At 39.2% G+C, this 576716-nt stretch overlaps 4 protein-coding genes, 1 non-coding gene and 1 pseudogene across 17 annotated transcripts; 3 read left to right on the top strand and 3 right to left on the bottom strand.

Annotated features, from left to right (window-relative positions):
- Nucleotides 1–111868: 111868 nt before the first annotated feature.
- On the top strand, nt 111869–259816 carry IMPG1 (interphotoreceptor matrix proteoglycan 1). The gene is given in 18 exon segments (XM_043890205.1): nt 111869–111935; nt 150407–150640; nt 156766–156932; nt 157194–157222; nt 159683–159747; nt 160321–160424; nt 164175–164327; nt 172312–172370; nt 176504–176524; nt 177895–178142; nt 180306–180382; nt 181375–181444; nt 225162–225703; nt 228682–228901; nt 252550–252712; nt 257531–257603; nt 259740–259755; nt 259758–259816. Coding segments are annotated over 18 exon segments (2367 nt in total).
- Nucleotides 259817–264474: 4658 nt separating this feature from the next.
- Nucleotides 264475–422413, bottom strand: MYO6 (myosin VI). Of its 5 annotated transcripts, none has more exons than XM_043889839.1 (36): nt 422164–422413; nt 362807–362949; nt 357993–358062; nt 354650–354723; nt 351435–351564; nt 349493–349598; nt 344680–344735; nt 341928–342025; nt 341425–341589; nt 337320–337400; nt 334511–334691; nt 329165–329309; nt 327880–328037; nt 326438–326529; nt 324555–324627; nt 310695–310822; nt 307872–307967; nt 307408–307581; nt 304163–304201; nt 302474–302567; nt 293548–293678; nt 293385–293462; nt 291356–291485; nt 289302–289392; nt 287606–287756; nt 285903–286111; nt 285168–285246; nt 284124–284287; nt 281130–281156; nt 280687–280716; nt 278895–278933; nt 275174–275277; nt 272215–272346; nt 269601–269627; nt 266831–267049; nt 264475–266318 (listed from the first exon to the last, which is right to left on the bottom strand). In XM_043889839.1, exons 2-36 carry the CDS (start codon nt 362921–362923, stop codon nt 266119–266121), a joined length of 3888 nt encoding a protein of 1295 aa, XP_043745774.1. In that variant the 5' UTR covers nt 362924–362949; nt 422164–422413; the 3' UTR covers nt 264475–266118. The 5 variants fall into 5 exon arrangements, with proteins under 5 accessions (XP_043745774.1, XP_043745775.1, XP_043745777.1 ...); XM_043889840.1 differs by lacking the exon at nt 422164–422413 and adding an exon at nt 422026–422143; XM_043889842.1 differs by lacking the exon at nt 269601–269627 and having other exon boundaries at nt 422164–422412.
- Nucleotides 406112–407875, top strand: LOC122685246 (protein transport protein Sec61 subunit gamma-like). Its single transcript, XM_043889834.1, has 2 exons — nt 406112–406130; nt 407598–407875. Exons 1-2 carry the CDS (start codon nt 406112–406114, stop codon nt 407873–407875), a joined length of 297 nt encoding a protein of 98 aa, XP_043745769.1.
- A 5663-nt stretch (nt 422414–428076) lies between the features above and the next one.
- On the top strand, nt 428077–430656 carry LOC122685245 (annotated as a pseudogene).
- A 12617-nt stretch (nt 430657–443273) lies between these two features.
- Nucleotides 443274–576329, bottom strand: SENP6 (SUMO specific peptidase 6). Of its 9 annotated transcripts, none has more exons than XM_043890382.1 (24): nt 575877–576329; nt 544063–544156; nt 542047–542107; nt 530372–530514; nt 526381–526476; nt 521462–521482; nt 511547–511617; nt 492415–492563; nt 486820–487207; nt 481606–481841; nt 478826–478996; nt 478073–478106; nt 477235–477429; nt 476064–476290; nt 474605–474714; nt 474374–474490; nt 467132–467254; nt 465709–465801; nt 457551–457981; nt 452606–452709; nt 452278–452366; nt 451023–451091; nt 450770–450920; nt 443274–447643 (listed from the first exon to the last, which is right to left on the bottom strand). In XM_043890382.1, the coding sequence occupies exons 1-24, from the start codon at nt 575926–575928 to the stop codon at nt 447434–447436; spliced, it is 3435 nt and encodes a 1144-aa protein (XP_043746317.1). In that variant the 5' UTR covers nt 575929–576329; the 3' UTR covers nt 443274–447433. The 9 variants fall into 9 exon arrangements, with proteins under 9 accessions (XP_043746317.1, XP_043746318.1, XP_043746321.1 ...); XM_043890383.1 differs by having other exon boundaries at nt 521462–521479; XM_043890386.1 differs by lacking the exon at nt 530372–530514 and adding an exon at nt 545185–545343 and having other exon boundaries at nt 575877–576328.
- LOC122685671 lies at nt 515716–515820 on the bottom strand. Its single transcript, XR_006338520.1, has one exon. It is a non-coding gene; the product is annotated as a U6 spliceosomal RNA (small nuclear RNA).
- Nucleotides 576330–576716: the final 387 nt, after the last annotated feature.

The following is a 576716-nucleotide window of genomic DNA, read 5'->3' as shown; positions in this document are numbered from 1 at the left end:
TCTTTGATACTATGAGAAAATGTATTTATTTCATTAATAAAAGAAGTAAATTTGAAGCCTTATGATGTCTACTTTGATTACTCCACATTTCTCCTGATCCCAATATGTTTCCAGGGTTCACTGATTTCCCACAAGAAATTATACATGCAGTTTGCTGAGGAACAGTGCTTTTTTTTTTTTTTTTTTTTTTGCATTAGAACAAGTTAATAGCTTATACTAGATTGTTCCTAAAGTCCTTTCCAGGGCTAAATTTCAATGACTTCATGTTTATATTCCATGTATTTTCATAATTATACTGAATAAGCACACAAAAGAAGCTCTGTACATCAAGTATATATATTTATGCTATTTTTCCTCTAAAACTTGCCTGATCTCATGTGATAACAATATTCCACTTTGTCCTTTTTCCAAGCAGTTTGACAATGAGTTTTATGTTAATATCACCTGTTCCTAAATAATTATTCTCATAAACAATGGTCTTATCTTCCTGCTCAGCAAATGCACTGCTGAATCTGTGAAATCGCAACCGTTACCATGACAACAGAGGTGTCCAACAAGGAGAAGAGGCAAAGCTTTTGTATAACATCAAGTAGAAACAGCATGTAATTTCTTAAAGTTGTTATTCAAATTAGATTCCGTGATCTGTTTCAGAAAAAGAGAAGGAAACGTGTAACTTTCCCAATTTTATTCTCTCTTATAGGTTAATAGCTCTAGGACAATCTCTCTGCACAAGATAAAATAATTCCAATCAAATTCAATTTTTGTAAGCTTAATTGGCCTAAACGGCATGGACTAACAGTATGTATAAAATAGAATTGAGGCAACACTGATGCTAGTGTTTAATAAAAACAGACCAACCTAAATTATCCCCTGGTAACCCGATCCTAGTTTCACCCAGAGTGTTAAAACTTCTGGGAAGAAGAAAGGATTTGATGCAGTTGTATTTTTCTGTCAGCGCATACTGCCCTCCAAGTTAGAGCACAACACGGCTGCAGCAAGAACTGAAAAGGTGGACGGGGAGGGCTCGCCGGGCACAGAGACAAGGGCCCTTCACGGTGCAGCTAAAGCAGCTTTTCTGCAATTGGTTTCTTCTCACTCTGCCTCTTAGACCCCCAAGGATGTCAGAGCCTCTGATAAGAAAACAGATAAGCGCCAAGGCCAGAGCCTGTATAAAAATGACAACACACATTCTGAAGCAGTTTGGGCTGACACAAATGAATAAATCTAAAACACAAGCCGAAGCCAGGTGTCACGGAACCCTGGCATCCCACCAGGATGAATGGTGAGAAGCGGCGGAAGCGCTGGACACCCTTGAAGTCAGCATGTTAAAGAGGACACGGCACCGCGCGTGTCAAGCGGAGTGACGTAGTTTGGGAAGAGAAAGGAGGCGAAGGCAGCTGATAGATCAAACAACTCTGGGCCTCCCCAAAATACAAGCAATTTTGCCCACATGCAAAGAATCTCAAATTGTTTGCCAGTTAACCGCAGGCAAGCACTGATTTTCCTCGCCCTAGGGATTGTAGGAACAAAGCAGTTAGCTTCCCCAGGGCACTGCTGGTCCACAGTGGTTATCTGGTTTTTATTTCTCTGTGGACATCCTGTGGATTTTTTTTTTTTTTTTTTTTTTTTTTTTTTGATCTAAGATTTACAAATGGATTGCACCCAAGGTCCCATCCTGGGCCCAGACAAGCCAGAGAGAAGCATGCAACCTGGAACAATAGGGAGGAGTCTCAGGGGAGTGGAGGCATCTCAGCGGAGGCAAGAGACTTTTCCCCTCCACCCCACCCATCCCCCACTCCGCCACCCTTCCCTCACCCCCCTACCCCCATTCCCCCCCTCCTTCAAACACAAAGCTCCTGAGTCACGGAAACGCAGGTAAATTCTGAACCCAGCCTGGAGTTTGTCACTCTAGCCGGTCTCCTGATGCCCGGAAACCGCTGTCTGCTCAATTAAGCTCCTACTCGTCACTAGACTGGGCCCTGAGGATACAGAGGTGAGCAAGATAAAGCTGTCGGTGAACAATTAAAACTCCACTCTAGCACAGAAACCAAGCCCTTGCAGAGCAAGCTGCTCCAGGTGGCTGGGTGTGTAAGGAGCTGCAAGCCGGTGAGGGCGCTGAACCAGGGGGATCTAACCTGGGGCAGTCAAAGGAAGCTGCTCTGGGGAAGAGACAATTAAATTGAGATGTAACCAGGCAGGAGCCAGAGGCTAGGGATAGAAAGATTAAACTGTGCCAAGGCCCTAAGGATCCATGTGATGGACTAGGGTTCAGCAAGTCCAAAGAAGGGGTCCAGAGGCATTGGAAGGTGTGGCAATTCCATCTTGTGTTTAAGGAAAGGGGCCGGGGGAATTCCCTGGTTGTCCAGGGGCTTCCCTGGTGACCCAGATGGTAAAGAATCTGCCTGCAGCTCAGGAAACATGGATTCGATCCTCTGGGTGGGGAAGATCCCCTGGAGGAGGGCATGGCAACCCACTCCAGTATTCTTGCCTCGAGAACCCCGTGGACAGAGGAGCCCAGTGACTACAGTCCATGGGGTTAAAAAGAGTTGGATGGACTAGTGTCTGCGCATATCAGGCACACAGATTATTGTCGATTCCAGCAAGGGAGCCTCCAGATTCCTGTTTTCTGGATTCCTTTCCAAAAGCTGCATCTTCTCACTTCCTTATACAGAATAATTTGCATTTCACCTCCTACTCTTTTTCAGAGCTGTTCTTACACACCTCCAAAGATTCATTAATACGCTCTGACAGAGGTTCTCACGCCTTACCCAGAAATCACTGGGATAGTTTTTCAGAAGACCTGTGACTTGGACATGAAGGAGCAGAGAAGGAAATTTGGAGAGGGAAGTTACTCTGAAAATGGGGAGGGCAGGCATCAGGGCAAAGCAAGGGATTCATACTGAAGAGAAGGGTAGGGTCATGAGGGACGAATGTTAGAGAGAGAGTTTGGGCTGCTTTGGAAGTGGTAGGACAGGCGTGCTGACGAGCAGCCAGGTCTGGATATATCAGCAATTTCACTTAAGAGGTAGAAAGAGATAAACTTGCAGAAGATCTGATTTGATCCTCATACAATGCAGTTGAATTGCAGTTTTTGCCATGTTTCAAGACAGGACTCTTTCTGAACTTATTTTAGAAAAGATTAGCATAATCAGACTAAGTATCTTTCAGGTAATGAGACTGTTCATCTATTTTTGCAAATATAACTCTTGACTGCCAAAAAGCACCCTGCAATCCTATAACTAGTAATTAGATATAATCCAATAACTTTTAGATACATCATGTAAAACCATGACTAGCATATGTAAAGTTCTTCTTTTGTACCGTAGTTTAACTTTAGGGGAGAGAGATTATCAGTAGTTGCTATAATTATTCTCACTCTTCCTGAAATTTTATCCAAAAGAGTTTGTTTTCTGATTATAATCTAGCAAAAAGCAAATGCTAGGAAAGATTAAATTTACTCTTGTTTTGTATTTGTACTAGAAGACCTCAACCCCATGATCTTTTTTTTAATTTATACAAAGACCTTGTTTCAGCAATAAAGAGAAGAATAGAAAGAGTGAGAGAAGGTGCTGCCTTCTAGAGAGAGTGTGTGTGTGTTAATTTTCAGTGTTCAAGGGCCTGTTATTTCATCAGTAACTTATTTATTCTTCTGTCAAAGGTATAAGGTTAAAAGAAAAAATTTGCACTTAAATTTTTCATATAATATAATTAGACTTTCTCCAGTATTTTTAAATTATCTCAGAAAGGACTTATGATATTCTTATCCACTTATTATTAACCAGCCTTTCAGTTTCAGACAGTATTGTGCTACAAATTATGTGTTAGGATAAACTCCAGGGAGTTGGCACGTAAGCAAAAGCACATTACAAATTATCATTCATTCCTTGTTCCAAACTGTAAATGCAATACAGATCTTAACCAACGATATCTTATTTACATGCATGTAATTTTTTTTCCCAAAAGTGAAGCTTAGTTTTTTCAAAATCACAAAGGATTCTAAAAGAAGCCCCCATTGCCCTTTGGGATCTGCCATTCTGAACAAGAAGTCCAAATGGCTTTTCCTCTTTGGTCCAGATGCTGGCATTTCAGTATAGGTGTGTGAACCATAGTGAACTATAGTGAACCATAGTCAGTAGCAGCTGAAAAACCATCACGCCTGCAACAAAATAATTTTTCCCTTTGGTTATCTAACTGGCTACCACCCCCCCTTTGTTTCACCGATGATGATGATCCTGCATTGTATTTTTTAATTAATTTTTATTGGAGCATAGTTGCTTTACAGTGTCCTGTTAGTTTCTGCTATACAGAAAAGTGAATCAGGTATACACACACATATATCTCCTCTTTTTTGGATTTCCATCCAATTTAGGTCATAACATAGCATTGAGTAGAGTTCCCTGTGCTATACAGTAGGTTTTCATTTGCTGATCTGTAGCATATTAAAAAGCAGAGACATTACTTCGTCAACAAAGGTCCGTCTAGTCAAGGCTATGGTTTTTCCAGTGGTCATGTATGGATGTGAGAGTTGGACTGTGAAGAAAGCTGAGTGCCAAAAAATTGATCCTTTTGAACTGTGGTGTTGGAGAAGACTCTTGAGAGTCCCTTGGACTGCAAGGAGATCCAACCAGTCCATCCTAAAGGAGATCAGTCCTGGGTGTTCATTGGAAGGACTGATGCTGAAGCTGAAACTCCAATACTTTGGCCACCTCATGTGAAGAGTTGACTCATTGGAAAAGACCCTGATGCTGGGAGGGATTGGGGGCAGGAGGAGAAGGGGACCACAGAGGATGAGACGGTTGGATGGCATCACCGACTCGGTGGACATGGGTTTGGGTAAACTCCGGGAGTTGATGATGGACAGGGAGGCCTGGTGTGCTGCGATTCATGGGGTCGCAAAGAGTTGGACACGACTGAGCAACTGAACTGAACTGAATATATATATGTCAATCCCAATCTCCCAGTTCATCCCATCAACCCCCTTCCCCAGTTGCTATCCATATGTTTGTTCTCTACATTTGTGCCTCTATTTCTGCTTTGCAAGAATAATCATCTATACCATTTTTTCTAGATTCTGCATATATGTGTTAACATACAATATGTGTTTCTCTCTATCTGACTTATATCACTCAGTCTCTAGGTCCATCACTAGCTCCACAAATGATCCAGTTTTGTTCCTTTTATGGCTGAGTAATATTCCATTGTATATGTACCATGACTTCTTTATCCATTCTTCTGTTGATGGACGTTTTTTCCCTATTTAGAGTCAAGTAAATGAAACAAGCTTAGGTGAGGGGTACTCATTGTAAGTAGGTGACTGGATACTAGCTTTCTTCATTAATTAGTTTTAACAACAGAATAGAACTTAATTATAGCCTGAGAATTTTGACTTAGAGGGGCCTCAGTGAATAGTATCTCTGTTTCATATTTCACTGCCTCCAATATGAAGAGGTACGGACACCTTAGAAACATAAAGCTTATCCATCATGTTAACTCCACTCGGTTGGAAAGTCTCTAAACAATTAATGTATCATTTGGAAGGAATTTAACAAATAATTTTGTGAGCAACCACTGTGCTCTGCTATGCTAAGTTGTGTCAGACTCTTTTGTGACCCCATAGACTGTGGCCCACCAGGCTCCTCTATCCACACAATTTTCCAGGAAAGAATACTATGATACATAAGCAGTTTCAAGGTATTCTGTCTGTGACTCAATTTAATTTTCACAACAACTTTAATTCCCCTGATTTCTTCTGCAAGTTAACTTTCCAGAGTCTGTGAGCAGGGCTGCCATAAATAGGCATGGGTTATTTTTACCAATGTATTTAAACTCCAAGGGGAATCTAGTCACCTGGTAAGGTTAATCTTTTTAATTGTTTCTATTCTAATGGATAAAGTGGTATCTCTTTGGGAATTTTAATTTTCACTTCTCTAATGACTAATGATGTTGAGCCTCTTTTTGTGTGGTTATTTGCAAACTGTTTGTCTTCTTTGTGAAGTATCTTTTCAAATCCATTTCTTTTTTAATTAAATTTTTTTGTTTTCTTATTGCTAAGAACTGAGTGTTCATTATGTATTCTGGGTACAAGTCCTTTATCAGATATAACATTTGCCAATATTTTCTCCCAGCATGGAGTTTGTCATGGCATTCTATTACAATCTCTTTTGAAGAGCAAAAGTTTTTCATTTTGATGAAGTCCAGCTTATCAATTGGTCCTTTTATAGGTCATGCTTTTAGTGTTGTATCTAAGAGATGTTTGCCTAAATCAAGATCACAAAAATTTTCACCTATGTTTTATCTTAGAAGTTTCATAGTTTTAGCTTTCATTTTTACATTTATCATTTATTTTTGTGTTATTTTCTGTGTACTGTTCAAACATGGACCAAACTTTTTTTTTTTTGGCACAAGGCTATCCAAGTGTTCCAGTGCCATTTGTTGAAAAAGTGATTCTTTCTCCACTGAATTGTCTTTGCATCTCTGTAGACAATTAGTTGCCAATATTTTTGTGGGTTAATTTCTGGACTATTTTGTCCCATTGATCGATCTACTGATGTCTGTCCATATTGAATCAATATGGTATTGATTATTGTAGTTTTATAATGTCTTATTATCAAGTAGTGTTAGTTTTCCAACTTTATCATATGCATTCTAAAATTATAAAAATTAAAAAATATATTCTCTATTAACCTATATGGGAAAAAAACTGAAAAAAATGGACATATATTTATGCATAACTGAATCACTTTGTTGTACACCTAAAACTAATACAACATTGTAAATGAACTCCACACCAATATAAAATAAAACTTTTTAAAATTTTTTAAAAACTAAACTAACAGTTATCCTGTTATCATGGAACCCATTCACTATATCCCTTCAATGATGAGATACAGGTGTGCTAGGCCCATACTCGTCCACACTTGTGTCTGATCAAGGCTACTAATACTCTCCTTACTTTAGAAAGGCAGTCTTGTTCTTAGAAAATATGGAAAGTGTGGCCATTTACAAACAATCTTATAAGCACCTGGAGTACTAGCAATAGGATATGGTAAAATAACCATACTGTTCACTTTCCCAAAATAACTTGCTCTTTGAGCACAGTTCCATTTATACACCCATGGGAATGAATTCAAACCTCAGCAAAGCAAGATGTCATTGCAGCAGCAGAACTTAATTCATGATCTCCTCTAGGGGGTGTCTCAGAGCTGTAGCCCTTGTCTTCTTTTTTTCTTTCCACCCTTCAGCACCTCAAACATAACTCTAAGACCCTCCCCCAACCAAAAGTGTCCATTAATAATTAGTGATCATCTACTATAAAGGAAAGTTTGTGGGCTAAATTAAACATTAGAATGTTTACCCACCATTTGAACAACTTCTTCTCTCCTAAAGATAATTGATAATAATTTCATAAGAAAAGTCAATCACTTGTGGTTATCCTATTTTCAAAAAGTATAAACTGTTTTCCTCAGAGACTAGTTTTTAATGCCTTGCTGTTTTCTAACAAACCAAGAGAGATAAGGCCTACAAGCAGGGGCTTCCTGGTAGCTCAGCTGGTAAAGAATCTGCCTGCAATGTGTGAGAACTGGGTTCAATCCCTGGGTTGGGAAGATCCCTGGAGAAGGGAATGGTTACCCACTCCAGTATTCCGGCTTGGAGAATTCCATGGATATGTGTAGTCTATGGGGTTGCAAGGAGTCGGACACTACTAAGAGACTTTCATTTTCATACCTTAAAAACAAAGTGGTTTGATTAAAAGAATTAGCAAAACTGGTTTTTAAAAAGCACCTTTTTGCATACTTTTGCTTAAAAGAATATCATGAGAGTAAAATCACATTATCCCAAAAAGAACTCCAATGTCAGGTAAGAGATTTACAATAAAATGGAAGACTTTTATTATGTATTAAAAGCCATGAAGTCTACTATGTTCAATGAAAAAGCTCAAAAAGCTTGCTTTTGAAATATTCAGTGATGAAAATGTACAGTGATAATTCAACTCAACAAATATTTATTTTATTTAGTCACTAAACATTGATTGAGCATCTAGGCTGTGCTCAATACTGTGTCAGGGACTGAGGTTTCAAACAAGAATGAATCAAATGTCTTTCCTTTCATAGAAACTTGTGGATGAGATTATAGGAACAGGGAGAAGAGGAAGGAGACAGACCTGTAAGCACATAATCATAATATCGTAAGTATGCTTTAATAAAGTCAAGCATAAAGTATATTGAGAGTCGAAAAGAGAAAGCAACTAACTCTATGGTGGGGGATGAAGAGGAACTATGAAAGGTCAGCTCCCTGAAAGATTCCAAAAGAGTGTGTGACACAGGAGCTGAAACCCTCATTGCAGAGAGAAAACCCACCCATATAGCTACCAATTCAAATAAACACCAGTTCAAAGAAACCAGTTACCAATTAGAATTTTCTAAAAGCAGCTTTTTCTATTTGTTCACCTGGTTGTACTCACAATTTATTCATTCAATTAGTCAATTAAAATTACTAGAATTTATTATGTGTCAATCACTGCTATAAGCACCTAGGATCTAGCAGTAAAAAAGATAGACCTGGTCCCTAGACTTACACTCTAAAAGTGGGAGAAACATAAAGAACCATTAAGCAAATTGATAAACATGATTATCTCTGATAGTGATAAGTGCCACAAAATAAACAGGATGACATGATGGCAGAGAGAGAGAGGAGCTTTAGATAATGTGGACAGGAAAGGACTTTTTCCGAGAGTGTGATCATTCATTTAAAACCAAATGGTTTTTAAAAGAGTGAGAGAGTAAACCATTTATTGTTTTAGTGGAAGTATTTTCAAATGCAGAGGCTTTGAGGCAAGAGGGAGCTTGTCTTATTTGAGGAATCAAAAGAAGTCTGTGTGGTTGAAGAGCTAAGAACAAGGGAGAAAGTGGTTCAGGATGAACTGGATAGACAGGCCAGGGAGAGACTAGTCAGTGTCTTGAAGCCCATAACAAGGTGTTTGAATTTCTGGTTTCGTTTTCCACCGAGAACTTTGGCAACTGTGGACAAAGTAAGCCACTCCACAGACAGAGACTATGTCTGTGTTTTTTCATGCAGGAAAATGGTCTCACTTAGTAGATGTTTGTGAATCTGTATTAGTTTAGGACACTCTCTCTTTTGATCAACACTATTTTCCAAAGCTCGTCTGAAATAAACAACAAATGCAGTGGCCTTGTCTCTAGAAGCACTCTTGAAGTACCCAGTGCTCACCCATGAGCACATTACCTGAGAGTTAAGTCCTAATGACATGAAAATGCTGTTTACAAGACAGAATGTTTTGAAGGTATCAAAAAGAGTAGGAAATAAGCAAGAACTAAGGATATTCTATTTAACATTTCTGTCTAGAAACAACGATGCTAGTAGAAACTTTAGAAAACTCTCAACCTTGAAAATAGTAACAAGTTCTAAAAAAAAATTTTTTTATTTTTTGTTTTACTTCATAAAATGTTAACCCATATCCAAATAGTGGTTGTCACTTATTTTTAAAACTAAGCTGTTAGGGAGAGGGAGTGACTGTATAGTTATTAAAAGACCATACTATGATCAAAAGATACCATTAAGAGCGTGAAAAGGCAAACCACAGACAGGGAAATATTCATAATACATACATCTACCAAAATGTATATATACATCTACCAAAATATATACCCAAATATGGGAAAACTGCTACAAAGCCATAAAAAAACATTATTGAAAATAATTTTTCAATAAGAAGAGCTAATCAACATTTCAAAACTATATACCCAAGGGACTAATAAGCTAATTTAAAATGATCAACATCATCATTCATCAGAAAAAAGAAAACTGAATAAAAATACTCCATCAGAATGAGTGAAATTAAAGAAGTCAACAATTCCAAGAATTGAGGAGGATGAGGTAAACTGGAACTCTCATTACTGCTGGAGAGACTATGAATTTGTGCAGCCACCTTGGAAAACTGGCGGTATTTACTAAAGCCAGAGACCTGTGTTGCGCTTAGTCACTCAGTCGTGTCCGACTCTTTTCCACACTATGGACTGTAGCCCGCCAGGCTCCTCTGTCCATGGGATTCTCCAGGCAAGAATACTTGAGTAGGTTGCCATGCCCTCCCCTAGGGGATCTTCCCAACAAATGTGGTATATAGATTCAACACAATAGTATTCAGCCATAAAAAAATAAGGAAATTCTGTTATTTGCAACAACATGAATGAAACAAAGGCATTATGCTAAATGAAATAAGTCCTATGGAAAAAGATGTATACTGTGTAATTTCACATTTGGAATCCGGCAAAAAGTTGAACTCATAGAAACAAAGAGCAAAATGGTGCTTCCAGGGGCTAGGTGGTGGTGGAAATGAGTAGATGTTGCTCAAAGTGTGCAAACTTTAGTTTGTAAAATGGATCAGTTAGAAGATCTGATGCAGATCTAGGTGACTATAGGTAATAACACTGTATTGCATATTTGAAGCTTGCTAAGACAGTAGATCTTAAGTGTGTTCACTGTATGCCTGAAAATGGTAACTATGTGTGGTGATGGGTGTTTTAATTAACTTGATTTATGGTAATAATTTCACACTATATACATATATCAAATCACTTAAATATATATCATTTATCACATATACCTCAATAAAGCTGGGAAAAATAAAAATATTTAATTTGAAAAGATAGTAAAAAATTAAAAATCAAAAATATTAATCATTTCTGAGTGGTAGGAGTATTTGTGATTTTTATTTTCATTAAGATTTCTATGTTTTTTTTAAATTTCTTCAGTGCATGTACATCATTATAAACCATATTTTATTTTCAAAGTGTGCTATTAAAATGTATAGTTTACTTGCTGTTCTTGTTCTTTTTACTCTATGAATCCTAAGAACTGTATGTGAGAGCTTTTTACATGTACATAGATCATTTCTCAGGCAAATTATAGCTTAAAAACTAGCTATTTCATCAAAATCTTGCCCAAAATAAGCAGATAATAAGCATCCCAACTGAGAAAAGTATACAAACACTTCTTCACAGCTTTAGTTACTACCTTAATTAATTATCAATGATTCTTGATTATAGTATTAATACATTTTTAAAGTAATTCAGTTTCAAGGAGAAACTACTTCTATGTACTTCACTCTATGATTGTTAATTATCCAGCTCTTTGCAAAAAGTTTAAGATGTTATAGATTAGTAAATACATTGTGAACTCATTATATGTCCCAGGTTTCCATGGACCAATAAAATTAGTATGCCATTTTTGGGCATCCAGAAGACTAATGCAAAAATTTTTTACAGGAGGCAGAAAGGCAATATTACAAACCAAAGTGCTAATCCCATCAAGAAAGTTTAATCTTTATTTTTTTATTCATATGGATTGATGATAATGTTACTTTTGTTCCCAGTGTCTCTTCAATATAGTGCAGAGAAAAGATAGGGATTTTAGTTTGCTTGCATTCTGCTTTGCTTGTCTAGTTTGTTGGTTTCCACTTTACATCACGTGGAATGAAGTGGAAGCCAGTCTGCAGTCCCCCTGCCTTTGCCTGAAGACAGATACTGTGTGGTGATTATTAAGCAGTAAAATTGGCTCTAGGGAAAAGTTTATCTTTCCCTTAACTATTGTTTTCTGAAGTCAAATTACAGCTGGTACTAAGCAACACAATATACACTGGAACAGGCTTTCCAGCCTTAAGAGGCTATTGTTCAAGGTACCTTAATGATAGGCTGTCCACGAGCTTCTGATTGACTGGGTCACAACTCTGACTCCAATGCTCATCATGCTACCTAAAGCTCAGTAGGGAACAAGAGAAGACAAGGAAATTAGCACAGAACTTGGAACAGATCTCAAGAGCTGAGAGAATTGAATTACATCGTAGAGGAGATATCTAAGCCATAAAATAGAATAGCTTTTAAAATTGTGCACAAAAATGCAGCTCAACTATGATCTATTAATGTCTTATGCTCTGTCCCATCTAAACTGACAGATAGAGTTGGCAGAAATCCCAAAGGTCCACTCAATACTTCATGTTGAAAGAATTGTACCGTCACTATTGGATTAAAGACTAAGACCAAAACCCAAATGGGTCAGAGACTGACCTTTGTTCAAGCCCAGCTGTCCCTCAAACCTTGCCTTCTGTCCATGATCTCTCCTCTCCGGCTCTGGTGCGAGTCTTTCTTCCTTCACATTTCTGAGAGCAGAGTCTCTCATTTTTGACATATTTACAAAATCTTTATAGAAAGTATTAAAACTTAAAAAAAGAAAAAAGACAGCAGCCACAAACAGAGAAGAAATGTACAAAACAAATGGACAAGCAAACTCCAAGTTCTGGAAAGTATTTTACTTCAGAATGAAAAATGAACAGTTTTCACTCTGCTCATTGCGAGATACCCAGAATACAATGCTGGTCATTTGAGGAAATGTACACCCCTCAATTTCTCCACCACCCTTTTTCTTTTAGGAAAATACTGTTTACCAAAAAGAAACTTCAACAGTATAGGAAAAAGTGATTTTCCGCGAGCCTGGTGGGCCGCGGTCTATGGGGTCACACAGAGTCGGACACAACTGACACGACTTAGCAGCAGCAGCAGCAGCAGCAAGATTCCCAATGGAATCAAGGTTGTCTTCCCCCTCACCACCACCTTAATATAATCACTTGCTTATCAGAACACAAAAATTTGCACCCTAAGGGTACATTAACTTAACAGTGAGAGTCACTCTCAAAAAAAGAAAGAAAAGAAAAAAAATTCAGTGTGGTAAATGGCTCAGAGGTTAAAGCATCTGCCTCCAATGTGGGAGACCCAGGTTTGATCCCTGCATTGGGAAGATCCCCTGGAGAAGGAAATGGCAACCCACTCCAGTATTCTTGCCTGGAGAATCCCATGGACGGAGGAGCCTGGTGGGCTACAGTCCACGGGGTCGCAAAGAGTCGGACATGACTGAGCGACTTCACTTCACTTCAAATATAACATGGATTTCTGCAAGTACTAAGTGTCTAAAATAGGCAGCTAAAACTGGATTTAATATTATTTTATAAATATATTATTCCCTTGTCCCTAAACATAAAACTACACATTCACAATAGTCCTAGAAAAGAAATATGATTAGGCATAATATATTATGACAAACTAGTTTCAAAATCCCAAAACTCAATGTCTTGATAAAAATTCTGATCAGAAAAAAAATGTGACTCAAATACTATGATTAGGCACAATATATTATAACAAACTAGTTTCAAAATCCCAAAACTCAATGTCTTTATAAAAATTCTAATCAGAAAAAAATGTGACTCAAATTTAAAACACTGTCAAAACAACATCACATTTAAAATCTTCCATGGTTTACACAAGTGTTATGAATTTTCAATTTTCCTATTGTGACTTAAAATACAAACAGTTAGGTTCAGTTGCTCTGTTGTGTCTCACTCTTTGCAACCCCAAGGACTGCAGCATGCCAAGCCTCCCTGTCCATCACCGATTCCCAGGGCTTGCTCAAACTCATATCCCTCGAGCCGGTGATGCCATCCAACCATCTCATCCTCTGTCATCCCCTCTTCCTCCCACCTTCAATCTTTCCCAGCATCAGGGTCTTTTCAGATGAGTCAGTTCTTCCCATCAGGTAGTCAAAGTATTGGAGTTTCAGCTTCAGGATCAATCCTTCCAATGAATATTCAGGACTGATTTCCTTGAGGATTGAATGGTTGAATCTCCTTGCGGTTCAAGGCACTCTCAAGAGTCTTCTCCAAAACCACAATTCAAAGCATCAATTCTAAAAAAAGAAAAACAAAGCATCAATTCTTCGGCACTCAGCTTTATTTATAGTCCAACTCTCACATCCATACCTGACTACTGGAAAAACCATAGCTTCAACCAGATGGATTTTGTCAGTAAAGCAATGTCTCTACTTTTTAATATGCTGTCTAGGTTGGTCATAGCTTTTCGTCCGAGAAGTAAGCATCTTTTATGTGTTAGTATGCTGTAATGTTCTTTATCTTTCTGGCTTACTTCACTCTGTATAATGGGCTCCAGTTTCATCCATCTCATTAGAACTGGTTCAAATGAATTCTTTTTAACAGCTGAGTAATATTGCATGGTGTATATGTACCACAGCTTCCTTATCCATTCATCTGCTGATGGGCATCTAGGTTGCTTCCATGTCCTGGCTATTATAAACAGTGCTGCGATGAACATTGGGGTGCACGTGTCTCTTTCAGATCTGGTTTCCTCAGTGTGTATGCCCAGAAGTGGGATTGCTGGGTCATATGGCAGTTCTATTTCCAGTTTTTTAAGAAATCTCCACACTGTTTTCCATAGCGGCTGTACTAGTTTGCATTCCCACCAACAGTGTAAGAGGGTTCCCTTTTCTCCACACCCTCTCCATCTTTTAATTCCATGGCTACAGTCATGATCTGCAGTGATTTTGGAGCCCCCCCAAAAATAAAGTCTCTCAACAATATTTCCATTGTTTCCCCATCTATTTGCCATGAAGTGATGGGACCTGATGCCATAATCTTAGTTTTCTGAATGTTGAGCTTTAAGCTAACTTTATCACTCTCCTCTTTCACTTTCATCAAGAGGCTCCTTAGTTCTTCTTCACTTTCTGCCATAAGGGTGGTGTCATCTGCAAATCTGAGGTTATTGTTATTTCTCCTGGCAATCTTGACTCTAGTTTGAGCTTCATCCAGCCTGGCATTTAGCATGATGTACTCTGCATATAATTTAAATAAACAGGGTGACAATATACAGCCTTGACGTATTCCTTTCCCAATTTGGAGCCAGTCTGTTGTTCCATGTCCAGTTCTAACTGTTGCTTCTTAACCTCATACAGATTTCTCAGGAGGCAGGTCAGGTGGTCTGGTATCCCCATCTCTTTCAGAATTTTCCAGTTCGTTGTGATCCACACAGTCAAAGGCTTTGGCATAGTCAATAAAGCAGAAGTAGATATTTTTCTGGAACTCTTGCTATTTTGATGATCCAACGGATGTTGGCAATTTGATCTCTGGTTCCTCTGCCTTTTCTAAATCCAGCTTTAACATCTGGAAGTTCACGGTTCACATATCATTGAAGCCTGGCTTGGAGAATTTTGAGCATTACTTTGCTAGCATGTGAGATGAATGCAATTGTGTGGTAGTTTGAACATTCTTTGGCATTGCCTTTCTTAGGGATTGGAATGAAAACTGACCTTTTCCAGTCCTGTGGTCACTGCTGAGTTTTCCAACTTTGCTGGCATATTGAGTGCAGCACTTGCACTGCATCATCCTTTAGGATTTGAAATAGCTCAACTGGAATTCTATCACCTCCGCTAGCTTTGTTCATAGTGATGCTTCCTAAGGCCCACTTTACTTCACATTCCAGGATGTCTGGCTCTAGGTGAGTGATCACACCATCATGGTTATCTGGGTCATGAAGATCCTTATTGTATAGTTCTTCTGTGTATTCTTGCCACCTCTTCTTAATATCTTCTGCTTCTGTTAGGTCCATACCATTTCTGTCCTTTATTGCGCCCATCTTTGCATGTAATGGTACCTTGATATCTCTAATTTTCTTGAGGAGATCTCTAGTCTTTCCCATTCTCTTATTATAGAAAGTTGTTAATTTCAATGATGACATCAGTTTTGGTCTTTAGCATTATTTTCTTCAGAAAAAAGTTGAGTTGTACTGTGCTCATTTATGGTCTGATCAGTTTTCAGTATTTTATAAACGTATATAAAAAAATTCTTTGAAGCCAACATGCTTAACTATTGTGGGAGAGAATAACTATAAACAGCTTTATTTAAATCATATTTAAAAATTAGATTGATAGGTCTATATTTCATTACTTATTAAGGCCAAGTATTTCTTTTTTATTTGTTTTTTAATTGGAGGAAAACTGCTTTACAGTGTTGTGATTTTTTCTGCCATACAATGCCAATCTGCCATAATTATACAGGGAGGTGATATATACATGAGGAAAGCATGGCAACCCACTCCAGTATTCTTGCCTGGGGAATCCCATGGACAGAGAAGCCTGGCGGGCCGCAGTCGATGGGGTTGCAAAGATTTAAATATGACTGCAGCGACTCAGCACACATGCACGCATGATATATATAATGTGTACCCTTCCTGATGGGTTTCATGTGAGGATTAAGTGCACACAGGATGGTATAGAGTAAACAGTCATTAAACACAGCGTAGGTGACCCCTCTCATTCTACCTTGTCTCAATGCTTGAGAAAGGAACTGGCTCTATCTGCCTAGTAAAGTTCAAACTGAAACATGACTGAATGGCATGTGCAAATGAATGTGTGTGGAAAGATAGCTCTATTTTATTTTAGCCAACAGTCTATTCAAATCAGTCTTTCTCAGGTATGTATTTAAATCAATAAAAGTTCAATTGTCTTCCAGGTCATATATATATATATATATATATATATATATGCAACCAAATATTTCTTGTCATCTCATTCTTTATCCTCTCCTTTCATGGAATTATCTTTAACAAGAGCTTTTTAAAACATGGACTTGTTTCAAATCATACTGTAAATTTTGGTTGTGGTCAGACACGACTGAGCAACTAACAATTTCACTTTCTTTGAGGGCAAATGAGCTGTATCATTCTGTTATTCATCCCATGTTGAGTTTGAAACTCAGGAATATTGAATGGAATGTAAGTGACATTTCTGAAAAATGCTTTCTCTAGAGGTGAAAATTCTATGCTTAGCGTCAGTGTGTGTGACTGTTAATTATGGCCATTTCTGAGATGAGATTCATATATATATATATATATATATATATATATATATATATACACTTATGAGAGCAAAATCTCTTGAACCCAACTCTCCCAGTCAATCTCAGCTCCATCACTGACTCATCATGCGGCCTCCAGTAAATTATTTAATCTCTCTGAGCCTCAGTTTCCTCACATGTGGAATGAGCACAATAATTTACCTTCCTCAATATAGGGTTCTTGTGAGGATTAAGCGTGCACACAGGATGGTATATATTAAACAGTCATTAAACACGGTGTGATGGAGACATTCCCACCTTGTCCCCAAATGAGCTCAATGCCTGAGAAAGGAACTGGCCCTCTCTGCCTAGCAAAGTTCAGTCTGAAACATGATTGAATGGCGTGTGCAAATGAATATGTGTGGAAATGTAGTTCTATTTTATTTTAGCTAAAAATCTGTTCAAAGAAGTCTTTCTCAGGTACGTATTTAAATCAATAAAAGTTCAAATTGTCTCTCAGGTCTGTTTCTCCCCACCACTCATATTGATATATGATAAATTTAAATATATGATAAATTTGATAACTGCCTCTCCATGTTGAAGGCAAAACAGTTCTCTTAACTCTTACTGATTTCTCTTCTGATAAAATTTTTCAAATGCCACCCAACTTTTATGGTCCATCCTGAAGAGAACTTCTGTCAAAAATCTTTTCTGACTACAACAGGCAACTTGGCACCTTGCCTTTCCTCAACTTCTAAGGAATTTATATAGTCTGAATGTCACTTGATTCTACTGTCTCAATTTACTGCATATTTTAAAATTGAAAACAATTTATTTATTTTTTAATATACATTTTTTTCCATTTATTTTTATTAGTTGGAGGCTAATTACTTTACAATATTGTAGTGGTTTTTGTCATACATTGACATGAATCAGCCGTGGATTTACATGTATTCCCCATCCCGATCCCATATACATTTTTTTCATGTATTTTTATTAGTTGGAGGCCAATTACTTTACAATATTATAAAAATTGAAAACAATTTAAACAAAAACTAAAATCACTTGGAAATTATACTTTTATGTTAATTAAACCATAGGGAAAACATTCAGAAATATATTTCTGATTTCCTCAAATCCCATAGGTCTAAGTTGTTGCAAAATTACTTCTTATTTAGTGAATGCATTCTATGTTCCATACTGTAGGCTATGTGCTTTTCCTATCTTGTTTAATTTAAACCTAATGGGTCTGGGTAGCCAAGAGGTAGATGAAGATAGATGGGAAAAAGAATTATTGTTTGAGGAGTTAAACATTATGGATTTTGTTCATATTATTAATTGAATTCTCCTAACAACCTTTGATGGAGACCCTAAATTCTCTACTTTATAGATGAAAAAACTGATGATAAATGGGTTTAAATCACTAATCCAAGGTCATGAATTGACCAATAATTAGCGAGTGTCAAGCCCAAGGTTAGAATTCCGTGATTTCTGACTCTAGCACCTGTGGACTAAGCTCTAATTCATTCTCTGACTGACTTGTGACCTTGGGAAAGTGAATTAAACCTGCCAGACCTCAGTCCCTTTGCTGGAAAGGAATTACTATAAAACCAAAAGCTAACATTTATTGAAAATGTACTTTGTTCATGAGCTGTGGTAAGTGATTTATGGGAATTATTTCATTTTGTCCTCAGAACAAATTCACAAGGCACTTATTATGATCCCTGTTTTAGAAATAAGGAAAGACAAGCCCAGAGAGTGTTGAAACACTCAGACTGCAGAGCTCGTGTGGTTGTCGTCGATTTCATGTCCCACTTTCCTCTCCACCACATGCTATGCTGCCTCCAGGGACTGAAAAAAATCTGTCATCAACATTGCACCTGGTGTCAGAAGCACCAGGTGAAAGAGTGCATGTGAAACGGCTAGCACAAAAAATGTCAGCTTTGCTTACAAAATCACAGGTAATACCAACTAATGTATTAAGGACAAAACTCAGCTCTCAAATATCCTTGACAAGCTCTAAAGGTTGGCCAAATTAACAAGAGGAAATTTCACAGGATAACAGCCAGACCCTATAATTAAATTAAAAAAAAAATCAAATGTACCTGTTCTGAAGAGAGAGAGCAGGCCTGATTAGCAGATGGTCTATAAAAGGATTTTAGTAGATTTCAAGCTCCAGGAGACAATACTGTAATATAACAGCTCCCCCCAACATAGTCAAAGTTATCTTAGGCTACTTTAATGGAAATTCAGGGTTCAAACAAGATAGACCATAATGGGACTCAATTTGCCCTGGTAGAATCATGTCCAGAGTACTGGGGTTCACTCAGTTTTAGAGAAAATGATGACAGAACAGAGCCAAGAACTCAGAAATCTGCCACACTGGAACCTGAAGTTCTGACACTGTGCCAGAAAATTCACACTGGTGATCATTAAATATTTGAAAGTTTTATATTCTAGATAGCCCTTTAAAACAAAATAAGAATTATAGTTGGAAGATACAGGGAAGAATGTTCCAGTTCACTATACGGGAAACTTCCAGAAGCAATTACAGTCACATGAAATTGTATGAGGGGCTTCCCAGGTGGCGATACTGGTAAAGAATCTGCCTGCCAGTGCAGGAGACACAAGAGATAAGGGTTAGATCCCTGGGGAGGATATACTTCCCCTAAAGTAGGAAATGGCACCCAAAATCACTAGGAGAGTAACTACAGCCATGAAATTAAAAGATGTTTGCTTCTTGGAAGGAAACCTATGACAGGAAACAGTGTATTCAAAAGCAGAGACATCACTTTGTCAACAAAGGTCCATATAGTCAAAGCTATGGTTTTTCCAGTAGTCAGATGTACAGATGTGAGAGTTGGACCATAAAGAAAGCTGAGCACCAAAGAATTGATGCTTTTGAACTGTGGTGTTGAGAAGACTCTTCAGAGTCCCTTGGACAGCAAGGAGATCAAACCAGTCAGTCCTAAAGGAAATCAGTCCTGAATATTCATTGGAAGGACTGATGTTGAAGCTGAAGCTCCAACTCTTTGTACACCTGATGCAAAGAGCTGATTCATTGGAAAAGACCTTGATGCTGGGAAAGATTGAGGGTAGGAGGAAAAGGAGGCAACAGAGAATGAGATGGTTGGGTAGCATTACCAGCTCAATGGACATGAATTTGAGCAAACTCCTGGAATAGTAGAGGACAGGGGAGCCTAGTATGGACCTAGTCCATGAGGTCGCAAAAAGTCGGACACAACTTAGTGACTAAAGAACAACAACAAAATTGTATGAACTTCTTAAAGAATATGAGTGTCTACTTTCATTGTGGGTGTTCAATCAAAAGGCCAACCATCACTTGTCAGAAGTATTATGCAAGCAATCCAGGCAAGAGACAAGGGCTCAGAATACACAAACTTAATATATCCCTTCCAGCTTTGTAATTCTATGTGTGAACAGGAGTAGGAAGATTTTAATCTGACAGAAGTTACACACTTCTGCTTGCTTAAATTATTTCAGACAGCACATTAATTGCATAGTGCCATACTCGTAAGTGGCTTAATAAATAGTCTCTAAATAAAGAAAACTGTTTTCTACACATCAAAATAATATGTTGTCTAATTAAGTTTAAAATGTAGTTTAAATACATCCTACAAGTTTAACACTTTATAGGCTCCACAGCCTACTAATTAATTTACCATTATGTGTGACAACCCATATATAGATTTCTTTTTCTTTTCTCTCTACTTTTCTCTTTTCAGGGCTGACCTGACAAACTCCCCTCACCACAAGACTCGAAATACCATCTATCACTAGCCCAGATCACTCTTCTGAGCTCCATATCTGTATCTCTTACTCTATAGTTCCATTTAGACAGCCAAGAAGTATCTCAAAAAGATTATTGTTGCAATTTAGCTCTTAAAGGCTAGATCCCACCCACAATATAGTCTTCCTCCAATTTTCCAAGTATCAGTAAATGACCCATTCATTCCCAAATTTGCTTATGCCAGAAAGCTTGGAGCCTTCCATGAAAGTTCCTTCTCCTTACATCCCATAACTTTCCTGTAACCAAGTAGCAATTATTCTCAAAATCATTCCTCTATCCACGTCTCTCCATAGCTTTTGCCCTCATTCCAGCCCATTCCATCCTCATCTCACACCTGAACTACTGCAAACCCTTAGAACTAGTGTATCCTGCCTTAGCTGTTGTATCCTAATTGTATTATCTCTGTTATAGCAGCTTACCTTTTGGTTATTTTGCATTTCTATGTAGTCTACAATCTAAGATAGATATTTGTCAGTGGTCTTTTAACATATGGAGGTGGAAGGGCAGGGTTTCATACATGGAAAGAAATTCTTTCTGATATTTTCCATATTTTGATTAATATTTAATTTATTAAATTTATACATTTTAAAATATTGCTTTACTTAGCTCCATAAGATAAATTGAAAGATCTTATTTTATTTCTGAACTTCTAGCTAAAAATAAAAACCTCAATTTCATTTGTTCTTTGAATAATGCATAATAATTCATGTTTAACAAATTAAATCCTTTTAAAACATTTAATACCACTTACATACATAATTAATCAAATCCTGTTAGACAATTCAAGTCTTAATTACCCACTCAGTATATCAGATTCTCTCAACTATGTTAAACACAAAAAGGCAGACTTACAAATTGAACAAATACATTTTCCTAGAACATCACTCTTGTAAGTCTAAGTCACATATTGCTTTAACAGGTCATATCTTATTACACATTTCAAATATCTTGGAAAACAAAATAAGAATCTTTGAGGCTAAAAATGTGAAGACATATATCTAGATGTCTTCTCTCCTGAAATACTACTAAAGCCCAGAGTAAAAGACATTTTTTAAACAAATAAATATACCTAATCTCAGACTTCCAGCCTCCAGAAATATGAGAAATGAAATTTGGTTATTTATAAGCCACCTAGTCTATGGTATTTTGTTATAGCAGCCTAAACTAAGACAAAACCCACAAATATATTTGGAAGACTACAGCACAGAATTTTGTAAGTTAAAAAGTCCAAAGTCAAGAAAGGTAGAAACCAATTAAGTAATAAGGAAAACTCAGAATCAGCCCAGTTTACAGCAGTCTCCAAATTGTTCAGTAACAGGCAGCACCGGGTGTTTCCAGTAGAGGGGCTTTCCCATGGAGACAATTAAGGAAAATAAGGAAAATTTCGTTTTAAAGGACATTTACATTTTTTTTTGTTTATTTTTATTAGTTGGAGGCTAATTACTTTACAATATTGTGGTGGTTTTTGCCATACATTGACATTAATCAGCCATGGATTTACATGTGTTCCCCATCCTGATCCCCTCCCCCCCCTCCCTCCCCATCCCATCCCTCTGGGTCTTCCCAGTGCACCAGGCCCGAGCACTTGTCTCATGCATCCAACCTGGGCTGGTGATCTGTTTCACATTTGATAATATACATGTTTCAATGCTATTCTCTCAGATCATCCCACCCTCGCCTTCTCCCATAGAGTCCAAACGTCTGTTCTATACATCTGTGTCTCTTTTTCTGTCTTGCATATAGAGTTATCATTACCATCTTTTTAAATTCCATATATATGTGTTAGTATACTGTATTGGTGTTTATCTTTCTGGCTTACTTCACTCTGTATAATGGGCTCCAGTTTCATCCATCTCATTAGAACTGATTCAAATGTATTCTTTTTAATGGCTGAGTAATATTCCATGGTGTATATGTACCACAGCTTCCTTATCCATTCGTCTGCTGATGGGCATCTAGGTTGCTTCCATGTCCTGGCTATTATAAACAGTGCTGCGATGAACACTGGGGTACATGTGTCTCAGAAAGTTTATATTTTTGGATAAAGAAAACAGAAGGTCTCTAGACTGATGAATACTAGAAAGAGTTGGGGGCTTAATTATTACATCTACACAAGGGAAAATAATGAAACAGCAGACCAATATAAATGCAGAGATTCCCAATACCCTTGCCCCATTGAGCTCTCAGAAGTCTGACGGTCACACCTTTATCTACAAATGAGTGATTAGAAGGTTCTTTCCTGGGAATCTGACTAGCCCAAGAGGGTGTGTGTGGGTGTGCGTGTGGGTGTGGGTGTGCAATCACACACATATGTGCTCATTCAGTCATGACCAACTCTTTGTAAACCTTTGGACCGCAGCCCTTCAGGCTCCTCTGTTTCTTGCTTGGATTTCCCAAGCAAGAATACTGGAGTAGGTTGCCATTTCCACCCCCAGGGGAATTTTGCAACCCAGGGATTGAACCTGCATCTGTTGTGTCTCTTGCATTGGCAGGCAGATTCTTTACTAACGGCACCACCTAGGAAGCCCAATTCTAGGAAGTTTTTCTAAAAAGCAGCCTACACTAAAGCAATAGTATTCAACTGGGAGCAATTTTCCCACCCCACTCCCCCAGGGAAAAATTTAGCAACATCTGGACACATTTTGCTGACACAGCAGAAGGGAGTGTTACTAACATCTAGCAGGCAGAGGTCAGGAATGCTGCTATGCATCGTACAAGGCTCAGGACAATCTCCACCGCTAATGACAAAAAAAGAAGAAGAAAATCTATCCCAAGTTTTAAACAGTGCTGAGGTTGAGAAATCCTACCCCAGAGAGAAATTCAAAGTTCACAAGTCCTGACAATCCATCAAAGTTACCAATAAGATTTTTGTCCCCCATTTTTGACTGGGAACTGGGAACCAAGAATTATCAGACACCTGAGCAAGACTTACAACTTGGAAGATAAGAAAACAGGATCAAAAAAAAAAAAAAAAAAGAACTTGAGATCGTGGAGGATGAATAAAACTTCAAAAATATATTATTCATCTTGAAAAAAAATGAGAGCAGATACTGACTCTGTAAAAATATAAAGAATGCAATAAAGCAGTTTTGGAAACAAAATTAATGAAGGCAAACATTTTAAAATATCAGTGAAGGATTGCAAGATAAATGTGTACAAATCCCTAGAAAGTCAACAACAAGAAAAAGAAATGGAAACAAGAAAATAACAGAGCAGAGAATTAGTTCATGAAGTGCAACACCCATATAATATACACTCAAAAGAGAGAAGAGAGACAGTGGAAGGAAGAAAATTATTTAAGAAATATTATAGGAAATTTCAACAGAAAAAAAGACCTTGAGTTTCCAGATTGAAAGGTTACACCAAATGCCCAGCTTACTGGTTTTAAACAGCAACTCTAGAAGTTAAAAGTTAGTTGAATAATGCTTTTAAATTATAAAAGGAAACCCATCTCAACCTAGCCAAAATATTAGCTAGTTTTGATGATATTTTTTAAAGATATTTCAGACATAAAATGTATTTTAAAGTATACCTTCCCACAGACATATATACCAATGAAATAAAATAGGGGAGCCAGAAATAAAACTTCATGTACACAGTCAAATAACTTTTGACAAGGATGCCAAGATCATTTAGTGGAGAAAGGACAGTATTTTCAACAAATGGTGTTGGGGAAAGTGTGTAAACATATGAGAAAAAATGAAGTTGGACTCTTATGTTACATAATAAAAAATTTAAGTGGATCAAAATCTACACAGAAAAAAATTCTACACAGAAAACATAAATCTATAAAACTTTAAAAGACACTATGTGGGAAAGTTTTGACATTGCAAATGACAATCATTTTTTAGATGTGACAACAAAAGTATAGGGGACAAAAGTAAAACTAGATAAATTGCACTAAATAAAATTTAAACTAATGTGCTTCAAAGCACTCAATTGACAGAGTGAGAAGTCAACCTAAAATATGAGAAAATACTTGCAAATCATTGATCTGTTAAGAGGTTAATATGCAGAATATATAAAGAACTCCAAATAATGCAACAATAGGAAAAGAAACAAGCCAATTTAAAAATGGGCAAAATATATGAACAGGTATTTCTCTAGAGAAGATATACAAATGGCCAGCAAACATATGAAAAATATTCAACATCACTAATCACTAAGGAATTCCAAATCAAAACCAGTGAGAGGCCACCTCATATCCATTAGGATGGCTACAACAACAGCAACAAAACTCAGAAAATGCCCATAAAATGCGCACTTTATCTTAGAGCAAATGGATTTAGAATTTCGATTTACAAATCCATAGAAATCTCCCCAGACTGAATCAAGAGAAATAGAAAACATGAGCAGACGAATTACCAGCAATGAAATTTATCAGTATATTTAAAAACTTCCCGCAAACAAAATACCAACACCAGATGGCTTACCAAGCAGTTGAAAATGAGTTAACACCTATTTTTTCTCAAACTATTCCAAAATACTGATGAGGAAGGGCTCATTCTGAGTCCACCAATGGACTGTATACCTCATAAACATAATGGCCATATATGACAAACCTGGGCTTCCCCGATGGTTCTGCAGCTACAGAATCTACCAGCAAAGCAGTTCAACCTCTGGGTCAGGAAGATCCCCGAAAGGAGAGCATGGCAACCCCCTCCAGTATTCTTGCCTGGAGAATCCCATGGACTGAGGAGCCTGGCAGGCTAGAGTCCAAAGGGTCACAAAGAGTTGGACATGACTGATTAAGCATGCACACACATGACAAACCTACAGCCAGCATCATACAAAACATTGAGAAGCTGAGAGCATTTTGTCTAAGATCAGAAACAAGACTAGGATGACCACTCTCACTGATTTTATTCTGCATAATATTGGAAGTCTTAACCACAGCATTTAGACAAGAAAAAGAAATAAAAGAAATCCAACTCAGTAAGGAAGAAATAAAACTGTCATCGTTTGCAGAGGGCATGCTACTATGAAATGCTAAAGACATCATCAAAAAACTACTAGAATTTATCAATGAATTCAGTAAGGTTGTAGGATAAAATTAATATGCAGAAATCTCTTTTTTATACACTAACAACAAAATCTCAGAAATAGAAACTAAGGAAACATTCCCATTTGCAAGCACATCAAAAGAATAAAATACCTAGAAATGAATCTAATCAAGAAGATAATTACTAAGGACTTCCCTGTTGGCCTAGTAAAATACCTAGAAATGAATCTAATCAAGAAGATAATTGCTAAGGACTTCCCTGTTGGCCTAGTGGTAAAGAATCCACCTTGCAATGCAGGGGCCAGGAGTTCAATCCCTGGTTGGGGAACTAAGATTTTGCATGCTGTGGAGTAACGAAGCCCATGCTCTCTACAACTACCAAGCCCAAGCACTCTAGAACCTGTGCTCCACAAGAGACACCTGCCTAGCACAGCTAGAGAAAGCCCTCGGGCCACAAAGAAAGACCCAATGCAGTCAAAAAAAGAGAGAGAGAGAACTGTTCAATGGAAATGTCTGACAAAAACTGCTTCAGCTAAGTGATCAAGGCCAATATCAACTATGAAGTCATGTTGACAGTATGCACCCAAATGATGAAATGAGCGTGGTACTTTACCTCTATGGTCTTCCTCTCCAGATTCAGATTTGCCCTTTTGCCCTTATAGCCACACTCTAATCATGAGAAAAATATCAGGCAAATCCTTATTGAGGAACTAAAAAACTAAATGATAATATAGTCCTGAGGTCAGATGTCTGATTTTTACCTTTTCCTTTATGGGTCATATTTTAAAATGCTTAATATTCTTCTGCAAAATATCTGACCAGTACTCCTCAAAACTGTCAAAGTCATCAAAAAGAAGGCAAGTCTTAAAAACAATGACAACTGAGAGAAGTCTAAGGAGGTATAGTGTCTAAAATGTAATGTGGTATGTATACTGAATTGGATCCTGGAATAGAAAAAAGACATCAGGCTAAAAATTAAGTAATCTGAATAAACTATGGACTTTAGTCAACCATAGTAAATAAATATTGGTTCACTAGCTGGAATCAATGCTCCGTATGAGTGTAGTGTAGTGTAGTATGACATACACACTAATATGTTCTTCCGCCAAAGGGAAAACCGGGTGTGGCATATACGGGAACTCTCTGCACTCTCTTTGTAACTTTTCTGTTAGTCGGATATTATTCTGGCAACCTAAAATCTAAAAAATAAAAATGCATTCATAATAAAACAAAACAAATAGGAATAGCCAGTGATACTCAGAAGCATGCAAGGTGAATACTGAAATGACTGTTCACATTGAATGGCCAGGTAAATGATAGTGAAGTCACTCAGTCATGTCGGACTCTTTGTGACCCCATGGACTGTAGCCCACCAGGCTCCTCCGTCCATGGGATTCTCCAGGCAAGAATACTGGAGTGGGTTGCCATTTCCTTCTCCAGTGGATCTTCCCGACCCAGGGATCGAACCCAGGTCTTCCGCATTGCAGGCGGACGCTTTAACCTCTGAGCCAGGTAAATGCTAAGAATGGTAAAAATAGAGCCTTTTTCTTTTTCTCTAAGACAATATCAAATGTAGCTATTTCCTACATTTTAAAGAACTCAATAGAAGACCCAAAGCTTTCATCAGTTGACGATCATTACAGTTAAGTTACTTTACTGTTCCTCCCCCAAATTCTTCCTTACAATCTAATTAAATTCATTATACTACAATTTCAACTCATCTTCCTTTTGATTTTTCTAGGTGAAGACATGAATGTGGTATATCATAATGTGGGTAAATGCTATACAAGTACTTAAAGACAATTATGAAAATGACCTTTAGTCTTGAGGCCAAATAACTTCGACTCTTTCACCTTTTCCCTCATGGGTCATATTTTCTGTCTTTAATCATCTTTGTGGGTTTTTTTAACCTCTTTTATTAAAAAGTCTCAACAGTGCAAAAGAACAAACTATTTAGCAGATTTGCAGCATTATAACAGCATTGCTAAGTTTCATCCTTCAGATTTGCCCTTTTCTTAAGCCATACTCAGACTTCTGCAATTGAAAAAAAAGGCCAAAACTTTGCCCTAAGATACAGAAATTACATTGTCACTGAAATAATATTTCTCCAAAATAACACTGCATAAATTGAAACACCACTGTAACTTTTCCAGAACCAAGTGTTTAGCATTCAAAATGCATATTTTGACTACCTTAGTGCATGCTCCATAATTAAGTTATTATGGACAATCCTAACTTCAATAAATACTAAAGAACTAACCTCATAAAATAAAGCAATTACTTTCAAAATTCTAGCCTTTTCCTTTCACAAGTAGACTCACTGACCTCTCTTTTTATAACTGCTGAGGTTAAACAAGATATGTCTGACAATGAATTATAATAACACAAGAGTCAATCCACATAAACTGATCTGAAAAAGAATCATTTTATCTTCCTAAAGCTACCTATTATTGGTTTATTTTCACCTCGTGAAGTTAATTTGACTTATTTACATATAAAACTACCAAAGTCCTACCAATGCTCAGGAAGAAAGTGCCAGTGTACTAATTTCTGGAGTGGCTTCGTCTACCCAATTTCTACGTCTTTTAAATTTATCATTTTCATAGTTTTTTGTAGGTAATATGTTCCTCAGTTAAATTCATCACACTTGTAACAAATAGAAAATAAGAAATGCACAAAAATTTGACCTATAAATCAATTCATATGTTTTGCTTTAATGGTATTACATGGGTTAATCCCCAAGTGGAAGCACTAAATCCACAGTTCCAACTGGTCACAGTTTCTCATCAGTCTCTCGCCATCTCAAACACATGATTTTTCATTTTCATGGGACTAATCTAAGCACAAGAAGATGAAAATCTTTGCTCACTTCTGATAAAAGTCCCCTGCTTTTCCCCCCAGTTTTCCTATCTTCTCTCCCATTTTCTATCTATGTTCTGAAATTCACATCTCCCACAAAAATCCTTCTGTAACAGATGTATTCTGCCCCACTCATGTTCCTCATCTCCTGTCATTCTCATTCAGGCCAAGAACTTCATTGCAAGTCTTTCTGAGGAGCATCTCAGACTAAGGAAGCAGGTATTGTTGGGAAGGTCAGAGATGCTGGGAAGTTAATGCCTCAGGAGTAGCTCTTCACCAGTGATGGGCAGGAGCTAGTAGGTTTTCGTGTCCCTCTGAGGGACAACCTGGCTCTGCTCTACATAGTATTGAAGAGGTCTATGCTGGCATTGAGCATCAGGTGCCCACGTGACAACCTGTTTATTAATGCACTTAATAGCTCTTTCTTTTTCTGACAATATTCCTTGGGATCACCTCCCAAATAAAACTTCTTATCTTCAAATCTTTGTCTCAGAGGTCAATCTGAAGCCATGATCTTTATGTCAATATTTATTTTTCTTTTCCATTCTCATGCTGAATACAGAGGGGTTAAAGCCATTCACTGATAGTCTTAGTTATGTTTGAGTTTATATTTAAGTTATAATCTTGTAACTAGAAATCTTTGCTTGATTTCCATAAGCTTGATAAATTTAAAATTATAGTATTAGAGAACTATGCTACCAGTTGTTGATGCTATTGAACTGTGGTGTTGGAGAAGACTCTTAAGAGTCCCTTGGACTGCAAGGAGATCAAACCAGTCCATCCTAAAGGAGATCAGTCCTGAATATTCATTGGAAGGACTGATGCTGAAGCTGAAGCTCCAATAATTTGACTACCTAATGCGAAGAACTGACTCATTGGAAAAGACTTTGATGCCTGGAAAGATTGAAGGCAGGAGAGAAGGGGACAACAGAGGATGAGATGGTTGGATGGCATCACCGACTTGATGGACATGAGTTTGAGCAAGCTCCAGAAGTTAGAGATGGACAGGGAAGCCTGGTGTGCTGCAGTCGCATGGGGTCGCAAAGAGTTGGACACGACTGAGTGACTGAACTGAACTGATGTTACCAGATTCAAAATAGTTTGAGCCAAACTTCGAAATCATGTTGTTAACTTCCTGTGATCAGACATGAGTTTTCAAATTTCAGAAATACACACAGAAATACTACTTTTCTGGTCCTAGCATGAAGTAGCTTTCAAATATTGGTTCGTTCTTCACCGTGTGGGGCATAGTATCACTAATTTGAATACGCATTTCATGAATTCTGCAATATCTAGTCTGACCTTCAGGAAAATATGAATTTTCTCCATTGCCAACAAAATGGACAGTGATTAGAACTGCAAATAGTCTGATAAAATGTTAAATAAGATTTAATGAAATATTTTAAGTTAAAGACCAGCTTTCTTTAAATAATTTTGATGAGGCATATGGTATGTGAGCATCCATCTGTACTCCGGTGCTGGGTCTCACAGATGTTAGAAGAGAGAGAACAGGGGTGGTCAAGATGCTCAACACAGGAAGGCCCTTCCACTTCACAGAACCACACACACAAAAAGAAAGTCAAATCTGACAGCAGGGAACTGGCAAAATTGGATGTTTGTAAGAGAATTTAGAGGTGAAAAGTATGTTTCATTTTACTCTAGGCCCTTGATTTCTTTTCCAAATAATCCATATTGTTCTGAGAAATAAAGTTAATCCTCATTGAATATCCAAAGGCATCTAGTAAGGCACATCGCTTCTTCTCACCATCACACTGAGAGATTACTCTCTGGGATAATTTACAAGTACACTCAGCACCAACCAGAGCTTCTAGAGAAATATTAAGCAAAGTGGCATTTGGTCCCTATTAAATTTCTAGGAGAATAAGGATAGAAGGAACTGGCATTTGGTGAAAAAACAAATAGTGATTTTCTCACCATCAACTTTATTTTCTAACATGTGTACTAAGTCATTCAGTCATGTCTGACTCTGCAGCCCCATGGACTGTAGCCCACAAGACGCCTCTGTCCGTGGGATTTCCCAGACAAGAATACTGGAATGAGTTACCATTTCTCCTGGGGATCCTCCCAACACAGGGACCAAACCTGAGTCTCTTATGTCTCTTGCATTGGAGAGCAGGTTCTTCACCACTAGTACCACCTGGGAAGCCATTTTCTACATGAGTTGTGCTTAATAAAATGGCTTTTTAAAAAATATTAGCACTCTTTTCTACAGAAATATAAAAATGCAGGGAGTTAGAATGTTCCTATTGTGAAAGGCCCTAATACTGCAGAATATCGACACTTCAGAGTACTGAAGAAGCAGAAGAAACAGCGAGTCCTGAGAAAGCTGCTCTATGAACCAGCCATCACCTAGGACTTTCTCCTAACTCCTGAGAGGTATATGCATGCAGATCCAGGTGCCACTACACATTGTAAATCAGCCCCGACAATGGCAACACCATCGAAATGCAGACTTAGAAATCATGCTGCAGTCTCTAGATGCATCCATGTCCCTGCAAAGGGCACAATTTCATTCCTTTCTAAGACTGAGTAATATTGCATTGTCATGCAGAGTGAAGTAAGTCAGAAAAAGAAAAACAAATATCAAATATTAGTGTGGAATCTGGAAAATAATGCAGATGAACCTTATATGCAAAACAGAAATAGAGACGCAGATGTAGAGAACCAACATACGGACACCAAGGTGGGAAAGAGGGGTGTGGAATGAACTGGGAGGTTGAGATGGACATACAGACACTATTGATACTATGAATAAAGTAGATAACTCATGAGAACCTGCAGTACAGGACACAGAATGCTCCTCAATGCTCTGCGGTAACAAAGAAGGGATATATGTGTACCTGTCGCTGACTCAGTTTGGTATACAGCAGAAACTAACAAAACATTGTAAAGAAGCTAAACAATTTAAAAGAAAGAAATCAGGCAGCAAGGAGTACTTACAGGTCCACAGCGTAGTTACAAGGAAAACTTATCACAAAGCTTTTCTTTTTCAAATTGGAAGATAATTGCTTTACAATGTCGTGTTGGTTTCTGCCACACAACGTGAATCAACCATAAGCACACATATGTCCCCTCCCTCTTGAACCTCTCTCCCCTATCCCACCCCTTCTCACCCCACTAAGTAGTCACAGAGCACTAGGTTGAACTCCCTGTGTTATATACCAACCTCCCACTAGATGTCTATTTTATATATGGTAACGTACATGTTTCAATGCTATTCTTTCCATTCATTCCACCCTCTCCTTCCTCTACTGTGTCCACAGTCTGTTCTCTATGTCTACATCTCCACTGCTGCCCTTCAAATAGGTTCATCAGTACTATTTTTCTTGATCTCATATATATATGTATTAATATACAATATTTGTTTTTCTCTGACTTACTTCACTCTGTATAACAGGCTCTAGCTTCATTCACCTCACTGGAACTGACTCAAGTGCATTCCTTTTATGACTGAGTAGTATTCCATTGTACATATGTACCACAACTTCTTCATCCATTACCTTTTGATGGTCATCTAGGTTGCTTCCAGGTCCTGGCTATTGTAAATAGTGCTGCAGTGGACACTGGGGTACATGTGTCTTTTGGGGTTTTTTTACATATGTCTTTTCGAATTATGATTTTCTCAGCATATATGCCCAGTAGTGGGATTGCTGGGTGATATGGTAGTTTTATTCCTAGCATTTTAAGGAATCTCCACACTGTTCTCCACAGTGGCTGTATCAGTTTGCATTCCCACCAACAGTGCAAGAGGGTTTCCTTTTCTCCACATCCTCTCCAGCATTTATTGTTATAGATTTTTTGATGATGGCCATTCTCGCCAGTGTGAGGTGATACATCATTGTATTTTTTATTTGAATTTCTCTAATAATCAGCAATGTTGAGAATGTTTTCATATGTTTATTGGCCATCTGAATGCCTTCTTTGGAGAGAAGTCTGTTTAGATCTGCCCATTTTTTGATTGGGTTGTTTGTTTTTCTGATATTGGGCTACAAGAGCTGCTTATGTATTTTGGAAATTAATCCTTTGTCAGTCATGTCATTTGCAGCTATTTTCTCCCATTCTGAGGGTTGTCTTTTCATCTAGTTTATGGTCTCCTTTGCTGTGCAAAAGCTTTTAACTTTAGTTAGGTCTCCCTTGTTTACTTTAGTTTTTATTTCCATACTCTAAGAGGTGGGTCAAAGAGGATCTTGTTGTGATTTATGTCAAAGAGTGTACTGCCTATATTTTCCTCTAAGAGTTTTGTAGTTTCTGGCCTTACATTTAGGTCTTTAATCCATTTTGAGTTTATTTTTGTGTATGGTGTTAAAAAGTGTTCTACTTTCATTCTTTTACCCATAACTGTTCAGTTTTCCCAGCACCACTTATTGAAGAGATTGTTTTTTCTCCATTGTATATTCTTGTCCTCTTTGTCAAAGATAAGATGCCCATAGGTGCATGGGTTTATCGCTGGGCTTTCTATCTTGTTCCATTGATCTATATTTCCATTTTTGTTCCAGTACCATACTGTCTTGATGACTGTAGCCTTGTAATATAGTCTGAAGTCAGGAACAGAGCTTTTTAAGTCCACGCAGTGAGGCTAGATTGATTTAAAAATGTAACTTGTATTACTATAAATTCGGCAATTAGTAGCCACAAACATAATTTAACTACACTAACCCAAATAGGCCAAACACAATTTTCTGTTATAATGTTGTTGCTAAAAATATTATGGCTGGGAAAAGAGAAACCCTAGCTAACTGGAGAAGAAGAGAAGTTACCACAGAAAGAAATATCAATACAACTTGTGCCTGTGTAGCTGAGAACAAACCTGACTCTGTATATCATCTATTCCTTTAGCTCTAACCCTTGTGCTCCATTGCCTGTGCTTAGTCATGCTGACCCTACACCTTTTTAAAAAATATTGCCTACAGCCTGATATATACAGGCTAACCCCTTATCAAGGCTCTGACCTTTAAAGGTATAAAGGTCCATTCATATAGAGATTAAAAGTTAATTTTTTTTAAATTGCAGAGTAGAAAGTTTAAAAAAAAATTTTATTTGGAGGCTTTTTTGTTGGAGGTTTCAGTTTTTTGTTGTTGTTGTTGTTTCTTGTCGGAGGTTTATAAGAACATTGTGATCTAACCTATGTAGGGAGCTAAAAGAACAAAGGATTCTGCTACCAAGAAGTATGCAGCAACCAGCCATATCCCCTTCTTTTAGTATAAAAGAAGCCTGAATTCTAACTCAGTTAAGATGGTTCTCTGGGACAGTAGTCTCCCATCTTTTCTGTCAGTTGGCTTTCTGAATAAAGTCGCCTTCCCTTGCCTCAGAGAGTCGTCTCTCTATTTGTTGGCCTGTGGTGCTGTGAGCAGTACAAGCTTGGATTCAGTAACATCGCCTCAGGCCCATTCTGAAACTAGCACCACCGCTCTTTTTCCAACTTTACTTTTTATTTTCTTCATGTAAAATGTATATATATAATAATATAAAATATATGTCAACACGGTTTATGTCTGGAACATGACTATAATATTAAAATTAGTGTCAACCTATGATTTTCACATGTGTAAGAGACAGGAAACTAAGTAAGGAAAAAAGAAAAAGTGTTCTGATCCTGAGGTCAATGAATCTTTCTAATTTCAATTCTACATAGAAAATGGCCTTGACAGCCACTAACCCTCTTCCGCTAGGCTACACTTAATGTCCTGTGACAGGAGATGGGAAAAAAATCAATTAGCATTTTATCATTTAAATGATGATTGATGATGTATTAAAATATTCATGAAGGAAGATCATGCTTTGAAAACCGTTCGAAGCATCCAAAGTTCGGGTGATGTAAGCCCATTTACTGCCTTTTGGAAAATGTATACACTACAGATGCTATTTACCGAAAATAAGACACCAAGTATATAGTGAACTTTGAAGTAATTTCTCCAACAGAATATATACCAGCTAGACATTTAAACAAATATGTGTAATGCACTGTGATGAAAGGGTCTATCATTTTATCTATGCCACACCCCCATATCTTGCTTGATATCACCTTTAGGTTCCTTTATTCCCTCAAGAAAGCATAATCTGACCCTCACGTCTGCATGAAGCATCCCTACATGTCTTTCCATCATATAGAAACCTGCACTTACATCATAGCTCCTCTCTCCACGCATGGTAATTCCTGTTTACTATCTAGAAGCTCCACTGGACAATGCACTTTGGGAAGTTGGGGCCCATGCTAAGCTCACTTCCTTTTCTATCTTCAGCATCTCCCAAAATGCCTGGCACTCAGTAGGTATTGCATAAACACTTAAGTAAAATCTGTCTCCATGGGTCCAGAGTCACATTTGAATGATTAACCTATGATTATCAACTAAGTAATTTTTGTTAGATCAAAATTGTTAAAAATTTAAGAGTAATTCATATATACCAGCATGTCTTTGGGTCATTTCTTTACAACATTATTTATTGCCATTAGAATGGTCACAGTGATTTTAAGACAAATAACAAATGATAAGTAACATAAAATCTACTGCCAAAAAAAAGTTTGTAACTAGCCTCCATCCTACCTGAAACGTAGTTTTCTCATTGCTAAAACTGAAGTCCCTTAGTTCCAGTCATGCATGACTCTCTGATATGCAATTCAGCCTAATTAGCTTCAACAACGTCCTGTGGGATAACACCAGCATGACCAAAGGCCAGCGTGATTACACCTCTCAGATTTATCATAGCCTGAACCATAACTTATATCACTGAAATGCAATATGACATTGTAAATGATATTCTTTAAAGGAGGCATAGTATATATGAAAGACAGAAATTGAGAGCCAGAAGTGATTACATCTTTCTGTGGCAGTCAGAAAAGCTTCTGAAAAGAAATTATACTTGAGCAGCATTTTTTATCTAGGGGAAAATAGTGTTGACATTAATATATACACATATGTGTGTGTACATATACACACATATATACATTGAATATCTATATAGACACATTGAATTGAAATATATGTGTTTATATAGACCCTTCTGAGTTGGTGCAGTGGTGAAGAATCCCCCTGCCAATGCAGGAGGGATTCTCTGGAGTAGGAAATGGCAATGACTCCAGTATTCTTGCCTGGAAAATCCCATGGACAGAGGAGCCTAGTGGGCTACAGTCTATGGGGTTGCAAAAGAGTTACACACAACTGAGGGACTGAACACGATGATGACATCAGACTCACTCACCTAGCTCCCCAGGTAGGTATTATCATCCCCAAGAAAAGGAAATGCAAAAAGACAAAATAGTTGTCTGAAGAGGCCTTACAAATAGCTGAGAAGAGAAGGAAAGCAAAAGACAAAGCAGGAAAGGAAAGATATACCCATCTAAATGCAGAGTTCCAAAGAATAGTAAGGAGAGCTAAGAAAGAATTCCTAAGTGAGCAGTGCAAAGAAATAAAAGAAAATAATAAAATGGGAAAGTCTAGAGATCCCTTCAAGAATATTAGAGATACCAAGGGAACATTTCATGCAAAGATGGGCTCAATGAAGGACAGAAATTGTATGGACCTAACAGAAGCAGAAGATATTAAGAAGAGGTGGCAAGAATACACAGAAGAACTATACGAAAAAGATCTTCATGACCCAGATAATCACAATGGTGTGATCACTCACCTAGAGCCAGACATCCTGGAATGTGAAGTCAAGTGAGCCTTAGGAAGCATCACTACGAACAAAGCTAGTGGAGGTTATGGAATTCCAGTTGAGCTATTTCAAATCCTGAAAGATGATGCTGTGAAAGTGCTTCACTCAATATGCCAGCAAATTTGTAAAACTCAACAGTTGCCACAGGGCTGGTAAGGTCAATTTTCATCTCAGTCCCAAAGGACAACGCCAAAGAATGTTCAAACTACTGCACAAATGCACTTTTCACATGCTAGCAAAGTAATGCTCAAAATTCTCCAAGCTAGGCTTCAACAGTACCTGAACCAAGAACTCCCAGATGTTCAAGTTGGATTTAGAAAAGGCAGAGATCAAATTACCATTCAATGTCCATTCAATCATAGAGAAAGCAAGAGAATTCCAGGACATCTACTTCTGCTTCATTGGCTATGCCAAAGCCTTTGGATCACAACAAATTGTGGGAAATTCTTAAACAGATGGGAATACCAAACCAACTTACCTGCCTCCTGAGAAACCTGTATGCAGGAATATACAGGAAACAACAGTTAGAACAGGACGTGGAACAACAGACTGGTTCCGAATTGGGAAAGAAGTACATCAAGGCCATATGTTGTCACCCTGCTTATTTAGCTTATATGCAGAGTACATCATGAGAAATGCCAGGCTGGAGGAAGCATAAGCTGGAATCAAGATTTCCAGGAGAAATATCAATAACCTCAGATATGCAGATGACACCCCTCTTATGGCAGAAAGCAAAGAGGAACTAAAGAGCCTCTTGATGAAAGTGAAAGTGGAGAGTGAAAAACCTGGCTTAAAACTAAACATTCAAAAAACTAAGATCATGGTGTCCAGTCCCATCACTTCATGGCAAATAGAAGGGAAAACAATGGAAATGACAGCAGACTTTATTTTGGGGAGCTCCAAAATCACTGCAGATAGTGACTGTAGCCATGAAATTAAAGGACACTTGCTCCTTGGAAGAAAAGCTATGACAAACCTAGACAGCAAATTAAAAAGCAGAGACATTGCTTTGCTGACAAAAGTCCATCTAGTCAAAGCTATGGTTTTTCCAGTAGTCGTGTATGGATGTGAGAGTTGGACCATAAAGAAAGCTGAGAACTGAAGAATTGATGCTTTTGAACTGTGGTGTTGAAGAAGACTCTTGAGAGTCCCTTGGACTGCAAGGAGATCAAACCAGTCAATTGTAGAGGAAATTAGTCCTGAATATTCATTAGAAGTACTGATACTGAAGCTGAAGCTCCAATACTTTGGCCACCTGATGCAAACAACTGACTCATTAGAAAAGACCCTGATGCTAGGAAAGATTCTAGGCACGAAGAGAAGGGGATGACAAGAGAACAAGATTGTTGGATGGCATCACCAACTCAACAGACTTGAGTTTGAGCAAGCTCCAGGAGATGGTAAAGAATAGGGAAGCCTGGTGTGCTGCAGTCCATAGAGTTGCATAGAGTCAGATACGATTGAGCGACTGAACAACAATGTACATATTCAACAGGAAAAGGGGGAAATGGCAGAATACCCAGAGAAACAATAATATTCAAAAGTATAGTGTGGGAAAGGATCCCAAGGGATGAGCCCAGGGAAGCAGCCAAGGCTTTGGATGCTTTCCTAAGCACTGATACTTGTGTGTTGTAAGCAGAAAAGTAAAACCATTCCGCACTCTTTATCACCTTAGAAATAGCACTCTAGCTGACAAATCTATAGAATGGATTTGAGTGCTGTGTGAGAAGAGAGTCAGGGGGACCAATTAAGACGCCGTTGCAAAAAAGCACGCAGCGCTGATGGAACAAGATGGTACTTTTGTGTCATTGCTCTCCTCTAATCAGAAACAATTGTTAGAAGGGTCTCATACTCCATGCTTCTCTAAGCCAAACTACAACTCCTAACCCTCGAAAGCTGCAGAAGTGGACTCCTACCTCAAGGAACTGAGACGGGGCAGATAGCAAGGGAGGGCAGGACAGGACATTTATTTTTTTTTTTTCCTACAGAATTCTTTTTCCCCTGAGAGGTACCATTTGACATTACCTATAAGATGTCACTCTAAGGTACCAAGCACTATGTTCAAGGTAAGCTTATGAAACTCCCTCTATCTCCAAAACCTGCTTTCCTGGGGCACTTCTAAGTATGGTGAACCAAATGAGATGTTATTTTAATTAAATTGCTTCAATTAAAAGATCAAAACCTTGCTCAATCACTGAAGACAGTTCAACAAGGACTGATTTTAAAAGGGAGATCCAGTAAGGATTTTCATAATCTGCCTTGTACTTCCTGAGAATAAGAACCCTGTTTTGGAACAATCTGAAGTGACTTGCACAGATTTGTTGATTATAATGATGATAAATTAACATAAACAGTAACAGCTAATTCAGAACCTTCATATCTCACTCTTTAAGAAAAGCAACTGACTCACACAAATATAGTCACCTGATCATTGACAAAGGAATAAAGGCAACATGGTGGAGAAAATATTGTCTTTTTAACAAATGGTGCTGAAACAACTGAACATCTAGATGTAAGAAAAAGAGCTTAGACACAGACCTTACACCCCTCACAAAAATTAATTCAAAACGGATCATAAACCTGAATGTAAAAAACAAAAATAAAACTTCTAGAAGAAAACACAGCAAAAAACCTAGATGACTTTGGTACGACTGTAACTTTTTAGACACAATACCAAAGGCATGATCCATAAAGAAATGGTGGATAAATTGCATTTTATTAAAATTTAAAGTCCTGCTTTAAAAGACTATCTATTAAGACAATGAAAAGACAAGAAACAGACAGGGAGAAAATATTTCAAAAGACATATCAGTTAAAGGACTATTGTCTAAAATATACAAAGAACTCTTTAAAACTCAGCAGTAAGAAAAGCAAACAAACAGATTAAAAGATAGGCCAAAAACCTCAAATAGAAACCTCACCAAAGAAGATATACAGATGGCAAATAAATATATGAAAATATGTTCCATATCATATGTCATCAAGGAAGTGCAAAGTAAAACAGCAATGGGATGCCACTATACGCTTCTTAAAATGACCAACATCCAGAACACTGACAACCAAATGCTGGTGAGGACGTGGAGCAACAAGAACTGCTATATTTACTGCTAAGGGGAATGCAGAATGATTCAGTCACTTTTGAAGGCAGATTTGCAGTTTCTTATAAAACTAAACATACATTTACCATACTATCCAGCAATCCCACTCCTTGGTTCTTACCCAAAGGAGTTGAAAACTTCCATTCACACAAAATCTCCACATGGATGTTTATAGCAACTTTATTCGTTCATAACTACCAAAACTTGGAAGCAATCAAAATATCCTTAGGTAGGTGCATGGTTAAATCAAGTCCAAGGGGTTGCAAAGAGTCGGACTGAGTGACTAACACACATATGCTATTTCCAGACAGCAGAAAGTAATTCAGTGCATAAAGGAAATGAGATATCAAGCCATGAAAAGACATGGAAGAAACTTAAATGCACATTACTAAGTGAAAGAAAGCTAACCTTAAGGTTACATATTGCATGCGTCCTATCAATATGACATTCTGGAAAGTATAAAACTGTGCAGACAGTAAAAAGGTCACTGGTCACCATGGACTGGGGAAAGGGAGGGATAAATAGGTGAAGCATAGAGTATTTTTAGGGCAATGAAACTAACACTGTATGATGTTACAGTGATGGATAAATGACATAATATATTTGCCCAAACCCATAGAATATATAACACCAAGAGTGAACCCTAATGTGAAAGAGCTAGCCTAAGACTAAATATTTTTTAAAAAACTAACATGGCATCTGGCCCCATTACTGCATGGCAAATAGAAGGGGGAAATGTGGAAGTAGTGACAGATTTCCTCTTCTTGGGCTCTAAAATCACTGCAGATGGTGACTGCAGTCATGAAATCAGAAGACAATTGCTTCTTGGCAGAAAAGTGGTGACAAACCTAGACAGTGTACTGAAAAGCAGAGGCATTATTCTGCCGACAAAGTTTTCGTATAATCAAGGCTGTGGTCATCCCAGTGGTCACATAGGGTTGTGAGAGATGGACCATTAAAAAGGCAAAATGCCAAAGAATTCATGCCTTCAAACTGTGGTGCTGGAGAAGACTCCTGCAAGTCTCTTGGACAGCAGGGAGATGAAAACAGTCAATCTTAAGGGAGATAAACCCTGAATATGCATTGGAAGAACTGATGCTGAAGCTGAAGCTCCAATATTTTGGTCATCTGATGCAAACAGACTCACTGGAAAAGTCCCTGATGCTGAGAAAGATTGACGGCAGAAGGAGAAGAGGACGTCAGAACATGAGATGGCTGGATGGCATCACCAATGCAATGAACCTGAACTTGAGCAAACTCTGGGAAATGGTGAGAGACACAGAGGCCTGGCATGTTGCAGTCCATGGGGTCATAAAGAGTCAGACACGACTGGGAGACTGAACAGCAACAAAAGCAATGTTAATTCAATGGAATTATTATACAATTAAAATATCATTAAGTAAGTGAAGTCGCTCAGTCGTGTCCAACTCTTTGCAACCCCATGGACTGCAGCTTACCAGGCTCCTCCGTCCATGGGGTTTTCCAGGCAAGCGTACTGGAGTAGGTTGCTATTTCCTTCTCCAGGGGATCTTCCTGACCCAGGGATCGAACCCTGGTCTCCCACATTGTAGGCAGATGCTTTACCGTCTGAACCACCAGGGCAGTCCTAAAATATCATTATCTATTTTTAAAAACCCTACTGACAACTTACATTCAGAAAACTAATATCATGGCATCTGGTCCCATCACTTCATGGCAAATAGATGGGGAAACAGTGGAAACAGTGGCTGACTTTATTTTTCTGGGCTCCAAAATCACTGCAGATGGTGATTGCAGCCATGAAATTAAAAGACGCTTACTCCTTGGAAGGAAAGTTATGACCAACCTAGATAGCATATTAAAAAGCAGAGACATCATTTTGTCAACAAAGGTCTATCTAGTGAAGGTTATGGTTTTTCCAGTGGTCATGTGTGGATGTCATAGTTGGACCATAAAGAAAGCTGAGCGCCGAAGAATTGATGTTTTTGAACTGTGGTGTTGGAGAAGACTCTTGAGAGTCCCTTGGACTGCAGGGAGATCCAACCAGTCCATCGTAAAGGAGATCAGTCCTGGGTGTTCATTGGAAGGACTGGTGTTGAAGCTGAAGCTCCAATACTTTGGCCACCTGATGTGAAGAGCTGACTCATTGGAAAAGACCCTAATGCTGGGAAAGATTGAGGGCAGGAGGAGAAGGGGACAACAGAGGTTGAGATGGTTGGATGGCATCACCAACTCAATGGACATGGGTTTGGGTGGATTCTGGGAGTTGCTGATGGACAGGGAGGCCTGGCGTGCTGCGGTTCATGGGGTTGCAAAGAGTCGGACATGACCGAGCAACTGAACTGAACTGACAACTTGCATGTAATTTTAACAAATAATTAATCATTTAAAAGTTGACTTGTTTGAAATTACTTTGTTTTTTTGTATTTGAGTGACAGCTTTAAGGACAACCAAACTAATTTTCAATTAATCAACAATTATTAAGCACTATAAGGCACAGTACTAAGGAATTTGAGGTCCCAAAGATCAATAAGACCTAGCTCTCTTTGCCTGGATAGCTTATAATATATTTGACAAACAAGGAAAGCAGACATGAGAGTCAGCCAATGTTGCTTAAATATTAATCTAAACCAAAAATGAGTTTAAAAACAACTTATGATGGGCCACAATGTATTGGGTTGGCCAAAAAGATCATTCAGGTTTTTCCATAAGATGTTACAGAAATACTAAATGATTCATTTCCACAATGATAGAATTAGACAACAGCTTTAGACAACAGCTGTGTTCAGAGAATGTGGGCAATAGAGATAGAGTGATTTATCCATAAAAACTGGTGTATAATAGAAAATTGATTTGTCATTTTGATAACCCAAAATCACATGCCATGCTTCTTTTTTTGTTGTTGTTTTTTGTTTGTTTGTTTGTTTTTTGTTTTTGTTTTTGCCATGCTTCTTTAATACATGAAAATACAATTCTATTTCCAGTTTCTGCCTAAAGGACCAGTAGCTGTTTTCAGTTTAGTATTTGTGGTTCACAAGTACTATGTGTCCATCCCAGACCAAAGGAGGGTGAGCCTTCAACTAAAGCCCATCCTCCTGGCCACATAAGGCCTTGGGCCACACTCACAGTCTGTCCATCTGCCCACTTTCTCTTTCCATCTTTGATTCCTCATACAGAAATTACAGCAGTATTTGGGCAAAAGCCCTGATTGATCTAAATATACCAATTCTAATCCCCATAGCAAAAAACAATTTCAGTTAAAGCAATATGACAAAATGTCCCTACAAGAAGTAACAATCCAAAGGGACTGCATGCCTAGCAAAATCCTTTTCTAGCCCTGGGTGATGGATCACATCAATTAAGCAATGCTCCTCACAGTAAAATTAACACACTTCATAAACATAGGAACTGCACATTAACTGCCATAGAATATTAGCACCATGTTTTCATCTTGAGTTGTTCTCCCTGGTTTGTATTACCACATTGTTAACTCACATTTAAGCTCTCATAATTCTACTGCTTGCTATTTTCTTCCTCTTGGTCCTATTAGTTTTACTGTTGTAATTACTTTATATGGCCTCTCTTTATTTCATTCTTTCACTCTTCACTGTGTAACTTCTATGCCTCAAAATGATAAAGGAATATCTTAATTCTCATGGGCATCCAATAATAAAAATATCACTTAAATGTCTACAATCTTTCTACCATTGGGTAGTAGAAAGTTGTATATACATTACTATCTTGCCTTCTGAAAATTTGCAACACAATTTTCAAAATTCTTGAATAAGCTCAACTATGACTGCACCTGTATGTTCCCTAAATATATGGAAACACTTTTTCCTAGGTGTCTCATATATCAAAATCAAAATCCATGGATCAGAGGTAACAATGAACTCTTCAAGCACTAAACTAGGAATTTTATATGCATTATCTCTTTTGATGTAAGTAACAACCCTGAAAGATAACTATTATTATTTCTATTTACCAGTAATAAAATGGAGTATGAGGAAGCTAATGTTCCTCCTTCCTTCAAAGTGAAAGTGAAAAGTGTTAGTCACTAAGTCCTGTTTGACTCTGTGACCCCAGAGGCTGTATCCTGCCAGGCTCCTCTGTCCATGGGATTCTCCAGACAAGAATACTGGAGTGGGTTGCCATTTCCTTCTCCAGGGGATCTTCCCGACTCAGGGATTGAACCCTGGTCTCCTACACTGCAGGCAGATTCTTTGCTATCTGAGCCATCAGGGAAGCCCCAGGCCTCATGAGAAATTGTAATTGTTCTACGTCCACCATCTGTCTCTCTGCCCCCAAATATACATTCTTCTTACACTGCTACCACTATGCTTCACTCCCTCCTGCAAGGCGACAGTGCGTCATCACACTGACATATCAATGTGGCAATAAACTTTGGATTTTCCATATTTTAAATTTTTTCCTATGAAAAATTTACTTAACAAATGTATGTAATTGGGCAAGCAAGTCTAACAGAAAATGATGGAAAATGAAACAACCTCTCCAAATGAATATTCAAACATATGAGAGTTTATGAAAGTTCATTGATTTTGATCTGTTTAACTTTTGGTTCCTTTAGGATTTATGGAAGACAGACTGCACAGTGTTCAGGAAAATCAAGCTACTGTCAGCTGGACCATCTCGGTCTCCACTCAAGTTCAGCCTCTCCCAACATGTCTACCCTAAGCAAGTAACACCAATTCAGAGCCTATTTTGTAGGCTATAAAATGACTAGTGCTGCCTTGAGGGTTACATATAATAACAATCTCTGGGACATAGCAAGTGCACAACTGAAATTTAAAAAAATCCGTGCTGATGCTTATCATCATTCCTGCAGCATGGAAATGCATCTTTATAAGTAGAAATATCATCATTTCCCTCACCTACCTAAATCTTTCAAGGTGAAGCTCCAATTCCGTAGTGCGTCATGTAAGACCTGTCATGACGTAGCCACTGCTTCCTCATCAGTTTCATCTCTCCAAACTGTGTCTTTTGCACCAATTGTGGGGCATGGACACAAGTTCCTTCTTAAGTTTGATTTGTTCTGCTCGGATCCCACACATCCTTCAGCCCTCGGGTCAAGCACTAAGCCCTCCAGTATGGTTTTCTCAGCTCATGTTCCAGCTACACACCCCTCAGTTCAGATTTGCTTTCCCTCCTCTTTTCCCATCATTCCCCTCGCAAGCCTGCAGCACAGCAATAGTTCTTCCAGGTTATAATTGTTGACTTGATTACTTCCTCTGTTAAAATTAAGTTCAATGTTGAATGATTGAAAAGCACACTCTCCAGCATACAGGCAATTTCCCCCAAAAATTGAGACTGACATGACCAACTTTGCTTACACTTTGGCTACTAAGTAGACATTAGATTGTAAATACATTTAAAATGCAGTAATCCCAATGTTAATGGCAATTACTGTATTTTAAATGTATTTACAATCTAATGTCTACTTAGTAGCCAAAGAGTAAGCAAAATTGGTGATATTAGTCTCAATTTCAGAGAGAAGTTACCATGTGTAAAATAAATAGTTAGTGGGAAGCTGCTATATAGCACAGGGAACTCAATTCTGTGCTCTCTGATGACCTAGCGGGGTGGGATAATGGGGGTGGAAGGGAGGCTCTAGAGGGAGGGGATATATATACATTTAGCTGATTGACTTTGTTGTATTGCAGAAGCTAACACAGCATTGTAAAGCAATTATACTACAACTTTTTTTTTAAAAAAAGACAAACATGTACTAAAATAATGCAGTAATTGCATTTATTCTTTAAAAAAAAAATTCAGACATTAGAAAGGAACCAATAAAAAATTAATTTTGCATGAATATTATCAAGAAAGTTTGTTTACTATTTTGTTTTAAACATAAAGTGTGAAAAAGTTCTAAAACTTTTTAGTGGAAAGTGAGTTTGGGACACCAGAAGTAGCTCTAATTAAATAAATTTTAAGACATCTGTTTTGTCCTCTAAAGTACAGTTTCATGTTCATTTTTCTATTAACCACTGTGAATAAGAATATATTGTTCTTTCTAAAAATAGTTGCCAGCAATTTCCAAGGACATAATTTCTTGTAGAGTAATGAACTATGCATAGAGGTGGTATTATATTGGGCTCTAAGGTTTGTTCCTCAAGGACATTATTTTTTTCATGTCCTCTATCAGGTGAAATGGAAACTTTTAGAATATTTGATGAAATGGCCTAAATTCCACAGAAAGATCTATAATTGTTCCTTTTAATTACTTTCATTAATAACAAAAAAAGTTGACCACCACAGTTTGGGCAGTGAAAGGTACAAAGATTCATCAGTGAAGCACGTCATCAAATTTGAGTGAAAAGGAAATTATATCTCTGCTAATTTTTAACATTTTTCTCTTAAATACACCAGGATATTTCTGTAGTAATAATACTAGAACAAATGCTGAGTAAGAAGTCTTCTTCTTGTGATATGAATTTCCGTGGAGCCTGTTGGCTTTTTCCCAGGAAGTCTTTTCTCAACAAAGGAAATTAAATCTATTCCTTCTTGTATTGAAAATGAGAATACATGTCACAGCAGACAACTCCATTTCAAAAAATCATTTAACAGTGATCATTCTGGTTAAATGCACATGAGTATTATATATGTGTTTTATATGATTTTAGTCTATTAATATTATAAATATCAATGCCAGAGAGCAGATATAATATGTATTTTGAAATTTTACCTTCATTTAGGACAAGTCACACATGATCTATCAAAGCATTTCAAGTGAATCCTTAATTTTAAAAGCTATATGTATTTTTTTCTTAATGTTTTGGCCAAGAGTGGCAAGGCTTGTGGGATCTTAGTTCCCAGAGCAAGAATCAAACCCGTGCTCCCTGCAGTGGAAGCAAGGTGTCTTAACCATTAAACCACTAGAAATGTCCCCAAAAGCTATATTTTCTTGAGCTTATCTTTTATTTTAATTGGGGTGTATGAATGGATAGAGAGTGTGTGAGAGAGACAGAGACAGAAACCTAGATATAACAGAATGTTATTCCATTATTATTCCATGTAAAAAGAAGGAAAAGAAGGGAATCCTGCCAATTGCAGCAACCTGAATAGACATAAGGGCACAAGGCCAAGGGATATAAGTGAGACAAAGACAAATACTGTATGATATTCCATATTTATGTGATCTAAAAAGGCTAAACTCATAAAAACAGAAAGTAGGGGCTTGCCTGGTGGCTCAGTGGTAAAGAATCCGCCTGCCAGTTCAGGAGACACAGATTCGACCCCTGGTCTATGAAGATCCCAAATGCCAAGGGACAACTATTAAGCCTGTGCTCTGGAGCCTGCGAACTGCAAATGCTGAGTGTACATGCTGCAACTACCGAAGCCCATCCTTGAAAAGCCCATGCTCCGCAACAAGAGAAGCCGCTGCAATGAGAAGCCCACGCACTGCAACTAGAGAATAGCTCCTGCTCGCTGCAACTAGAGAAAGCCACGCGGCAAAGACTCAGCACAGCCTAAAATAAATAAATAAATAAAATTATAAAAACCCCTGATTGGGGGAAAAAAAAAAAAACAGAAAGTAGTTGCCAGAGGCTGGGGATTGGGGAAACGGGGAGATTTTGGTTGAAGGGTAGAAACTTCCAGCTATAAGATTAATCCATTCTGAGGATCCAAGGTACAGTGTATTGACTGCAATTAACAATAATGCTTTATATACTTGAAACATGTTCAGAGAGTAAATCTTAAATATCATATGTGGGCTTCCCTGGTGGCTCAGATGGTAAAGAATCCGCCTGCAATGCAGGAGACCCAGGTTTGATCCCTGCATCAGAATGATCCCTGGAAGAAGGGAACACCAACCCACTCCAGTATTTTTGCCTGGATAATTCCACCAACAGAGGAGCCTGGCAGGCTACAGTCCATGGGCTCACAAAGAGTTGGCCACGACTGAGGGACTAACATACACACACATACATACATACAAAAATATGATTGTATTACGAGATGGAGGTGCTAACTAACCTTATTGCCATAATCATTTTGCAATGTGTGTGTGTGTGTGTGTATCAAATTATCACATTGTTATATGACATATAACTTACATGTTGTATATCAATAATATCTCAATAAATCTGAGGGAGAAAATGTACTTTCCTGGGCATCAGCTATCACAGTTTATAGTTTAGAAGTCAGAATGGAATCTAGAGCACATCGGCTCACTCTGCCCCATGAACCCTAACACAACACGAACATAGTAGGACCACTGTCAGAAAATAAGAAAACATGTCAGAAAGTCCTGTGGAGAGCCAATACAACGATGGATGGGGTGAAAGAGTGCAGAGTGAACCCCACACTGCTAAGAAAGTTATTGCATTTTCCAGGAGGAACACTTGGCAGTTTTCACAGCAGATGCTGTGGTGTCTGTGGTTCTAACCAAGAATGAAAATTGCTCAACACAGACCTAGCCCCGGACATCACTCTTGCTGCCAAAAGGAATTGACTCCTGGGACTCCTTTCATCAAGACAGGAGGAGATCAGGGAACCTGAAAGCAGAAAGTGGTTGGAGGGGAAGCCAAGCTGTGTTTCTAAGCAACTGCTTACTACCTGAGGGTTTTGATGTAAACCAGTCATTAAATCAATTTTGTAAGTTCAAACCATATTTCTTAATGAAATAGATGAGACTAGGATAGAAACGTGAGTGGGTGCATTGTGTATCACAATGATGAAAATACTTTACCATGAACTCACTTTTGTTTCATTAGTATATGTACATATGTTTGTGTAAGGAATCACAATGTAAAATGTGTTTCTTAGTGTGAATCATAATGAAAACTGTTGCAAAAACACCTTCCTGGCAAACAAAGAAAGAACAAAAGCCATTAGTAGTTATTGGCAGACATTTTAGAAAATGTTTCCTTACAAACACCTCATATAAAGACAACGTATTTAAAGTAAATTTGAATGCCTGAGTCCTGCCTGGTCAAACTTTAATTTACTGTTAATTTTGTTAAAGCCATGTGTAAAACAGCAAGTGGGAAACTGCTGTATAGCTCAAGGAGCTCTGATCAGTGCTCTGTGATGACCTAGAGAGGTGGGTCTGGGGGGAGGCTCGCTAGGGAGAAGGTCTATGTATACATATAGCTGATTCACGTTGTTGGACAGCAGAAATTAACACTACATTATAAAGCACTACACCCCAGTTTTTTTTTTAAGCACTCGGATTTTTAATACAGGGTCTAAAAGCTGGTGTTATTACTATCATTGTGGTCATGGCAATAATAATCATGTCTTGGATTACTGTACTGTTTTTTTCCAGAACAAAAGAGAATGGAAAAGTATGGGATGGCTGAGATAAAGGAGGTGTGAGAAATGCATATGGAACTCAATGCATGATCATTGTAATTTTAAGAGTAACTACAGAAAGAAAACTTAGCACATGGACTCAGATTACAAATGTGTCTGTGTGCAACAAAGCAAAGATCTTTGAGGATTACTATTTCATTAGTTAACATCATATATTTGTAATGGTGAACTTGTACTCAAAATAAAAGTAGCTTGAAATTGGTTTTACCAATCTTTTTTAAGACTTTTTTTTGCAATTGAACATTGAAATCCAGTTTTAATGAGCTTTTAATTACAAAAGCAATACATAAAAAACACTTTAGTTTTTAAATGCCAATGAATACGTGTGCAGTATGAAAACAAAGCCTCCTTCAAATATCCCAATCCTGTCCCCCAAAATACACATCACACCTCCCTCCTCACTGGTAATAGCAGTTAAACTGAGAGCATTTTACAGACTTTTATCTATGCCACTACAAACATACATACACACACACATGTGTAATGGAGGAGAGTGTTTCTTAAATAAATAAGATTATTCTATGTGTATTGTTCTATGATGGTTTTTCTTCCTTTAACAGTTTGTCTCAGACATCATTCCAGGTCATTGTGCATAGACCAGAAGTTGCAAACTAGGAACTCACAATTCACAGATCTTTTTAAACATTTTTATTTGTTTCATTAGACAAAGTTATAATTTTCTTTTTTAATGAAAATATCTAGCAACATTGTCCGATCATAAGCAGGAGACCCTCTGATGCAATGCACACTCTCAGTACACCACAAACTCCTATAACCCCCAGCCCCACTTTCAGGCTGGCCCTTTAAATCTCCAAGTTTGCTACCCCCTCTTAGATATGTTCATATTGTTCTTTCAAAATGTGTGTTATATACAAGGATGTATTGTACAACACAGGGAATATAGCCAGTATTTTACAATAACTATAAATGGAATATTGCCTCTAAAAATAGAATCACTGTGTCATACACCTATAACATGTAATGTTGTGTAAAAACTATACTTCAATTTTTAAAATATCAAAAAATAAAATAAGTCTTCATTATATCCCATAAGACAAACGTACCATAACTTATTCAACCATTTCCTTATTTATATCACATTTTGAATGTTCTAGTTTCATGCTGCAGAGTAGAACTAAATCTCTCAGAATGAACTACCCCCTTTCTGTTTTTATTTTTTCCTAGAGTTTGTAAAGATCCCAAATCCATAACTAGTAATGCCTTACAAAACTTTTCAAACTACAAAGGATTGTTGTAAAAAGCCTGTTATCTATAACAGATAATGTCTTACAAAACTTTCCAAAATACAAAGGGTTGTTCAATATTTTTCCCTTTGAAAAATAATATTGTAACTGAAGGACCAGAGACCCGGGGATTCAGAGAGAACAAGGACATTCTGAAAGATAAAGAAAACTCAAGCAGAAGCTCATTAAGATGGGTTCTATGTGCTGTTTAGTTAAATCAAAGTTTTCCTCTTTTTGCAAAAATATGTCCCTGGCTGAAAAGGGACAAAGACCCACTGAATAATTAAGGTCTTCCTTAGTCTCTATTCTCATTCTCCTTTTTCTTTTTTTATACCCCTGGCTCAAAAAAAATCTCTAAGAGCAGATAAAGTTCCCATCACAGGGGTTTGCAAGTGCGAAAACGGGACAACAATCCTGAAGTTCAAAACTTCTTCCTCCAAACGGATGCTGTTCATATGAATAAAGCTGACAGACTTCTAACAAGAGGCTCCAAATCACAGCTCCAGTTTAGTAACTATAGTACACACTGAGCCAAAATCAAAGCTCTTTATCTGCAGGTTTGAGACTATCTATCTGCTGAATCTCTTCTATGTGTGCATGTATAAAGAATAGTCATCTTTGATTATTTTTAACAGGAAATAATTTTCAATAGAGAACAATCATCATCTACAAATCTTTATAGGATGCATCAAATATTGGTGAAACAGCTATTTTAAACTAAAATTGCATGTCTGTTTTGAAACAACAAATCCATTTTTTTTTTAGTCCCTTTCTGCTTATGTGAGCTATTAATGGTATTGTCCAGGTAAAGTCAAAAGTTTAGGCTTTACATAAAAGGCATCTTGCGCTCCTCACAGGAACTAAGAACAGACTGGTCAGATCGCTTGGCCTCCACAACTGATTTAGAATGTAGCAGACTTGTTAAAAGAATTCTGGAAATGCTCACAGTTCCTAGCAATAGTCCTTTCCCCATCCTTTGAAGTTATACACAACCTAAAAGTCACCACAACATGCTATATTTAAAGAACTCCTCAAAATATCTGCTCCTTTCCTATGGTTAGTATCAAACAGGTATCAATAAGGATTGTTTTAAAATAACAACCCCTATGATTTCAATAGTGGCAGAGAAAATTGGCCTCTAAAAATCAACATCTCAGAAGATGATGATGGGCTGGGGTCTATGGTGAAATACAGCAGAACTTGCAGAAATACTCAAGCCTTGCAGAACCTGTGCATCCTTGGTGCTCTGTGCTGACCTTCTGACCAATATACAGAGAGGCCCAAGATTGACAACCTCATCACTGAAAGATCATGCAAATGCTGGTGCCTGTATGTACCAAGTACTGTGATAGAGACTGCGGAAACTGGGTAATATGTATATATACTTTGGGGGCAGACTGATGAAAATAGAATTCCACAGTATACATTGTAGCCAGTGCCAAAATACAGTGATACACAAGAGAGCATAAAGAAAGGACTAACTCTAATGAGGACCATTTTTTTTAAGTCTTTATTGAAGCAGTATTGTAAAATACTGCTTCTGTTTGATGGTTTGGTTTTTTTTTTTTTTTTTTTTTGGCTATAAGACATACCGCGAGTTAGTGGTGGACAGGGAGGCCTGGCGTGCTGCGATTCATGCAGTCGCAAGGAGTCGGACACGACTGAGCGACTGAACCGAACTGAAGACATGCCAGATCTTACCTCCCCAACCAGGGATCAGACCGACACCCCTGCATTGGAAGGTGAAGTCTTAACCACTGAACTGCTGGGGAAGTCCTTGGCTTCACCGATCTTAAATTTTGACTGCAAATGTCTTATATGTGCAGATTTAATATTTTTAAACCCAGAACTTGGACTGCATCATTAAAAATATTTATACATAATGTTGAAGAGTATACATTAAATATTCTCCCACAGTAAAGGTTGAATTATTACTGTTCCATCCATCTGTGGTTGAAAGCTGACTACCTATTTACTTTGCATCCTATACACCTAAACTTTTTAGTGAACTATGAAATAAAACATTTTTAAACAGGAAGGAAAAAAGGAAAAGTGAGAGAAAAAAAGAAAGGAGGGAGGGAGGAAAATAGAAAGAAAAAAAAAACCGTAAGCGGTTACAGACTAGGAATTGATTACTTGTCCCAACTTCCCAGAAAGGGCTCTACTACTAGATAATGGCAACTTGGCTCAAAAATGGCACATGTCAGAAACTGTTTGAAACATAAGAAAAATTCAGAACAAGAGAGAAAGAAATAATCAAAAACAGATTTGCATATATTGGCTAGAAGCTGGGGTAGTGGGTTTAACATTTTCTTAGGCATTGGTATTTGGAATCACATTGCAGCGGAAAAGTTGTGCTTAAATCAACTACATAAAGTTCTCACCCATTAGTGAGCATCCAGGCATTCTCCACTAGACTTTTCTATCATCTCCTTGGTTAAAAACATCCCTCATTCTACCCCAAACTCCCCTTCCATCCAGGCTGCCACATATCATCGTGTATATGCATGGTTGAGTCCCTTCACTGTTCTCCTGAAACTATCACAGCAAAGTTAATCGGTTCTATTGCAATATAAAATAGAACTTTTTTTAAAAGTCCCTCCAAATATAGCCACAGTTAGAGAGCTAAAATGAAGAGATCTTTTCTAACTCTTGCAGTCAAAATCCAGATATCAGGGTAGACAAAAGAAGCAGTGAGCCCATTACAGAAATTCGCCCTAGCCAGGCATATTTCTGCATCGATATGTTCCTTGAGTTTCACATGCATGAAAACACAAGCAAATTTAATTTTCCACCTTTTGTAGGTCAGAAAATTCAACCAAAGTCAGGAAAATAAGTACTACACCTGTTTTATCACCATCATCTCAGAAGTCATTCACAAATCTTCAAAAGTGAAGTTTTGAAGTTCTAGAACTTTATGCAGCTCCCAAAACATTTCTTAATATCAGTCTGCCTTTATGTTCCATCTAATCATAATTTGAATGAATTGGGTTATCACTTTGCAGAAGAGACCTGAATTCCCACAGATAAGGCCCATAATACACCTTAGATTTTCATGTAAACTAGAACATCTGCACCTACTGGTATCCTTCTAGGCAAGAAATTTTCTCTTAGCTGTGTTCTATACTTTCAAACTATTTAAAAATTAAGCCATCAATTTTGTCTTATTTTCCAATAGATTTTGTGTGTCTACATGAAGCCAAAATGACTGAAATTCTGAGCCCTCAAAAAAGACTTTAAAAAGCTTTCATCTACAGATAACCTATAAACACACATTTTTTCAGAAGTGGGTCAGATTTCTACACAATTAGAAAATTCAATTTAAAAAATGAGGATAAGGCAATTTAGCTTCATACAAAAAAACTTAACTAAGGTAACTTTTCCAGCTTGATTTTTATAGTATCTTATTGATGGAAGTTTTGTCTGATATTGATCATCCTCTTTGTATCTCACTGATAAAAGTACTTCTTTCTTTTTAATTTTATGTCATCCCTTCCTCAATAAATTTCACATTTCTAGAACTGCCTAGGTCAAAAACAATTTTTACTTTTTCTTATGATCATTTTCGTTAACAGAACCTCTTCCATCTATACCTGGAAAACTAATAATGAACTGGAAGTTTCCTGAGTAAAAAGTTAGTTTTATTTTTGTATAGTCCAAATAGCACCCAACCCACTATCAGAAAATAGTGGATGCAAGAATAAATTAATTAATTGAAACTAACACTTTGAACTTGATAAATATAACTTCATTTTCCTGTAAACTCCTAAACACTCTGTAGAAAATTTTTCAGTTTTTTTCTCTCTAAAATCTATTGGATCCTCTCACATGGACTTTGGTTTACCAGACCACCAGTGATCCTGTCTCCCTTGTTCAAGAATGATGCTCATGATTATAGTAAACTTTCTATTATCTGTTCTGATGAAGCAAAGCAAAGATGTGACTATAACCAGAAAACAAGCTCTGGTTTTTAAATGATTCACTTTTCTGAATTGCCTCCCTTGGGCTCATGTTAAAATGTGTTTGCACTAACTTGAAAAAGAGTATTACAGTAAGGTTCAAAGAAGGATGGTGGTTTTTAGGGGAGAGGTCAATCCAGGATGAAAATGTACTGTCTGTACCACTCAAAGTGAGAGAAAAAATTCACATAACTATGTATTGAATGCCTAAATACCAAATATCACTTGCTTGCCCACCTTCAAAAACTCACCCATTAATAGACTCAGCAAGTTTGCATTTTGCTGCAAATTAGCTGTCAGTAAATGTTGAAACACTGTTGGACACGTATTTGCACTGGGGCTACATGTCATAAACAGATTAGTGGTTCCTATCAGATGGTCCAGACTTCAAAAAGGCTTTGTTGCTTTTCTTTCTGTTTCCCTGTGGCATCACTATGATAAATGGTCTACATGACTATTCACAGTTAGGAGAACACTCTTGTTCAGTGAGGTCTGTAGATGAGGCAATGAAGCCAGTCTTTTACTAGACTTTCATGTGCCATCTCTTTCTCTTCATCACAAGTTTACTTATACTGTTAGATGCAAATTTATAGCCTCCATTAAGCAACTTCTGTTTCAAAATCTTGGGTGAGAAATTTCAAAGCCTGTATAATGAATATCAGGTTTTGGTTGCAGAAAAGTAGCAAAGAAAGTTATTGTTGATTTTATCTATTACCTTGAAATTTTAAAAAATGCTAATGGACATTGAAAAAAATTCCATTATTTCGGAAAAACTTCATTATGCTTCTGACAATGGGAAAGCACAATAGATGCTTGTGTTTACAGTTGAATCAATAAAGCCCAGAAATTTTTGTGACTGTGAGCAATTTAGTAGCTAACTAGAAAAATAGACCCAAAATGCAGAATAAGCACTCTACTTCTTAGTTTCCTTTTATAGAAAATTACTAGTAATAATTTTATTAAAAATGTAATTTTATCTTAAAAATTTTTATCAAAGATTTTCAGTGTGTAAGAAACTTCTGAGATGCCACTTATTTATACCAAATGCAACTGAAAATTATGACTTTGCTTTAAAATTTTTATGTCCTGTCACAGACTGTTTATAAACTATAGATATGATTGATAATTATCATCATTCAGAATGCAATACTAGTTAATGGCCACAGTTTTTAAGGATTAAGTTAGGTAGTGTGCCTTTTGTTATTTGATCATAATGAGCTCTGGATCATAATGAGCTCTGGATCGTAATGAGCTCTGGCAGATTTTCTATGATAAAAGAAAATTTGGCTTCAATAGTCTTCTTCGTAATTAATTAGTTAGTTAAGTAACTGATTCATTCATCCAGGTTTTGAAAGTCCTTTGCATTAATGTTTTTGCTTTGCATCATTGGAGCTAGGATTAAACATTTGATTTGCCTTGAGTGAAGATTAGTGTCCGATACAGAAATAGTAAGTACCTAAACAATATGTGGTACTTAGAAAATGCTTGCTCTTTGCAGAATTTCTACAAATTCTAGGAATATTGTTACCATTATCTTATCTTGGGAAAAAGGAAAATGAGAGTCTTACCAAATATTCTGACTTTGAATAATTTGCTTTCAGAGTCTGATTTACTAAACATTGTCTCCCTTGACACAACGAAGCCACTGAGCCAGTAGTATTTAGACTTCACTTCTCTGAACCACTGCAAAGATAAATCATCTTTATTTATGGTGATAAATAATCAGTTGCTTCTAATAAATCAATCTTGTGGGAGATGAAACGATGAGGAGGAAACCTGCTTATGATGAACAGGAGGGAACACCATCACAGGACAGAGCCCAGGAGGAAGAATGGCCTTATTGTTCTTTTAACACCAAAAGCATTTTGTAGTGAGGTGTAGCTGATTAACAATGTGGTAGTTTCAGGTGAACAGCAAAGGGACTCAGCCATACATACACGTGTATCCATTCTCCCCCAAACCCTCTTCCCATCCAGTCTGGCACATAACACTGAGCAGAGTTCCATGTGCTATACAATAGGTTTTGTTGGTTATCCATTTTAAAAATAGCAGTGTGTACAAGAGCTACCCAAAGTCCCTAACCATACCTTCCCCTCAGCAACCATAAGTTCATTTTCTAAGTCTGTGAATCTCTTTCTCTTTTGTATGTTAATTTCTATCATTTCTTTCTAAATTCCACATGTAGAGGATGTCATATGGTGTTTCTCCTGGCTTCCCTGGTGGCTTAGATGGTAACGCATCAGTCTGCAATGTGGGAGATCCGGGTTTGATCCCTGGATTAGGAAGATCCCCTGGAGAAGGAAATGGCAACCCACTCCAGTATCTTGCCTGGAAAATCCCATGGACAGAGGAGCCTGGTAGGCTACAGTCCATGGAATCACAAAGAGTCAAACACAAGTGAGCGACTTCACTTCTCTGTCTGGCTTATTTCACTTGGTATGACACCCTCTTGGTCTGTCCGTTTGCAGCAAATGGCATTATTTGGTTCTTTTTAATGACTGAGTAATCAGAATGGCCTTACTTGATTGACATGTCCTTCCTATTCAGACAATGGCCTGAGACCTGAGCCAGTTCTAGAAGCAACCCATGGCCGGGACCCTGGACAGAGACACTTCAGCCCAGGCATGATTCCAGAGGAGACACCTCCACCTCACCAAAAGCAGCCATAAAACATGTGCTCAGCTAATAAGTCATTTCTGACTCTTTACAACTGCAGTCTACTTGGCTCCTCTGTCCATGGGATTTCCCAGGCAAGAAAACTGGAGTTGGTTGCCATTTCCTCCACCAGGGGATTTTCCTGACACAGGGATCAAACCCACATCTCCTACATTGGCAGGCAGGTTCTTTACCACTGAGCCAGCAGGGAAGCCCATGGGTGTGTCTTGTCTTGAGGCAGGAGAGAAAGAAGAGAGAAACATGTTGGTTGATACCACTTATTTCTTTCTCCTTTCTACCCTATAATTTGGTTCTTAATCCATCTTTAAATATATATATATATATGTCCAAATTTGCTGGCATATTGAGTGCATCAGTTTCACAGCATCATCTTTCAGGATTTGAAATAGCTCAACTGGAATTCCAGCACATCCACTAGCTTTCTTCGTAGTGATGCTTTCTAAGGCCCACCTGACTTCACATTCCAGGCTGTCTGGCTCTAGGTGAGTGATCACACCATTGTGATTATCTGGGGCGTGAAGATCTTTAGATCTTTTTTGTACAGTTCTTCTCTGTATTCTTGTCACGTCTTCTTAATATCTTCTGCTTCTGTTATGTCCATACCATTTTTGTCCTTTATCGTACGTCAATATGCCAACAAATTTGGAAAACTCAGCAATGGCCACAAGACTGGAAAAGGTCAGTTTTCATTCCAATCCCAAAGAAAGGCAATGCCAAAGAATGTTCAAACTACTGCACAATTGCACTCATCTCACACGCTAGTAAAGTAATGCTCAAAATTCCCCAAGCCAGGCTTCAGCAATATGTGAACAGTGAACTTCCAGATGTTCAAGCTGGTTTTAGAAAAGGCAGAGGAATCAGAGATCAAATTGCCAACATCTGCTGGACCATCGAAAAAGCAAGAGAGTTCCAGAAAAACATCTATTTCTTCTTTATTGACTATGCCAAAGCCTTCGACTGTGTGGATCACAATAAACTGTGGAAAATTCTGAAAGAGACGGGAATACCAGACCACCTGACCTGCCTCTTGAGAAATCTGTATGCAGGTCAGGAAGCAACAGTTAGAACTGGACATGGAACAACAGACTGGTTCCAAATAGGAAAATGAGTACGTCAAGGCTGTATATTGTCACCCTGATTATTTAACTTATATGCAGAGTACATCATGAGAAACGCTGGGCTGGAAGAAGCACAAGCTGGAATCAAGATTGCGGGGAGAAATATCAATAACCTCAGATATGCAGATGACACCACCCTTATGGCAGAAAGTGAAGAACTAAAAAGCCTCTTGATGAAAGTGAAAGCAGAGAGTGAAAAAGTTGGCTTAGAGCTCAACATTCAGAAAACTAAGATCATGGCATCTGGTCCCATCACTTCAAGAGAAATACATGGGGAGACAGTGGAAACAATGTCAGGCTTTATTTTTGGGGGGCTCCAAAATCACTGCAGATGGTGACTGCAGCCATGAAATTAAAAGATGCTTACTCCTTGGAAGGAAAGTTATGACCAACCTAGACAGCATATTAAAAAGCAGAGACATTACTTTGCCAACAAAGGTCCATCTAGTTAAGGTTATGGTTTTTCCAGTGGTCATGTATGGATGTGAGAATTAGACTGTGAGGAAAGCTGAGCACTGAAAAATTAATGCTTTTGAACTGTGGTGTTGGAGAAGACTCTTGAGAGTCCCGTGGACCACAAGGAGATCCAACCAGTCCATCCTGAAGGAGGTAAGTCCTGGGTGTTCATTGGAAGGACTGATGCTGAAGCTGAAACTCCAATACTTTGGCCTCCTCATGTGAAGAGTTGACTTATTGGAAAAGACCCTGATGCTGGGAGGGATTGGGGGCAGGAGGAGAAGGGGACGACAGAGGATGAGATGGTTGGATGGCATCACCGACTCGATAGGCATGAGTTTGAGTAAACTCCGGGAGTTGGTGATGGACAGGGAGGCCTGGCGTGCTGCGATTCATGAGGCCGCAAAAAGTCGGACACGACTGAGCAACTGAACTGAACTGAACTGAATGTATATATATATATAATATGAATCTGAAAGCTCATTTCATATCCACCTATAGGTGATTTTTGTTGTTGTTGTTGTTGTTTTCTATAGGTGATTTTGGAGAAAAGTAAAATAAACCCCTTTCTTCTTTATCTCATTGAAAGATCATCTGGAACAATCATCAAGATAAATGAATATTTTAAATGAGAAATCAGGTCAAATCCAGCATTATCAATATGAAACAACCCAAAGTGGGTGTCCCACTCACAGATTCAGTTAATTATACAGTAAGAATTAAATGACTTAATTCACATAGAGTACTTAGAGAAATAAATGCATAATAAGTGTGTGTAGTTAGTGTCAATAATACTGGTAAACATTTCTGTCACATATTATAGGAGACCCTCAAGCTTATCATCTCATTCATTCTCCATAGTAACTTTAAGAGATAGCCAGTACTTTCTACATTTTATGGATATAAAAAAGCTTAGTTATCAGGTTAAATAACATAAATTCTATCATGACACTCCCCACCACACACTTTAAACTGTTTCATCTTTCATCTTTAGGATAAAGTTCAGTCTCTTTCCCTAGGGTAACTCCTAATGTGGTCCTACACACACCCTTCAACAAGCCACATCACTTTCTTCCAATTCACCAACCCCATTCATTTGGATAGGAATGAAACACCTCTTCTCTAGGCTAAGTCCTGGCCACCTGGCTGACTTTTACTTATTTATCAAGACTCTGTTCAAGCCATGTTTTTCTCCGGATGGCCCTAGAGATTGTCATACTGAGTGAACGAAGTCAGGCAGAGAAGGAGAAACATCATATGACATCCCTTATATGCAGAATCTAAAAAGAAATTATGCAAATGAATTTATTCACGAAGCAGAAACAGACTCACAGACTTAGAGAATGAACTTATGGTTCCCTGGGGGAAAGGATGGGAGGAAGGGATAAATATGGAGGTTGAGATCGACATGTACACACCTCTATGTTTAAAATGGATAATAAGCAAGATCATACTGTATAGCACAGGGAACTCTGCTCAAGGTTATGTGGCAGCCTGGATGGGAGGGAAGTTTGGGAGAGAATGGATCCATGTATATGTATGGCTGGGTCCCTCTGCTATGCACCTGAAATTACCACATTGTTAATCAGCTATATTCCAATATAAAATAAAAAGCTAAATAAGATAGACTGGGTTTAAACATTGTGCTGTGCTTAGTCGCTCAGTTGTGTCCGACTCTTTGCTACCTCATGGGCTGTAGCCCACCAGGCTCCTCTGTCCATGGGGATTCCCTAGGCAAGGATGCTGGAGTGAACTGCCATGCCCTCCTCCAGGGGAATGTCCCAACCCAGGGATCAAATCCAGGTCTCCCACATTGCAAGTGCACTCTTTACCGTGTGAGCCACCGGGGAAGCAGGTTTAATTTAAGCATTAAGCCTCCTAAAAGAAGTCAGCCTTGATTTTTCCTTTCCCACTTTCTCTAGATACAGGTTGCTTCCTGCTGTACTCACCTTTTCACAAATCTATCACATGACTTTAAACCTCGTCTGCCCCCTACATCTCCATTTAGATGAGGGAGCACCCATAACCATTTCTTGCTTCTATATTCCTAGCATTTTGCACACTATCTGACATGGGATAGGTGCTCTATCTATGGAGGAAGAATGAAAGTTAAAAAAGGGAATGGGTAAATGAAATAGGCAGAGTGATAAGCAGTAAACTAATACTTAAACCCAAGATTTCTCAATCTGAATTCTTTCGTTAACACATTGATAGAGTATCCCTACTGTTTTCTAAGTTTGCCACTAACACTGGAGAGAGAGTTGAAAAGGGCGTGATTAACACCCTGAAAGGCAAATATACACACCCTCCTGTGCCTCCAGAAAGGTAATTATTATGAAGCTATCAATATTAGTCATCTCATTTGAAATATTTTCTTTGTGGATATGTGAAATTGCTCAGAGTTCCAAACACACAGGAGGAGGAGGCAAAGGAGCTAGGCTTTGTTTTTCTGTCTCAGATGTTGAGGTGTACATCTGATGGCGATCACCTGAACTTTTCTTCACCTTAGCAAAATCATTCGATGGCAAAAAAAAAAGTTGCAGTTTTCACAGAATACATAATTAGTCACCATTATTTCCAAGCTCTTTTGTTATTGCAGAACTAGACTGCACAAGCAAAGATTCTGAGATGATCTTGGATCCAAATTTTTAAGAAGTACCATTTAGATAATCATCATAGACTAAAACAGTCTATGAAGTCACAGAAATTGGTTGTGATTTCCAGCAATGTTATTTATGTCGTCAGTCTAATCCTGCAAACTGTTTAAATTTTTTGCATGATAAAAAAACATATTTTACTTGAAGTCATTCACAAATTAAATGTAAAATATTGGAACCGAAAGCTGTTGAAAGAGAGCAAAACCGAACATACAAATTTTCCTCTTGCTGAACGTCAGTTTCAAAATTATGATTAATTCTGACAGAAACTCCACTCTGAGATTTGAAGCGTGATTGAGTTCGAAGGGATCTTTTATGTCTAGGAGTGAGATATTTGCATATTCATAGGGAACATGCCTCCTCAGAGTAATGAGACAGATGCCAGCAGGCCCGTCAGCTGAAAAATGCCTCTGTGCAACTTGGCATGACAGTGCTCCCCTCCAGGTCTGAAACACTCACCACTGCAGTTTACCTTTCAAACAGGGGAACAGGCCCTTGGGAAGATGGTTGTCAAATGCACTTGGGTTAATTGAGGAGAGCTCTCTGGTGTTCTCTTATATAAAAGGGAATTAAAAGTCTGGAGAAATATAAGAAAGAAAGGGCTCACCAAGAAAGATTACAAAAAGAGAAGAAAAAGTATTTTCAATTTTATTAAAGGCTAGCTCTGCAATGTAAATGCCATGTTTCTCCATCTTCTCTTGTAAGTGCCTCTAGAAATGGAGAATAATCTTCCGTATGAGCTTATTTTATATGCTTTTTTTCTAATTATAATAAAGATTTTCTTCTACTCAATCTGCACGACATCATAAGAATATCGCATTTTTCCATATGTTGCCTTGCAAGTGTTTCAAGATCATGTTAAGGATTTATATTAGTCCAGGAACCATGTCTAATTTTAATTGACATTAAGGGTCTGCAATGTATATAAGACACTGTCTGTTAGGAGCAGTGAAAAATATAAAGATCAACAATGGATAGGAGAGATTGAGGGAAGAAAGAAGATGGAGAAAGAACATTCACTTTGGGTTTGGGATGTGTATTAAGACTCTGTTTGACTCTTTGCAACCCCATGTACTATAGCCTGCCAGGCTTCTCTGTCTATGGAATTCTCCAGGCAATTCTACTAGAGTGGGTAGCCATTCCCTTCCCAACCCAGGGATAGAACCCAGGTCTCCTGTACTGCAGGCAGATTCTTTACCATCTGAGCCACCAGGGGCCTATATGTGGTACCCCACTTTATGTATGTGATACCTCATTTTACATATATTTTATATGGTACCCCACTTTATATATATATATATTTTATATGTGATACCCCACTTTATACCTCCTATCTGGTGAGATAAGTGCTATTACTATCCCATTTGTATATAGGGAAAATTAATCTCAGAGAAATATGCTATTCACCCAACTTTTCACAACTGGTCAATAGCTGAAGAGACTCTGAACCCAGGCAGAACGCATGCATGCAAACACTATATTACTCTCCCTTCAGAAAAACCGTATGTTATCTAATAATTTATGTGTGCAGATTGGTTGACAATATTCAGGGCACCTTTACAAACATCATTGCATTGGCCCTTTACAATGGCCTGAGAATTCTCACCATCATTTTCCAGTTGCAGTAACTGAGAGCCAAACGCTAAAGTTTCCAAAGCGAGAGAAGTTTGCATCAGTATGTATCCATCCAGAGAAACAGAAAACACACTCATGATTTCAACTGAAGGTGACTTGGGACAAAGAATTGGCTACCAAAGTGTCAGAAAGCCTAGAGGAGAGAAAAGGAGAAGATGATGAGTAATGGCAGGAACCACTATCATCATTAGAGCAGAATGAACAGAAAAGAAAGTGACGCTGTCCTGAGCCAACAGACCCTGCATGGCTGAGCAGAAATGCAGGACCCCAGATGCCTCCTGACGGCTCTGCTGAAGCTTCCGACTGGTTGCTTTCACAGCTCTGCTGAAGCTTCTGACTGGTTGCTTTCACTATTAATTTCCATAGTCACTTGCAACAGCTCCTGCACCTGCTGAAGCCAGAAGCAGAAAAAAATACAGCTGCTCTTTCTCCCATCTTAAGATCTTATACAAGTTGTTCCATTGACTAAGTCAAGAGCCTTTAGGAAATAATGTTTTTAGACTGCCAGGCATGTGCAATCCAGAGAATACTAATTGCAAGTGTGAAGCTAAGAGCCAGAAGACAGATAAGTGACACAGTGGCAGAAAGAGACCTGAACTCAGATCTTCTGATTTAGAATCAGGCCTTTTCATTCAGTGTATCTTTATGCAACTCCTCAGGAGCCCGGCACAGTGACAGCTGCCAGAGGTTACCATTATGAACTAGGTCACAGCCTTGGGGGAATCACAGTGTTACAGAAATGAACATGGGAACTCTTTCCATAGCATCCCATCCTCTGGTCAGAGCTGAGTCCTCTTTTACAGGTGAAAGAGTTTGCTGAGTTTTGCTATGTCAACCTGATTAACCTGGGAACCATGTTTAACACTGTTTCCTGAAACATGCATATCCGAGTTAGAGTTGGAGGAAAGAGGAACGTGCATGAGACTGGAAAGCAGAAGCAAAACAAAACAATTACTCTTAGAAGCCTTTGTGGTGAGCTACTATTAAGGACAGATGAAGTGCCTGGTGGGGCTTGACTCGGCTCCACTCGACTGCCCTCGCGGGTGTTGGTTCTATCAGCCACCTAACATTTGGCTACACAGAAGCGGTAATTGCACAGCAGCTGCTTCCCGTGGGTCATTCCCCGAACTGCCGCTTCACTCCAGTTCAATAGCTGGGTGTGCTGGCTTTGCAGATTTCCCTATGAGTTCCTGTCTGTCCACTAATGCTGGTCCATCAGGCAGAATAATTAGTGACTCCTTCTCTAACCCTGGGACTTTCACATTCCAGTTCCCCAATTGTGCATGGGCTAGTGTTAAAGAAATCTTTTATCTCATAAACTCAAAGTGGCCCTACTGTCTTTTTTCCTAATTGGAGTATAATTGCTTTGCAAAGTTGTGCTACTTTCTGGTGTACAACAAAGTGAATCACCTATACGTATAAAAATACCCTCTCTCTTGGACCTCCTTCCCACTCCCCAATCCCACCCCTCCCTATTATCTTAACTGATAAAGTTAGCATAGAGTCTCAGGTATTTTCAAAAACAAATTGTCTTCCAGAATCCTGGAAAGAATTGCTACATGTTATGTACACTAAATCATTTCTTTTGCATGGTTCATGATGTTTTCTTACATGCCTAAGGCCCATCCACCTCTCAATCAATTTCTCTCCCAACCGTCATCATAGTATTCTGATATGGCTACAAAATGCAAAGCCTAATTATATCTCTGACATTAAATTAATAAATAATTCAGCAAGATGTTTCTGGTTGGTCTCCTAGGAGCACCAAGTGGCTGACCAAAAAGATAACCAGAAGATTATTTACCCTATTGCTTCTGGAAGTTGAATTCTTTTAATTTTTTAATTGAGGTTGGATACATGAGACAAGTGCTCAGGCCTGGTGCACTGGGAAGACCCAGAGGAATCGGGTGGAAAGGGAGGTGGGAGGGGGGATCAGGATGGGGAATACATGCAACTCCATGGCTGATTCATGTCAATGTATGACAAAACCCACTATAATACTGTAAAGTAATTACCCTCCAACTATTAAAAATAAATGGAAAAAAAAAAAGAATCTGCCTTTAAAAGAAAAAAAGAATTGAGATTTATTTACATAGAGTGAAATGCATAGATTTTCAGTGTAAAATTGAATCACTTTTTACAAATACATGAACCTGTGTATAACCACCTCTACCAAGATCTAGAACATTTCTAATTTCCACCATCCCACCAGGTTAATCTGTCCCCCAGAAGCAACCCCAGATTAGTTCTAGAATGACACAAAAATGGAGTCATGTAGTAGGTAGTCTTCTGGACATTACTTATTTCACTCAGCCTAATATTTCTGAGATTCAATTTTTGTCTCCCTTCCCTGGTGTAATGTTTAATACCCTGCACTAAAATGCTAATATGATAAGTTTTCTCAACTTTCTTACAAGTAATTAATTGTCCTCTTGACTGTGTATTGGAAACAAAGAGTATCAACTACCTTATCTTGGGGTGTCATGGTAACTGCCAAAGAAGATAACATAGATTTGGCAAAAGCCAACCAATCAATAAAAATCAGGGGTTGACTTTCTGATCCTCAAGGAAAGGAAATAAGGGGTTTCAAAAAATAATCATATGTTCCTTTTTGTGAGTCACTAAACCATTAACTGTAATTTTTCTCTAGGATTTCAGTAACACTGATAGAAAATATCATCATCCAAACTATTTGAAATGCTGATCAATGAGGATAAAGCCAATAGAGAGACAATAGCACAGGAAAAGTTTTTAAATGCCACATCAGCTTATACTCACATTTAGCTAATTGTAGTGAATGTACATTAACATAAAAGACAAATATTGGATGAACTAGGAGCTCTGGGGGTTTGGATCACCAGAAGCAAGGACTCAAGTCAGAATTTCAGAGAGTGAGTTGTGAAAAAAAACCACAAGTATGGCTGTCTCATTGAAATCTCTATGCGACTGTTGGTTTGAAACCTCAGGAGCTTCCCGGGTGAAATCTAAAACTGGCCCCCACACATGGAGGGCAAGAAAAAAATGAAGAAAGAGGCAGATCACTACAGATTGGTGTGCAGGAGGTTTAATAAGCAAGGGAACTCACATACAAGCCTTGTCTTGGGCAGCTGCATGACAAATAGATCTCCACCCCTGCTTGTCAGAGTCTTGAGAGTTTATCCAGAGACTTTAATAGGATTCAGTCACATATATACCCAGATAGACTCAATAACACATTGTTCTCTCAAGGCTGTGTGGGGCTGGCTCCCACTGTGGGAACAGTGTGTAGCATATACAGCTCAAGTCAGGGGAAGGGTGAAGAGCCTCTGATGGCCCCAGTCAACTGATGGTCACATCCTCTTGATGACCTCCTCCAACAATAACACTGGGCAAGCAAGGCAACACTGGGGGCTTACCAGGGCAGAATGAGTTGGAGAGTAGGGGGAGAGAGGAAAAGAGATTCCACACATGTTTCCAGAATGCTCTTGTCCAAGGTGGCCTCAGTGTAGGATAGTTTGAAGAGAGGGGGACTGCCACAAATAAGAGGTAATGGCAGCAAGATGATGCCTTCAAGAGGCTCTAAAGAAAAAATACGGAAAAGAAGCCAGAGAAGGAAAGGAATAGAAGACGTAAGGACCTAAGAGCACATGAAAAGTGAAAATGTCAGTCACTCAGTCGTGTTCGACTCTTTGCCACCCCATGGACTGTAGCCTGCCAGGCTCCTCTGTCCATGGAATTCTCCAGGCAAGGATACTAGAGTGGGCAGCCATTCCCTTCTCCAGGGGATCTAACCAACCCAGGGATCTGAACCCAGGTCTCCTGCATTGCAGGCAGATTCTTTACCATCTGAGCCACCAGGGAAGCCCATAAGAGCACATGCCCAGAAGCAATTACCAGACTTGGTCTGCAGACCTTGAGATCTAACTGGAGAGGTTTTTTTTTGCAGGAAAGGAAAGTTAAGGTGTCACAATAGTAGGGATAGATGGTACATATTACATTTAATTCTCCCAAAATACTGTGAGGCAGTTCACAACAAAAGCAAAGATTATAAAAATCTTAAGTGTTTAAAATACAAGGAATGTCCTCTTGCTAAATTCTCCAACAACCCTCCCCCTATAAGCCTACCACTGTTCTTGGAACTTAGTAGGAACTCAAAAAATATTTGCTGAATTTAGTAATAAATAACATAAATACCAAAATATTTACCAAATCCAACATTTGAACTAATCAGTAAATAACATAAAAGCAAAAAGTAGTGAATCCAAAAAAAAAAAAAAAAATAGAGAAATGCAAAAAGAAACAGAGAGAAGAGGGAAGGTTCAAGATGGCAACATGGGGAGATCTTGAACTGGTATCTTCCCAAGGATACAACAAATCTACAACCACATGTGGAATAATTCCCTCCAAAAGAGACCTGAATACTAGATGAACAGAGTCTCCACATGAAGGGTAAAGGAGCAGCACTGAGGACAGGAGAAGAAGATATACAGTCATGCCAAGGGAAAACACACCCCATTCCCTAAAGGACCAAAACGATCTTGAGAAAGAACAAGCTGGGGTTATCATGCTCCCTGACCAAACTCTACTGTAATCAAAAAGTTACAGTCTTCAAAACAGCATGATACTGACAAAGACACACAGGTCAATGGAACCGAACAGAGAAGAGAGCCCAGAGACAAACCTACAATTATTGGGTCAATTAATGACAAAGGAGGCAAAAAAACACAATGGGAAAAAGGACAGCCTCTTCAATAAGTGGTCGGGAAAAACTGGACACCCTCATGCAAAAGAGTGAAACTAGACCACTCTCTGACACTATACACAGCAATGAACTCTAAATGGATTAAAGACCCAAAACCATGAAATCGCTATGAGAAAACAAAAGTGATAATTTCACTAACATCTGTCTTAGCAACACTTTAGTGGATCTAACTCCAAAGATAAGAGACACGAAAGCAAAATTAATAAATGAGGTTACATCAAACTAAAGAGCTGCTGCACAGTAAAGGAAGCCATCAAGAAAATGAAAAGACAATCTACCGAGTGGGAGAAGATATTTACAAATCTTATATCCAATAAGGGGTTAATATCCAAAATATATAAAGAACTCATACAAGTCAGCAACAACAACAAAAACCTGAATCAAAAATGGGCAGAGGCTCTGAATAAACCCTTCTTTCCAGAGAAGACATACAGATGGCCAACAGGCACATGGAAAGATGCTCAATATCACTAATTATCAGGGAATGCAAATCAAAACCACAGTGACAAGACAAATTATAAAACTGATGCCAAAGTTAGAAAAAAAAAGTGTTGTGAACATCTGAGAGGCTGTTCAGAATCCTGGTGCACATGTAATAGAGGTGAGTGGTCAAGATTTGTAAAGATGAATAAGATCATACATTGTATTCCTTCTATGGAGAGTGAATTAGAATAACTGATATAGCAAGAATTCACACTTATAGTTAGAAAAGAGTTTCAAGAGCACTTACATAAAATCTTCTCTGGACATGTTATTCATCTTTTTGTTAGCCAATTACAGTTGAAAACCAGAACAGTCTGTGAAGCTTTTCAAGCTACAAATGACCAGTTTCCCATCTCTAGAATGTACCTGAATCCCAAGCCCTAAGCCAAGGACAGCATCAGCTGCCAATCAGTCAGCTACTGTGGAGCAAGAAATAAGCTTCTAGCATGTCTGTATTACATTCGGAAGTTACCTGGTACTGAACCATACATGTGATTGAGGAATATCTGGTTAGAAGGAAAATAAAAGTTCAATTTTAGGAACTCTCTGACCCACAGGCTTCCTATCCTGCCTCAGAATATTTATCCTCAGCTATGTATCCACAGACTCACCACCATCTAAGGTGTGTCAGCTGCCAGGGAGGGTTGTTAGACATTCTCCCTTAGTTGACAGAGCCATAGCTGATACAGAAAACCCCACACAACATCATGTGTGTGCTAAGTCACTTCAGTCATGTCCGACTCTTTGTGACCCCATGGACCATAACCCATCAAGTTCCCTTGTTCGTGGAATTCTCCAGGCAAGAATACTGGAGTGGGTTGCCACGCCCTCCTCCAGCAGATCTTCCCAACCCAGGGATCGAAGCCACATCTCTTATGTCTCCTACACGGGCAGGTGGGTTCTTTACCACTAGCACCACCTGAGAAGTCCACACATCATCATATTCATCTCATTTTACGGTTTTTACTTTGCCTCATCCTTGACAGTCTAATCAGAGTAAGAGAGCTGCTTTAACATTTGGGCACATCCCACCCTCGGCAGGCATCTGATCCACCTTTAACAATACAAAGCAGCCTTTCTAGTCACCTAGCATGCACTGTCCCCCTACCAACAACTTCATTAGAAAGCCCTATAATCTCTACTAGGAACCACATCATAAAAATCCAGGGACCACATTTGAGGACACACACACACACAGGCTTTTCTGATGTTAAGCTGTGCTTAATTGGGAGGGCAAGTAAAAACTAATGAAGAAATGTCTTAAAAAAGCATCCATAGTGAATCATGCTATCACCCCGGTGGTTCAGCTACAAAGAATCCGCCTGCAGTGCAGGAGACATGGCCATGGCTAAGCCTCAGGCTCAATCCCTGGATCAAGAAGATCCTCTAGAGAAGGAAACAACAACCCACTCCATATTCTTGCCTGGAGAATTCCATGGACAGAGGAGCCTGGCGGGCTACAGTCCATAGGGTCGCAAAGAGTCGGACACAACTGAGTGACTGAGGACACACACAGCTAATCAGAGTCTATTCCTTGGACTGTAAAAGGAATACTGTCAGCACAAAAGGCTTTTCTTCTCTCTGCACTTCCTGATCCTCCCCTTCACACCATTCTATTCTGAGAAAGGGAATTCGGGGATCAAAGAAGCTATCACTTTTAGCCAGTGATCGAGAGTATCAGTACAACAAATAATTAATAATACCGATCCCCTTGAGTTATTAGCTTCATTATCTGATGAAAAAATCATGGAGAAGAAAGCTAAAATCTTGAACATAATGTAAAGTTATTCTTCAGGTCACTAGTAGGCAGAGCACGTCAAGGACCCCCCAGGAAAGAAGCAAGGGGAACAGATTTGAGGAGGCAGCCAGTGTGTTTACTTCCCTGCCCTGCCAAATTTCAAGATACAATTCTTTTTTGTTGTCTCTGGAAACATTCAGAGCTGACAGGATCAGGGACTATGCAGCTGCTTGCCTTTTGTAACTTCACATAGAATGTGTCTCCAGTTCCTGATTTGCTAACTCTGACAGGGTTTGACAAGCCTGGTGAATACAACGCACCTGACCAATTTCCTGGAGTGGGAGAATTTAGAGACTATTTCAGTTAACATCTCAAGACAATGGGCTGCTGGGGGAAGTCAGCCAGCTCTGTGGGCCAAGAGCATGCAGGAATTGATGAGAATGAAATTGGATGGCCTGGGACTAAACACCAGGCTCCAGAAAGAGAAAATGAAAGAGATCACCTTCAAGTTTTTTTAAAAAGTGGGCAAATGTGAAGGGAGTCAACTGACTGAGTTTCTCAATTACGGGAAAAATGGGGTCACTATATATAAGAACTCAAATGAACTGCACAAATGAATTCAAGCCAAGGAAGGTGGGAAATTAAGTCCAAGGAAAGACTGTTAGTAAAGTGATTTCCCACTGGGAAGTGGGTCCTGCATTACACATTGTGCTCTATGGGACCTCTAGCCTAACCTGAGAAGCTGTTCAATTTTTCTCCAGATAAACAAGGGACGTTTGCAGTAGGACTTCTACTATTTTAAGGATTTTTTTTTTTCTATTAAGGCTGCATTTTTTCTGGAGTGAGGGAGTAAATGAGGTTCCCTGATCTGAACGCATTGTTGATCCCAGAACTGGGGGTGCAAAGTTCCCTGCGCTGAAACTCCAGATGGAGATAACTCCAGCTTAGTTTCCTTTTATTAATTTATGTTTTCCAGGATATACCAAGCCATTTAAAAGCACGGGAGGGGACAGCAACAGAAAGAGAGGGAAATCGCCATCAGAAATTACTATCTCCCATTCATGGCTCAGGCGGTAAAGAATCTGGTGCAATGCAGGAGACCTGGGTTCGATCCCTGGGTTGGGAAGATCCCCTGGAGAAGGAAATGGCAACCCACTGCAGTACTCTTGCCTGGAGAATCCCCATGGACAGAGGAGCCTGGCGGGCTACGGTCCACAGGGTTGCAAAGAATCGAACACGGCTGAGCGACTGAGTGCTGCACAGCGCGTTCCCAGAGCCACCTGCTAGCACTCTGTTCCCCTCAAATTCCGCACCCATGTTTCTGAGCACCCCCAGCTGGAATCTCCAGAGAGGGCGGGGCACCCTCTCCGTGATACATGCATCCTCCATTTCCTCTTAATCCGTGCTGCCTGCCCCAGAATGGTGCTTTTGGAGGCATCTCTGCTACTCTGCTCACCCAAGCCAAGGTCACAACTATGGATGCCCTCACACGCAGGCATATGCTACCCTTCCAGCTGCTGATGGTGCGAAGCTGCTAACCCTGCTACCTCCTGGAGTCTTCATCCCTTCCAGGGCTAGCTGTGGTCACTGTAATCATTCTGTAACAGGCATTGATGCAGCAGATATTTCATTTATATTTCCCTTCGTTTTCACTGGAGCATAATTTGAGCTCTCTCACCCCAGAGTTCAGCCCCAGGAGGCTGCAGTCAGGGTGAAACCTGACTGATGACATGCACCATCATCAAAATCCTTCCTCCTCTCAGACACTAGTCCACAGTCCTTTTGGCTAAGTTTATGTCTTGATGTTGGGCTTCCCTGGTGGCTTAGCGGTAAAGAATCCTCCTGCAATGCAGGAAACCCAGGTTCAATCCCTAGGTGGGGAAGATTTCCTGGAGAAGAGCATGGCAACCCCCTCCAGGATTCTTGCCTGGAGAATCCCATGGACAGAGGAGCCTGGCGGGTTATAGTCCATAGGGTCACAAAGAGTAGGTTGTGACAGCAGGCACACATGTCTTGATGTTCCTCTTTCCTTTGCTTCTTTCCTCTCCAAAGAGGTTTCTCTGTTCATATAGTGAGCAAGGCAGACCTGTCCCTCCAGTCCTGTAGACGTGTGTCATCCTGTCTGAATCCAAGGCACTGCTGGGTCACCATAATTCATTCATTTATTCACTGAGCAAACATTTTTCAGTGCCTGTTTTTACCAGAGACTCTATTAAATGTTAGACATGGAGTGGGGAAAGAGACCAATACAATCCCCGTCTTCATGAAGCTCTCATTATACGAAGAAAGATACAACAAAATAATCATAAAATAAACTGGAATGAGAATTATATAATTGCAAGAGAGTGACTATATAAACACATGAGGAGATTTTTGAATCTGTACTTTGAAGAGAAAAAAAATCAATTTGCTGAAGTTTATCCTGGAAGTAGGTCAACATAATAAAAGATTCCAATGATTTTGACCTTCTCAGAAGAGTTTTGGAGGAACAGTCAAAACTACCTGGATGTTGTCCAGCACAGTCCTAGGAAACTGAATTATAGATCCCTCCCTAGGTAAAGTTTTCACAATTATTTCCTTCTCTGTCTATGATACAGGGCACTCAGGATAATTGGCCACGGTCAGCAACCATGGATTTCAGAGCACAAATAGCCTACAGAGGTTCTGTACTATCTTGGAAATAAGAAAACAGCATTGTCCCAGCTCATTCGGAATCGCCTTTGAGGCTGGTCTTGCAGCTCTCTCCTAGAGTTAATTTGGCCCGTGGCTCTGCTAAATGTCATGTGTAGAAAAAGCCCAAAGACAAAGGTGTCTAAATCTGCCCATGAAACCATTGTAATTTCCACTTTTATTGCCGCCACCGTCACCATCTATCTACCTGGTCATCCCCATTTTTGTAATGGTATTCCAGGGCAGGTGGCCTCTGGGAGATGGAAGACAGGGCTGTGGATGAGAAGGCAGAAGGTCCTCCTTGCTCCCTGGCCAGTGAGGTGCCAGGAATCTTTAAAAAAAAAAAAAATGATAATAAAGATTTTTTAAAGGAGGGAAAAAAAAAGAAGAAGACCTAGTGCTTCTCAGACCCTAACACTTCCAACTGTCTGCGAGGGTGAAACAGAGTGGATCATAGCCCCAGGCCATGTTAGGCCAAAGCAGATACTCATTCCCATCACCCTGGCCCACATGCACAAAACCATTTGCAGCATCTCAGCTGCCATGGTCCAGGGCCTAGGCTGGCGAAAGACCCAGAATCAGGCATGAAAGCAACGGTGATAACCACAGAGATGGCACCAGTGGGAGCCACAAGAGTAAAAATTGCCATGAAAGCAGTATTGACCGTATGTCCCATGGGGAAAATATTGGCAAGAGAGCAGCAGCACCCACACTCGAGCACAGAGAGGCAAAGAGCAAACGCAATGCATCACCTCCAAGAAGTTCTTGCACACTCTTCTTGGGAGCAGAAAATAGTGATGAGAAATGAGACTTCCAGGAAGTTGATGATGGCTAAGCTGGTCTTGTGACTTTATGAACCTGGTGCTGGAGAAACACTTTTATGCTTGTAGAGATTATGATGATTATATTAGTGTCTAGACACACTTCCATTTCTCATCCCCTGTCCATAAATAACAGAGCCTCCCGCCTTGTCCTCCCAAGATCCTCATTCCCCTGGACTGATAGCCAATCCAAGTCCTTGGTCTTGGATCCCACCTCTCTCAGCCATCACCCCAGATACCCATCTGGCTTGTACCTCCTGCTCCTCCCCTGTCCTGTATCCCTCAGTTGGCATGACTTCTTTCAGTCAAAAGTTTGTAATAGCTACTCAATATCTCCTACTGATTTTCTCTAGAAGCCCTGGTACACAGTGTGGAGTTCAGAAGACACTCAAGGTTATTGCCTGCCCCCCACCCCACCCCACACACACACACAAATACTCATTTTTGTCTCATCGTGTGAAAGACTGAACTTGCTATTAGAGTGTCAGTATTGGGAACTTCTCTAGCTGTCCAGTGGTTAAGACTTCACTTTCCAATACAAGGGATTCAAGTTCTATCCCTGGTTGGGATGTCTCACAGCCAAAAAAGCAAACAGAAAACCAATAAACGACAGAAACAATATTGTACTAATTTAAAAAGACTTTAAAATGGTCCATATCAAAATAACTTTTTTTAAAAAGTCAAGATCATCAAATTGACCTTGCCTTTTATGATCTTTCACAATCACCTACAGAGTTCAAAATTCTCATATCACGTGGTGTTTCAGTAGCTCAAGGTTATGGGTTTAGGAACTTACTAAAATAAATAAATTTACTATATACATTGAGTTGGAGCTTCTAACCATGCAAAAGATAAAGTCAACTGATGAGACATGAACTAATCAAATATATTCAGATCTGAGAGAGGGGAAATTTGTGGGCCTGTGACCAATGCAGTTCATGGTATCTCATGCTTGCTTTAATCCTCTGATATCACTGTCTTGAAATTCTTAATAATTCTTGAACAAGGGGCCCCCATTTTACGCTGGTCTCCACAAGTTAAGTGGTTGGTCCTACTTTCGTGGGTCATGATCATGTAGTCCTCACATTCACTGAAATCCCAATTCAGCAGAATTGATGGGAAGCTTCCAAATAGAATTCAAATAAAACCAGAGAAGAAGATAGAAAACAGTGATCATCAGCTATAGAATTATCCTGAGAGATTCTAAACAAGTATAAAAATTAGGTATCCAACCTATCTCACAAACAAGACAAAGTCTTCTCTGTTATAAACCCTTTCATCTGTTCTTACTTCATGCTTTTAACCTCTTGGATAATGAAGCTCTCAGAGCTTCCACAAAAGAAAGTCTATAGTAGTCAGGGAGAATGCCAAGGACGAGTTAGGGTTTGACATCCTCTCTGTTTACATGAGTGAATGTGAAGTTTGCAGAGAGAATATGTTGATGTGGAGAATAAAGAAGTGTTTTCTGAGCAAGACAACCAGAGTTGGGATTTCCCCAGTGCTCCAGTGGTTAAGAATCTGCTTGTCAATGCAGGGGACATGGGTTTGATCCCTGGTCAGGGAAGATTCCACATGCTGCTGAGCAACCAAGCCCATGTGCCACAATGACTGAGTCCACATGCCTACAGCCAGTGCTCCACAAAAAGAGAAGCCACCACAATGAAAAACCCACACACTGCAACTCAAGAGTAGCCCCAGCTTGCCGCAACTAGAGAAAGCCTGCACACAGCAATACAAACCAAACACAACCAAAAATAAACAAAATTTTAAAAGAGAGAGAGAGAGCCAGAATTGGCATCACATGTGCTAAAGTCAAGTGCAATACAAGGATGTAACCACAGGAAGAATGTGGTTGGATGGGGACTGAATGAAAGAAGCAAATTTTGGGAGAAGTTGAAAGCAGGACTTCAATGGGTGAGTAATAAAAAAAAATCTAGGCAGATTTTTGAGCAAGAAAAACCTAACATGGTGACTTTCTCTGAAGGCTTGTTTGACCAGTTTTTGCCTTTTGGTCTGGGGTGAGAAAATATGAGGAAAAACAGCCAACTGGAAGAAGGCTGCAATTATCCACAACAATAGCAGTAAGCTTTGAAATTAAAGGAAGAAAATTAAATATGTTTAAAAAAAAAAAAAAAGGAGTCTCCAGAATTTGGGGGATCAGTAGGGAATCCAGATTAAAACAGAAAGAGAAAAGAAGGGCTAATGCAAAGTTCTGCACAGGACTTTCCCCTGCTGACCATAAAGCAAAATTGTGGAGGTGATATTGGCAGTCTTCAGTTCCAAAGAAATAGCGACAGTTTTTTGTGATGGGCTCCCTCTTGCAACAGATATATAAACAAGGAAGAGTTGTTTCCTTGCTCATGATTTGTGAGACTTTCATTTTTTTACAACAAACGTTGGGAATATTTTTTTAAAAAGTTGAAGAGTGAATGATGGTGATTCACTCTCTACATTATGAAGTCTGGATAGCCACCCATCCACAAATATCATTGGAATTGAATTTTGTTTGTTTAAAGCATGAAAAGAAATGGATCTGTCTATATGTTGGGCCACGGATAATTTGACTGCTAAAATCAGAATAATGAAAGGGCAGAGCAAGAAGATAAAATAAAGCTAAGATTGTTGCTGTTTTTCAGTCACTAAGTCATGTCTGACTCTTCAAGACTCCATGGACTGTAGCAGGCCAGGCTTCCCTGTCCTTCACCGTCTCCTAAAGTTTGCTCAGATTCATGTCCATTGTGCATTGTGTTGGAGATGCTATCTAACCATCTCATCCCCTACTACTCCCTTCTCTTTTTCCCTTCAATCTTTCTCAGCATCAGGGTCTTTTCCAGTAAGTTGGCTCTTCACATCAGGTGGCCAAACTATTGGAACTTCAGCTTCAGCATTGGTCCTTCCAATGAATATTCAGGACTGATTTCCTTTGGGATTGACTGGTTGGATCTCCTTGCAGTCCAAGGGACTCTCAAGAGTCTTCTCCAGCACCACAGTTTGAAAGCATCAATTTGGGTGCTCAGCCTTCTTCTTGGTCCAACTCTAACATCCATACATGACTACTGGAAAAACCATAGCTTTGACTAGATGTGCCTTTGTAGGCAAAGCCTTGTCTATGCTTTTCAATACAATCTCTAGGTTTGTCATGGGAGAAGGAAATGGCAACCCACTCCAGTATGCTCACCTGGAGAATCCTGTTGACAGAGAATCCTGGTGAGCTGCCGTCTATGGGGTCGCACAGAGTCGGACACGACCGAAGTGACTTAGCGGCAGCAGCAACAGGTTTTTCATAGCTTTTCTTCCAAGAAGCAAGCATCTTTTAATGTCATGACTGCAGTCACCATCTGCAGTGATTTTGGAACCCAAGAAAATAAAATCTGTCACCATTTCCATTTTTCCCCATCTATTTGCCATGAAGGGATGGGACCAGATGCCATCCTCTTAGTTTTACTAATGTTGAGTTTTAAGCCAACTTTTTCACTCTCCTCTTTCACTTTCATCAAGAGGCTTTTTAGTTCCCTCTTCACTTTCTGCCATTAGGGTAGTATCATTTGCATACCTGAGGTTATTGATATTTCTCCCAGCAATCTTGATTCCAGCTTGTGAAGCTTTTAATTTTTTAAAAAAGTAACATAAAAACATACTTTATAGGTGAGTTGAAAAATATGGGAAAGGTGAGAAGAATTAAGAACATGGGAGTGATTGAAATTATTAGAAGGAGGCAAAGTATATTTTTAAAAATGCTTTAGGGAATGGAAAATCTTCAGAGGAAATAACAAAAAAAAGAATAAAAGTGATCATCCAGAAAACTGCCACATTTTTCTCGTGTTTAATTTTCAAGACGTCACTTCCAAATATGTTAGGAGCTAAAAAGTCAGTTAGACAACACATCTGAAGCCATTGTGAGTGCTGGCTACACCAGCATAGTATGCAATGGTCATTGGAGTACATGTAACACACAAGTAAAGAAGAGTAGTGTGGGCAAAAAAAAAAAAAAACAGATGCAAAATACAAAGGACCGAAGGACATCTCTCCAAGATACTGTGAGGGGGAAAACTCATAAAGTGTCCTGCAGATATTGGGGTGAAAGCAATGAACTGTACACAGATGAGATGAGATTTAAATTATGCTAGTGTCATGCTGGATAAACCAAAAGAGATACTTCATCTCTGCAACAAAAGCCCAAGGTTAACAGTGATAAACTGCCCCAACTGTTGCCCAGCAATCTTGTGAAATAAGATGACTTTAGACAGAAACTGTACAGTGGCTACTCTCTGCACCTGGAGAAGTTCAGTAGAACCATATGAAAGAAATCAGATATAAATCTGTCCAAAGGAGAGGGGGGAAGCTTTTAGAAAGACAGATGGTATTTTTAAAATTATAATGAAACCAGCTTCAGGGAAAATCATTGACAGGGAAATAAGGCAAGAAAATAAGCATCCATTAACATAATGAGTCTCAGAGTCCAGGTATCATGCAATGAGTGCAGAATGTACAGTAGATTTAAAAGGATCCACTAATAATAGCCCCAATCCCCAAAAAAGTCTAGTCTCCCAGATTTGCCAAGAAAAATAAGAGATTATCATTAATCTGCATCCAAGTGACTTCTTCAAGGCTACAAACTTCCCTGGAAAACTCTCAACCAGGGAATTAATCTCAGTGAGCAAAGAGAACATTCTCTCCACCTAGACCTCAACTTTAGGGAGAAATTGCCCCAGAGAGATGCAGGTTGGGCAAAGAAAAAATGTAGCATGCAATCTGCCTTTGACTCTCAAAGCACACTTACTTTAAGAGGAAAATAATGTCTGATATTTATGCTATACCCACAAAGAAATACATAGATATGGCAGAGGATAAGGAATATGCAGTGTACCTGTCTGAGTCTGAGAGTTTTTTCATAAACTGTATAAACTGTAGAGACATCCTACTCTCACCAAGCATGGCCTCCTCCTAAAGCAACTCTATACTCTGCATCTATTTTGTGTGTGTCTTATTGTGTGGGGTGGGGAGAGAGACAGAAAGACAGAAAGAGACAGAAGGACACGTCAACAGAGAGAGAGAGAGAGAGAGAGAGAGAAAGTCAAAGAGACAGAATGAGAAAAAGCCAGCATAGAGCTGAAAGAAGGGCATAAGGAGAGACAGCTCCTGAACATGAACTCTGTTCCCAAGGCCATGTCATTTCCTTCACATCCCAGGTCAGCCTGTTCATTCACCTTGCCCACAGGAATTCTGGTTAACGGAGATCTGTGTTAGAATTCTAGGTCTGAGGAGAGATAGTCAACCCAATTAGCTGCAAAGGTCAGAACAAAGAGTAGCCTTTTCCAGGTACCTGTTGTTGACAAAGAAAGAGACGCAAAATATGAGTTGTGAGTCTGTGTTATTCCAAGTCCTACTGAGGACTAGAGCCCAGGAGACAGCATCTCAGTTAGCACTGAGGAACTGCTCCCCAAGATATAGGGGAGAGGCCAATTTATCTATGACATTTTTGTCTGGGAAAACATGGAGTCAAGCAAACATCTTGATAAAATGTTAGTCACAAGGAACAATATCTCCAGTTAACAATTTCAGTGGTTTTCCATATATGGGAAGACACAAGAATCTAAGCTCATTGAAAGTCTTGTAGAGATATGCATCTGACTATGTAAAAGCCTGTTTATCTAAAGCCCCGAGTGACTCAGCATATTTTTCATCCTGGATTCCTCTTGGTTGCACCATGGGTGGGGAACTGCAGTGGATTATGCCTTAATCCTTGTAGAACTGGTGGTGGGTAACGCTATCTTGTTCTTCTTTGTTTATACTATCTTTCAATCTCATTCTGATCCTTCCTATAGTAATGACAAAGAGAGCAAATTTGAAAGATTCTTCATTCTGAGTTCACTGCTAACTGCATTTATACTGTGAATGAAAAATAGTCTGTCATATCAGTAAACAAAGGATGTTGCCGTCATTGAGCCATCACATTACAGCTGCCCTGACGGTGAGCCCTGAGAGAAAGCAAGATGGAGTCAGGATGCCTCCCGACAGCTGGCCGTCAACTACTGTGGCCACTCACAAAGGTGCACCTCAGGAGACTCAGGATGTGAAAATATGGAATATTGGCCCCAGATAGCTGAGCTGCAGATCAAAGGAATGATTTCTATGAGCTCAGACTCTTGCATCTTCCCATGTACAGAAAAGTGCTAAATTCATTAACTTGGGATATCTGGTTGCTCTTAATTAGCAGTAATCTTTTGATGTCCTGACTACCTGGTTTTTGTTGCAAAAACTCCTGCATATCCTGGCTCCCCTCCACCCCTTTGCCTCTTTGGAGCAGTCTCCCAGAGTTACCTGAGATACTGTGACCTGGGCCTAAGTCCTCAGTTTTGTCCACTGAATAAAACATAATGCTCAACTTTTAGGCTGTGCATTTTTTCAGTTGGCACTGCCTAGCTTTTATATGATTAATAAATCTCATGCCCTGCCACTGTTCGCTTTCTTCTCCATCCAGCCACCCTTCATCTTCTTCTCCTTTGCACCTCAACAGTTCTTTCTTCCTTGCTTCTCTTTATCCCACTTTCTTTCTGCTCATTATTTTTTCTAATTTTCCTCTTCTCTCTCTTCACTTTTCTTCTTTTACTTTGAATTCCTTTTGCCAAATTCATTGGGCTTCCCTGGTGGCTGTAGTGGTAAAGAATCTGCCTGCAGTGCAGGAGACCCAGGTTCGACCCTTGGGTCAGGAAGCTCTCCTGGAGAAGGGCATGGCAACCCAGTCCAGTGTTCTTGCCTGGAGAATTCCATGGACAGAGGAGCCTGGAAGGTTACAGTCCATGGGATCACAAAGAGTCGGACAGGACTAAAGGACTAAGCACATGCACTTCTTCGTTCAATCCTATCCTAACCTCCTTTCTACCTTCCCTCCGGCTCACCATATTGATTCCTGAAAGCTGTGATGTTTGAATTCAAGGTTTTTTCATATAGTGAAATTTCTGTAATTCATCGTAATCATGAGGGGGGAAAAAATGTTATTTAACTTAGTGGAAACTTTGAGGAAGAGAACTTTTCCTAAAGGAACTAGGTTTCAAAACATTTCAGGACAAAGCAATGAAACCACTCTCACAGAAAGGCAAGCTGTGAAAGCACTTCAACAGATAGTGTATTTATAATTAGCACATCCATTGTTTGAATACAAATGCTTCAGCTGAAGGTCTTCACTCTAAATCAGCATAAGATGTCCCTTGTTTACTCTATTAATTTACTTAGCAGGCCCTTGTTCATAGATGTAGGTTAAACAAAGATTCTGCCTGACAAAGCTAGATGTCCTAGCACATGGGCCCTCGAAACAACCTTGTTGGTCTAGTCAAAACAAATTTTGCACAACAAACACTTGCCGTTCCAAGGCCTTGTCATAATCACACCCCATGTCAGAGTCATTCTCCCCAAAGAAAAGCTTTTAATTGGGTATTGTTTGCTGTTTGCATTGTAAGCAGGCAGAGCTGGCCTTAGATATAAATATGAAAATAGTCTGTTTGTCTGCAACGTCCTGCTTGCTCTTCTCACCCTTCTCTCTGCTTCTATCCCATAATAAGCAAGTGGTCTATTTCCCTGCCTTCTGCAAAACTGCCTTCCTTCTTCCAAGGATCAGTCCTCATTCCACTGGAAATGAGGAAAGGTGATTGGAGGTAAGAAAAGTTAGGTAAAACGTGGTCTGGAAAAGCATAGCCAAGCTACATGGCTCTTTATAGGATGCATGTTCAGAAAATAGTGGTGTTAGGATGGTCTGAGGGTGGAATTTTTGATGTCATATGGTCAGCCACCGGATGCTCATGCAAGTCCAGTTGGAAAATGTATCACATTAATGAAGCTGTGAAAAAGAAAATTATTACTCATCAAGAATCATTTCATTATTTTACCAATCAACACTGTTATTTGTAAAATTTAACTTATTTTTTTAAATGTCTGCTAAACTTTTAAGAAATTTATATCCTTTTTTGGATCAAAGATACATATTAGCTTTGAATCAGATCATGATGAGGTCTCAAAGCACTTACATTGTGAACACTCCCTTCTATGAAATCTGCACTTCATTCATAACCCAGCCTGGACCCCCTTTTCAGAAGATACACCCCCCAGCTCCTGGGAGAGGCTTTCTTTAGCATTGTTGACCTTTAAACAACCAGTAGGCTTCCTTGGCCACTGCTGATTGTGAAAGTGAGGGTCAACCTGATTAGGCTCACCAAAACTACCCTTGATGAGAAAGACTCTGATGCAGGGAAAGAATGCAGGCAAAAGGAGGAGGGGACGACAGAGGACGAGATGGTTGGATGGCATCACCAACTCAATGGACGTGAGTTTGAGCAAGCTCCAGGAGTTAGTGAAGCACAGGGAAGCCTGGCGTGCTGCAGTCCATGGAGTCACAAAGAGTCGGACACGACTAAGCGACTGAACAACAGCAAAACCTCCCCTACCTCAACTAACTTCCACTCGCCTCCTAAGAGATATCACCTCTGAAGCAGGGATGACTAGAGTAACTGTTGCTTAAATTGTTTTTCAGGAACTTGGAGCTAGTTCTTAGCCAGTTCACATTGCTTGAGACCACTGACCCTTCAACTGGATCTGCGTGAGCATCCAATGGCTGACCATACGACACCGCAGGGCCAAAAATTCCACCCTCAGAACATCTTAATGCCACTATTTTCTGAAAACGCCTCCTAAAAAGTGTCATGCAACTTGGCTATACTTTTCCAGACCACTTTTTATCCCACTTTTCTTACCTCCAATCACCTTTCCCCATGCCTCAGACCACCCTGCCTTTTAATCCCATAACTATCCCTAAACCCTAACTTTGGGGGAGGCAGGTCTGAAACTTGTTCTTCCATCTCCTCTCTTGACTGCCTGATGAATAAACCTTTTCTGTGCTGCAGACCTCAGTGCTCAGCATTTGCCTTGCTGCACATCAGTCACACCTAGTTCAGTAACAATTGGGCCAGGACACCTTAACCAAAATGAGCCAATCTGTTCTCTTTCCAGAGAAACTGGAAATGGAACTGAGAGATTCCAATGATCTGGACTCTAAGAGCCTATATGCTTATTTTGGAATAATGATGATGCGTCTTCATTGCAAATAGCCATTTGCTGGCAGAGCCTAAGTATCCAGTCTGCAGAGAACTGGATAAAACTTGTGCCAACTAGGAAGCAGAGAGTGGACAACTGAGGCTGCAAGGTGAGCACTCAAGACAGCTGCCTTTATCTTTGGTAAATTCCCTCCTGTTTTCAATATTGTATGCTGCTGCTGCTAAGTCACCACAGTCGTGTCTGACTCTGTGCGACTCCATAGACGGCAGCCCACCAGGCTCCTCCATCCCTGGGATGCTCCAGGCAAGAACACTGGAGTGGGTTGCCATTTCCTTCTCCAATGCATGAAAGTGAAAAGTGAAACTGAAGTCTCTCAGTCGTGTCTAACTCTTCGTGACCCCGTGGACTGCAGCCCACCAGCCTCCTCCATCCATGGGATTTTCCAGGCAAGAGTACTGGAGTGGGGTGCCATTGCCTTCTCCACCAATATTATATGAGACCTATCTGTACTTCCTGATTTTGGCTTGTACAAGATACCAATATTATATTCAATTTCCCCTTTTTCTTAAACTAATTTGAGTGTACAAGTAAGTCCCCTATATACGAACTTTCAAGTTTCAAACTTTCAAAGATGGGAATGTGCATCGGTATATCCAATCAGGTAAATGAGCTCACGCGTCTGGTGGACATTATCACGTATGTGCATCCTCACAAGTGGTTTTGCTTTTGTGTACTTTACTGTGTAGTACTGTATAGAGCACAGTAGCACAGGATCTTTATTTCAAGCCAGGATGTGTAGAGGCAAACATAAAAGCAGTGGTGATGTAGCTAGTACTGCTAAGAAGTGCCAAGCAATTACGATAGAAACAATAGTGAAAATAATTGAGAGACTGAAGGGAAGCAAAAAAAAATGGTGTGCTAAGTCACTTCAATCACGTCCAGGAGGGTTGAAACACACTGTCCCTTAGTCCCTTAGTCCCTTAGTCATAGCCATAGCTGATACAGGCAATCCTAGACATCATCATGTGTGTGTTAAGTCATTTATTCATGTCCAATTCTTTGTGACCCTATGGACTATAGCCCTCCAGGCTCCTCTGTTCATGGTATTCACCAGGCAAGAATACTGGAGTGGGTTGCCATGCCCTCCTCCACTATGAATGAATTTGGAAGAACCTTTGCCTGCAGTTTGTCCACAATTCTTGCAGATTTGAGAAGGTGGAGAAAGAATCTAAAGAGGTCTTCAGCAACTTAGTGACCCTCAGTGAGAAGATGGAGCTAAAGCTACAAGAAGATGATATTATTAAACCCCTTTCTGTGCCTCACAAGGGGCTTACTGATGAAGACCTGATGGAATTGGAGGCCCAGAGAAAGGACAGAGACAAGAGGAAGAAGTAACAGAAGAACTGAAGGGATTCGTGATATAGGAAATGACAAGCAGACTTTCTTTATTTAAGAAGGCTCTGTTAGTTTTGAGGCAGAGGACCTGAATGTAGAACAGTACACGAAGGTTGCAGCAGCTATTCAGAATGCAATCCAATGCTATTGTGTCATCCAGGACAAGGAAAAAAGAGCTACTAGCCAAACATCACGGGATTGTTTTTGCAAGACGGCACACAGAATTGAGTCCAGCAAGGAATCAGAACCTGTGCCATCAATGTCAGGTGGGAGTGAAACCAGCTCGCCCTCCGTCTCCTGTTGCTGACGATCCTTCAGCTCTGCCATCTCCCACCTCCTCTCCCTCCTCCAGTCAGTAACTCTTCTTGCCCGTTCACTCGATGCCAGCCCCTGTGTGCCCACTGTCGTACTGTACTACTGTAATTTTCAAGGTACTATACTGTAAGATTAAAAACTGTTTTCTTTATTTTTGTGTTTCTCTTTTATGTATCATTTCTTCGAAAAGTATTATAAACCTATTACAGTAGTACAGTACCATTTAGCCAATTGTGTTACTTGGGTACCTAGACTAACTTTGTTGGACTTATGACCAAACTGGACTTATGAATGCACTCTCTGAATAGAACTTGTTTGCATGTAATGGATTTACTATATCCTGTTACTTTCTACCCACCAACACTAGACTAAGATTAATATTCTTCCTACAGAGTTATTTGCAAACAAAAACAAGAAATTTGACATTTTAGTTAGTCTCATTATAGGTCAGTGTGTCATTTCTCTTACGCTTCCTAAAATACTGAAAGTGGCTCAAGGACCCACATATGATCTTCATGGACTCCTAGGAGCCCCCAGTCAAGAACTACTAAACAAAAGTATAAATGCTCAAGTGTTTTCCTCTAAGTATTTCTAAATATATTCTCATTTTAAAACAAGATGACTCAGATGGTAAAGAATCTACCTGGCAATTCAGGAGACCCGGGTTCAATCCCTGGATTGGGAGGAGCCCCTGGAGAAGGGAATGGCAACCCACTTCAGTATTCCTGGAGAGAATTCCATAGACAGAGGAGCCTGGTGGGCTATAGTCCATGAGGTCACAGTCAACATTTATTGACTACCTGACACATATTTAGAAAACTGCCTTAAGATTTTACCATGTTTAAAAGTAGAGGACAGCATTCTTAACCACGGGGGTTAGGATTCTATTTGCATTCCAAAGGAGGATAGGAAAGCACACAGTTGACTACAATGAAGGGTCAGAGAAGGTGGTAAATGTCATGCAAAGTATAAACTCTGAGGGGTGTGAAGGCAGGGGGTGGATTTCTCAGCTCAGTAAGAGGACACAAAGTTTTCAAAGTCCTGGGTAGATACTGGGAGACTGGTGAAGTCTGCATAGACAGAGAGGTAAGATTAAGAAGGAAGGCCTCTCAGGCAACAGAGACTGTAGGAAAGAATAGAGCCTGGAAGCCAGAGGACTTGTTCTGGAAACTGCAGGACTATAATTTGGATGTTTTATAAAGTGCCTGAAGACATCATATGAAAGACTGAAAAAGTAAGTTGGAACCCAATTGGTGAAGGCCCTGAATCACACACTGAGGTTTCTGAAAATGTATTCTATAGTCAGTGTGTGTAGGGGGGAAGAAGGAGGGGTTAGAGAAGTAAAATGGCATGACAAATTTTGTACTGGAGAAAAATACCTGTGGCCACAGGAGGTAGAAAGAGTGAGAAGATGGAGATACTAGAGCTGTGAAGCCCGTTAGGAAGCTGTTCAATCCTCCAGGTGAGAGCTAATAAATGCTATTCCAGAGCAGGTGCAGTGAGAATAGAAGTGAGGGATAAAATTGAGAATTACTGTAGACTTAGAGATGACAGGATACAAAGATGAATCATATAGGAAATCTGAGGGCTACAAAAAATGACTTTAAAAAGTTTCTTAACCATGGCAATTTGGTTTCATCTTCTTTAAAAGGGGAATTGATTTCTTCTCCCTCACAATATTTTGTGAGAATGAAGGGTATAGTGCATAGAAAAGTGGACACCTATCAAAAAGGGATTTATCAAGAGTATAAAGAAAGAAGTTTTCTGAAAGCAATCTAGGAAGTCATTGCTAATAGGAAGTAACTTAGAGCCATAGACTTTGGCTGCCTCAAGATTTTTCCAAGTAAGGCCAACCCTAGGTCAGAGCCACACCTGATTTGAGTTCCCAATTTTAGTACATTGTTATAGAGGGGAACAGAGACATGTCAAAGATGCTCACTCACTATTAGCCTCAAAAGGGTTGACTGGCAATAAAAAAAAAAAAATGAAGCAAGAAATTAACTAAAAATGACATCAAAGTACTGATTTGACAAGTCGTGTGCTCCATGTCAGCCATCAGGAGACTTAGAGATGAAGTGATGTTCAGATGTGCCCAATAGTGCAGTTCTAAAACGGATTCCATAACCATGTTGTAGCCACGTAGCAACATTCAAAATAGCTGTTCAGTGGGCATCACTGGTCCAGGGTGAGCTTTTATAGCTGCCCTCAACAAGTTCCATGAGATTATTAAATCCTACTGCTCTCCTGTCATTTATTGTATTTAATAAGTGAATGTCTCCATTTTGTATCTAACGTATTATTTGTTAATATGCTATCCTAGGGAGAATTAAGAATAAACCAACATATTAAGTAGATCTGCTAGCCTGAGAATATATTGCATGGAAAACACAAGGAATATGAAGGAAGTAAGCCTGCAGAAGTTCCTGCTTTATTCCAATCTGTATAATAGCAGCATGCATTCCCAGTCACTCAGTCATGTCTGACTCTGAAACCCCATGCACTGAAGCCCGCCAGGCTCCTCTGTCCATGAGATTTCCCAGGCAAGAATACTGGAGAGGGTTATCACACCCTGCTCCAGGGGATCTTTCTGATCTGATGATTAAATCTGAGTCTCCTGAGTCTCTTGCATTGGCAGGTGGATTCTTTATCACTGAGCCACCTGGGAAGCTAGAGCTATAGAAATTCAGTTAGCAAAAATCTACAGTCAGTCTGAATTTTTAGACACTGTCCAGTTGCAGGCAGAACCAAGCCAAAGGCAATTTCAGACAGGGCTGTCAAGAGACCCAGACTTGTGAAGACACTGCAGAGGATCAAGGGGTGAACCAAACAGGACTCCCAGTAAAACTAGGACCAAGATGGTTCCTGCAGATGCTGCTGGTAAACAGCTGGGAATAAATTTGTTTCCATAGTTCACAGTTTAAGTATATGTATAAGTATATGGCTCTTTATAAAATATAAATTCTGGCAATTCATTTAAATTTTTCTGTTAAAAAAGCACTCCCCTTCCACCCTACCTCCTTTCAAGTAGTGTCAAGATGGATATTCGATACTTAACAACTGAAGATAAAGTTCTGTGATCCTGAGTGGGTGAATGAAGCAACTTCCATATGAAATTCTTCTTGTTAAGGCCCCCTGTCCATATATGTCCACTTCACAAAAACTGGTCTAGCCCCTTGTGTAGTACAGATGCCCAAATATTGTCCTGCTTTCTTTGTTAACTTTGAGATTCTTCCATCACTGTGTCCTTCACTACCCTGGAAAGTACTTCATTCACTCACTCAACAAGTATTGATCGAGCCTGTCCAGGAAACTAGGATGTGCTTTCAGGTCTTTCTTGGAACACTACCACTGGCTCAGATTACCTGGTCTCTAAAAGGCACAGCTTGCAAACCCATTTTCCCTTTAAACCTACCATCAGTATATTTTCTGCCAATATGCTTGATTTTCCTTCCTTTGTGCTCAGTAAATTAGGCTTCAAAAGAAAAGCAACTAAACACAGCGGTTCACAGAATAGACTTTACAGGCTCATCTCCAGGTTTGATCTCCAACTCTGGCACTTATTAACTATGTGATGTTTGGTAAATTACTTCACTTCTCCCCATCTTATAAATGTCTCCTTGTTTTTTTTTTTTTAAAGAAGGACTGTATATATATATATTTTTTCATTTATTTTTATTAGTTGGAGGCTAATTACTTTACAATATTGTAGTGGTTTTTGTCATACATTGACATGAATCAGCCATGGATTTACATGTATTCCCCATCCCGATCCCCCCTCCCACCTCCCTCTCTACCCGATCCCTCTGGGTCTTCCCAGTAGACCAGGCCCGAGCACTTGTCTCATGCATCCAATCTGGGATGGTGATCTGTTTCACCCTAGATAATATACATGTTTCGATGCTGTTCTCTCGAAACATCCCACCCTCGAGAAGGACTGTATATTTTTTAAATGCTTTCAAGGAAAATACATCAAGGAAAGAATTATTTGCTTAATAAATTCAAAAATGACAGGCAATAGCATAAAATCCACATGAACATTATAATATGCTTAATCAATACTAATTAAGGGTCTAATTATACCTATTTCATAGCTAATTTGCATTTTTTCTGAATTTTTTTAAATTAATTTATTTTAATTGGAGGCTAATTACTTTACAATGCTGCGGTGGTTTTTCCCGTACATTGACATGAATCCGCCATGAGTGTGCATGTGTCCCCCATCCCAAAACCCCCTTCCACCTCCCCCTATCCCATTCCTCTGGGTCATCCCAGTGCACCACCTTTGAGTGCCCCGTTCCATGCATTGAACTTGGACTGGTGATCTATTTCACATATGGTAATATGCATGTTTCAATGCTATTCTCTCAAATCATCCCACCCTCGCCTTCTCCCACAGAGTCCAAAAGTCTGTTCTTTCCATCTGTGACTCTTTTGCTATCTTGCATATAGGGTCATCATTACTATCTTTCTAAATTCCATATGTATGCATTAATACACTATATTGGTGTTTTTCTTTCTGACTTACTTCAGTCTGTATAATAGGTTCCAGTTTCATCCACCTCATTAGAACTGACTCAAATGTGCATTTTTTATAGCTGAGTAATATTCCATTGTGTATATATACCATAATTTTCTTATCCATTCATCTGCTGATGGACATCTAAGTTGCTTCCACATCCTAGCTATTGTAAACAGTACTGCAGTGAACATTGGGGTGCATGTATCTCTTTCAATCCTGATTTCCTTGGTGTATATGCCCTGCAGTGGGATTGCTGGGTCATATGGCAGTTCTATTTCCAGCTTTTTTAAGGACTCTCCACACTGTTCTCCATAGTGGCTGTACTAGTTTGCATTCCCACCAACAGTATAAGAGAGTTCCCTTTTCTTCACACCCTCTCCAGCATTAATTATTTGTGGAGTTTTTTATAATTAATTTATTTATTTTAATTGGAGGCTAATTACAATATTGTAGTGGTTTTGCCATACATTGACATGAATCAGCCATGGGTGTACATGTGTTCCCCATCCTGAACCCCCCTCCCACTTCCCTCCCCATCCCATCCCTCAGGGCCATCCCAGTGCACCAGCCCTGAACATCCTGTAGACTTTCTGATGGAAGCCATTCTGACTGGTGTGAGATGGTACCTCATTGTGGTTTTGATTTGCATTTCTCTGACAATGAGTGATGTTGAGCATATTGTCATGTGTTTGTTAGCCATCTGTTTGTCTTCTTTGGATAAATGTCTGTTTAGTTCCTTGGCCCATTTTTTGATTGGGTCATTTATTTTTCTGGTATTGAGCTGCATGAGATGCTTGTATATCCTGGAGATTAATTCTTTGTCAGTTGTTTCATTTGCTATTATTTTCTTCCATCCTGAAGGCTGCCTTTTCACCTTGCTTACAGTTTCCTTCTTCGTGCAAAAGTTTTTAAGTTTAATTAGGTCCCATTTGTTTATTTTTGCTTTTATTTCCATTACTCTGGGAGGTGGATCATAGAGGATCTTGCTGTGATTTATGTCAGAGAGTGGACTGCAGACTATACTATAAAATTACAGTCATCAAGACAGTATGGTACTGGCACAAAGACAGAAGTATAGATCAATGGAACAAAATAGAAAGCCCAGAGATGAATCCACACACCTATGGACACCTTATCTTTGACAAAGGAGGCAAAAATATACAATGGAGAAAAGAAAACCTCTTTAACAAGTGGTGCTGGGAAAACTGGTCAACCACCTGTAAAAGAATGAAACTAGAACACTTTCTAACACCATACACAAAAATAAACTCAAAATGGATTAAATGTCTCCTTGTTTATAAGATGGGGAGAATGATAGCTCCTATTGACCTCCTGGGGTTGTTGTGAGCATCAAAGAAGTTGATTTAGGTAAAGCACTTAGAAAGAAGAGTTCCAAAGATATTAAGCAAGCACCACATAATGTATCAGCTTTTATTATGTAAACTTCACTGTTTAAATATTTAACATTTTCAAGGATCCCTGACTGGTCAGTGCAGCCTGGACCCTCCCTACCCCAGGTTACATCTGTGGGGCTCAAGCCCTTCAGAGCCAATTCCCTATTTAATACAAATATCTCATGGTCCTGAAATTACCATCCATTGGTAATATAACTTACCTAAGTACATAATCTCAAACTAATTCATATAATGCCCCAACTATAATAAATAGGAGATATTAAAAAAAATCTTGGAGATAGTGAGAAGAGGGCAGCAGAGGATGAGGTGGTTGGATAGGGTCACCAATTCAATGGACATGAACTTGGGCAAACTCCAGGAGATAGTGAGGGACAGGGATGCCTGGTGTGCTGCAGTCCATGGGGTCACAAAGAGTTATACATGATTCAGCGACTGAACAACAAATAAAAAATTATAATAAAATACTGTTATTTCCAGGACATAAATTCTTGGGCAAACTACAATAACATCCTCACATTAAAGTTTGGGAGGAACCACACTGAACCAAAAAACAAAATAGTCATCATGTGCTTGTACTTAGACTGCAAGGGCCCCCTGGTGTGCTGCAGTCCATGGGGTCGCAAAGAGTGGGACATGACTGAGTGACCGAACAATAAAAACAAATTGTGCTTAGAGGTAGCCTTGTGAAGGCAAAGGCCAAATAGCACATTAATGAGAGTGTGTTGTGTTGATGAATTAAATACTGCAGGTAGCAATTCTGCTAGTAGTTTCCTGAAATGGAAAAAGCCAAACAGAACAGTTTTCCATCTTCCTTCAAATTACCCAATAATTGTATTTATAGAAAATTCAATGAATAGTGAAAACTATGGAAAAATTACTTTGTGGTTATAAGAAAACAGAACTAGAGTCCAGTATTAGATAAGTACAGACAGTTTTTCACCTACATGAATTTGGTGTTAACATTCAAAAACAATGAAATACATGGGACAGCTCTTCACTGTGAAGGACAAAGTGCTAGATACTTACCTCCCCAACCCTGCCTGCTGAACACATTAGCTCCCAACTCTCTCAGACATCTGACAATCGAAGCAAACCCAGAAATTTCCAAAACAGCCCTTGGGGACAATACTATCCAACCAAGAACCATTGGGTTAAGGAATGACAGAGGGATAGAAGGAGGGGAGATACTTGTTAGGACACAGTTTCATTCCTAAGAGACCACAAGGCACTAACCCAATTGAAAAAGATCTAGTGGCAAGACTATCCTAACTGACAATGGAGAGGATAGTCTCCTAAAATATCTAAAAGAAAGATTAAAATATTTCTTTCTAGATTTCTCTATATTTAAAAATAACCTGCAACATGAAACACAATGAGCATACAATGAAATATAACGAAAATTTAAGAAATTAAAGGGAATTCTCAGAATCAAATATGAATTAACAAAACTCAGCTATGACCCACCTCCCAGAATACTGGAAATAAAAGCAAAACTAAACAAATGGGACCTAATGAAACTTAAAAGCTTTTGCACTACAAAGGAAACTATAAGCAAGGTGAAAAGACAGCCCTCAGATTGGGAGAAAATAATAGCAAATGAAGAAACAGACAAAGGATTAATCTCAAAAATATACAAGCAACTCCTGCAGCTCAATTCCAGAAAAATAAATGACCCAATCAAAAAATGGGCCAAAGAACTAAACAGACATTTCTCCAAAGAAGACATACAGATGGCTAACAAACACATGAAAAGATGCTCAACATCACTCATTATTAGAGAAATGCAAATCAAAACCACAATGAGATACCATTACACGCCAGTCAGGATGGCTGCTATCCAAAAGTCTACAAGCAATAAATGCTGGAGAGGGTGTGGAGAAAAGGGAACCCTCTTACACTGTTGGTGGGAATGCAAACTAGTGCAGCCACTATGGAAAACAGTGTGGAGATTCCTTTAAAAACTGGAAATAGAACTGCCATATGACCCAGCAATCCCACTTCTGGGCATACACACTGAGGAAACCAGATCTGAAAGAGACACGTGCACCCCAATGTTCATCACAGCACTGTTTATAATAGCCAGGACATGGAAGCAACCTAGATGCCCATCAGCAGACGAATGCATAAGGAAGCTATGGTACATATACACCATGGAATATTACTCAGCCGTTAAAAAGAATTCATTTGAATCAGTTCTAATGAGATGGATGAAACTGGAGCATATCAGCATATTAAAAAACAGAGACATCACTTTGCTGACAAAGGTCTGTCTAGTCAAAGCTATGGTTTTTCCAGTAGTCATGTATGGACTACTGAGAGTTGGACCATAAAGAAGGCTGAGCGCCAAAGAACTGATGCTTTTAAACTGTCATGCTGGAGAAGACTCTTGAGAGTCCCTTGGACAGCAAAGCTATCAAACCAGTCAATCTTAAAGGAAATCAACCCCTAATATTCATTGGAAGGACTGATGCTAAAGCTGAAGCTCCAATACTTTGGCCACCTGATGCAAAGAACTGACTCATTGGAAAAGACCCTGAAGCTGGGAAAGATTGAAGGCAGGAGGAGAAGGTGACAAAGGATGAGATGGTTGGGTGACATCATCAGTTCAATGGACATGAGTTGAAGCAAACTCCAGGGGATAGTGAAGGACAGGGAAGCCTGGTGTGCGTCAGTCCATGAGGTCACGAAGAGTTAGACATGACTTAGCGATTGAAAGACAACAACAGCCCACTGGCAGCAGTCATTCTGGGGAGTCATTTTGATTTGCTAGATTTGTTCAGTATATTTACCTAGTAGTCACATCAAGTTCGTACTGTTATCATTTTGCAAATGAGAAAACTGAAGTTTAGGCAGGCTATAGGCCTGGGAGTCATTTTGGGGAACACGTCCTACGTGCTGAGGAAGACGGCTACATGCTCTCCCTCTGCTGATGAGGACACGGTGCTGGCAAGCATTATTGTGGAGTCCTTCCTCGAGCCCAATAGTGTGAAGGGTTTATTTGCCCACCAGCAAAATGGCACCAGTTCTGTGAACAACAGGGATCCACAGCCAACCACATGGGGACCCAGCCCCACCCACCAGCAGGCTCAGTAGAGTTCAATTCAGTTCAGATGCTCAGTCGTGTCTGACTCTTTGCGACCAACCAAACTATTCCAAACTATTGAAGAGGAAGGATTGTTTCTGAATTCATTCTAAGAGGTCAGCATCACTCTGATACAAAAACCAGACAGAGATATCACAAAAAAAAATAAGAGAGAGAGAGAGAAAATTACTGACCAATATCACTGATGAACTGGTAAAGAATCTGCTTGTAACACAGGAGACTGCCAATGCAGGAGATGCAGGTTCAACCCCTAGGTCCAGCAGATCCCCCAAAGAAGGAAATGGCAAACCACTTCTGTGGGAATGTATTCTTGCCTGTATAATACTCCTGTATTCTTGCCTGGGAAATCCCATGGACAGAGGAGCATGGCAGACCATAGTCCATGGTGTCACAGAAGAGTCAGGCAAGACTTAGTGACTAAAGAACAACAATCGCTGATGAACATAAATTCAAAAATCCTCAAAAAAATTAGCAAATCAAACTCATGGCTTTTAATATGCCTGCAAAGTCAAATGCATTAATCAAATGCTGGGCTCACAGCAACAAGTCAATGAAGTTTTTGATCAAGTTTTGAGGGCAAGAACGGCCAAGTAAGGTGTGTATGCTGCTGCCTCCTAAGTCATCCCGGAGTGATTTATCAACAAATTGGTCAAGAACTGCACTCAGCAGTTATTTTAAAACAGAAGAGGCAGATACATTTTAATTCCCTAATCTACAGATTTCTCTTGATTCTGCGCCTCTTCTATTTAACCTCGATAAGAATCTCTTCAAGCTAGACACAAACAACCTGTCAAAACAGTGGCTGAGAAAGAAGGTTCCAGCTCATTAGAACTGTGCTCATTAGCACCTTAAGAAGCTCCTGGGAAAAAAATGGAAAGTTAAGCAGGGCAATTGAGGTTCACGCACAATAAATCCAGGCAGGCAGATTCTTCTAATCTACTGCTCCTAATCTTCACAGGCAAAGGCCACTCTGAGCATTTTGAACCACTGTTTTAAAAAAAAAAGTGGTAAAAGTGTGCATATTCACACATGAAAACAGCTCTTGATTTTCAAATTCAAAATCAATTTTAAATCAAAGAGAAATTTCCAACCAAAGAGAGAAAGTTCAGAATATTGACATTAATGTATGGAAAAAATCTGTGGATAAACTCAGATTGAGAAAAAGAAATCAAAGTTATTTGCTGGCCTGATTTTTAAATGCCCGCTTAAGAAAGTGTGAGAGAACTGGGTGATAGTTTTTCTTAACCTCTCTGGAGTCTAGCAAAGGGCTATGGTACATGTTGTTACTAATCTCACTAGTGAAAGTCCATTTTCAACATTTATTGTCTAACTAATAATCCACTGACTTCACCAATGAATACCCATCTCCATCTTTCATTATGATACTATTGAAAAATTAGTATTAATTGGAATTAAAGACTATTGAAGATTGCTGTATTTATCTCTGGAGTGTGGCCTTTTTATTAAATGTTGACCATCCACTTCTTCTTCTAGAGTATGTATTGAGACCAGGTAATTGGCCATAAATAGAGTATAGCTCAAACTCACACAGGCAAACACACATACAAATACATGTGCACACATGGGGACCTATGCCCAAATATCTTAAAGTAAGATGTATTATCAGACATGATTGAATCTTCATTGGTGAGTTGAAGTCACAAGCTTCACTCAGGAGTTCTACTGACTGGTGAGAGCCCAGCTTGTGATCAGAGACTGGATTTAAATCATTGACTAACTATGCTGCTGCTGCTGCTGCTGCTAAGTCACTTCAGTCATGTCTGACTCTCTGCAACCCCATAGACGGCAGTCCACCAGGCTCCCCCGTCCCTGGGATTCTCCAGGCAAGAGTACTGGAGTGGGTTGCCATTTCCTTCTCCAATGCATGAAAGTGAAAAGTGAAAGTGAAGTCGCTCAGTCGTGTCCAACTCTTAGCGACCCCATGGACTGCAGCCCACCAGGCTCCTCCATCCATGGGATTTTCCAGGCAAGAGTGCTGGAGTGGGTTGCCATTGCCTTTTCTGTGACTAGCTATGACTAACATTGATTAGTTAAGGACTTCCTTGGCCTATAGCCTGCTTAAACTTCAGTTTCCTCATTTGCAAAATGATAACAGTACAGACTTGACGTGGATACTAGGTAAATATACTGAACAAAGTCATGCGATGTTTTTTCTTCTGGTTAGAGTGTTCTGGCTAAAGTCTTCTGGCTGGTATCATTTTGAAAGCTGTTGAGCCGGTAAGTCCATTTCATTATCTCTATGTGTTTTGTGTGACTGTTTGTCAGCCCCTCCAGGACAAATGTCTGTGTGTTTCATGCTCTGAAATTCCTTGAAGTCCTACAACAATTAGGCAGTCTTGTAAACTTCCTTTTTTGGTAATTGCTTATCAAGCTGACTGAGCATCTGCAACTGGAGATTTTTGCTAACAAGTGTCTCGCTCTGTCTCCCTCTGCCTCCCTGAACTCTGGTACGAATGCATATCTTTCCCACCCCTTCTGTTGGGCTTATAAACAATCCTTTAAAAAATTGCACTTTGAAGGATTGGGAGTTTGGAATTAACAAATTATTACACATAGAATGAATAAACAAGAAGGTCCTATTTTATAACACAGGGTTCTATATTCAACATCCTGTGATAAACCATAGTGGAAAAGAATATGAAAAAAGAACATACATATATGAGTCATTTGGCTGTACAGAAGATATTAAATGCACCATTGTAAATCAACTTCAATAAAATTTTCAAAAAATTATACTTTGACCCAGCTCACTTGTCAATCTAATTCTCTCCCATATTTCACTGCTACAAAGAGAAGTCTCGCTCACTGTCCCTTTTTTTGCTACCCCTTACTGTATAACACACTATAAGAGGATTCTGTCTCCACTGTTCCACTGACATGCTCCCAGGGGTGGTGGCTTCCTCCCTATCACAGATCTCAGCACTTCCTCAGCCTCATAGTCTCTATTCTCTTTGCAGCGCCTGACCTTGCTGACCACCCACTCCATCTTGCTCTGTGTCAGGCCACCAGCGCTGGAAGAATTCAGCCATGGAAGATCTTTCAACAGCAACATTTAAACTGGTTTTAATGTCTATAAAATTCAAGTCACTGATGAAAATGCTATAGCTCTCAGAATGTGCAACATTCATCATGACTTCATATTGAAAGGAATATATGTAACTTGCTGACATCAAATCATACGTTATTGCTTCTCTTAGTAGACATGACTAATAATTATTTTGAAAAAGCTGTATTTTAAAATGAATGCAGGTCCCTTTTTCCACCAGAGGCCAAGGGGGCCCTGTAAAGTGGGAGGATGGTGCTGAAGGTCCTGGTGCCACTGTCAAGGGCTGTTACTGGGGAATCCTAGATGCCTCTCTGGAGAGTGAAGTCTGGCAAGAAAGCCCAACACAACTGCTCCTCCCTGGGGCCCACCAACATTTCCATCCCAGACTTCACCATCAGGGCCAGAATGGAAATGACCTTGAGGCTGTCACCACCATCACAAAAGCCAGATGGGACAAGCCCGATGCCCCCCTCACCTCCGGCTGCTCCCTGCACTCTGAGTCCAGCCTGTCCCCATGCCCCACGTTCTTGCAACCCAAGGACAAGGATAAGCAGTCACTGGCATTTGTGGGCAGCCTCAGTGAAGCTCTGTTAGCAGCTCTAACCCAGTATGCCCAGTCAAAGATGTGCCTTGAGGTCAGAGAAGTGTCCCAAGGATGATCCCAAGCTGATATGGTGCTGAGCATGCCCAGAGTTCTTCATCCACTGCAGTATGGCTGTCAGGCACTGGGGGTCAAGGGGCAGGGCCCAGGGTCTTTCTGGAAGACCCCTGAGGGTGCCCCTTCACCATCAAGTTCTGCAACTGGCAGGATCAGGAAGGCAGCTGCAACTTCAGGGCCCCTGTGGGGCCCCAACAACCCCAGCTGTTCTTGCCTCCTGGAGATGAGCCTGGAGTTCCACCTCTAACAGTGTGAACAAGTCAGGTCTGCCCACTTCAAGTACAGGTAGGTGCACATTCACAGAGGACCAGGATACACATGAGGTGCATCTGGCCAGGAGCCACTATTGTTGTTATTGTGATTTAGTTGCTCAGTCATGTCTGACTGTTTGCGATCCCATGGATTATAGCCCACCAGGCACCTCCGTCCATGGGATTCTCCAGGCAAGAATACTGGAGTGGGTTGCCATTTCCCAAGAGCACCTGAAAGAGCTCCTGCCTGCAGCAGACAGCCAAGAACTTCCACAATATTTACAGCTTCCCAAGTGGTGCTCGTGGTAAAGAATCCATCTGCAAATGCAGGAGATGTGAAAGACACAGTTTCGATCCCTGGGTCAGGAAGCTCCCCTGGAGGAGGGCATGGCCACCCACTCCAGTAATCTTGCCTGGAGAATCCCATGGACAGAGGAGCCTGGTGGGCTACAGGCCTGTCCTCCTCAATGGGCAAGCCCTCAGAGAAGGTTGACCAACTGGCAAAGAGCCTAAACTTAGGTCTGATTGTCCTAGAGTGAAGCCAGAGGCAAACTCAAGAGGTTCTGGAGGGAGAACTTCCATAGGCATGTCCTGCATCAGTGCATCACTGAACATGGGCATCCAAGGCTCCTGTGATCTTCGGCAGATCTTTAAGTGCAAAGGAAACTGCAAGGTCACCAAGGCCCTGTCTGGTGTCCCTATGTCTACTCCATGGGTGACCTCCTATAACAAGACACTTGTACCATGTACAAGTCTCAGGAGATGCTTCAGGGCTCTGACGGCATTGTGCCTGCACCCTGCATCGGGGTGCAGGCTTGCATGGCAAGCAATGGTATGGTATGGCAGCTCGGTAGACTGTGCCATCACCTGAGGGACATCCAGAGCCTGTAGGAGAACACCTGCTGGGCCCAGACAAGCATTGTGCTCGTGGCCTCCTCACTCAGCATTCTCTTCAGCAGCTCCATGAAAGTCGTTGGGTCTGGGACATCATGGATGGGCACTGAGATGACCCTGAAGAAGCCACACATGGGCCTGAACCACTAGATGCAGGCCCTGGTGAACACCCAGAGCCACCTGTACCTGGAAGGCCACTCCTAACCAAACAGCCAAGACCTGGGATGTCTGGACACTCAACTGCCTCCACGACCTGCAGACAATAGCAGAGGGGTCACCACGATGAATCACCACCATGTCTGCCGCACCAGGAGAACCTTATCCACATGTGTGACATCAAGTCCAAGCAGCAGGTGCAGATCTTGGAGAGCCATGTGAGCAGCGTGCCTGCTGTGGCATCTTGTCACCAGACCAGATCAGTCTCCAGCACATTCTATGGTCTCTCAAGGATAACACAATCAGTGCTGGGAAAGTTTGGACGTGCTCACAGAGAATCCAAGCCAGCTCTTGACTTCCTCTGGCCCCTTCCTAGGCCTGTCTAAACCAGACTGACCACAGAAGTGATCTCAGGGTCTCTGCTTACACTGTAAGACAAGACAGCAGGCTAAACAGACAAGTTCATCCAGCCGGGCAGTTCACTCCCACCCCACAAGCCTCCCTTTGCTTGGCCCTGCCATCATTTGCCTCCAGGACAAAGCTCAACACCCTCTCTCTGGGTACCAAGAAAAATTCTGTTTCAGCCTACCTTCTGTCCCCATTCCAGATAGACTGCAGGTCTTTTCACTTACTTTTTCTGGACCTTTCTAGATTGTACATAGTTTTAATCACTTCCTGATTGAAAAAAAAGCTCACAGATTGTGAAAAAAAAAAAAAACTAAAATGCATGCATATTGACACTGTTAAGATATTTTAAAAAGTCACCTGCTTTTCTAGTGTTCAGCTTAGAAATGTTTTTCCCAAGGAGAGACTAGTTACATTTATTCTGCTTTACTCTGTTTATTACCAAGGACTTGCAGGGGGTAAGAAGGAGAAACGGGGAGCTCCAGGGGAAAGACTGCTTGGGCTGCTTGGTGTTCACAAGAGCACAGGGCCATCTGAGTCCTCCCACGCCAGGATTCTTTGTCAGCTCTCTGAGAAGATAACCAAGGTGGATGAGGATTCAAGGCAGACATCCCTGGATTGCTATCATTCACATCCTCTCTCAGCCCTCCGATTCTCTCCCTCCATCCCTGTTCTGATGCAGCTTTTTTCAGATTCCATCTCCTGCTCCTCCCCTCACTATGTCCAAGGCAGCCCTTTTGGTTTAATCCTGACTGTCAACAGGAGCTGATCTGGGGGGATAAATCCAAAAAATAGGCACCCCCCTTAGATGACATTCCCATCCGTGCTCCCCTTGTGTTTCTGGGTGTTTTATCCATCCTCTCTAGCATATGCAGGGGAAGCTCCCTAAGCTACACAGGGCGACTCTTCTATTAACAAGAAAGGCACTTACTCAAGACACCCAGAGGGCAGAGGAGGACACTGCATTTTTATGAGAGGTCACAGAACCTCTTCACCCCAGATCATGGATTTAATACCCATGGCACTGTCTACCTGCCCCTTCTACGGTTACAGGAAAAGCTTTATCAGAAGTCCAGCTGTTGTCCAACTCATCAAAAGAATTTGGGTCAGGAGCACAAAGGAAAACACAAACACACACAGAGGAGCAACGAGAACAAAGAAGCAAATTATTTAGTAACTTTCGAAAGTTACGTGCTCGGAGAAGAAGATGTGAGTGTCCTCAGAAGTGAGGACACTGTAGGGTTATTGACCCCCTCTCATTTTATTTTTACCCCTATGAATGGATGGAGGTCTTCTGATTATAGGTGGGATATTCATTAAGTTGAGGTGGGGCCTGCATTGCACCAGTTTCCATCAGCCCCCAGCCTTGCCCATTTGTCTCCTGAAGTCACTGGACATTGGCTGTAAGAGTTTTTCTCCCTTAAAATGTCCCCTAACTAGTCCAGCACCACATGTGGAAGGTCGCACAGCGGTCATCAGCTTCCTATGCAATTTTATCGCACATGCTCCATGGAAACTCTTTCATGGTCAGAGTTTCTTGCTCAGATGTTACAAAGTTTCTGTTTTAGATGTCAATCCTCCATGGTGCCATGACCTCCCTAAGTGCAAAGCAAAGAGGTGACTTTGCTTTTCTGCCTAATGCCTGACCCTGTCTTTCCTGCTTCACTAGGACTGGTCCCTTCTAGGAGTGGTTCAGCCACTCCTGGGTAGTCACTCATCCTGATGGTGATGGAAATACCTCAAGAATCCCCTTTGCCTGCCCAAATTGAAGAGGCAAAGCAACCACATGAGCACAAAGAAACCTATAATCCTAAGTAGACAGTTGTTCATTTACCAAAGAAAAGAGATGCAAGTTTCCAGAAATGGAAACTGCCCAGATTCCTATGATGCCAGTTTATCCATGATGTCCAAATTAGTAGGTGCAATGTGAAGGAAAAGACCAACAGTGGACTTCAGGTGTGACTTGATGTTTTCATCCTTTTCTCTTTTTATTCAATATTGTTGTGACTTTGTGATTTATAAGAAAATGTACTTGGTCTTCTTCCCTGTTTCTGGCACAGAGCTCCCCCTTTAGAATTTCGTAAGTAAGCATAGTGAGAAGGGTGTCTTTTATTATGTTAATGAGACAGTTTAAGACCCCCTGTTAGGATGGAGGCTGGTTGCCAGGGAGCCAACCTTGAGATTAGAGGGTTAGAACTCTCAGTCCCACTTCCCCTCTGGGGAGGGAAGAGGGGCTAGAAACTGAATTCAGTCACCAATGGTCAATGATTTAATCAATTGTGCCCACATAATGAAGCCTCCATTTGGTTGTTCAAGCCCAAAAGAACAAGGTTCAAGGAGCTTCTGGGTTTTATTGAACATATAGAGATTTGGGGAGAGTGGTGTATTCAGGGTGTGGAGGCTCTGCATCCTTTCCCCAGACCTTGCCCTTCACATCTCTTCCATCTGACTGCTCCTGAGTTATATCCTATCATATAAAACCAGTAATCTAGTCAGTAAAGTACTTCTGAGTTGTGTGAGCCACTCAACAATTTCATGGAACCCAAGAAGGAAATCGCTGTAGCCTTCAATCTGTAGCCAGTTGGTCAGAAGCCCAGGTGACAACCTGATTTTCAGGTGGGGGCAGGACAGAACTCTTAACCTGTGGGAGCAGACACTATCTCCAGATAGACAGGGACAGAATTGAGATGAGTTATAGGACACCCATGGAGAAGGAAATGGCAACCCACTTCAGTATTCCTGCCTAGAGAATCCCATGGACAGAGGAGCCTGGCGGGCTACAGTCCATGGGATCGCAAAGAGTCAGACACGACTGAGTGATTAAGCACACATATGACACCCAGCTGGTAGGTATCCAAGAACTGCTTGTTGGTGTGGGAGAAAATACCCCCCCACACACACATTCTGAAACGGGTGATCAGAATCCATTAGTTCTTAATTTTTCTGATGAGTATCAAGAGAGGCAGGAGAAAAATCAACAACCTCAGATATGCAGATGATACCACTCTGATGGCTGAAAATGAAGAGGAACTAAAGAGCCTCTTAAGGAGGGTGAAAGAGGAGAGTGAAAAAGCTGACTTAAAATTCAGCATGAGAAAAACAAAGATGGCGGCATCTGGTCCCATTACTTCAAAGCAAATAAAAAAGGAAAAAGTGGAAACAGTGATAGATTTTCTTTTCTTGGGCTCCAAAATCACTGCAGACAGTAACTGCAGCCATGAAATTAAAAGATGCTTGCTCCTTGGAAAGAAACCAGTGGCAAATCTAGACAGCATATTAAAAAGCAGAAACATTACTTTGCCATCAAAGATCCATATTGTCAAAGCTATGGTTTTCCAGTAGTCACATACAGATATGAAAGTTGGACCATAAAGAAGGCTGAGTGCCAAAGAATTGAAGCTTTTGAATTGTAGTGCTGGAGAAGACTCTTGAGAGTCCTCTTGGACTGCAAGGAGATCAAACCAGTGAATTCTAAAGGAAATTAACCCTGAATATTCATTTGAAGGATGGATGCTGAAGCTGAAACTCCAATACTTTGGCCACCTGCTGCAAAGAGCTAACTCATTGGAAAAGACCCTGATGCTGGGAAAGATTGAAAGCAAAAGGAGAAGAGGGCAGCGAAGGATGAGATGGTTAGATAGCATTACTGATTCAATGGACATGAATTTGAGCAAACTCTGGGAGACAGTGAAGGACAGAGGAGCCTAGCATGCTACAGTCCATGAGGTCACAAAGAGTCAAACATGACTTACCAAGTGAACAACAACAAAATCACTTACATGCTTAACATCTGTTTTCCTTCTACAGGGAAACTAGTGTGGACCCAAGAAAAGAACACAGGCTTCGGAATTTAGATGCACGATGAAAACTCTGTTTCACCTCTACTATTAATAGTATTCTCTCTGAGCCTCAATTTCCTCATCTATAAAGCAGAAATAAAAGTATTAATAGCATTTACTTCATAGAGGTGCTGAGAAGATGTCATCCATGCATACATAGCACCTAATGGAAACCTTGACACGTATTAGTCACAAACAACTATGTTGATTGATTGATTAACAAATGGAAAAAGTTCTTTATAATACTGAATGATTCATTATGGCAACCATTTCTCATTTCTATTGATTTCAGATGAATGAATATATACTGCCCTTTTCACCTTACCTTGTCCACTTTAAATGCACCTCTGAAATTCTGCCAGCAAATAAAGGAGAACACTCATTTCTTTAAGAATATATAATTATTATTGATGGTTAAACACCTTAAAGAATTACTTCTGAATTAATAGTGGCCCACAATTAAGTGGTACTTTCTACAAGAACAACAGTACTTGTAGAAAGACCTGATGGTCCCAGAAAGCAACGTTTCAGGAATAATGAGTGTTTATCATTTTTGTTTGCTTCCCAAATAGCAGGTATCAACATTGTAACCAATGTGAAAAAATTAATAAGGTACTACTGTCAAAAGAAACTTTTAAATATTTGTCATTGTAGTACAAATTCTATGCCTTCATGATCACATTTATTGTGACTGAGCAGGACCCAGTGAAGACTTCCCCAGGGACAGACCGCACAAACACACACACACACACACACACACACACACACACACTGTGTCCCCTGCCTCTTGTTTGTAGAAAAGCTTTAGCCTCCCTGGCCATCCCCAAGTTTCAAAGAGCAAATTTAATCAGAGAAGTAAAAATGCAAAAACAGAGGAAAACAGTCAAGTAAGACAAGATATAATAGTTTAGCTATGAAACTAAATCAAGGACTATAGAAAATATTCTGACTTATATCAAATTTTGCCTTGAGTTGTTTTGCAGATGTTGATACCTCCACCATGGGGAGAAGTTAACTGCATGCTAATCACCAGCACAAAGACCCTAGATAGGTTGGGGCTAGAAAACTGATCATTGAGATTCCCAAAACTTTATCCTTTACCTCACCATCAATCAATGAAAGAACTATGCAGAAGCTGATCAGCACCCTGCAACCCACATCCTTAAAAATCGCTTCCCTGAAAACCATTGAAAACTTTGGGTCATTTGAGCATGAGCTGCCACTTCTCCTTGCTTGCCCCCATGTTGTAATAAAGCCTGTACTTAGGTTCGCCACAACCTAGAGTCGGTAGACTGGTTTTACTGCAGGCGGGAGAGCAGACTCAAATTTGGTCCAGTAACAATATCATACAGGATATTTTTAAGAATGCAAAATAGTCTATACCACATTTTCCTTTAAGCAACATGTTTTACTAAGGAGACTATTAAACAGAATTTATTTTCAAAACTTAAAATTGTTGCTTTTTATCCTAGAGAAAGAACACTGATGTTTCACAACAGGGTTGAAAACTAAGTATAACACAGGGATATACAGCAAACGAAGAAAGTATTTTCTTATCACCTATCAGCTTTTCAGCCCATAAAAATATAAAGTAGAAATATTTATATATGTATTTATATATAAGTATGGGCTTCCCAGGTGGCACTAGTGGTAAAGAATCCTCCTGCCAATGCAGGGGACACAAGAGACTTGGGTTCGATCCCTGGGTCAGAAAGATCCCCTGGAGTAGGAAATGGCACCCCAATCCAATATTCTTGCCTGGAAATTTCCATGGGCAGAGGATCCTGGCAGGCTGCAGTCCATGGGGCTGCAAAGAGTCAGACATGACTGAGCACACACACCCACATGTAAGTATGTATCCATTCTAAGTCCTCGGATCATTTTTCCTGGATATGGTTATTTAAAGGTAGATTCATCTTTCTTTGAGTTCATTTCTCATTTTCAGATGCACCATTTTGAGTAAAATTCTACACCAATTTGATGATTCTAATTTTTTTTAGTGATCACCAAAATAATAGCTACAGTTTTGCAGTTATTAAAATAATAACTAATTACAAAATAATCTGTAGTTGAAGGGGATAGCTGAAAGCTTATAACCCTATTCTACCCTCTAGATACTCCCCCAAAATAAATTTAAAGGCATTTTTAAAGTATAAAGCCACAACAATAAACAGAATGAGAAAGGAGACAATGGTCATAAAAATTTAAAATTTTTGCAGTAGGTAAAGCAATTAGGTCATTTGAGCCAATTCTCCTGCTGGAGAAATGTAGAAAAGCTGGATGCAGTATAAAAGCATCTGATGGAAGGGAACAGAGAGCTAACAAATAATGAAGCAGAACAGAGATTTACAAGAGGTCAGAATCAAAACAAGTGAGCCTAGCTCTGGGGGCTGCATTTGCCCCAAAGCATTTGCAATCTGTAAGAAACACAGAGGCTGAACTGGGCTTTGAAAATCTCTTGGTAGGAAGAGGACAAAACTTGGAGTCCAGGTCATAGCGGAGCCCTGGTAAATTGTGAAGAGCTACACCCTAGAAACAAAGGTGAAACTAGGTGACGCACGCCTCCACCAATTACAGCCCCGCTCCTGTGTAGCCTAGAAAATCTCTAACTCAGAAATTTTATTACACTGATCTTGGACTGCTAGTAATTCCCAGTGCTGAGAAGAAACAAAGGAAAATTCTCTCTGGAAGGAAATATCCTAGACTTCAAATTCTTTCTATAAAATTATTTTTTATATTTTAATAAACTTTTTATATTAGAATAAATTTAGACTTACAGAAAACATGTGAAAATATTAGAGTTCCCCTACACCCCTATGGAAACACAGTGTCCCCTAATATTAATACCTTCTATTACTATGGTACATTTGGTACATTTAATGAACCAATATTGATACCTGAAACCCATTAACTGAAGCCCAAACTTTTTTAAGATTTTCCTAGGGTCTGTTTTTAATTTTAATATCCGTTTTCTGTTCCAGGAGTCCCTCCAGGACACCACATTGCATTTAGTCACCGTGTCTCCTTAAGCAAGTCCTGGCTGTGACAATTTCTCAGACTTTCCCTATCTGTGATGGTCGTGACAGTTATTAAGGAGAAACTGTCAGGCACTTTGTAGAATGTCCTTCAGCTGGGATTTGTCTGGTTTTTCTTTCTCATGATATGAGCTGGATTATGAGTTTTTTGGAGGAAGACCACAGAGGTAAAGTGCCATTCGCATCACACTGTATGAAGGTGAATGCTGTCAGCACGCGATCAACGTGCCTATGCCGTCAACATGACTCTCTTGTTGAAACTGACCTTAATCGAACGAGATGTGCGTCAGGGTTCCCCACTGTTAAGTTACTCTTTTCTTCCTCCTTTCCATATTGAACTCTTTGGAAGGAAGTCACAAGTCACACTTAAGGAGTGGGGATTATGCTCCACTTACTAAAGGGATGTTATCTACACAGATTATTTGGAATTGTTCTACATGGGATATTTATCTATTCTCTCCTGTTCATGTATTCCATGATTTATGTGTCACCATGGACTTGTGGGCATTGGTTTTACACTTTATGTTATAATCCAAACTACTTTATTCCTCAAATTGCATCAGTCTGGGTCACTGGGACCTCTCTCGGTTGGCTCCCATGTCCCTTTGACATACGCCGCCAGTGTTCAGCTTTTCGGCTCTTGTTTTATTTTGTTTAAGCACTTCCTTACTTTCTGGCACTACAAGATGCTCCAGGTTCATCCAACTTCCTGCCCCAGTTTTAAAATCAACCATTTCTCCAGGAGTCCTGGTTTATTTTACTGAAGAACAGGAAGAACCAAGATCTGGGTGCTAAGTGCACTCAATCCCTGGGTTTCATAGCTTCTAGGCTCTTCCAGCTGTTGGAGAAAGAAAATATGTGTATACTAGCCAGTACGTATGCACAAGTCCATAAATGTTTAAATATATACAACAAACTAATTAATGTTTATTAGCTAACATATGTTATATTGGTACTTAGTATGTTTGTATGGTATAAATTAATACAGCCATCTCCATTTACGTAAAACTAAGCATGTGTTTATACTGATATCTCCAATTCTACTCTATTACCATATATGTTATTTTTGCCTCTTCCACTTGCTTGTCTCCAACCTCCACTCCCACAGTGAGAAATCTGACTCACATCATTCATTTACTTAACTGCTCAGTTCCAGCATGCATATAGTAGTTTCAGAATTTTTAACTCCTACCCTTATGGGAAACATTTTTTTTCAACTAGAGTACACTGCCTAGGTACAGTTCCTTTTGCCTTTTGTCTGAGAGACATTTCCAAAGTTATATAGGTCAGCTTTTCCCCCACCCTCTTCAGTGATGGTTTCAGACATTTTTAATAAAGTTATTTAGTCACAGCCTATACTATCACAATTAGCATAGTTAGGTACTACCTGAAGGATTTGTTTTTAATTTGCATGCTTTCATATTCATTCCTCTGCTATAAAGTTCTATGGGTTTTGAAAACTGTATAAAGTCATGCATTACAGTATTATACAAAGTAGTTTCATGCTCTAAACCTCTATGTTCATCTATTCAAAGTACACATACCCCAAAATACCTACAAATGTTTCACCTGTTTGTCCCTTCCCAGTGTCATATAAATGGAATGACATGGTGTGCAGTCTTTTCAGAACGGCTTCCTTAACATAGCAATGTGCAGTTAAGATTCATCCGTGTCTTTGCACGGCCCAGTTCATACCTTAATACTAATAGTATTCTCTTGTATGGGTAGGTACAGTTTGTTTACTAATTCATCTTCCAAAGAACATCTTGTTGCTTCTGGGTTTTGGTGATTATGAGCAAAGCTTCTATAAATATTAAAGTGCAGGGTTTTGCATGGACCAACATTCTCAGTTCAGTTGGGTAAATACCTAGGAGTGTGATTGTTGGATTGTATGGTAAGACTATGTTTAGCTTTTTTAAAAAAACTGCCAAACTGTCTTCTAAACTGCTTGTGCCCACTTGCATTCCCACCAGCAATGAATGAGAATTCATGTTGTTCCACATCTTTGCCAGCAATTGGTAGCATTAATTTTTTTTAAGCTACCCTAAAAGATATGTCAAGGCTATGGTTTTTCCAGTGGTCATGTATGGATGTGAGAGTTGGACTGTGAAGAAAGCTGAGTGCTGAAAAATTGATGCTTTTGAACTGCGGTGTTGGAGAAGATTCTTGAGAGTCCCTTGGACTGAAAGGAGATCCAACCAGTCCATCCTAAAGGAGATCAGTCCTGGGTGTTCATTGGAAGGACTGAGGCTGAAGCTGAAACTCCAATACTTTGGCCACCTCATGCGAAGAGTTGACTCATTGGAAAAGACCCTGATGCTGGGAGGGATTGAGAGCAGGAGGAGAAGGGGGCGACAGAGGATGAGATGGCTGGATGGCATCACCAACTTGATGGGCATGAGTTTGAGTAAACTCTGGGAGTTTGTGATGGACAGAGAGGCCTGGCATGCCGTGATTCATGGGGTCGCAAAGAGTCGGACACGACTGAGCAACTGAAATGAACTGAATTGAACTGAAAAGCTATGTAGTGATATTTCATTGATGTTTCAATTTGCATTTCTTAATGACAAATGACATTGAGCATCTTTTCATTTGATTATTTGACATCTGTACATCTTCTTTGGCAAAGTGTCTTATTCAGACCTTTGGCTCATTTTTAACTGACTTGTTATGTTTTCTTATTGTTGAATTTTAAACTTTCTTCATATATTTTGGATACATGTCTTTAATCAGAAATGTGTTTTGCAAATATTATCTCCCCATTTGTGACTTAACTTTTAATTTTGTTTACAGTCTGTTTAGAAGGCCAGAAGTTTTTCACTTTAACAAAATCCAACTTACTTTTTTCTTTCATGGTTCATGCTTTCATCTTCTGTTTAAGGATCTCATCACTAAGCCTGAGCTCAAGAAGATTTTCTTCTATATTTCTATAGAATTTTATATACATTTCTTACTTATGTGCATGATTCATTTTTACTTCATTTCTGGGTAAAGCATAATGTTTGTGTGTAGGTTCATTTTTTGTTTGTCTTTTATAGGATTTTTTAGTAAGGGGGAGGATTCATCTGGCAACATTTGTTGAAAAGACAATCCTTTTATCCATTGAATTGATTTTGCACCTTTGTCTAAAATCAGTCAACTGTATTCGTGTGAGCCCTTCTTGGCTCTTTATTCCATTTCATTAATCTTTATGTCTTTTCTTTCACCAATACGATGCTATGTCTTGCTTATTGTACTATAACTCTTAAAATATAATGTTTATCATACAATAATAAAAGATAACTACTTGTACAAGGAGATGAGGTAATAATGTATAAGAAAAGGACAACAAACACAACACCCAGAGCTTCATAATTTGGAGTTATCAAACTATTCTATGTTCAATGAAATAAAATACAAAATTGAAGGTTTTAACACAGAGGCATAAAGTATTTTTAACAAATGATGAAGCAGACTTGAAAAAGAACAAAATTATCCTTCAATTAAAAAGTAAATAAATTTAAATAAAAAAGCTAAATGGATATCCCAGAACAGAAAAATACAGTAACTAAAATTAAAAACAGTAACTTATACCTAGCTGAAGAGATAACAGTGAAAGAAAAGATGAGTCAATATAATGAAAGTAAGAGGGAGGAAAGGGTAGGGAAAACATGAGTATATGATATACACAGATTTTATGACAAAGGTGGAGCTTCAGAACAATATGGAAAATGATTCTTTCAACAGAAGGTGGAGGGATAAGCAAAAGTATGCAATGGTGCTTACAGATGTGTAGTTAAGCGGCCAAAATAAATAAATAAGAAAAGCAAATAAGTGATCACCGTAGAAATCAGAACTAGTGATTATATTTCAAGGAGAATAAAGGTCTTTCTTTGTGAATAGGACCATGTATCCCTCTGGAGGGCTATTAATATTCCCTGGTTTTACTTGTATGTTACCAGGGTGTTCACTCATAATAATTTTATTGATCTGAACATGTAGGTTTAAACCAAGTTTTAAAATATGGATAAATGGTAACAGACCTAGAAGGACTAATCTTAAACTGGCAGGAGAGAAAGCTCAGAAACAATCAAATTTACATATATATATATTTACATATATATATGTATATATATTTGTATACAAATAGTTGTATACAAATATATATATACTTTATATATATAAATTATATATATTTGTATACATATATATTTGTATATATTACATATTTATATATATACAAATATATATATTTGGATATTTGTATATATCCAAATTTATATATATATATATATATATATATATATATATATTCTTCCCTAGTAGCCCAGCAGGTAAAGAATCTGCCTGAAATGCAGGAGACATGGTTTGATCCCTGAATCAGAAAAATGCCTTGGAGGAGGGAGTAGCAACCTACTCCAGTATCCTTGCCAGGAGAATCCCATGGACAGAGGAGCCTGGTGGGCCACAGTCCAAGGGGCTGCAAAGAGTTGGACATCACTAAGCCACTATGCACATACATATATTTAAAGACATGCAGTGTACTTCTAGATATGAGGTAACTTAACAGAAGATTACATTAAAAATAGAAGAATAAATTGAAGTAGCTAATAATCACCTAGATTTCCAACTCCTCTCCCCCATTCCATTATTTGTAGAACTGTCTTTTTGCCATCCAACAGAAGGATGAATGTTTATTTTCTGAACAGGGTAAAACATTCTCTGGACTATTAAATATTTGGCAGATTTGAGAATAAGGGTACTTCTCTGAAAACAAGATTAGATTAAAATACATATGAGACTATTAAGACCCAAGTCCCAGCCCTATTTCTTTACTCAGGTACTGATATATTGGGAGTTAGGCTATCTCCTAAAATCAAGAGATGAGTATAGTCTTTTCAGGAAGATCTGATCACATGGGGAGGAAGTATTTAAAGATACTGACTTCAGATATTCTGGGAAAAGATTTGCCAAATGTAGCATAAAAATGTAGAATTCTCAGTTAAATTTAGATCTTAGACAAATAATTTTATAGTATGTCACCTGTAATGCTTGTGACAAATTTATACTACTACACTGAAGACCACAGTTCACAGGTTCCAATATTATGCACAAAACTTTCAGTCAACTATTTACAGACCTTAAAATAGGTGAGTGGTCAGCCAAGAATTATCAGATATTTGTTAAAAGCTTTGAATATAAAAGATAAAAAAATATTTTAAAAATGTTTTTAATTTAAATTCAGCTTGGATGAAACAGAGGCTACAAAAGAAGAAAGTAATTTTTGAAAATGTTATTAATATCATTAAAGAAGTAAACAAATTTTTATCCTTGAAATCCTGAAACAGTATCTTATTAAAATCTTTTAAAAAGAAAAGAATTTAAGACAAAAACCACCAAAAACAATTCCCAGAAATTACAAATGACAGTAAAAATTTAAGGTTAAAAGATTAAGTTGAAAAAATTTTCTAGAAATGAGAGTAGAAAGAGTAAGGAGGAAATAGAAGAAAGTGTGAATTTTAAGTCAGAGAATCAGTTCAAGAATGCCACCATCCAAATAATATGGATGGGGAATCTACAGAAATATCTTAAGAACAATGTTGATCACAACATATGAGTTCAATACCTGTTAGTAGTTATAGTATATTCCAGGCTCAGCTATATGTAGCATGTAGTCACAATAACATAAGACTGAATTTTCAATGCACTGAAAAGCCAATAAAACTGAGGCAGGTGGAAGGATAGGACCAGAGCATGCTTATGAGGGTGGGGAGGGATTGGGTGGGGTCGGGGAGAGGGCGTTCTCCACATTCGTTATTGGACAATGCCTGAAAGTGAAAAACAAAAGGATTAGCAACAGAAGCCTACTATTTAGAGAGACTAATGAGACTACTAGAGGAATTAGCTTAAAGAATTAAAAGTGGTTGCTGTCCACGACAGAATTGGCAGATGCCGTGGGCACTTGCCATCGCTCTACCACGATTAAATCACGAGCTGCTGCAGCTGCTGATCAGCAGAGTCCCCTGAGAGGAGTTCAGGGTGGAGAGCGGAAGTGAGGCTCGCTGCGCTGGGGACGGGGGGCCTGGCAGGACAGGTCTTCATAGATATTTTCGGGAGCCAAATTTATGAGCTGAATTCTTGTATCTTCTCAAATCTAGAAGAGCCGTAAAAATCTTTCATGGTGATGACTGTTCCTCATGACCAGCAGAAAGCTTCCCCAAACTAGCAGAAACCTTCTGGAAAAATATGTGCTTCCTGGCATGTACCCCCACTTCACCAAAATCTCATATATATTGCCATTCCCCCTACTTCTTTGGACCAGTCTCTCAGAACTATTTGAGGTGCTGTCTCCTGAGTTGCAGTCCTCATTTTGCTGCAAATAAAACTAGCAACTCTCATGTGGGGTATTTCTTTTAAGTCAACATTACCTTTGAATGCAGGTAGGTATGGTACCATTGCTTTTCACAAATCTTGTAGAACTATTTGACTCTGTACATTCTGTGCAAAAAAAAAAAAAAATTTAATTTAAAGTGGACTTTAAAAGGTCATCTGTGTACTCATAGATGCCAGAAAAAAAGCAATTGTCAAAGCAATTCAATTCAATGAGAACAGAGACAGCTTTGCTACCTCTGGAGACAAATGTTTCAAATAATCACATACTTCCATGGGCTCACAATTAAGTTACTTTAATGGCTGATCCTGCACATGTCATTTTGGAAAACACTTGACCCTAACTGTCAGCCGCCTTCTGTGTTTGTCAGGACTTCCCTGGCTCTCTGTGTCCCTGTAATAGGTGAATAACTAAGGAAAAAAGCGTTCCTTCTGTCTGTGGACACTTGTTTTTAATGGCATTTGGGGTCCCAGAGCTGGGCTGACAGATGCTCTTCCAGAAGGTTAATGAGATAAAGGTTCTCCAGCTGGTCCTTAAGCAGAGATTACACCTGAGGGGAAGATAAGGAGATTATTCCAGAAGCAGGCACTGCCTCGTGTTCTTCATAAATTGGCACCCTCATAAAGGTAAGCCAAGAAGGTTATCCTAAGTCAATTCAATATTTCCTTATTTTTCATATTTCTGTCATATTTTTTAATGTGAGTTTGGGCTGTTCTGTGACTATTATCAGAAATATCAATGCACAAAAGCCAGAATGCATTTGGAAGCTAGAAGAGTTATTTTTTTCCTTTGGATTTTTCTCCAAGTTCAAGGAATCAAAGGTAAGTTAAATACTTCTTTATTTTTTTAACTGCTTATATATAAAATCTATTTACAAAGGTGAGCAGTCAAAATCAGGAAAGTCACCACTGTATTTCTGAGGGCTCATATACAGTAGGCCCTGAATAAATCATGACTGAATGATTGTCAAAAATGGTTTTCACTTGATTTTTTTAATATTTATTTTATATTTACATTATATGTTTTTTATAGTTTCATGCTAAGTGTAATTTATGTAAACATAATAGGAGAGATGAATGCATCCTATATGCTCTTTAAAAAATGAACAAAATTCATAACATTAATGTTAATAGCATTAGTAGGTCCACAAAAAACATGAAATTAATACTTTGTCACTTATGATCAGACAAAAAACATATTCCTTACTTTCTCATAGTTAAATCATGAATTGCTGTCCATTAGAAAATAGCAAATGTGCTTCATCTTCAGTGTCCATGATGAGGACCAACTCAGAAACTTGGTTGCTTGTGGAGCTATATGCATAAAAGAGCTAGGCACTGCAAGTTTTGATGGCAAATTTTCAAGTGAATCTAAAGCAAGTCACAAAAATTGGTATATTTCAGAAAAAAAATGTTTTAAAAAATAACCTGTTGCTGGGGTTCCTGGAAAAAAAAAAATAACCTGTTGAAGAAAGCTTCACTTTTTTGAGTATGAGACTGGTCATTATAACATACTTAATCTTTTTAAGACATCTGAAATCAGTAATGTTCAGTTCTGTAAGGATGACGTAACTTTCCACAATCAACCTTTTAACTGAAGCACTGATTTTTTTTTTAAATTGTAATTTAAATTGTAATTTTATTTTTTTTAATTTTTTTCCATTTATTTTTATTAGTTGGAGGCTAATTACTTTACAATATTGTAGTGGTTTTTGCCATACATTGACATGAATCAGCCATGGATTTACATGTTGATTTTAAAATGACTGTGGAAAAGTAAAACACATTCTTGATTGCACTTCTTAAGTCACAAAATAACAGATTCCAACAATTATTTTGTATGTAACATCTTAATCATTGCATTTGGAGGGAAGAGAAAATTTATGGAAAAATTATATAAACACTCCCTTTATGTTTTGCTACCTATAAATGATAAAGGATGGAGACAAAGTTTACTTACCTTTCAGTTGTCAATTATATATAAATGTTTACATTTATAAAAACATTTTAATTAGAAACAAATGATGAGATTTCAGTACATTCTGAGCTTAATCTGCTGAAGTGAACCAATTTGTCACTTTCCAAAACCTGACCCATCAAATCAGCTTTGGTTTCATTTGTTTAATTAATTGCTAACTAATTTAGCTATTTTTTCTATTTTCATATATTATATATCGGCTACTACAATTTCAAATAGCATAATTACATATAGAAAGTTAAGTGAAAGAAGCTTACCAAAAGAACTACAATTTGTTATATGCCGATATCTGAGAAATAAAGTCCTATAACTGCATAATAAAAGATCTTACATGGTTACTTGTTTGGGGCTTTTTATTCCGTAAGAATCTCTGATCTGTGAATTTCTGTTAATCTTCATTAGTGAGGTTTACATTAATTAGAGTTTATGTACTTTAGCCAGATTGGTTTCCCATTTATGGCTAATTAGGCATTATGACTGGTTTCCCATTTATGGCTAATTAACCATTTACATAGAAAATGCTTCTGGTAGAGAGAGGAGTTCAACTCAGTAAAACTAGCTTTTGAGTATAAAAGCTGGGAATTTAAAGTCAATCAGTAAGCCACTTTAGTCACTCACTCATGTCCAACTTCTGACTCTGTGACCCCATGGACTGCAGCACACCAGGCTTCCCTGTCCTTCACCAATTCCCAGAGCTTGCTCGATCTCATGTCCATCGAGTCGGTCATGCCATCCAACCATCTCATCCTCTGTCATCCCCTTCTCCTCCTGCCTTCAATCTTTCCCAGCTTCGGGGTCTTTTCCAATGAGTCAGTTCTTCGCATCAGGTGGCCAAAGTATTGCAGTTTCAGCTTCAGCATCAGTCCTTCCAATGAATATTCAGGACTGATTTCCTTAACCATTGACTGGTTTGATCTCCTCACAGTCCAAGGGACTTACAAGCATCTTCTCCAACACCACAGTTCAAAAGCATCAATTCTTCGGCACTCAGCTTTCTTTAGAGTCCAACTCTCACATCCATATATGACTACTGGAAAATCCATAACTGACTACACGGACCTTTGTCAGCAAAGTAATCTCTGCTTTTTAATACGCTGTCTAGGTTGGTCATAGGTTTTCTTCCAAGGAATAAGCATCTTTTAATTTCATGGCTGCAGCCACCATCTGCAGTGATTTTGAAGCCTAAGAAAATAAAGTCTGTCACCGTTTCCATTGTTTCCCCATCTATTTGCCAGGAAGTGATGGGACCAGAAGCCATGATCTCAGTTTTCTGAATGTTGAGTTTTAAGCCAACTTTTTCACTCCCCTCTTTCACTTTCATCAAGAGGCTTTTTAGTTCTTCTTTGCTTTCTGCCATACGGGTGGTGTCATCTGCATATCTGAGGTTATTGGTATTTCTCCCAGCAATCTTGATTCCAGCTTGAGCATCATCCAGCCCAGCGTTTCTCATGATGTACTCTGCATATAAGTTAAATAAGCAGGGTAACAGTATACAGCCTTGACATACTCTTTTCCCGATTTGGAACCAGTCCATTGTTCCATGTCGGATTCTAACTCTTGCTTCCTGACCTGCATACAGATTTCTCAGGAGACAGGTAAGATGGTCTGGTATTCCTATCTCTTGAGGAATTTTCCACAGTTTGTTGTGATCCACACACTCAAAAGCTTTGGCACAGTCAATAAAGCAGAAGTAAATATTTTCCTGGCACTGTCTTGCTTTTTCTATGATCCAGTGAATGTCGGCTATTTGATCTCTAGTTCCTCTGCCTTTTCTAAATACAGCTTGAATATTTTTAAAAAGTTATAGATTGTTTTTAACAAAATGTATGGAAAAGTACCCATAGTACACCTATCCAAACACAACCTATGCTGGCATCTTCATATGTTTCCTCAGTCTTTTTTCTATGCTTATTTAATATTTACATGGTTGCAGTTCTACCATGCACACAATTTTACATAGGATTTTTTGCACAAGTTTTCTATTAGATCTACATTGGTCTCCATTGTTATCTTGCTTTGACAAGCATCATTTTATTGGCTGCATATTGTTCCTTTCAGGTGTTACACCATGATTTGCTTTATCTAAATACACAACAAAAAGAAAGAACTGTTTCTAATTGTTTTGTTATGATGAGTAATGTTACAATGAATATCTTTGTGCATAAGCCTCTCTCAGTATTTAAGATTCCTAGCACAAATTCAATAAAGTAAAATTATTGGGTCAAAGCAATATCAACAGTTTCATGGTATTTTATTCATATTGCCAAATTGCTCCTCCAAAGTTTTCTTATCCTCTTAGGTAATTTTTCCCAATTTGAGTCCCCAAATAGAGTATTTGCTATTTATTAGAGTATTTGTACCCAACACAGATTATTAAGAGATTCAGAGACATGACAACATTTCAAAAAGTTTCCTTTGAGCTTTGCAGATTCTGAAGGTAGTTTTTTGAAAATGAAATGGTTTTGATTTCAAAACATTCATTAAATAGAACTGTTTAGGGCAACAAGACAGTTCAATAGTTTCAAAGAACAATTACTTCATCAAGATACCATGAGGCCTCTCTTTGGTTTTCAAAATGGGGATGCTAGTTACATCTGGTCTGTACAGCACAGCTTTATGCTCTCAGTTTTCCAGTTCACATAAATAATTTCATCTAATTGCTTGTAACATTCTTATGTGTGGAAGAAAGAGAAGAGAGAAAACCCAGCCTTAGCAAGCCCTAAAATGGAAATGGTGTTTATCAGAGTCTGTGCTTTTTGCATTATATTTGGTTATACTAAATGAAACCTTTAGCTAAGTTATTATTAGTTCCCCAAGGTAAAGTAACTATTTTAACAACTGTGAAATGATAGGAAATTTGCATTTGAAGACTCTCCAGTTCTTGCTAATCCTTTACTACTGGGATATGTTCTCATTTCATAAAATTACCCAGGAAGTTATTTTCCTTTATTGTGTCTCCAAGAACAGAGAACAAAGCTTCATTTATATCCCTGAGATACCTGCCCAATGACAATCACATTAACTTTGTGACTCCTCTATTTTTTCATCTCGGCTACAGTTTCAGAATAGTGTAATTCAAAAGGCTGAAGGCAGATTTTTCTGTTAAATTATACCTGAAAAGATGTCCTTAAAATCAAAGTCATGTAAATTTAAGACACTTTGTGTCCAACTGAACAAACCATGGCAGCACACCTCAGACCATTTATTAGATTATATACTTTAAAAAGAGAAAGTGATTGCTGCCTTGTGACCCTCCTATGCTTATTTTGAGGATCACTCTAAAGTATTATTGTATGTGTGAACTAATTAGACAGCATTGGCATGATCTATTACTTTCTTGGCCATTTCCGTCATTCGTAAGCAAACCACCACCTTAAATACCAACTGTATTTGCACGCTAAATCTGTCTGCAAATTCAGATCCTGTAAACTTCTGGTGCCTCAGTCATGTTCACAGACTTCATGCTGTTTTAAAATTATCCATCTAAGGCAATCAAGTTTGTTTTTCACAATCATCTCTAAGTTTATAATTCAGTAGATATGAGGAAGTGACCATAATAAAAGTCTGGTTTTCAGCAACCACGGGGTCTGAGTTCCCTGTCTGAGAGACAGTGTCACTGGGAGTCAACCCCTCAAATGAAGAGCACCAAGTCAGATGGGATTATTTTAATAAGGTAAATGGGTGTACTTTTTGTTTTGAGTCCAAGGCAAGCTGCCTGCCACAGCTTATCCTATAAGTGAGTTGATGTGGTTGACTGGCAAAGCTGTGGTAATGAGAATTCATATCTTGAAATGCCACTGTAAAGTCAAACTGCAGCGTGCGTTGCTGATTATTTATTGAGAACATACTCCCACTGCAGCCCCTCTCCTCTGGCCAGAGTGAGTGTGAAAAGAGTATGAAAGAGCTACAAAACAGCGATAAACACTTCTAAGCACGTGGCTGTATTCAGTAGATAAATATTCTCCCATTTACATTCAGTCATTCTTGAGGAGGGCTTCCCTGGTGGCTCAGAGAGTAAAAATCTGCCTGTCAACACAGGACACCCAAGTTCAATCGCTGGGTCGGGAAGATCCCCTGGAGGAGGAAATGGCAATCCTCTCTTTACAGAATTTTGTTGTTTTCTGTCAAACCTCAGCATGAATCAGCCATAGGTATACATATATCCCCTTTCTTTTGAACCTCCCTCCCATCTCCCTCCCCACCCCACCCCTCTAGGTTGATACAGAGCCCCTGTTTGAGTTTCCTGAGCCATACAGCAAATTCCCGTTGGCTATCTATTTTACATATGGTCATGTAAGTGTCCATGTTACTCTTTCCATACATCTCACCCTCTCCTCCCCTCTCCCCATGTCCATAAGTCTATTCTCTGTGTCTGTTTCTCCATTACTGCCCTGTAAGTAAATTCTTTAGTACCATTTTTCTAGATTCCACAAATATGCATTAGTATACGATATTTATCTTTCTCTTTCTGATTCACTTCACTCTGTATAATAGGTTCTAGGTTCAGCCACCTCATTAGAACTGACTCAACGGCATTCCTTTTTATGGCTGAGTAATAGTCCATTGTGTATATGTACCACAACTTCTTTATCCATTCATCTATCGATGGCCATCTAGGTTGCTTCCACGTTCTAGCTATTGTAGATAGTGCTGCAATGAACAATAGGATACGTGTGTCTCTTTCAATTTTGGTTTCCCCAGTGAACATGCCTAGGAAACAGATTGCTGGGTCATATGGTGGTTTTATTCCTAGTTTTTTAAGGAATCTCCATACCGTCTTCCATAGTGGCTGTATCAATTTACATTCCACCAACAGTGTGAGAGCATTTCCTTTTCTGCACATCCTCTCCAGCATTTATTGTTTGTAGACTTTTTGATGGTGGCCATTCTGACTGGTGTGAGGTGATATCTCATTGTGGTTTTGATCTCCATTTCTCTAATAATGAGTGATGTTGAGCATCTTTTCATATGTTTCTTAGCCGTCTGTATGTCTTCTTTGGTGAAATGTCTGTTTAGGTCTTTTTCCCACTTTTTGCTTGGGTTGTTTGTTTTTCTGGCATTGAGTTGTATGAGCTGCTTGTATATTTTAGAAATTAATCCTTTGTCAGTTGTTTCATTTGCTATTATTTTCTCCCATTCTGAGGGTTTTCTTTTCACCTAACTTGGAGTTTCCTTTAGTGTGCAAAAGTTTTTAAGTTTAATCAGGTCCCATTTATTTACCTTTGTTTTTATTTCCATTACTCTAGGAGATGAGTCATAGAGGATCTTGCTTTGATTTGTGTCATCAAATGTTCTGCCTGTTTTCCTCTAAGAGTTTTCTAGCTTCTGGTCTTACATTTAGGTCTTTAATCCATTTTGAGTTTATCTTTGTGCATGATGTTAGGAAGTGTTCTAATTTCATTCTTTTACATGTAGCTGTCCAGTTTTCCCAATACCATTTATTGAAGAGACTGTCTTTGCCCCATTGTAAATTCTTGCCTCCTTTATCAAAAATAAGGTACCCATAAGTGTGTGGGTTTATTTCTGGGGTTTCTATCTTGTTCCATTGGTCTATATTTCTGTTTTCGTGCCAGTTCCATACTGTCTTTATGACTGTGGCTTTGTAGTATAATCTGAAGTCAGGAAGGTTGATTCCTCCAATTCCATTCTTCTTTTTCAAGACTGCTTTGGCTCTTCAGGGTCTTTTGTGTTCCCATAAGGAAATCAGTCCTGAATGTTCATTGGAAGGACTGATGTTGAAGCTGAAACTCCAATACTTTGGCCACCGAATGTGAAGAGCTGACTCATTTAAAAAGACCTCGATTCTGGGAAAGATTGAAGGCAAGAGGAGAAGGGGACAACAGAGGATGAGATGGTTGGATGGCATCACTGACTCAGTGGACATGAGTTTGAGTAAACTCCGAAAGTTGGTGATGGACAGGGAGGCATGCTGCAGTCCGTGGGGTCACAAAGAGTTGGACATGACTGAGCAACTGAACTGACTGACTGACAGACTGACTGATGAATTGTGAAATTTTTTTTCTTCCAGTTCTGTGAAAAATGTCATTGGTAATTTGATAGGGATCACATTGAATCTGTAGGTTGTATTTGGTAGTATAGTCATTTTCACAATATTGATTCTTCCTACCCAGGACCATGGAATATCCCTCCATCTGTTTATCATCTTTGATTCCTTTCATCAGTGTCTTATAATTTTCTGTGTACAGTTCTTCTGCCTCCTTAGGTAAGTTTATTCCCAGATGTTTAATTCTTTTTGTTGCAGTGGTGAATGGCATTGATTCCTTAGTTTCTCTTTCTGATTTTTCATTGTTACTATGTAGCAATGCAAGTAATTTCTGTGTATTGATTTTGTATCCTGCAACTTTACTAAATTCACTGATTAGCTCTAGTAATTTTCTGATACTATCTTTAGGGTTTTCTATGTACAGTACTTTGTCATCTGCAAACAGTGAGAGCTTGACTTCTTCTTTTCCAGTTTGGATTCCTTTTCTTTCTTTTTCTTCTCTGACTGCTGTAGCTAGGACTTCCAGAGCTATGTTGAATAATAGTGGTGAAAGTGGACACTCTTGTCTTGTTCCTGGTCTTAGGGGGAATGCTTTCAGTTTTTCAGCATTGAGAATATTGTTTGCTCCAGGTTTATCATATATGGCCTTTACTATATTGAGGTAGCTTCCTTCTATGTCCATTTTTTTTGAAGAGTTTTAATCATAAATGGGTGCTGAATTTTGTCAAATGCTTTTTCTGCATCTATTGAGATTTTCATATGATTTTTATCTTTCCATTTGTTAATATGGTGTATCCCATTGATTGATTTGCATATATTGAAGAATCCTTGCATCCCTGGAATAAATCCAGCTTCATCATGGTGTATGAGCTTTTTGATGTGTTGCTGAATTCTGTTTGATAAAATAAAAAAAACTATGTTTTTTGCATCTATGGTCATCAGTGATATTGGCCTGTAGTTTTCTTTTTTGTGTTGTCTTTGTCTGTTTTGGGTATCAGGGTAATAGCGGCCTCATAGAATGAGTTTGGAAGTGTTCCTTCCTCTGCAATTTTTGGAAAGAGTTTTAGAATGATAGGCATTAGCTCTTCTCTAAATGTTTGATAGAATTCTCCTGTGAAGCCATCTGGTCCGGGGCTTTTGTTCTTTGGGAGATTTTTTATCACAGCTTCAATTTCAGTGTTTGTAATTGAGTTGTTCATAATTTCTACTTCTTCCTGGTTCAGTCTGGAAGATTGAACTTTTTCTAAGAATTTTACCATTTCTCCCAGGTTATCCATTTTATTGCCATATAGTTGTTCATAATAGTCTCCTGCATTGTCTGTTGTAGCCTCTCCTTTTTCATTTCTAATTTTGTTGATTTTATTCTTCTCTCTTTTTTCCTTGATGAGTCTTGTGAAATTGTCAATTTTTATCTTCTCAAAGAATCAACTTTTAGTAATCTTTATTATTGTTTCTTTCATTTCTTTTTCATTTATTTCTGCTCAGATCTTTATGATTTTTTTTTCCTTCAACTAATTTTGGATTTTTTTGGTTCTTCTTTTTCCAGTTGTTTTACATGTAAAGTTAGGTTGTCTATTTGATGTTTTTCCTGTTTCTTGAGGTAGGATCGTATTACTATAAACTTCCCTCTTAGGACTGCTTTTGCTGCATCCCATAGGTTTTGAGTTGTCATGTTTTCATTGTCATTTGTTTCTAGAAATTTTTTATTTCCCTTTTTATTTTTTCAGTAACCTGTTGGTTATTTAGAAATATGTTGTTTAATCTCCATGTGTTTGTGTTTCTTACAGTTTTTTTTCTTGTAATTGATATCTAGTCTCATAGCATTGTGGTCGGAGAAGATGCTTGATACAATTTCAATTTTCTTAAATTTACTGAGGTTTGGTTTATGACCTAAGATGTGGTCTATCCTGGAGAATGTCCCGTGTGCACTTGAGAAGAAGGTGTGTTCTTCTGCATTTGGATGGAATGTCCTGAGGATATCAATGAGATCCATCTCATCTAATGTATCACTTAAGACTTGTGTTTCCTTATTAACTTTCTGTTTTGATGATCTGTCCATTGGTATGAGTGGGGAGTTAAAATCTCCTACTATTATTCTGTTACTGTCAATTTCTCCTTTTATGTCTGTTAGTGTTTGTCTTATGTATTGAGGTGCTCCTATGTTGGGTGCATAGATATTTACAATTGTTATGTCTTCCTCTTGGATTGATCCCTTGATCATTATGTAGTGTCCTTCTTTATCTCTTGTAATCTTCTTTATTTTAAGGTCAATTCTGTCTGATATGAGGATTGCTTCTCCAGCTTCCCATTTGCATGGAATATATTTTTCCATCCTCTCACTTTCAGTCTATATGTGCCTTTAGGTCTGAACTGGGTTTCTTATAGACAGCATATATATGGGACTTGCTTTTTGTATCCATTCAGCCAGTCTGTGGCTTTTGGTTGGAGCATTTAGTCCATTTACATTTAAAGTAATTATTAATATATATGTTCCTATTGCCATCTTCTTAATTGTTTGGGGTTGATTTTCTAGATCTTTTTACTTCTCTTATGTTTCTTGACTATATAAGTCCCCTTAACATTTGTTTTAAAGCTGGTTTGGTGGTACTGAATTCTCTTAACTTTTGCTTGTCTGGAAAGCTTTTTATTTCTTCATCAATTTTGAATGAGATCCTTGCTGGGTACAGTAATCTTGGTTGTAGATTTTTCCTTTTCAGTACTTTAAACATACCCTGCCATTCCCTTCTGGCCTGCAGAGTTTCTGCTGAAAGATTAGCTGTTAAGCATATGGGGTTTCCCTTGTATGTTAGTTGTTGCTTCTTCTTTGCTGTTTTTGCTTTTAATATTGTTTCTTTGTGTTTAGTGTTTGTTGGTTTCATTAGTATATGTCTTGGCATATTTTTCCTTGGGTTTAGCCTGTATGGGATTCTATGTGCCTCTTGGATTTGATTGATTATTTCCTTTTTCATGTTGGGGAAATTTTCAACTATAATCTCTTCACAAATTTTCTCATGCCCTTTCTTTTTGTCTTATTCTTCTGGGACCCCTTTAATTCAAATGTTGGTGCATTTGATATTGTCCCAGAGATCTCTGAAACTATCCTCAGTTCTTTTCATTCTTTTTACTTTATTCTGCTCTTCTGAAGTTATTTCCACCATTTTATCTTCCAGCTCACTGATTTGTTCTTCTGCTTCAGATATTCTGCTACTGATTCCTTCTAAAGTATTTTAATTTCAGTAATTGTGTTGTTTGTCTCTGCATGTTTATTCTTTAATTCTTCTAGGTCTTTGTTAATTGATTCCTGCATTTTCTCCATTTTGTTTTCAAGGTTTTTGATCATCTTTACTGTCATTATTCTGAATTCTTGTTCAGGTAATTTGCCTATTTCCTCTTCATTTATTTGGACATCTGTGTTTCTAGTTTGTTCCCTCATTTGTGTAGTATTTATCTGCCTTTTCATTAATTTTTAACTTATTGTGTTTGAGGTCTCCTTTTCTCAAGCTTCAAGGTTGAATTCTTTCTTCCTTTTGCTTTCTTCCATCCTAAGGTTGGTCCAGTGGTTTGTGTAAATTTCACATAGAGTGAGATTTGTGCTGAGTTTTTGTTTGTTTTTCCTCTGATAGGCAAGGCTGAGTGAGGTGGTAATCCTGTCTACTGATGACTGGATTTGTATTTTTGTTTTGTTTGTTATTTAGATGAGGCGTCCTGCACAGGGTGCTACTGGTGGTTGGGTGATGCCAGGTCTTGTATTCAAGTGGTTTCCTTGGTGTGGGTTCTCACAATTTCATGCCCCTAGGGTTAGTTCTTTGGTAGTCTAGGGTAGTCTTGGGATTTCCCTTGTAACTCAGCTAGTAAAGAATCTGCCTGCAATTGGGAGACCTAGGTTTGATCCCTGGGTTGGGAAGATCCTCTGGAGAAGGAAATGGCAACCCACTCCAGTATTCTGGCCTGGAGAATTCCATGGATTATCCATGGGGTCACAAAGAGTTGGACACGACTGAGCTACTTTCACTTTCACTTCTAGGGCCTTTGAGTCAGTGCTCCCACTCCAAAGGCTCAAGGCTTGATCTCTCAATAGTTGCCAGTCCAACAAGCAAAACTAACCAGCTGCTCCACATCAGGGGCCAGAAGGACTCCAGAGAACTTGGCATCTCAGTCAGGACTTATATCCCCTCCTTCTTGTTCTCACACATAGCAAGAGGGTAGCCGAGAAGCACCAAACTTAAGATGCACAGTAGCGTGTCTGACGTCTGACATAGGCCTTCCTGCCGCAGAGCATTGGGGAGGAGCAGCGAAATGCAAAGCGGGCACTCCTCTGAAGAAGAAACAAAGTCCAAGGACTAGAGGTGACTGCCCAGTACCTGTCACAACTAGCGGTTACCCAGTTTTTGTGGAAACAGCCTCGCCTACGGGGAGCGGGGTCCACCCCCAGTCCTCTGGAGTCCCAGTGAGATGCACAGGGACCCTCTCTAGTAGTCTTGCCTGGAGAATCCCATGGACAGAGGAGCCTGGCAGGCTACAGTCCACAGGATCACAAAGAGTTGGACATGACTGAGTGACTGAGCACACAGCACATTTTTGGGGAAAGTGTCTTTCTGGGTGCCTTTGTAAAGGCATCTTCTTTCATTCCAACTTGGGTTCCTTCATCCAACCGTCTTTCATCCCTTTACATACCACTCACTGCTGGAGGAGGAAATTTCAACCGACTCCAGTATCCTTGCCTGGAGAATCCCATGGACAAAGGGGCCTGACAGGCTACAGTTCATAGCGTCGCAGAGTTGGACGTGACTGAAGCAACTTAGCAGGCACGCATGAAACCCAGGGGCACTATTTTTAAACAACCGTCATCAATTCAGAGCTGATCACAATGCTTTGTAGCTAGCAATCATGTTAACAATCCTTTTGCTTAATACTATATTTTTATTGTAAAAGCTCAACCAAATTTTAATTAATCTTATTTCTTAAGATTTCACTGCTTGGTAGACAAAGTGCTCATTTCTGGCCAGGAAACTATGGCAGAGAATGCTAAGTAACGTTCCTAAAATCATTTGAGGTGGGAAGGTTAGGACCAAACCTGAGATTTGAGCTATATCCAGTCCCATTTTACATCTACTTGGCCTATTAATCAATTCAATATAATATAATGAGTACAATTAATATGATTTTTATTAGTCATTCAAAAGCCAACTTGCCTCTGCTAGCAGCACCAGATGATGGCTAGTTCTGGACCATCTCCAACATCTATTTGCATGAAGGATGTGGCTGGCCATATCCTTCAGCTCTACCCTAAAAATAGAAACATAAATTTTAAAAGTTCTATTACTCATTAAGAAAGTGTGACACTCTGAACTCTTCAAAGAAATAGAGTTGTTTTTTCATGGTGTCATTTCAAATGCCAGATATTATGGTCTAAGTTTAGTGGCAACACTCTGATGCTGGGAAAGATTGAAGGCAAAAGGAGAAGGGGGCGGCAGAGGATAAGATGGTTGGATAGCATCACCAACTCAATGGACATGAACTTGGGCAAACTTTGGGAGAGAGTGAGGGACAGGGAGGCCTGGCATGCTGCAGTCCATGGGGTCGCAAAGAGTCAGATACTACTGAGGGACTGAACAACATTAGTGGCAAGTGACTTATTAAGAGTATGTTATGTATCTAAAGGTAGTACCTGGCCAAATGACTGAAATCAGACACAGCAAGAAAGCCTCTCCTGAACCAAAAATACCCCTCTATCAAAATGCTGAAACTTCACCTACAGGTCTGTAATATTTCCAGATTCGAGATACACAATTCTGAAGCACCCCTTTCTAATAATCTCTCCTTCTTGCCTTTATGGAATATGATTTTCACTATCAGCAAAACACCCCAATCCCTCTGTGTGCTGTGTGCCAAGTCACCTCAGTCATGTCCTTCTCTTTGCAACCCCATGGACTGTAGCCCACCAGGCTCCTTTGTCCATGAGATTCTTCAGACAAGAATACTGGAGTGGATTGCCATGCCCTCCTCCAGGGGAACTCCCCAACCCAGGGATCCAACGTGCATCTCTTATGGCTCCTGAAATGGCAGATGGGTTCTTTACCACTAGCACCACTTGGGAAGCCTCTCTAATTTCTCAAGTTCTTCAGCCCATCCAGGCCTCAGAATCTTTCATATTAATCCTGGGTACTGGGATCCACTTCTGAACCTCTCTCAACAGTCTTCTTATTAGTACATTAGAAACCTTAGTCCTTGACCTTCTGTTCCACTTGCTTTGATTAATCCCATTTTGGGTAACTAGCTTTAGAGAATGTCATTAGAGAAAGTCAAACAGAATGCTTGATAAACAAATTCATGCACCAAACCCTTATTGGGCCCTCCATACTATTCCACAGTCAAGCTCATCTCTGACTCCCTGACCTAGTCCAAAGTTGATTTCCAAAGCTTCTCTTTCGCTTTGAACCTGCAGTCTGATTCTTCCTCATTTCCATGATGGCATTGTTAAAAGCCAAGGCTTTCAGGTTTGCACAATAGTGCATTCAACACAGCTCGGTGGTGTCTGACCCTTTGTGGTCCCATGGACTGTAGCCTGCCAGGCTTGTTTGTCCATGAAATTTTCCAGGTAAGAATACTGGAATAGTTTGCCACTTCCCACTCGCAGGGATCTTCCTGACCCAGGGATTGAACCTGAGTCTTTTGCATCTCCTGCATTGGCAGGCAGATTCTTTATCACTAGCACCACTTGAGAAGTCCCCAACCCAGCACACAGATACAGAAGGAGTTCTGTCACTTATGAGCTGTGTGACCTTGGCAAATTGCCGGGTCCCACACATCCCTCCATCTTATGGCTTCTAATCTATAAAATGGGAAAAAATAATAGCAGAATCTGCCTCATAGGGCTTTAATAAAGATTACTGAAGCATCTATTACTTTTGTAGAAACTTTTGCTCAATAAACACCAACTCCTAAATGACAATGATGACTATCACAGTTACTATTACCACCTCCTCTGTACTGAAAAGACTAAGGTCATTTTATTTCATTTGCCATCTCTTCTTTCCACTTCAGAGTTTCTCTGCATCCATCCAAACTCTTTTCATTCTCTTGTTTCAGATAGAATAAGATTTCACATCTTTGCTAATGTTGTTTCTATCTACCTATGACATTAACTCCATTTACCACCAACTCCAAGGCCTTCCTCTGACCATCTCCTTTTCCACTGACTTCAGTTTCCTGCAGACTTTCATGTGACGTTTCTCAACACTGGTAAAAACACCAATTCCTAGGCTTCAGCATTAAAGATTCTGATTTAAGTTGTTTGAGGTGAGGTCCAAGCTAGTAGGGAGATTAAAAGACAAAAGTAGTAAAGTCATCTATTCTATAATATATACTCCACTAAGTTAGAGGATATACAAAATGAGTATTAGTAGATGTAAAATATGATACTGAACATAATAATCATGAGGGGAGGAGAATGCAGATACCAGGTTTTTAAAATGCATTTAAAATTAAAAGATCAGCAATTCAAAATATTCTTGCCTGGAAAAACCATGGACAGATGTATATATATAGTGACTGCTATACAAAAACCTCATGGTAACCACAGACCAAAAATCTGTAACAGATATACACGCAAAAAAGAAAAAGAATCCAAACATAACAATGTGTGTATTAGCCACTCAGTCGTATCTGACTCTTTGGGATCCCATAGACTGTAGCCCACCAGATTCCTCTGTCCACAGAATTCTCCAAGCAAGAATACTGGAGTGGGTAGCCATTCCCTCCTCCAGGGGATCTTCCCAACCCAGGGATCAAACCCAGGTCTCCTGCATTGCAGGCAGATTCTTTACTGTCTGAGCCACCAAAGAAAGCCAAAACATAACATTAAAGGGAATTATAAGAGAATGAAATCACAAAAGAATAATAAAGGGGAAAGAGTTTTCCAAAAATAAATCCAAAACAATTAACAAAACAGCAGTTAGAACAAGCTAGAGTAATTGTTAAAGCTACCCAGGTGATCCTTCTATGCAGCCAAGTTTGAGAAGCATGATTTATTGCCTTCTAGAAAGATTTATGTGGGTCATTATAATATGGGCCACCAGGGGGGTTGTTTTTCTCTCACTTTTTTTTAGTATATGTTATATCATAAATGTATTTCCAGTTTGGAAGGAGCAGTCTCATTTAATATGATTGATAAAATGTATAATCATTCCCTTCATTATGTTGTTTCTTTCTTTTTAACTTTATTGTTATTGTTTAGCATCTTAGTCATGTCCAACTCTTTGTGACCCCATGCACTACAGCATTCCCGGTTTCTCTGTCCTTCACCATCTCCTGGACTTTGCTTAAACTTATGTCCATTGATTCAGTGATGCCATCCAACCATCTCATCCTCCATCACCCTCTTCTCCTCCTGCCTGCAGTCTTTCCCAGCATCAAGGTCCTTTCCAATGAATCAGCTCTCTGCATCAGGTGGCCAAAGTCAATGAAGCAGAAGTAGATGTTTCTGCAATTCTCTTGCATTTTTTATGATCCAACGAATGCTGGCATTTTGATCTCTGGTTCCTTTGCCTTTTCTAAATTCAGCTTGTATGTCTAAAAGTTCTCAGTTCACATACTCTTGAAGCCTAGCTTGAAGGATTTTGAGCATTACCTTGCTAGCTTGTGAAATGAGCGCAATAGTGCAGTAGTTTGAATATTCTTTGGCATTGCCCTTTTTTGGGTTGGAATGAAAACTGACATTTTTCACTCCTGTGGCCACTGCTGTGTTTTCCAAATTTGCTGACGTATTGAATGTAGCACTTTCACAGCATCATCTTTTAGGATTTGAAATAGCTCAGCTGGAATTCCATCACCTCCTTGTTCGTAGTGATGCTTCCTAAAGCCCATTTGACTTCACACTCTAGGATGTCTCGCTCCAGGTGAGTGACTATACCATCACAGTTATCCAGGTCATTAATATCTTTTTGTACAGTTCTTCTGTGTATTCCTGCCACCTATTCTTAATCTCTTCTGTTTCTGTTAGGTCTTTACCATTTCTGTCCTTTATTGTGCCCATCTTTGAGTGAAATGTTCCCTTGGTAACTCTAATTTTCTTGAAGAGATCTTTAATCTTTCCCATTCTATTGTTTTCCTCTACTTCTTTGCATTCTTTGCACTTAAGGAGGCTTTCTTATCTCTCCTTGCTATTCTTTGGAACTCTGTACTCAGATGGGTATATCTTTCCTTTTCTGCTTTGCCTTTTTCTTGTCTTCTTTTCTCAGCTATGTCCATCTTGTTCTCTGTAATATCTTCAGCACCCTGCTTTCAGGCATAAATCACTCTGCTCTCTGCCTTTGGCCTCATTTTGTGCTGTCATCTTCTATCTCTAAAGTCAGGAATCTTGGTATCATCTAAGACATCTTCCTCTTCTTCACATCGACTTTGTCCAAATCCTGCCAAGTGGTGTTGTTGTTGTTTATTTGCTCGGTCATGTCCGACTCCTAGTGATCCCGTGGACTGTGGCCTGCTAGGCTCCTCTATCCATGGGATTGCCCATGCAAGAGTCCTGGATGGATTGTCATACCAATGGTATACTGATAAATAATTAGCCACTATCTTTTCAAGGGGTGAAAATCCATACTCAGTGTTTGCCAATATTCATAGTGTAAATAAAGACTCCTACCATGACCAGTTTCAGACTGCCAACGTGACATCCCCCAACAGGGATGTGCATAAGTGTCTTTCAGGACCTGGACACCAGTGTGAGCGTGGTCCACAAACACTCCTCGTGCATGGATGCTTCCAGTGCTTGTGACAACCCAGAGGGGTGGGATGGGAGGGAGACAGGAGGGAGGTTCAGGACGGAGGGGACATATGTCTACCTGTGGCTGGTTCGTGTTGATGTCTGGCAGGGGCCAACACAACACTGAAGAGCAATTGTCCTCCAATAATTGTATTTTGTTCTTTACTTCTCAATATTGTGCGATTAAAATCTTTGATTAAAGAAAGAAAAAAGTCTTCCACATCGTTGTACATAGCAGACCCTGAGGCAAAAACTTATCTGCTACTCAGGGAACCAGGAGGGAAAGGAAAAGAGGAGTGAGACAGTGATAACATAAAGATGCCACCCCAAGCTGGCCAGCACTTGGCAATCAATCAACTGCTGATCTCAAGGCACCATGTTTAGTGACCACACTGTCTCCAGATGGTCGGTGAGGTTGGGAGCCTGCGGGTGAATGGAGAAAAGTGCATGCTATCTCCTTAGAGATTCACCACAAAGTACTTCCCTGCACTTCCAGTGCACTCACCTGTGGGCTGAGGGGGGGTCATGGTGCTTCTCACACTGCGGCAGCAACAGAAAATCCCGGGGCAGGAAGAACAGACAATGTGACACAGCCATGAGGCGAGGAGCTACGAGTTCATGTCTCCCATATTGGTTCAGAGCTTGTGAAGAGCCGATCTGAGAGGCAGGTGAGCCTAAGAAGGCCTGAGATGATGCTTGAGAAGCGGCTGAGCCTGGTATGCATACCAGGTATGAATACCACCGGGCATTTGCTCTTCTTTTGATGGACTCTGCATTACTTAAAACACTGGTTCAGATATTCCCAAGTGTCCCCTGATGCTCACATCAGGCAGGAATCTCTCCAGAGTCTGTCCCTGTCTCTCTCTACTGAGTAGAAGAGAAACCTCATTGTGTCATGAGGAAGACATTTTCAATTTTACAGGTGATACCAAACTGTCTCCCTGTATGTTTGTGCCACTTTGAGTAAGAATTCCTTTGATTCCAAATCTTCATCCATACTCTGTATTGCCTGACTTTTTATTTTTGTCAGTTGGCTTTGGGAATGAAATAGTATCTCATTGTGGTTTTAATTTGTGTATCTCAGATTACTGTTGAGGTTAAGTATCTTTTCATACATTTGGGGTCTTTTCTGCTTCCTCTTCTAGAATATGGGAGGTATGTCTTTTCTTGTTGGTTTAGAGCAGTTCTATTGAAGTTTCAGATGTCAATCCTTTGGCATTCTATTACCCTTCAAACACCTTCTCTCAGTTTGTAGCTATTTCTTCTTACTCTCTAAATGGTACCCTTTAATGAACACACATTCTTAACTTTAGTGCTGTTTAATCATCAACCTTTAACTCCATGGTTTATAGAGTTTTTTGTCTTACTTTAAAAATCCTTCATTATCTTCAGTTCAGTTCAGTTCAGTTCAGTCGCTCAGTCGTTTCTGACTCTTTGTGACCCCATGAACCACAGCACATTAGGCCTCCCTGTCCATCACAAACTCCTGGAGTTTACTCAAACTCATGTCCATCGTGTCGGTGAAGCCATCCAGCCATCTCATCCTCTGTTGTCCCCTTCTCCTCCTGCCTCCAATCCCTCCCAGCATCAGGGTCTTTTCCAATGAGTCAACTCTTCGCATGAGGTGGCCAAAGTATTGGAGTTTCAGCTTCAGCAACAGTCCTTCCAATGAACACCCAGGACTGATTCCTTTAGGATGGACTGGTTGGATCTCCTTGCAGTCCAAGGGACTCTCAAGAGTCTTCTCCAACACTACAGTTCAAAAGCATCAATTCTTCTGCATTCAGCTTTCTTCACAGTTCAACTCTCACATCCATACATGACCATTGGAGAAACCATAGCCTTGACTAGACGGACCTTTGTTGACAAAGTAATGTCTCTGCTTTCTAATATGCTATCTAAGTTGGTCATAACTTTCCTTCCAAGGAGTAAGCATTTCTTAATTTCATGGCTGCAATCACCATCTGCAGTGATTTTAGAGCCCAAAAAAATAAAGTCTGACACAGTTTCCACTGTTTCCCCATCTATTTGCCATGAAGTGATAGGACCAGATGCCATGATCTTAGTTTTCTGAATGTTGAGCTTTAAGCCAACTTTTTCACTCTGCTCTTTCACTTTCATCAAGAGGATTTTTAGTTCTTCACTTTCTGCCATAAGGGTGGTGTCATCTGCATATCTGAGGTTATTGATATTTCTCCCAACAATCTTGATTCCAGCTTGTGCATCTTCCAGCCCAGTGTTTCTCATGATGTACTCTGCATATAAGTTAAATAAGCAGGGTGACAATATACAGCCTTGACGTACTCGTTTTCCTGTTTGGAGCCAGTCTGTTGGTCCATGTCCAGTTCTAACTGTTGCTTCTTGACCTGCATATAGGTTTCTCAAGAGGCAGACCAGGTGGTCTGGTGTGCCCATCTCTCTCAGAATTTTCCACAGTTTATTGTGATCCACACAGTCAAAGGCTTTGGCATAGTCAATAAAGCAACAATAGATGTTTTTCTGGAACTCTCTTGCTTTTTCGATGATCCAGCAGACGTTGGCAATTTGATCTCTGGTTCCTCTGCCTTTTCTAAAACCAGCTTGAACATCTGGAAGTTCACAGTTCACATATTGCTGAAGCCTGGCTTGGAGAATTTTGAGCATTGCTTTTCTAGCATGTGAGATGTGTGCAATTGTGCAGTAGTTTGAGCATTCTTTGGGATTCATTATCTTAGAGGCATAAAAATATTCCACTCTGTTGCCTTATAAAAGACGTACATGTGTGCATGAGTGCTCAGTCACTCTGGTCATGTGTGACTCTTTATGACCCCATGGACTGTAGCCCTCCAGGCTCCTCTGTCCATGGGATTCTCCAGGCAAAAATACTGGACTGGGTTGCCATGCCCTCCTCCAGGGGATCTTACTGACCCAGGAATCGAACCCTTGTCTCCTGTGGCTCCTACATTGCAGGCATATTCTTTATCACTGAGCCACCAGGGAAGTCCCATAAAAGATGTAAAGTTTTATTTTCCATTTTTACTCCATAAAAAAATTTATTGTGTATGTATATGTGTGTGAAGCAGGAAAACAGTTTCTTTTAAAAAAAAAATTATGGATCATCAATTGTTTCAGCATCATTCAGTGGATAGTATCCTCTTTTCTCTCTGGTCTGTGATGCCTCTTCTGTCATGAACATGGGTTTGTTTGTTTGCTTGTTTTAATTTATTTATTTTTAAATTGAAGGATAATTGCTTTACAGAATTTTGTTGTTTTCTGTCAAACCTCACCCTGAATCAGCCACAGGTATAACTATATCCCCTCCCTTTTGAACCTTCCTCCCATCTCCCTCCCCACCCCACCCCTCTAGGTTAATACAGAGCCCATGTTTGAGTTTTCTAAGCCACACAGCAAATTCCCGTTGGCTATCTATTTTACATGTGGTAATGTAAGTTTCCATGTTAGTCTCTCCATACATTTCACCCTCTCCTCCCATCTCCCCACATCCTGAACATGGGTTTGTTAATTTTATTACACCTGAGCTGGTACCACATTGCTTTAATTATTACAAATTTATAATAATGTTGAAATTTTGTAACCATGCTTCCCTGGCATTTTTCTCTTTCTACAGGAGTGTCTAAGCTATTCTTGACCCTCCACTCTTCCATAATATGTCTAAAATTAGATCACTAAGTACCACTGAGATTGGATTGAAGTTGGTTAAATCTGTAGATCAATTTGGGGGAAAATTGATACCCTTATAATGTTAAGCCTTTCTATCCAGAAACATGGAGTATCTCTCCTGTTATTAGTACCTTATAATAAAGTTGCATAATTATATCGTAAAGGGCTTCCACACCGCAGACTTATCCCTAGTTACTTGGTATTAACTGTAATCTTGTAAATGGCTCTCTCATTGCAGTTTTTGTGTAGAAAAGTAATTGGCTTTATATCCCTTAGCTTTGCTGAACAATCTTAATTATGAAAATTCACTAGCAATTCTTTGGAGTTTTCTGCTTAAAAATTATATCATTTAAAAAAAAATTATATCATTTTTGAATAACGAAAACTAAAGATCTCCCTTTTCAGTCTTTGTATCTTTTCTTTCTTTATATTATTGCTTTTCACAGGCCATCCACTATAGCCTATGTTTATTTCCTTTACATTCTATATAAAGAGAAATGGTGATTGCATACACTATATACCTTGATATTGCATATACCTTGATACTGATCTGGAAGGGAATGCCTTCATAGTTCACCATTAAGAATGGCATTTGTTTTAGATTCTGTGCTTGTTTTGTTTTTGAAAATTTGCTACATCAAGTTTTAAAAAGTTCCTTTCTATTCCTAAGAGTTTTAACCATAGATAAATACAGATATAGATCATGAACTTCTTCTGTACCTACTGAGATTATCAAATGGTTTTTCTCTTTCAATTCATTAACGTGAAAAATTACCTTAATCAATTTCAAATATTAAACCAACCTGATATTCCTGAGATATATCTGACTTGGTCATCATCTTTTTTCACACTCTGCTGGATTCCATTTGCTAATATTTTATTTCACGTTATTACGTTCATATTCATAAGTGAGATTGGACCATGATTTTTTTCTCATACTTTTCTCATCAGATTTTGTAAGAGTTTGTATGAAAATAGAGTTATTTTTTCCATGAATGTTTGATAGAACTCTTAGGTGAAGAGTTATATTTATGAAAAGATATTTGGCTACTGACTCAGTTTTTTAAAGATTATAATAACTCTTCTGTCTCTGCTTACATTCATTTTGTATAATAAATTTGTATTTGCCTATTTCTAGAATTTATCCATTTCATCAAAATTTCAAATTTATTGACAAGACATTGTTAAGTTTCTCATGCCATTAGGAAGCATAGTGATGTCCTCCTTTTCAATCTTGATAGTAATTAATTGTACCTTCTCTTTCTCATGTTTTTTGTTTCTGTTATTAGTATTTTCAAAGGAAAATTTTTTTGCTTTTATTTGGCTTTTTCTTCTCTTTTTTGTTATCTTTTCTTTTATAGTTTATTAATCCCTACTCTTATCTTTATTCTTGTACTTTCTTTGAATTTATTTTGCTTTCTTTTGTTAAATTCTTGAGATAGATGCTTAGCTCATTAAAATTTAGCTTTTTTCTTTTTCTAAAATAAGCATTTTAATTAGCTAAATTTACCTTTCAAGTACTGATTTAGCTATATCCCACAAGTTTTATTATGTAGAGTTTTAATCACTTGATAAAGATATTTTTAATACCCAGCATGATTTTTTCATTAACTCATAGGTTAATTTTTTTAATTATAGGTTACTTATAAGAATTTTTTTTCAATTTTCAAACATAAGGATTTTCTATTTGTTTTTTAAAACTGCTTTTTAACTCACCTCTCTGTTGGATTGAGAACATAATGTACATGCATTACAGTCCAATGTATAGTCAATATTCATATATTTGTATATGTTCTCCCCAAGATATAAAGAAGGTTTATTTTTATAATGTTCCATATATATCCATTGGTTAAGTTTACTTATGTTCTCAGTCCTCTATCTTTATTGATTTTTAATCTGCCAGCTCTATGAATTACCAAGGAAGATCTCTTAAAATCCACCTATTATTATTGTTGATTTTACATTCTTTATTATTCTTTAAACTTTTGCTTTATATATTTCAAGGTTATATTATTTAGTATGTAAAATTATAATTTGCTACATCTTTCTGATGACTTTTAAACTTTTATCATTATGTTGGGACTGTCTTCATCTTTGTAATGCTTCCTGCCAAGGAAGGAACCTTGTCCATGGGTGTGCTGGAACTGACCCACACTGATTTACAGGCACTAACTGTTCACATCTCTCTGGGTTCTGTGGCTTGAAATCAGTCATGGAGGAGTACATGTATTTTATAACACATAAAAACTGGCAAATGCTACAAATCAGGCCTTCTCAACCAGCCCCAAGGCCTAGGGGTTACCAACAGGCCTCTGATCTAATATGATATTAATATAGCTAAGCCAAATTTCCTTTGATTACTGTTTGCATAATGTAACTTTTTTCATCTTTTTAATTTCAACTTCCCCATATCTTTTTTTAAAATGTGTCTGTTAAAAGTATATAGTGGGGTATTTTTTAAATGTAGTCTGACCATCTTTGTCTTTTAACAGAATCTTTTTTGTCCTTTGATACTTAATGTGTCCCAAATATTGCATGGGACATACTTATACCAAAAATAATAATAATAATAATTACATAGTTGTTTACTGAAAATTCAAGTTCAACTGGTGTCCTATATTTTATTTGCTAAATCAGGCAATCCTATTCCTAGCCTTAAACTTCAAAATAGAATAACAGCCAACAATATGCCAGGCCTTCTGCAAAATCCTGACATCTAGTTTCTCAATTCGATCTTCAAAACAAAACAGAGCTAAACAACATGCAAACATTAATGCAAAACTATCGTGGGATTATAGTTATGCCTTTTGTAGGTTAGAAAGTTAAAGCTTGTAGAGATTATTTGCCCAAGTTCAGGAAACAACTTAGGAAAGAAGAGCTATTTAACTGCAACTTCGGCCCCATAGGTACTCAAACTGCAGTTCACCTTTCTTCTCTTCAAGAACTGTGATAGGTTCTTATGCATAAGAGGGGAGAGATGGATGGGATGGGGCAGATCCAAAAAGAAGGGGCTATATGTATGCATATAACTGCTTCCCATCATTGTATAGCAGAAACTAACACGACATTGTAAAGCAATTATACTCCAATTAAAAATTTAAAAATAAGAGAAAAAAATGGATTACACAAACACACACAAAAAAAGGCAGAGATTTATAGCTGTTTAAACTGTTTAATCTTTCTCCAACTCTCCTTGAGTAGCTACAGTATCATTCTTTTGTGGCAATATATGCAAGAACACTCCACATGCAAGTCTCTTTACTCAGAACTCCCAATATACTCTAAGACCAGGCTTACATATGAGCACTAAAATTTAAGAGGAGTCGTTTCATAGTTTGCAATATTAGAATCACAAGCAACAAAAAGATTCAGAGAATAAAGATGCTGGGCTAAATTAGAGGCATTTCTGGTATGAGTACTTCAGGCATGGTTAAACTCTACTGAGATAAATATGCCCCAATAGATAGCAGCCCTAGGGATCTCAGGGAGAAACACACCAGCACAGCTGAAACCAGAAGAAAGTGGGTATTTTGCACATGTCATTAATGGGTCCCCTAAGCAGATCTATGTTCCTGCCTGTGATATTTTCTCAGTGCACTCCCAGCTTCTGAAGTTAGCTTCTTCTTAATTTGGGGGGATTTTTTTTATAGGCTCTTGGTAGGTCTTTGTGATTTGCTGCTACTTGTCTTGTGAATGACCTGGTACAGTCTCAGCAAAATCCTTTGGTCTCTATATCATTCAAACTTCTGTCCAGCCAGGCTAGAAAAATGCTCTGAATACTGTCACATCCCATAAACATTTGTGAGATACAATTGCAACTCATCATGTACAGATCTCAAATTAACTCGTAAAATTCTATTCTGATTCTCTTATTCATAACCTGTATATTTATTTAAGTTCCACATTCTGAAACCTATGGAGATGATGCCCTAAAAGTTTTCGTGATGGGTCAGTGACTGGGAAGAAGTAAGAGTTTGTGGTGGTGGTTTAGTTGCTAAGTCGTGTCCAACTCTTGTGACCCCATGGACTGTAGCTCACCAGACTCCTCTACCCACAGGATTTTCCAGGCAAGAATCCCAGAGTGGGTTGTCATTTCCTTCTCCAGGGGATCTTCCTGGCCCAGGAATCAATTCCAGCCTCCTGCACTGCAGGCAAATTCTTTACTGACTGACCTACCAGGGAAGCCAGGAGAGGTTAATGTAAGAAAAAGATGATTGTTGTTCAGTTGCTCAGTCGTGTCCAACTCTTTGAGACCCCGTGAACTGCAGCACGCCAGGCTTCCAGGCTTCCCTGTCCTTCACCATCTCCCAGAACTTGCTCAAACTCATGTCCATTGAGTCAGCGATGCCGTCCAACCATCCGGGGGCCAAGACAGCATCCTCTGTTATCCCCTTCTCAAATGGTTTAACAGGGTTAGTCCTATGTGGATATGGAGAAGGTACCTGTCTACCCAGGGTGATTTTAGGGGTAGCTAAACATCTAGCTGGGGAAATCACTGCTTTCTTTTTGTCAGCACCTGAAAAGAAGCCTTAACCAGGCTGACCAGCAACTTCAACAAAATCATTCTCACCTCAGTTTCACATCCCGTTTACTTCAACCTGACCTCAGCCCCACTCAACCAACCCCACTCACCGTTTTCCAAGGAAATACACTTTACAGTTAATCACAGCTTATAGAAATACCCAACTCTTCTCACTTGCAAGGCCGGCTTATTTGAGGGAGAAAGGATTTTGCTGACTTTGCTTGTGTATTCATGTGAAAATCGTTTACAATCCTTCGCATTTTCAACTTTTCTGCTAAAATGCTCAAGTAAATTTAGCACCGCATGAAGAAGCTAAGTGTTGATCCCGTGGCTTCTCACAACCTCTGAAACACTCCTGCAAACCTTGAAGGGCACTTGAGAGTTAAGGGCATCCCGTGGTCCCGAACTGCGGCAGAAACAGCGCCTCTGGGACTGGCAGGCGGCTGGGAATGGGCCTTAGTCAAGAGGCTCCGTCGTGAAGCGCTTCCTTGGCTTAGATGAAGGCAGCATGAGCGATCTCCAAGCTACGCCGTGACGAGCACCTCAGCTGTGTTGCTCTGCTTTCTCAGGACACAGAAAGCCAGTCTTCTCTTGAATGCTCCTTCCCCTCGAAACATCCTCCTCAAAGGGAGTGGGGAGCAAGCACCCATTTATGTTCAGGGGACAGTGAAGGACCCTGCCCTCCTGGACTCCTTTGTCTTTGCTCCCTGAAAAAGGCGAAAGTGTTAGTCGCTCAGTCGTGTCTGACTCTTTTTGACCCCATGGATAGTAGCCTGCCAGGCTCCTCTGTCCATTGTCCTAGGATCCATCTGTGTCCTAGGATACCCTAGGCAAGAATACTGGAGTGGGTTGCCGTTTCCTTCTCCAGGGGATCTTCCCCACCCAGGGATCAACCTCGGGTCTCCCGCACTGCAGGCAGATTCTTTACTGTCTGAGCCACCTGCCAGACCTGAAGACCTCAGGACCCTAGCTGGTCACAGGGCATCCCCCTCCCAGGACACAAAAGACACCACTCCATTTCTCGTTTCTTATTTTTTTAATCAGTAATTAACATTTTTATAGATCTTTTCTGATTCTTTCAAGTATATGAATACATAATTATTTTGTAAAAATCAGATCAGCAAAATATATTTTCAAACCATCATTTTTAATGTTTGCCCAGAAGTCAAATGAACTCTTTTTTTTTTAAACTTGGTAGACATTTTTATTAATTTAGCTTATTTTTTTACTGAAGTGGAGTTGATTTGCAACTTTGTGTTAATTTCTGCTGTACAGTAAAGTGATTCAGTTATACATATATACATACTTTTACAAATTCTTTTTCATTATGATTCATAACATATTATTGAGTATAGTTCCCTGAACTATCCAGCAGGGATTCTGTTGTTCACCCCTCTCTTTTCTACTTCTCCCTTCAATTTCAGTTCTGTTTCTGCCCTCTTACCAAGCTGCATATGCCCTCAGCAAAATTTCCCAGCATCTCACCTATAGATTCTGTCCTTTCTCTCTTTTTTTTTTCTCAGTTCAGTGAGATGGAAGAGGAGCTCAGTACAGATGTATCCATTTGAGTATACAAGAGAACAGAAGATAGCAACTGTTGTTTCTTGTAATGGTTTTCCTTTCCTCCTGATGTAGCAAATGCAGTGGCCAAAGCTGGATTTTGCAATGTGCAGAAAAATGATGCAACTGCTCCGATTCTTTGAGAGAAGGAAGCACTGACTTTCACCCTCAGCGGGGAAAAAGTGCAGTTGAACAAGGCTAGTGCTGGAGGCAAGGAAGGCTGTGATGGCTTCCAAGCTCCCAAAGCTTCAGAGAGGACAATGGTGTGGCATCCACCAGCTGCATCACTGATAATCACCGTGCATGCTGACTCTCAAAGGCTTCCCACGTGCTCAATGGGTAAAGACTATGCCTGCAATACAGGAAACACAGGTTAGCTCTCCATGTCAGGAAGATCCCCTAGAGTAGGAAATGGCAACCCACTCCAGTATTCTTGCTTGGAAAATTTCATTGACAGAGGATCCTGGTGGGCTACAATCCACAGAGTCACAGAGTCACATACAACTGAGCGAATGAGCACATGCTTATTCCCTTCACATTTCCCTAAAGAAAATCACTGAAATTGTCCTCAATCCCTATGGTCCTTTTTTGTATCATTTACTCCAACACACTTGCACTGGGGTTGTCATGGTGGAAGTTCAGTGGAAACTACACATAAGAAGAAGGATAGGTAAAGCAGAAGGTAGGAGCTCTTGTGATCTCTACTTGACCATGCAGAAGACAGTGTGCTTAAAATCCATTCCATTTTCTGGAACAGCATTGAACAAGGTGTTCAGTACATCTGCATAATTCTTGAGGCATGTTCAGGTATGTTAAGCATGATGTACATTTAGTTGCCCTTGCTCTTTGAAGAAAAACAATTTCAAGTGGGTAATTGAGCATTTCCTCTAATGGAGGGGGCGGACTGGGATATAACAGATCACAAGCAAGCTGAGCGTTTGCAGAAAGGCCACAACTGCTTACTCTTTTTTGTTAAGGTCTGTCTGGAAAGCATATGTGAAATTAAATTATTATTTTTTAAGACTTCCAGTCACTGATTTGGTCCTGGAGTGTTATCTACTTTCTCTCTGTGGAGTCCTGTTCTTCAAATGGAGATTTTTATTCTGTAGGATTCCAGTAACTTTTGTCTCCACTCCTGTTAATTCGTTCATTAAGCAGTGAAATGCTTTCCCTTAGGAAAACATAATGGGTTCACTAAGTGCTTTTACCAGCCCAGCTGCTGTTACTCTCATAACGATGCCACAAACGCCGAATTCTCCTCTTCTTACGGTCTATTACTGTCTCTATATGTGTACTGTAATCCTAGATTATAAACCTGCAAGGTTAGATGGAGAGAAAATATTTCTCTAGAAAAAAGTGTCTGGTCTGAACAGGTTAGTAAGGATCCACGTGAATACATAACCTAGAAAGAGGCAGATTCATGGGCAAGGCTGAGCCCTGAATTGGAAAACTTGTAAGCAATCTATGCATATGTGTGTGTGTGTGTGTGTACTAATTTGTGTCTGACTCTTTGTGACCCCATGGACTCCACCCTGCCAGGATCTTATGTCCATGGAACTCCAGGCAAGAATACTGGAGTGGGTTGCCATGCCTTCCTCCAAGGGATCTTCCCAACTGGGGATCAAACCCACGTCTCCAGCATCTCCTGCATTGACAGGTAGATTCTTTACCACTGAGCCACCTGGGAATCCCAAGCAATCTATGACTAGAGGCCAACTTTGGTACATTAACGAAAAAAATAAACTCTTCAGTGATGTGATATGGAGAAGGTTTCCAGGATGCCAGTCAAAATCAAGGAACCAACCTAGAGCCTAACAGACTGAAGGGCTAGCCTTCACAAGAACTAGTGGGCATGTTCAGGCAGTGCCCAGACAATTTAATTTTGAAACAATAAATGAAGGGTCAAAAGCCCAGTGTTTCAGAGCAGCCTCTCCACCCCAGCTAGATTTGACTTTTTCCTAGGGTAATGTAATGTTGGAATTCAGCATTTGAATCCAGTAGTTGTTTCATTAATTTCCTTTTCTGCACATTTAGACATTTCCAAATTTGTCATTGCTACCCTGGGTGGCACAATCTGGGTCAGTCCCAAGATTGAGTGTCTCAGTTCAGTTCAGTTAATTCGATCAGTCGTGTCCGACTCTTTGTGACCCCATGGACTGCAGCACGCCAGGCTTCCCTGTGCATCACCAACTCCCGGAGTCCACCCAAACCCATGTCCATTGAGTCAGTGATGCCATTCAACCATCTCATCCTCTGTCGTCCCCTTCTCCTCCTGCCTCCAATCCCTCCCAGCATCAGGGTCTTTTCAAATGAGTCAGCTCTTCGCATCAGGTGGCCAAAGTATTGCAGTTTCAGCTTCAATATCAGTCCTTCCAATGAACACCCAGGACTGATCTCCTTTAGGATGGACTGGTTGGATCTCCTTGCAGTCCAAGGGACTCTCAAGAGTCTTCTCCAACACCACAGTTCAAAAGCATCAATTCTTCAGCACTCAGCTTTCTTTACAGTCCAACTCTCACATCCATACATGACTATTGGAAAAACCATAGCTTTGACTACACGGACTTTTGTTGGTAAAGTAATGTCTCTGCTTTTTAATATGCTGTCTAGGTTGGTCATAACTCTCCTTCCAAGGAGTAAGCATCTTTTAATTTCATGGCTGCAATCACTATCTGCAGTGATTTTGGAGCCCAAAAAACTAAAGTTAGCCACTGTTTCCACTATTTCCCCATCTATTTGCCATGAAGTGATAGGACCAGATGCCATGATCTTAGTTTTTTGAATGTTGAGTTTTAAGCTAACTTTTTCACTCTCCTCTTTCACTTTCATCAAGAGACTCTTTAGTTCTTCTTCACTTTCTGCCATAAGGGTGGTGTCATCTGCATATCTGAGGTTATTGATATTTCTCCTGGCAATCTTGATTCCAGCTTGTGCTTCTTCCAGCCCAGCGTTTCTCATGATGTACTGTGCATATAAGTTAAATAAGCAGGGTGACAATATACAGCCTTGACGTACTCTTTTTCCTGTTGGGAACCAGTCTGTTGTTCCATGTCCAGTTCTAACTGTTGCTTCCTGACCTGCATATAGATTTCTCAAGAGGCAGGTCAGGAGGTTTGGTATTCCCATCTCTTTCAGAATTTTCCACAGTTTTTGTGATCCACACAGTCAAAGGCTTTGGCATAGTCAATAAAGCAACAATAGATGTTTTTCTGGAACTCTCTTGCTTTTTCAATGATCCAGCAGTATTGGCAATTTGGTCTCTGGTTCCTCTGCCTTTTCTAAAACTAGCTTGACCATCTGGAAGTTCATGGTTCACATATTGCTGAAGCCTGGCTTGGAGAATTTTGAGGATTACTTTGCTAGCATGTGAGATGAATGAAGTTGTGCAGTAGTTTGAGCATTCCTTGACATTGCCTTTCTTAGGGATTGGAATGAAAACTGACCTTTTCCAGTCCTGTGGCCACTGCTGAGTTTTCCAAATTTGCTGGCATATTGAGTGCAGCACTTTCACAGCATCATCTTTTAGGATTTGAAATAGCTCAACTGGAATTCTATCACATCCACTAGCTTTGTTTGTAGTGATGCTTCCTAAGGCCCACTTGACTTCACATTCCAGGATGTCTGGCTCTAAAGAAACATAATTTAATCCTCAACTTAAAACTTCGGTGTCATGTCGACCACCTTCTTCAGTCTGCTGAAAGATGTCTCCTGTGGATTCATGGTCCTCCTTCCCACCACCTAAATATTTCCCATCTGCCAGGCGTTTCAGGAGTACCTCCCAGCTCAGTGGGAGTCTATTTCAGCATATTAAGTCTCAGCCCTTCCTCAAATGGTCTGCTTTTCTGCAAAATCACAACCCTCACCGTCACCTCCATCAACAAATATCAGTACTCAACAGGTACAATCACAACCCTCACCGTCACCTCCATCAACAAATATCAGTACTCAACAGGTACAATCCCAAAGTCAAGAACTAATTATTTCATTATCCAATGGTCAGCTTTCATTATATTATGTGTTGGATAGCGACACCTTCTGGTAAAGTAACGCAAGAACATGTTGAATACACGGGGCTCCATCAGGGCTTCTTCCCTAATAGCTCAGCTGGTAAAGAATCCGTCAGCAATGCAAGAATCCCCAGTTGGATCCCTGGGTCCAGAAGATCCCCTGGAGAAAGGATAGACTACCCACTCCAATATTCTTGGGCTTCCCTGCTAGCTCAGACAGTAAAGAATCCACCTGCAATGCGGGAGACCTGGGTTCCAGCCCTGGGTTGGGAAGATCCCCTGTTGAAGGGAATGGCAGCCCACTCCAGTATACTTGCCTGGAGAATCCCATGGACAGAGGAGCCTGGCGGGCTACAGAGCATGGGGTCACAAGGAGTCAGACACAACTGAGCAATTTTTGCCTTTACTTTTTCACTTATGAGCACATTGCAAACAAAAATTTTTTAAATAAAAAAGTAAAAAGAAGGAAGGGAAAAAGTGGGGAAATGTTGATAGCTTTGCACGTGATGTCACGAGAATCCTCTGTCACTCATGTACAACCTTGCTTTTGTCAGGAAAAGAAGTAAAAACAGATTTTTCAAAGAGTTTTGCTGAAAGTGCAAATAGAGAAACGGAGGGAAAGTGATATCAAGAAAGAATCTTTTAAGTAGAAGGAGAAGATAATAGAATATCTACAGGCTAAAAGGAATGATCCAGTAGAAAGAGGAAAAAATGATCCAGTAGGTGAACAAGGTGCATTTCTGGATGAATGTCCTTGAGAGATGAAAAGGCTGGGATCCAGAGCATAAGTAAAGGAGCTGGCCTTAGACAGGAGCACAGACCAGTCATCAGACACAGAAGGGAAAGTGTGAGTATTTGAGGGCAGACGCAGCCAGTGAGCTGAGGCAGTGCTAGAAATCCAAAGAGTTTTCTTCTGGCTCCTCCTGACCTCAAAAAAAAAAAAAAAAATGTGAGGCAAGGTCATCAGCTGAGACTGAGAATTGGCAAGAAGTGCAGGAAATCTGAGAAAAGTTGTGCATAGTTCTCCAAGAGAGAGAGAAACTCAATGGGCCAGAGAAATGTAATGTGGTATTATTTAAGGATCATAAATTTAAAGTGAGTCCTAATGGTTGTTTTTCTCCAGCCAAGTTCAGCTGCAAGGGTGCAAGTGAGGAGAAGGCAAAGAGCAGGGTTTAACCCTGGTTATGGTTTTGCCTATCAAGTACAATTGGGGGGGAGGGGGTAGGTAAAAGAGTGGAGGGCTAGTCCTCCTAAAGAGCCAGGCAATATTAATTTCCTTTCCTATAACAGCCGTGTTTTTAATGACTCAGTTTCCTGTTTGTTTGTTTACTCTTGGATAAATTGAAAGATTCTGGGGATGATGATTTTACTAAATTATAATTTGTGTATAAGCCATCTCCTTTCTGTTCTTTTGGTTTTCTTTCCTTTTAAAAAAAGAAATTTTTTTATTTGTCTTTTCACTTAGGATATTATCTTTAATAAGATGACTGTATCCAAAACCTCTGATATTCGACATTGTGGAAAAGAGTAGATGTTTCAAAGAAAGATTGCAATAGTGTAGGTTGACAGGACATATGAGGCTATTTTTCATAGTCTGTTTATAAAACAAATAACTCATGCCCATATGTAAAAGACTCACTATTTCTATAGGATTTTTTCACTAGTTCTCTTAATGGCTATGTATTGCATATCTGCTGTGTACAAAACACTGTACTAGGCAAGCACTGAGGGGACTTGGGGAGAGGATAGGATTATAACACACGGGAATTGGCAGTCTAAAAGTTCTAGGTATTTGCAAATCCAAAGGTATTTGCAGTCTAAAGTCATTTATTTAGAACAAATTATTGTGCAAGGCAGGACAAAGCAAGCACTACACACAAGTTCCATGACAGTTGTTCACCTAATTTACCTTTACCTACCACAGTGGGTGGTAGGTAATAGAAACGTAGTGAATACAGTAAATCAGTAAATAAAGTAATAAAGTAAATCAGTAATAAAGATCTGAGCCAGGCTAGAGGGGCTGGAGGAACCAACACATGAATTCTGAGATGTGAGAAAACTTAGGAGAGAAGGAGAGCCGGACCTTGAAGGAAAAATAGGAGGCCGACAAAAAGCAGGGCCGGGGGCGCGGGAGTGGGTGGGAGTGGGGGTGCGGGGGGAGTGGAAAGAGCCCTTCTCTACGAAGACACAAGCCTGAGATGTACGAGCCGCATGGAAGCGCAGGGATGCATGGGGCATGCGCAGTCTAGCCGGCGGCCCGCGAGGCAGTACCGTGAAAGGGTGTCAGCAAGGCAGAGCGATAGCAGTGAAATCCGTGGTCTATCGGATGAGTTTTTATTGAGCACTTAACACTGTGCCCAACACTGTAGCTCATTTAATATCACAGAAACCCTGTAAGACTGCCACCAAGTCTCCATTTTACGGTGAGAAAATTCAGACAGAGGTCAATTGCATACCTCTAATGCAGCTGGTCAGTCACAGAGCCAGGGCCGCGGGCACTGCAGCTACTATTAATTAAAACATTTTGAATAGAGGAGTGACATGTGGTTTGCATTGCTGCTACATGTTTCTTTCACACATAATGGACATAGTCAAGTTAAATTTAAAAGTTAAGCCCCATGAATATGAGCTGTTACTCCTCCCTGGCGGCTCAATCTGCCTGCGACGCAGGAGACACAGGTTTGATCCCTGGGTTGGGAAGATCCCCTGGAGAAGGGAATGGCAGCCCACTTCAGTATTCTTGCCCGGAAAATCCCATGGACAGAGGAGCCTGGCAGGCTACGGTCCACAGTCACAAAAGTCCCACACACTTAGCTATTAAATCGCCACCACCACCTCTGTACTTAGAAGTTCTGAATAGGCAAGTATTAATTTCCACTATCCTTCATTCAATGAAGAGCTTCCCTTGTGGCTCAGCTGGTAAAGAATCCACCTGCAGTGCGGGAGACCTGGGTTCGATCCCTGGGTTGGGAAGATACCCTGGAGAAGGGAAAGGCTACCCACTCCAGTATTCTGGCCTGGAGAATTCCATCGACTGTATAGTTCATGGGGTCACTAAGAGTCAGACACGACTGAGTGACTTTCACTTTCATTCAATGATATGACTATTTCCCAAAACTACTGGCTTATGGATTGTTTTCTTTATGATTAATCTACAATATAATATAGCTCAGTTGCATTTATTGTTGTCCAAATGCATATTTAACTAAATTTTTCTAATACTCTGAAAAACATAGAGCTTTTTTGTTTGTTTGTTTGTTTTTTAATGAAATCACTTTGCCTTTCTCTTTGTAACTTTGAACTTCATCCAAGGACAGCCAATTCATCATCAAACAGGTTATACTTATGTTTTGTCACTATCTTAGAGAATTATTTTCTGCCTCAAAAGATTTTCTAATCTATTAAATGCACTCCCTTTTTATAGCAAGTCTTTCAACTCTCAATTCATTCTCATTAAATTTTTACCCCATACCTTCCAAATTCTTATATAAACTAAAACTATCAACTCATAAAAATGTATCCAGAGAACCAGAGTTCAGTTCAACATTACAGTTTATGCAACACTGGAGGACAGCATCTAATGTGATCTAATTATTTACCCAAGAGTGCTTTCATTAGCTCCAATAAATATCAGCTCTTTTTACCTCCTCTAAGTCTGTAACATTCCATGTTTCAGTTCTTTACATGTATTTTGTTTTTATTTTAAATCCTTGGGAAAGACACAGACTTCATCAATGTAGCCTGTCTTGTAAATATTCTTGAACCCAGGTAACCTTAAGCCTCTTTTCTCAAAAGTCTTGCCCACATTTTCTCTAGAGGTGACATGGGATGGGGCACCCTGCTCAAATGAGAGTGTTACCATAGTGGGTCCCCCGTGGTTGGCTTCGTGTGATCTGCAGAAACACAGAAGGCTGAGGAATCTGATACCTAGGTGATGCAAGAAACCAAAGAAAGGTAGAGGATGTTTATCGTAAAGTAAAAAATTGCCTAATATAAAGAAAATACAAGGAACTGCTTGTGGAAGCATCTGTAACTTGGTCTTTGCTAGAGCAGAGGAAGAAGTAGAACTAATGTGTGCAAGCTACCGGAAAATAATTTTCAGCTCAAAGGAAAGAATTATCTAAGTAGACATTCAAAAGTGGAACTAGGTGTTTCCTTGAGGAGGGAGGCAGCCGTTTGCAGAGTACCTGCATTAGGTCTCCTCCCACAAGATCTGAAAAACTGGGTGACGGTATAATTTATTTTCCAAGTAGGGACACATTTGAGAATGAAAGGACAGCAGCAAGAAAGCAGGAGATCCAAAGCCCACCAAGTCCCACACCCTCCTAGTTCACCTCATTGTTGACCACTAGCGACGTGGATTTACGGACACATGGAGGTTTGTGAAAGATCAGCCCTGGTAGGGAAGGGGAGTAGGTCAGATATCATGAGAATGCTGGAAAACAGGGAAATCTGTGATCTCATCTCTCCTTCTGTTCCCACCCTGATAAGATGAAGTCCAAAGTCATAGATCTAGCAGGATCTCTGTGAGCAAGCCTGGATACGAGAAAAATATTTAAATCCAAAGGGATCTGATTAGGAAAAACTCCAGGATGGGGGCATTGTTCCCAGAGCCAGGGAGGAAATACTGTTCCCAAGCCAAGCCATTCAGAGGGTTCTACCAGAGCATAACAAGCAAGTAAGAACAGACCAACCCTAAAGGACCAAATACTTTGGAGGTGGCTCAGGCGAGGGCAAGACCAGCCTAAGAGCAGGGCCCCCACTGCAGGCAGGCGCTGTGCAAGGATGGGGAGTGCAAGAGTGTGGGCACACAAGCTCCCGAGTGGGGTCTGTGCTCACCACCCCAGCGAGGCTTAGAATTATCCGATGACGCACATTTTTTTCTCTTCCATTCTTAGTGGAGATTGAAATACGATTACCAAACTTCGTAAATGTTGAAAAGAGTTTATTAAAAGTTAACATTCCTAAACTAAAATTCCCATCTTACCAACTGCAGTGGCCACTCATGGCTGTGTATTCAGCTTCTAGAATCACCCTCGGGCAGCTTTTGCCCTGATGTGGAATGGGCACCTTCCACTCTGCCGTGCAGCCCCCCTGACAGAGGGAATGCTGACCCCCACCTCCAGTTAGAATGAGCCACTCTGGAACATCCCAGTTCCCTGCCCGGGACCACTCGGCTCAAGCTAGTAGTGCCAGCATATCCCCACTGGCAGCTGGTATTCATCCAAGCACGTGGCGTGGATCAGCCAGACTGTAGGGAAAGGCTATTTTTCAACATGAACAGGGTAAGCACATTCAATTTGGTGGAAGCTGGCCTACAGACAAAGTCCCACGTGAGGGGATGGAGCAGAGAAAATGAGAGGGTAGTAGAAAGGCAATAGGTTTCATTGCACCAGGCGGCTCTTAGCTTTTAGCTTTCTTTCACATGCAGTAATAACTTCCTTATTGTTTAAGCCAATGTGAAGAGGGTTCTGCTGACTCTTCAGCTGAAGGTCTCCTTAGAGATCCACGAAACAGTGGTTCCCAAACCTGTCCGCCTCTTGGAATCACCTGGAGACCTTCAGAAGCCACAGATCCCCATATTCCAATCAGAGATTATGCTCCATTGCTCTGGTGCATGCCTGGGTGAGCAGACGAGTCTCTAAGAATGGGTCACTCCCCAAGACTGGCAGGGTCCTCTGAGCCTCCTCAATGTGACAGAGAATGTGTTCCTACCCGGACTCCGTCAGTCCACCCACCCCACCCCCAGTGAAGGAGGGGTTTATATGCTTTGTGGCAAGATTTGAGTTGCTCTACAGCTACGTGCTTACATTTCTGCTTGATCCCCTCATCTGGACCACATTTCAGAAGCTAAAGGGTGGAGTGCCTTCTTTAGTAAAATGAGAGCATCAGTCTTTGTAAGCCACATGCTGGTGGTCTGCAGGGGCCAGAGTAAGTGGTCCCAGGTCATCAGTAATTCATCTCTTAAACAGTAGACTGGCTAAAAGGAAGGAGGTGGAATGGGAGAGGAAAAATGGAGATATGACCACACTGTTAACATGCTCTGACAGCTCTGGACCCCAGTACCTAACTGGGTGGTAAACAAAAATATAAAATAGTATCTGTTTCATCTATATAGTGGGGTTTCCCCAGTGGCTCAGCGGTAAAGAATCTGCCTACAGTGCAGGAGGTACGGGAGACATGGGTTCTATCCCTAGGTTGGGTAGATCCCCTGGAGATGGGCATGGCAACCCACTCCAGTATTCTTGCCTGGAGAAGCCTATGGACAGAGGGGCCTAGTGGGCTACAGTCCATAGGATCACGAAGAGTCTGAAAGACTGAAGTGACTTAGCATGCATACACTACATGGTAGAGCTTTTGTGAGAGTGATAGGAAATAATACATATGGAAGAAAACTCAAAATAAAATAGTGCTCTGTGCATGTAAGGTATTTTTATGAGAGGCCCACGAAGTTACAAATGAACTCCAGACCTCACCCTACCAGGCAACATGGTGGCGGCCGGATGAATGGCTCTGGGAGTTTAATCCTCTGCCAACACCCTCTCTTTGGCCTGTCCTCCATCCCTTCTCTCATCATCTTTCATAAAATATCAAGCGTGCTCTGTAAATGAAATTCTAACGCCTCAAATCACTTTCAACCACATTGCCACCTCCAGAGCCCTGCCCACACAGAAATCCTAGGGCTGCCGCTAATGGGCAGGGAGGTTGTTTGGTTGCATTATTTTCCCCTTGGTTTTTAGAAGCACTCCACTTCCTCATCGAGAGCACACCTCTGAGTACCACAATGCTCTATCATTCCCTACTCGAATTATAATGTCTATCAAAAGAGGCATCTCTTGGGAGGCTTGAGTGCTAAGTGGGGAGTGATTTTTAGAGAGATGTGTGGGAAATGGTTTCAATATTTGGCAGTTCCTAAAGGCAAGATGATTCGAGACTTTTTTTAAAAATACACTTGATCAGCTCATTCTGCTATTCCCTGATTTCTGAAAATGCTTTATCATTGGAATTTTGCATTTGCATTAAAATGAAATTTCCATAAGCCACAGAATCAGTTTTTAGTTTTCTCTATCCATTTATCATATGCTTCACCTATAACACACAAATGTGTAAGTTCACCAGGAAATCAATCTTTTTTAAATCAAAATATAGTTGATTTACAGTGTTTCATGTACAGAGCAGTGATTCAGTTATGCACATATATATATTCTTTTTCAGATTTTTTTCATTATAGGTTATTATAAGATACTAAATATAGCTCCCTATGTTATATAGTGGGCTTTCCTGGTGGCTCAGATGGTAAAGAATCCCCCTACAATGTGGGAGACCTGGGTTGGGAAGATCTCCTGGAGGAGGGCATGACAACCCACTCCAGTGTTCCTGCCTGGAGAATCCCCATGGACAAAGGAGGCTGACAGGCTATAGTCCATGGGGTTGCAAAGAGTCAGACATGACTGAGTGACCAAGCACGTGTTATATAGTAGACCTTGCTGTTTATCTATTTTATATGTAGTAGTGTGTATCTGTTAATCCCAGATTTCTTATTTATCCCTCCCCCCTCCTTTTCCCTTTGGTAGCCATAAGTTTCTTTTCTATGTCTGCAAATCTGTTTCTGTTTTGTAAATAAATTCATCTGTATCATTTTCTTAGATTCCACATATAAGCAATATCATATATTTGTCTTTGTGTGACTTACTTCACTTATATGATAATTTCTAGGTCCATCCATGTTGGTGCAAATAGCACTATTTTATTCTTTTTTATGGCTGAGTACTATTACCAGGAAATCAATCTTTCTTTTACAGATCTCTCCATTAAAATATACGGTTCTGAGATTAAAGACATAGATAATGCCCCAAGAACTGAAGCAACCAAAAATACCGCAAAAACGTACAAAGTGTCAACCATGAGACGAATGTTCGATTTGGCAAAGCATCGAACCAAAAGATCAGCATTTTTCCCAACTGGGGTTAAAGTCTGTCCACAGGAATCCATGGAACAGATTTTAGCCAGTCTTCAAGCATATTATAGATTGAGAGGTAAGGAAAGAGATGTAGCCTGTTCAGATTTCCCCTCTTTGTCTCTTCTCTTTCATGCATACCTAGGTTGTCTTCAGCCCAGGACTTCCAATCTCTGCTTTAGTCACAAGAGTTATACAAAACAGCCAACTGAACTGAGAGTTGTGAATAATAAACCTTTGAAACTATGGTAGATCTGTGTTTGTAAGTCTTAAATCCATGTCCTCTGCAACACAGAACCGTCAGGGCATTTAACAAGCCACCAGAAAGCCTTCACTTGTGGGTTTCACCTCTTCGTTTTATTTCTACCAAAGCCCAATACTGAATTCGAATGTTGTTATTATGAAGAAGCACAAGAATGACTGCAACATCAAGAAACTAATCAAATTGATTTATGACTTAAGATCTCACTTTTCAAAAACCGCGTTACAATCCTGATCCTCCCTTCCTTCTTGGTAAGTTTCAGTTGTTTATTGCTGATTTAGCAAAAAGGCCTGAAGCTGGGAAATCTAGAGGCACAAATTAGCAGTGGTTACAAGATAAATGCGGAGGTGTTAACAGGATTTACAACACCATTACAGTGGCTTCCAGCAGAGTTACAGCGCAATTTTTACCCCAAGCCAGTATCACAGGACTGTTACAGCACTCCCAGAAATCATGATGGAATTCAGTCACACCACAACCATCAGCGGCTGTCCTTGTCATTTATTTAAATGGAAGAATCTTTGGTAGCTTCTATTACATCCCCAGGACTTCCCTGCTGGCTCAGTGGTAAAGAATCTGCCTGCCAATGCAGGAGACTCAAGTTGGATCCCTAGGGCAGGAAGAATTCCTGGAGAAGGAAATGGCAACCCACTCCAATATTCTTGTCTGGGAAATCCCATGGACCGAGGAGCCTGGTGGTCTACAGTGCGCAGAGTCGCAAAGAGTCAGACACGACTTAGGGACTAAACAACAATTACATCCCCAGGTAGCCCTATATTATGCAAAGAGTCTTGCTGGCTGAATACTAAACTCAGTTCACCTTCCCTGTGAACGCTGAGGAGGTTTGCTGAGTACCGCCTTGATCATAATAGACATTTGCTTCTATTCCAAACATCCCAGTCACCCTGTTCTATTTCATACTTATTGACCAGAGCAAGCTGGTTCAATTCCAGCCTTGATGTGTTACACTTTATGACAACTGAACAGTATGTCTTCACACTAACATCCCATGAAATTCTTAAGTATTTGTGTCTATAAGATTTGCAAGGATTGAAATTAACGTGGGGCGTTATTGGTTTGGGGAAGCATTATTAACTAACAGTATCAAAAATACCAAGCCTTATGTTCCTTGTATGCCTCATTTATGTGGAAGTAAAGAGATACTTGCTTTTTGACAGAAGCCACACCTGCAGAGAAATGACAGGTACTGGATCAGAGTCAGAAGGAGGACTCTAATTATAGAAAATCAAGTGCACTATATTAATATTCTTTATTAATATAATATTTCACTCAGCACCTCTGTGTAGCAGTTTCTCAGTAAATGCTTGTTGATGGATGCAGGAAGTCATTGGAAGTGCAGAGAAAAGACAGTGCTGCTTCTAAAGCATTCATTTTGAATGTGACTACACAGTAGTCAGCTAATGACACTGGTAAATTTCATGTTATTTGTTAATAGATAGAAAAACAAATGCATAATATATGCATCACACTGACCATGAACACAGCTATTGCTGACTATTTTCATGTAGCTTCTAATCTTTTACGACATTCACAAATAGGATTCATCACAGGAATTTGCAGACTAGACTACTCATTGCTGCGACCAAATTCTTCGCTCTGAATTTTATTCATCGCTCTTTACCCTTGATTAGGTTTGCTTCTTTCATTCTTGCTTCCCTGGATGAAACAAGCCACTGTTTCCTCCCCACAGCAATGACGGCCCATTATCTTTATGGCTGCTCCTGGGTGATGTGAAATTTTACTATTCATCAGCATAGCGTTCTTAAGTCTAACAAATTGGTTCACAAAGAAACTAGAACTAAGACCCAGCTATAAAGTGGTGTTTCTCTGACAGAGTAACCCACTTATTGTTCTCATAGCTGCTTTTACGAAATTATCTTTCAAATTTAGGGGAGACAGCATCCACATTCCTCAAATCAAATGGAATATTGAGCTATTTCTTTTCCCAATCCTAAAGCAACACAAGGGAAAATGTTCTGTGCTTCCTGATGGAATCACAGGCATGCTCATCAGAAAGCGCAGACACAAGAGCCAAGGTCATTTCTGGTAGCTTCCCAGGCAGAACCCTCTGCTCCCACCAGATGACAGCTGGGGCTGCCTCCCGTCAACGTCCTCTGTGAGTCCTTTGAGAAGCCACTCTCCCCATGTCTTCCCCCTTCTCTCCCTTCCTCTGTCTCTCTTCACTCTCTCTCCCAACCCCAATATTAGAAGTTAGATCTTTCTTTCATGTTACTGTGTGACCCAGACAAAGCTAAAGCTGGAGGGAACCCTACCTCTTGCTACTCAAATTACCGTCCACAAACAAGCGGTATCATCATCATCTGGAAACCCACTAGAGATGCTGGCACTCAGACTCCACAACCGACCTACTTCGTAACCTGCATTTTAATAATTTGCCCAGATAATCCTGCCCCTTTGCCTGCCACCCTTTCTTCCACCTCAGGGACACAGAAAGCCCTTGTCCCCATTAAAACTTTTCACCAAAGTTCTGAGAGAACAGTCTCCCTGAAGCACAAATGGCTGAAGCTGCTTAAAGAATTATTTCTCTAAGGCACTGTAGTTTCTAGAGATCAAAATGTTGGGATGTATCTAGAGGCCAGTGTATTTTCTTTAGACTATTTTTGAGGGACAAAAATTTTTTTTTTTTTGGGTGACTCTTCTGATGTCATTTGTTTGGCCTCCTAGAAGCTCAGCACAAACCAGGAGACAGAATCATTTTGTGATCAGAACAGGGGCACCAGCCCGTGACTCACTGGGACAGTCATCCATCCTTACTGAAGGCATAGCAAATAAAAACCTTGTAAGTTGAGTCATCAAAAGATCTCAGGGGCTGGGAGGCGTCTGGAATTTTCTAACCCTTTGGTATACCACTCTGCACCATCCTTCTCTGAATCTGTTGAAAAGGATTATCACAAGGAGAAATCAGAGCCTTGAGTCCCCAGTCTCCTCATAGTTACCTGAGATCTGGCCACAGGACCTCAGCCTTTCTGCTGAATGTCTCAGCCTAGGCTGTTTGTTAATGTAGGAAGAACTCCAGGGAACACACGCTTCATAGGTGGACAACTCAAATGGCTCATTCCAAGCGGTGGGCGCTGCACCCACCCCCAGCTCTATGGGTTCTGGTCACATTACTGATGATAAATGACCTGAGCTTCTGTTGGTCTGGAATTCTCTTTGTTTCTCAAAACAGAAAGCTCAGAGAAACCCAGATGTGGGCCAGATGGGGAGTGTGGGAGGGTAAATCACAGGAATAAAAGCCTCCGAACCAGGCTTCTCACACCTCGTTCCTCCCCACAACTCACAATCCTTTTCCTCTGCCTGGCAGTCAGAGGGTTTCTTTAGAAAGTCAGATGATGTCAACTTCTGCTCCAAAGCCTCCGCTTGCTCCCCATCCCTCCAGAGGTAAAAATCAATATATTGCAATTGCTTATGACCAAAATCATCTAACTTCTTAAAAAATCTAACTCCATCCCCTAAAATAATTTATAAATTAGGTGCCCCCTTGCATGCCATCACTTCATGGTGTGTAGATAGTGGAAAAAATGGAAACAGTGAGAGAGTTTATTTCCTTGGGCTCCAAAATCACTGCAGATGGTGACTGCAGCCATGAAATTAAAAGATGCTTGCTCCTTGGAAGAAAAGCTATGACCAACCTAGATAGCATATTAAAAAGCAGAGACATTACGTTGTCAACAAAGGTCCATCTAGTCAAAGCTATGGTTTTTCCAGTAGTCATGTAAGGATGTGAGAGTTGGACTATAAAGAAAGCTGAGCATCGAAGAATTGATGCTTTTGAACTGTGGTATTGGCGAAGACTCTTGAGAGTCCCTTGGACTGCAAGGAGATCCAACCAGTCCATCCTAAAGGAAATCATTCCTGAATATTCATTGGAACGTCTAATGCTGAAGCTGAAGCTCCAATACTTTGATACATTTGCATTAATGTCTGATTCAAAGAACTGACTCATTGGAAAAAACCCTGATGCTGGGAAAGATGGAAGACAGGAGGAGAAGGGGACAACAAGGGATGAGATGGTTTGATGGCATCACTGATTCGATAGACATGAGTTTGAGCAAGCTTCAGGAGCTGGTGACGGACAGGGAAGCCTGGTGTACTGTAGTCCATGAGGTCACAAAAAGTCAGACACAATTGAGTGTCTGAACTGACTGACTGCATTCTTCTAAAGTTTTCATTATAAGCTTAAATAATTGGATAAGGTGTAAGTTTGGTGAGCTATAAATATTGATATTGAAAATAAAACAGGAGTTAGAGCATTCTCCTACATACAGTGGAATCTACCACAGGCTCAATACTTACCATCAAATACTCTTTACAAATGCATGAACACCTCTTCCTAACAGCAGGCAATGTCACATGGTCCCTCTCTCTCCACACACCCACATCTTCATCCCACTTCTCGCTGCAGAGTCTTATCTCAATGTGATTTATGTCACACTTAAAAGTCTGTTATGGGGTGCTTGACAATACTTCTCGGTAACAAAAATATACATAAATTGAAGTTAATTATTTTAACTTATTTCCTAAGTAAATAACTTCTTTTACTTATTTTCAGAAATTGCTTCTGGATTCAGTTAGATTTATAATTATTTTTAATATAGGATTGGTTAAAGTAAGTAGATATAAATTTGACAAAAGTTTTTATTTTTTGTACTGACAGATGCATGTAAGCTCAGATATTCGGTTTTAGACAACTAATGTTTATAAACACAAAATTAGGAACAAGGCTTTGGAAAGGGTCAATTTAAATGAAGAGCCTGTAGCTTAAGCTCTCCTAACCTGCCCTGGAGAGATGGGGTTGCTTTGGTGCTGTTTCTTTCCTCTGTTAATTCATGTGCCATTATTTGTTATTTCTATTAAGCATTGAGAACATTAGACAGAACTTAACACCAGTTTTATCTCTATTCTTTTCCTTAGTTTCACTTAAATGCTAGGAAAATGTGATACATAAATAAGTAGACAGGAGCAGATGGAGTTCTGTTATAGTGATATTCTTATTCTTTAAGTTCCTCTGGCATTTTAGGCTAACAATCACACCATGATCTGCAATCATTATTTTTAATGATGTATCAGCTGTTGACTCCATTAGGACTTCTAACGCAAAGAATCAAAAAACTGCCCTACTTGCAAAAATGGTGTGCTCGCCGTCAACCAAGTTCCCTTCCTGTCTTAACCTCAAACACAGTTATGTCAAACATCCTTTGTGTGGCAGCCCAGAGGCAGCATGCCACAGAAAGGTCAGGGATGGGGGAGTCAAGCAAGGATGCGGCCCAAGGGGGAGATGAGGAAGGAAAAGCTGTGCCCTTAGGGAAATTTAGGAAAGCATGCTAGGAAAGCTGAGATCTAGACACTGAGTGTTTAAATACATGTGTGACTATTCACCCCTTGGAAAATCTGCAGGTCCAGCCAGGCACCCGTGGCCCAGCAGATGACTGGCCTGCAAGTCCCGCACCATCTGTGTGCCCCTGACCACAGCCTTCTGTGTTCATCCGCTGTGACTCTCAGCCTTGCTCTGGCCACAGTTGACCTGCTTGCTAGTCTTTCAATGCACTCCATGTTCTTCAGCCTTGGGGCCTCTTCCCAAACTGTTCAAAAGTCACCTTGATCATGAGGACTTCTTCAACCACCTTATTATAAACAGCAGTCACCCACACACACACATTCCTATCTCCCTTCTTTTATTTTTCTCCCTGGTACATATATATACGCCTGGGAATATTTCTCCCAGGTGTATATTTCTCCCTGCTCAATATATACTTGTTGAATGAATTAATCTCTATGGGCTATGAGCTAGTGTGTCCATGTCAGCCATGACAGAGCGCTCCATGTTTAGGACTGTATCTGGGTTGGGAAAAGGGCATCTTCTAAGGGTGTGGCATCTTCTAAAGCACGCTGCCTTCCAGTCTGCCAGGAGGCAGTGTGGGAAGCCTACCGGATCTTTCTGGATCACCTCCCTGAGCCAGGGGAATACCAGGACTGGGTCAGCACCTGCCAGCAGGAGACCTTCTGCCTCTTCGACATCGGGAAAAATTTCAGCAACTCCCAGGAGCACCTGGATCTTCTTCAGCAGGTCAGTTAAAACACGGTATGTAAGTTAGTCCAAAGTAGCTCCCAGGCCTCCAGCCCTGGCCCCTTTAGAATAAGTTTCCCTAGTGTAATTGTTGAAGAAATGCTTGGAAAGATCTGAGAAGGCCAATGGTAATTTCATTTCTGCAAAATAACATTGTGCAGGCAGGTTGAAGTAAAGTTAAAGAGAAAGAGGAATGAAAATAGACTCTGGCTCTTCGGTTGGCATTATCTCTTGGTAAAATGACTTTTTATCTTTCTGCAGAGAATGAAACAGAGAAACTTCCTTGAGAGGTAAGTACCCAAAATAGAGTGCGGCATGCTCTTGATTTTTGAAGGATCACATGATGGAGTGAGACTGAGCTATTATGCCTTTATATTATTTCAGCTACTGAGATCTGAGTAGGTTATTCTGACAATTTGTGCATGTATTTTGCTGAAGATAAATGAGTATATAAAAGGGAAATGGAGAGACCTTATAGACTGAGATAGATGTTTGCACTACATTTGCAGATAAAAATGAATGCAATACTGGGTGACAATTACCTAATATTTTTTTTTTTACTTATAAGACATATAGCAATTAAAATAGTTGTTCTTAGAAATGTTGAAAAACATTAGTTACATTGGAAACATATTTAATGCAATCAGAGAGCAACCTGAATTTTGAAATCTCCTTTGGTATTCTATAAAGTGTTAGTATTTCTCAAACTAAATTACTGAAGCACTGAGCTATGCCTTCAACAAGAACTGAATATCAAATAACAAAATCGAAATGCAAAAAAAAAAAAGCAAAGGAAAAGTACATTCGATAAAATGATTAAAGAAGAGAGATGCTGTTGCCAACCTCTAAACTCACAAATCACACACATTATATAACATTTAGAAATCTAAATCTGAAGATAATAATGCTGCAGAGAGAGACACAAATTGGGCTATAGGAATTACTGACAATGCTTTCCACCTTTGTTCCTTCATTCCTGCTCCCCTTGCCATCACCTGGTCCAGGACCTTTTTAATTTACACGGTGAAAAAAGTCAACTCTGATCTCCCTAACAGATTTTCCTGCCTCTAACCTCTTCCCCTGCTTACCTTGCATAACTTTCGCTGGATTTATATGTCTGAGATAGGCCCTTTTTTGCACTGAACTTTGTTCAAAGGCTTTTGAAAATATTCCCGCATCTTCCTCTGGCCCTTGGGATTTTCCCCTCCCTACTCATCTCCACCTGCTCTGTGCAGAGGGCGAGTGGAAGGGATTGCCTCGCTCACCTCCCCTGGCCTCTGACTTCTGGGACCAGCCAGTGGGGGGCAGGAGACCAGAGGGCAGAGCAGAGCGAAGTGAACAAATGCATCACCTCCTGCACCCCCCGCCTGCAAACTCTTCAGACGGTTGGCCTCCTTCAGCCTCCACTCAGCCCCTGTCAGGCAGCCCTGTCTTCCCACAGAGCCTTCTGGGTCTCTGGTTGGTGTCCCTGCTCCATCTCCTCACCCCTCCTGGATGAGGGGAGCTTTCGGCCCCTCGCTGTTACCGGCCGTGGGTTCTGCCCTCACCCTCATGGCTGCTCTCATACTTGTCCCATGACTTAGTAAGCCCTTTGTTAAACTTTGCTCAGATTACACCCTGAGTGAGCCATCTGTTCCCTGTCAGGACCTTCCCTGAGGAAGAGGCCAAACTAAGTAATCAAAGCTTTCACCCCCTCACCTTTCCAGCCCTGCCTCCACAAACCGTGATCCCACCACGGTCACCATGACACTCCCCCACCGCGTCCAGCCTATCCCCTGCTCATCCTGGGCTCTGACTGCGGTCTTCCTCTCTGTCTGGAGAACCTGCCTTCTCCTCCCCACACACCCAAATCCTGCCCTCCTTTCAAGTCCCCTGGAGAGTCCCACCTCTCCATGACTCTACAACAGAGGACCTTGCCATTATTTCTGGTCTGCCGTCAGCATGAGCTACTGTTTGGATCAAACAGTCCATCATGGCTATGTCTTACAAACTCACACACCATCCTTTGAGATCTGATAGCTTACAGTAAGAAATCAATCAGTACACTTCAATAGATATCACTACACCGTTCTAAATAAAGCTTGCTAGAATGGGCCAACATTATATGCAGACAGCCCTATAACCATGACCTTGGATTTGCCTTTGGATATCTTCCACACTGACAGTCCCTGGCGTTGCAAGCCTACCCACATGTCCCCAGGAGGTCACCATGGTGGGCAATGATTATGTCCAGAATAGGGATTTAATACACTTGCATTATCTAAAAATCTATCTCTCTCTCATTATCGTAACCACAAGAGTTACTTTATCAGATAAACTTAATGACTCTCTGAGTTTGCAGGTTTGAGGGTCTGATATTTTAGCAAGATTGTTTCAGTCATACTTCGTGTGATCAATTCTGTTTGATGTCAAGGACACGGTCGAAGTATAAGAGGACTATAAGGTATCAGGCCCCCCCAAACCTTTGTCTACCATGAAAATGCTCCCCAGGATTACAAAAAGCCAAGGTGCTTAGGAAAAACCCTGGGGTCAAAAATAATTTTTTTGGAAGTTGTTTGAATTTCTCTTCAATGAAAATGTATTACAAGATTACTTTTGTGATTAAAAAAAAAATAGGTAAACCTAGTTTTAAAATATACTTTCTCCCTAATTTTTAAGTCTAAATATAAGAAAATGTGTTAAATGTGTTTCCTCTGTTGTCATCAAGCTCCTTTTCACCACCTCTTTTTTATTTTCTATTGTGCTAACAGAAAAGATGAAGTAGTCACAAAGGAGAACTTAGGAGAGCTCCGTCAAACCCCTGTGTCTTCAACAGGTAAGCTTAGATGTCCTCATTTCATCTACTTCTGAACCTTAATTCACATCCTCATGAAAGCATGTTATGTGAAAAGCAATCCTTAATCGAAGCTGACACAGTTTATAATGCACTTCTTCAGAACTGACTGTATTTCTAACTTTATAATTTAAACTCATAACATGAGTCTTGGAAAATATAGGAAAGAATAAATGGAAAACCAAATCACCCATTATCCTGCCACTTGGAGGCAATCATTACCAATATTTTCCAACAAACAAATTCAAGATAAGATATCTTTGTGTCCTTAATATAATCACAAAAAGAAAAATTAACCCGATCTCATTTGGCAAAAACCTCTTAACTAACACATCTAGGGGAGCACCAAGCTTGGGTCCTGGAGAGGAGTAATGAGGAATTTAAGAGGGATCAAGAGTATGAGTTATGTTTTGCTCAAGAACATATTTATGTGATCTTGAAAGAAAATGAGTTCTGACATCTGTAACTTCCAGAGTGACAGGAAAAGCATGTGACACCATGACCTTGTTCTACTCTAAACTCCTCCAGTCTCATTGTTCTTTTTAAAATTTTCAGACGTTGCCAGTGTCTCACCCGGGCCCTTGCCCCTCCCTACTGATGACACGCTGCTCAACGAAATCCTCAACTACACCCTCCCGGACACCAAAGTGCCTGCGAGAGTAAGTTCTCAGACTCAATCTAGTTCTTCACGTGTCTGTTTGGTTTTATTAGTAAAACAGGGATGGGTTGACCACTCACTGTCATTAGTGCTACCCCTTTCTAGCTTGCTAGAATGGGCCAATATTATATGCAGACAGCCCTTTAAACATGACCTTGACTTTCACTTAGCTTTAGAGTGAATAAACGACGGATGAATGAATGAATGAATGAATGCGTCTCTCAACTCATCAATGAAGTCCTTTCCCCACCAAAGTGTAATCCCACCTCCCACCCTGACAGCAAGGACAGAGGCTTTTCTCCCAGTCATGTCCAGCTCAAATAGTCCAGAAAAATATCCAAATGACTGAAATCCTGCATGTCAAGCTGGGGAAAAATAAAAAGAGTGTTTTCTGGCAAAAAGCAATGCTGGCCACCACCCTGATTGAGTGAAAAGGCATTCAGGAGGAGAGGATTGTTAAGGAATTGAATGTTGGTTATTGCTAAAGGGGGACTTTTTAATTGACCAACTGATTTGGGCTTCTCAAGTGACTCCATAGGTAAAGAATTCACCTGCAATGCAGGAGATGCAGGTTCAATCCCTGGGTCAGGAAGATCCCCTGAAGGAGAGCATGGCAACCCACTGCAGTATTCTTGTCTGGAGAATCCCATGGACAGAGGAGCCTGGCCGGCTATGGTTCATGGAGTCACAAAGTGTCAGACAGGACAGAGGTGACAACATGCTTGCACAATTGATTTGCATTGTTATATTAGTTTCAGGGGTACAACATAGTGGTTCAGTATTTTTATACACTCCATTCAAAGTTATTACAAAATAATGGCTATATTCCCTGTGCTGTATAATAAATCCTTCTTACCAATTTATTTGATACATAGAAGTTTGCATCTCCTAATCAAAAGGAGGGCATGGCAACCCACTCCAGTATTCTTGCCTGGAGAATCCTATGGACAGAGAAGCCTGGGGGACTACAGTCCATGGGGTCGCAGTAAGTGACTAGACAACAATCTATTTTCAACCCCTCCAAAAGGCTTCGGGCCCAGACACTCAGTGCAGAAGCAGGCAAACACCACTCCCCTTGTTCCAGGGGTGGAGTTGCGGCAGCATCAGGCAGGCAGCAGACCCAGAAGAAGGCAGTAATATAAGGCCCTTGCGCCCTTTGTACCTGCATGGTCAGTCATGTCCAGCTCTCTGTGACCGCATGGACTGTAGCCCACCAGGCTCTTCTGTCCAGGCAAGAACACTGGAGTGGGTCGCCATTTCCTACTTCACGGGATCTTCCCAACCCAAGTATCAAACATGCATCTCTGGTGTCTCCTGCATTTTCAGGTGGATTCTTTACCACCCGGCCACCTGGGAAGCCTCAGTAATAAAGGTTGTTGTTGTTCGGTCACTCACTTGTGTCCAGTTCATCATGATCCCATGGTCTTCAGGCTTCTCTGTCCCTCGCTATCTCCTGGAGTTTGCTCAAACTCATGTCCACTGAGTCAGCGATGCCAACCAACCATCTCACCATCTGCCACCTCCTTCTCTTCCTGTCTTCAATCTTTCCCAGGATCAGAGTCTTTTCCAATGAGTCAGCTTTTCACATCAGGTGGCCAAAGTATTGGAGCTTCAGCTTCAGCGTCAGTCCTTCCAATGAACACTCAGGACTGATTTCCTTTAGGATGGACTGGTTGGATCTCCTTGCTATCCAAGGGACTCAAGAGTTTTCTCCAACACCACAGTTCAAAAGCATCAGTTCTTCAGCACTCAGCCTTCTTTATGGTCCAACTCTCACATCCATACATGACTACTGGAAAAACCATAGCTTTAACTACATGGAATTTTGTTGGAAAAGTGATCTCTACTTTTTAATATGCTCTCTAGGTTGGTCATAGCTTTCTTTCAAGGAACAAGTGTCTTTTAATTTCATGGCTGCAGTCACCATTCACTTTGATTTTGGAGCCCAAGAAAATAAAGTCTCTCACCGCTTCCATTTTTTCCCTATCTGTTTGCCATGAAGTGATGGGACTGGATGCCATGATCTTCGTTTTTTGAAAGTTTTAAGTCAACTTTTTCACTCTCCTCTTTCACCTTCATCAAGAGGTTCTTTAGCTTCTCTTCACTTTCTGCCATTAGAGTGGCATTATCTGAATATCTAAGGTTATTGATATTTCACCCAGCAATCTTGATTCCAGCTTGAGCTTCATCCAGCCTGGCATTTCGTATGATGTACTCTGCATATGGGCTTTCCCAATAGCTCAGCTGGTAAAGAATCTGCCTGCAATGCAGGAAACCCTGGTTCGATCCCTGGGTTGGGAAGGTCCCCTGGAAAAGGGAGAGGCTACCCACCCCAGTATTCTGGCCTGGAGAATTCCATGGACTGTATAGTCCATGGGGTCACAAAGAGTCAGACATGACTGAGTGACTTTCGCTTTCACTCTGCATAAAAGTTAAATAGGCAGGATGACATAAGTAATGTGAGGTAAGGGCCCCAAATCAGAACCTGGATTTTGTCCTTTTGTGGCCACTGTGATAGGTCTACCATTCTCTGTGATCTGTGAGGCTCCCCAGGCCCTTTCCTTTTCCTCTGACCCTCCCTCCAAAGCACAGGACAAAGCCAGGAGGTGAGGACAGGAAGTTCAGTCTCATCAGTTCCACACGGAAATTCAGAGATGAGAACCCTGCAGACCGTTCTGTCTGGGTTTTAGACTGGATGACTGTAGACCTGATGGAACTATTGCCACAAACAATGAATTTCAATGCTTTGTTTTTCTCAGAAATACTGGTATACCAACAGGGAAATCTGCCATTGGAAAAAATTAATGAGATTAAGCATATTCACTACAAAATTTCTGACAGCTCCAGTTTGCCTTTTCTTTTCTCACATTACCTGTGTTCCATCTCCTTCAGAGTCTGATATAGGTCCCTCCTTCTGCAGTAAATATGCTCTGAAGATTTTATTTCACAGTCATCACGTCCTCCTCTTAACATCCTTTTCCCCCTACATCTAATTCTTCCATTCAGCAAACATTGGGCTATACATAAAGATACTAAGATGAGCAAGACTTAGCCCCTGCCTTCAAGGAATTTATAGTGCAAATAAGGACAAAAAATAGTCTAAGCACTGTGACTGAAAATGGAATCAATAAGCCAAGACAGTTTACTGAGGATGTGACCTGCCTCATCATGTATATTCCCTGGGAGTTTTGTACAGAAATGGTCTCACGTTTTTTGCTGTGGGGGACTCAGTGGAGTGTGAGAATCACACCAGATTCTAGGGGATTGTTTGTGGGATGACAAGACTACCATTAAACAAAACTTCTATATAAGTATATCAAAGGTTCCAAATTAGCGATTCAGATGTTATTCACCGGTACAAAGTTTCAGAGAAGGCAAAGATTTCCACCTTAGATGATAGAGGAGATATTATTTCAAATGAACCAAAAGATATAGTAAACAGTAAACAAGTGTGTGTGTGTGTGTGTGTGTATGTGTGTGTGTGTGTGTAAATGCTTTCACAAGAGCATACAGTCATAAAATGACAATGCTCTTGAGGACTCTACATAATTTACTCATTATAACTCTGATACTTTGTCTCTCAGTGAAATTCAGAGGCCAATTCTAGTTAATAGAACCTACTCTAAAAGCACTTAATGCTTCATAACCCGCTTCTTGAGACAATAGCAATGCATACATATTATATGATGTAACCATTTGCTTATGGTTTACCGTAGCAGAATCACTTCTCTTTTTTCTAACTCTAACACAGGAAAGAAAAATAGAATTCACTGATGCTGCTGAGGATGCACTGGAGCAGAAGGTAGAGCTAAGCATCTCTCTGGCAAACCAGAAGTTCAAGTCAGAGCTCGATAACTCCCAGTCCCCATATTACCAGGAGGTCGCAGCCAAGTCTCAGCTTCAGGTGAGCAAACCCACCCCACACAATCAGAGCCCAAAGTGTGACTCAGATGTGGGAGCCAACTGCACTTAAATCTCCTCGACTCCTCTTCTGGTGACCAAGCATTTTTACTCTTATTTATTTATTTTACTTTTTGACCCCTTTCACCCATTTCTGCTCCACTCCACTCTGTCTCTGACAGTCACCAGTCTGTTTTTTTGTATCTATGAGCTTGGTTTGGGTTTTTGTTTTGTTTTGTTTTTAGGTTCCACATATGCATGGGATCATTCAGTATTTGTCTTTCTCTAATTTATTTCACTTAGCATAATGCCTTCAAGACCCATCCATGTTGTTGGAAATGGCAAGATTTCATTCTTTTCATGGCTGAATAATATTCCATTGTGTGTGACATATTCCATCTTCTTTATCCATTCATACATTGGTGACAGTCAGGTTATCTCCATATCTTGGTTATTGTAAATAATACTACAATGAATATGAAGGTGCATATATGTTTTCAAATTAGTGTCTTCATTTTCTTCAGATAAACCCCAGAACTGGAATGAAGTGGAATTGCTAGATCATATGGTAGTTCTATTTTCAATTTTTTTATGAATCTCCATACTGTTTCCATAGAGGCTGCACCATTTACATTCCCACCAACAGGGCACAAAGGTTCCCTTTTCTCCACACCCTCGCCAACACTTGTTATTTTTAAACGGCATCTTCCATGGCTGATAAGTGGAAGAAGTGATATGGTCCCCAATAAGATGCTATTCCAAGATGTCTCTTCTATCTCTGCCCAGCATCATAGCTGCCTGTTCCTGATTAAATTAAAAACTCTTCAAGCTTCAGTGCTAAACTTGGCACCTATGTGCCATGATAAGACTCCTGCCTTCCTTTCCAGCCTGCTCTCCACACCAATTCCGCACCATCCCCGTCTTTAGACTCTACAGAAATGAAACTGCTTGCAAATCTTTTATCACCATTAGTCTCTACATGCACTGCCTCCTCTCTCTGGAATGTCCTTCCCTGAGTTGCATTGTACAAACTTCATCATGAAGTGTTCTCCCTACCCATCCTGGGCTCAGGGCCTCTTCTCTGGGCTAACACCCAGGGCTCCCTGTCGTCACAGCACTGATCACCCTGTCTTGAGGTTGTTTGCTTACATGTCTGTGGCTTTCATGGTCTCCAGTCCTCTCCACTTCCCAGACCCCCTCACCAGCACCAGGGCATAAGCTTCCCCTTGAGGTCAGGAACTGCTTCTTTCATGTCTACTGCTTACCTCCTAATACAGAGCTTTGCACGCAGTTAACTACTCCGTAATTGTCTGCAGAAATGCAATGAAAATAGAAACATCTGTGAGATTAGGTAACCATGAATTGCATTTCTGAACAGCCTGGATGCCCAAGCATCTTACTCAGCACAGTCAGGAAACCACCGGTACCCGCTTCTCATACTTGGAGTATTCAATGCTCCCCTCCTCTCAGCTGGAGAGGAGATAAATAACGAAATACATTCTTAGCCTCCAACCTCTTCCTGCATCAGCATTCAGTCAACAAAATGGTAAAGAATCCTTTCTACAGACTTCAAAGAGAAAGCATCCGTGTGGGATGTTTATGGACCAGAGAAGTACTGAGGCATGGATTAGTAGATAGAATGAATTAAAGAATAGTCTGTGAACTTTTCCATTTGCTCTTTGAAATATTCCTTTCAGCAAATCCTCAGGAGAATCAGAATATTTTAAAACTGGATAATTGGCCATAGACTGTCTTCATCGACCTGTTGTTAATTATCTAAGCACCTAAAACCACCTGATGTAGAATAATGCAGATAAATTATATTTTTTCAAATCTTAGTTTTAATCTTTGTTTCTGCCCAGGAAGTAGTCATGAGAATTTGGGGATCAGTTCCCTGACCTTGGATCCCTCATTTAGAAACTAAAGATGACCTTGAAGTCCCTTTCCAAGTCTAAAATGCTCTGTATCAAAATAGTAGCACTGTTCTTAGTGTTTTATATATATATATATATATATATATAAATGCATTTCATTTTTCACATGATTCTATACTTAAAGTAAAATCATTTCTCTTTTTGACAAGTGAGGATACTGAGGTGCAGGAGGATTAATTAATTCACCCAACAATGTCACGCCTCTTCACTGACAGAGTCAAGTTTCAGACCCAGGCAGCCTGACTCCAGAACCCCTACTCTTAACCACTATGCTATACTCTCTGTTTTTCCCAAATAGCAAAGTGTGGGAAAGGATTTTTGCATCATCATCAAATTCACATGCCTCTTCTAGCCTCTGAAAAATTTGTCAGCCAAAGAAGAGCATGTCTTGCTGAGTCTTGTTGCAAAGACCATCACACCAGTCCTCTGTTTCCACTTCCACGGTATGGGGACCCCTTCTGCTCAGGGACCCCAGCAATCTGACCTCCCAGCAGCTACCCTGAGAAAACCAGCCAGCCCTACCACAGCCCAGCACTCGCATTAACGCAGCCATCCAGGCCTAATCAGGAATTAATGGCCAGTCCTTTGCAGTAATTTAATTTCCACAATAAACTTAATGATCAATTTAATACAAATGTCAGAAGGATTGCTCAGTTGTTGTCTGCATGCTTTCTCTTGTGCAAACATTCGGGAGAACTCCACACAGCTGCCTTTTTACAGCCCCGTTAACATACATCCCAGCAGAATCAGGAAGGCCCCTGTGCATTTCATATTATTAATAAGGTTAACTGGGCACTTAATTAGCAATTTAGTGGTTAGCACTCCATGATCAGAAGGTCCCCAGAAGATAATTTAGCAGAATTAACTGAAGGCCTTTGTCATCGCCTCCCTGAATGCCTTCTGCACCCTCCTAAGCAACGTTGATTCTTAATCCATTACAGGCAGGTTCATGAAGAGGTCACAGACACAAGCAATCAATCCAGTCGCCCAGAGCCAGGGCTGCGGGGCTGCTCGCCCCACGAGGCTCCCTGCTGCCCACATTGCAGCCGGGGCTTCAGAAACCATTCTGTGTGTGATACATTGTGTTCAGATGTGTAACAGCATCCCTGGTATCCCAAACCAGAAAGACGGATGAGTCAAGGTCTGAGCCTTTAGCTGCAGAATCTGTAGCTCACACTTAAAGCTTTCCTGGACTGTAACCCGCCAGACTCTTCTATCCATGGGATTTCCCAGGCAAGCATACTGGAAGGGGTTGCCATTCCCTTCTCCAGGGGATCTTCCTGACCCAGGGATCGAGTCTCCTGTGTTGCAGCCAGATTCTTTACCGTCTGAGCCACCAGGCTGTCACTGGAATGGCATGACAACTGCTTTGTGGCCCCAAAGCCATTTGTTGTAGGGCTTTCATCACTGAGCTTTCCCACCTGCCCCCAAATAAAGACGGGCTTCTCAAAACCTTGCCTCCTTGCTCGCTTCTATCAAGCTGATGGTGAGGCACATGAGTGGAGACACAGAAATTTATTCCCCAGGCCCCCTGCCTTTGACCTCTATGGGGACCATCATCCTGTCCTTCCTCCCCCCTGGTGGTGGTTTAGTCACCAAGTCGTGTCTGACTCTTGTGACCCCATGGACTGCAGTCTGCCAGGCTCCTCTGTCCATGGGATTCTCCAGGCAAGAATACTGGAGTGGATTGCAATTTCCTGCTCCATCCTCCCCCCGTAAGTCTGTCTAAAACAACTGACTGAAGGCTTGCCCTGCCCTCCCCAGACTCTGCGTTATGTGGGCACTGAGGAAATAAAAGGAAATTGAGCTATTAAGGTGCTAGCAATCCAGTAGGAAAGGCAGAGATTAAGTAAATAAATAATATAGCATCACCAGCTCTTCCCAGGCAGCGCTAGTAGTAAAGAAGCTGCCTGCCAAAGCAGGTAGACGTATGAGATGCGGGCTTGATCCCCCGGTTGGAAGATCCCCTGGAGGAGGGCAAGGTCCCTGGGCTGCAAAGACTCAGACACAACTGAAGTGATTTCACACAGACACACAGCAACCTTACCCTATATGTACTGTTATCCTATGCTGGCTAAGAAGACAGAGATCCAGAGAGATTAAGCAGTAAACTCAAGGGCTTGCAGCTAGAAAGTAGCAGAACCAAGGTTTAAACTCAGGTGTACGCAGCTATCTCCTGCTCACCCAAAAGCTGAGCTCCCCTCGTCACTGCAGTTGTTACACACTCTGAGGCGGGGCGGGGGACTACTTGTAACACTGGTACAATAAAATATAATTTAGATGGTAAATCAGTCTGCTGGAAAAAAGAAAATCCACGATGCACTCCAAAGCCCAGTGTAAGTGACTTGGGGTTATCTGCTTATGACTGCTCTAGTCCTTGGTGTAGACAATATAGCATCAGCAGTAATTTTAGATAGCGTGATGATGCAGGCATGAGGATGAGTTTAGACAATGAAAAGATGCACTCAACTCAATTAAGCAAAATTTGCTGAGTCCCTACTATATGGGTGACAGACTGGAAGGGAGGGACAGAGATAAAGTAGAATAAATTTGACATGAGCCCTGGGTCAAAGAAGCATAGTTGCAGTGAGGGAGGCAGCATGCTCCTCCTGGACCATCTTGGGAGATATATGGCGGTAAGTTCTAGAACAGTAGGGAGAAGATATAATGGAGCCTGACTTTGGGGAGTTACAAAGGCTTTTCAACAGAGATGTTTGAGCTGCCTTTGAATGATGAGGGGTGGGGAAGACAGTCAGTGAGCAGAAGGTAGACCTTGCCTCTTGGGCCAAAGGGATAAACAGTCACAGAAGTTGGGAAGAAGGACAGGGTGTATTTAGGGAGACACAGGGGTTAGTTTAGGGTGACTCAAGGACAGGATATTTGCCAAGGGAGTTAGGATGGCAGGGAGAGCAATGGAAAGGTACTTAGGGGGTGGACAGGGTAAATTGTAGAGGATCTTAAATGCCATTCTAAAGAATTGGACTTTTTCTCCTTTTTCTTTTTTTTCTTTTTCCTGTTTTCTTTTTTTTCTTTCGATGTCAGCCAGGATGATTTTATTTTATTTTTTGTTGGACTATAGCTCTTTTACAATGTTGCGTTAGCTTCTACTGCACAGCAAAGTGAATCAGCCATACATGTACATATAGCCCCTCTTTTTTGGGTGTTTTTCCCATCTAGGTCACCACTCAGAGCCCTGCCCTGAGCAGAGTTCCCTGTGCCATACAATGGGTTCCCATCAGTTATCTGTTTATAGACAGTCTGTATATGGACCTTATTCAATAGGCAGTGCTGCCTATCACAGGATTTTTAGGGAAGAGCCACAGATATGAAACAATAAACTTGGTAAAAAAAAAAAAAAGTGTAGTCAAGGAGACATCTTCCTTCTCCCCACCCCAACACACCCCCAAAACTCCCCCTTTCCCCTACACGTCATTCAGAAAAACCATTTCAGCAGACAGGGAGGGTGTGCCTGCCATGGGAATAAGGAGAACTTGGTGGCATTGAAAGGTGTGGGGGGTTTGGACCAGCGTGTGCTGGTGCCTGGCCGGAGGGAGCGCAGGGGGAAGGTGTGTAGGGACCGCTGGGCTCTCTGGATGGAAGCTGATGAGTATCCGTGACCCTGACTGAGACAGGGCGCCGGGGGAGGCAGGCAGATCGGGAAGGACGAGACTGACTCTGGTTCGGACATTTGCAGTTAGTGGCAAAGTTGGGATCTGCAGGGGAAGGACTCGGAGCTGTGTCTCAGGTGATCATAGAAGCGTGGGAGCAAACCAGATCCCCCACGAGAGGCAGAGCGGAATGGGCATGCTGCTGCTGCTGCTGCTAAGTCACTTCAGTCGTGTGTGACGCTGTGCGACCCCATAGATGGCAGCCCACCAGGCTCCCCCGTCCCTGGTCCCTGGGATTCTCCAGGCAAGAACACTGGAGTGGGTTGCCATTGCCTTCTCGGGAGTGGGCATGGGGAAGGCAGACAGGGCGGGTCAAAGCTCACCTCTCCAGCCTCGCTTTCACCCTGCTCTCCTCCCACGCCTCGCTACAAACTGTTATCGACTTCCTCCTGGTCTCTTTTGCCTCCCTGCTTTCCCACTAGGGAGCTGCGCAGGGCACATCTCCATGGTGATGCGTCCCAAGAGCCTAGGCAGAGCCCAGGGCCAACTTCCTGCCTGAGGAGCGCAATGCGAGGCTGAGCAGGCGGACCTGCAGACTCCTTGCAGTTAAAGGAGCCGGTGAAGCCAAAAATACTAAGAGGGTGGAGCAAAGGAGACTGAGAAAGAGGCCAGAGGAATGGAAAAGGACCCCAAGAAAAGCAGGAGCTGGGTGGAGAAGGGATGCAGAATGCTGCTGGGTTTGGCGAGGAGTGTCCCTCCCGGGGAAACCCAGAGACAGAAGCCAGGCAGCCGTGGGTCAGGGAGTCATTGAACACTGCAATTGTAAAAGATTCTGATCATATGCCTCATTAGCAAGGTCAAATCAAGAAAATGTAAAGTCCGTGTAAACCTAAGAGCGAATCTAATAAGATTAGAGGCTGCTGCTACCGTTTTTTCACTCATTCTTTTTTTTTATTTTTTCAATTGAAGTATAGTTGCTGCACAATATTATTTGTTACAGCTGTACAGTATAGTGATTCACAGTTTTTAAAGGTCGCATCCCATTTATCATTATTATAAAGCATTGGCTATATTCCCTGTATTGTACAGTGTATCCTTGTTAACTTATTTTATAGACAGCATTTTATACTTAACCCCATCCTCTTATTTTGCCCCTCCTCCTTTTGTCTCCCCACTGGTAATCTCCAGTTTGCTATCTCTAGCTATCTGTGTCTTTTTTGTTATATTCACTAATCTACTATAGGCTTCTACCATTTTATTTAGGTACAAATAAATTTAATAATAAATTTAGGACAGCAGCCAGTTTGACTTTAACAATCCTTTAAGCATCACAGAATTTTCCAAATCATATACTACAATGGACTTGAATTAGGGCAAACCCTGGGAGATGGTGACAGACAGGGAGGCCTGGCCTGCTGCAGTTCACGGGGTCACAGAGGGCCAGACACAGCTTGGCGACTGAACAGCACCAACAATACTGTGTGTGTTAGTTGCTCAGTCGTGTCTGACTTATTGCAACCCCATGAACTGTAGCCCACCAGGCTCCTCTGTCCATGGACCTCTCCAGGCAAGAATATTGGAATGGGTTGCCATTTGCTTCTCCAGGGTACCTTCCTGATCCAAGGATCAAAGCTGGGTCTCCAACACTGTGTGGGTAGATTCTTTACCATCTTAGCCACCAGGAAAGACTAAGTGGAAGTGAAAGTCATTCAGTCATGTCCAACTATTTGCGACCCCATGGACTATAGAGTCCATGGAATTCTCCGGGCCGGAATACTGGAGCTGGGTAGCCGTTCCCTTCTCCGGGGGATCTTCCCAACCCAGGGATCAAAGCCAGGCCTCCCGCATTGCAGGTGGATTCTTTACCAGCTGAGCCAGCAGGGAAACCCTGTGTGTTAGTTGCTCAGAAAATATGATCATTACTCAGTGTGTGGGATTCCCTCATAGCTCAGTCAGCAAAGTGTCTGCCTGCAATGCAGGAGACCTGCGTTCGATTTCTGGGTGGGAATAATCCCATGGAGAAGGAAATAGCAACCCACTCTAATATTCTTGCCTGGATAATCCTATGGACAGAGAAGCCTGGAGGGCTACAGTCCATGGGGTCGGAAGAGTTGCACACGACCTAGAGACTAAACTACCACTCAGTGTTTATAACTAAAAGTCCTGTAGCTTTCTTCCAAATCATACTACCTTAAATTATTTCATATTTTATATAAGGCAACCAGTAAAGCAGCTCAGAACTACCCAATTATTAGCTTTTAGATGAATAGCAAAGCACTTTCCTCTGGCTTTCAGAAATAACTGAGAACAAAGAGTTTGGCCTCAATCGTTACTTCAATTTTCATTTTTTCCACTAACTCATCAAAAGTGTTTAGGCTTTTTCAGTTAGGTAAGACCTGACCCAGTAGAACCAAAGAGGGTTTCATAAATGTTTTTCTCTCTTCAGATGCAAAAGATATTTAAGAAACTTCCAGGATTCAAAGAGATCCACGTATCAGGATTTAGGTAAGAAAATTGGATTCTTCTCAATGTTTAAATTTACTATCTCTCTATCCTCTTTTAAAGGCAATGTCATGAGGATTTTAAGGTCCCTTATGCCCCAGTTGTTTAACTCTGCCAAACCCTGAAATCTAAATACATTTCAGATAAAGGAGTTGTCTAATTAGAACATGACTCTAGGTGATTTTTAAGGCATAACACAGGAGCTGCTCCTTCCTCCCTCTGGAGTCAGAAACATGGCTTTCTGCAAAGAGCTTGTCCTCTGTCCTTGGCAGTCACTACAGAACCTTTTAGGAAAATCCCTCAGCAAAAACAGACCCAAAAAAAGTAGCAGTTAGTTACCTTGCTGTCTGATTGACTGTTTTCCTATCCAGTGCTAAATACTGTCATTGTTTAAGCAAATCAGGCTGACCCTGGGGTGACGGGGGAAACTAATAAAGAGTGGTACCCAAGGGGTAAGAGAACTGGGGGGACAGGGGTGGGGATGCAAGTACCTTTTTATCACTTTGATGTCTGACCATATTTTTACATCCTTCATATGTCTGAACCATAGTAATGTATTACCTTGCAAAATTTATAAAATTGAAATTTTAAATAGAAGACATGAAATAAAATAGTGCCACACTGAAGCAGAGTCCCATCATGTTCATAGGGCTTGCTGTCAAGCAGGCATCTCAATAGTCTGATGTGAATTCAGGATTTGGGGCAAGATTTATTTTGCAACTTTAAGTTCTCATCATTCAAAACATTTACAAGTGGGATCATAATATGGTATTTAAAAAAAATAACCATGCCACAGGGCATATAGCAGCCGTGGTGTGAGCAGAATGAGATCCCTTGCAAGGAGGGGGATGTGTAAAATGGGAGGACACACCTCACTCAGAGTCCTTCCCAGCCCGTCATCATCTGATGTCTTAAAGCAAGAATGTCCATAGGGCAGGTTCCATACTCACAGAGAAGAGCTTTGGTGGGGGGCAAGGTGAGGGGCTGTCCACACATTTATTTCTCTTGAGTTGTCAGGCACCTCTGGTTTGTGTAATTCCAGAAGAAGGAAATGTTGACATGAACCATGAAAGTAACAAAAGATGAAACTCTTAACGTTTACCAAACCAAACTTGTTTGTTTGTTTGTTTGTTTGTTTGTTTGTTTTAATTTTAAGATGCTGCTCCACAGTACTCCATGTGAAATCAGATGGATTAGAGGGGAATAAAAGGTGATAGAAGGATACTAGTGTAGCACAAGGTCGTCTGGATAGATCATTGCAGTGAAAGAACAAATTTTTAATTTAAACCTGACAGAAATGATAGGAATTCTCTTGGTGAATGTTCACGTACTCATTATCCCCACCCTTCAAATAAATTGAAAAACTAATAATTAAAAAAAAATGTTTCAGAAGGAAACCAAAATGTTAGGTGATGAAATTTTGCACAGTAAAAATTTTAAAGACATATCCCTTGAAATTGCATCTTTCCCATGTGCTTTTCTCTGTAAGAATTTATTCTTATTTCTGTAAAGGATTCTTCTAATGTAAATTTGACCACATTTTGCCAATGATTTCCATTATGTTGTATAGACTTAGTCTCCCAGAAAATGTTTTGACCCCTGAATACAATAAATAATATGCTTATGAGTGTGGCAAACTTTTAACCATGAAAGCAATGCTCAGAATATTGTAAAGCAAGCTTCTTATGAAGGAAATTGCTTTCTCATGGAGCCAGATCCCCCCACAGAAGACCTAAAACCATAGGAGTCTCAGAGTACCCTCTTTTTGTGAGCTCAATTGTAGAAAACCTGATCTACAATTGCACAAGTACATTTATGTCAGTGACCTCATTTGGTTCTTTCAACACAACGGGGAAGTAATTAGAAGACCTATTATTACCATAATTATAAGGAGGAGCAGTAAAAGTTCCACTTTAAATATCGCTTTAACAATCATCCAGTCTAGTTAGAAAGTGCTGTGCCTAGGCGTTCAGGGTGTCCAACTCTTTGTGACCCCATGGACTGCAGCCCACCAGGCTCTTCTGTCCATGGGGATTCTCCAGGCAAGAACACTGGAGTGGGTTGCCATGCCCTTCTCCAGGGGATCATCCCAACCCAGAGATCAAACCCAGGTCTACCTGCATTGCAGGTGGATTCTCTACTGTCTGAACCACCAAGGAAGCCCAAGAACATGCTGAGTGGGTAACCTACCCTTTCTCCAGGGGATCTTCCCAACCCAGGAATCAAACCAGGGTCTCCTGCTTTGCAGGTGGATTCTTTACCAGCTGAGCTACCAGGAAAGCCCAGTTAGAGGGTACACTCCTTCAAAAACTTACACACAAATATCCACAGCAGCTTAATTGTATTAACCAGGAGCTGGAAACAACCCCAATGTCCTTCAACAGAGCCGCAGATAAACAAATTATGGTATATTCTTATCATAGGCTTCTACTTAGCAAAGGAACAAACCGTCGGAATGCATGACAACATGGATTTATTTCAAAATAATTATGTTGAGTGAAAGATGCCAGAAAAAAAAAAGGAGGAGTATGGTATAATTCTATTTGCATTTAACTCTAGATAATGAAAAGCAGGGCTTCCCAGGTGGCACTAGTGGTAAAGAATTTGCCTGCCAATGCAGGAGACTTAAGAGACTCGGATTCCATCCCTGGGTTAAGAGCCCCTGAAGGAAGGCATGGCAACCGACTTCAGTATTCTTGCCTGGAGAATCCCACAGACAGAGGAGCCTGACAGGCTACAGTCCATAGGGTCACACAGAATTGGACACAACTGAATCAACTTAGCATGTCAGCATACACAATGCAAGCTAGTCTATGGTAAGAGAAAACAGATCAGTTGTTCCTTAAGGAGGGGGAGACAGAGAGGGATGAAAGGGGAGGATTATAAACAGGCATAAGTAAACTTTTGGGGGTATGAATTTGATTGTAGTGATGGTTTCACGGGTGTATAGTATGAAATTTATCAGACTGTACACATGCAACATGTGTAGTTTGTTTTATGACAACTACATCTCAACAAAACAATTCTGTGAAGTTAATAGGACTGGGGTCTTGGCCCAGGAAGCTAGTCTTTCTCCAGAGCTTCACAGATTGAAAACTATTGCTGAAAACAAGCAAGAGACAAGCCCTGAATAAATGTCTAGTAGTAGGAGCAGAGTCCGTTTCAATCATGTTACATCAAAGAATAACAGTGAGTGAATTTGTGATCCAGGCAGAAAGAGCAGCAATGCAAATCCCATCACATGTGTAGAGTCTTTGTAAGCAGTTAGCGCTTGAGACATAAAGTGGGAAAACTGAATGTAGCTTCTGAACTAAATTCACATATATGCCCAGAGAAGTCCAGAATGTTTTTTCAGTCTGGTGACCAAATGACCTTTCTGGCACAAGCAGGTAGTGACATGGGAAACTGAACCCAGGTTTACGGTCGTGTAGGCCAGGGTTTGAATACCAGTTCTGCCACTTTCCAAATGATAGCTTTCCCTCTCTCTGCATCTTCCCTCATCTATGAAACGGGAGTCTTGTTGTTGAAAAGATTAAATGAGGATGAACCTAAACTGCTTGCAACAAACCACCCTCTCAATAAACAGGTATTTGTTTTTTCTGCAGCCTGTTCCACAGCAGATTGTACCATCCCCCTTAAGTCTTACTGATTAAAGCAATTCAAAAACAATCAGTCAACAAAACTCCGGTTCCAGGGTCAAGTCTCAGATAAATTAACTTCAGGAATAAACTAATCATATAATGCCATACAGAGGATGAGAAACCCTTTTACAAAATATTTTTTTAAGAAAACTTCCTGGTACTAGTAGCACTGAAAACCTGAGAGCTATAGGATATATTTGCAACCTCTATAAAAGGAATATAAGGAAATCAAAGAGTTTAAATATGCATAATCTTTGCATTAGGGCTCAAATTCTAATAAGAAACATCATAGAATAATGTTTACTTCCTGAGATTCATATGGTTCTCAGAATTTCCATCCAGATTCTGATGGCAGTTTATATGTTTCCTTCAAAGCTCTGAACAAACATGAGAGACAGTGCAATATGTATGTGAATTGATTCATTGGATGTCTCAGTAAATTTGTTGAAAACTCTTTCTCCTTTCCATGTTCCCCTTGTGCATGATGAAATGAAGACCAAAGAAAGAAAGAGATGGGTAATTTGAACTTTTTTTCCTACTGTTTTGAAATATAGTACTGTTTTGAAACATAGACACATTTATATGCTAATCTGTTAGAGACCATTTTTACATATAAAATCTGGATAAGTCATTGACTATTGGTGACTTAGTTTAATGGGAGTAGCTGATCAATTGGTCAGCAGTAGAAAAGAATTCTTGAATCAAAATCACTCCATGAGATACAAAGGTAAAAGGTGACTTTATCAGTGGAAGTGTCTTCTATAAAACTCAAAAGCTTTTCAGAAGAAAATCATAAAAGTGCCTATGTGCAATGCAAGTATGTCTCAACAATTTCCTAAATGTCATATGTTTGGGCAGTTGTCAGTCTGGTTGCATACTCGTGCATGCAGCATACCTAGGTCTGGAATAAAGCAGAAAAACTAATTTGCCCCTTGGCTCCAAGGTCAGTGTGACTGGGCAAAGGGCCCACTATACCTTGGAGAGCTCAGTAACAGGCATCTAGCTTGGCTCCTATAATTGATGAAATAACCAAATGTAGACTTTGACTAATCATGTGGCCTGAAGAACTGCTGAGAATACACATTATTGGCTCCTGTGGCCTTTAAAACATTTTTGTATCCCTCTGTGTGAATTTATGGCATAAACAAAGAGGTGAAATCTGGTCTTAGACAACAGAGCTAAAGAGAGTCCTGTTTCATTTATAAATGCATAAGGGCATTGAATCAATAAATATGAGAATAAATACAGTTAATCATGAACTACTTCCCTTTCTCTTTTCTCACATCTTCCTTCCAAGATGTTATTTTAAAAGCAACTTGAGGGAAGACAAAATTATGTTTAATATAGAGCTGTATCTTTTTAATTAAAAAATGCTTCTTGAAAAAAACAGGAAAGAAATAGCCTTGAGAACTGAAGTTTTGACTTAGTTACAATACTTAAACATTATTGTCCTATTGCTCTATCCTACTTCTATTTCACAGACCTTCCTAAAGGAGGCTACTTGTAGATAAAAAAAAGACAATTCATCCTTCTTACTGATCGGCCACAAAAAACACTGGTCAACATCAGCAACTCTTGACAATTAACACTTTTTCACAAAGACCTGAAATGAAACTCTATGGCCCCTTGATCCAGTTAGCAGTCCCTCTTCAAGCTGGATTTAAGTCTCATCATAACAATCTATTCCAGAGCTAAAATATACATTAATTCTTTCCCGCCTTTCAAATTTCTGATAAACACTGAGATTAGTTTCAAGTGTGATATTCATTAAGAGCCCGTCAGGAAAGAGGTTGAAGCTGTCCTGAAGCTTTGTAGCAGCACAGTGGTTCTCTTTACAAGGCATGTAACAATGGCTTTGGGTGTGACGTGTCCCCTGCTGTCTACAGGACAAGCTCCACAGAGATGCAACTTACAGCCATCTTCAAGAAAGGCAAGGCAGAAGCAAAAAGCCCTGCCAGTGACCCTCTGTCATTTGATTCCAACAAAATTGAAAGTGAAGGAGACCCTCATGGAACGATGGAGGAAGAGAAGCAAAGAGAACTCTATCCCACAGCTTCAGAGCTCAGGAAGTTGATCAGCAGAGCCCTGGAGGAAGACCAGTCCTTGGATGTGGGGACAATTCAGTTCACTGACGGTCAGTGGGTGATTTCATAGTTCTGGGATTATCCTCATTCTGATAGAGACAAGGAGGCTTGAATGTCTCCTGGTCACTGTCATTTTAATGGGTCCTGTAGAGTCGATCATTTCTGTGACTTTTGTTGCTTTTTTGTTTTGTTGTTTTGCTATTGTTTTTCAGTCACTATGTCCAACTCTTTGCAACCCCATAGATTGCAGCACACCAGGCCTCCCTGTCCCTCACAGAGTCTTCCCAAGTTTGTGTCCATTGAATCAATGATGCCATCCAACCACCTCATCCTCTGTCATCCTCTTCTCCTTTAGCCTTCAATCTTTCCCAGCATCAGGGTCTTTTCTAATGAGTCAGCTGTTCACATCAGGTAGCCAAAGTATTGGAGCTTCAGCATCAGTCCTTCCAATGAGTATTCAGGGTTGATTTCCTTTAAGATTCACTGGTTTGATCTCCTTGCTGTCCAAGGGACTCTGAAGAGTCTTCTCCCACACCATAGTTTGAAAGCATCAGTTCTTCTGTGCTCTGCCTTCCTTACGGTCCAACTGTGACTCTGGAAGGTATCATTTCTGTCTCTCCTCACTGTCCCCAGGGTCTCATTTGATAAACCTTTCATGACCACTTCATGCCATAAATGGCTCTAGGGAAGCCGACAGCTGTAGCTCCATCCAGCTCAACAACAGTCACCCACCAAGTCCAGGTGGAGAGAAGAACCTGGGTGGTATTCCCCTGGCACAACCCAGATTCCCTCATGTAGTGAATTGGTCAGGGCACAGGAGGAAACAGATGGCACATTCAAATTAGAATAATTTGAGAAGAGTTTGATAAAGGGACTATTTGTAAAGGTTTCCCTAACTCCCAGAGGTAGAGGAGGAAATGGCAACCCACTCCAGTACTCTTGCCTGGAAAATTCCATGGACAAGAAGAGCCTGATGGGTTACAGTCCATGGGGTCACAAAGAGTCAGACACAACTGGACATGCACGCTATGCCCAGAGAACTAGAACAGTTCCCTGGGGCTGGAAGCAGTAAGGCCCTGCCGCTACCTCCAGGCCTGATCTAACAAGCAGTCCCCAACCTTTTGGGCACCAGGGACCAGTTTCATGGAAGACAGATGAAGGGGGAAGGGAATGATTCAGCAGTAATGCAGCGGTGGGGAGCCATGCGGGAACGGCAAATGAAGCTTTGCTCCTTCACCCACCATTCACCTTCTGCTGGCCCAGTCCCTGTCAGGCCTTGGACTGGTATGGGCCTGAGGGTTGAGGACCCCTCATCTAAGCCATCCCAAAGACAGGGAGTGAGGAACCACTGATATGGTTCATATAAGTCAACTTCTCGGGGCAGAGAGTTGTGGAGAGAGAAGAGTGTATAGATCTGAAGGAGTCAGCGGAGAAGCAGGACCCTCAGAGGGTGCCTGGAGGGACCCAGGAGCCTGGAACTCTTCACAATTCCCAGTGCTCCAGGCATAATAGATGAGCTCTGGAAATGTCATTTTAGTGTGACCTGGCATGAAACTGGCATTCTCTGTCAGTTCTGTTTCTGTAATTTAGATAGTCAAACTCAACTCTGGAAAACTTTACAAAGATCTCTTGGGATTAGATAGAGGGCATGTCAGTAAAGATGTCAGTAAGCATTAAAATCCTCTTGGTTCACTTTTGAATTTCTAGTTCAGTGAAAAACTTCAGGCTCATCTTCGAGGCCACCTGATACTCTGGGTTGGTCTCTTGGTAAAATCCTTTGGGATAATCTGAAAATCTGGCTTCAGGGTGGAAGCAAGCCTCACAAGGACTCACAAATGGTCCTTGGCTCCAGTATTTATTCTAGACATTCCTTTCTTTGTCAGCTTAGCAATATTTTTGTTCCCACTGGCCTAGCCAGTGAGCCTGCCTGCTTGGTCCAAATGTGTACAACTAACAACCTTGAAAACCACCTTAATAACTGTTCTATCACATAGACTTGCACAATGCACCCCCTGCAACCATCCTTCGGTAGATCCTAAAGGATCAATGACCACCAATGCATCTGATGCTGATTTCTTGATAATTTGTTGTACCCTCCTTAAGGACTGACTTTTGCCACATTTTACAACCCTCACTGTTTTACTGCCCCAACCACAAAAAAAAAAAAAGGGCAGGGGGGACACTGAACCCTTGTGATATTTTTTCACCCACAGAAATTGTTGAGTCATTGCCAAGCCTGGATCCTGACACCCAGTTGGTGCTGCCCACTCTCCCCACTGGTATCACAAAGGTGAGTTTGTTATCCTTTGTCCTTCAAATAGGAACAAAGCCTCCAAACTTCCATCAGAAAAAAACAGCCTAAGGACTGAACAGAGCAAGATCCCCTCTGCAGTGCCAACTGAATCTAAAAAAGAATGCATACATGTATGTATATAACTGAGTCACTTAGTACACCTGAAAGTAACACATTTTAAATCACACTGCTCCAATAAAAATAATCAAATAAATATAATTATTTACTGTGTTTTACAGGCAGTACTTGCTTACCCACTTTCAGTGTCTGTATTAATAAAACATAATACAACTTGCATTTCAAATATCCTTAAATTCAAAGTTTTCTTCAACACAGTTAGAGCTTTGTTCCAATTACAATCAGAATTTGCCTTTTTTGATAAAACAAAAAAGTTTTATCGTATTCGTGAAGTGAAAAAGAATACTTGCAGTAGAATGTATTATTTGACTTTGACTTTCTGAAACAAATACAAGCATAAAAATATATTCATTCTTAAGTCTTAAGGTCTTTATATATTTCATGGGGGTTGCAAGTATAAATTAATGTCTTAGGAAGTACAAAGTTATGAATTCAGTAATAATTTTTGTATTTCATTTAAAGGTATGTTCATTTAATTTACGCTAAAAGTTGTCACTGGGGGTTCATAACTGAAAGTGATGACTAAGCTCTATCCCCTTTTTCAGTGAAAGAATTCATAAGTTCAAACATGATTGATGCAAGTTTCAAAGTATTTCAGTTATAAGTTGACCCCACACAGGCAGACTCAGTTAGCCAAGAGATTGTATTCTGCTGCTGTATCAATGCATCTTTTCCTTTCAGGACTTGTTTCTGTATCAGAACCTATATCAGAATCCACAGTAGATTCAAGTCAACTACAAAATGATTTGCTTAAATTTAAATGAAAAAATAATAATAATAAAGAGCATAGCCCTTCTCAGATACAGAGCAATGTCCCTTGTCAATACCTGTCTCTCTAAATTCTTCTTCAGGATGCTACCCTGAGTCCAGAACTTCCTCTTGGTCAACCCAGGCTGGAGACAGTGGACAGAGCAGGACACAGTCTATCTGGTGAGTAGAGTCTATGTTCTAGAGTCACAGACCCTTCCCGTAGGGTCTATGTTAGATGACAACATCCTTTTTAAGGAATCCATCTATGACACTGCTTCAAAATCCAGTGATTAAAGTCCTCCTCAGCTCGGGAGAGGGTTGGGTCCCCACAGCATTTCCAGCTGAAGAGCCATCCACTGAACTTCTGACGAGGCGATCACCCTCAGCCTCCTTTCCTCAGCTCTCGGCCCCAGCCCCCCAGAGAACACTGAAAGCCCTTTCCCGATAGATCTGGTGAAAGAAGCTGAAACCAAAGCAGCACCAACTGCCCACACAGAACAGCTGTCTCTGCTGGGCTTCAAACCTGAGAGCTTGTCAGGACAAGGTAGGTCCTAAAGCCCACATCCACGGCAAGGGGCTATGGCGACAGAGGACTGGGCCCTGACAATCAGTGTTTGGATTCCTGTTCACCATATACAGGCTGACCATGGATACTGTCTGTTCCTCCATGTGTGTTTCTTTACTGCCAGTTACCGCAAGTGTAATTGGTCTATAAGGATGTCAATAAATACTGAAATCCTCCTGGTTCACTTTTTTTTATATTTTTTTACTTTTTCAGTAATTTTTTTTTAATTGAAGTACGGTTGATTTGCAATGTAGTGTTAATTTCTGCTAAGTGATTCAGTCATACATATGTACACATTTTTTTCAGATTCTTTTCCATTATGGTTTATCACAGGACATTGAATATAGTTCCCTGTGTGACACAGTAGGGATCTTATTGTTTATTCATCCTGTATATAATGGTTTGCATCTGCTAAACTCAAACCCCCAGCCCTCCCTGAATACCCTCCCTCTTGGCAACCACGAGTCTGTTCTCTATATTTGTGAATCTATTTCTGTTTTATAGATAGTTTCATTTGTGTCATATTTTAGATTTCACATATAAGTGATATCATATGGTACTTGTCTTTCTCTTTCTGACTAACTTCAATTAGTATGGTAATCTCTAGTTCCATTCATATTCCTGAAAGTGGTATTATTTCATTCTGTTCTATAGCTGAGTAGTATTCCATTGTTTATCTATACCACATCTTTATCCATTCATCTGTCAACATATGTTTAGGTCATTTCCATGTCTTGGCTATTGTGAACACTGATGCTATGAACATTGAGATGCCCGTATCTTTTTGAATTACAGTTTTGTCTGGATACATGCCTAGGATTAGGATTGCTAGATCATATAGTAATTCTATCTTTAGCTTTTTGAAGCTCCAAGTTCACTTCTGAATTTTCAAGAATGTTTAATTTTGAGGCAATAGGGTCAAATTTTCTCACAACTTAGGAGGAAATCTTTATCAATATATGAAGACCTTAGGAAAACAAAAATCAATATTCTGCAGAAGAGTCCTTTTTAGTGCAAGAAATGGTGGATATAATGGCTTTGAAAGTGAAAGTTAGTCACTCAATTTTGTCCGACTCTTTGTGACCCCATGGACTCTAGCCCACCAGTCTCCTCTGTCCATGGAATTCTCCAGGCAAGAATACTGGAGTGGGTTGCCATTCCTTCTCCAGGGAATCTTCCCAACCCAGTATCAAACCCAGGTCTCCCACATTGCAGGCACTCTTTTACTAACTGAGCCCCCAGGGAAGCCTCTTAGGAATCTCTATGCTTCCCACTTTATACAGCTCTCTGGTGAAGCTCTAAATAAAAATGCCTTTAAGGAAACATGGAACCTCAGAATATGAGGCTGATAAGTATGATCTATGATTCTAAGTGAAAATGCCAGGAAAGATTGTTGTCGTTGATATTTTTACAGGCGTTTTACTGTTTTAGTTAGAGCTCTTTACAAACTTCTACAGGTTTGAGTGGTCTGTCTCACTTCTATTTTACTCATAAACCTTGTGTGAAATTAGTATGTAATTTTACTGTATACAAGGTTTTTCACAAAAACATATATTGCATGACTGCAGAACCACCTATTCAGATCATATCTGGTTTACATGATTATCAGTGAATGAATGTTAACCACATGATACAGTTATCTATTTCTGCATTATAAATCACCCCTGAAGTTAGTGTCTTAAATTAAAAACCATTTACTTTGCCCATAAATCTGAAATTTGGACAGGAATCAGTAGGGACAGCTCTTCTCTGCCCCATATTGTATAAGCTAGACTATCTCAACTGGTATTGAAGATCTTTTTTCAAGAGGGTTCACTCACATGGCTGGCAAGTCAGTGCTCAGCCAGAGCTGTTGGCTGGAGTCCTCGCTTCTTCTCTGTGTATCCTCTCGGAGGGGCTGCTTGAGCTTCCTCCCAGCATGATGGCTGGTTTCAAAGAGTCATTACCACAAGAGAAAACAAGTGGAAGGTGCCAATCTCCTCAGGGCCCAGAAACAGTGTCACTTCCTCACATACTGATGGTTAGGCAGCCATTTTGTTTAAAGAGGAAGGAACACAGATCTTGTCTCTTGATGGAAAAAGTAACAAAGTATTCATGGCTATTGATAATCAGCCACAATCCACATCAACCACTACTTTGACTTTTAAATTACTTAAAAGTTGCTTGGCTAAAACAAACCACCTTTGATGACATGAGGGATATAAGGTTCTCACTGAATCCCTTTCCTTCATTATCATATCAAAAAAGCTTTATTATAAGATCAGCATTTCAGGTATATTAACTAAAATGATAGTATATGTATGGTGAAAGTATTATTGTAGTTTTAAAATTGCTTTACTGTTTTCATTTTATTATGCATTCCTTCCATTCATAAACATAGCATAGAACACTAAAGCTGGAAGGACTCTTAGACATTATCTAGTTAAACTTTATGTTTTACAGGTAAGAAAACCAAGGCTAGAGATGGAAAGTGCCTTGCTCAAGGTCACACCATAGCTGGTCACAAAGCCAGTACCATCCATCTGTTACACTATGCTTGGCTTTAAATGGCCCATCATTTAAAATGTTATGTTCTTGTGATCTTGTTTGCCCTCCACTCATAGACTTCTCTTTCTCTATTTCACTACATTATTATTGTTTTAGTAGTCTAGCCTTGTAAGCCTTCACCTTCTAATCTTACCTCCTAATCACTACAGTTTTCACAAGGTTTCACACAGTACAGGGACACAATTTTCACAAAAATCACAGATTTTGTTTTCAATTTAGCAGCTTCATTTCCATCTTCATTTTACTTGATGCTGCTGGCATGAGCTCCTACTGACACTGCCTTCTTAAAATTCCTTCATTCGGCTTCCACAAATGAATCATTCTTGTTTCTTAGGTTTTATTAATAATTTTTAATTAAAATGCTGCCTCCTTCCCCAAAAAAGATAATGATGGTTTACAGACATATGAAACACAGTAAGATTTTGTTTTTAAAGAACTGAAAGAAAATAGAAGAAAAGACAAAACAAAACTAGGTCAGATGATACTTTTACAGTAGTAAAAATATTTGGGAATAAGACAGAGGTGATGGTTACACTATATTGTGAATTTTCCTCACAATTACTGAATCATTTTTTTTAATCATCAGATATTTATAACTAATGAATAATTTTAGAATAACAGAATTAAGACAATATTTAGCTGAAGAGAGTCATCCCTTCTTTTGTATATTTGACATTTTACAATTTGAATCATTTGTTTTTTTAATTTATTTTATTGAAGTATAGTAGATTTACAGGGTTGTGTTAATTTCTGCTGTAGAGCAAAGTGATCAGTTATACACATATTTACATTCTTTTTCATACTCTTTTCCATTATGATGTATCATAGAATATTGAATATAGTTCCCTGTGCTATACAGTACAACCTTATTGTTTATCCATGCTGTAGTTTGCATCTGCTAATCTCAATACTTCCCTGCCCCACCCCTTCCCCCTTGACAAACACAAGTCTGTCATCTGTGTTTGTGAATCTGTTTCTGTTTTTTAGATTATCTCATTTGTTGAAACATCCACTTTAAAATGTCTAGCTTCATGCTATGTTTCACCTCAATAATATTTTTTTTAAAGTCACATGATTCTGTAGGGAAAATTGTATGCAAAATAAACATCAGAAAGTTCTTTGTGTGCTTTAGGTGGTTCATGAATTTGGCTTTGAGATTCTTGGCAGACTGTACAGTGAGGACAATGCAATTAGTCACACAATTTGGAATCTGTATATGCTTACAGCGTGGTAATTGCTTAGGAGAAAAATTTTCTCCTACAGGTCCTCTTAAGGAGGAGCATCTGGGTTACAGTGAACCGTGTCCTGCCTGTATCAGCTTCCCTACAGCATAAACTTGCTGTCAGATATTTCCTAGAAAGCGCTCACTGGAGATGCATAGCAAATGCCCAAGCCCAGTTCACAACAGCAGTTTCATGAGAGGGCAGCTGCTGACCGACTGCCTTAACTCAAGGATTGATTTTAGAATATCCATAGGAATGACTATACTGCATAACCTTCAGCCAATGCTCCATAAAATAAATAAAAAATTATACTCAGAACTGACCTTTTGATTAGTATTGATGAAGAAGCACTATATTTGCTGGCCTGGGCTTAGATAACAAATATGCTGTGTTGCCAATGAATGGGAGATCATACACTTTCAAACTCAGCCCGACCAGAGATAGAAAGCATGTATCTCAATGACCAGTGAAGACCCCAATTAGAAAACATCCCTGATAAAAGGGATATATATGTAGAACAGAGGGGGTCTTGGAACAAAGAGCAGCTCTAGGCAGGACCACGGCTTCCCTTCCTCATAAAATTCTGGGTCTTTCCCCAGCACAGGTATCTGACAGCCAGGACTCCACAGCCCTGCACCTTGGCATCACTAAGATAATTCTAGCCTGGGAAATTTTTAAGGTCAGTGTCACTGAACACCCTCTAAGCTATTAAAATCTCAGTCAAGTACTCATAGAAAGCTCTCAACTGAAGTAGTTTAATATAGTGGTTAATCCCGTGAGATAAAGTACTTGCAAAATGTGCCTCTGGAACTCTAAATGAATTGGTATCTATCTTGCCTGGAATTCTGAGGTCTTCTATTTTTATTTTTTTAGGGTACCCCTTTTTTTCTTGCAGAGACAGTTATCTATTAAGATCACACCTACTTCATAAATATAAGTCATATACCTGTAGAATAAACTCAACATAATGTTCTCTACATAACATGCATCTAACATATTCAAAAGTAGTATCAAATCTTTAGGATAGAAATTTTGTGTGTTTTGGTTTGGTTTGGGTTTGGTTTGGTGTAGGGGTGTGTAGGCAGCAATACATTTTCCTGTTCACTCATTAGAATGATAACCTGATCTATCAAAAAAGAAGCTCTTTAGTGTTCTCTCAAATACCAGAGTTTTTCACTTGCTAGAATGCCTTGTAAGATGAAAGCCAGATCTCTCAATAAATTGCAGTATTCTAAAGGTGAAATAGCAAACTTTAGGCAGAGCTATTTTATACTGGACATTGTTTTGCCTTTTATTACCCTACATTAGACTGGATTCTCCAGAGAAACAGAGCCAATAGGGGATTAGATATAGAGAAAGAGATAGAGAAAGATAGAGATGATAGTGACAGAGGAAGAGATAGAGAGATGATTGAGATTCAGACAGAGATGGAGAAAGAGCCCACTTGGGCTTCCCAGGAGGCACCAGTGGTAAAGAATCCACTTGCCAAAGCAGGAGATACAAGAGACGCGGGTTTGATCCCTGGGTCAGGAAGATCCTCTGGAGGAGGGCACAGCAATCTACTCCAAGTATGCTTTCCTGGAGAATCCCATGGACAGAGGAGCATGCTAGGCTGCAGTCCATAGGATAGCACAGAGTTGGATACGACTGAAGCGACTTAGCACACAGCTCTCAGAGAGACGATAAAGACAGGGAAAGAGAGAAAGAGAAAGAAATAGAGATAGGTTTACTATAAGGAATTGGTTCATATGATTATAGAGGCTGTGACATCCCAGATTTACAGTCAGTAAGCTGGAGACCTAGGAGCATCAGTGGTGTAAGTCCCAGTCTGAATCCAAGTCCAAAAGCAAAAGAAGACCAGAATTCCAGCTCAAAGACAGATAGAGAGTGAAGTCTACCTTACTTCACCTTTTGCCCTATTCAGGCCTCCAACAGATTGGGCGAGGCCCACCCACATCAGGGAATAATCTGCTTTACTCAGCCTGCTAATTCACATCTTAATCCCATCCTGAAACACCCTCACAGACATGCCCAGAATAGTGTTTATCCAAATATATAGGCATCCCATGGCCCAGTCAAATTAGCCATCACAGCCCTTATCTGGGTAATAGGTCAAAACACCATGGCTTTCTGGCTTTTCTTAATCTTGCCTCAGCCTTTGACTCCAGTGAAAGGAGTCAGTGCGATGAGCTAAACTGAATGAACCCGTCAGAGAACTGGCTGCTCATGCTCCGTGAGGTCAAGGACTTGGTCTGTCTCTATTTATTGCAGTATCTTCAGTGTGAAGCCAGATGCGTAGAACATCTAGACAGGCAATTAACCTATGTTAAATGAGTTGAAGGAGTTAATGGACAAATTTATAGCATAATACCTCTGTGAAAGTCAGAGTTGATGGGTTAATTTGATTATTTCCCTTTTTGAAAGAGGAAGTGAAGTGAAAGTGTTAGTCACTCAGTCATTGTCCGACTCTTTGAGACCTCATGGTCTGTCCATGGGATTCTCCAGGCCAGAATACTGGAGTGGATTGCCATTCCCTTCTCCAGGGGATCTTCCCAACCCAGGGATCAAACCCAGGTCTCCTGCATTGCAGGCAGATGCTTTACCATCTGAGAAGCTCAGAGAGAGCCAATTAAGTGGTCCAGAAAGAATGGTCTCTTCTGGTTGGATTGCTCACCATTCCCACAATATGGCATCCATATTCACACTTTTGTGGCTTTGCGCAAATTATTTTCTCTGGTGCTTATAATACCCATCCATCCTTCTAGCCTGAAGACCTCCTACTGACACTTTAAGTTCCAGCTAACGTGCCATCTCCTCTGTGAAGCTTTTTCCCAAGTGCTACCTGAAAAGACTCGTAATTCCCTAACTCTAAAAAGTACATATACCTTCATCAGGCATTTACCACTCAGTACTAACGTGATTGCTATGCATATCTGGGGTCCCTCCAAGATTGACTTGCTGAAGTGAAAAAATGTGTTCTTATTCCTTTAAAAAAAAGAAATCCTGTACTGAGCACAGTGTCTGACACATGCTTGGGGTTTCATAACTCTTAGTTACTGTTGTCCACTTTATTGACATTGGTGTTTCTGGAGGATACCTCTTCCCCTGTTTCAGTCCTCATGCATCTCCAGAGACAGCCTCCTATGAAAGGTGATATTCCTTATTGGCAAATACTTCTGTCAAAATAAGCTAGCTGAACAACTTTAACCAGCTCCCTCACATGGGATGTATTAATATCACACTGACTCATGTGTAGGTCTAAAGTGGAGGAAATAGGCAATAAGCCCCTCTCCCAGCCAAAACATTTTATATCCTAACTCAACCAGAAGGGCCTGGTCAAGATGTTACTTAAATTGCTCTACTTCAAGATGAAAAGATAATGATTAAGACTTGGAAAGGTTAGTAAGAAAACCTCAGCTGAACATAATGACCACTGTGGTCAATATATTTGCCTTTTCTTCCCTGTACTTCTAAATCAAAGACCAAACAGTAACTTTTCCCAGCCAGAATATGGCATTTACAAAAATAGTTCAGCGAAGTCCATGGGGAAAATCCCATCTCAAGGAAGGAAGGGATGGCCACTCAGCAGAAGGTTGCAATTACACTCCAACCCTAGATAATGTCTTCCCAATGCCTGGAGAAAATAGAAAAGTAAAGGCTCTCCAACTCTCGAATTGAGTCAAAGTTGAGATTGTAATGTTACCAAATTTTGTATTTGGGAAATCCAAGGCCTTGCCCCAAATTGTGGCATTTCCCAAGAAAATGTTCTGACTTTCTGCCCCCAACTAAACTGATCTGACACCCTCTCCCTGATGCAGGGCTGTTCAGTCCTCATTTTCTCAAGCCTCCCCTCAATGTCTACCCTTTTTCTAGGCTCTTCCCAATTCCGTCCTCAAGTTATGATCCATTTTTTTATGCAGAGGTGTGGTGAACAGAGACCATATGTTTCTAAGATAAACTGTGCCACTTCTGCAAGAGCAAAAGCAAGTAGAAGTGATTGTTGTTAGAGATTGCCTCTTTCTCTTCCTTCTGTGCTCACAATCCTTCTAGTGAATACACTCACATACACAGACAGATGACGCCTCGTACCAGGTGGTCTTCAGTGACTTTGGCCACTTCATCTCACCTTAGGGCCACCTTTTCTCCTGACCCCCTTTCTCAGGGGAGCTCTCTTTTTCCTCCACTATATCATGTCTCATCGCCTGGTTTTACGCCATACGGCACTAGTATACGAGGATTTCCCCAGTGGTTCCCAGTAACTTCTCCGCACATCTTTAGATACGAGACCAGTCGCCATCTTGGTGAATTCCAGGGACACCGTAGACTTCACAGCCAAGCAAGCTCTTCGTGTGCCAGTAAAGCCACAGAGGAAAAAGGATTTCAGCAAGTTCACTTAACTGGTAGTGGGGTGCTGGGAGGCTGTGCTCATTTATTCACTTACTCAACAAATATTTATGTTATGCTTGTTAGGTAATGGAGATAAAATAGTGGACAAACTAAGTACACCCCATGACTGTTGTGGTTTGAATTTCCCTAAAAATAGGCCCTGAGACAAGGATTTGCTTAAAAGGAGTTTGTTTCAGAGATGATCCCAGGAAACCCAGGAAAGGAAAGGGGAACAGAAACATGGAAGGGAAGGAATCGGATACATCCGGTTAACCCAGTTAACCCTGTGACCAGCAGAGCTCACTGGTGATGTGTTGGTGAATATTTAACAACCAATCTCAAAAAAATCTGAGACATATATGCATACAGCAGTGTATCATAAAATGTTTCTGATGCAAAGGATATGCAGCAAATAATAATAATCTATAAATAATAAAATGTACATATTCTTTATTATCAATTCTGTATAGCCAATCAATTCTCCTGAGGAAGTTATTTTAACTGAAGTCAGAATGACAAGGGCAAAAGTAGCAATGCTGGGGGGAGAGTTTTGGGCAGAGAGGAGTAGGTGAAGCTGGAAGTAGATGGCACATTGAAGGAGAAAGCCAGTGTCACAGGAGCACAAAGGAGTTAGAGTTAGAAAGCAATGGAACTCCAGAAACATCGAGCTTTATGAGCCCTGTTAAGAACATCGAAAGAGTCTTGAGCATGGGAATGACACATCAAATTTGAGTTTAAAGAAATCTTTTGGGTGCACTGTGGAATATTGGCTGGAGGTGGGGAGATACAAGCAATCAATTAGAAAAGTGTTAACAGCAATCCAAGCTGGAAATGTTGCTGGCCTGGACTTGGGCTACTGCCCAAGGGGAGATGGGCAAAAAATGAACTGATCTGAGTGATCTTTAAGAGGTGAAATCGTTATGAAGAATTCTGAAGCCATGAATGCCCTGGCCTGATTAATGAGCAGTGTATGGATGGTGATGATCTGTGTGTGCCTGTAGAGTCTGTGCTATGTGTGAGTGAGCTGGTCAGGGCTACACTCACAGATGTCCAAATATTCCCTTCCGGTTACCGCTTTATGACCAATGACTACAACCTAGGAGATGCTAGCCTTCCCTGTTTCTCAGATGCTTGGCATGGTCACTTTTCAACACTCTCATCCATTTTTGTTGCTTCATATTTACAAAAGGAGGAAGATTGTTAAGTGTCCATTATTAGCAATGCTTTTGACTAATCTGTTAAGTATTTTACAGAGAGGAGAAAAGGAGAGGTTGATGGATACAGAAAACTGTGCCACCTAAATAGGTCAAGATAATTATTCCTAGAGACTCAGGATGTTTCTTTAGGGCCCACTTTAGGAAACTGTCTCCAAGATTACTTCACATCTGTAGAGCTCCTAGCCCCTGTGAGCACTTGATGCTCCAACACAGACTGATTTAGAGGTTCCATTCTAACCACCCAGGGACTTTCGTTTGGTTTGGTTTTTTTCTTTCAATTTTTGGCATCGATCATATTTTTCACTTTGGGTCTAGCATCTGCATCCTATCTGCTTGCTTCTTGGAGTGGCTGCTGACACTCCACAGGAGTTGTTTTTGTATCTTCCTCACTGTAGCCACAGGGCCAGCATCTCAGCGGCACTGGAGAACCAGCTCTGTGGGACATGTGCCCCACACCACAGGCTCCGCGGTCCCTCCCGGGGCATCGGGCACCAGCTCAGTTCTGTCTCCTTTCACACATGGTGGTGCTGAGGCAATTAGAATAAACCTGGTGAACTCAAGTCCCAGAATCAAACCTTGGTGCAAAGCAGCTCTAACGACCAGGCCAATGTCTCTGCATGCATTCACCTTTAAATGCATTCCAAAAGCAAGCTTTTATGAGAATTTTAACAGAACTCTTATCACATGTAGAGAATTGAGAATATTTTCAGGAAAAATTTAAAAAGGTAAGGCAAAAGGAAGAGACTAATGTGACATTGCACAGGAAAAATACTGAAGGAAATCTATCTTTAAGATATGAATGCCCTGTCACATATGTCTGTGATGTTTTCAAGGCCTAGATTTAGAGGAAAATTAAAATTTCATGTTGAAGGGGCAGCCCTGGTGGCTCAGATAGTAAAGAATCTGCCTGCAATGCAGGAGACCCGGGTTCAATCCCTGGGTCGAGATCCCCTGGGAAACAAAATGGCTACCCACTCCAGTACTCTTGTTTCATGTTAGAGAACTCAATTATAATAACGCCACAACTTTGGCTCTGAAAAGGGAGGTTAAGTTCATATCGGACCACAGTGTGCTTTCCCTCTGTTTCCTTTATTCAAGACCTATACACGAGAAATAGAACAACGTAAGATTTTTATGTATAAGCTATAAAGACTAAAAACGTTTTTCTGGGCTAAACATATGTATGTATACAATTGTTTTAGGTCAGAGAGACCTGTATCAGTGAAAAGCAGAAGCACCAAAGAAGACATGTGTGAGGTGTAAGTGGCCCAAGGAGGCACAGAGTCAGAGGTTGGAGATTCAGGAAAGAAGACAGAAAAATAAGTAGGAAGAGGGCAGATATCAAGCAAGGCTTTGAAAATCAGACAAAAAAAAAAAGTTTGTTCCAAGTTTTCAGGAAATCAAGGGGAACAGTGAAAATGGGACTTAGGAAAGCTAGTCTGGCCACAACTCAATGGAGGAAAAGTAGGACAGTGAGAGATTTTTGTCACACATGTAGTATGAAGCTTTGGGGGCTAGGTAGAGGGCAGGAGCAGAGGAAGAGGGGAGGAAGAAGAAACACAAAAGATTTTATTTAAAACTAGAAGAGAATTAAAAAAAAAAAACAGGGCTAGTGGTGGGTGGAGGAGAAGTATGAGTTGAAGTATCTGCATGATCACGAGGTTGAACAGTTCCATGGTCATCCATATTATACATGAGACATCAAATTTCTTCTCACCCTGAAACATAATGGAGTATAATGATCAACATATTCCCTCTTTCTCTTTCTTTCCCCCTTAAGCCTCTCTCTCTTTGTTTGAAAAACCAGTACAGGTCAGAGAATATGGATTTGAATATGTATTAGAAAGGCCCCCTTAAGTAGTTGGAATTTCACCTAGAGGTGAGTTGAATGTTCAATATATGTATTAGTCAGGCTTCCCTGGTGGCTTAGGTGGTAAAGAATCTGACTGAAAATGTATTAGGGTTCTCCAGAGAAGAACCAGTAGGGTGTGTGCGTGTGTGTGTGTCTGGAGAGAGACTGATTGACTTTAAGGACTTGATTCTCTGGCAGACCACAGATACAGGGAAGGAATCTGCTGACAGAATTTCCAACTCCTATGGAGAGGTCAGGTTAGTTTCTTTTTTTTTTAATTGAGGCCTTCTACTGATTGAATGAGGACCTTCCACCTTATAAAGGTCATTTGTTTTACACAAAGTTAACAATTTAAAGTTAACAACAGAAAGTTAACAATCTAAAAAATACTTTCACGGAACCAGCTATCTGATTGACCAAATATCTGGGTACCGTGGCCTAGCCAACTTGACACATAAAATTAACCATACTCAATTCAGTTCAGTTACTCAGTCGTGTCTGACTCTTTCTGACCCCGTGAATCACAGCACCCAGGCCACCCTGTCCATCACCAACTCCCAGAGTTTACCCAAACCCATGTCCATTGAGTCAGTGATGCCATCCAACCATCTCATCCTCTGTCGTCTCCTTCTCCTCCCACCCTCAATCTTTCCCAGCATCAGGGTCTTTTCCAATGAGTCAGCTCTTCACATGAGGTGGCCAAAGTATTGGAGTTTCAGCTTCAACATCAGTCCTTCCAATGAACACACCCAGGACTGATCTCCTTTAGGATGGACTGGTTGGATCTCCTGGCAGTCTAAGGGATGCTCAAGAGTCTTCTCCAACACCACAGTTCTAAAGCATCAATTCTTCTGTGCTCAGCTTTCTTTATATTCCAACTCTCACATCTATACATGACCACTGGAAAAACCATAGCCTTGACTAGACGGACCTTTGTTGACAAAGTAATGCCTCTGCTTTTTAATATGCTGTCTAGGTTGGTCATAACTTTCCTTCCAAGGAGCAAGCGTCTTTTAATTTCATGGCTGCAGTCACCATCTGCAATGATTTTGAAGCCCAGAAAAATAAAGTCTGACACTATTTCCACTGTTTCCCCATCTATTTGCCAGGAAGTGGTGGGACCGGATGCCATGATCTTAGTTTTCTGAATGTTGAGCTTTAAGCCAACTTTTTCACTCTCCTCTTTCACTTCCATCAAGAGGCTCTTTAGTTCTTCTTCACTTTCTGCTATAAGGGTGGTGTCATCTGCTTATCTGCAGTTATTGATATTTCTCCTGGCAATCTTGATTCCAGCTTGTGCTTCTTCCAGCCCAGCGTTTCTCATGATGTACTCTGCATATAAATTAAATAAGCAGGGTGACAATATACAGCCTTGACGTACTCATTTTCCTATTTGGAACCAGTCTCTTCTTCCATGTCCAGTTCTAACTGTTGCTGGTATGTCTTGAATGAGCTCAGCATAGTAGGTTTAAAAAAAAAAAAACAGCGGGTGCATTATACCTTAGTTCAGCAGGAAAAGATGCAAAGTCAGGACTGGAACAAATAGAATCAGGTAGTAATATGACAATTCATCTGATGCAAACAGAAAACAGGGTGGCCTGATGAGATGCCCTTAATCATCATGTGCATGTATTTGTCATCAGTGATAATAGGAGGTAAGTATTTGTGCTGTTTGGAAGAGGAACCCATGGTAGAAAGAGGGGTAGGAAACACACAGTAGAAAGAGCACTGCCCAGAAGAGAGCCATGGAGAGAGAGGCACCAGCGTGACAGAGGCCAGACAGATGTCCAAGAGACATCTAACTGTTCTCTAGTCATGAATTCCCACCTGAGTCACTTCTCAAGGGACCGGGCATATCCATAGCTACAGGACTGCTGTCTCGTGTGTTATCTTGACCCACATCAGGTGACATCAGAATTATGGTGGGAAGGCAAATATTTCTGACTTTTGCCCATTTTTACAGAGTGTGAGCCTCCAGTTGTACAAATGGTTTGAGGCCAGAGAATAACCTGCAGCAGGCAAGGTCACCTTTGAGAATGGGGAATGATTGTCCCCTGGGTCCTGCTGTGGAGAATCGCAGGTTTACAACAGGATCAGCGCTGTAATCAAAGAAGCAACTCTTCCACTGAGGGACAGTGACATTTTAGCAATCTTCAGATAGAAATAGCAAGAGCATCTACAAGGGAATTCTATCCATTTACATGGAGAGAAATTCCCATGAGTGTTTCCTGTAGTTTTTTAGTTATAAGATGAAGCTGCATTTCTAAAGGCATCAAGAGACTACCAGTTGCATGTTGTGGTCAGTTTCTAGAAGGAAGTCTAGACAGGCAACTGAGCAAATGGGTCATTGACGTGCCCTTCTGCTCGAACAGATAGGTCACGTTATCTATCTGACCTTAAAAATGTAAATGTCAGGAAATGGGACCTTCATCTTTAGATTCTATCATCTCAGAGAGAATTTAACCTCTTTTGACCACTGAGTAAGCCAAAAGATAAGAGGATTTTTCAATTTCATCTACCTCTCTTATTTTTTCTTTTTTGCTTGGCAATGAATGAGACAGAAGAATAACAACTCTCCCGAGCTACTTGGCAAGTTCTCTGTACTGTCAGATTAGGTAAAATCCTTGCTAGAGCATGTGTATTAGCTTTATGATATTTGAAATGTTAATACAAGTGCTAATTCACAGAATTTTAATAAAATGCTCACAAAATAGCATCCAAAAGCAGCACTGACCAAACTTACCAGGCTATATTTATGGATGGAACAATTGAAAGCATTGATGAGAGATAAATGAGTACTTCTATTTGCATCTGTTTGTTTGTTTGCTTTGAATGAGCATGTCTAAAATTTAAGAAAATGTCTCTCTTAAGAGTCTCAATCCAGACCTTCATTCCGTAGGATGACAAACTGCCCATTGATTTGAGTCTTTCCAGGAGTTTGCCATCATTTTAGTCAAGCCCTCAGTTGTATATTTGACACTCTTTATTTTTATTTTCTTTTTTTTAATTGGAGGATAATTGCTTTACAACGTTGTGTTGGTTTCCGCCATACATCAGCATGAATCTACCATAGGTATACATACGTCCCCTCGCTCTGGAACCTCCCTCCCACCTCCCACCCCATCCCACGCCTCTAGGTTGTGTGACATTCTTGTAAATTTCTTCCACTTTGAAAGCTAGAGTGACTTGAGGGTAGTAAGCAAATGAGGTGCACCACTGTCTGCTTTAAGTGTCTTTTGTGTGATAATTTTAAGTAGAGATAGTTGGACGTGAAGCTGAGAAGAAATATTCAAGAAACAGAACAGGAAATATTACAGCTGAGAGAACTGGGCAGTGGAGAGAAGGAGGAAAGACGGAAGAAGGAAAATAAGATAGAATACAAACCACAATAGCTTAAGGACCTTTGAATTGTAGGAAATGGGCTTCCCTGGTGGTTCATCAGTAAAGAATCTGCCTGCAATGCAAAGGGGCTGCGGGTTCCATCCCTGGCTTGGGAAGATTCCCTGAAGAAAATGGCAAGCCACTCCAGTATGCTTAGCTGAAAAATCCCATGGACAGAGGAGCCTAGCGGGCTACAGTCTATGGGGTCACAAGAGTCAGACACGACTTGGTGACTAAACCACCACCAATTGTGGGAAATACTCGTTTTAATCATGGGATCTAGAGGGCTGCCAGTGATAGAGACCTAGGGTATAGAACAGCAGCAGTGGCGAGAGGCACCACGCAAGAGGGGGGGGTCTTATCAGCTGGGGAGAGAGGGGCTTCTGGAAAGGGAGCTGGGGATGGAACTGGAGCTGATCAGGCCCTGGAGAGCCAGTTCAAAAGAATAAAGTTTGATCAAGAACCAGGGAAAGGAGAAAAGCTGAACTGATTTGAGGGGCAGTTCAGTTCAGCCGCTCAGTCGTGTCTGACTCTTTGCGACCCCACGGACTGCAGCACACCAGGCCTCCCTGTCCATCACCAACTCCTGGAGTCCACCCAAACTCACGTCCATTGAGTTGGTGATGCCACCCAGCCATCTAATCCTCTGTCATCCCCTTCTCCTTCTGCCTTCAGTCTTTCCCAGCATCAGTGTCTTTTCCACTAAGTTAGTTCTTCGCATCAGTTGGCCAAAGTATTGGAGTTTCAGCTTCAGCATCAGTCCTTCCAATGAACACCCAAGACTGATCTCCTTTAGGATGGGGCAGAGTCACCCTTTAATTGGACAAAGCCGCACCACTTCTGGGTTATGTACCTGTAATTAGCTAACTTGCTTACAAACTTTACACAGGATTTTCACAGGGCTCTAAGGAACTGAATATTTTTAATAACTGTCATGCACATAAGGGTGAGAATACATAGCAAGACTTTAATGTTTGACCGAAATTGAGCAAGAGGACCTCCCCATCTTCCTGCAGTGAGGGCTGGGGAAGACTCTTTTCCACATCACCCAAGGTAAATCCCCCCTCTAAGGTTCCTCCCAGTGAAGCTGCCGCTTCTGAGGCAAAGAGGATGCTAAGCACAAGCAAAGAAAAATAGGAAACTAGTGCTGCTGTACCAGGCCCCAGGTGCCTTAATATTCCCTTCGGAAAATGGAACCTGCCGATTAGCATCACTGATCTCTATGCTGTGCCCAGTCACTTCAGTCTCGTCAGACTCTGCAACTCTACGGACTGTATTCCTCAGGCTCTTCTGTCCATGGAATTCTCCAGGCAAGATTACTGCAGCAGGTAACCATTTCCATCTCCAGGGGATCTTCCTGACTAAGTAATGGAACCCACATCTCCTGTGTCTGCTGCATTGCAGGCGGATTCTTTACCCCTGAGCCACCAGGAAGGCCCATTCACTGATTCATGGGTGCCCTTAATTCCTGCCTGAAAAAGAAAAAAAAAAAAAAATGACTGTGAAAACTTTCCTGAGATTGCATACTACAGTAGAAGGCTCATTTTGGGAGACTTCCCTGGCTGTCCAACGGTGAGGACTCCACCCTTCCACTGTAGGAGCCTAGAATTCCATCTCTGGTTGGGGAACTAAGATCCCACATGTCTGCACAGAACAGCCGCCCCCACCCCCAACCAAAAAAAAACAAAAACTTTAAAACAAAGAGAAAGGAAAATTCAGAAGGCTCATTTCTGGAGCAATTTAATCCAATGCTTCATCATATATGAGAGATATGAAACTCTCCTATTTTCATGAGACTGATCTGAGGGGGGTTGTTGGTTTGTAGGCTTGTTTTTGTGCTTGTTTTTCAAGTTTGCAACCTCCACACACAAATTAATGAATTTCTCAGTTTATTTTTCCCTGGGAAATTCTCATTTTCTCTCCTGTTAGGAAGCGCAGGCTGGACTAGAGATCCAATCTGACATATCTTACAGCTGATAGCAATAAATCTACAGTGAAATCCTCCAGTCCTCTCAAGGCAGGTTCTATTACAAATGTCATTCTTTTCTGTTGTAAGGCCATTTTCCCAATTTCAAGTTTTCTTGGCAAACCCATGATAAACAGTAGAGTATCTTTATCCTGATCCCCATCCAGATCTGTGTGTCTTCAGGGTGCCCACCACCTGGCAAATATAAAGCCAATTTGCCCAGGACTCAGTGGACCTGGTTTTTCTTCCTCAGACTTTATTATAGTAATTATTAGGATCTCGAATCTCACTGGAACATTTTTTCTTGATTCCTTCATGAATTCCTGCACAGACATTCTGGCCCTTTCTCTGGCTTCTCTCAACCTAATCTCAGCACGCCTTCAGAGCAGGCATGGCAAGTAGCCCCCAGCAGGACCAGGTTTAGGGTGCAGTGAGTGAGGCACAGATTTAAGGGCGATCCAGCAGATTCAGTCATCAAGATGATATTGAAATGTAAGATTTCCAAAAAAATCAAGATTAATGCAGGGAGATTAGGACTGACATAGATACACTCAGTTCAGTTCAGTCGTGTCCGACTCTGCGACCCCATGGACTGCAGCACGCCAGGCCTCCCTGTCCATCACCAACTCCTGGAGTTTACTCAAACCCATATACACTACCATGTGTAAAATAACTAGCTAGTGGGAAGCTGCTATATAACACAGGGAACTCAACTCTGTGCTCTGTGATGACCTAGAAGGGTGGGATGTGTGGAGTGGGAGGGAGGCTCAAGAAGGAAGGGATATGTGTATAAATATAGCTGACTCACTTTGTTGTGCAAGAGAAAGTAACACAACATTGTAAAACAATTATACTCCAGTTGAAAAAATAATGCGAAAACTCATGAGGAACAAAATATCAAAATTTTAAATAAAGATAAGCTGTTGTTGGTTCTACAGTCCTGCATTACCGTATGATAGTGACAGGCATGTCTAATCTGGGCAGCCCTTGTGCCCCTAGAGACAGGTGTCTGGGGGTTGACATTGGTGCAAGTGACTGAATAACGCAGTGCTGCACAGAGAGTTATGGTTTGGCTTGGTTTGGGGGGTTTTTTGGGAAGTGCTTTTGCTCATTTTTTCTAAGTGTATGCAGGGGCACACATTTTTCCTTTTGCCTCAGGACCCAATAGGCCCAGGGCAAATAGAACTAAGTCTTGCTAACATCGTGTTCTACGAGCAGTACTGCCCTCCAAGCTTTGTACAGCAACCCGGTACCAGATCATGGGGTAGCAGGGTTGCAATAGACCAGATAACAATGTAAACAGTACAGACAGGGGTATTTACAAGGATGGCAAAAAGGTTTGTTGTAAGTCACTAAAGCATTCTTCGGGATGAGGAAACGTATTCATTTTTCCAGGCATTCACTGAAATATTCAGAAGGGTTCAGAATCAATTTTAAAATTTTTCTTCCCTAATGACCCACCCAGTCAGCGTAAGATTATCACCTTGGATCTGGTCCCACCTGGAAAATGTTGGCCGCCTTAACATTGTCCTGGACTAGCCAGGCAAATCTTCTGCCCACTGCCTCCTCCCCATCCCAGCACTGTGTTCTGGTCCCCTGTGCTCTCTGCCCTCTGTGTTCCCCTCTGCCAGGGTCAGAATTTTTTTTTTAATTATTTTTTATTGAAGTAGAGTTGACTTACAATGCGGTGTCAGGATCAGCATCTTAAAGTCCCTTTTTGGTGGAAAGGATTCCTTCCACCTGTTGACCTGTAAGAGACAGGATTTAACCAGAAAACAAACAAACAAACAATTTCAGGCATTAGATTGCCCTTTTTATTGGTCAAAACAGTCAAACATGAGCAATTTTATAATGATTTAAAGTATTATTTACAAGAAAGGGAATTAAATGCAAAGAATCTGTTAGTTAACAGAGGAACTGAGAAGCCAGACAGGAGAGAGGCTGCCCGCAGATGCAGAAGAGCAGTGCTCCTACCCCACTCCCACCCCAGGCTAGAGAAGCAAAGGTTGAAGGGGGCATTCCTGCGATTCATTGCTCATCCACACCCTACACAGAGCTCTGGCTATCCAGCCATTTCATTTCCAGTGTTATGGGAACACACAGGCCATTGCACTTTGAAACTGTCCCCTTATTATTTGCACTTAATGAAAATCAGGAGACTGTCTCCCGATATATCAAGTAATTTTTTAATTTAAGTTTTATTTTATGTTGGGGTGTAGTTAATTTACAATGCTATGTTCGTTTCAGATGTATAGTTAAGTGGTTTTGTTATAGACATATATATACATACAATATTTTTCAGATTCTTTTCCCATACAGGTTTTTGCAGAATTACGTACAGTTTCCTGTGCTGAACAGTAGGTCCTGGTTAATGATCTAGTTTACATATTGTAGTATGTATATGTCAGTCTCAAACTCCTAATTTATCCCTTCCCCCTCTGGGCTTCCCTTATAGCTCAGTTGGTAAAGCATCCACCTGCAATGCAGGAGAACCCAGTTCAATTCCTGGGTCGGGAAGATCCCCTGGAGAAGATCCCCTGGAGAAGGGACAGGCTACCCACTCCAGTATTCTGGCCTGGAGAATTCCATGGACATACAGTCCATGGGGTCCAAAGAGTCTGACACGACTGAGCAACTTTCACTTCCTCCACATTTCCGCTTTGGTAACTATAAGTTTGTTTTCAAAGTCTGTGAGTCTCTTTCTGTTTGTATTAAGTAATTCTAAAATTGCAACAGAACTGCTTATTTTCCCAGGTAAATAGCTCCTTGTGTACCCAAACCTATCAGGTTCTACAAAGTAGTACACAGCATCATCACCTGCTATAGTCCTCATTGTTACTGACATCTCCCTGATGTAGTTATCCACCTTAGTTGTACTTGAATTGAAGCAGTTTCACTCCGTCTTTGGACACTGGCTCTTACCATTATCTTATTTGCCTCTCTAGGGACAGTCTCTAGATGAATAGAAGGATAAAGGGGTGGAGGAGTGGGTGATGAAGATGGATGGATGTTAATGACAATGATGATGTCCCTGGATTTTAAATAAGGGGACAGTCCCAGCCTTTCTTTTGGGGGCTGCAGGTTGATACACGTACAAGTGCCACAGTTGATTCAAGGTCATAGATGTAAAATGTGAACCTCATCAATGTAACGCTCTATCTTCCATCCATAGTTAAAATGTTAAATTAAAAGTAGAAAGAGATGATTTTCTCAGAAAGATATTAATGATGCAAGCATTCCTCCCAGCAGATGTGGAGCATCTGAATGTATTTTCTTAATTCAGGTAATAAATAATAAACTGTTGCCTGAGTTATTCAGATTCTCTTCTTAATGTTCACATTCTCTGTACATTCAGGCTTTGCAGAATGCTATAAATCTTCCCCAGACCCCACCACCTACAATGTCCTATGGAGCTGAATTTTTATTACTTAATGCTAATATATGATTAGGCTATTATTTCTTCAAATACAGTTTATTACTTTTAATAAATCTTGCAAATTATTCAAAATCCATTGTGAAATAAAAACAGATGAAATATCACATTATAGGTATGATTGTCAATACCAAGAGCACGAAATTAGCCAGGCATCCAAAAGACTAGGCAATTTAAGTGATCTTTATAGATCTCTTGAGGCTAAGTGGTTTGAAATTTGAGTTTGAAATAGCCCTAACTGGGACTATTAAGATATGCCCCAGAAGTTCCTGCTTCTAAACTATCTTTGAGAAACAGAAATTTAGAGCCAATCTCTTGCATTCTTCCCTCCTTTTCACATAAGGATGCCCTCTGGCTGATAAAATGTTGTGTACTCTAGTAATATCTTCAAAACATGTATTTACAAAACCAACTTACAAAATGCATTGAGGCAAGATGTTATGGTTTTAAGCAGCTGAAATATAAATATCTTCTGCAACTGTAACTTGACAAAAGCCACTAAAAATTATCATACCCGCTCTCTTCCTCAGGAGAATTTATATTCCATTAAGAAGTAAGCAAAGAAAGACCCTAACCAGCATGTATTGACAACACCCTGGGAATTCAAACATACTTTTAACATATATTTGCTTTTTAGCAAGTTCTATAGATATACGGCAAAAAACGTTAATCTTTTTTCCCAAAATGACATTCACGGATATAAAAAGCATTTTATATGTCAAATGGAAGAATGTTTCTGAAAGAACTTCAATGTGATCTTATTATAGCTTTCTTACTTTTAGAATACAAAGCTACTGTCTAAAGTTGAATTTTCTTGTCTTTAATAAATTAATTCTAAAGAAGAGTTGCCTTACAGATTTTATAACAGTTTAACATAAATGTTCATGTAACTCTTCTGGACCCAAGTAAACTATAATAAAGGGGCACTGGTGGATGCAGTAGGGATTCCAAGGACTGAGGGCTGAAGAACAAGGTTGCTTTCCGTCCTCCCCAGGTGCAGATCGGGCTGGGCTGCCTGCACCGCTGTGATCTCGGAGAGGCAGCAGTGAGCGGCAGTGTGAATCTAGATGTTAGTTCCCTGCCCAGGAATTGAACCTTGGTAGCCTGGATGAATCCCTGGTAGCTCAGAAGGTAAAGAATCCTGCTGCAATGTGGGAGACCTGGGTTCAATCCCTGGGTTGGAAAGATCCCCTGGAGGAGGGCATGGCAACCCACTCCAGTATTTTGACCTGGAGATTCCCCGTGGACGAAGGAGCCTGGAGGGTTACAGTCCATGCGGTTGCGAAGAGTTGGACACGACTGAGTGACTAAGCGCACACACAGGGTCTGGATGAAAACCAGGAATCCTGAGCACCAGACCAGCAGAGGCCACAGGCTAGAAGCTATCTTTCCCTGGCTCTTGGCTCCAAGGAAAAATGCATTTTTCTCACCAAGGCAAAAACTATAAAAGCAGGTACAGAGTTTGTCATTAGAGGTGTAGACAACCAGTGGGAGAGCACACAGAGAGACCATTTGTTTAGTTATGATCGAAGTGAGGCAGAGATGCACACCCAGAGAGAGGGTGTGGGCGTCCTCCCTAAGGAGAAGGAGCAGGGTGAAGAGGTTAAGTCATTCATGTCGGGCAGTTCTTCTGGGTCTTTGTTTACCTCTGGCCAGTTCTTTGGTTTCTTTTTCTACACCTGACCTGCCCTAGGGCCCTCCCCAACGTGAATGTGCAACTTTTTTCAAGATAGATTCCAATGCAAAGGTGTCTGGGAGGAGCGAGACTCATAATGGCTTGGCATCCCCTGAATTCTGAACCCCAAAAAGCCTTTCTAGACATGTGTAGTGTCTCCCTTGCCCCATGGAGGAGAAATATGTGATCTCTTGATCCTTTACTCAATCAAAGTTTAGCCCCTCTCTGTGCCCGCCAGGACTGTTTTCTTAAGGTGTCCGCAAGAGACAAACCCTGGCGATTTACCCCATTCCTGTTGCTACTTCCATTTCAGAAAGTAAACAGGAGGTTGATTATAAATGCCTAACCTGGAGCCCATCTATCTTCTGTTTCAGGAAATGCAAACAAGAGGCTAGTTGTAAACGCCTAGCATGGAGCCCACCTATCTCCTCCCGCAACTGTACTTTAACCACTGTACATTTTCCCACAGTAAATTGTAGACATCTCCTCTACAGTGTTCGTAAACTTTTCCATGAATCAGAATCCCCGGAGATCTTGTTAAAACACAGATTGCTGGGCCCTTCCCCTGGAGTTTCTGATTCAGTAGGTGTGAAGTGGGGCAAATTAGCATTTCTAACAAATTCCCAGGGGCTCAGGTGCTGCTGGGGGCCTGGAGCACATTTAGATAAACTCCACTCCATAGGAATAGCTATTAGGCTTTATTTAACATCTTCAAACTCTCTTATGCCTTTGCATTGAATTAATTCATTTCTAAACTTTGCTATAAGATGCACAGAGTAGCTCTTCTCCTTTCCATTTTAGATTATAAATGAAAAACACTGAAGTTTCCCTCCCACCACCCACCCCCCACCCCTACCCCACTCCCCACCCCCCATCCCCACACCGTATTTCCTGTCTGTGACCACGAGGTTTTCCTAGTGGCTCAGAATGTAAAGAATCTGTCTGCAGTACAGAAGAGCTAGGTTCGATCCCTGGGTTGGGAAGATCCCCCGGAGAAGCAAATGGCAACCCACTCCAGTATCCTTCCCTGGGAAATCCTACGGACAGAGGAACCTGGCGGGCCCCAGTCCTTGGAGTCACAAGAGTTGGACACGACTTAGTATCTAAACCAGTGACTACAACCACCATCAATGAAAGTGGCCGAGCTGGAAACCTAAAAGTCCCCCCAGGCTCTCTGCTCTCTGCGCCCTCACATGCAGCACCAGAATGCCTCCACGTCACGCTGCCTTCAGCCCCGACCTGCTGAGCATCCTGCTCCATTCCCTGTCTGTGCCTTTGTACATACTGTTTTCTCTTCCTGATGAACCATCAACAGAAAAAAATACACAACCCCAAAGTTGAGACTTAATGTTTTATTTAGCAGACCACATTGAGGACTGAAGCCCATGACCCAGCCTCGCAGATAACTCTGAGAGACTGCTCTAAAGAGGCAAGGGGGTGGGGAGGAGCCAGGATATACAGGGGTTTTTGCAACAAAGACCAGGTAGTTGGAATATCAAAAGATTACCATTAATTTAAAAAAATAGTATATCTCAAGTTAAAAAAATGTAGTGCTTTTCTACATATAGGATGATGCAGGAGTCTGGGTTCACTGAAACTATTCCTTTATATGAACCTCAATTCTCTGGGGCCAGTATCCTGTGTTTTCTCATCCTGAGTCTCCTCTGGGTACACCACCGGGGGTGACTGCCGTGCTAGGCGGTGGGGTGGGGGGCTTGGGGGGGCCAGGGGGCTTGTGGGGGGGGCGGCATCCTCCCTCCATCCTGAGTTCCCTCAGGGCTCAGGGTGGCTGTAATGTGATGGCTTCACAGCTGCTACATGCTTTTACTGTTATGGCATTTTTTATTCACAATACCTTGATACTTTTAAGTTTTTCTGCGAAATGTTTCTTAAGATTTGATATATAATATTGAAACAGTCTGAGTTAACCTTTGATGCAGACCTGGTAGTACATTTTGTCCCCTTTTTAGCATTCATGAACCCAGTTTCTCCTTCACACTGGCTAATTTTGTGGTACATTTTGTTTTTAAAATTCAGCATTCCCCAAGTGTGTGATTGGGTCTGAAACAATCTTGCTTGAAACACATGGGACATGCCTGGCGAGACCTCTTCAGTTGGGAACTGGAGTAGCTAATCCCCTAATTCCCTATGGAATCTGAGTCCCATTTCTCCAGCTTCACTCAACCTGCTTTTCGCCCTCACAAGTGCTCTGACTCAGAAGTCTTCCCCTTCTTCCCCTGGGCTCATTAATTTCAGTGAGAGCCTCCTGAAGGTCTGAGGTTAAATAGGGTGAGTTGCTCTCCTGAGAAAAACTGTATCACTGATATTGATAAATACAATTACCCTTTTATTGTGAAACCTTATGAGGAATATAAACAACAATGCTGCTAAACTGTCAGACTCAAAATTGTTAAAAATTTAGCTGCTGTAATTTTCCTTAACTCGAAATTTCTCAAGTCTGTATTTTCATTGAAAGAAAGTCTCTCTAGACTCCTTGTTTAATGCTTCCTCAAATCTCAGCTCCTGGACCCTCCCCGCTAAACAAAATGGGGAGGAGGTGGTGAATACCTGCCTGTCCCAGTTCCTGAAGACAGTTAAACTACCTGGAAAATAGGATTTAACTAGTTTAGAGATTCATTATTGAAAAGTAAAAAATTAACCTTTTGTTTTATATCATGTGACCCACTCCAGTATTCTTACCTGGAAAAAAATCCCATGGACAGAGGAACCTGGCAGGCTATAGTCCATGGGATCGCAAAGAGTCGGACACAACTGAGCGACTTCAGTCAATCAATCATGTGTTAGTAAACCCACACGCCCCCTGATTGGCATGCCCCTGATTGTTCTCTGTTGTAAGTAGCTTGTAATTCACAAAGATTCACCAGAGCCACTTCTTTAGAGGTCCCCACATCCACCCACCCACCTAACCACCTCTTCTCCTTCCAATTCTTCATGACGTATTTTAGATCCAGCACCTTGTTAAACTACCAGTTGTTCCTGGAGACGATGAGTCTCCCATGGTCCCAACACCAGCCTTATTAAGTACACGTTACTGATTCTATTAAGAACTTATTTATCTGTTTATGCCTCAATTTCTTTATCTGCACCTTATAACTTAGATATGACCTTTAGATACATACATAAATACATAGGAGGTGCTCAATAAATAGAGTCATTGCCATATTTTTGGCCACTATCAGCATTGAGACAGTGAAAGTATTTATTTTGTTCATTGCTACAGCCCCCATGCCTTGTAAGTAGCCAGCAGCTAGTAGATATTGAGTAGTTTTCTTGAATTCAATGCAAGCATGCATACTCGAATGAATGAAAGAAGCCCTGGCAGAGAAGCAACAACTTTGGGGTGGGGGGGTCTTGGTGGAAGTAAAATGGATAAATTAGGAAAACTGAATTTTTGGGCAGAGCCCAAGTAAATTTTGAAAAGGACTTCTAAGTTTTCTCAGTCTTTCTCTGTCAATGGGACAACAATGCCTACCTTGCCTTTCTAAAAGAGGGGTTAATAGACATAAATGAAATAAAGAATGGGCATAGAGAAAAGAAAGCAATTACAACATATGCCAGCAATAAAAGATTATACTGGGTCTCACCAATAGGAAAGATGGACAAAGCACAGAAATGCATAATTTTCACCGCAGTTGGTGAGGTGCACTGCCTGTGATTGGCAGAGTCAGGTGAGAAGGGACCAGACTCTGAAGACCCCCAAAGAGGAGCAGGGAGAACCAAGACAAAAGGTCACAGACAGCTTCTATGTAGTGAGTATTTGCGTGGGGCTTCCGTGGTAGCTCGACTTCCCTGGTGGCTTAGAGGGTAAAGCACCTGCCCGCAATGCGGGAGACCCGGGTTCAATCCCTGGGTCAGGAAAATCCCCTGGAGAAGGAAATGGCAACCCACTCCAGTACCCTTGCCTGGAAAATCCCATGAACGGAGGAGCCTGGTAGGCTACAGTCCAGGGGGTCACAAAGAGTCGGACTCGACTGAGTGACTTCACTTTCACTTCACTTTCCCTTTCCCTGGTAGCTTAGTCAGTAAAGAATCTGCCTGCAATGCAGGAGACATGGGTTCTATCCTGGGGTTGGAACGATGCCCTGGAGAAGGAAATGGCAATCCACTCCAGCATCCTTGCCTGGGGAAATCCCATGGATAGACGATCCTGGAGGGCTACAGTCCATGGGGTCGCAAGAGTCAAATAATGAGAAGAGTTTTGCTTTCATATGGAAAATAAATTACAAATTTTATGCAATGTAACTACCTCTTATAACATCTATTAAAACCTTTAAAGCTAATTTTGCACAAAATACATAAAAATACTTTGTGAGGTATAAAAAGTCAGGGAAGTATATAGTTACTTGGTTATTTCAGAGCTAAGCCATCACAATTAGTGAGTACTCAAAATTACTCAAAACTTTGAAATCTGGAAAACTTAGAGGTCCTGCTTAAAAAAAGACTCTCTAAGTTTTCCTTTTCAAAAAACTAAGAACACTAGGAGATGGAGTAGAAAATCACACTTCCCAAGTTGTTATTATGTTTTTAGTCCATCTTGAATTCTTTATGCAATGAAGTAAGGTTTCAAAAATGAAAACTAATGTTTAAGTTTTGCAATAACCTTAATTTGCCAATTTCCAAAGAGTCAGAAAAACTTTAAGAAAAGATTCATTAAATAAATTCATAATCTTACAATCTTCTGTTTCATGTAACTGGATCTATTATGCTTTAAACTAAAAGAATATTATATATTGTTAATATCACAGGAGTTCTATCCACTGTTTACTATTTGCTGTATATTTCAAAGAAACAACTTATCATTGCTATATCAAGTAATATTTTTAAATGCCGCTTCCTCAAATGTACTGATTCTCCATCCAGACTGCATGTTAGAATGACCTGGAAAGCTTTTCAAACAATGCAGGGGCTGTCTCTGAGGATCTAATTGTGCAGTTCAGTTCCTTTGCAAAAGGGCCCAGATACAGATACGGTTCTGAAAATTTGCCAAGATTTTAATATTCACTCAGGACATAGAGTCTTTCAGCCTGTGGTCATGGTCTCCAAATACCTCAGTTGAATTTCATTCCATGCCTTTGGCAAACAGTAAAGAATAATTCTCTAAAGGGGTAAAATCATGACTCTCATTCAAATATAAAATGAACACACATCAAAGATTTTATCCAACTCATTAGTTAACAATGGGACAGATAAGATGTTACAATTGGTTCAAATGAGAATTCAAAGACAGGTAAAATATAAGTCAGGGATAGACAACAGCCCTGTGGGCCAAACCCAGCTCACCAAGGGTTTCCAAACAGCCTGCGTTAAGTATGGCTTTTACATCTCTAAATGGCTGGAAAAAAAATCAAAAGAATTATAATATTTTGTGACATGTGAAAAGAACATGAAACTCAATTTCAGCCCCCATACATAAGTTTTACTGGAACACAGCCAGTAAAACACAGCCAAGCTCCTTGATCTACTGACTGTTTTAGAGCTACAGTAGCATAGCTGGATGGTTGCAATAGAGAACAGATGAGCCATACAGCCTAAAACATTTATTATTGGGCCCTTCTCAGGAAAAGTTTGCCAACCCCTGATATAAGCAATCAGGGATGCTGACATGAATTTGCAAATTAATGCAAAACTGGGTCAAAATCTACCCAGCAGTAAAATATAATGCTTGAAATCATTTCTTCCAGAGGAGGAAAATCAATGACCTCCCCATCAGACAGATTTCACTTGCATCTCTATGGACTAGAATTATTGCATTACCTTTAGTTTCTTACAGCTCATGGAGCTGTAAAATAGCCCAAAGACAATGAAAAGCATGGAACTCTCTAAACTTAGATAACCCCTCAAACTCTGCTCATTAGTGCTCAGAATTCCTTTGAAAAGACACCCAGTAATTTTTTACATCCATATCACAGTCTTTCATAATTTTTCCTGACAAAAACTAAACTGCATTCACTTTTTAAAAAATTTTATTGGAGTATAGTTGATTAACAATGTTGTGGTTGTTTCATGTGTAGAGCAAAGTGAATTTGTTATATATATTCATGTATCCACTCTTTTAAAAATTCTTTTCCCATATAGGCCATTAAAGAGTATTGAATAGAGTTTCCTGTGCTATAGAGTAGCTATCTATTTTATATATGTGTATGTCAATCCCAATTTCCCAATTTATGCCTTCCCTGGCCCTTACTCCTGGTAACCATAAGTTTGCTTTCTACATCTGGAACTCTATTTGTAGATAAGTTCATTTGCATCACTCCTTTAGATTCTACATAAAGCAGTGTCATATAACATATGTCTTTCTCTGACTGACGTCACCCAGTATGACAATCTCTAGGTCGATCCACGTTGCTGCAGATGGCATTTGTTGTTCTTGTTCAGTCACTTGGTTCTGTCCAACTCTGTGACCCCATGTACTGCAGCACGTCAGGCTTCCCTGCCCTTTACCACCTCCTAGAGCTTGCTCAAACTCATGTCCGTTGAGTTGGTGATGCCATCCAACTATCTCATCCTCTGTCATCCCCTTTTCCTCCTATCTTCCTTCAGTCTTTCCCAGCGTCAGGGTCTTTTCCAATGAGTCGGCTCTTCGCATCAGGTGGCCAAAGTATCAGAGCTTCAACTTCAGCACCAATCCTTTCAAAGTGTATTCAAGGTTGGTTTCCTTTAAGACTGACTGGCTTATAGAGATTCTCCATTTTAGATCTGATCCCCCTGTGATTTTACAGCTTCCTACTTCCCCTAAAGAAGAGGCAGCATCCTTCTAAAATTCTTATCTAGACTGCATTTCTTCCATGTACTGGTAGAAAAACAAGTCTGCATAAAAATCAGTTTCCTCTGATATTCTCTGATCATCCCTTAAATACATGTTTGACTTTTCAATCAATGTTGAATACTTACTGCAATTAATAAAATTCTCATTAAATATACCTTCAGCATTTTGATGACATTTTTATGGAAAACTTTGTGAGGTAAACAATCTTCTTCCAAACCTGCCCTAAAAGGTTTGCATTATTTTTTAAAAATGACTCGCTTTGATCTTCGAAGTTCACGATGAAAATTGCTTAAGGCTGTTCTCTGAAGAGACTCTCTCCTAAAGCCAGACTTGTGTCTCCAGGGTACACTAGTTTGGTTTCTATAAATGATCACAGTTTGTAGTTCAAAGAATTGCACTTGCTAAGTTTTGTTTTCTTGTGTTTGGCTTTGCTTCTCACCACATCCCTAAAGCCAGCAGGGCAGGTTGTATCAGCCTCATTTTGCAAACACAGACCCAACAGGTTGTGAGAGTTAGGCCTCCCTTTTATGTCCAAAGCAGCCAGGTGAAGCCTCTGGAGGCAGTTACTGCTTGAAGATGGAAAGTTCCCTGGAAACAAGGGCTAGGCCTGTCATATTCATCACTAGTGTCAGCAATGCAGTGAGGAGCGTTCTGGAGTGTGACTGTGCACACTTAAACTCCAATTAACCACTAAGTGACTCATTTGAAAAGACCCTGATGCTGGGAAAGATTGAAGGCAGGAGGAGAAGGGGACGACAGAGGATGAGATGGTTGGATGGCATCACCGACTCAATGGACATGAGTTTGAATAAACTCCAGGAGTTGGTGATGGACAGAGAAGCCTGGAGTGCTGCAGCCCGTGGGGTCACAAAGAGTCGGACACAACTGAGCAACTAAACTGAACTAGTAACCTTGGGCAAGTTCTTTAACTGATCTCTGTGCCTCAGTTTTCCATCTGTGAAATGGTCATAACAGTGTTTCATGGGGCTCTTATGAAGATTTCGATAGTATGTAGAATACTTAGAATTGTGCCTAGAGGGAGAAATGGACGGGGAGTTTGGGGTTAGTAGATGTAAACTATTATATATAGAATGGATAAATGACAAGATCCTACTCTATAGCACAGGGAATTATATTCAGGATCCTGGGATAAGCCACACTGAAAAGGAATATAAAAAAGGATGTGTATATAGATATATACATAAAACTGAGTCATTTTGCTATACAGCAGAAATTAGCACAACATTGTATATCAACTATACTTCAATAGAAAAAACAAGTTTAAAACTCTAAAACTAAAAGATCTGTGTCTGATACATACCATGTAACCAAAAATTAAAAGCATGTCTGGCCACAACTCAGTATGCAATAAATATTTGTTAAACAAATGATTGATTGGAATAAAAGCAGAATTGAATCAAATATTCAAATAGTCCATCTCCAGATATTCATATATATGAGGGGAAAAAACTATAAATTTCTAAGCCTACACCTTGACTCCTGCTAAAGTTGTTATTATTGCTTAGTTGCTAACTTGTGTCCAACTCTTTGCGACCCCATAGTCCACCAGGCTCCTCTGCCCATCGGATTTCCCAATCAAGAATACTAGAGTGGGTTGCCATTTCCTCTCCAGGAGATCTTCCCGACCCAGGAATTGAACCCACATCTGCGTTAGCAGGCAGATTCTTTTCCACTAAGCCACCAGGGAAGCCCCATGTTAATGTAAAACTATTAAAACCTTCCAAAACTCATTACTCTCATATACAAAATAAACAAGTCAAAGATTTTGTATGTTACAAATTAACTATTAATAATGAGGCAACAATTAAGATGAGCAGTTTGAAGGAGAATTCAAACAACTCACAATCAGCAATTTAAAAATGAGGAAATATATTTACAAGTATATGCAAAATTGGTCATATCCACATGGAAATAGTCAATTATATTCCCCCTGATGAAAACCCTTTGTCTTTCATGAACAAGAGTAATTTGCATTACTCTAGGTATACTACAACTAAAAGATTGCATAAATAATAAATGGCATGGACTCCTATAGATCAGAAAACCCAGAAAGTGCTCTAGATAAGACACTGAAGTCCTTCACACTTTTTCCTGACACTTTTTTAATATAATTTGCAAAATATGTTTTGCAAAATTTAATATAACCTGAAGTTTTCTGCAAATTCAACTAATATGTATAGGGAACTTTATGAAATGTTAGCCACCAATTCAGAAAACCATGTACTATTCTTACAACAGTGGTGATCACTGTGTTTGTGTCCAATACAACATCTGAATCTGCCACTATAGCTGTAGAATTCATACTGGTGTTTAGGAAAGCGATAACTGTCAGATGCTCAGTCATGTCCAACTCTTTGCGACCCCATGGACCATAGCCCACCAGGCTCCTCTGTTCATGGAATCCTCCAGGCAAGAATACTGGAGTGGGTTGCCATTCCCTTCTCCAGGGGAATCTTCCTGACCCAGGGATCAAACCGAGGTCTCCTGCATTGCAGACTGATTTGTTACTGTCTGAGCCACCGGGAAGACCCTGGTGATTATAGATGTTTATAGAAGTGATGTTTATAGATGTTTACATGTAAGTACATATTGAATCTGACTAGTTTATTATGTCTTGTGGTGCTGTAATGCCTTTTGAATTACATATTATACTAATGTAAATAATTTTTTATTTATCTTTTATATTACATTTTTAACTTTTTATTTTATATTGGAGTATAGTTGATTAACAATGTTGTATTATTTTCAGGTGTAAACAAAGTGATTCAGTTATACAAACACATGTATCTGTTCTTTTTCAAGTTGTTTCCTATTTAGATAGTTCCATAATATTAAGCAGAGTTCCCTGTGCTATACAGTAGGTCTTTTTTGGTTATCCATTTTAAATATATCAATGCGTACATGTCAATCCCAAACTCCCTGACTATCCCCCTGCTCCCTTGTTTATATTACAGTTTGAACAGTGCATTGATTTTTTGAAAGTGTGTGCGTGCTTGATTATATTCTTGAGGAAGCTCATTTCAGGATCATGTGGTGAGCATTACAAAATATTTTCAGGAAAAGGGGTGCTGAGTTGGTTGGCTTGGGGGCCCCTGGCATGGAGGTTGTCTATGGGAACCTAGGTTAGGTAAACTAGGTCAGAGCAGCGACACTGAGGATAGAAACCACATTCCTGAACACACAAGATATGTCTGTCTATCTGTCCTCCCTCTGTTCACTCCTCCCTTTCTCCCCACTGTAAACGCAGACACATACCATGTTCCAAAAGCTTCCTGTAAATAGGTTGTCCTCTAATGTCCCCATTGCAGATTAGAATATTGATAAAGCCTTTCAGCATATATTTACATTAGATTATGACATATTCCTGTACAAGAAGAAAGATATGGTATATGTATATACATACATATATATAATGAAATATTACTCAGCCATAAAAAAGAATGAAATAATGCCATTTGTAGAAATGTGGATGGACCGAGAGATTGTCATACTAAGTGAAGTAAGTCAGACAGAGAAGACAAATACCATATGATGTCACTTATATATGATATCTTAAAAAACAGTGCAAATGAATATATTTATAAAACAGAAATAGGTCCAAAGAAGTAGAAAACAAGTAGTATGGTTACCAAAGGAGAAGGCAGGGGGAGGGATAAGTTAGCAAAGATACACACACTATTGCATATAAAATATATAGCCAACAAGGACCTACCATATAGCAGAGGGGACTGTACTCAATTTTCTATAGTAACCTATAAGAGGAAAGAATCTGAAAAGGATATATATATAAGAATTTACATGTTTGTGTGTGTGGGTGTGTGTGTGTGGGTGTGTGTGTGTGCGCACGCGCGTGCGTGCACGTGCTTAGTCAGTCAATCGTGTCCGACTCTTTGTGACCACATGAACTGTAGCCCTCCAGGCTCCTCTGTCCATGGGATTCTCCAGGCAAGAATACTGGAGTGGGTTGCCATGCCCTCCTCCAGGGCATCTTCCCAACCCAGGGAAGGAACCCAGATCTCCCACGTTGTAGGCAGATTCTTTACCATCTGAATCACCAGGGAAGCCTATATATATATTATATATAATATATATATATAACTGAATTATTTGCTCTACACCTGAAAAATTAACACAGCATTGTAAATCAACTATACTTCAATAAAAAAATTAAATTTTTAAATTTTCATTTAAATAAAAGGGAATATCTTAAGCCAAAGCCAGATCCTTTGTGGTATTCTAATAAAAGCTAGAGTAAGAGACTGAGAGACCTAAAATCCTACAATGCCAGGTCCTTAAGGAGTTCTGTGTGGATTGGCTATCTGTTGCTGCAATTAAAAAATGACTGTACAATCTGGTGGCTGAAAGCAACAATGACCATTTATTGTCACTCCCAGTTTCTGTAGGTTTGAAATCTATGTAATAATTTAGCAGAGTGGTTCAGACTCAGAGTTGCTAATGAGGTTGCAGCCAAGATGTCAACTGGGGCGATAATCTTAAGGCTTGACTGATGGGGCTAATGGATCTGCTTCCAAGATGACATACTCAGAATCTTGCAAATTGCCCATAAGAAGGTCTCAGTTGTTCCTCATACAAGCCTCTCCACATAGCCACTTGAGTGTTCTCACAACAGGACAACTGATTTCCCTCAAAACAATTCATCCAAGAGAGCAAAGTAGAAGTCATATCTTTTACAACCTAACCTCAGGGCCTCGCGTCATCATTTCCATAGCATTCTGTGGAAGTCAGCCCTCCGCAGTGTGGAGGGGGAATCTATAGGGATCTTAATAAGGAGGTAGTTTCATCCGTAACCCCATGAGAGGCTACCATATCAGGTAATGTGTTGTGGGCTTTCCACAGTCTCAAACGCACATTTCATGTAATTGTAATCTTCACTATTCCCTCAGGCACGTGTGAAATGGTTAGTAGAGAGAAAATATATTGATTATTTCACTTTGCAAGTCAAAGCTGGAAAAACACCTTTTCAATAATCTTGGAATAAATGATTCAGAAGCCATTCAGAACCCAACTATGACCATGTTATTAAAACTAATAAATATTAGTTTCCTCCCATTTCATCCTCAATCATACTGTCATAATTACTTCATTTAGCCCAAAATATTCACTTCCTCAGTGAAATTTTATTGTCATCAACAAACCAGGGATCGTTGTTCTCTTTTTCCAAGCCATACTCATAATTTCCTCCTAGAGGGCTGATTCTAAGCTTCTAAATTGAAAGCTATTAGAAATTATGCTACAAGGAAGAGAGGAAGTAGTCAGGTGTGACTCAGAGCTCTGTAGTATTTATATTATATGAGGCAGGGTTTAGGTGTAATAAGATATCACAGATTAGGCATTTTTGTTTAATGAGGGAAAACTGTAACAAACTAAACTTGAAAAAACTGTGCCTTGCTTGATTTGTTAAAATACACTGACAGCCATAGTTCATTCTGATGATGACCTCTGGTCGGAGGACCCTCATCTTCATAGCCTTGAATCACTTCTCTTAATTACTCACTTTAATCACTTAAGAAGACATAATTAGATATTTCAAAGACATCAAGTAGTGAGTGCAAAGTGTAAAATCCTGTGGAAATGTATAAAATACCTTAAAGTAAATGAAGTTTTTTTTTAGTATTCCAGTACCTAGAACATAACAGATGTCAAATAAATATTAGTTTCCACACATTTCATCCTCAGTCCTGTCTCTCAATATTCTTTTTTTTAATTTATTTTATTGAAGTATAGTTAATTTACAATGTAGGGTTAATTTCTGCTGTGAGCAAAGTGATTCAGTTATATATTATACATATATATATAATGTATATATATATATATTCTTTTTATATTATTTTCCATTATGGTTTATCATAAGATATTGAATATAATTCTCTGTGCTTAGGACCTTATTGTTTATCCTTTCTATATATAATAATTTGCATCTGCTAACCCCAAACTCCCAATCTATCCCTCCCCCTGCCTCTCAAGAGTCTAAGACTAGATTCTGAGGTCATAACCCCATAGAAACATCTCACTAAAATAGTAATAAGGCACAATGAGGTCCTCCAAGGTGTAGGAATTAAATTCTTAACAATTTCAGTTTTAATTGAAATGTTATTTTAATGTTAACAGTAATAAAGACTTGGTAGTAAAATATTTTTACTTCTCTGGTGCCTCTTTGCATCAGATTTTTACTTAATAAGTAGGCACATGTGAAATTTTACATTTACCTCAGTTAACCAAGGAGCTATTTTTGTATCTGAAGTTTACAAAATCTAAAATAACATCTTCTACAGGAAACACTTTTAAAACTGTATATTTCTATAAATGTTTATCTATGTAATGTGTATTTATATATTTCACAGTGCACAAAAAGATAATATTGGTGATTTCAGTGACCTCAAGCTCCACCAAAAAAAAAATTACATATATTTATGTTAAGAGACTAAATGATAGACTTTTAAAAATATTTTTAAATGATACATACTCATTATTTAAAGTGTTAAAGGATGAAGAAAATTACCAAAAAGAGAAAATAAAATAATATTAAAACTGTGCTGCTCACAAATATTTAAATGCTAAATCTATCTTTCTAGCTATCTCTCAATACACTTTAAAAGATAGGCTAGATTAAGTGCTTTTACAAATATGAAACGTTTCTGGAATGCTATTCAAATAAAATGGACTGCATTTAATTTTACTTGACTTTAACATAAGAATGAAACAGATAAAACTTAAGAAATTGCTGAATATCAGATAAATATTTCCTTACTTTATGAGATACTCATTATTAAAAGATCCCTAAAGGCTAAAAAAGATTACCTAAAATATTAATTTGAGACATTATCACATTTACTGTCTATGTACCAACATTAAACAGCATTTTGATGTATCGTTACAAAAGGCAGGATTATCAGAACACTCACAGTCCAGCCGTCTTCACTCCCCCATATCCCAAGTTTTGATAATTAGGTGAGTATTATACATTGTCAAGGTTTATAACTTTAAAATTGATTCTGCTGCTACAACTCCTGTGGCTTCTTGGACAGATTTCCACATTTAAATGACTTTAAGGCTCAATCTCAAACCTTCTATCACAGCAGAAACCTTCTATCTCTCAAACCTTCTATCACAGCTTCTCCATTCCTGAGTTCTCTGTTTTGACTTATCTTTCAGTTGGCTGGAATGTATCATCAGGTAACTGCTTCGAGGAGGGCTCTGGGTATCAAAGTTCCTGAGGGTTTGGCTACTAAATGAACTATTTTTCTACTCACAGCACTTCTAAAATCAAATGTGTAGGGGATTTTCCTACAATGCTTAACTTTCCAGACATCAACTGGGTGTCCTACAACTCATTTAAGACACTGAACACCTGAGTTGGAACAGAGCCCACAGATAAAGAGCTCAGATGCTCAAGACTGCCCCCTACCGTAGACACCAAAGTGCCAGGCTGTCCCTTGTACTTCTGATCAACAAGTTATAGACTGAGCTTTCCCAGTTTTTATGGCTGCCATAGGAGGAACTGGCTCCCAAGTCACCCAGCTCGGGCAGCCAATGGCATTCGTCATTCACAAGTCCCCCAGAACCAGAGAAAACGAAAGAAGCAGTTTTAAATGAACACCAAGCCCTCCCTGTGATCATCACCCCGGATTTAGCACAGAGAAAGTAGGCAAACACGCACAGCTCCCATTTCCTCCCTTTAACAGGTTTCACTACAGACTTTTCCAGCTGCTGCTGCCCAGGGTTCAGAAATTTAGGAGCTCTGTGTCAGGAACTGGAGGCTGAGACAAATATGTATTTCTTATTGTATCACAGCTACTTATCGCTTCTCGGCCCTTTGGCTAAGATCAAGTGTATCACAGCTACTTGCTACCTGTAACTTTCAAACGTGAAGGACAGCTTCACTTTTGGAGTTTCTCCCTGCCATTTTCACTGATGCCCCTCTCTACTATTCTTAGAACTGCATTTGAATATTTAGCTGTCTCAAAATAAAAAGTTTAACTTTTTCTAAAGCCAAATCGTATTAAAGTATTCTGACAAATATGGCATTTTGCTACCTCACACTTCCCTTCTGTGCAGGCCCACTTACCAAAAGTATTCCCTTTTAATTCCGCTCTTTCCCCTGGCATTTATTCTTGCCTTATTTCTAAATAATATATATCCTTTGAGCCATCTGTTTCATATATTATTTACTGACTTCCTATTACTGCAATTAGGAATTTGAGTTTCTACAACACCCTTCCTCTCAGTATGGTAACAACTGTTATTGAATCAATATTCAGTGTTTACACTGTGTATTCACAGCAGACCTACTTGCCCTTATTTGTTTACTTTCTGTTTTCCTGGAATTTAACATTTTCTTTGTTTTTGTTTTTCTTTTTTTTAACTTGCTTAATGTTCTTTGACATGATACCTAAAAAGTGAAGTTGTTTTGGATCTGTTTTGCATCCCTCATGATGAAATAAATGGCCTTGGCTTATTGTGCTTGCCATCTCCACTGCAGCATAAAAACTTCAAGATCAGAATGGCTTTTGTTGTTGCCATGTGTTTTGCATAAGAATCTGATGAAAATATGATTATTTAAAATACATTTATAAATGGTGGTAAGGTTTGGAAGAAAGTTTTATTTTGAAAGAATTGACTATAGCCTTCAGTCAGTCAGTTCAATCGCTCAGTCATGTCCGACTCTTTGCGGCCCCATGGACTGCAGCACACCAGGCCTTCCTGTCCATCACCAACTCCAGGAGCTTGCGCAAACTCAAGTCCATTGAATCAGTGATGCCATCCAGCCATCTCATCCTCTGTCGTCCCCTTCTCCTCCTGCATTCAATCTTTCCCAGCATCAGGGTCTTTTCAAAGGAGTCAGTTCTTCACATCAGGTAGCCAAAGGATTGGAGTTTCAGCTTCAACATCAGTCCTTCCAATGAATATTCAAGACTGATCTCCTTTAGGATGGACTGGTTGAATCTCCTTGCAGTCCAAGGGATTCTCAAGAGTCTTCGCCAACATCATAGTTCAAAAGCATCAATTCTTTGGTGTTCAGCTTTCTTTATGGTCCAGCTGTCACTTCCACACATGACTACTGGAAAAACCATAGCTTTGACTAGACGGACCTTTGTTGGCAAAGTAATGTCTCTGCTTTTTAATATGCCATCTAGGTCAGTCACAGCTTTTCTTCCAAGGAGTAAGCGTCTTTTAATTTCATGGCTGGAGTCACCATCTGCAGTGATTTTGGAGCCCCCAAAAATAAAGTCTGTCACTATTTCCATTGTTTCCCCATCTATTTGCCATGAAGTGATGGGCCCAGATGCCATGATCTTAGTTTTCTGAATGTTGAGCTTTAAGCCCACTTTTTCACTCTGCTCTTTCACTTTCATCAAGAGACTCTTTAGTTCTTCTTTGCTTTCTGCCATAAGGGTGGTGTCATCTGCATATCTGAGGTTATTGATATTTCTCCTGGCAATCTTGATTCCAGCTTGTTCTTCCTCCAGCCCAGCATTTCTCATGATGTACTCTGCATAGAAGTTAAATAAGCAGGGTGACAATATACAGCCTTGACATACTCCTTTTCCTATTTGGAACCAGCCTGTTGTTCTATGTCCAGTTCTAACTGTTGCTTCCTAACATGCATACAAATTTCTCAGGAGACAGGTCAGGTGGTCTGGTATTCCCATCTCTTTAAGAATTTTCCACAGTTTATTGTGATCCACACAGTCAAAGGCTTTGGCATAGTCAATAAAGCAGAAGTAGATGTTTTTCTGGGACTCTTATTTTTTCGATAACCCAACGGATGTTGACAATTTGATCTCTGATTCCTCTGCCTTTTCTAAAACCAGTTTGAACATCTGGAAGTTCATGGTTCATGTACTGTTGAAGCCTGGCTTGGAGAATTTTGAGCATTACTCTACTAGCGTGTGAGTGCAATTGTGTGGTAGCTTGAGCATTCTTTGTCATTGCCTTTCTTTGGGATTGGAATAAAAACTGACCATTTCCAGTCCTGTGGCCACTGCTGAGTTTTCCAAATTTGCTGGCATATTGAGTGCAGCACTTTCACAGCATCATCTTTCAGGATTTGAAATAGCTCAACTGGAATTCCATCACCTCCACTAGCTTTGTTCGTAGTGATGCTTCCTAAGGCCCACTTGACTTCACATTCCAGGATGTCTGGCTCTAGGTGAGTGATCACACCATCGTGATTATCTGGGTCATGAAGATCTTTTTTGTACAGTTTTTCTGTGTATTCTTGCCACCTCTTCTTAATATCTTCTGCTTCTGTTAGGTCCATACCATTTCTGTCCTTTATTGTGCCCATCTCTGCATGAAATGTTCCCTTGGAATCTCTAATTTTCTTGACGAGATCTCCGGTCTTTCCCATTCTGTTGTTTTCCTCTATTTCTTTGCATTGATCGCTGAGGAAGGCTTTCTTATCTCTCCTTGCTATTCCTTGGAACTCTGCATTCAAATGGGTATATCTTTCCTTTTCTCCTTTGCTTTTCGCTTCTCTTCTTTTCACAGCTATTTGTAAGGTCTCTTCAGACAGCCATTTTGCTTTTTTGCATTTCTTTTTCTTGGGGGTAGTCTTGATCCCTGTCTCCTATAATGTCACAAACCTCTGTACATGGTTCATCAGGCACTCTGTCTATCAGATCTAATCCCTGGAATCTCTTTGTCATTTCCACTGTATAATCGTAAGGGATTTTATTTAGGTCATACCTGAATGGCCTAGTGATTTTCTCCACTTTCTTCAATTTAAGTTTGAATTTGGCAATAAGGAGTTCATGATCCAAGTCAGCTCCTGGTCTTGTTTTTGCTGACTGTATAGAGCTTCCCATCTTTGGCTGCAAAGAATATAATCAGAGTCCGGTATTAACCATCTGGTGATATCCATGTGTAGAGTCTTCTCTTGTGTTGCTGGAAGAGGGTGTTTGCTATGACCAGTGTGTTCTCTTGGCAAAACTCTCTTAGCCTTTGCCCTGCTTCATTCCATACTCCAAGGCCAGATTTGCCTGTCACTCCAGGTGTTTCTTGACTTCCTACTTTTGCATTCCAGTCCCGTATAATGAAAAGGACATCTTTTCTGTGTGTTACTTCTAGCAGGTCTTGTAGGTCTTCATAGAACTGTTCAACTTCAGCTTCTTCAGCATTACTGGTCAGAGCATAGACTTAGATTACCATGATACTGAATGGTTTGCCTTGGAAACAAACAGAGATCATTCTGTCGTTTTTGAGATTGCAACCAAGTACTGCATTTCAAACTCTTTCATTGACTATGATGGCTACTCCATTTCTTCTAAGGGATTCTTGCCTGCAGTAGTAGATATCATGGTCATCTGAGTTAAATTCTCCCATTCCAGTCCATTTTAGTTTGCTGATTCCTAAAATGTCGACGTTCACTCTTGCCATCTCCTGTTTGACCACTTCCAATTTGCCTTGATTCATGGACCCGACATTCCAGGTTCCTATGCAATATTGCTCTTAACAGCATCGAACCTTGCTTCTATCACCAGTCCCATCCACTGTTTTTGCTTTGGCTCCATCCCTTCATTCTTTCTGGAGTTATTTCTCCACTGATCTCCAGTAGCATATTGTGCACCTACCAACCTGGGGAATTCCTCTTTCAGTGTCCTATCTTTTTGCCTTTTCATACTGTTCATAGGGTTCTCAAGGCAAGAATACTGAAGTAGTTTGCCATTCCCTTCTCAAGTGGACCACATTTTTTCAGACCTCTCCACCATGACCCATCCGTCTTGGATGGCCCTACATGGCATGGCTCATAGTTTCATTGAGCTAGACAAGGCTGTGGTCCATGTGATCAGTTTGGTTAGTTGTCTGTCATTGTGGTTTTCAGTCTGTCTGCCCTCTGATGGAGAAGGATAAGAGGCTTATGGAAGCTTCCTGATGGGAGGACTGACTGAAGGGGAAACTGGGTCTTGTTCTGATGGGTGGGGCCATGCTCAGTAAATCTTTAATCCAATTTTCTGTTGATGGGTGGAGCTGTGTTCTGTCCCTGCTATTTACCTGGTACCAGACTATGATGGAGGTAATGAAGATAATGGCGACCTCCTTCAAAAGATCCCATGCATGTCCTGCTACACTCACTGACCCCAGCCCTGCAGCTGGCCACCACCGATCCACACCTCTGCTGGAGACTGCTGTACACTCATGGGCAAGTCCGGGTCAGTCTCTTGTGGGGTCACCGCTCCTTTTTCCTGGGTCCTCGTGCACACAAAGTTCTGTTTGTGTCCTCCAAGAGTCTATTTCCCAGACCTGTGTAAGTTCTGGCAGCTCTATGGTGGGGTTAATGGCAGCCTCCTCCAAGAGTGCTTATGCCACACCCAAGTCTGCTGCACCCAGAGCTGCTGTCCCTGTGGCAGGCCACTGCTGACCCGTACCTCCACAGGAGAACGCTCAAACACAGTTCTGTCTCAGTCTCTGTCAGTCTCTGACTATAGCCTTACTGGTTTCAGTATCAAGCTGAGAGAATATAAGGAGTCTTTTAAAATCACACTTAGATAGGGATACTAAATCCAGCAAAGAAAAATACAAGATAACCAACTTAGTTTAAATTTCAGATAAACAAATGATGGTTTAGTGTAAGTAAAAGACAAGGAACTCTTGTCTTTCACCTAACAATGTACATTTAAATAACCAACTCTTCTATCAGTGAAACGAACTTGGTTGAGTTTATTGTGAATGTGAATGATTAATGTTAAGATGCTACAAAGGTAAAAAGAAATTCATTTTTGTTGGCTGATAACGTAATGCTACAGACTGTTTTAATCTGATTGAAGTCTGTATAGTGAAAAAGGTGTGAGTAGTGAGATGCTGACCCAGAGAAGAATAAAGGCATATGTCATTGGTCTTCTTCCCTGGCCCTGGTCATCTGGAGGGGTGCTGAGATCTCATCCCAGGAGCATGAATTCAAATGCATTTCTTCATAACACCAAGAGGTCAAATAAAACCACTGATAGTACACTAAGTCTTCAATTCACTCATCCCAGATCCTTCCACAGGTGTTCTAGACAGCTCGAGCTGCTATTATGTAGCAAAGCATCAGAGACTGGGTGGCTTAAACAACAGAAATTTATTCCTCACTGTTCTGTAGGCTGCAATGTCCAAAATCAAATTACTGACTGATCCATTTCCTGGTGAGGGTCTTTTTTCCAGTTAACACACAGATGCCTCCTTGCTGTATCCGCACATGGCAGAGAGCGATCATCTCTCATGTCTCTTCTTATTTATAAGGGCACTAATCCCATTCATGAGGGCTCCATCCTCATGACTTAATTACCTCCCAAAGACTCTTCCTCCAAATACTGTCCACTGGAGACGAAGACTGTAACACATAAATTTTGGGAGGAGGCAAACACTCAGTCCATAGCAATGGAGATGTGAATAAAACTACAAGTGTATGTCCAGAAAGGTCTTAGATGTTAGGAAATATCATTCTGATAGTAGACAAACCTAGGCATCCTCCAAGAGGGAAAGAAAGGGGGAACTTCTTTGAAATCTGCTTACAATTCACCATAGACAGTTTTTATTTTAAGAAACTAATAAAAGTAATATGATTCCACCTTTCAGAGCTGTTTATCACTTGGAATTGCAGTTTGGGTGATTGCACTCTAGTAAATTAGCTGACTGAGAGTCCAAAGATTATATCTGCCTCCAGACAGTCCATTCATCATGCTTAGCATTTGAATTTGAGCACAGCTTTCCCACATATTTGCCAAAATGCCACCAAAGTAATCACAGAAAGCTCCCTGTTTTGATCTACTTAATGCCTTAAATATTGTCAGTGGCTGTGAAATTTAGGTTTATTGGAATATTTTAATAACCCACCAATCTCTTTATCTGAAAGCTTCATATAACCACTCTCTTAGTTCATAAATACTTATTGATTTTAATTTTGCACCAAAAAGGGAGTGGACTTCAGTAGTCCAATATGTACTTACTCAAGAAACCAATGAAAAGTCGTAGTATTATCAAGATATAATCATGTAAGAATGAAAAAACCTTTAAATAGTATCAAATATTTACTTGCATGGCCAATGAACAGTTAAAATTATTTGTGTATAACCCAGACCTTCACACTTTCAATATTATTTTGCAAACTGGCAAATTGTTCAGTTAGATTATCCAATTTTGGAAAAGCATCATTTAAATTTTGATTGGTAAAACTACCAAAATGTGATAATTGTGATCCCCAAAAAATCCAATTACATAAAATTCAGGCTTGCATGTTTGGAAAGTGAACAAAATTTTCAGGCCAAAAGTGCCCAACTAATTGGCTGAGAGTTCCAGATGGGTATGTGGGATCCAAGTCTATCCCAAAGCCATCTGTGGTTTGTACCACCTACTGACCTAGTCATTTTTTACCACCTGGTCCCTATGTGTGCAGGGTCTCCCTGGGCAGTAATTCCTAAAATTCTAGGCAATTAGTGCTCTTTTAGACTCACATGTCCACAAGTATTGGACCTGAATAAAATGGTTATAGAGACCTAGCCTCTGTCTCCTTAAGTGTGGATATAGGGCTGCCTGCCCTTTCTGTACCAATTTGTTTTTTGAAATATTATATTAAACATGGTAATTACTTCACTGTATATGTAAGCCAAACCATTATTCTATACATCTTAAATTTATATGGTGAGGTATGTCAATTATATCTCAATAAAACTGGGAAAAAAATCTAAGAAATTAAAAAATAAATAAAACCAAATATGATATTAAAATAGTTAATTCAAATGTTACCTTTTCCACAATTAATTTTAACTTTGAATTTTCTTTTTTGCTTTCTATTCTTTGTGGGGATGCTTGGACATAATGAATTGGTCTCAGGAGCTTCACCCACGGATGGTTCTTGGTCTCCACCTGCTGTGACCTCTACCTCCCTGTCGGAAACTCTACCTTTTTTCACTGCATCAAGCATCTTTTCTCAGACTGATCAAAGTGCCACAGACATAATGTCCATTGACCAGACAGTACTAATCCCACGGCTTACTGTCCCCCCTGATGATTATTCTGCCATCAGCCCATTGGTTCCGGAAATTTCACACTTGCCTACATCTTCAGAAGACCGGTTGAGTACCAGCAGCCAAGATACAATGGACGACTTATATGGAATGGATCTCACTAACACTCCTGCCTCCTCTGAGGTCCCAGGATTCAGTGGGTATGCTTCCAGCCCGGATTACTTCCTGGAGAACATCACTCCCGACCCAGGTTTGCACTACATCACCACCAGTGCCATGACTGTCGCCGCCAGGGGCCGAGAGTTGGTGGTGTTCTTCAGTTTGCGTGTGGCCAACATGCCCTTCTCCACCGACCTGTTTAATAAGAGCTCGCTCGAATATCAAGCTCTGGAGCAGCGATTCACACAGCTGGTGAGTGAACACCGCTTACAATTCTGTGTGTCTCCTTTCCTTTTTGTTGTTGCTTTATAATGTAATCATTGCTGTCTTGAGCAATGCCATTTGGAAGAGACAGGCTTCTGAGATACCTGTTGCTGACAGCATTCAGCTAGAGTGTTGAGATGAATTTAGATCCAGTAGGCAGAAGTTCTATGGTAGACACACGAGGCAGCCACTCAGCTATCTGGGAACAAACTTATTTCTAAGACCTTTTCATTATAGTTCCTCTAGATTTCGTTTCCCTGGGAATAATACATAACCACTCAAGAACTGAACTTGGAATTTATAAGTAATATGAGCAGACTTTACCTAAGTTCATTCTGTTTTCCAGCCATCTGACAAAGGGTTCAAGGCTAGATAAGTCCAGAAGAGATGAGGTCAAGTGTTCAGGTGTAAGAAATCTTTTTTTTTTTTTTAGTTCCCTTTACGTTCTTCTGAAACAAACTAGCAAACAAATAAAATGACAAAATGGCTCAGCATCCCAACGACCAACAAAGAAAGTGAGATCATCATCAAAAAGCATATAACTCTGATTATGAAACACCCCGCAAAATGACATATTTATTTTGTTTCTTCATGTAGTTTTGTAGAAATACATACACAGTGAAAACTGCTAAACTATGAACCTCTCTCACAGGCATGGATAATTAAATTCAAGTACACAATACCCATCACAAAGATTACAGAATTTCTGAAAATAAGAAAAAAATATTGTAAGCTCCATGTAAGTTAAATCACTATGCAAATTAAAACCACATAAAAACCAGTTCTTCAAGTGAACTTTAAATAAGACTTTGTGCTATACCTACCTCCCCCAAGTGAGGTGAGTTGATGTTGGGACAATCTCAAGGATCAGAGTCCCAGGGTACCAAGTCCAGGTGTATTAACTAGGATACATCTAGGCTGCCATAATGAAGAGATCAAGAATACAGTAACTTAAATAGAATATGAGTTTATTTTCTTTCACTTGGTGAATGGGACAACTCTGCTCTACAGAGTCATCCAGGGACTCACATTCCCTCCGTCTTATAACTCTGCCAACCCCAAGGCTGTTTCCTCACACTCACATCCACAGCTGGGTCACTGGTACATTATTTATTTATTTATTTATTTATTTAAATTGGAGGATATTATGTTGTAATATTGTGATGGTTTCTCCCACATATCAACATGAATCAGCCATAGGTACACATGTGTCCCCCCCCATCCTGAACCCTCCTCCCACACCCCTCCCCACACCACCCCTCCAGGCTGCCCCAGAGCACCCGCTTTGGGTGCCCTGCTTCATGCACTGAACTGGCACTGGCCATCTGTTTTATGTATGGTAATGTACATGTTTCGATGCGATTCTCTCAAATCATCCTACACTGTCCTCCCACTGAGTCCAAAAGTCTGATCTTCATGTTGGTGTCTCCTTTGCTTCCCTGCATGTAGAATCATTGGTAACTGATACATCTCTGTTTCTACTTGTGAAAAGGGGGAAGTGAGGAACCCCAAGGCAAGCAATATCCTAAGCAAGTGATGCCAAAGTTGCCCACACCTCTTTCACTCATATCCAATTGGTGGGAATTGGTCACATGGCCACACCTTGCTGCAAAGGAGGGTGGGAAATGTGGTCTCTAGGAAGGCAGCCTCAGCCATGAAGAAGAGGAGAATGGATTTGGGGAAAGGGAGCAACTCGTTGTCTGCACACGAGGTGAGGACAGGGAATCCCCACTAGAGGCCAAAACAATGTTAAGACACAAAGAATGAGTCTAGTCAAAGCACATGGGAGAAAATAGGAGAGAGTAATTCCACACTCTGTATAAAATTTCATTTTATTTTCATAATAACCTTGAGGGGGCAGTTACTGGAGGTGGTACCAACATGTGGGTTTGGGTCAGAGTCTGGTGGGGTGGAGACGGGAACAAAGGAAAAGCAGGTCTGTGTCAAGCCTGGGAGATGGTAGCTTGTATCTGTGTCCTCTCTGGGTTTGTGGGTGTTGGTTCATGAAGGAGAGGTCCCACTTTCAGAGGCAGGAACAAAGCAGACATCACTGAGTTTCAGACATTCCTGAAAAGTGATCTCCAGCATGGCTGTGGGGAATTCCCTGGCAGTTCAGGGTTAAGGCTCTGTGTTTCCAGGGTTCAGATCCCTAGTCAGCAAACTAAGATCCCACATGTCATGGGGCGTGGCCAAAAAAAAGGGGATGGTTGTGGGTCTCAAGAGGCAGGTGTGGGAATGTGAAGCACAATTCCCTGAAACATCATTTTGAGATACTTAAATTCTAGCTTGAAAAAGCTTCTTAGGGAACCACTTTTCTTCTGCCTCACAATTCAAGTAAGAGCACTGAGGTACAACTTAGTAGGTTACGTGGATTGATGAAGTCACATGTCTGGTTAGCAGCAACCTGAGGACTGACATCTAGTCTCCTGATGACCAAGTTCTTCACAGTTTCCACTGCAGGGAATTTTTGATGACATGAAACACCCTGAATAGACCAATGAGCCCATGTGTATGCTGTTATTTATTTCAATAGGTCATTTCAAATTTGTTGCTTCCAAACAGATGTTCCATTTACCAGGCGTAGGTCAATCTGCTACTGCTCAGTTTGGAACATATTTTTATTTACTTGGATTTTTTTTTTTTTTTTTTAATAACTGAACCTGGCATCCCTGCTTGGCTGACAGTGTTGACCAGAATTTCTTTTTCAATCCTCTGTTCTCACAATTCATCATGAAGAAAATCACTGCCTATCCATCTCAATACACAGAAAAGTGGAAATATGGGACATAATCACTGCAAACAGATCATTAAGTAGTGATGTTCTGGTCTCACGTTAAATCTAAACACAAATAGAAAAAGGGAACTGAAATTTATGCCTCAGATAATAAAATGTGAGTATAAGTGGAATTAACAGCAGCTGAGCACTTATAACACCACTAAGAGTAAACCATCTTTTGTTTTTGCAGCTGGTTCCATATTTGCGATCCAATCTTACGGGTTTTAAGCAACTTGAGATACTTAACTTCAGAAATGGGAGCGTGATCGTGAATAGCAAAGTGAGATTTGCTAAATCAGTGCCGTATAACCTCACCAACGCTGTGCGAGGTGTTCTGGAGGATTTTCGTTCCACAGCAGCCCAACAACTTGATCTGGAAATAGATAGCTACTCTCTCGACGTTGAACCAGGTAAAAGAGTCCAACCCAGAAAATCGCGGGAGTGTTTTGGTTTTGGTTGTTTGTTTAAGCATGCAGCTCAAGTTCGAGGCCACAAAAATCAACTTATAATGGCATTCAGCAAAATAATCTTTCAGAAGCTATGAATCAATATAGTAGAAAGGTAGGGTCCCAAGACATGCAAGTTAAGGTTTTCCTTCATTAAAAAGCAAAGAGCGAGCATACTTCTTGCTTCACAATCTGGGCGCTTTAGTTTCCTCACAGAACAAAACTTTTGCTATGCCTAGGAGTTGTTTCTTTTTTTAATGTAACCCACACCTAAGCTAATTTACATCCTTCCAGAAGTCAAAAGCACTTTATCAGTCAACAGCAACCACCTAAGAAAACTTCCAGGCCTGGTTAACCATGGTCATCACCTCTTCATAGCATAATTCAGGATGAAACTGAGACATTGTCCCAAGCAAAGAAAAATAATAATTAGACCAAAATTCCAACTCAGAAAAAACCTGTTTCACCATCACCCAAGAGGAAAATCATGTCCCTTTCTCTTTGTATACCCTAGATCAGCTTCCACATGTGCAGGTTAAAACAAAGTAGAGTTAGATGTCGGGGCGGGGGGCGGGGGGTGGGGGGGGTGGGTGGAATTAAAGATACAGGGGCTTAGCCTGAAGCTACATAATAGAAAGCAAACATTTGTTCTGATAATAAAGCACAGTGTACCAGTGTAAGAAGCTATGCCCAAATTGGGAACTGTTTCCACCATTAGCTTCAAAATTCTGTTTTCTAACCAACTGGAGGAAGTTTTTTAATTCCCCAGAGCGCAAGGGGGCAAGGCTCCAAATCTACTGGCAAAGCGACCTTCAAGCCAGGTTCAAAACAAAGCTTCCTAATTGGCCATGAATTAGTGAAGTGGATCTGTAACATCCTCCCTGGATTTCCCCAGACTAACAACCAAGGCAGAGAAAGGCCTTGGGCAAAATGCAAACAAAAAGCCTCTGTTGGGAGACACTTATCTTTGACGGAGCAGAACTTTGAGCAACTTGAAGAAAATTGCCTCCTACCTTAGTAAACAGGATTATTAAAAAGACAGAGAGCCCTGAAGGTGCTGAGCCCTGGAGCACTTACCTTTGAACACAAGCAGCTAAGCAAACCCTTTTGGACCTCCTAGGAAATCAAAGACCTCCTAAATGCTAGTAAGATACTGCCTCTTCCCCTGAAAACTTCCAGGGGGTTCCTGCCAGTTGAAATCACAAGACCAATTTTTTCCAGTCAATTAAAAACGGGAACATGTATAGGGAGAACTTAGCATAAGAGAGGCAAGGACCCAATCCTCCCCCTTCCTTCCTCCCCTGCAGAGCTGACAGACAACAGAGAGACCCATCCAACAATAGAATATCAAGCGAGGAGCCCAATCGAGGCAGGGGAAAACTGGGTGCCTCTTAGAAAGAGGGCAGGAAGCTGGTAATGCGTTTGCCAGTGATGCACAGGAGACCCTGGTGATGCTGGAAGGAAGCATTGCAGAAAGTCATGACTTTGTAAGACCATGGTCCTGAATCTGTATGCTGATGATGTTGAAAACTCAAGTCTTTGTGCAAGGGTGCCGAATCAAATCTCGGCGACAGAACTTTGGCAAAATAGAAAAGAATAATGTTACTACAAAGGGGGTCGCAGCAGTCGCATGCCTCTCAAAACTGTGCCCCAGCCCAGGGTTGGGGGCGGGATTTGGTGAGGCATTTTATAGCAATTGTTCAAGGGCAGGGCTGCTGACAAGGACTGGGTTGTACCCGGCCTACATTCCTTTATTCTGGCTTCAAGAGAGAGGGATCGGGTGGAGAGGGAGGTGGGAGGGGGGAACAGGATGGGGAACATATGTAAATCCATGGCTGATTCATGTCAATGTATGACAAAAACCACTACAATATTGTAAAGTAATTAGCCTCCAACTAATAAAAATAAATGGAGGGGGAAAAAAAAAGAAAAAGAGATCCCCTGATAAGCTTTTGGGGTTTCTTTAATCTGACCTCAGGTGCTCTCTAGATGAGCTTCTTGAGGTCATCCTACTCTGATCCTCTCTGGAAGGAAGAATGCTAACATCTTCCATTTATTTCAGATTTTAGTTTTGAAAAGAGCTCAGATACTTTTCTGTGTATCCCTTGAGGCAGAACCAGGACCCTGCCCCAAGGCTACACTACTGTTTCCTGACTGCTCCTCCCTCATCTCAGCACCCTCTGCCTCCCCTGATTAGGACTATTTAAACCTGCCCTTTAAAACTCAGGGAAGGTCATGCTGGCTGGAGTCTGTTCCTTACAAACAAGAAACAGGGGACACAGAAATGCTTCCACACCCAGGAGCTCCACGGTGTCCTGCTTGGTTTCACTCCATCTCCACAACTGGAAACGTGGAGATAGTAACAGTTTTGAGGGTCAATCAAAATCATATTTACAATACTTAGCCTAACATTTGACACACCATAGTTGACTAACAAATGTTAGTGGTTAATATGATAGCATCGTCATTAGTAAATGGACTAATAATTTGTGAGATGAACAGGGTACCAGTGTGAAAAATGAAAAGTACCATGACAAGGTATTTGTGTGGAGGGTCAACTGAAATTATTTCACTAATTTCTCATGACCAGTTCTGCTGTGTAGCCTTTCCTCTAAGAAGCCAAGAGCAAGAGAGATGAGACAGTGCGAAGATGGGTTTCAGTCCCTGCATGCTTGCTAAGTCACTGTAGTCATGTGCGATTCTTTGGCAACCCTCTGATTGCATGGAATTCTCCAGGCAAGAATACTGGAGTAGGTTGCCATGCCCTCCTCCAGGGGATCTTCCTGCCCCAGGCATTGAACCCGCATCTCTTATGTCTTCTGCCTTGGCCGGCAGGTTCTTTACTGCTAGTGCCATCTGGTCCTTACTGAAGCCAAATTTATACTGATTCCTTTAATGGTAGAACAATAGGGGAAGCTAGAGAGCATCGGGCAGCCTGGGACATTACCCTACTCTACATCTGGCTAGACCGTTGGAAAATTCAGAAGCTCTGAATTTTTGATACATGGGAGACTCATAGAATAATCGAATGAATGGACAGATGGATAGATGGACAAGGTCTGCCAAGAATGACTACTGTGAGCCAGTCCGGGCATAAACAATGCCTACACCAGCAGTTTGGAGGACAGCAGATTTAGAAAGCCAAAAATTATTTTATAAAAGTTAAAAATGAATAACAAAGAACTTTATGAACTACATAAATTAAAGTGGGTAAATCCAGTATTCAGAAGGGATCCTATTTATAGTGAGAAGCCACAGTACCGCCTACCCCCAGAAATACTCCTCCCACTCGACAGGGAGCTGGACATGGTGGGAGGAGGCCAGGCTTCCTCCTGCCTCACAGGTTTAGTCATTTCACAGAAAGCAGAGGGAAGTGTCACCCATGTAACCAGCAGCTGGCTGAGACTGATTAGACCTTGACCATCTTCTACACACGTGTAATCCAAGACAATCGCCGTTCATTCACCACAGTTACAAGCTGTGAACATGTGAAAGTTCCTGCCCAAAAGGACGTGCCCAATGGCCAAGGATGGTCACCTTACAACAATGCTGGGATCAAAGCTATTCCTTTTTCCTTCAAAGACTTTCTAATGAGCACTTTCTGATATGCTTTATTTTGTGGTTCATTCACCCAGTCTTATCTGACTCTTTGTGACCCCATGAACTGCAGCACGCCAGGCCTCCCTGTCCTTCACCATCTCCCAGAGTCTGTTCAAACTCACGTCTATTGAGTCAATGATGCCATCCAGCGATCTCATCCTCTGTCATCCCCTTCTCCTCCCGCCTTCAATCTTTCCCAGCATCAGGGTCTTTTCCAAGGAGTCAGTACTTCAAATCAGGTGGCCAAAGGATTGGAGTTTCAACTTCAGCATCAGTCCTTCCAGTGAATATTCAGGACTGATTTTCTTTAGGATGGACTGGTTGGATCTCCTTGCAGTCCAAGGGACTCTCAAGAGTCTTCTCCAACACCACAGTTCAAAAGCATTAATTCTTCAGTGCTCAGTTTTCTTTATAGTCCACCTCTCCCATCCATACATGACTACTGGAAAAACCATATCTTTGAGTAGAGAGGCCTTTGTTGGCAAAGTAATGTCTGTGCTTTTTAATATGCTATCTAGGTTTGTTATAGCTTTTCTTCCAAGGAGCCAGCATCTTTTAATTTCATGGCTTCAGTCACCATCTGCAGTGATTTTGAAGCCCAACAAAATAAAGTCTGTCACTATTTTCATTTTTTTCCCATTTATTTGCCATGAAGTGATGGAACTGGATGCCATGATCTTTGTGTTTTGAACGTTGAGTTTTAAGCCAGCTCTGATATGTTACTCTTAGTTGAAAATTTCTGTGAGTTTGGGAATTGCCGGAGAGTGATCCCACAAAGAGGAAAGTACTTAATTTTCCTTTAAATCCTGTTTCATTGAAACCTGAGGCCTGAATACTGCAGAGAGAATATAGGAATAGAGAAGAATGTGGAGAATTCTGGTCCCCTTGGCTGGTCCTGAGCAATGAAGAGGCCTGTGGTGGTTGGTGGTGTGAAAGCTAGGCATTTACAGCTTCCATGAAGAGAACCAGTATTGTTAAAGAAACAATTACCAGTGACACTCATTAAAGATGCAAAGGGAAACTTTATCCCAGGGGTACCATCTTGATGGGTGTAGGGAGTCTCACAGTGGACGAGATTAGACCCAGCTCTGAGCACAGGATGGGCAGGTGGGAATTAGTAGCCAAAGAGCAGAGTGGGTCAGTGGATGGAAAATTACTAAGAAGGAACATCAAGGGTAAGAAGAGATTCTGGCTAAAATGACCTAAAAGAATTCTTGCTGAAGGCAAAGCAGGGTGATCAGACATCACCTGGGAGGGAGCAGAGAATGAGGACCCTGACGATCAGATATGGAAGATGCAAGGTTCTGGCCAAACCATCTTAGCATCATTCCTCTTAAAACTGGACAAGAAAGAGACAAACACAGAAGTCCAAGAGTCAAGGTCAAGTTTGGAAATTTCAGGGGAGCCCGAGTTAGGATCTGGTCAAGGAGAAAATCTTTGTCAGCACCAGAGCTGGAGAGGCAGGACACCAGCCACAGGAGTTTGGGTGGCAGAGGCACAAGGAATTGGAGGGTGGTGGCTGCCGAGGAGAGGGAAGTGGCCCGCAGAGAGAGAGTGGTGCTCGGGGCCCAGCCAGACACAGGCTCACAAACACCCCCACCTCATTCTCACACTATTCACAGCCATTCCAATCCAGGCAGAGATGGCACCAAATTCGAAACACTCACAACCATCGCTTCTGCACAGTTCAGTTCAGTTCAGTCACTCAGTCGTGTCTGACACTTTGCGACCCCATGAGCTGCAGCACACCAGGCCTCCCTGTCCATTATCAACTCCTGGAGCTCACTCAAACTCATGTCCATCGAGTCGGTGATGCCATCCAACTGTCTCATCCTCTGTCGTCCCCTTCACCTCCTGCCTTCAATCTTTCCCATCATCAGGGTCTTTTCAAATGAGTCAGCTCTTCGCATCAGGTGGCCAAAGTATTGCAGTTTCAGCTTCAAAATCAGTCCTTCCAATGAACACCCAGGATTGATCTCCTTTAGGATGGACTGGTTGGATCTCCTTGCTGTCCAAGGGACTCTCAAGAGTCTTTTCCAACACCACAAGATGGACAGGTCATGGTGGAAAGGTTTGACAGAATATGGTCCACTGAAGAAGGGAATGGCAAACCACTTCAGTATTCTTGCCTTGAGAACCTCATGAACAGTATGAAAAATGCTTCCGCACAGAGTTCATTAATTTCATACTTCTATGAATTTGTTCATTTTACAAAACTTCTTGAACTTGAAATGTAAAATGTTGTTCTTAAAACAAAAAGAACACCTGCATACTTATTGTACAGTAAAGTGTTTATAGCATCAGTTCTCCTATACAATTTTAGTTTGGAGAAATATGCACAAAATTAGTCTTTTGATTATAGAAGAAATGGGTGTCTGGGTTTTAAAACAAGTTAAGGGAAAATATGCACATGATTTTCAATAGTTTTCTTCCTATTTCTTTTTTTTTTTAATCTAGAAGATGACAGGTATTTTGCTCCCAGTTTTTCAGCATGACTGGCTGATCCAGATATTCTGCTTGTGGTGGTGTATCTGAGTGTAAGCTGTCAAGGTGATTGACAGGGAAGCTGATTAAAATGTCTTCCTCGTAGACTAAACCAGTGCAACCACCTGATCGTGCTGCCTCTCAGCTCCCTGGACCCCGAGTGAAGATAATTACTTCAGCTTCCTAGAGAACAAGGACTCAGATTCCAATTGACACAGCCTCTGGCTCTATAGCCGGTATGGTCTTTTCTGGTGTCTAAGGCTTGGCTGATTCTTGGCAGTGCCCATCCCCCAGCACATAGTAAGGGAGATCACAGATCAAGACACTGCTAATCAAAATCCCAAGTAATATCTAAAAGTCATTTTAGCCAATAGAAGAAGCCTCCCTGATTCAGGCTTGATCATGCAAGTATTTCCTTGAGCTTATTGATGAAAACTCTCCTTGAAAGAGAATTAAAAGGGGAAATCTTGAGGGAGATAAAGGACAGCTCCTGGAAATACCAAACATCAGGAATATATACCTAGCTTTGTCTCTGGGAAAGAATCTCAACTCTTTCCTTGGAAAATGGAGAAGGTATCCTACCATTTTAAAGTTTTTCCAACCAGGATGGCCAAATATAGCAAAACTGAGTTACTGAATGTCTTGCCCTTCTGCCCTTTTCTCACTGTTTTCTTGGGAGAAACATGCAATTAGAACTAGGGCTACAAAATACTGGACGGTCTCGTGCCAGTGTTACCCAGCCTGGGAGCTGCTGGCTTTATTACCCATGCCTCCCACAGCCCTTATCAAAGAATAGCCTCCATGTGTGAAAAACATACCAGTCAATCAGGTAGATAGTGGTTGTAGTTGCTAAGTCGTGTCTGACTCTTGCAGTCCTGTGGATTTTAGCCCATCAGGCTCCTCTGTCCATGGAATTCCCCAGGCAAGAATACTGGAGTGGGTTGCCATATCCCACTCCAGCAGATCTTCCCGATGCAGGAATGAACTCACGTCTCCTGTGTTGCAGACAGATTCTTTACCACTGAACATTAGATGACAAATACAGTTTAAAGAGGATATGGAAATGGATTTTATTTAAACAGAGGAAAAAAGCAAATGATGAACTCTAAACACAAAACAGAAAATACAATCACTGTATCATATCCATTCTCTATACAATAACTTCTGGCTTTATAGAGGTGTAAAACGCCATAATCAATAGTAAATGGTAAATCAGTCCAAGTTACTATCTTTTAGGAGTCAGCAAAATGTTTCTTAAAATGTCAGATAGTTAATATTTTAGGCTTTGCAAGTCAATAAAGCAGAAGTAGATGTTTTTCTTGAATTCTCCTGCTTTTTCTATGATCCAAAAGATATTGGCAATTTCATCTCTGGATCCTATCTTTTCTAAATCCAGGTTGAACATCTGGAAGATCTCAGTTCACTTACTGTTGAAACCTCACTTGGAGAATTTTGAGCATTACTTTGCTAGCATGTGAGATGAGTGCAATTGTGCAGTAGTTGGAACATTCTTTGGTATTGCCTTTCTTTGGGATTGGAATGAAAACTGACCTCTTCCAGTCCTGCGGCCACTGTTGAGTTTTCTAAATTTGCTGGCATATTGAGGGCAGCACTTTCACAGCATCATTTTTAGGATTTGAAATAGCTCAACTGGAATTCCATCACCTCCACTAGCTTTGTTTGTAGTGATGGCCCACTTGACTTCACATTCCAGGATGTGTGGCTCTAGGTGAGTGATCACACCATCGTGGTTATCTGGGTTGTGAAGATCTTTTTTGTATAGTTCTTCTGTCTACTTCTGCTTTATTGACTATTCCAAAGCCTTTGACTGTGTGGATCACAACAAACTGTGGAAACTTTTTAAAGACATGGAATACCAGACCATCTGGTACGGTCAAATCTGAATGTAGGTCAAGAAGCAATAGTTAGAACCAGATATGGAACAACACACTGGTTCCAAACTGGGAATGGAGTACAACAAGGCTGTATATTGTCACCATGCTTATTTACCTTATATGCAGCGAACATCATGAGAGACGCTGGGCTAGAGGAAGCACAAGCTGGAATCAGGATTGCAGGGAGAAATATCAATAACCTCAGAAGTAGGGTAAGGGAGTCAGAGAAGGCGAGGTTTGAAAAAAGAACAAGACCAGCACTTTACGGGAACAGATCACCTTTAATGAGGCGAGAAGGGGCAGCAGTCAGATTAGTGAGCTGCTGCACTAACCCAAGAAAAGAGTATACAAAGGCATGTATGTGGAAATCTACTGTCTTAAGGGGGCCTGTTCTTCTCCAAGGTTGTTCAGATTAGTTACCTCTTAAATGGCTGGGGCAAGGAATTCCGCAGATCCGCCAGAGGCTGGGACCAGCTGGGAGCTGAGCATAATCAACCTTAAAGTCCATTTTTTTCTTTGGGTGAGAGAGTTCTTTGTTTTGCATAGAATGGTGGGGAGGACCCAGAGGGGAGTTTTAACTCCAGGCTGTTTTGAGCCTTGCAACTTTTCTTCATCAGATATGCAGATGACACCACCCTTATGGCAGAAAGTGAAGAGAAACTAAAGAGCCTCTTGATGAAAGTGAAAGAGGAGAGTGAAAAATTTGGCTTAAAATTCAACATTTGAAAAACTAAGATCATGGCATCTGGTCCCATCACTGCATGGCAAATAGATAGAGAAACAATGGGAACAGTGACAGACTTTATTTTCCTTGGCTCCAAAATCACTGCACCTGGTGACTACACCATGAAATTAAAGACGCTTGCTCCTTGGAAGAAAAGCTATGACCAACCTAGACAGCATACTAAAAAGCAGACACATTACTTTGCCAACAAAGGTCCATCTAGTCAAAGCTATGGTTTTTCCAGTAGTCATGTATGGATGTAAGAGTTGGACCATAAAGAAAGCTGAGCGTCAAAGAATTGATACTTTTGAACTGTGGTGTTGAAGAAAACTCTTGAGAGTCCCTTGGACTGCAAGGAGATCCAACCAGTCCATCCTAAAGGAAATCAGTCCTGAATATTCATTGGAAGGACTGATGCTAAAGCTGAAGCTCCAATAGTTTGGCCACCTGATGTGAAGAACTGACTCCTTAGAAAAGACCCTGATCCTGGGAAAGATTGAAGGCAGGAAGAGAAGGGGATGACAGGATGAGATGGTTGAATGGCATCACTGACTCGATGGACATGAGTTTGAGCAAGCTCTGAGAGTTGGTGATGGACAGGGAGGCCTGGCGTGCTGCAGTCCATGGGGTTGCAAAGTGTCGGACATGACTGAGTGACTGAACTGAACTTTGTGAGTCAAAAAGAAAACTTGAGGATATTATGTAAGTGCTTATATAACCATCTGAAAACAAAATTTCCTCCCAGTCAGTAGCTGTAAAAACGCAGGCAGCTGCTGGGTGGCCCACAGTCATCCCTGTTTGCCAGGTGGCTTGTGTGCTCTAGTGTGCCGTGGAACCTCATGCCATCACGGTCTCTCCTTATTTTCAAATGCTGGTGAGTTTTCTTAAACCACGGAAGGTTTCCCAGACTCTCTAGCCCTTCTCCTTGCTGTTACAGAAAAGTTAGACAAGTAAATGATGATGCATTCATGATGTGGGTTCATTCATACCTTCAGGAAGCACTCAGGCACAGTCTATCTTGAGCTACACACTATTCTGGGCATCAGACCCATCTCTGTCCCAGGTATTAAATGCCTGACAAGAGATAGAAGCATGCCAGAGCCTTTCTAAATACCATAATCAGGACATGAACAGAAATGTTAGGACGCACACTTGAGGTGAAGGACTGTCACCACAGGCTTCCTTAGACAGAGAGGCATAGGGAGCCGGCCCTGTAGAATGGTGATGGGCCCAGGCAAGGGAGGGTGAGGATGATGTCAAAAACGTGGCCTCTGTGCCGGGAGCTGAACTGAATCTCAGAGACAGTTATGGCTAAAGTAGAAAAGAAGAGCTTTGCTGCTCTGTCAGGCAAAGGAGGACACAGGAGGTTAATGCCTTCAAAACTGTGTGTCCCAAGCTGGGGGGATTTGGTGACCAGTGTTATATCAGTTGTTCAAGGGTGGGGTTGCTGATAAGGATCAGGGTGTGTGCGGGGCCTGCACTGCTTTAATCTGGCCTCAGGTGGTCTCCTGAGGAGCTTCTGTGGCTCTTGAGGTTTTTCAAACTATGTACGATCTACTCTCCGGAATAAAGAATGCTTGTCAAGTAGCTGGGCTTCCCTGGTGGCTGAGCAGTAAAGAACCTGCCTGCAATATGGGAACCACAGGAGATGCATGTTGCAGGAGATGCATTCTTCCTGGGTCAGGAAGAACCCCTTGAGGAGGCAGGGCAACCAACTGCAGAATTCTTGCCTGGAGACTCCCATGGACAGAGGAGCCTAGCAGGCTGCAGTCCATGGGCTCGCAAAGAGCTGGACCTGACTAAAGCGACTAAGCACGCATGCACACACGTCAAGTGGTTAACATCTTCCATTTGTTGGGAGTGGGAGGAGGAGTTAGTTCTGATAAAAGCTCAAAGATACTGTTCTGTGTATCCCTTGAGGAGGAACCAGGACCCTGCCCCAAGGCTGCTCCTCCCTTGTTTCTGCATCCCCTCCCTTCCCTGATTAGCAACTGTTCCAATCTGCTATTTCAAATCCTAAAAGATGATGCTGTGAAAGTGCTACACTCAATATGCCAGCAAACTTGGAAAACTCAGCAGTGGCCACAGGACTGGAAAAGGTCAGTTTTCATTCCAATCCCAAAGAAAGACAATGCCAAAGAATGTTCCAACTACCACACAATTGCACTCTCATCTCACATGCTAGCAAAGTAATGCTCAAAATTCAAAGGGCATGAACCATGAACTTTCAGATGTTCAAGCTGGATTGAAAAAAGGCAGAGGAACTAGAGATCAAATTGCCACTATCTGTTGGATCATTGAGAAAGCAAGAGAGTTCGAGAAAAACATCTACTTCTGCTTAATTGACTATGCCAAAGCCTTTGACTGTGTGGATCATAACAAACTGTGGAAAATTCTTAAAGGAATGGGAATACCAGACCACCTGACCTGCCTCCTGAGAAATCTGTATGCAGGTTGAGAAGCAACAGTTAGAATGAGACATGAACAACAGACTGGTTCCAAATTGGGAAAGGAGTATGGCAAGGCTGTATATTGTCACCCTGCTTATTTAACTTCTATGCAGAGTACATCATGCGAAATGGAGGGCTATATGAAGCACAAGCTGGAATCACGATTGCCAAGAGAAATATCAATAACCTCAGATATGCAGATGACACCACCCTGCTAGCAGAAATCCAAGAAGAACTAAAGAGCCTCTTGATGAAAGTGAAAGACGAGAGTAAAAAAAGTTGGCTTAGAACTCAAAATTCAGAAAACTAAGATCATGGCATCAGTCTCATCACTTCATGGCAAATAGATGGGGAAACAATGGAAACAGTAATAGAATTTATTTTGGGGGCTCCAAAATCACTGCAGATGGTGACTGCAGCCAGGAAATTAAAAGATGCTGGCTCCTTGGAAGAAAAGCTATGACCAACCTAGACAGCATATTAAAAAGCAGACACATTACTTTGCCAGCAAAGGTCCATCTAGTCAATGCTATGGTTTTTCCAGTAGTCATATATGGATGTGAGAGTTGAACCATAAAGAAAGCTGAGCACCAAAGAACAGTGTTTTTGAACTATGGTGTTGGAGAAGACTCTTGAGAGTCCCTTGGACTGCAAGGAGATCCAACCAGTCCATCCTAGAGGAAATCAGCCCTGAATATTCATTGGAAGGACTAATGCTGAAGCTGAAACTCCAATACTTTGGCCACCTGATGCAAAGAACTGACTCATTTGAAAAGACCCTGATCCTGGGAAAGATTGAAGGCGGGAGGAGAAGGGGACGACAGAGGATGAGATGGTTGGATGGCATCACCGACTTGATGGACATGAGTTTTAGCAATCTCCAAAAGCTGGTGATGGACAGGGAAGCCTGGTGTGCTGCAGTCCATGGGGTTGCAGAGTTGGACACGACTGATGGACTGAACTGAACTGATTGAATCTGCCCTTTGGAGTTCAGGCAAGGTCATGGAGACTAGACTCTGTTTCCAATAAAAAAGAAACAGGGAACACAGAGAGGCTTCCATGTCCAGGAACCCCACAGTGTCCAGCTCAGTTTCCGGGTGGGGCTCCTCTAGAAAGGGCAGGAGGAAAATAAAGAGATTCCTAGGAGTGGCAGGGTACTTCTCCCACTGTGAAAGCAGCTTTGGATACAAAGTAAAGATGCTCAGCATAGAAGGAAGGGGAGGCAAGGATGAGGCAGTGTTACCCCAAACACAAGATTTCCCTCTTGGTGGGTGTCTAGCTAAATAACACAACCCAGCCAAAGAGCAGGAGAAGGAAGGATGTATTACTTGCAGCAAGGAGAACCCCATGGATCCTTCCCAAAGCAGTGTCTCCCCAACAGCAAAATTGGGGAAGTTTTAAGCTAAAGGTACGTGCATATTCATGAGGGACTTGAGAAGAGAAGAATTAAGGATAAAACTCGGGCAAAGGTTAACAGAGTCAGAACTTTAGTTGATGGAAGTCACCAGGGTCAGAAAAGGTCAACATCATCTTCCCTCAGGTTCCAGGTGACCTGGAGGTTGAACCTTCAGGCTAATCTTTACCACTGAAACAGAACTGGGAGTCTGTTATGATAACATAACAACGATATGTTATCTTTCCTATAGGTTTGTAACTTTATAACTATTATGTTATCTTTCTTATTTCTCTTGTTGTTTGTTTATGCCTTCTTTTGTTCCCTTAAGATTAATTACTGAAAACCATTCAAGGGCAAACATTGTAGCCTGGCTTAGATCACAAAGTAGCTTAGGCCAAAGTGGCTTCTCTTATGTCAATAAAGCCATGCCTGGTTCTATCTCCCGGGAACCCCATCCTATCTGCTTACAGCAGCTCAGTTAAAGTCAGGTTGTCTAACAACCCCTGTTCAATCTATTTGCATCTTCTCTGGGGCCCATTTTTCTGTTCTTTCTTCCTTTTTCCAGCCCCCATGATTTATGGATTTTTAAAGTTAACCTTTTAAAAAAATGTGTGAAAGTCTTCAAGCTAAGTGCTTAAAGCCTTCCCAAGACTATAAAGTAAAAACACATAGAGTTTGTCATTGATAAAATGCTGAAAGTTTAGAAAATACTTGTTAAACATCTATAAATAGTTACAAGGGACACAGAAAGTAACTCATTTTTAAAAGATGAAGGGCAAAATTAATAAAATGCCTTAAAGATAGAAAAATATTCCAGAAAACATTTTTGGGGAAACCAGTTTTATAGAAATGGATATTAGGTGAATTGACCTCTAACCTATGAAGCAGGCGTCTGGAGGCCTGGGTGAGGACATTATTGAAAGGATGCATTTGGTGAGTGAAGAGCAGATGAAGTTCCTTTAAGCTGACCGGTCATAGGTCGTTAGAGTCCTCTGCAAAAGCAATCTAGTGGGGTAGCAGGAGCAGAGGCCACATATCTGTAAGATTGCAATGATATAGAAAATGAGAAAGTCAACATGCCCTGTCCACCTCCTGTCTTACAACTTGGAGCAAGGCTCCAACCCTCCCACAGATACTGGAAGGTAGCAGGTGCTATCTTCCTTGATGATTACATTTCAAAGGGGTGGCTCCCAGGTCCTGCAGAAAGTCAGGAGTCCAAATTCTGGCAAGAAGCTTTAAAGAGATTTCCATCTCAAACAGACAGAGGAAGAATTTGCAAGGTTTCTGAAGTCTTACTCTTGATGCCAAAAATTTGGCCTCCGTGTGCTGGTGCCAAATGAAATCTGAGAGACAAGAGTTTCATGTGAGGCAGAAAAGGATTGCTTTCTTGCTTTGCCAGGCAAAGGGGGACACAGTGGATTCATGCCCCTCAAAACCGTGTGTACCAGCCTGGTGGGATTTGGTAAGGAGTTTTATAGCAGTGGTTCAAGTATGGATTTGCTGATAAGACTAGGGTGTGTGCAGGGCACCACTCCTTTCTCAGGTGGCCTTCCCTGAAATGAAGAAAGCTAATATCTTCTATTTATTTGGGGTTTTAGTTCTATTGTTGCTGTTCAGTCACTCAGTCGTGACCAACTCTTTGCACCCCCATGGACTGCAGCACGCCAGGCTTCCCTGTCCATCACCAACTCCCAGAGCTTGCTCAAACTCATGCCCGTTGAGTTCTATAAAGATCTCAAAAGATAGTGTTCTGTGTATCCCTTGAGGCGGAACCAGGACCCTGCCTGAAGGCTACACTATTGATTCTTGGCAGCTCCTCCCAAGACAGTCAGTATCCCTTCCCTTCCACGATTAGCAACTGTTCGAATCTGCCCTTGGAAACTCAGGGAAGGTCATGGAGGCTGGAGTCTGTTCCCTACAAGAAATGGGGGACACAGAAAAGTTTCTGTGGCCAGGAGCCCCACAGGGTCCTTCTCGGTTTCACACTAAGGAAAGACAGGTCAAGGAAAGAAGCCTGCGTAAAGATGTGTTGAGCTTAACAGTCCCAGACAGCTTAACAGTGAGAGGATGTAGCATTTCTTTTCTGTGCCCTAATTTTAATGTATTTATAGGCAATGCCCAGACAGACCAATTATTTAGGTGCATTTGCAAAATTTGAAATAAAACCCAATCAGGTCTTTTTCTTTTCTTTTGGCCTAATGTCAGGGTGGAAAGTGGATTGGGGTAGCAGTTCTGGGAGGGGGGAATATTCTTCCTTTACTACTTGGGGACTAAAGAGAAGAAAGAGAGGTTTTGAAAACCCTCTGGAGATTTCCAGGTGAGTCTCATTCCACATTCAGATCACCACCAGGACGCGGGGCTCCATCCTCTAAAGGAGGGTCAGCAGTGGTTAGGGCAGAGAGCATCTCAGAGGTGCAGGCAGGTAGGAGAAGCCACACACTGTTGGTACGGCGTGCGGTTTGCCTTTCACCTTTTGAAACTCCCTGAATAAATGAATCTGTGATATAAAAAGTATAAACCAATGTTAGAACCATCTGATTCATCAACTGAGAAGCTGAATAAATCATGGCTTGCTCAGTATTCTGGTGGCATCCCCGGCCACTAGGGTCGTCTTTCATTTAAGCTGCTATGAAAATTCTTCAGAAGCATGTAGGGCTTTTATGCCAGTTAGCTGTGCAGGTTGAAGATTTCAAAAATGCAAAACTCCATATAACTTATTCTAACTTCTCTTCTTGAATTCCTAAAAATCTTCCTTAAAAACAGGCAGACCTCAAGGCTGGTAAGTGGTAAACATTGAAATTAATTACAGTCTGGCATACAAGACGCTTCCAGCCAGAATGTGGGTCAGCGCTCATTTTCTCTGGAAAGTGCATAATTTGTAAGACTCACACTTAGTCACCAGCTCTGCGAAGGTGGTAGTTGTCACTCATAAAAATGGTAATTGCTGTTAATTAACACTATTTTTTAAACTTAATAAATAACTACACAAAGTTATTTCCCCCCATTCCATAGTTGAAGAAACTGTGTTTCCTAAAAGTATAAGTAACGTGTTTTACTTTTACACAGTCACCAAGGGCTGGAACTGAATTCAAAGGCAGTTTTGTGTACCTCCCCCAACTCTACCTACTGCCTCTTTGTGAAAAGGAATCTTATTAAGCCTCCTCATACTGGTATACTGGAGTAGGAAATGGCAACCCACTCCAGCATTCTTGCCTGGGAAATCCCATGGACGGAGGAGCCTAACCGGCTACAGTCCATGGGGTCGCAAAGAGTCAGATTATGCCTTAGCAACTAAATAACCACAACCACTGGCCGTATGCCAAGTGTTTAACCTGCTTAGAAAAAGTGACAACACACTTCAGTCTAATGAAACCTAAACGAACTATTAGGTTCTACATTTCACCAAGTGAAATTTCCTACAATATTTTGTCATATTCTAGCATACAAAAATTATATTTATTTATTTATTCTCAGAAACAAAAGTCCTGAACTTCCCTTTCTACATTCTGTTGTCTCTGCTGGAACTGTCCCTTCCCAGCTGGGGCAGCCTCAGGGACTCTCCCCCAGGAGGCTCTCCCCAGCCTCCCCCATCTCTGTCTCTGGCTGTGTCTCCTGGTGTGACGCTGTGTCTCCTGTGTCCCCTGTGCTGCCATCGCAGGGGTTTTTCTGTTAACACCTGCTTCCACTAGGGAACTACAATGCCTACTGGACTACCAGACAGCTTTTGCCCACTCCAGAGTTTTGACCTGTGCCCTCAACCCACCCCCAACAACCCCATGGAGCTTCCTTAAGAAGCTTGCAGGGCCCCTCATCTAACTCTTAATGCAAACGAGGGGGCCACCTCCCATCCTGCTGTCAGGGTCCCCATCTATCCTGGGACACTCAGGCCCTAAGATCCATGCACCCAGAACCCCTCGGTTTGGCAAATATAAAAAATGACTGAGAGCAGAGATCATTCTTCAACCTCTCATCTAGGTTAAGCTACATGTGTTTGCCTTGGAAGTGTTCCTGAAAGCCTACTATAAACAGGTTGTGGTGGTTGTTCTTGAGAATGGTAGAAAATTGAATTGAAACCCAAGCTTCTTATCGCATGCCCCTTCAAGCCAGGAAAAAGTCCCATGAGTGATTGACTCAATTCCACAAACTTGGAGTGTATGCTCCAACAACCACATGCATGGTCTTGTGTATCACTGAATAATTATTCTTAATCCTACCCTTCAGCAATAAGTCATAAGCAAAACATTTTTTGCCAATAATAAAATAATAATAAAATGATAAATATGAACTTAAATGTAGCTGGTTTTTTTTTAAGTTCTTTTAGTCACTGACCTGAATAACAATTCTGGAGCCTGGCTACATCTCCTGCTGCCTTTGTTCCCATAGGACACTTCAAATGGGAGATTTATTATATTTGAGCTGGAGGAATATTAGTGATCACCTGCTTTAAATACCTCCTTTTATAGAGGGAAGAAATGGGACTCAAAGATGCTAACCCACATTCCAAGGCCACAGACAATTGCTAGGAGCCAGTTCTCGCCAGGATGCTTGGGCGTTGACAGCAAGGATGAGCAGGTTAACTCCACAGCACGCGAAGCCAAGCCCACAAAGTCCTCAGGATTTAGGAAAATAAGCCAGATGCACATGTGTGGAAGGTGAAGCGTCTGCATTATATCTCAGATGCACCCCAGAAGGGCGCCATAGTTATTCAAATGACTAAGCACTCAGCACCAAGCACTGAATCTGAATCGAGACTCACGCCTTAAGAAGGAGCAGTCAGAAGACCAGGCTGCCTAATGATTCCCTGGGCTCCAGACCCTTTGCTTCATGCATGTTAATTTTAAACATTAAATTAATTAATATTTAAATTATATATCCTATGTGCAGTGGTATAGAGACACATATAATCCAGGCTGCATTATATTAATTTTTTTCTTTTGATTTCAAAGAATTTAAACCATGTTCTTAAGTTCATAAAAGTATGGTGGTCAAAACTGTGTGTCCAGTGCCCCTCAGATTATACAGATGGGGATGTGTGAGTCTGTCATCCTCTGATGCCCCAAGCAAAGGAATGACACCTCTCCTCCCCCACCAACAAAACCGGGACTGCCAAGCCTCCGTGATTTGGGATGAAGCGGCCCCTGCTTTCCGCTCCTTTCAGACTTGGTCTCAGCCTCCTGGGAACTCCAGAGCCCTGGCTCTGCCTCTCTGAAACAGGAAAAGATGAGCCAGGAGTTTGCAATATATCCTCCAGCCAGCCAGGCCAGATCTGCTGCAGTGATCAAAGTCCTAATGGCTCTATCACTGGTCCTCTGGAGCTGCTCCTCCCACTGCCTGATTCCTGACGGACCTCGCCTCCCTCCACCAGTGCGCTCAGCACTGCAGTTTTTCAGTTCAGTTCAGTCGCTCAGTCGTGTCCAGCTCTATGCGACCCCATAGACTGCAGCACGCCAGGCCTCCCTGTCCATCACCAACTCCCGGAGTTTACTCAAACCCATGTCCATTGAGTTGGTGATGCCATCCAACCATCTCATCCTCTGTCGTCCCCTTCTCCTCCTGCATTCAATCTTTCCCAGCATCAGGGTCTTTTCCAAGGAGTCAGTTCGCATGAGGTGGCCAAAGGATTGGAGTTTCAGCTTCAGCATCAGTCCTTCCAAAGAACACCCAGGACTGATTTCCTTTAGGATGGACTGGTTGGATCTCCTTGCAGTCCAAGGGGCTCTCAAGAGTCTTATCCAACACCACAGTTCAAAAGCCGGTGCTCAGCTCTCTTTAGAGTCCAACTCTTACATCCATACACGACTACTAGAAAAACCATAGCCTTGACTAGACGGACCTTTGTTGGCAAAGTAATGTCTCTGCTTTTTAATATGCTATCTAGGTTGGTCATAGCTTTTCTTCCAAGGAGTAAGCATCTTTTAATTTCATGGCTACAGTCACCATCTGCAGTGATTTTGGAGCCCGAAAAAATAAAGTTTGTCACTATTTCCATTGTTTCCCCATCTATTTGCCATGAAGTGATGGGACCGGATGCCATGATCTTAGTTTTCTGAATGTTGAGTTTTAAGCCAACATTTTCACCCTTCTCTTTCACTTTCATCAAGAGTCTCCTTAGTTCTTCTCCGCAGTTTTTTAAGGAGACGTAAATCAGTTCGGACTCATATTAACAATATAATTTCATTCCATCTATTTCTACTTCTTTTGCTATTGAGCGCCACCTAGCGATCACTAGATTTCATCGCATCAAAAAAAAAAAAAGTCCCTAGTAAAGGCCTAACAGGCCCTCCGCCGGGACCAGCCCCAAGAAGCCTAGGTTTCAGCCACCCTGAGCTGAAATCCTGCCCTAGATCGGAACCCTATCAAAGGAGATGCCTCACCTCCTGTCAAACACTTGAGTGTTAGGACAGCGCAAGGCAAGAGGATGATGAAATGGTAAAGAATGATGAAGTACAGGGCGGATAGGGATCAATACCCAGACCCAAGGATTTGGGACAAGTGACAGGATGTTCTAGGGGGAGGCGTGTGAGTGCAATGATCCAGAGTTAGTGACACGTGGGCCTGAGACCCTCAGGGGCTGGCACGAAGGGAGAGTCTGTTTTCAAGCTTGAGCAGATGAGTAGAGTATCTTTGGGATCCGTAACAGAGGGTTTGTAAAAGACAGTCTTGGACCATCAGGGACCTATGAATTTATAAACTGCTTGATGACCTGGATCATAATCTTTTTAGCTTTAACTGTAAAGTGCTTCCAAGTGTCCCCTGCAGGCAGCAGGGACTGTTCACTAAATGTGTTTTGATTACATGATGTAGAGTTGAAAGACAACCTTCCTCAGTCAGCGCTTGGGAATGCTTGTCAAGACCTTTAAAATGCAAGCCTACTGCTCTGCATGCGTGCATGCATGCTAAGTCACTTCAGTCGTGATCGACTCTGTGTGACCCTACGGACTGTAGCCTGCCAGGTTCCATCTGTCCATGGGATTTTCCAGGCAAGAATACTGGAGTGGGTTGCCATGCCCTTCTCCAGGGGATCTTTTCCGACCCAGGGATCGAACCCATGTCTCTTATATGTCCTGCATTGACAGGTGGGTTCTTTACCACTAGTGCCACCTGGAAGCCACTGCTCTGTAGGCTAGTCCCCCAAAAAATGACATAGGAAAAGCAAGTACTTTATAAACTAGGTGCATTTGTTCTTCAGATTTACACAATCCAGGGCCCCCAAATGTGGATAAATTCATTTCTCGATTTCTGCCTTACTATGTTCTGTTCAGTTTTACTGATGCATAGCCTATGCTCGGCTGGGCTGAAGGGAATATTGGTAAAACAGAAACATTTTTTAAAACAGAAACTCGTGTGGCTATCCCACATTTTCTATTCCTTTTTCAGAGGGTCAGGCTCTGTGCATTCGGTCTCCTTCCCAAGTTAAATCTGTTTCTCCACAGCAAAGAGGGCAGTGGGGAACTCCACTATTCCCTTGCGGCCTCTGCCTTCAGGACTGCAGGCCTGGGTGTCAAGCTGCTGACAGCTGTTATTTATTAAGCCAGACCCCGGATGTGAATCACCTGGGTTGTCAGGGTAAATGTGAGTTCTTTCCTAAACAGTGGCAAAGATTGCTTTATGTGGCCGGCTTTAGGAAATGTGAGGCAGGGAAACTGTTCGCTTTACTCAGGGCTCTTGGTCCACAGGAAACCTCAAGTTGCAGAAAAATACAACTTTAAGTAAATATCTAGCAGGTCTATCTTGCTGGGAGACCCAAAAATATGTTTTCAAGGAGCTGCTCTCACCTGCCTATTGGACTGGTCTCACTAACCTCCCTCGCTCTCTTTTTCCACCACAAGGAGTCACTGGATCAGGAGTGAACATGAGGGTCAATGGAATTCTCATCCCACAAGCTGCCCACACCCACACGCAGGGCTTCTGTGTGGTCAGTAACCTTGGCAAAGCATCTGACGGCAGCCTTCACTTGAAGATGCGCAGTAGACATTAGCTTATCAGTGACTCTGACAGGCTTAGAAGGAAAAAGAGAGGGGAGTGTAGCTGGAGTCAAAGTCCAGGGGAAAGAGAAACCCGTTATGTTTATTTTGTCTAGCATTAAAAAAAAAAAAAAAACTAGCCACCAAGCCTACTTTTAGTATGTGTGTGTACTAAGTCACTTCAGTCGTGTCCGACTCTGTGCAGCCCGAGGGACTGTATCCCCCGAGTCTCCTCTGTCCATGGGATTCTCCAGGCCAGAATACTGGAGTGGGTTGCCATGCCCTCCTCCAGGGGAGCTTCCCAGCTCAGGGATCCAGCCCACATCTCTTACATCTACCTGCATTGGCAGGTGGACTCGCTACCACTAGCACCACCTGGGAAGCCCTATAAAACATTAAACCCGACTGAATTCGAGTTCTGCAAATGTTCCCGCTTGGGAAATACTAGCTCAGAGGATCACTGAAACAATCCTAACTCTGAGACTGCTGAGATCTGTGTACATAAATCACAAGTCTGATTACAGCCCTCCCCTGCCCACAGATCCTCCATGGCCCTCACCTCCTGTCAAGTCCAAAGTCTTTAGCCCGGCATTCAAGCCCTACCAGAGCTTGGCCTGAACTTACCTCTCCAGGCTCAATTCCCTTCCTTTCCGTCCACGAGTCTCTGCTCCCACCACGCTGGGCTTGCCTATTGCTCTCCCACCTCCATGCCTCTGCTTATGCTGGATCCAGTTCAAATTCCTTTCCTAGTCTTTGCACATCCAAATGCAATCCACGTTAGACACAGGGTCCAACAATCTGGCCCCCTTGTCTCTAATGTATCCTTGTGGTTAGAGTTCTTATACCAGACCAGACACTTGGCTTCTTGCATAGAAGCATCTGTGTATGTGTTATACTGTGCCCCCTCGGCTTCTTGAAAGCGGGGCTTCATACCGGATTGCCTGTCCCCTAGTCCCTAACCGGCTTCCCCGGTAGCTTAGCTGGTAAAGTATCCGCCTACAATGCAGGAGACCCTGCCTCAATTCCTGGGTTGGGAAGATCCACCAGAGAAGGTATAGGCTACCCGCTCCTGTATTCTTGGGTTCCCTGGTGGCTCAGATGGTGAAAAAAATCCATCTGCAATGCGGGAGGCCTGGGTTCGCTCCCTGGGTTGGGAAGATCCCCTGGAGAAGGGAACAGGCTACCCACTCCTATTCTGGCCTGGAGAATTCCGTGGACAGAGGAGTCTGGCAGGCTACAGTCCATGGGGTCTCAGAGTATGACATGACTGAGTGACTTTCACTTCACTAGTTCCTAACACATGATAGGTGCTTATTGAAATAATCTGAAGGGTAAATAGCTGATGCAATTCAATGGAAACCCTTCTAGGCAGAAACAGTGGTCTGGGGACCAGTGGCCTGCTGTGGTTCTCCCATCAGCATGTGATGATCCTGGCCTTTCACTTCTCCCCTGGACGGCAAGATGTGCTCAACTCCAAAAAGACAAGGAAGGGTCTAGAAGGCGCCATGATTCTCCCAGAGCTAAATAGTCTGAGATTTATAATTGTCTGTTGATTTGTAATCCACTTGATGAAGATTTTGAGACAATCCTACAGAATTAATAGAGTGAAAAAGAACAGTTGATGACTAAAAACAAAACAAAGAAAGACCTGAGGTCTTTGACTTTTTCAAAGAAAAGAACCCCTAGGGATCGGCAAGAGACTGAAAGAGATTTTCAAACCAGGAAGTTCTCGAAACTACCCATAAAAATGACTGACTACCACTTTAAAAGGTAACCCTGATCTTAAATATGTGTTTACCAGCTAATCGCTGCAGAAAATGTTTGCCTTAAAAAAATCCTAACCAAAAAAAAAAAAAGAATTTTATTGAAATATAATCGACCTGTAGTGTTTCGTGTGTCCAGCAAAGTGATTCAGTTACACATACATACAATATACAGGTATGTTTTCCTTTCAGATTTTTCTATAATAGGTTATTACAATGTATTGAATATAGTTCCCTGTGCCATACAGTACCTTGTTGTTAATCTATTTTATATGTACTAGTGTGTATCTGTTAATTTCAAACTCCCAGTTTATTCCTCCCCATTCCCTTCCCTGTTGGTAACCATAGTTTGTTGTGGCTGTGAGTCTATTTCTGTTTTGTAACTAAATTTACTCATATCATTTTTTTTTAAGACTCCACACATAAGTGATACTCTATGATATTTGTCTCTCTCTCTGATTACGTCACTTAGTGTGATAATCTCTGGGTCCATGCATGCTGCGGCTATGTATATATATGTACCACACCTTCCTTATTCGTTCCTCTGTTGATGGACATTTAGGTTGCTTCCATGTCTTGGCTACTAAACATAGTGTTGCTATGAACACTGGGCTGGGTGTATCTTTTTGAATTTAGAGTTTCTGTCTTTTCCAGATATACACCCAGGGAAAAAAAATTTAATTCTCTAATGAGGTGGTTGTCAAAATGTGCTCCCCGGGTCAGATACATTAACATCATCTACATTAGAGAATTTTTTAAATGTTCTGCTCGCTTTTTTCTTAAGATTTTTTTTTTAATGTGGACCATTTTTAAAGTCCTTGTTGAATTTGTTACATTATTGCTTTTGTTTTTTTGTGGGTCTTTGGGGGTTTTTTGTTTGGTTGGTTGCTTGCTTTGGCCATGAGGTTGTGGGGACCTTAGTTCCCTGACTGGGGATCGAACCTGTACCGCCTTAATTGGAAAGCAGTCTCAGCCACTGGACTGCCAGAGAAGTCTCCCTCTTGTTTGTTAGTGCCTTAGACACACAAATTCTTGGTCTCTAAACCTCCTGCATCAGAAATTGTGATGGTGGGGCTCAGGAGTCTGACATTCAACCAGGCCTCTAGCTGATTCTGATGCACACCGAATATGTCATCCCCTGTGTCTGTAAACTCACTCATTAAAGATATAGAAATGCTTGGTTCTCTTTTCACTGTACTCTGTTCTCACTCCTGTACCACTCACGTCAAAGTGGGGTGATGGCAAACCTATTTGATCTTCTATCTTGACTTCTGCTGGTTCCACTGCTCAGGCATCCACGCATCAATAAAATATACCCTATTTTTTTTTTCTACAGCGGATCAAGCAGATCCCTGCAAATTCCTGGCCTGCGGCGAATTCGCCCGGTGTGTGCGGAATGAGTGGACTGAGGAAGCTGAGTGTCGCTGTCAGTCGGGGGACCCAGGCCCTTGTGCTCCCATAGACTGTGAAGACATCCCGGGGAAGGGATCACCGTGCAGGTGAGGCCAGCATCTCGGCACTGAGACCCGAGGATTCACTCCTTAGGCTTCTGAGACACCCATCATTAGCATGTCTTCACATGGTCCCTTAGACCATGACTCTTAAACTTCAGCGAGACTGTGTCAGAGAAGTACTTGTGAAAACACCCACGGCTGGGCCATGCGAGGCTGTTTCTGGTTCACTACTCTGGCTAGGGCCCAGGCATGGCTGCTGCTGGGCCAAGGACCACACTTTGAGAACCATTTGTCCTCAACCTTTCCACAGGATTTCCTTAAGACCAATTAGGGAAGAAAAATGAGCCTATATCAGTTTCCTTCTACTAATGGCCACTTACCCTGATTTCCCACTGGGGGGCTCATGGCTAGCTGCTTGCACAATCAACAAGAAAGGAGAGAAATTTAGCCCTTTTCTTGATGAAACATACCCTGTTAGTTTCAAGTGTTTTAAAGACCATTATCCAGTAGGGGTTAAGAAGCAATTGGCTCAGCAATTTACTAAGCAAGTAGCAAGACACATTTCTTAACTTCTCTAAACCTCAATTTTTTCACTGGATAATGAGACTAATAAAACCCCCCTGCTGGGTTGCCGCAGGGGGGTATGTGAAATGACATTTATTAAACATCATTACAAAGAACACAAAACACAGAGTATCTGTTCAAATAAGGGGGGGGGGTTATAATGATGCTGTCAATTTTCCCTGAGTTAATCCCAGTTAAAACCCTGACAGGATTCGTTATGGAATTTGACATTCTGGAAATAAAAATATACAAGAGAAAATCTTGAAGTACAGTGGTGGGGAGGCCACTCTATAAAATAGGAATACATAAAATAATAATATTTAAAGCATTAAGATAGATACAGACCTAGACAGTAGATCAATAAAACATATATAAGCCCCAAACAAAACCTTATATATCAGGAAATTTATTTTAACAAGCATTTCAAATCAGTCGGGTAAGTATAGAGTTAACAGCAATGGAGTAAAACTGGCCCTCCATTTAGAAAAATAAATTAAAATTAGTTTATTACCACATACAAATCAACATCAAAGATTCAAACCTAAAATTGAAAAAATATGAGGAAATTTTTTTCTACATTTCTACAAATTGGGCTTTGAAAAAAATTTTTCCTAAATAAAACATCAATCCAGGAAGACATTAAGAAGAGGATTTCCACAGGGGCAAGGGCACCAAAAATGAAATAAACAGATAAGCAATGAGGTGGGAGAAAAATATTTACAACTGATAGATAAAGGATGAATATCCCTACTAATAAGAGCTCCTACACATCAATAAAAGGTAACATACTAATATTAAAATGAGCAAAAAATACAGAGACACAGTTCATAGAAGATATCCAAATGACCCATGAAGCATAGGAAAAGATAACCAATCTCACTACAAGCAGGGAAATCTAAAACCAATATGGAGATATCATTCGTTACTCATAGGTTTACCAAAAGAAGGTTAATAGCATCCAGTGCAGATAACATCAGGGAAGAACTAGTTCTATCAGGCATTACCGGTAGAAAAAATGGGAAGACCTTTTTGCAAAAGAAAGTTGTCAATATTTTAAATTTGATACTCTAAATACTCTAAATAAGATACTCTACTTTTAGACAATTATCCTTACAAAAATAGTTGCACTTTGCAATGTTCACAGCATCATTGCTTTGAGTCATGAAACAATTATGCAGCATATCGGTAGGGGATCAGTTAAATCCATAGTGTGGTGTTATATTCATTGTAGAATATGGCAATTAAAAGCAGTAAGATAGTCTACTAGAACTGCTGTAGAAAAGGAGCAAGACATTTCATTAAATGAAAAAAGTAAATTTCAGGATAATAAATGCCATTTATGTAATGTATTAATAACTGGAACATGTACTTATAAGTATTTTAGGTTCAACCATATGGCATTGCCATTTTGTCAGTCACAAATCACACAGTGTTATATGATTCATTCTAGTGACAGTCGCTCAGTCGTGTCCAACTCTTTGTGACCCCATCGACTAAGCTGCCAGGCTCCTTTGTCTATGGAACTTTCCAGGCAAGAATACAGGAGCGAGTTGCCATTTCCTTCTCTAGGGGATCTTCCCAACCCAGAGATCAAACCCAGGGCCCCTGCATTGCAGGCAGATTCTCTACCATCTGAGCTACCAGGGAAGCCTACTGATAAGAGACATTTCTAAGTATGGAGACAGGTCAGCTTAAAAAGTATCAGCAGATACATACTTGACTTTATCTTGTAATCTACAGACAATACATTAGAATATGTAATGAAGCCATATACCTTTTCCAAAGGAATACCAGAGACAGAGTAGCAATAAAATTATAAACAACAATCATCAATCAGATGAGCTTATCTCTCTCGGAGAGATGGGGACTGACTGGGCGAGTGGTCAGGAAGGAAATACAATGTGCTTTCAAAATCATAGCAAATATGTGGACTAATAGGTTCACTTAACTGTCATTAAACTTAACAATGGAGAGGAGCAGATTTGGGGTCCACAGTTTTTAATTATGTGAATATGTTCCTATTTCACCTATGTAACATAAAATGAAAGGGGGAGGAAAGGAAGAAAGAGGAATGAGCAAGGCCCCAATAAGATGTGGAAGAGAAAGGGGTTGCACGTGCCCTTTACAAACAATGAATATAATTTCTATTTTAATCAACCTTATTTCCTGTTTCAGATGGCTACACAATTTGTAATTTTAGTCACCCTTCTTCTAGAGGAAGAAAGATCACTTTTCTGGGTGGTTATAAATGAAGTCAGCAGAGCAAAGCATGAGATGATCTGGAAAGCTGTCATGAAGGTTTGCTGTGCCTACTGCCTCCACTTGTGCCTGCCTCTGGGGGCTGACATGGACCCCAAAATGCAGTTACACAGGGATAAGGTGCCCCTGGCACCACTTCAATTCAACAAACACGTTCGAGTACCCATGTGCTCGTTGCCATGTTAGATGCTGGGTAATAGATAGGAAGGAGAGAGAAAGGGCCCTGTGGACTGCAGCTTGCCAGGCTCCTCTGTCCATGGGATTCTCCAGGCAAGAATACTGGAGTGGGTTGCCATTTCCTTCTCCAGGGGATCTTCCTGACCCGGGGATCAAACCCAGGTCTCCCATACTGCAGGCAGATTCTTTACTGTCTGAGCCACCGAGGAAGCCCAATAGATAGGACGGGAGGGAGAGAGAAGGCGAGTAGGAGGAAAGGACACAAGAAGAATGAAGAGAAACTCAATTTCTTTGGGGGGTGGAGAAGAGATATCTGCCACATCCCTTCAATTCTACTCTTTCCAACTCCTTGATTAAAAGATCCCTTTTCAAATGTGAAGTATTAAGCCCTGAGTATTATATCCTCTGGAGAAGAAGACGTATTCTTGCCTAGAGAATTCCATGGACAGAGGAATCTGGAGGGCTGCTGTCCATAGGGTCGCACAGAGTCGGACACGGCTAAAGCGACTTAGCATGCATGCATGCATTGGAGAAGGAAATGGCACCCCGACTCAATGGACATGAGTTTGAGTAAACTCCAGGAGTTGGTGATGGACAGGGAGGCCTGGCATGCTGCGATTCATGGGGTTACAAAGAGTCGGACACGACTGAGCGACTGAATTGAACTGACTGAATGTTTTAATTACAGCAAGATCATAAGTTTACTCACATGCTATACCTCAAATAGGGTGGGGTGGGGGAAGGTCCATTTTTTTTTCCCTCTAGAAGATATTCCTACCTCCCTTTTGAACCCTTTCTCCACTGGATAATGAAGGTGTGGGGGAAAATATGAGAGGGAGAGGTTGGAGTTTAATATACTCCAATCTAGTTTATAAAACTTCATTTGATTAGTAGTTCATTTGAGCCGACTCAGCTCCCTTGGGATATACAGCCCAGCTCACAGGTCCACCCCGACTCCCCTCTCTCCTCCCAGGTGGTATCCAGATGTATGGCGGAACGAGGTGGCTCTCTTTGTCTTACAAGATCCTTTGAGAAGTTTCTGTTCCCATGGTCCCCTCACCGGTGACCTCTTAGTCCTGACCCCAGTATCTGCCTGATCCTTGGTATTCTTGGAGCCTCCAATTTTCCCAGCTAGGGCAAACACAAACCAAAATTGCTACCTTAGCTGGAGTCAGAAGGAACAAGGAACTTGATACTCATCCTCTTTAAACCACCCATCTCAGTTTTCCACCTTCTTCCAATCAAACACGAGGACAGGGACAGGGTTTCCCTCCTTCCCCCGTTCCCTGAAATTATACTGGACAGAATATTGACAGAAGGCAAAGAGTTTACTGATAAATAAATATACATCAGAAAACATCTCACAAATACCATACTCATAATTTAAAGAGAAAAAAAAAAAGCAAGGTGTAAAACGTGTGTACAGTATTATCAGAGATTATATGACATGTAAATATGAGAGTCTGGAACTATATACATAAAAATTTTAAATGCATTATATTTTTAAATTGCATGAACAAAATGTTATTACAGGGTTGTTTTTCAGCAACCACAGGTCAGAATTTGAGTTCAAAAATAACCCCACTTCTTGCAAGATAAACATCACCCTTTCCCATGAGCTTTGTTCAATCCTACTGAGACCATTGCCAATGGAATAGTAAGCCAACTGGAAGGCAAAACTCGGGGCGGGGGCTGGGTAATGCAGGAAGCATGTTTCCCCCAACTCCAATGGAAGACACCTGCAAAAATATGCTATTTTCACTTGTTACGATCATTTTAAAACATTATATGAGAAAACTGTAGCTGCTCTTAATATTGGTAAGTCCAGGAAACAGGATATCTTGTTTTTGCTTTCTTTTGTAGATCACTAGACCAATCTAAAAATCAAGTGTATGAACCTGGTGTTAAAAAGTTCCAACATCAGCAAGATAACAAGGTAAGACTGTATTTTCATATGTTGGTTTTAATTGATGAAATAGAATTCTGAAGGAAATTAAAAATATTTCTGGGCCTGACTCATATTTTAAATAGAGATAAGAAAAAAACACTTTTTCTTTATTTGCCAGGCTTTTTAATTTTGTGTTTTAAGAGGGAAAAAGGCATTTCCTGGTACAAAAAGGATACAGATAGAGGCTGGCACTAATTGAAATATGTAGACAAAACAGTAAGATTTCAGGGGGAAAAAAGCATATTATAATATTTCTAACCTTTTCTTATAAAAATACACATGCAGTTTATCAAATGCATTTCAACAAGGTTGAATTTTTCATAATCATTATTTATATACATGGAGTTGAGTAATTATATATGTATACATATACATATGTGAAATGTCTTTTTATTTCAAATCATCAGCTAAAACAAAAATATGTAGGAGAAACATGATTTGTGAACAATGAGCAGCATCAAAAATTCCTAAAAATTCATCCTCAGATAAAGGTTTCTTCCAGTGTTCTAGATGTCTCTTTCAAAATACTCATCCATTCAAATAGAACTGCCATATGACCCAGCAATCCCACTTCTGGGCATACACACTGAGGAAACCAGATCTGAAAGAGACACGTGCAGCCCAGTGTTCATCGCAGCACTGTTTATAATAGCCAGGACATGGAAGCAACCTAGATGCCCATCAGCCGATGAATGGATAAGGAAGCTGTGGTACATATACACCATGGAATATTACTCAGCCATTAAAAAGAATTCATTTGAATCAGTTCTAATGAGATGGATGAAACTGGAGCCCATTATACAGAGTGAAGTAAGCCAGAAAGATAAAGAACATTACAGCATACTAACACATATATATGGAATTTAGAAAGATGGTAATGATAACCCTATATGCAAAACAGAAAAAGAGACTCAGAAGTACAGAACAGACTTTTGAACTCTGTGGGAGAAGGTGAGGGTGGGATGTTTCAAAAGAATAGCATCTATATTATCTATGGTGAAACAGATCACCAGCCCAGGTGGGATGCATGAGACAAGTGCTCGGGCCTGGTGCACTGGGAAGACCCAGAGGAATCGGGTGGAGAGGGAGGTGGGAGGGGGGATTGGGATGGGGAATACTTGTAACTCCATGACTGATTCATGTCAATGTATGACAAAACCCACTGCAATATTGTAAAGTAATTAGCCTCCAACTAATAAAAATAAATGAAAAAAAATACTCATCCATTCAATCTTTTGACTAAAATTTTATTCTACAAAGGGAAATAAATTATCTAATAATCAAGTTAGCATAAGAGCTTTTAAAATAACTTTTCAAAAAATACCTTGGAGAATTTATAGCCTAAAATAACCTAGTTTCAAAAATTATACCTAATCTTTACAGTAAAAATGAGTGTTAATCAGCCAGTGTCCTGTCCAGTCTATCTGAGGCCTCTCTCTCTCTCTCTCTCTATATATATATATATATGTACATATATATGTGTATATATATATATATGTATGTGGTGCTAAATGGAAGCAAATGCAACAAAGCTTGCAACTGAAACTCATCATACAGTCAATATACAGCCAAGAAGGATGCTGAGGCCATCATACCACACACATATATCCAAGGGTGCACATGTATATAATCTCATATGTCCAAAGAATAATGTGTGCCATTTTTATTTCCTAAAACAAAGAACATTGAAAAGACAGGAAAGGGTCAGACTTGGGCCATAAAATGACAGTAGGACACAGGATCTGATAATGAAATATCCAGGATGAAGTGTACACCAGCTGAATTCAGAAGGACCAGGGAGAATCGAGAACCACATTTCCAATGAAGAAGCAGTTTGGAATAATAATGGTTGGAAGGGCACATGGTGACTGATTCACAAGCTATTTGCCACCCCTGCTTCAAGATACCAATTCAGTCTGAGAAGGTTTAGGAAGAAATTGAATACATTCTCAGTAGGTTGTAAAGTTAGAGATATTTGGGGGAAGGACATCGCCCACCTTTCAAAGAATATATCCTAAATGACAAGCATATTATCTCATCTACCAGCAGAGGTAATATTGGAATGAATCACTGGTTTGACCTTGGGTGGCATTTCTTAATCTCTTAAAAATATTTCTCTTCCAGGTAACCATGAAAAGAAATTTGAATTACTGACTATAGGATATGAAGAATTTAACTATCAAGATTGGGAAGGAAATTAAAAGCTGAAAATGTACAAATTATAATTTAATCTATCTCAAGAGAAATGACTTGCTTTCTCAAGGAAAACTGGATTCACTCTCTCAAAATTCTGAAAACCTAGGCAGGCATATCCACTGGTCATCAAAATCCAGGCATGTAGTCAACACTGAGAACCAGGTCACATCACATATCAAATAGAGAAGACTTATATACTTGAAGACCAATAAATTCTGAAGAAAAAGAAACTTATTATCAAAACCCAAAACACAATCAGTGAAACATATTAAATATTTTGGTTATTTCTCAGTGATAGTCAAGGTGATAGCAAACCAGGTTACTGTCCAGTCACCCTTAAAATATTGCTCACAGATCATTTACAAGTGCAACTTATTATGTGGGGGCAGGGGGGGGGTGGGATTGATCATATACCTGGAAATAAAGCTCTTCACATGTTAGGATGTACGTGAAAGATTATGCATGCAAGGAGATGCAGAATGAATGCATATGGGACATAAACTGTGGTGAGTACAGATGCTCCACACCTCAGTGTCTGTAGCTCTCATACCTCTTCAGTTCTCAGGCATATAGTTGTATAAGAAATTACTGCTTACACAGTAGATAATTTTGCTGCCAATAATTCCTAGGTTGTTCCTTCGAAGAACTGGGCTATACATACCATGGAAAAAATCTTACTTTTCTTGTAACTGCATAGACCTATTTTAAAGGAAGATATTATATTGGGGGCAAAAAGTGAGGTTGTACTTTGTGACATAACCAATTCCTCTTTCCCACCACGGAGGGACTATGTCTTCCTACAATTTGGTAACTTCACTGGGTAATCCTTGACACTAACTGTGGTGTGTGCATAGGTAGACTGACGTCAAGGTATTCCAGTTCAGCCAGTTTGTAATGTGCATTTAATGAAAAATGAATTCCTCCATATCTCTTTCAACTGTTCAGCCATCAATTATATTTGCTGCAAAACTTTAATTTCAATAAAATATGATATGCACTATAGCTCTACAGATTTATAATGTGTGTTTACTAGGTATCTCCTGGACTTGTTTTATAGATTATGGTCAATGATTTTAAGCATGCAAACCCTTGAAAAAAAAATCACTGATATGTCTCCCAAAGGCATAAGTTTCACCCCTGTTCTCATCCCAATCCTCCCCAAAGTGAGGAGTGAAGATATTGGACAGAGACTGTGTGTGTTCTGATAAAGTGCTGCAAAGCAAGGATGGTGGCAAGACGTGTACCTGCTCATTTCCATGGCCTTGGAACTCCCCAGAGGAAAACGTGCTTATCAGAAGCATGGCAGGCCAACCAGAAGCATACAAGAACAATTCCACCCAGACAGAAAATGAAAATCTGACGCCATGACCTCCCCGTCACGTGCCCTCCGCATCTGCGTGTCGCTTTGGGTAAGGAAAGAGAAGTGGGCATGCACTCCCAACTTCTGCCGGGAAGGGCTCCTGTGGAAGCAAGTGTCCCCCACCCTTTGCATCACCCACTTTACGGACTGGTCTTTTCCAGCCCCCCAGGGAAGAGCTGCGGAGGTAAGCCAGCCCATCTCCCTGCCATCAGGAGACCCTTCTGGATCATGGGAGGCTTCACACAAGGCAGCCTTCAGAGACCAGCTGTCTCTCAGGGAGGACCCTTCTTTGGGTCCCCAGTTTTTGCATCCTGTGTCACCTCACAAACAGATCGATGAGGGTCTGGGGAAAAGCAGTCAAGATTTGGTTTCTCTTTAATCTAGGCAAGTGGCTCACATATGATCCTGCTTTTCCCTGGAGGGAGAACCCAGAAGTTTGGGGTCAGAGCTCAAGGACCTTCCGATCACTCAGGTTCCTTGCCTGGTTCTCCACCTCCTGGCACAGGGTTTCCGGTGACTGGACCAACTTCAAGATCCCAGCTTCTCCAATTTATTCCATTGGACTGGAATGCAACATGGCAACACATATAACATTGACAACTTTGCAACATCTTGCAACTGTATTAAAAGCACAAGAAGCAAGAAGTTCTACACAGAAAGTATTTATTATTTGTATTTCCAGTACATCAGTATTTTAGGACAGTGTCAGATACACATCTTTAGGAAATAAGGAAAAATTAAGTAACAGATATAATTCATTGAATTTTCAAAATGAAAACAGCCAAGTAATATACCTACTTGGATCTGAAGGTAAGAGTCTGGTACAGGTAAAAATTAGGATTAAAGATTTTCTTTTTGATGTGAACTTTTTCCTGGTTATCTCCTGTTGAAGACTACGACAACCAAGCTGACTGCATACATGAGGCTAGTCATGGGGAAGGAAGACTACCCTGATTTCACTTGAACTTCACCGTTCTCCAGATCTGGTCCAGGAACGGGTAGGCCTGACTTCTCAAAGGATCTCTATGTCATCCTTCCACAAGGCTTATGCACACAAATCTACTGGCCTTCCCCAGCATGCCATTTCTATATGCTAAGAATGTATACACCAGGCCTGCCTCAGTCCAGGCTCAATAGGTCCATGGGCTCCGCTCTTATATTACATACAGTTCCTTCTAAAACTTGGGGAGGATCCAGGAGTACCTGGCCCCCTACACCGCCTCAGTGCTTTCCGCCTGGCATGCAGCTCTTCAGGATGCACCCCTGTTCTTTCTCTCCCATCACTCTTCTTTCTCCTTACTGTTCTAGCTGCCCCTGACCCCTGCCCCTGCTTGTCCTTATTGGAATTTTTAGGCATTCTCTGCCCTCCCCTCCCTTGTTAGTTTATCTTCGAGGAGAAATAAAAAGTCAGTAATTGTTACTGCTGGCTATGCGGCACAGACAAAAGCTGCCACCCCTTCTGAAGATGGGGAGTGACAGGGGGGCAACCCTCTGCAAACCCCAGGACTTACTCGAAGAAGTCTGCTTGCTTTGGTTCCGTGCTCCACGAGTGGCGTGAAGGCATTTCTCTCTCTTTCACGGTCTAGAACTCAATTACTTGAGTCGTCTGGATCCCTGTTAACCTCTTCCTTACGTAAAAGCAGTCAAGTCTACCACTAACACTGTAATAATTCACTGACTGATTCATCCAATACTATTTATTCTACTGATCCAGTACTCTCAAGGTGGTTCAGGTGAAGAAACCAAAGATCTACCTATTTGGATCCCCTGAGAACCATTGCAATAACCTGTGAATGAAAATGGCTTTTTAAAAATCCAATTAATAAAACTACAAAATCCTCATTATTCTTTGCGCCTGTGAGTTTCTATTCTCTAAGTTTTCACAAATACCACTTGTGTTCCACGTAAGATGCTATTTTCTTTTGTGATCCGATATGATCTTTTGTTTTGCTGTCTGCAAAAGAGTTCACTATGTTACTGGAAAGAATGACCTGTAAAAAGTCACTATAGGAAGCAGAAGGCAAGGTACAACAGAATGTCTTTTGTGAGGGCCCGGGCTCCTAAGGCACTCTTCTATCTCTTCCTGTTATCCTTTGAGACGGTGCCATCTACTCTACAACTAAGGAAACTCACTCCTCTCTTAACACGTGAGTATTAGAGAAACTTTCTCTTTTTCCATAGCTCACAATATGTGTCTTAAATGTGTTAATGAATTAGGAATTCCATTACAGCTGAATGTGAAAACTTTGTTTTCTCAGTTTTCATATTTTATGGACGTCTACCTTTACAAAGCATATGCTAAGGAAGGAAATGGTATTGAGCAAGACAAGCATTAAGAAGAATTGGTTCTTAAAGTAGAGCACGCTGGCTTAAACTTCTAATTTTATATCCCAATTAAAATGACTGATTAAAATTTAAATTTACATTTGATTCATCCGGTTTTCATCTGGCATTTCTGGGTTTGACTGCGAAGACTGTAAGAAGCTGCATGCACATTTTTCAGAACGCCACCTCCACTGTTTCCCTCAAAGGATGAAGGGTCCTAGGCTTCTCCAGCAAAGGGGCTTCTGCGTGTGTGAAGCTGTTATATGGAGGTGACTGGAAGTCCATCTGAACTAGGGCAGGTCTCCTGGAGTCAGAACTAACTCAGGAGACTACTTAAAATAGATGTGTTCTAGGACAACTGTGTAACACAATTAGCAATAAAATGACTTCAGGCTTAAGACTGACTGTAATTTTATCAGCTATTAAAGTAAAACACTATAAAGATCTGTAACAATGCTTTGCTGTGATATATTTCTTTTAAAAAAAATACTCAATTATTATTTCTTAGCTAGACTTTTTCTGTACCCTTCAGTGATTCAAAGAGCATAAAGGTCAGGCCCATTTCATAAACCCTTTGAGTGACTAAAGACTTCCAAAGCCTAGATAATGATCTATGACATCATTCCAAAGAAACTTTACTCGGACAGGATTTGAGCTGTAAAAACAAAACTGCACTCAAGGGCACTAAGTTCAGTTCTGGGCTTGAGATGGACATGGGCTGTGATACATCTCCCAAATTCTTCACAACTTGAGTTCTCTCATTTCCATAATTTACCCTGTGTGATTAGCTGTCCATCGAGTGCCTGCATGGATCTCGGACACACATAAAGCTGTTTCTGGAAGCAGTACTAAAGGCGCAAGGCATTAAAAAGCTATTTGATTGCTGAATTTTCTTCCAGGACTCTACTTGCTACCAGTTAAGAAGAAAGCTTATCCTTCACTATCCTATACAAATAAAAACACATTAAAGGCAAGTGATGAGAAGAGGAAGAAGAGCACATATTTATTTTCAGTAACCAGACCTTCTGTCACCAAATCACAGGGATTGTATGACCCAGGGTGGGTGAGTCTACCCAGTAACACAGCTTTCAAAGGATGATCACATTGACATTCTCAACAGGACAGACAGGACCGTTTAATTTCTTTCGCAGAAGACCATTATTTGCACATTGTCATAATAAATAAACATCTCTACACCAGGACATATTATGAGAGAAGCAATTCCGAAAACAGTGTCTGGCTCACAAGCTCTACTCTAGTCAGCTGAGAAACACTTTCCTAACTGAGGTGGCTCTTTCTAGGAGGAAAAAAAAATTACTGGAAATTCATTTCAAAGGTTTAGAGTCTTTGAACATCAGGGAAAAAAGGTATAGAGAATAATTTTATTTTCTAATTTTATTCTAAAATACAAACAAGACTCCTTAGGATTATGTCAACATAACTCCTTGATGTATTTCTGTTTCCAAATTCCTAATATGAAAGTTAGAAATACTAGGCTTGAAACTGCTGACATTTGATCAAAACTAAACAGCACACAAACAAAAACATTTTTTTAAATTATCAGTTACATGAAACAAGTAATTTCTAAGTAGAGGGTTTTTGAATTACAAAGCTTATAAAAGAGCTCTACAATTACCAGAATCTCAAAGGCCAAAAAAGACAAAAGGAATTTTTTTTAAAAAACAGGAGTGTTTTGAAGCAGAACACTAGATTAAAATCACATGAAACAACTTGGACAAGATTCTGATACAAAATTGCAACTGAGATGAAACTGAAAGAATATCTGAATTCAGTCAGTTAAGCCAAACTGCCACCTAAAACTCATTTCTTTTTCTAAATAAAACAAATGTTATCTCAAAACTTTCAAGCATTTAAATGATCCGAATTTCCTTTATTTGTTCATGGAGTGAGAGAACATATTCTTATAGCAACACAAAGTGATAGAAAAGCAAAACAAATCTGTGCAGGATACTATGTACCTTCTCTGTCAAAGATTTTATCAGACATATCAAGGCTCTCTCCAGAATTCTAGAACTTCAGGTAAATTGCTTTACTCAAACTAAGACGTTGCAAAATAGGGGGAAAAATACAAATTTCCACCTGTGATGGAAACTCCCATGAATTTCTGAAAAAGTTAGTGAAGGAAGAATACAGCTTTCAGATAAAAAACACCAGTGCCTTGATCATTCTAAGTGCCTTGATTGTTGTAAGAAAACTGAAGTTAAGTTTTCTTTATTCCAGTTTTATGGTACTGTGGCCTTCTTAAAAAGCAAGAATTCTGCATTAAAAAAAAAAACTTCTTTCCCTAGCGAACAATTAAAATGGATTTAAGGTAGTCTGTTGGCAAAGAGAGAGAGACGTCAGAGTCTGTCCAAGTGTAACAAGTATCACAATGATGATGATGAGAGGTCTAACAGTTACAGCTGGATATAGGAAAACAATTTTTCGGTCCCAAAGTCACTACCATAATTAACCTTAAATTAACAAAAAAGCCATGATTAGTAAAATCTGTTCACTTTGTGTAAGTCACCCTAACTTGATTGCGGGAGGGTTCAATCTCTGGGGCGCACTCCCTACCTAGTGCTGAGGCCAGGGCTCCCAGCTGCAAGGTTAGGGCACCTTCTACTTTAATAGATTCTGCAGCATGGCCGTGGCATACGTGGGTCTGGCCAGCCTGCTCTCGATCGCGCTCTGGAGATACTGGATGCCTCCGCAGCGCTCCCAGATTTCTTCGAACTGTCTTGGCAGAATCTCAGCACCGCGCTTTCGAGTCAGGCCTGTCTCTTCAAGATTCAGCTCACACATCTCCATGTCGTCCTTCCCTGCATGGACAGAGACATCAGAGAATTAACCACACCTCCTTTCAGATCCGTTTACTGTAAACTTCATTCCTGAAATCTCTACCAGTTGTCATAGATTTGAGAACTTTTAAAACTTTATTTCCTTCCTTGAAGGTTGAAATTTGCTTCATAAATTCACCAGTGACAAATGTGTCCTCCACCAAGTAAACCATTTCAAAATATACTAAGGATGCAGTTGATCCAACAAGTTACCAGGGTTAAGAGAAATGCTATATTTCCTGAAACCAGTACAAAGCAACCTATATAATTAGACATGAAAGGACCCAGACAAGTTTGTGTGTGTTCCAGGAGGACACAATCGAAGCGATTGATTCCACGCTGTAAATAAGTTATCCTCAACTGATGTGATTTAACTGCAAAACTCCAAGCCTCAACCCTGAACTTTAATCCATTATTACATTACCCCATTTCATTCAGAGGGTATACACTACTTTTCTGCTTTAGAAATTTTTGTTCATGGGAATCGTACACACCAGCCACGAGGAGGATGGGTGGCTTGTCAGGATGAAGCTCCATCTGCCGGGCAATCCATGGTCCATCAAAATGGGCATACCACCAGCCTTTCTTCTTATTCTGCGGGTCTTTGTACTGGTCCGCGGGGCGGATGAATGGGATGCGGAAGAAACGCTGCTGTCGGTTCATCTCGATCTCCTGCTGCCTGGCAGGGAGCTGGGCTGCCGGGTTCTGCTGAGCTATCACAGGGAACAAGGACAGTCACCCAAGGGATAAGGAAAACAGTCTTTAATCCTAGAACGCACCACCAATTTTTTTTTTAAAAAAGACGAGACAGGGGATCCTAATAGTGAATTTAAAACAAAATGTAAATATGAATTCTCTACAAATGAACACAGTTCAAAGCGTGATTTTTTTAGAATTTTCTCTCCCCCCGCACACACCCCAACGGCCAGCACCACACCACCAGCACCATCGGCAGCAGCAATAACAACAGCCCCCAGCCATTCCCACAGATGCTTGCATCCCTAAAATGAACTCATGCCATGAACTCACACGGCAGGAGAGCAAACTAGTTCTGTTTACTAGATTTCTAGTTTTCCTCCAAGGAGTTCAAATGAACGCTGCAGAATGATTTTTATGGGACCATTTATGATGAAACAAACTGCAATTTTACAAATCTGAGGGATTCTAGATATTTGTCAATTTAACCAGAATTTCCCCAGAAGTCAAAGACATAAAAGTTTTCTCCTTTGCCAACTGATTTGGGGATTTAAAATGGCCAAGATAACACAGATATTTTATGAATAAGATTTAAACAACTTCATGACAACAAAACTGTAACAGTAAGCATGAACTTTCACTCAGATTTACTTACTCTGAAATCAGACTTCTCTTGGAAAAAAATCCATTGCAGTAAGTGGAACGTGTATATTTGGTTCTCTTTGCCAATAGAAAAGAAAAATCCTTGCTTTTCTGTTAACACTGAGTATTCAGCTCACAGTAACCTCTTTTCCCTTGCTCAATTTTCATTACAGTTGGTGTTTTCTTTTTTTTTTTTTTTTTTTCTGAAAATACACAGTTCTCTGGGGCAATGACTTTACATCTTCAGGAGCATAATTATGGTAAATCTGTTTAATATACTCTAAAGGTAGACCAATCATTTACTGCAGCTCAGTTAAGAATCTCACTGGAACTAAGTATGTCAATGAAAACTTAGATGTCTAAGTCAAGGACAGCCACATGGCTTCTGTAAGACTTTCCAAGTACTGAAAGGATGAAATTACTCTTATTCTACCTCTTGCACCAATAGCAAAAGCTACAGAGCAGTTGCATTTATTTCTGTGCAAACAACAGAAAGCAAAAAGCAGTTAGCAGAGTTGTATATGCCTATGAAGAGAGAGTCCCAGCTTTGTTAGTGACTTAAAAAAGCTGTATCACCTTCAGCATGTTACCAGAAATGAGTTTATTCATCCTCTCATTCCTATTCCCTCAAAACAGCTTACAGTTCAGTGTTTCCACTTTGAGTTTTAAAAACTACCTACTCTGCAGGATATACACTAATTCAAAACTAAGACATTTTATAAAAAGAATTAAAAGGAAAAAACCCTTCCTTCCATCTTAAGCAGTGAATTAGAACTCAAGGTCCTACTGATAGAAACATACTAGATAGCAATGGCTGCCCATTAGTATAACCTACTTTCTTTCAAAATAACAATCTCCTGTTGGATAAAATTAAGGAACCCAACAGAAAGTCTTGGATGGCTTTTTCTACTAATGTGAAAAAGGAAACTGTATTTGGGAAGCCTGGAAATGAACAGTCATCTGGAAAAGTATAAAGATACAGATGTGGAAAGCTTGAAACTAATCTTCTAAACAACTATTTCTTTCACATTCAATTGTTCTTCTAAAGTGTATGAAAAAGTTTCAAATCTGTAAGTTTGCAACTTACTAGAAGCAGTAAAAAATAATTTGTGCACCAAATAAGTATCATTATTTTCAAATCATTACTGTTGAACTGATTTTAGAAGAAATTTACTGTACACTAAGATGACTCAAAGATTTTTACATTATCAAAAAACGTCTATCATAGGAAGCTATAGAAGTAACAGAATAATCTTCTCTTCCTATTAAGAGGTATTCTGTTAAGCTGTGTACATTATCACATGAAACTCCAACCTCTTCGGACAGAAATGCTTATACTATTAAATCATTTGAAACCAGCACCTAAAGTTAGTCTTTATTCTAAAAGACTAGCTGCTTATTAAGATAAGAGTTTTGCTACAATAGGAATTGCATATACTCAGCTTAAAATGCTAGGTTTTTAAACAAGCAAGTAAATCGATAAGACAGGGACTTCCCAGGTGGCGCACTGGTAAAGAATCCACCCGCTAACAGAGGAGACACCAGAGATGCAGGCTCAATCCCTGGGTTGGGAAGATCCCCTGGAGTAGGAAATGGCGAGCTGCTCCAGTATTCTTGCCTGGAAAATTCCATGGACAGAGAAGCATGGCTACAGTCCATGGGGTTGCAAAGAGTCAAACATGACTGAGCAATGGAGCACTTTGACAAAATAACAGATTAATTAAATTTTTTCTGCAAATATATTTTGGAATGATCCAAATGAAAGTACTATCTCAAATTAAGTATCTTAGTACAGATAAACCAAAATTAATGTACTACAATTCACCTTAAAATTGTAGCAAAACAATGTTTAGAAGAAGTTAGTACTTATAAAGTATTTTTAACCCATCTTCCAGTTAGCTCATGAGTTACCACCCATTGACTTACGTGAATTGTTCAAAAATGGTGCAAAATCTGTGAACAAATATTTTATGTTGAAGAAAAGATAAAAATGCCAAAAATGTTAAATAAGCATTCTTCTAATTCATAACGACTTCCCATCAATGGAGGTGGTGACTAACCCTATCCATAGCCAAGTACTCCTATAATAACCTACAAGTAGATGCTGCTTTCCAACTTTTTAAAATCTATTTTGATTATGTTTGGGGGACATCCTTATTGATACAAAGAGGACCAAAGTTTAATTTCTAAACACAGTAATATCCAAACAAAAATCCAAAACAGCAACTTAATAATCAACATGAGGGTACCGTTAAAGCCTTACTAGAATTTTTACAGGGGGAGAAAAAGGGAATAAACTCATAAACTCACTAAAAATGCTTTTTATATAGAGAAAAAGCACTACCACACTTACATATACTCAGCAGGTTTTAATTTCTTCACACAGTTTTAAATCTTAAGCTGACATTTTTAGTTAGGAACGATGAAATAAAACTACTCTCCAAAGTCACTGTTTCAAGCAAGCAAATATAAATCTTTACTGGTTAATTTGCTACTGCCCCCCAAAATTATTTCTGAAAGCCTCCTTCTAGGGTAAATGTGATGAGGGGCGTGCCCCCCTACTACAGCAAAAGGAAAAGGGTCCTGAGCCTCCCAGGTCCTAACTCTTAAGAACTAATCTTGATTTGTCAATGTCTTCAAGGCAGTAACACCAAGGTTATATTTTTGTTAATCGCTAAGTTGTCATCATTTTGCTTTCTCAAATTACAGAAGTCCAGTCCTTCTAAATATTAAACTGCAAAGCCATTCCTTTTACAAGTCAAGCAGCTGCACCATCAGGAAACCTCCTGGAGAACAGAGTTTTCTCAAATGAGCCGTTAATCAACCTGGTGCCCGTCACTTTTCCTTCTAACTGTACTCCTGTGTCAGAATGAATTTTCCGTGAGAAAAAAATAAAAATGTACTTCTCAGAGAAGAAGTTACATTTTACCCTGAAAATGCACCATGTTCAATTAAAATTCTCTGAAGACTACACATATGTGGAGTGTGTTCATACACAAGTCCTAGTTTTGTTCACATACCTGGATGGGACCCTTGGGAAATTTTCTTAATCTACTCTGTTGTTCCTCCCAGTGGTACATTATGAATGGAAACATTATGGGAACCAGTAAGGCAAGCCACATTTTACTTGCTCCTTTTGGGGCAAAGCTGGCTGAGTAAGGTGCCAAAGTTTGGTTTGATACAATAATAAAAACTTATATATTCATTAAAAATGTGGGTGTCAAATATGATAACATTTATTTCTTTGAAGAAGTGCATTCAGATGTATAAATTTTGAAATAGAACATAATGAAAGTCAATCAGTTGAAGGTCATGATTAGAACATTACAGCTAAAGATTAGCGCTAAAAAGAATACTCCTTCCTCACTTTTACAAAGCAGAGCAACAGTGGTAGGAACTTGGTACAGACAGTGAACAGAGAATGGAATCGTTGTATCATGTTCAATTCCCAGAGACAAAGTTTTAAACCAGAGAAGAGAGTGGTAGTTACAGAAGATCAATGTTTAGAGGGCTTTCCACCTGCCATCTCTTAGTTACAGGGCAAGCTTACCACTCTTTCAAGAGTCTTGCATTCTGATTGATGACACTCATGAACAGTCACTAACACTAACAACACTTCCCTTCCTCAATCCAATCTTTGCAACAGCTTAGAAACACTTAAATTTTACCATCTAACTGCCTTTCATCAAACACTGTTTTATTTGCTAGGAAGGTAGTAAGGAGACAAAATATAACCATGAGCTCATTTCCTAAGTCAGTTTGGGTCATGCAGGGCTAAATTATACTATCAAGAGTTGGGAACATACCTTTTCTAAAAAAAAGATATTAAATATGCTGTCACCTTGACATTAACTGGAATTAACCTAATCCAACTGCTCCTGTAGCAAGCTGAATAAATGAAATTCTAACTATTGTTTTTAAGACTGAAATTACAACTCACAGTTATTCTTACTTAATGTAAAGCTAGTATGTGCTTATACTAGGTTATGACTCTTCTGCGGTATTTCCCAATTCCATGTACACAACGTTGCCTTTTGAACAGTAAAGTAGCAAAATTAATTTTTAAGATCTCAGTCAAAAAATCAAATTCTGGCTGAGGGAAAATTCTTCTAAACCAAGGTACTATTTCTCACTCTTATATTTTCACAGTATTACAGTGTGTTATTTGCAATAAACATTCCTTTTTCATAGTAATCTTTATATTTCCACACTTAATCTTTACATTTGTCTGTATATGTATATGTGGAAAGAATACATATTTACAGCATTATCACACAACTTCCTCAGTAGCGACAATTCTTACCCTTGAATTTATCTTAATAAGTAAATTCAATACTTGTAAACAAATATGACTTTAAAGATGTATCTAACAGAAATAATACTCTGAAAGATAAGCCATCATGGTTGTGTTAGGTTCAGCGGACCCACAGTTCTAAAGTAAGAGGAAACTTGGACAGTTTTACCCAAGTGCCTTATGCATAGTTACATGTAATTATATACATATACTGTGGAACATTCAGAAGTACAGATGTGTTTTTACCATAATCAGTAACAGACTTTGGAGCACGCTGTTCTGTTTCCGTATTTCTCTTCTTGTTCTTGGATTTCCAAGCATGATACACTTTTAGTCGCCTATGAAATTCTTCTCTGCAAGCTGCCAGGAGCTCAATATCTATCAATTACATAGAAAGATTAAAAAAAAAAAAGCAATGAACATCCTAATTTAGTTCTCTAGCATAATTATTCTTTGGCATAAACATACATATTTCTAAATGAAGGTTTCATTTTTAAATTAACAGTGCAAAATCAAAAGTAAACCAATTATTGACAAAGATGAGTACTTTCATGGTAATACTATTTTTTAATACTTACAGAGCATTTTCTTATGCATAACTACTATCTTATATTTTTACTCCACACAAGAACTCTGGACCAAATAGGTCTTTTATAGATGAGGAACTGGAATCAGAGAGGTTAAGTCACTTGTCCAAGGTCATAGATCAGAATAACAGAATAAGAAGTCACTGTGCTCAAATATAAGCTAGATTTACAAGCACCACATGTTTGACATATGTAATTATGGAAATGAACTCAGTGACAAGGGAAAGAAGAACAGTGAGGCATCCTGCACAATTATGACATCTGAGGTCCTAGTCACAGTGTCCCAAATTAAAATGCTATGATTGACACGTGAACACAACTGTGTGGGATCCCCTGGATACAGTATTTTACTCTGTTCTGTGGAAGAAAAACAGCTTTAAAAAGGAAAATCTCCACTGCCATTTTTCACTCTGCATTCTTGGGCCAAAATCCTTGCAGAGGTAATCCCATGGACAGAGGAGCCTGAGGGGTATAGTCCACGGAGTCACAGAGAGTCGGCCACAACTGACGCGACTGTGCTCATGGACCAGAAGGGTCTGATGCATGGGCATTTAGCTATTACGAATAATGGCAGGAGTGCTCCGTGCTGTGCTTAATCGCTCAGTCGTGTCCAACTCTTCGTGACACCATGGACTGTAGCCCGCCAGGCTCCTCTGTCCATGAGATTCTCCAGGCAAGAATACTGGAGTGGGTTGCCATGCCCTCCTCCAGGGGATCTTTCCAACCCAGGGATCGAACCCAGGTCTCCCACATTGCAGGAGGATTCTTTACTGCCTGAGCCACCAGGAAGCACATGTTAGGAGAGTCAGTCATTGATACAGCCCCAACTGTAACTTCTCTATGCTCTTCCTCTCTGGCCTGCAAAATCAGTTTAACTTGATATCTTTTAGCTTTGTGAAGAAACTAGGTCTTCATTGCAAGGTGTGAGTAAAAACAGAATGGCTTCACAGTCATCAAGACAGTATGGTACTGGCACAAAGACAAAAATACAGATCAATGGAACAAAATAGAAAGCCCAGAGATAAATCCACGTACCTACGGACACCTTATCTTCGACAAAGGAGGCAAGAATATACAATGGAAAAAAGACAACCTCTTTAACAAGTGGTGCTGGGAAAACTGGTCAACCACTTGTAAAAGAATGAAACTAGAACACTTTCTAACAACACACACGAAAATAAACTCCAAATGGATTAAAGATCTAAATGTAAGACCAGAAACTATAAAACTCCTAGAGGAGAACATAGGCAAAACACTCTCTGACATAAATCACAGCAAGATCCTCTATGACCCACCTCCCAGAATACTGGAAATAAAAGCAAAAATAAACAAATGGGACCTAATGAAACTTAAAAGCTTTTGCACAACAAAGGAAACTATAAGTAAGGTGAAAAGACAGCCTTCAGAATGGGAGAAAATAATAGCAAATGAAGAAACAAAGTATTAATCTCAGATAAATATACAAGCAACTCCTGCAGCTCAATTCCAGAAAAATAAATGACCCGATCAAAAAATGGGCCAAAGATCTAAACAGACATTTCTCCAAAGAAGACATACAGATGGCTAACAAACACATGAAAAGATGCTCAACATCACTCATTATCAGAGAAATGCAAATCAAAACTTCAATGAGGTACCATTACACGCCAGTCAGAATGGCTGCTATTCAAAAGTCTACAAGCAATAAATGCTGGAGAGGGTGTGGAGAAAAGGGAACCCTCTTACACTGTTGGTGGGAATGCAAACTAGTACAGCCACTATGGAGAAGAGTATGGAGATTCCTTAAAAAACTGGAAATAGAACTGCCACATGACCCAGCAATCCCACTGCTGGGCATACACACTGAGGAAACCAGATCTGAAAGAGACACGTGCACCCCAATGTTCATCGCAGCACTGTTTATAATAGCCAGGACATGGAAGCATCCTAGATGCCCATCAGCAGACGAATGGATAAGGAAGCTGTGGTACATATACACAACGGAATATTACTCAGCCATTAAAAAGAATTCATTTGAATCAGTCCTAATGAGATGGATGAAACTGGAGCCCATTATACAGAGTGAAGTAAGCCAGAAAGATAAAGACCATTACAGTATACTAACGCATATATATGGAATTTAGAAAGATGGTAATGATAACTCTATATGCAAGACAGAAAAAGAGACACAGATGTACAGAACAGACTTTTGGACTCTGTGGGAGAAGGCGAGGGTGGGATGTTCAGAGAGAACAGCATTGAAACAAGTATACTATCAAGGGTGAAGCAGATCACCAGCCCAGGTTGGATGCATGAGACGGGTGCTCAGGGCTGGTGCACTGGGAAGACCCAGAGGGATGGGATAGGGAGTGAGGCAGGAGCGGGGATCGGGATGGGGAACACATGTAAATCCATGGCTGATTCATGTCAATGTATGGCAAAAACCACTACAATATTGTAAAGTAATTAGCCTCCAACTAATAAAAATAAATGGAAAAAAAAATTCAAAAAATAAAAAAATAATAAAAGAAAAAAGAGAAAGGCTTCAATTAATCTATATGAAAAGAATCCCACCCCAATCTCGGCATTCACCCCCCAGCTACAGAGCCGCCCCCCTTCTGTCCGCTCCGCACACTCACCACAGGAGGTGTTGATGGTGTCGCGGAGCTCTGCGTACCTCCACTTACTGAGGTCGTGCTTCTTGGCGCCAGCAGCCGCCTTCGTGGCTTGCACAGCAGGGCCTCTGTAATTATCACACATTCTTACATATCGAAACCGGAAACACAAAATGCTGACTAAATAGGCAAGAAAATGAACCTAAGTTTGCAAACTGGAAACAACTACTGGAAAATATATATTTTTTTATCTTTAATAGACAAGATTAAGAATGGTGTACTATGGAATGCCCAGGCAAATTAAAATTTTCCACCGCATCATTTTTGTATTACACTCTAAATCAGAACTTCTGATTCCAATATTCTAGTACCATGGACTCAGAAGTTCTGATTTAAATATTTTTAAATTTAGAAGTTTAAAATACCTGTTTAAATATTTTACCCACACCTGTTTAAATATTTTAACTCATGCATATATGATCACCAAGACTTAATACATTTATATATTCCTCAAAATCAAAACTACAATGAGGTATTACCTTACACTAGTCAGAACAGCAATCATCAAAAAGTCTACAAATAATAAATGCTGGAGAGAATGTGCAGAAAAGAGAACCCTCCTACGCTATTGGTAGGAATGTAAATTGGTACAGCCACTATGGGGAACACTATGGAGGTTCCTTAAGAAACTAAAAATAGAACTACCGTATGATCCTGCAATCCCACTCCTGGGCATATATTCAGAGAAAATCATAACTGGAAAAGATACATGCACCCCAATGTTCATAGCAGCATTATTTACAACAGCCAGACACAGAAGCAACCCAAATATCCAGTGACAAACAAATGGATAAGGAGGATGTAGGTATAATTAATATATACAATGGAATATTACTCAGCCATAAAATGAATAAAATAATGCCATTTGCAGCAACATGAATGGACCTAGAGATTATCATACTAAGTAAGTCAGACAGATAAAGACAAATATCAAATGATATCTCTTATATATAGACTCTAAAACAAGAAAAAAAGACACAAAGGAACATATTTTCAAGACAGAAAAAGATCACAGACACAGAAAAGAAACTTATGGTTGCCCAAGGGGAAAGGGCGGTGGGGAAGGGAAAAATTGAGGTGTTATTAACATACACACATAATTCTATTATGTATAGAATTAATAACCAACAATGACCTACTGTATAGCCCAGGAACTAAGCTCAGTATTATGTGATTATGTGAAGTGAAAGTCGCTCAGTTGTGTCTGACTCTGCAACCCCAGGGACCATACAGTCCATGGAATTCTCCAGACCAGAATACTGGAATGGGTAGATGTTCCCTTCTCCAGGGGATCTTCCCAAACCAGGGATTGAACACACGTTTCCCACATTGCAGGCAGATTCTTTACCAGATAAGCACCAGGGAAGCCCAGGAATACTGGAGTGGATAGCCCATCCATGTAGTAAGGGAAAAGAATCTAAAAAATTGCTGTGCTATACACTTACACGATACTGTAAATCTACTATGCTTTAATTGAAAATTGTTTTAAAAATCAAAAGAGAACTCAACATACTTTAAGATCATTAGAAGCACAAGAAGGGTTAAGGGCCAGTCACCTGCAGACTATCGGAAGCTGCAGATGACCAAGCCCCAGTCATTCCTACTGGCTGACTCTCCCTGGACTTCTGGATATTTACACGTCCCCAGGGGAGCAGCCAAACTGCCAACCTTTGCATAAGTCTCCAGATACAAGCTAAAAGAGCTGCTGGAGCCTGGAAACTCCTGTGACTTTTGAGTTCAGGTCAAAAGTTTGAAAAGTTCTATAAGCAGATAAAACCACACCTTGGTATTCAGTGAGTAATCGTATGACAACTAGTAAATTAAAGGAAAATGGTTGTAGGTCATGAGACAGATAACAGAGATTCCAAAGGGTACAAGTAACATGCCCCAACTGGTAGGAATGTTTGAGTGGGAAAACAGAAAGAAATAAAAAATAAAATACATATATTTACAATATAAAAAGTAAAATAATAAATAGTTTAAAAATTAAATGGGATAAGCTGTTTCACAGCAATTTTCCTGAGGGATGATCATGGTATAATGTTCAAAATGAGCTCATATTTTCTCAGTATTTTACATTTTGAAAGACAACAGCAATCGTGGCAAACCACCAAGACACACGACACTTAATGAGACTAATGTTATTTAAAAACGATGCTTGAAAATATGAATCGTCCTTCCTGAAATAAAATTACTCCTTCAGTACTGAGCTTAAAATTGAAACAAGGTACTTTTGACTCTTCGAAAGGGGTAGTTATGCGTTTTTAGAGAATAAAAAGAAGCATACTTCACCCCACATACTTAAAAATTGTTAGACATGATGATTTTTAGTCATTTATAAGCCAAGTTAAAGAATAATGTGTGCCCATTCAGTCCTTCCTGCATTTTCATGGTTACAATCTGTTTTGAGTTCACTGAAGAATTTCTTCATAAGCTGTGTAGCTGGCCATTCTTCACGGAGCTTTTTCTTCTTAAATGCTTTGCTCAAAAAGAGCCAGCTGTGTGTCAGCAAGCTCTCTCTATTACCCTTAACAATAAATTATGCTTTTAACATTATTCAAATAGCCGTTTTTTCTTTTCTGCATCCTGAAACCACCATTCAATAAGCTTAACCAAAAAAATCTCTTTTCTTCCTAGCTCTTCTACCAGTCTTTTCTAGAAAGGCACCTCAAATTATGGGTTTTTGCTGCTGTTTTCTTTCCTTTTGAAAGAGAAAGTGATTCTACACAATATACAGCTTTATAGACTGTCAGAATATATATGAGATGTTGATATACGTAAGATGTATTTTGATTCTTCTAAAAATCACACTGAATTCAAATTATTACTGCTTGAAATATGGTTTTACTATTACCAACTTTTAATTTATATTACCTCAAAGAAAAATACACCTGCTAAAAAGCATATTCAGCATCCTAAGAAGTACATAAATCAAATTCACTTAAATGCCCCCCCCCCACATCTTTGGAAGTATTAAGATAGTAAAGTGAAGGTTCACTTTCAACGACTGATTATTTAGACTTGTTATAAAGACAATCATGTGAACAACAGGGTAAGGCAGTGGCAAAATTGACTTTGATTTTTAAAAAAACATTAATTTGAACACTTTCAATTAGCTCTGCAAGTTCAGAATTGAAAAGTTAAAAGGTTATTGATTCGTATCCAGGTGATAATGGACCAGATCCTGCTGGGAAGTTCTATTCCTTGGTGGCTCAGCTTTTACACCCTGGTTTTCCATCCCTGTGCTATGGTGGCAGGGGCCTGGGGGCCACACGCTTCCTCACTTCTCTTCCCTTCCCCAGGCACAGTGGGTCTCAGGTCAGGGGGCAGCACCACCCTCAGGGGGCCTTTCAAAGTGTCCCTTCTGTCACAAGGACAGGAAGGGTTCCCCGACTGAGCCTGAACTGGAGGGGTCCCTGGAAAGAGCGACAGGACCAACAAGAAGAGACAGTCCCATCCGAACACCAGCTGTATCCCCACTGAAAAACGCCAATTTACAGGAACTCTGGGTTTGTTTGTTTTTTAACCTTTCTCTATGTTAGTGTGGCAAGAGGGCAGAGTGACATTTCTTGTACAGAAACTTTACATGGAAAGAACAGGCTACTCTATATAACAGGTTCTGGTCCAAGTGATGAAAATATGATTTTGATGTGACACTTATCTCCCCAAATTACACTGCACTAACCTACTCAAAATTTCTGACATCTCTTTCGCCATTTGCTCCCTATAAGAAAAATAATAATACAAGTTATATAAGACAACTATATAAAAGTATAATGAAAATTTCAATAATATGATTGCTTTAGTAACCATACACTATTATTTTACTTTGCATAAGTTGGTAATACACTTTTTGATATATAGCCATAAAATACAACAAAATTTTTGTTTAAATCCAGTTAAAGTTATTTGAACTTCATTTTTGCAGTAGAAACTTTTGGATAAAGTCTCATGAGAGCCATGCTTCTGTGATATTTTTATGTACAGAATATAATCAGCATGTTCTAAAAGCATACAGGGAACGTGGTGGAATTCAGAATCTGTACAAGGATTTTTGCACTGGGGTTGCTTGGTAAATATTAATTAGGGCATAATGGTGGTACACCAAATGATCTATTTTATGGTGTCAGAGTTTAAATAAGAGTCTGATGTGCTCAAAACTCTAAAATTCTAAATCAAAGCATGTCTAAAAAAATTCAAATGCATCAAGCACTTGTTAAATTAAAGATCAGAAGTGTTCTGACCTTCCAAGGATAAACATTTCCCAAAGGCAAAAACTTACTTTTTTTATTAACCAGAAGACTGTAACTTTTCTCAAAATCTGCTTAATTCTGTGTAATAGAATGTTCATGTAATCATGTTCATCAGCTTCATTAGTATTTTATTTTCCTGTTTTGCTCTCTTCCTTCATAATCAATCATTCTCTCATTCATTCTATTCATCAGACTCTGGTAACCTCAAAAATCTTATAAATCAGCAAAAATCAAGAGAAAAGAAGATGGCCATGTTTGCTTCAGGGCTCAGAGCTGGGCCCTGATCAGAAAGAAGATCTCATGACATTTAACTGACTGAAACAAATTTCCTACATCAATTTGCATTGGTAGCTGTTGCATTCATGGTGATTCTATGTTTATGTGAAACATCTGAGTACCTACTATTGTTTTCCTATAGTTGAGAGTCAGCACTTTCATATTAAAATAAATAAAATATAATAAAATAATTATAGACTACTGTCTTTTTATTTCTCTTTTATGTGTATTATTTAGAGAAAACTATTAAAGTAGGTTGCATCATTTATGAAACATTTGTTATTGGTACTGGGATCTGATAGAGTTAAGAACCTACACTATAAAGGGTACAGCTAGAGAAATAAAAGCTGTTAAACAAACTTCCAAATTTTATATATATAGCACATATATAAAAATATATGTAAGAAGTATATTTTATGCATATAATGTATATGTATATCCCAAAATGTTACTTAGATTCTCTCTGTGGGGAGATTTTCATAACAAAAAGATACACAAGCACCACAATTAGCATTACATATATATATAACTTCAAATTATGAGCTGTTTTAGGTGTTAGCAGAATAAACTATTATACATACTAAAAGACAGCCATCTGCCATGACTCAAATACTTTAAATATTTTGTTTATTCTTATTTCTATCTCTACGTCTACTTCTATAAAGACATCACTAAGGGCAATTAAAAATACATAAAATGGGTATTAAAGTTTAAACAAAGTTAGCAAACACAAAGAAAGAAACCAAATCATAAACTACTGTGACTGAACACCAAAAAGGAGCATTAAACATTTTTCCTGGGCAAAATAATAATGATGATGATAGTAATAATGACGTAAAATTTACTTCAATGAGGAAAATATTTCTCCTAAAAAGTATCCACAACCTATTAAAAAAGAGAAAAAAAAGGTTACATGATTAAGTCAACTTTAAAAGGGAAATGACATACGGTGTCATTGTGCGTCTTGTTCCATTAATTCTGTGAAAAGAATACATATATTTTAGTCAATACCATAACCAATCCTGAACTGTGAAAATCTGGATTGTGCCGAATTTGTGTTTCAGTGACTATGAAAATTGATTTTCAAAACTCCATTATCTCTATTTAACCTATGTATGAGAACACTCACTCAGAATTTTAATGTTTTTAAATCTTCATTACAAATGATTAGAAAGGAATAAACTAAAGGCATTCTGTGAAAATTAAAGAGTGAATATATTATGTCTAGATTTTAAAAAATTACTCATGTGGGGTTTGTGTTTGGTTTTAGTAGAATCTAGAAGTGATAATATTAGATAATGTGAAATCATTACTTTGCATCAAGGATCATTAGTGTTATTAAGTGAGATCATAATTTGAAATACATTATATACATAGAAAACAATTCTTACTTAGAAGTTACTGGATGGAAATCCAAGCTGGAAAAGTAACTTGAAATTGTTTACTGCAGCAGAATCTATCTACATATATATTTTTAAATATATCACAGACCCCAAGAACATTTTCATGCCATATATTGAGAACAAAGTTACTTAGGTTCTTACTCATAAACATGTTAGAAAGAGTTCAGTGCTAACTAAGGTAACATAAACACTCAGAAACAGTTGTAGCCCATGGAGTGAGATAAAATAATCAAACGTGGGAAAATATATAGAGAACATCATCCACAATGCAGTGTTAATGCTTGCAGTACAGCGTATAGAACAACCAGGCGGTTCAGAAGTGAAGGGGTTCACAGGGAACTGAGGGTCAGGAAAAGCTTCCTGGAAGACAGCTGGCAGAAAGGACCTGAAGGAACAGTCCAAGGAGGAGACATCACCCCTACAGCTATCCCACAGGAGAACTAAAACTCTTCTGCCCTTCAAGTCATAACTACTTGCGTATCTCCTAATTACTTCGTAGTGATCCATCACCCAGCTAATGCTGTTTAATTTAAATCATAGGCAGCTCATGCCTTATGCTAAAGTTCCTAAATGGTCCACTCTCTCTGAGACCACTCACACTGGATGAACTGCATCTTTCTGAGGATGGGAAGGAGTCCACATATGAGCTAGTATCTTATTCACAGTACACGGAATGACACTGGATAGAGCTAAATATTCAAATGCTTAAACACAGAGTTAACCCATAAACACCAACAAGGGCTCCATTAACGAGTTTTTCACTAAAGAGCTTCAGCCTTAACAATGTCAGCTCTGCCAAGTGCGGAACTTCCTCACACACATCCTGGCCAGCCTTGGCTCACTGGGAGCCCGGCCTAGCCCACTAGCTGGTTATCCACAAAGGCTCCAGACACATCACCAAGAGGCAGGTGGAAGGAACTGAGTAGCAGCTGGGCTGAACCTGCAGTTAAAAAGCCAGTGTCAAGCAAAAGCACTTTAACTACAGTAAGAATGCTAGTAATTAAGAGCCCAAAGTGAAGTGAAGTCGCTCAGTCGTGTCCAACTCTTTGCGACCCCGTGGACTGTAGCCCACCAGGCTCCTCTGTCCATGGGATTCTCCAGGCAAGAATACTGGAGTGGGTTGCCATGCCCTTCTCCAGGGGATCTTCCCAAACCAGGGATCAAACCCAGGTCTCCCATGTTGCAGGCAGACACTTTAACCTCTCAGCCACCAGGGCAGCCCAAGAACCCAAAGGGTGGCTCCAAACCAATGAGCTCAACAATTATTGTAACACACAGGCCTATTCAGTTTATTTAAATATGACTTTCATATACAATTCAAGCTCCAGAGCTCCCCAATATAATCACTCACTACAAAATGTGTGAAGGCAACTTAACATACCCTTTTCCTTACCTGTCTTTGTTTTCAGCTAAAAAAAATCTAACTGCCACGTTCCAACGCGGACCAAATTTTCTACCTTTCACAAGGAAATAGCAACATCTAGTGGTCGTGTTTAGATCGTTTTGTCATAAACAGCACTCGGACATTCTGAAAAGTATGGTTACACACAGGCCCCCAATATATATACCACATAGGTACTTATGCATAAAGGAATTCCACAAACAAGTTTTGTTTTTACAAATAAATAATAATAACTAATGTTTGTACATTCTATATTTTTAAAAATGAATCTGTTTATAGTTAAACCTTCCTGCAACTTTTAGCAAGAACTTCCATATTCTTCTGTTCGGTAGGAAGTTAGACATGAGCTGCAAGGGGAAGCCTGGCTGAAAAGGATGCAATCTCATTTCTAAACTCCATCTCAGACACACCTAGGAGAGCTCAGAGATGCTACAAGATAACCACAGAGACTCTGCAACTCCTGCACATGCACTCTACTAACACAGTGGATACAAAAAACCACAGAGGCTTCTCCAAGTAACCTTTGGCCATGAGGAGCCCAGTAAGGGTTGATGAATATTCTATATCCAATCTAATTATAACAGACTGAATTATGGGAAGACATAAACAACACAGTCTGTTGTTATATAACTTGAAATTATCAATCAGCCTTGAGGGTAGACCTATTTGCATTCCCTTTCATTGATTGGTGGTGGGTACAAGCCCTACTTTGAACCGGGCATAACAAAAAGGAGGAGACCGGAAGAATAAAACGGGAAGCCAAGAGGGATGGATAGGAAGGATGAGGAGGACTCCTTTGGGAGTATCTGACTAATAAAAGATCTGTCTGCTTGAGCTGAAATGAGCTGTAACTTGTCTGTTTTACACTTTTTAGTCCATTGCTCCAAATTTTTGTTGTGAGGAGACAAGAACCGAGGAAGAGAAATAAACTGACCTGACACCTCCACACTCCATACTATTTAGAGATAATTCAGACCTGAGGAGCAAAGTTATTTCCATGTGATTAAGCTGCCTTCTTGGAAAGGTAAATCTTATTTATTCTAAATCACAGTGGGGAAAGGTATGTGTATGTGTAAAATTTCTCAGGCGTTAGGGTATACGATACATTTGAAAAATTTGCAATACATTCCAGCCTCAAATATATTAAACTGGGCTATAACATATTCACCATTTTTATGCCAGTATTTCATGTCAGATATTTAAAAACTGTCTACCCTTTATACAATATTCTTTGATAGTTTCAGAGTAAACCAAGATGCTTCCTTTAAGTACTTATGAACTGAAATAGCAGTTTTAATTTTCAACACAGCTTGATGAAAGCAACAGTTTCATTCACTTAAGTGTAAAAGTAAATAGAAATAATTTTTAAGCGGCAAATATACCAGGACCTAGGCAACATGACTTTCCCCCTACTCCCCTTTCCGTGGAAGGAGAGGCAAGGCGGCAGGTGAGTAAAGCAGCAGCGCCTTTCCCCAGGCCGGCATCGCCCCGCCCATCCGAGTACCCCGCCCCGCCCACCTGTGTGCCCCTCCCACCTGTGCCCCGCCCCGCCCCGCCCCGCCCCGCCCCGCAGGCGGTACCTGCGCAGCGCCGCCGGGTCGGCCTGCGCCTCCTCGCTGATGAGCTCCGCCTCGCTCCGGGCGATGCGCAGCGCCAGCTCTCGGTCCCGGCGCTCCTGCTCCCGAACCGCCTGCTGCTGGGACTCCTCCTCCCGCTGCCGGGCCAGCTGCGCCTCCACCTCTGCCTGCCGGCACAGAAGGCCGTGACTCCAGGCCTCTCTGCCTGTTTACCTCCTCTTCCCCTCACTGTGCACACTTACTCCAAACACGTTTCTCTTTTCATTTTTCTTTAAGACTAAGAAATACACACTCTTTAACCAGAAATCTCCCATCTTGTCCACTTCTATATTATGATTAATGTATCCTCATGTCCCAAACCAAGAGTCCGCCGTTCTATCACTAGAATATGAGTTTCTCCCAAACATCACATTAGTAGCCTAGGTGTGACCTGAATACCAACACCTACACTGCAGATTTCAGGAATTTAAAGTCTTGGTTGTGCTCAGGATAAATCAGAAAGCCAAGACAGACAGACACTCAAAATAGGATTAATTATTCTCAGACATGGATTAAAAAAAAAAAAAGATGGTGGAGGTAGGCAGAATATCTTAATCCTAACCTATTAATATTAGCATCTACAACATTATAAAATAACATTTTAAAATATTAGATAATTATGTTGTGACTGAATGCTGACCTGACTTTCCCCCTCTGAATAATAACAAACTAATACTTACTAAACAAGGCACTGTTCTAAATGCTTTAATAGGTATTACTTCATTTAATGCTCACAATTATTATTTATCTCCATTCCAGAAAGAAAACTGTGGCCCACAGTCACTCACTGTAACTCCTGCAAAATCACAATTTCTGTCAGTGAGAGGCTGGATTTGAACTCACTTCCCTAGCTCCAAAGTCCCTTCCCATAACCACTTCTGAAACTGCCTGTGCTCTCTAGGATAAATCAATGACAACTTTTCTAGTAAATGAAGATCTTCTTCTGTTTTATAGTTTTGTAGATTGTATTTAGTAAGAATTCAGTCTGACTGCCTAGAGAGTACAGACCTGAATACGTTTTTCATCATCTTCCCTTTTCTTTCTTTCTTCTTCTTCTTGTTTTCTCTTCGCTTCCATCTCAAGTTTCCTAAAAAAAAAAAAAGAAAAGAAAAATTAGAAAACTATTCAAAAACTGAACAGAAAATAAGAAACTCTTCAGAAGAAAGTTTAACTGTTAATAAATAAATGTTACAAAATGGGAAGTCAAATTAACTTCCTGGGTATTACATTATTAACTTATTTTTTGAAAAATAAAATTTAACTTTGAGAGCAGCTCTTTAGAAACAAAAGAAATATAATTATACTCCATAACTGTTAACATCTCTGGATTAACTTGATTATCAAGCCTACTTGTAAGGTCTTGATCACACTGCCTCTCCAATTAGACAACTCAAATTCTTTCTGTCTGCCTTACTATGGCAATCTTACAAAATGTTACCAGTTTTAAAACTGCAGAGAAGTACCTTCCTCCTAGATCATAAAATAATGTCAAAGTCATAGTTTCAAAAGGAAGTTAAGAAATCCTTAGGTGTGAGTTTAACCAAAATTCAAATTATACTTAAAATCGTTTCATGCTATTGAAAATTAAGCTTACTTTCTCCATTTTCAAACTTCTTTTAAAATTATAATTTAAATATAAGAACATCACTTTTACAGGTAAGAATATTCATTAACCACCATCAACACTTCAGCATTCACTATGGCATCAGTTTCTAATCCAAGGCAACAACATAAATGCCTTACATCCTTCTTTCCTCCTCCTCCTTTCTTCGACGTTGTTCATCTTCTTCACGTCTTTTTCTTTCTTTTTCCATTTCTTCTTGAATACGCCTCAGCCTTTCTGCTTCTTCTTCCTGCTGCTTTTTTTTCTGTAATGCGCTGAGAAGGACCTCTGAGCTTTTAACTAGAGCATCATATTCTTTCTGTATTTGTTCCCTTGTCATCATCGTGGACTTAAAGAAACAATACAATGGACGTGCACTTAAAAAGTTATCTCTTCTGCTGTACAACAATTTGAACACACTAAACACCAATGAACTGTACATTTAAAAAATGGCTAATTTTTTAAGGTGGTAAGTTTAACGGTATGTGTTTTACCACAATTTAAAAAGAAAACCCAACATGCACATACACAGCAAAACTGAAAAAGCTGGTAAGCAGTAGGCCCATTATCTTTTTATATTGCTTAACTATTATATAATATTAAAAAATTTAAGTTATCTCTATGAACAAAATTTGAGTCTACTTCCTATCAATCAAGTAATCAAATATCTTAAGAGTGTACTTTAAACAATACTGTAGTTAAAGTTTATTTTTTAAGAAATGATTAATTTTGCCAGAGTTTACTACTCTTTAATATTAATGATCAAATAATACCTCAGGAATATTTAAGAAATTATCATTATACCCAAAATTGTTAGATGATTTTCTTAAATGTGGTTGGGTTGATTTTAATTGATTAATACCGCATAAACAGCGGTGGCTCTAGACAGATCTATAAAATCAGCTAAGGCTATCCAAAGCATTTTCAGTTTTCTCTTGACTTCTTTCTCCATTCTTACTCCAGGATTTATCATTATCTGTAGAAAATATCTAAAAGCCTCACTTTAAGATACTATGTCTCACATAACTGAACTGAATTATGAAAGTCAATGAGAAAAACATTGAGGCCCTAAAATGTAACAGAAAAAGATATGAATAGACAGAATATAATCAACAAACAACCTCAAAAAATAAATTTTCAATCCCACTAGTAATCAAACAAAAATCAAAACCAAAAGGGCCTCTTTTTTTCTCTTATAAAATATGGGAGAAAATTAATTGTTATTTCATAAAAGTTAAGTAATTTATGATATAGCCTATATGAAGATAATGTAATAATAGGGATGAGGCAATAACATGATGTTAGGAATCTGAAATAAAATGTATCTTATAAGAACGATGCAAAAATATGTGCATATAAAATAAGATTGAGAGGAATATGTAACAGTATATAGCTGAATGTGTTAGTGGGAGGGGTAAAAATGTGGGGGTGATTTTCTCCAAATTTTTGATAATATTACATTACTTTTAAAATTTAAAAATTAGTTTCCAAAAATAGAAAAACATGAAACAAAAGAAAATAATTTGCATTAATTTTCTCTCAGTAAGGATTTTGCAAAAGCTTACCAACAGAGTATAATATTTTAGTTAATATTTTGGAAAAGTCTTTCCTAGCAACAAATGAATTGCACAAAAATTGTCTTCTTTTTAATTTTTTTGCTATGAAAAATTTCAAACACAGAGTGGAGAAAATAATATGAGTATCACTTATCACTGAGACTCAACACATGAAACAGTCTGTATTTTTTTTTAAAAAGGACATTTTTCTATAAAATTTCAATATAGTAACAAAAATATTAAACTGTCTTTAAAAGTCAAAAGTCATTTGGGTTAAAACTACATACCTTAATTTTGGCCATTAAAGCATCAATAGAAATTTCAAGGTCCTTGACCTGTTTATTCATCTCTGGTTTTCCATCTTTCAATGCACTTACTACTTCATTAAATTTATCAAGTCGTTTTTTCAGTGTGCCCACCTTAACCAGGCCATCAATGCTGCGAAGATAATACTTAATCAGTTTAATTCTACCACTGAATCATACAAATAGATTTTTCATTTTAATTAAATGCTAAAAATATGACTAGACAGAATACTTCTGCTTTCATGTTATGCGATATTCTTTTTTTAGGTCTCTTGTTGAAGGTAAAAGAAATCATCAAATATGGATGTGAATGACGTTAATATCTGTCAGTAAGATTTAAGACTTCTATACTTACACTGAAAAATTTGAGAATTCAAATTACAGAAAAACTTAAAAGGAGTAATTGCTTCGAAAATATGTTATAGATGAACAGTTATTCAGACCTCCATATTTAAAATTTCTAAATTAATAATAAAAGAATCAAATGAGAAATAAAGGCTAAATTTACAGTGACACAATATAATCCCTACAGATAATCTTGAAAATTATGGTCAAAACATTAATGAGATGTTTTTGAAAACAATGTTAACTTGACATTTACTAATAAACTCAAGTCATTAAAATAATCAGAATAAAACAGCTCCTTTCAATCTTTTATACTGTTTACATTTTTCTAATCTAAACCTTATGTCCCTTACTTATGGTAGAAAGTGAAGAAGAACTAAAGAGCCTCTTGATGAAAGTGAAAGAGGAGAGTGAAAAAGTTGGCTTAAAGCTCAACATTCAGAGAACTAAGATCATGGCATCTGGTCCCATCACTTCATGGGAAATAGATGGGGAAACAGTGGCTGACTTTATTTTTTTGGGCTCCAAAATCACTCAGATGGTGATTGCAGCCATGAAATTAAAAGATGCTTACTCCTTGGAAGGAAAGTTATGACCAACCTAGACAGCATATTAAAAAGCAGAGACATTACTTTGTCAACAAAGGTCCATCTAGTCAAGGCTATGATTTTTCCAGTAGTCATGTATGGATGTGAGAGTTGGACTATGAAGAAAGCTGAGCGCCAAGAAATGATGCTTTTGAACTGTGATGTTAGAGAAGACTCTTGAGAGTCCCTTGGACTGCAAGGAGATCCAACCAGTCCATCCTAAAGGAGATCAGTCCTGGGTGTTCATTGGAAGGACTGATGTTGAAGCTGAAACTCCAACACTTTGGCCACATAATGTGAAGAGCTGAGTCATCTGAAAAGACCCTGATGCTGGGAGGGATTGAGGTGAGGGCAGGAGGAGAAGGGATGACAGAGGATGAGATGGTTGGATGGCATCACTGACTCGATGGACATGAGTTTGGGTAAACTTTGGGAGTTGGTGATGGACAGGGAGGCCTGGCGTACTGCGGTTCATGGGGTTGCAAAGATTCAGACACAACTGAGTGAGTGAACTGAACTGAACTGAATCTAAGCTACTTCAGATCCTTTTACAGAATGAGGCAAGTAATGAATGAATGAAGAAATTAATTAATATCCAATAAGTAACAGACTAACACATCTTTTTACAAAGAACACGAGAAAAAAGAAAACTCTGAGTATGCAAACTGCTCTTTACTTTGACCTTCTAGCCATTTTATATTAGGATAAACAGGTATCTTGGATTCTTTAAACTCTATTCATCTTACCGAGGTTTGTGTCTCCTTTTGCAAAGCCACATTCGAACAGTTTTCTGCATTTTAATGCAGGCTTCAGCTCGGTATTTTATTTTGTTTTTCACTATGTGTAAGAGGAAAATATAATGATAGAAAATTATTTAGCTTAAATTAAACATACAGCATTTCTAAAAACCACTCATTTCCACAAAGCAATTCTCAAGGAACATAAAAATCTCAATGAACATATTATACCAGACATCAAAGTTGGCACAACATTTCTTTAGTTCCTTAAACTTCTTAAAACAAAAAGTATATCAACTATATGGCCAAGTGTACAGTTTAAATATGCTATTTCCTTGTTACGCTACATTAATGTGTCCCAAACTGTCCTAGGCAATATTGGCTTAGGAAATGTTAACGCGTGTGCCTTTTTGCTTTTTCATTAGGTGCACTTTTTTTCATTGCTGCATGTGAGCTTTCTCTAGCTGCAGCAAGCTGGGGCTGTTCTTCACTGTAGTGGCTTCTCAACAGGATAGGGGAGCACAGAATCCAGGTGCATGGGCTTCAGGAGTTGCAACAGACTCCGGAGTGCAGACTCAGTAGTTGTGGCACACAGGCTGAGCTGCTCCGAGCATCTGGGATCTTCCCGGATCAGGGATTGAACCCCTGTCCCCTGCATTGGCAGGCAGATTCTTAACCACATACCACCACAGAAGTCCAACAGGTGTGTCTTGAAAAAAGGATTCACCTGTCAAATGAACTCGGGAAAAGCTATCTGCTACGCCTCCTTCTGAAGATTCACAATGAACATACCGTGTGGCCTCTAAGGATCCCACCACAAAGGACTCTACTTAACTTCATCACTCAGAACATCCTAGACTAATCTAACCTGGAGACATTCCCCATCAACATCCTGCAACGATTCTGTCTACTTACTGACTTGACCACTGCACAATATAGTCCACAAACAAACAGTATAGTAGAAATAATGTTAATAAAATATGTTTTCCATCATAATACAATGTTTAAAGCTGAAAGCATTTAACTATAGTGAAAAGTATGTTCATATTGCAGTTAGAAAGTGATGGGGAAAGAGCTTCTGTTATCTTTTTTTATTATAGTTTTGTTTTTATTTATGTTACAATTGACTAACAAGACCTCATGGTTGCATGCTGCTTGCATGCTTCCTTCTCATTAGGTCAAAGGAATTTTTTTTTAATTAGTAAGCAGAAATGTACTGAATCCTTTTCCTGTGCCTCTAGCACTGTTCCAGGTAAGGTGGAGAGTTTGGTGGGGCTTTAAAATTTTAATCAAGTTACTGAAATACTCCCTATGACTAAAGGTTTTGCATAGACCACCACCATCAGGCAACCCACAATTACTCTGTCCCTCATCCTTGTTTTACGTCAGAGACAAGTAGTTGTTATAACATTCTAAGACTTTAGACTTTGCCCTGTATTAAAGAAAAGTCATAATCACTAAAGTTGGAGACCCTGGGAAGCCAGGAAAACCAGCGTGGGAGCCGCTGAAGTCACTATGCAGGCTGGGGAGAGGGGCTCCACGAAGACAGTGGCAATAAGGAGCCAAGATGTGCAGTGTTTGGAGGGGGATCAACCGAGTTTGGTGACTGGCATGATTTCAAGGACAAGGCAGAAGAGACAACACAACTGTGAAATCTTCAGTGTGTATTCTGGTGACGCCATGTGGGTGCAAAGAAAAGCTCTGGTTAAAGTCCCAGAGACTGGGGTACCGGAGGGGGAGAGGGGAGCAAGGGGGAGAGACTAGGGGAGAGAGGGAAGGAATCAGGATGGTGAGACAGAGATTTCAGAACAAGATGAAATTAACTCTAATACATGTGATTAAAGAAGCTAAGTATCACACACTCAAGAAACCGAGGAAGTCCACAAGTACTCATTTATCACATACTACATGTAAGGTGTTACGTGAGGAACCAGGGATACACTGTGAGTAAGTGATGCAGTCCCTGGGGCGTAGCTCTCACCACTGAGACACATTAATAACATTCCACACACCAACTCGTTTCCAACACAATTCCCGTGCTGAGAGTGGAAGAAAACACCTACGTTTGATGACGGACAGCGAGCACCACTGGACCTTCTTCCAGCGACTGCAGATCAGCCAGTGGTGGACCCTCTTGACCAGCTCTGCCAAGTGGTCAGGGTCAGACTTCATAATCTGATCAAACTCTGCAAACTGGGAAATCAAACAATTGACTAATGATATCAAAAGACAGATGTGCTTAAACACACAGGGAGATACAAAATAACCAGAACACAAAATCTAGTTTTCTCTAAGTGATCACAAGCCCATTACACAGACATGTCTTAGTGGAGTTTCTCAGCAAACCCAGACACACGTGACTGAATTTTGCTGCCTTTCTCCTCCTTCCTCCACTCCAGGACTCATTTTGTAGAGGTTATGGGGAGGGTGAGTTACTCACTGCTAGTTAGTAGACTCAGTAATAAATGTAGGAAAAAAATCTTAAATGACCATTATAGATGATGGGCAAAAAGGTTTTATGGAGAGAAGAATGAAAAAAAGTCTAATATATCTCTGAACTGGCTCATCCATATTCCCAGATAACTGTTTATAAGTGAAGGTCAGCTCTATAAAATTGGGTACCACCAAAACTACTGTGTCTCTCCCAATCCCATCCTTCTTTTGGTCAGAAAGAAGAAACTGCTACTAAGAGACAGACAACACAAGAGAAACATCTATTAGGTTATTAAATCACAAAATGCATTATTTCCACAATTTACCACCAAATTGCATATTGATTTCTATCCTTTACCAAATATCCCACTACAATATATTGAGGATGTCACACACCTATCAAAATAACAGCTTCTTATAATGAAAATTAAAGGCAACAGAGATTAAAGATCTTTGAAGATCTGCCCTGTGCCTGCACTGTGTCCTTCTGACTGATTAATTTTTCTGGAGGCAGACAAAACCGAGTGCTTTCTCTGTCAAGCTATAAATCCCTAAAATAGTTATTATAGATCTGAAATAAGAAATGCTGAGTTTCTGATAAATATGTATGATTACAGCTAAGTCAACTATGAATACTTATATATTCATTTTCTCTTAACTTGCTTCCATTTATGATAAGGTTTTCTGCAGTAAAAATATTCATAGGAAAGGGCATACATTGGTAATGCATTACACAGATTTCATCTCATGCCTCAAAATGTGAAATCAGATTTATTTATCTGATTAATTTAGCCTTCAAGGCACTAGAGATATTTATGAATGATTTTGCTAAGTCAAACAAGTATAGTTGTCTATTACATAATAACAATTGTTTAAAATTATGAGAAAGCAATATTCAATCAATATTAAAGAAGTCAAGAGTGGTGAAAATACTAGGAACAGACTGTGAATGGCATGTAACTATTTCTGCATCATATGTATTTAGTCATGAAATATTCCATAGCTCAATTTTGTATCATAGTACAAGACCAGTGCAAGAATCTGTAAATACTGAAACTATGGGTAGCCTAAGAAAACCGTATTAGTACAAAAGCACGCATACAGCCATCCCTTCTATGACTTGACAGAAGTCAGCAGAGACTCCAGTCCAATCTTTTATATGCTATACATCTATCATGCTCTAACAGATCCCGTCCTCACAATGAACATTCAAAAGTACTGTGAAACTTTTAATTACTGAAGCCTGAATCAATGTTTTAGAAAAGCTTTCAACTTGTTTAAAATAGAAGTACTCCTGGTTAACCCTTATTTTAAGTAAAAAATTCAACTAAACAATCCTCTGATTCCAATACTTCCAAAGCTAGAGGAAAAGAAACAAAAACAAAAACTCTATAGAGTGCTATACATTGAAACTTCTCACCAGTGGGAAAATTTTGTGTATGTGTGTCCCATATATATGCATGCTCTAAGTGATTATCTAATTGAAGAATAATATATGGTGATGATATTAATCTTTCATTTTTTAAATATTATATAATAAAATGTGTCAAAATTTGAAAAAAAAAAAGAATAATATAAATCACTAAACACTTAAAAATATTCACTGACTCCAACTGTCCATGCTAATTATGTTACAGTCTAAAATAAAAATGCATTTACCTTGCCAGGTCTAAAAAATACTTTAGTTAACCCAAACTTGTAGTCGACTTCATTTAAGCCCAAAGCTTTAAAAAGAGCCTGAAAAATAAAAGTTAAATGCCAATTAGGAATTAATAAGAAAGAGTTTATAGCTAATAAATCTCAATTTATCTAGTATTTGTACCTTACAAAATAGTCTTGGATCTAATCTTGCAAGTTTATCTGGCATATACTTTTTATACATGTTGTAGAGTTCATGAAATGAAGCTCGTGATGGGAAACCGCCTTGCATCAAGTCCAAGACAGACACCATACCTAGATTCATTAAACAAACACAAGTTTTACTGCCAATCACTGTACAGAAGTCCAAAGATAATTTGCAAATGATTAAAGAATTTTACAAATTAAAAAGGGTAATTTACAGAAATTATCTGCAATGAAATATTACATAGAAAAATCATACTTACATCATGCTTATGTTCCCAACTTATCCACCACCTAAAAACTACTGCAACCAAATTTCATCTCAGACTAGCTTTTTTAAATATATTCAATGTTGATAATATTTAGTGCTGCTAAGACTGGGGGGGGAAATTACTTTTTAATACACTATTTATGGAAATAAAAGATGCTTCAGGATTTTGAGAGCAGTGCTACAGAATCTGTCAAATTTAAACACATGTATATTTTCTGTTTTAGTGATGACACAGATTTCTCCAACAGAAATAAATGAAGATATCTGCAAGTGATGTTCATTGTGTCCCTGTGTGTAAGGCATGATATTAGAAATAAAATAAATTGCAAGAAAATGAAAATAAAGTAAAACCAGCCTGACTAAATTTTCTAGAGATAAACTACTGGTCTCTTGAAAATTCAAATGTAGTTTGTATCTATTTTTTTTGCTGGCAACCTTTGTGTCACAGTATTGAAGGCAAAGACCTGCATTCGGTTTTCCAAGTTCTGAGGTTACTTCTGGAATAAGATTAAGAGTCTCCAAGATGAAGACTGGTTCTCACCAGCACTTAAAGCAAATGGAGAAGACAGAAGACTATCTCACTCTAAAGACCCCCATTTCACTCACCTCTCAAAGGAGCTAGTCTACTGGGGTAAAGAGCCTATAGGATGACTATTGACATTCAGTATAACTTTAGTAAATGACTGATTCGAGCCTTGAGTCAGTGTGAGCTTTTCATGGCAGGAAAAGCATAAGAAAAGGCTCAACTATTGATAATACCAGGACTTTTGTTTATAAAAAGACCTGGATTTCAGTCTACAGGACTATTTAAATAGATGAAGAAAATAAGATAATTCAATAAAAAGTATTAGGACGAATGGCTAGACATAAGGAAAACAGAAATAACATCAGATTCATACCTCACTCCTTATAACCATAATAAATTTCTGCTGGTCAAAAATTTAAATTAGCAAAATAAAATTATCAAGTATTCTTAAACGGGTAGGTTTTTATTTTAAAATAATCTCACTGGAAAGATAGTCTCTCTAGGCAATCAGACTGAATTTTAATCTGACTGACAAAGGTGTAAAACCCCAATAATACTTAGAGATGATGACAGAGTAGGAAAACACACACGTACATTCTTAGTGGGGCAGTAAACCAGTGTGACAGTTTCAGATGGCAATTTGGAAAAATTATTTATGTTATTAATATTAAATGCTAATAACAGATAGTTATCCCTTTGGCTATTTTTCACTTCTATCAATCTATCCTACAACTTGTCACATATGTGGGCAAAGACACACATACAGAAGGTCTATAAATTCACTGGGTCATTGCTGGTAATACAAAACACAGAAATAACTTAAATACTAATCAAATTATACTACAATCTTATGACAGAATATGATATATTAATTAGAAATAATAAGGCAGAGCTTTAGCAAATATAAAAAATATGTTCAAGGCACAGAGTTAAATGGTCACCTTTTTGAAGTGAGACTTCTTTTTACTTATATTATTCTGTACCATTTCATTTTTGTTACAGTGAACATATATAACTATTATAATTTTCAATATAATTATATAGTATATGTAATACATAATTTATATATACTACTATAATATATAACATGCTATATATTATAATAAAACAAAATTTAATACTAAATTAAATATAATATTAAATTTAACTTAATGGAACACACAAAGGCAGTTGTTCTTATGGAAAGAAATTTCCAGAACTAGACTGAGATTCTGGCTCTGTTTGCAGAAATAAAGTAAGGTTTGATTGGTACTGTCAGAATTGTTGCCCATGTACATCAAATAAACAAGTACCCTTAGAAGCGTGAGCATCCCAACCTCTGAGCCCCTTGGCTTGCCCTACCACTGCAGACAACGTAGGAAGTGGCTCACAGAAGTTCTTTAAGAATTTCATGGAGCTTAACAAATTACCAAGTCTATAGTTACTTTCTCCACACTTGAAGCTAATTTACTCTAAAGATATTCTGAGGCTTAAAAATGTAAAAATCACCAAACCAAGTACCCTTCCTTCTAGAGATTCGCATGCCCCACTTCTCCGCAGGGGAGTCTGGGGAAGCGCCTCCTGGTGCAGTCCCGGCTGGCCATCCTTGGAGCCCTCTCTGCTGCCATCCAGGGAGCAGGCCCCCAAGTTAAAAGAAGACCTGCCTTCTCTTACTTTCCCTTGCTCTCCCTGGGGTTGGCAGATCAGAAGACAGTCCCTTTAGTAAAAGTGTCCTAAATTAATTATCCTCCTTAAGTTGGAAAAAAAATAGAAATGGAAAGGCAAAGGAGAATTCCAATCTTAGATGTCTTTATTTTAGAAAGCGTCACAAATATTTTTACTTCTGCCAGTTATTGGAAATTTTTTTTTTTGCTTTTTCTCATTACCTAGTCATACAACTACCAATTCTAAGCCATTTTACTGTGATTAGTATTATAAAAAAAAAATCAAACTATTATGAATTGGTGGCATCTATTAAACTGCCCACGTAGCTTGTTAAAATGAACTGCTTACTCAAAGAGGAATCCCAGCTAAAGCATTAGTGGGCCACATTCTGCTAACCTAATAGTGCATAAAGCTAAATCTAAACACACTTGACCTTCCAGGACACTGGATGCTCAGTAGGAGGTAAATGATATTATATTAGGCTAACTAAATCCTAAAGAGAAATTTAAATGAGGAAAATAACTAGACTCCAAGCAAAAAATGATCTGAAAAAATTATTACAAAAATGCAACTATACATATGTAGGAATAAAATAGACTTCATTTATTTAACTTTCTGGTGGTGGTGGCGTAGTCACTAAATTGTGTCCAACTCTTGCGACCCCATGGGCTATAACCCATCAGGTTCCTCTGTCTATGGGATTTCATAGGCAAGAATACTAGAGTGGGTTGCCATATTTAACTTTCTAGTATTTGTTAAAATCAGTCAAGAATAAATCTTTATTTCCTAGCCTGTGTATTTCATTGAACAGATATTTACTAAGTCTAGTATATGCTCTGAATTGCCAGGAAGCAGGAACGTGCATACAAGTCAGGACGGTTTCTGCCCTCAAGAGTTTACAGATTAGAGAAAGGAGAAATTAAATAAAATCTGTGACTCTGAAATGAAGGTGCTGGGCACCCTTTGCTCGGGCCCCCTTCCTTGTTGGGGGCATCAAGAAAGGCTTTCACAAGGAAATGACAACAAGCTCAGATGTGAACAATGAAGACAAAGGGTAGATGAGAGTTTATCAAACAGAGGAGGCAGCAGATGCAGAGGCCCCGGGACAGGAGGGAATACAGGGCATTTAAGAAACTAAAACAAAGCCCAGAGTGACTGGAGAGCAGAGAGGAGAGAGAAAACAGAGAAGAACGGGCACATGAGCCAGATCACATGGGGCCTCAGAAGCTGCAAGAAGTCTGCTCTTTACCCCAACCAGAGTCAGCAGCACGCAGCATGTTACGCAATAGAAAGGCATGCTGAGGTTTGAGTTGTAAGGCAGTAATTCTGGACGTATGCGAAGAACAGACCAAGCAGATACAAAGAGGATGGTTAAGAAAGGTCAGCAAAAAGTCAGGTGAAAGATGGTGACAGCTTGAATTAGGGAGTCCCAAGGCTCACTGCTTAAAATGTTCCCACCACAGGCAAGCAGGGGTAATTATGTGGCCTGATGAGATTTCGAGTTAATGCTATGGTGGTGACCATTTTGCAATATGTAAGTGTATCAAATCAACACACTGCACAACTTGAACTTATACAATGTTGTATGTCAATTACATCTCAGCAAATCTGAAGGAGTAAAAGACACACTCTTAGGTCACATGGAAAGCGGCTTGGGGAGACCCAGACTGAGGCCGTCCAGTGTGGCAGCTTCTGGACATGTGCTCTGTAGTTGCACCAGCCACATGTGACTTGTCGTGTCTGACTCATGGACTCCAGGATGCCAGGTCTCCCTGTCCCTCATCATCTCCCGAAGTTTGCCCAAGTTCATGTCCATTGCATCGGTGATGCTATCCAGCCATCTCATCCTGACGCCCTCTTCTCCCTCCACCCTCAATCTTTCCCAGTATCAGGGACTTTTCAATGAGTCGACTCTTTGCATCAGGTGACCAAAATACTGGGGCATCAGCTTCAGCGTCAATCCTTCCAGCAGGTACTCAGGGTTGACTTCTCTTAAGATTGACTGGTTTGATCCCCTTGCTGTACAAGAGACTCTCAGGAGTCTTCTCCAGCTCCAGAGTTCGAAGGCATCAGTTCCTTGGTGTTCTGCCTTCTTTACAGTCCAGCTCTCACAACCATATGTGACCACTGGAAAGACCACAGCCTTGACAATACGGACCTTAGTTGACAAAGTAACATCTCTGCTTTTCAATACACTGTCTACGTTTGTCGCGTGTGTCTATTTACATTTAACTTTTTTTTAACTAAGCACAATTACTAGTCACATTTCAAGGGCTCAACAGCCACAAGTATCTAGTGGCGGCCATACTGCACAACACGGGTACAGATTATTTCCACCCCCACAGAAAGCTGTATCAAACAGCACTGACAGAAGTGGGAAGAAGAACAGGTCCAACAAGGGATACCCAGGTGGAAGACGACTACCCTGCATGGGAGGCAGGAACGGCCAAGCATCAAAGGAGAAGCAGGGACACACGCTGTTTTAACAGCCAAGGACAGGCGATGTTACAGCGACACAGTACAGCCTGATGCTGCTGCAGTCCACTGAGATGAGGTCTGCAAAGAATCGCCCAATTCAGGATCAGGAGAGTCACCAGAGATCCTGCCCAGAATCATCCTGGTGGGAGCTGATTTCTCCTGGACTCAAGAGTCAGTGGAAAGCAGGAAACTGAGAAAGCAAGAAGAGAATATTCTTGGAGAGAAAAGCAAAACCTTGAGAACAGAAAGTAAGGCCAGAGATGGGAAGGGAGCTGGAAATGTTGGTGAGAGGGAAAGAAGATGAGTTTCAGGGGTGAGAGGCCTCTCAAAGCTTCAGTACAGGTCGTCAGTACTCAAGGTTCCTGAGAAGGCAGGGAGGGATGAATCCAAAACACTACAGTCTCAATGAGGAAGAGAGGCACTTTCTGCTTTCCATCAGGAGGGAACATATGCAGGTAAAGATATTTGGCAGCACACAGGTAAGGTGTTCAGCTTTTGAGTAAAAAGAGGTGAGGCTGCCTGTTGGCAGAGGCTCAGAGACCTGAGGAGGGCAGGGTGAGTCAGACTGGTCTCTGGGGAGAAACAAAACCTGCCGGCCAGGGAAACTTGGTGGGTGGGTATGAGAGCCCTTTGAAGGTTAGTGTTCATGAGTTTACAACAGTGTCAATCTGCCTTGCCTACCTTCTCCATGCAGATGAGGAGAAAACGATTCATCGACAGCTAAGGTTTTAGGAGAGGGGTCACGGGTAGACACAGCTGAGTGCTGAAGAATTGATGCTTTTGAACTGTGGTGTTGGAGAAGACTCTTGAGAGTCCCTTGGACTGCAAGGAGATCCAACCAGTCCGTCCTAAAGGAAATCAGTCCTGAATATTCATTGGAAGCACTGATGCTGAAGCTGAAACTCCAATACCTTGGCCACCTGATTCAAAGAACTGACTCACTGGAAAAGACCTTGATGCTGGGAAAGATTGAAGGCAGGAGGAGAAGGGGATGACAGAGGATGAGATGGTTGGATGGCATCACCAACTTGATGGACATGAGCTTGAGTAAACTCTGGGAGTTGGTGATGGACAGGAAGGCCTGACGTGCTGCAGTCCATGGGGTCGCAGAGAGTCAGACACGACTGAGCGACTGAACTAAACTGAACTGAAGCTTATATAATTAGAGGAGGGCTCTTTAAGAAATAACTACAAAATTATAAATTACAAAGAATATAATATCAGGTACAGGGTTCTAAAAGAAGCCTATATAAACAAGGCACTCTGAAGCTAAAGCGACCTCAGCTTTCTAATAAATCTGCCGCTAAGAGGAGCAAGAAATGGAGTCAGGTTGGCAAGGGGGTTTCAGGAAGTGTCCCAGGCCTGACTCTGTAGGGGGAAAGGCCTGTGCCCTGGGAGAGGCAGGGGCAGTATGCGAAGGATGGAGGACGGGCACAGGGTAAAGCAAACAGTCCCGGGCCCCCGACCTGCGTGGCTGGGTCGGGCTTTGGTGTCCCTGCTTCTCACTCTACTATTTGTAAAAAATAAAAAAAAAAAGAAAAAAGAAAACGGCACAATTCCCTTGGCTCCCGTGGAACTTTTCTGCACTTGGTTAAACCATCACTCTCTACCCCTCACCTGGCCATGTCTGTCCTTTCTCAAGGGCACTGTGTTGCTTGTTTGTTTTTTAATAAGCAGAAGAGTGAGAAGCAAGGACGCCAAAACCCGACCCAGCTACATGAAGAATGAACCGCTGTGGGACTGAAAAGGCCATGGCAAGAAAGCCATAGAAAGCACCCACAGAGGGAGATCTGGGCTCACAGCTACAGGGGTTTTTTGGTTTTCTGAGTTATTTTTAATTTATTTTTTAATTGGAGGAAAACTGCTTCACAATGTTCTGTTGGTTTCTGTCATACAATAATGCAAATCAGCCATAATTATACATACATCCCCTTCGGACATGAAACAACAGACTGGTTCAAAATTGAGAAACGAGTACGTCAAGACTGTATAGTGTCACCCTGCTTGTTTAACTTACATGCAGAGCACATCATTCGAAATGCCAGGCCAGATGAAGCTCAAGCTGGAAGCAAGACTGCCGGGAGAAATATCAATAACCTCAGATATGCAGATGACACCACCCTAATGGCAGAAAGTGAAGAGGAACTAAAAACCCTCTTGATGAAAGTGAAAGAGGAGAGTGAAAAAGTTGGCTTAAAGCTCGACATTCAGAAAACTAAGATCATGGCATCTGGCCCCATCACTTCATGGCAAATAAATGGGGGGAAAAAGGAAATAGTGACAAAGTTTATTTTCTTGGACTGCAAAATCACGGCAGATGGTGACTGCAGCCATGAAATTAAAAGATGCTTGCTCCTTGGAAGAAAACCTATGACAAAACTAGACAGCATATTAAAAAGCAGAAATCAGTTTGCTGACAAAGGTCCGTATAGTCAAAGCAATGGTTTTTCCAGCAGTCATGTACAGATGTGAGAGCTGGACCATAAAGAAGGTTGAGCACTGAAGAACTGATGCTTTCAAATTGTGGTGCTGGAGAAAACTCTTGAGAGTCCCTTGGACAGCAAGGTGATCAAACCAGTTCATTCTAAAGGATATCAACCCTGAATATTCATTAGAAGGACTGATGCTGTAGTTCCAATACTTTGGCCACCTGTTGTGAAGAGCCAACTCATTAGAAAAGACCCTGATGCTGGGAAAGACTGAAGGCAGGAAGAGAAGAGGGTAACAGAGGATGAAATGGCTGGATGGCATCACCAACTCAGTGGACATGAGTTTGAGCAAGCTCCAGGAGATGGTTAAGAACAGGGAAGCCTGGTGTGCTGCAGTCCACGGGGTGACAAAAAGTCGGACACGACTGAGCCAGTGAACAACCACCCCTCCCCTCCCTCTTGAGCCTCCCACCCCTCTGGGTCATCACAGAGTGCCAGGCTGGCTCCCTGTGTTAAACAGCAACTAGCAACTTCGTACCAGCTATCTACTTCACACACGATGGTGTATATATGTGAATGCTCCTTTCTCCCTTCATCTCAATTTCTCCTTTCCCTACTGTGTCCACAAACCTGTTCTATCTGTGTCTCCATTCCTTCCCTGCAAATAGGTTCACTAATACTATTTTTCTAGATTCTGTATCGATGTGTTAACATATGATATTTGTTTTTCTCTTTCTGACTTACTCCACTCTGTATAACAGGTTCTAGGTTCATCCAACTCACTAGAACTGACTCAAATGCATTCTTTTTTTATGGCTGCATTATATACCATTGTATATATGTACCACATCTTCTTTATCCATTCATCTGTCAGTAGACATCTAGATTGCTTCCATGTCCTAGCTACCATAAATAGTACTGCAATGAACATTGGGGGGGGGGGGGGCGGGGAGGTGGCCAGGGGGGTGGAATTCTCAGGTGGCACAGTGGTAAAGAACTCACTTGCTAATGCAAGAGATATGTGTTCAATCCCCGGGTCAGGAAGACCCCCTGGAGTAGAAAATGGCAACCCACTCCAGTATTCTTGCCAGGAAAATTCCAGGGACAGAGGAGCCTGGTGGGCTACCATCCACGGGGTTGCAAAGACTCTGACACCGCTGAGCATGCACACACAACTACTGTGAACACTGGGGTACAAACACTTCTTCAACTATGGTTTCTCAGGGTTTATTCCCAGTAGTGGGATTGCTGGGTCACATGGCAGTTTTATTCCTAATTTTTAAAAGAATCTCCATACTGTTCTCCATAGTTGAAAAGCTTTTATAAATTATACTTCAGTGAGGTAAAAGATTACTGTGAAATAATACTATACACCAATATTGTTCAAATAATTTGTCCATCTTTCTTCTTATAAAGAAAGGAATATAAAAGTCTTATTGTGCTTAAATATAATCAGGATAGTTGTAAATTATTTGAATACACTGGATATATTAAATTGTATTTGAACTAAGTAAAACTCTTGATACACCCTAACATAGATTATAAAATAGAGAAATACCTGAACACTGAAGTTGAGACAAAATTTGAGCTCCTTCAAAGTCATGGCTTGTCATCTTTAAATTAGGCTTGATACAGCGAATAAAGCTTGCTCCCTAGGAGAATAAAGGTACTTTAAAACATAATACATGCAGCATTCTTATTTTTCTAAGAATATCAGCAACTTTCAGAGCATATTTTCATTAAGTTATGAACCTCTCTTAAAATAATCACTAAGGAACTTAAAACAATTAGCATACTTTTATAATGTAAAGCATTTATACCATAATAATAGAAAATAGAAAATAATAGAAAAATACTGTTTTATATTTGAGTGCCAAAAATTGTATTATTGTAAAAAGAGAAGTCTTTCATAATAAAATATTTCAATATACTTAAACAATATATTTCATAGGATGACATACATGTGATTATACTCCACATGTAAATGTATTTATGTGCTACGTTGCTGTGATAAGAAACTGTCCTATGACAAGATGAGTAAATAAAATTATGCCTCTTAAAATTTAGGCCGAAGTGTTAAAAAACAAAAGCCAACTTTTCTCATCATTCTATTTTAGAAACATACAGTAGGTCTCTAAGCTGCACTACTATACATCTTAAAGTTTTGTTAAATGATATGTATTTTAAAAAGCTTAATGGCATTCATTTAGAATCAGTTATCAGATTATGCTGAATGAGGCAGAGAGAACACTGCAATGTACACAGTGAAACTGTTGGGAACTGAGGCTAATACACTGAACATCAAGTAACAGCTTCTCTTCCAAGTAGTCACACCTTGCAAACAGTTATATCAACAATGATGCTCACTGCAAATGCTTTTATATACTTTTTAGAAAAGCTTTTAAAAAAAAATCACAACTATAACCCAACCATTTTACAGTAGCATCATATTTGGGTGATAAAAATAAAATATCTCATCAGATATGGTTTTCAAAGAAGTTTTGTCCTTAAGAGATAAATATTTGCAAACAATGAAGATATTTAAGACGATTTCTTAATGGTTTCAAAACCAAGTCTAACAATAAATTAAGCAATAATAGCACAGAGAATAAATATTTGGCTTTTCAAAATGACTACTTGAAAACAAAGAGTATTTAGTTAAGTTCTGTGGATTTGTATAAAAAAAATCTTCTTCTGAAGTCATGTCTTATTAACATAAGCCACATATCAAATTTCTTCCTATGGTGAATTTTCTTTAAAAAAAACAGAGGGAATTAAAATTCCAGATTTTAAACAAGTCTCTGAGGAACTACTGCCTCTATTAAACAGCATTAAAATACTATGTCCATTTTTTCCATATCAACACTGTCATGCTGGAGAATGTTACCACCAGAGAAATGAAATGAAAATTAATTACATGCACTGTCTTTAAGCCTAAAAAATACATCTTCCTTCTCTATAATAACTAATTATTTTCACTCTCCTGAAGCTACAGGATAATCTTAATAACATTCAGAGAATTCTATATGTTTATAAAACAATGTGACTGCCCATATACATTTGACTTATCTTTAGAACAAACCTAACCAAAATGACAACCATTTTTAATAACTGATTTTCTTTCAATGAGGAAATTTGGTTTTAAATAAATTTTTAATTATTTCAGGTTTACTGTGCTTATTTTAATCATTACTAATAATAGTTCAAGAGGACCATTTAAAAACCCTGTTTTTTTAAGTATACTCACTGTACTTCGAAGTTTATCCAGAAGCAAATTTAACTGTGTCTGTAGAAGAAATCATTTCATTATTTCAGAAAGCAAAAGTACACAATACCATAAGTAAAAATTAGCTCTTCAACGTAAGAATAAAATAACATGCAATAACGCTCATCTACAACATGTTACAATTTAACAGCTCTACACAATCTCTTTAACAGACAGTAACATGCAAAAATCTATGGCTAATATATAACACCAAGGAAAATAAATATACAGAACTTGTGTAATTAAAAGACTGAAAATCAGCAATACTAGAAAACATACATGCACACTTGGAGATGGGGTGAATGAGGAAAAAGTATACAGGCAACGAAAAGAGTAAATGAAAATGCGGATGTGGTGCCTTCAAAAGGGAATCGATGGAGCAGCATGTGAATACGTGGCAAGCTGGGTGTAGCCTGTGTCACACTCCACTAGGAATGAGGGTATGTTTAAAATACCCACTCATGCTATATATTAGAACTGTTTTATGTAACACCTGTCATAAATGAAACCGACCTGCCTACCTGTTGAAAGCCTCTTTACTGTTTTAAAACCTCTCATTTCAATTATTTTTAAAGGCTAGGACAATTTTCTCAAAAGAAAATTCACAATGGACACTATAAGTAGTTACTGTTGCTTTCCTTTTTAAAATAATATTAAGTGATTATAATTTACGCTGGCTCAGTACATTAAAATCATGTATTTGCTTTACTTCTCTGCAAAGTAAATTGTGTAAAATTGTTACACTGATTTTGTACTGGGATGTTTATTGTACTACTTAACAAAAGATAAATTAACATATCTATTCAGTCATAGCTATATCTAGTAATAATAATAGGTATACTTCACTGAATGCTTTCTATGAGTCAGGCACTGCTCAAAGCTTTTCACAGGTACTATCAAGTTAAATCTGCACAACTCTAATTAGGGATGTATTAGTCGCATTTTACAGGTGAAAACATTGAGGCCCAGAGAGAGAAATTATTTGCCAAGATCATGGAACTAGTAAAGGCAAAACCAAGATTCTAACAAAGGCCTAAGAGGTTCATTCTCTTAAGCATAACACTCCAGTACACTTTGGACATTATAGGCTTAAGTTATAAAAACAGAATGAATTTAGATAAAAAAAATACACCCACTTATCTGGTTGCCACAGTTTTGACAACCTTAACCAGTCTGGACCAGCACACAACTGAAAAGCAAGTGTAAGAGCCACTAATTTGGAAAGAAAATGACTGTCACAAAGCCCATGGTTCCTAATCCATAGCACAGTCCTCTCCCCAAAAATGGAGATAAAGTGAGAATGAAGAATGGAAGCAGCAAAAATGAACTATAGTATCTGAGAAAAGAGGGAGGCAAGTCCATTACAAAAGAAAGCGGTCAAAGACCACGAGGCCTAACAGCCTTATGCAACTCATGCTTTATTTGTATTTTATTTTAAAACACACAATTTTACTATTCTATAATAAAAGAATAAGATTTTCATCAAAAAAATTACTTTTTCTAAAACACTAATAGTAAAAGAGTTACGTCTCAATAGCCTGAAAATGTCACATTTCAGCGGGAAACCTCCGGTTCTCAGTGATGCTCAGTAATGTAAAGGCTAGCCTGCTCTGTTTTATTGCCACACATAATGTGAATTTAATTTAATAAACTAGTCTACTGTCCTTAAAAATAAGAATTACTATTATTTCATTTCAAAGCATCACAATCAGAACATTTTCAAATTTTATTAATAATAATGTTACAGCTTTTAGTTACAGTTTTCAAGCAGTCTGACGTGCAAAATGCATCATACTGCATTTAAGCAATTTTAAGCACTTAAAGTCTTAACATAAAATATCTTAGTCCAAAGAAATTTAAGAATATTTTTTATTTTATTTATATAAAGTGTCTAAAATGTCAAGTGTGCTCTTGCCAGCAATACTAATATATCATGTAGGAAAATACTTAATAAATGATCTCCATTTCACACAGGCTAATGTACTATTTTAAACCAATCTGTCAGCATACGTTTATGTAAGAATTTAAGAATATCTAAATAAGAGAAAGAATACTCAAGAGAAGAAACTCTTAATTAATTAACATAAATTAAAACAGAGTTTAAGATTTTTTATTCAGTTATCTGAAAAACATGTGATAAGCTTTCTCTTATATCTATGCTTCAGCTTTTGTTTTATAACCATGATTATTTAGAGCCCATTTCAGCTCACAGTGGATTTCAGGAAGCTTACATTGTCAGTATCCTAGTATTCTGAGTCTTAATTAAATACTGTTCCTAATTAAATTATTTTTAATATTTGAAGTACATAAAATGAAAGGCATATGCAGTTTTCTTATAAACAGAAAAAGACTGTGGAAATGTATAAGACAGAAATTAATTCTATTTCTTTTATCTATTCATTATCATTTATTCATTAAAAGTGATACAAAGGTTTTAAATTATCTTTTTATCTGCAAAATACTCAACAGTTAGAACCAAACAAGAGTGTTCCATTTCTTAGATGCATCATGTGACAATTCCCTGTCAGACCTCAAGGAATAAATTCCTGATCCAAAATCAGTGAAACAAATGTAGTGTTCTTCAGTGTTAAAAAATACGAAGGGTTTGCCACACCAAGTATTTATCTTATGGAAGTTATTAAAAGCTTTAATCAAATTTTAGTGTAATATGCACACCCATAATGCACTATGAGAGAAAACACATTAAAAATGAACTACAAACTGAACCATTAACTGAGCCGGGCTTTAACACAGCAGCCGCTCTAGCAAGTAGGAGTCCACGAAGGTGATCATTTACCTGAGGCCCCTGGAGTGCCTGCTTTTCCTCTCTCAACTCAACTAGGCCTCTCTAGCCATCTCGAGCTGGACTACTCCAGCTAAAACAAAACTGCTGAATGAGGAAGGAAACAGAAAACACGTGGGAAAGAGAAGGTTTGAAGGTCAACCAGACAGTAAGCAGAAGCAAGAACATTAGGAGAAGCAATCAGACATGTTAAGCACCAAGGAAGAGCACGTTCATAAAATTACAGGATTTCTGTTGTTCCGTTACTGTGCCTACTTTATGTTGTTTTGCATACAAACATCACCAATTCAGGGTCTGCTCTTTGAATCTCACTCATGGGATTTCTCAGAGTGAACTACATAATCCACCAGATAGTGTAAAACACAGTTTTTTAATACAGTAAGAAAAAAAAAAAAAATTCTAGCAATACATTTGCCACAAATACCTTGAACTTGTTTCCCACACTGATGAAGCTAAGTTTTCCTGCTTTTTGTTTAGTGTCTTTGTTGTTATTTGTGGACGATTCAAATAGTTCCCGGATAAATTTATCCCTGGATTCACATATTAAGGACTCAAGAGACATATGTAAAGCGTCATTATTTTTTTCCACAAACTGAGTCTGAAAAATAAAGCAGACAGGAATGATTCAGTCCATCTTGTGGTAATATTCCTTAACACGGTGTTGTCCAACAGAGCACTCTGAGGTAACAGAAATGCTCTGTCTGCGCTGTCCAATACAGCCACCACCAGCCACGGGAGCATCGAGCACATGAGATATGGCTCGGGTCCTGAGGAACTGAATTTTAAATTTTACTTAACTTTAAAAAGCCAGATGTGGCTAGACATTACCATTTTGTACAGCGCAGCTTTAAAATCAAATGGTTTTCTCCCTGTAAACGTTCTACTCACTGTTTCATAGCACACTGCCCCGGCAAAATGCCTGATGATGAAGCCTTCATCATCTCGGATGTTCCTGTGAACTGCCAGCTTAGACTTTCTAGGAATCTGAAAATCAATACATACATCAGTCATTAAATTATCAAAAATATACATTAATAACTCCCTTTAGAAAACATCTGGGATGTGACATACTTAAAATCAGAAAGGGAGTTTTCATACTTTATACAATTATATTGCTCCTTAAGTAAGCCTTAACGTACCAGTAAAATCTAGCAAATATTTTTGGTTATAATCTCTTAGGAAGAAAAAAAAAGGAATAAGACCCAAAACAAAACAAAACCACACTATTAAGAGGCACATGCAAAACACAACAGGCATTTTATAAAGTTAACTGCTTATGTCTAAAGTAGTAGCTGCTGAATTGTCATCTGGAGCACTTTTAAACCGCCAAACCATTTATTTATATGAGGTGATTCTTAGGTGTAACCAAGGTTAAGAAGCGTTGTTCTACTGAGACACCTGAAATCAACACAGGGACTCACCTACTGATTTTAGCCATACATCCTAACACTTCTATACAATGAGCCCAAATCTATTTGAAGAAAACAAAATCACTTTCTGGTTGTACTATCACTATACTATCACTATAATATCTCATACTGGTATCATTTCTAAAAGTCTCCAAAATAAAAGATCACCTCTGACCCTCAAAATAGCCTAAGGTTAAGAAAAACGATCTCATTTAAAAATGAAAAAGCTGAGACCACATAACCTCACCAGGCTGCTCCTGGGTGAGAGAGCTGGCAGATCACAGAGCCTCCCCTTTGCATGGCAGCAAACAGCATGAGTCAGAGGGTGGCCCTGGGATCAAGACGCCAGCCTGATGCCCTAATCCAACCCTTTCTCTCTGTTCTAGAAAAGGAGGTCACCTACCCTCTCCGCATGGGGAAGCAAGCAGGAGCAACAGCAGAGGATTGCTATGAGCACTGTGCTGTGCTTGGTCGCCCAGTCGTGTCCGACCCTTTGTGACCCCGTGGACTGTAGCCCGCCAGGCTCCTCTGTCCATGGGCACTCTCCAGGCAAGAATACTAGAGTGGGTTGTCATGCCCTCCTCCAGGGGATCTTCCCAACCCAGGGACGAAACCCAGGTCTCCCGCATTGCAGGCTGTTTCTTTACCATCTGAGCCACCAGCGAAGCCCATTACAAGGATTAAAGAAAGTAACTCAAGCAAAATGCTTAGAATGCGCCTGGCACATGGTAAGCAATTCAATAAATGATTATCATTATTTTTATTCTCAAAGAAATACAACAAAAGTAGTGAACCGTACAAATGAGAGTTTACTGTTGTGCTCTCGATCTCTTTTGAGGAAAGTGACCAAGGCCCATTCCTGGTGCTCTCGTTGGCTGTCCTTGGGGCGCTATGTCTCTGAAACCTTGGTCACAATTTGTTGACCAGCAGTCAGTTCTCTTGGCAAAAGTGACTGGGCATCCAGACTGGTTCTCATAGAGAGCAGTGAATAAACAGGACTGGATACACGTCTTTGATCTTAGCAGAAGTTTTACTGGGGACACACACTGTTTTATTTCTATCTCTTCACATCCCAAGATTTATTTAAGGATACAGAAGAACTGCAAGTCAGTGGAGCAGGTGGTTGTGGGATGCAGTCTCCAGAGAAGGTCAGCTTTTTCAGTAAACGCCTTCAAACTGCTTCTGTTATTGATTTAGTTAATGATGTATGGAAACAAGAATATCTGCTTTCATTCACTTGAACTCCTGGACCCATCAAAGCAATGACTGTTATACTATGCCCCAGTCTCAAAACTGTAACAGTATAGGAGGCAACTGCATCTCTGAACAGTTTTTCTTTTCTCTTCTTTCTTCCTTCCTTCCTGTCTTTGTTGTTCTAGTATGAGGCAGCACCTGTCTACATGGGTGAAATTAATATCCACATTTCTCTGTGCTACTCTGCTCTTTCTGGGCAGAAGGATGGAGGTGTGTTTGGATTATGTCAGGGGATGAAGGTTGAGTGTAAAGATAAACACAGAGCTAGCTAAACACAGAAAACACCTCAAGAGCTGCAAGCTCCATTCTTATGGAGAAAGGCCTTACTGGTCACCACCAACAGCCGGGATTCAAGCACAGCTCTATGACAAACAACAGTCTAGAGAACCAGGTCTCCTGACCCTTTTTGGAAGAGTACTTCTCATTTATTTCTCTCTGTGTCTCTTTTTGTCTCTTTCTGTGTCTATTTAACTCTTCAGCTAATTCTTCTGTTGCTTCAGCTTCTATGACCCTCTCTGAGTACAATTTCCATTCAAAACTCAAAAGGAAAGAGCATCAAAATGAAATTACTGATCATTAAATGAACTGCTTCTGCCAGTCAGACTCTTAGCCACAAGCTTTGCTGGTTTTACAAATGTGCAGACAGGTGGCTGCATGTGACTCTAGGTCCTAACCCCTGGGAAGTGATCCAGTTCACACAATACAGAACAGAGCGACTGATGGCCACTTCACCCAGAAGGGAGAACATAAAAACAGTACATAGATGTACAAAAAAATGTACATGAGTCTTTTTGTACATCTTATATAGGAGAAATATATTTTATATCCAGCTAAAAGGGCCTTGATTAGATAGATCAGCAGCAGCAAAAATATACTGGTATAAATTAATGGTCATCTATAGAAGACACTGTGCTGGATTAATTACAGAAGATGCATATAGTTGTTCAAAGCCTTACAAAACTTAGGATTCTAATTATCTAACATCTATCACATCTTTCTGAAAGTTTCTCTTCCAACCAGAGCCTCAATTTTGAAATGAAAAACTCACAGAAAGTCGGAAATGGTCTTTGTGCTTCTGGTGAACTGCAGATGTGAAGTGCTGATCACTTGGCTGGGGAAGGCGATTTTCTTCGTCCAAAATATCCAATATTCCCACTAATTTTGCTTCAATTAAATCTATTTCAAAAAATTCAAATACGACAGGGTAAAAACATAACACTTTAAACTTACTGATCACAAATTTTGAGGGCTGGTCAGAAACAAAGTAACATGATTCCACAAGTACTGTTTTCTCTCAAAAGCTACAGAGAGCAAATGAATTTTATTTTACATCTGGCAATTGTTTAGAAAGTAAAATCACATACTGAACATAGTTTAGACAACAACTCCATAAAGAAAACGACTAATGTAATAACCGTTCTGTCTGAAAGCTAGGACAGAGGCCAAAGAGCCAGCAATCGTCCTCTCCCAGATGACTTCTATATTCAAAATGAAGTAAAACTACAGAAGCTTTTGTAAGTTTAGGTTTTTAAAACTACTTACAGATATGGGTTCAAAAGCTTTCCAGCAAAACTTCAGCAACAACACATATTTATGCTCCTTCCATTCATATGTTTTGAATTTACTGCCTGTCCAAAATCACTATAAAACGTAAGCTGCTTAAATGCAGTAGATAGAACTGTTAAATAGGACAGACTCTAAAAGACAGGAATTAGGAACAAGGTGGCGGAGGAGCAGGTGGACGTGGAGCACATCTCTCTCCATGGATATATCAGGAATACACCTTCAGACACAGAAGTGCACGCAGAACATCAGCTGAGAGCGGACTGGAGTACCTGACCAGCAGAAAAGAATATATAGAACCACGCAAAACTCGGTAGGAAGAAGGAACTAGGGGGAAACACAGGAGTGTTAGTAGGACTGGACCTGCCCTCAGCAGGTGGGAGAAACTGAAGCAGGGGTCTGATCCCCACAGAGGGGGCAACTGTCTGAGGCAGAGGAGAAACAGTTAAGGCTGGGAGTGAAACAGCTGATCTGTGGCAGCCTAAATGGAATGAGAATCAGACAGTCCTTGCCGCAGCCGCACACACCCCAGACAGGGACCCAGGTCCCCTGGAAGTTGCAATGGTTGGGAGCTGGAGTTTAGGGATTGTGGAGCAATCCCAGGACAAGAGCTGCTATTGACTGCAGAGAGACGGATCGAGGGGATGTGAGGGAGGAGATCGTGATGGGAAATGCCCGTGGAGGAAAGCCAGGCAGCCATGGAAGCAAAGCGATACTGCTGAGTCATGTGTAGCGGGTGGAGCCATCACCATAGCCTCTCTCACCCCACACGCCAGCATCAGCAGCTGAACAATAAAGAGGCTGGCCCATCAAATGCCTGACGCAGTGAACTACAGACTAGGACCCCACCCAGGGAGCCCCTTTAAGTGTCTGACACGCCAATCTACAGAGTAGGAACCAGCCAAGGGGGCCTCTCTATGTGCCTGACACCCCGGACAACAGAGAAGGTCCCCAGGCAAGGGAGCCCTCTAAGTGCCTGAACTGGCGGAGCGATGGAGAAAGATTGGCCAAAGAGGCCTTCTGATCACCAGCTACAGGAGGCTCGAAAAAAAGACTCTGATGGGGCCACAACTCCTGGGGCGGAGGCAGTCTGTGTCCCTGCACACTTGGCACTGCCAGGGTCCCCGCAAGACAAGCAGCTGCCAGCCTCTCACTGGGGCAGAGCTGCCACAGGCACACAGGGTCACCCCAGTCGTGTCTGGACCCTTTGCGACCCTGTAGACTGTGGCCTGCCAGGCTTCTCTGTTAGAGAGGCGGGCTCTCCAAGCAAGAGTACTAGAGAGTATTGGCCAACACTGGTCGCCATTCCCTTCTAGAGCACTGTATTTCCTTCTGCCCTAGCCGCCAACTCCCCTGAGTACCTGGTGCTGCCAGAACCCCTGCGACCCAAGCAGCTGCACCACCTCCACACCTGGTCCTCACAGGGCAAACCTGAGTCCTCCAGGGCAGCCTCAGGAGCAAACCCCAGTGACGACCCACGTGCAGAGGTGGAAATAAAACCACAGTTGAAACCCAGGGGCAGTGTGGCTAAGGAAGAAGACCCAAAACCTTCCACCTCCTGCAGATTAAATCCACATGATCAACTGGGCAGACTCGTGTCTATGGAATATATAAAAGGACACTGAGAGCTCCCACAAGAGAAAACACACTAGTTCTGATAGCTGTGGACATTGGAGGCAAGGACACATGGGAGTAGGACCAGATTAGACCCTGAGCTGCCTCCACAGCAAGTCCAGAGATCAGCACAGAGTTGGAAGGCATCCTAGGGAGGTGAGGTGGGCTGTGACTCCCAGCGAGGGAGAGGACTCCAACAGCCGTGACTCAAGAAAACATTTATTATTCTGATGTTTTCACTTTTTCTATAGATTCTTTTGGTCTTTTCTCTTTTTTTCCCCCTTTTCCCCCCCTCTGTTGCAGTTATCAATTTTATTGGCACTATGAAATCTAAGTAAGCTTTTGAGCTTTTTTTTCCTCAGTTACATTTTTTATTATTGCTATAAACCTCTGCCTCTACATTGGGCTTTTTCAGTTTTGTGGAGTTTTCCTTTTTTTTTTCCTTTTCTAATTTTTTAATATTTCTAATTTTTCAAACCTATTATTACTTTTCCTACATTTACCCCTTTCTTTGTTTTTCCTACTGTTCTTTTCCCCTTGCAGTTAATCCTTAATGCATATAAATCTTCTTTATTTACCTTTATTTAACTTTGTATATCTATTCTTTCTTTCCTTACCTCTCAACATATTTGTTAATTTTATTTTCATTGTTTTATTCCCCAGCTGGCATCTTGCTTTAGTTTTGTTCTCCAGTTTCTGCTTCAGTTTGTTTTGTTCTGGTAGATATAATTTTTGGTTTCCTCTGTTCACAGGGTCAGTCTATTATACTTTATTTTTGTTGGAATGTTTTGATTTTGCTTATGGGTGGATATATATATGTGTTTATTCAGTCACACTTTTTATTGTTATAAACCTCTGCCTCTACGTTGGATTTCTACAGTTCTGTGGAGCTTTCCCTTTTTTTTTCCTCACTTTTTCTTTTTTTTTATAATTTTTAATTTTTTTAAACCTATTATATATTTTCCACATATATTCCTTTGTTTGCCTTTCCTACTGTTCTTTTCCCCTTGCAGTTAATGTTTAACGTATATAAATCCTCTTCATCTACTTCTATTTAACTTTGCATATCTATTCTTTCCTTCCTTTCCTTCTTTTCCTCTCAACATATTTGTTAGTTTTGTTTTCATTGCTTTATTCCTCACTTGACACCTTGCATTAGTTTTGTTTTTCAGTTTCTGCTTTAGTTAGTTTTGTTCTTAACTGGTAAATATAATTTTTGATTTCCTTTGTTTGTCAGGTCAATCTACTGTACTTTATTTTTCTTGGACTGTCTTGACTTTGCTCATGGGTGTGTATACATACATATGTGTGTGTATATTCCATTTTTTAAAATTATTATTTGCCTGATTTTGTAACTGCCATTTGTCTGGGGTTCATCTTTGGTTTCTTGTTTTTGGATATTTGTTTTAATCTCACATAATGTCATAACAAACCACTTGTGGAATCTTCATTCTTGACCAGAGATCAAGCCCTGAGCCTTTGGAGTAGGAGCACTGACTCCAAGACCCTAGACTACCAGAGAACTAACCCTGCTGCTACTGCAGCTAAGTCACCTCAGTCGTGTCCAACTCTGTGCGACCCCACAGACGGCAGCCCACCAGGCTCCCCCGTCCCTGGGATTCTCCAGGCAAGAGCACTGGAGTGGGCTGCCATTTCCTTCTCCAATGCATGAAAGTGAAAAGTCAAAGTGAAGTTGCTCAGTCATGTCCAACTCCTAGAGACCCCATGGACTGCAGCCCAACAGGCTCCTCCGTCCATGGGAGTATCAAATAGTGAGAACTCACACAAAGGAAACGAACACAAAGCCCAATATCACCCAACCACCAGTAGCACCCTGTGCAGGATGCCTCATCTAAACAACAAACAAAACAAAAATACAAACCCAATCATCAGCAGACAGGATTACCATATCACTCAGCCTTGTCCATCAGAGGAAAAAGAAAGAAAGAAACAAACAAAACTTCAGCACAAATCTCACCCTATAGGAAGCTTACACAAAACCCTGGACCAAACTTAGGAGGGCAGAAACCAAAAGGAAGAAAGAATTCAACCTTGAAGCCTGGAAAAAGGAGACTTCAAATACAATAAGTTAAAAAAAAATAAAAATAAAAAGGCAGAGAAATACCACACAAATGAAGGAACAAACTAGAAATGCAGCAGTCCAAATAAATGAAGAGGAAACAGGCAAACCACCTAAAAAAGAGTTCAGAATAATGACAGTAAAGATGATCAAAAACCTTGAAAACAAAACGGAGGAAATGCAGGAATCAATTAACAAACATCTAGAAGAATTAAAGAATAAACATACAGAAACAAACAACACATGTACTGAAATTAAAAATACTCTAGGAAGAACCAATAGCAGAATATCTGAAGCAGAAGAAGGAATCAGTGAGCTAGAAGATAAAATGATGGAAATAACTTCTGAAGAGCAGATTAAAGTAAAAAGAATGAAAAGAACTGAGGACAGTCTCAGAGACCTCGGGGACAATATCAAAAGCACCAGCATTTGAATTCAACATTCGAAAAAGAAGAGAGAAAAAGGGTATGAGAAAATTTTTAAGAGATTATAGTTGAAAATTTCCCCAACATGGAAAAGGAAAGAGTCAATCAAGTCCAAAAGGCACAGAGTCCCATACAGGATAAACCCAAGGAGAAACATGTCAAAACACACACTAATAAAACTAACAAAGACTAAACACAAAGAAAGAATATTAAAAGCAGCAAGGGAGAAGCAACAAGTAACATAAAGGAAAACCCCATATGCTTAACACCTCATCTTTCAGCAGAAGCTCTGCAGGCCAGAAGGGAATGGCAGGATATATTTAAAGTACTGAAAGGGGAAAATCTACCACCAAGATTACTGTATCTGGCAAGGATCTCATTCAAAACTGCTGGAGAATTCAAAAGCTTTTCAGACAAGCAAAAGATAAAGAGAATTCAGTACCACCAAACCAGCTTTACAACAAATGTTAAAGGGACTTATATAGTCAAGCAATAGAAGGGAAGAAAAATATTTACAAAGTCAACCCCAAACAACTAAGGGAATGGCAATAGGAACATAAATATCAATAATAACTTTAAATGTAAATGGATTAAATGCTCCAACCAAAAGACACAGACTCAATGAATGGATACAAAAACAAGCACCATATATATTCTGTCTACAAGAAACCCACTTCAGACCTCAAGACATATTTAAACTGAAAGTGAGAGGATGGAAAAATATATTCCATCCAAATGGGAAGCAAAGAAAGCTGAAGTAGCAATCCTCATATCAGATAAAATACCTTAAAATAAAGAAGATTACAAGCGCGGGCAGCTATGAAGGCCCACAAACGCAGCAAGAGGAGCTACCCCAAGTCCAAGGTCGGGGCGGAGGCTGGGAGGAGCTACCCCATGCCCAAGGTCAGGGGCAGGAGCCAGGAGGAGCTACCCCATGACCAAGGTAAGAGCAGCGGCTGTGTTTTGCTGGAGCAGCCATGAAGAGACACCCCACGTCCAAGGTAACAGAAAACCAAGTAAGACAGTAGGCGCTGAGAGAGGGCATCAGAGGGCAGACACACTGAAACCATAATCACAGAAAACTAGCCAATCTGATGACAGGACCACAGTCTTGTCTAACAGTGAAACTAAGCCATGCGGTGTGGGGCCACCCAAGATGGACGGGTCATGGTGGAGAGGTCTGACAGAATGTGGTCCACTGGAGAAGGGAAGGGCAAACCACTTCAGTATTGTTGCCTTGAGAACCCCATGAACAGTATGAAAAGGCAAAATGATAGGATACTGAAAGAGGAACTCCCCAGGTCAGTAGGTGCCCACTATGCTACTGGAGATCAGTGGAGAAATAACTCCAGAAAGAATGAAGGGATGGAGCCAAAGCAAAAACACACCCAGTTGTGGATGGGACTGGTGATAGAAGCAAGGTTCGGTGCTATAAAGAGCAACATTTTATAGGAATCTGGAATGTTAGGTCCATGAACCAAGGCAAACTGGAAGTGGTCAAACAGGAGATGACAAGAGTGAACATCAACATTCTAGGAATCAGCAAACTAACATGGACTGGAATGGGTGAATTTAACTCAGATGACCATTGTATCGATTACCGTGGGCAGGAATCCCTTAGAAGAAATGGAGTAGCCATCATAGTCAACAAGAGAGTCTGAAATGCAGTACCTGGATGCAATCTCAAAAACAACAGAATGATCTCTGTTCATTTCCAAGGCAAACCATTCAGTATCACAGTAAGCCAAGTCTATGCCCCAACCAGTAATGCTGAAGAAGCTGAAGTTGAACAGTTCTATGAAGACCTACAAGACCTTCTAGAACTAACACCCCAAAAAGATGTCCTTTTCATTATAGGGGACTGGAATACAAAAGTAGGAAGTCAAGAAACACCTGGAGTAACAGGCAAATTTGGCCTTGGAGTACAGAATGAAGCAGGGCAAAGGCTAAGAGAGTTTTGTCAACAGAATGCACTGATCGTAGCAAACACCCTCTTCCAACAACACAGGAGAAGACTCTACACATGGACATCACCAGATAGTCAACACTGAAATCAGAGTGATTATATTCTTTGCAGCCAAAGATGGAGAAGCTTTATACAGTCAGCAAAAACAAGACTGGGAGCTGACTGTGGCTCAGATCATGAACTCATTGCCAAATTCAGACTGAAATTGAAGAAAGTGGAGAAAACCACTAGATCATTCAGGTATGACCTAAATCAAATCCATTATGACTACACAGTGGAAGTGAGAAATAGATTTAAGGGACTAGATCCGATAGACAGAGTGCCTGATGAACTATGGTTGGAGGTTTGGAACACTGTACAGGCGACAGGAATCAAGACCATCTCCATGGAAAAGAAATGCAAAAAAGCAAAATGGCTGTCTAAGGAGGCCTTACAAATAGCTGTGAAAAGAAGAGAAGCGAAAAGCAAAGGGGAAAAGGAAAGATATACCCATTTGAATGCAGAGTTCCAAAGAATAGCAAGGAGAGAGAGAAAACCTTCCTCAGTGATCAATGCAAGAAATAGAGGAAAACAAAAGAATGGGAAAGACCAGAGATCTCGTCAAGAAAATTAGAGATACCAAGGGAACATTTTATGCAAAAATAGGCTTAATAAAGGACAGAAATGATATGGACCTAACAGAAGCAGAAGATATTAAGAAGAGGTGGCAAGAATACACAGAACTGTACAAAAAAGATCTTCCCGACCCAGATAATCACGATGGTGTGCTCACTCACCTAGAGCCACACATCCTCGAATGTGAAGTCAAGTGGGCCTTAGAAAGCATCACTATGAACAAAGCTAGTGGAGGTGATGGAATTCCAGTTGAGCTATTTCAAATCCTGAAAGATGATGCTGTAAAGGTGCTGCACTCAATATGCCAGAAAATTTGGAAAACTGAGCAGTGGCCACAGGACTGGAAAAGGTTAGTTTTCATTCCAATCCCAAAGAAAGGCAATGCCAAAGAATGCTCAAACTACCACACAATTGCACTCATCTCACACGCTAGTAAAGTAATGCTTAAAATTCTCCAAGCCAGGTTTCAGCACTATGTGAACCGTGAACTTCCAGATGTTCAAGCTGATTTTAGAAACGGCAGAGGAATCAGAGATCAAATTGCCAACATCTGCTGGATCATCAAAAAAGCAAGAGATTTCCAGAAAAACATCTGTTTCTGCTTTATTGACTATGCCAAAGCCTTTAATTGTGTGGATCACAATAAATGGTGGAAAATTCTGAAAGAGATGGGAATACCAGACCACCTGGCCTGCCTCCTGAGAAATCTGTATGCAGGTCAGGAAGCAACAGTTAGAACTGGACATGGAATGACGGACTGGTTCCAAACAGGAAAAGGACTACGTCAAAGCTGTATATTTTCACCCTATTTAATTTATATGCAGAGTACATCATGAGAAATGCTGGGCTGGAAGAAGCACAAGATGGACTCAAGACTGCCAAGAGAAATGTCAATAACCTCAGATATGCAGATGACACCACCCTTATGGCAGAAAGTGAAGAAGAACTAAAGAGCCTCTTGATGACAGTGAAAGAGCAGAGTGAAAAAGTTGGCTTAAAGCTCAACATTCAGAAAACTAAGATCATGGCATCTGGTCCCATCACTTCATGGCAGATACGTGGGGAAACAGTGGAAACAGTGGCTGATTTTATTTTTTTGGGCTCCAAAATCACTGCAGATGGTGACTGTAGCCATGAAATTGAAAGACGCTTGCTCCTTGGAAGGAAAGTTATGACCAACCTAGATAGCATATTAAAAAGCAGAGACATTACTTTGCCAACAAAGGTCCGTCTAGTCAAGGCTATGGTTTTTCCAGTGGTCACGTATGGATGTGAGAGTTGGACTATAAAGAAAGCTGAGTGCCGAAGAACTGATGCTTTTGAACTGTGGTGCTGGAGAAGACTCTTGAGAGTCCTTTGGACTGCAAGGCGATCCAACCAGTCCATCCTAAAGGAGATCAGTCCTGGGTGTTCATTGGAAGGACTGATGTTGAAGCTTAAACTCCAATACTGTGGCCACCTGATGCGAAGAGCTGACTCATCTGAAAAGACCCTGATGCTGGGAAAGATTGAGGGCCGGGGGAGAAGGGGATGACAGAGGATGAGATGGTTGGATGGCATCACCGACCATCCGTGAGATGGTTGGATGGCATGAGATGGTTGGATGGCATCACTGACCATCCATCACCCAATGGACATGGATTTGGGTGGACTCTGGGAGTTGGTGATGGACAGGGAGGCCTGGCACGCTGCAGTCCATGGGTTCCAAAGAGTCGGACACGACTGAGCGACTGAACTGAACAAGAGATAAGGAAGGACACTACATAAGGATCAAGGGTTCGATCCAAGAGGAAGACATAACAATTGTAAACATCTATGCCCCCAACATAGGAGCTCTTCAATACAGAAGACAAACACTAAGAGACATAGAAGGAGAAATTGACAGTAACACAATAAAAGTAGGAGACTTTAACACCCCACTCACACCAATGGATGGATCATCAAAACAGAAAGTTAATAAGGAAACACAAGTCTTAAATGATACTTTAGATGAGATGGATCTCATTGGCATATTCAGGACATTCCATCCAAATGCAGAAGAACACACCTTCTTCTCAAGTGCACACGGGACATTCTCCAGGATAGACCACATCTTAGGTCACAAATCAAACTTCAGTAAATGTAAGAAAATTGAAATCGTATCAAGCATCTTCTCCAACCACAACACTATGAGACTAGATATCAATTACAAGAAAAAAACTTTAAGAAACACAAACACATGGAGATTAAACAATACATTTCTAAATAACCAACAGGTTACTGAAGAAATCGAAAGAGAAATAAAATTTCTAGAAACAAATGATAGTGAAAACATGACAACTCAAAACCCATGGGATGCAGCAAAAGCAGCTGTAAGAGGGAAGTTTATAGCAGTACAATCCTATGTCAAGAAACGGAAAACATCAAATAGACAGCCTAACTTTACACCTAAAACAACTGGAAAAAGAGAAAAAAAAAAATTAGCAGAAGGAAAGAAATCATAAAGATCTGAGCAGAAATAAATGAAAAAGAAATGAAAGAAACAGTAGTAAAGATTAACAAAACTAAAAGCTGGTTCTTTGAGAAGATAAACAAAATTGACAAGCCTTTAGCCAGAGTCATCAAGAACAAAAGAGAGAAGTATCAACTCAACAAAACAGAAATGAAAAAGGAGATGTACAACAGACAATGCAGAAATACAAAGGATTATAAGAAACTATTATGAACAACTATATGGCAATAAAATAGATAACCTGGAAGAAATGGAAAGATTCTTAGAAAAGTTCAATCTTCCAAGACTGAACCAGGAAGAAACAGAAAGTATGAACAACACAATTACAAGCACTGAAATTGAAAATGTGATCAATAATCTCCCAAAAAACAAAAGCCCAGGACCAGATGGCTTCACAGGAGAATTCTATCAAACATTTAGAGAAGACCTAATGCCTATCGTTCTAAAACTCTTTCAAAAAATTGCAGAGGAAAAATAAAAATTGCAGAGGAAGGAAATTGTTCAAACTCATTCTACAAGGCCACCATCACCCTGATACCAAAACCAGACAAAGACAACACAAAAAAAGAAAACTACAGGCCAATATCACTGTTGAACATAGATGCAAAAGTCTTCAACTAAATTTTAGCAAACAGAATTCAGCAACACATCAAAAAGCTCATACACCATGATGAAGTTGGATTTATTTCAGGGATGCAAGGATTCTCCAATATATGCAAATCAATCAATGTAATGCACCATATTATCAAATTGAAAGATAAAAACCATATGATAATCTCAATAGATGCAGAAAAAGCCTTCTAAAAAATTCAGCACCCATTTATGATTAAAACTCTTCAAATAATCGGCATAGAAGGAACCTACCTCAACACAGTAAAGGCCATACATGACAAGCCTACAGCAAACATTATTCTAAATCATGAAAAACTGAAAGCATTCCTCCTAAGATCAGGAACAAGACAAGGGTGTCCACCTTCATCACTATTATTGAACACAGTTCTGGAAGTCCTAGCTATAGCAATCAGAGAAGAAAAATAAATAAAAGGAATCCAACTGGAAAAGAACTAAAGCTCTCTCACTATTTGCAATTGACATGATACTGTACATAGAAAACCCTAAAGATAGCATCAGAAAATTACTAGAGCTAATCAGTGAATTTAGCAAAGTTGCAGGATACAAAATCAACACACAGAAATCACTTGCATTTCTATATACTAACAATGAAAAATTAGAAAAAAAATTAAGGAATCAATGCCATTCACCACTGCAACAAAAAGAATTAAATATCTAAAAATAAACTTACCTAAGGAGACAACAGAATTGTACACAGAAAATTATAAGACACTAATGAAAGAAATCAAAGATGACATAAACAGACGGAGAGCTATTCCATGTTACTGAAAATGACTACACTACCAAATGCAATCTACAGGTTCAATGTGACCCCCTATCCAATTACCAATCACATTTTTCACAGAACTAGAACAAAAAATTTCACAACTCATATGGAAGCACAGAAGATCCCAAAGACCCAAAGCAGTCTTGAGAAAGAAGAATGTAGCTGGAGGAATCAACCTTCCTGACTTCAGATAATACTACAAAGCCACAGTCATCAAGACAGTGTGGTACTGGCACAAACACAGAAATATAGATCAATGGAACAAGACAGAAAGCCCAGAAATAAACCCATGCACCTATGGGTACCTTATTTTTGACAAAGGAATCAAGAACATACAATGGGGCAAAGACAGTCTCTTTGATAAATGGTGCTGGGACAACTGGACAGCTACATGTAAAAGAATGAAATCAGAACACTTTCTAACATCATACACAAAGATAAACTCAAAATGGATTAAAGACCTAAATGCAAGACCAGAAACTATAAAACTCTTAGAGGAAAACACAGGCAGAACCCTCGATGACATAAATCAAAGCAAGATTCCTCTATGACCCACCTCTTAGAGTAACAGAAATAAAAACAAAAGTAAACAAGTGGGACCTGATTAAACTTAAAAGCTTTTGCACAGCAAAGGAACTATAAGCAAGGTGAAAAGACAACCCTCAGAATGGGAGAAAATAATAGCAAATGAAACAACTGACAAAGGATTTATTTCCAAAATATACAAGCAACTCATACAACTCACTATCAAAAAAACAAACAACCCAGACAAAAAGTGGGGAAAAGACCTAAACAGACATTTCTCCAAAGAAGACATACAGATGTCTAACAAACGCATGAAAAGATGCTCAACATTGCTCATTATTAGAGAAATGCAAATCAAAACCACAATGAGATTATCACCTCACACCAGTCAGAATGGCCACCCTCAAAAAGTCTAGAAACAATAAATGCTGGAGAGGGTAGAGAAAAGGGAACGTTCTTGCCCTGTTGGTGGGAATGTAAACAGCCACTATGGAAGACAGTATGGAGATTCCTTAAAAAACTAGGAATAAAACCACCATATGACTTTGCAATCCCACTTCTGGGCATATGCCCTGAGGAAACCAAAATTGAAAAAGACCCATGTATCCCATTGTTCATCGCAGCACTATTTACAATAGCTAGAACATGGAAGCAACCTAGACGCCCATCAACAGATGAATGGATAAAGAAGTTGTGGCACATATACACAATGGGATATTACCCAGCCATGAAAAGGAACACCTTTGAGTCAGTTCTAATGAGGTGGATGAACCCGGAACCTATTATATAGAGTGAAGTAAGTCAGAAAGAGAAAAATAAATATCGTATTCTAACGCATATATACAGAATCTAGAAAAATGGTACTGGAGAATTTATTTACAGGGCAGCAGTTGAGAAACAGACATAGAGAATAGACTTGTGGACATGGGGAGAGGGGAGGAGAGGGTGAGATGTATGGAAACAGTAACGTGGAAACTTACATGACCATATGTAAAATAGATAGCCAAGGGGAATTTGCTGTCTGGCTCAGGAAACTCAAACAGGGGCTCTGTGTCAACCTAGAAGGGTGGGATGGGGAGGGAGACGGGAAGAAGGTTCAAAACGGAAGGGATACATGTATACGTATGGCTGATTCATGTCGAGGTTTGACAGAAAACAAGAAAATTCTGTAAAGCAATTATCTTTCAATTAAAAAATTAATCAATTAATTAATTATGAATAAAAGCTACAGGACACAGGAAGAGAAATCAAGACTCTAACTGCACTGGGAGAGAACGATGCATCTTGGGCAGTTAGTGGGGGTGAAAGGGGGCACACTAGCTGAGCTGTAAACCAGAGTATTCTGACAGATGCAGGGCATGGAAGTGGGCAGAAAGGTAAACGGAAGGGGAGGAGTTTCAGCCAAGATATCCAACACCACCATCAGAGGCACAAAGATCTGAGAAAGGGCAACGGATGTGGAGGGATATGCTAAGTGGACCAGGCAGGATACGAAAGTCCTTTGAGAAGTTATATAAATGTAAAGTATTATCACTGTGACTGTGTTGTTGTTCTTACCACTGCTGTTCTATCTTGTGCAAATCTAGCACGAGTTACTGGCTCAACTGTCAAATGCCACTTTCACAGCAAGGCTTACCCAACAGCTGATTTTAGAGATAGGCCGGAAGGAAAAGCCAGCCTGAGCACCAGTTGGGTGGCGACAGGAAAGATCTCTCTACCAACAAGAGACCAGGAAAGAGACCGCTCTCCTGCTGCGTGGCATTATCTGCTGGGCCCCACTGAGCTTGTGAGGCTGGCCTGCAACCAGCTGGAGGGTAGAGCCGAGGTACAGAGAAGAGACGAACAACAGCAGGCGCAGAGCCAAGCCCCTGCAGACCCCGCGGGGAGCCTTGCTACACCAGACTTCCTCACGCCACGTAAGGAATCCCTTCACTGCTTAAACAGGGCTGCTTCCTCCTTAACTTAGTCACGTGTTAACTGTTCAAGAAAGAAAATGCCCATCACAGGAAACAGAAGAAATTTTCAGAATACTTTCAGTATAGCTGAATTTGGTGCCTTCATGTGAAAAAACAACTTCCCAGCAGTACTAGAGAGGTAAATCCTCTGCTGAATACCACAGTTTCAAGTCCCATCCCCAGGAGTATCAATTACAGAGCACAGAAGAATGACTAGTGAAAACATTCACTGTATCTTCCCATAATTCCCCAAAATGGATTAAAACAACACATACCTATACAGTCCTGATTATCCACATAATGCACTTCATTCACCCCTAAACCTTCCTTTTGATAGAGTTCTTGTTCCTAGAAAGAAATAACCATAATCATAGATATGGAGATGCCATGTGAGAGGAAAGACTCACTGTTTTATGCCAGATATAATCATAACATTTACTGACTAGTTAGTGTACAAAGGTTCACACCAACTGATTTGGTGACTGAGAAGTCTTACAAAACGTTAGGGAAGAAAAATCCTTGTCCCTAAGGCAAGGTGAAATCACAACTTCAATGGCCAACATAATGAACAACTCATACATGTTCGCTCACAGATAAGCATGCTTTCCCTGACATACACTGGGCAGCCAGGCACAGACACAGGGATCTGTTAATAATCACTCACACCCAAGACAAGACCGGGGTTGGGGGCAGGCAGGTGGGAATTTTATCAAAGATGGGTGAGCAATGCAATGAGCTCAGGTTTATGTATCATTCTTATTTTCCCCCTGAATGTTTAATTATTTCCTCTTAAGAGACATACTCAAAAAGGTTTCTGTTATTCTAGGAGGCAGTGTCCACTTGAACTCAATCTGAATTTGAAATTCACCTTTTTATTTTAAAGAACTGTTATAAATATAAATTAAGACTGTCTCCTCCTCATGAAGTTTCTAGATAAAGCTTGCTGGGCTGGTAGGAAGGGAAGAATTAAGGCAGGTTAAGTGAGAAGCATACATGCCAAACTTCACACAGCAATGGGATGACTGAGGCAGCAGAGGAAACATTTTCAGAGAAACTATCTTCACTGCTAAGTACTTGTTTTCACCTCTTTGTTTATGCCAGAACTGGCTTAACTATAACATATAAGGAGAGGTATAAAAGTTGGAATGTGCTGGGAAACCCAAAAGGACAAAAACATAGTAAGAAAGGAGGAAAAGACGAATGGGATTGGAACAGGAAAGAAAGTATTTCACATTTCAAGTCCAGACACAGAGGGGAGCTCAGAAAACAGCAGTGCTCGTACGAAGGGAACAGGGCTATGAAGCAGCAGCCAGGAAGGTGGGTGTAGGCCTGCAGAAGTCACTGAACTGCAGAACTAACGGCTGGGCTAGATTAAGGGAGTCATTTTGAGTTCCCTTTAACTCTGCCCGCTTCACTCAGGAAAATACATCTCAAACAGCTCAAAGGAAGGGAAGGGAGGAGTATCAGTAGGAAACAGCAGAAAATTCAAAATACAAGGTAAAAAATGGTGAGACTAATCACAAATCTACTGATTCAAAGTTACCTATACATAGTGAGGACTCTGAAGTGTTACAAAGGAGTCATCTACTATGAGAAGGAGCGGGAAGTTCCTTACTCGACCAGAGGCAGCGTCCAGCCAAAAACATGCCACCTACGAGCCACGGGCAGTGCAGTGTGACCGGCTGGGCTGGGGAGGCAGGCCGGCCGGGGCCCATGGACTCTCCCCAGCTGGGAGCTCCGCCACCATCCACAGAGAGAGGGTGAGCAGGGAACGAGGGGCAGAGGCAGAGACCCAGGGGAAGAGAGGGGGACCCGGACAGGGCTGAGAGGAGACTGCTGATTCGCAGTGGGGGACGAGAGGCAGCAGAATCAGAAATGAAACAAGAAGAATTTCAAGTCTAATAAAAGTCACTAGTAAAAAGCAAGATACCCTCCCTTCTGAGGAGGCGCCCGTTTTAGAGTTTTTACTTAGCTTGGCTCCTAAGCTCAGCTGTACCATCGACACTTAGGATGTGCCCCCATAGCCCACGCAGGCCCTCTCTGATTCCCTGGGCCACCTTACATCACACCACATCCATCTGGGTAACTGCAGTCTATCTCGGTACCTTGAAATTTAAAACAGAGGGCCGTTCTTAAATCTAAATTGTACGTCAATTACCTCCTTCAGAATCCTTTCATTAAAAAACTGCTGAAGCTTTTCATTGCAATAGTTGATACAAAATTGTTCAAAACTGTTATGTTCAAAGTACTCTGAAAATAAAACCAGAATCAAGAGTCATTATCAGATCAACTTCACATTAATAAATTTAACTTAGGATAAAATTTTATTGTATCAATGCTTAATTTAACAGTAGGTTAAAATGTATGTATAACTGTTTCATACTCCTCAAATGCTCTTATTTCAAGACTTAAATTTTGATAGGCACTAAAATTAAATATTAGAAACACCTCAGCTTGACAAAAAGTTGTTTGTTAGATAAATGTCATATAGTAAAAGATATATAAGTCACTTGTAACGTACTTTTAAGGCACAGGAGTTAAAGCAATCTAAATTGAAGAAAATGACTTAAAATGTAAGCACTTCATATTTTTTTGTATGATCTGTGAGATTATAGTTAGAAAAAATATTATGGATACTAATGCATTTCTAAAATCAAGGAGTTGTATTACATTATTTCTAAGATCCTTGCAGCTTTAAAATGTTATGACTTTGTGTATTCATGTGCTGTGCCAAACTGGTGCAGACCGGGAAACAAATGTCTGAAGACTATGAAATTCTGAAGTCAGTAATGAATGTTTCTCTAGCTCTGAACAAAAGGTAATGCGCTTTAGTGTAAATTTCAAAATATATATCACATCAAAAACAAAACTCTGCCCTTCCCAAAAATGTAAACACTCATATCTTCTCTTGGCAACTGCAAACAAATTACAAAGGACAGCACTTGTGCAGACAGAAGGAACGCCCACACTGATAAAGCTCAATAAAAAAATGGTCAGACTTACTTTGAGATTTTTACAACATGGTCATTCCAAACAAAGCATTCGGACATCAGTGACTCATTTCATTTCGGGTCATACACATCCACAATTCTTCTCAAATATTTATCTTAATAGCTTACTCATTTGGTAGAAATTAATTGGAAATAGCTCACTGATGACAACTAATACTCAGGATGAATTTTTATACATAGTTATGAGTTTGGCCAGTGTGCTGGATCAACCTGTACCCAGCTTTACATTGGAGTCAATGGTCTTGATGAGCCAATTCTCTCTATCAGCAACACTGAAGACTTCATTCAGTTCTACTCATTTGAAAGTACTGAGACATGTCTACCCACAGTAGTTTCAATCAGCATGTTTTAATTTAAGCATTGGTGTGACCAAAATCCACCAGTCTTTTCTTTTATCCTGAAACATTAGCTTCTTATTTAAATCATATTATGAAATGAAATGACAGTATGGACATATAACTGGAAATACATTAAAGTGAAAGGTATTAAAGTGAAAAAAGGTTTTTAAAATTTTATTTTAAACATGTGTGGAAAAACTGGGTGTAAAAATATCAAACAGATACAAATTCACAAACAAAACTATATTTACCAAACCCAGCAATATCCAGGACTCCAATAAAATAGGACGATGTTTCAAAAGGAAAACACTGGTTTACTCTGTTTACCACGTGATCAAAAAGATGGCTATAGACAGTCTTTGCCAAGGCATCCCGGGCATTGTTTGCCTGTTCCACTTTCAGGGGTACCCTGTAAAAGAAGACCAAGTCAACAGAAATTCTTCCTAGTAATACGTTATGGAAATAACACCAGGTTCCCAAGAACTGAGTACACACAGTCAATGTAAAGGACAAAATAAACAGCTACAAAATGTCAGTTGTAAATGGAAACAAATAAATAGGGCCAAGTAGAATACTACAAGAGAATTATCTATAATTAGAGTAAAGACCTATTATTGAGTAAAAGAATATTAGGCTCAAAAAATCTTTTTAACCTTAATTTTATACCTCACGGTACATGCTGAATACACAAAAAATTTATTCAGAGGAATAATCTTCCATGTGACTTTCTTAAATGCAAAAGAAACTGTGTTTAATTCCAGACAACTTTAAAGTTCAGTAATTTGTTAACACTGTTTAGGGAAAAAAGAAAAAAAGTGTATCTTAAAATCCAAACTGTCCCACTCTGCTCTTTCATCTAAGTACTAATAATTACACAGCGTAACAGCCGTAGATACAGACACGCGGTGTGATGAAGACAGACTGCCACGCAGAAGAATTTCCAGACACTATGCTAAATGATGTCATAAAGCATGAGGCACTTTGGGAACACAAGAAAAATTTGTCAAACTTTGAAAGTAACCTCCAAAGTCATTCAGGTCAGACTAATACTTGAATCTCTTCTAAACAGCGGTTTCTCAACTTACATTTCCTGCAGAAGAACCCTTTCCTAAAGGGACTCTGATGTGGACACTCCATCCATAAAACACAGAACTGCTTTAGAACACAGGGGAAATGGAGCGAAGGACCACACCCGGGGCTTTTACCAGCCTTCCCGTGGGCTCCAGAAAAGTCTCTGAAGGAACCACACTCCTGCGGGCACTACTATACACTCTCCTCACTGAGCTTGTCTTCAACGTAACAATAATTGGGAATTAGCTTAGCAGAGAACCAGGCTAAACATACCTTGCTAATGTTGCCCAAAGTAAGTTATGGAATTTTCTGTGTCGCTAACAGGGCTTTTCTTAATCCTTACTTTTTACATTTACTGAAATGTTTTGAAACAGTCCTTTGCCTTACTCAGCAAGGAACAGAGACAGGATCTGGCTTTTTCCCCCCAAGGCAGGACTTGCAGGGAGCAGTGAGCAGGGAACTTACTTTATCACTGTTCCTTTGGTGCCCCCTGCTGTTGTCAGCATGACTCTTGTAGTTAAACTTACACGAAGATCATCTTCATCCAGACCCAGTAATTCAGCACAATATTCCAATGACTGAGTAGATTTATTCTTCAGATTACAACCACCTAATGAAAACATATTTTAATTTGCAATTAATAAACATCACACGAGATTTTCAAGATGCATTTCTTAGAAGTACACTTCACTGACATAAAGCTATGAACTAGACAAGGCTTATTTGTGACTTGTAATTTCACCTCCCTTGTTCCCCACCCTTGTCAGACATTCAGACTGCCAAGGTCACTGGGCAACTCTCATTCAGGGCAGCCCATGACACAATCCCTTCAGCCCATCAATTTTAACCTATCATGGTTTCATTTTTCACGACCCTGTAAGGGAAATATACTAATGATAGATTACAAACCTTGCTAATATATTAAATCTCTGGAATAATAGAATGCCTTATCACTAAAACTCATATGACTGCAGAAAGCGTTAAGGAGTAATTTCAGTGGTAAACGTCGTGAGGTCAGTGTGGGTGTGGATGTTTGTCTAGGGGCGGGTGTGAGCGTGCACTCATGCATGTGCTGGTGATACTCGGGGACAAAGGAGGGTGAGGAGGCCATGGCCCTTTTTTCTGAACATCATATCTATACATTCCTATTTATGAGGCTGTTTCAGAATGCTTCTTTATAGAAAGACAGCATACAACAGTGCTTTAGACTCCAGGCTCTTACGACTCTACAATTTACTAGTTGTGTGACCTTGAATGAGTTACTTATTATGCTCAGTTTCCTCACCCATATAATAAGGATAGTAATTGTATCAATCTAATAAGGTTGTTATGAAGACTAGTAAGGGTGGATATGTGAATTGCCTGGAAGAGTGTCTGGTGCATAATAAGCACATATAATTATTGTCTTATTAATAATAATAAAATAATAAATACTTAATATGTTTAGGACTGTATAAATGATTCACTTAAGACTATCTAATTTCAAAATTACAAAGAATGCATGTAATCATAATGAGAATTATATCATGACAAATAGATAAACCATTTAACAGACTGGTCTCAGGAGAAACAGACTATGAGATCTCATATGAATAAGGTGTTGTCAAGACAATTCATTGAGGAAAGAACTGCATTTCAAACAAATGGCAATGGACAACTGGACATCCATAGGCAAAAGAATGCAGCTGGACTTCTACTTCATACCATGCAAAGAAATTAACTCAAACTCAACTTCAAGGTAAGAGTTAACACTATTAAACTCTTAGAAGAATTCAGACATAAATCCATATGATCTTGGACTAGGTTGGTTTCCTAGATATGGCACCATAAGCAACAAAAGAAAAAAAATATGCAAATTCAGTTCAGTTCAGTTGCTCAGATGTGTCCGACTATTTGCGACTGAATGAACTGCAGCATGCCAGGCCTCCTTGTCCATCACCAACTCCCGGAATCCACCCAAACCCAAACTGGATTTCATCAAAGTGAAAACCTTTTATGTTTCAAAGAACACTATCAAAAATTTAAAAGACAAATCACAGAAAGAGAGAAAATATTTGCAAATTATGTATCTGATAAGGAACTTCTATTCAGAATATACTTAAAAACTCTTACAAGTGAATTTTTAAAAGGCAATCAAATAAATGAGGAAAGAATATAAGCAGTCATTTCTCAAAAAAAAGATATACAAATGGCCAATAAAATCATGAAAAAATGCTCAGCACCTTGATCCATCAGGAAAATGCAAATAAAAACCACAATGAGGCAGGACTTTGCATGCACTAGACTGGTGAGAATGTAAAACTGGTTCAGTTACTTTGAAAATCAATTCCTCAAAAGGTTAAATATAGAATTACCATATGACTCAGCAATTCCACTCCCAGGCATACACACAGAGAAATGAAAATATATATGCACACAAAAATCTGCACATGAATGTTTACTGTAGCAATATTCTTAATAGCCAAAGGTAGAAGCAACCTAAAAGTTCCTCAAATGACAAAAGGATAAACAAAATGTGGTATATATCCATGCAATGAAATATTAGTGAGCAAAAAAAGAAATGATGTCCTGACAGATGTTTAATGAATGAACCTTGAAAATACTATGCTAAGGGAAAGAAACTAGTCACAAAAGAGCCCATATTGTTTGATTTCATTTATATGAAACACCCAATTAATTGATAGAGACAATATAGAACAGTGGCTGCCTAAAGGCTAGGTATTCGGAAGGGTTGGGGAGTAATTAATGAAGGGTATGGAGTTCCTTTTTGGAGTGATGAAAATGTTCTAAAACTGATTAGAGTGATTATTGTGCAACTCAATATAAATTATATTTCAATAAAGCTGAAAAAAACAATAAGGGAAGAGGAATATTTATAAGATATATTAAACCCTTAATTCCAGGAAAATAAAATTACTACTAATTTCTAGTTTGTACACACATACACATGATCTAAAATTACATAACTCAAAAAATTTACCACCAATAACGGATCAATTCATTTCAATGCTTTTTTATTTTTAACTATTTTGCAACATTTCTTATATACTTTCAGGAATTATATAATACTAGCATAAAATATTTATGCTAGTAAATTAAAAGTTTTTTAAAACATTAAAAACTTCAGAAAGGCAAAAAAAAAAACCACACTATAAAATAATGTAAGACTTTCATGTCACTCCTTCTTAAAATGAACTTCTTTGAACAATTTTTTATAATTGTTCTTATAATAACGTATATTTCATCATGTGGAATTTTAAAAACATAGCAAGTCCCAACAGGTATTTTTTGCATTTCCATCAAGTAAAAACTTCTAAATAGCAGTGGGAGCTGTCTACATATTTATTAAAGAATAAATTTTCTGATAAAATAATCACAAAATATCCAGAGCTTTTTCAAATTGCAAAGTCATGCCAAAATTGAGCTCTCTGGGACAGGAAAAAATAAATTCTAATTAGAAAGAAATCATCTGAATCTACAGGAAGGATTATAGGAACAATGAAGATTAATATAATAAAATCTTAGCTATTAAAATAAAAATGACTTAGTTTATTAATTCTTTTGATTTATTGCCTCATTCCAATCTGCTCTGCTTTCTGCTCATTTTCCCTTCAACAGAAGGAAGTTTGAGAAGAAAAATAAAAGACAATGTAAATATCTACTAACTGCCTTTTGACAATTAAATGCTTTCCAACTAACTAGACCCACATTCATGATTCTCTGTGTACACCTGCATGTCCTACCACAGGGCAATAATACAAGGTGTGTGAACATGCCACCTATCACTTGAAACAAACAATATTTCCAAAGTGTGCATTAATTAAACATTTTTGGATATTATTAATACTTGGAATTCCTACATGCTCCCTTGGTATAATGATGCCACAGAGCAAACAAAAATGTATTCTAACATTTCATTACATTTTCAAATCCCTCAAAAGAAACTAATACAAATTTTAATGCATACTGAGTACATACCTGATATTGCCTGGTTTTTCTTTTTCCTTTTTTCATTTTTAACTGGGAGTAATCAGTATTTTTATTTTACTTATGCATTAAAAACACAGTGATTACTACATGGCAGGCATAAGTATTTGCATCATTCTATAAATATTCAACTCATTTATTCCTCTTTATGACATGAGGTTGGACTCGGTATTTATTATTCCCACTTTACAGGTGAGGAAATCGAGACTCAGAGAGGTTAAGTTCCTGGCCCCAGGTCACACAGGCAGGTTAACACACGGTTAAGAGACTGGCCCTAGACAATGTACTCCTATATACCACACTCTGTCATCTGATGCTGAGGTCACAGACTCACAGACACTCAGCCTGAAAGCCATTAAGACTGTCAACTTCTATCTGCTCAGAAAGTTCAGTGACAGAGGGCAATGAGGGGCAGTTATCACACACACCAAAGTCAGTCACATGTGAGAACCAGCTCTCATACCTACAACTTCACTAGTGACCATACTACTTAAACTTCTCAGAGGTCCTACTTCTGTAAAATGGAGATAATATCCTCTATCTCATTATCTTTATTAAGTTCAGATTATGATTATGATGTTTATAACGAAACACAATATAGGAAGGGTCTTGCACATAGCAGACACATTCATTTTTTAATGTTCTTCCTTCCTCTTGTGCCCCCTCCTTATATGCAAACTACTCTTAAGGTAACTGTACTTAAAAAACATTTCCCTTGTGGATTAGCTCTTCATTATTTTATGAGTGAAAAAGTCAAGGTTTACAAAGCTTCTGGGATCTGACACTAAAGCCCACATTACTGATCGCTGTGTTAAATGGTGCTTTTGATTTTTTTTAAACAATGTATGTTATGCAGGAATCAACAATCTTTTTCTCTAAATTATGAGGTTTTAGGCTTTGCCGGCCATGCAGTCTGTCACAACTACCCAACTCTGCCACTGCAGCATGAAAGTTGGCATGGATAAGACATAAATAAATGTCTTTATGTGTTCTAATAAAACTTTGTTTACAAAACAAAAACAGGCAGCTAGTCAGATTTGACCATGAGCCAACCCCTCCATTCATGGATCAAACTTAAGATCATACAAAGAGTTAGTTGCTCAGTCATGTCTGACTCTTTGCAACCCCATGGACTGTAGCCCACCAGGCTCCTCTGTCCATGGAATTCTCCAGGCAAGAATACTGGAGTGAGTAGGCTTTCCCTTCTCCAGGGGATCTGCCCAACCCAGGGGTTCAATCTGGGTCTCCTGCATTGCAGGAAGATTTCTTCACCATCTGAGCCATCAGGGAAGACTTGGTATTTACATAGACTGAAACAGTATGGTTGAGAAGTTGTATCATGCAGGCATTTAAATGCTTTTTCAATGTGCATCAAGTTTAACTTGTTTTCATTTCCGATAATAATGTATATGGGCTTTTATGTACTCAATTATCCTAACTAACTAATCCAAGTTTAGATCAGTGAAACCAGAAAAACATCAAAATGCCTCAAAAGATAGTAGAGGATTATTCTGTTCACTTATTGAAAAGTCCAAAAATTTAACCAAATATGACCCTCGTAGTCAGAGTTACTTATCCTTCATAAAATGAGTTTATTCCTCATCAGTATCACTGCTTTATTCAAAAACAAATTTCACAATAATCAAAAATGCAGCAGCCTTCAGTTGCAAGTTTCATCATGTGAAACAATATAGTCTGGAAATGTAGGGGATTAACAAACTAGCACACAGAGTCAATGTACATAGGCAATTAAATGACGGAACTTCAAATATTACTTCTTTTTAAAACAAAACAAAAAGACCACACACACAAAAAAAAACCAACCTGAAGTGCTGCCGGCTTCCTCAAAATCAATATTCCCAAGGTGCAGGACACCAGCTACTACCCGGAACAGATCAAGCTTTTCTTCATCATCCAAGCCAATCTTTTTCATAGCTGTGCACATTCTAATAAAATCTCCATGATCATCCAACAAAGGATCTTTCAAGGAACCTGCCTTAAGATGCTACAAGACAAGAAGACATCAATTAATTGTGGTCTACATTGCTTAAGTATCACCTACACAACTACTCAAGGTCTAGTAATGCACTATATAACATGCAAAAATAAAATGTGTCAATCAGAAAACTTTAGTGTTTCAACACATTCAAAAACTGAATGACAGGGCAAAGTGTACACAGGATCTATATATTATTTCTTTCAATGGTGTATGAATCTACACCTATCTCCACAAAAATTCCAGTCAAAAATGGAATGAGATGTTTTCCAATTTAATTACAATTTTAACTCTAAAGCTAAGACATTATATAAAAACATAAATTGAGTGAAAATGAAGGAAATATCTGTGGTTGAATCAACATAAAACCAAAGGTCAAAAAGAACTGAAGTTTTAAAAAACTGTAATACAATTTTAAATCTGAGCTGTACCAGTATTCAAAAGCAGTGAACAGTGGAAAGGCTAACAACAATTTTCATGGCCTGGGAGTTAATTTTTAAGCCTTTATCTATTAGTATATATGAGGTAAAGTATATCAGTAAGCATTATGCTTATGCTAAGAATTCATGCAATGACTGAAAACATTTCAGAAAAAATGGCAGAGAAAAATCTCTTTTCTTAAAAGAATGTTCATCTAATGTATTCTTCACTAGAACCTATTAATAAACTCAGAAAAAGGAAGAAGAAAAGTCAGCCCTGCAGAAACTAGAAGGAGGAAAAACAAAGTTACTGGACACAGAAAGATTGGACTAGCAATTTTCCAGAATTTGAGAATGAATAAGCAAAATTAAACGTTAGGTAACAGTGTCAGAATTAACTGGCCATTCTAGACATCCCTAGGAGAGTTTTTTTTTTCCTCTGGGTTGCCAATTGCTTCCCAGCTAAAGTTGTAATTGCCTTTCCACAGTCTTTAAAATGTTTAATTATGCACGTGTAAAATTTCTGGAAAATGTCTAGACAAAGAAATTTAATTTTATTCTTCAAAGCAGCAAACAACAACATGCAGCCAAATTTAAAAGAAAACACATATCATGCAGAATTTTTAGTCTTGCAATTGATCAGTTACTTCACTTGAAAACTGTTTCTAATCAAATGTCCATGAATATATTGCTATCACAGCAGACTAAAAATACTGCATTCTCCTAAAAATTACACACAGCTTAAAAACACGCCAATGGAACTAGGCAAAGAATTCTGAATAGTCAAAATGATCACCTCATCCTCCTGATACAGAAAACAATAAAAAGCAATTTAAACATATTAAATCCATTAGTCACTTACATATTTTTATATATAAACTCAATAATGTGAATAAGATTCTTAACAAAGTATGGTGACTCTAGAATCAGAAAGTGAACATTTTCTTCTTAGGAGAGTATAAAGAGTACAATACTCTTTGGAAAGTAAAATAACAGTCTTCTTTCCTCTCCGCTCAGTCTTTCCACACCAAAAGATTAAATGTATATATGTATGTGCTTTTTCCTTTAGGATAGTGGCAATATTCCACCAGGGAATGTCCCAATTATCCTAGTGAAAATAATATAATTTCTGTATTTCAATGGTACCTTGTAAAAATATAGATTATCATAACAAAAGAGAATACTGTAATAAATAATAATGTCATTTCTTAAAGTCTCAACTATGGATGATTACAATTTATAATTCAGACATCTGTATCTAAAATGATAAATAAAATATCAATTTAAACAAACATTAACTGCAGATTCATCTTTAGAATTCAAAATAACGGGGATTTTTGTTTTCTGTTCTTTTCTATGAATATATTAAAGATATAATTCTCACTATCTTGAAAGTAGTCAAAAACATCTAACTCACTCAAATGCAGAGACATTAAAAAGTGAATATAATAAAACTTTGTTCAATTAAACACTCAATACAAATCTTTTTAAAAAATTAATAAAGACAATATGAACTAGTCCCTATAATTAATCCTGACTTAGTATTTCATAATTTAAGCTACTTGAGTAGCTACACCTTCATACCACTTACCACCTACACATTGCATCTTAGAATTTATAAAGGTTGTAGATTTTTACATTAAGGATTTTATGCTTTTAAAGTAATATTTAATGGTATAATTATATCCAATTAATCCTAGAAATACAATAATTTGTAAAAGTTACACATAAAACTAAGCTTTTCATAATAATTACAGAAACATGCTGTTTTAAAGAGAAATATCACAATAACACATAATTAGTTCACAACAGCGCTCACTCTTTCTGTACATCAAAGCTTATTTCAGCCTTGACACAGATAATAAATTATGAAGAACATATTTTATATTTAATCCTAATGGTTAATATGAGAGTAAGTTTCAAAACTGTTAGCAAAGGATGATTTTTAGGCAGTTTGATACCTTCACGTTTGGAAAATAACAAGACAAAAAGTGCCCTGAGGTCCCACCAAGAAGACCCAGAGCCTGCAGCTTCTAGAAATAGCAAAAGAGGGATGAAGTGCTTCACGGCGAGAGAGGCGTGAATGACTGTGGGGTCTTTTACGCATAAGCCTAAAAGTAAGAAATCTTACTTGGGTTTCAAAATAAAAACAGAATGTATCTTTCAGCACAATTTTTTTGCATTAAAGATTATAATCTGTTTTTAAAGTCTACTTTACCTCAGGAGTTTTTCTGTTCTGCAAAATCTGTTTGTCAGTTTCTTTGTTAGCAAAGTATCTAGTGCAGCCCCGGTTTAAATACTATGACAAAGAAATTTAAAATATAATTAACAACATGATCCACAGGAAAATAACACAAAGGAAAACACAATCTATCCAACAGTGCTAACCATTTCTAAACATAACCTGAGTATCATTTAATCTTTCAATTAAAATCAATACTTCTGTATATCATAAACACTTTACTTCTATTAATCAAACCAGGGATGGTGAAACTCTTAATCTGAAAGTTGAATTAAATGATTAACAGAAAAAACAGTACCATAAAGCTTTCCTACTTTTAAAAGGGAGCAATTTTAAACCTTCACAAGATATGACCTAAATATGCAAGAAGTCTCAAACAAGGACCCACAATGCGGTTGAATATTTTGAGTAATATTTTAAATTCTGAATAATTAACAAATAATATTGAGTTTATTAATTTCTGGTTTTTACAATCAGTCCTTCAAACCATACCTTTCATAATGACTGACAGTTAACACTAACTGTACATAAATTACATTTGCTTTATGAACCTTCACAGGTATTCAAATAACAATTTCAGCTTTTATCTCAATGATTTACTTCCCTGCCCCGAAGTTTTTTAAGACTAAGTGCTTTGAAAACACAGAACAAGGGAAGCAACTGAAAAGAAAATAATCTACTGGTCTTGAGCAGAATCTATTACCCACATTTAACAGGTGGGGGTTGTTCAGGAAGGAAGTGCATAGGGAACAGGATAAGAAAATTTTTTAAACATCTCAGCTTTTCTTAAATCAGGTCACTAGGATTCCACTCTCCAATGACATGAATTCCAAGATTAAATTATACAGATATCAAGAAAAAATTTACAGTAAATCGAATGATTTAGGTATAAATTAATACTGAAGATAATCAATGCATTTATCTCGCCCCATTATAGTGAAATATTAAAATACAGTTAAAACCAGAAAATAATATCCAACGAATTTTTCTTTGCAAACTAAAATCTTGAGGGAAAGAATAAAATAAAAGGGATAATACTGGTAAGCAATTTCAACTGACTTTCAAAACAGAGCTCTTTTATTTAGTAGGGTAACAGTAGCTTAGCTATATGGACCCAAAACAAATGTTTTCTTTGATAGCAAGAGTTTTATCCACCTACTGCAACTGTTTTTATCAAATACTAGGTTTCTAGACAGATGGACTTAATAATAAAACCTAAGAACAATACTTGTTTCTTCTAACTTTTCTGTAACTAGAAAGCTGTAACTTCTCCAGTCACCCATTCTCACTCTATCCAAGCCTTATTTATATTCAAAGATCCTTGCATGACTATAATGAATACTTCCATGGAACATGTGCAAAAATATTTCAAAATTTAGAATAATATAAGCATTTTTAACCTTTTATTTTCTAAAATACATGTGTAGTTAATATGGATGTTTCTGAACAGATGTAACTCTATAATTCTTTATATACTAATTTGGATAGAGTCACTAATTTGTATACAGCAGAGACGAAAAAAATCTGGAGGCGGGGTGGGGGGAGTGTTCACCCTGCTGCAGTTTCTGCTTTGTTTTTACAACTTTATCCCCGAGTTATTACTGGAGGCCTAAACTAAACCAGAGAAAAACCTGATGAAATGACCAAGACTCGAGGTCACTCTAAGGCAGAATAATTTGGGGGAAGGAATACAGAGGTGCATGCCTGCCTGCCAGAGAGGAATATCCAAGACAGCAGATGTTTTTCGGTAAAAGCTAATGCTGTTCCTCTAGTTTTCCTCTTACCACTAAAAGGATGCCCTTGTAAGAGGAAATCATGCCCCTAGGTCACGCCACAGGGACAGGAAACTCTGACCTGATAAAGCATTTCAGAGGCTGCCCGTTTAGATTGGCGGCTGTCCTTGTGACAGGAAAGACTCTACATTCTGAGACAAAGAAACTACGTTCCCAAGCCCCCAAGTAGAAAGAAACACTATGTTAAGACAACAGCCATGTCACTTTATCCTTAACTCAGTGTTGACAAAGCCACATCAACAATATTAAATTCCATGTAATTCATATTATAGTCCCTTTCTAAAAATCACTGTAGAAAAATGCCTCTTCTACTGTCATGAAGATACTGTAAAGGCTTCCCTCATAGCTCAGTCGGTGAAGAATCTGCCAGCAATGCAGGAGACCTGGGTTCAATTCCTGGGCCGGAAGATCCCCTGGAGAAGGAAATGGCAACCCACTCCAGTATTCCTGCCTGGAGAACCCCATGGTCAGGGAAGCCAGGCGGGCTACAGTCCATGGGGTCACAAGCGTCGGACATGACTTAGCGACTAAACCACCATCACCCCCAGAGAAGGTTAAACATTGCAGAACTACAAACACAGATGCAGTTATAAAGCATTTTAAAACAACAGAGTTTTTAAATGTCCAAATATACATTAAAAGAAATTGACTGAAGTAATAAAGAGAAGCCAGGTTGCAAACACACACACACAGAACAATAATTAAAGATAAATGTGTGTCATGATTCTCAAGTAGGACTACTGGCCAAAAAGGACTATGAGAATCACCTGGAGAACTTTACACCGACTGCACTTCCGACTTGCACCCCACGATTCCCACGTCCCAAATAGGGACGCCATTTTCCAGCTGAGAACTTGTAAATTACACCTACCACTCCCAGTCACCACTTCCCGAAACTGAACACTTGGCATTCCTGACTTCCTCGTGCTTCTCTCGCAACTCCACTTGGGCTTCCTTTCTTAGACAGCTCATCTATACTCATCCTCTTTACCTCTAGAGTTTGGATCCTGGCACATGCTGTTCTACGTTATGCAATCTCTCTGCACAATCTCATCTCCTCACTCTCACAGTTCTATCATCAGCATACTGACATCTCGCAAACCTGTCCCTGCAGCTCTGACCTGATCTTGGCCCACCCAACAGTCTTCTGAACAGCTCCACCTGGATAATCCACAGACTCCAAAACTGGACGCATCCTACACACCACAAATCTTCCATCTGGCCCCAACATGGTATTTACAGCCACCCAGTTACCCTAATGAAATCCTAGAAAATAATTTCAGACTCCTCCTTCTCCTGACCTAATTCAGTCTCCAAGTCAGGTCACTTTACCTTCTGTTTCACACATCCCCTCCTCAGTAACCCTGCCATCGCTAAACCAAATTCAGGCACTGAGTAACTGCAATGTCACCTACCGGTTCCCAACTCACTTACCCATGGTCGCAATTTCTATCCATCCCCTCCTCCACCACCCCACCCCACCCCTCTTAACACCCTTCAACCACTCCTTACTAACTACAGAAAAAAGACCCAACTCTCTAGCTTCAACTCCCGTCCTTCCTGTCCTGTCCTTCCTGTCCTTCGCTTTAAGCCACTTCCTGCTTTTCTTTGTTTATCTCTTTGCATTTACCAGGAATACCTTTGCATGTTTCCGTCTCTAGTTAACACCTGAAAACCCCTCAGGATTCTGATCAAGCATCAATTGTTCCAGTAAGGTTTTTCCCAAAATTATCAGCTTCCTATGCATCTCTCTTACTCATTCAACATATCAGTCAAAATTGTGTACATGTTTTCCACCAGTTCCTAAATTGCTCAGAAGCACGAACTGTGTCTCATTTATCTTTTTAACTATGTCACAATCCTGGTACCCAAAGGGTAAGCAATAAATATTTGCTGAAATGAATTAAGGAAGACAAGTAGGGATCTTTTATTAATATTAATTCAGTGGTCAAACTTTTCTTTTGTAAGTAAGTCAAAGGTAACTGTAAAGCTAGCATTACAGAACTATTATAAACTACTTACTGAAGATAAATTGATAACCAATTGATACAATTAGTTTAGTATCTTTCCTTTTACCTATCCCATTACGTTTCTTCTCATACCGTGTTATAAACTAAGCAATAAACCTCCATACAGATCCACTTATTACAGAAGTCATTCTATCACAATACACTGAACTTAATGTAAGTTATATGCAACTAGACATCAAAATACACTGAAATACGCTTTAGAATAGAAGACAATTCAATTTGCAAAAACTTTATGAAATTTCTTTTCATCCAACCTACCCGAAAATTATCTGGAGAGCTCAGATGAAGTCGTTCCCTAATATCTTCAGAAGCACCAGCACACAACCTATAAAAGATATGATAATTCCTTTCCTCTTTGCCTTGAACACAGATCCTAGATTTCTCTAGAAGATAATGTGAAACAAATCCTCCAACAACTGAACTCTAGAAAACAAAACAGAGAGAAATTACGGTTTTGCATCTGAAGTCTTAAGGTATAATCTACCAATGTTAAACTATCTTTCCTAATAACCATTTGTCTATCAAAGAGGTTGCAATATTTATCAAATAAAGGGGGAAAATAGATAACTATTAATAAACATAAGCTTTAGAATTTACAGAGATCACAGTGAACATATATATTCTCCCAAATATCTAATAGTAAGAGAAAAATTTAAATATATTTGCCATGAGTTCAAGTACACTACCACTTCTATCAAGACCTTTTGCTTTTTCTAAAAACACTTCCCAAATATATTAACCCAAAACTCACTCTCACTTACCTTTTCATTGAAATGTATTTCTACGAATTTCCCAAATCGACTGCTATTATTGTTGCGAACAGTTTTTGCATTTCCAAAAGCTTCTAAGAGTGGGTTAGCTATTAAAACAGAAATGAAAATATGCCATAAAAAATTAATATGAAGGAAAATTACAAAGCAATATAGTGTTTCCATTTATTAATAAATACATATAACTAGAAAAATACTCTCACAAAACTAACACGAATGAATTCACTTGTAATGTCAAATCCCACAAATATTTCTTGACTCCCCCTATGTGTCAGGTCCTATTAAAGTACTAAAGATGGAAAATTTATTCAAAATTTATCAAAAGAAAATTAAGTGTTATGGCAAAGACTAAATTTTCAAAAGTCATTAGATTACAAAATCTCTAACTCAACTTTAAAAATTACTCCCTAAATATTTTTATAGTTTCCACATCAGCCCTACATGAGCAGAAAACAGCAAATTTCCTATGATAAAATACAGGCAAAATGTTATTAGTTGACCTACTTTTAAATATATATATTAACATAACCTCCAGATTTAACATTTTTACATGCACATCCAACAAAACCTAACAAATTCAGTTTATAGAACTGTGTACAAAAGGTTCTCAGAACAATAGTTTCTGAAACCCCAAGGAACAAATGTAAAATTTTAATTGTCTTCATTTTATAATGTCTCTCCCCCACCCCACACACACACTCTACATTATTGAAAGAGTTACTAGAGTTTTGTACTCTCCATAGTCTCAACTATAATTATACCAGATTAGTGCCACTCTTACACATTCCTTCAACAACCTCATAAACTGCTTCATGTGTTTATTGCTAGAATATTTCTTATGAAATAGTCTAAAGTCCATTTCTCTTTGTCCACAGTAGAAAGCTTAAGTAGTCTTCAAATCCATTTAAAGATCACTGGCAAGTTGCTTCACTTGCTAAAATAAGTAAGAAAGTACTAAAACTGAAGGAAATGTTAGCATGTATATGTCACCTCAAGATTTCTATGGCCCTGCCAGTTAACATGCACTATCCTCCAGTAAGAGGCTGGAGAAAAATTTGGAGTAACTTTTTCCATTGGTCCTCAACTACAGCCTGTTACACATCACACAGAGTGTTCTCCTGAAAGAAACTAGGCTTACATCCAATTCCCAAGTGAATCTGCACCTCACATAATCAAGTCAGAATATTAATTAGTATTTTATTAAATTAATCCCTACTTTATTTTTTATTTACTCATTCAATTTTAAACGACAATTCTCTCAGTAAAGGCACTTTACTGTGATTATACCTTGGTGTGCCACCATACATCAGTGAGAACTGTACATAAAATTAGAAAATTATTTATATCAAGAAATATGAAAAATCTTATTGATGTAAACTTTAAAAATGTTTATTAGAGTAGAATTTATATTCATGTACATGCATGTTTTACCTAATTGTGAAAAAGTGTATGTAACTTCTGCCTGCCATGATCTAGCAAAATACATGAAGGGAAGGGAAGTTGCTCAGTTGTGTCCAACTCTTTGCAACCCCATGGGCCTACCATGCTCCTCCGTCCGTGGGATTTTCCAGACAAGAGTACTGGAGTGGGTTGCCATTTCCTTCTCCAGAAAATACATGAAGGCTCCTGACAAATCTTTGTTCAACTGAACTTTTTTTTTTTTAAATGTCAGGAGTATTAAAAAGAGCACTTAGTAGATTACGCAATTAAGACGTCTGTCTATATGTCCCTTCTCCACAAGTGATGAGCTATTTACTCTTCAGAAAGTTACTTAGACTCTTTTTACCTTAGTTTCTCATCTGTGGAGCAGGGACAAAACACCTACCTCGTATTCTGTGAAGAGGTTAAGTTAGGTAACCCATTTTAAGCAAATCAGACAACACCTAATGCATCCCACACATGTCAATACCATCATCATTATTAAATACTGAGTGTCTGGTAGGAAGAAGTGGTGAGGGAGGTGTCAAGGAGGCTTGAAACACCTCAAAGAACTACAAGGAGACCAATGTGACGTGACTAAAGCATGAGGATTCACAGGAAAAATGACTCAATCAGACCAGGAGAGGCAGGCACCTGGCCACAAAGAGCAAGGTAGGTTTAACCCTGAGAGACATATGAAGCCAATAAAGAGCTTGGAGCAAAACAGATCATTCCAGCTTCCACACAGAGAATAGATTATAGGAAGGGGAGACCAGAGAGGAACCTGTGCTGTGGGAGGCTACCGCAGACTTGCCTGGACCAGCAGTGTCCAAACAGGGTATGGAAAGACTGTCGAAGGGGTGTACAGACACTGACTGCTTAAGGAAATCAGTGTACAGACTCTTGCCTTCCAAGGGTACACTTTTGTTAAAATGATTTCCCCCCAGCACCTCAATTCCAAATAATCCTCTCCTTTTCTCCTTTACTAAAACAAGGTCAACAAAATGCACAGGAGGCCAGAGGGCTTCCTGTATTCCTTTCACTCATCATAGCTCCATAAATGATGATGCACATGCCATGTATCAGGTACTGTTCCAGGGATTTGGAATCTATAAAATTTCTGCCCTCTGAGTGTGCACATGGGGTCAGGGGAAAAACAACAGACATTAAGTAAATGACAAGATAACAAAGGAGCAAAGACTTGTAAGAGATTGGAGTCTTCTGGATCTCTGTGAGAACATTCCAGAGCACTTAGAGGATTCTTCTAAGTTAATTTCAGTCCATATCTAACAATAAAAAATAAGAATTTAAAAAGTTCTATCACCTTCAACAATTCTATCATCAATATCTTGACCAGTTCCATAGGATTCAGTCAGATATCTGTTTAAAATACAGGATAAAAAAAAAATGTTAGATGACAATGATATTGCATGTATTATATTGCTTTTAAAAATTTTTTTCTTTATACATTTTATTGAAGTACAGTTGATTTACAATGTTTCCAGTGCATAGCAGGGTAATCCAGTTATACATATATACATGTTACTTTTGAAATGATTTTCCATTATAGGTTATTACAAGATATTGACTAGAGTTCCTTTTGCTATACAGTAAACCTTTGTTGCTTGTTGCATATCTATTTTTTTCATTAGAAATCTAGCATTCTAGTCATACTAAGTCAAACAAGAGGAATCAAATTGTCATAAATATTTTAGGCAAAAATTCTAAATTTTCTGAAATATATATATTACTTATATATATATTTATATAAAAGCTCTTCTACTCCACTTGCTAAAGACTTGAGAAATAACATCAAAAGAAAAACAAGAAGAGGTGGAAAACGGAACACACAAACTAAATGAAATGGGAGCACTGAACATGTAATGGAAAAAGTAAAATGAACTAGATAAAAATAATATATCATCATATAATACAGTTGTTTTTAAACATGGCTGCTTACTAGAAACATATCTGGGGCTCTGGAGAAAAAAGAGGCAATATCTAGGCATTTGTATTTTTCAAAAAATTCCAAGATAATTCTGCTATGTATCTGGATTTTAAAAAGTGATTACAGGTTTTTCTATTAAATCATAGTTCTGGTGATACAGAGTTCTATTATTTTTCTGTTGACCAATCATAATACAAACAGTACTGAGTGAGTAATAGTTACATAATTGCAACAGTAAAAGATGTTTATCAGTTTTCACAATCAATAGCCAGACAAAAAATAAAAAATAATTATAATTGCAAGTCATAATGGGAGCATAATTAACCTAACATTATAAAATAATTATATACAATTTGGGGGAGTCAAGCAGACTGATGTGGTAAGTAGAAGTGTATACATGCACATGTTTTCATCTGCCCAGCCAGCCTATGTCTTTTGCTTGGTGCACTTAATCTATTTACATTTAAGGTAATTATCAGCATCTATGATCCTATTACCGTTTTCTTAATTGTTCACAGTTTATTTTCTGTAGGTCTTTTCCTAGCTTGTGTTTCCTGCCTAGAGAAGCTCCTTTAGCACTGTGGTAAAGCTGGTTTGGTGGTGCTGAATTCTCTTAACTTTGGCTGGTCTGGAAAGCTTTTGATTTCTCCATCAAATCTGAAGGAGAGTCTTGCTGGGTAGAGTATTCTTGGTTGTAGGTTCTCCCCTTCATCACTTTAAACGTATCGTGCCATTCCCTTCTGACTTCTAGAGTTTCTGTTGAGAAATCAACTGATAGCCTGATGGGAGTTCCCTTGTATGCTATTTTTCTCTTGGTACTTTTAATATTTTATCTTTATCTTTAATTTTTATCAGTTTGATTACTATGTGTTTATCCTACCTGGGACTCTTTGTGTTTCTGGACTTGGTTGACTACTTCCTTTTCCATATTGGGGAAATTTTCAGCTACTATGTCTTCAAGTATTTTCTCAGGTCCTTTCTCTCTTCTCCTTCTGGGACCCCTATGATGTGAATGTTGGTGTCTTTAAGGTTGTCCCAGAGGTCTCTTAGGCTGTCTTTATTTCTTTTCATTCTTTTTTCTATCTTCTGTTTTCTGGCAGTGACTTCCATCATTCCGTCTTCCAGGTCATTTATCCATTCTTCTGCCTCAGCTATTCTGTTACTGATTCCTTCTAGTGTCTTATTTGTTTGTTTGTTCTTCTAGGTCTTTGGTAAAACATTTCTTCCATCTTCTCCACTGTTTTCCCAAGATCCTGGATCATCTTCACTATCATTATTCTGAATCCTTTTTCTGGAAGGTTGCCTATCTCCACTTCATTTAGCTGTTTTTCTGGGGTTTTATCCTGTCCTTCATCTGGAACACAACTTTCTGCTTTTTCATCCTGTAATGTGGTCTTTGTTTTAGCTGCTGTGTGACTGTGGTTGTTCTTGCTTCTTCTGTCTGCCCTCTGATGGAGGAAGCTAAGAGGCTTGTGTAAGCCTCCTGATTGGAGGGAATGGTGATGGGAAAAGCTGGGTCTTGCTAAAAGATGCTTACTCCTTGAAAGGAAAGTTATGACCAACCTAGAGAGCATATTAAAAAGCAAAGACATTACTTTGCCAACAAAGGTCCATCTGGTCAAGGCTATGGTTTTTCCAGTAGTCATGTATGGATGTGAGAGTTGGACTGTGAAGAAAGCTGAGCACCGAAAAACTGATGCTTTTGAACTGTGGTGTTGGAGAAGACTCTTGAGAGTCCCTTGGACTGCAAGGAGATCCAACCAGTCCATCCTAAAGGAGATCAGTCCTGGGTGTTCATTGGAAGGACTGTTGCTGAAGCTGAAACTCCAGTACTTTGGCCACCTCATGTGAAGAGCTGAGTCATTGGAAAAGACCCTGATGCTGGGAGGGATTGGGGGCAGGAGGAGAAGGGGACGACAGAGCATGAGATGACTGGATGGCATCACCTACTCGATGGGCATGAGTTTGAGTAAACTCTGGGAGCTGATGATGGACAGAGAGGCCTGGCGTGCTGCAATTCATGGGGTCACAAAGAGTCAGAAACGACTGAGCGACTGAACTGACTGCTCTGATGGGCAGGGCCTTGCTCAGTAAAGCTTTAATCCACTTATCTGCTGATGGGCAGAGTTACATTCCCTCCCTGATAGTTGTTTGGCCTAAGGAGACCCAGCCCTGGGGTCTAGACTCTAGGGCAGGGTTAATGGCAACCTCTAAGAGGGCTTATGCCATGGGGGACCTTCCAGGACTGCGGCTGTCAATGCTCCTGAGTCTGTGATGAGCCCCTGCCGACTGACACCTCCACAGGAGACCCTCCAACACTAGCAGGTAGTTTTGGTTCAATCTCCCCTGGGGTCACTGCTCCTTTCCTCTGGGTCTTGGTGCATGCAAGACTTTGTGCACTCCAAGACTGGAGTCTTTGTTTCCCACAGTCCCATGGAAGTCCTATAAGCAAATCCCGCTGGCCTTCAAGGTCAGATTCCCTGGGGACTCCCAGTCTCTTTGTCAGGTCCCCAGGCTGGGGTTGAGAACTTTCACAACAGTGGGAGAACTTCTTCAGTATTATTTTTCTCCAGTTTGTGGGTCACCTACCTGGCAGGAATGGGATTTTATTTTCTTGCTATTGTGCCCCTCCCACTGCCTCACTGTGGCTTCTTCTTTGTCTTTGGACATAGGGTACCTTTTTCAGTGGGTTCCAGTGTCCTTCTGCCTGTCGATGGTTTTTCAACAGCTAGCTGCAAGTCTGGTGCTCTTTCAGGAGGAGATGAGTATATGTTCTTCTATACTGCCATCTTGAGCTGGCAACCTATATTTCTAATTTTAATATTATTTAACACATCTAACATTGAAACCTGAATCATATACTGGAACGGCTCATATAAATATTACAAATTTATATTTAAATGTACCTACTATACTATTAGGGCTTCCCTGGTGGCTCAGACGGTAAAGCATCTGTCTGCAATGCAGGAGACCCGGGTTCGATCCCTGGGTCGGGAAGATATTCAGGAGAAGGAAATGGCAACCCACTCCAGTATCCTTGCCTGGAGAATCCCATGAACGGAGGAGCCTGGTAGGCTACAGTCCACAGGGTCACAAAGAGTCGGACACGACTGAGCGACTTCACTTTCACTTTCTTTCTTTCACTATTCTATTATAGCTTTTCTGATATTTAAAATCCTATTTGGATGGTCTTTGACATCTAAATCAGCATTATTTTTTTAGAACTTTTCGGGAACATTCTGATTTTAACCAACTATTGTGTCTCAAATATGATATTCATTACACATAGAAATATTTATCTTTGACGCTGGGAGGAGGGTTGTGGGGAGGTAGAAACAAGAAGGTCAGCCATCACAAACTTAAGGTAAAAAATTATTCTGACCGCTCTAATAGCAGGAATATTGAAAACAGAATGTAATGGTTGGATTTAGAAAGAATGGTTGGAGATTTCCCTTTGCCTAACCAGCACTGGTCTCCTCTAGGATCCTCCTGAGGATAACATGTCAAAGCTAGATTTCAAAAATCCCCAGCTTAGCTTCCACATAAGGTGTCTGTTTTTGTAATAGAAACAGAGTCCACCATTTCAAACTATGTCATAAAGCATGTAAAAGTATTCAAGGTCAACCTGGTCAAATCTCAAGGAGATCTTTGTAACTCTTTGTTCATATCATGTTCAAGGCAACACTATTCACAAGAGCCAAGAGATGGAAGCAACCCCAGTGCCTGCTGATGAGTGAATGGATAAACAAGATGTGATACGTAAACATGACAGAATACTACTCCTTAAACATGAGGAAAACCCTGACACATGCCTCAACATGGACGAACTCTGAGGACATCATGCTAATGGGGGAAAACCAGTCACAGAAAAGCAAAAAGTTGTATATTTCACCTACATGAGGTGCCCAGAGTAGTCAAAATCAAAAAAGCAGGAAGTAAGAACAGTGGTTGCCTGGCATGTGAGTCGGTCAGGGGGGAACGCAGAGTTGTTTAATGGGTATAGGATTTTAGTTTGCAAGATGAAAAGTTCTGGAGATTGGCTGAACGACTACGAGAATATACTTAGCACTACTGAACTGTACACTTAGAAATGGTTAAAATGGTAAATTTTATGTTGTATATTTTTTTACCACAACTAAAAAATAATCAACTTGTTCAGAACATTTTAGGTCAGCTAAATATTCCTCACCTTAGAACAAATTTTGTATTTTCTGTTTTGCCAGCTCCTGATTCTCCAGATACAATGATGGACTGACTCATCTTGAGCACCTTCATGTCTCGAAAAGCCTTATCAGCTGGAGTGAAAATAATAATACACTATTAGTGATAAACGAAGTATTAAATAAAAATTTCCAAATGATAGAAAGTCCATTTACTAACAAAAAGCACTTGTTCTGAAAGAAATTATAAATGTGTGTTTACAGCTACCAAAATTTTTAAATAAAATCATTTAAAAGTATTCAAAACATCTTTATAAGTATATACTTTAAATGTTCTCTATAATTATCCTGACAGCTAAGTGATATGAAATCCAAATAAACAACGTTTACGTTTGCACTAGAATGTCTCCATATTATGAGCAGTGGCTCAGCTTTTCCTAATACCAGAACATATTTGCAGAGAGATGAAAAATGCTCACTATACATAACTAATGACATCCCCAGAGAATTAAGCAAAAAGTAACAAGCTACCAATTAAGAAATCTGGCAGCCAAAATTTCTGCTGCAGGAAAAAATAAAAAAAAAAAAACACAACTGCACAACGAATCTGTGGTGTTTTTTTTCCTCCTGTAATTCTACCATTAAACGTAAACATCCTGTAGAATTCACCAACATTTCAAAAATAGGCAAAATTAACTGCTTTCAATTTTTTAGATCTGCCATTATTTATATATACAATTTTTAACTATCTTCATTATCCTCCAACAGTTTAAGCTATATCTTTTGGACTTCACAGACAAGATGAGCACAATTTCATTCTCTTAAAGTGGACTAAATTAAATTTAATTAAAAATGAGGTCCTGACAAGTTGAGCCCTATAAGGCCGCTATTTCTCACCTCAGGCAGGTGCTACACATACCAGTGAAGAAGGGTCTACGGATGGCTTTTTCTCAAAGGACCCAGTGCAAACTAATGCAAGAGTGCTCATATCCCTTTGACCAATTCATCAGCAATCTATTTCACCCAATTTTGTTGGAATCGTTGTAAATACTTTTTTAGTAGTAAGCAACTACATTTTAAACATGTAACTTCTGTCTAGTGATGAGCTTGCTCACCATTTTGCCAGCTGACAGAACACATACAGATGCCCATCAGAGCATCATAGAACCAGTTGCACTGGACTTGGTGCATATATTCACTCTGCCTAGCAGCACCCAGAACATGTTCAGTCAAATCTGGAGGTGAAGCCCAGTTAAGCCAAAACACAGGTACAAAGAGACACAAACTATGCTAAAAACCTGAACCAAAACTTGTCACAATTTAATTCAGTTATGTCTGAATTCCAAGGCTTAGCTAACATCTCTGTACTTGTAGCCACTAGCTATGGGGGATGCCTCTCAAGCAACTCTATCTCTGCTCTTCAGAGCTAAGGCCTTCGAGATGAGAGAGAGTGCCCTACAAAGGCAAAGACAGATGCTGCTGCCCTTCCACGCAGATTCTCCAGAGATATGAAACATGTGTCACTGTCCATCCTTTACAATTTAAAATGCCCTGATGAGGGATAAAAGATGTTTGTTCTCACATCCCCCTTCTAGCCGAGGTAAAACGTTCACAAGTAAAAGAGCGAATGGTCTAGGCCTCCTTCTTAGTTGCAGAAGGGGGACACTTTAAAAGATGGAGTCAAAAGAAAACATTAGGTCACATTTTATGATGACCTACTTTCAACCAATAGACACACTTAAGAGAACAAAGGCATTTAACAAAGGTAATGAGGTACAACCACCCCATGAGTCGGCAACAAAAGTATCCTTCCCCACCCTGTGTGAGAGACACGCTCCTAACACAGTGACAGGCTCAGCTGCACACAGGCCTTCAGACATTCGGTTCATGGCACCTTCTACTAATCCAAAAGAAAAACTGAATGGGTCTGTACAACTGAAATAAAAATTAAGATACACTTAAATTACTTACCAATTGCAAACACATGAGGTGGCATCGTCCCAAGAGATTTTCCTTGGTACGACTTTATTGTATCTGAAGAATAGATTTTAGGTATGTCAAAGTATGGGTTCACTGCAATCAGAATGTTGGCCACATAGGTCTAAGTGGGAAAAGCGTAAACATTAAATTTTTCAATTATTATTTTCATTTAAAATCAAACAAAGCTCATAAAAGAAAGAACATACAGCAAGTAGACACCCCCAGTTCTCTCTGTAACTAGAACTCCCAAATCTGCATTTCTAGCCCTAAACATTCCCTGATCTCTTCTGGACACATATATCTTCAACACTTAATAAATATTTACATCTTCTTATCCCATAGGCATCTAAAACTCGCCACACTCAAAATCAAAATCGCCTCTCTTGACCTCCCTTTGCATCAAAGGAAACACACTCCTTCCACCCGCCCTCCCAGATTCAAGACACAACCACCAGATCCACGTGGGCAGAGCTGAGCCTCTACTCCTCTGTCTGAGACATCTGCTGACTCCACTTACAACATCTGCTCTATACCTACAGCCTGCATGTTGCTTATTTGTATTTCTTGTCTAGACCACTTTCCTCACTGAAGAGTGTAACACAGCTACTGAAGAGTGTAACATAGCTCACGGAACCCTCGAGGCCTATGCCCATCACTGAAAACCTTAGGATTGATTTAGCTCTGTGGTGACCATTTGGTCCCAGACTTTTGCAAAACACCATATGCTTGACTACTGCCTAGAATACTGATGGGCTAAATGTCTGATGAGCAATGAAGAAGCTTGCTTTCAAATCTGAAATTTCACCGTGGCTTCAAAAGACCAAAAAAAAAAATGCCACCAATAGGATTTATAAAATTCTTTGTGGGTAGAAAGAAAGTTGTGGTTTAGCAATTGGTTGTGGTTTGCAGACCAAACTAGGGCATACAGGACCATATTTTTTTGTCTTCTGCTTCTAGCTGTGGAAGGGAAATGATGCGGAAACCCCAAACTCTCAGCCTGCTAATCTAAAATTCAGCAAATGCTCTCAAACCTGTTTCCTGGGGTGGAGTGAAAAATAAATTCCAGTTAATAATCTTTCCATGTGAAACAAAAGGAAAGTAATAGAGACTTCAGTAACCAAGGAAAATGTTAAATGTCTAAGGGAGAATGGAGGTAATTCTGGTCAGTGAGAAGTATAAAAAAACCCAACTCAAACTATTGTGAACTGCTTCCCTCTCTTACATATGTTGCAGTAATAAGCATTCTGTTTGTGTGTTGCTGATATTTAATGGTTTATAACTAAAAGGCATAACTGGCTAGGCAAAAACCCACCAGTTATGGCTTTCATGAACTTGGAAAACACTGGTTTTCCAAACAAGAGCTGATGATGCTAAACAGCCACTATGTAACAGAGGTTGTACACCCAACTGCATACATATCTTAGGAAAAGAAGGCCAGAACAAATAGAAATCATCTTAAAATTCTCCAGAGTGATGCAGACACATACGTGAGGAGCAAAAGCTTAAAATTTCACAAACAGGTAATTATTTCTATCAGGTATGTGATTCCGCAGAGACTTGTTAATCAAATGCAGTGCTAATCTTTTTTTGAAAGTACAATGAATTCTGCATGTAAACCTTCTGTTATCAGTGGCTACATTCAGCAGGTGGAACATCACCATTGCATAGGAAACATTAATGGACCAATGAAAATTCCAGGGTGAGAAGTTTATGTATAATCATCCCAAATAGAAACAAACTAGCTCAGTGTTTTGTTTTGTTGAGTAACATGATTCTGTAAAGGTAGTTTAAAACGCGTAAACTTCAAGAAAAAGATATTAAAACAATTAAAATTTGCTCAGGTAAGTAAAACTGATCCACTACCACCAAGTGATGTAGGCATATAAAGAAAAAATAGTGGCCAGTTCTACCTGAAAGATGGTTTTAGCTAAATCAACTTTTACTGACATGTTACAAGTTAAACTGCTTTAACAAACAAACTTTAAAAACATTATTAGGCTTCTCCGGTAGCTCAGCCGGTAAAGCATTCTACCTAAAAACGTTATTATTTTAGTACCTAAAACATTTAGCACACATTAGATACTCAACATTAGTCTGCTGATTAAATGAATTTTGCTTCCAAATATATTTCTAAATAAGAATAGCCATATCTATATTAACATAAATATACTATTTAGTTGACTTTGGGGGAAAAAAGCAGAGAGAAAAGGAAACACTTAATACTGTATATAAGTGAGAATAAACTCTTTTGGAAAAGACTAAATAGATTAGTTCTATTTCCCAGCTGTCACTACTTGGACAGATGGCAAAGACTAAAGGTAATTTAGTCAGAATTAAGTAAGTACAATTAGGCAAACTGATAGTGATATAAAATATTAAGAACGTCATTTGATCTAGGAAGTGTCAAAGAAGCCATGTGTTTTCTTCTTTCAAAAATAATGAAGAGTCCCATCTTTATAACAGGAGAGCTACAGCAGGGTAATTTATCTCCAGCCAACAAAGGAACCTCTAACTAGAATAAAACCTCATACATGCCCAGTGAATCATGATAATTAAAACATACCATTTAAGCATTCATCTGAATGCTTTGGTGCAAACCCTATTTAATACATTAGAAGCACTGTCTTTCATTTTTAAATATCCTGGGCTTTTAAGGAAAGTTATCTCTTTGGAATCAAATATTGCAACTATTCAGGCTCATGATCAGCATTTCAGTGTTCCTGAAATTTCCTCACATACTGCCTTCTACTCTAATTTACATTTTTTGCCATCCAAGTTTTTAATTTCATTATGTATGCCTTAAGTCTGACTTAAATGTTTTGCAGAACAATGTGGAAAGTGCATTAGTTAAACAGATCTATAGATATATGCCAAAAATTTAAAAATCATAGTTCAAAATAATTAGTGCTTTTATAAATAACCAAATTGGATAGATTTAAGGCTGAAAAATATTAGATGATGCCCTGAATTCCTTATTTCATTCCACAAATATTTCTGAAGTACTATGTACCATGCCTGGTCTAAGCCCTGGAATTAAGAGCAGTAAATTACGAAAAAATCCTCATCCTCATGGAGCTCAGGCTCCATTCAACAGGCTCAGGTCAAGAATGATCTCCTGGTAAGAAAAGTTCAAGCTCAACAAAATCAAACAGAAGCATGTAAAATAATAATCCCCACAAAACTTAAACCACAGGTAAAATACTTACATAAATTCTGTCTTTACTGTATCGAACTTTGATATTATGGAGTAGTGTGGCTTCATTTAAATACATTAATGAACCTGAGATGGAAATTTTGTAAATCATTAGCTATCTGAAGAAAAAAAGCAAAATAAAACAATACCATCTTAATCTGAATCACTCGGACCCAAGCTAAAATTCACCTGTTAGGTTAAATTTAATTCCATCTTTTCCCTGGTACCTGTAAACTCCAGAAGCCAATTTAAAATATATCTAGCTCACACACACATGAGTCATAATGATATTTTTAAACAAATTTTCAGCAAGAGGAATGTCTCCAGTGAGATCGGGTGAATCCACAGTTAAGAGGGCTTCCCTGGTAGCTCAGCTGGCAAAGAATCGACCTGCGATGCAGGAGACTCCGGTTCGATTCCTGGGTCAGGAAGATCCCCTGGAGAAGGGTAGGCTACCCATTCCAATATTTCTGGGCTTTCCTGGTGGCTCAGTCAATAAAGAACCTGCAGCAACCCAGCCCAGTACTCTTGCCTGGAGAATTCCCATGGACAGAGGAGCCTGGCAGGCTATATAGTCCAGGGGGTTGCAAAGAGCCAGCCGGGCACAGCTGAGTGACTGAGCACACACACATAGTAATGAAGGTTGGCTAAAGAATCAGGCACAATTCAAGTGGAAAGACAGTACTACTTCAGATAGTGTGATTTTTAAATATTTATTTATTGTTTACATGGCGGCACCAGGTCTTAGTTGTGGCCTGCTGGATCTAGTTCCCTGACCAGGGACAGAACCTGGGCTTCCTCCACTAGCATGCGGAGTCTTAGCCAGTGGACCACCAGGGAAGTTCCAGACAGAGCTGATTTTTACACATTTTTGACACAACAAAGATTAGTGGACGACGCTAATTCAATCTGCTGCTCAGAATTTTACAGAAAATAAAAAAGATGAAATTTTAGAGCATGAAGGGAACAGGTCATTCAGTCAGTGCCTCATCACTGACATGATGAAATAAGAATCCTGGAGAAATCACATGTGTCTTAAACAGAACAGCGGCATCAGGGCAGAAATCCTGTTTCTCTGACGTCTGTTCTACCAACGCTGACACACTCGATTCTCACCTGATGCGACACCCAGCCCACAGCTGGCTGAGCCCCGTTTTCACGCTTGCACCGCACACTCAGGCAGACAGCCCACTCTTCCCCATTCACTCCGTTCCCGTCTTCAGCACCACCACTCCCCACTCACCTGTTCCGCAAGCCGAGTGGACACGAGGACCCTCCTCCCCCCCTTCCTTGCTCTCAACTCACTCCCAAGTCCGCACACGTGTAATAAAGCGCAGCACGGCACCCGCCTCACGGTGGGCACTCATGACGAACACAGTCTGAGTCTCTGAAATGGCTCTCCTTTCGTTCCAGTTCCACAGCCCCAAGCCCAGTGAGGTCTCATCGCCGCTTCCGTAATCGCTGCAGCCTCCCGCCTGTCTGCAGACTCAGTCTCTCTCCTCTCTACCCCCTGACTGCTCACAGCACCCATCTAACGACACTACTGAGGGTTTAGTCGTGTCCGACTCTTTGTGACTGCAAGGACTGTAGCCTGCCAGGCTCCTCTGTCCATGGACTTTTCCAGCAAGAGTACCAGAGTGGGTTGTCACTTCCTTCTCCAGGGGATCTTGGCAACCCAGGGTTCAAACCTGGATCTCCTGCATCTCCTGCACTGCAGGCGGAATCTTCACTGACCGAGCCACTAGGCAAGCTTATAACTACACTAGAGCCCGGACTAAATCTCCTTCTTCCTCAAAAATCATCAGTGGGTCTCCATCAACTACCGAAGTCCACATTCAAGTCCCGTATTCAAGGCCCTTAGTAAACCAACACTCGACTGACCTTTTCATATAATTTTCCATAACTCTCTTTAATATGGTCTAACTTGCAGGCAGACTAAACCATTTATCAAACTCAAATATCATGCCTCTGCAACTCTGTGTCAAAAATCTACCTGTCCTTCATGGTCAGTTCAAAGATGACCCCTCAAATAACACCTCCCCATCCTCACTACCCTACCACCACTAGGACTACTTTCTCCTTTCTTCACGGTGCTTACCACAGAATGCCAGAAAACATTATCTTGATACATGAAAAGGACTGCTACCAATTCTGAATATCCTAGCAAGTGAAAACAAAAGAATTTTCTCTCTCATTTTAGATACAGCAGAATCTCATTCCTTTCTCTTGCTGTGGTTCTGACTGCTAATTAGAAAAATATTATCCCATCAGACAAATTCTCTAGCAATTTTAGAATGGAGGGGAGCTCCACATTTTTTTTCCCCAGTCTCTTACACCTAATAACAACAGGTACCATTTACTGAGAGGCTGTTAGAGGTCAGGCACTGTGCCAAGCATTTTATATGCATCATCTCTAAGGATGAAACAGAAGCATTATTACTCCCATTCTACAGAGAAGCCCAAAGGAGAGAGAGAAACTGCCCACAGGCACTCAGCTTCCTAACTGCTGAGTCAGAATCTGGGCACTGGATGCCTGCCCTTACTCTTGGATTCCACGTCATAGATGGGAATCCTGCAGGCTTGCTCAAATGTGAACTCCAGAGAAAACCAGCAAGGACAAAACACATTCCTTTCTTTACCCCTCTTCTTCAAATGGTTTTTAATGTCAGATACTTTTAAAGAAACCCATGACAACTGGACATGGTTCTGAAATCTTGCCACATAAAAAATGAAACATGACTACTACTTCATTTTAACAATGTTAAGAATATACATGGCCTACTGCTCTGGATATAGTACTTTTCCACAAAAAATTCTAAGGCAATTGTAAGTCAAACTAATGCTGTACTTTAATACACTATTCTGAAATCAATTTTTCAATGAGTATTTATTTTCAATTAGTATTTATTGCACAGTATTTTTTAATGTTTTTTCTTTTAAACAGAGGCATTAAATGGCTGCTTTTGACTCAACTTCCAAATTATTGAACCACATACACACACACACACAAAAAACACACCTGATTGCAGATGAGGTTCAAAATAACTCTTCCAAAAAAAAAAAAAAACCATATGAGATCTTTAGTTCAGGCTTCAGAGTAAATAAATTATTCCCATTCCCTGTATTTACACAATTGAGATAACACTAAAAAGACATTCAAGAGACTTCCTTCACCAAAGTCCATGTGAGAGACCAATGCATCTACGACTGTGGGGCTCCTCCATTCACAGAAACCTTCACATCAAACCTTTCTTCTCAACCAGCACAGTGTACCCTGTAATACAATCACTCATATATTTTTGGAAGGAACGGTTTCCTTTTCTATGACGAGAACTACTTTTTAAACTGATACTTACAGTTATCTTCCACATCTTTTTTACTGTCCTCTTCTGCAGGGAACACTTGGTTTATGAGAGCCAAAAATGTCTAAAAAACAAAACAAGAGCTTATTAAACCAGAAGCTTATAAATGGTAAAGACAAAGGAGCTTAATTGTCTGCATACATTGAAACAGTGGTGATAATATGCTCTTCATTAAGATGTAATACCAGATCCAACAAGTCATTAACATAAAAGCAGGATAACTTTACTCAAATATATTATCCATTATTACTATGAACATGAAATCAATAATAGAAATCAATAAAAAAAAATCCCGTGCTCCAACTCCAAGAGTGGCACAAAACAAGAAGTGTGTTAATACTAACATACTGCATAGCACGTTACGTAGGTATGCTTTTCAATAGCTTTTCAAAAAATAAAAATTTTAATGTTTATATATACCACAATTTTGTTGTTTTAAAAAAGGAAAAAGTAACAGCCAATCAATCAAATGCACCAACAGACTATAATTTAATTAATGCTACTGTCTGAGTGAAATACATTAGAGACAAATTCCTATACAGGAATGTGTCAAAAATATACAGTATCCAAAACTATTAGGCACGTAAACTTACAGATATCTATGAGTAAGTTTGGGTTTACTATATCACTTAAATGCTATGGCAGAAACTCTAGAATTAAGATAGTATCTTGTAAAAGCGAAAGAATGATCTCAAATTACATCTAAAGAGAATTAAATTTTCTCCATGCCATTCTAATAGTTGCTTATACATTTCTATTTCTCAAACAACTACAATTACTCTTATGGTTGAAGTTCCAAACCATCCATATCAAATAAATCTCTAAGGAAAAGCTGCTCAATGATTTTAGAATAATATGTATAAATTCTATATATGAATATATATGCAAGAGTATAAGACAAGGCTACTGCTACAGTTTACAGAGTAAACTTAAAATCCAGGCTGCTTGTACTACCACCATTCAAAGTCAAGTCCAAATTAGAAAACTGTTATGCCCTAAAGACTCTAGAAGTTAATTGTTCGGAACCCACTACACGTGTTCTTAACGTTATGTGTGAGGGAAGGTTTAAAGGATAAATCACAAGTAGAGAACTAATCTATAATGTACACTAAGTATATTAATGGTGCTGTAAAACAATCCACAATTTATAACAATGATTCTACAGGAAAAACACATTCAGAAATAGCTCCTGATGTCACAGGGCTACGTGCCACTTTCACAGCCTCAGCCACGGGGCTAAGGCCTCCCCAGACTCCAGGTGTTGACTCTATTATGTTTGGAGCCTCTAAGAGGTCAGAAAAAGGGCTGCAGGACAAAGCGTTCCTGCAGTGGGAAGGGGAAGCTCGGGGCTGAAAGGCCTGTAGTAAGCCCTTGAAGCTAGTTTCTCTCCATCTTGTTTCACTCCCCAAATGACCACCAGCCTCCACCTTCTTCCCCCCTTTACCACTACTTAGTGAGAAAGAGGAAACTTGTTTCATTAAGGCAGTTGTTTTCTCTTAGAGGGAGGAGGCCTTTTCTCCTCTCAAGAGACTGCAGTAAACACCCACCACCCCGCAGACACAAGGCATCCAGCTCTACGACAACATGGGCGAAGGAAACGCCCCCGTACTTGAGAAGATTACAGTCCAGTAGGAGGGGAGAAATGTAAACCAGTGTCTCCAACAAAGTGTTACAGAGGTTAAGAATGTACACCACTCCTCAAACCGAAGGGTAATCAACAGTAAACCTGACTGCATGGGAGGAGGAGGAAGAGATGGAGCATCTGTGGGAAAGCTCCGGAAAGGAGGTGACCTCAGTCAGTCCAGACGGATTAGCATTTGCTCAGCACGGAGCTGTGGAGAGCAGCATTCCAGGCAAAAGGAGTAAGTGAGCAGAGACACAGCACCACCTGGACCCCTGAGGACCGAGGGGGAAGGCTGCAAGAGGAAGACAAAGACACACAAGACCAAGGGTCTGGCAAGAGTGTCCGGGGGAGACTGCGGGCTGACAGCAGACAAGACTAGCAATGGGAAAAGGAAAGGTAGACCCTCAAGTGCCATGTGCTCAGGGCTTTAGTCTGAAGGCCAGTCAGCTGCAAAGATGGAACGTGAAGTCAATTGAGAGGTTCAAGATGGCATTTTTAACAGAATAAAAGATAACAGAAAATATCAGAATGCATCACACATGAAAAAGATGTTTCATTTGAATACATACACATGTGTGTTGTTGACACGTAATATCTGTTATCAGTACACATATACAAACACATGAATAATACACCTACCTAACGTGATTTAAAATCTATTTCTTACTATGTGCCACAACTGAAAAACTTCAAAAGGCACTGCTATCATCAAAAACATGTTCCGTGAGAGCTAATCACCTCTTCCACGCTTCTACTGTATCAGCAAACAGATCTGTTTAACTTGTCCATTGTTTTCCATACTTTCTTAATTTTCAAATGCTGATGATCATTACTCCACGAATCATCCACACAAGAGGCTGCTTCTCCTACAGATATTTTTACCCACACGGTTGTCATGACACTTGATAATTTATTAAGACTCTGACCAGGAAGTAGGGAGAGGGGGAATTAAAAGAAATCACAGAGAATTCGTTCACTTTCAAAAAAATTTTGTGAAAAGAAACTTCAACTTTAGTTACAAATAATCTATAATCCAAAAGGTTTCTATAACTCCACAATTTAAATTTTAAGTGTCTGAATCGATTCTATGTGTGCACCTGATTGATACTAACAAGGCACAGCAAGCACATATAATATTTAAAATATAAAAAAGCATATACCCATAAAGCAAGTTTCTTCCATCCTTGATCTGAATACTTATGGATACAACAGAATACATATTAATATAACAGAATTTAACTAGGAAATGTACTTTTCATTCTGTGGTTTTGATTTACTGTGCTAACAAATTTTGTTAAAAATATTTTTAAAAAAAGACTTTGAAGGACAAAGAAAGACTCACAACATTTCTGTCACTCCCCCCCAAATATGCTACTTAGGCATACTGATAATTTTGAGTTAAAAGCACTTGAGAAATAGCAGCTGTAGTAAGTGTACTCTGACCCTTTTTATTCCTGAAAGCAAGAGATAAAACTCCCACTTGAAAGGTCCCTCCCTCTACCAGGAGGAAAGAGACATGCTTATCACCAGGGGAGGGAATGGAGGCCCAGAGAAATCTGTGCAGAAAAACCCTGTCTCCTCAGACTAACCCCGGCCCTCCCTGCCACTTCTCCACAATTCATCACCCTTAGCCCAAAAGCCCCTGCCTTTTTAATTCTTCTCAAATTTATTGTTTCTTTGTCTAAAAGACATAAAAGCCTCCTGGTCCGGTTGCTTCTTTAATTCTTCATTCTCTTGTGAAGGCTGCTATGTTCCTGCAAAAATGTGATAGAAGTTGTATGCGTTCCTACTGTGAATCTGTCTTATGTCAGTTTAATTTTCAGGCCCAGAGATCCAAAAGGGTAGAGGAAAACTTTTCCTCCCCTACAACTTCAAATATATACAAATAATTGAGCTTATTTTTAAAATTCTTTCTTTTTTAGAACATGTACTGCATTGTTAAGTACAAATAGGTACTTGTTAATAAGAGGAAAAACTGGAAACACTCTGTCTTTTCTTTCCTGAGGGTATCTTTAATTGGCCTCCTCTAACACGGCACATTATATATTATGCATTTAGGTTCCTGGGTTGTTTACAGTAACAGAATAGTTTTCTCTGTGAACAGACCTCAGGAGAGATCTACCTTGTTTTTCTAAGGTTCCCAGAAGGATGGCAGTCATATGGCATTAGTTAACCATGTATCAGTAGAATATAAATTATTCATGAACACTGGCAGAGTCTAAACTAAACAGCAATGATATCAACAAATTTAAGTTAGAAGTCCTACTTAACAGGAATATTTATTAAACTAAGAAGAGTGAAGCTCTCCCACAAAACAGGCCCTACAGTCTCCATGAAAAATGAAGACTCCAGGTCACTTTTCCCCAAGACTTTCATTTTGTTATACTGTCTAGTCTGTGTCTAAGCCTAAAAGGAAACAGACACCATGTGAACAAAACTGAAATATGCTTTTATGTTTTAAAAATACCATTACAACAAAAAATAATAATAGATGGTTATGTTTAAGACTGAAGTACAATATCTTTACTTAATAGAAATATTTTTATTTCTAATTACACAGTAAATTAACTAAATAAAAAGTTTTTAAAAAATAACCACAGAATGGATAAACAACAAGGTTCTACTGCATAGCACAGAGAAATACATTCAACAGCCTATGATAAAGCATAATGGAAAAGAATATAAAAGAGAATGTATATATATGTATAACTTAATCACTTCGCTGTACAGCAGAAATTAACACACTGTAAATCAACTATATTTCAATTTAAAATGATTTTTTAAATTATTCATAAGCTAAAGCAAACAGCAAAATTTCACAACATCATTCACTTTTCATATTTTCACTTGGTAACAGGTTGAATATATCACAGATATATATTCATAACTTCAGTTACATGGCATCAGGAATAAAAATGTTATTGTTTATATTTTATTATGTAGCTATTTCTCCTTAAGACTATGTTACTTAAAGGTTCACTAAATTACTATCTGATTTTAGGAAGGGATATCATTTTCCCCCTGAGGGACTCAGTAGAAAACTATGGTTCACTACCCAAAAAACTGCTTCCCTTTATCTGAGCTAAAAAATAAAAAGAAAACAAAAAAAACCCCTACTTCATTAAAAAGGGAGATAGCTACAGTAAGAAGAGAGATTTTGAAATCGTTCTAAGAAACTTCTTACCTTGCCTTTTTGACCCAGGGGTTCAATGGTTAAGCTGTCAGGGCCAATATCCACGATGTTGCCCATCTGAAACCCCTCTGTGGGGTGCGGGGCCCACACGGGCCTTCCGTCCTCCATTTTCGAAGGGAGCTATCCACGACCTCCTGTTTCAAAGGAACAAAGTAACGTGACTCACTTTGGAGGTTTTTTTTTTTTTAATAATAATCTTTCTTTCAGTTAACATGTAAATCACAATTCATAGAAACACACGAGCACCCCGCACAGGTAATCCTCGCCCCACCCTTTACCAACTGCACAGAAGGACCCAGCAGAGGCTGCCCCACCCAAGGGGGACACCTACTCTGCCACCGCCCTCCTTTGACGGTACACGGCGGGCAGGACAAAACAGAGCAGTGGTCACAGCTTTTACCTCGAGCCCACTCTAGATACACTAGCACTTCCTTACTTATCGACACTTAAAGACGCTTGTGCCCACCCTCTCCTTCTGTGTGGCATTCTCAAGTCTGGGATGTCCCCCATGGATTCTTCATCAGGCCTAGTCTCTCATGAAGGATAAGGATGTCTGGTAAATAGTTCAATCAAAAAGCTGCTAACTGTTGGCAAGTCGGCAAAGTGCTTGCTGGTTAAGAAATGAACTGAGGATTCTCCATTGAAGTGAATCAGTAACACTGCTTCAGATCTGGATGACCACACCTACGTCTACACACCTTCCCTAAATAATCATATCCAGTCCCAGGGCTTTAAATAGAATCTATGTAAGTGATTCTATGTAATAGAATCTATGTAAGTGAAAAATATGTATGTGATGGGCTTCCCTGGTGCCTTAGTGGTACCGAATCTGCCTGCCAATGCAGGAGACATGAGTGTGATCCCTGTCGGGAAGATCCCCTGGAGAAGAAAGTGGCAACCCACTCTAGTATTCTTGCCTGGGAAATCCCACAGATGGAGGAGCCTGGCGGGCTACAGTCCATGGGGTCGCAAGAGAGTCAGATACGACTTAGCCACTAAACGACAGTTATGTGTAAGTGATGCCCAAATGCCTCCAGTCTATAACACCACTGAATACCCAGGTATTTGCTTGCATACTGGACACCTTCTCATGGAGATATCTAACAGATGTAACAATGTTATTAGTATTGTGTTATTACTCTGTTCCACTACATTCCTTATGTCAGTAAAAGCACCGACAACATTCAGTCCAACCTGGAGTCACCCTCGGTTCTTTCAGCTTCTTCCATATCTTTATCACCACCTAATCCTACAGGTTCTACCCCCAATAGGTACCTCAAATCCACCCACTTCTCTGTAGCTCCTCTGCCATCCTGGTTAAAACCAACATGCCTTTTACCAGGACTCCTGTAATTAACTTAGTTGCCTACTCCTACTCTTGCCCATACTCACAGATCACCAGAAATTCTATTGAAAGTTAAGTCTGATCATGATATACTGGTTGCATCAGGGCACGGTCCTCCTGTGGCCCCAAGGCCCAGAGGAAGCAGGCAACTCAACATTCACTGAGAAAATGAAAGAATTGTTCACACCATTTGGTAGCCTAGGAGGACTTGAAAGGTCTTAAAGTCTAGGTTTGAAATGAAGCTCCACCACTGTCTGACTAGCTCTTAAGTAAGTTAGTTAATCTCTCTGATCATTATCTTCATCCTTATCCATGTGATAATATCACTTACCTTACAGAATTGCTATGAGGATTAAGTGACATAAGGTTGAGATCCCCATTCTAATGACACCCAACTGTTGCTATCAACACTGTCTTCTTCCCTTACATTTCCCCACAGGCCTTTTTTGAAGCCACCAGTAAATTTCAAGAAAATGGTCTTGTTAAGTTCTACATACAAAGGGAAACTACAGGACAGTCATGAGGGATCATTTAGGAATCATTAAATATCTGGGGGAAAATCACAGTAAAGCAAAACCCGCACAGTTCAAAAAAGAACGGCAAATTTCCTGGAACTATTCAAATTGTTTTCCCGTTTTGAACCATTTGCTGCAGCTTCCAAGTTAAGACAACAGACTTAAAGGAGATGTAAGTGCATACATCTAATGTTGTTCCTTCATCAAACCCCTAAATCTACCGCAAAAAGATTCTTTATCAGTCCACAAGGCAGGAAGAACCCAAGAGACAACGACAACATTCCGGAAGCTGGGACATGAGTGGCTGGAGGACAGCTGACTCAGCACACCCAAAAGCCAAACCCCAAATTTGGGAGGAAGAAAGATGAAAGAGAGCCCAAATTATACCACTGACTCTCAAGAGACTTAAAACTACAGTCTTCTAAGAGCAAGGGTGAAAAGAGTCTAACATAAGGAAGACTACACGGAAGCTCTCTGAGAGAGACTTCCTAATGCCGGCCACACACTCCGTACACTGGGCAAACCCCTCCTCTCCCATCATCGCCTCAAAAGAAACCTAGAGGTTCTTCTCTGAAGGAGACAGAAAACTGTTAGTCGCTCAGGCAAGTCCGACCCTTTGTGACCCCACGGACTGTAGCCTGCCAGCATCCTCTGTCCATGGAATTCTTCAGGCAAGAATACTGCAGGGGGTTGCCATGCCGTTCTCCAGGGGATCTTCCTGACCCAGGGATCGAACCCATTCTCCCACATTACAGTCAGATTCTTTACCGTCTTAGCCACTCAGGAAGCCGACAGAGGGTCTCTGGAAAGAGAAACACCAGGAACAATGAAGGGTGTGCAGACCACAACTTCTCTTCTTGGCCAAACTTCACCGGGCCTCTGAGCCCTCTTCCTGCTGAGGCCTCAGCTAGGCCTTCCGAGTCTGTCAGGTCCTTGTTAGGCTTACAGAGGCCAGTTTAGCAAGAATGCTGCTAAGCCTGTTTAGGCAAATTCCCGCATCCTTGATATCTTATCAAGTTCCTCATCCCTCTGAAATATAAATCCTTAATTTGCCTTCAACAAGAGCCCCTTTAGTTCAGTTTAGCAGAAATCCCCTACCCGGGCTGTTTCCACTTGTCTTTTGCGTCCCTGACCCCTGCTCACCGGCTCTCAGTCCCCAGCTGTCTTTGCTGTATTCAAAGCGGAACCCAGTCTCTCTCCCTACTGTGAAAGTGAAAGTGAAGTCGCTCAGTCGTGTCCAACTCTGTGACCCCATGGACTATAGCCTACCAGGCTCCTCTGTCCATGGGATTCTCCAGGCAACAATACTGGAGTGGGTTGCCATAACCCCCTATTATAGACTGAATGTATGTGTCTGCTGTGGACTGAATTGTACTCTTCTGAATATTCATATGTTGCAGCCGTAACTCCCCCTGCAACTGTGTTTGGAGACAGGGCCTACAGGAGGTAATCATGGTTACGTGGCATCCTAAAGGTAGGATCCAAATCCAACAGGACTGGTGGAGTGGGGAGTGTTAGTGCCTCAGTCGTGTCCCAACTTTTTGTGACCCCATGGACTGCAGCTGCCAGGCTCCTCCGTCCCTGGAATTCTCCAGGCAAGAATAATGGAGTGGGTTGCCATTTCCTTCTCCAGGGCATCTTCCCAACCCCAGGATTGAACCCAGGTCTCTGCACTGTAGGCAGATTCTTCACCATCCGAGTTATCAGGGAAGCCCCAACAGGACTGGCAGCCTTACAAAAAAAGGCAAGAGAGCCATCTCTCCACCCCAGGGTACACACGTAGGGAAAGACCATGTGATTGTCCAGCAGAAGGGTAGCTATCTGAAACCCAGAGAGTACTCACCAGATTCCAACCATGCTGGCACCTGACCTCAGACTTCCGGCCCCCAAGTGTGAGAAAATACATGTCTGTTGTCTAAGCCACCCAGTCTACGGTATTTTATTATGCCAGCACAAGCAGTCTAACACACTCTTATGGTCCTAAGTAAAGCTGTGTTTGTCATCTTAACAAGTGTCAAGAGAATTTTTCTTTAAGAACATAACAGCAGAAACAAAATGCTTATTAGGAGGTATAAAAAATAAAGTTGAGGCAAATTTTTTTCTTCAGAAATCCAAGGGGGGGGAGAAAAAGAGAAAGTGGGGGCAAAAAAGAAAAACAGACGGAAAAAACAAAACATGAGACAAAGATTTCAGCATCAAAATACCAGGAAAAGCAGATATCCTACCTCCTTCAAAATATAGAGGGGAGAAGGCTTTGAAATATCCAAAGAAAATTCACCAGAACTGAAAGGCCTGATTTTCCAGAGTCTAACCAAAATGCCCACTAAATTCTCAACATAGTAACTGAAAACAGATATAAAAAAATAAAAAACCACTGTCAAATTTCAGAACACTAGAAATAAAGAGATGTTGAACATTTCCAGAGAAATGAGAGAAAAAAGGAGGAAAAAACCTGAGTTATACCCAAAGGATTATGAACCAAAATGGCTTCAGCAGCACTGAAAGCAGGAAATTAATAAAGCAATGCCATTAAAATTCTGAGGGAAAATTATTTCCAACCTAGCACACTTAGGCAAATTACCAATTCAAACTGGAGCAGTATGACTCCAGAAGAGCTACTTTGAACACTGTTATCAAACACACCCGCTGCCTTTGAATCAAGCCAGTCTGGCCCAGACTCTATCTGAACTTATCTTACTCTGTGTCAATGCTGTAACTTGTATCTGGAGGAGTGCTAGACACTCATTCCCCCTTCTGCTAAGTTAAATATCATTTTATATCAAGGGCAAAGTAAAAAAGTCAAAGTTAGTTGCACAGTCGTGTCCGACTCTTCACTCTTTGCGATCCCATGGAATCACTCCTCTGTCCATGGAATTCCCCAGAAGAGTACTGGAGTGGGTTTCCATTTCCTTCTCCAGGGGATCTTCCTGACCTGGGGATCGAACCCGGGGTCTCAGGCGCTGCAGGTAGATTCTTTACCAGCTGAGTCACTAGGCAAGCCCATCAAGGGCAAAGTTTTCACTAGAGCAAAACCTCTTTTAAAATAAAACTTTAATTAATTCTGGAATCCTCATTGTTTATAACATAAATTATCTCTCATGAATGAAGTTTAACTTATTCATTCCATGAAAAAAAAAATTTTTTTTCTTTTAGACATACTACTATTTGGCCCCAGAAAATCATTTAGAAGACCAATGCAATCAACACTCTTACATATTAAGAATGCCTGCATAGGAAGAGCACTTAAACAAGTGCTACTGTACTAGAAACCTTAACACATTAAAAGCTGACTACATATACACAAAAATACAAAGGGAAAACAATGGTAAGAAGCACTGGCGTTGGCTAAGCAAATTTAAAACTCTTGAAATTCTTTAAGTTATTCAGGAAGAGAGGGAATGCTCTGTAGTATACACTCATCAACTGAAAATTATCTCATTGTTAGTACTCAACTAATGGCAGCTTTGTATAAGTAAGCACTTCAGTAATCAGGAGAACAAACCTACAGACAGTAATCTGTAGCCTCGGAGAGGCACTTTCCTAACTTTTCATTTAGGCTTTGTTGAAAAGTAAAAAGTGTATCACCAAGAGACTCCTTAGAGAGCAAATACACTGGAGGCTAGGGTGACAAATACATCCATATTCTTTTTTTTCCTGCAACTCCAGTGATGATGCCAACAGTGACCATGCACGCCGAGGAGAGCGTGTAGACTCAAACCACCACATAGGAGCCACTGCCTGCCGTGTCACCGTCACCTTCAAAGACGACCCTTCCAACATTCTGTGACTGAGATATATGACAAAGCCTTGTTTTAAGCAGCAAAGGTATCAGAAACTGAGCACTAGCAGAAGTTAATTTAATTGAGCTCAAAGAGCGGGCGTAAGATACCAAAAAGGAAGAAGCATTAAACAGGGTAAGAAGCAGCCTTACAGATTGTCTTCCACAGTCATTCATTCTGTAAATTATTACTCATCTGACCACGTACTATACATACTGCTAAGTGCTAAGGGTATAATGACAGGCCAAAACCAAGCAAACAAAAAAAAAGACACGGTCTGGCTTCATGAAGCCTTCCAACAGTAAAACAATCACCTGGAACAGAGCAGTAAACCAAACTGGCAAATATCCCTGCCCTCCAGGATCTTAAATTCTAGCTGGGGGTAAGGGAGCTGCATAGATATATCAAATTTGCCTTTTCAAAAGACTACTCTTTCATCTGGCCAGGTCCCAGCCCGGTTGATCAAAAGAATATTATGTGCACCTTTGGCACACAAGCTGTAAACTGGCAACTTCTCTCGTGTGTATCAGCGTATCCTCAAGGCGATTAGCTTCCCTGGTGTCCAGACACTGAGAAAATGGCACCAGGGAGCCGCTGGCCGTGGCTGCTGCTCTTTCTGTGTATCTAGCACCATCTTTCACCGAGCACTTCGGTTCCATAAGAACTTATCTGTACAGCAAATTTCTCAAAAACATTTCAGCAGGTTTCCCTTCTGTCACTAAATTATCTTTTAAAAGCCTTCCTAGAAAACATTTCCCTGTTAACCTTGTTCAGCTATTTATAAAGTATGGGGATTATTTAATTGCTCTAATACTATATTATGAATTCACTAAACATTTGTATTAAAATTGATCGTGAATATCTTGGTTTTATCAGCAATAAACATTTTTTAACAATGGAGAGAAAATACCCACCATTAAATACAAACTCTTGACAAAGAAGTAAAATAAGAAAACATCTCAAGATCTAAAAGTTGACTATCTCAGTGAAGAAATAACTCTGGTACTCACTCATTTATTTGTTCCATGCATACTTATTGAGTACCTACCAAGTGCCAGCTACTGTTTTAGGCTTATATATTGACAAGAAAATACAGAGTTCTAACGTTTTTTAGTCTAAGACATAAAAAAGGAGCAACTAAGCCAGCTATGACACTTCTCCTGATCTTAGTAGTGCTAGGTACAGTCCATCACAGCCATGGTCCTAATGAGTGATGGTTTTTACAAAGGTAATACCATACTTCCAAACATAACCTCAGAAAGACGAATGCACCCACTGGTGTCTAAAGCTGAGTCCATTACCCCTTGATTCTTAGAAGCAGCCTCAGAACACCAAGGTTAACTATAGCTTAACTGGTATAGCTAAGATTAACTAGCTAACAAATAAGAGGGTAAAAATATAAAGGCAAATATTTGATTAATAAAGTTATTATATGGTTATATTTAATATCTTAAGTATTTAAGATATTTTATAAGGTTATTTGAAAACCAATACAATCAGGCAAATTTCTCCAAATAAATATAGATTTTCAGAAAAGAATTATAACTACATTTTAGAAATAAACTTCTACATAAATTACTATCACAAAACAGATTTTAATTTAGACATAATTCAAATAATACATGTAGACAACCTACATTAAGATAAGCTGGTCACAATTTACATCGCAAAATTCTCCAAGCAAGGCTTCAGCACTATGTGAACCGTGAACTTCCAGATGTTCAAGGTGGATTCAGAAAAGACACAGGAACCAGAGATCAAATTGCCAACATCTTCTGGATCATAGAAAAAGCAAGAGAGTTCCAGAAAAACATCTTCTCTGTTTTATTGACTATGCCAAAGCCTTTGACTGTGTGGATCACAATAAACTGTGGAAAATTCTGAAAGAGACGGGAATACCAGACCATCTGACCTGCCTCTTGAGAAACCTGTATGCAGGTCAGGAAGCAACAGTTAGAACTGGACATGGAACAACAGACTGGTTCCAAACAGGAAAAGGAGTACGTCAAGGCTGTATATTGTCATCCTGCTTATTTAACTTATATGCAGAGTACATCATGAGAAACACTGGGCTGGAAGAAGCACAAGCTGGAATCAAGATTGCCGGGAGAACTATCAATAACCTCAGCTATGCAGATGACACCACCCTTATGGCAGAAAGTGAAGAGGAACTAAAGAGCCTCTTGATGAAAGTGAAAGAGGAGAGTGAAAAAGTCAGCTTAAAGCTCAACATTCAGAAAACTAAGATCATGGCATCTGGTCCTATCACTTCATGGCAGATAGATGGGCAAACAGTGGAAATAGTGGCTGACTTTATTTTTCGGGGCTCTAAAATCACGTAGATGGTGATTGCAGCCATAAAACTAAAAGACGCTTACTCCTTGGAAGGGAAGTTATGACCAACCTAGACAGCATATTAAAAAACAGAGACATTACTTTGCCAACAAAGGTCTGTCTAGTCAAGGCTAGTGGCCATTCCAGTGGTCATGTATGGATGTGAGAGTTGGACTGTGAAGAAAGCTGAGTGCCGAAGAATTGATGCTTTTGAACTGTGGTGTTGGAGAAGACTTTTGAGAGTCCCTTGGACTGCAAGGAGATCCAACCAGTCCATCCTAAAGGAGATCAGTCCTGGGTGTTCATTGGAAGGACTGATTTTGAAGCTGAAACTCCAATACTTGGGCCACCTGATGAGAAGAGCTGACTCACTGGAAAAGACCCTGATGCTGGGAAAGATTGAGGGCAGGAGGAGAAAGGGATGACAGAGGATGAGATGGCTGGATGGCATCACCGACTCAAGGGACATGGGTTTGGGCGGACTATGGGAGCTGGTGATGGACAGGGAGGCCTGGCGTGCTGAGGTTCATGGGGTCACAGAGAGTTGGACACGACTGAGAGATTGAACTGAACTGAAAGTAAGTTCTATATTCTTCAGAGACTAAACATCCCAGTTTATTTCAGAAGCTCAAAATTTCTTTTACAGATGTTAAAATATCAGAATTTAACAGAAAGATATTCATTATGCCAGGTGATTTAAATTTTCCATACCCTGAGACTAATAATAAGATTTTATTTATTGTCCAATGACTATATCCTGACCACTAGATAATTAGTGCTAGACTTAAAAGCTACTTCTGGGAAGTTTGTCAGTCTTTCAAAAGTGGAGTCTGTGAAAGACTGAAGACTTTTTCACCTTCTCCACCAACAGGCAACGTTAGCCTCCCAATAAGGGGCTAATGAAAAGGACAATCATATTTCAAGAAACCACACTGGTCCTCAAGTTAAAGAAAGGCCTTTACTCCAGGGTCACCCTACCTATGTAAAATGGCTCCACTCTGCTCAAAGTAAAACATTCTGTAGCTTAAATTGCAGGCCCTTGTTCCATGTGACTCAGATTTGTTAGGAAGTAAAAGTTTCTGTGTGAGCAAATCCACAGTCTAGACTGTGAAATAATATCATTCATCAAGATGATAAGAAGTCTGAAAATCCTTTAGGCCTTTAAACACATCTGTGACATCTCTGGCATTTGAACTCTCCAGGAAATCAACCCTGAATACTCACTGGAAAGATTGATGCTGAAGCTCTAACACTTTGGCCACCTGAGGCAAAGAGCCAACTCATTGGAAAAGTCCCTGAAGCTGGAAAAGATAGATGACAGGAGAAGGGAGCAACAGAGGATGAGATGCTGGGATGGCATCACCGACTTGATGGACTTGAGTCTGAGCAAGTACCGGGAGTTGGTGACGGACAGGGAGGCCTGGCGTGCTGCAGTCCATGGGGTCGCAGAGTCAGACACGACTTAGCGACTGAACAACGACAACAAAAATGTCCCAAAACACAAGTTGAATATTTTCACTTACTAACAGCAGAGCTGTTTTAAGAGGTGGCCGCAAGTCCAATCCAATTCAGGCCACCGTTCTCCTGAGACAGCAACTCGTTAAACAAACAAATGAACAAATGAATGCTATGATCAGGAGGAATAAACTAAGAGAAACACAAAAAGTTTAAAGGAAGGGGAGAAGGTGTTGCTTCATTGTCATTTCTATCACCCTTCCATAAATGAGCCAACATAATCCAGGACACTTAATGAAGTTCTCAGGTAATTTATAAGGCTAAGAACTTGGTGGAGTTTTGTTTTGTTTTGTTTTTGGCTGCACCAGGTCATAGCTGTGGCATGCGGGGTCTAGTTCCCTGACCAGGAATTGATCCTGGGCCCCTGCTTTGGGAATATGGAGTCTTACCCACTGGACCAGCAGGGAAGTCCCAGTGTGTGTTTGTTTGTTTTAATTGTACGAACTAGGGTTGTGTGTGTGCACGCATGCACACATATATCACACAAAACAGGGACTGAACACACACTGACTTTTCTTCTCACAGCTGGGATGGAGCTCATTCAGCCTGTCAAAGGAAACTACAGAATCCCAACATTTCACATACCTTCACTATGCACAGACATCACACTAAATCACTCCAACACGTTATCTCAGTTCACTTTTACAGCTCTGGGAGGCAGCTACCATCCCTGTTCTGAAAGTGAGGTTCGGAAGTTTGGGCAAGTTAGCCAAATACAGACAACTGAGAAACGAGTGTGGAGGATTAAAATCCCGTGTGACCACGTCCAAACTTATAGTCACTGCATTACGCAGCTTTGCTTTGTCAGAACTGCTGGGCACACGGTGGTGTGTGTGAGACAGCAGACCTGGAAAAACACCTAGCTGGATAATACTGTGCCGTCCTGACCTGTTTTTTAATGGCATAAGAAAGGAATGAAGGTTAAAAGATATATACATAAAGGCTCTATGAAAACCTTCTTACTATTTCTTTCATGAACATTAAAATGTTTATTATTTCTTATTTGTAAAGTCTTAACTCAGATGTAGATCCTTTAATGGGCAGACTATGCTGCTGCTGCTGCTAAGTCACTTCAGTCGTGTCCAACTCTGTGCGACCCCACAGACGGCAGCCCACCAGGCTCCCCCGTCCCTGGGATTCTCCGGGCGAGAACACTGGAGTGGGTTGCCATTGCCTTCTCCAATGCATGAAGGTGAAAAGTGAAAGCGAAGTCGCTCAGTCATGTCGGACTCTTAGCGACCCCATGGACTGCAGCCCACCAGGCTCCTCTGTCCGTGGGATTTTCCAGGCAAGAGTACTGGAGTGGGGTGCCTCTGCCTTCTCCAGGGCAGACTATAAGGAAGCACAATCCAGAACTTTCTGGCTTGGGTGCTCTGTGCTGAAAGATGAACATGATGATTGCTGCTGCTCCTGCAGTTCACTCACTGAGTCGTGTCCGCCTCCTTTCAACCCCGTGAACTGCAGCATGCCAGGTTTTCCTGCCCTTCACTGAAACATGACGTGTGGCATTAATTCTGTCTGCCAGTTAACACTGCATTTAAATGACTAACAGAGAGTCAGAGGGATAGTCAAAAGGACTGGAGTTTTTCACTGGAATTTTTCATTTTATTGATTCAGTTATGAGATATTTTTATATTATTGTTTCTTTCTGAACTGTTACATCAGTAAAAATATGCAATAAGAATGTTCAGATATTCTAATTGACTGCAACTACTTCCAACCCTACTTTACAATATGCTTTGAAGACACTATCTACCAAAATATCTGCAAAATTTCAATTCTTCTGTTTAAAATATCAAACATTCCTCGAGTTTTCATCACCACATGGACTTACCAACCTGTATCTGTGCCCATATATTCTGCTTTCTTGTCTATTACTGAGGCTGAATGAGTCTTCCTCATACCTAAGACCAATTCCTCTATTTATCCACCAGATCCTACCCCCTCGGGCGACACACAGACAGAGCTGCTATCTCTGCTTCCCACCCATCTCCCCCTCTTCACAACTGGACTACCCTCCCATTCACCGTCCACACTCACTGCCTCCTTTCCCCTCTTCTCCTCCCCTCCTGAGCCCCTGCATTAGCAGACTTCATCCCTTCGCTGGAGGGTCACCAGCGACCCTGCCACACTGCTAAGACACACGACCAGGTCTCAGTCCTCATCTTGCTCAAACCAGCAGCTCCCCCTGACAGAGCTTGGGACTCGCCCTTGAAGCAGCTCCTCACAGCTGTCAGGGTCCTGGGAGCCTCTGGTTTGCTCCCTGGATTGCCTCAACTTCTCTGGCTGGATTCTCCTTATCTCCTCGAGGTCGGGAACTCCTGGGGAATCGATCCTCGGGCCTTTTCTCTTATCTACTCTCATCCCCCATCAAGTTTTATCTCACCTAGTCCTAAGGCTTCGTGCATTACCCACCCACATGCTGATAACGCCCAAGTTTCCACCACAGCTGACTCCTCTCCCCTCGCTCGAGACGCCCAACGCCCACAGCCTGCTTCGCATCAGTTCAGTTCCGTCGCTCAGTCGTGTCCGACTCTTTGCGACCCCATGAATTGCAGCATGCCAGGCCTCCCTGTACATCACCAACTCCCAGAGTCCACCCAAACCCATGTCCATTAAGTTGGTGATGCCATCCGACCATCTCATCCTCTGCTGTCCCCTCCTCCTCCTGCCCTCAATCTTTCCCAGCATCAGGGTCTTTTCCAATGAGTCAGCTCTTCGCATCAGGTAGCCAAAGTATTGGAATTTCAGCTTCAACATCAGTCCTGCCAATGAACACTCAAGACTGATCTCCTTTAGGATGGACTGGTTGGATCTCCTTGCAGTCCTAGGGACTCTCAAGAGTCTTCTCCAGCACCACAGTTCAAAAGCATCAATTCTTCAGGGCTCAGCATCACTCTTTAGGAAAGGGCAGCCATCTCCACCTACTATCCTAAAGTGGCCTCTGACCTCCCCTTTCGATGCATCCTCTCTTGGTCCTCTTCTCATCAGAGGACAATGTCACCCTCACTCGTGTATGAGCCACAAACCGTGAAGTCCTCCTCAGCTCTCCTTTCTCTGCATTCTCCGTCTAGTCCTTCAGCAAACCCTCTTGGCTCCATCTTCAAGTTCCAGCCAGAACCTGGAAGGGTCTCACCGGTGCAACGGGCTCCGCCCCAGCCCGAGCCCACATGGCCTCTCACAAGACTGCCACCACGGCATCCGGCAGGGCTCCCCTTCTCTCTCCTTCGCCCACATGGATCAGGGCTGGCCCAGCAGTCAACTCGATCCTTTTATAACTCAGGCCAGTGCCTATCTCTGTTCCACTCTCTCCAAACGCCTCCCACCACTCACGTAACACCTAATTCTCCCCAGGGGCCCACAAGACCCTTCACAAAAGCCCTCCCTTCCCCCACCCCTCTGACGCTACCCCACCCGCTACTTCATTCATGCTCTGTACTGTTCCTTGAACACACTATTAGTGTTAGTTGCTCAGTCGTGGCCGACTCTTTTGCAATGCCATGGACTGTAGCCCGCCAGGCTCCTCTGTCCATGGGATTCTCCAGGCAAGAGTACTTGAGTGGGCTGCCACTCCCTCTCCAGGGGATCTTTCCAACCCAGGGATCAAACCCGGGTCTCCTGCACTGCAGGCAGATTCTTTACCAGCTGAGCCACTAGGCCTGTGTTTATTTCAGGCCTCTGGTCTTTACCGATGAAACCCCTCTGCGTGAACAACACAGCTTTCTCCGAACCTCCTTCAGGACTTTGCTTCACTGTCACCTTCTCAGGGAGGCGTCCTTCACCATCTCACTAAAAGAGAAACCCCACCCATCCACCGAAACCAGCACCCCTTAACACTCCCCTCGACTTTGTAATTCATATAGTACTCACCATCTGACATACTAATTACATATTTTGGTTATTTAGAATATTAGCTTCTTCAATCCAGGGGCTTTATTCACTGCTATAAATCAAGATGCTCAGAACAATGCTTGGCACAAGATAGGTATCTGTTATACTGACAAATTAATTCTATAGTCTCACCAACTATAAAACAGGAAGGGTCATTGCAGTGAGACTCAAAATCAAAACCTGAGCCGCCTGACACGGCAGGGTGCCTACTCCAGTCCCACTGGAGCGAGCAGCAGGCCTCTGGAGTACTGAAGACAGACTACAGAGAGCCACTTGCACCCGAGGGCCCTCGGGATGGGAACGTCAGCCTTTCTCAGGAGATCCCAGGTCCAGCCGATTCGTTAGGGAGCACAGCTCATGGTGGTTGTTTCCGAATGGTATATTAACCCATTCACATGTGTTCAGCCTCACACCAATTCTCTATTTTCTTGGGTTAAAGTTAAGGGTCGATGTCACATGTCTCCTATTACTCCAATATAGAGCAAACAAGAATCCAAGAAGAAGGCGGTGAATGTCACTGTGACCCAGGCAGTCCTGCTCCACGGGACATGGGACCATGAAGCATCATCTGATGCAGTGGAACTCACTGCCAAAGGAGCTGGGACTCCAACAGAACACTTTTAATAACCACAAAGGCTCAGAGAAAGAAGTTTTTCAACAGAGCAGAAATTCTGTTTTAACTTTTAATTAAAGTCACAGAGTAAATATATCTCAGATGCTTGAGTTAAGAAAAAAAAAAAGCAAACAAGCAAGTGTAAGAGAAACTAAATCTTTTCCACAAAATCAGACTTCAACCAAATGTCCTAGGATTATGAGGTGGGAGCCTGAGTCAACCACATACTGTTCAATGATATCTTCTAACAGGAAGTGCACCAGGTTTCGAAGGACAAACTGAAAGCTATTTATGGACTTCAGGAGTCATTCTTCTTTCTCGACTACCAACCACTAGTAGGACACGCAACCGTTATAGCACTGAAATGTTAAATCTCTGACAAATCCATTCCAAAATAACTCGTATGGAGAATATTGGGTGATTCAGCTAATTTCATTTCTTCTCACTTTTATATTTGGAGTAACTATACTTATCTTGTGGCTTCCCAGGTAGCTCAAATGGTAAAGACTCTGCCTGCAATGCAGGAGACCTGGGCTGGATCCCTGGGTTGGGAAGATCCTCTGGCGAAGGGCATGGCAACCCACTCCAGTACTCTTGCCTGGAGAATCCCATGGACAGAGGAGCCTGGTAGGCTACAGTCCATGGGTCACAAAGGGTTGGACACGACTGAGCGACTAACACTTTCACTTTTCATACTTATCTTAAATATTAACCATTTGAAGTAGTCATAGGATGATGAGGCTGTATAGGTATTTTAAGAACATGCCTTCCTACAAAATGCAATTTTTTCAGCAGATAACATCAAACAATTATGGACCAAACATAACACATCCTAAAAACTCCAAAAACTTACAAAGTTATCTCCCACTGCCATTTAAAGAATTCATACTGATTATGTTACAGCAGGGTCAGGGGAGAATAACTAAGGTAACAATATCCCAGGTGCCCAAATGCAGGGGTGAGGAGGGAGGTGGTCAGAAAACCAGTACTGCAACTGCCCCAAAGAGTTACAATGTGGGTAAAGTTAGTCTACACCATCTTCTCTTTCCTCACCTTTCTCCACCTAAGAACACTAACTCAGCCATCCAAACAGGCAAAAAATCAAGACACAGTGGCTATCTTAACTCCTTGAAGTGTAACCCCAACCTACACAAACCTTACTTGTTGGTAAGTAAATTAGGAGGGGGGATAAAAAACCAAAGGAAGTATTTTCCTGCTTTATAAACAGCTTCATAAACAAGTATACATTTGCCTGCCTTATAAACTCCTAGGGCTTATACATTTTTTAAAACATTAATTTGAAAATTTCAAACACTGATGACATTCACAATGTTCACGTTGCTTCTGGATCTATCACCCTGTTCCTCTCCCGCCTACAAACACCTGTGTTCTTCCCTGGCCCTGCTGTTCTACACAAATAAGAGACCAGAGACCAAAGTAAAATAGTTTCATATGTGAGCATTAAGACAGGATGACTCTGGCCACCTGACTGAAGTCAACGGCGGGGGGTGGGAGGGGTGACTTTAGATAGAGTGATGTAAGCTGGGTTTCAAAAGTCCAAGGATTTCAACAAATAGAGAATCGGGGAGGGGCATTCCAGACAAATGAAAGAGCAAAAGGAGAAATTCAGGACTGCGAAGCTGAAACCCGAGGGCACTGAGAAGAAGGAGAAAAAAAAGTTGGCAAGGAAGATCCATGCCGAAGTATAAAGGGCCTTAACTCTTCTTAATTCTTTACTCCACAGGCAATGGAGAGCCATCTGATTAGATCTGCATGAGAAAGATCACTCTGTTCTGGTAGAAGAGACTGTACTTAAGAAACCAGTAAGATGAGGGGGAAAAAAAAATCCAAATTTAAGCAGCGTCAGATAGAATGACAAAATGGGATGGAAACCAGAGAGCAATAAATAATTGGTGAATGCATGAAAAGACAAAAAGACAGGACAGGCTTAGTAACTGACTGGATGTTTCAGACAAACTTAAAAGAACACTGACTGTTACAATCTGCGGGACTGTACACACCCTCCAATCAGATATGCTCACTGCTGGCCATCCAACCCAGCAATTCCCACAAATGTGACCGAAAAGTAAGTTAAGGAAACAGGGTAGCACAACAGATTCTCAAAACATGGATAAAAACACAAACATTTACCAGTCGGCAAAGTTTATGTGAAAATTAGATATTTTTTTAAAGGTAGATTTTTATTTAAAAAGTATAAGCAGCAAAATAAATCAAACACTGTAACTGGGATTTCCCTGAGTGGAAAAATCTACCTGGATTTTTTATTTTTCTGAGCAAGACTTGAGACAAACACAATTTATACACTGCTATGATCCCTCATACAAAGTGCTTTATGAAACTACAATGCTTCTGTCAAAGCACTTAAAGAGTTAAACAAGGAACTTTTCACAAACAAAATTAATTAATCATTCTAAAACTGTAAAACAGTGACTACACGATCCAAACATTCGTACATCTTCCCAGCTCATAAAACATGACATCTCAAAGAAATGCTACTTCCAGGGTTAAAGGGCTTCAGTTTCCCTAAACAGAGTGAAAAGTAAGTGAGCTGTTTTGTTTTTTAATCAGCTCTCACGGCGAAAACCCTCTCCTCCATTGCACTTTGGGCATTTTGCCTTTACTCCAACAGAGCTATGAATGGTTTCCTTTAAAGCTGCTGCTTTCCACCTACAGCAAAATTCAATCTTGAGTTTTTACAGTATCAACTTTATTTGTAAAGTTCCTAGTTGTTAAGGTCAACTGAGTCCAAAGACTTTAAATCAGAGTAGTTCTTGTCCTCAGTTACTATTTTTATAATCACATGCATCTTGTGGACATAAAATTACACAGTAATTATTCAACAATTAAAATTCAACTCAGCTACAATTTAGTCTCAATTCACAAGAATTACTGTCCTGTAACAGAATCCTCTAGAGCCACTGAGTACTCTTCATGAATTTCTTCTCTCCCTGATTTTGGTCTTCTTTTCCTTCAGTTTAAGCTGTTCCCTTCAAGTTGCATGAATTACAATCTTCCCACGAGTCCTATGCAATACTGATAGCACTTCATGAAGATGCACTTTATATTAACTTTTTATTAAACTGATCAAAGAACAGGGTATTTAAACCAAATATACTATTTTAGAAGGCTTATATAACCAATCCCAGGGTCCCGTCCTCCCCTCTCCCCTCCCGGCCAGCTGCTTTCTGGACCTGCAACTCAGCATCACCTCGGCATCCTTCCCCTCCCTCCTGGGTACACGCTGGAGCCCGTTCACATCCACCTTCCCAGTCAGTGATAGACTGAACACACACATACACACACTGAATTCTAGGATGAAAGTCGTTTTTCTTCAGGATTTCAAAGGCGTAACAATTAGCATCCAAGGACTGTTCTTTCAGATTCCCCATCACTTTATACTCTTTTCTTATCCCCTCGGAACTGCAAGCTTCAAGGATTGAAGCTCCCCGAGGACATGTTAGGTGTGGGATACTTGGATTCACTGAGCTATACACTCAGGAGAGGACGTTCATGCTGGAGGCACAAGTCACAGGAAAGTGACAACTCCTCCGGTATTACTTCTTTAAAAAGCCCCACTGCTCGCTTTCTGACAGTTCTATAATCTGATGCTGCTCCTCCGAGTCCGCTCCCTTTCTCCTCCTTTCTATCATGCATCCCTCACCTCCTTATTCCACCTAAATGTCCCCCATTCAACTCTCTATTCCTGTCGCCGAAATTTTTATTTCTGTAATCACATTTCTAACTTCCCTCCACCGTCTGTTTGCTTGTTGCTGTGTGTTTTCCTATTGTTTCTGTTCTTTCTCTTTCGTGGGAAGGCTTTTCCTCAGCACGTTTCTTTTCCATTCACATTTACACGGCAGGAGAAGGCTCTGACAGAAGCTCTGTAATCACCCGGAGGGCAGTCTTGCTTCTCAAGTACCCAGGCAGGACCCAGCCTCTCTGTGGGCCTGAGCCGCTGGCAGTGTTCACCTTCCTCTGGTAAAGCTCCGTTTTCCAGACAACAAGGTCTCTGTCTCTGGCGAGACAGTTATGGAACCGGAGGCCTGGCCTCTTCACATGCAGACTTCCAGCCAAGCCCACCAAACTCTGCCCCGAGCCTCCACCCTCACCTTCCGCACTAACCAAAACCCCCGAGCCCGAGGCCTCGCAGGGATTCTTCAGTTTGATCCGATTTGCTCTTGTTGGGTTTGTCTCTGCAAGATCTTAGAATATAGATTCCTCCACTTAACTAAGTCAGTTTAACACTCCTTTATCCAAATTTGCTGAAATTCCTCATCTACCACTGCCTTCTTCTAATCTTTATGCCCTTATAGACTTGTACCTTTATTCCTGTGCTCTTTAATAAAGTCTCGGGAAAGAGAGAAGAGATAAATGGAAGCAAACGAGAAATTCATATGTAACAAAGAAAAGATGTTATAATTCATAATTATTATAAAATAATTCAATAATTATTTTCATCATCACATCAGGAGTGTTTAACAAGGCCTATTAATCTGACAACTTTGCAACATTTGAAATTTTAACCACTGTTTTTTAAAAAGCCCCAATACTTAATCTTAACACATTAATAATTATTTAAGAGTTTTTTCTTAACTTAATTTTTTAAAGTTTGCCATTAACTGGCTTCCCCAGTGGCTCAGCAGTAAAGAATCTACCTGCAATGCAGGAGACACAGAAGACACGAGTTCTATCCCCGGGTCAGGAAGGTTCCCTGGAGGAGGGCATGGCACCCCACTGCAGTATTCTTGCCTGGAGAATCCCATGGATAGAGGAACCTAGTGGCCTACAGCCTATAGAGTTGCAAAGAGACGGCCACGACTGACGTGACAGCACAATTAAATGCATTTCACGTAAGTAAATTCTGGTGAGCTCAGTGACTTGTATTCTACTTTTCATTATAACACTGGGAATGTTCTCCCTAAGAGGAAAGAGGCTTAATCCCAGGGTAGAGTAAAACCACTTAGTATCTTTTAAATTTTAAAATCATGAAAAGAAAATTAGTTTCACAGAAATGTTAACTGAAATACTCAAATACATACAATAGACGAAAATGCACAATAAATGAAAAACACAGGATCCAGAAGCCAGCAGAGCCACTGCTCCTGCCCATCACTCTTCACATGCTGTGCCCACCACACAGTCCCAATCCCATAGAAGGCCTACAACTTGGGTATTTTTGCTTTATTTCAGTATTCTCAAATACTACTTTCTAAGATTCAGCATGTGGATGACTACAGATGTAGAAAGATGCAGGAAACTTCAGAGAAACTATGTGTGGTACGGTGCTGTGTGTGCGCATTCACTCTGAATAAGCATGAGAGAAAACATTAATGTCATCTTTTGGCAAGACAAAAATACAGGTTTGGCATTTTAAATTCTCTAGCACAAATTCTCCCTTATTAACTCTGCAAAAATAACTATACAGTCCAACCTATCTTCTAGAGAATAATCTAATTTTACCTTGTTAATGAGATACTGACAACCCATAACATCATCCAGTGTACCCCATTAATATCAACAAAGCAAAATCAGCTAGATCATGCTAGATTGGATCAAGCCATTCAATAAATTCATTTAAACCCAAAACTTAAAAACCAAGAACCAAATAACAACAGAGACTGGTGGACCAACTCTTCAGCAGAATATCGGAATTAACTGTTTCTGCAATAATGAACAATCAATGACCTATGTTATTGTCTTCATTTCCAAAAGCAAAGGCAGAGGAAAGTTAAGTGACTCATCCATAGCTACAGAACACTGAACAACAGGACAGGCTACTCTTTGTCCATCCATCTGCTTTCCATTAAACTGTGCCAGCCCTTCCACTTTCTTTCAAAAATCTGTTTCTATCAGAGCCACAAGAAAATTCTGCCTTTTAATATATAGTACTTAACATTCAATTTTTGTTTATTCCCCAAAAAGATTCAACTATGCACTTCTAAATATATTGCTGACAACCATTCAGAAACAGCAGATAGTGTGGCTCAAGAGAAAACTTTTTAAATGTTCAACCCAAATGCTTCTACTTCATAATTAATCTAAGATTCTTATAACGGATCAAAATGAAAAATACTTTTTTCATTCTTATATCAGCTGAAAAATCGGTCTCTTTGATGAAGTACTTTTAGTAATGGAATAAAATCAAGAGGAAAAGATTTTACAGTATCTCTCTATTATTAAGTGCCAAAATTATTTTTACCACCTAATTAATATATATTATTACATTTTAATCATATACCATTATAATTTAAATTTTTTTCAGAGATTCAGGTTTCACAGCAGATACAATTTTATCCTACCATCAACAGGATCACAAACATTATACATATTAAGTTCATTAATTCTTCAAAATATAAAATCTCATCTAAGAAAAAAAAACCACAAACTGAGCAACAGATCAAAATAAGAAATTCAACAGGACTCCATAATTTTTCTAACTATAATAATTATTTTTTATAATTAAAAAATTTGGCCATTATGCTACTGCAGAAGAAAAATCTAGTAATTAAAAATGTCATAACAGTTGCATAATTGAATCTGTACTTTATAATTTACTTATTACCATAAAAAAATCCAGAAACCTAACATCAATGATAAGCTCCTATAAAAATTAATGTGAACAAGTCTTCAATCTAATAACCCAAAAAATGCAAATTAAAATGAGATGCCATTCTTGTCTACAGAATTAGAAAAAAACTTTTACTGTAATAACTAATTTTTGCTAAAGAAGTTATGATGGAACTTACATCTTCAAGCATTGTTGTGAAAAATATAAACTGGTATTACAGTTCTGAAAAGCAATACAACTGTATGCATATATCAAGAGTCTTAAGGGACTTCCCTGCAGATCTCGGGGTTAGTACTCCCTGCACCTACTCCCAGGGGCAAGGGTTCAATTCCTGGTTGGGGAACTAAGATCCTGTACGCCGTTTTAAGAATGTTTAGACTTTTCTTATTTCTAGGTATCTATACTTAAGAAAATAATGAGAAGTTTAGCTAAATTCTCTAAAGTACTTACAAAAAAAAAAAAAAAGACAATGAAGAGAAAAACAAAACAGAAAAACAAAGAAAAATCTTAGAAATAAACTAAATGTTTCATAATAAAGGACAATTAACTAAATTATAGTGTTGTGTAATTCAGCATTTGAGGAGTCAAAACCACAGGTCTGAATCCAATAAGAACCACTCTGAAAAACTATAACATAGTGATTTACAAAGGAGTGATACCTACCAACACTGTTATTGTGAGGATTAAATGAAATACCACATATCTCAACAATTGTATCATGTACTTTTTTCACGTGCTAACATGTTTAGAACTAAGATGCATTTAGTAATCAATGGTGTGTCATGACTTAATTGGCAGTGTTTTTTTTTTTCTCTTTCAGCAGTACATAAAATAATTATGTACTTTAGAATTGATGGTTATTAGGATGGAATTTAGATTCAGTGAAACACGGCAATGGACTGCAGAGCCTGGCTCAAGTTTGACAGGCGTAGCACGCATTACAACGGGCACCTTGACCCAGTCATCTGGATGGCAGGTGAGCCTGCAGGTCCTCTGGCAACCTCCCTCAGCCCATCAGGTGAATCGCTCCGAACACGCAGAGGACCTCCCGTGACTATTTTCAGTTGAAGTCTATGCTGCATATGAAGGAGTATCACATTGCCTTAACTGTCTTCATTTCTTTAATAGCATGGCAAATGCTTATTTCTTTGGGTAACTACTTTTTCTCATCTCCTTCTCCAGCCATCCTCAACCCAAGTATAATACTCCAGGCTGAGCTGACCCCCAAGCCATTGCTTGATCACCTTCCTCTGACAAGATCATTTCAGAACCAAAGCTCTAGCATCAGCTCTCTCTGAAGCTTCTCCTGCCTCAGCCCAATCTCTTCCCCCAACTCTTTCTCATATTTGGTCCCACTTTATCCCACATAAAATCTTCCAATAGAGCATGAGAAAATGTTATTATACTAGTGTTTACTTAAGCTCTTCCCCCTAAACTGAAGCACCTAATGATGAAGACATCTGATGTATATATGTGTATCCTCAAGCCAAGGACACATCAAAACTTCTATAAATGTTGCACTCTAAACCCTGTGTGTGTGCAACGTACCTAACTTGCAGAACTAACCATACCTTGTATACTCCAGAAATTCAACTGGCATCAGAAATAAATTTTTTAGTCCTACATGTTTGTCATAAAATATGAAAAGAGTTCAACTTTTCTTATATACTTCATTTAGCCAATATTTTCTCAAAAGAAAACAGTCAAGGAATTAAAGCAACACATATTTTACACAGCCCTCAAGCAAAGAATTCCACAATTCATCCTGAGGATAGAGCAAACTTGATAATAAAATTCACAGAGATACAAAAATCCTAAACAAAATATCAGCAAACCAAATCCAGTAATAAAAAAAAGTACAATATATCACAACCATATTTGATTTGCTCCAAGAATGCAATTTTGTTTCAATATTCAAAAATCAATGAAAAGATACTCAAAAGTATAATGGATGGCAAAAGCAGCACAGAAAATAATGTTCAACACTGTAATCATCAGAGAAATACACCTTAAAACCCCAACGAGATACTACTATGCATCTGCTAAAAAGACTAAAATTTTTAAAAATGATACTCCCAAATGTTAGCAAGGATGCAGAACAAGTAGAACTCTCATATACTGTTTACCATACAATCTGAAATCCTACTTCTAGGAATTTACCCAGAAGAAATAGCCACACAAAGACATAACCAAATGCTGACAGCAATTTTTTTTTAATTGCCCCTAACAGGAAATAATTCCAGTAACCACTGACAGATAAACAGATAAACAAAAATCTATATGATGGAAAACTACTCAGTAATAAATAAGACTGAAGTGCTGATAGCCAACAGGAATGAAACTCAAAAGCATTAAAAAAAAAAAAACACAAGACACCAGGAATATATAGTGATACCATTTACAGGCAAAATGAATCTAAAATAACAGGAATCAGATTATGGAAGGGATCATGAGCTGAGGAGGGGGGATGGGACTGACTGCAAAGGGGAATGAAGGCACTTTGGGGGGAAAGGGAGCTATTCTAAATCTCAAACTATACTCCTAAAAAAGTGAATTTTATTGTACGTAAACTATACCTCCATAAACTTGAATTTTTTTTTTAAATCAACTATTAGGATTCATTAACACTACAAACAACTGGTAAAATTCAACAGCCAATTGTGATTTTTTTAAAAAAAGAAACCCTCAGAAAACTAGGAAGAAAACATAAATTCTTTAATTTGATCTAACCAACTATGAAAAAATAAAAATGATACGTATTAGTTAAACATAGAAAGTTTCTCCTTTAAAAAGACACGCTGTGTAATAAGGAAGCCTGTTACTACCACCTCACCATTTTAGCTGAGGTCTTAGCAGATTCAGTAAGGCAAGGAAAAAGCAAAAGACATGGGGACTGGAAAGGAAACAATAAAACTCTTATTTACATATCTGACTATCTACAAAAGATATTTTTCAAACCTACAAACAAATTATAGTAACAGTAACTGAGTTAAGTAAATGTGTGAAATAAATCACACATCAATGTACTGAGTGGATTACATTTTTGCACATGAACAGTAGTTTAAAAATTAAAAATTTTAGGGACTTCCCTGGAGGTCCAGTGGTTAAGACTTTGCCTTCCAATGCAAGGGGCATGGGTTCAGTCCCTGGTCAGGGAACTGAGATCCCACATGCCTCATGATTAAAAGCCAAAACATAAATCAGGAGCAGTATTGTAACAAATTCAATAAAGACTCCTTAAAAATGGGCCACAATAAAAAAATCTTTAAAAAACAATTTTTTAGGTACCATTTAGAATAGCACCAAACACCACCAAATACCTAGGAATAAATCTATTTTAGAATATGTCCATCCCCACCAAAGATACTTAATTACAAAGCAGAAACAGTAAGTTTCTACGTAAAGTGGAAGACACTACCTTAACCAAATGATCAAAGTGCTAATCAGTTCTTCACATCCCTTCTGTGATACCTCTGCTGAAAACATATGGCCTAAACCTCACCATGAGAAAACATTAGACAAACTCAAACTGACAGACTTCATACAAAATGGCTAGCTTGAATTATTCAAAAATTTCAAGGTCATGAAATACAAAGAAAGATGACAGGAGACTAAAGCGACTTGACAACCAAATACAACCTAGGATCTGGGGTTTACTTTTGCTATGCATGAGCTCTGATAATGACCTGCAAATGTTAGCTAACCTTTGGTTATCAGGAAATATACACGCAAGTGTTTAGGGGTAAAGGACAAGGCTCTGTCTCTCAGCGTGATGAGGGGAATAAAGAAAATGAGGTAAGGTGTTCATTCAGGGAATCTTGGTAAAGGATGTTTTTGTAAAATACAAGAGTTTTTGTAAAGAACTGTTCTTAAAACTTTTCTGAAAGTCTGAGATTAAAGTTAAAAAAGAAAAAACCACATAAGTCAGACTATTATAGAACAAACTATAAAATACCATTATGAGGAATTAACAAAGACCTAAATAAAGCAACACGCCATGACCCTAGAGGGAAAGACTCAACACTAGATGTGAGTTCTCTGCAGTGACCTCTAGGTTCAATGGATCCCAACTAACGTTCCAACAGATCTTTTTTTTGGGGACTTCACAACCTGATTCTAGAATTTATCCAGAGAGGTGAAGGCCAAGAACAGCCAGGACGTCTTTGAGAAGAATGAGATGGGAAGGTAAGATTTATTATAAAGCTATGAGACAGAGTGACAACGGTGCATGAACAAAGAGACCAATGGAACACCACAAAGATTCGTGCACCCAGCAAGCACACATGAACAAGCTTAACAAGAAAAGCAGCAATCCAGAAGAGTGAGCAGCGCAGGGCAAAGATTAACCTTTCAATAAATGCTACTAGAAAAACTGAAACACATCTGAAATTTGAGGCCTGCTTTACCTCAAACACGACAATTATATACAGGTGAGCTATAAATCTACACGTGAAAAGCAAACAATAAGGCTTCTGGAAGTTTCACAGGAGATTATCTTTATGACCTCAGAACAGGGAAGAACTTTAAACGTGGCGGGGAAGGGGAAAGATGAAACACAAAGAAAAAGATGCATAAATCTGACAAGATAAAAATTTATGATCTGAGTTACTACACAATTCTATTTTCCCCCGAAGAAGGCACTTTATCAGAACTGCCAGTTACTGAGTTATGACTATTCTTCATGATGAGAAAGGTTGCTATTCTGTGTTTCAAATGATTAATTTGGGAAAAACCTCATAGTTAGCACTCAATGAAATAGTTACTGGGTAAGCCACTAGATAAATAAATGAAAACTTACATTTACTTGATGAAAAATCCATATTTGGAGGACAGAAGTATGCACTGAGTATTAACACAGAATGAGTTACAGAGGGACCCCTACATTGTTAACACGTGGGTCTCTCCTCCCAGTTCCAAGGATTAACAAATTGGAACAGCAAGGAGCTTTCACCTTCTCTATAATGGTTTCAAAGCACAGAATATGAGTACTCTTCCATCTCAAGTCAGCTGGTACTCTCTTCCCCAGCTCCATCCTCTTCTTGCTCTTTGCCTCCTCAAGTAGGAACTTCTCTCTCTCTCTCTGATCTGCTCCTTACTGTCACACCCTGTGGTCTGCTGGTTTTCCCCAGACTGATTTTATTACACTCCTATTTCTGGCTTCAACTTCACCTCCATTTCTCTGTGCCCAACCCTAGTTATTTCAAACTTCCCTCCCAAGCCCTCAAATAAAGTCGTCCCTTCAGGATCTCTTAACCACTCATGTAAATCGTCTTTCCACCAGGGCCCTACTGTAGGCAAACTCTGATGAACAAGAATTGCATCCCAACTTCTTCCACCCAGTCCTTCGCCTTACAGCAGAAATCTGATGCTGCCCTTAAACACAGCCTGCCTTCTGCTGTTCCCTACTTAGGAGATTCACAAATATGAGTCAAGATCATGTAATTGTGTTCCAGTCTAGAAGAGAAACTTCTAACTCTCTCAAAACTGCCAGTGAACACTAAATGATAATAAAAATGACCACAGATGGGTAGATCCTAGACTTGAGTAGGAGAGCCTTACTGCGATCGTCAAAATAATCAATTTTATTGACCTCTTAACACAGCCCCAGGCCTTGTCTGATTATGGCATGTGTCCGCACCACTGTCGCAAGGAGGACGGGAAGGATGCCATCTTAGAGTGGAAATACCCCTCTGTAAGGGGCTTCCCAGGTGGCATTAGGTGGTAAAACCCACCTGCCAATGCAGGAAACATAAGAGACGCAGCTTCAAACCCTGGGATGGGAAGATCCCCTGGAGGAGGGCATGGCAACCCACTCCAGTATTCCTGCCTGGAGAATCAGTCCCCAAGGACAGAGGAGCCTGGCGGGCTGCAGTCCATGGTGTCGTCGCCAAGAGTCAGACCTCACTGCAGTGAAGGAGCACACACAGCACACCCCTCTGTAAAACATTCCATCATTAACATAAAGGGCTCAAACACTTACAGAAAAAAAAATAAAATAAAATAAAGGGCTCACCAAAACTCAGGAAGAGACGGAGGCGTGCTCAAAGTCCCATCAGTCCAGTTCAGTCGCTCAGTCGTGTCCGACTCTTTGCGACCCCATGAATCGCAGCACGCCAGGCCTCCCTGTCCATCACCAACTCCCAGAGTTTACCCAAACCCATGTCCATCAAGTCGGTGATGCCATTCAGCCATCTCATCCTCTGTCGGCCCCTTCTCCTCCTGCCCCCAATCCCTCCCAGCATCAGAGTCTTTCCCAATGAGTTAACTCTTTGAAGGAGGTGGCCAAAGTATTGGAGCTTCAGCTTCAGCATCAGTCCTTCCAATGAACACCCAGGACTGATCTCCTTTAGGATGGACTGGTTGGATCTCCTTGCAGTCCAAGGGACTCTCAAGAGTCTTCTCCAACACCACAGTTCAAAAGCATCAATTCTTCCAGAAAAACATCTATTTCTGCTTTATATTGACTATGCCAAAGCCTTTGACTGTGTGGATCACAATAAACGGTGGAAAATTCTGAAAGAGATGGGAATACCAGACCACCTGACCTGCCTCTTGAGAAGCCTGTATGCAGGTCAGGAAGCAACAGTTAGAACTGGACATGGAACAACAGACTGGTTCCAAACAGGAAAAGGAGTACGTCAAGGCTGTATATTGTCACCGTGCTTATTTAACTTATATGCAGAGTACATCATGAGAAACACTGGGCTGGAAGAAGCACAAGCTGGAATCAAGATTGCCGGGAGAAATATCAATAATCTCAGATATGCAGATGACACCACCCTTATGGCAGAAAGTGAAGAGCAACCAAAAACCTCTTGATGAAAGTGAAAGAGGAGAGTGAAAAAGTTGGCTTAAGGCTCAACATTCAGAAAATGAAGATCATGGCATCCGGTCCCACCGCTTCATGGGAAATAGATGGGGAAACAGTGGAAATAGTGTCAGACTTTATTTTTCTGGGCTCCAAAATCACTGCAGATGGTGATTGCAGCCATGAAATTAAAAGACACTTACTCCTTGGAAGAAAAATTATGACCAACCTAGGCAGCATATTAAAAAGCAGAGACACTACTTTGCCAACAAAGGTCTGTCTAGACAAGGCTATGGTTTTTTTCAGTGGTCACGTATGGATGTGAGAGTTGGACTGTGAAGAAAGTCCCATAGACCAAGGCTATTTCAATATCCTAATTTCACAAGTGGGGTTCCCTGTTCAGTGCATCCAATTGTGTAATCCATGCAGAAATTCTCATCTGAAATCAAAAGAAGAACGTATGCCAGCAGGCAGTTTCCCAAAGGACAGAGAAAACTAAAGCTTTGGGAGAAAACCAGAGGCACTTTGGGGAAAAAAAGACTAAAAAGTAAAAAGGCCTCAGAGGATATCTAAGACTATGGCTTGTTCTTTGTGAAAAGCTAGGTTTGCAGCAAATCCACTTCGGAGAGGTTCATGAAGACAGTCAGAACCCTTGGTCAGACAAACAGAGAATCTCTATTTTCAACTTAAGAGATAGTTAGCACAGAAATAATAGATATGGGGCAAGGAAACAAGGACAGGTGGAAAACAGGCTGAAAAGGGGAAAAGGAAAGAAGAGAAAGGAAACATGAATCTCGGGATGGGGTATCAGCAAGGATGAAAGCTGAACAACTAGGGCAACACACACTGGCTAGGAAAACAGCAACTCACTCAGCACTGAGAACTCAATGAGGGCAGGCAAGGGGAAATGAGAGATCTGTGATCACCACCATATTTAAATGAGAAACCGTAAGTCATCTTTCTACTTTGCTTTCTAACCAGCTATAGAGAAAAGTTTTTTTAACAAAAACACCAAGATTCTGCAGAAGCAGCAGCAGTGAGTACCGTCACCTTGAATATAAGAGTAAGGAAGAGACATAAACCAAAATAAAACCACAACATAAAGCTATTTTAAACGGATACAAATTAAGGTAATTAATGAATATGAATTGTATTTCAACCTATCACTAACGTTCAAGAAAATGCCCAGCACAAATTCAGATCCAAATGCAAAGCAAATGAGTTTATAAAAATTCCATTAAAGCCAGAGAACTGGGAAACCCACTGCAAAGTGATCTCCGCCATCATCTACCCTGCACTTTGTAATATTTGAAGTAAGGTTACTCAGAATAATTAGTCTCACTCTGAACTCCAGCAGAACTGCTCCTCTGTTCCTGTGCGGTTTAGGTGACGCCCCACCCTCCATAGCTTTGTCTTCTCTTATCTTGCAGAGAAACAGTTTCTCCAGGTGACACTAGAAGAAACTCATGCAATCCTGCAAACCTGGGAAGCTGAGCCATCACCCAGCACAGGTGGACATGCTGACTGCATTCTGGAGACGAGGCGCTGGACGGTCTCCCTTTCACCAGCCTGACGGTTCAACTTCTGTTGGGGTCGCTTCGACACATCACGTGTATTCTGCGCCCCAAACACATTGAAGAGTCGCCCATCCACGCACACACAATTCGTACTCCCCCTTCCCTACAGTATTCACTTCATTCACATGTCATTTACTTCTACTCACAGCTTCAAGACTCAAGTAAATCACCCCTCCCTGATAATCTTCACAATGAGGTGTTCCTTCCTCTGTATCTGCTTTCAACTTTACAGAGAAGAGCATCAGTTTCTGTTCTGCTTCCTACTTTGTTGTTAAATTTTAACCTCTTTATTCAGAGTTCTCTCTGCATGTCCTGCCTATTCAAATACTGCCAGCACTTAATGTATCAGATGTAGGGAATTAGCAAATATTTGTTGATCAAATAATATGTAGCCAACGCCCTCTTCACTCCAAATGACTAAACAGAGCTGTTCGTTAAGGTTAGAATCTGAACAAACGATAGTGTCAGATGCTAAGATAAAAGTTCTCAAGAAAGCAGGTATGTGTCATTTCTAGTTCATCTCTACAGAATATACCTTGTCTCCATAAAGAACAAAAAATTGCTAATATGCTTAAGTGGAATTTTAACATCACACGTTCAAAGTGTCCTAATTTAAAAATGATTTTTACTATTATCCAGAAATGTTGACAAACACAACAAAGTAAAACTGACACATTACAATAAAGTATTACAATGGAAGACAACTTCATGAATTAAAACATTTAAATATACTGGCTTTAAAAGTGCTTATCTTCACCATACACAAAAATAAACTCAAAATGGATTAAAGATCTAAATGTAAGACCAGAAACTATAAAACTCCTAGAGGAGAACATAGGCAAAACACTCTCTGACATAAATCACAGCAAGATCCTCTATGACCCACCTCCCAGAATATTGGAAATAAAAGCAAAACTAAACAAATGGGATCTAATGAAACTTAAAAGCTTTTGCACTACAAAGGAAACTATAAGTAAGGTGAAAAGACAGCCGTCAGATTGGGAGAAAATAATAGCAAATGAAGAAACAGACAAAGGATTAATCTCAAAAATATACAAGCAACTCCTGAAGCTCAATTCCAGAAAAATAAATGACCCAATCAAAAAATGGGCCAAAGAACTAAACAGACATTTCTCCAAAGAAGACATACAGATGGCTAACAAACACATGAAAAGGTGCTCAACATCACTCATTATTAGAGAAATGCAAATCAAAACCACAATGAGGTACCATTACACGCCAGTCAGGATGGCTGCTATCCAAAAGACTACAAGCAATAAATGCTGGAGAGGGTGTGGAGAAAAGGGAACCCTCTTACACTGTTGGTGGGAATGCAAACTAGTACAGCCACTATGGAAAACAGTGTGGAGATTCCTTAAAAAACTGGAAATAGAACTGCCATATGACCCAGCAATCCCACTTTTGGGCATACACACTGAGGAAACCAGATCTGAAAGAGACACGTGCACCCCAATGTTCATTGCAGCACTGTTTATAATAGCCAGGACATGGAAGCAACCTAGATGCCCATCAGCAGATGAATGGATAAGGAAGCTGTGGTACATATACACCATGGAATATTACTCAGCTGTCAAAAAGAATTCATTTGAATCAGTCCTAATGAGATGGATGAAACTGGAGCCCATTATACAGAGTGAAGTAAGCCAGAAAGATAAAGAACATTACAGCATACTAACACATATATATGGAATTTAGAAAGATGGTAATGATAACCCTATATGCAAAACAGAAAAAGAGACACAGAAATACAGAACAGACTTTTGGACTCTGTGGGAGAATGTGAGGGTGGGATGTTTCAAAAGAACAGCATGTATACTATCTATGGTGAAACAGATCACCAGCCCAGGTGGGATGCATGAGACAAGTGCTCGGGCCTGGTGCACTGGGAAGACCCAGAGGAGTCGGGTGAAGAGGGAGGTGGGAGGGGGGATCGGGATGGGGAATAAGTGTAAATCTATGGCTGATTCATATCAATGTATGACAAAACCCACTGAAATGTTGTGAAGTAATTAGCCTCCAACTAATAAAAAAATTTAAAAAAATAAAAAAATAAAAAAAATTAAAAAAAAAAAAAAAAAGTGCTTATCTTGAGGCTCACAAAACTTATAAAATTAACTTATGCTTGCCAAGGAAAAGGGCGAGTTAGGGAGTCTGGGATGGACATGTACACACTGCTGTATTTAAAACGGATAACCAACAAGGACCTACTGTATAGCACAGGGAACTCTGCTCAATGTTATGTGGCAGTCTGGATGGAAAGGGGCTTGGCGGAGCATGGATATATTTACATGTATGGCTGAGTCCCGTTGCCGTTCACCTAAAACTATCACATTGGTAACTGGCTATACCCCAATACAAAATAAAAAGTTAAAAAGAAAGAAATAAAGGTGCTTATCTTTTTAAAAAAGCATTTTTAATAAGAATTTAATTAACAAAGGTATTGTTGTATACCTGAAACTAACACAACTAAATCAACTATACTCCAATATAAAATAAAAATTGAATTTTAAAAAATAATTTAAGAAAGTTAACTGGAAGTAAAAAACAGGGGAATGATTACCTTCTATTCTGGTTCTTTTTTAATGCATTATTTTTTTTTCCACCAGGAAATAAGAAAAATGTAAGCAGAGCTATTCCTATTATTTATATTCACTAAACCAGTATCAGTCATATGAAACTAAACACCTTAAAAAGAAGTAAACAATTCATTTGCTGCTCAATTCTCAAGAAATCATAAAATACAGAGGAAAATGTACTGTACAGTATTTGTAAGATGCTTTAGACTTTGACCACCATAAGTAATGGAGACAGAAAAACACTTAAAGTAAATTCATGCCAGAGGGAACTATTCACACACTTAGCTAGGTATTTTATGATCAGCTCCTTTTAATACCATACGCATATTTGTTTCTGTTTGCTTATCATATAGATCATGCCAGTGATAACCAAAACTCACTGATACACGTACAAAATGCTTAAACACTGCAAATGCTACACGCGAGTATAGTATTTGAATTCTAATGTTAATTCATTACTTGTCTATTTGCCAAACAACTAAAATGTATTATTTCTCCATTCCTCTAAATCAAAATATATCTTGGTTCCATATTTTATTAAACAAACTGCATCTTTTTCAGTTTGAGGACATTTCTCAAAGTCTTAAGACTTTAAAACATCTGATTCTAAAAACTGAAAAGCAAAGAATACTTCTGTCCCTGTGTTTTAGCTCAAGTCAAATGAAACCAAAACTAACGAAAATGAATTGGGGGTAGGGAGTTAAGTACTTCTTTATACAAAATGATGAATTCAAAACAATTTTTTTTCTTACCTTTTAAACACAAACTCTGTATTCCAAATAGCCAGACATGTCTCCCTAAAGAATTATACCAGAAACCCACATTTTATCCATCTTTATCATTAAATTGATATTTTCCTTAAGAAAGATATTATTACAAAAAAATTAAACAAGATACTTTTTTCACCGATCACAGTGATTAAAAATTAAAATCCAATAACATCAAGTTGTTCTGTTAGTGAGACTACAGAGTGGTAAATTCTCTGAATCAGCAGTTCTTAGCATACACCAAGGCTATTTACTATAGCATTATAAGTAAGAGAGAAAAACTACAAACAGTCTAAGTATCTAGCAATAAAGAAAATGGCTGAACAACTATGTAATACCTGGACTATGGAAAACCATGCAAATTAAAAGCAATAAAATAGATCTTAACCTTCTAACATGGCCACCTAAGGCATGTGGTTACGTGAAAAAACAAAATTGCAAAACATTTTGCAGAGTACTCACAAAATACACAAATACAAAATACACAAAATACACACAAAATGACAAGCATAACACACGGAAAGAAACAGCAGTGTATGCACCGAACTGAAAACAACGCTTGGTTTCCAGACGGAGGAAAGGTGGTGTCCGTGGGAACGTCGACTGGAAGCCTACTGTTTTGTTGTGGCAAATCACTCGCTAGTTGATTAAAATGAACACACTGAAAAAGACATTACTTAAAAAAATTTTATGAGGCTTTAATCAAGAGCAGAGCAGGACTTCCCTGGTGGTCCAGTGCTTAGGAAACTGACTGCCAACACAGGGGACGCGGGTTCGATCCCTGCTCCGGGAAGATTCCACATGCCGCGGAACAATTCAGGCCGTGCGCCAGAACTACAGAGCCCGGAGCCTGCTCCACAAGAGAGAGGCCACCCAAACGTGACCCCGAGCACCTCAGCAAAGAGGAGCCCCCACCTGCTGTAACCAGAGGAAGTCTGCATGCAGCAAGGAAGACCCAGCACAGCCAAAAAATAACTAGATAAATTATTTTTTAAAAAAGGAGTAGTGGAAGTGGGACTTCCCTGATGGTCTAGTGGTTAAGATTGCACTTCCACTGTGGGGGACACGGGTTCAATCCCTGGACACGGAACTAAGATACCACATGCTGCGTGGCACAGCCAAAAGGGAAAAAACAAAACAAAACAAAGAGTACGGAGGAATTAAAAAATAAAATTTCCCTAGTAACAATCCAAACTATCAGACTTTACTGGGTGATAAAAGGAAAATGATTAAATACTACAATTTAAAAATAACTGTTCAACCATGCTCCAAAATAAACGTCAGATAAGTTAGTTAATTAGGAAAGCAAAAAAATAGAGCATAATACTTACCTGATTTCACAATAAGAGTTAATTGACAAGGTTTTTAAAATATGTATATTAAAGCATGAAAACTTGTTTCTAATTGGTGACATTATGTATCAGTTTTCTTTTCTCCTTTACACATTTCATATTTTTCAAATTTTCTGAAGGATAGAGACTGCTTTTATAATAGAAAAAAAGAGTTATCTTTAAAGTAACTTTCATTTAAAAATATAATAAATTGTATGGAAACTAACTGGTGCTATTCATGTATGTGTGTTTACAAGTACAACAGTCTTTCTTACTTGGTGGATTTGTTTAGGCCAAGAAAAATAGTACACAAAACTTCAGGATGGAGGTCAAAAGGCAGAATATGCGCAAATTACTACATTTAGCTTTGTAATTTTTCAAAATAATTGATCAAACCCTAACAGTTATGCAAACAAGCAGACCCTGTCTCCACTATGTATCCTGTACCACATCCTCCAAATTATTAAAGAAAGGTTTCTTTCAGCTGAAGTCTCACCTTCCTTAAATAGATCTTTCTTACCGTTGCCATTAGTTTCAAAGTTTTGTTTTTTTTTAACCAATATTCTAGGTACCTGGGTTCATTAAACCCTTGACTATCCCAACCTCACCTGCTTTAATAATCAGGAAATTTTTTAAATACTTATCTTTAAAGTAATTTTCTTAAAGGTTTTAGGTTGACAAGATGACCTAGAATTTCTATTTGGAGAAAAAACTTTTGCAAAGAAGCAGACAATATAACCACAGTTCAAATCTGTGATTAAATTGTTCACTGAATAAACATTTACTGAGCATCTATAAAACAGGGCCAAGTCCTAGGTCCTAAACACACAAGAATAAAACTAGTGTTCACAACTCACTGAAGGAGAAAGACCGGGTAAATTAACTGGGTTGCAGAGCAACATTTAAAAGTGCTGCGAGAAATCAAGGCGGAGGACTGGCTGAGACCGGGCTGGGAGGGTCACAGTGAAGGACAAGGACCAGGACGAAGGAGACCCATTTTAAACAGAGTATTTAAAGACGAGCACAACAAAATCAAAAGCAGCGACGTGCTGTAGCACATTCTAGGAAAATAAAACAAAACCCCAATGTGCTCTGGAGAAGGAAACGGCAACCCACTCCAGTATTCTTGCCTGGAGAATCCCACGGACAGAGGACAGTCCACAGAGTCGTAAAGAGGCAGACACGACGGAGCAGCTGACAGCCAACGTGCTCTGCAGGTCAGGACTCAAACTACTTGTGAATATTCCTGTTCCCACGAACGCATGAGTTAAGGCCATTAAAAAGCCACTTTCACAGGTCTATAAAAGGAGTCCTAAGAATTTCTGACACAAGCCATAGTCCTTCAGACAAATGTATTGCTAAACATCAAAACTGTTAACCAATAACAAAATAACATTAACAAATAACAACCGAAAAAGCTCGGGCCTCAAACAGCCTAACTGGAAAAGGAGAGGATCCTTTCAACAGGTCACGTGCACCTCCTGACCTCCCAGAGGTCACAGCACTCCCAGACGGGTCGCAGATCAGCAGCAAGGCTCTGAGGGCAGGGGACAGGTCTCCTGCAGGGCCAGGCGTCCACCGGGTGCTGCCCGCGGACGAGCCAAGGGAGGCCTGGAACCCGAGAACATGTATGTCTGCTCTGGACAGCTGCCAACCTATCCCATTCGAAGTATCCAGGCACCAAGTGCAGCCCAGCCCCCACGCCCGGAGCCCAGCACCTCCGGTCTGCACTCCCGACCCAGAGCGGACCTGCAGGCACTCCGCCCTACCTGCTGACAACCAGACAGGAATCTGCTCAGCCCCGTACTGTGCGCCTCCAGCCTGACCACCGGCAACCCAGCAACCACAAGCTGCAAGTCCCGGGAGGATGATGTTTACTGCAGAGAGCTCGTGGGACAGAATGGAAGGCCCGCAAAGCAGCACCTCCTTTACTATGAATAAATGATAATGCTAAAGCAGCACTCCTGCACGGTTTAGAGCAAAATAATCCCCCAAGGTCTCAGGGAAGGGGGGATGTTAAAGGATAAAGGGAGGGAATTCCCTGACAGTCCAGTGGTTAGGACTCCAAGGGTGCAGGCTCAATTCCTGGCTGGGGAACTAAGATTCTGCAAGCCGTAAGACTCAGCTCCCAAAAAAAGGCGAAGGGGAAAACTTGGTTTCTCTAAATTACACCACAAAATTCTAACCGTTACTTAAGAAGCCATCTTTTGAAAGGTAGAAAACAAAACACCCATGATGCTTCAGTATATTTCAATATTGACAGATCTAAATAGCCACGTCAAATACTAATTACATTCATTATCTAACACTGGTTTAAAAAAATCTAAAAGGATATCAGCAATTTGGTGGCGTAAAGTCACACAAATAAATAAAAAGAATGTCAAAAATAAAAGGCAAACTTATTCAAACTGTTGGATTATAAGAAGGAAATCTAACAATTCTTTAAATTTGCACAGGGCTATAATTCATATCTGGGCTTCCCTAGTAGCTCAGACAGTAAAGAATCTGCCTGCAATGCAGGAAACCCAGGTTCAATCCCTGGGTCAGGGAAATCCCCTGGAGAAGGAAATGGCAACCCACTCCAGTATTCTTGCCTGGAGAATCCCATGGACAGAGGAGCCTAACGGGGTAGTCCATGGGGTTGCCAAGAGTGGGACATGACTGACTAACACACAAAATTAATATAAATTCGTTAATCCCAGTTGGTGCAAAAATACTGGACTATCATGCTTTCAAATAATATCCTTAGAAAAACACACAATTCACAACCATTTTGTTATATGAAGTTAAAAAACAATAAACCTGTATATTACATGTTATCTATAATACCTTAATAAGAACACATTTGCCTTGGGCTATAAATGGACATTCATCTACTTGAGTTACCAGGCAATCATTAAGCGAGGCTACAACACTCTGGTTTCTAAAGGCAGTTATTTTTCTTTATACAGCTACGATACTAAGAGGACCCAACTCACAAATTCCAGGTGTAGAAATGAAATTTCCCAAATCATTGTACAAAAATGGAAACGCATGTAATGTGTAAGGCCTTCCAAAAAGGACATGGGGAAGGGGTGTTTAATTTCATTTTTGTGAAGAATATATAGGCACACACATATACACACACAAAAAATACTAGAATATCACCCAACAAAATGCCAACAGTAGTGATTATCTCTATGTGATAGAAAAGATTGAGGATTCTTAACTCCATGTTGTTATGTGGATTCTGTACCATGAACCAACCATGAGTTAATTTCATGAGGTGGAAAACAGCATAAAAGAGAACCAATTAGTCCACAAAGGTATTCCACAACCATCTTAATCTTTCAGCACCACTTCAACTGTTCTTCCTCACATCCTTCCCCATCACATGCTCTCAAAGCACCCACAGAGCTTGTGCATTCAAGTCCTGCCATAGGACTGTCTATGTCCCTGCTAGAACACAAGTTTAATGATGGTAAGATCAGGTCCATACTGATCAGCAATCCATCTCTAGAACTTGGCATAGTACCTCTACCCAGTAGGCTGACAAGTGACTTAAGGTAAATCAATGAACATCCTAAAAGATGATGCTGTTAAAGTGCTGCACTCAATATGCCAGCAAATTTGGAAAATTCAGCAATGACCACAGGACTGGAAAAGGTCACTTTTCATTCCAATCCTAAAGAAAGGCAATGCCAAAGAATGTTCAAACCACCACACAATCGCAGTCTTCTCACACGCTAGCAAAGTAATGCTCAAAATTCTCCAAGCCAGGTTTCAACAGTACATGAACCGTGAACTTCCAGAGGTTCAAGCTGGATTCAGAAAAGACACAGGAACCAGAGATCAAATTGCCAACATCTTCTGGATCATAGAAAAAGCAATAAAGTTCCAGAAAAACATCTACTTTATGCCAAAGCCTTTGACTGTGTAGATCACAACAAACTGTGGAAAATTCTTAAAAGAGATGGGTATACCAGACCACCTGACCTGCCTCTTGAGAAATCTATATGCAGGTCAAGAAGCAACAGTTAGAACTGGACATGGAACAACAGACTGGCTCCAAATTGGAAAAGGAGTACACCAAGGCTATATATTGTCACCCTGCTTATTTAACTTATATGCAGAGTACATCACGAGAAACGCTGGGCTGGAAGCAGCACAAGCTGGAATCAGGATTGCCGGGAGAAACATCAATAACCTCAGCTATGCAGATGACACCACCCTTATGGCAGAAAGTGAAGAGGAACTAAAGAACCTCTTGATGAAAGTAAAAGAGAGTGAAAAAGTTGGCTTAAAAATCAACATTCAAAAAACGAAGATCATGGCATCCGGTCCCATCACTTCATGGCAAATAGATGGGGAAACAAGGGAAACAGTAACAGATGATTTTTTGGACTCCAAAATCACTGCAGATGGTAACTGTGTTATATCCACGTGTTCTGGGAAACAAACTCACCCAGAAGGACAATGCAGATAGTGGAGTATAGTTTATTACGTGGGCGGGCCCAAAGCAGAGTCTCCTCTTAGCCAAGGACCCCGACCAGTTTTTGTGAAAACCTTATATACCCTAGTGTATGTGCTCAAACCCACCTCCCCAAATTCCTTAAAACTAGTCTGGACAAATCAGTTAACCCATGATTCATGTGTCATAAGCCTAGATTGTTGAACAGTGGACATTTATCAATGGGCCTGTGGTCATAAGCATAATGGGATTTACGACTCTGTTCCGTTACAGAGATGATTAGCATATTCTTCAGGCGAAGGAGAGTCTAGGTACAGGTCCTGAAGCTCCTTCACGGGGGAGTGGGGGATCTGGTTTTCCAGTTTGTATGTCACTCCCACAGACACAGGGCACACAGCTCAGAGTCCACAGTCCTGCCCAAGATGGAGTCCTGTTTTCAAGATGGAACCTGTTCTGTCTGTTTCCTCCTTCAACTGCAGCCATGAAATTAAAAGCGCTTGTTCCTTAGAAGAAAAGCTATGACCAACCTAGACAGCATATTAAAAAGCAGAGACATTACTTTGCCAACAAAGGTCCGTCTAGTCAAGGCTATGGTTTTCCCAGCAGTCATGTATGGATGTGAGAGTTGGACTACAAAGCAAGCTGAGTGCCCAAGAATTGATGCTTTTGAACTGTGGTGTTGGAGAAGACTCTTGAGAGTCCCTTCGACAGCAAGGAGGTCCAACCAGTCCATCCTAAAGGAGAGCAGTCCTGAATCTTCACTGGAAGGACTGATGCTGCAGCTGAAACTCCAACACTTTGGCCACCTGATGTGAAGAGCTGACTCATTCAAAAAGACTCTGATGTTAGGAAAGACTGAAGGCAGGAGGACAAGGGGACGACAGAGGATGAGATGGCTGGATGGCATCACCGACTCAACGGACATGAGTTTGAGCAAGCTCCAGGAGTTGGTGACGGACAGAGAGGCCTGACGTGTTGCAGTCCATGGGGTCATAAAGAGTTGGACATGACTGAGCAACAGAACTGAAACTGAACCTGAATGAACATACTGGTCTAAATCCCTCAGAATGCAACTCAAGCAAGATTTCCTCTGTTTCCACTAAAAAATGCTGTCTGATAAGTGATCATTGTCTTCTGTATTTGAAAACATGTCTGAATCACATCATTATTCTTCTTTTTTCAATTTAATCAATTTCAATTCCCTGAAATTTTCTCCAAATACATGGCTTCTATTCTGAACCCTAGTTTCTTCACAATGGTTCAGCTACAAAGTTTAGGATTCATAAGCCAAACATTTGAATTCTTATTTACTATCTATTTTAACTAGAGGAATAGACATAATTTTATACAAGATTCGGGCAAATTCAATCAAGTGTTTATAATACTCTCCATACATAAACATCCTGCCCTCCCAGAATATGAAATTTCAAGTTTCTAAGATTTTCTTTCATTCTCCCCTTTCAATACGATCACTAGCATAGTATTTTCAGCAATGGTATTATTTTACTTTTTACAGATTCTATGTCATAATCAATCAATAATTCTATGTCATAAGCTTCGCTGATAGCTCAGTTGGTAAAGAATCTGCCTGCAATGCAGGAGACCCTGGTTCGATTACTGGGTTGGGAAGATCCACTGGAGAAGGGATAGGCTACCCACTCCAGTATTCTTGGGCTTCCCTTGTGGCTCAGCTGGTAAAGAATCCGCCTGCAATGCAGGAGACCTGGGTTAGATCCCTGGGTTGGGAAGATCCCCTGGGGAAGGGAAAGGCTACCCACTCCAGTATTCTGGCCTGGAGAATTCCATAGACTCTACAGTCGGGGTCGCAAAGAGTCAGACACAGCTGAGCAACTTTCACTTTCACATCATAATCATGACAAGTTCTTACTCTGTTTTTAAGAGACATATATAGATAAATGTATAGTTACTTCCTAACCTCATGGAATCAATGTAAATTTTTTTTTGCAAAGCAAGTAAATACAATTAAAATCCAAATCCTTGAACAAGGTAATTGGACAATTTGCTTTAATTATCTGTATGTTTCCTAAAATCACAAGATCATTAACACATTTCATATATCATCTCCAAACTCTGAAATTTCAGTAAGGCCCCAATATCACCTTTACCTTATAAAAACTTGTGATGACCTAATGTCTACCTGACAGGAAAAAAAAACAATGCAATAAGCTGTGAAACTTCTCAGTACTCTGCCTCTCCAACCAAAAACACATTTGTAACTTCATTCACTTCTGAACAGAGTTGACTTCTCCACACATGGTTATAACCCCATAAGTTCCCAGCCCTTCCAGAATCCTAGTGCTCCAGGCTGTCTCTGAACTGATTTCAGTCATTTCCTCACCACTACCTTTTCTTTATCAGATATAATCTCTTTATCTTACACAAGTTGGAGTTCCCTGGTGGCTCAGACCAGGAGTCTGCCTGCAAGGCAGGAAAGCCGGATTTGAGCCCCGGACCAGGAAGCTTTCCTGGAGAAGAGAATCCCTACCCACTCCAGTATTCTTGCCTGAGAATCCCATGGACAGAAGAGCCTGGCGGGCTACAGTCCAAGGGATCACGAAGAGTCAGACACAACTCAGGAACTAACACTTTCACTTTCACATTTAGATTATAATTTTGACTGATTTTTTTCCCTTTAAATTTTATTCACAGAGAAAACATTTAGTATCTGGTGTCCAAATATAAATACTGGAGCTCTGATAATGAACACTTACAGATAAATGTATCTTGAGTTAAAACACACATTCATTCATTTCTTTCCCTTTTGTTCATTAATCAATTTCTTGGAATATATGCACACTTAAGCAAAGGCCAGTAAAAAAGTACTTTGCAGAATTCTTTTCAAAGAAAATTTCTGTAAGGAAAAGCATTGCTAACTTACATGTATATCTCATAAGTCTACATTTCTATATATTTCTTAGGCAAAGCCATCTACACTACCATTTTTTACAACACTTAGATTCTTTATGGACTTCCCTGGTGGCTCAGACAGTAAAGTGTCTGCCTACAATGCAGGAGACCCGAGTTCAATCCCTGGGTCGGGAAGATCTGGAGAAGGAAATGGCATCCCACTCCAGTATTCTCGCCTGGAGAATCCCATGGACAAAGGAGCCTGGTAGGCTACTGTCCATTTGTTACCTGTCAAGGTTCAGCTAAACTGTCAATTTGACATCAAAAAGTCAGAAAAGATAAGTCAACTAAAAGATATCTTGCTTTCAAAAAAAAAAAAAGATCTCTTGCTTTCAATTACACAAATAAGTCACTGGAAAATGTCCATAAAACTAAAGGAATATAAAAAAGAGTAGATTCCAAGGACTATTCAGTCCAGTTCAGTTCAGTCGCTCAGTCATGTCCGACTCTTTGCGACCCCGTGAATCGCAGCACGCCAGGCCTCCCTGTCCATCACCAAATCCCAGAGTCTACCCAAACCCATGTCCATGGAGTCGGTGATGCCATCCAGCCATCTCATCTGTAGCCTGCCAGGATTCTCTGCCCATGGAATTTTCCAGGCAAGAATACTGGAGTAGGTTGCCGATTCCTACTCCAGCAAACACTAAATAGAGCACAACAGATATTTAATGCTATAATAATAAACAACATGATAAAATTATTTCTGGCCATCTTTTCAAATACATACCTCTTTATGTATCTTCATGACAATCTCTCTCTAGCATATCTTTATGGCAAGCTAATTAACATATCTTACAGCAATAATTTACTTCTAACCTCTGTTCATTCTGAGACTCACAATCTCCTCGAAGGTAGAAAATAGATTATCTCCATCTGAGGCAAATCTCTCATAAGATAAAGAAAAATTCTTGTATTTAAAGTCGGATCCAAAATAGAGCAGATTTTTGGGAGCTCAATACTCTAAAACTATAGATAAAAGGTTATTTATGCATTTTGCAACACATATGGCCTTTAAAAAGCTAACAATAAAACACGTGTGGAGACAAAATATGATTTCTGGAGTAAATTTGTTATCAGTTGCAATGAACTGCTATTAATTTGAGTGGAATCTGTGAATCATATGCTGTTTCTAAAAGAACTACACATATTTCATATATTTACAACTATCATATTTGCTAATTCACATCAGAATAAATATTTTCATTATTTCACTAATTATTTATATTTTCTACTCAATTTAAGTTTCAGTATTTTACATGAAAATAGTCACACATCACTCAATAATGAATTGAAGATGATGATTCAGTAAAATTAATGCAGCCAAAACAAATGTCTAGAAGGACAATTCAAACTGATATGACTCCTGTGGGAAGGGATATAAAGAGCACTTTACATTTTACTTCAAATTATTCTGATGCCATTAATGATATATAGAAGGCAAAATAAATTGCGAACTTAGAGAAGACAGTAGACACCAGAATCATATCTAAAATATGTCTGCACTATTTTAACATTTACTGAGTTTTCCCTAAATAAAATATCACATAAATTGTGAGAAGACTGTCTTTCATCTGGATTCTCACCGAAGATGTTTATTATTTTGGAGAATATTCTATTACAGAGCGATGCTGATCATAGTATTTGAATCACCAGTATGACACAGCTCTGTCGCTCTAAGCTGACGTAGCTGCATTCAGGCCTGTTTTATATATGGATGTTAGCAATGGATTACTTTGTTCTGTATTATAGTATAGGAGTATCCAAGCCTTCACATACTGAAGTATGTGTAGTAATGTGTAATTAACATAAATATATTTAATTTATATAATACAAATATATTAATATAAATATATTTGTGATAAATACATAATTTAATAATTACTTCTTTTATGTAACATCACTATATTTTTAACTATACATGCATATACATATGCATATACATGTATGTGTAGGTTAATTCAGTGCAGTAAATGGGGTATTACAACTGTTTTGAAAAGGTGACCCCAAGTCTGACAGGATAGAGGATGACTAGTATTAAGTAAAAGAGAACGGGACTGAGGCCAGAAGCAAGGCATTTTAAAGGATGAATGAAAAAGAAAGGAATGATGGGGAGGAGGAGACGGACAGGTAGCACCCTGGGAGACAGAACGTTACCAAAGGAGAACGAAGTCTGAACAAGACGTTGTCAGCATCAGCAGATGGTTCAGCGAGGCTGATAACTGAAAGTAAGCTAATGGATTTGCAAACGGGAAGGGCAATGGTGATCTGGGAGCAGGGTCAGTTGAAGCAGCAATAACACTGCAGTGAGTAAAAGGGTGAACAGAAGAAAAACAGAAAGCAGCGAACAGAGAATTTGCTAGTAAGGGAAAGAGAAAGCAAAAGAACACGGAGATGACAGAGTATAGAAAGGAGGTTTTGTTTGTCTCTGGCTTTGCTGGTTAGGCTAGGAAAAAACCTCGGAGAGGTTAATTCAAACTTATTTTACATATCAATTCCTCTGATTACAAAGTTTTAAGAAATATTCTCTCCTACAAACTGAAATGCTTCTAGATGATACATCACTTTTTTTAAAAAAAGGTAAAATAAGATTAACAATGAGCTGTTAATTGCTGAATCTGAGTGGTACAAAGTGGTTCACATGCTCTTTTTGAATACACTTAAAACTTTCCACAATAAAATTATTTTTACAATATTGTAGTGGAAAACCACCACTACAATAGTGTAAAGTAATTAGCCTCCAACTAATAAAAATAAATGCAAAAAAAATTTTTTTAATAAAATGCATCTTATAATTGATTTTAAAAAATTATTTTTAAAAGAAATACACTCCAAAAGCTGCTCAATTATTTTTCAATTTTCTATATAATCATATCCTGCACTATCTCAAGGAGAAGGCAATGGCACCCACTCCAGTACTCTTGCCTGGAGAATCCCATGGACGGAGGAGCCTGGTGTGCTACAGTCCGCGGGGTCGCTAAGAGTTGGACATGACGGAGTGACTTCACTTTCACTTTTCACCCTCGTGCATTGGAGAAGGAAATGGCAACCCACTCCAGTGCTCTTGCCTGGAGAATCCCAGGGACGGGGGAGCCTGGTGGGCTGCCGTCTATGGGGTCGCACAGAGTCAGACAGGACTGACTCGACTTAGCAGCAGCAGCAGCACTATCTCAAATGTTAAGCTGATGATACTCAGTTTTACTAAAGATGGGAATACCAGACCACCTGACCTGCCTCTTGAGAAACCTGTATGCAGGTCAGGAAGCAACAGTTAGAACTGGACGTGGAACAACAGACTGGTTCCAAATAGGAAAAGGAGTACGTCAAGGCTGTATATTGTCACCATGCTTATTTAACTTATATGCAGAGTACATCATGAGAAACGCTGGGCTGGAGGAAGCACAAGCTGGAATCAAGATTGCCGGGAGAAATACCAATAACCTCAGATATGCAGATGGCACCATCCTTATGGCAGAAAGTGAAGAAGAACTAAAGAGCCTCTTGATGAAAGTGAAAGAGGAGAGTGAAAAAGTCGGCTTACAGCTCAACATTCAGAAAACTAAGATCATGGCATCTGGTCCTATCACTTCATGGCAGATAGATGGGGAAACAGTGGCAACAGTGGCTGACTTTATTTTTCTGGGCTCCAAAATCACTGCAGATAGTGATTGCAGCCATGAAATAAAAAGACGCTTTCTCCTTGGAAGGGAAGTTATGACCAACCTAGACAGCATATTAAAAAGCAGAGACAGTGGACATCTGCCTGTCGGCTCTTGTACTACGTGTCTGGCTGGTGAGCAGACGCAGAGCAGATATCACGGATCAGGTAATACAGTTCGTTGAGCCAAGTCGGCAGTTTGTGAAAGACTCAATTCGGCTGGTTAAAAGATGCACCAAACCTGATAGAAAAGAATTCCAGAAGATTGCTATGGCAACAGCAATAGGATTCGCTATAATGGCATTCATTGGCTTTTTTGTGAAACTGATCCATATTCCTATTAATAACATCATTGTTGGTGGCTGAATAGCTTTTTAGAAAAGTAGTTTTCATCTTGGGGACTGGTAAACAAGTGAGGATTTGAGAAGCTGATGGAGCAGAAATTTGTGTGTTTTATGTTTTTCTTTCATTTCTTCCACGTCCTAGCTACTGTGAATAGTGCTGCAATTCCTCAACTTCTTGATAAGCAGTCTGAATTAAATTAACTTGAGGGTAATGTCTAATTCTAACTCTCCAGGCATCTCCATGTCAGGTCTACAGAAAACATGAACACACAAACCCAGTGGACAATGATCTAGACCAGCAGTTCTCCAAGTGTGGCCAAAGGACCCCTGGAGGCTCTGAGACCCTCGCAGAGAGTCAACACAGCAAAACAATTTTCAAAGTGATACTAAGGCATTTGCCCTAATAATGCAGAACCAATGATGGGTAAAACTTCTACCACTTTAGCTAGAGTCAAGGCAGGGGAACCAAACCGTACCAATGGTCACGGCTGCCACAGTAAAAAGGAGGCTGCCTCATGTTAAGAGTACCTCTGATGTGAAACTAGAGATTATCATACCAAGGAAGTAAGTCAGAAAGACAGAAACAAATACCACAGGACATCACTAGCATGTGGAATCTAAAATATGACACGAATTAACCCATCTGTGAAACAGATTCACAGACACACAGGAGACAGGTGGTTGCCAGGGGGGAGGGAGCTGGGGGAGGGGTGGAAGGGAGGCTGGGGTTAGCGGATACAAGCTTTCATATACAGAATGGATGAACAAGGTCCTACTGCAGCACCGGGAGCTACATTCAGCATCTTATGATAAACCACAATGGAAAAGAATATAAAAAAGGAACATATGTATGTGTGTGTGTGTGTATATAGCTGAACCACTTTGCTGTACAACAGTAGTACAATATTGTAAATCAACTATATTTCAATAAAAATAAATACCTCCAATGTTGTTGTTGTTGTTGTTGAGTCACTCTGACTCTTTTGTGACCCCATGGACTGTAGCCTGCCGGGATCCCCTGTCCACGGGATTCTCCAGGCAAGAATACTGGAGAGTGTTGCCATCTCTTTCTCCAGGGAAGCTTCCCAACCCAGGGATCAAACCTTCATCTCCTACATTTCCAGGTAGATTCTTTACCACTGAGCCAGCAGGGAAGCCCCAACTTCATTACATTTTGATCCTCAAATATAAATCTGTCATATAAATGGGGATTGTGCATAAATTACTTCCACTGTAAAACAAAGTATGATGTTGCCCCAAGGAAAACATTCATGAGAATGTTTGAGTTATCATTTTCAGAAACTGATGTTTTTTCACAAAACACTATTTTCACTGGAAAGAATGACTAACAAACCTTGGTTAGTTACAACAAACCTTGACTAACAAACTCAAACTTGAGTTTTTGGTAAACAAGTTTTGTTATTCTGAATGAAGCCTGTCACATCAAGGAAAGCAACTGACAGTGTTCGTTAACGATGATAAAATTCAAATGAAAGCAGAATCTGGGAAAACCTGCATCTGTCGCCTTGAACATAAAACAATTTATACTGTACAAGTATAGAGTTTTCTGATGAGATTACATATATTTTGAAGGTCTGCATAACTCAGAGACATAGTATGTTCCAAATGACCATTACATCATATTATGAAATTATGTACGAGGAGAAGACCCATTTAAAATGCAAAACTGAATAACAAATTTTAATGTAACAGGATACAAAAAAATTACTGATATGGTTTAAAATTCCACTTGGGACTTTAAGAAACTACCATTTGTTTAGTTGTGATGAATGTCTGAAGCATACACACAATTAACTGAAAAGGTCAAATAAATACTTCCTTCCCCAGTAAGGTATCTGTAGGATGCCAGATTTTCTTCATCCACAGTTCAACCAAAAAAAAAAATAAAGTAAAATAACACAACAAACTGAATCATGAGCAGATATGACAATCAAGCTATCTTCTATTGTCAGACATTAAGGAGCTTTACAAAAGTGTAAAACAGTGACATTCTTTTCACTAATTGGTGTTTTGGAAAATAACTGTTTTTCATAAAACATGTCTTTTCTGCTATGCATTTTTATTTTTAAATAGGTTAAATATTTTTAAAACTTCTAGTAAATATCAATAAATATAACTAAACAGATAAGCAAAATCTTTACAGAGTCCTCAATAATTAAAGAGTATAAAGGAGTCCTAAGACCCAAGATCTGCTGATCTAAATAAAACCTCACCAAATCATTTGCTGGCAGTTCACACACTTGAATCATTCAGCATCTAGGAAGAGCAGTGGCGCGTGAAAGAAGATACACGTATATTACATAACCAGTGATGAATACTATAATACAGGCACGCTTCCAGAACAGTAAACTGGGGAAAGCTACTGTCAAAGATTTAATTCAAGCAGGTTCTGAGAGATGGGTAAACCTGACTAAAGGAGAGTATTCCAGACAAAGGCCTGGTTGAACTGGAGTAGGGAGACGTGAGAACCGGGATGTGTCTGGGGAACAGGTCAACAGGGCCAGGGCTCAGGACAATGGCCAAAGCGTGACGAGAGCTCAGGTGAAAAGTGGGCCAAGAGATCAGTCCACAAAGAGTGTCAAACCCCACAGTAAACGTCTGGACTTGCCACTGTACTAAAGGGGAAAACAGGGACTCTCACTGAGGAAGAGATTACTACAGTCAGATTTCTACTCTGAAACAGAACTCCAAGGCAATGCACCGGCAGCCCTTACGCGGAGGGCAAAGGCCAACGCCGGGAGCCGGGCAGGGGCGCAGGAAAGCCACGGCCGGCCTTCACAGAGCAGGACGAGTGGCGCGAGGAAAGGCGGGTGAAGTCCCGAGCGTGAACCATCAGGGTAGGGAGGGGAGCATAGCCAAACGGGGGAAAGGCAGCTTCTGCCTGGAGGCGGCCGGGAGGAAGTGTGTGAAATGGGAAGGTGTCTGTGAAGAGGATACCTTCAGGGACCGTCTATAGTTCATGAAGATGTCTGTGGAGCATCAGTTTGGAAACGCTGCTCTAGGTAACACAGAAGGCAATCTGAGGGGAAAGCGGCATGAAGTAAGAGCTGATATAATTATCAAAACACGAACAGAGCGGGCAGAGCCAAGTGCCAAGCACAGGATTTCATGAGACGTGAACAGTAAAGGCACGGGCGGAGAAAATCAAGCAGCGAAAGCCGGACCGCAAACGCTGGGGGTCTGGGAGAGTAGACCACAGGCGCTGAGGAGGAAGAGTTCAAGGAAGACCAGTCAGTCAGTAGCTGAAGAGGCTGGAATAGAAGAACGACCTAAACGAGGCCACTGGCTCCATTAATGAGGAGGTTACAGAGTAGTCTCTGTTGAGTGCTCAGGGACAGAACACAGATTACAATGGAACTGGGTTCACGGCCTCATTAGCAAGGTGTTAGGTACAGGAAATTAATATTTTACTCAGGACTACGTGAAATTGTGTGTTTCAAACAACAGCTTGTCTGCTTTTCAACCATAACAACTGTTTCATAAACTCTCACTCTAAACTTTATCTGTTATTTTTAGAGAATGTATTTCAGCCTCATGTAAAACACTTACTTTGGCATTTAAACAGAACACTAACATTTACCTAATAAATTTTTAGGACACAAAAAGAATTTACTGTTGTGCTATATATTTAACCTCAACCTACTGCTTAAAAGAACATTATTCTTCATCTAGATAAGCCTACTAAAGTACATTTTAGTACAAATACAACAAACAGCATTTAATGAACCCATTTTCTCAATCCCTTTTTATTAATAGTATCAAGCACAGTATGAAGTCAACCTCAATTTAGGCATATTCATATGAAATGTGTGTTTAGCCTGGTCTGTGTTTATACAAAGGTCATATGTGAAAGACCCAGACTTATTAGTATAATCTAGAAAACAATCATTTGTTTTACAAAAAGATTCTTCCCTTTACAAAAGTAGTCACTTATTGGGATCCTTTAAACAAGCAGCTTGCCAAGGATAACAAAAAATTACAATTTAGTTATTTAACTTATACAAAACTTGACAGCAATACATTGGCTTAAAGCAAATTAATAAGGTAAGTGAAAGTGGTAGTGGTTAAGGAATTTAAAACCACTACCATCCAGTCATCTCAAATGGTTTAGCCTCTACATGTCCACAAGGTCTCCCCTCTCATCAGTCCGAGGAGAGGCTGGGGCCCTGCAAACAGTAGGAATTAGCGGCTGGGGACACCCAAGTGCATCGCAGAGGACCTATCGCCCTGGCCAAGAAACCTCAAACCACACCACTGCCTCCTGAGGGTCAGGACGTTATCACCCTCGTTTCGACAGAGAAGGACACATCGGCTTAATCCTCAAAGCTTCAAGTCTTTAAAAGAACACACGAAAGAGGAAACCTAACATTCTAAACGGGACAGAGGCTCTGGATCCAGACCACCTGAAGACACCTTCAGCCCTGCCCCCATTACGGTGTCACCTAGACAAGCTGCTAGACCTCAGTTTTCTCAGCTGCAAAAGGAGGTGAGCCGCCCCACAGGGTCCACGTTAGAACTCATGAGGACAGGACTACAGGGCACCGAACGTGGTGGCACGTCACTGGCGCTCGGGAACTGTCAGAATTGTACTGGGCCCGCTCCTTCAATCATCATCGCGAGACACTGCTGTCTTTCACTGTTCAAGCATGCTGAAGTACTCGGGTGTCTGTAGGTCCCCAAAATAGTCTAGGTCAGTGTTGCTGCCAAACAGCAGGATCGCAGAGAATAGGACCAAAGTGCGTGAGATTCTGGGCCACTTCCAGAGGCACACTGTTAATAAACAACAGCCCACTTTCTGACACGCTAACATTCCATGCAGCTGTCAAGCTATCTCCATTTATGCTAATAACTCGTGAAAATCATCACAGCAAACAACTGGCTTATAAACTCCTAATTTATGCTGCACACCCCCCCTCTTCAAAAGTAAACTCATCAGTAGAATCTATCTCTATAAAATACAAAATTCTGACTGAAATTTTATTCCCTGACTTCTACTGGGTTGGCCAAAAAACCATCTGAAGGGAATCTGGTCATACGCTCAAATTCATTCAATTCTCTTCCTCCCCTCCCCCTCCCCACCACATCTGATAGAAAATCTTTCTTCTCTGTCCGTGGAATTTTCCAGGCAACAATACTGGAGCAAGTTGCCATTTCCTTCTCCAGGGGATCTTCCCAATCCAGGAACCAAACCCGAGTCTCCTCATTAGCAGGTGGGTACAAGACAACTAATTTTACACTTTAAAATAGTTTTCTCCATCATCTCAGTAGCCAACACAAGCCACAGTTCTGTTTGCAACCTCAAGCACAACAGATACATAAATCATCTTGCTCTTCTCATCTTCAACTCAGTAATGACAGACCAGAAACACAGAGAAAGTAATTCATTCCCTCTCGAAACACACACACATGCATACTTTGTTCTTCCCCAAAATACCGAAAGGATAACAGACAGCAAATCATGCCCACAAACCAAAACACAGCTGTTTCATCTAATTTTAGAAAAAAAATAACAAGGAAAGGGAGAAAAGTTCTCTCTGGAATAACTCAATCCTCAAATCAAGGAAATTCAAAGAGCATAACAAGGAAAAGCCGACAGCCTCAATCCTTTCCTGCGGGATACTAATTCTATCAGCATCAAATCAAAATAAACAGTGTGCTTTCAGAAGATTTCACAAAAGTTTGAACTTGCTCCTTTCAGAAAAAGGCTCACCTACAGGAAAAAAAAAAAAAACAACTAAATATATGATTTCCAAGCAGAGGTGTGATTTTGTTTACCCCAAACCTGTTTATTTTTTCCACCATACTCTTTTAAAAACAAGCTGAGAAACTTATTTGTTCCCCCCAAACCCCCCAATTATAACCTTTACATAGACGTACCCTTTATTTGTATGTTAAAGTCTCATACCCAGGTGTTGGTTACTGATTAATTTGCTCTTTTTTTGGAAGCTGTGAATAAGACCCAGTCTAGCTGCTGCTTAATCTGAATAAAATCTTGAACTCCTTCCGCTGGAACCCATAAGAGGGGAAATATAAATTATTCTAATTGCCTTGCCTCAAGTAATGCTCATAAGCTAGTGACCTTCATGCCATCTCTTTAAGGCAAGAAATCTTTTTCTTTAGTAATCTTCAGGAATCTATCCAAAGTGAAGAGCACAGGTTTAAACTTTTAGCCAGAATTCAGATTAACTAGGTAAAGTTGGCATTAGCAGAAGGCAGCTCTATAACAGTACACTGTGACAGCTTCATACAGAAATTTAATGTGTCTTTAAAAGGACTTGGGGAAGAAGAACAATTATTTCATAATAGTCCTACTTCTATGAACCGTATTCTGGTGTTCCTGCTATCAGTCCAAGTTAATAGGAAGTATAAATTCCAGAAGGCAAAGGACTTTTCTTGCCAAAATATTTTAAACTTAATCAGTAAAAGATTTTTTAAATGAAAAACATTTAGTCTATCAAACCAAGACTACCCAATGAAGAGAATTTCAGAAAGACTTATTAAGGCATAACAACACATGAATAAAAGTGCTTTATGTTAACCTACCTAGATTATGTTTTTCATCAGGCTATACGGGTCATCACATTTCCTAATTGTTTGATTAAATGAGAAAGTATTTTCTAAAAGCATGTAAAAGACAGGCAGTCTCAAGCACTTTGCAGACAATCACAAAGCTACAAATCATTTAAAACGCACCAAGGCAATGCAACAGAATCCCAAAGTTTCCAAATCAATGCCTGAGTTATTCACTTGCTCCACTGCACCCCTTCCCTCCTCTGCTCCACTCCTGCCCAAGGCTCCCTACCCAGAGCCAGGCTAACTGGTCTCCCCAGCTGCCTGGCAACAGAAGCCACGGGCCAAGACCCAGGAGACAGAGGATGTCGAGAGCCCGGGGAACCTCCCCGCTCCCCGCCTTGCAGCCTGGGCTCCTACCCGCCCTCCTCCTCGAGGCCAGCTCTCTCCTCCCAGGATCTCTGGAGAACTGAGGGCGTCTCACCACTGCTCTCCCCTGGGCACCCCCCCACCCCATGTTTGCTTCTAACCCCTGCGGTCCCTTCACCTGCGCCATCCAGGATGCAGTCTCCTCTGCTGGGACCTGACCTGCTGTGGCTAGCAAGCCAAGACTGCTTATTCAGAAACAGTGCATTATTGAAAAAAATCCAGCTAAAAAGTTTTAAAAGGTCTTAAGATTTAAATGAGGATTATTTATATAATACTGCTGTGTGTGTGTGTGTGTGTGTGTATGCGTGCGCGCGCATGCACGCTCAGTCATGTCAGACTCTTTGTGGCCCCAAGGACTGCAGCCCACCAGGCTCCTCTGTCCATGCGATTCTCCAGGCAAGAAGACTGGAGTGGGCTGCCATTTCCTTCTCCAGGGGACCTTCCCGACCCAGGGATCGAACCCGAGTATCTTATGGCTCCCACACTGGCGGGTGGGTTCTCCACCACCAGCTCCATCTGGGAAGCTGCTCTGCTATTTGTATAGTCATTTACAAATTAAACATGACCTCTCCCTTCCAAATGAAGCTGGTTAACAAGTTGAAATACTCTCCACAATTAAAATGTGAAATTGAACACTGCATTGTCCTCTCAAGATAAATGCTGTGAGCTTCAAATAAGCTTAAATGAAAAAAACAATCATGGAGAGATTCTGGTAACCGATATTTCACTTCCTTCTACCGCATGCTGCCTGGTTAATCCAAGCAATGTTTTGGTGTTATTGCCAACACCCTCCCAAAGCAGAGGATGAAGAAAAGGTGTCAACCAGTGGTTCTCAAATTTTGGTGCACAAATAAATCAACTGAGAAGCTTATTAAAATGCCATTGCCCACACCCCACCCACATCTCTCTGATGTCTTTTTACTAGTCCCCCAGATAATTGTGGTGTGCACCTGTTTTTAAGTACTACTTAAAACAGGTCAACCCTTCAAGATTTCACGTGAATCTCCAATACATAGCTTGTTTTTCCTTTTGGATGAACATTCCACGTTAAACATGGGGAAAACCCCAATGTAGTAACAATAATACTGTACCCTAGCCATGTGCTTTCCCTGTATTAGTGTCTAATCCAGTCCTCACGAAAGCCACACCAGGCAGGTAATACTGTAGCCTCCATCTGACAAACTGCAGCCCAGAGAAGCTAAGCCGTGTGACCCTGGTAATAAGAGCAAAACCGGGATGCCCTCCCCTCTGCCTGCCTTCCCCCTTTGGAGCTGGACAAGCAAGCCCTTTTCTCAAATGCAACTCTGGGGCCTGGGGGCTGGAATAAAGAGGGTCAGGGTTAGCAGTTAGGCAAACAAGAACGACCCACCTTGTCCCTGCCCCCCACAACTCCCCCCACTCGCCCAACAAGCTCTCCTGGCCCTCCGCGCCCACCCCTCACTCACCAAGCCCTCCCCCGGCCCGCTGTGCCATGACTTGCGGGGGGCACTCTCTCCACGTGCGCGTCTGCGACCACAGACTGCCCCGGCTTCGCCCAGCATCGGCTGGGAGCTCGAGCGAGTTTCACACGCCGGTGTCTCTGTTTCCCAAGACCCAAGAGTCACAATGCCAAGGGCACTGCAGTGACACAGTGATTGACCGAGCTGAGGTGCATACAGCACTTGGCTGACACAGTACCCGACACACGGCGCGCGCTCAGTAAACAACAGCCGCTGTTAAAATTACACTTCGCCAGCCCTCTCTCCTCTCTCTACTCTTCTCTCAGCCTGGTTTCCTGAAACTGTGATAAAAGGTGGAACATGTTAGTGTTTGTCAGGAGTCGACTGGCAACAGGGCTGTGACTCAGTGGACTGAAGGCCAGGAATAGAATATTTTAGAGCAAATGAGGCTTTCAGTTGCCCTCAAATTGCACCACTTTGACAACTATTTCCCAACCTTAGGGTCAGCCCTGTTAATCACATACTAGAATGAAGAGTCTATAATTAACTCGATTCAAAACAATAATAAAACGTCACTCAGTACAAGGACTTGGTTTTAATTTATCACCTTATCATGGACCCTTAGAACAGCGCCTCCACGTGACAGACACTCAAGTATCTGTGGAATGAATGAGGGCATATAGATACCAACACAGTCACACCTTACAGCTCATTACTGAGTCTTTATAAAAGCAAGATAACCATCAGATTAATACCAATGTGCCAAGTCATAAAATTTATTTTCAAAATTCCCCCAGAATACTTTTCTCCTTTTTTAAAACTAATTGTGGTTTTCTCTTAAAAATTCTACAACTAGAAAAGTTAATTACCAACACTGACTCCATTCATCTACTGAAAATGTTAAGAGTAGTTCTATAATAATGCATCATGCTCATCTTCCACCTTACATTTAAAAAAAGAGAAAGGAAAAACAATAGTAACTACATATTTAATAATCATCACTTTAGTGACCCTGATTATCCAAAATTTTCTGACCCATCTGACTTAAACCCATAAAATGAAATAAGTCACTGCTGAGAGGCTGATGCGAAGAACTGACTCCTTGGAAAAGACCCTGATGCTGGAAAAGACTGAAAGCAGGAAGAGAAGGGGACAACAGAGGATGAGATGGTTGGCTGGCATCACTGACTCCATGGACATGGGTTTGATAAACTCCAGGAGTTGGGCATGGACACGGAAGCCTGGCGTGCTACAGTCCATGGGGCCGCAAAGAGTCATGCACGACTGAGCGACTGAAGTAACTGATGAAAGGTTAACCCCGACTAACAACAAAGAGCTAGGAGACCTGGAGGAGGGCGGATCTATGGGAACATGCGGGTAGAAGGTCCAATTCTCAGGGACGCTCCTCAGCAATCTCCCACGTGACCATGAACAAAGTACTGCAGTGGCCATTGCGTTTGTTCAGGTTTTCCCATAAGACGGTAGGAAATACCAGAATGAACGTTTTGACCAACCCAATACTTTTTTTTGGGGGGGTCTCCATTTTCCCATCTACAGATAAGGAATAAATTTATCACATCTACTTAATCAAGTTGCTCTAGGAACAAATGTACATAAACAAATTCCAAAACAGCAAAGCGCCGCACGTGTAAGGTGTTCACTTCTGACATAAGTCTTCAGGAGGTTTTAAACGGATGCGTCTGTTTATCTTTCTTTTCGCACCTGCGCCACGCTTTCTGTACCCTAAATCCAAAGATCTGCAGAACAGGGAAGAACCAGTGTCCATTAACAGCTGTATTTCAGACACAATGGACCCTCAGTAAATACTGGTTGTAAAAGGTGCTCATCCATACAGAACAGAAGTATTTCAAATCTGCGATATGGAACACCTTACCATGTAAAGGTTAAGCAGCAGGTTCCCTTCCAATAAAAGAATAAGTGCCGGAACCTACATGGGCGATGCCTGTGGTTCCGCGGGGAGCGCCGCCTGGCTTCGTGCACGTCACTCGGCAGGCATGTGAATATCACTCGAGGAACGTGCCTAGGTATTTTGGTTTCACTGGAGACCTGCTTTGTGAACACAAAAGGACTTCCCCCTCTCTCTGAAACTAGCAAGGCTTCTAGCCGGATCTGTTCTTCCGGTTTGACTTCCCACACTTCAGTACTCACAGGGAGAACTCTTGCTGACTTGTAGTCGTTTCTCAAACCACTGTGTCATTAAAAAAAAAATCATCTCTGAACACCATAATTAGGAAGATATCCTAATAGTTACATTTTAAGATTATTAACAGTCCACTAAATGTGTCAAATAAAAGTGTAACTATTTTAAATGCAGACCGTCCTGGTTCCTCTTAATATTATATATCCCTCAAAAACAGAATTAGCTTATTAAGCTTTAGTTAGTTCTTGATTATACACACACACACACACACACACACACAAGCAGATGTGTTACAGATCATCCATTAATAATTTACACTTAGCCCTTGGATGATGGTGTTGTATTTACAGTTGAATATGAATTATCTTCCAGATGCAAAATTCCCCGCAGTTTAAAACACCTATAACAGAAGTCACCCAACTCCGCCTTCCTACCATTTTTCTGCTTATTTACTGAACCACATTCTACTGCCGGAATGACTCATTTGTTACAGGAGGTGGACTTGGTGTGCTCATTTTTGTTCTTTATGTCTATTATAGCTCAAGGGACATTCCTGAAATAAACACAGGCCGTTAAAAAAGCTGTTCTAATCAAACAGGTCACCATTTAATCATGATCTAAAAACCATTTCCCCCCTTCGTATTACACAGTTAATTATGTATTATTTAAAAGGCAACTACTGTATTTATGGGCAATAGTCTACCTCATTTTTAAGTTCTATCCTCACCAAGAAAATTATGCTATTCATTTTAGCTACAATGAAAACCAGTGCTACATTACAGTCTGATTCTAGTTCCTATAACCCACCAAAATTAAAAGTGCACAATACGTGTAATATTCTGGAATTTACCCCCAAAATGATAAAGCAACATCATATCACTGTTTAAGAATGTCCACCTAAAAATGAAGAAACAGAATTCAAAATTAGTTCCACTGTCCCATGTCCAGTCTTTCTCAACATCACTCCTCTGTACCTCCTTCAAACCTGCAGTTACATTCTTTAGCACAATACCAGTTCTGTGGGTTTACCAGAAGTCTACCAAATGCACCCGCTCTGGTGGAAAGGACTGAGCTTTCATGGTTGGAGGTCTTGAGTGTGAATCCAGACTCTCCCAGGAATGACAGGACCTCAAGAACATGAGCAAATACTTAAATCTCTGAGACTAAATGTTCGCAAGGGACAATTTAGGACAGGTGGTGCTAGTGTAAAGAATCTGCCTGAAAAAAAAAAAAAAAGAATCTGCCTGCCAATGCAGGAGACTCAAGAGACACAGGTTCGATCCCTGAGTCAGGAAGATCCCCTGGAGTAGGAAGTGGCAACCTGCTCCATTATTCTTGCATGGAATATTCCATGGACAGAGGAGCCTGGCGGGCTACAGTCCATAGGGTCACAAAGAGTCGGACATGACTGAGCACCCACACACACACAAGACCACCAACCTTGAAAATTATTTTGTAGATCAAGTTCCTCAGTGTTCTGCTCATGACAGATGCCTAATAAATGACAATTTTATCCTACTAAAGGGCCAGTCACCAATTACACTAATACAAAATATCTCCTAAGGATCACAGATAAACTGTATGGAATTTATTACAGCTGTCATACTTTTTTTCAATCTTTTACTTAAAATGTTTTAATATATAGAAATAAAAAATTCACAAAGTTTAAATATCTTTGTAAAATTGCCATTTGACATAACAGATATGGTACTTCAATTATCAGCAGACTGTAAGGTTTTCTTTAAAAAAAAAACGTCTGGTGTGCTTTCATTTATTCAAACCTCACGGTCATTTCTTTAAAATTTTATTTAAAAAGCTGCGTTTTATTGGGAGATTGGGATGGACACATCTACACAATTGATACCACGTATAAAACAAACAACTGATGGGAACATACTGTATAGAACAGGGAACTCTCCGTAATGCACTGTGATGTCCTAAACGGGAAGGAAAATCCAAAAAAGAAGGGGTATATGTATATGTATGCCTGATTCACTTTGCTGTACAGTAGAAGGTAACACAACACTGTAAGCAATTATACTGCAATAAAAATTAATTAATGAAAAAAAAAAGAAAGTTATATTTTAGAACCCGTAGATAGCCGGGTTATCTAAACAATGGACTACATAATCTACCACAGTCTCCAGGCAAAGTCACAACAGGATGAGAAAAGGGCCTTCAGCTTCTCTCAGATTTCCTGGCCACTGTTATTTTAAAAGCTGATCACACAAACATAAACAGAGGAAAAAATCCATTTCAGATGAGCTCCACGGGTTACGACTTATATTTTTAAGACTTTGCATGAATTTACATTAAATTTTGCATTAGCTTATTACATTTTTCTTGTCCGTGTTTCCAGGCACTATGGAAAAATATATATATTATACATAGTTTAAAATATTATATAGAGAGTTTTTAATCATCTTTTCTTGAAGTTGCTCACCACTTCCATTAGCCTCTCTTAAAGTCAGTTTTTAAAAACTAAACTGTAACTTAAAAGCCAACAATAAATAGCATGTCACGCAGAACATACAAGTGCAACTGGGCAAATGTGCATAAGACTAAAATAACTTTTGTTTACCACTATGCAAGTAATTCTGTGCAACTGAAATTACTCTAAATGAGCTGGATATTTAAAAGTCAATGAGTTATTTCAAAAGGTTGCTTTGTTTCAAGCTCTGGGTATAGACCAAGTTGTGGTGTTACTAAAATTAATAATAAAAGACACCAAGGTAATTTTTTCAGTAAACAATTTCCAATGGCAAACCACAAGCCAAGGAATCTAAGAAGTTTAGTTAATCTGTAGAGAAACGTCCTTTTGCTGCCAACCTTTGTACCATGACCAAGTTCAAGATTCCCATTTTATAGTGTGAACAGCCTTCAGCTAAATCTTAAAAATAACACTTTTTAAAACTCTCAAACCCTGACAATATTTAGCTATATTGCATCTATATGGTCAGAGCACAACAAACAGGAAAACTTACTTAGCATGAACAGCAGCCTACTAAATTGGGGCAGAGTTCCTAGCTCCTCAGATTTGTAGATTAGGATTTAAGCATTCTTCCACTACAAACTTCACGCCAGATAAAACATAACACTTTTTCTAAAACTGTATGGAAATATTTCTGATACGGATGTTCTAGTAACAATAACCCTATCAAACTATTTCCTTACCCCAGAGCTTGAGCAATTTTAATCGTTTTAAAGAGTTTTGGAAAATAACAAATATGAAAAGCTCTTGTTCAGTAGCAGATACATAAATTAACATACCCAAAACACTAGACTAACCAAAGACTAAAAATGCAACTTTAAATAGTCCCAATCCGGGCTCCTATATAATTAATAGTAATAGCAGCTGATTCTCACATCCCAGAACAAAAAGCATTCTTTCTGCACTGAATTTTAAGCTCGTGGACGAAAGCGAAAACTGTCACGGGGCGTCCAGGTCTAAGCTGGACACCTGAGTGCTCTGTTTCAACCTGGGAGCCAAAGATGATACACAAAGGTATCTTGGTGATGAAAACCCCATGAAAGGAGACTCTCATTGTCCTGTGGAAATGAGACCCAGCCCTGAGCTCCCGGGAACCGCCGCCGCCCGGGCCCACTCATCACCTGCTTCACCCCCGGCGTCCTCGGGACAAGAACCGAGCGGGCTCGTCGACCCCGGGCGGCGGGCGGAGGCCTCGAAGAGAGGCCGGGCTCGGACGGCTAGGCTGCAGAAGGCGAGACGGGGGCGCCCCGGACACTCACCGGTGCGGACGCGAGGGCAGGTGCGCGGCGGCGGGGCTACCTGTCGCCGGTGAGGCTGGAGGGTGGGGTGCGGGGCTGACGAGGGCGCGGAGACAGCCACTGCGAGCGCCGGCACCGGGACGGGGCGGCGGCGGCGACCGGTCTCCGGCTCGCTTCCTGCTCGGACAGATCCCGGGTCCGTCTCCACCCGCCGGCCGGCGCCCTGCCGAGTCCCCGGCCCCGCCGCGCGCACGTCACGGCTACGGAGCGCCCGAGGGGGCGGGGAGGCCGCGGGCCCGGCGGGCAGAGCGCGGGCGCGCCGGGAGGGGGGGGCGCGCGCGCCTGGAGGAGGGGGCGCGCGCCGGGAGAGAGCGCGCGCCGGGTGGAGGGTGCGCGCGGGGTGGGTGCGCACCGGGAGGGGGACGCGCGCCGAGAAGGGGGCGCGCGCGCTGGGAGCGGGGGCGCGCCGGGAGAGGGCGCGCTCGGCGCGGGGCCGCCCCGCCCCTCCGCTGCAGCCCGCGGCGCCGAGCCTCCCGGACCTGGTGGGCGCTCGGCTACTCCGGGAGGAGCCGCCCCTGGCCTGGCCGGGAGCCCTAGTTCCTGCCCCCGCGAAACTGCCTGGTTCACGGGGCTGTTGTTCCCGGCGCTTGCAGAGCCCCCCTGCGGACTGTGGGTGCAGGGACGGTGCAGTCTAGCCGCAGCAGGAATCAGTTCCCGGACGGAGAAAGTCGTTCGGGGACGGGGCGAGGACCCGGAGTTGTGGAGCGGGCGGGCGGGCCGGGCCGCCTGGCGGAGGCGGGGGGGTAGGCGGACTCGCCGGTAGCCCCGGGCTGCGCTGCCGGACGAGGGTGGTCACCTCCCCGTGCAGCAGACTTGCTATTCTGCTTCTGGGAACGGGGATCTGAGATGGAAATTTTGCATTTCTTCTGCCCTTCTGCCACCGCCGTATACACAGAATAGAACCCAGATATAATGTTTGTTTTACTGTTTGTGCAAGTGACATACCTGTGAGTCATATTCCAACGTTTAATATGATGAAAATATGTTTTGCCTTTACGACAAAAAGAAGCTTTTTTTTCTAGGAAAATGAAATGATGACTATAATGCTGAAAGTCTCCGCTGAAAAAAAGTTAGTCGTACTCACAACAGAGAATTACCCTGTGAACATAACCCGGAAACATTCCAAGTAGCAAGGGGAAATCTTCAGGAAACCTACAAGATTCTGATAAAGGACTAGTTTGGGAAAGCTTTGGGAAATCTACAAGATTGTGATGGGGACAAGTTTCAGTTATTTAGATGTTCCACAGTTCTAGGCAGAGAAGGCAATGGCACCCCACTCCAGTACTCTTGCCTGGAAAATCCCATGGACGGGGGAGCGTGGTGGGCTACCGTCCATGGGGTCGCTAAGAGTCGGAGACAACTGAGCGACTTCACTTTCACTTTTCACTTTCATGCACTGGAGAAGGACATCGCAACCCACTCCAGTGTTCTTGCCTGGAGAATCCCAGGGACGGGGGAGCCTGGTGGGCTTCGTCTATGGGGTCGCACAGAATCGGACACGACTGATGTGACTTAGCAGCAGCAGCAGTTCTAGGGGGAACGCTAAGTTATGATGAGGTATCTTAGCATAGAGTTAAAACATAAGATATTAAGAATAAAATAGGGAAGTAAGAAAGAGGAAGAGGAAACCAAGAAAGGAAATAACTGACAGCAATCTCAGAAATTTAATTCCAGATTGCCAGGAGGTAAAACTTAATTAGATTTCAAAACGAATTGGAAAAAAGAAAAGGAGGAGGAGTGGATGGTTTCAGTTCACTGCTTTGACTTCATTTTGGATTTAAGATTAAAAGGCTTTAGCAGACCAATAGAAGCCCATACACACAACTTACTGTGAGTAGTGACTTTTGATTTTCTCTCTCTCTCCCTCACCCTCTCCCTCCCCTTCCTCCTCCTCTTGCAATTCTTTACTGTCTCTTTGCTCCTAGCTCCCTATTTCTCTGGCTTGCCTGGTGCCTCAAGGGTAAAGAATCCATCCACCTGTACAGGAGAGGAGGGTTGGATCCCTGGTGGGAAATATTCCCTGGGGAAGGAAATGGCAACCCACTCCAGTATTGTTGCCTGGAAAATCCCATTGACAGAGGAGTCTGGTGGGCTACAGACCATAGGGTCGCAAAGAGTCAGTCTTGACTTGGTGACTAAACAACAGCCCTGTCTGTCTGGTGTATCCATTTCCTCTTCCTAGCAATACTATCTTGGTTCAGGCCACCATCCGTTCATGTGTTGTATGCTGCTTTAGTCGCCAAACCAATTTCCCAGGCTGCAATCTTGTCTGCTCCTAATCCAGTCTCTACAGTATCATCAGATTTACATTTTATAAAATGAAAGCCTGGTTAGGTATTCCTCTCTTTAAACTCTTGTGGTGGCACTCTACTACCCTTGGTGTAAAGTCCAAACTCCTTGGTGGTTTAGTCGCTAAATCGTGTCTGACTCCTGCGACCCCATGGATGGTACTGCCAGGCTCCTCTATCCATGGGATTTTCCAGGCAAGAATACTGGAGTAGGTTGCCATTTCCTTCTCCAGGGGGTCTTCCCAACCCAGGAATTGAACCCGGGTCTCCTGCATTGCAGGCAGATTCTTTACCAACTGAGCTATGAGGGAAGCCCAAACTCCTTCAGTTCAGTTCAGTTCAGTCGCTCAGTCGTGTCTGACTCTTTGCGACCCCATGAATTGCAGCACACCAGGCCTCCCTGTCCATCACCAGCTCCCAGAGTTTACTCAAACTCGTGCCCATTGAGTCAGTGATGCCATCCAGCCATCTCATCCTCTGTCGTCCCCTTCTCCTCCTGCCCCCAATCCCTCCCAGCATCAGGGTCTTTTCCTATGAGTCAACTCCTCGCATGAGGTAGCCAAAGTGTTGGAGTTTCAGCTTCATCCATACATGACCACTGGAAAAACCATAACCTTGACTAGATGGACCTTTGTTGACAAAGTAATGTCTCTGTTTTTTAATATGCTATCTAGGTTAGTCATAACTTTCCTTCCAAGGAGTAAGTGTCTTTTAATTTCATGGCTGCAATCACCATCTGCAGTGATTTTGGAGCCCCAAAAAATAAAGTCTGACACTGTTTCCACTGTCTCTCCATCTGTTTTCCATGAAGTGATGGGACCAGATGCCATGATCTTAGTTTTATGAATGTTGAGCTTTAAGCCAACTTTTTCACTCTCCTCTTTCACTTTCATCAAGAGGCTCTTTAGTTCCTCTTCACTTTCTGCCATAAGGGTGGTGTTACCTGCGTATCTGAGGTTATTGATATTTCTGCCGGCAATCTTGATTCCAGCTTGTGCTTCTTCCAGCCCAGTGTTTCTCATGATGTACTCCGCATATAAGTTAAATAAGCAGGGTGACAATATACAGCCTTGACGTACTCCTTTTCCTATTTGGACCCAGTCTGTTGTTCCATGTCCAGTTCTAACTGTTGCTTCCTGATCTGCTTCTCAGGAGGCAGGTTAGATGGTCTGGTATTCCCATCTCTTTCAGAATTTTCCACCGTTTATTGTGATCCACACAGTTGAAGGCTTCGGCATAGTCAATTAAGATGTCTTATATGATCCTTCAGCTGTTTTTGTTTGACTAGCACAGTGGGATCTCCTTTGTCTTTTTCTTTTCATTGAGTTTGCATGCCTCTTCATTGTTTCCTAGTTTATCACCGTGCTCAAATCCATAAAGCTGTCCTAAACCAGGCTTCTTCACAGAGTTACCTTTCTTGGAAATTGCTGGCCTTTTAGATGACTGCCTTAGCCCTGCTTACTTGTCTAGTTTCATTTCCACCCACTGTCTTTTGCCATTTCTTGTACTTTACATTCAAGCCCTTCTGAAGTGCTTGCTATAGAACAAACAGAACAAACCGCTATGTTATATATTACATTGAAGTGTTGCCAGACCAAATGTAGTTAATTCTTCAGAGTAAAGCCTATTGGTCCTCTCCAAGAAGTGTTCCCTCAAAACCTTATTTCAAAACTGAGGTGCAATATTGTGTTCTCTCTTAGCACCTATTGCATATACATCTTCCAACACTCATTTCCCCATCGGTACTTTAGTTATCTACAAGTACCGCCCACCTGGACTGTAAGCTCCTTGAGAGCAGGGTAGGGTCCTTAATTTGTCTTTGTGTCTCTAGAGCCAGACATGACGGCCTTCACATCTCATTTAACAGTGCCTGCTGTTGTCATTAGTGAATAAATGGGACGCACGGATAAACAAGCAGCAAGCCTATAGCCAACTCTAGGAAACTGAGCTTATGTCACTAAGCACGGTGGACATAATTATCTTACCTGCTGCCAACACTCATCTTAACAGTGTATTCCATATTTATGTTTGTAAACGTTTCAACTTCACCCTCACTCATTGAATATTTGTAAGACTCTTCCCCAAGTCTCTTTGTGCTATCCCATGGACTCCTAAACTGAGATCCCCAGACTTCCTATCATAGATGGGGTCTCCAAGAACTACCTCTGAGATCACATGCAAAATCTTGTGATTTGGTTCTTTCATTTTTATAGGAATCAATACTATAGGTATCTATGGAGTCTTTCCATCTTCCCTGTCTAGGAGCCAATTTAATAGCTTCAGCTGCATTCTTTGTTGCCAACTCTTAATGTGACGCAAGCCAGAAACCACGCAGAAACTCATTCTCTTTCCTCTCCCAACTGCTTCGAATTATTCCCTTGCCTATCAGTATAATGATAACATGACCATCCACTCGTCATAAGAAGTTGTGGGGTTTTTTTAGTCACCCAGGATCCCTTCCATTCCTCACTCCTAGTGTTGGAGGCACTGAATGTAGTTCATCCTATGTCCTGAATTATTGGATTGGCCAAAAAGTTCATTCAGGTTGTCCCATAATATCTTACAGAAAACCCTGAGTGAACTTTCTGGTCGATCCAGTATTTCTAAGCTGTTGTCTTATTTTTCATCTTCCCTGAGATCAGGCCATCATCTTCTGTCATCTGAACTCTTGACATTGCCTCTGCTCGGTCTCATCCACTCTCTCACCACTCCTAAAGAGTCACCCCATCCCCCAGGTCTGATCATGTCACCCCCTTTACCACGTCCTGGTAATCAGTGAAATCACTCATTTCAGAATCCTTCCCAATCCTGAACCTGCTCCAGTCATAGGAATTCAGACATGCCAAGCCCTCTCATGATGCTGCTCTCAGGATTCAGAACTCAGTCTGTTTTCTCCTCTGTTCTGACTGGGGCAGAATTGTTTTTCCTTTTCCCTCTTTTCCAGTATAGGTATGAGTCACAGTAGATGAGTCACAGTATAAGTATATGACTTATAGTATATCTCCTACATATATGACTTATAAGTCATAGCACTTATTAACTGGTATTATTATTATGTTTTTATATTTGTTTCTACCTGTAAAAGCTTTCCAAAATAATTGAGCCTTTTGATTAGAAATTGTGTCCTATTACATTTTTATCCCTAGAGATGAGCACAGTGCCCACCTCATTTAGTTAATATGATAACAGTGCTGAAATTGATCCACTGCCTCCTTGTGCCAGCGCTGTGCCAAGCACTTCACACAGACACCCCCCACTAAGTCTTCCCAGTCTTGTGAGGTCACACAGTGAGCACTGGCTTTTTACCTGCCTAATTTCTAACCTCTCATTCTATTTGTGGAGAATCCGTCATTTTGAGTCTTGGTGGGAACAGGGCCCACTTCGCAGTTTGAAAGCTGAGTATGGCTCAAGTCCTTGTCACCACACTCTGGTAACTAGGGTGTAGTCAGGGCATGGGACCCAGGTTACGTCAGTTGGAGGCACTCACCTGAAACTTGGAATCTGCACAAAGTGCCACAGAGATACAGAGATGACCCCCAGCGGTGTGTATCACTGTGGCGACCAGGGTCTGGTTGTGACATTGCCGATGGTCATGGCCCTGCCCATTTTACACAGCGAGTTCTCCACCATCCCGTTTTTCTTCCAGTTCAACCTTTTTCCAGAGAAGTTAGCCAAGGTTTATTTTCCTTTTAATATTTATTTATTTGTTTGACTGCTGTGGGTCTCAGTGCAGGACGTTTAGTTATGGCATGTGCGGTCCAGCTCCTTGACCACAGATGGGACCCGGACCGTCTGTGCTGGAAGCATGACTCTTAGCTACTGGACCACCAGGGAAGTTCCAGCCTGAGTTCATTTATGTTGCCTTCAGCAAAGAAACCTAATTGATACAGAAAGTTCGGCTGTTATCCCCATCCTACAAAGGAGGAATGAGTAGGTACTCAAGTATTATTTAAAGAATAAATGAGATATTTACATATCGCTTCGGAAAAAAGTTTTGATTTGCTTTAGTTATTAACAAGTTTGCGTTAATGATGATCATCTAGAATTTATAGGAAACTAAAATACAGGGAATAAGCAGGTCCCTAAAGAGCTAGTCTTATGATTTTTTTCCTGCAGGTATTATTTAGCCCGTCTTCAGATACCGTCAACACCTATATCTCCCATACTCCCATATCAGGAAAAATATATGCTTAATGTAATCATTATGAAAGCACGATCTTTAAAAAAGATTAAATCACGTTTTGAACATCATTCCTGAACATACTCTCTAGAAAGAAAGTAGGCTAATACATGTTAGAAATAATTCCTATATAAAGGGCAAAAATTAAAACTGAAACCTTATTTATTAATGTTGTTGTCATTCGGTCACTAACGTCTGTCCGACTCTTTGTGAACCGATGGACTGTAGCATGCCAGGCTCCTCTGTCCTCCACCGTCTCACAGTCTGCTCAAATTCATGTCCATTGAGTCAGTGATGTTATCTAACCATCTCATCCTCTGCCACCCCTTTCTCCTTTTGCCTTTAATCTTTCTTAACATCAGAGTCTTTTGTGAGTCAGCTCTTCGTATCAGGTGGCCAAAGTACTGGAGCTTCAGCTTCAGCATCTGTCCTTCCGATGAATATTCAGGATTGATTTTCTTCAGGATTGACTTTAGATTTGATATCGTTGCAGTCCAAGGGACTCTCAAGAGCCTTCTCCAGCACCACAATTCAAAAATATCAATTCCTTGGTACACAGCCTTCTTTATGGTCCAACTCTAACATCGATACATGGCTGCTGGAAAAACCATTTCTGCCATTAGAGTGGTATCATCTGCATATCTGAGATTGTTGGTATTTCTCTCGACAATCTTGATTCCAGCTTGTGATTCATCCAGGTGGGCATTTCACATGATGTGCTCTGCATATAAGTTAAATAAGCAGGGAGACAATATACAGCCTTCTCATACTGCTTTCCAAATTTTGAACCAATCAGTTGTTCCATATCTGCTTCTAACTGTTGCTTCTTGCCCTACAGACAGGTTTCTCAGGAGGCAGGTAAGGTAGTCTGATATTCCCATCTCTAAGAATTTTCCACAGTTTGTTGTGATCCACATAGTCAAAGGCTTTAGCGTAGTCAATGACGCAGAAGTAGATGTTCTTCTGGAATTTCCTTGCTTTCTCTATGATTCAAGAAATGTTGGCAATTTGATCTCTGGTTCCTCTGCCTTTTCCAAACCCAGCTTATACATCTGGAAGTTTTTGGTTCACATATTGCTGAAGCCTAGCTTGAAGGATTTTGAGCATTACTTTGCTAGCATGCGAAATGAGTGCAATTGTGTGGTAGTTTGTACATTCTTCAGCATTGCCCTTCTTTGGGATTGGAATGAAAACTGATGTTTTCCAGTCCTGTGGCCACCGCTGAGTTTTCCAAATTTGCTAACATACTGAGCCACACACAATGGTGTGGTCACTTATTTATCAATAGATGCTTTAAAAGAAAATTCCTTAACCAGATCAACACACATCTCATCATTCTAGATCCTGGAAGTTTCTGTAGTGTTTTTCTTACTTAAACTTGCACCTAGTTTTTCCTGAGTTGTTATAGTGGTCTTATAATTAAAAGTGAGAGACCTCTTGGTCGCCCACTGTCTTCTCAGTCCCTGCTCCTGATGGCCCTGAGGGTATGTGCGCCGGGGCGGCTCCCAAGAGGAGGATGCGCTGGGGCTGGGGGGTGACCAGGAGGTGAAGCGTCACTCTTGCAGCAAGGATAGGGAAGACCAGGAGACAGCAAGGATAGGCCCAGGAGCAGTGGCATGCAAAGAGGAACAAGCAGTAAAATATCTCAGCATAGAAAATGCAACCAGGAGACTGAAAACAAGGATGAAAGGGGGCAAGACGCTAATAGAGGAGAGCCTTTGGCCCTCCTTTTGGAAGCTGTGTACCTAGAGGAAATCATAGGTGCTTCCATGTTAGGCAGCCCTTTCTGCATTATAGATGGGACATGGCTCAGAAGCTTGCAGAGCCACAGGCAAGGATGAGAGAGGAGAATATGGAAAGGACTGGGGAGGAGGTGAGACAACTAATGGAAAAGCTTTGGGAGAAGCAGTTGAGTCATAGTCTGCGGGCAGTTAGCACTGACCCCCTCACCACGGCCATCATGATGAGTTATGCCTTATGCCTTGATGTCTGATGCTTATAGAGAGACACTTGCTTCCTAAATTTACATGTTCATGACAGACCTTTGTTGTAAATCTTTTGGTATTGTTTCTTGTGGGCTTCCTGTTACCGGCTTCTCATTGACTGTTGTGTTTTTGACCCAGTCTGTTAAGTTTCTATCAGCAGCAGTTTTACCTATTGCATGCACAGATGTTCATTATATATTGTGAAGTTAATAAAGCAGTTTAAAAAAGCAAAAAACAGCAGCAACAACAAATAAACCTGAAACAGTACTCTAACCAAAGGTCATCACCTCAGACACTTTCATTGAACTGTCAAATGTCTTAAAAATAATGTTTCGTCTAATTTGCCATATCCTGTGATCTCCAGCTCAAGTGGGATAATTTGAAGAAAGGCAGGGGAAAGACGATTATTTTTTCTTTCCAGATTTCAGTGGGTCAAATGTAATCTAATCAAGTTGTAGAAATTTTTTAAAAAAATGTGTGAAGGCCCCTCTAGAGGTACAATATTATATTAAAACTCATTTAATTTGAGGTGAATAATGGGAAGAGAAACTAGGTGCCAGGCCTGTGACCTGTGAAGTCACTTAATCTCTCTGAGACTCAATCTGCTCATCAATAAAATAGCAATGATAATGATACCTCCTCCTCAGGGAAAGGACTAAATAAGATAATACAAAAATGCAAACGTTTTGCAAACTAAATGGCGGTTTGCAAACAGCAAATTACCAATCCCATGGATAGACCATGTAGACAATAATAAATGCATTTGTAAGAATACATGCCCATATAATCTTGAACTTGTTACATGCTAGAAAAGTTTGAAATATATTTGAGCAAGAAAAATATAAATCTTTAAAAGTAAAACCAATGATAAAATTTATTTGATGTTAACTTTGTTTTAAACTTAGAAATTAATATGAGAAGTCAATTATAGGATTTCTTCTAAGGTGCTGAAATATTAATGTTTAAAAAATCCATAAAAATTTATGTAAAAATATATCATTTCTAAAAATTTTCCCAGTCTAGAGAAGTCTTTCTGCTGTAGCTATACTACTTCTAGGAATATAGTGAGAAAAGGAGTTGATTATCTATTTTTGTTGCTTATTATGAATGAATGATTACAGTTGAATTTATGGATATTATTTAATTAAAAACCCAAAATGTCCAATTTAAGGAAGCCTTAAGAAGCTATCAAAACAAGTTTGAATTAAATTTTGAGAAAAGAAATTATGCATACATATTTGCTTTAAATAAATAATCTGCTTAAAATATTCAGTGACACAGTTTGGAAAGGTCAGTTCTGCACAGCCTGCTTTAATAGTCCCAGAAAACACACCAAAACAGTAGTGGTGTTTAAAATCTTCAAGATTGTAGGCTTTACAAATTAATCCCAGTTTGATTGCAAGTTAATTATTTTCAGTGACTTATTAATCTTTATTTAGAAGTTAATATCATAAACAAGTTTCAACTCTCAGGCTTCATTTAATGCCCACTGACATATCCTGTGCAGATCTCCACATTAGCACACTTCCTAATAATAAAGGATGTTTTATTTACAAGTCTGTGAGCTCACCAAGATCCTACTGGTCCAATGGGTTCATAAAAGGTGTGCATTGAGGAAACTTTTGTGCAGTGGACCTGAGCTGAATACACTTCAGATTTTCCATGTGTCCATAATCTTGACAGTCCTTCAGAAATGAATATTTTTAAAACATTTTAGAACTGTGTTATAGAAAGGCAGGGTTATAGTCATTGAAATATAAAACCACCATTCCACATATAATTCAGCATTTATTGAGCTGTCACTATACTTATTTTTATTTTTACCAATTCTCCTTCAGTTTCATATGAGTTAAACATTATGATGCTGCTATCTTACAAAAAATATAAAAATGAAAATAAATTGTGCCTTCTCTCAAGGTAAATAACATATTCAAAGTTAATATTGCATAATGCAAAAAATTACTATGTATATAATATTTTAAAAAAAGACTTGGTGTGGGGAGTACTATGTAGACAAATCAGTGATACACAGTATTATTCTGGAAGCAACGTTTGTTAAACAAATGAAAATATTGGCAGTGACTGATTTCCTTGCCTTAAAAATAGTAGTATCTTGAAATAGACCAAGGAAGTATCAAGTAATCTCTGACCAGGAAGTATCTAATTAAATATATGTCAGAGTTAAATATTATCCCTCAGTTAATAATAAACGTGAGTTTCAAGTGAACAAAGCCTTCAATGGATTCACAGAGTAATAACCGGAGTTCATTCACTTATGCTTTATCAAGTATACCAAATGGTTATATCAGTCAGCCTTTGCTGTAACCAACAAAATTTCAACGGCATATAGCTAAAAGCAATCATTTTTCTTTCTGTCAAGTATGTAGGTTGCCTGGGACGACTCTAATTCAGGCTGCTAGTAAATTCAGGTCTGTTCTGTGTCTCCTTCTAGGGGTCAGAGTGGCTACCTGGGGGTACATTCTCCTTGAGGTCAGAAACCTGCTCTATTTCCTAACGCCTCGGCTCAGAACTGGTACCCTGCTGCTTCTGCCACCATTCCATTAGATGCAAAAGTTTAGATGACCAGGACTAGCATCGGTAGGGCAAGATGAGTGGTTTTAACGTGGATGCACAGGTAGTGAATGTTTGCTGAACAGTAATCAAAGAATCTATTGCACTTATTAGTAATTCAAAATGATAGATTAAAAAGGGTTGGTAGCTTAAGAAGAGGCATGTGGAAGGTTTCTGAGGCGCTGGTAATGTTTTTTTTTTAACCTGAGTGGATGGCAGTTGCTCGGGTGGGTTCATGGGTGCTAATTCTTTGAGTTATACATTCATTCATTTATGGTCTTGTAATTTTTCTGTCAGTTTGTAATACTTAAAAATAGAAGCTTGTATCTTTTAAAGAGAAAAAATAATCTGAAACATTTTCAGCATTTTTTTAGCTTTCTGAAGTTTTAGTTACTTTCTCTTAGAAGAGTCAGATTGAAATAAATGGCATGATTCTTGAAGTTTTTTGTTAAAAAATTGCTGTGAGAAACTTAGGTCTTTTCAAAGAAATATACATCCCTAAGATGAAATAAATATTTTATTTGCACATTTATTAATAATGTGAAGATAGGCCAGCTAAGTTAATTAACTCAAGCAAATTCTAAAAAGATGTCTAAGGTCATTTCTGGGTACAAACAAAATTTTTAATTTTGCTTTTGGATATTTTAAAACAAATGTCTGTACATTGTGTGTCCCACTGCACTCACAGCTGCAACTTTCCCCCGAAGAGGCATCTACTAACCTGGATTTCTAGTTTAATAATTTTCTGACTTTTCTATGTTTTCATATATTTGAATTCCTATGCAATGTAATTTTAGCTCGAATGTTTTTTAACATGAAAGAAATAGTATCTTACCCTATAAATTCTCCTGATACATGTTTTCAGCTCACAGTACTGTTTTTTAGATTCATCCATGTTGTTACATGTGGATGGAATTCATTTTCACTGTTGTGTGAAATAACGTTATATGAGCAAACCATAATTTATCCATTCTACTGTCAGTGAACATTCGGGCTTTTCCCTGACTATGCTATTGTGAATAGTATTATTACAAGTATTATTATTTACATGTTTCCAAGTCCATTTTTACACAAAAATGTTTCCAGAATATTAATCTGAGAGCAGAATTGTGGCTTCCTAGATTATAAATATTCAGGTTTCCTAGAAAGTTCAAAATTGTTTACCCAAGTGGTTGTTTCAGTATAAACTCCTACAACAAAGTATTCTCTGATTACTAATAAGGTTGAAAGTCTTTTCATGTTTGTCACTCATATTTTATTAGATTCCTTGTATACTTTGCCCACTCTAAAATTTAAAAAATGAAATAAAAGTCTGTAGAGAAATGTATTGGTCATGCAATATAATCTTGCCAATAGCAATTATAATGAAAACAATCAGAAAACATCCTGCCTCAATATATACCCCACACATTCCAAAGTTCAACATCATCTTCAAATAAATGATACATTTTTAAACAAAAATTTGAGAATTTTAAAAACAATTTTCATAGTTTATGCAACATGGATATATCAATGTATCCAAGTTGTCACCAGATAAAATTTTACTCTTTTGTATTTAAATCTTTTGAAGTGCATAAAGTTAAAACATTGGTGTTATTGAAACTGTGGATGATAATATCAAGGTAGTGGCTTTCAAGGAGCATTTTAAAAAAGAATAAAACAGAAATTATCATAATGCATCTCCTTAGAGAATATAAGAATTGTTTCCTCCTGCAACTTCCGAGTTTTGTTTATGTGTTTGTGTGACAAATTCAGGTGGCAGGCAAGGGGAGGGAGGGGGCAGGGGCAGGGCGGCGATGAATAGAGAACTGGACTTTATACAGGGTCAAAATCTAAAATACATTTGTCTGTGATGTCACTGTCGAAAAGCCTGCAAAGAAGAGTAAACCTCTGACATCCACTGCCTCTTCCAGAAGGAATACAGTCTCTAGTCCAGGAATCTAGTCTTGCCTGGGGCTTTGGTAGGTTACTTGGCAACTTGAAGAAATCATGACTACTGCTGTGTCTAGAGAATAATTTCTCCCCAGGAGTCCTGTGGTTATCCTATTTATAGCCACGTCTCTATTGAGTTAAGGATAAAAACAACTAAAGGACTGTTATTATAAAATGTTGATTAGTACTTCAGACACGGCTGATGACAGCAGCAGTTAATTCTAAAGCCTACAAGCTAAATGAACAGCAGGTAGAGGAGCAGCAACAATGAAGACTTGGATGACTGGTCACTTCACTATTTGCGGTGTTGGTCTTTTCACCCTTTGTGTGTTGCTGGTGTCTCGCTCTTCTTTTTCACATTGTATAAGTTTAAAGTGTACATGTGATGATTAAAAACCCGCACATATTTACTTTTAAAATTTTTATTGGAGAATAGTTGATTTACGATGTTGTGCTAGTTTTAAGTGTACAGTAAAGTAAATCAGGTATGCATATATCCACTCTTTTAGATTCTTTTCACATATAGGCTATTACAGAGTACTGAGTGAGTTCCTGGTACTACACAGTAGGTCATTATTAGTTATCTATTTTATATATATAGTAGGGTATGTATGTCAATCCAATCTCCCAATTTATCCTCCCCCTCCGCTCACCCCGTTAATCTTAAGTTTGTCTTCTGCCTCTGTGACTCTATTTCTGTTTTATAGGTAAGTTCATTTGTACCCATTTTTTTTTTGTACCCATTTTTTAGATTCCACATGTGTTGTTAAGTCGCCCAGTCATGTCTGACTCTTTGCGACCCCATGGACTGCAGCACACCAGGCTTCCCTGTCCCTCACCATTTCCTGAAGTTTGCCCAAGTTCACGTCCATTGCATCAGTGATGCCATCCAGACATCTCATCCTCTGATGTCCTGATATCCTTCTGTCCTCAATCTTTCCCAGCATCCAGGGACTTTTCCAATGAGTCAGTTGTTCGCATCAGATGGCCAAAATACTGGAGTTTCGGCTTCAGCATCAGTCCTTCCAATGAGTATTCAGGGTTGATTTCCCTGAAGATTGACCGGTTTGATGCCCTTGCAGTCCAAGGGACTCTGAGGAGTCTTCTCCAGCACCACTGTTCAAAAGCATCAATTCTTTGACACTCTGCCTTCTTTACAGTCCAGCTCTCACAACCATACGTGACCACTGGGAAAACCATAGCCTTGACTATATGCACCTTTGTCAGCAGAGTGCTTTTCAACATGCTGTCTAGGTTTGTCATCGCTTTCATGTCAAGAAGATGCCAAACGTAAGCAATATTGTATCATGTTTGTCTTTCTGTATCTGACTTATTTCACTCAGTCTGACAGTCTGTCACGTGGTCGCTCCTATCTTCCTTTGCTTCAGTCTGTTTTTCCGAACATACCTCATTTTATTCTATCTTCCTTCCCAAATTCAATATTGATTTTTCAGTCACTTGTCATGCATTCTGATACCTTTTTCCAGGATTCTTTCAGGCATTTTTTTTTTTACTTTTATATAAGCTTTGAGATTTTAAATCTATTTAAAACACTACCAGTGTTATATTCAATTTTGAGAGAATTGACGTTTTTGCCGTGTAATGCCTTTCCATCTGAGAACATGATTATGTTTTCCGTTCCTTCAGCCCTTGCTCTATGGCCGTCGATGAAACTATAGTTTCCTCATTCAGGTCATATGCTTTTCCTTGTTTGATTTACTCCTAAGGATGGTATAGCTCTTGGTCATTACTGGAATAATTTTTCCCCACATTTCTTTTCTAGATTCTCATTGTGCATTTATCCAGGCAATGGACCAATTCTTCTTTTTTTAAATGAGTCAAGAAACATTCTTTATACCAAGTTTATACCAGATAGCTCATTTTCTTGTCTTTTTACATCTATTTTGAGTGCAAAAACAATGTTTAAAAGTATGAGAGCCATCTAGTTCTCAGTATAAATTTTAGTTTAGTGTTTCATCATTTAATATATTATAAATAGGAGTTTGTATTTTAACAGATTTCTCAATTATCATTTAAAGACTGTGTTATGAATGACTGAATTTTTATATAATCCCATAAATTTCTCCCTTTAAGCTTTGACATAACAATTAAGTTGATATATTTTCTGATATTGAACACCCTTGAACTTGGTCATAGGATATCACTTGTCATTACTGAATTCTAATGATCAATATTTTATTTAAATTTTGTCAATCTTGAATCACAAATTGTACTTCCTTAGTGTTGCTTTTTAATACAGTCTTTACTGGAACTTTTTAATTAAAGGTATGCTGGCCTCATAAATAAGTTGGGAATTTTTCACCCATTTTTATGGCCTATATTGTTTAAATAACCTCAGACTTAACTGTTTAAAAATTCAAATCCAAGAATTGATAAGGTATTTCTGCAATGTAACAGTGGCTCTGTAATACCTTGCCAGTATCTTCTAACTGTACATAATAAAATCAAGTTTTCTACTTCATGAATCCATTCTAGTATACTCTAATTCTCCAAGACTTCTGCCTGTTTCCTTCAAGCTTTCAAATTTGTGGTCATAGAATTACACATTAAAGTCCCTTTTTAAAGCCTTTCTGTATCTGTGATATCCCTCCTTTTCCTTTTTATTTTCTTTTTTTTATTTTATCTTGATCCGGCTCAGAGTTTATCTGAGATAAGAAGAGATAAATTGTTATCTTTTCCCAAAATCCAGATTTGGGGAGGTTTTGTGCATGGAACAACAGACTGGTTCCAAATCGGAAAAGGAGTATGTCAAGGCTGTATATTGTCACCCTGCTTATTTAACTTACATGAAGACTACATCATGAAATATGCTGGACTAGATGAAGCACAAGCTGGAATCAAGATTGCTGCAAGAAATATCAATAACCTCAGATAAGCAGATGACAACACCCTTGTGGCCGAAAGTGAAGAAGAACTAAAGAGTCTCTTGATGAAAGTGAAAGAAGAGAGTGAAACAGTTGGCTTAAAACTCAACATTCAGAAAACTAAAATCATGGCATCTGGTCCCATCACTTCATGGCAAATAGACGGGGAAACAATGGAAACAGTGACAGACTTTATTTTGGGGGGCTCCAAAATCACTGCAGATGGTGACTGCAGCCATGAAATTAAAAGACACTTGATCCTTGGAAGAAAAGTTATGACCAGCCTAGACAGGATATTAAAGAGCAGAGACATTACTTTGCCAATGAAGGTCTGTTTAGTCAGAGTTATGGTTTTTCCAGTAGTCATATATGGATGTGAGAGTTGGACTATAAAGAAAGCTGAGCACTGAAGAATTGATGCTTTTGAACTGTGGTGTTGGAGAAGACTCTTGAGAGTCCCTTGAACTGCAAGGAGATCCAACCAGCCCATCCTAAAGGAAATCAGTTCTGAATACTCATTGTAAGTACTAATGTTGAAGCTGAATCTCCAATACTTTGGCCACCTGATGCAAAGAACTGACTCATAGAAAAGACCCTGATGCTGGGAAAGATTGAAGGCAGGAGGAGAAGGGAACGACAGAGGATGAGATGGTTGGATGGCATCACTGACTCAATGAATATGAGTTTGAGTAAGCCCTGGGAGTTGGTGATGGACAGGGAGGCCTGGCATGCTGCAGTCCATGGGGCCGCAAAGAGTTGGACATGACTGAGCAACTGAACTGAACTGAACTGTGTCAGAGCATGGTAGTGTGATAAGAGTTAGTTTGATTGAGCTCATTAATTTTCATTTTCCTTAATTTCCTCTTCCATGGTTTTTTTAGAAAATGTTATTTTATTGTTCTGTTCCTATCTTCTAACATGTTTTAATACCATTATTTTTTATTTTTCTGTGTAATAATGTAAGGGATTAAGTCTATAAACTTCCTTTGGGTACAACTGTCACTGTGCTTTATAGTTGCATGTGTGTGTGTGCTCAGTCGTGTTCAATTTTTTGCAACCCTATGGACTGTAGCCCACCAGGCTCGTTTGTCCATGGGATTTTCCAGGGATCAAACCTGAGTCTCTTGCATCTCCTTCATTGGCAGGCAGATTCTTTACCACTAGCACCACTTGGGAAGCCCCAGATAGTTATTATAGTTATTAGATATATTAGGTCTTTTAGTTATTAGGTATAAATGAACTAATTGTGTGTGTGTGTGCACATGTGCACACATGGGCTCAATTTCATCCAACTCTTTGCAACTCCATGGACGGCAGCCCACCAGGCTCCTCTGTCCATGAGATTCTCCAGGCAAGAAGACTGGAGTGGGTTGCCATTTCCTCCTCCAGGGGATCTTCCCAACCCAGGGATTGAACCCACATCTCCTGCCCTGACAGGTGAGTCTTTACCACTGAGCCACCTGTGAAGCCCCATAAATGAAGTAATGACCACTTAAAGAAAAAAATTGAAATTTCAGAAATAAATATTAATGTTATAGTAATTTAATATATGCCAAAGATGGAAATTCATTTTAATGCTAAAAATATTTATTGTAAATGATGCTGGCACAAATGGCTATTTGAAGAATATAAATTTAATAATATAACATCCATATCTTTTTACCATACACAGAAATGAGTTCCAGTTTTATTACTTTTCAAAAAATCTTGAAAGACATGTGTGACTATGTATACTATCAGGATTCAAGAAGGAGCTTCTTAACCAATATTTTAAACTCAGAAAATCCATTAAGATGTTGGTATGAAGTACCTCTGGCCGTCCAGCAGTTAAGATTCCACGCTTCCAATGCAGGGGGTGCATGTTCGATCCCTGTTTGGGGAACTAAGATAGCAAATGCCACAGGGCTCAGCCAACAAAAATTGGTACGAAAAATATGTAAACAAGGCTTATAAATAATAATTATGAAAAGATACACATAAAACAGTTGACAATGTAATATGCAGAAAGCTTAAATGTTAATAGAAAAAACCTACTAATACAATGGAAAAGTAAACAAATGTGGGGAGGGAGGCAGGAGGGGGGATCGGGATGGGGAACACATGTAAGTCCATGGCTGATTCATGTCAATGTATGGCAAAAACCACTACAATATTGCAAAGTAATTAGCCTCCAACTAATAAAAATAAATGAAAAAAAAAAAAAGTAAACAAATGTAAAGCACAACTGTCATGAAAAAAAATGCTCAAATTTAAACTGGAGCTCAGGGAAATGCAAATCAAAATAATACCGAAAACAGCCTTATGTTCACAAGACTTGCAAAATAAAACAGCTAGAAGACTTACTGCTGCTGGGGATGCAGAAAAACATGTATTTTAATAAATTTCTGGAGGAAACGTAAATTCTTACACTCTTTTAGGAAATGAGTAGATAATATTTATAAAATTCCTATCTGGGATCTTTGATCCTGCAATCCCTAGGAATCTACTGCAAAGAGCAAAAACTATCAGTGTATTTAAAAAAACCAAACAAACAGGGAAATATATTACATGCTCATGGAAATAAAGGGAAAGCCCATCAGTAGTGTGGTGGTCACGGAAGCGGCTAAGAATATTCGATTTTAGAGTTATGGTACGAGTGAACTTCTTGTTCATGTTGAAATGAGGAGTGTCACCCAGCGCGTCGCGGCCAGGGCAGTGTGAGTGGAAGTGACGCACCCCTCTGGGTAGGAGCTTTGGGTTCCTGTGCTGCTCGTCATCAGGCTTCCTTCCTTCTCTGTTGTGGCTGTGAAAGCTTGTATCAGCCTAGAGCTTCCTCAGTCTGGGCGGCCAAGTAACCGGGAGAGAACTCCCTTGTCTTCCTCTTTTGGACATATAGCCTGACCAAAGGGAGAAAACTTTTGCAAAGGGTAAGCCACTGAGATTTTGGAATTGTTACTACAACATAACCAAGCCTATCCAGACTGCTAGAGTTAAGACAATGGCTGAGTTATAGTCCATCACTGGTGGGTCAGATGGTAAAGAATCTGCCTACAATGCAGGAGACCCAGGTTTGATCCCTGGGTTTGGAAGACCCCCTGGAGAAGGGAATAGCAACCCACTCCAGTATTTTTCCCTAGAGAACTCCATGGACAGAGGAGCCTAGCAGGCTACATACAGTTCATGGGGTTGCAGAGTTGGACACAACTGAGTGACCAACACTTCCACTTTTTTTTCATAATTCACTTTGACCTTGATTATACTAGGTAGCTTGATTTTCACAAGATATTGCTGAAAGACAGAAGATGCTTTAAAAGTTTATATTGTCATCCCAGTTTTTATAAAAAAAAAGCATTTAATACATCTTTATACATACTCTATAAAGATTATATGGAGAATATATGAAAAATACATACAAAGTTGTTAAATGAAGCTATAAAGGAAAGATAAATGTAGATTTAACCATTTTTTAAAAAAAAAGCTGTGTGGTGTGATCACATGCTTCAGTTATTCACATTTAACTGTAGTTACACATAAAGTATTATTGAGTAGATATCATCAAATTATTTCATACAGTATTTCTTGACTCTAGGATGCTTCAATGCTTGGTGCTCTCTTGGTCTTACCTGCTTCAAGAAGTTTTCACATATATGGCTGCAAATGCTAAATAAATACCTCAGTGGTTCTCAGAGTGTGGTCTTGCATGGGTTGTTAGAAATGAAAATGTGTAGGCTTAACTGAAGATAATCCTGAATCAGAAATTGAGGATGGAGCCCAGTAATGTGTTTTATCGAACTTTGCAGGTGATTCCAATGCAATGCAAACTCATTCCTTGTTCAGTAAGATGTAGCCTTAATTCAGAGGTTAAAATGTGAAGAAAAAAAAAAAAGTCCATCTTAGAAATAAGGTTAACTTTTAAAAATATGGACATTGCATTAATTTTCATCTTTTATCTAGCCAGGTTGACCTAGTTTCTAGGGTAAGATGGTGCCTAGCTTTGCTGGTGAAACTATGTCTTTGGACCTGTTTGTTTTTCTGTAAATCGGGAGTAATAACAGTACATATCTCATAGTCATTGTAAATAAATGAATTCACACATTTAAAATGTGTGGAACAGTGTTTGGCATATAGTGCACACTTGAACGAGGCCATCATCATTTAGGGCAGGTTACACATCTCCCTGCCTCATGGACTTTGCAGTCGGCAAGCACGATTCTTCTGCCCTCCCATACTTCATGTCCACCAGTAGTTCAAATGTTACAACTTCAGGGAAGATGTCCCCAACCTCCCCAGATTAGCCCTCATACAATTTGTGCTTTTCCTGCATGGCACTTATTTAAAATTATTTTTTCATGAGGCTGATTAACAGATGTCTTTCCATTATACTATAAGGAAGCTCCATGAGGGGAGATGGTATCTGTTTGGCTCCGTTTTAAACCCTGAATATCTAGTACAAAGTAGGTACTCGGAGTATTTCTTCTATATTTAAGGATCAATTTCATCTCTGGGCTTCCCTAATGGCTCAGACAGTAAAAAATCTGCCTGCAATGCAGGAGACTCAGGTCTGATACCTGGGTTGGGAAGATCCCCTGGAGAAAGAAATGGCAACCCACTCCAGTATTCTTGCTTGGAGAACTCCATGGAGAGAGGAGCCTAGCAGGCTACAGTCCATGGGGTGGCAAAAAGTCAGACATGACTGAGTGAATAACACTTTCTTTTCATCTGTTTTGGATCAAATCCTTTGCTGTCAACATATATAAAGCTAATTATAATAAATCTAGTGAGTTTTATAACAAGCTTTAAACAACTAATTTTCGGTTATTTGAGGGATTAAACATGGAAAGTATATCAAATCAATAAAGAGTACTTCTTTGCACAGATTTCTTCAGAATGAAAAAAAAACTGCTCCTAGCTATAAAGTTTGTGGGTTTCAATTTCATTCTAAACTAGAGGCTGATGGAGTGGAAATTAGGGGAGGCATAAGCTTGCAGTTAAGTGATTCAGATGTAAACAGAAGGAAGAGCCTCCAGATAATCTTTCAGCTCACTTTCATCTTTTTACACAATCTCTACTTGTGTATGAATGAGTTTAGGAAGTTTGATGACTTATAAAAATTAGAATCATCAAATCTGTTTTCTCTAGAAGAATCCACTTTATATATAAAGAGTTAGGTCTATAATTTTTTAATGATAATTATAAAAGAATGATTCACATGAAACTTCATTTCCCCAAGAATGATTCACATAAAACTTCATTTCCCCAAGACACTAGTCATTTATTTTCAAGTTTCCAAATCGTATACCCAAGTATTAATAAAATAAAATGTAAAAAAATAACCAGCCTCAGATAAGTCTCAAAAACATCTTCTCATAAAGTTCAGTTCACAAACACCCCAAATAGTTAATTCTGTCTTCTGATGGCTAGTATTTATAAGGAAGTTTAGAGAACCAGTGCAGGAGAAGAGAAAGAGGATATGGTCAAATTCTGAATTTAGTATACTGTGTTCTGTATTTTCCTTGTTTAATCATTCTGCATATTGGCTCCAAGAAACCTGCTAAATTTGTTTCAAAATTTTTCTAAACTTATTCAACCACAGAACTTCTCTCTCTCAAAACTAGAGTTAGCAAACACACTTTGAGAATTGTTAGTCTGGCTGCATTCTACAGATTGACAGACAAGTTCAGAATCCTAGTTAAAATGCTAAACAACTCTGGTTACAAACAACTCAGGAGTTACAACTCGTAACTCCTGGTGAACATTAAGAGTTCACAAATCATCCATTTAATAAATCCACTTTAGAATCTTATCAAGAGTTGATGTTCTTGTAATTTGCAGAATCTACTTTGCGCCTTTTGAAAAACAAGGTATCTGATGGTCTCTAACCTTTGAGTACTTTAATTTCTTTATAATTCTGCAAAGTTTAGTAACAGGAATTTATTAACTTTACCTATCAAGTTCTTAATCAGAATTTGGGAGGTAGGTGTAAAGTGGTATCTTAAAGCATTTGAGAGAAGAAAATGCAGGCAAGCCTTATTACCTTTGGGACCAGCAACTTGAAAGATGTTAGGGACATATATTGATCCTTTGCACATTTCTGGAAAATCCTTGTTTTGGATAATATGTTCCTCGCTATAATCTACAGTAAGTATGGCATGACTGCTGTGATAAAGACAGTGAAGACCTCTAAGCTTTTAACTTTTTTCTGTTTCAGACTATGATCTGTGGTACTTTCCTCTAAGTGCACTGCCCTCTGATTTCCTTAATAGTTCAGGGCATTCTACCACTATTTCTTCATCTGGCTTTTCAGAATTAAGATGGGGGGCCTATTTTCCCCAAGGTGTACATTTCTTCCACTTGATCAACCAATACTTCCTCTGTGGTTAAATTTAAGTTTTGAAGCACAGTTTTCGTAACTGTTTTACTTCTTCTTGGGAGTAGTGAAATGACAAATGTACCAGAAAGTCTTGCTGGAGTATTTTAGAACATTGTTCAGTACGTTACGTTTCCTTCTATGGTCTGCCTCTGTCCATTCAGTGGTCAGCTCTCCATTGATGGTCCCTGGCTAGAGTCTGTGGTCTCCTTCCCCAATAATCTCCTCCTTCTGCTTTGTTCTCAGAGCCACCCTGCTGTCTGCACCTCTTCTACACACACAGTACCACACAGCCTCATCTCTGATGGGTTTTGTCTAACTAAATTATCCTTTCTATTACTACATCCCAGTAAGCTTTACACCACCAACTCTTGATCATATATATTAAAATATATTCTTTATTCTTCCTCTTCAGTGAATTTTCTGAGACTTTAATTATAATTTTTAACTTCTGGGAAATTAAAACATTCGTTTTTGTATCTTACAGTTCTCAGAGATCATAGTTTTTTAAAGAGAAAAATATGAAATTCATTTTGGTGACATAAACAAGATATAATTTAGATAATTATTTCATCCTTTCAAATAAAACCGCCTACATTTAATTAACTAATAATTTAAGCACAGGTTACTATGCTTAACTGATTTAGGTTTATGTGAACCTGAAATAACACTATTAAGTTTTCAGCTGTCTTAGCAACATCAAAGGAAAAGGACTAGTTGAATGCCAACTTTGCTCGTAAACTACCAAGAGCTAAGACACATACAAATTTTATGTCAAGTAATCTAAAACCCTTCTAAAAATGATTAAATGTTATTCTATCCAACAAGAAAACAAATACAACAAATCTATCTAATTAGTTAAGACACCAGATACTGTCATGCAGTTTCAGCATCTAGTAACAAACCTCTAAGCTTTAAAATTCTGCTTCACGACTTCTGAGTACTAATAATACATTTTAAAAGGTTGATACCCACTATAAACTACATGTAGAAGTACCAGGGCACACAATTAGCAAGTAAATGTGCATACACACCAAAGATTCTCAACTCTAATTTTGGAGCTCAACCTGGCAGTCTCCAAAGATTTGTCTCCAAAGCAAAGTCATTAGCTAGCATAACTTTTAAATATAGAATTTTATACAGGGTGGGAGAAATATGATCAAACAGCTGGATACTCTGCCTCTAGAAAGTTGACAGACATATCTGTATTTCTCATGTCAAAACATGATGGACTGAATTGGCCCATGGGACAGGTTATTTTTTTATCTTTTCAAAAATTAAGAGTGCAAAATGTAATCATTAGAAACTGAAACAAAAACAAGCATTTTAGAATAGTTCTTTCAGTACCTTAAATTCTAACACAGTACAGTAAAAAAAAAAAATGCCAGTTTTGCGTACTGCCATGAGGTTTTTAAAAAAATTTCTTTCTTGGTCCATATTCAGTAAATAATAAACTTGTCTTTTCATATCTGAGTTAAGAGCTCTAGGGTATTCCTTAAAAAGTAATAATATAATCACAAATAAAAATGTTAAGATAGTTCAAAGTAACAAGTCCATAATCAATAACACTAATGGTGATGTTCCTGAAACTTAACATTTTAATTTTTCCTTTAATGAGTGTGTATAAAGCAGATTTTTTCTATTTTTTTGGTTGTTGTTAACAACACCCCAAATCCACCCCAAACACATCCATGGACTTTGTTAAATTCAATAAATTAGCCTAAAATGTGGGTTGCAATGCCAGAAACGGCCAGATTAAAAATAAAGTAACTGCTGATTAAAAATGGTCTTTCTTTTATTCTCAACTATGTTTGCTATATGTGCTTTTTAAATTATTTAACAAAAAAGATGACTTTTCAAATATATAATTTCAAGTCTCAAAGTTAATTTGAAAGAATGTGTAACATTTCATTTGAAAATAATAGTTTCAGCAGGTATATGCAAGATTCCTACATGAACTGTAAATGTGTCACCACCACCACCACATTTTAGTGTTTTTAAAGGGGATTTCAAGATAAGACTATTATTTTCTGCAGTATGCAACTGATTAAAGATAGTACTTTTTACATGTAAAAATAATTTTCACTAAAAAACTCAGGTGCAAAAAGTCTGGTATTTTGTATATCAAAATAACAAGAACAAAATGAGCAATGAAAAAATAGCAAAAGTCATTACAAAAAATAGTAAATTCCTATTTAAATTTCTGTGTTCACAGGTTAAAAATGTTTATCAGTTAACTATATCACACAGATTGTAGATACTTTAAACTGTAATATAGGAAGGTAACATGGGATATTTGAAATTCAAGCTGTACTTACCAAAATAGTTTTAACCTGAGTTTTTGATATCTTCAGAAAGGTACTTCACAATAACATATGATATAGTTTTTACGTAGCAGTATAATTCAAAGTTATTTTTCTTTGACTTGCTTCTTCTTAAATAATTGAGTAAAATTAGAAATATTTATTATACTTTTGGGGCCAAGTTCTCCAAACACAAGGAAGTATCCGGGTTAAAAAAAAAACCTGTTATTTTTTTTCCTGCTATACAAGCATATGAAGATGTCTTTCTTGTTCAAAATGCCTTCAATTTAATCTTATTTTTACATTTTATTTTAAAACAAATGCAAAAGTGAAAAGATCATCATAGATACTCGAATATTCCCATGAAATATAGCACACCCACTAAAGAATTTAATTTCACTAAAGAATATCAAATTAATCATTTCCTCCTATAAATATTTTCTTTTTATTTATTTGTGTTTAGAAGTTGCAGTTTTAAGTACTATTAACAGAAAATACATAACAAAAGCTTCCTAACAAGTGAAAAAAATAATTATAAATGCTGGAAAAATTGGCCTCATTAACATATTTACAGACTTTTACTTAATACATACTCCATTGGAAATTAATTATATGACATTTATACAATCATTAACATTTCCAAATCACTCTGAGTAGTGAGCATTTCAGTTCTTTACTGTCTATACCCAAAGTTGAAAGTCACTCAGTTCTGAAGACAATACTGACAAGCATCGGAAACAGTCAATCTGAGATGCTGTTGACGCACTGTTCTGCTCCTTCACCTAAAGACGTTTCTGTTGAGTAAGCGTCCTTATGCTTCTTCTTCTCTTTGCTCTGATCTTCCTGTAGCTTCAGAATTATGTTTCGGATTTCTTCTCTTTTTGTTCTCATTCTTGGGGGAGGAAACCAGTTTGCCAGATTCATTGGTAATTCAAAATTGAGAATTGGATTCTGAAAATAAAAATATTAAATGCACATTAGAAACTTATAATAAGTAATATTTTAGTTTCAATGACAAAAGCATTCCAGAGTAGAAATGAAAAAAAATCGGTAACATGCCAGGCATTTTGCTAGGCACTGGAGATGTAAGACAATTTCCGCTTACAGATCAGGGGTGAGCAAACTACAGCTAGTGGGTCAAATTCTGCCTACTGCCTGTTTTTGTAAATAAAGCCTTATTGGAACATAGCCACAGTAACTCATCTACATGCTGTCTACGAATGCTTTCTTTCATGCACAATAGCAGAATGGAGAGCAGAGACCGTATGGCCACAGAACCTAAAATATTTATGACCTGGCCCGTCATGAAAAGGATTGCTGACCCCAGTCTAGACAGATAACTCAACAATTAAAACAGTGGATGTGACAGGTATTAAGACAGGAGAAGCAGAGAGTCCTATGAGAATACATACCTAAGGGCGTAGCACAATATCAAAAAGTGATGTTTATGCTAAGACCTAAAGGATGAGTAGGAATTAGTCAAATAAGGAATGATGGAAGCAACAGGGAAGAATATTCCAGGGAGGGAAACAGGCATCAATGTCTGGAGACGAGACAGAATATGAGATCCTGAAATGACATTCAGGTAGATGGTACACAGAATGCTGGAGTGAGAAGGGTAGAAAGAAGGCTAGAAGCTTGGACAGGAGTTAGAACATGCAGGCCATGTGAAGGATTCCAGTGTTTTAACTCAAGAGCACCAGGAAGCCATTATAAGATTTAAAGCAGAAAAGTAACATGATTAAATTTGGGTTTTGGGAAAACAACTGGGAAAAAAACACAGCAAGAGGCCCAGCAAGCTACACGTAAAATAATGAAAGTAGAACACTTTCTAACATCATACCCCAAAATAAACTCAGAATAGATTAAAGAACAAAATGTAAGGGCAGAAACTATAACACTCTTAAGAGGAAAACATAGCCGCCATGCTCTTTGACGTAAATCAGAGCAAGATCCCCTTTGACCCACCTCCCAGAGTAATGGAAATAAAAACAAATAAATGGGACTGAATTAAACTTAAAAGCATTTGCACAGCAAAGGAAATTATAAACAAAATGAAAAGACAGCCCTCAGAATGAGAGAAAACAACTGCAAACTGACAAAGGATTAACCTCCAAAATATACAAGCAACTCATGCATTTCAGTATCAGAAAAACAAACAACCTAATCAAGAAATTGGCAGAAGACCTAAACACGTTTCTCCAAAGAAGACATATAGATGGCCAACAAACACATGAAAAGATGTTCAACGTCACTCATTATTAGGGAAATGCAAATTAAAACTACAATGAGATATACCTCACACCAGTCAGAATGGCCATCATCAAAAAGTCTACAAACAATAAACGCTGGAGAGGATATAGAGAAAAGGGAACCCTCTTGCACTGTTGGTGGGAATGTGAACTGATACAGCCACTGTGGAGAGCAGTATGGAGATTTCTTATAAAACAAGGAGTAAAACGACCACATGACCCAGCAATCCCACTCCTGGGCATGTACCCTTAGAAAACCATAGTTCAAAAGGACACATGTACCCCAATGTTCAGTGTAGCACTATTTACAACAGGCAGGACATGGAAGCAGCCTAGATGTCCATTCAAAGATGAATGGATAAACAAGCTGTGGTATATATACACAATGGAATATTAGCCATAAAAAGGAATAAATTTTAGTCAGTTGAACTGAGGTGGATGAACCTAGAGCTTATTATACAGAGTGAAGGAAGGCAGAAGAAGAAAAACAAATATCGTATATTTAACGCACATATATGGAATCTGACGAATCTATCTGCAGGGGAAGAATAGAAACGCAGATGTAGAGAATGAACTTGTGGACACAGCAGGGGAAGGATACGGCAAGACGAATTGAGCAAGAGCACTGACATATATACACTACCATGTTTAAAATAGATAGCTAGTGGGAAGCTGCCGTACAACACAGGGAGCTTTTGTAAAGCAATTATCCTCCAATTAAAAATAAATAAATCAAAAAAAAATTTTTAAAAGTATACTAAACACATATATATGGAATTTAGAAAGATGGTAATGATGACCCTATATGCGAGGCAGCAAAAGAGACACAGATGTATAGACAGTCTTTTGGACTCTGTAGGAGAAGGCAAGGGTGGGATGATTTGAGAGAATAGCATGGAAACATGTGTATTATCATATGTGAAACAGATCGCCAGTCCAGGTTCAATGCATGAGACAGGGTGCTCAGAGCTGGTGCACTGGGATGACCCTGAGGGATGGGATGGGGAGGGAGGTGGGAGGGGGTTTAGGATGGGGAGCACATGTAAATCCATGGCTGATTCATGTCAATGTATGGCAAAAACCACTACAATACTGTAATTAGCCTCCAAATAAAATAAATAAATTAAAAAAAAAAAAAAGGAGGCCTAGCCAGAGGTTGGTACAGCACTGTGGAATAGTGATGCTAGTGAACTGAACTAAGAAAGTGGCACAGGGTTAAAGAACTCAGCATGAGTGACACTGAGTGATGGAATTTACAGAACTTACGGCACAAATGGCTGGGGGATGAAGAAAAGGAAGAAGTCGAGATAAACTGTAAAGAATATCCAAGACAGGTATGCACGGTAAAGTCAAAAGAGTGTGTTATGAGGAAGGAATGCTCAGTGTCAATGGTGCTGGGAGGCCAGGAACAATTTCAGTATAAAGGTGAGGGTCAAGCCAGATTATACAGATTTCAGAAGCAAGTAGGATTTGTGGAAATGGAAGACAACGACTATAAATATGTGTCCAGAAACACATTTGTGAAGGGGAGAAAAGAAGGTAAAAAGATAGAGCCTGAATCATGGCAGAGATTTCTTAAGGCCAAAAAAGCCAGTAGAGAAGAAGAGCTGATCACTGATAGAAGTGAGTGGATTCGTATTACACGGAGAACAGTCTTTTTTATGTCTTAAATATTCTCCGATTTATGAGTTTCTGCTCCCTGGAATAATTTTTGAAACAGCAGTTTTCAATCTCTCCAAAATATTTGATTATTGTGTTTTTTTTACACTAACGTAAGATCAAAAACACCATTTTATTAAGTCAGATCCAACCAACTGAAACCCACCTCAAAAAAGCTCTCCACATACTGCAACACATACACGCCACAGTCACTGAAGTTGTTTTGCTGCGGTACTTTTGGATTAGAGCCTTTCATAACATCTTTGGAAAAACTTCTTTTGCTTCCTTTTTTAACTTCCCATTCCACCTCTAAATACCTGCAATGATATGTATATAGTAAGAACACATACATACATATAAATACACATACTTCCTCATCCCCACCAGAATGCAAAGTACAGGTAGAGTTTTGAACTTACTCTCTTAGAATTTTGACAACATTTGACCGAGAAGGGCCTCTGAGTGAGTCCATCAGTAGGATACAAGGTCTGAAATGACCAAATATTAATATTTTTTAATGTTTAAGAGGCATAAAAAGATGTACATTAACAATAAAATGGAGGGGAGATATAAACCTTTTTAGGCAAAAACACCTTAATAATACTTAACTACCCAGGATTATATTAAATACTTAATTATAGAGTAATAATTTAGCCATACCTAAGTTATGAACTTATTTCACCAAAGTTCCATAGCTGGTTCCTAAAAATACTTCAAAATTTAGTACAAAATCAAAGCAATTTTGAAAATTTGAACATTCCCTGTTCCAAAGTACCAAAAGTGAGACCACACAAAAGTAGAAGAAAGATAATCCCATTTAAAAAATCTACTGATAATTTAAATAACAAAACAGGTAATCTTCACATAAAAGAATTAGCTTGGAATCCACTGTTTTTGGCAAGATTCCACTTTAGAACACTTACTATAAAGAAAACACTTAACTTTCAAAATTTTGCTCTTAAACCTAAGTATGTGAGCGTGTTTAATGTAGTACAGAAGGTCCTGAAATGATTAAAGACCTAGGTTCTTCCTGGCTAACATTTTATGGGATTCGGAGAAAATCTTTTAACTACTCTAGGTCTCTATGTCTTCCTTTATATTAACATTTGCTTTTCAAATGCTGTTACTAGAATCTCAGACAAGATTTCATACAAAAAGTCAAAAACAGATTAAGTCTAGAAATAGGTACTTCATCACTGAAGTCTGGAGAGATCTCAGAATATGTACTTCTGAGAACCAAAACAGACTCACTCTCAATGTGAGGTTCCCCGGATCACGCATCTTAGCACTGCCCTGAGTCACTCTACAGCCTCCACACAGTGGCTATGGAACGAGTGTAAACTCCAACTCCCATGTTACCAACGTGGATCTGAATGAAAATTCTTTTGTCCTTTCCTGCTTCAAATCACTACATATCCAAAAGGAATAGTGGCTCTCTATGCACTTGCACAGAGACGGAAAGTGGGCAAATGGAGAACTGAAAAGATTTCCATTCTCCCCAACTCAATCCCAACATTGGGCATGACCCAGGTTTTCCTCACTGATTCTGAAAGCCTTTGTGACTTTTGCTTAAGTGCTTGTTTATATTACAACAGTATGGTTAATATTTTATTCTAAGGGAGCATGTGAATAAAAGTCACCAAGTAGTTTACAAGATATACAGTAAATGCTTACTGTTTACAGATAGTAGGCTTTAAATGCCACTGTCCTATTTCTGAACTGCAGTTGTCATCAGCAAGGAGTCCATCATCACTGCTATCATCCTATGAAAGACAGCCTACTGTTAGTATTGAAGCTATAAAATCTAAATAACTAATAATAAAATAGCACCACTGAGGATAAAAATCCTTGTGGCAAACATGTAAAAAATATATCTCTAATTAGGTGATCAGACTTTAGAAAATGTTGAGTCACTCAATCCTGAAGGAACTGCAGAGGAATCCAAAGAAAAACTTTTAATGATATAAAATATTGGAACTACTTGCTAAACATTAGGTTTCACCTGGTTATCCTGATCTTCTGAGAAGTCGACGAATTCATCTTCAAGCATTTTACTACCTTCAGCTGATTCATCACTGTAGTTTAGTCTTATTTTGCTTAAACCATCTGTATCAATAAGAAATATTACATAATTCTTAAAAAGAATATGTACATAACTTAATAGTATATGATCTTAAAACTGATGGTAGCAATTATATAGTAATTACAAATATAAAATTTGTCTTAGCATGTAATATCACAAATACAAAATAAGTTACTTTTTTAAAAACCTGGATTGTCATTCTATTTACACAGCTGTTTCTACTACTCAGACCCAAAATTCATTAAACATTAAAAACTAGGTATCAATTCTATTATTAAAATTTATGTATATTTAAATACATGTCTATAAATAAAGATTTTGTGCTAGGTATGCTAGATATCTTTAATAACAGAAGCTGCAATAGTTTGAAAATAACTCAACTGTTAAATAACAGGAATACTCAGCAAATATAGAACATAAAATGAAATACTGTGTACATGTGAGAAATTAAAATTGTGAAAATATGGAAAATTGTACAAATCTTAAAAAATGATTAAAACATAGTAAGATGGGCTTGCTTTTGCACAAATAATTTTTTAAAAATACAAAAATGAAAATAATCATCATATTAGTATTTATGGATAAGGTCAACTTGGCACATTTTTCCTTCATGTTTGGTTATATTCATAAGATTTTTCAATAAAATAAAACAACACAAGCCAATGTAGGTGTTGGTAGTATGAAAATAAATGACTCACAGAAATACCTGAAAAGAATTATTTTAAAGGTCTCTTTCAAGAATCCAAATCCTTAAAAATCAATGATTAAGCTTAAAGAAAGAGAAGACTTACAAAAAATAATGAAAACTGAGTCAGGAACTTTGATGCCAAATATACAAATATTGTTTACTATAGAGCATACCATTTCCAAGTTTTTAAAAGCATGACTTCAAGGTTTTTTGACAGGATTTAACTTATTTTAGTATGAGTTATTAAAAGAGCATTAAGAATACTAATATTATTAAGCAAGACAAGATGGGAAGATAACAGGATAAAAGTGCTCCCGAAAAGATATATTTAACATATATTAAGTTTAAATGTTGTGATCAAAAAAATACTATTTAAAATAATAAAGCCCTATGATTAATCCTTTTACTATGCAAAGAATAACCTTTACAATTTATCTTTTTAAAAATCTGTATTTTAATGTTTCTAAGCTAAAATACCTGTATTTAAGTAAAATTTGTCTAAATCCATAGGTAATTCAGAATTAGTAATTATAATCAAGTTGTTTTAGTAGCAAAATATTCTTAACTATACCTTCTACCTAGAAATTGTGTCAAATAAACATGAACTTTATACAAATGAAAATGCACGCGCATTGTAAAAGAGAGAGAAAAGTAAACAGTAGTCAGTTTCTTCAGTCATTCCGTCCAGTGAACAAACGCTCTAGTATAAATTGAGGGGCAGTAACTCAATCAGCAATTCTCTCAACCAGTCCCAGTCCCTGAGGTTCTCACACAGTGAGATCATCTGAAGATGCCGAACCAAGTGTGATTCTAGAGTTTAAACATACATATTGTTCATGTATTGATACCATACATCGCAAGACAACTATTTCAAATAGTACCCAACTGAAAAAACAGCAAATCAAAGTAATAACAGACATTATTACTTTCCTACAGTTGATCTTAAAAACCCAATCCCTGTGTCAAGATACAATTCTACTTATTACCTGTAGCATGTCAACCTACATCGAAGTCACTTGTGACTATATGTGTTCAGTGGTTAAATTATGTTTAAACTACCTAAAATGCTTCATTTAAATCCTGTCAACTATCAGACCAAACAGAAATGGATCAATAAGATACAAATCATAATCACAAAAAATTTTTACAAAGCTCTCCTCTTCTTAAATTTTGATGTCATAATTTTATATAGCATAGACTGCTTAAACCATCCTCTCTGAGGCTATTCAATGTTCTTTTGGGTGAGTGATGCCTTGAAAACATCTGATGAAAAATGAGACTTCATTCCTTAAAAAAATACAAGCCCATTCTAGGGAACTGTGGGACACTATCATCACTGGATTAAGATAAACATTAAAAAAGGATAGAAAAACACCAGTGTATCACACACAGTAATGTTAAATTAATTACCTTTAAAGATAATTGATATAGTTACACACATACTTAAAAAAAAAAAGCACAAACTATAATCTTTCAAAGAAGAATAAACAGATATTGAAAGAGCAAACTAAAGGATTCACTGGGACATATACTCAAATTCAACCGGTTACTTCTCAACTAGAACACTAACTTGTAGGAAAGGGCACTTCCTAGGAATTTCTGGGATTTGTGTATACAAAGGAAGCCCTAAGGCTTTGTCTCATTGCTCTAAGTCATGCATTTTAATTCATTTTTTAACTTGAATTCATATTAAACTATATGAAATTATTGATCAAAAAGGAACTTAAAAAATGTTCTATAGAGATATAATTCACATACCATACAATTCACCCCCTTAAAGTGTACGTTTTTGGTATATTTACACATTGTGTGCAACCATCACCAGAGTCAATTTTAAAACATTTTCAAAATGTTTCAAATCTCAAAACAAACAAGCAAAAACAAACCTCTAAACCCTTTAGCTATCACTCCCTTTTACCCATATTCCTCTCCAACCCCCAAGCAGCCTTAAGCAACCATTAATCCACTCTTATATAGGCTTTCTGTTTGGGAGATTTAATACAAATAGAATCACATTAATATGTGGTATTCTGTGACTACTTCAACTTAACATGTTCTCAGTTTCATCCATTTGTAATGTGTATCACTACTTCATTTCTTTTTATGGCCTAATAATATTCCATTAAATAGACATATCATGTTTTCATTATCCATCTATTGAACATCTGGGTTGTTTCTACCTTTTGACTGTTGTGAATAATGCTGCTATAATTGTTCATGCCCAAGTTTTTGTGTGGACATATGTTTTTATTTCTCTTGGGTATTTATCTAGGAGTGGAACTGCTGGATCATATCATAGCTTTATGTCTTAACTTTTTAAGGAACTGTCAAACTGTCTTCCAAAGCAAGCTGTAGCATTTTACCTTCCTACGTTAATAATATACGAAGTTTTCAATTTCCCCACATCCTCACCAACACCTGTTGGAATCGGACTTTCAAGCCATGCTCTATAGAAAGGCTCAAGCAGCCATTAATCCACTCTGTAGGCTTGTGGCTTTGACTTATATTTCCCTCATGGCCAACAATATCCAGCATCTTCTCATGTACTAACTGGCAGGACTTTTGTTCAAAGGTGGTGAAAAACAGTGCACATGCCTTGAAGGCTTAATCTTCAGAATGCCCATCTACGCAATGCTTTCAGTGTAGCAAAATGTTAATTAATGTAGCTATTCAATGCCTTTTATTACTTTTTTCTTCTATTCAAGTATTAAAATACTAAAACTGAAAAAAAATTACAGTGACTTGGTGACTACCTATTTTGCCTTTCTTCATTCCATTTCCTCCCTGATGAAATATATTAGAAAGTGAGCAAAAAAATAAGTACTGTTGACCCTTGAACAGCACAGATTTGAACTGCACTGGTCCACTTACACATGGATTTTTTTTCTCCCAAGAAAGAGGTTAGTACACTACTGCACAGTCCGAGGCTGGCTGAATGCACGGATGTGAATCTGTGGATGTGGAACTGTGGTATGACACAAATGGCTGATTATGATACAGTCAGAGGTGGATTTTGACTGTCAGAGGGTCAGCACCCCTAAACCCCATGCTGTTCAAGGGTCAACTGCATTTATCTGCTTGGTTTTGATGTACTTTTTTGCTTTACCTGCTAAATTCCCCCCTTTTGCCTCTTATCTTATACCCCCTAAAAGGCACAAAGACCAATATTCATAGGCCTAATATCAGCTTTGTGCAGCTGAGAATGTCAAACAACAGATATTTTCTAAGAGCACAGCAACAGCTTTCTGATTGACTAAGACGACACAGGCTGGGAGAAGCACCACACATATATGTTCAGCATTCACAGCTTAAAGGTTCTTTCTGAGGTCACATAATTTCTCCTGTGTCTTATACTGAGTTTTTTCCTCCAAAGAGAATGTATTAAATCTATTCATAGTTTATTAAGTTTGCTATCCTATATACATAGCATACTACAGTTCACAAAGTGGACTATTATACTTTGAGGTTGAAGTGGAAATTCTGCAGTTGACCTGATAAAAAAATTTAAGTATTTGAAGAGAAACCTTAGATTTCCAGAATAAGTGCTAGCAATATGGACCTGATTCAAGGAAAGAAACAATCTGTTAGAACTGAAGGGAAATAAAAAAGCAGAGGTTGGACCAGTGCCCTTCTTTCCCCTGAAAACCATGAAAGAGAGTGAGAACAGGAGCTAACCTTTAATTTCAATGTCAACAACTATTTGGAGGAAAAAGCTTTAATTTTTGCCTCTTGATCTCAATTTGCCCATCTGTAAATTGAGAAGATCAAACTAATTTGCCTTATAGATTTAAGATTGTGCAACCACTGTTTATGCTGAATAAGTAAATTTCCTACAAAATAAAAACAAGTTTCTACAAATGGAAAATGCAGACCTTGTACTATAATTTTAAAACTGTACTCTTTGTAAGGATGAGGGTAGGAGACTCACTATTAAGGGGGCACAAGAGAACTGTTTTGAGTAATGGCAAGGTTCTAAATCTTGATTGCTGTAATGATTACATGACTATATACATTTATCAAAGCTCACTGAGCTATATTCATGAGTGAATGTTACTGTCAGTAAATTATACAATAAACCTGACTTTAAGAAAAAGTGCACCCTGAAATTTTAATCCTATATCTAAAACCTCCAACTTACTCTGCACTCTTTGGTTTCTGAAACATTTGGTGACGTACCTGTATGGTGCATAGAACTTAAATATTCATTCTGTAGGCCATCCTCACTTTCAGTCCTATCAACAAATTGCTGGCATGCGGGTTCTCCTTTATTCAAGTCTTCATTTTCACTTGCAGTATGATTTATTTTTTTCAGACTACATTTCACACTGCTTATGTTTCTCCGATAACGAGGGTCACTTTCTTCCTGTTCATTATTTGAATCAATTACAGCTATGCAATGCTTTCTGTTTAGCATCTTCTTAATTACAGGCTTGGCAGCAGAGTTTTGTGAACAATTGTCCATTTCACTGGGTGAAGGAGAAGAAATACAACTGTCCTCTACAGGTGAACTTTTTTGCGTGACTGTATTTTCATGGTAATGAGGATTAGGTTCATACTTTGGTTTTTCCAAACCAGGGAAACAAACAACGGCCAAAAACCAGTGTGCACTGTAAAAAACAAATGAAACTACTGAATATATTATTAGAAAACTTTATTATATTTGGCAATAAATATTAAAATATTTTTTAAAAAATCTTCTGTAAACAAATTTATTAAGAATGCCCAATTTTTTCAATTCTTAAATTAATCTACTTGTCTGAAGACTCCCTGATTCATTAACAGAATATAATGTCTATTCAAAAACAACATAATTTTTGTCAGAATTACTTAGCCTGCATTCACTTTTGCAAACAATCCTTTGAACAATTTGTTTTTGGAATGAAAAATTCATCGTTTTCCAGGCAATTTAACAAAATGTAAATTATATCACTGCAATTCATCATTACCATTTACCTTTCCTTTGTTCTATTTATGCCAAGGGTAATAAACCAGCAACATTAAAATATCTTCAGAAGTCTAACTAATTAATTAGACTTTATAAGTTTGAACATTTTCTAAATATTGTACATAATAGTTTTTAAAAAACTTTTCATCTGTTTTTCTTATTAATAAGGTGAGTGAATGAGTGAAAGTTGCTCAGTTGTGTCCGACTCTTTGTGACCCCATGGACTAGACAGTCCATGGAATTCTCAAGGCCAGAATGCTTGAGTGGGTAGTCTTTCCCTTCTGCAGGGGATCTTCCCAACCCAGGGATCGAATCTAAGTCTCATGCATTGCAGTATTCTTTACTAGCTGAGCCATCAGGGAAGCCCAAGAATACTGGAATGGGTAGCCTATCCCTTCTCCAGTGGATCTTCCCGACCCAGGAATCGAACCGGAGACTCCTGCATTGCAGGCAGACTCTTTGCCAAACAATCTATCAGGGAAGCTTGGTTAATATTAACTAGGTATTATTAAGTATTAATATTAGGTATTAATAGCTACTAATAAAACTTATTAGGAATTAATAAGGTATGGATTTCTTAATACTGAAAATATTATTCTTGTCTCATACTCTACTTAAATAAAATACACTAAATTGAAATAATGTATCTAGTCTAATTATCAGTACAGAAGTATCAGTAGGATTCCAGCTAAAGTTGAATTCAGGTATCATCATAGTTCCTGACAGTAGGATATAAGCTATGAGTAAGAAACTATACAGCTAAAAGTGGCTAATATTCATTAATCTAATTAATTTTATTAAGGGCTTACTATTTGCTAGGCACAGTGTTATGTGAAAGAGTCACATAACACTGAACCTGGTGGCTCAGACAGTAAACAATCTGCCTGTAATGCAGGAGAACCAGGTTTGATCCCTGGGTTGGGAAGATTCCCTGGAGAAGGGAATGGCAACCCACTCCAATGAACAGGCTAAAGATGTCAGATAATTTATTAGCTGAGCACAATATTTGTCATAGAGTATGGTGTTCAGTAGATATTGGCTGTATGAAAAATGAATGCTGACCCAGACAGAAGTTATTGCATGTTCTATTTATGCAAAATATTAAATCCCCTCAAGGTAATACTAAGAAGCACTGTATGTCTCTTCATTAGACACAACAAGTAGAAAAGTTCACAGAGGCTGCCTTCATCCTCAGTACTGAAAATCCAGATGGAGAAATGCTTCTCTCCTCTTCTTAATTATTAATCCTCAGGACCGTATGGACTTAGGTCAGGCCAGGCTGGGAGAAGAGTGCACACCGTCTTCCTCACTTCATCAACCCAAAGACACAGCTGATACTAAGTCACATCTCAACTTCAGAAAGGTTATAAAGTGAAAAAATGTACTTTAAAAGTTGATTAAATGTGGTATAGCATAGTGATTCTCAAGCTACAGCTGAAACCGAAGTCTATCACAGTTATAAACATATTTCAGCTATGACAATATGGATGAGCCATAGTTTTTCTGTTGCCTCATCTAATAACTTGGAAAAAAAAAATCTTCCTTCACCTAGCTGTAAAGAGAAAGCTGAATTGGATACATCTGACCTCACTTTCAACCTCTAAGAACCAGAGTTTTGCTTTTATGATCCCTTTTAATGGCAGATACCTTGACCTTAAGCCATTAGTGAGAGCCATGGCTAAAACGGGCAATTTCACTTAGTTTAATTTGATGTTTGATTTAGGTTCAAACATCAAATTTCTGCTCCTTGTCAATTACTATAATTTTAAACAAATATCTTATCAACTTATAGCTTAAAGAAATTATGACCACCAGGAAAATTAAAATAGATGACGAATACAGGGCAGCCTATATAGTTAGTTTTATCTCTTAAAAAAAAAAAAGCCCTCATGATCTGGAGGTTATTCTTCCACCTACAAACAGCACAGTTATCCTGAGGAACACAACTAATTCACTCTCTACCTTTCACCAAGACAACCAAGATGACACAAAGCACTAAACATAGCGTCTATCCACATCAGATACCGTTGACTAAGGATTTGCCTCTATTACTAAATTACATGTGCCTCCAATTATATTGTTATTTTAAATTTTTATAATTAATTTCTGACAAATGGCTTCCCATGACAAATATCCCTCCCTTTTACCAAGTGGGCAGCTCATTTGCTATTTGATATGACAAATTAATGTCAAGAAATCTAATTTTGAGGAAAATGAAGAAATTATAAAGATCAGTTTTAAACTTAGTTTTACATTTTACTGATACTATGATACTATGTTTGACTCAAATCATTTTGAAGAGGTTGGACTTTACAGTCATAACCAGTCTAGTTTTAACCTAATCTACCTATCTTTGGCTGGGCTAATTAGAAATCATAAAAGGTGTTATAATTAAAGCATGATTTTAAATGAAAGAATCTGACTATACTACAGAGTAAATGTTTTTTTATAGTGAGAAAAAGAGAACATTCAGAAGCTAGCTTGCCACAGACAGGCTTATTCGACATTAAAAATCTTATAAAACACCAACCTCAGACAAAGTTACTCTGCAGCCATGATAAAAATGAGACAAAGCAAGGTCATTTCATAATCGTCTTACCAGAGACAAATATAAGGTCACAATGCAACCCTTCAAAATACCAAATATCTTTTTGCTAAATGAGTGAATGCATGCTGCTGGAGTGGCTGTGAGGAGATACCCCATGTCCAAGGGCAAAGGAGAAGCCCCAGCAAGATGGTAGGTGAAATCACCTTTAGAATCAAACCCCATACCCACAAGAGATGCTCAGAGGGCTCAAACATACCTTGTGTACACCAGGACCCAGAGACCCCACAGAGACTGAGACAGAACTGTGTTTGAGTGTTTCCTGCAGAGGTACAGGTAAGCAGTGGCCTGCCGCAGGGGCAGGGGCTCTGGGTGCAGCAGACCTGGGTATTGCATAAGCCCTCCTTGGAGAAGGCCGCCATTAACGCCACCATAGAGCCACCAGAACTTACACAGGGCAGGGGAAACAGACTCTTGGAGGACACAAACAGAACTTTGTGCACACCAGGACCCAGAAGAAAGGAGCAGTGACCCCACAAGAGCAGCCCAGACCTGCCCTGAGTCTTCAGGAGCCTCTGGCAGAGGCACGGGTCAGGGGTGGCCTGCTGCAGGGTTGGGGGCACTGAGTGTAGCAGTATAGGCATGGGACTTTCTGAAGGAGGTCGCCATTATCATCATTACCTCCACCAAAGTGTGGGCCTAGGTAAATAACAGGGAGGGAACACAGCCCCACCCAGCAACAGAAAATTGGAATAAAGATTTACTGAGTATGGCCCCGCCCATCAGAACAAGACCCTGTTTCCCCATCAGTCAGTCTCTCCCATCAGGAAGCTTCCATTAGCCTCTTATCCTTCTCCATCAGAGGACAGACAGACTGAAAACCACAATCACAGAAAACTAACCAATCTAATCACATGGACCACAGCCATGTCTAACTCAGTGAAACTATGAACCATGCCGAGTAGGGTCACCCAAGACAGATGGGTCATGGTGGAGAGTTGTGACAAAACATGGTCCACTGCAGAAGGGAATGGCAAACCACTTCAGTATTCTTGCCTTGAGAACCCCATGAACAGTATGAAAAGGCAAAATGATAGGACACTGAAAGATGAACTCCCCAGGTGGGTAGGTGCCCAATATGCTACAGGAGATCAATGGAGAAATAACTCCAGAAAGAATGAAGAGACACAGCCAAAGCAAAAACAACATCCAGTTGTGGATGTGACTGGTGATGGAAGTAAACTCCGAAGCTATAAAGAGAAATACTGCATTAGAACCTAGAAGGTTAGGTCCATGAATCAAGGCAAATTGGAAGTGGTCAAACAGGAGATGGCAAGAGTGAACATCGACACTAGCAAACAAACTAAAATGGACTGTAATGGGTGAATTTAACTCACATGACCATTATATCTACTACTGTGGGCAAGAATCCTCAGAAGAAATGAAGTAGCCATCATAGACAACAAGAGTCTGAAATGCAGTACTTGGATGCAATCTCAAAAACGACAGAATGATCTCTGTTAGTTTCCAAGGCAAACCATTCAATATAACAGTAATCCAAGTCTATGCCCCAATCAGTAATGCTGAAGAAGTTGAACAGTTCTATGAAGACCTACAAGACCTTCAAGAACTAATACCCCAAAAAGATGTCCTTTTCATTATGGGAGACTGGAATGCAAAAGTTAAGAAGTCAAGAGATACCTGGAGTAACAGGCAAATTTGGCCTTGGAGTACAGAATGAAGTAGAGCAAAAGCTAATAAGAGTTCTGCCAAGAGAATGAACTGGTCATAGCAAATACCCTCTTCCAACAACACAAGAGAAGACTCTACACATGGACATCACCAGGTGGTCAATACTGAAATCAGATTGATTATATTCTTTGCAGCCAAAGATGCAGAAGCTCTATACAGTCAGCAAAAACAAGACTGGGAGCTGACTATGGCTCAGATCATGAACTCCTTATTGCCAAATTCAGACTTAAATTGAAGAAAGTGGGGAAACCACTAGACCGTTCAGGTATGACCTAAATCAAATCCCTTATGCTTATACACTGGAAGTGACAAATAGATTCAAGGGATTATTTGTTAGACAGAGTGCCTGAAGAACTATGGATGGAGGTTCATGACATTGTACAAGAGACAGGGATCAAGACCATCCCCAAGGAAAATAAAGGCAGAAAGGCAAAATGGTTGTCTGAGGAGGCCTTACAAATAGCTGTGAAAAGAAGAGAAGTGAAAGGCAAAGGAGAAAAGGAAAGATATACCCATTTGAATGCAGAGTTCCAAAGAACAGCAAGGAGAGATAAGAAAGCCTTCCTCAGTGATCAATAAAAAAATAGAGCAAAACAATAGAATGGGAAAGACTAGAGATCTCTTCAGAAAAATTAAAGATACCAAGGGAACATTCATGCAAAGATGGGCACAATAAAGGACAGAAATGGTATGGACCTAACAAAAGCAGAAGATATTAAGAAGAGGTGGCAAGAATACACAGAAGAACTGTATAAAAAAGATCTTCACAACCCAGATAATCATGATGGTGTGATCACTCACCTAGAGCCAGACATCCTGGAATGTGAAGTAAAGTGGGCCTTAAGAAGCATCACTACGAACAAAGCTAGTGGAGGTGATGGAATTCCAGTTGTGCTATTACAAAACCTAAAAGATGATGCTGTGAAAGTGCTGCACTCAATATGCCAGCAAATATGGAAAACTCAGCAGTGGCCACAGGACTGGAAAAGGTCAGTTTTCATTCCAATCCCTAAGAAAGGCAATGCCAAAGAATGCTCAAACTACTGTACAATTGCACTCATCTCACACACTAGGAAAGAAATGTTCAAAATTCTCCAAGCCAGGCTTCAACAGTACATGAACCGTGAACTTCCAGATGTTCAAGCTGGATTTAGAAAAGGCAGAGGAACCAGAGATCAAATTGCCAACATCCGATGGATCATCGAAAAAGCAAAAGAATTCCAGAAAAACATCTGCTTCTGCTTTATTGACTGTACCGAAGCCTTTGACTCTGTGGATCACAACAAACTGTGGAAAATTATCAGACCACCTGACCTGCCTCTTGAGAAATCTGGATGCAGATCAGGAAGCAACAGTTAGAACTGGACATAATAGACTGGTTCCAAATAGGGAAAGGAGCACGTCAAGGTTGTATATTGTCACCCTGCTTATTTTAACTTATACGCAGAGTACATCATGAGAATCGCTGGGCTGGATGAAGCTCAAGCTGGAATCAAGACTGCCGGGAGAAATACAAATAACCTCAGATATGCAGATGACACCACCTTTATGGCAGAAAGCGAAGAACTAAAGAGTCTCTTGATGAAAGTGAAAGAGAAGAGTGAAAAAGTTGGCTTAAAACTCAACACTCAGAAAACTAAGATCACGGCATCTGGTCCCATCACTTCATGGCAAATAGATGGGGAAACAATGCAAACAGTGAAAGACTTTATTTTCTGGGGCTCCAAAATCACTGCAGATGGTGATTGAAGCCATGAAATAAAAAGATGCTTGCTCCTCGGAAGAAAAGTTATGATCAACCTAGACAGCAATTAAAAAGCAGAGACATTACTTTACCAACAAAGGTCCATCTAGTCAAAGCTATGGTTTTTCCAGTAGTCATGTATGGATGTGAGAGTTGGACTATAAAGAAGGCTGAGCACCAAAGAATTGATGATTTTGAATTGTGGTGTTGGAGAAGACTCTTCAGAGTCTCTTGAACTGCAAGGAGATCCAAACAGTCCATCCTAAAAAACTAAAGGAAGTCAGTCCTGAATATTCATTGGAAGGACTGATGTTGAAGCTGAAACTCCAATATTTTGGCCACCTGATGATGATGCGAAGAGCTCACTCATTGGAAAAGACCTGATGTTGGGAAAGATTGAAGGCGGGAGGAGAATGGGACGACAGAGGATAAGATGGTTGGATGGCATCACTGACTCAATGGACATGAGTTTGAGTAAACTCTGAGAGTTGGTGATCGACAGGAGGCCTGGCGTGCTTCAGTGCATGGGGTCTCAAAGAGTTGGACACAACTGGGCGACTGAGCCGACTGACTTCTTCATCCAAACAAACCACTGCTTCCTTAGACCTTCCCTCAAACCACCAAAACAAAGCCTAAATTCTGTTACTGTCTCTTGCAATCACATTTTTACTTAGAGGAGTCATGGTCAGCCATGGTGTATGTTCTCCCTTAATGCAAGTAGTAAACCCATGCTGCCCAATTACGAGAGTATTCCTGGAGGTCTTTGGCTGGAGGGCAGGACAAGTAGAAAATGAAACACAGAAACTCTCAAGTTTAAATTGTATAATAATACTAACCTATACATCTATGCCTCTCTAGTCACTGGGTGAGAATAAGACAAAATGTTTACCACCTCTATTTACTTAGGAAATAGCTTCAGGTAGTCAACATGGCTTTCAGTGAGCAAATGACATAAATCCAGCCACCTTCTCTTCATTTTGGTTGAGTTGAAGTGTATTTTATAAACTAAAAATCCAAATTCTTCTGTGTGACCTAATCACCATTCCGTACAAGGTAGTCTTTTCTATAGGATGTCTGCTAGACCACAAGTACCATTTTTAAAAGATGACATTATTCTACATCAATGAATAAAATGAAATTAGGAAGATTTCTTATTGAGTGCTTGTAAAGTTACATATCTTACATGATTCACTGAAAAAGTATATTAATTTCCATAAAATAAGGAATTTAAGTATCAACATATACAACAAATTTCAGAAAGAAGTTTAAAACTGGATGAATTATTCACCTCATAAACATATTTTCTAAAAATTGTCATCACATTTACATGAAGGAAATTGTTACTCACGCTTCATTAAGGGGCACAAAAATAAAATCCTTCTCAAAAATATCTACATGCCGGGTCCATGTTTTTACTCTTCCATGTCGCTTCTGCTGTATTCTGTAAGACAAGAGGGAAACTATCAAGCTTCTGAAATGTTTCCAGTGTTGTCAGCCTATATGCAGCAATTTATACATTACAGAGATTAAGATGTGAACAGATCAAACAGCTGTATAAGAGGATTTAACAAGATGTGAAAAGAAAGCAGAATATCTGAGATGGAGCTGGGAAGATGTGAAACTGACTATCAGTGAATCTGGAAGAAAGAGATTCTTTAATTTCTACTATTACTTACTAGGGTGCTTATTGTTGCGGAACTGGTTTTAGCATAAATACTGAGTGCGTATCAGACTGTGACCTATAAGAACTAAGGTGAAGAGAGCAGGAGAAGTGAACACTATTTTACAGTAGATAAAACAGGACAGATTATCAGCACTGGTCAAAACCAACCACTACCATCAACTCTGGGCTTCCCTGATAGCTCCGCTGGTAAAGAATTTGCCTGCAATGCAGGAGACCCTGGTTCAATTCCTGGGTCGGGAAGTTCCCCTGGAGAAGGGATAGGCTACCCACTCCAGGATTCTTGGGCTTCCCTGGTAGCTCAGCTGGTAAAGAATTCACCTGCAATACAGGAGACCTGGGTTTGAACCCTGGATTGGGAAGATCCCCTGGAGAAGGGAAAGGCTACCCACTCCAGTATTCTGGCCTGGAGAATTTCATGGACTGTATATTCCATGGGGTCACAAAGAGTTGGACACTACTGAGCGACTTTCACTTTCTTTCTTTCACCATAAACTCTAAGATACAAAATTAGACATCACTGAAATAGTAGAAAATTTATATTATACACAACAGCCATCAATTCAAGACACTTAATAGCACTGATAACAAAAATGGACTCTCTGTGAGTATCTTCTAACCAATTACCAGCAAATATTAGAGCTGGATGCACTCACTATATGGAAAGGCATTATAAATAACTCAGGGATCATATGTAGAATACTGTTCCCTTAACTTGTCTGAGAATTATTATTCAAAGAACTTATTAATATTACAGATTCACAGGTTCCACTGTTAGATACTACAGATGGAACATGCAGGGTAAAACAGAGCGATTGGTATTTAATAACTTTCAAGATTAAATAAGTATTCAAGTAATTTTCCTTTTTTAAACTTTCAGATATATTTGGAAAACACTGATCAACATATTAGACCTAAAACCTTTACGAATCCCAGGTATTCTTTGGGTTTTAAATATTATAAGCTATATAAATTTTGCTAACAGAATAGAAGGAAAACAGTTGCTTTAATATAAACAAGTGATTTTTTCCTAAGTTAAATTTAAGTGACCTACTACATCTATTAAATATTTTTAAAAAGCTTGACTTACGATAGATTAGTAGTTTCATGAAGATTTCTCCTCTCCCTCTGATTAAGGCGTTTATAGAAAAAAGAACTGAATATATGAATTCGGTCAGCTTCTTCTTTCTTCAATTTTTCAAGCACCAAATACCTGTTTTATAAAAAGCAATTCCAAACAGAATGAATTTAAGTTTGTGTACTAAAAACAGAGTGGTCAAATACCTATTCACCACCAATCTCCATTCCTTAAAACTGAAAGACAGTTATAAACAAAGTTTATTTCATATTCTAGACAATGATTACTACCAGATTATTTGTAAGTAATAAAACATGATATTTGAGAGTAAAATTAGAACTGGAAAGATCTAATCTTTTTAAACAAGGGCATATTTATGAACATTCACATAAACTTTATCAAAGCCAACAAACAGAAATGATAGAAATGCTCATCAATCAATGAATGGAAAATGTAGTATAACCATACAATGGAAAATTACACAGCAATAAAAAGAAATGAAGTCGATGCACGTAGTTTCATAAAAAGACCCTTGAAAATGTCATGCTAAGTGAAAGCAGCTAGTAACAGAAAACCACACATTGTGTGATTCCGTGTATATGAGACGTTCAGAGTATGCACACCCACAGACAGAGTGAGGAGACTGGTGGTGGCCAGGGCCGCGAGTACGGTTCGAGGGGGCGGGGAGTCATTCCCAGCGGGCACCGAATTCTGTGAGGGATGAAAATGTTCTTGTGTTAATAGGTGGCCTCAAAACTGAACATGCTAAAAACCACTGGAGTTATACACTTAAAATGTGTGATTTCTATGGTATGTGCACTATGTCTTAATAAAGCTATCTTTATGTATTGTTTTGTTTTAAGCACTTAATAAACTATGATGACCTAGCCACAGACTACTTTTTATAAAAACAGAAACAGAAAGAACCTGTACAGTGGCGAGGTTGTAACAATGACTAATCTTTAAAGTGATCTTACATCAGTTCTAATTTTTCCTTGCTTTACTTGTTTTTTTCCTGAAGGTAGGTGTATTAAAACAAATAGCCATGGTCCTTTAAATTACAAAGATAAATTATGATACATTAAATTTAATTGTGTATGTCCTAAACTCCCTCAAAGGAGCTATGCAAAGTCAAGCTTATGGCCACTTTCATCTTATTAAAATGAGGCTCATATGAAAGCCTTGTGAAATCTCGCACTGAAACAGCAAGTACCTACAGGGCACACCTTTGAGACGTGTCACTTTAATCATAATATTCAATAATCCTAAAGCTCAAACAGGACATAACTTACAGATTTCTTCCTTTAGGGCAATTCAGTGTGCCCCCACAAAAGACACAAGACAGTGAATCAGCTCATGACACAGTTTAAATCAACTGCTGAATTCTACATCTTATATTTAAAACATAGCATGTACTGAATTAGACTTGAACTTCCAAATTGTAACTATAATGGGTGAACCATGCTGCTTTACCACTAAAATGACAATGGCTCCTTTGTGAACTGAACTGAATGAACAATGGGATTTGGTGATTTAAGAAAACGGACTATACTTCATATATAAACAGATCCATGCTTTATTTTTGCAAATGGACAAAATAAATTTATTTAAAGATGAAAGGATTTTCATACAGAAAACTTAAGAAAGATCTACAGACATATTAGAAATAAGTTTTAGCAAGATGGCTGGCTATAAGATCAGAATATATTTTTACTGAAATACTCAAAAATATAAGTATCAGTCATCTCCAAATTGCATAAATTTAGTGGCGGGCTCCTCAAGCTTGGCACCATTGACATTTTAAGCCCGATAATTCTTTGTGGCTGGGATTGTCCTGTGCAGTGTAGTGTGTTTAGCATCATCTCTGGTCTCTACCCACTAGATGCTATTAGACTACATCCTTTCCTTTTGTGAGAACCAAAAATGCCCACAGACACTGTCAAACATCCCCTGGGGCCAAAGCTGCCTCCAGTTGAGAATAACTGATTCAGTGCAATTATAATCAAAATCTCAAAAGGATTTTAAAAATTGTATTTGATGGGCTGATACTAAAATTTATCTGAAAGAATTAAGAAGGTCAAGCATATCCAAAACATTTGTGAAGAATATTGCTTTTTTAGATAACAAGAATAAAGAAACAGTAATCACTGCAGCGTGGGACTGATGCAGGGGTAGGTACACGGCCAGTGGAACAGACGACAGAGCCCTGAGAACAGATCTGTGCCCCTGTTATCTTAGGGTATGACAAAGGCGGGATTTCACACTGGTGGGGAGAGAATGAACTGCTTCACAAATAATACCAGGGCGATTATTTGCCCATATTGAAAAACATGAAATTGAGTCTCTATCTGATACCATGCATAAAAACAAATCCTAGAGGAATTAAGGACATAAAAGTGAAAAAACAAGACTTCAAAAAGCCTTTTAAAGTAACTAGTTCTGTCTCTCTAATCTGATATACATCCATAAGTATTAATATTTCTGTGACTATATATTTCTGGGTTTTTCATGTACATGTATTAGGATTATTCATTTCAACTTGAATAGCTGTTTCTTATTCTAGAATTAAAGGGAAATCGAAGTTTATCACAAAAAAACAGGAATTTCTTTCATTTTGGAATTTGTTTTCTTCAGTGTATAAATCATTTAAATATTGAAAGTCACGAAGTTGTGCACCGGTTATTTTATAAAGTGGACAATCTAATAATTATGAAATTTAATTAAAGGATGAAGTTAAAAAGGATCTTTCCCTCTGTATTTTACTAACATTCTCTAGATACAATGCCCTTCTACCTCTTATAAGTATGGCAAACTGTTTAAAGGTTTGCTTCTAACTTGAAGAGTTAGAAATGGAAAATGATGAGCAGCTCTGGTGGCAACTGAATTACTTATTTTAATAGTGAAATTTGAAAAAGTTTCCTCTTTTTAACTCGCTTCTAAAAATCATGAGACAAATATAAATGCAGATTTTTTAAAAATCATGCATTTTGTTAGATTATTTGGAATAGTGATTTGCATGAGAAAAGGCAGAACTTGTAGACAATGTAAGTTCATTGTATAAAATTTGCTTTAAAGTTTAACTATATGATGTCAAGAGGCCTACTGAAAATATATAAAGAATTTCAAAAGAGTAAAAAATGACTATAAAATCTCTAATGTAAAAAGTGTAGACTAGTATGCAATGCAATAAACTAAAATGTAAACAAAATATAGGAACTTATTTTTTAGATCCATCTATATGCTTTCAGAAAGAATTTTTTAAACATAAAGACTTAAATAGGTTAAAAGTAAAAGGATGAAGAAACATACATCATGCAAACATGAACCAAAAAAAAGCTAGAGTAGCTATATTAATTTTGAACAAAGTAGGATTAAAAACAAGGAGATTATCAGGAATAAAAAGGAACATTATGCAATGATAAGGGGCTTGACTCTCCAAGAAGACATTAACATGCATGTACCTAACAAAAGAGCTTCACAATACATTAAGGAGAAATAGACAAGTCAATAATTATAGTTGGAGATTAATGACTTTCTCAGGAATTGACAGAAAAAGCAGGTATAAAATCACTAAGGACAAAGATGATATGAATAGTACTGTCAAACAACTTGACCTAGCTGGCATTCATAGAATACTTTATCCAGTAAGAGCAGCACTGTTCTACACAATCGCTTAAGATTTTGCAGTTGCTTGGTTTCTTAAGCTAGTATACACTACTATTAAGACATAACATCTTTTGAAAAATTATGGAAAAAATGCAGAACAGCTTACAGTCTTAACCATTTTTAAGCATACAATTCAATAATGTTAAGTATATTCATACTGTGTGAAAGAGATCTCCAAAACTTTATTTCGCAAAAGCAAAACTCTGTATCCATTAAACAGTAATTCCCTTTTCCCTTGCTCTGCAGCCCTCGGTAATCAGTTCTTTGCTTTTCTATGAATTTGACTACTTCAGATCCTCATGTAAGTGGATTCATACAGTGTTTGTCTTTTTGTGAATGTCTCATTTCACACTGTATAATGTGTTCAGGTTCATCCATGTTGTAGCATGCGAAGGGTTTCCTTCCTTTGTAAGGGTGAATAATAGTCCATTATACATATATATCACATTTTGTTTATAACCTCATCCATCAATGGACATATGTGCTGCTTCTTAGCTATTATGAACAGTGCTACTATGAACATGGGTATGCAAATATCTCTAAAATAGCTCTACTTTCAACTCTTTTGTATATCCACAAGTAGGGTTGCTAGATCAAATGGCAGTTCTATTTTCAATTTCTTGAGGAAACACAACACTGTCTTCCGCAGAGGCTGTGTACGAGGGCTGGAACTTGTTCACATTCTCTTGTATAACAGTTATTTTGGGGGATTTTTTTTTTTTTTTAATAAAGCAGCCATCCTACTTAATGGGTGTGAGGAGACCTCACTGTGGTTTTGATGTTCATTTCTCTGATGATTAATAACATTGAAGATCTTTTCATATGCTTTGTTGGGTATTTTTATGAAATAATATCCTTTAATTTGGTTATAAAGAACTTTGAACTTGTCCTTGAATATGTATGAGGTTTCAAAAGAATCTACATATGCAAATGTAGGCATTTAAAATCTAGGACAGTTTCTCTTGCCAGCAAATCTATATTTTAAAATTACCTCTCAAATACCTTCAGAATCTATTGTCTCCTTACTCGTCGTCTCTCTCTCAAAATCTACTCTGCAGGGTTTGTCTTCTTATAGCTCTTTTTCTCATTCTATACCCCTCACTGTGTAATTTCATCCATTCTCCTAATTAAACTACTATCTGTAAAGCCTTCTATCTCTATGTGTCTCTAGGTCAGAACTCAACTGACCTCTATAATCATATATACAATTGTTTATTGACACTCTCCCTTTTGTCATATCAAGTTCGGTTAGTGGCAAAATCATTTGGACATCTTACTAGTAAGAAAACTAGGAGTTATTTGACATCTATTTATTTATCTTCTTAATATGCAGTCGATCAGTCCAGGACTTCTGCTAAACAACTCTATCCCTTAAGACATTTCATTATTTCTTCTTTCATTCTTCTTCACTGCAACTAAAATGCCTTAACTAGGCTTCTTCTATCACCTTAATTAAATTTCCTTCAATCATCTCTCATCTAGACATTCATAATGAACCTGCTTGTCAAAATGACCTTAAGGAAACAATTATATGTCACTTTTCTGATCAAAATCTTTCATTGTGAATAATAATGCTGTCTTTTCCCAAAGTGTGGGCTACAATCCTGGGCTATAAAAATCAATACAGTGGCTTTTGACAACCAGTTTTTTAAAAAAATATACATTTGAATAAACAAAATATATTGGAGAGCACTAGACAAACTGAACGTTGTTTTGTTTCACAGACACACTCATCTTACATCAGAAAGCAGTAAACACATACAGTTTATACACACACAAACACACTACACATACATGCTATGTATGTGTATTCCAGATCATGACATAGGCCCTTCGAGGAAAGCTTCTTGATTCCTCATTTCTCAATCCCCAAAGAGAATGACGCTTTCTTTTTCTGCTATGTTTGTACCATGTTAATGCTTCTGTCAATACTTTAATTCCTTATTTGTATTCCCTATAAAATCATGAACTTCTAACACAGTGTGTATGTGTATTCAGTCATTCAGTCATCTCTGACTCATTGAGACTCCATGGACTGTAGCCCACCAGGCTCCTTAGTCCATGGAATCTTCTAGGCAAGAATACTGGAGTGGGTTGCTATTTCCTTCTTCAGGGGATCTTGCTGACTCAGGGATCGTACCAGGGTCTCCTGCACTCAGGCAGATTCTTTACCATCTGAGCCATCAAGGAAGCCCCAAACACACTAACAATAACAATGTAATAAGCTATTATTTATGATCACTTTGCATGTGATATTTTTTCTAGCACTTGAAATGTACATCTTAATTCTCATGATTCTTTCAGATATTATTCCCATTTAAAAAATTCATTAATTTTGAGGATAATTACTTGACAATACTGTGATGGTTTTTGCCACACATCAACATGAATTTGCCATGGGTATACATGTTTCCCCCACATCCTGAACCTCCCTCACACATTCCTCCCCACCTTATCCCTCTAGATTGTCACAGAGCACCAGCTTTGGGTGCCCACCTTCATGCATCAAACTCACACTGGACATCTGTTTTACACAGAGTAATGTATACGTTTCAATGCTATTCTCTCAAATCATCCCACCCTCTCCTTTTTCCACTGAGTTCAAATGTCTGTTCTTTACGTCTGTGTCTCCTTTGCTGCCCTGCATGTAGAATCACCCATTGGTGCCATCTTTCTAAATCCCATGTATATGCATTAATATACAGTATTCGTCTCTTTCTGCCCTGCAGATAGATTCATCAGATTCCATACATATGCATTAAATATATGGTATTTGTTTTTCTCCTTCTGACTGACTTCACTCTGTATAATAAATAGACTCTAGGTTCATCCACTTCATTAGAACTGACTCAAATGCATTCCTTCTTATAGCTGAGTAATATTCCATGGTGTATATGTACAAGCATTTCTTTATCCATTCATCTGCTGATTGCATTCATCTAGGTTGCTTCTGTGTCCTAGCTATTGTAAATAGTGCTGCAATGAACACTGGGTCTGAGAATGAAAGCGCAGTGTCTCTTTCAATTCTGGTTTCTTCAGGGTATATGCCCAGCACTGGGACTGCTGGGTCATATAGCAGTTTTAGTCCCAGTTTTTTAAGGAATCTCCACCTTCTTCTCCATAGTGGCTGTACCAGTTTGCAATCCCACAAACAGTGTAAGAGGGTTCCCTTTCCTCCATACCATCTCCAGCACTACCATTCAACATAGTTTTGGAAGTCCTAGCCACAGCAATTAGATAAAAAAAAGAAATACAAGGAATCCAGACTGGAAAAGGAGAAGTAAAACCCTCACTGCAGATGACATGATCCTCTACATAGGAAAGCCTAGAGAAGCCATCAGAAATTACCAAAGCTAGTCAATGAATACAGTAAAGTCACAGGATATAAAATTAATATACAGAAACCCCTTGCATTCCTATTATTCTCATTTTTAAAATGAAGAAACACATACAGAGACATTACTTTCCAAATGTCACACAGTAAGTGGCATTGATGGAATTCAAAATACAATTCTGAGTCTAGAAAACAAACATATACATTATGATGTGTTAAAAATTTGCTGAAAGGCTAGGAGAAAATTAACTTACTTCAAATAAAAGTCTATAATAACATCATTTAAAAATTCTCCTTCACTTAGACAATGCAGGTCCTCATTAGTAACGGAGATGCCTCCCTTAGCTGGAGGTGGTGGATATACTATCAATCTGTAACAAAATTTTAAAAAATAAGCAAACAGAACAAAAATAGGTCTGTATAACACTGAAATGTAATAACACAGAAGAAATTTAAGTGTTGCAAATGTAAAGGAATTCTCTCACTTTTCTACAGGACCCATGAAGATGGTATGGCTCTCTCCAGTTTCTTCCTCATCATCAAAAAATTGGAATTCTTGTTTGTTTTTAAGTTGTATTTTAGATTCAAGGGCCACCTGGTAAGGAAAATTAAATTACCAGTTCATAAAATCAATTTGAAAAAATTTCAACAGAAAGATAAAGGCAAGAATGATTTTCAATTAAAAAGGATTAAAAATAAGAAACAGGCAAAGCTAGGGTCCACTTTCTCTTTATCTGTAGCTTCTAGAACAATGATACTTCCGGTTTTTGTAACTGGTTTTCTGGTATCTTAGACGTCTAAGATCTCTACCATCCATATTAAATTAGATTATGTTAGTAAAATCCAAAGAACAGATAGTGGTTTTTTCTCCTACAAGTGGAGGCCTACCTAAGTTCAGTGCCTAGGAAATCCATGGGGTATGGGAGCAGAGGCTCAGGGAACACAGTCCATTGAGCTTCAGTCCTCCAGAATCAAGGCGTCCTTAAAGAAAGAGCCTTCCATTGAAATCTGAGTCCATCACAGCTGCCTTATGGCTCCGCTGCTCTTTTCTTCCTCTGGAATTATTTCCTGTAGCCAATTCTGCAAAAGAAGGGGAATGGTTCCCCTTCCTCCTTCTGTTCTTTTCTTCAACCCACTAACTGTGTGAATAGTTCTTTTCTGGTGAAGTCTTGATCAACTTCACCAATATTATGCCTTGGATAGACCTATTTCCAAATTTGTAGGCAGGCTGCAACTTTTAAGTATTTCTAATAAATTGTAAACAAATTGTCAGCAAACTCCAGTTGCTGTGGTAGGAGACAAATTTCAAGTACATAAGTTGTATTTTTACTGATTAACCTATATTGTACACTATAGTAGTATTGTGGCCTTTGATTCAGGTGGCTTCAGAGTTACCTACTACACAATCAATTATTCTAGAATCAGTTATTCTAGAATTGGTGAGTCAGAATCAAAAGGTTTATATTCTTCCTTTCCAAGTTTTCAACCATGTATGCACATATTACACATAAAAGTACAATACATCAGGGACCAAAATGCCTTTATTTGTATTGAAACCAATGTCACCAATAGGAATCACTAGCAAATTTAAGAACTAGAATACCAGTCACTTTGAATGTAGCACTGTATGTATATGTATGCTGGGGGGGTCGGGGGAGGGGGGAGAAAAAGGGACGAGAGAAAAAGAAAAGGAGACAAAAAGTAAAGACAAGAACAGAATGTGGAAAGAAACTAAAATACTTCTGAGACTTGCAGCAAATACTCTTTGTGTCATAAATCACCCACCACCATTAATGTTTTGACACCATATAGTTTACAAATTACATATAAAGGCAAATAATTCTGAAATGGAAATAAAAAGAGCTAACTCCAAACAAGCAATATGATAATAAAACACATTTCCCTTTAAAGTTACCATTTAAAATTACATTAAAAAATAATTACATTTTTAATTTTGTTTTCTTTTTGCACACAACTTCCTTTGATGCTCTCTTCATAGGTTCTTGTACAGGCAACAAGTCTGCTATTGGCTTCATCAAAGGGAATTTTCACAAAAAAATTTGACACATTATTCTTTATACCAATGTCAGTAATAATATTTTCAAATAGCATATTTGCCTGAGGATCAAGGCCATTTTGAAAAATTAGAATTATGTATTGTTCTTCCAAATCTGAAAAGAAATCAATATAATTATAAGTCTAAAAGAAAAAAATAAATAGATACTAAAATAAAAAGTAACTAGTTATTTCCAAGAACATCACCAGAAATCCTGGTATAAATGTTCAAACAGTGTTTGGCATACAGCGGATATATAATAAATACCAAAATAACGACCAATAATACTGTCACCTAACAATGTCACCTAAGTTAATTGAGAAAGGAACCAGAACACATTACCCTAGCAGCAGCTCTAGAATGAATCTATTCATACATGTAATTAATTTATTTCACCTAATAGGATCCAAATATATTGAGTTTTAAACATACCATCAGTCAATACTGCTGTTAAACACATATAAACTGCCATGTAAATTGGCAGTAACTCCAGATTTAACTGTAAAAACCAATATTCACTAATGTGCCAACTTTTGCAGCTTTCATAGTTATTTATCACTTACTTATCATTAAGCTGAAGGAGCAATTACTGAGAAATATTTTACAACTAGTCACGCTATGCCACAAATGTTAGGGGAAAGGGAAACAAACAAACTGGAGAACCACATTGATTTATTGTAGAAAATGAAGACCTGTTAATGAACTTTCAAACTTCCTATTTAGGCTAAGTTTTAAAGGTTGCAATTTGATGGCTAATTTATAGTTACAACTTCTATCAGTACATTAAAACAAAACAAAAAACCTCATTTTCCTCAGATTATATACAGTATTAAATAAAGACTATATATATTTTGGGGTTTCAACCCATTTTGAAAACTTTCCAAATGGCAAAACCTGGGTTTAATCTTCAGAACTTCCATCTTCTATAAAATGAGGGAAGTAACATCTTATAATGTCATTATCAAGACTGTAGCTAGTACAAACATATCCAAGGTATCTATCAATATCAACTCACAGTCTGCTAACCAATGTATTGTACATTTGCTCTACATAACTTACTTGTTAACTTATTTACTCCTTTACAGTCATTCCAAACTTTATCCTCCATGTTCATCTGCAGTTGCATGCTCAGCTTCTGATAAACTGCCGGTGTAGTCTGAAGAAACACTATTGGTAATTTTCGGACATTACACCATTCACATTTTGTTAGATCAGAGGTATTTAAAGTAATCCCTACAGGATCATTTTCTGGTTCTGGAGAAAAATAAATGGAAATGGAAAAGGGATCAATTCTTAAGAGGGCAAAACCATGAAGGAGGAAACTAAGGAATTACGATTTTAAAGTACATATTTATTATGAAAAACTGAAAGTGAGAGTGTTAGTTGCTCAGTTGTGTCCCACTCTGAAACGTCATGGACTGTAGCCTGCCACACTAACATGTCCAAGGATTTTCCAGGCAAGAATAGTGGAGTGGGTACCCATTCCATTCCCTTCTCCAAGGGATCTTCTTGACTCAGGGATCGAACCTAGGTCTCCTGCATTGCAGGCAGATTCTTTACTATCTGAGCCATAAGGGAAGCCCCCACATATTTACTATATTCTGTACATGGTAACTCTAGTGGGAAAATGAAGAAAAATCTTTGATCTTAAAGAAGTATCTAAATATATTTTTTCCCAGATGGAAAGAGAATTCTAATGAAGAATACTTAAAAACTTAAACATAGCTTCTGGGATGTTATAGTATGAAAATTCCACTCTTTAAGGTATAATGCCCTTTGTTACGATACATATAATAACTAATTATCTTAGTGAATTCTAAAAATAACATTTTTTATTCCAGTAAAGTGTTTTAGTGTTAACAAAGCTTAGTGAGCAGTAGGACATAAAACAGCTTACCTTCTAGCTGTATCTTGATAGAATCTAAACAAAACTAAAAATAAGATAAATTAGTAACAATCATAGATTTTTGCGGAAGATTTTGCTACAGAGACCCTAAACGACATGCTTTTGGGACTTAGCCTACAGAAGATTAAGGAGATTATGTTACAATCTTAAATAGAAAATATACATTTGAATTGGACTGGTGCTAGGAGAATAAGAATGAGACAGGTATGATAGGTAAGATAAAGGGACTAAAGAAAGTTCTTTGGGTTCTCTGGACACTGAACTAGTTCAAAAGCACAATGCCTCTTGGGCGGCCACCGAAGTCCAATAATCTATTTCTAGGAGTCACTATGTCACAAGACATTTTTCTGCAGACCCCAAAGCTTCTGAATTCTTCTCTCATAAATTTCCTCAAAATACTGTTTTCATGCATTGGGCTGGCATGAGAATAAAACGGTAACACACTGGAGTGAATTCCAACTCAGTGAAAATAAACATTTCCCTATAATAATTATGCACAACTTTGAATATTGTTAAAATTTAAAAAAAATTTTATTGGAATACATATGACAAAGTTTTTACCCACTAACTTTTATGGTGAGTAGCTATTTACAAGTGTCTATATATTCCTAAAGCAACTTTAAATCTTGAAATAATTGTAATATTCTATTAAATATTTTAACTTATAAATTTTAAAATACATTAGTCTTAGCCACGAAATTCTGAATCTTACAATTGGTAGTAAAGAGTATAGTGTGTACTTACAATTACAGGTTCTATTAATAGTCGGAAGAGTGTTCCTACTCGTATACTTCGACAGTTTAAAACTACGGTATCAGAGGAGCTTTGGCAGCTTAAAGATACAGGATCAACTAAAGTGTCTTGAGAAATCACTTTGCGACGTTTTAGAGGTGTGGTGATAATAGAATTACCAAACTGAAAAAGGAAAACAATTTTCACTTAGTAAGTTATTAAAACAAGACTGCAAACTAAGTAGACATAGCGAAGAAGACCCAACAGAAGAAATGTAATTATCAAAACATAAAATTGATTTTACTTCAACAGTGTTAGATGAGTAAGTATTTATTAATTTTACAACAGTAACACTAAACTCTTCCTGTTTCATCTTGCTACTTTACCTAGTTATTAGGTGAAACTCCAGTAACAGCCCAGCAGTGAGAAACGGTACTTTAGGAATCAGACAGCCTGGGTTCAAAACACTGTTTTACTACCTTTCAATGATCTGATCTTGTAAAACTTAATAAAAATTTTGGTTTCCTAAACTAAAATGTAACAATATTTACTCAAATTAGCTAATGTATATAAGCAGCTTAGCATTGTGCTTCATGCATGGTAAAATGCTGGATAACAGTTATCTAGTAAGAGTGGTAGCAGTTGCTGTATTTGGATTAAATTAGCAGCTCTTTAGAAAACTGGTAATTTAGGAAAATGGTTATTTACATTATAAAATGATGCTTCTTTATATATTAAAAAGTATTAAATGACTTTATCTGTTAAAATAAGATTTCAGTCATTCCCAAATGCAAATTAATCATAATATAAAAGTGTCTTTGTAAGTACATATTTAAATTAAATGTAATTAAAAGTAAAGATGTTAAAATCCTTATCATCAAAAAAATAAAACAGGATCTTCATTAAAATGAATATTTTCCCAGGTTATGAACAGATATCTATCAGAGAGGTTTAAAAACTTTTTTTAGCTTTAGAATTATTTCTTCAAACGAGATGTTATTTAGCTCAATAGTAAGTTAGGTAATTTCCAGCAATCTAACACTTAAAAATATATTTTATTTTTTTGTACCTTACATAAAAACTCTTATTTATACCCTTTACTCATTTTTCTATAGTTGCTTCTATTTCTTGATTTTTAAGAAATCAAAACTATGTAAAGGACCAACTTATAACTCTGTCACATATTTCACTATTTTTTCCCATTTGCATTACCTATTAAATTCTGTGGATGGTGCTGTGGTTCACTGTATTGTACTTTCCATTGAAACAAATATATTCATCTCTTCATTTATTACTTTTGCTTGTGCTGAAATGTTTGGAAAGGCATTTCCTAAAATTACACTAAAAGTATCAACCTATATTTTTTCTATTATTATAGTTACTTTTGGTTTTCCATTTCTTACTGATCCCATCTTAACAATCAAATATGTATGTTTCCATATTTTAATCTACAACTTTCCATATTCCTGACATATGTACATACAACTTTTAAACATACAAATTTATTTTGTAGGTTCTTTATACAAAAATAAGAAAATATGCACATAATTTCTGCGTCTTGGTATTCTCACAAAACAGTGCCATGTAGAAAATCCTATGCCACTGATACAGCTCCTATTTTCATTGACAATGGCTGTGTAATAGTCCACGGTACATATATACTATAGTTTCTTCAGTAATTTCTGTGAAAGTGAAAGTGAAGTCGCTCAGTCCTGTCCAACTCTTTGCGACCCCGTGGACTGTAGCCTACCAGGCTCCTCCCTCCATGGGATTCTCCAGGCAAGAATACTGGAGTGGGTTGCCATTTCCTTCTCCAGGGGATCTTCCCAACCCAGGGATCGAACCCAGGTCTCCCACATTGTAGGCAGACACTTTAACCCCTGAACCACCAGCAAAGCCCCTATGTAATTTCTATATCACAATCATTAAAATGATTGTTTGCTAATAATTATATTTATACATATAATCAAAGCACTAGAGGTTAAAGATTCCTTTGAGTCTAGGGAATGAATTACTTGGTCATTTAGTATACATTTAAAATATTTTAGTAGATGCTTTTACTCTTTTTTCCAAAAGGCCACAACTTACTTTTCATCAGCATATAAGGAAAGTACCCTTTACCTTGGATTTTTGCCAATATATATGTTAACTGATTTTGCATCAATTGTGAAAGTTTGTTAAGTATATGGTTATATTTAATTTTCTTTGACATGTACTTTTCCTATAAAGAATTTATTTATTTATTATTTATTTATTATCTGAATTTCTCTTCTTTTGGTCTATTCCTATCTTTTTAAAATGTTCTTTTTCTTTCTAACTCTTAATTAAAAGTTCTTGGTTTATTATAGACATCAGCATAGTTTACCTGTATTACAAATATTCCTTTCTAGACCTATTATTGACATAATTCCTTTTGTCATCTGAATATTTTAAAAACTTTACAGTAAAACATAAAATATACTAAAACAATATTATGCTATTAATAAAATATACCCAAGTTAAAATGACCTCTGTCTACTAGATTATACAAATATATGTGTTTTACACTTACATTTTGCTCACTAAAGGTTGATGATGTTTCTTTTTGTTCAATTTTTTACACTTTAAGCCTTTAATTAAAATATATTTTTATGTATGCTTTAATGTTCTTTCAATAATCTTCCCAGTGTCATTTTAAGTTCTACTTAATGAATAATTCATTTTTTCCTATTGACACCACCAAATTATCCTCCCCCAAATATTTACATATCAAAGGAGAAATCTGAATAAATGTTAATAAATGTGAAAAGTACCTGGTCTTTCATTCTTGCTTTTCTTGGCAATGTAACTGTATTTAATTCTGAATCTGCTGGAATGCTTCTTAGTTCATGCTCTATTCTACAAGTGTTTTCATTTAGTGCTGCTTCTACTTTTTCAGTGGATGGTGCTGGGGAAGAACATGCTGAATCAGCAGGTTGAGGAGAGACGCTTTCTCTTCTGTTAGTCCTGTCATTGTCATCATCATCATCATCATCACTGGACAAAATGACTATAAAGAAAGTGTTAAGTACTTCAGGTATTTCATTCTTGTCAGTTAAAAATGTTAAGTACATGACAAAAGTTGGAAATATACAAAATCTGCTTTAGATCTCCTCCTGATCTGAGATTAATAAAAATGAAGATACAATCCATTCTATCTGATGAAAATTTAAATTTGTAGAGCAATTAGAAATAACATTTTTAAAATAACATACAAATGTAAAATTAGTTCTACAATTCATCACAATCACCCACACAGAAACATACACAAGTTACAACAAAAATTGCATGTTTATCATTAGGTCTACTTCAGAGTTCCAGAAAGTCTTAAGTATGAAGAGAATCTGCAAACAAATTATTCATAAAATAGCATGCATTTTAAAAGTCTGTAAGACTGTATGTGATCAAATAATTTTTATCTCACACAAGAAATCACTAATATCACTACTAGTCTTTGGGAGAACCTGAACCAGTGCCTGAAAGTGAAAGTCACTCAGTAGTGTCTGATTCTTTGTGATCCCATGGACTATTCAGTTCATGGAAGTCTCTAGGCAAGAATACTGGAGTGGGTAGTCTTTCCCTTCTCCAGGGGATCTTCCGAACCCAGGGACTGAACCCAGGTCTCCTGCATTGCAGGTGAATTTTTTACCAGCTGAGCCACAATTATTGGACCAATGCCTAATATGCAGTAAATCTTGTTGAGTAAATGATCATGGGTAAGACATTACATGAAGGTAATTTGCTCTTATACCATGTACTTATCATTGAATCTTTTCAAACTCCTCTCTATATCAGATTCTGCAGAGCCAGCATACTTCACTTGAGTCAAAATCCTAACTCATTACTCTGGTTCACAGATGTATGTAATTTGGACCCAGGCTACTTTCTCATACTGCTTCATTTTTTTCCTCTTTCTGTTTCACCAACACCAGCTTGTTTCTATCTGACTGTAATTCTCCTAACACTTTTGCACTTTTGTCATCAAATAATTGGTTTAAATACCACTTTTTGATTAACTACCCAATCTAAAGTAAGCACACAGATACTTTGTTTATTCACATCAACTGATTTAAATTTCTGTTGTCTTTTGCTGTGGATGTACACTCACTCATTTGTCTCTCCCCACTAAAATAAAGTATAAAGAACAAGAATATTGCCTTGTTTACTGCTATATTCCCAGCATCCAAAATACTATGTGGTAAAGAAAGTCATGTGTTGAAGACTGTAAAAACGTGTAGCAACAAATCTGTTTTCCCCTATCATATATCATACACATAAATGCTTAGTTATTATTTGAGTCATATAACAAGTCCCAGAGAGGGATCACCCCCAGCATCATACCATTCATCTTTTTAATTTTGCTATCCAGTCTCAAAACAAATGCTAAAGTTGTTTTTCAGAAATGATATTTTATTAACAGAAAATAAAACAGGCCAGATTATAAGGCCCAAGACCCTAGTTTTCAAGTCATTTACACACACTTGAAAGTTAGGGTCTTGCCACTCACTAGTCATTTGCCTCAGTTTCTCCTCTGTGATACAGGGGACAACAAAGTCTTAGGAACAAATGATTTAATATGCAAAAGATTTATTAACATAGTACCTGATGTATAAAAGCTTTAGAAAAATTCATGAACTGCTTATATTGTTTATGAAGAAGCACACAGAAGCACATATTCAACAGTTAGCCTAGGTTCAATCTATAGTCATTTTTTTGTGCCTCAGGAACATTAAAACTTCTGTATCTGCTCTATCAAAAACTTATTTTAAAGCCCCAATGCTGCAACAGATAGAACTATACTACATAGTTCTTGTTTTATTAAAGTAAATGAGGGTTGTGCTCAATGTCACCGTAATTACAAAGCAAATAGGGAGAGAGTATGTAAAGATAATAATAAAGAGCTGTTCTTATAACTGCTTTAATTCTCTACAAAACATGGAATATATTCTACATAAGTATATACCTAAGATTCTGCATCAGAGTCTGCTATGAACTAAATTCTGTCCCTTTAAAATCCATACTGAAGCCCTAATCCCCAATGTGGCTTTTTGTGGAAACAGGGCCTACAGAGAGATAATAAAGGTTGCATGGTCTTAAAGGTGAAGCTTTCATCTGATAGGACTGGTGTCACAGGAAAAAGAGATGCCAGAGATCTCTCTCCTTCTCTGTGCAAGCAAAAAGGAAGGGCATGCAAAGACAGAGCAAGAAGGTGGCTGTCTGCAAGCCTGCAAGAGAGGCCTCCACCAGATGGCAACTTAATCCTGATGGCAACTTAATCTTGGACTTTCAGCATCCAGAACTGCAAGAGAATAAATTTAAGCCCACTCAGTCTGTGGTATTCTGTCATGGCAACCTAAGCAGACTAATACAGGTCTTTGCATTTACATTCCAAACTTGTTCCCATAGAAATCAGGCTATCTTCTTTCTCATCTCATTCCAGGCAGTGTTCAAAAGTTTCTTTATCAAGTAACTTTTCCACCTACCTATCGAAAATTCTATGATCTAAAACTGCAAGCTTCTTCACTGTGACACTTGTCACTCTCTATTTCCCAGAATTGCTTCATTTTTCTACACAGAATTTATCACTACTTGAGACGTTGTACATTTTATTTGTTATTTGACCACCAAGGACAGGGCAAAAGCTTCATAATAATAAATCATTTTAATAAGAACACAAATTTAAGAACGATAAAGTATATAAACAAAAGAGACTTTGAAACCAGGAAAATCATAAAAAAAAAAAATCTAAACTCCAACAGCCCATATGTACATAACAATGAGAAGCCTCAAGCGTAGATTGCCTCATTTACAGAATAGGGTTGCATTAGTAACTACTTCACAGGATTGTAAAAACCAAACTAAACTGGTTAGTACATAAACTTTTATCACAAAGCAGGACCAACAAGCATGTAATAAATATCTTAAAACAGAAAACATTTTTTCCATATATGTTACTGAGAAATATGGTTTTTAATTCTTCTGGAGGGAAGGGAAACAAATTTATGCTTTATGGTTTTAATTCATAGTTGATATGATTCTAGGTTAAGCTATAGATAGCAAACTGCTTAAGGTACCTCAAAACCACATAGATTCACTTCGTTTTTGTTACTTACCAACTCAGTCTTACTAACTTCCAGTTCCCCTCATCCTGGAAATCTCAGCATGCTGAGTCATGCCATCATTCCAAGATGGAAGTCTGGTTCAGAATAATATCCACTAATTGCCTGATAAGTGATAGAGTTCTATTGATATCTTATGTTAAAATTTTACATAACAACCTCACCATTAGGAAAGAGTCAAATGACATTAACATATTTAATATTGCATTGGTATAACACTAAAATGTATCATAAAATATTCATATTCAATATAGACATTCTCATAACATCATAACACAGTGTTGGCTTGACAGCTATCATACAGAAATTCCTTTACAAATCAAGCTCTTTTGGAAAATAACCTACTATACTGGTATAGGTTAAGGTTTCTCACATTGAATTAAAATAGGACTTGATATATTTTTGAGGTTGAAAAACTTCTTGATTTTATCCCTTTTATAAGGTGGAGCTTTTCTCTCTGTGAGAGAGTAGGCGGTTATCATTATGAACTAATTATGATATATTTAACATATTTCAATACATAGTAGTCATGGTTCTTTTTGTGGCCCAAGCAGATTCAGTCTTGGTCACTGAGAGGAGCCGTTTCATTTTAGCTATGTGCTTCTGACATGACCATAGTTGTTTGTGACTGTTTCCACGCTTCCTGATACAACTCAATGATTGAGATTTATCTTACACATTTGTGTTCCAGATCCAGAGTCAGCCATTTCTCTGAAGAGCTCTGATTATTTTTAGTGGAAAATGGTATTCAGAAACACAGATATGGGATACGGGAACTAAAGTTGTTTTTATACAAAGTTTGCTTACTGTTTCCAGGCATATTTTATGGGTAAAGCTAAGAAATATTTTCTATTCAATAGAAAATATTGATATATAATAAGATCCAGTATTATCTCCAATTCAAATACGAAGTTAGTTATTTTTACTTCTTTGGTTTTGCTTTTGTATTCCTTTTCTCCAAGGTTTTTGGAGACAGTAATATAATTGCTGGCTTGTTTTATCAATATGTACTTAAAAACAGCAATATTATTATTAATAAAATTACTGAATCCAGTTAGGATTTCTCTGGAGTTTTGTTTAAACATTAAGGATGTACAGCCACAATATTATTTTAATTTAAATTAATTTGAGATAATTCTGTGAGTTCAAGCCACCAACAAGGTATATAAATTCTCCTACCCATCACAAATAAAGAGTAGCATACTATAAACTCTGATCTGTACCTTGCTTTATTCATTTGATAAAATAGCTTAAAAATCATTCTATACAATATTAAGTTTTCCCCCCTTTATAGCTACCTAAAGTTTATTCAATCAGTCTATGACTGTTTCCAATCTTATGCTATTTATTACAAAAAGGACTGCATTTCATATACATACACATGTGTACATGTGACTAAAGACAGGAAAAGGATTTAGAGGAGGAACAATAGTAGTAAGGGAATGAATTTTCACAGTCCTTTCTTTTGTCAAATGCTTTATTGAGCTATACTAGGCACTTCATTTTATTTTTAAATTTACTCCCTCAAGAACACTATCATGCAGGAAATATATCCACTTAGAGTTCAGAGAGATTAAGTAACTGGGTCAAAGTTAGAAAGTCAGTCCTAACTGGCAACTGACCTAAGACTAGGGCCATGATCTATGCTCTTTTTTTAACTACTTAAAATGGATAGGGTAAGGACAAAGTCAGTTATTATTTTTCAATTACATGGGCAGTTTTAATAATCCACCCAAAAAGCATGTCATATAACTGATACAAAAAACCTTTTAAAACTACACTTCAGAAATATGCTCATACTCACATTAAAAATATATGTGAAAAATATTAGACTGATATAAGCAATACTAAAGAGAGTAAAATACTTACTTGGATCATTTAGGTCTGACAGGCTTGTTTTCCTTTCTTTCAGGTTTGTGATTTTGGCTACTTTTGCCCTAGATAAAATGACTTTCCCATTAGTATGTAAACAATTCTGTCTCCTCTCATCACAATTCACAATAAGATCAATTGGAATCTCTTCGACACTGTTGCCATAAAACTTCTTGGCTGGTAATATTGTGTTTTGTGACTTCTGTCCTCCAGAATTCTGATGAATTGATGTTCTTAATGATAATCCAGCAGAGTCATTCAAAGTTACAGCTTGTCTGCAATTTCTCTGCAAATCCTTAGGAAAATGAATACCACAACTTTGGCATTTGGTCTGATTTTCTTTTTCTTTCCCACATTTTGGACAATATCCACACTGTTTAGAAACCTTAAAATCCAGAAGAAAGACAGAAGAAAAAAAAAAAAAGACTTTGGCATTTTATGTCAACATCATAGGAAAAAAAAAACAACAATAATCTCAAAATTAATCTCCTATTTCTCATCACCATCACTATGGCTACCACAAAATCTTGAATGTTCCTTGGGATTTAGCAGCACAGTGCTGGGAGAGACTTTCCAAACCATCTAGTCCAGCAGCCTTCAATCAGACTATGTATATCCCTCAAGGGATACATAAAGATTTTCTAAGGCATACAAGGCATAAATAATCTTAAGGTAATCAATATTTAGATCTTCAATTCACACATATAACCCTTCCAAAAACTGCTCTGATTATGCTTATGTCAAAGTACCACCTGCCACAACTGTTCTTCTCATACTTAAAAAAAAAAAAAAAAGAATCCTAAACCCATCTTTCATTTGAAATATTAAAATGGTGCATGCCCCTAAGGTATAAAAATCACCAAACCAAACTGAAAGATAATGTTACATGTTGGAAAAATGAATTGATTCTAAGTTCTGGTTAAGACAATCTTTTACAAGATAATTTATTCTAAATTATCAGTACAAAAATAATTCAAGGAAGGCCCAATCTAGGCCTCTTACAATTATGATACCATTAAAAAAAGATTTTTTGACAGTAGAGTATCATATGATTTTGAAGCCTACATAATGTAGAAGGAGTTCAAGGTATTTGGTGTTATTACTGTAATAAAACTCTTTCCATACTCATGTACCTATTTATGTGAACAAGGTTCTTCAGCACTTAAATCTATAAGAAGGAAAACATGAACAGATGCTGAATCCAGTTTCAACATGTAACATAATATTCATCCAGGGATATATAAAATAATTGAGAAAAATAGTCTGTCTCTAATTAAAAGATGCACTTCCAACAATTTTGCTTTTACATCAAATAACTATTCATCAAACTTTGTATAAAATATATGGCTTTAATCAATTATAGACTATTAACAAGTGTATATTATTAATTTGGATGTGCCCAGATCCATATATGAGGAAACTGATTTAACTATTCTATCTTAAAAAGTTACTCCTTTCACTATGTCAACTATTACATCCTGTGTGACCTTTTAAATTCAGGATGAAAAATGCTCAATGTCAACTTAAGAATACATAAGAGAATAATAGAATCGTTTAAAATTCTTTTAGGTGACAGAAGACATCAAGTAGTTGCAGGACCAACAGGTAGGTGGTAATTATGAATGATTAAATGTGTAGAATTACATTTCAAAATTCACCAAACTGAATGCTTAAGTTCTATGCATTTTTATTTTATGTAAATTTATGACTCAAAAATATGTACACAAGCAAAAACGGCCTATAAAGACTATTACTCTAGACTTACCTGTTTGCTGTAAAGATGAAAAAACTGATAGAGAAATCGCTAACTTTGCCCAACTGACCATGACAAAGCTGTTCCATTATACCATGTTACCTATTTGAGGGTCTAGCCCAGATAACAAAAAGGAATGGAAACTGTTACCCAGGTAACACACAGCAATGAAAACCAACCAGGGCAAAGTTAAACTTAATAGGTAGGATATCAGTTTGGCATATGGAGATTGTACTTTTTCCCCTCTGCCAGGACATAAATAATTCAATCATGCTATTTTGAATGCATAGGTAAGTTATGTGAACAACTGGTTAGGTACAAAGGAGCAGTCCCTACCTACATACTACACTGTGATGAAATAGCTAAACCCCTTTAAAAAAAAAAATCTAAACCCCCTCATTTTCATGATAAGCATAGATAGATCTCCACATCTAGCTAGGTTTTTTTCTTCCCTCTCTCTTTTTTTCTTCCATTTATTTTTATTAGTTGGAGGCTAATTACTTTACAATATTGTAGTGGTTTTTGCCATACATTGACATGAATCAGCCATGGATTTACATGTGTTCCCCATCCCGATCCCCCCTCAAGCCTCGCTCCCCATCCCATCCCTCTGGGTCTTCCCAGTGCACCAGCCCTGAGCACCCGTCTCATGCATCCAACCTGGACTGGCGATCTGTTTCACCCTTGATAGTATACTTGTTTCAATGCTGTTCTCTCTGAACATCCCACCCTCGCCTTCTCCCACAGAGTCTAAAAGTCTGTTCTGTACATCTGTGTCTCTTTTTCTGTTTTGCATATAGGGTTATCGTTACCACTAGCTAGGTTTTAAACACATCTATTTATGTGGAAACTAGACCCTTATTTGTCACAGCGGGAGCCAGCTCTATGTAAGCTAATTCTGTCTTTTATTAAGAAGAATCAAGGCTATCATCAAGCTGGGTTCAGACTGGCTCCAATACTTTAGTGTCTATAATAAAGGATATATTTCAATAAAAAGAACCCTATGGAAAAACAATACTTTCACATATTTGTGTTTATAAAATTGATACTGAAACAGAAAAAGCACTCCCCTACTATTAAAAATTTTAATATTAAAATATAGAAGGAATTATACCATGAGCTATTATCATATGCCATCCATAGGCTAAGAAACACATATCTTAGAACTGTTTGCAGCAATTAGGAACAAAATGCAGATCAGCTTAACCAACATGGTATTACACTTTTCATGATAAAAACTAGAGACTAAGAATTATATCAACCTAGTGATCTAAAAACTAGAATCTCAACATTATTCAATTATTTTTAGCAAAGTAGCAAATTTTCTTAACAGTATTATGTTAAATATAAATTCTTTCAGAAAACAAAGATTAATTAAAGTGTCATTTCCGCCCTCTTTGGTCAATGGAACACTTTAAAATAAATCCAAATCTCATTATCACATATTATCTGCCAGTCTATACACATTAATAATAACCTGTATACTTAATAAGAATAAGTGTGTCTTTGATGAGACACCACTGAGACAATGTCATATTTTGTAAACATTCTGAACCTGTTACAATCTCATTAAATACCAAAGACTTTGTTTTCTTACAAGCAATATGTAATGTGATTTTTCACACACTACACATGGAAAGAAAAACCACTAATCTTGTTCAAAAATTTAAAATTACATAGAGGATGGCTATAATCTATTCTTTATCTCCACTAAGAAAAGAATAAGTGGCACAGAAGTAAAGAGTTAAAAAGAAAGAAAATATATTTACGATGTTAAAAAAAAACTTCTGAGGCTTTTAGTTGGCATGCCTAGGGAAGGAAGGATGGTGTGTGTGAGGGAAGAAGCTTTCTTCTTTTCTCCTCCTTTCCAGGGGTTCAGCAAAGGGCCAATCAGTGTGGGTGATGACAGGATAGCCCAAGCCAACCTTAGGCTTGCATGCCAGAAGACTGGTCACAGAAAAATCAACTGAGCAAATAAGTAAATACACTGGAGATAATGGAAGACAGGTTTCTTAGTCAGAGAAGGGAGTTACAAAAACATGCAAAGCACAAAAGGCTAAAATAAACACTGTGGTGCTGGACTAGAATTGGAGTTATCAATGCAAACTCATGAATTTTAATACATACTAAATATTAACACAAACATACACAAATATTCCTAGTTCATTCTGCTGAGTGGGCCTACAAATTTGACATCCAGTAGCAACGAGCACAACTACTGCCCAAATATTTTCCTTCCACTTATACAAACAATGGCTCCTTGGAGAAATGCATGACTACAGAGCTGATACAGAGAAATACAAAGAAATCTACTGTTGCATCTGTACCCCATTCTATCATCAATGGGTACAAGCGGGTCCTGGCTTTGTCTGTGGAGACTGATTACACCTTCCCACTTGCTGAAAAGGTCAAGGCCTTCTTGGCTGATCCATCCGCATTTGTGGCTGCTGCCACCACTGCTGCCCCTGCCGCCGCCACCGCAGCCCCAGCCAAGGTTGAAGCAAAGGAGGAGTCGGAGGAGTCGGACGAGGATATGGGATTCGGTCTCTTTGACTGATCACCAGAAAGCAGCCAACCTGGCCAGCATTATTTGTGAAATGATAAAATAAAGGCTTACTTCTCTTAAAAAAAAAAAAGAAAAAGAAATCTAGACCACCTGGTTAAACCAGAAAGCAGGTACTCAAATAATGATGGGGATACATCAAAAAGAAAACAGCAGCCAACTTGAAGAACTCTCCATGGGCCAAATCTAGAGCAATCTGAACATCAAAATAAATAATGACAGTTGTGGAGAATAACCTTTCTGAGAAAAACAAGAATCTATGTCTCCATGCTGATAAAAATAGAAACTATGTAAGTAAATGTGGGATAAGAAAAAACTCTTATTAACAAGTAAGTATAGAAATACTAGGGACCTCCCAGGTGGCTCAGTGGTAAAGAATCCGCTTGCCAATGCACGAGACGCAAGTTAGATCCTTGGGTCGGGAAGATTCCCTAGAGTAGGAAGTGGCAACTTGCTCCAGTATTTTTGCCTGGAAAATTCCATGGACTGAGAAGCCTGGTGGGCTACAGTCCATAGAGTCACAGAGTCAGACATGAAATGAGTGACTGAGTACCCAGCAATATCTACTAAAAACACCTACTAAAATACCTGGAAATATCTAGAAGAGTACATCTTAAACAAGATAAAAGTGAGTATCAGCAATAATGTAAAAATCAACATTATATACCTCTGGATATGATGCAATATGATCATAGCATCACCTCTGAGGAATCTTGAAAAATGTATAAATCATGAAGAACATGCAGACAAATTCAACTTGAGGTACAAAATAAGTGGCCTATATTTCTTACAAATATCAAGGTCATGAATGACAAGAGAACATCAAGAAATTATTCCAGATTAAAGAAGACTGAAGATCGCCACAACTCAATGTAACATGATCCTGAACTGTATCCTGTTTCCATAAAGGACACGCTTAGAGAAAATGTGAATGGAGTTTGTGCATTAGATGATAATTCTGGATCCATGTTAAATAAACATTTTTGACAGTTGTACTCTGGTTATACATGAGAATTTTTTAAAAAAACTCTGACTGAGAACAATTATGTGAAGTATGTTGTAGGGAAGTATTCATACGCCTTTTCAGAAAGATACATATTCTGGACTTGTGACAATTGGAAAATGATCTAATGAAGGCAGAAAAGTTTGCCGAAGTAACCTTTTCTAGTTCTCTTCCAGTCCTATTTGAAAAGATCACCAGAATTTAATAAGTACTAAGAATAGTATTAATAAAAATACCAACTGATTAGCAACAAAGAATAATTTCTCTACCCACCTCTAAATCAGTTAAACATTTTTTGGAAGCAGGAGACGGAGAAGGTGGGGTAGACTGATATGTACTACTGTGACGTTTCTGTGCAACTTTCCTTTTAATTTCAGACTCCAGGTGTGATTCAGACTCTTCTGTTTTTTTCATTATACGATCTAAAAAAAAAAAATGGGGGGAAAGTACTAAAATTAAACTTAATAAATTTCTCATTTTTGCTATAAAAAAATACTAACTCATATTATCAAATTATGTTTTAGCTAAAAGAAACTAATGTGTCAATATGTACAATAGAGAAAAACAGAACTTTAGGCCAGAGCCAGTAGCCACCTCCTGGTTGCTCTTGTCTGCCCTTCACCAGGATCTCTTTCCACCCACTCTATTGCGGACCATTTTCACCAAGTGTACCAATATTCCCTTCAGCTTGTTCTGTGCTACTAGGGCAACAGAGCACCTCTGCACTGAATCACGCACACACACGTTTCTTTTTCCTACGTTACTGTTCTCAGATCAGTAATAAGAAAAACATGAATTCAAATGTGGGGTACAACTGTTTCAATAAAGGAAAGTAATTCTCAATTTAACGGCTTTTTAAATTCAAGACACACAAAAGAAAATTTTCATTATTTTTCATTGTAAAGTCAATCGTTTTCATTTCTAATTAATTCATAATTAGAGTTTTTAAATGATTTCACGAATTCCAAACAGAACAATTTAAAACTCACTACAATTTGACTTCATCAGCAAAGAAAACTGAACATGTATCTAAATCAAAAGTTAATGAACCTAAGCTGATGACTAATTCACGTTGTTGTATGGCAGAAACCAATACAACATTGTAAAGCAATTATCCTCCAACTAAAAATAAAATAAAAAGGCATTAAAAGTTAATAAATCTAAAACAAAAATGTTCTACCTGCATAATCCCAAGTATGTTAAATATTTCCATTTTCCTATCTTTAACATCCTCTTTTTTTAAAAAAATATGGAGACTTTCTACACATAAAAATATCTAATATTTCTGAATTTGGTATACAAAACTGGTATACAAAAAATTTGGTATACAAAACCCATGCAATTATTGTTGCTTGGTGCAATCACAGAGTTCCACCTCCTCAGCATTTGCTTAGTCAGAATACCTTTATTTTCCTGGACACTGAAGCTAGAAATCTAAGTAATCGCTGACTTGCCCCAGTGAGTCCTTCCTCACAGTCAAGGGTCCTAAACTCATTCCTTCCTCTCCAACTCCATTGCCACTGTATTTCAGATGCGTAACTCCTGTCTAAGTTGATCTCCCTCATTCCAATTTCGTTTGCTTCAAATCACTCTCCAGGACTGCCAAAGTGAGCTTTCAAATGATCTAATCATTCTAATGTTTAAAGTGTTAGTCACGCAGTCATGTCTGATTCTTTGTGACCCCAAAGACTGTAGCCTGCCAGGCTTCTCTGTTCATGGGATTTTCCAGGCAAGAATACTGGAGTGGGATGGCATTTCCTTCTCCCTAATGCTGAAAATCTTTCAATAATTTCAGTAGCTTAGGAAAAAAGTCTAAACCCCAAATCTTGGCAAGGTGAAGTTTGTATATTCCAGTCTTAATTAAAAACAAACAAACAAACAAAACACTACACCTCAAAGAAGTGCATTTCTCCAGGGTATTTTCTTTCTCACCTTCATACATATGTTACTCTCTTTACAAGCAAAGTACTCCCTATTTATCTAGTAAAGTCAAACTATTCTTCATTAAGAAGCTACCTCTGGCCCACACTATGCACGATGAAGCACATCCTCAGAGCTTCCACAGCACTTTATCCATACTTCTATTAGTACTCATTTTATTCTCTGCTAATTATTTACATTGATCTGATTCCTCCATTATACTGTCAGCTCTGAAAAAGCAGAAATAATGTTTTACTCACATGTTTTCTCAGTGTTTAGAAACTGCACAAGGCAAGGGCTCAAAAAATGTTTACTGGATTAATGAATCACATTACAAAACATATGACATAAGTTTTAGTAACAGATCTAGATATATCAGGACTCAGCCAGGGAGAGAAAGGAAAAGCTGTTCCCAAGAACACCTGAGGTTACGGAGCAGCTGCTCCAGCCAGAGTATGCAGGTGTTTGTTAGTTACATTCCTATGAAGGCTAACATTGGTATGGTGTTAAATGGATTGGATTAGATCTAAAAAGAAGTTTCCATACAAATGAGTACTGAAGGACTAGAATGTGGCACTAAGTAAAAAAAAGAAGGCAGACAAGATATGGAATTCAGAAAATATGCAGTTTTCTGGAATACACAACTGATTACTGGCATAATTTAATTTACAGAGACAGCTGTCTTAAAATATGGGATTTTTTTTCTCCTCCAACTTTTTTTGGTCTTACTAATTAAATTTTTGTATGTACACAAAAAAGCTTTTTCCTTTTAAACATATTTTAGGGATATTTGTAATCCCTACAAAATCTTTGCAAATCGTTTTGCTCAAATATGTCTATATCGTTTTCCTGCCAGACCCTACTTAGAGAATGACATTTTAAAAACTATTATTTCAATCCAGATCATATCATCACACTCTTCTGTTCACTTCAGCTATCTCATCATGCCTAAGTCACATTTTTCTCTACCACATAATTAACAAGGGAGAAACGAGTGGCCCAAGCCCTGAAAGAAACAGAAAAATTTTTATTGATAATAGAGAAAAACAGTGGATATATGTACCACATCTTCTTTATCCATTCCTCTATCAATGGGCATTTAGGTTGCTTCCTGGCTATTGCTATTACAATGCTCTAGCTATTGCTGCTCTGGCTATTGCTGGCAGTGCTGCAGTGAACACTAGGGTGCAAGTATCTTTTCGAATTGTGGTTTTCTCTGGGTATATGCTCAGGAGTGAGATAGATAGATCTTATGGGAGCTCTGTTTTTGGATTTTTAGGGAAGCTCCATACTGTTCTCCACAGTGGCTGTACCAATTTACATTCCCACCAACAAGGTAGAAGGGTTCCTTCTTCTTGACAAATATACACTACTATATATAAAACAGATAACTAAACACATGCACACATACCAAAAGAAAAACCTAGAACCAATATACAAAGTACCCAAAGAGCTAATGTTAAATAATTCAGTACTATGAATTGGCTCACTAATTACTCTTGAGAAAATTAATTCTGGAGAAACTAATTCTGGCAAATAAGACAAAAAAGAAATGCTTTCCCAACTTAAAGATTTACACCCTAAGATGGCATTTAAAATATTGCCTTCAACATTGTACTTAATCCTCATTTATGGCCTAGCAAGCCCAATCCTGCAATCATTTCATGGGACCAATTAAATAATGTGCCAGCAATCAATAATTTCCTTGCCTGGAAATGTAAGAAGTTCATTCACATTGAACACCTAATGTTCATATGTTCCCCCAAAGCTTATTTTACAATAGCTTATATCTATATTCAGTTCAGTCGCTCAGTCGTGTCCGACTCTTTCAACCCCATGAATTGTAGCACGCCAGGCCTCCCTGACCATCACCAACTCCCAGAGTCTACCCAAACCCATGTCCATCAAGTCGGTGATGACATCCAACCATCTCATCCTCTGTCGTCCCCCTCTCCTCCTGCCCCCAATCCTTCCCAGCGTTAGGGTCTTTTCCAATGAGTCAACTCTTCACACGAGGTGGCCAAAGTATTGGAGTTTCAGCTTCAGCAGCAGTCCTTCCAATGAACACCCAGGACTGATATCCTTTAGGATGGACTGGTTGGATCTCCTTGCAGTCCAAGGGACCCTCAAGAGTCTTCTCCAACACCACAATTCAAAAGCATCAATTCTTCGGCGCTCAGCTTTCTTCACCGTCCAACTCTCACATCCATACATGACTACTGGAAAAACCATAGCCTTGACTACACGGACCTTTGTTGGCAAAGTAATGTCTCTGCTTTTAAATATGCTGTCTAGGTTGGTTATAACTTTCCTTCCAAGGAGTAAGTGTCTTTTAATTTCATGGCTGCAATCACCAACTACAGTGATTTTGGAGCCCCAAAAACTAAAGTCAGCCACTGTTTCCCCATCTATTTCCCATGAAGTATCCTTTTTCAGCTGGATTACATCTGTAATATGGAAACTCTTCTGTATCACTGTTATTTCAAAGATTTTCATTAATTGTTAAGAAAACAGATTTTGGCACCCAAAAAAAGACAATAGATAAAAACAACTTTAAAATCTGACCCCTCCCTAAATCAAGATTATAGGGTACCAAAAGAAAGAGAAACACAAAGAATGATGTACTTACAAGTTTTAAGATGAAGCTTTATCTATGGAAAGGTAAAAACAACTAAGAAGATTATGATAATTCAGGTGAAAATTAACTAGTTTCAAATATAGCCAGAAATATAAAAGGCTAAATACTTAAAACTTGATGACTATAAAAAAAACAGCAAATGCCTAACAAGAGGCTCATGAAAGTTTTAGCAGCTAATTGACTATGAAAGTTATTTTTGCTAAACTATGACACAGCCTCCAAACCCTCAAAGTAGTCCAGGGAAGTACTTAAGATAAAACCTATCCCCCTACCCCACCACCTTTTAGGGATGAGAAGGTGAACAGAGTATTAATCCAAGACCACACAAAACAAACACTAAGATTAAGATGGGCACCATAAAACTAAACAAAACAAGCAGAACATTCTCTGACATAAATCATACCAATGCTTTCTTAGATCAGTCTTCCAAAGCAACAGAAATAAAAACAAAAAATAAAAATAAAAAATTAACCAACGAGACCTAATCCAACTAATAAGCTTTTGCACAGCTAAAGAAACCATCAGCCAAACAAGACAATCTATGAACTGGGAGAAATTATTTGCAAATGATGTGACCAACAAGGGCTTAATTTCCAAAATATACAAACAGCTCATAAAAAAACAAACAACCTAATCAAAAAATAGGCAGAAGACGAAACAGACATTTCTCCAAAGAAGACACACAAATGGCCAACAGGTGCATGAAAAGATGCTCAACATCACTAATTACTAGAGATTATTAGAGAAGTGCAAATCAAAAGCTACAATGAGGTATCACCTCACACCAGTCAGAATGAACACTATCAAAAAATCTGCAATAAATGCTGGAGAGGATGTGGAGAAAAGGAAACCCTTCTACACTATTGGTGGGAATGTAAATGGATATAGCCATTATGAAGAACAGCATGAAGATTACTTAAAAAAAAAAAAAAACTAGGAATAAACCTACCATGTGAAAGTGAAGTCGCTCAGTCGTGTCTGACTCTTTATGACCCCATGGACTGTAGCCTACCAGGCTCCTCAGTCCATGGGATTTTCCAGGCAAAAATACTGGAGCGGGCTGCCATTTCCTTCTCCAGGGGAGGTTCCTGATCCAGGGATCGAACCCAGGTCTCCTGCATTGTAGGCAGGCGCTTTACCGTCTGAGCCACCAGGGAAGCAACCTACCATATGACCCAGCAATCCCACCACTGGGCATACACCCTGAGAAAGCTGTAATTCTAAAAGACACATGCACCCCAATGTTCACTGCAACGCTATTTACAATTGCCAGGACATGGAAGCAACCTAGATGTCCATCTACACATGAATGGATAAAGAAGATGTGGTACATATATACAACAGAACATTACTCAGCTTTGAGAAAAAAACAAAAGTGTCAGTTCCAGTGAGGTAGATGAACCTAGAGCCTGTTATATAGAGTGAAATAAGTCAGAAAGAGAAAAACAAATGTATTTTAATACAGTTATATGGAATCTAGAAAAATGCTATTGGTGAACCTATTTGCAGGGAAGGAATGGAGATGCAGATGAAGAGGATGGACCTGTGGACACAGTGGGGGAAGGAGACAGTGGGACGAATGGAAAAAGGAGCTCTGACATACATTTCCCATCATGTGTAAAATAGATGCTTGGCGGGAAGTTGCTATATAACACAGGAAGCCCAGTCTGGAGCTCTGCGATGATTAGAGAGGTGGGATGGGAAAAGGGGAGGCAGACTCAGGAGTGAAGGGATATATGTATAATTATGGCTGATTCGTGCTGTTGTATGGCAGAAACCAGTAAAATACTGCAAAGCAAGTTACCTAAAATTTAAAAATTTTAAATAATATTCTTTACAACTAAAAAAAAAAAAACTAAATGAGGTATCACCCTATACCAGTCAGAATGGTCATCATTAAAAGGTCTACCAACAATAAATGTTGGAGAGGGTGTGGAGAAAGGAAAACCCTCCTACACTGTTAGCAGGAATATAAATTGGTGCAGCCACTATGGAGTACAGTATGGAGTTCCTCAAGAAACTAAAACTAGAACTACTATATGATCTAGCAATCCAGATAAAACTCTGGTTCAAAAAGACACACGCAGGCTTCTGGTTAAAGACAATGGAGTAGGACGTACTCCTACTGCAAGGACACCAAAATAACAACTAGCTGTCGAACCACTGACAGAACGCTGGAACCCACCAAAAAAAGATACCCTACATCCAAAGACCAAGAAGAAGCTGCAGCGAGACAGGAGGGAGGGGTGCAATCATGATACAATCAAATCCCATACCTGCCAGTGGGTGATGTACAAACTGGAGAACAATAAGACCAAACAAGTTCTCCCATTAACGTGAGGGTTCTCAACTCCACGTCAGGCTTCGCAGCCTAGGGATCTTGAAAAGGGACTGGGAATCCCCAGGGAATATGACCTTGAAGGCCAGTGGGATTTGACTATAGGACTTCCATAGGACTGGGGAAAACACTCTTGGAGGGCACAAACAAAACCTTGCCCACACCAAGATCCAGAGCAAAAGAGCAGTGACCCCACAGAAGACTGAACCAAAACTCCCCGGTAGTGCTGAAGGGTCTCCTGTGGAAGCATGGGTTGGCAGAGTTGGAGACTCTTTGTGACCCCATGGGCTGTAGCCCACCAGGTTCCTCTGTCCCTGGGATTCTCCAGGCAAGAATACTGGAGTGCGGTGCCATTCTCTTCTCCAGGGGACCTTCCTGACCCAGGGATCAAACCCATGACTCTTGCATCTCCTGCACTGGCAGGTGGGTTTTTATGACTAGTGCCACTTTTGTTGGATCATACATATATAATTACCTTAATCAATAATTACCTTAAATGGATTAAATGCACCTATCAAAAGACACAGACTGGCTACGTGGATGAAAATAAGTACATGTATGCACTTCCACTTACCACATCACTCTGCTGGAACCCCCAAATTGCATGTCATTATTTTATAATGTTAGGTTAATCATGTTCCCATTATGACTTGCAATTGTACTTATCTTTTATTTTTTGTCTGGCTATTGATTGTGAAAACTGATAAACATCTTTTACTACTGTGATTACGTAACTCTTACTTAATACCACTGTATCATGACTGAGCAACAGAAAAATAACAGAATTCTAAATAACCAAAACTACTGTTTAATACAAAAGCCTGTGACTCCTTTTTAAAATCCAGATGCATATTAGAATTATCTTTGATTTTTTAAAAAAATACAAATGTCTGTTTTGTTTTTTTTTTTCTCCAAAGCTCCAGATATGTTTTTAATGAGCAGCCACATTTGAAAACAACTGGACTATATTATGATCTTTGACTTTTACCTAGTTGGTTTCCCTTTTGCTATTTCATATTCAATGCTCCCATATCATTCACTTTATATTTTCCAATTTCTCCATCTCTTCTTTGATATTCTTTCTCAAGCTTTTATCAAGTGTAGTAGAAAAGCTTTTGTATACATATACATATAAATAGTATGTATAATATATATATTATAGAAAACATCAATTTTTGCCTAACTAAAAACCTTGCAATATTTTGATTCTACTTGTTTGACTTAATATGAAAAGAATGCTAGATTTATAATTTTAAAAAAACCACATATGCAACAAGAAACAAAGGTGTACTGTATAGCACAGGTAACTACAGTCAGTATCTTGTAAAAATCTATAATGGAAAATAATCTCAAAAATAATATATATGTATATGTATAACTGAATCACCTTGCTTTGCACCTGAAACATTTTAAGTCAACTGTACTTTAATAAAATATATATATTATGGGTAAGAGTAAATAAATAACTTACATTAAGGCAAATTTAAAAAAAAATACATGCACTCCAATGTTCACAGCAACACTATTTAGAATAGTCAAGACACAGAAGCCAGCTAAATGTCCATCAACAGATGAAAGTGTAACATACAGACAGAGGAATACTACCCCACGATAAGAAAAGAATGAAACAATGCCATCTGCAGCAACATGGATGGACCCAGAGGTTATCATACAAATGAAGTCAGACAAATTATCATATGACATCACTTACATCAATATATGTGGAATCTAAAATATGATTCAAATGAACTCAATTAAAAAAAACAAACAGATTCACAGACAGAAAACAAATTTACGATTAACAAAGGAGAAAGGGATGGGACAAATAAATTAGGACTTAGGGATTAGCAGATACAAACTACTGTATATAAAATAGATAAATACCAAGATAAGGCCCTACTGTATAGCACAGAGAACTATATTTAATATCTTGTATTAATAATCTAGTGGGAAAGAATATGAAAAAGAACACATACTATACATGTAACTGTATCATTCTGCTGTATACCAGAAACTAAAATTGTAAATCAACTATACTTCGATAAAAAAATAAAAAGATTAGAGTATTTCCTGGTGGATTTTCTAGCACAATGTCTTTTTAATATACCACCCTATTTCCAGGCATGCAGAAAAGGTAAATATGGAAGCTACTATGAGATAAGTAAAGGCGGTTGGCTCTTTAGAATAAATTTTAAAATCTATGTTTTAAAAAAGAATGTTTATAGTAGCTTTACTCATAAAAAAAAAAAAACAAAAAAACTAGAAACAACTCAGGTATCCATCATAACGGAATGATAAATAAACTGTTACAGCCCTACAATACTAAAAAGGAACTAATTGCTAATGCACGCAACAACACTGGTGAATGTCAAAAATTCATTCTGAGTGAAAAGAAGACTTACATAAAAGTATACAAGTGTACATACTGTATTCCACCTATGTGAAAATGGTTACCTATGATGGGGCAGAGATGAGGAGTAACTGGCAGGAACACGAGGGAACACTGTGAAGAGATGATATCATTTACACTATGTGTTCCCAGGGCCTTGGAGTGTTAAAAAGGTGTGTATACCTGTCAAAATGTATTCAACTGTACACTTATGACTTGTAAATTTCATTATATGTAAATTCTATTTCAAAAGAAAACAAATATATGTTGAACTCTAGTCAAATGTCTGCTGAAGTGTTCAGGAGTAAAACTATACTGGTGTTTGTAATTTTAAATGTACTGGAAAAAGTAGATGAATTTACAAAAAATGATTAGATATACATATACACAATGAAGTAGTGTTCATTACCAAATCTATGTGGTACATGTAAATTCACTTTTAAAAGTCAGTTTTTTGGTATGTTTGAAAATTGTCGTAATAGAAGTTGGAGGTTGGGTGGGGCAAGGATAGCCCCTTATTTTTGTTTGAAAATTTAGCTCTGATATTATTAATATGCTGGAAAATATATACCTCAAGGATAGTTAGGATACAAACAGCTATCTCCATTATGGTTATTTATTTGCTTTTAAGTTATTTTTATCACCTTTTAAAAGAGAAAGACAAATTAGAAAAATGGTTTTCTCCATCATGTCGCTGTTACTATCTATGACCAATTTTCATTATAAAAAAAATTAAAGTCATAGATCATTCTCATTATAATCTCCAAAAACCACTTTGGGCTATGCTGAACATGTGTGACAAATGGAGAACACAATAGGCAAAGAACACAACAGGCAGACAGGAATAAAAGAAGAAACCCAAAAGCCCACTTAACATATAAAATGCCTGGTCATTAACGAGGAAATGTGAAAAAACAACTACTACTTCCCAATCAGTCTGGCAAAGCTTGAAAGAATGGTAAGGTCTAATACTGCTGAAGAGCATATGAGAAAATAAACAGGCCATGCCTGCTGGGTGCTGATACCCTTTACAGAAAGCATTTGGCAGAACGTATCAAGTCTTTAAAATGTACATAACCTTTGACCTTGTAATTTTATTTCTAGGGACTTGATCTAAGGAAATAACATAAAATACAAAAAATATGCTAAATTATTAATCATAATATATAATATCAAAACATAAAAAACCTAATTATACTATATATAGTGGGTCACTTCACATCTATTAAAAATAACAGACACTTAGCTATAGTCCATTTGGTTCCTTTAATTGTGTCTTTCATTTTGGTTTTCCTCTGGCATTCCAGTATCTCTTAATGAGAGTACAGAAACCGGATAATATCATAACAAAGTCAAGATGCAAGTTACAGAACAATACACACAGTATAAATGCATCAAAAAATAGCTATATATGCATAGAAGTCTGGCAAGTTATCAATATATGTTAATATACTAAAAGAAGATACCTTGACTGATTAAGATGAGGGGATATATTTCTTTGGCAAATGAGTTAAACACTGCTAAGTCAGATGATTTAAGTTAGAATCATAATACAATTACATGAAGAATGTAATTAAATATTTACTCAGAGACAGCATATAATATCTATTAATTACCTGATAAGAATACAAAAACAGAATGGAAAACAAAAAGGAAGCTTAAGAAATCAGAAAAAAAAAAAAAGAGAGAGATCTTAAGACGTTATTTTTCATGCTTAGAAAAACTGCAAAAGAACACCAAACAAAAAGTCCACAGGATATGTGAAATGTCCAAAAATAATATTACTTAGTTTTTACAAGCTTTAGTTTAACTCTACAGAACTGCTTATCAGTAATTACTAGCCTAGTGCTGATAAATAACTATAATTCATATTAAGTGCCTCTTAAGTGCAAAATAAAGGAGAAAAATAATAAAGGAAGTCATCATAAGTGTTAAGAACTATAAAAAGACAGTGATATCTTTAAAGGAGAAAATTATTCCAGGTGCTATGCCATTAACTACTGATCCTGGGGTTTGAAAATAACATTTAAAAAACTCTCTCCAAGGAAATCCTAAAATAAAATGCAATCTTTATGAAACAATATACACAACATTATTATAGCCCTATCATTCATACTATATCCAAGCACATACGAACCTACCTAACACAAAACTGAACTGACCTAACACAAAAGAGCTGTCAGTTCAGTTCAGTGCAGTCGCTCAGTCGTGTCTGACTCTTTGCAACCCCAAGGACTGTATGTAGTATGTCAGGCTTCCCTGACCATTACCAACTCCTAGAGCTTGCTCAAACTCAAGTCCATCAAGTGGGTGATGCCATCCAACCATCTCATCCTCTGTCGTCCCCTTCTCCTCCCGCCTTCAAACTTTCCCAGCATCAGGGTTTTTTCTAATGAGTCAGTTCTTCACATCAGATGGTCAAAGTATTAGAACTTTAGCTTCAGCATCAGTCCTTCCAATGAATATTCAGGACTGATTTCCTTTAGGATGGACTGGTTGGATCTCCTTGCAGTCCAAGGCAAGCGTCTTCTCTAACACCACAGTTCAAAAGCATCAATTCTTCAGTGCTCAGCTTTCTTTATAGTGAAAAGACCATAGCTTTGACTACATGGACCTTTTTGGCAAAGTGATTGATGTCTCTGCTTTTTAATATACCGTCTAGGTTGATCATAGCTTTTCTTCCAAGGAACAAGAGTCTTTTAATTTGATGGCTGCAGCCACCATCTGCAGTGATTTTGATCCCAAGAAAATAAAATCTGTCACTGTTTCCATTGTTTCCCCATCTATTTGCCATGAAGGCATGGGACTGGATGCCATAATCTTCGTTTAATGAATGTTGAGTTTTAAACAAGCTTTTTCACTCTCCTCTTACACCTTCATCAAGAGGTTCTTTAGTTCCTCTTAGCTTTTCTACCATAGGGGTGGTGTCATCTGCATATCTGAGGTTATTGATATTTCTCCTGGCAATCTTGATTCCAACTTGTGCTTCATCCAGCTCAGAATTTTGCATGATGTATTCTGCATATAAGTTAAATGAGCAAGGTGATGGTATACAGCCTTGATGTACTCCTTTCCCGATCTGGAACCAGTTCATGGTTCCATGTCTAAATCTAACTGTTGCTTCTTGACCTGCATACAGGTTTCTTGGGAGATAGGTAAGGTGGTCTGATATTCCCATCTCCAAGAATTTTCCACACTTTGTCATGATCCACACAGTCAAAGCTTTAGTCAATGAAGCAGATGTTTTTTTTGGAACTCTCGTGCTTTTTTGATGATCCAACAGATGTTCGCAATTTGATCTCTGGCTCCTCTGCCTTTTCTAAATCCAGCTTGAACATCTGGAAGTTCTTGGTTCATGTACTGTTGAAGGTTCACTTTGAGAATTTTGAGCATTACTTTGCTAGTGTGTGAGATGAGTGCAACTGTGTGGTAGTTTGAACATTATTTTGGCATTGCCTTTCTTTGGGATTGGAATGAAAACTTACCTTTTCCAGTCCTGTGGGCACTGCTGAGTTTTCCAAATTTGCTGACATATTGAGTGTAGCACTTTTACAGCACTGTCTCTAAGGATTTGAAATAGCTCAACTGGAATTCCATCACCTCCACTAGCTTTGTTCGTAATGATGCTTCCTAAGGCCCACTTGACTTCACATTCCAGAATGTCTGGCTCTAGGTGAGTGATCACACCATCGTGATTATCTGGGTTGTGAAGACCTTTTTTGTATAGGTCCTCTGTGTATTCTTGCCACCTCTTCTTAATACCTTCTGCTTCTACTAGGTCCATATCATGTCTGTCTTTTATTGTGCCCATCTTTGCGTGAAATGCTCCCTTGATATCTCGCATTTTCTTGAAGAGATCTCTAGTCTTTCCCATTCTATTGTCTTCCTCTATTTCTTTGCCTTGATCACTGAGGAAGGTTTATCTCTCCTTGCTATTCTTTGGAACTCTGCATTCAAATGGATGTATCTTTCCTTTTCTCCTTTGCTTTTTGCTTCTCTTCTTTTCTCAGCTATTTGTATTGCATCCACAGACAACCATTTTGCCTTTTTTCATTTCTTTTTCTTGGGGATGTTTTTGATCACAGCCTCCTGTACAATGTTATGAACCTCCATCCATAGTTCTTCAGGCACTCTGTCTCTCAGATCTAATCCCTTGAATCTCCTTGACACTTCCACTGTATAAATCATAAGGAATTAGATTTAGGTCATACCTGAGTGGCCTAGCGGTTTTCCCTACTTTCTTTAAGTCTGAATTTGGCAATAAGGAGTTCATGATGTGAACCAGTCAGCTCCCAGTCTTGTTTTTGCTGACTGTATAGAGCTTCTCCATCTTCAGTTGCGAAGAATATAATCAGTCTGATTTTGGTGCTGACCATCTGGTGATGTTCCTGTGTACAGCTGTCTCCTGTGTTGTTGGAAGAGGTTACTTGCTATGACCAAAGAGGGTATCTGCTTGGCAAAACTGTTAGCCTTTGCCCTGCTTCACTTTGTACCCCAAAGCTAAACTTGCCTGTTACTCCAGGTATCTCTTGACTTCTTACTTTTGCATTCCAGTCCCCGATGATGAAATGGAAATCTTTTTTGGATGTTAGTTCTAGAAGGTCGTGTAAGTCTTCATAGAACTGTTCGATTTCAGTTTCCTCATCAGTAGTGGTTGGGGCATAGGCTTAGATTATGTGCTATTGAATGGTGTACCTTGGAAATGAACAGAGATCATTCTCTTGTTTTTGAGACTGCATCCAAGTATTGCATTTCAGACTCTTTTGTTGACTATGAAGGCTATTCTATTTCTTCTAAGGGATTCTTGCCCACAGTAGTAGATGTAATGGTCATCTGAATTACTTGCCCATTCCGGTCCATTTTAGTTCACTGATTCCTAAAATGTCGATGTTCACTTTTGCCATTTCCTGTTTGATCACTTCCAATTTACCCTGATACATGAACCTAACATTCCAGGTTCCTATGTAATATTGTTCTTTACAGCATTGGACTTTACCTCCATCATCAGTCACATCCAAAACTGGGTGTTGTTTTCGCTTTGGCTCAGCCTCTTCATTCTTTCCTGAGCTATTCCTCCACTCTTCTCCAGTAGCATACTGGGCACCTATCAATCTGGGAAGTTCATCTTTCAGTGTCATATCTGTTTGCCTTTTCATACTGTTCACGGGGTTCTCAAGGCAAGAATACTGAAGTGGTTTGCCATTCTCTTCTCCAGTGGACCACATTCTGTCACAAGTCTCCACCATGACCTGTCTGTCTTGGGTGGCCCTATATGGGATGGCTCATAGTTTCACTGAGTTAGACAAGGCTGTGATCCATGTGATCAGTTTGGTTTGTTTTCTGTGACTGTGGTTTTCATTCTGTCTGCCCTCTAATGGATACGGATAAGAGGCTTGCGGAAACACTCTGATGGGAGGGACTGGCTGTGGCGGAATCTGGGTCTTGTTCTGATGGTCAGGCCATGCTTAGTAAATCTTTAATCCAATTTTCTGTTTATGGGTGAGGTTTCCTTCCATATATTTTGGCCTGAGGCCAAATTATGTTCTAAAGGACTTATGCCAGCAGTCTGTCAGTCAGTTCAGTCGCTCAGTCATATCCGACTCATTGTGACCCCATGAACCACAGCATGCCTGGCCTTCCTGTCCATCACCAACTCCCAGAGTCTACCCAAACCCATGTCCATCGAACTGCTGATGCCATCCAGCCATCTCATCCTCTGTCGTTCCCTTCTCCTCCTGCCCCCAATCCCTCCCAGCATCAGGGTCTTTTCCAATGACTCAGCTCTTCGCGTCAAGTGGCCAAAGTATTGGAGTTTCAGCTTCAATATCAGTCCTTCCAATGAATATTCAGGACTGATTTCCTTTAGGATGGACTGGTTGGATCTCCTTGCAGTCCAAGGGACTCTCAAGAGTCTTCTCCAACAACACAGTTCAAGAGCATCAATTCTTCAGCGCTCAGCTTTCTTCACCGTCCAACTCTCCTATCCATACATGACCATGGGAAAAACCATAGCCTTGACTAGATGGACGTTTGTTGACAAAGTAATGTCTCTGCTTTTCAATATGCTGTCTAGGTTAGTCATGATTTTCCTTCCAAGGAGTAAGCGTCTTTTAATTTCACGGCTGCAATCACCACCTGCAGTGATTTTGGAGCCCAGAAAAATAAAGTCAGCCACTATTTCCATTGTTTCCACATCTATTTGCCATGAAGTGATGGGACCAGATGCCATGATCTTAGTTTTGAATGTTAAGCTTTAAGCCAACGTTTTCACTCTCCTCTTTCACCTCCACCTAGAGGCTCTTTAGTTCTTCACTTTCCACCATAAGGGTGGTGTCATTTGCGTATCTGAGGTTATTGATATTTCTCCCGGCAATCTTGATTCCAGTTTGTGTTTCCTCCAGCCCAGCGTTTCTCATGATGTACTCTGCATGTAAGTTAAATAAGCAGGGTGACAATATACAGCCTTGACGTACTCCTTTTCCTATTTGGAACCAGTCTGTTGTTCCATGTCCAGTTCTAACTGTTGCTTCCTGACCTGCATACAGGTTTCTCAAGAGGTAGGTCAGGTGGTCTGGTATTCCCATCTCCTTCAGAATTTTCCATAGTTTATTGTGATCCACATAGTCAAAGGCTTTGGCATAGTCAATAAAGCAGAAATAGATGTTTTTCTGAAACTCTTGCTTTTTCAGTGATCCAGCGGATGTTGGCAATTTAACCTCTGGTTCTGCCTTTTCTAAAACTAGCTTGAACATGTGGAAGTTCACGGTTCACATATGCCAGCACACCAGGACTCATGTAGCCCCCAGGACTGTTGCATTCAGTGCCCCTGACTCTGCAGCAGGCCTCTGTTGACCCAGACCTCAGCCGGAGACTCCTGGACACTCACAGGGAAGTCTGGCTCAGTCTCTCATGGGGTCACTACAGTAAAGAGTCTGCCTGTAATGCACAAGTCCAGGGTTGATCCCTGGGTCGGGAAGATCCCTTGGAGAAGGGAATAGCTACCCACTCCATTATTCTTGCCTGGCGAATTCCATTAACAGAGGAGCCTGGAGGTCTACAGTCCATGGGGCTGCAAAAAGTTGGACATGACTGAGCAACTGCAACTAACACTGTCATTTTTTTACCAGCTAAATAGACCTATATCCCTTTCCCAAAGCTTACATGTTTCATGTGGACAGGTAATATTTATACATATATATATATTTACACACTTTGAGTCCACAGGCATAAACTGAATAATAAAGCAGAAAGTACAGCTCTTCCCTATTAAAAAAATTTCAATTAACACATGTAAAAGAAATAAAATAGAACACTACCATTAATAAACACTGAGTAATAATTGTTGCCAGCAAGAGCCACCAAAAGATGCTAGTATCAGTGGACACAAATTGAGGAAAAAGAGGGTATCTGCATAGTGTCAAGTGTCCCAAGTTATTAATAAGGAGGGGAAAATAGCTGTATGGTAGAATAACCCACCAGAAACTACCTAACTAGGAGATCATGTTTAACAGTAGTTAAGACAAACCAACATCATACAACCTTTCACATAATGTGTAGAAAAAGACACAACCTAACTTTCATGAAAGTCTTGGCAAAAATGAACAGCCTCAATCTAATCATACGATGCAAAGAGGTGACTCATTGGAAAAGACCCTAATGCTGGCAAAGACGGAAGGCAGAAACAGTAGGGGCCATTAAAGGATGAGATGGTTGAATGGCATCACCAACTCAATGGACATGAGTTTGAGCAAACTCCAGGAGATGGTGAAGGACAGGGAAGCCTGGAACACTGCAGTCCATGAGGTTGCAGAGTCAGACATGACTGAGCAACTTAACAACAAATCATAAAATAACATCATTCAAACTTTCAAACAGAAAGACATTCTACTAGTATTCTTCAAATTAATCAAGGAAACTTAGGAGATGTAACAATTGTAAGATCTCAAACTGGCTCTTGGAACAGAAAAAAGTTATCAGTGAAAAATTGGTGAAATGAGACCAATGTCTGTTTGCTTGGTTTTTTTGCTTGCTTAGTTTAAAATGTTATACCAGTGCCAATATCTTTGTTTGTAAATGTACTATGACTGTAACATGCATTAAGGGCAGCTCAGTAAAGGGTAAATGAGTTCTATTTTTATAACTTTTCAGTACTCACTTAAAATGATTTCAAAATAAAAAAGTTTTTTAAAAAAGGTTATTCTTATCTATTTAATGAATGTCACTGAATAACAAAAAAGTTTTTTTAAATTTCTTTACTTTTGGCTACACTGGGTCTTCATTGCTGCACAGGCTTTCTCTAGTTTCGAGAGTGGGAGGTGGGGGCGGGGGGGCGCTGCTCTCCAGCTCTGGTGCCTGGGCTTAGCATCATGCTGGCTTCTCTTATTGCAAAGCACAGCCTCTATCTACACAGCTGGGCTCAGTAGCTGTAGCTCACAGGCTTAGTTGCCCCGTGGCATATGGAATCCTTCCAAACCAGGGACCTAACCAGTGTCCCCTGCACTGGCAGGCGAATTCTTAACCACTGGACCAGCAGGGAAGTGTTTGAATAAACAAAAAATTTTTGTAAAATGTCTGGGGTTCACTGATATCTAAAACCATATAATAGGCCAAATCACTTAACTTACTGAAATGTATCTGGGTAAAGGGAATGATAACCGTACCTATTGTGTAGTTCTTCCCTGAGGATCAGAAATAAGTTTCTTTTTGATCTAGGGAGAAAATAGTAAAGCACAGTGGTTAAGAGAACGTGTGGTCTTTATCATCATATAGACCTGGATTCCAGTACTAGTCTGTGTCCTTGAGCAAGTTATATAATCCCTGCGAACCTCAATTTCCTCCTCTGTACAAAATGGAAGTAAAGCTGGACTTAGCTTATTGAGATCCTGGGTAGGGAGCTAGGATAAAGGCAAATAATCAATGTCAAGCATCTGACTCAGCTCAAGTGCAGGTTAAGAGTTCAGTAAAGGTTTTAAGGTATGAATGTTCAAGAGGCTAGTCATTACTACCATATTTAATAAACCTAGTGAGCATAACTATGCATGACAAAGTATACTAATTCACATTCACAACAACCGCAAAATTATTAAGAAAGAAGCTATGTTTCGAATATTCTCTTTATAAAATATGTTCTATATATACACAGAAGATTTTCATCCAAAGTATAGAAAAATATAGGTGCTTAAAAAAAAAAAAAAGAAACTGTTGGCAACCAGGAAAACTCAGCTGCTTAAAATCATTCTATTTTGGATAGTAAGAGCCACTACTGCTATTTAACACAAGGCCTATGGGATTAAGAGATACAAACTACTACACATAAAATAGATAAGCAACAAAAATTTAATCCATAGAACAGGAATTACAGCCATTATCCTGTAACAACTTAATGGAGAATAACCTGTAAAAATACTGAATCACAATGCTGTACACCTAAAACTAATATAATACTGTAAATCAACTTATACTTCAATTTTTTTTTAAAAAGCCAAAAAATAAAACAAGCAAAGGCCTGGGGAAAATAAGATGGACACACAGATTGAAAATCTCTATTCTAAATAATGAACATCAATTTGATGGTAGAAACAGCTTTCATAAATGTTAATTTCTCTTATTAGTAATTTTTTAAAAATTATTTTGATGTAAATTAAATTTCTACTTACAGTAATATTCCAACATCTACTATTAACACAGTTTTATCAGGTATGGTCTCTTTTTAATTCAGTGATTTTTTTGACTAGAATAGTTTTGATCCTAAAATTTAGAATATATTAGGCAACCACTGAATTAACACTGTTGTACTATGTTAAGATTATAACATAGTACAACAAAACATAAGTCTGAAGCTATAACCCACCCAGAGTTAATAAATGGATCATGAATTTAACAACAATGCCAATATAATCAAAAAGATTTCCAACTATCATCACCTGAATGTGTACTCTCTGAATCATTCTCCAATGATTTCAGATGAGAAATAAATTCTCAACTCAGTTATTAAAAATGGGTCTATATAATTCTAGTATAACTGAGAATATTCTAAAGCCAGTGCTACATCCCTAATCTACCTTTCAGACAACAAGTCAAAACCCTTCACCGGTGTTAACAAATAAAACTGCACACTTACCAACACCTTGGGGCCGACTTAACCTTACAGGGTTACTTTCAAATTTTTGGACATGAGGTGGGTATTCTTTCCTAAAAAGGAAATTCATATAGTTTTATTCTAAAAGAAAAAAAAATTTTTTAAATGAAAAAGTAGAGGGAATACTTACAATATGTTTATCAAAAGCAAATCATAGCTTCTTTGTTACATAAAAAGTGGTACTATAAAATAACACTATATTATGCAAACATACTAAACCTTAATGCACTACAAGATCCCTAAGGGCAGTGATTATATTTTATTTAAACTGTTAATCTACGCCAGCCAACAGTGGGCAGTCTTTCAAATAAACATTTAATAAATGAGTCTAAATATTTATCCTTTCAAAGTAGTCACTTTGGGAAGAGATATATATATATCCCCCCAATGCACAAAATTTTAGAATTTTTCATTTGGAACGATTTTCATAATCCATTTATAAAAACTTAAAAAAAAAGAGAAAGGCTTGTAATATTTCATTGTCACATGCAGTTCTGAAATAAAACAAATTACTCAGCTTAGAATAAATATCTGCTCAATTTTGTTGTAAATGTTTCTAGCTGCTTAAAAATCAATGAATAAAGGAAATAACGAGTGAATAAGATCTTGTTCTTCAGGGTAATTACAAAAGCAGTAAAAAAAAAAAGAAGCTATATACAAAACCAGAAATCATGAAACAAGTATTCATACTTGTGTAGCACTTGTGTATGAATACTTGTGACTATACAATGGGGCTATAATTATATTAATACTTTAAAAGTATATTACATTGTCAGCCTTCATACACAACCAATTTTCAGAATTCTGAACAGGAATCCTTAGTTAACAAGGATCCTAAAATGTCAGAGAAGTCCAAATATACACCAGTTTGGGAGAAAAGCAAAAAACCTATAGCTAAATTGTGGGATAAAGCCATTAAAGAAGGAGATTTGCAACAGACGAGGGAGCTACAAATAGCTACTTCCCCATCCAAATGAAAGGCTCCAAAAACATTTTCATATTATTTAACAGGGGAATTAAAAGAGGTTATTCCGTTCTTTATAAATCCATTTGCACAAGTGATCAAACCTATCCCAAAGCAATACAATTAATTAAGCAAAAACTAAACAAAAATCCTAAAGGAATTTTCCAAGGATTTCATATTTTTATATTGCAAAAGTCAAAGCACCTGAACTGAAAGCAAACTATGAAAATGACAAGAACATAATATGAGCAGTGACAGGAGTGCACTTTTGAAGCGGCTAGCAAACAGTGAGCACAATGTGCCAGGTACTGTTCTAAGTGCTTTGCATCTATTAATCACTTTGGCCTTCACGGTAGCTTTATAAAGTATATGCTATTATTAGCACTTTACAGATGAGGAAACTGAGGCACAATGAGGCTAATTAACTTGCCCATGGTCACAGAACCACTAAACAGCAACACCAGAATCTGAATCCTCACAAACTGCATCAGTATTGGTAAGTAATGGTATTTTCATTATTATTGTTGAACAGCATGTGGTCCAACTGGGTCATTCCCACACTGTCAAAATTTTGTGAGGATACAAATTGTGAAGATGAGAATTTGCCTCAGAGACAGCAGTACCAGTGCTATGAAAAGTAAGGCTTTCAGCTCCTAAGTACATTAAGCTTTAAATAAAGTATATGTTTTTATATTCTACACATGTTCACACTAAAAATGATATAATATAGTCTTATCCATATACTATCAATTTTCAATCTGTTATAACTCAACACTGGAAAAATAAAAACATCAACTATAAAATACAACCGAGGCAATAAATTTGAAGCAAAATATGATACAACTACAGTAAACTCCAAAACTTCTATGTATTAGAACAGTGGACAACAGAAACAGTAGATATTCTTAAATACTAAGGATTATCAACAAGCAAAATGATTTGACAGAGTGGCCACAAAATCTGGAGATACAGATAATTTGGATTTTTGTCTATTTAAACCTGCTTTACTTATTCTGGGGTATGCTATAAACACAAGTTCATTCAGTAATAACTGGCATACATCCTCTAAGACAATGTATCACAGATATACAGAGATTACTAATTCACTCAGCTCTCTGCTATTTGACAGAGTGCATGGAACCATTCATTGCTGATGAGGAACAAACACCACAATGAATATATGTGTCATACAATGTCCATGACCATCATGTATTGTCATGTTAAAAATTATGTACATGTGCCAACATTTCCAAACCTTAAGGCCACTCTGTATCTGATATTTACTATATTTATCCCTATACAGAGCAAATTTTGTTTTAAAAAATGTATTATAATAAGCAAATTACTAAAGTAAAAAGCATACCTTAATTTTAATACAAGAATACAAGAATTTAACAATAAAAGTATTTGCTTAATAAGAGAATTAAAAGAAGTTTATAGATATAATCTTGTGTTAACTTTTGTTAGGTAATCAAATATAAACTTTTATGTTAATTTCTCAGTCTGAAGGTTCCAACACTCTACAGACATTAAAAATTTCAAACTTCAAACTAGTATGATGCTTAAGGCTAAGATTTAATTTCCCAGCGGATTTTCTTTCCTACCTTAAACCAAGCAGAAGCAGAGAAGTGTCCCTACCAAGGTGGGAGCATTTTTTCTTTTTTTTTTGCTTCTGAGAGTATGTGTTTTGTATAGAAGTTTTAGAGAACCTCATTTTATGGATCATGGATCCAATATTTTACAAGCTGCATAAAACTAGATACCTTTTTCCCCCTTCTGTGCAAGACTGTTTAAATAACATCAGAATGTTCTGTTTATTAAAGGTTAGATAGACTTCAGCTTTGGAAGTCTTTTTAAAAAAAAATAAATAAAATTTAGAACAAATTTAGATTTACTGAAAGTTGAAAAGATAGTTAAGAATTCTCTTATAGCCCTTACCCAGTTTTTCCTAATGTTAACACCTTCATTACCCTCATATCTATGTCAAAAAACCAAAAAAATGAACATTTGTACATGGCTATTAACTAAATACCAGACTTTGTTCGAATTTTACCAGCTCTACCACTTCCCACTAATATCCTCTTTGTTCTAGAATACAATCTAGGAGTCACTGTTTTCAGTGATCCTGTCTCCCTAGTTGTGCGTGCGTGTGTGTGTGTAGCTCAGTCATGTTTGACTCTTTGCAACCCCATGTACTGTAGCCTGCCAGGCTCCTCTGTCCGTGAACTCTCCAGGCAAGGATACTGGAGTAGGTTGCCATTTCCTCCTCCAGGGGATCTTCCCGACTCAGGGACTGAATCGGGGTCTTCCGTACTGCAGGCAGATTCTTTCCTGTGTGAGCCACTACGGAAGCAACTTCTTTGTTTCTCAGACTTAAATTGTTTTTCATGACCCTGGCACTTCAGAAGAGACTGGTTAGTTATTACAGAATACCCCTCAACGTGTGTCTGGTGTTTCACTCATGACTAGACCGAGCTTGTAGGTTTGGTGGATGTCTCATCACATCGTATCAGGGGTTACATGGTATCAATGATTTATAACACCAGTAAGGTTAACCGTGATCATCTGGCTAAGGTAATGCCTGCCAGGTTTCTCTACTCCAAAGTTACTTATTTTCCCTTTTCAATGTTCTATTTGGAAGCAAATTCAATTAGTCCAGCCCACAAGATAGGCAAGGGTACTTAAACTCTGAGACTTCCCTCGTGTCTCAGTGGTAAAGAATCCACAATGCAGGAGACACAGGTTTGATCCTGGGTCAGACCCCCTGAAGAAGGAATTAGCAACCCAGTCCAATATTCTTATCTGGAAAATCTGGTAGACAAAGAAGCCTGGTGGGCTATAGTCCATGGGGTCTCAAAAGAGTTGGACACAACCTAGCAACTAAACAACTCTACTTCTTCCTGAAGAGGGGAGTGTCTACACGTATTATTTATTTGGAATTCTTCTGTAGCAAACAGCTGCCAATTTCACCCAATTCATTTTATGCAGCTTACAAAAATTTTACGTTAGTTCAGTAAGTAAATCACTTATTCAATCATTTATACCAGTATCACCAATGGATATTTATATTTTAGGTTATAATCCAATTGTTTATGTTCTGGCCCTTGGGAGCTCTTTCAGTTGGCTCTTGTGTTCCTTTCCTGTGACCTCACCTTTTTAATTCTGATAAAATATACATAAAATTTACAGAAATATGGAATGCTTCACCAATCTGCATGTCATCCTTGTACAAGGGCCATGAAAATCTCTGTACTGTTCCAATTTTAGTGTTATGTGTTGTTGAAGTAAGTACCTTTTGGTTTTTTGAATTGGATTCTGATACTACAAGATACTCTAAGATTATTTTTTGTTTTCCCTAACCCATCCCTAGAATCAGCCATTTCTCCACGTTCCTTTTATTACAATATTAGAAACCAGGATCTGAGTGCTGGTTTATTTTTAGTTGGTTTTAATAAACTCACTTTATAAACCATTCCACTGCTGTAACTGATCGCAAAGGGTGTAAACTTCTGTAACAAAAATTAAATGCCTATTTTCCATTAAAATCCATTATTCCAAACTTATGTTTAAACTTAAAATTTCTGAAGATTTATTAAAATTTCCCAAAGTGGTACTCTAACCAAAAGCTTGTTTGCATTTTAAATTTTAGGGGAGCTTTCTGCACTTCTCAGACTATGTCCATTATGAAATGCACCCCTTTATCCTATTTACTGCTTCTAATCCTTAATTTGGTCTCATTTGTTGCTAAAATTCTACTCAAGCTTTCCTTTTGTTCGCGTCTTTTTTAACTTATTTTTAATTGGAGGATAATTGTTTTATAATAATCTGTTGGCTTCTGCCATATTGTTTGCATCTCTTTTGACTCTAGGTGTCAAGAGACCCTTTACTTCCAAACCATTATTTTAGAAGGAGCTGATTCTTATAAATAGTATGATATAGCTGAGTTTAATACAACAAATTGTCTTTTAATAAATAAATATATTCAACCTGATCACAATTATTAAATTGCAGCTGATAAACTTCATGTTTTCCTTTCAGCTTACCTTATGAGTTAGTAGTTCTTTATATTTGTTTCATTCGTTCCTCTTTTTTCTATTTTTACTGACTTACACAATTACTTTTCTTTCTTTTTAAATTTATTTATTTGGCTGCGATGTGTCTTAGCCGAGGCATGTGGGATCTAGTTCCCTGACCAGGGATCAAACCCAGGCCCCCCGCACTGGGATTGTGGAGTCTTGGGTCACTGGCTCACCAGGGAAGTCCCCACAATAACTTTTCACTTATTTTTTTTCTCCTCTGGTTAATTTAACAAATACAATAGTTACCTTCCCTGTCTCAACTCTTATTTCAATTGCATACTATGTTCATTAACATGTTATCAAGATTCCAACTATTTCCTCAAGCAAGATATTCTACATATCCCAAAGACATAAAGATCTTTAAAATCCTTTCACTTCCCCATCCTATCCCATTCAATCTCTCTCCCAAGAAAAGCCATAAGATTCCTTTTACCTATGTCTTTCTACCTAATTCCTAGACTTTGCTGAGCTCTTAATAGTTTTGAACAAAGATTATTACTGATATTCTATTTGGTAAGTGAAACAAGCTTAGCCTCAATTAAACACCACATAAATCATACATAAAAGACTATTTTAAAAAAAGTCTCAGATATTTATCAGGTAGTAAGTAACATTTCTCTACCTGAAATGCACTGAAAGTTTTCAGTGAGTGCACCAATGTAAAACTCAAACTCTTGAGATCATCTTACAAAGCCTTTTATGATCTAGGGGTTCTAGCTGACCTTACTAAACCAATCCTCATAACATTTCCCCCTTTGCTCCCCAAGTTCCAGCCACAGTGGTCCTTCTTTCTGTTCTCTGAACATACCAAACTCATGCCAGCATTAATATCTTAGCACCACCTCTTTCCTATCTGAAGAAGCCGTCTCTATGATCACTGTATCTGAGTTTACATTCAGTTCTTGGTTACATGTTAGCTTTGTAGCTGAGTTTCTCTGAACATCTAAAGAAACCATATTGTCACATTATATCACATCATCCAACTGTATTTTTTTTTCAAGTGTACTTTTAAATACAGAACTTATTATTAGGTGCTTTACTTATTCATTATCAGTTTTTGCCCATCAAAATGTAAACTACAGGAGAACAGAGGTCTTGCCTGCTTTGTTATCACTATATTCTTATGCCTAGAACATAGCAGCCACTTGATAAATAGTTGGAAGGAATAAATGTATATAACTAAAAGGCAGTATGTAATTGGAAGTGTATTTATCAGGTCAAACAATTATCTAAATATTGCAGTACAAGGACGACAATGTCAAAACTGAACCACTGGCTACCATGCAGCCACCACAAAGGAATTCAAAATATTAGCCTATGTGAAAATAATATAATTCAGGCATGGTAAACTAAACTTTTATTGATTAAACAGGCTGGCTGGAAGTTGAACACACCTGGATTCTCTGGTCTGTTTACTGTCCTACTTCCTTTTCAGACCTTTTCTAATGTTTCCATATTCAACCACTGTTTTCCTCACAGTAAGCTTTATTATGTGTCAAGGCGTATCATTCTTCTCTTCCCTCACTTACTCTTTTTACAAAATTAAGACTTGCTCTTCTCCAATATTTACTCTTCGAAATAAACTTGAGTCAACTGGTCAAATTTCCTAAAGTAACAAAGTCAACAGGATTTCTGACTAAAATTCCATTAAATTTACCTTAAGGAGCAACGCTATCAAATAATCAACCAGGAACCAAATATATACCCCAAATCAGGTTCTTTAGGTATATTTACAAGGGAGCTATACATCATTAATTTTATTATTGAATATTTTTGGTCTTTTCAATATATACTTCAATTGATTAGAGTGAATTAAAAAAACTTTATTATTATTAGTCTTACAATCTAGTATCTTGCTGTACTCTTATTTCTCAGATATCAAGATAGTATTTTATAAGGCTAATATAAATTAGTAACACCTGTCTGCAAAACAATTTGGCAGTACCTATCAAGAGCATTAAAAGTATTTGTAAAGACTCCTTCCCAGAGATTTATCTTAAGAGACGTATTTAGAAATTTATATACAAAGTTGTTCATCAATGTGTCATACACAACAGTGAAACACCCAGACATGGGCTAATGGGTGAATAAATTATGTATACCTGCAGGACAAGCTAGTATGTGATCATTAAAAATCATTTTTAGAAGCCAAATTCACAATATGCAGCAACACTTTTATTATGACCCCCTGTTAGATATACTTAAAGGACACAGGAAAAAATATTGTAAAAGAAATGTATAAAGATGCTAATGATGTATTTTCTATTTTAAGAACTTCTTAAAAATTATAAAATATTTCATTGTAACAGTTGTCTTTTCAAACATACCCCATATTTAAATAAACATGTCTAGTGTTTCATATTTTTTTACTACATTCTTTTCACATTTGTACCTTTCTGTTATTTCAAAATTCTGTATAATATGAACATATGATTTATAATAAAATATTTTTAAAACTTTTGAAATTACTATGTGCTCATTTCATAATGGGTCAACAGTCTATTTATGGGGTGGGGGTGGGGGGGGAGTTCTAATACCAAATTAAGTATTCCAGGTTGCTGGTGCCAGCATGTACACTGTATTCACAACCCACTGTCCAAGAGTAACAAAAGAAGTCACTTAAGCCACCAATGTCACTCACAAAGAAAAACGGCAGCAATTTTTTAAAGTTTGAAAGCTCTGGACCTTAAAATCATTGTTTATTATTTATTCCAGCTTGGTTTCAAACCTAAAATATACCTCATTGTGCCCAGTATATCGTTTAACCTTACATAACTCTCTATCTTTCATTTATTAGATAAGCTATCCTCTTATAAAGCAATCCTTTAGTTAAGGGATATGTTAAGGGATAAAGATAAAAGATTTTCTATCACTCTTCAAAGGTCAGAAAAAGATGTGACTTTGCTAATGAGAAGGGAGAGGGAAGAGGCTTATGTGAAAAAAAAAGCTCCAGAGTAAAATCTACTGACAGAAAATTTCTCAGCTTAACTCTGACAAAGATAAAATAATTTTAGGTGAGAATCCAAAGGATTAATGGACTAAATTGAACCCAACAGTAACAAAGGTGCTAAATAAAGCACTCCAGTGTATTTATGTATTTTATAAATACCTGCTGCTTTATGCTAGTCCCTGACAGTAATGTTGGTACAAAAGACAAAGAATTTCAGTATCTATTACAGATATTTCAAACTTTACAGAATATATGTCACTTTCAAATAATTATCTCATTTGTTCTTCACAAATCTGCTTCAAAATTGGGCAAATATCATTATTCCCATTTTAGAGTAAGTTATATGCCTACTGGTAATGCTGGTTACTTAATTCTATACCTTTTGATTCCTATTCCACTATTATTCGAACAAGAATATAAGCTCCAAGAGGGTAGGGATTTCTGTTTGCTCCTAGAAGAGTGCCTTGGCACACAGAGTCACTAAAATATTTGCCGAATGTATCAGTGAATAAATTTCCACAACAGAAATATGCCTAAGAAGCCAAATCAGTGGGGAAAAAAATCAGTTTAACCCTCCAAGGCTATTGGGAGAAAGAGAATAATCTAAGCTCTATACTATTCTGATAATATAACAATACCTGCATTTTACCTACTATAACACACAGGAAGCAATGTCTATTTCTATAAAACAACAGTCTGGTTCATATGTGACTGTATAGTTATCTAATGTATATTCTTCAGCAATTTTATTAAAAACATCTTATTAGTGGTCTTCCCTCCAAAATGAGTCACTTATGAGTTAAAAATTTTAAAGACATAAAATCTATATCTCACAAGAAATAATAATTTACTCAAAGAGAAATCGAAAAATAAATTTTCTTTTCCAGGAGATAGGCAATACAATATCTGCACAACCCATTCATTTAAAACATATAAGAACTGTGAGGTATTTCAGAATTATAAAATAATATGCCTAAATCTTTTGCTGACAGAATCACCTTTATAGTTCAGAAACTTGGTGTTCATGAAGTAAGATGGAATATATAGCATTCTACAAAATACTCTAAGTTGTCCTCTTTGCTTCCTCTACACCTTTAAACAAAATTATACAGTCAAAGTCACACAATTAAATCAAATTATAGAATGTCCCTTCTTTTGACCGTCACCAATGACACAAAAGTATTGGCTTAATACAAGGGCTGTTTACCTGTTTTGGGAGGGGAGAATTCATAAAAGGTTCCTGAGATTCAGGGAAGCAAGAAAAAAAGATACGCACATGCACAAAAATTTTCACATATACACATTGAGGAGAACGCTATTCTTAAGGGCATTTGCTTCAAAACAACTACAATCATTTCACTATTCAAAGAAATGTGTTCTTAAAAACTTGTTTCTATGTTATTTACATTATTCAACATCTCTGCTGAAGGATGATATGTCTGCTAGAATTATTACAAAGGGAACAAATAAGGATCATAAAATTCTGTCACAAATTTTTGGGTCAGAATAGAGTTTTAACTCCAAGCTTAAGGTATTCTTCTCAATTTTTCACCTCACTCTAATAAAATATTAAGCAAAAATATTATCACTAAACTACAACAAGAAATATTTATATTATGTAACTGAAAATAACTTTACTACTAAGATCCTGAAATACTTTATTTAAAGTAGTTACACATCAGTATAAATATATAATAATCATTCATGGAAAAATGTATGTTGAGAATTACAGTGAAATATTACTCACATAAGGCAAATATCATGTTGTGCTATTAATGTTTCCTTTGATTAAAATAATTAATAAGCCTAATGATGAACTCTAATTCAGTGATTTTTCAAAGCATATAAATAATATGATATTTTCTATTGTATCCATGCTCTAATTTCATCAATATTAAGCTTACCTTTCCTTTTGGTCCAGACTGCTTAAAACATGAAAAAGAAAAAAAATGTAAGAGGCAAGACCTCATTTTTGATATATCACTGTAGTTTTAGTAACTGCAGTCAATAAAGCAAAACTATGATTTACTTGTTTTAAACACATCACATATGTTATATATTAGTGCTTTCAATCCTGTCAGATATGTAAACTGGTTTTCAACTTTTGTCAGTACAGAAATTAATTTATATCTAAACATATTTAAATAAGAAAAAAGGATGTATAAAGATCAAAAAATTCTTGAAAGAGCTTTATTTAACGATATAACATTTGAGGACGTGTGTTATTTAGAGTGGTTACAGCAATAGTCTCCAAGGAACAATACTATTTTCTAAAAGCTATACAATTTTTAGAGGTCCCAATCCTGTTATCAGGTGTGATTACAGTAGTCCCATGGTTATCTGTATGGGATGGGTTCTAGGATCCCATGCAGATACCAAAACAGTGGGTGCTCATGTCCCTTATATAAAAGGGTACGGTATTTCCTCCCATATACAGCAAATCATTTCTAAATTGCTTATAGTACCTAATACAATGTAAATGTTATATAAACAGTTGCAAGCATCAGCAAATTCAAGTTTTGGTTTTGGGAACTTTTTGGAATTTTTTCTTTGAATATTTTTTATCTGGGGTTGGTTGTATCCACAGATGTGCAACCTCCAGTTACAGAAGTCCAACTGTATTTGCTTCTGAGCAAAAAAGAACAATAAAAATTTAAGGTTGAAACTTTTCCACAAAAGCTTTATACTAAATACAAATATACTATATGACTGGAGACACTAGAAAAAATCCTGGGACTAAAAATCGTGGCCTCTAATCAGAAGTCCAAAGTATAAAAGGTCCACCCTTTTACACAGTTCATGGAAAATTTAAAAAGCTATCAACATCAATTACTCAAGGGTTTTTATAAAATCCTCAATTTAGAATAAGAGTCACATTCTACAATTATTCCCATTACAAAGAAAACTAAATATTCAGAACTGTAAGCAAAACATAGTTAACAAAAATTTCTGAATCCCCATATTAACTCCTGAATTCCTATCATGTGAAGCATACAAGCAAAATATCCATTCAGTCTTGGCAAATTAAGAAAAAATAATGTGGTAAGTTGGTTTTACATAAACAACATTGAAAGAAACACTTATCTCTTTAAAAAAATTTTAATGATAAGGAAAAGAATTATTACAAACTTAAATGAACACCATATTTGAAATTTTACTTCTGTTATTTAAAAAATGTGATAACCTGTATAAGATAAATTTATATTGGACAAATGACAGAAAAATGAAGGAAAATTATCTATGATAAACCTATAAAAGTGAAACAAAATATAAATGTAAAAGCTCAATCTGTCTGTCCTTACTTATTTATTTCTTGTGGTGTTACGTTTTCAGAAAAAGTAAAATGAAAACCAAAACTTAGGCATTAATACCTAATCTAGTCATTTCCTACTCTACACTGTTGTGCCCAGAGTTCTCACTGAGAAGAGTTTGGTACCACAGACAGTAAAAGAAAGAGGCAGAAAACACAGTAGAAACAGAAGAAATGGGCTTGGTTCTTTCCAATAAACCAAAGGTGTCAGGAAGACAACAAAACCCAAAAATATATGCATTCATGTTCACGTCTCTTACACTTGAAAAAAATGCATTTTGTATGATATTTAACTTAGAGTTACGGTAGTTTTCTAATACTCTTCACCTCAATATGTGTTTATTATCAAACCCTGCCCTAGAAGAGCTTATATATTGAAAGAGAGAAAGAAGGAATAAAAGAAGGAATAAAGTTTTTAAAAAATGAGACAGGAAGCCATTATTGGTAATGTAAGACTTCGTAAAACTGTTGACTTAATGTTCCTTTTGGACTACTTCTGCTCTTAAAATTCAAAAAGAAAACAAGCTGATTGATCCTGGTATCTACGACTTGATTTTGGACTTCAATTTGGTCAAAGTGGTACTTTTCATTAATAATGAAATCTTGCTTATTCCAGGAGCTCATTTTCCCATTTATGAATTATATATGCTTTTGTAAACATTCATGTTCCCCTAGGGTCCTTTTATGTCTTTCTACCTAGCTTTAATTAAAAAAAGAAAAAAAAGGCGAATATGTATACAAAACACAAATCAATAAATAAGCTCTTTTTCCAAGTCTGGTTAAAGTTAGGAGTGGAGATGGTACAGTTATAAAGATTTTAATTTTCTGCATTTCATTTTTTTCTATACTATCTCCATCACTGCTAGTAAAACAACCTACCTTTTCAATATTAATTAGCATTTGGAATAACAATAAGAAACCAGACGCACCCATAATATCCTCCAAATAGTAGCTAATCTGATGTGATACTTTAACAACTCCTTTCTTTTAGATTAAAAAGGTGTGATGTACTTACTTCAATATCTTACAAATTATTCAAAATGCAGGTCTGATTTACTTAAGAGACAGGTTACACCACTCACCCCAGGAGGCATGGATTATGTGTGTGAATTACCAACTAGTGACATTGCCTTTAGTTTCAAATCAGAAGTGAGAAAATAAGGAAAATTAGGTGAAACTGTAAAAGCCAGTGTGCTTTTACACATCTCAGGCCTGACAATTGTGCCAACACTACACTAATTAAAACCAAAAGTTTGCTAGCTATCATCTTGGGTGAAGGCTTTTTTCATGCCCATTGAAGATGTGGTTTCTACCCCATGGAGTGTTCTCTTCTAGCCAAAACACTCAAAAGCTTCTTTAATACTTTCTTTAATTTTTCACTGCTATATATAGTACTACACATACTTTGTATATTGACTACACTGTACTCACCAGGTAAACATTTGTTTGTTACTCTGTCTTCTACCCTAACCAAACTTGAGCTTCAAGGAAAAAACTGTCATACTCATCTTTGACTACTCTGTACCTATGTATGCAGGTACATATATGTAGCATCCTGCATGCTTAATTGTGTTCCACTCTTTGCAACCCTTTGGACTCTAGCCCGCCAGGCTCCTCTGTCCATGGGATTTTCCAGGCAAGAATACTGGAGTGGGTTGCCATTTCCTCCTCCAGGGGATCTTTCCGACCCAGGGATCGAACCTGCGTCTCCTGTGTCTCCTGAACTGCAGGTGGATTCTTTACCCACTGAGCCATAGGTATGTAGCATAAAATCACTGAAAACTTTTGAAGGAAGGAAACTGGGAAGACTCTCAGTGACAGGTGTTTGTATGTCAAAATCTTTTTAACGACAGTCACACTGCAGTAGCACTAAGAAATATTTATTCCATGAGAGAGAAACATAAGGAGAATCTGTCCTGTAGACATGACACTTCACAGTTTTCCTTAATGCCCCTACTTGTTCTTCACTCTGTATTTTCACTCAGGATAGTTTTCTAAATACAAATTAAATCAGGTTTTTAATTTTTCTAAGAAACATTATTCTACTAATAAATACTACTCCTATTAACAGAAACTAATCTTTTATACAGAGGTGTAATGTATACCTTATACATGGCAAGGTATAAGAGGTGCCATGACATAGAATAAAAAAAACATACAAGCCAATTCCCAAACTGAAATCAATTTTTAACATTATCAGTGAAGAAAGGCGAGATGGGGAGAATAAGGCATAGTGTAAATAATTCTAAACTAACAGATAACTTCTAAACCAGTAATAATTTTGGTTGCAGAATACATCACTTGATTATAAATTAGTATTTCAACTTATACCTCATTTTCAGAATAGAAAGTAGACAGATTTTTCTCAGTGATGAATTATATCAATGTGATCAGCATAAGAGAAACAGTGTGTCTATCCTTCTAAACTTCTTTCTTCCTCTTAATTACTTTCCTTTTATTGTTTCTTCTCATGTTGTGCTACATGTAGGCCACAGAGCTTGATTTACAAGGCAAGTCAATTTTTTGGTATATATAGTAATTTGTCCATCTTTTTAGCTGAATTTCTAAAACATCTTACATTAAAACTATGAAAAATAATATATTTAGGCAAAGAAAAGACTTTCTTATAATGCTAAAGTATGAGAAAAATTTAAGGTTTTTAAGTTGAAACTATGTTATAGCAAATACAGCAAGGGTAAGAGTCAGGACATGTTTTCTCAATGAAGAGCAGTCTAGATCAGCAGTCTAAAAACTGAAGAAAAACATCTAGTACATATTTTAAAACAAACATCTAGCACATATTAAAAAAACCTTTAAGTTTTACTAACTATAAAAATTTAATGCAACTATTCAAAATGCAAGAAATAAAGAGATAAATTATTTTGTAACTGTTGGAGCCTAAAAATTTTTTTGTCAGCTGAAATTGACTAAGAACTGAAATTCAACTGAAACTTCATTACCATCCAAAAATGGTTATGAATAACCTCAAAAGCATTTAAGAACATCAACTATTACACTATCACTTGCATTATTTCAAGATTCAAGTAGTACTTTCACGATCAATGAGAACAGTCGTATTTATGAAAACACAAAAATTTCTCATTTAAAACTAACAATGTGATTTACTTTGATACTATGAAATTTTATAAACCTTACAAAGAGAGTAAAGTAATAACTATAGTTTGACTCATCAGAACTAAACTACCAGCTGAAGACTTCTCTATCAAATGTAAAAATCAGCTTAATTTAACAGGAACATAATCCAATAGAATGGCTTTTACTTAAAATGTCTCTATTTACAGACTGTGATTTATTTAAAAGTAGATATAAATAAACTTGTAGGGCATGAATTGTACCAGAAACATGAGTATCTCTTTAGAGACAATGGAAACACAGTGAAGTTCTAGAAAGTAAGAAAAAAAGGTTTTGTTTTTTTTTTAAAAAAGGCAGTGACCAACTCTTATTAAAGAGGATGATAAGTATATACTAAACAATGGTAATTAGAATCCTTACCTTTGGGCTGCTGTTTTTACTATTGCTATCTGTGCATTAGCATGAGGAAAACGTCTTACAGTTCCAGAACATAATGATGAATTTTGTGTATTTTCACTGCAGAGTCAAGAAACAAAGAAAAAATTAAACAGGGAAAAATTACATATACATAAGAAAAATGCATCCTTTAAAATCTGAGGGGACACACAAAAAACTTTATCCCTTATAAGAACTTTTTTATACATAAACCCACTGCCCATGTTAAGTTTTCCAAGTTTCCACTTTCTGAATTTGTCTCCAAAATGTTTCCAATCCAGTTTATTAAAGAAGGTGAAGAGTAGAACATCAGAACAGAAATGAGGAATCCTAAACCTATGTTTCACACTGTAATATTTCCTGTAAATTAATCTAGATATATTTCTTCTTATTCTCAATTTAGAAAAAAGCTTTCAAACTATATACTATGAATATACAAAGCTTTCTTATGTGCCAAAATAATAATAAGTGTTAATTATAAAAAAAATTAAAAGTGCTAAATTCTACTTTTGAATCTCCACTGACTTGAGAATTATTTAGCCTTTATGTTTCTAAGCTGACTATAAACTGAGAAGGTAAAAATAAAACAGTGATTTCAATCCTATTTCTGGATATGCAATAGACCAATCATATCAGTAACAGTGGTTCACTATGACAGCAACTAGGAAAGATGAATTATACCTAGAAGTGGAATAAGAAATCTCAAGGAGAAAGAAAACAGAAGGAGTCCCTCATTGAGAGTCCTGCAAGAGAACTGACTGGTCACAGCAAACATCCTCTTCAAACAACACAAGAAAAGAATCTACACATGGACATCACCAGATGGTCAATACCGAAATCAGACTGATTTTGCTCTTTGTAGCCGAAGATGGAGAAACTCTATACAACAGTCAGCACAAACAAGATCTGGAGCTGACTGTGGCTCAGATCATACGCTCCTTATTGCAAAATTCAGACTTAAAGAAAGTAGAGAAAACCACTAGGTCATTCAGGTATGACCTAAGTCAAATCCCTTATGATTATACAGTGGAAGTGACAAACAGATTCAACAGATTAGATCTGATAGAAAGCCTTAAGAACTATGGACGGAGGTTAATAACACTGTGGTGACCAAAACCATGCCCACGAAAAAGAAATACAAGAAGACAAGATGGTTTTCTGAGGAGGCCGTACAAAGAGATGAGAAAGGAGAAGAAAAAGGCAAAAAACGAAGGCAAAGATATACCCAACTGAATGCAGAGTTCCAAAGAATAGCAAGGAGAGATAAGAAAGCCTTAAGTGAACGATGCAAAGAAATAGAGGAAAACAATAGAATGAGAAAGACTAGAGATCTTTTAAAGAAAATTAGAGATACCAAAGAAACATTTCATGCAAAGATGAGTACAATAAAGGACAGAAAAGGTAAGGATCTAACAGAAGCAGAAGAGATTAAGACTAAGAAGACCGGGCAACAATACATAGAAGAACTGTACAAAAAACGTATTAATAACCAAGATAAGGACGATGATGTAATCACTCACCTAGAGCCAGACATCCTGGAGTGTAACAGTCAAGTGGGCCTTAGGAAGCATTACAATGAACAAAGCTAGTGGAGGTGATGGAATTCCAGTTGGGCTATTTCATATTCTAAAAGATGATGCTGTGAAAGTGCTGCACTCAACATGCCAGCAAATTCGGAAAATGCAGCAATGGCCACAGGACTGGAAAAGGTCAGTTTTATTCCGATTCCAAAGAAGAGCAATACCAAAGAACGTTCAAACTACCATACAACTGTGCTCATTTCACACACTAGCAAGGTAAGACTAAAAATCCTTCAAGCCAGGCTTCAACAGTACGTGAACCAAGAACTTCCAGATGTACAAACTGGATTTAGAAAGGGCAGAGGAACCAGAGATCACAAACTGCCAACATCCGCTGGATCACAGAAAAAGCAAGAGAATTCCAGAAAAACACCTACTTCTGCTTCATTGACTACCCTAAAGCTTTGACTGTGTGGATCACAACAAACTGTGGAAAATTCTTCAAGATATGGGAATACCAGACCACCTTATCGACCTCCTGAGAAACCTGTATGGTGGTCAATAAGTAACCGTTAGAACCAGACATGGAACAATGGACTGGTTCAAAATTGGCAAATGAATACGTCAAGGCTGTGTATTGTCACCCTGCTTATTTAACGTAAATGCAGAGTACATTAAGCAAAATGCTGAGCTGGATGAAGCACAAGTTGGAATCAAGATTGCTGGGAGAAATATCAATAACCTCAGACACCACCCTAAAGGCAGAAAGCAAAGAGGAATGAAAGAGACTCTTGATGAAGGTGAAAGAGGAGGGTGAAAAGCTGGTTTAAAACTCAACATTCAGAATATTAAGATTATGGCATCTGCTTCCATCACTTCATGGCAAATAGATGGAAGAAGAAAGTGAAACAGCCCAGACTTTATTTTCTTGGGTTCCAAAATCACTGTGGATGGTGACACTAGCCATGAAATTAAAAGATGCTTACTCCTTAGAAGAACAGCTATGACAAATCTAGACAGCATATTAAAAAGCAGAGATGTCATGTCGCTGACAAAGGTTCATATAGTCAAAGCTATGGTTTTTCCAGTAGTGATGTATGGATGTGAGAGTTGGACCATAAAGAAGGCTGAGCACCAAAGAAGTGATGCTTTTGAATTGTGGTGTTGGAGAAGATTCCTGAGAGTCCCTTGGACTGCAAGGAGATCCAACCAGTCAATCCTATAGGAAATCACTCCTGAATATTCATTGGAAGGACTGATGCTGAAGCTGATGCTCCAATCCTTTGGCCACCTGATGCAAAGAACTGACTCACTGGAAAAGACCCTGATGTTGGGAATGATTTAAGGCGGGAGAAGGGGATGACAGAGGTTGAGATGGTTGGATGGCATCACCGACTCAATGGACATGAGTTTGAGTAAACTCTGGGAGTTGGAGATTGTTAGGGAGGCCTGGGATGCTGCAGTCCATGGGGTCACAAAGAGTTGGACATGACTGAGCAACTGAACTGACTGATTTTAATGTATACTTAAGTATCTTTATGACTTAAAGAGTGAGGAGTTATTTTTTTAGAAAATCCAAATAGCATGAATCAGAAGGTAAAAGTTGATTTGTTAATCTTAAGATGAAAGCTTTCAGGTCAATGAAGGACTGCACAAGCAAAATTAATAGATAGGTAACTATTCAGGAAAAAATATTAGCATTCTTCAAAACCAAAATGGAACTGATCTGTTTTATATATGGAATCCTTCCAAATACAAAGGAAAATAAGGAAGTATAAATAAGAGTCCCTTGGACAGCAAGGAGATCAAACTAGTCAATCCTAAAGGAAATCAACTCTGAAGATTCACTGGAAGGACTGATGCTGAAGCTGAAGCTCCAATACTTTGGCCACTTGATGTGAGGAGCCGACTCATTGGAAAAGACCCCTGATGCTGGGAAAGATTGAGGGCAGGAGAAGAAGGGGATGACAGAGGATGAGATGAGTGGATGGCATTACTGACTCAATGGACATGAGCGTGAGCAAACTCCAGGAGATGGTGAAGGACATGGAATCATGGCAATCTGTAGTCCATGGGGTGGCAAAGCATCAGACACAGCTGAGTGACTGATGACAACAACACTGAGATAATCCCGGTAAGTATTTCCCAATGGAGTCACGACTTTTAATATTATGACCAAGATTTTGCTGTTTGAAAGCAAGTTCATTTTACGAAATCCTCGTGTACCAAAATTTCCCTTTCAATATTTTTATTCCAAACCAAGAAATCACTGCAATCCATCCTATTCCCAAAATTCAAAGCAAAGAATTCACACACGAGGGCCATTCTATCTCTTGGCTCTACTGACAAACTGACAACAAAAGGCACAGGTTGGGCCGACTGACCAACGCGGCCGATTAGCTTCTGGCATCGAACGTTCATCTTTTCTGTAGGGACGCATGGTAAAGAGCCTATACCTCAATTTCTTATTGTTGCTCAACATGTTAAGTCCAATTGCGTTGCCTTTCAAAGGTTTTAAACTTTCAATCTTGTTTCGTCTTGCGCATGTCTTCCAGGGATCAACAGAACTAGTAGCAACAATTTCAGATTGACGATTTAACTGTAAAAAGACCCATAAATGTTAGAGTCAATAAACGACAAAATAAGATAATTTATCAACAAGTATTTGAAAATCCATTTATTAAAAAAAACAGTAAAAATATACCAGCTATTGGAAATGGGGGAAAGGGGTGGCAGCGGCACAGACTTAAGAGTATTTCAACTGTAGTGCTTTTTTTTCCCTTAAGCACAACACAAATATGTAGGAACATGGGTATTTATCATATTACTTCCTTTTCATTTCAGCATCACCGAAGATATTTGAGAAAATTACAAGAAAAACAAAAGGGATGAGGGTGGAGCATCTTAAGCTATCTTTAGCTGAAAGCAAAATATAAACATTTCCCCTGCAAAACGGGCCTTGATGCCCCTGTAGGACAGGACATCCAAATACAGCAGTAAGTTGTCACTGTAAAGGACTATGGCTTTAGCATCAAAGTTTCTACATAAACACAGAAACTGAGATAATGGCTTCATATCTTAATACTTGAAAACAATAATACAAGTATACCAATAACCATCACTTTGCAGTTAAGAAAAAAGTCCCAAGTGCTTAGTAATACCTTGCCCAAAACAATATTTTATAAATCACTCTTATCTACTTTTATATTGCTTTTGAAACAGCAGTCTAGTATTTTAAATTTTTACTTTTTTTACAAGAAAATAGTCATAAGATAACCTTGTCACCAATCAATTATCTCCATAGAAACCTAAAAATTCACTTGAAAAAAAAATTTTTTCCCACTAAAGAAAGTCTTTTTGTGAGGAGTTCATTGTGCCAGGACTGTTTTTGTTTTCAGGCATATGAATACTACAAAACCCCCAAAAGATCTATTTTAAACATTGCTTAACACTTTCTCCTCCTTGAGACAGTTTCTTACTTCTTAATCTTTCACAGCCACGTACTTTGGACTCCTTCACTTATGATGACGACAGACAAGCTAAGTGGCTAAATCTTCCCTCTACTCTCTGAAAACTAGAAAAGCTGGACAAAATATAAATTTTTAAAAAAAGAAACTGTTTGAAGCACCTGGGGTATACCAAGGCAGTGAAGAATTAAGTGACAGTGACAAGAAATTCAGAGGTCTAAGCCCAGACTCTTATTTTTCCGAGACACCTGCTGTCTCCAGAAGATGCAATGTCTGGAGCTGCAGAAGATGAGAGGCTGAGAAGCTAAACTGAACACCCAGCAGAGTCACAGAGCTGGGGAGACAAAAGTAGAGTTCAGCGTCTACTAAGTATGGACTGCCTCTTAAAACATCTCAAAATCAGAATGAGGATATATGAATAAGAGTAAATTAAGGGTGAATTCAGAGAAGGCAATGGCACCCCACTCCAGTACTCTTGCCTGGAAAATCCCATGGACGGAGGAGCCTGGTGGGCTGCAGTCCGTGGGGTTGCTAAGATTCTTGTTGGACATGACTGAGCGACTTCACTTTCACTTTTCACTTTCATGCAATGGAGAAGGAAATGGCAACCCACTCCAGTGTTCTTGCCTGGAGAATCCCAGGGACGGGGGAGCCTGGTGGGCTGCCGTCCATGGGGTGGCATAGAGTCGGACATGACTGACGTGACTTAGCAGCAGCAGCAGCAAGGCTGAATTAGAACTATAAATCCAGCTTCCATTCATCTCAATCTCCAGTTGAAGTTTAGATTTTAGAGTAAATCTAGATGAACTGCCTGGATGGTTTGTTAAAACAAACTGCTGTGTCCAACCCTTACAGTTTATACTGATTCAGTAGGTTTGGGATGAGCCAGAGAATATGCATTTCTAACAAGCCCCCAGGTTTCATAGATACTGCTGAAAAGGGGCCTCTGAGCCACAAATGCTGAAGCCTGCAGGCCCTAGAGCAATGGCAACTACTAAGCCTATGTGCTGCAACTACCATATCCATGTGCCTAGAGAAGCCACCGCAATGACAAGCCTGTGCACCTCAATGAAGAGTGGCCCGCCCTCACCACAACTAGAGAAAGGCCCTGTGCAGCAAAAAAGACCCAGCACAGCCAAAAATAAACAGAGCAGTGTGCACATGCCAAAAACCCTGAGACATTTCCATTATAGACCAACCATTTAATTTCACCCCTCCATATACGGATAATCACAACAAATAAATGACTGCTTATGGCATTTGGCTTCCGAGGTGGTGGCTCAGTGATAAATAATCTGTCTGCCAATGCAGGAGACTGAGGAGATGTGGGTTCGATCCCTGGGTTCAGGAAGATCCCTTGAGGAGGAAATGGCAACGCACTCCAGGATTCTTGCTGGGATAATCCCATGGACAGAGGAACCTTCTGAGTTACAGCCCACAGGGTCTCAAAGAGTCAGACACAACTGATCACGCGCGCGCGCGCACACACACACACACACACACACACACACACACACACACAGAGATAGGCATTATGGTAATTACTTTATACTCAATATCTCACTTAATCTGCATATTTTACACATTTCAGTAGTTCTTCAGACTGGGATTCAGAAGCTACACCTAAAATATCAGGCTAATTACTTGACACTACTGAACTGAATGACAGGATTAATATGCTCAAATCTCCCACTTCAGTTCTCTTTCTCCAACAAAATCTCTTCACCATGTATCACTTAAACTTTATGGGAAATCTGTTCCTAGGTTATTAAAGATCACTGAGCTTAGAAAGCAAAGTAACTTGTCTAAACTAGTTAATGGATTTGAACAAAATATTGACCCAACAACAAACCCTATGCTTTCCCATACTACACTGTATATAAGGAAGTTTTTATAGTGTTACTTGCAGAAATGTGGGCTTCCCTAGTGGCTTAGACGGTAAAGAATCTGCCTGCAATGCAGGAGACCTGGGTTCAGTTCCAGGGTTTGGAAGATCCCCTGGAGAAAGGAATAGCAACGCACTCCAGTATTCTTGCCTGGAGAATTCCATGGACAGAGGAGCCTGGTGGGCTACAGTCCATGGAGTCACAGAGAGTCAGACACGACTAAGAGACTTTCACTTCACTTCATTTTGCAGAAATATAAATACTATAAATTATGGAAATATAATTATAGATATTAATTCTTAACAAGAAGAGACAAACCCAAACTATGTTATTCCAAGTAACACTCAAAATCATAACATCTCAAAATCAAAGGAATAAAAATTTCTTTATATGCTAATAAATGTAGAAAGCTAATCCTTCCTCTGAAGAAGTGGTTAACCCAAAATTATCTTACTCAACATACAGGCATTTAACTCAGCAAATTCAACCATATTTCTGACTAAGTGCTAAAACATTTTCAAATTTCCTTTTTAAGAAAATATTTAGGCACAGCAATAGGCAACTCAAAGTTCATCATTAAAGCAAGATTTGCATAAGACAAATTCTTAAATTTCCCAATTCTGCTACCAACAGGCTACTATCAAAAGCTTTATACAGTCAGCAATAAGACAAATAGTACTTTCAGTTTTGCAGATAACTCATGAAAAACATTTAGTGTATTGTTAAATTGCCTTAGGAAAGGGCCCTTACCATCTGTTACACTTAGAAAGTAGCTTGCAGTGGGTGGAGGCAGGGGGAATGTCACACCATAGGAGAATCACAGGATGTAAATTTGTAAAAGATTCTCTTCTCACACAGTTACAAACCTACAGTACACAATTAAAGCTGCCAGAAAATTTAAGAGATATCTGTTGAATTAAAATACAACATATAAATTATTTCAGATGCATGGCATATCTACTTTTCTTTATGCAATAATTTTTATTTTCTTTCATTTTACTAGTATTCTTGGTAATCTACATCAAATTATTGGGAGAAAAGGTGTAAACAAGTAAAGTTCGAGCCATTTATGACCATCTGATGGATTAGCTACTATTCAGTCTAAAAGTGAAAGTCAAAGTTGCTTAGTCCTATGTGACTCTGCAACCCCATGGACTATACTAGACAGTCATGGAATTCTCCAGGCCAGAACTGGAGTGGGTAGTCTAGCCCTTCTCCAGGGGATCTTCCCAAGCCAGGAATCGAACCAGGGTCTCCTGCATTGCAGAAGGATTCTTCACCAACTGAGATATGAGGGAAGCCCCAATTCAGTCTAAAGGCTCCCCGAAAACTTTAATTTTCCCTCCCCTCTAACCCTCAGTTCCCAGGTGGCGCTAGTGGCAAAGAACTCACTTGCCATAAGAGACATGGGTTTGATCCCTGGGTCTGCAAGATCCCCTGGAGGAGGGCATGGCAACCCATTCCAGTATTTTTGTCTGGAGAATCCCATGGACAGAGGAGCCTAGCGGGCTACAGTTCACAGGTCGCAGAGTCCACACGAAAAGCCCTAGGTGGATTATATAGTCTCAGAATTCTCACAACCATCCTATAGTTAAATGCAGACCTAAAATCTGATATTCAAGCTACTTTAATATGGGCTTCCCTGATGGCTCAGTGGTAATTTGTCTGCAATGTGGGAGACCCAGGTTTGATCCCTGCTTCGGGAAGAGCCCCAGGAGGAGGAAACGGCAACCCACTCCAGTATTCTTGCCTGCAAAATCCATGGGCAGAAGAGCCTGGCAAGTCACGGTCAACAGGGTTGCAAAGAGTGACACTCGACTGACCAACTGAACGCACACGCGCTCTAAGTCACAGACCGTAGGCTGTGGGCAGATCTGGCCTGGGAGTCTTGGTCTGCTAGTCCTTGCATCGTAGCACTAATCATTAATAACTAATAACAGCCAGTTACCAGGATACAAGCTCCACGGGAATAAGAAACATGTCTGGTTTGCTCGCTACCATCTAGAACACTGTTAACAATACATATTTTGCTATATGATTATTTCACTAGGACTGCTAAATGTGCAAAAGTTACCAACATGTGTATCTTCCACCCAAGCTTACCGCACATCACAACAATTTAAAAAAAAAAGAAGTATTCAGGAAATTGAGCATTTCTGAAATTAAGAATTTCAGAAAATAAGACAGTATAAAAGAATCTATTAAATGATTAAAGACATTAAAAATATGTTAAAGGTTCTGAAATTCTTAAAATTGAAATGGAAACAGTACAGAAAGAACAAAACACTATGAAAAACATAAAATCATAAAAGAGAACCAATAGTTCTACAAATTATATTTTAATTTTTTTTAAAAAAGAAAAAGAAATGAATGACTAAACAGCAGATTAGGTATAGCTGAAGATAAAAGCGAACTGGAAGAGACAACTGAGGAAACTATATAGAATATGGTACAGGAATGATTTTTTTTTTTTTGGCCCTTTATCTTTTTTCTTTTACACATAAAATATACATTAAAGGGCATGAAAAAAATTGATGGTCTAATTATACCTAATAAAATTAGTTCCAGAAAAAATGAGGAAAGGCAATATCTAGATAATGACCAAAATTTTTTCAGAATTAATAAAAAAATATGCATTCTTTATATAAAGAGGCACAATGAAACTGCAGGAACCCAAAGGCAAAGAGATTATTCTGTGAAAGAGAAGGGGAAGAATACTAAAACACTTTGGACCAAAGTAAAGGCTTTCTCCTAATTCTACACTCATTTTCAAATATAGTAAAGGAGCTACATTAGTTTAAACCAATGATCCATAAGGACCTATATATTATCCACACCATTAAAAAGACTTTCTTTTACACTAAGACTTTCTGAGGAACAAACAGATACGGATCATTTTAAGAAAATCAACTCCTACTGTACAACTGTGCTCATTTCACATACTAGCAAGGTAATACTCAAATCCTTCAAGCAAGGCTTCAGCAGTACACGAATTGAGAAATTTTACAAGATGGGTTTACAAACGGCAGAGAAACCAGAGATTGAACTGCCAACATCTGTTGGAGCACAGAGAAAGAAAAACATCTACTTCTGCTTCACTGACTACACTAATGCCGTTGACTCTGTGGATCAAACAAACCGGAAAATTCTCAAAGAGATGGGAATACCAGACCACCTTATCTGTCTCCTGAGAAACCCGTATGCAGATTAAGAAGCAACAGTTAGAACTGGACATGGAATAATGGACTGGTTCCAAATTTGGAAAGGAGTACGTCAAGGCTGTATATTGTCACCCTGCTTATTTAACTTATATGCAGAGTACATCATGCGAAATGCTGGGCTGGATGAAGCACAAGCTGGAATGAAGATTGCCGGAAGGAATATCAATAACCCTAGATGTGCAGAGGACACCACCCTTATGGCAGGAAGAGAAGAACTAAAGAGCCTCTTGATGAAAGTGAAGAGTGAAAAAGCTAGCTTAAAACTCAACATTCAAAAACTGAAGATCATGGCATCCAATCCCATCACTTCATGTAAAACAGAAGGAGAAAAAGTGGAAACAGTGACAGATTTTATTTTCTTGGGCTCCAAAATAACTGCAGACAGTAACTGCAGCTATGAAATTAAAAGATGCTTGCTCCTTGGAAGGAACGCGATGCAAACCTAGACAGCATATTAAAAAGCAGAGACATCACTTTGCCAACAAAGGTCCGTATAGTCAAAGTTACGGTTTTTCCAGTAGTCATATACAGATGTGAGACTTGGACCATAAAGAAGGCTGAGCGCCAAAGAACTGCTGCTTCTTAACTGTGGTGCTGCAGAAGACTCTTGAGAGTCCCCTGGACAGCAAGGTCAAACCAGTCAAGTCCTAAAGGAAATCAGTCCTGAATATTCATTGAAACAACTAATGCTGAAGCTGAAGCTCCAATATTTCAGCAGCCTAACACAAAAAGGTGACTCATTGAAAAAGACCCTGATGCTGGGTAAGAATGAAGGCAAAGGGGGCAACAGAGGATGAGATGGTCAGATGGCATCACCGACTCAGTGAATTTGAGCAAACTCCAGGAGATAGTGAAGGGCAGGGAAGCCTGGCGTGCTGCAGTCCACTGGGTCGCAAAAAAGTTTGGACACGACTTAGTGACTGAACAACAACAACCACTTTAACACTTTCTTAAAATTGATTTACTTTAAAACCTATCTGTAGAAAAGGCATCATGTAATATCTCCTTTCCCATCTTCACTTTCACAGTAAACTTCTTCCACTTTACAAAAGACATAATTCTCACTTACATTAAGAGTCTAAAAACCTCATGAAAAGAACATTTCTAAATACTGGTATCTGGAACCTCTTTTGGCACTATAGTAGAGTTTCCTATCTTTCCCTGTTTTATATATATTTCTGTTAAAAACAGTATTCTGGACCAAATTAGGATTTTCTTAATATAACTATTTAATATATAATGCAAAATGGAAAAGCAAAAGTGATGAAAATTTTCATTTAATGACTTTATATCTCTACTTTAGTTATTATCAAGAAAAGCATTGCCTCAAAGAAAAAAAATCATGTGAAAACGAAAAGAAAGCCCTTCCCCACCCCCCAAAAAAATTGAAATTTGTACACATTTATTACAACCAGGTGAAAAATTCAGGTCAAAACCAAGGCTGTATTTTTCTACTAGAATTCCATGGTAAAATGTCATCATGAGGAGGGAAACTAACATGTATATTTGAAATAAAAACAGAAAAAAAATCTACTTATTACAGATCAATAATATTTCTGATTTAACTGACTGGCTATACTATGGATCAGCCTTGTCAAGTAAGTAATGTGGAAGCATTTTCCAGAGATCACAGGAGCTAAATATGCAGTTCCAAAATTTAAGAAAATATACAAAAACAAAATATTTTAAAAACCATATGGGCAAAGGCCAATTAATGAGCAAGATGTCAATATTTTCAGTTATTTCTGAGATCATCTGGTTAAAACAAAAGTAACAAGTATAACTACTAGCTACACATTAAGTATTGATAAAGCCTTTTTTTAAATATATTTCCCCCAAATTCAGAAGGACAACAAATCTAAAGACTGGATTACAGACTATGTTAAGTTTCAAACTTCCATCACATTGCTATGTGATTTCTTTTTTTTTGGCTGCGCTGGTTCTTCACCGCAGTGCACAGGATTCCAGCAGAATTCTGGAACTGGCAGCCTCTGAGCACTCAGGCTCAGCAGTTACGACACAAGCTGTCTGTTGCATCATGCAGGCTTAGCTGCCCCATATCACCTGGGGGTCCTAGCTTCCCAACTGGGGAATGAACCGGAATCCCTGCATTGCAAGGAGTCTTAACCACTGGACCACCAAGGAAGTTTCTGCTATGTGATTTCTGCCATTTAATTCAAAAGGAAAGAACTGAGTGATAAATGCTATAGCAATTATCACTATATCCATCTATTATGCGACCAAGATTTCTCAGTACTTTGATCTAAAAAAACCATAAAATTACTGTTGGAAGTTACAGCATAGCAATTAGTATTTATGAATACATAAACTAAATGAATAAGGAAAGAAAACAGCAACGCCATCCATTTTAAGAAATACATTTCCAAAAAAAAAAGAAATACATTTCCAATATAACTCTATACAATAGGTTTAACAATGATAAATTACATGTTTATTAGTAATTAGAAACATAACTTGGTCCAGTAAAAAATGAATACTTAACAACTTTTAGTGGCAAGATCACTAAATATTAAATTTCAGTAAACGTATATATCTTTTTATTCAGTAAATATATATCTATAAAGTATGATAGAGTAATTAAAATATTTTCAATTGCATAAAAATATATCATATGAAGTTAAAATACATATATAGGGACTTCCCTGCTGGTCCAGTGGCTAAGACTCCACGCTCACAACTTAGGGAGCCCAGGTTTAACCCGTGGTGAGGGAACTAGATCCCACATGCTGCAACTAAGAGTTCACATGCCGCAACTAAAGATCCACCATGCAACAATGAAGACCAAAGATCCTATAGGCCTCAACTAAGACTGAGAGAAAAAAGCAAAACTGTTAAAGAGGAGATGGCATACATATTTTCAGAGTTTTTTTAAATTGAAATATAGTTGAATTTGCAATGTTGTTGTACATGTATTTTTAAAATAGATGATGATGGATATCAGATCTGAACTATCTTTAGAGATCACAGGATACATAGTGTCGTGTAAATTTTATTTTTAAAATATCAACATGTACATCTTCAAAAACGTGTAACAAGGTAAATACTTTATTTTAAAAAGGGGGGGCAGGGTATCTGCAAGGAAAAAAAAAAAATCAAAGTGGCTCAGTCATGTCTGACTCTTTGCAACTCCAAGGACTATATAATGTAGTCCATGGAATTCTCCAGGCCAGAATGCTGGAGTGTATAGCCTTTCCCTTCTCCAGGGAATCTTCCCAACCCAGGGATCGAACCCAGGTCTCCCGCATTGCAGGTGGATTCTTTACCAGCCAAGCCAAACCTCCCAAATCAAAAACCAAGACTGAGAAGAACCTCTGCTTATCAACTGAATATCTGTATATCTATAGTACATCTATTCACTGGATTACTACATAGCAATAAGTAGCAATACTATAGAGCCTTCTCCAGCAGATCTTCTTGGGAAGATCTTCTCTGGGTTAGCCCAGGAATCATACCAGGGTCTCCTGCATTGCCAACTGAGCTATGAAGGAAGCCCCTATCTAGCAATAAAACAAATGATAAAGATATCAAAATACTTTGCTGTGGAGTGACCTTACAGACTACACTACCAAGTAAAAAACCAAGCTACCAAACAATGTGGAGAGTTTCTTCAAGAAGGGTGGCATATTCTAAAGTTAAAAAAAAAAAAAAAAAAACAGAAGGCTAAGCCATATAATATTTAAAGCAGGTCACCCATGGGTAAAAGAGAAGGGAAAAGAGGGAATCAGGACAAAAGCGAGACTTCTCTGAATAAACTTTCTTTGCAGATTTGACTTTGGAACCATGAAAACATCTTTTGCATAATTATAAAATACATTAAATTCAAAACATTTTTAAAAAAGCAAATCCTCAAAGCAACAAAAAAAAAGTTTAAATAAATAAATCAGCATAACTCTCACCCAACTGGTAGAATTACAAACCAAGAAAAAATAATTTCAAGTGTCTTTAAAACAGAGTAATTTAAATACACACTTTTTAGTGGGATAAACCTAGTGAGATATGCCACCAACAAGGAAATAAAACAAAAAGACTTTAAATCATTTTATTAGCAACTATATTTTGTATTGATATTGTGAAACAATTTGTCTAAAAGGATACAGCAAGTAAGTTACTAAATTAACATCATTAGGAACCAAGACACTCAACCCAAAAGCTATGAAAGAAAAATAGTGCTGTATTTGACAATGTAAGAAAATATCTTTTCTCCGAGGCAATAACCACCAAAAGTGAAGACAAAAAATTAGCGGAAAAAAACTAGTTTAAATTACTAATAACTATTATTAGTAGCACAGCAGTGGGCTAGCTTCTCTAAAATACCACTACTTTGTCAAATCTAAGAAACCGTTATAAGATACATTATTACTGTCTATACTAATGTACAAAACATTTTTGACTCAACAAGAGGCATCCAGTTAGATTTCAGAGATGTCAACAATGTGGGAAAATGTGTGTTTTAGACGCAACATAAAAAGAATTTCTACAAATCAATAGTATTCCAAAGACTAAATGGAAAAATGGGCAGAAGATATCAAGTAACAATTATCAAAAGGGAAATAAATGGACTATACATATTATGAGTGAGATATTCAAATCACACTCAAAAGAAATACAAAGTAGGACTACACTGAGATGCTATATTTTATTGCAAAGATCAAAAGGATGATAATATTGCTAAAGTGTGAGGAAACAGGCATGCTCTGACATTGCTGGTAAAAGTCTAAATCAGGTATAACAAAATCAGAAATGTACCTGTCCTTATATATCAGCTCTACTTCTAGAAATTTATCCTGCAGATACGCTGATAAATGTGCAAAGTAACCCCTATAGAGGCTAGTTTATGCAACATTATTTTAAGTGGGGGAAGAAAGTTGATAGATCTTTCCATATGTTGGTGTTGGATAACAGCAGTGGATCATACACTGGAATACTATGCACCTACTGAAAAGAATGCTGCTGCTGCTAAGTCGCTTCAGTCGTGTCCGACTCTGTGTGGCCCCACAGATGGCAGCCCACCAGGCTCCGCCATCCCTGGGATTCTCCAGGCAAGAACACTGGAGTGGGTTGCCATTTCCTTCTCAATCGCATGAAAATGAAAAGTGAAAGTGAAGTTGCTCAGTCGTGTCCGACTCTCAGGGACCCCATGGACTGCAGTCCACCAGGCTCCTCCAGCCATGGGATTTTCCAGGCAAGAGTACTGGAGTGGGGTGCCATTGCCTTCTCCAACTGAAAAGAATGAGGGTGATTTTAATGGACTCTTATGGTTGGTCTCTTAAGATATATTAATTTTACAAAGTAAGATTACAAGCAGTGTGTACAATATACTACTGGTGGAGAAAGAGTAAGAAAGTGGGATGAGAATACAGATTTTCTTTGTGATAAATAAAATATTTCTGATGAGATAAACAAGAAGCTAGGAATGCCATTTGCCTCTGGGATGGGAAAGTGGGTGGCTTGGACTTACAATCTAAAATAGAAATCTTCTGATGTATTAGTTTTTAGTATATAACCTAAAAAAAAGAAATTAAAAAGCAACACTTGCCTTTTTCCTTTTGGAGGTTTCAGAATCCTCATCTTCATCTACACTGAGTAGATTTGCCTCACTACATAGAAAATAAGGGGAAAAAAGTCTTAAGTGACAATTACAACTCATACATTAAATTCAAAGTTTTATTCTCCTCGTTCACCTAATACAGAGATCAGCAAACTTTCTGTAAAGGGCCAGAGACTAAATATTTTAGAATTTTGCAAGCTATATGGCCTATTAAGCCACTACTCATCTTTGCTTTGCAACTGAAGTATGAAAGCAGCCACAGACTAAATGTGTGACTGTGCTCCGATGAAACTACAACAAAATCCAATGATGGGCAGACTGGGCCCACTGGCCATTGTTTATTGACCTCTGCCATAAACGAACGCATAGTTTTTGTTTTCATCCTAACTATGGATTTCATCTACTTTCACTCCTTTTTCCTTTCTGTCTTGGATTTTAAATTAGGGGGAAAGGACTCAAAAATAAAACATAAGTAAAGAAACATACCATTAAGAAAATCTTAGTTGATGAAAAAAAAGTAATTCCAATGGTATTAACCCAATAAAATAGTTATACCTCTACCATCCTGAGAAATATCAAGCCTTCACTGAGAATTACTGACCTCAGATTCTAAAAGGCCAGAATAATGTATCTATTAACAGTTCATGTTAATCTGAACACAATGATAAACCAACTGTAATTTATAAATGAAGCATACAGAACAGGGAGCACCTTAAAAGACACATTTTTATATAATCATGACAAATATTCTATCAAATAAAGTAAAAATAAATCCTGAAGACAACTCTGCTATAACTGTTTTTAGTTAAAATCTTGGCTATTATAATAAAGATGTAAAATGTTTCAATATTGCTTGTATACAACTTAACTTTTTAAATGCTCTCCTACAAACATTTTACAAAAATGTTTAAAAAGTGGTATATTTCTTAACATTTAAAGGTGGTCTACTCAATTTCCGATTTAATGCCAATTTGTCAAAACAACACCTAAGTAACAAACATCTGTAATAAAAAATAATCAGAAACAAAAAGAAAGACCATAAAATGCCAATTTTGAGTGAGAAACTTACTGGTTCAAAGTTCTCCTTCAAATAAAACTTAACTTCAAATTCAACATCTCACAGAAGGCACCTAAAGTGGTAATGATGAATGGAGCTGTTGCCCAGACAGAAGGGAAGCACCTACAATACTCAGCCAATATACTTTGAATGACTTCTTGCATAAAACTTCCAAAAAATATCTGTAGTTTTGGTAGAACTTAAGTGTATATATTTATGCGTCTCTTAATTTGCTATTTGTTCTGGCCAGCAGAAGCCAGATCAACAACTAAGAAACTAACAGCAATGCTAAATTTGTCATACAAATCTCATGACATGCAAAAGGTTGTATGAAAGCAATTAAAAAATTTGTAACAGTCACTCCAAGTACATTAACAAAGTATAATGAACGCTTCACTTAACTTCTGTCTGGGTCAACATCTGTGTTTATCATTTATAGGGTTTCTGTTTTCTCTGGTAGCAATCTATGACGAACATGGTTGGGGACAGGGTCAGGGCGGGGGGGCGGAGTTTCAACTGCAAAGACAGACACTAAACTTTCTTACAAATTTCGTAAGGAATCGTAAGGAATTTCTTACAAATCTCAGGAACCATAATCTGGGTTCATTCAGTCCTGATAAGTGGTGGCATTTCTTATCACTACCTGAACAGAGTGCCATATTAAAAAAAACAATATCTTTAATAGGAAATCCACAATATGGTCAACTTTTAATTATAAGATTACATGTATAATATGTACATATTTATACATTGCAAAAGATGAAGAAATATAACCACATAATTATTTACCAATAAGAGAATTGCTTTTTCTTTCCTTAATGTACTGTAAGTCAATGTTTTCTTAAGAATATCATACTCTTAAAAATATTTCTATGGAATATAAATTGTTTTTCTAATGAAAAGTTTCATTCTTATAAAATATCTGAGGGGGTAAAAAAAATTCTTACTCTTTATCTGTATCTCCTTCACTTTCTTCTCCATGATCAAAGCTCCAATTATTTTTAAAACCTCCATCTCGTTTACATTCTGATCTAGCCAAAGCTGAAATAAAAACAAACTCAGATAAGTATTCATTAACAGAGCTATTCAATATAAAATAAAATTGAGCATTTGCCAAACTCTTTGCTTAGTCAAGATTTTCTTTTGTCTTTTGCCTACTGCCTCTAAGAGAAAAAGAACACATTAAAATCTGTTTTTGCTAATTTACACTTGTCCATATGTGTGAATGTGCTACAGAAAAAAAGCTCAAATTCAGTAAAATATTTTTAAAAAACTGTGGACAGGAACACATGAATATGTATGAAATACATAAAAATCACCCCTGTATCTCCATATTTGATCACTGGTTCTAGAAATTAGTAACTTAATTTGCTTGCCTTATTTATGAGAACTAAATCCAGACCACCAGCCTTTTTGCTACCTCAGTCAACCGTCTCTGCATTTTAACAGAAAAGAAACAAACCAAGGTTTTTGGGGTTAGCATCAGGGAGAGCTCAATGTTCAAAAAACCTCTCCAAATCAGCACACCAAACATGCTTAACTATGAGATTAAAATCATATAAATGCATGCCTGAAATATCCTGAAGCCATAAACAACTAGAAAGTGGGAACCTGAGAAATAAATGAAGTTCTGAAGGTGGCGTTTGTTTTGGAGCCACAGAACAAAAACCTGCAGAGAAGGCAATGGCACCCCACTCCAGTACTCTTGCCTGGAAAATCCCATGGATGGAGGAGCCTGGTAGGCTCCATGGGGTTGCTAAGAGTCGGACACGACTGAGCAACTTCACTTTCATTTTTCACTTTCATGCATTGGAGAAGGAAATGGCAACCCACTCCAGTATTCTTGCCTGGAGAATCCCAGGGACGGGGGAGCCTGGTGGGCTGCTGTCTATGGGGTTGCATAGAGTCGGACACGACTGAAGTGACTTAGCAGCAACAAAAACCTGAGGCCTAGAGCTTGGGAAGATCAGTTCTGGGGACCCAGCAAGATGAAAGGTCAGAATGAAGACCAGAAGGGCAACAATCCAACTGGCTGAACTAGTGCAGAAAAAAAAAAAAAAACAACTTACTGAAGAAAGAGATGGGAGGATAATTATGACATCATGCTGTTGGTTCAGGGTTCCGGGATTGAACTAAAGACAAACAGAGCTTCCCTGATGGTTCAGCAGGTAAAGAATCCACCAGCAATGCAGGAGACACGTGTTTGATCCCTGGGTCGGCAAGATCCCCTAGAGGAAGAAAATGGCAACCCACTCCAGTGTTCTTCCCTGGGAAATCCCATGGACAGAGAAACCTGGCGGGCTACAGTACAAAGGGTCATAAAGAGCTGGACACGACTGAGCGACTATGAATTCATGCAAAGACAAATAAAGAGTACCTCGGCTTCATGTTTAGGGAATACCTCAACACCAGCTCACAGTTACACAGGTTTGGGACCAGAATTTTCATAACCTACATGGTCCAGAAGAGTCCATAATTAAAATAGTCTCATAGCCTATATGGCCCAGAAAAGCCCCTACTTAAAATGGAAAAGATGCACAATATCACAAAGATGTTAGGAAAGTGCAAAGCAAAAGTATAATGAGATACTATTTCACATTCGTTAGGATGGCTATTTTTTTACATGGAAAACATAAGTGTTGGTGAGGATGTGGAGAAACTGGAACTCTTATGCATTACCTGTTGGAATATAAAATGGTGCGGCCATTGTGGAAAACACCTGGCAGTTCCTCAGAAAGTTAAACATAGAACTACTCTATGATCAGTGATCCTACTTCTAGAAATATACCCCAAAACAACTGAGACCATGGACTCTAAAACTTGTCACCAAAGTTCACAGCAGTATTATGCACAAAAGTCAGAAGGTGGAAACAACCCACATGTGCATCAGCAGATGAATGGATAAACAAAACATGCTGTGTTCACAAATACACATATAGAGGATTATTTTTTTAATTATAAAGATATGAATTCTGACATGCTACAACATGGATGAACCTTGAAAACAGGAGTAAAATGCTTTATCCATTTGAACTCATGGGGCTTCTCTGGTAGCTCAACTGGTAAAGAATACACCTGCAATGCAGGAAACCTAGGTTCAATCCCTGGGGTGGGAAGATCCCCTGGAGAAGAGAACGGCTACCCACTCCAGTATTCATGCCTGGAGAATTCCATGGACAGACGAGCCTGGCAGGCTACAAGTCCATGGGGTCGCAAAGAGTCAGACACGACTAAGCAACTTTCACTTTCATTTTAATCATGCCAGACACAGAAGGAGGAATATTGTATGTTTCTATTTATATGATATATCTAAAATAGGCAAATTCAGAGAGCAAGTAGAATAGAGGTTCCCAGGGGCTGAAAGGAAAAGAGAATGTAGAGTTATTTTTTAATGGGTACTGAGCTTTTGTCTGGGATGATGAAAAAGTTAGAGAAATGGATAGTGGTGATAGTTGCACAACATTATGAATGTACTTAATGCCAATTTACATTTATATATTTATAAACAGTTAAAATAATAAATTTTATGCTGTGTATATTTTCCCACAGTAAAAAACTGTAAAGGCTAAAATGTAAGTACCAAAACCCCTAAATGACTAGCAGAATCAAATATAAATCTTCTCTAAAAAACTAAAACATCAATGCCTCAAAAAAAATTCAACAAAATATGAGTTTACAACCAAAAATATTATGAAGTAGGTGGAAAGAAGTCATCAGGAGCAAATCTGAAACCTCTTTACATGTATGATATACATAAATAAATAGTAGATAATAGGAGCAAGGTTTTTCTTTCAGAAAAAGAAGTTATAAATAAGAGAGGAGAGCTAGAATGAACTGTTCATTCTAGTGGTGCTAGGTTAGAGCAAGAGGTATCAGTATGAACTTATATTTATTTGATACACATACAGATGAATAGATACAGAAACAAATATAGAGACCCTGTTCCACGGGCTAGAAGAGCTAAAGGTCTGTCCTCAGAGAAAGTCTACAAGTGATATCCCAGTAGCAACAAGCACACTTACAGTCAGATTTTATTTTCTGAATACCATTCTCCAATACAAGGAGCCAGAGCTCCCAGGAGAAATGACTGATTCTAGGATGAGGCAGGAAAAATACAAGGTAAGTCTGGAGTATTCTGCAGGGCCAGAAAGCAAGAAGGCGTTTTAAAAAAAAAGGATGGGAAATTTCAAAAGGATTCAGGAGCAACCTAAAAGAACCTACCAATCACCAAAAGTGGGACAATTTTCGCAAAAATAAATGATAACAGTACTGAATTATAATCCCCTAATAAAATATTCATGATATAAATAACTGAATAAATAAATAAATGGGGAGAAGGGACACATCTTCCTTACAGAATTCCAAATAATACATATACAAACCCCTGCCTTTGAGAGACAGAACTTGTAACTCACCTCCCAAGAGTCAACTACAGAAAAATGTGACTAACAGCAAGAAATCTGATAATCACTACCTGCATCAAGTGAACATCAAAGTTAACATCAAAAGTGATGCTTTATTCATAGCATTCCCTTCATGGATCATAGCCTTGTCGTGGTGAAGGTACTTGCATAACTCAATGAAGCTATGAGCCGTGCTGTGCGGGGCCACCGAGGATGAACAGGTCATGATGGAGAGTTCTGAAAAAATGACATCCACTGGAGGAGGGAATGACAAATCACTCCAATATTCTTGCCTCAAAAACCCCATGAACAGTATGAAAAGGCAAAAAAAGATATGACACCTGGAGATGAGCCCCCCAGGTCAGAAAGTGTTCAATATGCTACTGAGAAAGAGCGCAGAAATAGCTCCAGAAAGAATAAAGAGGATGGGCCAAATGGAAATGACACAAAGTTGTGGATATGCCTCGGGGTGAAAATAAAGTCCGATGCTGTAAAGAATACTGCATAGGAACCTGGAATGTTAGGACCATGAATCAAGATGAAGATCAACATTTTAGGTATCAGTGAACTAAACTGGACAGGAACAGGCATTTAATTCAGATGACCACTGTATCTACTACTGTGGGCAAGAATGCCTTAGAAGAACTGAAATAGCCCTCATAATCAAGAAAAGAGTCCAAAGTGAACTCCTTATTGCAAAGAAAACAACTAGACCTTTCAGGTAGAACTTAAATCAAATCCCTTATGATTATACAGTGGAGGTGATGAATAGATTCAAGGGATTAGATCTGGTGGAAAGAGTGTCTGAAGAACTATGGATGGAGGTTCATAACACTGTACGGAAAGCAGTGACCAAAATCATCCCCAAGAAGAGAAAAGCAAGAAGGCAAAGTGGTTGTCTGAGGAGACTTTACAAATAGCTGAGAAAAGAGAACAAGCAAAAGGCAAGGAAGAAAGGGAAAAATATATCCAACAACACACAGCAAGAACAGCAAGGAGAGAGAAGAAAGTCTTGTTAAGTGAACAATGTAAAGAAATAGAGGAAAATAATAGAATGGGAGACTAGAGATCTCTGCAAGAAAATTAGAGATACCCAGGAAACATTTAATGCAAAGATGGGCACGATAAAGGACAGAAACAGTAGGGACCTAACAGAAGGAGAAGAGACTAAGAAGAGGTGGCAAGAATACACTGAAGCATTGTACAAAAAAGGTCTTAATGACCCAGATAATCACGATGGTGTGATCACTCACCTAGAGCCGGACATCCTGGAATGCAAAGTCAAGTGGGCCTTAGGAAGTATCACTATGAACAAAGCTAGTTGAGGTGACGGAATTCCAATTGAGCTATTTCAAATCCTTAAAAATGATGCTGTCGAAGTGCTGCACTCCAACAAGCCAGCAAATATGGAAAACTCAGCAATGTCCACAGGACTGGAAAAGGTCAGTTTTCATTCTAATCCCAAAGAAAAGCAATGCCAAAGAGTGCTCAAACTACCATACAGCTACACTCATTTCACATGCTAACAAGGTAATGTTCAATATTCTTCAAGCTAGGCTTCAACAATACGTGAACTGAGAACTTTCAGATATACAAGCTGAGTTTACAAAAGGCAGAGGAACGAGAAATCAAATTGCCAACATTAGTTGGATTATACAGAAAGCAAGGGAATCCCACAAAAACACCTACTTTTGTTTTATTAACTATAAAGCTTTGACTGTGTGGATCACAACAACCTGTGAAAAACTCTTAAAAGAGAGGGGAGTACCAGACCACCTTACCTGCCTCCTGAGAAACCTGGATGCAGGTCAAGAAGCAAGTCAGAACCACACATGGAACAACAGAGTGGTTCAAAATTGAGAAAGGAGTATATCAAGGCTGTATATTGTCACCCTGCTTATTTAACTCATATGCAGAATACATCATGCAAAATGCCAGACGGGATGAATCACAAGCTGGAATCTAGGTTGCTGAGAGAAGCATCAATAACCTCAGATATGCAGATAATACCATTCTAATGGCAAAAAGCAAAGAGAAACTAAAGAGCCTCTTGATTAGGGTGAAAGAGAGTGAAAAAGCTGGCTTAAAACTCAACATTCAAAAAAATGAACATCAGTGGCATTCAGGCCCACCACTTCATGGCAAACAGAAGGGGAAAACGTGGAAACAGTGACAGATTTTATCATCTTGGGCTCCAAAATCACTGCAGACAGTGACTGCACCCGTGAAATTAAAAGACGCTTGCTCCTTGGAAGGAAACCTATGACAAACCTAGACAATGGATTAAAAAGAAGAGACATCACTTTGCCAACAAAGGTCCGTAGAGTCAAAGCCATGGTATCTTCAGTAATCATGAATGGATGTAAGAGTTGGACCATAAAGAAGGATGAGTGCCTAAGAATTTGGGCTTCTGAATTGTGTATTGAAAGACTATTGAGAGTCCCTTGGAGATCAAACCAGTCAACCCTAAAGGAAACCAACCTGAATATTCATTGGAAGGACTGATGTTGAAACTGAAGCTCCAATATTTTGGCCACCTCAGGTGAAGGCCAGCTCACTGGAAAAGACCTTGATGCTAGGAAAGATTGAAGGCAAAAGGAGAAAGGGGCAACAGAGGATGAGATGGTTGGACAGTATCACTGACTCAATGTATGTGAGTTGAGTAAACTTCGGGAGATGGTGAAGGACAGGGAAGCTTGGCATGCTGCATTTCATGAGGTTGCATTTCAAGAGCTGGATATGACTTAGGGACTGAACAACAACAACATTAATAGCACATTTAATACGATGTGATGAAAATGTGACTTCAGATGTTTTCTTCCCCAAAACCCATGTCAGTTTTGTCATGAGAACACATCAGATAAACTCAAACTGAGGAACATTTTAGAAAATCCTGACCAGGACAGTTTAAAACTGTCAAGGTTACAAAAAAAGAAGATTAAAGAAATCGACATGATCAGAGGGGACAAAGGTGACACAGCAACCAAATGCAATGTGGAGTCCCGGATCCTACAAAATAAACAAGACATTGATGAAGTAACTAGTGAAATTCAAGTCTGCAGTTTAGGTAACAGTATTATGCCCTTGTTAATTTCCTAGTTTTTTACAAACATATGAGAATCTAAGTTGGCAACATTAGGGGAAGATGGGTAAACAGTACAAAGCAACTATAACATCTCTGAAACTTCTCTATAAATCTAAAATTATCCCTTCAAAATATTCAGAAACCAAATGTAAAATAAACCTGTGTTTTTTTTTTTTTTTTAAGGGTTATGAAGAACATAATAAACTCTGACGATTACTAGTCTACAAAGACTCCTAAATGCAGCAACTAGTACCCGTCACTGAAAGCTGGGCAGGTCACCAGAATGGCCACTAAGCAGTGAAAGACCAGGAGACCTTGCGCTGTGGATACCCTGAAGGAGCAGGGCTCTGTGCACACAGTTCCAACAAGTCCAAGCACGTCATCTCCTAATTGACAGCAGATTAGAACCTACAAATCAGGGAGAGGAAAATAACCTAACGAAAGTGATGACTGCCAATTAGAACAAAATAAAAATAAAAAACAAGCAAATTCTAAAAACATACATTTTAGAGCAACTTGCACGAAGGAAAAAAACTTTGAACCCCCAGAAATCCCTGAGAGTATCAGCACTCTTTGCTGTCCTATTATGGTTGACACTCATAATAATCAGAGTGGAAAATTACATCCACTGTATTCTATTTAACAAAATTAAAGGAAATAACAAAAGCTAAAGAAAGAGCTCCGTTAAGCAACATAAATTAAATACTGCATTTTTCTCCATGCACCTCCATTAAAATGACAGTAATGAAAGCAAAGGGGAGAAGTAGAAACCTGTAAGAACAGAAAGAACCCAGAAAGAAGACAACAGCAGCTGACCGATGTACCTAAACTAATGAAAGATGAAAATTTGATGGATGCATAGGAACTGATTTAGTTTGTCTACAGAAAGAAACAAACACCTGTGAGGACACAAATATTACCAAACTGACAAAAGAAAAAAATTTTTGAATACTGCTATCAATAAAAGATGATTGAATTATTATAAATCTCTCTGAAAAGAAAAATTCAGACACAGAAGGCCTCTCCCATAATTTCTTTCAAGCTTTTAAAAAACACCAACAAATAGATCTACACTTTTCCAGAAAAGTGAAAAAAAAAAAAAGAATAAGTGGAGAAGGAAATGGCAACCCACTCCAGTATTCTTGCCTGGAAAAATCCATGGACAGAGGAGTCTGGCGGGCTGCAGTCCATGGGGTTACATGACTGAGCATGTGTGCACGAGGGCGGAGGGAGATGGGCTGGTAGCAATAAAGTGGTAGAACTAAAAAAAAAAAAAAAAGAAGAAGGAACATTTTGCAGCTCCTTTCATGAGGCCAGAAGACTCTATCCCAAATCTTATGATAACATTTAAGGAAGGAAAATGCCATGAGAACATGCTCTCATGAAGACAGACATCTAACTCAAGATAACAGTAAATCAAATACAGTGATAGATAATAATATATTACAACCAAGTAGGGTTTATTCTACAAGTGAGTTCATATTTGAAAATCATGAATGTAATTCACAAAATAAAAACTCTTAGCAAACTAAGTATAGAAGGAATAAAAAGAAAAGAGTAACTACTGCACAAAAACCTTTGGAAAACACTGTAACTTTTCCCCTGCCATAAGCAGCATGAGCAGTTCTACTGAACCATGCAGTAAAGGTCCTAGCCCACACAGCATGACGGGGCAGAAAACATCTGCAAGGGGTGAGGAAAGCGAACAAGCAGCAAATGTCTCCATGCGCACGGCCCAGAGACCTAACAAACTGGAGGCACAAGGCATCTGAACGTAGGAGGAAAACCTGACTTTTTTTTAAAGAGCAAGTATTTAGTAGAATGTGAATTAAATATATAAGAAGGATACAACTGGAAAATCATAATTTGGGAACTATTATAATAAAAACTGATTAAAGCATGCATCATCAAGGAATAATAAATGGAAAGAAGCTAATACTAAGGGTGAAATCTGGTAAGAAATGTTATTACATTGTCTCAAAGTAGTTCCCCACAGAATATTAATTAATTACAAAGGAGAATATAGTACCTTTCAGTGGAGAAACCTGGCAAAAACCATCTTAACTAAGTGATCAAAGATAATTTCACCAGTAAATAAGACAAAAGCTCATTACTATGGCATTCCTTATAAAAATGCATAACCTAAATCAAATCATGAGGAAGCATCAGACAAACCCAAACTACAAAATAACTGTAAAGTTTATGGCTTCCCAGGTGGTATAGTGGTAAAAAAATCCGCCTGCTGATGTAGGATGCAAATTCCATCCCTGGGTCAGGAAGATTCCCCTGGAGCAGAAACTGCTCAGAGGGTAAAGAATGTGCCTGCAATGCAGAAGACCAGGGTGTGGTCCCTGCGTTGGGAAAATTCCCTGGAGAAAGGAATGGCTACTCACTCCAGTAGTGTTGTCTGGAGAATCTCATGGAGAGAGGAGCCTGATGGGCTATACAGTCCATGAGGTTGCAAAGAGTGGGACATGACTGAGAGATTGACTGCACACACACACGTTAAACATGTCAATGTAAAGAGAGAAAAGAAAGACTGGAATACTACTCCAGATTAAAAAAGACAGAAGAAACATGACTAATAAATGCCGTAAGTGATCCAAAATTGGACCCAGAACCAGAATTTTTTTTTTTCCTAAAAAGAACATTTTAGGTCAACAGTAAAAATTGAAATAAAGTCTGTAGATTAGGCAATAGTATTATATTAATGTTAAGTTTTCTGATTTTGATAACTACACTGTAGTAATTTAAGAGGATCTATAGTTCAAAAAACATGAAGAAGAGGTAAGACAATGAAGTAAGTTGGGGTAATGAGCAGTATGCCTGAAATTTACTTTCAAGTGGTTCAGGGGGGAAAAGTAAGCATATATAAACATATAGAGTTAGAGAGAGAATACAATAAAGCAATGATGGTAAATATCAATACTGGGGGAAATAAGTTAAGGGCAAATGAAAATTCTTTGTACTAATCTTACAACTACCACAAGATCCAGTACCTTGGGAGGAAAGTCTCAACTATAAATTGATGAACTGTTGGAGGTTCAGTATTTACATGAGGGTTAAAATTCCAGAGGCACCCACTCATAAGAGGGGATCCCACTCTGGTGAGTTTCACCTTCAGGAGCTTGACCAGGTTCTCCCAGTAAACACTGGAGAAAAATCCACCCCCGCCCACCCTTCCCTTCCATCTGGGAAAGGGAAAAAGGAACCATTTTGAGATGCAAGAGAAGACTCTGTTCTTAACAAGGCCTCAGGAGTAAGAAAGAGCCTAACCTACAGAAGTTTTATTAAACTGACACAACTCCTGCTGGGAGAAGGGAGATACCCAACACCAGCCCATTCTAGCCATCCCGTCCCACCTAAGAGTAGAGAAAAACACTGAGAAACACGTGTAAAGATCCCAGTTTAGAGGCCTAGGCTCATGGAACTGAAGATCAGACCCAATCCCACAACTGTAGAATGCTTCCTATTACCCGAAAACCTGTAGTTCCTTTTACCCAGTATATCATGTCCAGGTATCAAGAAAAAATTTAAGACATACTAAAAGGCAAAAAGCACAATTTGATGTGATAAAACAACCATCAAGGCAGACATGGCATGGATGCTGGAATTATCAAGCTGGTAATTTAAACAACTGTGATTACTCCGATAAGGGCTCTAATGGTTAAAGCAGACAGTACAGCAAGACAGTTAACTAACAAATTAACACCTCTGCAATGTAAGCAGAGGTGAAATCCTAAGAACCAAAAATTAATGCTAGAAATAAAAATATGTAACAGAAAGGAAAGATGCCTCTGATGAGCTTATTAGTAGATTAGACACAGCTAAGGAAAGAATCTCTGAACTTGAGTGTATCAATGAAAGGGAAAGTGAAAGTCGCTCAGTCGTGTCCGACTCTTTGTGACCCCATGGACTACATAGTCTATGGAACTCTCCAGGCCAGAATACTGGAGTGGGTAGCCTTTCCCTTCTTCACGGATCGAACCCAGGTCTACCGCACTGCAGGCAGATTCTTTACCAGCTGAGCCACAAGGGAAGCCCAAGAATACTGGAGTGGGTTGCCACTTCCTTCTCCAGCGGATCAAATGGGGTCTCCTGCATTGCAGGCGGATTCTTTATCAAGTGAGCTATCAAGAAAGCCAAAGAGAGCTGACTGAAGGGGGTAAAAAAAAGAAACAACGCCCAAGGGTCGTGGGAGAAGTGCAAAAGGTGTAACCTATGTTTAATAGAAATACTAGGAGGAGAAGAAAGGAAAGAACAAATATTTGAAACAATAAAAGACTGAGAATTTTCCCAAATTAACATTAAGCAACAAACCACAGATCCAGGAAGTTCTGAGGCAGAATAAATCTAAAAAACTACACTTAGGTGTCAGCTACATATTGGCACTTGCCAAGAACATCTGCCAGCAACTGAACAACAAGGGCCTCTGCCATCTGCCTCTGCAGAGACTGAACCCTGTGTTGCTGTAGCGGCTGACCTTCAACACCCACTGAGGAGAATTCAGGATGCAGAGTGAGGCACTCTGCTCCAGGGAACCGGGTAAAACAGATCTTCAGACAATTAGGTACTTTCAGGAACTGATTTCATGATCTGAATCCTTGCATCTCCTCATATCTAGAAAAGCACTAAATCCCCTTCATGGTGACATCAGCTCCTTGTGACTAGCAGAAAACCTTCTGTAAAATAAGCACCTGACTATGCTGAACTCCCTTTTCAGCAAAATCTTATATGCTGACCCTCCTCCACTACTGCTTTGGGGCAGTCTCTGAGAGCGATCTATCTGAGGTGCCGTCTCCCAGGCTGCAGTGGTCATTTAGCCTCAAACAAAACTGACCTCACAGCTCTCACATTGTGCATCATTTTAGTCGACACAGGCATATCATTTTCAAACCACAGGCAGAGGCAGGATGGGGAAGGGGTGGGCGGGTGATGCTGAAAGCCACCCCGGGTGGTGGTGGGGGTGGGGGGAAGTAAGAATTGTAACTGAATTTGAATTCTCCTTGGAAATTATACAAACAAGACAGTAAAGTGAAACAATATAAAGTATTGGGGCGGGGGGAGACGCTGGATTTCTGTACCCTGTGATATTATTATTCAATGTGTTAAGTCGCTTTAGTCGTGTTCGACTCTGTGGCAACCTAAGGACTATAGCCCACCAGGCTCCTCTACCATGGGATTCTCCAGGCAAGAAAATGGAGTGGGCTGCCATTCCCTTTACAGATAGTAAAGGAAAAATAAGACTTTCTTAGACAAATATCCAGAGAACTTGCTGCTGTTTTGCAAATGTTTTTTTTAAAAAAGTCCTTTGGAGGGAAGAAAAATGATGTAGGTTAGAAATCTGAATGTATATAAAGAAAGGCTATTGAGAAGGAATAAGTGAAGATAAAATTAAAACTTCAATTTTTCTTATTTCCAATAGCAGGTAGTAGTTTGAGGAAAATAACATAAACAAGGTATTTGATTATATATCTTCTGTGTTGTATTTACATAGAGATACAGATTGGGAAGAAAGAAATAAAACTTTGTTTGCAGATGACATGATCATCTAGGTAGAAAATCCGAATCACTCAAAAAAGAAAAAAAAAAAAAAAACCACCCTCTTGGAACTACAAAGCAAATACAGTAAGGCTGCAGGATACAAGGTTAATACAAAAAAATTACACTTTCCTATATACCAATAATGAGCAAGATGAATGTGAAATTAAAAACACAATAACACTGACATTAGCCCCCCAAAAATGAAATACTTAGCTATAAAGCTAACAAAATACATACAAAATCTACACAGGGGAAACTACGAAACTCTGATGGATGAAATGAAAGAAAAACTAAATAAAATGGAGAAGATACTTTGTGTTCATAGATAGGAAGATTCAATACCATCAAGATGTCAGTTCTTTCTAACTTTATAAATTCAATGCAACTGCAAAGATTTAGCAAGTTATTTTATGGATGTTAAGAAACTGATTCTAAAGTTTACATGGAAAGGGAAAAGATTCAGAATAGTCATCACAATGGTTGTTTAGTCTGACTCTTTTTGCCACTCCAACTGCAGCCCACCAGGTTCCTCTAACCATGGGATTTCCCAGCCAAGAATACTGGAGTTGGCTGCCATTTCCTTCTTCAGTGGATCTTCCCAATCCAGGGATTGAACCTGCATCTCCTGCATTGCAGCTGAATTCTTTACCACCGAGTCACCAGGGGAGCCCAGTCACAATGTTTAAGAACAAATCTGGAGAACAGACACCAGCTGACTTCAAAGATTTATAAAGGCACAGTAATCAAGTCAGAGTAGTATTGGCAAAGAACAAATAAATCAGTGGAAAAGAATACAGAGCCCAGAATAGAGCCACATTAGTCAACTGTTGTTTGTCAAGGGTGGAAAGGCAAAACAACAGAGCCAAAGACAACCTTTCTGAAAATGGTGCTGGAACAACTGCACGTTCACATGCAAAGTAATGAATCTAGACACGGACCTTATGCCACTCACAAAAATTAATTCAAAGTGAAACAAACTAATTTAAAATGGATCACAGACCTAAGTGTAAAATACACAACTATAAAACTCCTAGAAGATAACATAGGAGAAAATCTAGCTGGTATGGAGATGACTCTTTAGCTAAAACACCAAAGGTATAATCCATGAAAGAAACAATTGATAAACTGGACTTCATTACAATTAAAAACTTTTGCTCTGCCAAGAAAACCAGAAAACAAGCCACAGACTGGGAGAAAATATCTACAGAAAAACAAATCTGATAAAGGACTTTATCCAAAATATACATAGAACTCAAAGATTTAAAAAAAAAAAAAAAACCTGACTAAAAAATAAGTCAAAGACCTTAACAGACACCTTATCAAAGAAAATACAGACATGGCAAACGAGCACATGAAAAAATTCTTCAAATCATATGTTATAAGGGAAATGCAAACTAAAATAATGAGATACCACTACCCATCCATTAAAACTGACAAAATCTGGAACACTAACACCAAACGCTCCGAGGATGTGGCACAAGAGCGCTGGTTCACTGCTGGGGAGAGCACACAACAGTGCAGGTTCAGTTTCCCACAAAGCAAAACGCGCTGTTACCACGCGGTTCAACAACTGCACTCCCTGATATTCACCCACAGGAGTGAAAACTAACGTCCACACTGAATCCACACACAGAGAGTTACAGCAGCTCCATCACAACTGGCAAAACTTGGAAGCGACCAAGATGTCCTTCAGCAAGTAGGTGGATGAATAAACTGTGGTAAATTAAATGAAATGTTATTTGGGGGGGAAAAAAAGGAGTCGCCAAGTCATGAAACGACATGGAGGATGAAACGACCTTAAATGCCCATTACTCTGGAAAAAAAAAATATCAGAAAAGTAGACCTACTGTATGATTTCACCTAGATGACATTGTGAATAGGCAAAACTATGCGCAGTAAAAAGGTCAGTAGTTGCAAGGATGAGGTGGGTGTGGGGGGTGGAGGGATGAACAGGTAGAACAATGAAGATTTTTATGGCAATGAAAATACTCTGTATGATACAATAATGATAGGTATATGTCATTATACACTTGTCCAAACTCACAGACTATACCACACAATGTATAGTCTATGGGTGAACCATAATGTAAACTACGGACTTTTGAGAGATTATGATGTGTCAATGGAGGGTTATCAATTATAGCAGACATACCACTCTGGTGGGAGATATTGATATTGGTGAAGGCTATGCATGTGTTGGGGTGGGAGGTATATGGCAAATCTCTGTACCTTCCTCTCTCAACTTTGCTGAGAACCTAAAATTTCTCTTTAAAAAAAGAGTAAAAAAAATAAGTAAACCTTTTGCATAGTTAGAAAAAGAAGTCTTCTCTGCCCAGTTTTATTTTTTATTGGAATATAATTGCTTTACAATGTTATGTCAGTTTCTGCTGTACAAGGAAGTGAATCAACTAGATGTGAAATATATCCCCCCTCCCTCATAGACCTCACTTCCCCAACCCCATCCCACCTCTCGAGGTCACAGAGCACTGAGCTGAGATTCCTGTGCATTACAGCAGGTTCCCACTAGCTAGGGATTTTACTCATGGTAACGTATATATGCCAATCCTACTCCCCCAACTAATCCCCGCCCCCCCCCCACCCGTGTCCACATGCCTGTTCACTATGTCTGCATCTCTACTCCTGCTCTGGAAATAGGTTCATCTGTACCATTTTTCTAGACTCTACATATATAGATATATGTGGAACGCATGTATATTCCACATATGTGCATTTATATATGATGTTTTTCTCTTTCTGACTTTCTTCACTCTGCGTGACAGACTCCAGGGCCATTCCTGTCGGGCTTCACTGAGTTATAACTGAACAACTGGGTAAGTTCAAGGTGTACAGCCTAACGACCTGACTTAAATATACTGCGGAATAATTACTGTTATATGCTCAGTTAACAACTATCATCTCATACAGATGAAAGAAAGAAAGAGAGAAAAGGAAGAGAGGGAAGGAAGAGAGGGAAGGAAGAAAACAAAGTTTTTTTTCTTGTGATGAGAACTCTTATGATTTACTTTAACTTCTAAAGAAGTCAAACTACCACACAATTGCACTCATTTCATATGCTAGCATGGTCATGCTCAAAACCCTTCAAGCCAAGCTTCAACAGTACATGAACCAAGAACTTCCAGACGTACAAGCTGGATTTAGAAAAGGCAGAGGAATTTGATCTCTGATCAAATATGCAGAGATCAAATTGCCAATATCCGCTGGATCATCGAAAAGGTAACAGAGTTCCAGAAAGACATCTACTTCTGCTTCACTGACTACACTAAAACCTTTGACTGTGTGGATCACAACAAAGTGTGGAAAATTGTTCAAGAAATGGGAATACCAGACCACCTTACCTGCCTCCTGACAGACCTGTATGCAGGTCAAAAAGCAACAGTTTGAACCAGACATGGAACAATGGACTGGTTCCAAATTGGGAAAGGAGTACTTCAAGGCTGTATATATTGTCACTCTGCTTACTTCACTTAGATACACAGTACATCATGCAAAACACTGGGCTGGATGAAGCACAAAGTGGAATCAAGATTGCTGGAAGAAATATCAATAACCTCACATATGCAGATGACACCATCCTTATGGCAGAAAGTGAAGAGGAACTAAAGAGCCTCTTGATGAAGGTAAAAGAAGAGTGAAAAAGCTGGCTTAAAACTCAATATTCAGAAAACAAAAGATCATGGCATCTGATTCCATCACTTCATGGCAAATAGATGGGAAAACAATGGAAACAGTCACAGACTTTTTATTTTTGGGGGCTCCAAAATCACTGCAGATGGTGACTGCAGCCATGAAATTCAAAGACACCTGCTCCTTGGAAGAAAAGCTATGACAATTCTAGACAGCGTATTAAAAAGCAGAGACATTACTTTGCAAACAAGGCCTGTCTAGTCAAAGCTATGGTTTTTCCAGTAGTCACATCTGGATGTGAGACCTGGACAATAAAAAAGGCTGAGCGCTGAAGAATTCATGCCTTTAAACTGTGGTGCTAGAGAAGCCTTTTGAAAGCCCTTTGGACAGCAAGGAGATCAAACCAGGCAATCCTAAAGGAAATCAGTCCTGAATATTCATTGGAAGGACTGATGCTAAAGCACCAGTATTTTGGCCACCTGATGCGAAGAGCTGACTCGCTGGAAAAGATCCTGCTGCTTGGAAAGACTGAAGGAGGAGACAACAGAGGGTGAGATGGCTAGATGGTATCATTGATTTAATGCATGTGACTTTCAGCAAACTCCAGGATATACTGAAGGACAGGGAAGACTGGTATGCTGTAGTCCATGGGGTTGCAGAGTCGGACACAGACTGAGTGACTGAACAATTATGTCATCGAGGACTATGAACTATAACCATCCATCATTTTTTACATTACAGCCCCAGTACTTATCTATCCTATAACTGGAAGTTTGAACCTTGGACCACCCTCATCCAAGTCCCCTACCTCCCTTGCCCTGCCTCTGCACATCTGATCTTTTTTCCTATGAGTTTGGGATTTTTTATTGTTGTTTCATTTTAAGCTCCCCCCCTTTTTTTCCTTAAAGATTGCACATATCAGTGGGATCACACAGAATTCTTATTTCACTAAGCAAAATGATCTCAGGGTCCACCCATGTTGTCACACATGGTAGGAGTTTTCTTGTCTAAATAATATTCCACTGAATATATATCCACATCTTTATCCACTGATGGACACTTAAGATTGTTTCCAGGTCTTGGCTACTATAAATAACATTGCTGTGAATACTGGGGCACAGTGTTTGTTTCCTTTAGATATATTCATATAAGTAGAATTACTGGATCATAAGATAGCTCTACTTTTAATCTCCTGAAGAACCTCCATACTGTTTTCTACAGGGGCTGTACCAATTTTACAAACCTGACAACAATGCATGGTTATATGATAATCATTCTACAAGATGTAAGGTGATATCTTATGGTGGCTTGATTTACATTTTCCTAGTAATTAGTGATGCTAAGCACCTTTTCATCTGTTGTCCACTTGTAGGCCTTCTTTGGAAAAAATGTCTATTCAAGACCTTTGTCTATTTTTGGTTCGATTATTTGGAGGTTTTACTATTGAGTTTTATGAGTTCTTTTTATATTCTGAATATCAACACCCCTATCAGATTCAGAAGTATTTAATAAAGTCTTTTTAAGGAACTTTTTCAAATATAAAGAAAACATAAGAAACAGATACACTAAAATAGATTTTCAAATTCTGTTACCCCAGCATGGATAGCTTATCACTCTGCTATAATAAAAACCAAAGAAATGAACAGTAATTAATTAAAAAAAAAAAAAAAGGTAAAGTTACAATACAAGGGACCAATAAGACCAAAGAATTTCATGTATCACAAAAACTGCAAGACATTAAGAAAAAAACCCACTATTTTTAAAATGTGCTCATAAAATTATTCCATGCATTAAAAACTAAGCAGTAATTTTATAAGATGTATGCTCAACACATGTAATTCAACCAAGGTTTACTATCCAGACTTTATAAAGAACCCCAACATTCCAACAGAAAACAAAATGTGAAGACATGAGCAATTAAAAATAAAGGAAATACACACAAATTAACCTAAAAAACAAAACAAAACTCATAGATTACTTTTTTAACTTATTCAAGCACCACAAGCAAATAGAAGAGGGATTAACTCTAGGTTGGCACTCAATATTTTTTGAATACTGCATGGACAATGAGCAAATTTTTTAAATACAGCAATAAAGATACTCAACCTCACTATAAACAGAGGTATTACAAGTTCAAATTGCCATCCAATAAACCCCTTCAGACTGGCAAAAACTAAAACATCAGACATTAAGTGGGTGATGATGTGTATAAACAGGAAATCTTAAAAAGTGCTAGTGAAAGCACTTTGGAGATCAATTTGGCAATATCTAGGGTGAAGCTGAAATTGGGTCATGTACCCAATAATTTCAATGCTAAGAAATACTCTAGATCAGATGTAAACAAAGTATGGCCCAGCTAAATCTGGCCTGCTGCTTGATTTTACAAGGCCCATGAGCTAAGAATGTGGCTTTTACATTTTTAAAAGGCTCTTCCCTGGTGGCTCAGACAGAAAAGACTCCACCTGCAATGCAGGAGACCCCAGTTCAATCCCTGGTTCAGGAATATCCCCTGGAGAAGGGACAGGCTACCCACTCCAGTATTCTTGGGTTTTTCTGGTGGCTCAGACAGTAAAGAAACCACTCACAATGGAGGAGACCTGGGTTTGATCCCTGGGTTGGAAAGATTCTCTGGAAGAGGGCATGGCGACTCACTCCAGTATTCCTGCCTGGAGAATTCCATGGAGAAGTCTGGCGGGCTACAGTCCATGGGGTTGCAAAAAGTCGGACATTACTGACAGACTAACTTTCACTTCACTTTTCACTTCAGGGGGTGAAAAACAAATCAAACAAGATGTTTCATGTTACAAGAAAATCATACAAAATTCAAATTTCAGTGCCCATAAAGTTTTACTGGCATACAGCCACACTCATTTGCTTATGCATTATCTATAACTGCCTTCTTACTAAATTGGCAGGCAGCACAGTTTGAAATGCAAAGTGTAAGATATTCACTATCTGGCCCTTTACAGAAAAATTTTGTTGACCTCTGCTCCAGAGAAACACACACATGTGCACAAGGAAATGTACTTTTAAAAAGTTCATAGTAGCAATATGAGACATCCTAAGACATTGATAGTAGCAATGTATGTAAAAGTAAAAAAATTTGATACAACCTAATTTTCACAAAAAAAGGAAATGCATAAATATAATGTAGTATACATTCATACTACGACAAAGAAACAGAGCTATTCTTATCAACATTATTTCTCAATGCTGTAAGAATGAAAAACAAGTTACAGAAGAATATAGTATGACATGATTTACAATACATTCTAACAATCTGCACAGGTGCACAGGTTCAAAGATATATACATAAAGTACAAAGAAATGTATAGGAATGCCTACCACACAGAGGTTGGTGGTTACACCTGGAGTGGACGCAGGAAGATGCAAAAATGAAAGGGTTCACCCCAGTTTCACTGTAGCTAACACTGTACTAACATTGGATTAGAAATGTTTTCTTTAGGCTAGGAATTAGAACATGAGTTTTTGCTCTATTATTCTTTATATTCCACACAGATGAAATATTTCCTAATAATTTTTTAAACTGTCATTGATAAGGTTTTACAATAATAAAAAATTGAATTTTTGAAAAAGTATCACTGACACAGAAGTTAACTTCTGCAAACTAGAAATATAAAAGCAAGAAAAGAAAAACCTAAAGAGAGAATTAAATGCAAACATCAGGAAATCTCCGGCTTCCCCAGTGACACAGACGGTAAAGAATCCACCTGCAAAGCAGGAGATGCAGGTTTGATCCCTGAGTCGGGAGGATCCCCCGGAGGAGACAATGGTAACCCACTCCAGCATCCTTGCCTGAAGAAACCCATGGACAGAGAAGCCTCGCAGGCTACAGTACATGGGGTTGCAAAGAGTTGGACACACATGAAGCAACTGAGCACACACACACACCTCAGGAAACCTCAATAAAGCAATTATAGGTTGCTCTGTAATGCTTTAGTCCCAAACTTTCTTAAGAACCTGTCAAGATTCTCCAAAGGCAATGTCTTAGAGCCCTAAGCCATCATGTTACAAGTCTGGGCACTTTGCTGCAGAGACCACATCAAGAGGCCCTTAGACTACATGGAGAAAGAAGGGCCCAACTTCCCAACCTGCCCATTAGACATCTGAATACAGCTACCTTGGAACTTCCAGGCCAGCCCAGCTACCGCTGAATAACTCCCACAGATGCTACATAAAGCAGAAAAATCACCCAGCTATGGTGATTTCCTCAAATTCCTAAACTTTAAAAAAAAAAAAAAAAACCTTTATTTTTTTTGATATAGAAGACAGACTACAGTCCAATATTATCTGAAGATGAAGTCTGAATATACTATATTCTTGGAAATAATATCAGACTTCTCCATGAGCCACAAAAACCACAGTATTCTTTGCCTCAGGATGCAGCTCCTGTTCATTGTTCTCAGTTTATCAACTTCTTCATTCCATTCAGTGGGTTTCTATGTATCTTTCGGCAGGATGCTGACATCCAAGTAGTTCCATCCAAGGCCAACATCAGGCAGCAGTGTGGTGCTGCTGGTATTGCTGGAAGGATACTGATCTTCTATGGAATCAAAGTATCAGTACCTTAAGCCAAAGTAATGTAGTTGGTAATATCTATATACAGAATAACAACTCTAAAAATACAGTTATCTTGAGCACACACAGTCCAAAAAAATGAATAATTTAAGAAATGATCACAAGAGACAGATGGCTCCAAATGTTCCTCTGCTCCAAGGAAAGGAAGACCGTCAAGATGGCAGGGGAATTCAACAGTCATGAGATGGACCAATGAAACACTGTAATTCTGAAAGTGTAAATGCAAAATTCAACAAGGAGAAAAATGACAGGTTCATAGTAAACTGAAATTAAAATAAGATAAACTTGAAAACCAGGTATAAAGCCTGTAAAGGGTGAAGACAAAAGAGACTCAGGAGTTGGTACTCAAAACTTGTGAGGAAACACTGATTAAGATTTGCAGAGTTAATTACTAGAATGACAAAATTAAATCATTCTTTTTTATCTCCTGTGATAATAGAGAATGGAGACCAACGGTGAACTGAAGAAAGAAGTTTAAATGCCAAAACACAGAATCCCACCTCATCCAAACAGTGGCACAGGACTTTCAGAAGCAAAGAAGATACTGGTTTCCATGATCATGGAAGTCACTAGAAGTCACGGTGGTAAAAGGGAGTACCTTCACCATATTGCTAAGATTTACTGGTAGATTCAAACACAGAGGAGGTTGCAAAGGCAAAGTTTGCAGATCTTTTTTTCAATACAGGAAAGACAAGAAGGTTATTACATAGTCTACAAACAAGTCTCTGGAAATTTCTAGCTGTTCCTGTTCTTAAAACTGGCTTCAATCTTTCCAAAAAATAAATAAGTACATTTGTTATACACTTGTACACAAGCACTGTTTACTTTCTTCTCCTTGCTATATTTCAATGATTATGCAGTTAATGTGGGAGGAAAAAAACTCTCCTGTTAAAAACTAAGCATGAAATGTACTTGAAATAACTCTCCCAAATCAAGATCAGAATATGGCTTACTGTCTTACTTCTCAAGCCTGTGGTTTCAGAAGGCCTCAAAGTAGTTGCTGTTAGCTTGGGACAAGGCACAGGGTCCACGTGTCCCAACTTGCCTAGGGCTGCTTCAATTTTAGTACTCAAAGTTAGTATCCACAGGAGACAAGAGGTCCTAATTTTTGGTGATGGACACAGAAGGGTCTCAGAAGTACAAAAGGCTAAGGCAGCCCAAAAAACAGGAGCTAAGAGTAACACTGTTAGTGTCAAATGGATACTGCATGGCTACTTTCTGTTTTTTAGGTGATGTAGGCAACCATAATTGGCAGTTCACAATAATGGATCATCCATTGTGGCATCACTACAAGTAACACGACTTAAGTGCACAACTGAAGTGGGTTGTAATTGTGATCAACAGCCTGCCTTTGACTTTCTGGATTAACTGCTGTGTTTTGGACTGAGATGACATTTAATTTTTAATACTGTAAACAGTGGTGACCATATTTTCTAAGAGATTAGGTAATGGAAATGAGAAGGATTATAATAACAACTCCAGCATATCACTGAATGAAAGAAAAAAAGGAAGGAGAAGTTTCTATCATTCTTCCTCTTTTCTTCCTTATGCTTGCTTGGTTTCAGAAATTCTTGAATCAGTTACTAATCAAAGAAAAATTAACCAATGACTATGTTGCAGGTTTCATTCCAATCCCAAAGAAAGGCAATGCCAAACAATGTACAAACTACCACACAACTGCACTCATCTCACACGCTACCAAAGTAACGTTCAAACTGCTCAAGCCAGGCTTCAACAGTACATGAAACATGAACTTCCAGATGTTCAAGCTGGTTTTAGAAAAGGCAGAGGAAACAGAGATCAAATTGCCAACATCCATTGGATCACAGAAAAGGCAAGAAGAGAGTTCCAGAAAAACATCTACTTCTGATTCACTGACTACACTGAAGCCTTTGACTGTGTGGATCACAACAAACTGGAAAATTCTTCAAGAGATGGGAATACCAGACCATCTTGCCTGCCTGCTGAGAAATCTGTATGCGGGTCAAGAAGCAACCATTTGAACCAGACATGGAACAACAGACTGGTTCCAAATTGGGAAAGGAGTATGTCAAGGCTATATATTGTCACCCTGCTTATTTAATCCATATGCAGAGCACATCATTCAAAATGCCCGGCTACACGAAGCACAAACTGGAATCAAGCTTGCTGGAAGAAATACCAATAACCTCAGATACACAGATGACACTACCCTTATGGCAGAAAGTGAAGAACAACTAAAGAGCCTCCTGATGAAAGTCAAAGAGGAGAGTGAAAAAGTTGGCTTAAAACCCAACATTCAAAAAACTAAGATCATGGCATCGATACCATCATTTCATGGCAAATAGATGGGAAAACAATGGAAACAGTGAGAGACTTTATTTTCTCAGGCTCCAAAATCACTGCAGATGGTGATTGCAGCGTGAAATTAAAAGACACTCGCTCCTTGGAAGAAAAACTATGACCAACCTAGACAGCATATTAACAAGCAGAGACATTACTTTGCCAACAAAGGTCCATCTAGTCAAAGCTGTGGTTTTTCCAGTAGTCACATATGGATGTGAGAGCTGGACTATAACGCTGAGTGTCAAAGAATTGAAGCTTTTGAACTGTGGTGTTGGAGAAGACTCGAGAGTCCCTGGGACTGTGAGGAGATCCAACCAGTCCACCCCAAAAGAAATCAGCTCTGAATATTCACTGGAAGGACTAATGCTGAAGCTGCAACTTCAATACTTTGGCCACCTGATGCGAAAAACTGACTCATTGGAAAAGACCCTGATGCTGGGGAAGATTGAAGGCAGAAGGAGGAGACGATAGAGGATAATGTGGTTGGATGGCGTCACTGACTGGATGGACATGAGTTTGAGCAAGCTTCGTGAGTTGGTGATGGAGAGGAAAGCCTGGCGTGCTGCAGTCCACGGGGTCACAGAGTCAGATATGACTGAGCAACTGAACTACGTTGCTATTTATACCTTTGAGAAAAATTACAAATGTGTGGTCTATCTTTTGGTCTTCCTTTAGCTTCCTAATCTGTCTAGAAATTAGAAACTTTTGGATCTGAAAAGAACTGTAGTTCTCAAGTTCAAGAAACAATATGACTCTGTTGAAAGTATTTAAAACTACAACAAGAACAAAACACCAAAGAGGTATGGGAGAGGAAAGATGGCTGCCAATTCTTTCCCACCATTCCTGATGAATGAAGGTTCTACTTCCCCTCCCCTTGAATCTGAGCTGGCTCTGTGGCTTTCTGGCCAATCAAATGTGACAGAAGTGACACTGTGATTTCTGAAGTTGGGCCTTAAGAGATCTGTGGCTTCAGCTTTTGCCCTCATAGAGATAAAATGGAATCAATAAATGGTTAAGTCACTCAAGTCGAGTCCGACTCTTGGTGACCCTGTGGATTGTAGCCCACCAGGATCCTCCATCCATGGGATTCTCCAGGCAAGAATGCTGGAGTGGGTTGCCATTTCCTTCTCCAGGGGATCTTCCCGGCCCAGGGCTTGAACCCAGGTCTCCCTCATTGCGGGCAGACACTTTAACCTCTGAGCCACCAGGGGGAGTCCCTATAATTCCCTATTATTTTTTCCTTCTCTGGTCCAGGTCCCCTGCCCCTAAAGGTTAAACAGGTAAGAAAAATGGGAAAGCAAAGGGATAAAGAAGGAAAGGTGGGAAGAAAGAAGGAAAGGACTGCTGAAGGAGGTTGAGGCTCTAGCACAGGTCCCAGGCTCCGATTCTGCTGACGCCCTAACTTGCTCTAGGTCATGTAATCCCTCTAGACCTCCTGACCTCCTCAAATTGTCAACAAACTTTTGTAATGGCAACATTACAATACAACACAACATTACAGCATACGTTATTGTATTAACATTACAATAACATTACAGTACAGTAACACCTAACTTATAGAAGTCTAGATGTAAAAAACATAACATCATTCTCTCTTCCCCTCTCACTAGTCAATCTAGAATATCAAGAACAATTAGCTAATACCTAGGAAAAGAAAGGTAGTAAGTGAAAGAGAGTAAAAACCAGAATTCAAATAAGAGAGAAGGCAAGCATTAAGAACAGAAAAGCAAGAAAAGTTTTTCTCTTTTCTACCTGCTAAGAAAATAAATATAATAACTTATACATAGTATTTGGAATTACATGCCTGGAATTGTTCTAGAGTTTACTATATATTAACATGTTTAATCTTCATGGCAACCTTATGAGGCAACTGCAATTATTATCCTTGTTTGACAGACACGAAAACACAAAGGTTAAGTTATCAATCCAAGATCTCAGTGCTAGTGAGTATAGAGCTAGAAGATGAATTCTCACCTTCTGGCTTCTGACTTCATGTTCTCAATGCATTTCTTATGAAAATTGCCTCCATTTCATTTGAGGTTCTACCCGACTGTTCCATGTGAGTACATGAAATCAAGTGATAAGCAGAATTTACTGATTAAACTGGAAAGCAATTAGGAAATATATATAGCTAAAGCAGTAAACACAGAATGACACCATGGTATAGTTTCTAAAAGGCAGTACAATCAAAAGAGGAAGGAGTAGGGCTAAAATGAAGAACGTTGTGGTGTGACCTGCTGAGCAGGCCAAAACTAAAGACCTTGCTCATATATCAATGCAAGCGTGCTAAGTCCCTTCAGTCATGTCCAACTCTTTGCAACCCCATGGGCTGTAGCCCGCCAGGCTCCTCTGTCCATAGGATTATCCAGACAAGAACACTGGAGTCGGTTGCCATCTCCTCCTCCAGGGGATCTTACTGACACAGGGATTGAATCAGCATCTCTTATTTCGCCCATATTGGCAGGCAGGTTCCTGACCACTATCACCACCTCAGTTCAGTTCAGTTACTCAGTCGTGTCCGACTCTTTGCGACCCCATGGACTGCAGCACGCCAGGCCTCCCTGTCCATCACCAACTCCCGGAGCTTATTCAAACTCATGTCCATTGAGTCGGTGATGCCATCCAACCATCTCATCCTCTGTAGTCCCCTTCCCCTCCTGCCTTCAACCTGTCCCAGGATCAGGGTCTTTTCCAATGAGTCAGTTCTTCTCATCAGGTGGCCAAAATATTGGAGTTTCGGCTTCAACATCAGTCCTTCCAATGAATATTCAGGGTTGATTTTCTTTAGGATGGACTGGTTGGACCTCCTTGCAGTCCAAAGGACTCTCAAGAGTCTTCTCCAACACCACAGTTCAAAAGCATCAATTCTTCGGTGCTCAGCTTTCTTTATGGTCCAACTGTCACATTCATACATACTGGAAAGACCACAGCTTTGGCTAGACAGACCTTTGTTGGCAAAATAATGTCTCTGTTTTTTAATACACTGTCTAGGTTGATCATAGCTTGTCTTCCAAGGAGCAAGCATCTTTTAATTTCATGTTGCAGTCACCATCTGCAGAGATTTTGGAACCCAAGAAAATAAAGTCTCTCGCTACTTCCATTGTTTCCCCATCTGTTTGCAATGAAATGAGACTGGATGCCGTGATCTTAGTTTTTTGAATGTTGAGTTTTTCTTTTTTTCCATTTATTTTTATTAGTTGGAGGCTAATTACTTTACAATATTGTAGTCGTTTTTGCCATACATTGACATGAATCAGCCATGGATTTACATGTATTCCCCATCCCGATCCCCACTCCCACCTCCCTCTCCACCCAATCCCTCTGGGTCTTCCCAGTGCATCAGCTCCGAGCACTTGTCTCATGCATCCAACCTGGGCTGGTGATCTGTTTCACCCTTGATAATATACATGTTTTGATGAACGTTGAGTTTTTAAGCCAGCTTTTTCACTCTATTCATTCACTTTCATCAAGAGGCTCTTTTGTTCCTCTTCACTTTCTGCCATAAGGGTGCTGTCATCTGCATATTTGAGGTTACCGATATTTCTTCCAGCAATCTCGAGTCCAGCTTGTGCTTCATCCAGCCTAGCATTTTGCATGATATACTCTGCATATAGGTTAAATAATAATCAAGGTGGCAATATACAGCTTGACGTACTCTTTACCCAATTTGGAACCAGTCTGTTGTTCCATGTCTGGTTCTAATGATTACTTCTTGACCTGCACATCGATTTCTCAGCAGGCAGGTAAGATGGTCTAGTATTCTCATCTCGAAGAAGTTTCCACAGCTTGTTGTGATCCACACAGTCAAAGGTTTTGGTGTAGTCAATAAAGGAGAAGCAGATGTTTTTTCTGGAATTCTCTTGCTTTTTTGAAGATCCAACAAATGTTGGCAATTTGATCTCTGGTTCCTCTGCCTTTTCTAAATCCAGCTTGAATATCTGGAAGTTCTTGGTTCATGTACTACTGAAGCCTGGCTTGGAAAATTTGGAGCATTACTTTCCTAGCATGTGAGATGAGTACAATTGTGCGATAGTTTGAACATTTTTGGCATTGCCCTTCTTTGGGACTGGAATGAAAACTGATCTTTTCCAGTCCTGTGGCCACTGTTGAGTTTTCCAAACTTGCTTGCATATTGAATACAGCACTTTCACAGCATCATGTTTTAGGATTTGAAATAGCTCTACTGGAATTCCATCACCTCCACTAGCTTTGTTTGAAGTGATGCTTCCTAAGGCCCACTTGACTTCACAATCCAGGATGTCTGGCTCTAGGTGAGTGATCACACTATCGTGGTTATCTGGATCATGAAGATCTTTTTGTATAGTTCTTCTGTGTATTCTTGCCACCTCTTCTTAATATCTTCTGCTTTTGTGAGGTCCATACCGTTTCTGTCTTTTATTGTGCCCATCTTTGCATGAAATGTTCCCTTTTCTAATTTTCTTGAACAGATCTCTTAGTCTTTCCCATTCTATTGTTTTCTTCTATTTCTTTGCATTGATCACTGAGGATGGCTTTTTTATCTCTCCTTGCTACTTTTTGGAACTCTGCATTCAAATGGGTATATCTTTCCTTTTCCTCTTTGCTTCTCTTCTTTTCTCAGCTATTTGTAAGGCCTTGTCAGACAACCATTCTGCCTTTTTGCATTTCTTTTTCTTGTACATGGTTTTGATCACTGCCTCCTGTACAATGTCATGAACCTCCATCCATAGTTCTTCAGGCACTCTATCAGATCTAATCCTTTGAATCTATTTGTCACTTTCACTGTATAATCATAAGGGATCAGATCTAGGTCATACCTGAATGGTCTAGTGGTTTTTCCCTACTTTCTTCAATTAAATCTGAATTTTGCAATAAGCGCCACCTGGAAAGCCCCTATTCATATTCATGGAATGCCAATCATTTAGGAGAAATGGTACTTTAGTTCAGGAGATGGGGTGAAGTATTTACTATCCCCCATAAAAATGACAAATGGATTGGATTCTGAACTTGACTTGTATGTAAAAATAAGGTATAATTAAGGGAAAATGGAAAATACTTTTCATTTGGAAACACAAGCAGTTTTGCTGGATAGAGGACAACACTGCAGTAGTTTAGACCAATCTCTTCAACTAGTAGACAAAGTCCACAAAGGGAGAAGGGCCCAGAATGAAAACAAAGTAGTAAATACACACAGACACACACACATATGAAAGGGAAGTAGAAAAATATGAGAGAAAATATTGGTTATGCAGTTAGTTAGTAGAAGAAAAAACATAAAGGGAAAGAAACTATTATAGAATGAACAAGAGCACTATAAAAAAAAAAAAAAGAAAGAAACAAATGAGAGAGGAGTTAGATTCGCCAGAGGTTCCACAGGTGAGAAAATGAGAATATCCAAAGAAAGAGAAGGCGCTAACTACCAGCACCTTTGCCCTATACTGCAAGCCTCGTAACTGACCTCCCTGACATTCTTCTGCCCCTCCCTAGAGCATTCTACAAGTGGTACACCTTGACCTTTTTTTGAAACAAACCTGAGGATGTTAACCCCAGTCTCCTCTTGTAACATTCTCCTTACTAGCGCCACATGGTCCTCTCAGTTCCCTGAACATACCAGGCTTCCTCTACTGCAATCGCCCTGGCTAGAAAGCTGCCTCTCCACCTTTCCCTCTCCTAGTCACCCTTCAAACTGCCCTAGTTAGATCAAATTCTCATTATCACAAATAATCCCCATTTGTTGCACTTGACAGCTGTAATTTTACACTTACAAGTATGATTATTTGATTACTGATTCTCTTCACTGGACTGTAAACTCCACCGGGAAACCTCCCCTGCCTCCACTGTGCCTCTCAGCACAGTACCTACAACATTACAGTTTCTCAGTGAGTATCTACTCAATGAGTGAACAAAAGAAACCTCCCAAACTATCACAAGAGGGAAAGGGGCAGAAGACAACTTTAAGTGAACAGAAGAGAAAGAACAAATCAAAGAGGGGGAAGAAAAAAATTCAATACAAGCTGTGGCCTAATTCAATTCACACCATTTCAGTGTGATACTATACTGACAAAATAAAGCACAATAGTAACCAGTGGCTCTCCTTTTCCCTAGTGAAGGTAGAGAAAGAACTGGAATTAGTATTTAACATCACAGTTTGTGAGAATGTAAAGCACTATTTAGAATATGGACGACAAACCAGCACCTCAAACTTAAGATGACGAAAACCGAGCTATGAGGTTCTCATTCCTATACTCCATCTCAATAAATGGAGTCCCCCAACCCCCCACCAAACCAAAACCCTAGGAGTCATCTCTGATTCCTACTTCTCTCTGATCCTCTATACAATGCATTAAGAAGTTCTCAAATAGATCTTCCATCTATCCACTTCTCTTTCCTGATGGCCAGTGCTACCATCCTAATCCAAGCCTCTCTTATTTTTCAAACCGCTACAATATTCTAACTAATGGCTCTGCTTTTACTCTTACTCTGCTCTAATTTACTCCAGGAGAAAAGTGATTTCTTAAAAAGATAAATTGTATCATTAACTCCATTGCCCCAAACTCTTCAACGATTTCCTACTTTTCAGAATCAAATAAAAATTCATGAACTTTCATGATCTGCTCTCTCTCATATCTGTGCTTGTTACTGTGTTCTGTGCTTATTACATTTCAGCCATAATGATCTTTTTTTAAACAAATGAAATCCTATATCATCTCAGAACCTTTACAGGCATCATCCTCTCTGCCATACTCTAGTCTCACAGTTATTACCTTAACACAGGTGTGACCTCCTCAGGAAGGCCTTTCCTGACCTTAACACTATGTAAAATGGCTTTTTCTATGTATTTCTTCCACAGCCTTATACTACACTATTATCTTCTTGTTTATTTCATTAACAACAAATAAAGATGCTCCAGGTGCAAGAAGTATGATGGTGAAAAGAAAAAGTTATTGCTTTAATGGAGCTTCTATTTTTACAGGACTAAAAAACATGAAGACAAATTTATCACGTGAAAAGTGCTACCATGAAAATAAAACAGAGGAATACCATGTTTGTACATGCGAGTGTGGCAGCATGACATTTTGAATTGGCTGTCAGGTCTGAGCAGATCTAAATAAAGAAGGAAACAACTATGCAAAAAAAAAAAAGTGGTAAGGTTGTTCTAAATGGATTAATTTTTAGTTATAAAAATTCCCGCCTACTAAAATATAAGTCCTATGAAGGAAAGGACCCTAACTATCTTATGCACTGCTGTCTTTACTTTGGTAAAGTGCCTAGCACAGAGTAGGCTGACATAAATATTTGCTGAGTGAATATTTGGCAAGTTATATTGGAGTATCTCATCATTAAAAGCATAAAGAACCAGAAGAATTAAATATAAAAAATCTAAGTAGTCCTAAATATCATTTCACTTATTTAGTAGTACTAAATATCAGCCCCTTATGCTAAACAAGGCACCATTCACTTGCTTATGTAAACGCTGAAAAAGAAGTGATGAAATTCAATTTTTTCCACTAGAGGAATTCATAGACCCTGAAGTTAGAATAAGCTAAAAACAGCAGCTTTAAATTTACCTCAGCCCTGTAACCGCTGGCCTTATTTATGCTCCTTCCATCCTCCCAATGTTCATCACATAGCACCACCTGTAACACAAGCTGCACCACGCTCAGCCTCTGACAGGTAACTAATCAGCCCAAATGAGAACGGAGATTGAATGGAAGAAATATGAAGTGAAGCCAGAAAACTCACAAGCTTTCCACATCTTCTTACTACAAATCTCATACAAAACTCATCATTTTTAAATAAAGGCTGGTTTGCATAACAAGGTAAAAAAAAAATTTTTTTTGTTCTGCTATACTTTAAGGAAGAATGAAGAATATTAATATTTCTTTTCCCACTCACCTCTGCTAAGTCACTTCAGTCGTGTCCGACTCTTTGTGACCCCATAGACGGCAGCCCACCAGGCTCCCCCATCCCTGGGATTCTCCAGGCAAGAACACTGGAATGGGTCCCACTCACCTCTACTGGTCCCTATTTGTTCATCGGACTGAGTACCTACTGTGTTCCAGGCACTGTTCCCAATGCAGTTAAGAAGACTGTAAACACGGCATACGCATCCTTCGACACCCTCTTATAGGACCATAGTGAAGTTGTACTATCTTAATTCAGAAATGTTTCCAATTATTTTTAAAGTACTGCCTATATCCCATGTGAAATTCATCTTTGCGAAATTGTCCAAAGGAGTAACCCTTTTTTTTTTTTTTTTAGCAATCACTGCACAGCAGACAGACCTGCTCTCCCGAACTGATTAATAAACCCAATTACCAGCAAAAACTGAATCCACAGTCAAATTAAGCAATGAACATTAGAGTTCCTGATCCACAACTACAACGAATTTAGCTGTATTGGGGGATCTTTATATTTGGCCAAAAGCCAATACTGTTACCATTACCACCATCCCCAACAATAATATGTAGGTTTTCTTAACATTGGCTTAGTTCACCTACAGATGTTTAACTTTTCCTCACAAGTGAATAAAAATGGAATCACTCGAGCTTTGTCTGTTAGCTTAGGTGACGACCCCCAAATTGATATTATGTATCTCGTCTCTTTCCTCAGATACATTACTTCCTAAAATACGTTCAGCAAAACACATTTCTTAGGGCCAGGCCTAATCTGAATGCTGGCTGCAAAAGGAAGCCTGAAGCTCTGCGAAACAGAAAGGCCTGGGGGAGGGGGGGGGTGTTAAAACAAGCTCCAGGAAACTACGTCTCCCCTCCCAAAATGGTCTGGCCCCCGATTTCACCCAACCTTTTAGCAACTTGAAACTTTTCACAAACACCAAACAAGAGCCGAGCGCAGTCGGCTCTCATCCCCAGGCCACCACGGAGAAAGCAAAAAAATGTCAAAGAAAAAAAAAGACAGCAGTCTCAGAGGACGCCCAGAAACTCCGGCTCGCGACCGGTCCACCGCCTCCCCCTCACAGCCTCCCGGCTCCCGGCCGAGCCCCTCGCCCGGGCGGGCTCGAAGCCGGCGCCCCCACAGCAGCTTCCCTCCCCGCCATCGCGCCCGAGCCGCCGCCCCCCGAACCCACCCGGCGCCCGTCACCGAATATCCGGCAATCAGGGGCCCACATTTTCCCGTCTCTGCCCACCCCCACCCCCTACACGGGCAGGAATAGACGTACCTTCCAGAAAAGTAATCTCCCCGGCGCTGCCGTCGCTCTTGCCAGCCGCCATCTTCCTCCTCCCACGCCGCCGCCGCCTTAATCCATGGCCCGCGCCGCCGCCGCCGCCGTCGCGTTCGCCAGGATGAGGGGCCGCGCCGCAGGAGGGTAGCCGCCGCAGGGTTGCGGGCCTAGCACTCGGCCGTGAGGCGGGCGACGCTGCCTCTTCCGGACGGGCCTACACAAAAGCAGGCCGGCTCCCGGGGCCTATCCGCGGGCGGGCGGCGAGGCCCGCGGCCTGGGCTGGCTCAGGCCCCGCCGGGCGAACGCGAGCGGCGACGGCGGCGACGGCGCTTCCCGGGCCCGGTGCCTCTCGGCCCGCGACTCCCCATCCACCGCCCGCCCAGGCCGCTTTTGAAGCTTCCCCCAGCTGCGGGCCCGCAGGAAAGGGGGGGGGGGGGGCAGAAGGCGAGCTCACAGATACGCTTCCCTCAGTCCCGGGCCGTAAAATGGCCGCACCCGCCGCGCCGGGGCGGCGAGGTCTCCGCGACCCACAGGCGCCCCCCGGGGCCCTCCGCTCCCAGTGCCGCCGCCGCCGCTACGGCCGTCCGCCCACCCCGCCCAGGCGCGAATGCATCAGCCGAGGCCTCTGCAACTGTCCATGTGGACAGGGGTGGGTCTCCGCTGCCACCGCCTAGCGTCCGTCGCCACAGCAGCTTCAGCCGCCGCCGCCGCTCCTCCCCCACGGGCGCTGCTGCTGCTGCTGCTGCTGCCGCCCGGCTCCCGCCCCCGCGCCGCCGCCGCCGCCGCCGCCCCCAGCGCGGCTTCCCCTCAGGAGCCCGGGCTCTCGCGCGGGCGGAG

The sequence above is a fragment of the Cervus elaphus genome, chromosome 28, assembly GCF_910594005.1.
Source record: "Cervus elaphus chromosome 28, mCerEla1.1, whole genome shotgun sequence".
Lineage (NCBI taxonomy): Eukaryota > Metazoa > Chordata > Mammalia > Artiodactyla > Cervidae > Cervus > Cervus elaphus.
Note: the sequence above shows the minus strand (reverse complement) of the source record. Positions and strands in the feature narration are given on the sequence as shown.

What these genes read in the sequence shown, in the direction of transcription:
- MYO6 (XM_043889839.1), bottom strand. Translation starts at nt 362,923, where the DNA reads ATGGAGGACGGAAGGCCCGTGTGGGCCCCGCACCCCACAGAGGGGTTT. An exon ending in CCCTGGGTCAAAAAGGCAAG is followed by an intron (nt 358,063 to 362,806) that starts GTAAGAAGTTTC and finishes TTTGTTTTTTAG; the next exon opens with ACATTTTTGGCTCTCATAAA. An exon ending in GGATAATCAGGACTGTATAG is followed by an intron (nt 310,823 to 324,554) that starts GTATGTGTTGTT and finishes TTTTTGAAATAG; the next exon opens with ATTTAATTGAAGCAAAATTA.
- SENP6 (XM_043890382.1), bottom strand. Translation starts at nt 575,928, where the DNA reads ATGGCGGCTGGCAAGAGCGACGGCAGCGCCGGGGAGATTACTTTTCTG. An exon ending in AGTCTGGACCAAAAGGAAAG is followed by an intron (nt 511,618 to 521,461) that starts GTAAGCTTAATA and finishes TTTCCTTTTTAG; the next exon opens with GAAAGAATACCCACCTCATG. An exon ending in CATGAAACTACTAATCTATC is followed by an intron (nt 465,802 to 467,131) that starts GTAAGTCAAGCT and finishes CTTGTCTTACAG; the next exon opens with AATACAGCAGAAGCGACATG.